The sequence below is a fragment of the Pimephales promelas genome, chromosome 19 (assembly GCF_988280905.1).
Source record: "Pimephales promelas chromosome 19, fPimPro1.hap1.1, whole genome shotgun sequence".
NCBI lineage: Eukaryota > Metazoa > Chordata > Actinopteri > Cypriniformes > Leuciscidae > Pimephales > Pimephales promelas.
This window is the reverse complement of record NC_142787.1, coordinates 22162385-22700762: the sequence shown is the minus strand read 5'-3', so window position 1 is coordinate 22700762 and position 538378 is coordinate 22162385. Positions and strand designations below refer to the sequence as shown.

Below are 538378 nucleotides of genomic sequence, written 5' to 3'. Positions count from 1 at the left end.
CCCTAATCAGACCCTATAGTAATTATATTTTTACTCAGTAATAATTTATTTTTACTCCATACTTAAATGTATAATTACACTGTAACACAGAAACTTTAAAAGAAAGTGTAACCTAGTTTTTTTTTAAACCAGGAAATCTGAAATTACCATTAAAAATCAATTTCTCTATGGAAAAAAAATGAATGGGATTTTTACTTCCAGAACCCAAGTGTCATAGAAATTGGCTGATTGCTGAATACCGAATTAGCCAACCAGAATCAAGTATTCCAGAGAGCCGACTAATAAGTGGCAATAGGAATTGATGTAAGTGTACTGTACGTTGATTTGCTAAAAATCATACAAAACACCGGCAACTGCCATTCTTTACGTGGCCTAAGGAAACACACAGTTTATATACTTCACAAACTAACTCAATGAACATGGAAAACAGCGATAGATGGACCGACGCCGAAGTCTAGGCACTTCTCAACTGATCACCATGTCCTCCATCCACCAGTTGTTGTCGTCGCAGTCTGCCAGTCTACATCACTTCAGTTCTTTTGTTCTTGGTGGCTAATTCCTATAACTGAAGTTCCTACAAAAGCCCCTATTACCGCAGTCAGGACCTGTAGGTCCATTTTGGACAGCAGCATTTTGTCTTAAATGTTGAGGTCTGAACTCGTTCTACATCCTTCCTTTTTCTTTTCCCTAAATTGGTAAGAAAAGCGAGCAATGGAAGTGCGATGAATTTACTGAAATAAAAACAATGTCAATCTCATCACTGCACATATGGCTTTTTGCGAAGGCTGAAATAACAATACGGATTTGTGTACACTAATAGATGAGGTGAGGCAGGCTCTCCCTTCAGGCAGCTTTTATTGGTTTGGCCTCTTTTTTGGCCTCCCTTGGCTTTGTATGGCTCAGAACTGGAGGTGGAGAATTGATGGACTGAGTGAAATAATTTATGGAAAGAGGAATGATATCTGAGAAACCTTCCACTATAAATAACGGTGGAATTCTGGCGTGTGTGGGTGAGTGGGATAGTACAAGGTACAAGCATTAAAAGACCTAATCCAGGAGAGACGTGGGGTGTTTAGCTAACTGACAGTGTTTGGCAGCTTCTAAAGCCGGCTAATCAGACGGCTTCACTCGTTACTACCTTACTACAGCAGAACCGCATTCCCTGCCAAAGTGTACGAGCTCGAAAATGCAGAGTGCACATTCCACGGGTCAGCCCTGAGAACCACATGCCTCGAATTGGATTTAAACAGCAGGACCACATGGTATGCCGCCAGGTCTAAAATCCATCTATTAGTTTGGATATGGTCTGATTCTGTTACATGTCAGTCAGTTATGAGGGCAATAATACCTTTAGTCAAGCTCTCTCCAAAAATGCTTCCAGAGCTCAAGCTGAAATGCTGTCTGGGGTTCGGTCTAATCTGTGATATTTTATTCCTTCCTGACGTTTTCTTATTAATATATTTGGTCATTTTATTTCATGTGTACACATACTGAATGTTGACCACTGTTATTTTATGCTATGGTACAAAACAAAACAAACGAGGGCTATCCAAGGGTAAGCAGATAGCTTACCTTGTTAAACAGATATTGTAGGTTGATTTTGTGCACACTAGACAAAACACCTAAATGGGAATATACCTCATAGCAAACCATGAAGTACATTATATTTCCAGGTAAAATAACTACTAGTGGCAATAAAAGCTTGTACATGTTTATTTCTTTTCTATTAAAAAAAAATAGTATTAGTAAGAAATCAAACACTATGTTGGGGTAACGCATTACAACTACTGTCAGGTGCGGATACAGAGAGATGGACTCGAACTCAGGGTGAAGCTTTTCTTTATTTAGGATTTTTTTTTTTAAATCAGAACATAAACCACCCTGTACGGGAACTCATTCCAGTGCTGGCAAATAGAAAGGGATTGCCCACGCTAGAACCGGCAGAACCGACTGTCAGGAACACACCTAAACTGGGAAAAAACTGCCACAATGAACCAGCACAGGAGGAGCTGTTTACACGACACCGATTTTAACTAAAAACGTAAAACTTTATGCGTTTTGGCCGTTAATTTACACGACAACGGCGTATTGGGGGCCTGAAAATGCAAACTTTTGAAAAAGGGGTTTAAAAGTGCAAGTTTTTGAAAACGGTCTCATGCACATCCACATGAGTATTACGAGCCCATTCTCATCCCAAGGCGTCATATACGACGCTTTTGCCAAAGCGTATACATACAACGCACATGGCACCCTTTAGTGTCAAATGAGACGCAGATATACATGGGGCAGAGGGTGCCTCCTAGTGGTCTAACCCTAACCCTATCCCATACCTAAAACTACCATAACCAAAGCGTCTCATTTGACGCTAAAGGGTACCATATGCGTTGGATGTCTACGCTTTGGCAAAAGTGTCGTATATGACGCCTTGGGATGAGAATGCGTTGGTATTACGTGTTGAATCTATAGCGTTTCATCACCATCTAATGGCCTGGCAGCAGAATACAGCGTTTTTTGACGCTTTCGCGGATCTGTGTAAATAAGGATCGTTTTCACAATGGTTTCATCTGTATGTGGAAAACTCAAAGGAAAAAAGGTACCCGTTTTAAGCATATCGTTATTGTGTAAATGTAAGGGTAGGAAAAAAGGCAGGTAATGAGGGTGGCGGGGGCAGGACTAAAGACTGACATAAGAGCTCACAGAAACAAACAAAAAGCAACAATTTCCTTCAGCCTAGACTTATTAACTTCACTTTGGTGTTAAAGGACCTTAACTTTTACCAAAAATAGAACTTTTTTGTATTAAAAAGCAAACCCAGGTGAGATAAAGTAACACAGCACGTATGCACGGCCACATTTTTCTCATGATCGGGTTAGCATCAAGCATGATCCTGCAGCTCGACCAGTGTTTAGAAGAGAGCTGATAGGATTTATGGGTAGGCTGATTTTGTTTTTATAAACTAACACTATTATATATAGCCGTGTCAAAAGGAGTTGATTCAGACCTCTGATCTCCTGCACTGGTAGACATAACAGCAGATGTTAATGAAAGATGAGCTACATGGACTAAATGTTATGGTTTCCAAAGAGATGGTGTTTATTTTTATATTACTATCATCTGCAGATCTTGTATTGTTGTCATAACATAAAAACAAAAGTACGAGGAAAAACCTGAGAGGCTTGCGAAAACAAAACAAGTTCATTCTCGCAAGAGTCTGAAACAATTCTAGAACAATCCACAGTCTTTTTTATAAACAACAGGCAGCATTTTCTGTCCCTCGGTACAACAAAGACGGCATTAAAAGATGACATTCCTTCGTGATGCAGCTTTTGAATATTACTTATTCAGGTCCGTATGAGGTCAGAGTCCGAAATAAAAAGCAAAAATGGACCAAACAAAACTCAAAGCTTTTCCTTCCATTCATGGTAACCTTACAGTAATACAGGATTCTAACAATGCATGCACTAATTAAATACCCAATACCCATGTGCTGCAATTAAATAGATAAAATCTCATGCTGAACAGTAACATGTCGAAGCAACTGAGCACAGCATAATGACTAAGGAATGGCATGTTAAAACTTCACAAAGATAAGATCCTGTCAAAGAACAACATCAGATGTGCCAAACGAACCGAAATGATTCATGTACAAACTATGTATTATTGTTAACAGCATATGCTAACAGAAGACAAAGACACTATTCCCTTTGCTTCCACACCAACGCTGCTTTCTGTCCTTTCTTTGTACTCCTCTACTATGTTTAGACAAAGCTGGGCTTCATTAGTGTCTAAGTGGACATCATTTAGAGCCATTTTGTGGATAGCATTTATTTCCCCCCCTCCCCCCCTTTTTTTACTGTGGAAAGAGTAGGCAGATCAAAGGCAGACGGGACATACTCTGAACTCATACATACAGAAAGTCAGAATGGGAAATGTTTATTTGCAGTAGTGCCATGCAAATAATGTTTTTGGTAAGACAGAACACCAGAAACGGGATGTTAACTGTCATATTCATGGCACCAGTGTTTAAAATAAAATAAACAGTCACAGTTAAAGCACAAAAAGTAAGTGCCAGCAGTCGCTGAAATGCTGAAAGTCACCTTTAAAAGCATCACCATGGTGGACTGTGAAACCCAAAACTTTTCTGAATTCAGTTAATAACCACTAGAAGGCCAGTCCTCACTTAACTGCAATGTTTAAGGGCCACTCATAAACCCTCACGCACCAGTGCTCAGGAGTCCAATTTAAATACATTCTCTGAGTAGCTCTCAACCAACTGTGAATGTACACACAACCTTCAATTCAGTGAAAATCTCCCATCAATGACTCCTTTAACAGGCCTTAACTGTGCTTGGAGTTTCATTGTTCACAATATATGGTAAAAGGTATCTGCATCTACATGTATCCTGAGGAGACAACACCCTTGAGAGTACCAGACGTTCACATATCACATTTCGTTCATTCTCCTCTTTAGCTTCTGCTGGGCTGTTTATAAGCACAATATAATTCTTAACTTTAAATGGCTCTTTGAGGCAGCAGCTGTGTCGAACAAAGTGCACTTCAGACAGTATTATTATTCTATTTCACGCTTTTCCATTCTGTACCTGGAGTTTTTCAGATCGGCTGTGGCAAAAGGGAAGCGTTACTTGATCCATCTCCATACGGGCCATTATCTCTATGGCCGAGAGTGAAAAAGTGCCTTATTGAAATCCCACAGCCAGATCTGCTCGGTGGCATCACACAAAACATGTTTTAGGCTAATCCCCCCGTAGGAATCCGGGTTACAGACCCCTGCGAGAGCGACATGATAAGGGCGGTGAAAGTATTTTGGAGGCCAGCTTTCTTACAGGATTCTGCGCTCAGCTGAGAAGAAATTATTCAGTTTTATAAATAAATAAATACATTTCTAAACAATGGTGGGAGCGAAACTTAACGGGTAGAAATTCGTTGAGGTTTCCATGAATAAAAAAGTTTTGCCACATCAGAAAAAGACTGCTTTGGCAAACCAAAAAATAATGAGATACAAAGCCATAATTATGAGATAAAAAGTCATTACAAAGTTGAATATATGAAACAATAAGTCATGATTATGAAATAAAAAGTTGATATGATGTAAAAATTAGCCACAGTTATGACCATTTACCTCACAATTCATAGTGCTAAGCATATTATAAATATGATTTAACAAATTATTATCTTTTTTTTAATGTGGTGGAAATGAGCTTCTATAAGGAACTGGTTGCATGTGGGAAAATGTAAGAAAAACTATTAACTAAAGATATATAATATCCTACATATTATATATCTTTAGTTAATAGTTTTTCTTACATTTTCCCACATAATATAATCCAAGATAATCCATAGCTAGTTGTGCATTAAATGATTTTAATGCAAAGACGTGGAGGTAAAGAAGCACCCAATCGATTATCACGCTTAAAACATGAATATTTGTTATTTTTGTCAGTTACAGCTCATTAGACTTAGCATTCGAAGATAAAGTAGTGTGTGTGAGCTTTTAAACTGACTTGGAAATACATTCATTCATTCATTCATTCATTCATCATTCAAAAAAGAGCAAAATTTGATAACGACAGCATTGTGGAGCTCATCTACTAAATATGCATATACACAATAAATGTATTTGAAATTAAACAATTTTACCTGTATATCATCTTAAAGCTTCACTAATGAAAAAACATTCCATTATTACTGAAATGCTCAGAGGTCATTTTCATTATCATCGATCACTGATGAAAGATGTGTATAAAACAAGCATTTGTAAGTTTCTTTGAGCCAGGAGAGCGGTCTGACAGCATTGCCATGACAGCATATTATGATACATCAAACTTCCGTGAGCTGTGCAATAACAATATAAATTATAATATTAGACTGAGCTGGGCCTACTCTCTGAATACACGTTTATATTAGGGGCCAATGCAAAATCCATTTAAGATATTCATGCTATTACACTCTCAGTGACCGCCAATGCTTCCAAAATAATAATCGAATGACGTTATGCTAAAATTAGATGTCTGGCATGAAATCTTGTACATCAGAAGTCTCTCATCCAACTATGAAACTAGTGGGAAATGGGGCCTGAAATGACATCTTCAATAATACTTGCTGAGCCTTATAGTCTGAATCTCTGGAGTTGTTCCAGCACTGCTGTCATTCTGCTTAACATCTAAATCTTATCAAAACAAGCAAACGCATCGGGAATACTTGCAGCAATTTTTGTCAGTTTTTGTACATGCTTGAGGTCAATGGCAATGCTATAATCAAGCAACTGTGGCTCTATCTGGGACCAGTGTATTGTGGTTGGCATGGGAAACTCAACTTCACCAGACCTAAGATTAAATTTAGAGAACAGCACAGTGGCAGCGGAATGAAAAATGGACTGAGTGAAGAGTCATTTTATTGGTCTGGATATTACAGAAGGCAAGGCTAAAGCATAGTCTATAATTACACTTGAGGGAAGATCAAACACAAATCCTGCCGCAAAAAAAAAAAAAAAAGGCAAAATTATGATTCCGATAGAGCAAGTGAGATGGAAACATGGATATCACCACCCCCAGGTCCCCCTCCCTTCATCCCACAGCATATGTCATTAACAAAATGTACTCTTATTTAATAGCCTGCTATTAAACAAGGAAAACCCTAATTATCTTTTATGAAAATCATTATTAGCTCATTACATTAACCTTATTACATAAACATGCACCATAAAACATAGCACCATATGTTTAAAAGTGATAATAGCAAAAGCAAACTGCAGTTTATAGTCATTTTAAGTATATGATGGGTCAAGCAGAAAAGCATTTGTGCTTAACCTTTTTCGCAATGAAAAACTGTAAATCCTATTCCTATAGGCTTCCAAGCGAAAAAAGGAGATAATGTCCAATTAATGTTCATTTACATACTCAATATGCAACATACAAAACAGAATATGAGCCACAAGTGTGTTGCTTCATTAGTAAACCAGCAGAGGGTGCAATAATCAATCGAGATGGGTTTATTTTATTTTCCTCGCCATGATATATACGGTATATATATATATATATTCAACATTTGAAGAGGTCAAAAAGTTCTCCTAAAGACAAGTACGAGTACTGTTCAAAATTAATGTATAAATTTATTAATTCAAGTTAATAGCAACATGAGTATATTTTGGAATGAAAAGTAAATTAAACCATCTCTAATATGGAAATATACACAAATAAATATAGCCTGCTAAACATATGTTAAGAAAAATGTTTCAAGAGAAAAGTGAAAGATGTAAATGCAAATTCAAAGTTATTCAAATGAATTGAAATATAATTTGTTTGTTGTTAGCACTGTTAGCATGTACAATAGCATCATTCTGATGAAAAGCTTTGCCTGCAATTTCCCTACCAGAGTGAATTATTCCTAAAATGTTCCTTCATAAAGAAAGTATGTTTTTAAATTTTAGAAATAAACCTTGAATTCACAGATAAAGTTCTCTTAAATCCTACAGAACTATACTTATAGCTTAGCACGTTAGCAGCCGTTCTAAAAACTCGAGTCAGTAGCCCCTCCATCTTCTTGACAAACCCATAAAACTGGATGGACAGTCCCATAAATCAGCAAATATGTCTAGTAATTTACAGCATTCTTTGCCATTCTTGATCCATTTTCTGTTTGTCTGCAATTTCGACTAATGGAATCCCAGCCCTGCACCTTTAATCTGTTTCACCAGAGACAAGATTAATACAAACAATATTCATTAAAAGCCATTAATGTGTGTCTTCGGTACTAATGGAAGCCAATAACCTGTGCTTTTGTCTCACCCCCTGCATGTGCCAGCAGATGAAGTACATTTCAATATGCCTATTAAACCAATCAAAAAGCAATCAGCCCTATTTTCTTTGTAATTATGATCTGTTTGTGTGGCACGGTAGTCCTAGGGGGCGAGCGGGGATTTGGCCTTCACCGCTCTGGAGTAAATATGAAAATAAACCACCTCTCAGGAAGGACCTAATTAGTCTGTCGCTCTTGGTTTTCCATTCGTTTTGTGGCCCTGACAGTTGCGGTCATGAGTGTCAGATTTAATCTGGTGTTGGGGTCGCATGAGCCCTGGAGCGCTGGCGCGAGATCCATCACTCTGAGGGGAAGCAGCACCCATGAACATTCAATAACCATTTCTCTATTGCTTGCTCCTATCTGCGCTGAGAGATGTTTTTTATATTGCTCATTACAATGTCTTCATTGTTTATTGACATGCCCAAGTGACAAAAATATTTCTAATTTTATGTTTCACAAATGTCTGCATTTATTTGGCTGGAATGTGCTATTGCTGTCCCTGGGCCTGCCTTCAAATGATGTAGAAGCGCAATCACTGATGCTTTGTTTGAGATATGTGTGTGTGTGCATTCATTCTGCATTATGATGAAGGGGGAAATATGAGCATTCATATCACCTATGGCTCCATACGTGAACTCACAGAGAAGTTCAGTGATGAGTAATGTCATGAAGATCATAGCTGAAATCAGAGAAGTATACCTTCAGATTTACCTTGACTTCTCATTTGGTGCTCACTGTCTTCATCATAAGATCTTCCTTGGGCATGTCTTAAACTTGCACTGACTACTCCTTTTCCTCTTTGTGATCTACATTGACTAACATTCTGGCTATATTTGGAAGACTATTTCTGCAGTAAACAGTATGAATACTATGCACAAAATGTTTGAACCAAAAGCACACAAACATTCCTAAACCCTTAACTAGCAACATTCCTGACCTGAAATGTCAAAATATAAAATAATTCCATGATTTAGAGCACTATAAAACATGCAAGGCTGCATTTATTTGCCCATTACAGTTTAAAATAGCTATTTTCTATATTTATAAATTTTAAAATGCAATTTAGTCCGAATATTTGGGTAATTTTGAACCGCAATAGAAAAAGATTCTTAAATGGTGTATTTACAGCATCTACCAGCAGGGGCTAATGAGGCCATGCTAACCAGCATCAACTTTGTCCCCTTGAATTAGAGATAGCATGTGACAACACACTAAAATGTTTAAATAAATTTTCACATAGTATTTTTTTTAAGAAGGCACATATGCTAGCATTGAATTACAAAACAGCCACTGTTATTTCATCTACAGATCTTAAGTGAACTGACCTCAGGGGTGGCCATGCTGAGAACTTCATTGGTCACGCAGCTGATGACCTCAGTATGTGACCTTAGCGGTGACCTGCTTGATTGACACATTTTCAAATTGCCTTTACCAACATAAACATATTAAGTAGATGGATGGATTTGTCCACAATCTTTTAAAAAAAAGGTAGTCTCTTCCGTGTTTTTTTGTTTACACACACCTGTAACGAGCATTTTTGCTCATGTGTTTCAGCACCTGTACAGTCGCTGACAGCATTCTGAGCGAGCGGGTCTCCACACTCATTAGGTTTCATTAGCGAGGTCGGTGAGAAATCCCTGAAAGATGCACACAGATGTCTTAAGAGGAAACACATGCTATGGTGCACTACTTACTAAGTTGTTGAGGAATTTTTTGCCATCATAAACAACAAACTAATTCATGTTTAATTGTCTTCTTGTAAACTGGAAAAGAGAGTGTAAATGAATATATGTGAATTAGTATCGTGTTGACTTTAACCGCACGGCTGCCAGATACCATTACAACACTTTAAACTGCAAATGCATTTATTCCCTTTTGTTTTTACTGTGCCAAATCAACTCATAATGGAGTATATTTTACTCACAGCAGGTGAACATAATTATTTACTGCATGCAGAGTTTATTATAAAATGTTGCCGTTTCCCTTGTATACTTTGGTTCAAACTGTTATATTGCATTTTTAATAATGTGTTAGCGTGTAGAAACTTTTGACTCATGACATGAAATCTGCTTCAAATAACATTTAGACAAACTTTTAGTTATAGAACGGAACCCCTAAGGGAACATGGTGATGGAATTAAATATGAAATGGAGCAAAAATTATATTTCAAAACTTTTGATTTCTCTAAAATATTTAAATCCCCCAAGACACCATTGCATTCACTTGCAAAAGCATTGATATGCATCTTTTCACAGACAGTGAATATATATTTTGTTTAAAAGATATAATTTGTTTAATCATTTCGTGTTGCATAACCTTGGCATTACATTTCAGAAAAACTAATTAATACGCCTGCCTGAGTGTTTTTAAAACAATGGAGGCCAATTTGATATCTTCCTCTATTCTGAATACCTTAATCAAGCACTCTGGATTTTTATCTGTTTTGGAAAGTCATCTAACTGCTATCGCACATTTCATCTTTTGCTATTAGATCAAATGGGAACATATATATATATATATTTTTTTTTTTCCATTCAGCACTAGAGACATCAACCAAACTAAAAGATGACTTCTGCTTACGAGAATGAAGCCAGATGTAAAAAGGGTCCATATTGTACATTATTTCCATCATAAAAGTTTTGCAATATTTCTCGAGCAATGACAACGCTTTGTGAGAGGACGCAAAAGCATTGAAATATCATTTTTCCATATGTGCGGTTTAGCGGTGGTTTATCTCTAATTTAATAACCACAACACTAAACGGCTTGGGGAAAATTGTGTTACGGTGTTCACATTTTTATGTTTTAAATTTGCGGTACATAAAACAATGATAAGTATCAGAAAATGTTTGTAGATAAAATCAGAACTTCTCAATGCAACTGTCAGGATAAACTTTATGCACTCAAAACAGCGGAAATATTTAACTGGTAACTCTGGACCTGTTTTTTGGCAAGTGGTCTTAGATCAGGCATATGCGAGTAGTTGCCTCCTTTATTGGGGTTCAAATGGGTCTTACTTGCCACCCCAGAGTGACAGGAGGTTAAGCAGAGAGTGTGGGAGACTACCGCCTCTCTCTGCCCCCTCAGGGTGAACGTGTCAAACGGTGCCAAGACAGGTCTGCCCTGCTACCCCACAGGTCACTTCCAGGAGTCCCTATTGAAAAGCCATTACTCCCAACCAGTAGGCAATACTAGTCTGTCAGCTTATTTCATCATCATAACCCCTAGGAATTCCTCAGCAGTTGGTTTTTTACACTTTCGTCTCTAATCAATTTACACATGCTGTGAGCACTTAAGCTATCTGAAGTTTCCTTTCTTTGCAGAGTGGTATTTAAAATGCTAAGTCTGCTTGTGGAATACATTCAGCTCGTATATCATTCCTAGGGGGGTCCGCACTTTTCTGGAATACTTTCGATTAATGAACCAGATGGTATTTTCACAACAACACCTGCGATGTTTTGGCACCTTATATCCCAAAATAAATTTGTACCTGGAAAACTTTCCTGGCAGTGACAGTTAAAATGATCTCGAAGCACCCTGCCCTTTGCGAACCTGTTAATATCTCTCTAACATCTCGACTGACTCTAATGGAGGTGATTTTTTATTTTACCACTTATTTTTTTGGTTGCAGTTCAGTGTAATCTTTCAAAGAGACACATCTGTCTGGGATAAGTTCCAAAGGAGCAGAGGGGCAGAAAATGTAAAAGCCAATTTCCATGTGTCGGGTACTTATAAGTTAATGTGCGGCGAGAGCTTTGCAAGGGGAAACCTGCCGTCAGTGTCTCGCTGTTTGGGGTAAATTTATTAGCTGGACAGATGCGACCACATGACACGCTGCGTTAGGAATGCTGGAAGTGTCCGAGTGAACGAGTGTACGGTTTCCCATTTATTTTTATTATTTTGTCTTCTGTAAAATTGCCAATTACTGTTCATTTGTCTCAATTTATTCATCCCCCCCCCCCCCCCCCATCAAGCATCGTTCAGAATAAACTGGTATGTTACGGTCCGGCGTACACATGTCAGGATATTTAAGCCACCTGGAAAGACATTGTACACTGAGAGAATATAAAAGTCCTAATGTATGTGTGTGCTGACTAAAAAGCGGACACAATTCAAATATATATAAATAAAAAAGTATATACTGTATATAAAAATTCTGCCTAGTAGGTTACAACCTGTAAATAGACTACTGCTCAAAAGTTGGGGTATGTAAGATTTTTTTTTAATTTTTTTTTTAAATAGGCTGTTATGCTCACCAATTCTGCATTTATTTGATAAAAAAAATACAGTAAAACGAGTAATATTGAGAAATATTATTACAATTTAAAATATGTTTTCTATTTTAATAAGACTTGTAATTTATTCGTATGATGGCAAAGCCGAATTCTCAGCATCTCAACTCCAGTATTCAGTGACATGTGATCCTTCAAAAATCATTTTAATAGTTGGTGCTCAAGAAACATTTCTAATTATCAATGTTGAAAAATTGAAAAAAGTTTTTCATTTTATACAATATTTTAATATTTCAAGAAAAGTTCAACATAGCATCTATTTGAAACAGAATCATTTTGTAACATTGCAAATCTTTACTGTCATTTTTGATCAAGTTAATGCATCCTTGCTGAATAGAAAATATTTATTTAAAGCCACATTGTTATCTATAGGGCACAGCTTTCAAATACTTGGTCAGCTTTGCTCTAGCAGTACAGCGTATTTTCAGAAACCCTCCATCTTCCCCAGCTCCACCTGTACAGATCTGCAGGTAATTCATGCTATATTGTGCAGCAGAAGCATGTCTTATTTGTTCACAGCATGTATTGGTATCGGCAAGTCATACTTGCTCTGCAGCAGCAATAACCAACAACAGCGTAGCAGATCTATTCCACAAAGACCAAACATATCAGCATGCTCATATCCATTGCCAAACACTCTAATAAATATCTAATAAATAAATAAATCATACTGAGCCCCAAACTTTTGAAAGTATCTTTCAGAGAGAGAGAAAATGATGGGAAAAGACAATTAATGTGTGATATTTCACCAGTACAAGCCACCCCAGATGCCTCAAGGGTCACAGCGATCTGACAATTAACTCAGTTGCCCTCTCGCATGGTGGCTTGGCTCAAGACAGGAGTGCTGTTTGACATCAGGCTAAAGGGTAAAATGAGGAAGGAAGCACTATGACATGAGGAAATGCATTAAACGTTTTCAGTGTTTACTCTAAATTGAAACTTTGTCTAATAAAAACAAGCAGAGTGTGGAGTACAAGACTAAATAGTTTGTTTTGCAGTCTTTTAGACAGATAAATAAATGTCAAAAGAAATTTTTACAGTGTCTGTAAAAAGAACGAACTGCAAAGTGAAAACGAGCGAATCAAAGAATCATCAGTGGGCTTTAGTGATAAACTGCAGGCCACTGCAGTGCTCAGAGCAGTAATGTGCAGTATCTAGTGATTTAATTAGAGCATAATGGATTTGGCTAATCAGTGACACAATGTGTTGTTTTACGGTCCTCCGTTGAGAATACTGCTCATTTCAGAGCAGATAGCGAACAGGAGATTATATCGCTCCTCACTGACAAATTGCAACCCAATTCATTACTGGACCAGGATATGTCGGCGTAAAAGATCAAATAAATGATAAAATCCTATAATTCAAGGATTTTGCTTTTACATAAAATGTCGGGTTTCCCTCCCTGAATCACCAGGATTAGTATATCGCATGAGTCACTCTCCTATAGGACCACATGAGAGGCAGAACTGGCCTATTATGTCTCCGTCAGCCTTGAGCTTTCTCCAGAAATCATTACTGTATGCGGCCCGCTCATAAACCTTGACTTTCCTCGGTTAGACTGCCAGGACAGTGTTTTTAATCACGCAAACATCAACAGCCCTGTTTATCTAAGAGTCCAAATCATTTATCTTAAAGAAAATCACAAAAACACCTTTATAAAAAAGGATGTTCGGAAAGCATGTGGTATTTGCAAACATTATGCATTTTGGCTTTTCTAAAATAGAAAAAGGCATTGACAGACTGTCCTTCTCTATCTGCCAATCTTTCCAAGTTTGCCAATATCCTGTCTGTGCTGGCACCATGTGGGGATTCACATGGGGCGCCTGAGGCACGGAGATGTGATTAATTTAACTGTGTCAAATAGTTTTACTACCAGGTTTCACAGTGTTTACTGGGAGGAAGAAAATGGTCCTTCTACAATTTTTATCCAGTGGAAAGTTCACCTTCTGTGACCGACACGGGTGTCTGTTTTATTTCCTGTTTTTCTAGGCTGCAGAAAAACCAAATCATTTTCTAACATAAACCTTATTCTATAATTTAGACATTACAACATAACCGATTTAACACACATTCACTGTAAAATCTAACAGCTTTAGTTAACTTTACTTAATGTCCAATAATTTGTTGAACTTACTTAAAACAATTTAGTGATCTGTACTGTCTGCATGCTATGCCTTTGTTACTCAGAAAACCCAAGTAAACATTGCTTGGCTGGTTTGAGTACCATTTTGCCAAAGCAAAAAAAAAAAAAAAAAAAAATCACACCATTATTGTGATTAGTGTTCCCCTTGGTTGGGCACTTGGAACTTCATTTATATTGTAATTCTCTTCCAATTAATGCAGTGATGCAACATGAATTCACAGATATTTGATTTCAAAGGAAGTGAAGTAATAAATATAATATATATTATACTTAAATTATTTCCATGTTTTGAATGAATGTATTAATAATAAATAACAACTATATCATTTCATATATAATAATGATATTTTAATATTTTATTGCTAACACTTATGGTATAAACTTTTAATTGGGTTGATATTATCCCTCTACATTTGTGACAAAATCTTTATCCTAATTGTGCTTGAGTCACACAGAGATTTCAACATTCAGCATGCAAACCACAACAATGATTTAATTAATTAGACCATTACAATTTTATTTGTTGTCTCTTGTCAGTATAACCCCAATAACGACAGCAAATAAAATTGTAAAGGTAAAATAAAGCCAAAAATAGTAAAAGAAAGCAATTAATTTATTCATACCACAATGTACTCTGGGAGAACCCTTCCTCAGATCACAGAGAGAATTAAGTTGACAAAACATAAATGTATTAAGTAAGAATAACTTTTAAGTTCTTTTCTTAAGAAATTAAGCATAACTTAATTGTTTTAAGGCAATGAGTTTGCACAACTGAATTAAGTAACATGAACAAATTAGATGTTACAGTGTTGTTCAACATCATTACTCTATTAATTACTAAATATAAGCATGTTTTTTTACATATAGAAATTTGGCTAACTCTTTACAATAAGGTTTCATTTGTTAACATTAGTTAACTATATTAGTTAACATGAACTAACAATGAACAATACTTTAACAGCATTTATTCATCTTAATCTCAACATATTTTAAGACTGAAACATTAATATTAACATTGTTATTAACTAACATTAACAAAGGTTGATAAATGATTTAAGAGCTCATTGTTAACTAATGTTAACAAATGAGACCTTATTGTAAAGTGTTACTGAAATTTGTCATAAATGTCAGATCCTTATTACATTATGATGAAATATATTTCATACAGCTTATAGAGGTTTATTTTAAAAAAAAAACACTCAAGCAGTGTCAGCAAGTATACAGGTTTAGTGAAACGGACAACTGATTCATTCAAAAGATCTGACTCAAAACAATGATTCATAAATGACTACTTCTTAAATGAACACAAGAGCTAGAGCAGATTTTATTCAGAACTAAACAATCTTTCATACAAAGTTCTCATATACTTTTAGGTTTCTTTTGAATCCTTTTCTGAAGCAAAGCAACATGATTCATCACTCATTGTAATCGCATGAAAAAGAGTGACCATCACAGTCTTCAAAATTTGAGTACAGGTTAAGAATGACATGAGGATGAGTAAATGATGGCAGAACTTTCCCTTTAAGAGGAGTCTAGATTCAGACCTAGACTGTCTGCTTAATTAGCAACATATGCAAAGTCTAAAAAAACTCCAGACATACACAGACTTCTTGGATCCGACAGTTAAATCAGATCCAGTTGGAGAGAGAAGCCTGATAAACAACTGAATTAATCTGACTTATGCTGATGAATCGCAAGCAGTCTTTTTTATTGGGTAACATCTGTATTCATTTCCTTCCATAATCATATTTCTGATGTTAGCTTTACTCTTTCGCTTAAAATGAAATTTACCGTTGTACAGCGCAGAAATTTAATTTCACCTGATATATAGAAATGCATTGAATATGAATGAAATTTGCAGTAACCCATGATTTATGTCTCTGATTTACAGTTCGCAAAGCTGCATGTCCTCCCTAACAAGAAACATTACATTGAAGATCAGTATAAAAACTGTTATTAGTTGCTTAGCAACATGTCATCATGACAGTGTGCCATTTCATATTTCTTCAGGCTATAATCCCAGTGGTGTTGCTGGACTTTTGTTCTTCCACCTCTCTGCAGACACAAACTGGAGTATGTGTGTGTGTGTGTGTGTGTGTGTGTCTTTTTGTGACAAGCGGCCTAACAAAGCCTCATCGTGCAACACTACATTTCATAATATACACAGGGGGTGAAATGGAGAAATCTTTCACCGACCCCTTCACATATGTCAACACGATAACAGTGACCATGTGTCTTTCCAGTATATTGACCAGAAAAATCAAAACAGCACGCCTCATTTGCTGTGCTAGGGGATGGACTTTCGAATTCATTTTTAGTTGAAGCATCAAACTGCTCTTGATTAAGCTACTAATGATGCGTCAGTGACAACAAGCTGCCTTGTGGCTCTAATTGATCTCCCAATATTGCTCTGTGGAGATCTCTCCTACCGGCAGTGTGGGACAGACTATTTTAAGAGATGATGCATTATTCCTCTAAAAGTCAGTGGCTGAAATGGTGAAAAAGAGGGGTGAAATGATGGCTCCTCTTACAAGATGGCATAATGAGCCTCGCCGTAAGATCCGCCCATTAAAACGAAACCCCATGTTTGCCATCGTTAAAAAAGCAGCAGCATTTTCGCAGGTCATGACTGATAGGCCGCTCTGATACAGGCTAAGCTAATTGTTGAAATGCTCATTAAATCAGATAAAGTAGCACATAAATCAGACTGAAGGTTTGAACTATGGTCAGCCTTTGCCGTTTGGCTGGAGTAAATCTCCCAGGGACATTTGTTCAGTGCTTTAGATCTCATTACATCTTTTTCTTGACACATTTCCAGCACTTCTGATACTGTACAAAGCCTGGACTTAAACAGCTGCTTTCTGTGGGCCTCGGATAAAAGTCGAGCTTGACATAATGTTGCAAATCTGAGCATGAAATGAGAATTGTTTTATGTGTTGGATTTGGGTTTAACAGCCTTGTTGGTAAACCCTCAGACACAAAAAAATGGCAACAAAACATTGTTACGGGCCATAATTCTTTGCATAACGTGGCATGCACTCTATCGTAAATTTAACCGAACAAGCAATTAAACAATACTGACGTAATGCTGTACATGGGGAGAAAATCTCATAAATATTGATGGGCTGGATCGAATATTTGGTTCCGAGAGTCCTGACATGTACTAGGCGACCAGACATCGTAAATAAAGGTTAGCGATGATGAATGAAGCACATTGTGAGATATAAAGCATCGATTTTATTCGCCCTCCTCTGTTTCGTGACCCGTTGGCAGTCTGAAGGCAACACTCCATCAGATCCCGCTGCTCTCTTGGAATAGCAGGGAAACGCATTTAAAGCCTCATTTGGAGCACATGTTTTGGGTGGGGGAAGCCAAATGTTGACATGCAACACAATTTCAGTATGCCTTGCTAAATCTGCAATGTGATTAATAACTCGCTGGCTTTTGCTAACCACATGCAAACGGATATGTCATCTCTCATTACCGGTTTATTATCGACTAATCGATATTTCACTGCTGTGATGGTTTTACCAGATGTCATCAAGCAAATTGAGATCCAGTGTTTCTTAGATTGAAAATAATCCAACAGGCTTTGTTAGCACAAATAGGGAGGCTTTCCAGATAGTCTTTTTGCCAACCAAATAGGCCCGAACCAGACTTGAGGTCGCAATGCTGTTTTAAAAATATATCCAGATTAGAACTTTTTTTCAGACTACGTCATATTCTTTTAACTGTCATTTTGTTTTAATGCTCGACACCAATAGCATTTTGAGGTTAGAAAACATTTTATTTACAGTATTAAATTCTTATTTATTAAATCCAGGTAACTGGTTGATGAAGCATTGATTCAAATTAAGATACTATTTATACAAAACGAAATTCACTTTAAAGAAAGGCTTTATACAAAACAAAGCTTAATGTGGTCAAAATTAGGTTTCCCGATTGCGCATCTTATTATATTCATGCTTGTGGTTCACTTTTCATAATCAACATAGATTAAATAAAATAAAACATCTATAAACATAAATATTAAACTAAACACATTTATTTAATGGCTACAACACGTAGGCCTACAATAACCTACAGAGAAATGTAATGTCGGAGTGGAACATTAGGGGTGCGTTTTTTGAATAGCCGTAATAATCAAATAATTCCCATTGATCGTTGAATATTATTTTTTGCTTTAAATCCCATATCTCTACAAAATACGAAATGTCTTAACAACAGACCAGCACCATAGCACACGAAAGAAAGTATAGGCCTAAATAAATAAATAAATTAAATAAAAATAGCCTACATTCAAGTAGCCTAAATAATAAATAAAGGAATACAAGAGGCTCAGTAGTTTCTGCCACATTATATTATATTATTATTATACAGTTCAGCAGTTGTTGTTGTCGTTACGTGACTATCTGACTAGTCGACACGTGGGGTGACGACATCATCATTTCACAAAATATCCGGATTGGCCGTAACCACGAAAATGCAAGGGTGTCGTTTTCAGATTTATCCACCCTGGGACCCGGTTTCAGTGTCCCAAAACGCCGGATCCGTCTGGGCGAAACGCCAATACGACAAAAAATTTGTAAGTATACAGCTAAACGTCTCCGTGTGGACATGGCCTTAAAGAGATGCACCCAGTTCACATTGCATTTGCGGGATATGAAGTCACATTGTGACAAGTAAAGTTGCAAATTCAAGATATTAAGTCACACTGTAAGATTTAAAGTCACAATTGCCAAGCATAATGTCACATTGTGATACATAAAAGTCAAAATTGTAAGAAATAAAGTTACACCGTGAGATTTAAAGTCGCAATTACAATTGCATTAGAAGATATACAAACTAAAGTCACAATTACAAGAAAAATATTGTAATTAATGAGGTCACAATCACCTTTTTATTTATTTTAACTCTGAAGCCGATATGGGCTTCCAAACATGTATGGGCCTCAAAATGAGAAATAAAACAGGAAAATACAAATACCAAGTTAAATTAAATTTTAGTCGATTCCCAGAGTCCTGCCATGTACCACCTGGGGCAATCGGCATACCCCAGTTAGAGAAGCACTGCTCTAAATGAAAGACAGCAGGGTAACTCCCTCTTCTCACACCTCTCTCTCCTCTTGGCAGACAGAAGATTCCGGAGACACTGTACAACTTTGACACCAGTCGTTATTTTAGCGAACGCCTAATTTCATGCTGACAAGTACAGAGCCAAGAGAAATATTCATTTCAGCCGTCTCCAGGAGTTTAGATAATCTGGCACTCTGAGACGGCATATGGAAAAACTGAAGTCGAGGAACTGTGTGCGAGCAGTGTGTATAAATCAAGACCTCTGAGGAGGGGATAAAATATCTCTCACGAAATGTTTACATTCACAGTATAGCTCAATCTGTTTTCTGTTCACTTTGTGCTAATAAGGTTTAAGTAAATGACATGGTTTTGAAATTATTTGTGCGAAGACCACTTTGTATTTTCAAGCAAACCAATCGCTCCCCATGCAGATACATAGATCTTTTAACAAATTTGAACAAATGGGGAAGGCAAGAGGTTATTTAAGTTTGCTGTATATTTAAGATGTAGTACTTACCGAACTTATTCCTATGGGACGTGACTGGTCTCGCAGCTCTCTACGTCTGTACGAAGGGAAATTCAGATAGCTGTAAATCAGGATAGAAAAAGAAAAAAACATCATACTCTTTCCCATAATGATATGAAGTTCATGTCTGAAAACCACATCCTTCACATTGCATCTGGCTGCTTGGTCAATGTTAAACCATAAACCACACCAGCGACTCAGCACTCATTGGTCCAGCCATCTGCACAAAATTACACATACATCAGTTTGGCAGAGAAAACTCGCTAACTACTTTAAATCATCCTCAAATTGGCAGCAGTTACAAGCGCTAGGTTTGAGTAGATGCATGGTCAGGTCATTATATGTCAGGCTCAAAATACATGATCAGATTCCTTGCTGTCAACATGTCTTACTATTTGGCAGAGCAATAACAATATGCAGAGCTCTGACAGTGCAACATTTTTAAAAGTCTCTTGTGCCAGTACGATCACCAAGGTAACACTAATAAAGATTTAAGATGTTCATTGTTTACAAGCTTGTACAGACAAAGTGAGCTCAGTTCAAAATTAAACGTGTTTCCGCTCTATAAAATGACAGTTTAGCCTAAATTGTTTTGTCCCTTGCTCCATTTGTAATACTGTGCATGAGTAATTTTGAGTATTATTGTTGCTGTAATACCTGTGGTCAAATCAAAACTATATGCACAAGCTAAACGATGCAGTGCTAATGCAGCTCTTAGGAAACAGATAAGCTTTAATACATAATAAAGCTGACTGTGATATGCAGTTTGATATCCAGACAGGGAACAGTCTCTCTTGGAAACAGGAGATTTCTGTTAGACGATTTTTTATGCATTTTACACACTAAAATAAATCACGTCAAGTAACTTTTATTTACATAGCGCTTTACAGATTGTTTCGAGGTAGCGAAAAGTTGAAAACCACTTAACTTCACAAGCAAATTGTAGAAAAGTGTATATGTCTGAGAAATTCTGATCACAAAGTCTACACATTTCTGCTATTTGTTTGGGGTCTACTGCCAAAGCAAAATTATTTTAATAACATTTCATACCATGTTGGTAAATTAACGTTGAATAATGGACCGTATCGCTGCTTAAACGGGCCTAAATGAGAGCCAAGTCCACTTTCAAGGTCAAGGACGATGTGAATTTAAAAGGAAATGGCATTTTTCACTGAGTTCACTTAAGGGGTCTTTTGTGTGTGTCTATATCACTAAAGAAATTTAGAAGAAGAGCTATTTACCACTTAAAACTAACAAAAGTAACTTGATTCCATCATATACAGTATACTGCAAAATAAATGGCACACCTCTCAGCTCATGCAAAGCCAGTATAAAGGAGATGGTAAGCAGAACCTACACAAACCACAATAGAATAGAGCCAAAAGAGCCTGTACCAGACAAGGATAATGTTACTCTAACACACTTACCACAACTGACTTAATTACACCGCCCTTAGTGTTTGACGCTTTCTAGAGATCAGCATTGTTTGAAAGACACTTCATTCAGCTTTCAAGCTAACACACATGCAAGCATCTGCTCACAGGACCTCCCATGGCAGCACTCTTTACTGAGAGCAGTTTGACATCTCCCTTACCCCTGAACACACACGCTCAGACGCTCTCCTTCCTGTCCCGCATATGACACTGTCCTGTTTATCAGCTTTAATTTCACTCTGTTGTCTCTGCTTACTGCTGTAATTGAGCTGTCCTGTCGCTGAACCGGCCCAGTGGGACCCGTATGTAATCAGCCAGGTGCTCCCACAGGCCTCTCACTGTCTGTGACAACTGTTACAGATCCCTGAGGCGCTCTCCTGCTCACCTGTTCTACGTGTAGCTCTGTCCCACATCTGAAGCCTTCATGCATTTACAGTTAACACAGTGTTTGTTTTAATTGTTAATTAGGACACGTTATTGTTTATTAGAACATGTTCCTTTGTAAGAAAGAATATTTAGCATGGTGGAATGAAAGAAAAACATTGGAGGTATATCACATGACATGGATGAGCATAATGCTTATTAAATACATGTAAATAGCCTACTTCATTATCAGGTAAAAGAAAATATTGTGTTTTAAAGTCTTTTAACTATTTTCCATGTGTGTGTCCCTTCTGTCCAAAATCTAACTTGCCTTTGCTACCCTAATGGGCCGTTTTCACAGACTGATGTCGCTTTTCCACTCCACAGTTATTATAGAAAATTAAGTAATTCATATTTTACTTCACATAAAAAAATATAGCCTAGATATTACACTAGCCGTAGCGCTAATTTACAAAAAACGAAATACTGATGTGAGGGTGTTTAATACAACTGTGTGTGCACTGTGCAGAGCAAGTTGTAGAATAAAACTTCAAAGCATCGTCAAGTTATGTTTAGCACAGGCTTTTTGTTTATAATTGAAAACAAACTAAAATTAGTTAGAAAATGACGACTTCCACTTCTGAAAACTGCGAAAAAGGGTCCATTTAATTTCCGGACAGTTAATTAACTTAGTAATCATGCATCTTTTTGTTTGTGAAAGTACCTACTTGTTTGTACATCATGTACCTTCGCCAGGTTTATTTCGCGTGTTCGTGCATCTCGTAATCTGCAACTGCTGCATTGATTGAACGCTCCGCAAATTCGATGCTTCAATCGCATTGGCTGAATATGAGGGAAGGGGCGGGCTTTATCTGAATTTTAAAGAGATAATTCACCCAAAAATGAAAATTCTGTCAAGCTACTCACCCTCATATTCCAACCCCGTAAGATTTTCGATCATCTTTCGGAACACAAATTGAGATATTTTTGATTAAATCTAAGAGCTGGATCGCTCCTCCATAGGCTTCTAAGGGATTGAAACTTGCCTGCCCAGAAAAGTTATTAAAAACATTGTTAAAATAGTCTAAGTGACTACAGTTTATCAAGCGTCGAGAATGCTTTTTGTGGGTAAAAAAAACTAAATTAACAAGTTTTCTCAACTATTCATTTCCTTCTCCGTGGGCCTCGAGTTTTTGCTAATTTGTGTTGCGAAGATGAACGAAAGTCTTGCAGGGTTGGAACAACATGTGGGTGAGTAATTACTGACATAATTTTCATTTTTGGGTGAACTAACCCTTTAAGACAACACAACAATGCTATAAAAATGCACAATTATTTCAACTCAGGAAACTTGTTTCAGACAGGTTCTCATCGCACCAAATAACGTCATGTGTTTGTTCTAATTTTTAATTATATTTACAGATAAACAATAAAATATCTACTTAAATTCGTAATTCTTTGTTGAAATGCAGTCAAGAGTTGCATAAAATAAAAAAGGACATTTAATAGGCTTAAATAAATTTGCTACATTCAAGACCCTTTTTATTCTACATCTAAAAACCAAACCATTGGATTCGGATGTGCCTCGTTGCCTTCCTATCTCCGCGTGCAACCTGCAAATGTATCATTTTCCAAGATTGCAGCCCTTCTGTTTTCCATGGAGGCTGTTTGTCTGTTGGTCAAGGAGGCTTGACTTCACATTAATACACTTTGGAAGTATACAGTCATTCACAGTGCCTTATTTTCTGCGTGATCCCTGGCCTTGGAAATATCACATTGCCCCAGGCTTTCCCTGTATGAAAGGAGAAATGAATCCTCCCAGCTGTAGTGTGCGGTTATTTTTAGAATGCTGAATGGAGTTGCAGTTCTGTATAAAGCCAGATACTGTTTCATTTTAGAATTAAAGGAAGTTGGCCACAAAAATATTTTTTTTACATATAGACTAAATATCGACACGACAGACTGTACACTGAGCTTAGGATTTCACTTCTTCTTTTTTTTTTCTCTTTTTTTTACAAGTTGATCACTTTTTTCAGAGGACAATGCTTCAAATGACCAAAAGAACATAGGTCGTGAAAATACACGTTTCAGGATATTAACTATACATTATCCAGCCTCATTTCTCTTAGAGAATTTCATTAGTTGAGCAGAGTTCAGAGGTAAATCTATTTTCTTTACAGTTCCTTAGCAACCAGAACTTATTTGCATATAATTGTAAAAGGATGAACAAACACTTTTATTTTTGTTTTTATAGCAATCATTCACTTTAACGGCCAATAAGGTCAATGCATTTTCAGAATGTTTTTTGTTGTTGTTGTTGTTGCTTTATTGCTCACAATAACTAACAAACCTTTGTGAATACAAATAACTACAATAAAATGCTTTAAATACATCTAATAATAAACTATTTTATGTCGCCATAAGGTAAAAAGCATGGAATGAATTTCAGTTGTCTTTTTAAACCACATTACGTCTGCTTCTTTTCTTTTTTTAAAGGTCAGGGGGCAGAAATAGAACAAGGCACCAAGATGTTTAGAGGCAAATCATCAAGAACATTCGACAGGATTCAACACCATGAATTCCCCCGAAGCCTGTTCTTGTTTAAACTGGCCAATGCCCAAGAGCGAGCACTCGCTCATTAATATTCATTGACGCCTGAGTGTAATAATAATGATGGGCAAATGTTACCATTTCTATCCCTCACTCGTTGAACAATCAGTTATCAGAAATCCCTGTATGCCTTGGTATAATTCTTTGTTTAATAAGGATTTGAAAGAAAACTGCAGGTTTCTTAAGGCTCAGCTCAATCCTGAAACACTGGGTTAAAACAAAGTGCTGGAATTTGCTGCCAAAGAATGTTTTCACACTATCAGTTCATTGGAAATATTAGGATATTTTAATTTAATAATCCCTGAAACGGTGGAATACAGTAAATACAACCCATTGGATAGTTTACTAAAATAGTCAATATAAAAAAGAGAGAGGAAGATGATTCTTACAACAATGACAAATTTATTTAATCATTTATTTGAGCTGCTCCAGCAAGTGTATTTACAAACAATGGCATTAAAAGATATAAAAACGTGTCATATCATAATGCAAGTCAGCACTGTACCGTCAAGAGACGTCACAGCAAATGTTTAATATTCAGGCAACACAGCCAAGAAGCTAAGGGAAATGGTGGTTTAGATATCATGGTCTTCACATCTGTATGAAGAAGCAGGTGAATTAGGAAATGATGTTTAACACTGAAGAAATATTTTCTGGGATAAAAACGATGAGAGAATACAAGCACATGACTGCCTTGTGGTGAAACATGCAGGAAGTTCAATGAAATAGACTTTTTCATATGGACAAAAACAGACACTGCAGGAGTTATATGAAAATAATGTACTAAAAATGTCCTTCTAGGTTGGTTCCCATGACAATAAATTGATGACAGCATTTTGTGGTGCAGAAAAGATCATTGCAATCAGAGCATTGCAGACACAGGGGATTTTTAAAAAATGTAGATGGGTTTTGAAGCATATGATTTAATGATAGTACAGTGGTGCTTTTGAAGATGGACCAGCACACATTCCTAGTTGTCTTCATGAATATTGAACGGTTTAACTGTTTAAATGAAATAAAAAAGTATTCTGACTGAAAATGTGTTTAAAAAGTGTGTATGATATTATGTTTCTTTTTTACTGGAATATTCTTAAATGTCTCATTTCATTTATCACATCACTATATATGATATGATGCTAGACAACGTACGGATACATAGCATCCATAGGACCCATGTGCTCCTGTATAACCAGTGTAAAAGAACCATAGAAGCTAGCCTACTCAAAAATAGCCGTATATCGTAGTAAAAACATTGTATTATGCGGCTTACCCAACTGTCGATAGATGTGAATGAAAAAACATGGAAACCATTCGAGCAAGGAGAACAGGGACTAGGGCAAATATTTACCCTGTTTTTTGTGTCAGTAAAGGCCATTACTATTGATCCCAGCAGGAGATCTCATCTTTCTCCCTCTCTGGCCAAGTTCACAAGAGTAACGCTAGCCCCATGGCTAAACTGGACACCGCGCTCCTCCTGTGCTGCTGTCGATTTTTTAATTCCAGAAATAACCCACATGAGGCATCGCAGTATGTGGTCTGCGTGCCAGGCACTTTGGACAACATCAAAGAGCCTATTAAATCACGTTAGGGTGTCAGCTGCCACCGGGGTGGAAGCGACGCACCGCTACTGTTTCAGTAGATCCCAGATGAGCTTTTAGAGCGCACAGCTCCGTCCTGAAAAAGTAAATAAATACAAAACAGCATGGTTGAAATGCACTTTGATAAAAGATAAGTCCATGTGAGGATTCGTTTCGAGGATATAAGAAAAGAATTGAATTACTTTCAAAAAGGAATCCTTGAAAACAGTTTTTACATAATTAATTCAATCGGCAAAGGTATGAGCTCGAAATGTTGATTGGATTAAAATGTTAATGCGGTTCATTTTGGTTCCTCTAGGGTAAAAAGACAGGAAGCATTTACAAAACTAATGCAAGCCATTTCCCCCTCCCGCCCATCCATAACAATGGACCCCTTTAAGGAGTGACGTAACCCCTGACGGACATGATGTGTAGACCTACAACTGTTTTTTTTCCCCCCCGATATCATTTCAAGAGTTGACTCGTTAAAAGTTACTCTGTAATGCGGTTGTTATTTGTATAAATCAAGGTAAGTTGACTGAAGCTAGGCATTTTTTGTGTTCCTTTCTCCTGAATTCTGGCTGATGACTAGCACAACAAGTGTCAAGAGCACTAAGACTGAACAATAAATAAGAAAAGTATGATTCACCAAACAAATTAGTATATTCACTCAAACGATTGATCAGTGAGGCTCCGTACTCCTAACAAAACATCGATTTTGGCAGCTACACAAGAGCATTTTACTTCAAGAACACCATATCTGCGTTTCAGTCCCATGTTCACCTGTACACAATGTACAAAAAGAGTGCTTATCTTTTTCTTTTATCTACGAAAACTCTTCAAAAACGTCACCGTTCACCTGAGCACCTGAGTCAACGTGGACTACTCTGGGTTAGATATTAAAACGAGATCCTTTTATAAGGGATCCTATCAGGCAACAATTTGCCATGATATCTAGTAGAGTCAGCAGTCGAGTCCATAGTGATGACGTTTACCCACAGTGCAAGTGGAGAGATCCCACAGATAGTCCTCTTGATCTGTTATAAGACTTCTCTTTTCTGGACGGCAACACAGAAAGAGGTCTTTGTGAAAAAGTCATTTTCTTCCTCTGCCCCCAATTACAAGGCCCTCTCCGACGTTACATAAGGGCACTGAGAGGACACAGACCTATTTTTGTATACGTGTCATAGTTTAGTGGGTTTTATTTGTGTGTACAAGAGCATTTTTTTTTTCATGGGATAGAGATTTTGTTCATTGAAACCCATCCAGTAACATCGTCAAATCGTTGCGACTTCCTGCGCGAGAAACTACTTTTCAGTTTAGAGAAAGATGTTCCTTAAAAGTGCTCGATCACGAGTCCTCCTGTATACTTCAGGTGTGTCACTGTGCATATATGGGATGCTATAAGCAGGACAGCGAAGCCAAAAGAACCAGCGCTGAGGCCAACAAAGGCCCTACAGTCTGAATGCGGCCGGCACCGTTGACGTCACTTCGGGATGGTTCGGCAGATTCATGACTCGTTCCATCTAAATGGAGAAAAGAAAGTAGGTTTATAATACCTTAGTGTGCAAAAACATTTGACATTACTGATAGTTTTAAATATGGAAATGACATCCAATACGAACCATTATTATTTTCTATGGAGTTAATGCTTCCATCATTGATCTTGTCCACGCGGTCGTGACTTTTCTCACAGTTGTCTGAGGGAGAAACATAAAACAGGGTGTTGTCAGGGTCATGACATCATCTTTAACCATTCCAGCAGTGATAAACGATGCAATTGCAACCACGTTTTGTCAGAAGCAATGCCAGGATGTCTCCTGAGGGGCTTGTAAAACTTACTCGAAGGTCTGACGAAAACTTTCAGCCTCAAGCAGCTCCGTCTCCCGTTTTCACTGACTGTAGATGCTGTGGAAACATTTCAGATAGTCAATATTAGGCTCAATCGATCCACGCTGCACATTGTTTAACACATCAAGTCATCATTTTTTTTTAGCTTTATATACATTACAGGGCTCAACAATAAGGATTTTTTTTTCGACTAGCCTGGTCAGCCAGAATTTTCCTCAAGTCATTTAGCTAATGCTTTTTTCCAAAGCGACTTGCAAATGAGGTACAACAAGTCATTTATCAGAAGAGACACTATATACAGTGCACAATGCTTCACTTGTGAGCACTCATTGGTTTGATTGATTCCTCCAACAACAAAAGACAAAACATTCAATTTAGCCAGTGGAAGTTAGAAAATGATTTCTTTTTTTGACATGCCTTCCAAAAAGGTAAAAGCAAAACAGCTTCACAGGTCCAAGGCCACTAGGATCATTTGTTTCAGGTTTAGTCTATCAGAACATCCTCAGATGTTACCGGTCATCGCAGTTTGCGGCTTTCTACATGCAAAGGCCTCATTTGAATGCTTTCACTGGCCTCAGAGGGATGTACAATCAGCATTCATTTAGGTTCTTACTGATAGACGCAGACGGGGCTACATTTGCTATGCTGTTACCCTTGTCATCTCAACCGTGAGCCATATTTCTCAATTTGTCCTCACCATAAAGGAAAGCTTATTATTGCTTTAAGAAGAACAGGTAGACAGCCTCTTTCTCCGCTGTCCTCTCTTTGTGCAGTACATAATGCAATCTGGCATAGTCAAGGAGTAATGCAAATGAGGACTGGTGGGATGAGGGGGAAAGAAGGCTTGGTATTTTTCCCCACAGATCACTCTGGGTGTAAAGGTGACAAGGTAATGAGCAATGCAACACACTTCAATAAATCCCCTTCTTCAAAGCCCCAATGTAATATGTGTGCGGCCTGCACAAAGGCAATTTCCTTATAGCCAACACAATATGTTCTTTATAATTCAATTGGTGAGGCTCGCTTTCACTGATGTGGACATGTGCTCCACTGTGATTTGAGTTTTTCATGATGAAAAAAATAACACCTATACGCAGATGTCTTGTTTTTCTCGTTGAATGCCTAAAATTTGGATTATTTGACAATTTGCATATGTCAGCATAAATAAGATAAGATTAATGTTCACAGCACATACGGTCCATTAGTGGCAGGGTGATGAATTAGTCTTCTTTCCCTTTAAATTTGTTTACTGGCAGATATTTATTGAACACCCTCCTCTTAAACACACATGCCTAACAACAGGTTATACTGTATATATGTTTTTTTTTATGGATAAAAATTTGTGCTACAACTTTTCGAGCTCTTTTCCTAACCTCTGCTGGTTGTGACCTTTCCACAAGCCTCTTAGATGTTGATTGGTCACTACATACATCAACACCTGCTACTTAAAGCTGTACTGGCAGCTAGTAACATCAACAGCTGCAAATGACAGATCACAGGCCGAAAGAAACACCTGCCACTAAAAGCTCTGTAATCAGCTGTGATGATACAAATGACTTCTGTTCGGCCCATAGACCATATCGCCAGTGACTCTGAACTGTTGAACCTTACATCATCTCCTCCATTCATACTTCATGAATCCACAGTGCTGGCTCATTGAAGAAATGTATAGGACATTGAGTATAAGTCTATGATAAAGAAGTGGAGAGTCGAAAAATGTAGTTTAAAATGCATGAGCTGAGTTCCCAGAAAGTCAAGGTGCAATAGGTGGTCTGGGAAATGCTAACTTTAGCCTGCTAGCATTGAAAGTAAACAATCCCACAAACTCAGCAAATTGCCGTTCAAAGCCCTGCCTCTTCCAAAACACATGAACGCACACAGGCCACAAGTGAGATAACCAGAAATAGTGTTATGGATTGAATCATGTGGTATTAACCATTGAGGAAACTTTATAGTAAGGGGAGAAACAGAAGCACTTGATTACATAGGCAAGTATGTGACTGAGAAATGAGTCAGAAGTTGAGCTGTTGACATAAAGGAAAGAATGCAGTCTATTTCAGGTTAATTCATATGCGATTTCAGGACATAGAGGCAACACAGTCAAATTAATTAATTATCTGCATAAGGCAGTCATTCGGACTGATTTTATGGTCCTTCTGTATGTCTTCCACAGATCAGATGATGTATATATAAAAAAATACATTTAGACCGCTTAATATAGTGATTGCTATCAGGATATGAGGAGAATTTCAACCAGCACAATTTTTTTTATTTAAAACTTTTTATTTGTTTATAATTCTTAACAAAACTTATTAAAACTTATATAATTTTCTATACAATCTTAATGACTCAAGATTTTTTTTATAAATATAGAATGCACATATATATATATATATATATATATATATACAGTATAAATATATCAGTAAAAATATATCAAATGAATTGTAATTTTGACTGTTAAAATATATAAATATATAAAAAATGTAAAGTATTAATTAAGGTGTTTACACTCAAATAAGGTGTAATGAAATGTGTAATTATACTTTTTCCTTTTCTTAAAGTCACTAAACTGAAAATGTTACAGAAAATTAAATTAAAGTTAAGAAACATATTAATAAGAGACGTACTGACCTTGACAGTCATTCAAGTCACTGAATAAGTAAACTGCATTTTAATTTTTTTTTATTTTTTTTTTATAACGCTTGCCATTGAACCATATATCTGTTTAACTCTTTAAACCACCATGAAAGTGTCAAGATGAAGCTATAACAGGATATGTTGCCCGTAGAGAGGAACAAGAGAAAGACATGTTTGAAGAAAAGAATTATAACTCTTTTCCCAATTGGTTGAATGGCTCATCTTTGAGCTTGCAGACATTCCCATAATGCACCATGGCTCTTCTAGCCTTGACCCCCACGATTCCCTGCTGTGTGGGGTCTCCAGCTGCACTTAATCTGCTGTCTCTCTTCTTATCCCCACACCCTCATGACTGCAGGGAAAGGTTGGGTTAAATCAATGTGCTTATATGCTCACTACACGGACATACTGGGGGCTTATAAACCCTTAATCATGTCCCCACAAGCATTTTTCCTTTGATATGGCTGAAATTGCTTTTGTCTCATCCCTCAAGTCTAGTCTAGTTTTGAGAGGGATCCCAGTGTTGATTGGAAACACCACTTTACAAACATACGCACACTCTACATCACAACCTTATGCGGGCTACTATACCACAATAAATAACATCTGAGTGTGAGTGTGCAAACGGAGTATTGCATAATGTAGTCGTGTTAGTATTGCCACAGAGTCCAGAATTAACTTTTTGCCCAGAGACGTTACTAGGATGCCATCCCGGGGTGGGCATTTGCATATGTGGGGTGGGAGACTGTGGACAAAAGATGTGCAGGAGTGTGAAACCACAGAAAAAACATTAAAAACTTTGTATTTTAGCGGCAACATCACACACTAAAGAATCTGTATGTGAAGCAGATTCTTTCTCCTGTTTTTTTTGTTTTTTTTTAAACAAAGAACGAATTTAATGCAGAAAAAATGACATCTCAAATATGTATTCTAACTAAGGGCTGGTTCACACTTGTTTTTAGAATGCCATGTCATGTGTGAGATCCCACAAAAGATGCGAGTGCAATGGTTGAAGACGTCCGTCTAGCTAGTTTACACGGAAAGTAGCGAAGTGGAATGGTGAACGGCCCCTAAAGCTGTGGTAATACTAATTTCGTCTGCAAGTGTCCAGCTTAATAAATTATATACCACTAGACAATACTACACTCTAAAAAATGCTGGGTTGTTTTAACCCAATTTTGGGTCAAATATGGACAAACCCGAAATGTTGGGTTAAAAATGTAATGTAAAAATTTAACCCAACGGCTGGGTTAGTCCATATTTGACCCAAAGTTGGGTTAAAACAACCCAGCATTTTTTAGAGTGTAATAAAATATAGGATAACTGAAAATAAAATAACGTAAAATTGTCTGAATAGAATTAAACAACTTTGTTTCCTGCATCGGCATCATACGTGAGGTTAAACAATTATACAAATCTATTCTTGACATTAAAGCAAGAAATATTTCATGTGTTTTGCCACATGGGGTTATGTTAAAAAAGCTTTAGACATCCTAAACTTCTGATGATCAACTGCGCAAGTTCAAATTGTTTAAAGTCATAACAAGTGCTTTCTTTAGTAAACGGTTTGCACACAGTCAGACTTACAGCTTGTTTCAACAAAATATTAAGTTGTAGTTCCTTATGAAGTTATCAGTTACTGGCAAGTAACTCACTATTTACTCATCAAAGCACATTTTTACATGCAAATTTTACTTGACAAGTATTCATTTTGGACCCTAAGTACTGTATATGTATCTGAATGAATGCTCAATGCCATAAACAATTCTCTTATTTCAAGGCTCTCACCAACATAAACTGTGGCAATAATCAATAGTCTTGGCCGTATTAGGAGGATTTCATGGGTGGCTGGCTGGCTTATATGACAAACTCTCATTTTGACAGTCATCAGAATTCCTCTCGCTGTCAGCATGTGGTGTGAAACTGACCTCTCATTGGCAGACATTAAGACTAGACTACCACACCAACTCTGCTTATTCAAAGACACACTACACTGTCAGGGCCCGAGCTGCTCATCCACGTCTCCTTTCCCACACGGCCGACACCAGATCCCTGTGTAGTTATCCACCCGAGCTGCAGACGACCCGGGGCAATAAACCTCCCAGACACCACTATTCCAGCTATGGGTTGAGAGATCAGATGTGATGTAACCGAGAAGTCTGATAAATGAGGGAAAGATGGATGGATGCTTCGTCTTTGAGATAAGACACACACCTATCTCTTTTCTTGTGCATTCTTGAGGGCTTTGAGAGCGCTTTGTAATACAGGGAATAATTCAAAAGGTAGCGATACACCACTTATAAGTAAACCGCAAAGAACAGAACTCTTATCAAAGCTACAAATCAGATCTTTAAGCACAAAGTGGGAATGTTTCTGGTTTACCTTACCCTACATTATGAAGATGGAGGGACTAGACTACAAATAGCAGTCGTGGTCTTTTGAAGCGGGCTCATATCAGACAGCCTGCACTGCCGTTGGCCCCCGCTCACGCAGGAGAGAGAGGCCAACTAAAAACCTTTCCTTGAAATTGGATTTCTATCCTCTGAGATTAAGATCAGACTTCCACATCGGCCATATTGGAAAAACATGCTGCCTTGAGCCGTTCAGGATTGGGAGTTCAACTGCAGTCATCAGAGCATGTTCACATTTGACCTGCAGGGCCGGGCCCTCTGATCCCCCGTGATCGCTTCCTGAGCGGGACGGGCACGCTGACTGACAGCACAGAGACCGCGCTTGTCACCCCCTGCTCTCCTGGAGCGACCCCCTCACTCAGAATGATTAGCCACCACACCAGCTAACAAAGACATTCTGTCTAACGAAATCACGACAGGCAGACATCAAACTAATGAAGGGAATGATTTAGGAAAATCTATTATGTTATCATCAATGTTATAATGTAATGTTTTTATAGCAACAGACTTTTATCAACAGATTTTTTTTACAGTATATCAAATTTCATACAGATACACAGTGTCTTAAACATTGTAAACAATGTAAAAATATAACAGTAAACATTATGACATTATTTTATAATTATGAACTTTAAAAAATAGAATAGTGTATATATATATATCAATCAGAAACCATTTTAAAGTATAAACAGCAAACAGAAAATATTTAAGTTTTTATTTTTATTTTTTTACTTTGTTCTATAAAAAAGCTATTTGAGTGGCTGGCTAATAAAAAAAAACATATAATAAAATTATATTATCATATATTAAATGTTTTTTTTTTATTAGCCAACCACTCAAATAGATTTTTTATAGAACAAAGTAAACAAAAAAAAACTAAAATATTTTGTGTTTCCTGTTTATACTTTAAAACAGTTTCTGATGTAATTGAGATTACTGTAAGACGCTGTCTACTAGAGATTACATTGAGAAACTTCTTCTTCTCCTGAGAGAGCCCGTAATAGCTGAATCATGACACTCATGAGTCACACAGTGCGCTATGAATTCTTGTTTTCCAAGTCGAATTAACAGTAAAACCCCTCATAGTACCTGACAGCTTCATCACTTCCGTTGAGATGTTTCCCATCCTATTATTCTTATTCACGGGCCTTCAGGGAAAAAAGTCCATTTTACCATGTTGCAACGTCTCAGATAGACACCCACATGCATGCAAAACATTCATATCTCCTGCTGAGATCTAACCCCTAAATGCTATGTACTGTGCATTCCTATCTGTCTTTTTTCGCAGTTTCCATGTCGTTATCTCCCGCTTCTACCACTTCCCCCTCCTCATTCTCCTACTCCTTCCTTTCACATTTCATAAAAAACATGTCCACCGTTTTATGCGCCCATGAGATCTGTCAGATCATCAGGTCGGATTCCGCCAAATCAAACGCTCCACATCTCCAGCGTGCGCCTGCATAAATGAACCCATTGCGGCCCTGAGTGGTCCGAGCAGTCGGACCACTCCTGTGCCTTATTTTGTCTTCCCACTCCCGCCCTGTAGGGATCTGACTCCAGTTGTAAAAACATGGGTTTAGATGCTTGTTTTTAAGAGCCCTCTCACGAGCAAACGAAAGCTGAGACTAGGAGTTTGTAACAAAGACCCTTTAGTGGTAGACCAAGATGTTTTTCCCTGAGGTTCATGTTTTCCTTGTAGTCTGTTTGCCAAAACTCCTGAAAAACAAAGTCGTACTTGGCAATGACTTCCTTTCCTTAATGCTCGCAATCAGATATGTGTCTTAAAAGTATACTATTAAATGTAAGACTTGTGTTGCGTTATCCTCCGTGAAGAGGCTAATACTAGATCCTTTTCAAAGCGATGCAAATAATTTTCCCCTGAAAACCAACCCTACAGATCTATTTAACATGCACAGTGTTGGGTTTTGGATACAAAGACATTGGGAAACAAATCACTGCTGCGCAAAGAAAAAAAAAAAAAAGAAAAGAAAAGATGATACTCACAGATATAGTAATATTCTCTGCCTGGACGAAATTCGAAACCCAACGAGAATGGTGTGAAAAGCTGAAACTTCTCGGAAAACTTCAGGGGCCCGTTGGGCGAGTGAGGCCGGTTGCACTCCCAGCGTTTGAAACCTTTCGCCGTTTGGTCACAAGAACTGTAGCCGTCGTAGTTGACCATGAAGAGGATGTAGTGCTCCGTCTTCTCCTCAGGGACCGAGTCCATGTAGTGGGGACAGTATACGTCCAAATAATCGTTTATGCACACGTCGATGTGGTAGTCTCCTCGGTAGAACCTGTGAAAAGGAGAGAGGCCTCAGTCAGTATATTATATGAAATATTAGCGATGCAGTTATTCTCATTCGTATGTTTTACGAGCCATCGAGCCCCTACTTCACAGAAAGGCCACTTCTGGAGGAAGCCACTTATTTGAGGGCAATTACCGCAAATGTGAAAGCACGTAAATCATCCAATCTGAGTCCGCTAGGGCTCACTGAAGATCGCGAGGAAAATTCATAATCCTGTCGTTGACGTGGATGCTTTAAATACGCCTGAAAGAATGAGTTTTCCATGGGCGAGAGATGACAGCTTGAAATATGGCACTCTGAGGAATGTTTTGGAAGAAAAAAAGGTGCATCTCTCGTGCCAAAACAGCCAACCGTTCCAGATTTACATCTTGTTTATTATAAATCGAGACGACCTCCAGAGGATCTAACCAAATATGAATGTCAACAGAATGTGCACAAATTCATTTTGACAAGGAAGCAATTTAAAAACATAGATTCCCATAGGCTGCATATAAGAGTTTAGCGGAGATGGATATGCTCTGGTCAGATTCATTTAGAGTCACTGCCAAAAAATTCTTGAGAAAGACTTGCGTCACAGCGAACGTGAGCGTGGTCCAGTGACTCGGCTTAAACGTGAAGGTTGCTCAGGATTTGGTGGGAATTTTCGGGGTGTAAGCCGGTGGGACACCCAGCAGAAACCCTGGGGATGGCCAGATGAGCTTCCAGGCTAATGTGAGTATAGTGTTGCTATCCTGATGTGGACAGAAGCACAGCTGGCCACGCTGACACAAAGATTTCCACTCATTACGGACAATAAAAGACTATTGAGAGCAGATGGAGCTCGAGACCTATCAGATTATCATTATGTGGATTTCCAACTCACTGCTGGAATACTGAGTTTCCCTGTAGGTTTGGCGGTGGTTTGTGTGCGTGAATGCATGTTTGGCAGTGTGTGGGGCTGTGTATCGATGAAGTCTGCAAACACTTTAGGGCTATTTTGAACAACTATTGTTTACTACTTTTGGGAGCTACATCATTTAAATGGAAAGCAAAGTTTCAGCTGTGAAAAACATGAGTGATCACACAGTCCAATGTTTTCAGCTACAAATCTGGAATTTAGTGTTAAACATATTTTTTTTGCATCATTGTGCACTGGCAAAAACTAAACTATTTCCTGATTAAATTAATTGGCTTATAAAGTTATTTATTTATTTTTTTTAAGTTTTGAATAACTTATGAAGTTATTTTTTTTTGTTGACAAAAATCAGCCAAAACTGGTGTCCAGAATATATGGAATAACAAGGAACACACTTTTCAAAAAAAGTAACATTAGTTAAAGCATTAGTTTATCATGAACTAGCATTTAAAATTTTGGTACAAATTAATTTTATATAATAAATCTCTAACATTTGAAGTTATACACTATCATTTAAAACTTTAGGGCTGATAAGATTTTATTAAAATGTTTTTCACAGAAACTTTTATGCTTGCCTGCATTTATTCTGATAAAAAACAGTAAATAAAACAGTAAATATTGTGTTAATAAATATAATAAATATTATTACAATTTAAATGAACTCTTTTCACTTTAATATATTTTAGAGTGTAATTTATTCCTGTGATTGTAGAATTGTCGGCCGCTGTTACTCTAGTCTTCAGTGTCACATGATTCTTCAGAAATCACTCTATACTGCTGTTCTATTATCGACATTAAAAACAGTTGTGCTGCTTAATATTTTTGTGGAAACTGATACATTTCTTGCAGGATTCTTTGATCATGAGGAATACAAAGGTTAAAAGATCGAAATGTATTTGAATATAACAGAAATCTTTTGTTACAAATGTTTTTACATCAATTTAATGCATATTTATTTGCTGAATTAAGAGTATTAATTTCTTTCAAAAAATGAAAAAAACTGAACAGCTGTGTCATTTTACATTAAAGCATTTTGAATAAACATGAATTAACAATAAACAATAGTATATTTATAAATGAACACTGACATTTAATGTTGTAACAAGATTGGTTTATTGTAAAGTTATTTGCTTGCTTATTGTAAAAGTATCACTTTTTTCATGCAACATCTCAAAAGTAAGCTCTAAATTAGTGCAAAAACATGCTAACAGCACAAATATCAATTTCCAATGTATGCATGAACTAATATAAAAAGTACGTCCTCAATAAAAAAAGGAAAAAAAGCATCTGCCAAATACATAAATATACTGTGAAATGTAGTCAAAGCGAATGACGTTTCACCCGTCACATGGGAAATATCTTTGCTAGAGGATACTAAAAGACTATTTTTCCCTAGGTCAAAAAGTCTGAAAACCGGACAACAACATATTAGCTCTCTGGACAACAACACCTATAGGCAACATAGTGCTTTTCCATGTCTTGTGTTAGAAAAATCAATGAGTGAGAGGATTGAGTCACATTGTGTCACTTTATAATATTCTTATGCGGACTCTAAATCAAAAGCCACTTCAGAAATTCATTTTCAATGTGTATCAGATGAGCTCCAGTGGGTTATAAAGAGATTTGACCGCATTAAACCCAATAACAAACAGCTCATCAATGTTGGGATTTCTTTCATGCGTTTGAAGAGCGATGGGCCAGCTGGTCAATAAACCACACAATGCTGTGCCAATTCATCATTAGGATTAAAAAAGAAGCTCATTAGCTGTATCTATCAGGGGTACTAACACAAACATGGCACATCGCTGCATCAGAACAAGTCTTACAACAAAAACCTCCTATAATGATAATCCCCCTATTCAGCCGATTCTCTCCATCGCTCTTTCTCTGCGTGTTCAAACAGAGGGTGATGGGTGATGACCGGGGCAGACCCGAGTCTAAAGAAAGGCAGGGCACCGGGAGGCAGTGGGTTCCAGGAGTTCATGATTAAAATTGGTTCATCCCAAGGTCAGACTCCTCAGACTTAACAATGGAATGAAAAATGAAGCAGGCTCTTCACTTAAGAATTTCCAACGGAAGCCAATTACATAAAAAGAATTCTGAGAGGTTGCCATTGATTTTCCAATGAAGGGAAGAAACTGGCAAAAATATCAAGCTAAGACATAGACAAGCCTCAGGACAAAACAACATTATTTCTTTTGACAGGAGATCTACTTAGAGTATTTAGAGGTTCACCAAAATGACAATTCAAATGTTCTGACATTCTAAACCTGTACGGCTTTCTTTCTTTTGAAAAACAAAAGATATTTTGAAATCTTACAATGAAAGTCAGTGGGGTGCTATGTTATTTAGGACCCCATTGGCTTTCACCGTATGGACAAAAACAAAATAACTTGAACTTCTGCTTTTGTGTTCTACAGAAGAAAGATAGGAACGACATGAGGGGCGAGTCATTTTTTTGGGTGAACTATACCTTACACCTTCCTGTAGAAGGCGCTCTTGAGGCAACGACTGACGTGACTCCCAGGGGTGTCGGTCAGCTAAGCCTCGAGCCCTCCAGGCCTTTCACAATGGCACAGATGGAGGATCTCCTCCTCAGGTTACAGCTCTCGGGCCAGCCGCGGAGCAGTTGTCCCATCATTCAGTGGGGAGGCAACGGTACATCTCCCAACGCCTCAGATATCACTCATTCACCCCTTCCAAAAGAATGTCTGCCCAGAAGCATTAACATCACAGACAAACAATGGCCTGCCAGGACTTCAAGCTGTGCTGGCTTGGCAAACGCCTCAAAAGACGGATGAAGGTGAAGGAGGGGAGAAAAAGGCACATAAAAGCCGTCTCTCTGTGAGTTTCCCATGGAAAACACTCCGTGTGAGATTTTCTTGAAGAGACGAGATATATGGCTCTCTACATTAAAAACATATTCGTGTTTGTGGGAGGCATGTCTATATTTCAGATACATTGGCAAAGGACATACAGCAGCGGATTAGAGAAAAAAGGTAGATATGTGAGGACAGATGTGTGGCTAGAAGAAAGCAAGCAAACATGAGTGAGTGAGAACGGGACTATCGGTCTTGGGTGCGATTGTTGCTTGTCTAACATGTATGATATGTGGAAAATATTCCCAGTGCTACAGGTTAATCTTCCTGCTCTTGTGTCATCGTGATTAGTGGAGTGCAGTATGGTATATGTCACTCATCAAGTAACAGGACTATCCTGTGGTTAACCCAACACAAACGACATACCTTCATATCATATATTTACACGCCCTTGATTCAATTTGATTCTGATTCATTTCGATTTCAGGATATTCCTGAAACAGGATATTAATGATCATTAATGAAAAAAATCTCAAGTATTTCAGACTAAATTATGCAGGTTATTTATATTTTTAAACGACTCAATAAAATAATAGGCTCAATCGAATAATTTGTTTTGGGAATCAGGCTACACTGGTTGAAAAAAAGTAAATGTAATTGTTCACCCAAAAAATGAAATCCAGTAATAATTTACTCACTCTCATTTTGCTCGTGAATGTTTTTTTGGAATAGAAAAGAACATTTTTGTGAAGAACGTTCAAACTGTTTATCCATATCATGAATGGGGTCCAAGACAACATTGAACCACACTGATATTTTTTGTATGGACAAAAAACATGTTCTTAAAACGTAGATGTTTTTTTTTTTTTCTGTTCTGAAAAAGTAAAAGGGCATACAGATTTGGAATGACATGAGGGTGAGTAAATGATCACATAATGATCCAATCATTCTATGTTTGGGTGAACTATCAGTATTTCAATCAAGAAAAATCAGTATTTTTACTCACCCTAGAATAGTCTGCATTTGGTTTAGCAAAAGGTCGCAAATGGGACACCCTGTGGCCTCGTGAACTTCACGGACGAGCGCGAGTAAACACTCTTCTTATAAATAACATACTTGTTTAGATTGAAAACCTCATTATCCTGAGTGGATCCTCTTTACTGCTGCAACTGAATATTGAGTAGATGCTTTACAGATCTCAAATAACTAGATTGACATGAGTGCTTGGCACCAAATATACTCTAGTGGCCCTAATGCAACATTGAGACCACATGAGGTCAGAACTAGGATCAGAGGTCATGGTTCGGCCATTATTAATGAAGGCCTCCATATTCAAGAGACCGAATATAATGACAACGCTGACCCTGGGGTCATTCATCTAGTAGACGGGTGTATAACATCAAATTTAAGCAAACAGACAAATGTTAAGAAGAACAAATTATTTGTTTCGAAAAACAAACAAGCAGCATTCTCAGCAGCACAAGCGCCAAAGAGAAAAGGGTAAGAATCAGACTACGAACATCTAAGCAAACATGAACCTGCCTCCTAGAGCAGGCTGGAGATCTGACCTCTCCCAGAGGGGCCATTGCACGCCTCAATCTGCCCGGGTTGTTTTACAGTGCCTTGGGCAAAGCCGCTCTGCACCCAATCAAGACAACGTTGAATCAATTAAAAGTAGAGGAGCAGCAGTTAGCAAGCCACAAAGTCTGGCTTCAATCAGCAATCCATGCTAATTGTCCACAATGCTCTCCCACTGATTTACGGGTGGCTTAAAATAGTCTAGGGCACAACACGTTTTGTTTATGCCCTATTAAAGTCCTGTGTGGGAGTATTACCATGGTGTTTTTCAAGCAAGTTACACTTTAATGTATAATCAGGGTGGCACAGCGCTGTGAGGCCATAAGGCATGAGAGAAAAGAGTGGGCGAGGAAGGCATGGTGACTATCTGGCCTAAAAAGACAACTAATTGCTCATAAAGAAGCCCTGTATAATAAGGCTAAATTGTGACTCACCAAGATTTTGTAACATTTACATCTTTTCTCTCACAGCACTGTTCCACCCTGATACAGTATATTCCCATTTAAAATAATTTTATAGAAAATATCGTACTATTATACTTTACAATATAAATCATTTTTCTAACCTTTAAAGCAGGTTAACCAAGACAGCTATGTAAGCAGCCTGGTGAGGAAAGAAGCACATCAACATCCTATGTGGGGACCACCAGCATCTAAAACACAGCATACACTGACCAACTATGCTGTTTTAATATTAGGATTGGTGGGAGAGAGAGAGAGAGAGAGGGTGGCCTAGAGGTTGGCAGAAGCGTTTTTACCTTCAACAAACGCATCAGCGCCAGAAAAAACAGCACATGTAACGTAATGTAACATCTAAACATAGAGTCCCTTCAGAGTGCCAGGCATGCCGTGCTCAGGCCCCCCACACCTGGTGCTCTCAATCTCCCCCATTCAGCCCAGTTCATCAGAACCCTCAGCGGCCCTGTCAGAGCCTCGTCCATCAGCCGGCCAGCCAACACACCCTGCAGGGCTGAGAGCCAACAAACAGCTACACACACACACACACACACACACACACATATACTGAAAACTGTTAGTATAGCTGGAAAGCATGCAGCTATAACGCTTTAGAAATCTTACAAGACTTCGATAGAGAATGTAAATTTGAAATCCATCTAAAATTTAAAGTAGCATTTACTGCTTTTAAAATCTATTTGTATAGTCCAGGTCATATCTAATGAAAAAGTACCATGGTATTACTATCTGATCTCATCACTGTGTCATAATGTTGCGACAGAAATGGAAGCCTGCAATAAATAAATAAATAAATAAAAAGTTAGCCGAATATGTATTCCCGGGGGGAAAAAAACTGTATGCCTGTACCGTATGTCGCACCAATGGTATTGACTAGATATGGTCTCATAGCTTTGGATGAGAAACACCTCCAGACCTCATTTGAATTCGCCTCATACTGGCCTGGAAGGATTAGCTCACTGATGCACCACATATTGTGTTGTATGGACAGCATAGCCAAATAGCATTCTGGGAAGGAACCTTTCTGGAAAGTTCATTTTCCCTCTTCTGAGGCAGTCTGGGTATGGGCAGCCCATGTAATCACCAGGATTTATAATTGTCATTTGATGACAGGTGATTAAAAAGTAGACTAGAACACCTCTCCATAAATCAGATCGGGGTATTCCTGCCTCAGTTGAAGGGATCAAAGATGAAGGGACATAACCATGATACAGATGTTTCTGATCTCCATGAACAAGCTAATAAATAGTGAGTTGGGTTTATAACGCTCTGCGGCAAGACGTTCTGTGTATGACTGAAGTATGTTTTTAGTGGAGGGAGAGCTTTCCTCTCATTCCGGGTGCTTCTTCTGCTATCTGCATTCAAGAGCTGAGGGCTCCAAGTTCAACAAGCCTTCGTGAGGAAAATATTTATTATGGGCTGTGGTTGTGTGATTGACATCATAACATAACATCCTGGATTATGAAGGAATCAGAATGTTGTGGTACTCTTTGAAGTAATGAATTAGAGGCTGCCATGCAACTGTAACCGATCCATGGCAGAGATATTTTTGTTGAACGAAGACAAGTGATTTGGCGAAGGTGATATCGTCATGCTGAATTCACTGAATGTCCGTAGATTTTGATTGGCCTTCTGAATTTTGGAGTCAAGTTAAACCAAAGTCAAGGTAGATGTGAAATTTAATACAGCACGAATGGAAAAAGAGCAATGATAATATAATATACACTCTAAAAAATGCTGGGTTGTTTTAACCCAATTTTGGGTAAAATATGGACAAACTCAGCCATTGGGTTACATTTTTAAATTACATTTTTAACCCAATGGCTGGGGTTGTCCATATTTTACCCAAAATTGGGTTAAAACAACCCAGCATTTTTTTGAGTGTAGTAAACATATATATATATATATATATAAAAATTAAATGAAAACACTAATAGTGGGTAGAAAAAATAAACAATACAGTAATGTCTTATGTTTTATATAATGTCTCTTTATATTATAGGTCATTTGGAATAGGATGATCATTAATGGGTCCTTGGGTTTAAAAAGTTACACTCTTAGAAGAAATGGTTCTATTTAGAACGAGAAATGGTTCCATCCCCCGCTTCATATATGGAACTCCAAAATGGTTTTATATAGAGCCATTTTTTTTTTTGGTAAAAGGTTCTATTGGCCAAGTATAGAACCCAGAGGAACCCTTTTTTAAGAGTGTATAGAACCTTTTAGGGGTTCCAAATACGTAGCGCTGATAGAACCTTTTAAGGTTCTATATAAAACCTTTTCTTCTAAGAGTGTACAGTAAAAATAATTTAATGTAAATTAAGACAGCTGACTATAGCTCACAGCCTCATTTGCATCCCTGTCAAATTACATATGTCGTCAATCCTGCCTAACGTCCTCTGTCAATATCATAATCTATATTTGTATCTTCATTGGCCTGTCTGGGCCTGCTAAAGTAATTAGCATCCCAGAAAACAGCCAGATTTAATCTGTGGTCTCGTGTATGAGTTCATGGTATGTGGTAGTTACCTTGCTATTGTTAGACCTCCACTGTTGTCGCTTTAACAGATTGATAGAGCAGCCTTGGCCCTCAGACCGCATACGAGCACAGCAAAAGGGGTCCGGGATGGCAGGTGGAAAGGCTAACACTTAGTGCAGTGTATTAATACACAACCTCAGTGAATGACAGGCATTTTCATCCCCACATAGAAAAGGACAGATGACTATTACAGCTCTGTCCTGTAAGCAAGGCCCCCTTAACCTGCTTTAATAGAGACATATTCTACTACAATGAATAAAACATGTTTCGTAATCACCCTATTATTACCAATATGGTTTTCAGCAAGCACGATCATATGCGGGGGAGCTGTTTATAATGTGATTCTCAGAAAAGCACGGGCATCATCTTTTGTGTTGGTTCAATGCCAGCATGAGTTATTTAGTGATGCATGAAGAGATAGCAGCTTGGACTCTGCAAACCGCAGCATCCAGAGCACTGTTGGGAGCATGAAAACGGTGCGAACAGGCATCAGTCAACAGACATTACTGAGTTTTTTTAGTGCGCACTTAACACGCATACAGCGGTTCTCAACAGGCTGGTCGCCAAGCGTCTATCAACACAGGAACTCAACACACAGATCCTTGTGTAGTTGTAAAGACTTAGAGTAATTTCACTGGTGTGATATGTTAGCTTTTAAGCTAGCGCACTAAGGCCTTTTGAGCAACATTTGTTGAATACACATGACCCTCGAGGTGTTCTAATGGAAACATCCCTGTTTGTTCCGCAAAGCTTCAGGTTTCTACTAAATCAAGGGTGAATTTTTCTTTCAACAGGTATAGAAAGAAGTCTGTTGGGCTATTTCTGCAGACCTTGAGTTAACTAGACAAAGGCTCTCCCAGTTTATTTACCCTTCATAGGAATTACTTTCAGCCCCAGAAGGAGAAGAAATCACTCAAAGTCAGCATTTTGAAGGGAGGGAAGTTTACAGATGGGTGGTAATTGGGATTTACCTCTGTGTGTGTGTGCGTGTGTGTTTGACTTGGAGCATGGTACACACAAAAGCATATGGGTTGCATTCTGAGTGAGTGTGAATAGGTACAGGGGCTTATTTGAGAAACAGGTCTTGGCAAGCCGCCCTGTGCAGTATTGATGGACTCAATGAAAGATCTTAAGAAGTGCTGTCACTGGCAGACCAATGATGTGCTTTTTTCCTGCAGCAGGTAAAACAGAGCTAATCAATCTTTTCACTCCTAACTAATTGAAAGCAGGTCGCCATTAACAAGAGATTTGACACTATGCTACACCTTCAGATGGAGGACAGACATTATGATTAATAAAATAAAAAATCGAGGTCAAAGACATGAAGCATGGGAAAATGAGGGGGATTCTCATCTATATTTACCACTTCAACAATGAATTGTTGATGCAAGCCTTTTGCAATACGTTAATATACAGTAGATGACTTATCTATCTATCCTAAGATTTAGCAAGTGAAGAGCGATATTCAAACATTCATCGAGCTTACACACCCACACAGGGACAAACGTATTCGCACACTCGTGAAGTTTCTCCTGCATTGAGCACAAAGTACCAGCATTCCTCTGTGCCTGCTGGCTCTTGTCCCTCTACACTTGTCACGTTGAAATTCACCCGCTCAAATGTTTTAAAGTCTTCTGAAGAGTCTCTTGCAGGCCTGTTAGCACGGGGGAAGTGTCAGGTGACAAAGCCAGGCTTAAGGACTCACTGGGGGCCTCCTGGCCCTCTCCACTTCACTCTGTCGTCCACACAATGGCTAATTGGAGAGATCTACAGGGTTCAAAGATCCAGGGTTTAATCAGTATTTAGCACCATCTGGCTGCACAAACTCCTCCTCCTATTCCACATCCCTGAATTTAAGACTTCCTGCTCAGGTTTTGGACCTTCAGGCCTTTCAAAATAAAGCTTGGCAACAAGACGAAGATACGGTTGTAAAACCTGAATGTTTTATTTACTCCTGAAGTGCATTTGGGGGAAACTTAATCTTAAGTATCAAGTTTTAAATGTCAAACAGATGTAAGGCACATTAAGGGACATGGAAATTTGTACTCTTATTTTTATTTTCAAGCTACAGTAAATTCCCATGCTAAAGGAGTCAGTTCCCTGCCAATGACCATATCCCAGTCCATACTGTAAGTCTCTCCCTTGCTTTCTTTTCATGTCTTTCTGAAGATGCCGTTGCTTTAGAAGCGGGCAGCAGTGCCTAATGAGCATCAGTGTGTTATGCAGTGGCATATCCGTGGGTTGCCAGGTCTTCCCTTTTGAAGTCACTCCTGCTGAGCCATTTAACACCATTTTGACCAAACATGTCAAACGAGAGACAAACACACCTCTTACTGGAGGACAATTGCGGCATGTTTAGCCATTTTCCTCAACAAATCCAAATGTAAACAGAAGCAATGAAAAGAGATTTAGTGAATTCCAGTTCTGTGAAGGGTTTGAAAATGTCAACATATGTTCAAAAATTACAGCAGACTAAAAGAAACACCCTAGCATGCATAGAAAGTGCCTATACTCTTTTTTAGTACACTCTTTCTTCAGAGTCTATACTTTTCACTCAACAGGTATAGATAATGACTCTTTTTCTATGGAGATTTAAAGGCTTAAAGGATTTTATACACTGTAAAGTCAACCAAAAACAACATACCACCGGTAAAATGGCGAGATCAGCACAAGTGACACACCAAACCACATTAAAATAGGAGAGAATGGCATAGACTCCTATCTTTAAAGGAAACCCCTGTGCATGTTGTTAGGCATTGTTTAGAGTAAACATAATCATCTCCATTTCACAGCACTATCATCTTCCTCATCTAAGAGGATTTGAAATACGAGACTGGGAAGTCTGCTCAGGCACCTCTAGACTGCCAATGTTTTTCACTGCCTCACAAATGAGTGTCAGGCAGCTTTCCAAACACAAACAAATTCCCCAGCACATCCCTGCCCTCATTCACGCCTAATAAGCCATGCTCCACACATACGCGCGTAAGTTAACAGGAATCGATGCCATGAAAAAGTCTTAACCGAGCCTGAGTTGTCAGACCCGGCCAGAGGGATGAGGAGCTCAACTAGCGTGAGCCAAGAGTTTATAGAGATAAAAAGCAGGCGTTTTATCAATGGCCTACTCTGCGGCCTCATGGGACCAGACTCCAGACGGAGAGGAGGAAGCCTCTTTTTGCTTGCGGGCGTGGCAGAACAATACAGCACTGTTTCAGGTGTGAATGTTTCCTAAACTAAATAATCCGATGCCACGTCACCGCAGGCAAAAAAAAACAAAACAGAAACGAGAACTTGTGCAAAGTGTGCCAAAGATGCTGGTGCTGAAAGTTTGGGGGGGAGATATGTCAGTGTGATTCAGTGTTCACTCTTGCGACATGTACGCCTTATAATTACCCTTAATTTCAACTCTAGGAGTGACGTCGAACAAATGATCGAAGATAGGAGGTAAGTGAGGGCGCGAGAGGTCAAAAGAATGAATAAGCACAATAGCATTCATTTATCTGCATGAATCATGCACAGGCAGTTTCACTGTGGCACACTGTGAAAATCAGACGCTGCAGAGGCCTTAAAGCTTCAAAGGAACAGTTCACAAAAAAAAAATGCAAATCACTTCCTCAACCTCTATGTTTTTAGGTCCAATGGGTGATTTAACATGTTTATTTGTTTGAACCAAGCACAAACACAAACACAAATGAGTTTTAAAAGCTATGGCGGAAGAAAAGATTTTTAGTGAAAAGTGATGAAAAACGTTGTCATGAAATGGAAATTTATGCTATCTATTTGCTAAATGCATGTTATTGATCTTTGATCATTGTAATTTTTAATCAAAATGTCATAACTTCTGGTGAAATGACATAGTTCTCTCTGTTAATGTTTGCTAGACTTAACCCAACAATGTTGTAACCTGTACAAAAACGTATAAACGAATGCATTGCACTTCCTGTAGACTATGGTGTGTAACGTCATTTTACACTCTGGCAAGTTAACTATCTTTGGTTTTGGGTAAAGCATTTTGCTTTCTTTTATAATTATTTTCTTTTTTCCATTACATGACAGGTGGCAACCAGCATTAAGGTGTAACAGTCATACCGCCATCTACTGTGTTGGAGTGTCAACAGTTACTGGAGCTGGATTATTAACAATATTATCATATATGTAGAATGAATATGATATCAGTAGTTGATATTTCAGTTCTCATCAATAACGATAGCAACACCCCAGTGTGGGTTCAAAACACATGGAATAAGTCATATGGACCATTGTTTTTTGGAACACAGCTCCATTCGGTTTCATTACATAGAAAATAACAACTTGGATATTTTGAATAAAATATCCTCTTGTATTCCATGGAAGAAAAAAAACATTTAGAACAAAATAAAAACCATAATTATTATTTTTTTGAGTGAACTATCAACGCATTCTCATACTTTAGCGTCACATAGAACGCTATATGACAAAACGGCGCTATACTACGCACATGGCACCCGTTATCGTTAATATAACACGCGCTGCGATGGGTAGGTTTAGGTGTGGGGTAGGGTAGGGTAGTTTCATATTACGCTAAAGGATTTATAACGACTTGGGTTCGCGTGTTATATTAACGATAAAGGGTACCATGTGCGTAGTATAGCGCCATTTTGTCATATAGCGTTCTATGTTACGCTAAAGGATGAGAACGGGCTGGAACTATTACTTTCGATATCAACTTTTTAATTTTGGAAACTGCAACAATTGCCGCTAGGGCCCCAAACACCCACTCCTCCATGAGAGGACTTCAAAGTTGTCCAAGAAAGGTAGACACAAACAGATATTGTCAATGACACATGAAATGAAGATAAGCTTATCTGCGTTTTAGCTGGGCTTAACTAGCAGGGCCTCGTTAGCAGACCTGCAAATGAGCTGGAGCCACTGCAACGTTTATCTTTGGAATGCGGGAATTTAATCTGCGGACCAGGAGAGGACCCTCCGCGTTGACAGTTTGTCTCTTCAGATGGACACCTCGGGCTGCTGGGAACGCAGGAGGCACCGATGAGCCCTGATTATGGTTCGGCTCAAAGTCTTGTCTCTCCACACCTCCTACCCTGACCTAAGCAGAAAAGAACTCCTCATGGCCCTTCCATGGGCCCAAGGGAGGCCAGCTGGCCCAACAGTTGCTCTAGTGCTGGTCCTTAGAGATCTTTCTCGAATTCAGCAGTTTAATTTATGTAAAAGTTACATGATAATTAAACAAATATGAAAAATGGGAGAAAAAAGACCCATAAAAGGGCACAGAGGGTAAAATAGCAGAGCAGATGAATCCGCAAGCTGCAGAATAGCAAATAAACTCCAATTTCAATAAGTCACAAACCCAAATAAAACAAGTGTGCTTTCAAAGGGAGAGGACTGGATTTTTATAAGAAATTCCACAGAGCTATAAAAATGTATTGAATGAATCAATTCTGCATGAAACAAACAAGCACAAACAGAAAACAACAAAACCGAGAACCTTTTATAAAGCCACGCCAGACCTTTGGTTTCTTACAGAGGGAGCATCAATCATGAAGGATGGTACATGCACTTCATTCTTCAAACTCCTGGAACAAACCATTGACTATTGACGTAAGGCACAGGAATATCTGTTTGAGGCTTATCCCTTGAGAGGTGAGGACTGATAGATAGAGACTGTATGTCATGTACCCATGATTTTTATTCACACTCCCTCTCTCAGTCTGTCTAAAAATCATGTCCAGAGGGGAGTTCAGTGGATCTATTTGATGAATGAGTCCTGAAAGACCTGTTTTTTTTTTCTCCCACACACTCCCACATTTAACCTCCCACTGTTTCTCTCTCTCTGCCCCTCTCACCAGTACCTCGCTAATGACCACACCGCTTGCCGGCGCACGGTGGCTACCCATCAATAACTCCCACATCACGCAGGTTCAGAGAGGGGAGCCAGATGAGCCTCCGGCAGGCGCACATCTGCTTCCCGCTTTTCTGTGGCCGGTTGGTGTCCCGACGCACGGCATTCTTTCAGAGAGTGCGTGGCATAGCTAATGCATGTTGTTGGGCTCGGGCTTGTTAGCGTGCGGCCATGGGCTGCTTATTTATTACAGGGCTTCCACATGTTTTACTGAACGGAGCTAACATGGCACAGATGTTGTCTAACAGCAAACATGTTTTAGTGTTGCTTTGCTAAACAGGGGAAACTTTAACCTGTGAAGGATAAAATGGGCTAATACATTATGGGCTAATACATTATGAGTGACAGAGCGCAAATAGTGGCGCACAAATCGTATTCTTAATAAAATGTCTAAGCATTTTTTAAATAGGATAAACGTACTTCAGCATAGTTGTTTGGGGTATTAAGACTTGTTTTAAAATAATATATAATAAATTAGGTATATTTGTCAAACCCAATTGGTAAATTGTTGTTTCTAGTTTTAACAATAAACCTCACTAAATTGAGTTAAATTTATACTCAAAACAAGAAAAAATATTTATATATTTAGCATCAACCTGTTAAGATACTGTATATTTACTGTATATAGACAAATGAAGAAAAAAAATATGCAGTAAAAATATTGTTTGCTGTTAATGTAACTATTGCACAATGTTAACATAAAACACCTTGTTGAAAAGTGTAAACTTAAAAAAATGCAGTGTGACATGATGCATATAAAACATACACAAGCATTTATCCTTGTGCTTCTAGGGTGAATATTATTTACATGCAATTATATAACAACAGAGTACATTAGGCATGAAGGAATGTGTTTTCTCTTACCTGAACAGGAAATTCCACAAGTCACCCGAAACGAGGAAAAATAGAGAGACAAAGAGAAAGAAGAAAACAAATGATTAGTTTATCAGGTTATGCCTTTGCATTATATATACACAATGTAACTTCTAGCCCAGGGATTTGGAGCTGTTAAATAGCTCTGTTTTTACACCGAATTATGTTATGTTTATGTGTATATATATATATATATATATATATATATATAACACAACACCAAATACAAATATAACACTGATCCACATATTAACAACACTCATGTACATGCTCGTTACTTCAACGGCCCATTACAGTAAGAGCACCATTGAGAATGGCGTTAAATTGCAGGGAGCTGGGAATTCACGCAGGAACCGACTTCTCGCTCTACCTCAATGCGTGGGTGAAAATCCCTTTCCTGTCTTGCACGAAGGATCACTCTGTGACCCTATGGCACTTCACCCTGAGTGGATAGTTATGACTCTGTGTCCATTATTTAAATGGAGAGCACTTGAGCAGTATTGATCAGGGCCTCTTTAAACTCATCACACTGTCCTGACATAGTACAGTTCTATGTAATAATCCGCCAGGTCAAAGGCTAATAAATCTGAATCATAAATGAGCCAGTCCGCAGACAATGGATAATGAACTTTTAGAGCCTCCCCTGAATTGTCGCTGAACACTTGATGATTAAACGTTAGCATGATGTCACAGCTCCAACTCGATTCCACTCTAGGTCTTCCATTTCAAGACATAAATGCCCTTTTAACTAATTAATTGTTTAAAATAAATAAATATTATTAAATGGTAATGGTAATTAATAGTAAATGATAATATTTATTAATACTTAATATAACTACAAATAATATAATTATAATATGTTTATAATATTAATTATATACGCAAATATGTTGTATATAATATATTATTATAATTAATGTATATGAATGTAATACATTATATTTACCAATTACATACAGTATGCTACTATATCAAATATTATTATGTATTACAATTATTTTAAATATTATTAATTATTAATATTAATAATTTTAAATATTATTAATTATTTATATTAAACATTAAATTCTATAATATATATATATATATATATACAAATTACATTTTTGTGATATGTAATATAGCCTATATATGTAATTATAACAAAAAATATTATAATTATATTAAATGTAAACAATATTGGAACTTTGAGAATTTTATATTTATGATATTTAATTTAAAGCTGCAGTCCGGCGTTTTTCCTCTTTGTCGCCATCTCTGTTCGAAATCTGCAATTGCAGTCATTCGTGTAACTCTCAACAAATTGTTAATTTTAACAATGTCAGCATTGCCTGACTGCATGTATTGTCCTTCCGATATGTATCCTTGTTTTTGCATGGTTCCGTTTGCAGTCTCTTTTTTTTCTGTAGCCACTCCAAAGTCCGAACAAAGTCTTTTGCATTTTACAGCGGGTGAATGTTGTCACTGGTGATTGTCGTTTGAACCTTTCTGGATTCGCCATCAAATTGATAAGGTTAATTATATCAAGTGCTGTGAGAAAAGGCTATAAATCTCCTCCTCAAAAATCCTCACATGCAATATCGCCTACTAGCCGAGACTCCTTTATGTGTACAGAATAGATGTGACGTAATGGCGCAAAGACACGCTCAAATCTCCCGTGGAAATCTACCAGTACCACTGGAATTAAAAACATTATTACAAGCACCGTTTTTAATCAAGCTAAGCGAAGCAGACAGTTTTGAACACTGGCTGGTTATATATTTTCTAAATTAGGCCTATGTATTTTTGATCATTTTTAACCCAAAAAAGCTACGGACTGCAGCTTTAATTATTGTTACTATTATTATAATCACATTTTGCAGGCAAAAATATTCATCCCCTATATTTCCTTTCCACTCTTTACAACTTACATATTCCTCTGATGACTAAATATGTTGTTTTCAGTGATTCATATAGTTCCAGTGCAGTTTTCCATGATGAACCCTTCAAATATGCAGACTAAGGTGGTGGAGGAGAGAATAACATGGTCATGTCTGTATGGCGAGGAGGTGTCACAAGTAATAATGCTGTTGGACAAGTCACTCAAAGGTAATTTTCCCATTGTAAGAGAGATCTACAGCAATAATAAATCCCACACTGCCGAATCTGCACCCAGACACTGACATGCCTGAGCAAGGAAATCAAAACTTTTACACTGGTAAAAAAAACAACAACCTTCCTCTCTTTTTTTGTCCTCACTGTGTACAAGATCCTCCGTCCTTATTTGCCCTTATTTGGGGGGGGGGGGGTGCTTTTTCGCATCCAGACAACAATAGTTAAGCTACACAATGCATTTAAATCGTCTTTATGGGATTATTATGGATGTCTGAGTTGCAAAATGAGTGTGGGAGCTCAGACACACTCTTCAGCGCAAACAAAACACAAAGCCACAGTGCTGATCCTATCAAGGCACGGCTCCCGCAGGCCTTTGCTCGAACTTAAATGACATCACATGACTGAAGAGAGCCAGCGTGCATCCTGGTTCATCCAGTTTCTGCATCAGCCTGAGGAAGGTAATGCAAACAGTGCTAGGCTCTGCTCCTCACCTAAGGCAATGCTGGCAAAGGCCTCAGCCATCTCAATCAGATGCCATTGAGCTATAAATTAGAACTGGAACTATCAGAAGCAGACACATCATGTAAATAAGATAGAGAGACATAAAAGGACAGGAATGCAGATAATGCTGATAACCCAAAGTTCTCACACTGCGGACAATAGCGCAAAAATAAAACTAAAAAGAGTCCTGGAATTTCTTGAAGAAACAGGCGATGTGGTGTACATACTAATTATCTACCCACAAGGCTGGCATGAGAACAACTGTCTGTTCTAAAGGATCAAGGGAAGAATAAGTAGTCTGAACCACAATCATGTACCTGATCCTTTCCTTTTTTTGATGGAGAGCAAAGGCTTAGTCTTTCTTGCCTCGAAAGAATAGCGAGTGGTAAGACGGTGTGTCTGACATTCACACCGCGAGGGCTGGAGGACGGTACTCTCAATTGTCATGTTATGATTAGTGACATTTGAGACCTGATAGATTTCAAAAGAGGAAAGGTCAAAGTGTGAGACAGTCCAGTTTCCTGTGACATCACCTCTCAAGTGATAATGAGACCTGGTTAGTTCGCTATGACACTTCATCATGTTCAATTCGAAACTACTGAGTACTGATCCATATGGGATCCCTCTGATGCATAAGAACAGCGCCTGATTTGCCAGCAGGGCACATGATTGTGATAACCCACATGTTTTACTTAAACAAAAACCCATCCAGGTGTTTTGGATCATATAGTATGCCTGTCAACCTTAGGGGTTCAGTACCCACAGGTGTGCAAGATGGTTTAAAAACAGATTTTTGCAGGGTTAGGCGCAGATGCAGCTGATGCATTGCTAGTTCTTTGACATAGGCTCGGTGTGTCACGGCCTTAACACCCATTGAAACTTTCAATTGCAGAAAGTGGTTCTTTGGATTATTAAAATGTTCTTCACACTAAAATAAAATAGTTTTTTTAAGAACTGTTCACCGGAAAATGTTCTTTGGGGAATCCAAAAGATTTCTACTTTGGCAGTGCTACAAAACCCCCTTTTCACGAGTTCACACGTACATGAAATCTAAAGTAATATTTATGCGCATTTGGCTTGCTGTCCAGGGGAGGGCTCCGAGCTCGTAATTTTGCCCAAACCCAGAGTACTCCCCCCTGTACTGGGGGAGACCCAGCCGAGTGTGAGGTGATGGGGTGGTGGAGGGATGCTGAGACAGGAGGTGAGGTAAAGCTTTATTTATACCAGCTTCCTCTTGAGTTGATTGGTTGATTATCTGAACATGCTCCTTTGTTACATAAAACTTCATTTAACTTTATTTTTAAGGTTGTATATGGACAAAAACTTCTTCAAAAGAGTGTTCCTCAGAAGAAAGTCAGTCATACAGGTTTAGAACAACATAAGGGTGAGTAAATGACAGATTTATGACATACTTTTTGGATGAACTATCCCTTTAATTCTTTAAATATCGAGAAAACACATTACTATGGCATCACTCAGTAAGCCACGAGCCATTTCACTGGCCCTAAAGGAGAGATAGATGGCCCTTATTTCTGTGTGGGAGTGAGATGGGGGTTTGATAGGGCTGAGGTTTGCACCGAACTCCACCTGCGCTGATGATGAGGTGAGGGTTGAGTTACCGTGACCAGCTTACGCAGACTTCCTCTAAACGCTTTCAGATCTGACAGATTTACAGCTGAGGACGGACACACCTCATTCATCTGACCATTCACGCACACAGACACGCTATATCTTTACATATAGAAGAGAGAGAAATGTTTATTTTATTTACAGCTTGTGGAAAAATAGGAACGTCGGAGTGCAAGGCGCAGGAGGTTATCTTCAGGCCAGCGTTAAGGGAAAGCACATGTTTGGCCTCACTTTAGAGGCTAATGTCAGTTGGATTGAATGGCTGGGAAAAATCCAGGCTGATTCCAGCACCATCCAGCCAATGGCAGAGCAGCAAGACATTAATAACCTGCCATGCAATCCTTTTAATGCCCCATCAAATTTTATTAAGCACAGTAGCCATCAAACGCAAAATAGATGCTTTTTTCAGTGGGTTACATGCTGTATAAAATATTATAAAATGTTTTTAAGTCTGTTTTTACTGGTGGAGCCCCAATCCTGAGGTCATTCCGGAGCTTTATTTCCAGAAACAGCCAGGAGAGCACATCACCACGGAGACGTCTGCCCTGATGATCCTCACAGCTTCAAAGAGCCCAGTCCCACACATACAAAACCACAGAGGCGCAGACATATGAAAGGCGTCTGTGTGGATGTGTGCGCGTCTGCTTAGGTCAGTATTGCCGCGTTTCTGTGTGTGTGTGAAATCCTATCAATGTCACAAAGGTCACGCTCGCTCAAGATAACCCGGAGAGATTGGTGTGAGGTGCCAGGGTTTTTTCTTCTCTTTATTTTGTGATTAGGTGTCGCAAGGATTTCTTTGGTGTCACAATGAGGCCTTTCATGTCTTGGGCACCTCGAGGGTTTAATGGGCGATTCACTACATTCAGCATGCAATGTAAAGAAAGAAACCGGCCGGCTCACAATACTGACCAAGACCACAATGGCATGCACACCAACTCATTTTTTAAAGCGAGAGGAATTCTATCCTTTTTGTTGTAAAATGTTTGTGTAATTCCCACAGGAAATCTGGGATCGAATGGCCACGCACAATGAACACAGAGGCGTCCATTTAGCGTGTCACTCAGCTTGTGGTAAAGCTTATTCGGGTGAGTTATGTTTTAGGGGAACTTTTAAAGGTTAAAGTCAGCGGCCAGGATCAGTAAAACGAATGGAACGGCCTAACGAAAAAGAGTCTGTCAAAACAGTGCCTCGCCACAGTTCAACAAATATGTTACCATGTTTACAGTGACCATGACAACAGATCTGCGAACAGACGTGTTCGGTGATCATGCTTATTTTGTGATTCACGCTTGCCCTGAAGTCCCTTTTTCCACAGCAAGTCTAAGAATATTCCCTGTGCGTTTGAAACAAACTGAGCATTTAAGAGGATCCACAGGCTGACTTACAGCATTTCTATATATGAGGTAATGCTCTACTCATTCAACACTCCCTGATTTAAGCACAACTCAAAATGTTTCACAATAGTATAATTTTAGGGCCTGGAGTGGCTGTTGACCCAGGTGTGAGTAAACATTAATAAATAACAACTAGGGCAGTCAATCTATTTCAATAAATTATTTTATTTTTATGTATATAACTTTTACTTATGCATGTAGCCCTTAGTTAAATCAGCATGTTTGCAAATTTAAAACTCAATGCAAATCTGCAATAACGCTAAAACATTCACCATATAAAGATATCCAATGACTTTACCTTTGTTAAATGGTTTTAACAATAAATAATTATAAAAAAATTAAAGCTACTGCTCCAGTCCATCCCAATCAGATCTGAAGGTTTCAATCAACCGCATTAACAATATTTTAAAAATTACACTTTTAAATCGAACTACTTTTACAGCCCTGATATAACAATAAATTTTCCTTGAGAATGGTCGCCCTCTACATCCGTCCTTCAATCATGCTCTTTTCAGTAGCAGAGCGTTTGTCTTCAGTAAAATAGGCAACATTTAAACGTATGCGGCCAAGAGGGCAACATACATAAAAGAGAGTCTGCAAAGAGATCTGAGAGCAGGGCTCTTTAGCAGAGACAGTTTTATAGCCTGATTCACTCAGCAAAATACAGCGCCATAAAAGAAGCTCTCTGTCCATGCAACGTCATGGCACCATGACAGGCCGTGTTAATCACCAACGTTATATGCACATCCAGCAGACAATCTGCAGCCACAACTGAAGCCTGCGCTGCATAGCTCAATCAGCCAGAGCCCAGCAGACCAGAGCCTGTAAACCGCTCTCATTCCCAGAAAAAAATGCTGAGGGAAAGGGGGTAATATCTTCTCTCGTCATCATAGCTGCAATGGTCCAGGTCTGGTTCTGATCAGAGATAAATGTCTTGTTGAGTGGACTGTGCTGTGCCAGACCGGTCTTAAGGCCTGTATGGGATCAGTATGGATCATTTTGTTAATAGAGGCCTGATGTTGGTAAATTACAGTGTCAAAAGTATAACTCTAAATGGTCACACCAGGTGCACTCTAAGTACTTGCATTCTGCCCAGTGTTTTTCTGTACAGGCCATCGCTAAACACCACCAATGGTCTTGCTAGGTAGCCAATTAGCAAAACAGAAACAGGATGCAAAGTTGCCATTTGAATTTAATTCTAGGAAGGAAGTGGAATTAATATCAATTCAAATAACAATAAAAAAATACATAATTTTATAACAAATTTTTTGAAGACAGTTTTGAAGACAGACAGCCAGACAGACAGACAGACAGACAGACCTAAAGATCTATAGATGATAGATAGATAGATAGATAGATAGATAGATAGATAGATAGATAGATAGATAGATAGATAGATAGATAGATAGATAGATAGATAGATAGATAGATAGATAGATAGATAGATAGATAGATAGATCTATAGATGATTTCAATTCAAATTCCACTAGACAGTGCGCACATGTCGAACGCGTGTTTCCACGCTCACGGTCAAAAATGTATATTTTGAAAGGCTCGCACGCTCAACTGTAATGGAGCGGAACGCTGAAAATGTAGTATACCCTGACCTCAAGTCTTTTGCCTTGTTAGTCAAAACTGTAGATCAGTAGATAAACTCAACAAATAGATAGGACAGAATGATTAATGCTGACTGTGAATTTCAAAGAGTCAGCTTTAAAAGACAGTCCGCCAACGATCATGTGTCTACACCGCCAGATAACCTTCGACTCAGCTTTCATGGGGCGTTTGATTCGCTGTGGCCCCCTCAGTGGCTAGGGTGAGAAGGAGCACAACATGAAGAGAGAAAAAGTCCCTGTGATGGTGCTGATAGTCACACTCCCGGTGTGTAGTTTCCTCCATCTGTGAGAAACAGTCTGCGCTGCTTGCTCAGCGGGAAAAGACACACACACGCACACAAACAAACACACACTAGGCGGAGCCGGCATTCTGGCCTGAGATTCCAATCACTTTGACTCACATTATTTATCCACATCAGACAATACAAACGGTGCACTGCAATACTAACACTACTAATGGAAGCCTAAATTACCAGGTGCTGACATCAATCCAAACACAGAGTATGGACAGTTTAACATCATAGAGAATATAAACCTAACAATAGTCATGTGAGAGTTCCGCTCCTGCTAAAATCCCGCTGATGTGCTGAAACCTCCTACTTGTGCCAATGAGAGAGGTGTCAGACACAATTAGACACCTTGCTCCGCACACCGCGTGGACCAACGCGCTACTTGTCTCTTCTCATTCACTAAGATTTTGTTCAACATTTCTTTCATCTGCTTCCACAGACCATCTATTTCAATTGGAAACGAACAAACTCAGACATATCCAAACAGAATTTAGTGAGAAATAGTCTTCCGTTAAGAGCTAAACAAGGTAGGCACAATTGTGGTCTCAGTCACTGAACCAAAACTCTCTAGAGAGATTGAAACGTTTGGGCTAGCTACAACAATTGTTGGTGTGTTAAACAGCCAGTAAAACAACTAATCCAAATTGTCAAGTACACTGATTCACTTGGTCTGTAAGCTTATAGCAGTTTTTTTCAGTGAATTATTATAATTATTTAAAAAAATTGTACACCATATTGGAACTATGCCAGTCATGATTATTGATTAATCGTATGATCGTGTTTATTTCATCTAATCACAATAATTTAAGATAACCGCAATAATTGTGCAGTTTAAATTTAATTTAGATATTGCCATTCAAATAATGGAGATTTAAGCACTTGTGTAAAATGTCATCAACTAGGGAGAATATAATCTGGCAGGGAGGGAGTAGTGAAGAATAAAGATTATAAAAAATACTTTTAGAAAGTACACAAAGAAATTAAGGCTTGTTTTTCATAATTCATTTTGCAATACATTTTAACATATTATACAAAATGTATGACTGTGACAGGCCTAGTCAGCACCAAAATAAAATCTTCATGGCAATGGCAAGCAAAACAGCTAAAAAGTACAATAAACAAGCTCTTCCAGCACTTTCAAAAGAAAGCGCTTAATATTTCAAATATTTGAAAGAAATTCTTTAACTTTTCCTGTGAGACTTTTTAAAAACTTCTCAATAAACCCATTCATTTTGTAATTAATCACAAAAAAAGAACAAAAATGTGAACACAATTAGTTATGACCCCTCAAACAAAATTTCTCCAAAAAATTTTTTTCAACCATCTAAGCAACATTCACCACCTTTATGAGTGATTTTGTCGATTCAAGCCTTTCATAATGGCTGTAAATGATCTTTTTTAAATTGTATATTACAGAATTATCTTTTTATATAAATTCTATTTTTTAATAATGTTTGTTTAGATTTCTCCGAAAATATTTATATATGTAATATATAAATACAATGTGAGTGTGTGTGTGTATATATATATGTATATATATATATATATATATATATATAAAATGTATATTATGTTTTTATATATATATATATATATCTATATATGAAGAGTTCAGATGCAAAAGCCTCTAAGTGCCATTTGAAATTTTCTTCTTTAATGATGATTTTTATCAAGCTTGTATATTTAAGTTCAGTAATTTGACTTAAATGGCAATGAAGATGACCTATTAATTGTCATTTAAGTGAAATTACTGAACTTAAATATACATGCTTGATAAAAATGGTCATTTTAGAAGAAAATTTCAAATGGCATTTAGAGGCTTTTGCATCTGAACTCTTCATATATAAATATATAAAATTTATATTATGTTTATATATATATATATATATATATATATATATAGATATATAACATAATACATAATCATGTTAAACCATTCACAACAATTTACTGATCCTTTTTCATGTAAGTGCACAGTTAGCTGAGAAAATCAATAGCTCAAGACGCCCTTTAATCAAATCTGGTTTTCTTAAGTGCTATTTATACCTAATGTTAGGTTGCTCATCTGACGGGCCCTGGGAGAGCAAAACATATGATTCAAATACCAGCACAGATACTAGAGCTTTCACATATCTTCTCTGAAAACACCGTCCTCACGCCCTATAAAAACGCCCCTGGGCTTAACGAAAGAATGTGCCCGAGCAGTTTCTCTCTCTGTCCGCTAGAATGGGAGTATTTTTTTGGCAAACACACCAATTCAATTAGCACCTGAAAGAAAGTGGGCTCCTCAGTGTAATTATATCATCGCTCTAATTGGAGAATTCTAGGAAGCCGACTGACGAATGTCGCTTTCTTCAACTACGGCCTGCTCTCTGGACTGCAGTTCATTTCCACTGGTTTTGTTTTGAACACAGAAAACCACAGAGGTTGTTGCTGTGATTACACATTTGATTTGGAATTAATATGACTCAGGATTTTGGCTTGAACTTGTTGTGCAACAGGCCCATCAATATTGGTGTGGCCAACATTTCCAGGTACCATTCAGTTAGTTTTTCCCACTCTGACGCGCACTCTTTTCATTAAAAGCCACCATTTTATACATTAATTTGATTACTGTATATTCAAATTTTGATTTTCTTCTAAAAGAACAGAAATGTAATTTTAACTGATTCCTATTGTTTTTTTTACTTAAATGTTAATAATTACCCATTCTACAAAAAAAAAAAAAACATATTTACTACAGTAATTTCAACTACAAACTGTGGTACCTTGGTCTCAGCTAAGGCAATAAGAAAAGAAATAAAAAAAATACACTGTAAAAAAATATCAGTTGTAAATAAAGATTATTGGAGTATGTTTAACAAGAAAATAGTATTTCAGTTTTTACTGTGAAATGTCACATTTAATTTATTGTCTTACTTACTGATTCTTTGTAATTGTTTATGAAATTTACTAGCAATTTCTTCTCTGCACCAAAATCTTTTCTGTCTGTCTGTCTGTCTGTCTGTCTGTATGATAGATAGATAGATAGATAGATAGATAGATAGATAGATAGATAGATAGATAGATAGATAGATAGATAGATAGATAGATAGATAGATAGATAGATAGATAGATAGATAGATAGATAGATAGATAGATAGATAGATAGATAGATAGATATGTTAGTAAATCTGGTACTTTGGTTGAAATATGATATTTGTCTATAGATATATATTTGTTTTGCCCTTGGTGAGTCCTAAATAGTAAACTTATTTATCCTTGACACAGCAAATCCCTGTGCCATCAAGGGTTATTTGAGTGCAACCGCAACCCAACAGAGCTGAATAATGACCTAAATGACTGAACACAAACACACTCGGAATAAAACGAACAAAAACACTATTTTACAATCTGACAGATGTGCAATTGCAAGAGGAGCAAATCTGAACAAATCCAAGTTTTTTTGTTTTTTTTTTGTGAATCATAATTTACCAGATGCTTAAGAACGAAAAAACTTGTAGGTGACTTTGATCTTTGCAGCAGGACTTATTTCTAAAGCGTGAGAGTCTGTGAAATGGCCTGAGTGATTACCCTTGGCTGTCTTTTCAAACACTTATCAAACACTTTTATTTGAGAGATAAAACATCCTAAATGCATCATAAACATCTCAGAGTGGTGATTAGCTCAGGCTGGAACCCCATTGGCTGGAGGTGCTAATGGACTGAAGTCAAGAGAGCGTTGGAAGCCGTAGCCATGTGGTTGTGACCTTTCTGGCTTTGACATCAAACTGCGTGCCATGAGGTCAGTATAAACCTTTTTATTTGGCCGCACAATCGCAATTTTCTTTGTCTCAGTGAGAAAACCAGAAACAATTAAACCCACTGAACTCCCACACCGGCTTCAACAATTCTGCCTTAATTTAACGTAATTCTGCACCACAACAAAAGGGCTGTGAAAAATGAGACGACGAATGTAGCATTCTCATTTTGCCTTTCAATGCGACACGATAACATTATGAACTGCCATTTTGTACAAAATTATCACATTTCAGCATCATTAAATAATGTTCACACCCCAAGTACAAAACCCAGCGTCCAGGATGTCAGATTAAAAGGGTGCAAATGTGGCAGGACGTGCAGTTCCTGATAAGCACGACCATATCGGGGTCTGTCTTCAAAAGCACGTCTTCATCCTGCGCACACCAAATTAAATTAGTGTTTCTGTCTGGGCGAGAGCGGAGTTTCACAATAAAATCGCACGGTGCTACACAATCATCTGAAAAGCATCTGGACAGAGATAGGCTCCGCCGTACCGGCTCCATATGGCGAATTCAATGGCCACCATGAGATATCGCACCCAGGCAGGGAGTGGGGACATAGGCAAAATAATCAAACGTAGAAAAGAGAAAACACAAAGTCATTATAAGACATAAGGGATGAGACAGAGGCAAACGGAGATTCATTCCCCCAGCGGGGAAGCTAAAAGTGTCTGCGTGCTCGTATCCTAACACCCATATAACACGTATTCCTTGCTTTCAAAGTCTGGTATGCATATTGGGATTACTCCTACAAGGGACTTGCCGACAAAAGATATTATCAGTTTGATAGGGTCGCCAGAGGGTATGGAAATGACATCAGAGTTAAGGCGGACAATAAAAAGGGGTGAGAACTCGGTTGAGCCCAGGCTACAGCTCAGCGTAAGCCATTTCATCCCCACCGTATCTGATATCAGCCCATAAGACAGAGTCTATGGACGTGGCAGACAACTGGCGACGGAGGAAGAGAAGGGAGAGGGGAGCAGCTAAGGGGGCCCACGCATCCCGTAACCTTCTCACTTTCACACCGGACCTCTCCCATCAAACTTCAGGTGTCCCGTAGAGCATCAGATTTATACAAAGGCTAATATGAGAACATAACTTATGTAACACTCTCTGCTGGCAGAGGCCAGCGCCGGGCCAACAATTAAATGTTGTAAATTTGACAGAAGTGGCTGTTCTCCCCACTTATGAAATTTCGTGACATGCTTTTAAGGGTGATCGATCGTTAAGTGAACTTGCCATGCAAATTGCCTAAACCAAAAGTGAACTTGAGAAAGAACACGTTCTGCATTTATTCAAGCCATCCCAAGTTCCTCTACTCAGCTAATCTGCCCGAGATCTCAACCCATCAAAACCTTATTGGTTTCCCCAAATCTGCAGAGCCTGTGCTGATGTTTCAATTGGTGGGTTCTAGAAACCACTCCCCCTCGATTGCTTTGCTCAGTGCCCCAGTTTTTTAATTGTAAACAGGGACATTATAACATGCAGTAGCTTGTCAAAAATGATATCAAAAATGATAGTCAAAAGACAAATTAGTGTGTATTGTATGATATAATAGAATGCATGTAAAATAACTCAATTATATTTATGTTAATTTAAAGGGTAAAAAAAGAATTTTAAAATGTGAATAAAAAACCCTTACTTTCTGACACAAGCTACAAGGAAATGTGTGTCTGGTAATGGCACTTGAATGTCCCATGTGCATTGCGTGTCTGGACCTGACCAGCTGAACTTTCACATCCATCCACATCACATGCAACAATAGTCACACAATACTGAGACTTCCTAACCAAATTCTCATCTGGTCAACAAAACACAAAACAACCAAATCTGCCTGACTTTTAATGGTAATATTTTAACTTTTAAAAAATGTTTAAAAAAAAAAATCTAAATACAATACGAATCTGTTAATGAACGGCTGGGTTGATGGTATCATACATTTTATGACACTTGTATTACATTTTAAAATCTATAAACAATATTTGACACATAAAACCCCTCATCACAAACCTACTCAAATCTACAATGTAAAATCTTGCTTCTTTGTAAATTCTAAGTAAAAAAAAAAAAAAATTATGTATATATATATATATATATATATATAATTATATTAACCATGAGTAATTATACTGTAATTAAAATAGTAAATTTCTGCAAATTACTGCATGCAGGTTTGAGAACATTAGAAGGTGATGATTTGAAGGATTGTCTTTGTGTCTTTTCAGGGAAGCAGAAATGCCCAGAGAGGGCTGTAGGTACAGCCATAAAAATGGTTTATTTGTTTCCTGAGCACATTCAGTGCTTATGTTTCCATCGGAAGCCTTTATGGCATCGCAATAATATTTATGTCGAAGACAGATGGTTTCCTTTGAGTTACAATGGTATCGTATTTCTGTACATGCCTAGTGGTTGCACAAAATTTCTCCTGAAAAAACAAAAAGAGTTTGTTTTTTTTGGGGGGGGGGATATAATTTTCTAATAAAGCCTGTGAATCAAGAGTTAATTTAAGGGATAAATTACTTTGGAACATATTTTTTAGTTCATTATATATCAGGAAAATATACATCTTTCAAAGCAAAAATTAATTCTAGACAAATTTTACAGAAACACAGAAAAAAAATGTGGTTTTAGACACTGAAAAAAGAAAAACGTTCCAAAATATGCCTCATGTAAAAATAATCCATGAAAATACACGACATGTAATCACTGTATGTGTAATTATTAAAAGTTTTGTAGCCATAAAAACAGCTATTCAAATTTCTAATAAATAGCACAACAGCTCTAAACGCAAAACAAAAGCTCCCATCCTAATCCTAAAAAGAAAAGATTTATCTGTGCATTTACTCATGTTTTTAATCACATTTAGGATTATTCTCCCTGCTTCATGATTCAAAATGTTGGCAAACCAAAAAAAACAGACAGCTGACAGACTAAAGAAAAGGTTCTTTTTGATCGCTGACCACATCCTTATTCCTAGTAAGTGTTCCAGTACATACTGAAACAGAAATGTAATGTTACTTATTCAGCCTATTAAAATGTGACCCTTCCAGTTTTCATCTGTCCCAGTTTCAGTGTTTTTGCTTTTCGTCAATTCCTATAGTGATCAAATTGGGAGGGCCAATAATGATTAGTTTCAGTAACTAGTGCTTCAAAGTGATTCAAAGAGAACCTGAGGGGAAGATACATTCATTTCCTGCAGACTCCCTGCCTCTGAATGGTCGCACGGCTGCTTTGAAACAGGATGATACTGGTTAGTGGCTCATTGTCTATTAGACAAAGTAGGGCTGTTCACCCATTAGCACCTCTTTGTAGTGACTGCTCAAGGTGTGACACACAACTTGTCACTGGAGCAGCATGAGCATGCCTGCAGTTTCACTGAATCACATGGGAGTTCAAAGGATTCAAAACAATGCCGTACGCCCATATTCAAAATGGTATTTCATTAAAAAATCAAATGACAAGCAGTACATCAAGTATAATCAAAAAAGTCATGCGTTTGGTCAACTGGGCAGACGGCTCCAAGTTTGACCAGCATATATCTTGCGTGTGCTTTCTAGCCAGAAGGTCACTTTTGGAATAGGAAGTGCTTGATTGACTAGCGGCTGACACTTTGTCCTGCTTCTTTGTGATGACCTGTTACTCCAGCTGCCCTCTCATCCCCTGCAATGTTTGCTGCCCCACGCACGCGATCCCACTCCCGGCTGCCAGCAGTGCGCTTGTCCGCCTTGCCGCTTCGCTGCACCCTCTCATCGCATTACTTCTGCTATTCTTACTTTTCCATCAATTATGCACAAGAATAACTGAGGCCTGGCCGCAGCAGATAGATAAAAGAGGAGTGGATGCCTCCATGACTCCACCGTCTGCCAGCATGTTCCCCCTACCAGTGATACTAGCGCCAGAGCACCAGCGTACAAAGGACGGGGTTGTGCTGCCATCGCACGAGTCAGGTTTATTATGTCTGTGCTTCTGTGGAGTAAATGATATGTGTAAATTTAAGGTTGTTTTGTATAACTCGAATGTTTTAGGATTACATTCCTAGTTTGGAATGGGATCGACACAGTGAAACTGCTAGAAATCAATAAACAGTTCATTCTTTTCGATCGACTGACTGCAAGATGTAAATTAAACAGAGTTTGGAAGGAAATCAGTTGCAACACATTAAAAAAGCCAAGGCGTAAAAGTGAAGGAGAAAAAAGGGCACCCAAAAATGGGAACCTACACTCGCAAATCTGCAGCTGTTTCGTTCAAAACACAAAATGGAAGCAAGTTTGAAAATGGCCGCGTATACCCTCCTATGTCTGCAAGACAAATACTTGACTACTCATACGGACAACAAATTAAGTGTAACTAACTCATAGATGATCACAAACGTGATAAAAGTTTAACTTAATGATTAAAACGGACAGAAAATGATATTTAATGACATTATAACAATCTGTGGCAAAGTGATATTAATTCGCATAGTCATCCTCACTGATATAGCAAAATGACCATAATTCCAATGATGGCCACATTGACCTCATTTTCTCAACATTGCGTGTGAAGGTCTGTTGGCCAGACTTGACTCTGAGATCGCAAACAGCGTTTAATGTTTTATGAGTCCCAATGCTCGGAGAGTACTCAAATTTGTGACATGGAAATGCTTTACCACTTACCACATACTGATAATCTACTATAAACGGTTCCGCAATCTCAAACCAAGAATGTGACTGGAACATCTAGATCCCAAAAAGGTTTGTTTTTTGACCTTTTTTTCATTACGTAAAAGAGGGACACATTTCTAAACATGAACTGCACTGTAAAAAATAAAACCGTTATTTTTATGGGAAAAAATGGCAACTGTGATTACCAGAACTTTACCGTTAAAAATACGGTAGGAACGTAAATGGTTTTACAGGCTTAACTCAAAATTTACAGTAATAAACCGTATTTCATTTTCTGAAATCTGTTGATATTCCAACATTTTGAAAAATTGATCTCTGTTTTGTACCATTGTAATACACTGACAATCATCAATCATCACAGTAGTGATGAGAGTTACATGAGCAAAGCTCATCAGAAGTTGTCTTCCATTAGAAGGTTATTGCTTATATTGCACAGTGTTATGCACACAAACATTTAACACCATCATGGTAACACACGTGAAATAAAAAAATGCATTAAACATTAATTGAACAACATTAAATCTAACATAATCCCTAATGTACATAACTGATTAGAAAAAAAAAAAGAAAATTATGAGGAGACAGTTATTTCAACAAAAATACATCAAATGTGAAGTGTGACGCAGGGAATTGTGGGAATGTCAATTTATGGTTTTTCACAGTAAATTATACAAGGAGTTGTTCTTTTTCACTTTCAAAAACATTGAAAGTTTCGCTTTTAAAAACTTTTGCTGTAAAATACCATAAATTTAACGGTATTTTACAGTTAAATTATATCACAGTTATTTACCGTATATAGTACGGAAACTTTCGGTAAAGCAATTAACAGTTTTGCAGTGTAGCATTTTACCGTTAAAATTACGATTATTTTTTACAGTGTGGTGAATGCGCGACATACAAAAACATCAGCCAAAAGATATTTGTAAACAATTAACAGCCCGATTAAAGCAACATAATTTATTATTGGGTTTATCCTGAAAGAAACTATAAAAACAAAAAGAAAATCAACTGCTGCATTATCCTTAGAGGTTTTCCTTCATCATTTATTTTCGTTCAAAAAAGTTTGGTAAATTGAAAACGTCATATTTCATTTACTTTTCTCTACAATATTTAATTTAAAAACTGATGATTTTGTTGGAGCACTACCGTAGCTATGATTTCAATATGTTCACAATAAAGTAGCCAAACAACTTAATGACAAACAGTGAATTTGAAAAGATTTATGTCCTTCACCACAGCACAAAAATATCTTTTTTTTCAAAAATCCAAAAAGCAATTTTTCCATGCTTTGAAAAGGTGAAATATTTTACAGAAGGCAGCTTCAAATAATCCTTGTACTGTATGTTCCTTCTAGATGAGAAAGGAAGATTAAAGGTATTCTTCATCCAAAAGTCCCTAATTTGTGCAGGTGAAAGCAGTTTTAAGGTTACAGACCAAGTTCAAATCTGTAAGACACGTTTTTCAAGCTAGAAAGTGTTCTCTCTCATCCTATCTCCCTGTTTCTTGTTCTTTCTTGTTTTCCTTTCATGCTAACTCCTGCCAAGTCAGTCCATTTTTATTAGCTTAGCCTGTCGAACAAATGCTTCCTTCATTATTTCTCATTGCGATTAAATGTGCCATAATGAAGGGCACAAAGAGCAAACCGCTCTGCGCTTTCGCTGCGAAAGAATGCGCAAAGCAGTCATTACCGCATGCTACATTTTCCTCCAATTCTTATCAAGGGGGCTTAGTAAACTTTAGGGTCCTTTCAGGAGCTTTATCAGGTCATTAAGGTCTGAAGCTGATTAATATGAATGGTTGTGTAGGTCGTGGCTCTCCGAGGGAGACACAGAAGGGTGAAGGGGTTCAGAGGAAGTGTTTTGTATCTTTACACAATGGGCCGATGACCTCCTAAGCCCTTTAGTGCCTCTCTGTTAATACCTTCAGCCAGGCCTTCAAAGACCCAAGCAAATACATTTCACCACTCACAGTTTAAAAGCTCACAGAGTATGAGGAGCTTACCTCTAGCAAACAGAGAGACCCGAAATGCATCAGTTATCATCAAAAAGGATGGGCGATCGCTGTGATGACTCAAGAGTGAATTCGTAAAAAAAAAAAATGAAAGAACGGTTAACTTTAATTTAAAAAGAGGCACTCCCTGAATTCTCTTAGCGACGCAATCATGACAGTTTATTAGCGTAACGCAAGAGCTGAGTGTAGAAGGAAGGGGGCCAGGCACCTCTCGGTGTGTTAGGGGTCATCAAACAGCAGGATGTTCTAGTTACCCTGCAGGAGAACTTTCTCTCTGCTGGAGTGAGTCTTCTGATAGCCCAAATCTTTTGAGAGCACCAGCACACTGCCACACAGCCCTGGAGGGTTAATCGGGATGGGGCGCGATAGTGGGACTCAAACCAAGAGCCCTGCGGTTCCCATATGTAACTCTTTCCATTCTTTAGTCGCTCTATATTTCCTTCTACAAGCCCTGCTGTATGCACTTCCTGCCATGTAAGAGCCTAAATACTTGAAACTCTGGCAAAGATCCACTAAGACAGGAACAATGGCACCCTTTCACGTGAGCTGAGAGAAGACCGAGGTCTTCAGAATCGGACCAGTCAATATTTGGACATGATTTTTTCACCCCCCATTTAAAATCCAAGCGGAACCCAGCAGCGGGAGGCTAGAAGTGCCAGCGAGGGAAAAGGAGGGTAAACACGCAGAACAATGCAAACTGAACCATACACAATACCACCGAACAGCTATCACAATATCAGCTGGCCACAAACCACAAACCATGGGCTTTGTTTTTTAAAGTGGGGATTAAAACTGAGCCGGCACAAAAAGGAAAACATTTGAGGTCATATTGCGCAAGCTAGAGTTAAGAGGTGAAAAAGAGACGGCTTTACAGGAGATCCATGACATTTCCCATCTCTGTAGTGAAGAAATTAGCAGAGAAAGACAACCAGTAGAAAGCGTTTAAGTGTGAAATGTTACAAAAGACCCAAGTCTAAAGAGGCAGAGCATACTACTCACTACACCACCTGACTGAGAAGGCTTCAAAAACTGTAAGAAATGTGCCACATCTGTTATTGAGAGATTTGAGAGGCATTATCAGTGATTAAAACGGGACTCCGTCAGAATGGTGAAATCCCTCTCCCCAGCTGTTAGGGCCATTCGACAGACCTCTTTGATGGACAGCGGTATCGGCTTCCATGGCACCACATACACAAACAGCCAGAAGATTAAGGTAGGAATTCAATACTGATTCCTGACTGATCCTGACTATCAACAACAAATAAACAGGTTTCGTTTTCAACACAAGACCTATTTTAGTATAAAATTCCAGGAAAAAAAAAAACTGACAAATGAATATATTTGTAATGTAGATCGCTTATCTGGATTACAAGAACACTACTTTCTCAGACTTGCAGGATAGGGAAGGAAACAATAAACTCTCTATCTCAAGCCAATCCAGTAATGCCTGCGAACAAACACGTCTCGAACTTAGAAATGACTAATCTGAGAACGAGCTGGGAAACTTCAGAGGAAATCTGCCAACTTGAATTGAATTTGTAATTGCAAACGGCGTGGACCGCATTGGAGGGGAAAGAAAGAGCCCCCGAAACCCAGTGAAGCTTGTAAGACCACCATATGTAGAGCAAGACAGAGGCTTACATATGAATGGGTGTGCTACAAATCTCAGGCCAAAAACTAAAGGAGCCATTCCCCCCTAAATCCTATAAAGAATCTCTATAGACTCCGCCGTACTCGCTCGTGTGAAAATACTAGGAATCATTCAGTGTGTTCGCCGCTGCTTTAAAGTGCAACCCCTACGCTTGGAAAATAACGAGAGATAAGCCTTAATAGACAAGCCTCTCTGATTGCTTAAAGGGGAAAAAAAAATTATAAATAGTTGTGTTTCTTATTATTATAGAATCTCATTGCCATTAAGCTACTAAGAACATCAATTAAAGCTATGGCAATGTATAAACTAATTAATTTTTCATGGCATAACTATCTAAGTTTTTGAGTTGGACTCTCGTACAGCTGTCTCTAATTTTCGTAATTTAGTCATGTTATTGAGTGACATTACGAGAGGAAGATGAGGCTATTTAAAACAACACAATGAAATGATAAAGCATCTTAAAACCTGCTAAACAATAGGTCTTTTAAGGGTACGATAGATTAAATCAATGTTTAAATGAAAAAGTCCAGCATCAGGCCGATGTGCAGGCACATTCTGATCAGGAGGTAGCTTGTTTTGGAGGTTATGAGTGACATTTAAGGCCCAGAGGTCTTGCCAGAGATTGAAGCTACATTATACAGGCCAGCCAGATTTGAATTAGGCCATTGGGTGAGTACATGAATGTGAATGAGAGACACTCATTTGAACTAACTCATTTATTTGCTAGAGGGGCCTCATTTTGCCCGGACAAAACATAGGCAGGGAGCCTCCAACACATACACACATATATTCACTATCACACAAACACACACTGCTGCCAGGCTATAGAAATAGGGCTCGCCCTCAAATTCACCCTGACCAGAGCTCAATACTGTCCGATGATGGTTAACCGCAGCCTTGTGCAGTTATCACTGAACGTGTGACCCCTGCATGCGCTTCTCTCTCATGAGCATGCACCCAACTGGGCATCAGCCACTCCTGAAATGTCTCTCAGGGTTTGACCCATTGTGTAAAGCCAGCATGGGGCTGGGGTGCAGGGCAGAGAGAAAGCCCCATGGCAACTGAAGAGAGACAACCGAGAATGGGGATGAGCTGGAATCACAGCACTTTCAGGCAACTCAAGACTTGCGGCAATGAGAAGGGCACAGCAAGCCTAATGTAATTTCAATATAAATATATTTATTATATGTTAATCTGTTAAGCAAATTATTCCTCACATGAATAATAATATATTAAGAGATGAATTATTCAAATTAAACTAGCCAAACTATTAACAGTCATCAAACCAACTTATTCAATCTTACATTCAGTCAGAATAGTACTCCTGGTGCTATTTTTCATTAACACCCTTCATTGCACATCAAGGTTATATTACCTTCGCTGAAAACCATTACTGGCTAATTTTCAGCCACACATTTTGTAAAATGCCTCAAAAGAAATATGAATTGATAGAATTGTGCCCTTTTAGAATTAAGATAACAAGCAAAATCACATTTAAAAGAGGTAAATTGAACAACTGACCAATGAGGCATGATATTTATTTCTAATGATGTTTCTAGAGGGCAATGTCTAGGACAAGCTAGTGGTATGGCATAATAACTTTTTCCTTTGAAAGAGCTTGCCTGTCAATCTCCCAAAAGCAGAAAGAAAGACCCTCTCATATAAATCCTGTCCAAAGTTATCACTATATATATATATATATATATATATAATTACACACACACACATTTACACACACACACACATATATATCCTGCAGTATATATAAAGCTACACACACCATTTTCACTAGTTAGTAGGCTATAGGCTACCAGAGAACACTTTTGATAACTAGAAAAATCTAAAAATCACTTAAATGGGACATTTTAAAACTATTCGCGACTTGTTTATTTTGGCAATTCCTTTTTTGTCGCGCTTATAACTTTATAGAATTTTGCCAAATTACTGTAAAATAACGCTGTCAGTGCCATGTCGCGCGCGAGATGTGCACGCGTGTATTTTTAACGAAGTTTTACGCTTACAATATGTGTTTGTTGTGACTGCTGTATCATTCATGAAACTTATTCAAGCGTTCCTAGTGGGTCGACGAGCCTGTTCAGTTCGCAGCCGCAGTCGGCTATAGCCTACTTCGTTCGGTATTGCGCACTATGGCGTTTAATGACAGGTGAAACTGCGTTTTATTATATTTACTGTACAATAACTAACTCACCTTGGGTTTGTTCGGTTCCAGTAGACTGCGAAGCGATCCGCCACAATCTTAGACGCCGGATCCAGGCCCGACACAGACATAAACAAGCTGATAAACACAAAATAAAACATCTCCACCTGCGGCATTTCTGAAAGTTTCAATCGCAGCCTCCTTCGATACAGCGTTCCGGTGGTGACGAACTGCGCGACCAGTCAGTTTTCCTTCAATATCCCACGCGCGGAATGTGTTCTTTTTAAATTATGTTTCTTTAATTGCAATGACAGGTTTATACGACCGCAGTGCAAGGAATGTTGGAGCCTTCAAAGAGTCACAGTTATATGTACATTTTTAGACGAAACACTAAGAAGCCGGTTAATTCGGTCGCTGTCTAGTCCAGTCTGATAATGTGTTCATCTCAAGCACATCCTTTCTTGCGATTTATCGAGTAAGTTTTCCACGAGGATAGAAAGTAATTAGACAAATTTCAAGTCCATTGAGTGTTCACTTCCCATCCCAGAGTGCGGGTTGTCACTGTAGTTAGTTGGAGTGAATGAAAACAACAGCGTATGTCCACTGGCACCTCATCCTCCAACAAGTGAATGAAGACCAAAGCTCTGTTTGTATAGTCAAACCTTGACGTTTACCAAGTGAAATTGTATAGATGGTGCCCTGACGCGCTGTCTTCAGATTGGGAAACCAAACTAGGCTACTTCCTAGACGTAATTCACAAAGGTTTTTAGCGCATTCAAGATTCAGTGGTAGGATATAGTCCACAACAGGGATCTTCCAGGCAACTGAGTTGGTCAGGGTGCATGAGCCATGCTGTCACATAACGAGAGAGAGAGAGAGCGACGGTACAGTTGCAGCGCTCTCTCCCTCTTTCTCATTGGTTTGCATTTTGAATGATGGGCGTCACGGTTACAAAAACGACATCCCGCCCCCAAAGGTGGAATGCTGTTTTTTTTTTTTTTTTTTTTTTGCGGCGGTGTATCACTTAAAGAGTTTACCTTTTTTATTTCCCCTCTTTTTTGGCAGATAGCCTCCTCTGACAATAATATTAAAAAAAAAAATGTTTTCCAAAAAAAAAATAATAAATAAATTACTAGACGTTGTTAGGCCAACCAGTTCATGGTTTCAAGTGACTTCCAAAGCCAACTAATTAAAAATAAAAATAAAAAATAAAATAAGTAAATAAATAAAAAACATTTCAACCTGGCTTAGTCTCCCTTAGGCTAGGCTACTTCATAGGCCAGCCGTCATGCGAAGAGATGCAGTCCCAACTCAATGAAACTGATTGAAAATATTGTCTTACTGTGCTGATCATATAATTTAGAAGCCTTCCTATTTTGACAGATTCACTTAAGTAATCTCGGTAATTCCTTGTAGGATATGAGCGATTCATTAGAATAACCTGCTCTATAAACCTGCTTTTTAGCCTATATATAATTGACTCAGCACAAAGACCATAGGCTACTATTAGCTACTTAGGCTACACGTTAATTTTTAACTTCATCCTGTTAAATGAAGACAGCATGCTCGGGTAGGCTAAATCTTTTTCTCTAAATTTTCTTTTGTCGTGGGACTGCTACAGGCCTATAGGATAATCTTTGCAGGAAATGTTGCCGCTAAAATACTTGTGAGTAAATAAATGTATCTCGTGTAGCCTATAAATGTAGCTAGGCCTCATCAAACTTTTAAACATGTTTGTTTTTGTTTGTTATTTGTGGTTTCATATGTAGGCAAATTTATCGAAATAAAGTGAAATGTGGGCTATAGGCTAATTTAGAAATAGCCTACATTTCACCAACGTTCAATAACGCACGCATCTGATCATAAATACGACGAAATGTTATGAAGGCTAGACCTAATGTTCAAAAAGTGTTTTTATTTATGTGGGTGGTTTGTGTGTTTTGCTTTTTGATATATTCAGGCACATTTTCTCAAAACCACAACCGTTCCCACTCGCTCTCATCTCAAGTAAATGCATGGTTCAGTTGAACAGTTGACATTGCCCGCTCCCTCAGTAGACCTTAAAGCCCTAATACGCCCCATAGTGGAGCGACTGAAAACCGCCCAAGAGAACACGTGGGCATGCGTTCAGCGTGTCAAGGCTGCAGGATGGTCTATTGTGTTACTTCACAACAGCACCCAGCTCTCTTTCTCCATTTCATGTCTGCAGATACCTAGAATAAACTGCAGTAGTGCAAAGAATACCACCGCATTATCAATTAAAATGTTTTATTTAGGCCATTTCTCATGTGTGATCTCTCAGTGTTTTTGACTTCACCGACTTTAGGCTTTAGTAGGTCTATTAAAATAGAGCATCAACATCCAGCTAATCACATCAATGCATTGTTCTGCTCATTCTCCTGTTTCTACATACATGGTTGTTTGGTTTCATTCTTTGTGCAATAAAATATGTTTTCATCAAGCTGAAAATGTTTACTCTCTTCCCCAAAGTCTCATTCCAATAGTGTGGAATAAACCAAAACTACATTAGCCTATATAATAGGCTATTGTTAAGTCCAAAGTCCCTTACAAGATTTCATCTTATTTGAGGTGATTTATGATCCTTAAAGCAAATTTCTTTTATCAATTTGATCTTTACAACATGATGAATGAGCACAATAACATTACGTTTCTTTAATGGAGTGTGTGTAAAACTCTGACAAAGCGATGAAATCTGACAATTTCCCTATAAAAATTGCTGGGATGTTTCAACCCATGATTGGGCCAAATATAGAAAAACAGACTAAATGTTGGTTTACATGTTTAAATTAAATAATAATAATTAAAGTCAACGTTTGGGTTAGTCCGTATTTGACCCAAACATGGGTTGAAACTATTTTTCCCCTTCATTTTTTAGTGCAGTTTTTTCTTTGTTAAAATAACCCTTTCCTCTTCTCACCCTTCCCATATTTCAATCATATCAATGTCTCTCTCCTCATCTTACAATCTGCTTAACAAAATCCAGGAAGAATAAATGTTTATATCTTCTACAGTCATGCTGTTTATTTTTCTATGTTTAAGAGCCTGTCTTGAGCAGTTGAAACTGTAACTGACTCCAGCTGATCAATAGTCTTTCATACACAGTAACATATAGCCTATACAGCAGGCCCAAAAAGTTTCTGAGCACTTAAGTCAAAATTAAAACCGTATCAATTTCATTGCATTAAATAATAAAAAAAATTATATCCAGTTAGCATATTGTTGGTTTAACTTAAAAAATAAGTAAACTGGTTGCCGTAAAATTTTAAGTTCATTGAAATGGAAAAATTGAGTTAATACAATGAAGGAGATTAATTTAATCACCAAAAACTCAAAATATTATGTTATCTGAACTACATAAATGATCTGATGACGTTGACATAAATGAAATGATGAAGTTGATTTGACAAAAGAAAAAATGTTGTGATAACAAATCATGGAAATATTTTTTTAACAGTAAAGCAAACAAATGAACCAACTACTAGTACTAACTTAGTCTGTAAATGTTACAGTATTTTAAAAATGACTTTTAACCAACTGATCCCAAAGTGTATGTATGAACTATAGACATTCTCCTAAGAAACTTAACCGGAAAGTCACACACCGTAAAAAAAAAAAATCCAACTTACATTTTGTTTGACAAATTCTGTTTTTAAAGTTTATTCAGCTATTTAAAATGAAAAGGTTTGTACAATTAATGACCTTAAGTTAATAAAACTAAAAAATGTCCTGCAGCTGGTTGCCTAAAACTTTTAAGTTTTTTAATTTTAAAAACTTTTTTAAGTTTAAAAAAGTTTTTAAGTACTTTTTTGATTATTTTTTGAGAAATATATCTATTGTTTTATCATTAGATAGACTTAATGTTTTATAAACGTGAAACCTAACAAACATTTTTGTAAAATGTGCTTAAAGGATGCTTATGCTATAATTAAAATAAATGACTTTTTGATATTTGAAATTATAGATGTATTATAGATTCGTTCTCAAAAATAGTATACACCTTGCAAAATGTTTAATTATTTTAACAAAATAAGAGGGATCACACAAAATTCATGTTATTTAGTATGTCCTGAATAAGATTATTTACATAAAAGATGTTTACATATAGGCCACAAGGGGGAAAAAAAGCTGAATTTATAAAAATGACCCCCTTCAAATGTTTACATACCCTTGAATCTTAATACCGTGTCGTACCTGGATTATCCATGACTGTTGTATTGTTTTGGGATGTTTGATCTTGAGTCTCTCCCTTGTTTGTCCTAAGCAGTTAAACTTCCTATGTACTTCAGAAAATCCTTCAGATCCTGCAAATTCTTCAGTTTCCAGCATCTTTTGCATATTTGAACTCTTTCCAGCAGAGACTGTATTATTTTGAGATGCGTCTTTTCACACTGAGGACAATTGAGGCACTCAACACAACTATTGTAAATTACTGATGCTCCAAACGGAAGCACGATGCATTATGAACGGGTCTGCTATGTCTACTGTTGCTTCTGAAGGAAAGTAAGTGAAAAAAAAGTTTAAACAAAATAAAGGACATCTTCATCCTGTTCAAACATTTTCACCAGAATCAGGTAACGACACACTTTTGAACAGGGTCATTTTCATAAATTCAGCAATTTTTATGTCTTGTGGACTGTGTGTAAACATCTTATATGTAAAATATCTTATTCAGGACAGTACTAAATAAAAAAATAATAATATGTGTTTTGTATGATCCATCTTGTTTTGTCAGATTAATTTACATTTAGCAGATTTTGTAAGATACTGTAAATGTAAACTTGTTTTGAGCACAACTGTATGCAAAGACATTCATGAGTGTGGACTTATATGGGGGCACAAAAGCGTTGCATACAATAACTAAAACGTTTTTTCATATAATAATCAAATAATCTAAATAATCACTAATAATGAAACTTAGTATTTTAGCAGTTTTGTATGAGAAATAAAATTGTCTTTCTAATTAAAGAGAGTGAAAGAACCAACATTGATTGAATTAATGATACTGTACATGTTAGATTAACCATTATACGTTTAGTAGCACTAGTGTGGGATAGAAAATGGTGACCTAAAATAAAAGATGAACTGTATCATCCAATTATTCCAAAACAAGAAGAAAAGAAACACTTTTTTATCTGCACACTCAGTATAATATGAGATGATTAAGACTAATGATGAGAGGTTATTTTCAGATTCATGGAAATAATTCTGCAATGGCTGGGGTGAGACCATGTCTCGAGGTACGTCTGAATGTTGAGCTTGTTTAAAGTCACGATTTATTTGAGTAACGTGCAAATGTGGTGAACCATCTGACCTCTCTTATCTCTACATGACCTGCGGTTCACACACATCACGCTTCTAATACCCTCCAACAGGACGGACGGCGCTCAGCACATGTTTCTCACTGACAGGCATGTCCTTGCTCCAAGGTACCAAATCCTAGTGACCTACAGAACCTTCCCTGTTCAAGCTCAACGTATGAAATGAGCACTGCTGACATCGGAATGCCAACTATTCCAAAACGGGAAGTTCTCACCGTAGTTTTACATTACTGCGGAGACTGACCGCATGTCTCTGATCACAGGCGTGACAGACATAGGAGGAGAAGAGGAAGCTTCTCGCTGCTGCGGGACACTCACCGGATAGAACCGGATCAGAACAAGACCCGGATTCATTCACTCAGCTGCAATCAGCTCACTTATCAGTTTCAGCTGACTACGTTCATGTAATCTTTTTCCCCGAACAAATTTTCAGATGACAGTCTAACAGATAAAGAAGTGCATGTCAGGAGGTATTAGGAATTTCTTTCAGCATATACTACATAAGTCCTCAGGGATTTTCTGATGTAGAGTAGAGTAGACCAGGCAGAAAATTTTTTTTGATGTAACTCTGGGCAACTCTATAAACCCAACAAAGAAGCAATACCTAAAATGAATATACAAAATACATTTTTATATATTTTTGGGTTATGGCCAATAACTGATTACATAAACATAAAAACATAAAAATTCAACTCTAAAATCTATTTTCTACAAGTGAATTTAGACATCGCAACATTCATGAAATGCAAACACACACAAATGCACACCATCATTTTGCCAACACTCTAAAAATGCTGGGTTGTTTTAACCCAACATTGGGTCAAATATGGACAAACCAGTTTGTCCATATTTGACACAAAGTTGGGTTAAAACAACCCAGCAATTTTTAGAATGAAGTAAGATATGTTCCTGGATCAACATATTTTTTTGATCCTGGAACTTTTGTCTGAAAATTTTGTCCTAACCCTATCCCCTTACACTCTAAACAATGCTGGGTTGTTTTAACCCAAATTTGGGTAAAATGTGGACAAACCCAAATGTTGGGTTTAAAATGTAATTTCTAATTTTAACCCAACTTCAACTTTCATACATTTTTAACCCAACATTTGGGTTTTGTCCATATTTGACCCACATTTGGGTTGAAACAACCCAGCATTGTTTAGAGTGTACACCTAACCCTGCCCATAACTTATCCCTAAAATCAGAGGGAAATGATAGGTAAATAACACTGATGTAGAAGATTAACCGTGGTTGTAACCTAAATTTAACATAAACTAAACTGTCCCTTAAATCTTATTGCACTCTAAAAATGCTGGGTTGTTTCAACCCAACTTTGGGTCAAATATGGACAAACCCAGCCATTAGGTTAAATTTTTACATTACATTTTTAACCCAACACTTGGGTTTGTCCATATTTGACCCAAAGTTGGGTTAAAACATCCCATCATTTTTTAGGAATGTTGTTCCATGAGAAACAAAGATCCAGGAACATATAGTTGGTGAATGAGATCATGTTCACCTAGATATGGTGATAGTCTTTCATCTGACCTGTGAGATCTATATATTGAGGTTTAAATAGTATATTCAGTAAAACAGTACAACTGTGTTTGAACCCTACCCTGTGAAAAAGCACTTGACACACTCGCTCTGCACTCTTTGATGGGAACGTGTTTCAGATGAAAAAAGCTACTTGTTGAGGATAGGTCTTCAGGGACAAAGGAAAAGTCCAATCTGAGGACTTGTGGAAGCATTAGCAGATGTAGCGCCGATCTAAGACCTTGTGTGTGAGAGAAAAAGAGAGACAACAAGCTCCTTATCAAATCAAACCATCTGGGATTTCTTTAACGCAGACAGAGATCTGCACATTGCAGTGTCTGTGCTTGGAAAAGTGGGAATACACAGAAATAAAAAAGGAATGTCTGGCATCATTTCCGAGGGATACCTGACCCTCCGGTGGGATCCGCAGAGCGTGAATGAAACGGGTAGATATTTTTCAATAAAGTCAGAGAGCCAGAGGTGGCTTTTTACTCAGACTGAAAAAGGCATAGCCTGCTTAAGCCATTCTTCACATGTCCCGCTGATGATGACTGACATATCGAAAAGGGAAAGGGTCACTTCTGAGACAAATTTTGAAAATATAAAAGGAATAGCGGTCGAGTCCTGCTTGAATTGTTTAGTGAATAAAAGGCGTAAGTGAAAATAAATTGTGAGAAAATGTCTCTCAAGTCCTAATAACTTGGACTGGCTGGAAAAGCGAAGGAGATTCAATGAGATATTAACCCATATTCTGAATGAGGATATTTATTTATTTTTTAAATAAAAAGAATTTTCACAACTTGACAAGCTTCAGAAATGTTGCCTTTCCGCCCTTTAAAAAAACTGTTAATTGAAGTCATCATTTACCAGCATTTGTTACACCTGATTGACAGACTTTTTTCCTTGTCTGCACTGGAATATTCTGACCGGTTTTGTGAACAGGATCACCTGGAAAATTAAGTCAACATGATTCATTGACACATCAGAAAATACCTTTTAGAGTTATTTTAGTATTTATTCGGTATTTATTCATATTTTGAATTGGCTTTTATTTTTTATGGTATGATTTTGTTACGTTTTTTCCTAGTTTTCAATTGAGTTTTAGTTTGAGTAATTTTAGAATTTCAACTTAAATTTAATTCAGTTAGTTAGTCTAATATATTATTTATTTATTCAATTACCAAAAATGACTTCTCTCACTAACTTTCATGAATGTGCCAAGGAAAGCTAGGGCAGATATTAGTAAATGTTTCAATCAGTTCCCCAAACAAAACTATTGTATGGCATCCGAAACTTGGAATATAGAACATGAGTCATATGAACTATTCTAATTTAATAGAGTGCGTACTGTATTTCTCAAAACATTTGAGTTTCATTGTGGGTTTGGAATGAAACGAGTGTGACTATACTAGAACTACTCCTCTAACCCACATACTGAAGGAGGATACTGTATCCGACTTTCATTCACACCCAGACAAGATTCAGAATCAAACTGCCCCTTTCTAACCTTTTTTTGGGTATTTAAATAACTCACCATCCACACTCTGCACCAAGGCAGCCCATAACATTTGAGCGAAGATATTATGGCGTGCAGAACAGTAAGCAGCTGGTGTCTCTGTGTAGTCATGTCACGGGTGAACGCCTGTGACCTTTATATCCAATGCGGTAGAAAAGCACCACAAGGTGACCACTGCTCGTCCAGCGAGCATCAAACACGACAGAGCTGAAAATTACCAGTGGCACAGAACCAGACCCTGTCATGCCATGAAAGCTGCTGTCATTTCTTTCTGACTTCTCTCATCTCATTACTAATCTACGAGCTAAACACTGCTGACACGAAGAAATGATTTATTGGTTGCTTGATGCGTTTAATAGCTTCCTTATTAAGATTTACGACATCTGTCAGGCCTATGATTCATTAGTTTGAACTGCTCTTCTAAGCACAACTTGGTCTAACTCACAGATCTCAGGCTCAGGTTTTTTTTTTTTTTTTTTTAGTTTGTCCAAATTTCGCATTTGTGTTCCACGCTCGGATATCAGAGGGTACATTTCTCTCTCTCTCTCTCTCTTTGTTCCAGTGCAGTTTTGGCCATATTGCTGGAAGTGAGCGAGTGAACGGTGAGGCTCATGTTCCGGAGGGTCTTTATGGAGTCAGGGGTCAGTGCCAGACTCCTGATGCGTGGCATAATAATGAGCTGCCTCTTCACTCACCCTGTCAGGATGCATTAGCGCTGGAACGCCTCACACTCTTTACTGCACTCTCAGCCTCACTCTCTCTGTTCGGTTAACTCCGTTCATTTGGCACCTACGGGGTCCCATTATCCAGCCAGAGTCAGTCAGCTGGCTTGGTCCCATATTGGTTTGTATCAAAGATTAATTGGCTGTTAAATCTGTGAATTATGACTAATCCCTGCTATATGATATAGGGCATTTTCCCCTAATCCCAGAAATGCACCAGTAATCCACAGTGCTGTAAACATGGGGAGGTGGATTTATTGTCCAGGCCTGTACTTGAGGGTGGCCTGGAGAGCCTGGACATTGTCAGGTCGCTACCATTCCGTGCAAGGGTCGTTTAACAGAGTTTCACTCTCTCACGATAAGTACAGAGCAGGGTTATTGTCATGAACTTAAACTAAGAAACAACTATTTAAAAATATGCAACGCAAATACAACAATTAATGCAAATGTAAAAAGTAAAAGAAACAAAGCAACGGTGATTTAAAAACCAAAAACTTAAAATAACCAAATAGTTCAATCACATTAAAAAATAATAAAGTCTAATAGAATTAATTATAATAGTTTTTTTTTAAATAATATATAATTATAATATAACCTATTAATAATATATATTACAATAAAATCTACAAAAATACAAATATCTATAAAAAGTAAACAGAAAAATCTGAATAAATGATTTTAAAAGTACATTTTAAAATAAGATCAAGAAACAAATATCTTAATGAGATCTCCATTAAATGTTTTTAATTGACTACTTTTCTGATGCAGTAAATTTAACAACCGTAACCATAAAGACATAATTTATTATGTCTTATTTATAATATATTTATTATGTCTTATTTATACATAATTATTAGATTTAAATTAATTAAATGTATAAGATTAAATTTATTAAAAATAAATGTTGCTCTTATGAACTTTATATTCATCAAAGAATTCTGAAAATACATCATCACAATCTCCACAAAAATATGAGGCACTGAATATTAAGTTATCAAAATGTTTAATAAGAAATATTTCTAAAGCACTAAATCAACATATTAGAATAATTTCTGAAGGATCATGTGACACTAACGACTGGAGTAACGGATGCCAAAAACATTCAGGAATGAATAACAGAAATAAAGTACATTTTAACATAGGCTATATTAAAACGGAAATATAATAATATAATAATAATAATAAAAATATTTCACAATATTACTAATTTCACTGTAATCAAATAAACGCAGCTTAGTAATGGACTTCTTTCAAAAACATCAAAAAATCGTACAGATGGTAGCATATATAGTATATACAGTATATACAGTATATATATATATATATATATATATATATATATGTATGTATGTATGTATAAATGCATTAATCAAAGGTAGAAAAACAGTGTTTACAGGCAGGAAGGCGATGTTAAGTGAATGCTGACCTAATGCATCAAACACGCTCAGCGCAGCGGGGAAAAAAATTGCCTAAGGTTGCACAGGTGACAGTTTAACTCACCCAAACCAAACAAAGCCTCCCCACTTCCATACCATGTGTGCGCCAAATAGTCTCACTTCTATACATATTGCACATATGATCTAAAGCAAACACACATATACTTCCACAAACACACCTTGAGCTCGCTTTCATACAGTAAACCAGTTTACGAGCACCGGCCATACAGCAGTGCAGTTTAAGCGGTGAAATGGTCATTCTCCATCTGTGCTCCCACGAGACCTCCCCACAGAGCTGGAAAGAAGGTGTTTCTTTAAGTGCAGTGTTTTTCTTCAAGTGGTAACTGCAGAAATGTGCTCTGTGGGATTATAGATCCATTCTAATGAGACCAGGGGGCCGACACTGGATCACATCAAGGGCCCCTCTCACTTCACAATGTGATTCTTTTGTGGGAACAACGGCGGTGCGGAAAAAAATGACTCTGATATGGAAGCTAGGCGTGTTGAAAGTGGTGACTGAAAGGTAGAGGAGGAGAAAGGGTTACTGTGATTAGTGCAGGAGATGAGATTTATGGTCTCCAGAGACCTGTCTGTAATGATATGTGAGAGGAAGAGCGCCTCATTACAATGCTGCACACCGCCAGCCTGGTCATGGGCCACCATCTTTCACAAATCCAATAACAGCCCAGAAGTGAAGGCAACACGTTTTACTGGCTTCATGCGAACATGAGTGGAGGAATAAAAAATGTGAATTGCATTGCCTCAAAAAAAAAAAAAAAAAAAAAAAAGATTATACAGGAGCTGAATTCAAATAAATCTCTGGCAAATGAAAGCTGGGTTAAACTATTAAAGAGAATAAGCATGTATTAAAAAAACAGATGTTATCAAAGATGCAGAAGTGGTTCTTTGAATAACTTTTGTTTCTTAGCCAAATGCAACAATCAACTCTGATATTAGACCTAAAAAGTGAGTGAGAAGGTAATCTAGATATAATCAGGTCTCTAAAACAGTGTGCTTCTGTTTTTCTGAAGGACTGTAAATTAAAATAAATAAAAAATAATTATGCCAATAATTAAATGTAACAAAAGAAACCACGAAAACATAATTTATTGTTTAAAACATCCCATAAAAGTACAATTGATTAAGTTTAAACATTTATCTTTTCCATTATGTAAAAATATGACCCCCCCCCAAAAAAAAAAAAAAAATCTGATTTCCTTTTTTTTTTTTTTTTTACTAATTCTGCTAATCCTTAAGCAAAAGTATGTTATATAAAAACAAAATTGTGATTTATTCATTAGGTGTCATTTGGAAAATAATTTTGCTAAAAAAAAAAACATTTAAACATGAAAAATACATAATTTAATATGAGTATTTTGATTTACCATTTGGAATATCGGTCTGCAAGTAATGAGAGGGATATGGGCAAATATATAGGATCAGAAGCTCTGATGAAATATTCACATTGTGTGAATGAGATTCACATTCAATGGACTCTTTTGGAGATGCACAATGTATGATTGTACTCAATCTACCCCATTTACTCTTTATGAATATGCTTTTCCCCATTGCAAATTTGGTTCAATGAATAAATTATAGCAAATTATGTAGATTGTTTGGCCCACCAAGCTGACAAAAGGCTTACAGTTCCAACTGGCAGTTGTATAAATTTGCCACATATTAACAAAGCAATTACAATTAATGTGCTTGGAATGGTTCTCTCTTACTAAAAAATGCCAGGAAAGGGTGAAGGGAGGTCATGGCTTAGTCAATTGTGTTAGAGTTATTATTAAGAGCAAAGGTTATCTCTTCTCTGTTATCGTTGTTTTGTTAATAGCCCCAATTGCAAGCGGTGCAGACAGCAAACATGCAAAGACAAATAACTATCATCCTGAATAACAATGAACGACTGAGTCTCACGTGGACGACCAAGGCAGGAAAAAGTGTCTGAAGACCCCTGATAATTGATTGTAAAAGACAAGCTACCAGTCAGGTAACTAAAAGCATGCATTTCTGTGCTTCATAAAGACTGAGCCATCTTATGAAGCAATTTCACAGTTCAGATGTCTCACTGCCAGTCAGTATAAAAGGAACCCCTTGCCCTTTATCATGTGGCTGATCATTCAGAAATGACCCAGTACTATTTGCCCGCTTGGCACATCGATGACCCCGGTGGCATTTACCCCCATCCCAGGGAGAGCAGCGGCTGCCATTTAGCACCACCATAATGATCGTGGTATTTACCCAGGGTTGGAGGATTTTATAATGGCTGCAAGCTGTTTATTGGGCAAGACGGATAAGAGACTGGCTGCAGCCCGCCGTGATGTCATGGCCTCCCCCAAGAGGAGAGACAATTATTTGTTAAGGGGACGTTGGCGTTGATCTAAGCGTGTCAAGCCGGGAAAAAAATGCTCCACGGGCACCCTGGCTTTGAGTGATGGACAGTTTCCCCTGCCTCCCTGGAGGTCCCTGATGGATGTGAATTGGTTTAATGAGCATTTACAGACGAATCTGATTCATGGGCACATATTTTATTCACATATCCGGCGCTTTGCTGATTCATTCGTCACAATCCACACCTTGGCGTGCATGCATGTGCTTTAAGAGGGGGGAGGGGGCAGAAAAAAGGAATAATGCACCAAATAATGCATGCAAAATACATTTGAGTTCATAGAATTTTCTCATCTTCTTTTTCAGCGTCAGTGTCAGGGACATTCAGCTGCACTCCTCTAAACTATTTCTGAACCAGACTGGCAGATGAAACATCTCAATGATTACAATAATACGCGTCTTAGTCTGCAACAATGAGATTGGGGCTTGAGTAAAGACACTCTCCGTGATCAATATTGCCCCTCTGTTAAAAATGATGGTATTGATCTCAGCTAGCTCAAGCTGTTTTATACATTGAGCCTGAACAAATCTTCAAGTTGCAAGTATTGAAGACCCATTCTGAATACTAAAAACCTTTTGGACTTATTGCAGCACGCAACAGGGGCTCCTGTTTTTTTTGTCCCTGTAAAAAAGTAGAATTTATTTGACATTTATTTGAAGTGTGGCACACAGCCAAGCTGGTGGATATAACTGTTATATCACAAGCAGACAGGGGTTATAAAGCCATCCGTTGAGTGACATGCTTGTTAAATATCCATTACTCATCTACTCAGGAGAATAACATTTAATTTACCTACAGCTCGGTGGAAATGCAGCGATGGAAATTGAGTCTTTAAGACTTCAACACAGCAATTCAGTCATTTGTTAGATAAAAAGGTGTTTTTCTGACAGCCGAACCATGACGAACATTTGTAAAATTACTTTAAGGAGACAGAAAGAATACATTTAGCAAGCTAAAGGATAAAACATAGGAGTTAATTTGGTTAATTAGATAGTAATAGGGCCTTTCACACGTTTTTAGGATCTTTGAGTCGATCCGCGTGTCTGGGTTTAAATCTGTGAGCGCTCGTTACTATGACAGCCGGCCATTCTCCAGACTGACACTTGAAACAAGGTGCAAAACAAAGAGCAGGCTCTCTCTTTCTCTCGTAATTAGAGTGTGAGAGAGCAGTGAGCAGAAACAACATGTCACAGGTATGCTTCATTTAGCAGGCTGTCCTCTAATTAACAGGCCATTGCAGCACTTCAGCTAGATCTGACCACAAGGCAATTAAACATTCCGTCTGATATTCTCCGGAGTTTAATCCCAAGATCTGCTTGTAGCTTGTTGATTTCACACAGTGACCCAATTAGTTCAGGTATATGTATATGACAGCAACATGCCACCAATAGCTTTTCTGTTTGCCTCACTTTAACGAGGTTTTGATAAATAAAAACTTACTATGCAGTATATGCAAATACTATGCAATTTATTCAAGATGGAAATCATATAAGTTCATTTTAGCACAATTAATTGGAAATAGAGGCAACTGTTGGCTTCTAACATGAAAAACATGCTATTCCGGGAATATTCATTGTTTTCCTTTATCTATAATAAAAAAACATGTTTTCTTGGGAAGAAATGTTAAGAAATCAGTATCATGATAAAAGAAAATTCTTAAAAAGATCAACGCTGATAATCTTAAATAATTATTTTATAGGTTATGGTTAACGATACACCAACAGCGGTGGTGGCTACCATCACTTCTGCTAGAGCATAGTCCACCAGACATGCCTACGCGTTGAAGTGGGAACTCTTCATCTCCTGGTACCCTTCTCACCGAGAAGGCCCCCAAAAATGCCTGATCATGTGACATGCTCTCCTTCCTGCAAGAGGGGCTGGAGCGAAGGCTGTCTCCCTCCACCCTGAAAGTCTATGTTGCCGCTATCTTCGCACATCATGACACAGTGGAAGGTAAGTCTGTGGGAAAGCACGACCTGATTATCAGGCTCCTGAGAGGAGCGAGGAGACTGAATCCTCTTCACCTTCCCTCTTGGGACCTCTCAGTGGTTCTAACTGCCCTGCAGAGTGCTCCCTTTGAGCCTCGGCAATCAGTGGAAGTTCCTGTCAATTAATACAGTGCTCCTGGTTGCATTGGCCTCCATTAAGAGGGTAGGGGACGAAACATGCCTGGAATTCGGGCCTGCCTATTCTCACGTGAACCTGAGACCCGGGCCTGGATATGTGCCCAAGGTTCCCACCACCTTGCCACCCCTGGGGTTGAAGTATTCCACCTGTGGCTGGACACCCCAGTGTTCTCCATATACATTCTTTCGAGTCATATTTGTATTCCCCCACCCTTGGTATTCCTGTCCTAAATAGGAGTCCTTCATCCATGCTAGTCTCACGACAGGGATCTCAGATTAATGCTGGGCACTGGAAGACATCTGTGAAGGTGGCGCGATTAGACTGGTAACCCCATTCGTCGCCATCCGATGTAACTCGGAATGGGAACTAAAGAGAACGTCTTGGTTACGTATGTAACCCTCGTTCCCTGAGTAGGGAACGGAAACATTGCGTCTGCTTCCCACTTCCACTGTACCATGGGGATTGCCTGAGCTCAGTCTTGGCTCCTCAGCGAAGAAACATATCTGCATATTGCCTTCTCCTTTTATTCCCACGAGGTGGGGAGGAGTTGCAACATGCAAATTCCGCAGACCCATGGTATTTCTTTGCCTTTGGCTCGTTTTGTAAAACTCAAAGTTGATAGGCTTTTTAAGCGAAACCCCATTCGTCGTCATCTGATGTAACGCCTCCGTTCCCTCCGTACATATGCACCCGAGACGAGGGTTACATGTAACCGAGACGTTATAATTATATAATTATTACATTTTCGATTAGTATGTGCAAAAAAAAAATGTGTTTAGAAAAATATATTTAGAACAATAAAAAATATATAATACTAAGAATTTAATTTGATTGCAGCCACGACTGCATCTCATCTGTGTGTTTGCATGACTAAGCAGTGGCATTAGCTCACATTTGACCCGAGTCTCATGTTCTGGATGTGATGGCAGGAGCTAGGCTGTTATTTCATAATGTCTGTGTGAAGAAAGTACAGATCTCTCAAATGAAAAAAGGGCTTCTTATCCTTAATGTCCTCTTTCTCTCCTGTCATATGCTTCTGGAGCTTCCAGACTGTACAAATAGCACAATGATTAGATTTGCATGATCTTTAATTTAATGATAAGGTCTGATGACCTGCATCGCTATTACCAGACGTCATTTGGAAGTGAAGTATGCCAGTCAATGACTACATCTGCCCGGGTCACTCTGTTCAGTGAAATGAAACTCATTCCCATGAGACATTTCATCTTGCACAGAAGCGGCGATATAAATAAAGCTGTCATGTTGGAGAGAAATATAGAAGAATATACTTGGTGATAAAACATACAGATCCCCAATCTGTGAACGGTCCGAGTTCATTTGTCTGAGCTGCCTGCTCTTTGCCCTGCTGTCTGGCCTGTGTAGATGCTCTGACTGATAACATTCACACTGAGGAGGGTCGGATTAAACAAACTCACCTCATTCGCTCACCAACCTGAGTTGTGAAGGTACAAGGGTCACAGCTGAATCCACAGATTAGTTCACTGCTCTCCGTTAGGCAAATCTGATCATTCTTAACCCCCGAAAAGGGAGGCAATTCATCATAGGCGCCTATAAATCACACAAGCTTGACCCACTGAACACATTCCACGGCCTCAGGTCCCTAAACCTGTTTATCTTACAACTTAAACAATCCATAATACTCCAGGAGGGCAAATTCAAGGCAGCAAGCTGGGCAGGGAGTCATTTTGTGTGTAGTAAAACAATTATTGTGGCGCAAATTGCAGGAACAAAAAAGGAAGAGATCCATAAATGGGGGCTATAAATGAGTAAGAATTTCCACCCCCTTTCCCCACCGAAGGGCAATAGAGGCGAGCGGTCAATGTGGGTTTTCTCAAAGTGTGGCTAATTTAGATAAGCTAAGCTAACATACTTGAGGCAATGTGTGCTTTACTGCCTCAGACAGTGAAAAATGTAAACAAAGAGCTCAAACTGAGGCCTCTGTTCAAAGCGGAGACCGCCGACTCTGAGCACCTGCGTGACTGCAGAAAAGGCTCTGTTCATGCTAAGCATTTATTGACTGACTTTAATTGGACTATCCATACTGACCACAGAGGGTCTGACAGATAGCAGATTTACTATTCATGATCTTATTTCATTAGTTGGCTTCTCAATGACATTAAACTTCCTGTAGTGTAAAAAAAAAAAAAAGAATAAAAGAGGAGGGAGAGAAAATGACAGTGCTTGGTTCAGATTCACGCTTTAAAAAAAAAGAAAAAAAGTCATCACTTATTTAACCTTATGTCTTTTCAAACCTGTAAGATTTTTGTTTATCTTCAAGCCATAAACAATTTTTTTAATGTAATCTGTAAGATTTTTGTCTCTCAGTTGATAGCCACGCAACTACCACTTTGATGCCTCAAAAAGATTATAAAGAGAATGTAAAACTATTCCATATTGAGCGCTCAAGTCAAATTTCAAAATAGTGAGCATAAACTTGCTGTACTGACATGTGAGAACAAAACTCAATTTGAACAAATTGTTTTTTGCTGAAGCTCAAACACGCTGCATACCACGAGAATGAAACTCAATTGTTCACACATCAAGCGAACATGCTTGAGCTTCTATCTACCATATTCAAAGTGTGTGTTGACGAAAGTTTATGTGAATAAAAGCCTAAATTCAATCTGTTCAACATATAATGCAATCAAGTTTTTATAAAGGAAACCTTTAAGAATGTCATGTAAATCCAGGCCTTTGAGAAGAATGTCCTCAGTGTAATTTACGTTTATGGACTGTTGAATGTGTTTACAAGAGAGTCTGTTCTCGCAGCATTTAAGTTGTTGTTTAGTCACAGGTTCAGATGAATGCTTCCAGCATTTGGAGAGGAATGGAATGGATAGTAGCATGATATGTGAAAATTATGTGTACTACAGTATTCTTGGTAGCTAAAAAATAATATAATTAGCCAAACATTTAATTTATGAATAGGCAAGGGCTTGTGATTGATGGTTTTTTTTTTATTCCGCAGAGCCTTTTGAGGGCGGCAGGGGGAAATTCCACATGAACCTGGTTAGTGGTACCGTTAAAGGTGGGGCAGGGAAGGAAAAGCAAGATCCAGGGATTTTGAAAGAATCCTGCTTCGTTTCAGCCTGTCCTGTTTGTATACAGCTCTGTCCAGGATGTCCTGTGTCACTGTGTACTGAGTTAAGCCTAATGTGCCTGCAATGCATGGGAAAAGGTTACAGACTCCAGACACATGACATCATACATACCATGCTGTTTTGACAGCAGCTAATACAGAACAGAGCGTCCCCTTGTGGAGAACAGAGACTGTGTAGGTCAAGAAATTAGAGTCTAAATGTCTAATATTTTATATTATATTTGAATTATATATACATAACATTATTTCCACTAATATTTGGATTATTGGTAAACCAGTATGTGTTCATTCACAAAGTCGGCATGAAATGAAAGTTTTTCCTCCCTATCATTTAAAATAAATGCTACAATATTTGGTGTTACTATGGAAGCCCATTATCCGTCTCAGAGTAAAAAGATAAAACAGAAAATTGTGAGATATGAAGTTGCAATTAAAAGTTGTGATTATGCAACACAGTCTCATCCCAAGACGTCATACAACTGACGCATTTTAGGGTACCATTAAACGTCGGTTAGATGATGATCATGGGGCGTCATCCAACTGACGCTTTACCTTTAACGTCAGTTAAGTGACGGGGTAGGTTTAGGTCTGGGGTAGGGTTATGATTAGATAACGTCATCTAACCGACGTTTAAGGGTACCCTAAAACAGCGGATGTTGACGTATGGTCAAAAGCGTCAGTTGTCTGACGTCTTGGGATGAGACTGCGCTGGATTATGAGATAAAGGACTTGATTTTGTTGTGTTGCGGCTTGATTTCATTGTATTGCTCTTGTTTACGTTGTGGCCTTGAATATGTAAGTTGCATTGGATCTCTACGGAGGGACAGAAAGCTCTCAGATTTCACAAAAAATATCTTCATTTGTGTTCAGAAGATTAAGGAACGTCTTATGGATGTTGAATGACACAAATGTGAGCAATCAATGACAGAATAACTAGTTTTAATAGAATCTTTGTCCAGCGTGCAACGGGTTGAGGGCAATATTAGCTGTGCATGCATCTGCACATTTCAAATAACAGGAAAGAGTAGACCATCTGGGTATCTCTGGGATACTCATTTCAACTTACTACAATTTGGGACACGCTAATTCTAATTTTGAATAGGACAGATAGTATGCGAATTGGGAAAGCAATAGAGTTGAAATTACAATTAATATAGCAACATTTATATTACGTCTTGTTTTCTGATTTTTTATATACTTTTTTCAGAAAACAAGACTTAATTTTTTCTTCTCAAGTAAATGTATCTTGGTTTGGGAGCACTTTCTACACACTTTCCATGTAAATAAGCAGGTTTCTAAATTTGCTAAACGTGTGCACTGAAGTGATAAAGGCAGGCATAATTATCCTCTCTGAACAAAGCGATAATACAACCGCACATTCCTCATTGTAGGAGCCCTATGGCAAAACCAAATGGGGGTCTTATTAGCAGAAACCCTCTTACTAACAGCTCTTAATTCTCAAAGAGACAGCATGGCCCCTTGAATCAGTGGGCCAAAGGTCTGAACCTCCATCTTTTTAGCAATGTGTAGAGACACTGTCTCTCTATGAGCTTCCAGTGATTTAGCCCCTGCCAAGATTCCCTCCCTCAAAAGACTTCTTTTAATCCTCTGCTCTAGTTCAGTTTATCCAACCCTGACACCCCACTCCTCTCACCCTGACAGGGAATGACGTTGCCGTCTGCATCCGCCGTCCAGGGTACAGACCACCACTTGCTGTTTCAGCTTGAGTGATCACCATTAAACTCATTTCAGAGTAGACAGCAGATGTGCAGGTGGAGCCGTGCACAGGAGGACTTTGTGTTACGAGATGGAAGATGTGGAAGGGAGGTGCCAACAAGAACAGAAGCAAAGCCAAAAAACATCTGTAAGCATATGCTAAAATGGTGACGATTACGGGGTGTATTAGTCATTTTAAGCTAATGTACATATATTAAAAAGTTCCCTGTAGTTAGAATAATATAAAGGTTAGAAACGGAGAGGGAATTAAAAACAGAGAGAGACTATTCAGCAAATAATAAATGCATGATTTTATATAATTGATGTCAATATTCTTCGAGCATTTTGTTTTTGTCTCCACATGCTTGAGAGTAATGCACTAATGTTGTTTAAAATGGATAGGCAAATGTAATTAAAATGTTTAGGTGGAAAACATAACACACGTAAGTGGTTTAGAGCCAATATTCCTTTAGTTTCATTTCATTTCATAATCACAGTTCCTCCTTGTCATATGCTTCTATTTTCTAAATTTGATTTACAAGCTCTCTGCATCACAATTCTGCTAAAGGCTGGTCTCTGACCCTAAGCGGGATGCCTTCATGCCAGTGGGAGCCAATTATATTTTATATTTACCTATGGCAAAAATTACACTTAGTAGAATCTGTATCAAAGTAAAACAGGAATCATAATCACTAAAAATAATGTCTTGCGTTACATTTTTTTTTCAATATCATCTGTATTCATTTGACTGGACCAGGATTTAAAATATTTAAAATAAAGTGTTAGTTCTTCTAAACCCGTAGTACTTTTGTTCAACTTCGGATCATAAATGAAGATCTTTTTGATAAAATCGGAGAGCTTTCTGTACTCTGCTTTGACAGCTAAGCAAGAACTAACCTTTTACGGAAGCTCAAAGTAACACAAGAATGAACCTCATTGGTTCTTGGATATCAGGCAAACATGAATGATTGTTTGATAAATGATGAATGTTTATATGTGAATAAAACCCAAATTCAATCTGTTCATCATAGAAAGCGACAGTGTCTCTTCAGAAAATTTGGACTAAACCACTCACTTCATATGGATTAGTTTTACAATCTCTTTATGAGCTTTTTTGAAGCATCAAAGTAGTAGTTACTTGCTGTCAATGGAGGGACAGAAAGCTCTCAAATTTCATCAAAAAGATTTTTATTTGTGTTGCGAAGATGAACGAAAGTCTAACAGGTTTGGAAAGATATGAGGGTAAGTAATTAATGACATCATTTTCAGTTTAGCGTGAACTAACCCTTTTAATTTTAATTTTGAAAAGCCGTCATGTGTGTTGTCATGGATGGATGGGTGGACCAAAATTCACAGTACACCACTGAATTTTCCATAAATAGCCTATAACCCGAAAATGTACAACACATTACTAGAGGTTACCAAGCATTTGCCTCATCAAAGTCTACTTTAAAGCTTGTCGTAAATTTTCTACCAAGTCGTTTAATGCCGTAAAAGCACCTGTGAGATGCAGCTGTGTAAGCTGAAGCTCGGTGGAGTGGTGACAGAAAAAAAGAATCATTCTGTCAGCCTTTAAAGCAGAGATTACCATTAAAGATCACCAGCAGCGGATCAAAGCATGGGTCAGAGCCTCTGAAACCAGCCCAAGCTCCACAGAATCCACAGCGGCCCACTTAGGTCTGCCAAGCCTCAGTGTGCAATAGCATGATAAAAGAGCACACTGGAACAGTTTGGTGACGAATACACTCACACTGAATTCACACGGAAAGAAGAGGTATGAAAGATTAAAAGGAATTATCCAGATCTGAAGAATATTGCCACTCAGAGGCATTAAAAGTTAATGAATAGAGAGCATATGTGGTAAAACCCTAAACTAACATCTTTGAAAATGAGACAGAAGGGTATTAGTTTACATGCTGCATGCATCTACTTTTTTGAGGGGGCACCAGTGGCAGTAGATAATTTAGTAGCTAGTTTATTGCATTCTATTAGTCTAATGTTTTTTTGTTTTTTTATGGCATGCAAGGATTTATAATCTTGAACCATCTGTTTTTTTTTTTAACAAACACCTCAGAGTAAAAATAAATAAATAAAAATATTGATTTTATTTTTTTAAATTCTGACTATAGAATTTACATGGGCAAAAGCAGAGTGCAATATACAATATATTTTTTTTCCATGAATGTATGAATAAATTAATTAATTTGTACAACATTTATTATTAGTGACCTTTTCATTATTTACTGAAGTCTTTTTTTTTTAATTGTGACTATAACGTCAGTGATAACAATTTATGATACTTGGACAAAAGCAATATTGTATAGAAGCAACAAATGAATATCAAAATCAGCAGGCATTTGAGCGTTTGAATAGGCATGACCCATGTGTAGATATTATTGATGTTAACAGACAGACATGTCCCACTGAGGGCGTTTTTTTCTCAAGGGCAGGAAACAAAGCTAAATATTCACATGATGTAAATGTCAGGGCGAGTCCAGAGGTTAAAGGTCAGCATGGTCCAATGACTGCAGAACCGGTCAGTGGGTTAACATGTCAGCAGCTTCACAGGGGTTGTACATCATCTCAAAACTAGCCCTCATTAGTGTCAAGAGAACTATAAATTCAACACAATCCATTGTCCTACTGAAGTAAAGAATAACTGGAACTGGGAAGAGCCCTTTTAAAACTGAGACAGGGTGCTACTAGGTCTGTTGGTGAAAAAAAACATACATGCCAAAGAGACACCAAAAATGCAAAAAGAAAAGAGGAAGCCCTTAAAAGGGCTCCCCTAATGCACCCAGCACATTAACTACTGGTTGATCCACCATGAAATCGCAGCAGTCCGTCATTTTTCTACAAAAGCAGGACTTCAGCAGAGCTTCCAAACACTTAAGTCCTCCCCCTCATCCTTCACTCTTCACTCTGCTCTTTCTCTATCACTCCCAGTCTAATCCAAACATCTCCCCAATGCCTGGCGGCCAAGAGTCTGAGGAAAGTCATTTTTTCCCTTGCGCTCCTCTTTTGAGATGCTCTTAAAGGCTCATGCGCTGCTCTTTGTACTGCTGACTGAGTACCACCAATGTACTCCTTCCCAAGTTTCCCTCACTCCTACATCCCAGGCCCCAGTCACAGCTCCAGTCACTTCATGTAATTCTCGATTTGCTCGAAGGAAATTCCACCATAATCAATTCAGAGGGTTGAATCTGAAGGACACTGTATACCCACTGCTGGAGTTAAGTGAATCATTTGAGGAGAGCTGTGGTTGGATCTTTTGCTCTTTCTTGAGTATCTCAATTGCGTGTTGTCACAGAAAATGTCAAGTGCTCAGTGGGGGAATAAGATCATTGAAGAATGATTGTTTGCTCTTCATTGGTGATTGAAAACCACAAATGGGGCTCTTTCGTAATCACTGAAATCAAACAGTTCAGTTTTTGTAAAGCCATATCGAAATATGATGGAGAAGCATTAGCCTCATCAGTGCTGTTGTGCTCACTGTGGAGGCCGCATATAATTTAATACAGTGCCTTGAAAAAGTATTTGTACCCCTTATTTATTTATTTGATTTTTTTCAGATTTTGTTATGTTACTGCCTTATTGTTAAACTACTTTAAATTACTTTTTTCACATAAAATTAAACTAAAAAAGTAACAAAGTACTCAAAGTAAAAAAAAAAAACTGATTTGTGACAACATTGCAAATATATTAAAAATAAACAAATAAACAAATAATTAGATTGCATTTCCGTGCCCTTTTCTGGGACACTTGAAATTTAGCTCAGGAACATTCAAATTTCGCTCAGATTACTACACCTCGAGTGGAGTTAACCTTTGGCAAATTCATTTGAATGGGCATCAGAGGGGTTAATAAAGGCCTTCTGAAGCAAAGTGATCCATTTGTGTAAAAAAAATATCCATATTTAAAACTTTATTGACAAAATTAGCTTCTGGCAGACGGCCTACGCAAGTGTACTTGCACCAAAGAGTAACCGTTGAACTTGACGCACATGTAATGGTGAACATGGTTGCCCAGGCCTGTTTGTTTTAACCGCGAGAGGTGTCAAAGCTTATGCTATATATCCTACTCCATACATCGTCAAGAGTTACTCTTTTGGCATAAGTACGGCTTGCGTACGGTTTTAAAGTTTTAAATATGGACATTACGCATCGCTTCGCTTCAGAAGGCCTTTATAAGCCATCAGAGCCGTTTGGGACACTTTTATGATGAATAGATGCACTTGAATGGACTTAAAAAAAATGTTGCCCATTCACTCCCATTATACAGCTTGGAAGAGCCAGGACATTTTTTAATATAACTCTGATTGTATTCGTTTGAAGAAGAATGTCACATACACCTAGGATGGCTTCAGGGTGAGTAAATCATGGGCTAATTTTCAATTTTGGATGAACTATCCCTTTAATTGTGAAACTCTGTTTAGTGGCGGGTTTTAGAGTTTCAGTGATATTTCAGAGGTGCGTGACAGATTATATGTCTGCTTTCTGCTTTTCAGCATCTCTCTTTTTCACTCCTTCTCTCTCTCAGGTGATGTGTGATGGAGAGTCCTCTGGTTGAGTGTTTACTCTCATTTGAAACACTAACAGGGAATGAATGTGTCCCATTTGCACAGTGTCAGGACTGATGCGGTCATGGTGCCTGCACCCACGACACATGATAGAGCACCTGCCGTCCGTATCTATCATGCACGCACAGCGCATGCACTCCCTCAGTGTCACTTAGTTAATGAATATGAGCCATAACTGCAAAAACACCCCTCTCAACCAAGCACTAGTGTGTGGGTTTCTTTGCCCGTGACCTCACACTAACAGGCAGGCCACATAACACATCGAGCAAATAATAAAACCAGGGCCTCACTTGCTGCATATGTGATTCAATTATAAACAAATATACAGAATGCCGCATCACCAAATGATCATTATGAATTCCGATGACCCCATCTATGCCAGTGCACAGACTTGATAATGTGTTTACCTCAGTTATAACGAATGAGAGCTCACCTCGTCCATCATCCCAGGAGGATCATGGGAAGAGGGATATTTGTGTGCTGGGGAGCAGCAGGGGTGTGTGTTTTTCCTGCGCAATGGGTCACATTTATAGTCAGTACACCCAAAAATGACAAAGGTCATTATTTACACACCTTTGTGTCATGATACACCACAATTCATAGGGAGCAGAGGGTCAAAAATCAAAAATGGACAAAAACAGCATCAACAGCAGCAACATAACAACACAATAAAAGGGATAAATAAGATTTATGGGGTTGTGCGGCAAAGCCATGCAATAGCTACGATAGATTTTTGAGAGAAGCAAACCACCTTTGTGAGTGCAAAGCACCTTTTTTGAATTGGGAATGAGAATTAATACAATAAATGAAAATGAATGAATACAAAAAAAAATGAATACTTTTATTCAGCAAAGATGCATTAAATTGATAAAAAGTGCCAGATTTATAATTATAAAAAAGTATATTTCAAATAAATGCAGTTCTTTTGAACTTTCTATTCATCAAGAAAAAACAAATATGGAATGATTTCCACAACATTAAGCAACACAACTTTTTAACATTCAAGGCAATATCAAATGTTTCATGAGCACCAATTCCGCAAATTAGATTGATTTTTGAAGGAGCATCAAGTGACACTGAAGACTGGCCTTCACAGGAATGATAAACTACATCTTAAAATATATTGTACATTTACAATATAATTTGTGATAATAATTCAATATTATTGTTTTACTGTTTTTGATTAAATAAATGCAGCCTTAACGTTACTAAACGATCTAACCTTTGAACAGTACAGTATAGTGTAAATTCATATGGTTTCCAAAGACTTGAAATATAGTGCACAAGTCATGCAAACAATTTTGAATTATACTTGCAGTGCTTTAATTATGTTTTTTCCCTTTTATTTGTCATTATGAAATATAGTTGTATGGCAAACCTCTGTAACACACACACACACACACAGAGAAAAAAAACACTATATGGTTTGAAGGGGCACAAGAGTAAAACAACATTCACTTTTGGGGTGAACTATTCATTTAAGGTTTCATTTAATAGTATAAATGATATCATGCATAAATGATTAATAATAATAATTCACCACAATGAAGATCTCAAAATGACTGTGGTAAGATCTGAAGTTCGCCCTTTAGACCAGATGGTTTAAGGTGAACGTAATGACAGGGTTCGGTCAACCTCATATTATCGCATCTAAAAGCTTCTCCTTTTTGCTCTCTCTCATTCGCTCTGCTTTGTCTCACTTCTCCGGCTCTCTCTGCTCTGTTAATCACTGTGAGCAGGAGACAATCAAACACAGCCCAGGAAACCAGGCAGCCTGTTATTACTGGCAGCTAATGCAACACCAGTGTTTTAATATTTATGCACTTAGCCCCTTGTAGCACATAAATCATAAACTGAGGTGCACAACTTTTATTCTCCATTCCGTGGCTCTAAAAGCCTTAGACTGTTTCAAGAGGTAAGTACTTTAAACGGAGCTGTAGGGTTGATGCCATCTGCGCTGCCAGGAAATTCTGGTCAGCAAATCAGGGGAAAGTGAAGAAATGAGCAGCCTCTGACGAAAGGAAAAATGTTTTGGCTTACTTACAGCATTTCAAAATGACACAAAATATAGAGCTGACAGTCTGAACAACTTATTTCAAATGCCTGCCCACTTGCACACCAGCTGTAATAGATTTTTATCTGGTTTCACGAAACGGACTATTCTCTCAAAACCTTTCCAAGTACAGAATAAATGGCTGGGTATTATTTGTATACAAATATACTGCAACTATTGCAGGTTCTTGAGTGCCATTTTAAATGTAAGGTATTTCAGAGGAGTGAGGTGTGGTGAGAGGGTGAAATTTAGCCCGCTATGTGAGAACAGCTCACATCTTTTTCCCCATCTCCCATAAATGCAAGATCATGCCTAAATGTATAATTCACTTTATTCTTCAGTGGAACTCAAAAGGAAAAAATGTAAAACATTCAGTTACGAAGAATGGAGACTGATGCATTGAAGGCTGAAGCTTCAAAAAAAGGACACAAAAGCACCATTAACGTATTGAAAATATGGTTCAAATGATTTGTGTACTATATTTAAAGTCTTCTGAAGCAATACGGTACACCTGTGTTAGTTAAAGCCCGAAATTATCCACCAATAATCCATATAGCGGCTCGAGTCAGTGACTTAAACTTGATAACAGAATCAGTCTAATTTATGAAAGAATCATTCAGACTGTTTTGAGAACAGATAAAAAGATTCATTTAAACAAAAACTATTCATATTATATAATAATTCTCTCTCTCACACACACACACACACACACACACACACACACATAGCTGTAGAAGACTTAGTATTTCCCAACAGAATTGATCATTTTTGCTATTTTTAAGATGTTTATTTCACATCAGATTACTATTTAGATTAAGTTTTGGTTGACCAATGTTTAAATAATCAAATACTTTATGAATAGTTCGGTTTATATTGAATATCCAGCAAGCAACTTTTGAGGTCCAACAACAACAAATCTGAATTTGGACTGTTTCTGGTTTCAAATTCTGTACTGCATATAAGAGAAGCTATCAATCAAGACTCTGGTATGTATCACTGGTTGGTTTGCTGCAACATTAAAACACGTGTAAATAATGAATGATGCTTTGCATCACCCTGTGCAACATCCCCAGTGTTGATACGTGTTAAAAGAGGCCACATATGTGTGGCAAATGGAAGCTGTAAATCATTTATATCCTGTAATGTTTGGTTTTGTTACATCAGCTTGAGGCTCCTTTATCAAAGCGGCGGGCATAACCTCAGTGTTTGCGGATCAATGCTTCAACGGCGTGTGAGAGGGTGTGAACATATGAAAAAGGACATCCTACAGAGATGTATTACCTTAAATCTCAGGCCACACTATTTCACCCCCGTTATTCAGCTAGAGAAATGGACACATACGCAGAATTCACCAAAAACCCATCTGGAGCAGATGGAGTGTCACGAGAAGCGAAGCAGAAATAAGAAAATTAGACGTCTCTATTATATGATGGCAAGACAATCCTCTTAAAACTGAGAAAAACAGCTACAGAGAAATGAGGTAAACACTTGAAGCCACTGTTCAGTACCTGCACATACAATGAGGACAATATCCTCTCACACACAATCAAACCCGTTACATGGGCTTTTGTGTGGAACAAACTGACATGTTGCGTTGTTGTGCTCAGCATAATCTACACGTTCACTCAGTTTGGCTATTTATTAGTTTAAAAAATATACTTTACATATCCCTTTTCTAATTACATTAGAGCAAATTTGAACAACATTTTAAATTTGCCCTATATCCCAGAATATTACATTACTTCAGTTTATGGTCTCAGAGACACCTGATATAAAACATAAATAAATGCAATACATTTTCAAGGCTATAAGATTAGTGTGTGCAATGAATAGATACTCCTGACAGCTGTTTATTCTAAATTAATTTTATTTTTTTATTTTACACTGTTTTTACTGGGGGTCAAACTGACAGAAACAACATAAATTTAAAACATCAATAATATTTTACAGATGGTTTAGATTATGTCGGATTAATTTAATTTAAACCACAAACAGTATTCTTTGAATCTATGGAAACACGTGGGTAGCAATATTCAATTTGAAATGTAATATGCAAAATGACAATGCAATATGTAAAATGGCATTGCATTCTGTATTTAAATTTACATTTTACATTACCTTTCTAGCAACGATTGGTGCAAAATGAAAATGAAATTACATCATTTACATTTGCCATTTCATACACTATTTTAATATACATATTGAAACGCTTTATAAGTGGCAAAATGAAAAATGTTGCTAGAAATGTAATGTAAAATGTAAATTTAAATACAGAATGCAATGCCATTTTACATATTGCATTGTCATTTTGCAGATTACATTTCAAATTGAATATTGTGTGCTTCCATATGAATCAACCTATAGCCAAGGGAGTTATGGGCAATTCTTCTGTATGGATGACATTTACATGTATTCATTTAGCTGACACTTTTATCCAAAGCGACTTACAATTGCTATATATGTCAGAGGTCACACACCTCTGGAGCAACTAGGGGTTAAGTGTCTTGCTCAAGGACACATTTTTGTCTCGCAGTGGATTTGAACCTGGGCCCCTCACACCAAATGCATGTGTCTTATCCACTGCGCCATCACCACCCTCTGACATTAATTTTAAGTATATTGAAAGATTATGAGTAAGCAACTTTCTGTGAGTGTTGATAAAGTAAAATAATGCAAAATGTAACATATTTGCACATAAGAAATGTTATACTTTTATATAGAAATGATAAAGAATCAGGATAAATTGACTTACAGTATATTATCACATTATACCCCTTTTTAATTTAATAAACAATAACATTCATTTCACACCATATGAGAATTTTAGCCACTGAGACAGTAAGCTAAATGTAAATTTCAGGACAAAATCTACAAGACCACATATATATTTGGAAATAAAAGAGATATTAGAATATAACCCAATGAGTTCCATGACTTATATTTGAGATTTTTTCAGCCAAATATGTCAACCAGGCATAAATGCATTTTAGACTCTGTAGAAGACCAGATGTGCGTCATAGATCTCATATGACCTCACACATCCCGCTACACATGGGCACACATGTACAAGGACGAATGCTCTGACAGGCAGCCAAAGTTTTGGTGGGATGAGTAAAGGACAGTAGGGGGGGAGGAAAGGACAGCAGAGAAGAGGAAAACACCTGAGAAAGCCTGTGTCAATAAAAAGACCAGCAAACGGATCACTCATGGGTGGTCAAGGCAGACACATACAAGTCACTCACAGGCACCATGATGGAAAAAGACAAACCATTCAGATTCACTGGCAGCGCTATTCCAATCCAAACACCATGAAGATAAAGGATATGTAGATCAGTGACAAATAAGAGAGACCAGCATAAAGAATAGGTAAAAAATTGCCACATTTTTAGAAATGTAATCTTTACCTTCAAAGTTTTGAAACATTTTTATATCATTTCTAAGAAAAAAACTGAATGATTCTAAAAATCTCATGTATGAAATGCCCTTTTAAATTTTGAATACATATATAGGTCTATGAATTTCTTACATTCATAGATTTATTCATGCATGTATTTTTTTTTTTTTTAAATGTGTTATCCCATTTTAGTGTTAGCACTAAAGTAGAACCAAATTCTTTCAAAAAGAGAATGGAGGCCATGAAGGCCTGTTTGCTAGTTCTTCAAAGCTCTTCAAAGTTGAGAGCAGGAACTCCATTAGTTCTATGAGCTTGTCAGGGGAACAAATATAATCCAAAGTGAAATCATTGAAACACACTGAGCCTGGTCAATTTTGTTTCTAAAGAATCTCATAGCTACAGACCTTCCATTTACAGAGTACATTGACACAATACACTGTATTGATCTGGTCTCTCTCATATCTCTATTCGCTCCTGTCCACAGAAAACTCCAATGAAATAATGTGTTGGGAAGGGTTGAAGGACAGCCAAGATCTAACTGTGACAGTGTGTCTGTAATGCGTGCCATAGAGAGAAAAATCAGTTAAAAGTGAGGGACAAAAAAAGAAGAGTGCATTCTTGTGGGTAGCCCAACATAATTCATTAAATTTGCTTGATAGTTAGCTGTCGGAAGATTGAAGACAATGCATTAGAGAAGTCACACTAGGTATATCAGCGCTCAATCTTATTGCAGTAAGAGTCACCATCACACTCTGTGTGATCTTCCCTCCATTACGACACTGGCAGAGATGACAAACATTATGAAGACAATGGCTGGCAATCTGAACTCTGCTCATCCGTTCTCTGTGAATGGTGCTGTCACTATCCTTCATAAAACCAAAACTGAGTGGTTGGGCTTCAGGCAATCAGCCACCATCTTTTTGTGCCCTATAATGGGACTCTGAATTGGTTCCCATGCCAACAAAAATACTCTAAAAGCTATTGTGGGGATTGAGTGGCATAGCAGAGAAATGTTAGGCTCTCAATGTTAGGGAAACTATCAACCTATATGAACTCAGGTGGAGGTCTAAAAATAAAAAAGCATGCTAGAAAAGGAAAAATATTGGACTGGGATTTTTTTGTATTTTCTGCACCGTTTACAACGGCCCCATGCTTATTCTCTTCAGTGCTCGCGGTACAACCTTAAAAGTAACATATCTGTTTTGTTCATGACAATGCAATGATTTTCAATTAGTGAAAAGACTCACAGTAATATGTGAAGGAAGACGAGACATTGCTAGAACACAAAATGATAAAAAGAAAATTGAGACAGTATGCTGCCTTTAATAACATCACGTCTGATTCACTACCAGGGGCAAGGGCAGCCTTTTCTATGCATACGAGGACTATTTTAGAGAACATTTTTAGGTCTGAAGGGCAACAATTCATAAAAACTCAAATGAAGACTTAATGTGGAGATACAGTCAAAGACTGAGCACCACAAAGAGACCTGGAATCCATTCTAAGAGCTGTATGTAAACTATGAACTGAATACAGGTGAATAAGTTTGTGTATAAACACAGAAATTAAAGAGATGGTTCACAGAAAATGTTTAAATGTCATCATCTAATGTATGAGGACTGACACAATGAAGGAATCAAGTATCAATTTAATAATTTAAACATAACATTTTTAATAAATAAGGCAGGGTTTATACGGACACATTAATTACCATTTAAAACTTTTTTATAATTAACAAATATTGGAAAAAATATATAGTTAAAAAATCTATAAAACTATAAGTGATATTTAGCAGAATGCCTGTGTTGCTCTTTCCTTATGCGTTCCATGTTGGAAGCTAAATAAATGCATTGTCTTCTGTTGTTTGTTTATAAGGAATTGCATGGACTGGGTCCTCCATACATATCTGTCCTCATTTAATGAAAACATTAAAAACATGTTGATCTAAACAACAAGCGTAATAATCATAAACCACAAGTTTTAGTTTATTGTACGTAGTTTCCGAGGAGAAAACAGTGTCGGTGAAGAGCACGCTTGAGTTGACATGCTTGAGGAGACACATGATGGGAGAAGAAAACCAAAATAAAGGTAAATATTCAATATTTTTTTTTAAATGTCCCCAGTTAAGCAGTAATTTTGTGAAAATATATAAGGAAAAAGAATTGTGCATTTAGGATTCAAAAAAATACTTTCCACCACAGACTGCTATTAAACACAATACATTGTTTGAGATGTAGTGTAAATGTTGTTTGTCTTTTCTTTCTTACTTTTTTATGACAACAATGGCAGTATAGTCCTGTAACACATGTATGCTTTCCATTAGATATTGTTCATGGACAGATTAAATACATAATTGGGAAACACTAAATTCAGAGTAGCTCAACCTGTAAAACTGACAGCTAGTCATTAGTTTCACATTTCAAATAAAAGAACGAGTCTTTTGTTTGCAGGTGAGACCTGGGCTGTGATGAGAATTATGAACAATCTCTTCTGCCTCCAGATTTGGCGGTGCTGTTTGGCAATTGAAGAAATGAACTACCAGAGCGACAGCATCAATAAACCGTCCGGAAAGACAGAACGGGAGAATAGAGAGAGAGTGTCTTTGACTAGTACGGTCCCACAAGGCCCAGCTTCATGACATGTCTATAATATCTTTTACATGAGACGGTGTGGCTGCACTACTCATGCGAGCAATTAATTGTTGAATATTTCCTTTTTGGATGCTGTGTTTTTCTACAGCAATTTCACAGCCCATGCAGGGCTCTTAATGGAGTCTGCCATTTACTATCATTGTGTTTCTCTCTGCAGTCGAGCGATCATTTGCTCACTCGTACCCCCCAAGGCCTCGTATGGAGCTAATCCAATCTCCTCCAACACAGCTGTGAGAGGGAGTGGACCAGCAGATGATGGCGAAGCCACTGAGCATCCACCAGACTAACACCTGCGCTCACCATGCCACAGTGCACACCGGATCCCCGTACAATCACAGCTGAGAGCCGCTCCAGCGACAGAACCTCAGCACATAACTGGTGACATACAGATAATTACAAAAGGAGTGATTCATGGAACAGAGTGACTCTTGTGCAACCCAAGAAACGGGTTAAGCCATTATGGGAGGAACAGAAGATTGTAGGATTGAGTATCAGGTAGTGTGAGATATTGATATCTCTGGCTTCTCTTGAGAGTTTCGTCAATGAGCCTGCAGCAGCAACCAATTGCACAAACATGAAAATTCTTGAAAAATGAGTGCGGCTGGTTAACAGATGCGGGCAATAAAACCGTGTCGTAAGACTCCAGTGGCCCTCTTTAGACTTGATATGTTGACCGTCTGCAGTTTCTGGAAGAGCTCATACTGTAAGTTGTTGCTGACTCTTTGACTCAGCTCCATTGAGACTTAAATAGAGAAGATGGGATCACATTATTTGTCTTGTTTACCTCTGGATGTGTCAGCTTGTTAGGGAGACAGATGACCCATTAAGGGCACATGCTCAAATGAGTTATATAGCACTAATTTAAAAAGAAAATAAACTTAAGAGATATGTCTTCTAGACACATGATCCTCATTTTGTTTTCAGGGCAGATTTTGAACCTTTTCCTTCAGAACAGCATAGAGCCTAGTCAGGGTAGACACTCGGGAAATTGTAACTTCAACTTTTAGTTTTAGTTTTATCTTACTTTTTAGTTATAGTGGTTTAGCATTATTTTATATATTTGAACACAAACAAAATTATTTAACGACTGTAATACTGTTGCATGTTGTTTAACTGTTGCTGTGCCATCAATTTCAGATTTAAACACTTCAAAAATGCAAAAAATAGACTTGACCTCTGTAAAGGTATAGTTCATTTCATTCTTCTGCAAAACGTAAAAGAACGTTGGCCACTTAGTCTATCAATATTCTTTTGAGTTCCACAGAAGACATACAGTTTTGTAATGAAACAGACTATTTGTCTCACTTCATTGTACTTAATGCACAATTACTAATTTTGAATCCACGTTCTAGATCAAACATCTCAGCTGTTTGAAATAATCTCAGTACTGACCTTCTCACTGATATTTCTTCCTGACAGTTATTTTTTCTCTTGGCACATTGTTTTTATGTGCTGCCAGGGTACCCAGGTGTGCCGTCTGAAGAGCCCAGCTGTGAGTGCTCAAGCTTCAGTGTTTTTAATCAGAGAAAAACCTCCCACTGTCACAGTCTGTCACAGCCCACAGGAACTTCAGAAAGGCGTGCAAGAGAAGAGCTCTCCTTGGCATGCACCGCTGCTGCAGACTGGGATATGAACACTGAGCCTCTCACCGAAAAGTTTCTAGGCTCCTCCGGCCCACTTCGGTCTTAGTGACATTCTGTATAAACTATTGTGGGTAGAATTGCATGTTAGGTCTGTATCATTAGAATTTGTTTTCGGCAGAGGGATGTAAACGATCCTGCCGTACACTTCATAGGCCGTGTGCCACAGAGGGCCCCTACATTTGTACCATAGCTCTTAATAATGAAGCCAGTGACCAGAACAATGATGGTTCTGTGTGGTCTCCCACTCAGCCTTTTAAACTCATATGCCCCTACAGTATATATCTCCTCTTTCCCATTCTCTTTCGCTCTATCTCTCCCCTGCCCTCATCCTCCGTGTGCTCAGCATTCATAGAGCTCAGTGGTGCGAAACTGGAAATCCATTTGAAATTCAGCCTCCGCACTCCATGTTGTGTTGGAATGACCCATTATTTCACACTAGGGCAAACTGTGCGAATTCATAAATATAAATAAGCAGCTTCACACCCCTGCCTCTCAAAGCAGCACGCCGCACAAAAAGCAGGCCTGATGAATTCAATCACGGAGAGAAAAATACTAGGGCAATTATACGGAGAGGGCGGGTGATGGGCTCGGGGCGACTGTAACTCACATCAACCGTCAGACCTGTGGGGTGAAAGTTAGAACCGGATATTTTATTCAAATGTATGCGAAATCGCATCAGGTGTGGATTTCTTATCAGTCAATTAGGGGGGCATGATGTCTCCTAGTGTTAAGCTTTATTGTTGTTATGGAGTGGAAGAATTCAATCAGAAAAAGGATGAATTGTCAAATTAATTGTGGTTTAAATCTATGTAATTTTGTATTTGACTTTTGAATTTAATTTTCTCATTCATTCATTTGAAAATTATTTATTTTAGATAGATTTTTAATTGTATATGTTTCAAATTTTATGTTTCACGTTATACAGTATATGTTGCCAGCACCCATATCCCCAAGGCTGCATGGCCTCTGAAGCTGAGCAGGGCTGAGCCTGGTCAGTACCTGGATGGGAGACCACCTGGGAAAACCAGGTTGCTGCTGGAAGAGGTGTTAGTGAAGCCAGGGGGTACTCACCACGTGGTCTATGTGGGTCCTAACGGCCCAGTAGTGACGGGGACACTATAAAAGAGCACTGTCCTTCGTATGAGACGTTAAACAGAGGTCCTGACTCTCTGTGGTCATTAAAAATCCCAGGATGTTCTTTGAAAAAGAGTAGCGGTGTAACCCTGGCATCCTGGTCAAATTTGCCCAGTAGCCTCTGTCCATCATGGTCTCCTAATCATCCCCATATACTGATTGGCTTCATCACTCTGTCTCCTCTCCAACAGTAAGCTGGTGTGTGCGTTGCGTTCTGGCACAATATGGCTCATCCAGGTGGATGCTACACATTAGTGGTGGTGGAATTATCATTATTACTACATATATATTACTACATATACATAAAGTAAGTGTTCTCAATTTCGGACAGAATACTGCAGTTAGGCGGTATGATATGGAAGCTTCTAGCACAAATAAAAAGGTAATAGCAACTTTTTTTGCCTCTTTTTTACTCAAATTTTTTTCACAAATGTATTTCTCACAATTAGAAGTTTAAGTTGCAATTCAGAATTGTAAATGTAAACTTTTTTGTAAGAATAGCATATGTTTATATCTTATAATGTGGAGTTTACAATGTGCAATTGCGAGAAAGAAGTCAGAATTGCGACAAAAAGCGAAAAAATAAACAGAATTATAAGATAAAAACTTGCAATTACATAATTGTTTGTATATATCTCATAATTCTAAGAAAAAACTTAGAATTGTGACTTATAAATTGTAATTGTAAGAAACAAGGTTGCAAGGAAAAAGGTCAGAATTGTGAGATAATTCTTAAAATTTCAAGTTTATCTCACAATTCTAAGTCAGTTTCTCACAATAGTGAGATATACACTCAGAGTTGTGAGTTATAAAGTTTGAAATGTGAAATACAAACTCAAAATTGCGCAAAACAAGTCAGAATTGTGAGACAAAAAGTCCATGGTGGAAACAAGCTTCCATAATGATTTCCTAGCGTTTGCTTTATATTTGTTACGTTGTGGAAGAATACACTCCAAGAAAAATAGAAAAATAATGAAATGTCAAATAACTCAATGTTCTTTATTTATTCAATGGCTATTTTTTGTGCGCTATAAGCTGTCTAATGACATACCTTGTAACTGATGGTGCGGAGACAATTGGAGTAATTTCAGAAGTGATTGTGACATCAAATTTTTCATTCGATCATGCATCATGACAATGTCAAAATTGAAAAAATAGACGCATACGTCTGAGTTCGAATGAGCCCAAAATTCATCACTCCCCCTGATGGAAGCAGTGTGGTCATTTGATTTATCACTCAGGGCATTTGAATAAACTACAATCAGTAATTATAGAGGGGAAAATCCATTAGTGAAATATGCCAATCTAATTATGTGCAGGGATGTCGAATTAGCGGGTTGTCCTGGAAGCAGATTGCTGCTTGTGGAGACGCAGCTTGACTCATCATATTGCACATTAAATCTGAAGTGATGTAACTTATAAAAGGTCAAACTGTTTTGCCTGATAACATTCATATTCTGCACATCAATTATGGTGCTCAGTGGCCAAAACAATTATGTGTCTTTTTCTTTCACCCCTTCTGTAGTTAATGTGTGTGTGGGTGTGTATTCACAGTGGCCGAGCACAGATCACAAAATGTGTTAAAACAGTGTGAAGCACCAACACTGTTAAATACTGTTTAGTTCAGAGTTAAACACACCCACAGTTGAATGCTGTACCGATTCAGCACTTCACAATGACATTTGCATTTTGTTACTAAAGTGCTAATGCAATATTTACCAACTTTTCTGACAAATGTACCCCTAATGCACAACATCCTCAATTAGGCTGAAGTGTCCCTTTATTGACAGAAAATAAGAAACATGTCAACAGAAAAACATCAATCACGTATAATATTATGTCTACAGATTGGAGAGTGGAGACAAGGAGGATTCTAGGAAGAGTAGTGACGACGAAGACAGGATGGTGCAGACAATAATTGACATTCTAAAGACATTATATTATGTAATATATCTATATTATTATCTTCATATTATTATGTAATAGTCTCTTTTTTCATTAGCATATATGTATATCTCTGTGTGTGTCATGGAAAAGAGATGCATTATTTTTTGTTATGCTTTCTTGTGTACAAGCAAAACTCTCAAGAGATTCTGAAAAAGAATAATAGTGGAAAAAAGTGCTTCCAAATATCTTATATTCCATGGTATTTGTTTACAGCAGATTTTAAATTGTCCTTTGTTTGGTTTAGATGGTCCTCACTGCAGAACATGAAATCCAGGGGGAGGACCCACCTGACATATACCTAAACCTATGCAACCCATCTTCGCCCCCTGATCCCTAACCCCACCCCTGATCCTAACCATCTCCACCCCTTAGATCTGGATTCAACTACGCCCCATGGATCTTGTGTACTGCAATGAGGTGCTACTGTTTGTTTGCATAAGCAACAAGGAGAAAAATGCAACAAAATTTATAGAGGTAAAATTTGAGTATGTGTGCCTCAATCTGATTGAAGAAACAAAACAAGACAGAAATGTCTGCATCTTTTACTTTTAGAGGCCAAGTAAATGCCTGAACCAATCGGCACAGCCGTCCAGTAAGACCAAAGCATGCGTTTCGGAAGAGGGCCGGGTCAATGGGAAATTGATTTTCTGTGCTGTATCTACAGAAATGCCAACACTCTTCAAAGAGTCACTCTGTGGAGGAGTGGGTTTGCATTGTCTGTTCATCACAGAAAGCCTCAGGAGAAGCCAGAGGTGATAGATGGCAAAACAGAAAGGAAAGAAAACCATGCACTAGAGCTATAGATACAAGATTAAAAACCCACCATCCTGGGCTCTCACCTTTTTATGTATTATTGAGCCTTCTATTTACATTCATCTATGTTGCTGAATTCCATGTACTGACTTCCACTGTAACTTCCAGTGTTAGGGAATAACTGACTAAACTTAAAGGTATATATGGGCAATTTTTATAAAAAACTTTTTGTTATGCTGGTTGAAACTCTCTTAACATCCTAATAGCAATCAATAATAGAAATAGTCTAAATATTAAAACATGTACATCTCTTCTTTGGAAGTCTCAGGACCACACATTTTTCACCAAATGCAATGATAGGATGTCCTACCTGCCAGTCAAACTATGTATTTCCATACCTCCACACACCCTGCTTGCGCATTATCACACATCATCAGTGTAAGGCTATGCAGAGTTGAAAGCTGTGTGAGGCTGCATACTTCGAAGGACGCAGAGGAAGATCGGAACAAGCGTTGATAAATGGGAAAGTCTATAGCCTACAGAGGACTGTTCTTGAACACTGCCACTGATCGCAGCGGCAAGCACTTTGGTCACTTGATTTCAAAAACAACACATTTCAGATCGCCTCTTATTTAACAAACGAATGAAATGAATGCTCTACTAGAGTTAACTGGAGATGTTTTACTTTTTTCTTACGGTTAATCCTTGACATATCACACCCGCAAATTACGCCTATGCTCATGTCTGACTCCTCGCATGGCCAGTCCGCCGTACTTTTTTCTTATCCAAGAAGCCGTTTCACTAGGGTATACATCATAATTGTGATAATAAATGATAATAATAAGATTATCAATTTCCGCTTCATGCCAACATATACTTAACTACACTGGTAACTCCAAGTATAGTTTAGCTAAACTCAACTCATGGACATCATGAACAGGACATTGAACAAGTCTGCTCTCTAAATAAAGCTTTGTTAGGACCGCCTGTGGCTCTTCATCGATTTATCAGCGAGCTGTATGAAAGCACACAGCACTCTCCAAGGAGCAAGACAGATCAGAAATGACTTGAAGAGTTTAAAGGATGTAAAGAAATGTTTCTGAGTCTGAATACCAATTCCCATAATCAAGAACTGTCTTTTCTTTGTTTTATAATGAGCATTGATTGAAAGTGGCAGGGAAAAAGGAAGGGTAAAAAAAGAAGAAGAAAAATCATTTTTCAATTTTCTCTGTGTGACGGAATGTAATTAGACTGTGTGTGAGAAAGGCAATACTATAATATTCATCAGGAATGATTAATTTGAAATATAAAGCATGATTCATTTGAAGCCGTTCCCCATTAATGGTCCCTCCATGGATGGGATTTATATACAGATTTATGCTGTTTCTGACTGACAAATAGATGTAGAAAGTAAACGTATGCTGAATTTGTTATTGTAATTACATATAAAAGATGCAACAGACATTTGTAGATGACTCAAAATGCCTCAAGCACACCACACAAAACCACAACCAGCCAGTTAAAGCATGCTCTTGTCGACGACAACATGAGCTACACAGACTCAATGTTTCTCGACATATATCTGCATTCTCCTGTCCACCCACTGAATGTGACAGTCTTTGAATCAAGAGCTCCGAGCCAAATTCAAATTGCAGGCACCTTTCATCCCGGGGCCATCCGCTGTGGGTGATATCCTGTGAAGAAATGTTTCCAGCCGCTCATGAATTCATTATGCATTATACACATCCTCCAGGTGCTGCAAAGATACCGGCACTCGTTGACATTCTGAAGCCGATGTGCGCCATCTATCCAGTAGACCTTCCAGCAGCTTGCCAAGGGACTTCATCCAATACTGAAGATGGGCAAGAAGCACTCACTATGGTTCGCTCACCTTGTTATAACCTGACCAGAGGCCATGGGTTCCTCCTGGGAGCAGTTGTGAGCCCTTGTCACATGCACTATGAAAACTATAAATGCAGAAGGCTGGGTGTGTTGGTGAGAGAGGGTTTTCAGAACAGTACAGTGATTATTAGAGAGCATAGTCAGGGTCACACAGCAGACATGTTCAGCGAGAATGAGACAAGGGGTTTATGGAGGACTGCACATGGAGGATTTGTGTTGATATTGTACAGGGACGAGATCGTGACATGTTGCACGCATGTCAAGAAGGTAAAGATTTCACAGCATAAACAATGACAATGCACACACACACACACACACACACACACACACAATAAAGGGTGTATAAACCTTGTAAAGGGGTCATGAACTGCATTTTTTAAAAAAGGTTTGCATATTAAAATAATAATTTTCAACGTCCCTGTTATTACGTGTGGAATTGTTTTGAAAAATTCTGATGTTAAAAAAATGGCAACTGGTGACATTCAGCCATACATAAAGTATACTGGGAGTTACCACAGTTAAAGTTGACAAAGGATAAATTTAGGGCTTTTTGTGTAAAGAAATTATTAATGAATGTACTTTGTCGCACTGTCATTCTTATATTCATTGTTCATTTTTCAGTAAAGTGACTACATATCAAACGATCTGTAACAAACGAAGCAATAGTGACACATTGTAAAACAATATTGTTACCAGGGCTTGAAAAACTTTTTTGCTCAACAGGCATATACAGTATATGAAGCAAACAAATTAACAGTCTTATTGACGCAATCTTGAACTTCGTTAAAAATAAAGTTCATCCACTTTCTTATTGTTAGGATCACAAGGAAGGCAAAGATTTGATTTTCCAAAACTCTCCACTGCAAAACGTCTTGTAATCCTTGATGCATCTCTATAGTTTTGTTGCTCCAGTAATCTGTGATTTCTTCTCTCTCCTATTTACTACTATGACATGCGCAAATTGTTGGGCGGGAATAAAAAGGCAATGATGTAGAAGTAGGCCTATATTTTCTTCTGCTGAGGTAGTCTTTCATCATGCACTAAATGAAGCACACAGAATCATAAACAAGTAGTTTGGGTAGCTTGGTTTAAATAAAAGCTGTTTTCTTTAATAAATAAATGTTGTTTTTTATTGGTATATATATATATATATATTAAGCTTTATATCCACTAAAAGAACTACAAAATATTGCCTTTGGTCATATTTTATCTCGCCAGGACCGACACTGGTGCACGACGGCCCCAAACTCTGCCTTACACCTACGTCAACCACCCTCAACCCCAGACGCACTCATTACTTTTTTATCAGTGGATTATATGGACATATTGCTCCATTATATGATACAATTTCAATCCTTCTAATACATATGAATTTTTCATTTACCTGTGATTTATGAGTACTCTGTACTGAAAACATATTAGAGCATTTAGACTGGCACCGACATTTTGTTTCTATTACACTGTCAAAATGTCTGATGACTCAAATCTCTGATGAGGTTACTATCTGCAGGGTATGCATTCATATAACAGATAATTTCCTTCGAACATTTAACATCCATTATTTGTATTTCTTTCAGGCAGAACATTAATTCCACCTTTTCACCTCACAAAGACTCATTGGTCAACATTATGACAACCGCATGGTTAGCTGTCAGCTATAGGATATAATCATGTATCATGGAAAACTCGGAATAAAGGTAATTTTTATGTCCCAGTTTTTTTTTTTTATTAAAATGAACATATGTTACCTTCCTATCTTTTGGTTATATAAAAATTACAACATGACTTTTGCGTAAACATACACGCCACTTTCGAGTCAAGTGGCGTGTTATCTCTACGCATTTTGAGCTATCCGCGTGTATGTCTACGCCATTAACTTCCGAGTGATTCTACGTGTCTGTACACGCCGTCAAATGTCCGCGCGAAGCGAAGCAAAATGTAGATTTACATCTGGGGAGCGATCTTTGTTTTCCTAGGATGGTAAGGGAACAGTCATATATGCCATTAACCCCAGTGGCGGTTAGGTTTAGGGACGGGGTTGAGGTAAGTCATATCTTTTTTTTCCCCTAGGATGGTAAGGGAACAGTCATAAATGCCATTAACCCCACTGACGGTTAGGTTTAGGGACGGGGTTGAGGTAAGTCATATATATACAGTAATAACGTTAAGTCAACGGCGTTCATAAACACGCTGAAAAGCGATTATGCGTCTTGATAGCATGCCAAAAATGGTCATACACACGCTACTTCATGAGAACAGTCTGAAAAATTACATTATTTGAAAGTCTTGGGAATGTTTGACCAGGCACTCAACACAATTTTCAAATGCCTAGATTTTCGAATGCACAGATTTTATTGCTTTAGCCTTGTCCTAGACCCAGACTTTAAATATGAAAACATGAAAGTCAAGAAATCAAGATTAAATATGAGATTAAATAGGATCAAACAAAGGAAAAATGGTATTACTGCGCATAATTTCCAAATAAGTTGTAATTGTCAAATTATGCAAAAATGATTCAACTCCACAATACATTGTGCACAGTGCGATCCATGATCATGACCATGCACATGATCACTTGTCTGTGTGACAGTTCTGTCCAAGGGGCTAATCCACCAGCAGGAAACTGAAGCTTTCCTTGGGGGCCGCCATTGTAACTGTCGGGGCCGTCACCTGCTGTTAGGAATCCATTGACTCCCATTCATTTTGGCGTCACTTTGACAGTGAATAACTTTACATCTGAGGCGTCCAAAGACTCCATTTGTCCATTATTTATTTCTAAAGAAACACAACAATGTATAAAAGGTTCCATTACTTTGTATCTTACATTATGGCCACGTATAAGCTGTTTTTGTAAAAATAGACGAAAACGATAGACGTAAACGATCGCACAGTAGAGAAATTAGCGGATAGACAGGAGGAGAAGCTTACGGGCAATCGGGAGAACAAAGAGGCATAGAGTCAAGGGAGAAACCCGTATAGAGTCATAAAGTAGATCCTGCTGCTATCTCATGGACAGCTCCTACTCACGCTCTCCGTCTCTGAAAGAATTATTCAGATTACTCTTGGCATAGCTACAAGAAGACTTCCAACTATCAGACAGGTTGCTTACGTCTCATCTACGTCGTCAAGCTCGTTTGAGCCTGCTCAGTATGCTCAGCCAACAGGAAGTGAGTGCTTCTAATTGGATTCACTTTTCTCTGTTGAAATCCACACTCCACTTTATTCCTATGGATGACATCACGCGACTTCAACGCGCCGGAAAAGCATCCCAGGAAGGCGGCGCTGCATTTGGACAATTTGCGATTCCCACCCTTTTCCGGCTCAGCCGGAAAAGGGTGGCTTGCCCACTTCAGGTTGGTGGAGAGATCCTTCCTCAAGTGGAGGAGTTTAAGTATCTTGGGGTTTTGTTCACGAGTGAGGGAAGGATGGAACGGGAGATTGACAGACGGATCGGTGCAGCTTCAGCAGTAATGCGGTCGATGTACCGGTCTGTTGTGGTGAAGAAGGAGCTGAGCCGTAAGGCAAAGCTCTCGATTTACCGGTCAATCTATGTTCCTACTCTCACCTATGGTCATGACCGAAAGGACAAGATCTCGGATACAGGCGGCCGAAATGAGCTTTCTCCGCAGAGTGGCTGGGCGATCCCTTAGAGATAGGGTGAGAAGCTCGGTCACTCGGGAGGAGCTCAGAGTAGAGCCGCTACTCCTCCACATCGAGAGGGGTCAGCTGAGGTGGCTTGGGCATCTGTTCCGGATGCCTCCTGGACGCCTTCCTGGGGAGGTGTTCCAGGCACGTCCCACTGGGCGGAGGCCCCGGGGAAGACCTAGGACACGCTGGAGAGACTATGTCTCCCGGCTGGCCTGGGAACGCCTTGGCATCCCCCCAGAAGAGCTGGAGGAAGTGTCTAGGGAGAGGGAAGTCTGGCATCTCTGCTTAGACTGCTGCCCCCGCGACCCGGCCCCGGATGAGCGGAAGAAGATAAGGTGAGGATGAGGCGATTCCCATCTTTATGCAAATTAATCAGTTGAACGCGACGCATCCAATAGAAGTAGAGCACATGGAGACTGGGGAAGTCTCTCGCGGGTCCCATTTGCAACACGCCCATAGCGGTAAACTTGAGGACCGCCCATCAACGTACAAATGTGGGGAGGCGTCACGACACCACGCGCAAAAGTAGATCCGTACCGTTAAGAAGGTTTATACTTGCCTCTTCTGCACAAGCGCAAAGGTGCATGTGACAAAAATAACTTAATCAAGGTTTGGCTGGTACACGCTTAGTGTATGGCAATATGAACGGAATTTAATTTGTACTTTTGCGCACAGCTCCGCTTTCAAAGAGCTGAGCAGGTAAGTCTGTACAGTTTGCACTTGTCTTAATGCTTAAATTTACAAAACAAGCATACAATAGTCAAATTAAGCTTTTTCAATTCAAATAAAAGGTCACTGTTTAATAAAAGTTATTAAATGATAATGTTTAATGAAATTCTTCTCACCGCTGCTTCCTGATGGTTTAAAGGACAATTACTCAGAGTCGCCTCCTGTCGTTTCAAAGAATAGTGTAATGGCGAGCGCGTCAAGTATAAACTACTCGTCCGTTTGGAGATGTGTGTACGCAGTCAGTGAAAGCTCACGGTGCGGAGCCAGTCGAAAGTATAAACAAAGCTTTAGCTCGAAAAACTAAAAATCAGACATCTTATTCCAGAAATATTTATTTCCACAACAGGCATGCTATTAAAATTTTTAGATGTGGTAAAAAAAAAAAAATCATGGACACCGAGTTGGAAAATTTTTATAAGGGCCAAAAGTTGAAGCAACACCCTCACATTATACAGGTACACTGTCATCAGTTACCGTAATGATTGATAGCCCAGTTTTGCTGCTCTCCTCAATCCAAAATACATTAAGCTTTTACTATGTCACTTCCTCTGGCTATTTGCCTCTAGACTCTCAGCAACAAACAGAAGAAATGGGTATGAATGAGCTCAGTGTCTCTGTGGGTGCCGGCAGAAGGAAGCAGCACAGACAAGGTGGACAGCCAACAGCAGGGTGGAGCTGCTTTAGAGCCCCTCTAGACTCTCTGCTCTCGGGTGCGGTGCTGCAATCATGAGGTGTTTCTGGACAGTGACAACAGTCTGGAGCTCATGCAGGAACATGTCTATAAGCAATCATTTATATGAAGTCAGTTGCCAGGCTGCAATGTCATCTCAGGGCAGAGAGTGCCAGTGCTAGGTTGTGGTTTTTAGCGGCATCGGCTTCCAGAGTTAAATAACCCCTTCTGGATATTAACAATTCCTTTCTTCCTACCTATTAAAGGGGTTATGTTCTCCAGTTTCAAACAGCTTTCTCCAGTTTAGTACATTTTGTATTTTATTCATGCTGCTCCAACCTATGACCTCTGTATTCAACGTATCTCAAAGAACCATTGAAAAACTCAACTTTGCATTCATCCATTCATTCAAACATTTATTTAACCAGGATAAAAACTCCTTGAGATTAAAAATCTCTTTCACTATAGTGTCCTAGCAAGTGGCAGCATTGCACGTTCAAATAGTTACACATATACAGGTAAATACATAGACACACTTTTCACTCATCATATTCAACTAACTTTCAAATTAATTTTAAAGAAGAAAACCATTAAAGAAAGTTATATTCCTAAAAGATTTAGAAACTTCAAATCAAATCCTAGGAAGTTCATTAGCACTTTAGTTCAGTACTCTGGGTGAAAAGTCATTTGTTTAACATGAATAGGGAGCGTTGTGTGAAGTTCCCGTGGAGCATATCTCTCTGTGATGATAAGAAAAAGTTTTGAATCAGTGCTATGAGCAACCCCAGGTCTTAGGATCGACAGCTCGCACTGAATTAAGCCCATTTTTCATCAGAAAGTGGAGCTTTCAACATTAAACCAATTCCCAATTGGCACAGCAAGGTACAATGCAAGGCAGAAGAATGTGAAGAAGAAAAAAAAATGAAGTTCAGTCGGGACAGTGCACCCAAAAAATGAAAACTGAAAATATTAAAAATGAAAATATAATTTAATATTACATTTTATTTTTAAAACGTAAATATTTTTGATTACTAAAATTAGATGATATTTCAGTTTGAGTAAAATCTTAAGGAAGCTGACAAAATATTAAGGAAGCTGACAAAATATTGGATATTTCATGTGTCAAAATGAACAGTTAATCAAAAGTCTCTGAATACAGCTCAAGTCATGGACTTCCTTTTAATATCATTTTATGGTGCTTTTTTTTTATTTTGAACTTTTGGTAGCCACTGGAACTTATTGGTTTCCCCATTCTACTTTAATAGTATGGAGAAAAATGTCCAGTATATACAGGGCTGTGGCTGTATGATGGTGAGAAAATAATGACATGATTTTCATTTTTTGGTGAACTATTCCAGACCAAGCTAGAAACTCAAGCAACCTTCCTTCCATAAGGTTTGTCATACTGGCCAACTGTCTTCATGTCACAAAACCATTCACCAAGCGACAAGACTGAGATACATATTCCTTACCAAACTGTCGGGACAAGATGGAACTCAGCTCCAAAAGTTTGGCACAGGGGGATGCACACAATCCAGGAACCTTCAGACTGATATACAGACCCTATTTCTAGTTTCTGCACTCCCATCACAAGCATCTGATTACTTCCACTCTCTATGAGGTCACAGAAATCCTCTTTCTCCTTGAGGAGAGCAGGAGATTGTAAGTCCTCATTATCTTCTCTGTTTCTTCTTAAAACTCTCTACATGTGGTCTAATCGTATTACCCAGCTCCTTATTACCGGTGGTATTAGACAGAACATCAGTTCTGATGTAGGGCTTAGCACTGTTTCCCAGCATTAGTGCCGAACAACAGGGGGTCTCCTCCTCTACACATTATGGTTTATATGCCTGTCAGTTATTTGCTGTTTTCTATATTACACTTCATGTAACACAGTAGGGATTCAGTCCTTATAGTTCACCCAAAAATGAAAATTATGTAATGACTCACCATCATGTTGTTCCAAGCCCCTAAGACCTCCATTCATCTTCGTAACATGACATTTGACATCCAGAAACATATCCAGAAAGGATATAAAGACATCATCAAAGTAGTCCATGTGACATCAATGGGTGGGTTTAGTTAGAATGTTTTGAAGCATCCAAAATACATTTTGGTCTAAAAATAACAAAAACTACGACTATTCAGCATTGTGTTGTCTTCTGGTTCTGTTGTGGATCTGCGTTCACGTAAGACGCTGCTAACGTGTATCAGGTGTGTCCGTGTATTCGGGTTCAAATAGATATAGCTGGGCAAAAAAAATGCAAGTCTTCCTCTTTGTTGAAATCCTTAGACATGTTTGCGAAGATTGTTTTGTTTACAGCGTGCGTCTCCCTCAGACTGTAATCAATGCTCAGGCGCACTGATAACACGTCAGCAGCGTCTTACGTCTTTATTTCCTTTCTGGAAAAGGACAATATATCATACATCCATTTTTAAAGGAGGTACAAAAAGCTCTCGGACTAAATCTAAAATATTTTAACCTGTGTTCTGATGAAAGGAGGTCTTACGGGCTAGGAACGTCATGAGGGCATAAAAAGTGCAAGATTGACATTCTTCTTTTATATCTTTAATGGGGGTCCACCAATTATTCTTTCAACTCCAATTGAAAAAAAAAATATTATAGTATTATATTGCATTATTAAGATCACTTCAAAACTTAAGCTAAATGTTTCATTGCCTCTCTCCCAAAAATGTTTTAAGTAAAAACCAAAATGTACAAATGTGAGTACAGATGTACAGTATGTGAGTTTGTACATAAATAATAATTATTATAATGCGCTGTATCAAGGTAAAATACACTCTAATAACATGAATTTCTTTCTGTTACCATGTAAAACAGAAAGAACTAACACACAGGTCACTCAGAAATAAATCTTTTTAGAAATGTCTACCCTAAAGAAAAATCATTTATTATATGCAGTAGAAAGCAACAGGGCTAAATAGACGAGAGAAAAAGAAAAAAAACCTGACAGAGAGCTGACAGCAGCAAGCCAAGAGACTAGATGCTTCAGCACAAATCCAAAGGCACAATGGACTGGCAATTTAATGAAATAATGAAGAATTAATAGAAGTCGCTTCAGGTTATCATGCCTGAGCTCTAGCGGCTTTACGATGAGGTGAGTTTCCAGAACGGCTGATGGAGTCTGTACCTGACTACAGGGGGAAAAGCGAGACGATAAGCAAAATTAAACTAATAGAGCTGCTCTGCTGTGAGCAGAAACTGCTGCTGTTTTCTTACCGTTGCATTAATTAGTCTGACCTTTTACTCATTACTGCCAGTGTTACAGCCAAACCAGAATTAAAGAGCCCCACAGCAAGTATGCATAATATAACTTACCACCTACTTGCAAATGGGGGAAGGGCATTTTAACCAAAACAATAAGTTATGGCATATTAAACATAGCCAAAATATGAGACTAAAACATACACTGGGATATTTCCATCGACGTAAAGGTTTTAACGAATTATAAAGCTACAGTATAAGACCCAAAAGACCAGCATCATACAAAGTTTAGCAGTACAATTATATTTATAGGGAGTAGGTCCTGATAATTGAGATGCTCATCAGATATTAACAGATAGGACAAAACACAATCAGTGTGTGCAGACAGCTTATCAATAAGTTGACCAATGAACCAATCATTTCATCCAGTAAGCTTCTCAGTGAAATCATTGGTTGTGGTGGTGATTTAAAAATTATGTCAAATATTACATTATAAGTAATGAATGCTGGACAAGAGGGATCAGCTCAGTCATAAGAGAAGTGTAAGCCTATTTCTTGCTGAACTGAAGCCAAAGTGCTGCTTGCCAACTTTATCGCATTAGTAATAATAGTAGTAGTAATAATAATAGTAAATTCTACACATACATTTTCAGGAACTGAAACAGACAGCATCTGAAACTTAAGCAATATATAATGTAGCCTAAATTGTTTGGAGTTTATTTGTTCAGAAATGTGTTAAAAATATTATTTTTGAGTTAACAGTGCTATTTCTTCCAGGATACTTTGATGAATATAAAAGGTCAAATGAACTGCATTTATTTGAAATAGAATGTTTGGTCACAATTTAGTTTAGGTTCCAATTCTCACTATTAAAGCAGCTGTAGGTAACTTTTTTTTTACATATTTGTTAAAACTGTCATTATGTCCTCACAGTAGAATATGAGACATATCATCTGTGAAAAAAAATCAAGCTCCTTTGGCTCCTCCCAGTGATCCTATTGCCATTTGCAGAAATACACCGCTCCCGGTCAGAAACAACCAATCATAGCCAGGAAGAGTGAGCAGTGTCAATCACACTCGAATACGTGCTGATCACCCCCCTCTCTTGCACAGCGCTGGTTGCCTGTGTGCTGCAGCTGTGCTAATGACGGAGAAACAACCAAAACTGCCAATTTCTCCAGTCAGAATGTGAGTCTGATACTGCTCCATAGGACTTTGATTTGTGTCTAAACCGAACCAGGAAAAATCAATTGGATAAACCTACAACCAATCAGAGTGATGCAGTAAGTTAGCTACATATTTGCATTGCATAGTTGTCAACAAAACTCAACTGCATGCACGCTGTAGTAAAATGAGTGTTGCTTCTTTTACTTGGTCCTCCATGTGACCAGTGCGACCAAAGGAGAAACATACAAATGACCATGGGGTTTTCATTGCATCCCATCTTCTTAGCGACCACTGGATCCAGTTGATAAATTAAACTTTTGCCGAATTCCATAGGAAGAACGGCAAACGTATCTTTTCGATCGACAAATGCCTTGATTGCAGTTCTCTGTTCGTCTTTTAAAATTAATGCGCTGTCGATTTTTTTTACAATAGACGTGATAGCGGAATCTATACATCTCAATTCTCAAACTGCAGTCATCTTTGAGGGAAACCAGTTCAACCCAAGCACTCTTTGATAAAGTGATGATCACGTAACTGCAGATCATCTGTCCATCATCGTATAAAGCCCGCCCTGGCAATTTGATTGGCCCGGCGATTTCTGAACTGATCATAATTACTCCTCAATGGATCGAGTCCAAACCGAACTTCCCGACCAAAAAATGTTGTGGGCGGAGTTTGGGCTGGCATCCAGGCTAATTGATTATTGCAGGGTGAAACCACCCGTTTATCAGGCTGATGTGAACGTTTGGTGCTCTCTAAACACTCTTCAAGTGTAAAATATTATGTTTGTGCTCAATAAGATTTGTATCAAACAAAAACGACAGACGGATTGGCGCATTTCCTGTTTATATTGAAAACCACAAATTAGCAGTCAGAAGAGCAGTTCTGGCAGCATAAAAAAACAGCACAAAAGATCTGTCGAAACATATTATAACTTCAGAGCATGCATGCTTTATGTGTTTTCATATCACACAAACGTGGTGAGGCAGGATGTCTCTGCACTCAAAGTATCAGAGCCCAAGTTCACTAATGTCAACAAACCTCGACCGACAACACAGCGGGGATGCAGGAGTCAGCCAGCGAACAGGCCAAACATCATATTACCATACCATAAGGATAAGCCAGAAAGCAGACGGATGTGTTTTCTGTATCCCAGCCTCTGTCATAACAGCGCCCACATGGAGAGATTCAATCACGTCTCATTCAGTTAATGTGAAAGCAGCCAAAGCTGGGCCTGATTACCTCTTCAAACAAATCACCTGAGCTTCGCACTCACGACGGCTGACTTGTGCATGAATTCACTTACATACTACACCTCGTAAACCTCATAGTATATTAGGAGGTAGTCATAACTGTGGCAATCATCCCTCCAGAGGACGTTAACCGTTCCAACTGGAACGAAATGCCTAACGGTTCTGATATCACAAAATAATTTGAGTGGCATTTCAGAGGGTGTCCATATAGCCGTTCATTACACGGCAGGCAAATTACTTCTAATACAAGTATTCTTTATAAAAATTTTAAATCAGAGAGATACACACTCAGTAACACCTTTCTGATGGGATTTTTTTCTATATAACATTTTAGCTATAACTATTAACAGGATGTCTGTGATTGTATGATTCTAACAGATTTGGGATCTCTATGGATCATGCGCTCTGGATGCATCATGAAACCCTTTGAAATAAACAAGATTTTAATTATGACATTATTAACATAATTAAATGAGGTATTCATTAAAATAAGGATCATACCTGACGTGATCAGACTTTACTAATTTAATTTTCCATTTTAATAGAAGGGGATGCCAACAGTATTTGATACTACCAACATATTCAGAAAGTTAACAAAAAGGTCTAAATCCATAATGCAAGTGCACTAGGAAGCAAAACAAGAAAAACAACTTTATGGTATTCAATAAAGGTCAAAATAAATCATCATTTGATAAAGTATGTCCCCGAATGTTATATATATATGTATTGTATTGAGACTGTATTGAGCAGAGATAACATAATTTGCCCACTACATGTGCATTGTGAAGAAATAATGATGCATAGCAGGAAGACTATAATGGAGATGCCTTAAATATTATTTATTCATGCCTAATTCTTATGAAATATTGCCTATCTGTGTGGGAAATTTATGGACAAGTGATTAAGACATAAATCTGTTGAACATGGACATTTTAAATGCCATTGCATAATAAGACAAGGACTTGACACAACCAGCCTGAGAAATGAGCCTCCTCATTAGCAAAATAAGAGAGCTGACATGATGAAGTGTTATATTAAAATAATGGTTTTATTGTTCCATTTTTACAACTGGACTGGCATTTATCAAAAGGTCATAGACAAAAGTGAAATACTGAGATGTTCAAGGACAGTCAGGACGAGGAGAATTCAATAATTGGGCATTAAATGCTTGAAATGTTTAAGTCTCGCCAACAAACCGCAACTGTATAACCACAATAAATGTCACAAAGTCTCCCTATTTTCTCTCTCTGAAGGCCTCTACGTTGCTCACACGCCAATGCTGGATATGGCAATGGGCTAGTTGGCATGAAAATCCATAATGACCAGAGACAGTCAACAAGCACTTACAGACCCACAGGCATAACTAACAAGTCTGTCTATTGGTATCATCTGTTTGCCGAACTGACCCAAAGTGTGGCTCTGTCAAAAAATAAACCCTAATTACTTTGGCTATCAGTCTTCTTCTGTTTGTCCACATTCTCCTGGGCTTCTCTATTCAATCTAATTGAACAAAAGTACCACATGTAAAGGCCATAAACATGTCCTCCGAGAACATGCCCAGACCTAATGGTGAGCTAAACGGCTCCCTTGTAGCTCATTAAGTGCTTAACAGCCAAAACCAGAATATAATGAGAATAAAAGATGCCTTCCATCTAAATCGAGGGAGATTTTAATGTGGAGATGCAATTCTGCTGTAACTCACGGTCGAGTTCAGCTGTATGGCCAAACAATTGCGGTTATGTGAGATCTAATGGTCCATCCAGAGAAAGTACAGTGTAATTTTGTTACAAAATGAGGCCAGGCAGATAAAGATGATTGTATGTGTTAATTATCAAATTAATAGTTCTATTTGCTAGTCAGACTGGGAAACCAGCTGAAAACTAGCTTGGCTGCTATAGGCTGCGGTCCTTTTTTTCCAGCAAGAACAAAATGTTAGTCTCAATAATAAAGGATAGTTAGCAAACTGGTTCTAAAATTGAATACAATAATTTTTTATTATTAATTTATTTTCTATTAAAAACTTAAAACTAAACAAGTAAATTAAAAAAATAAATGGAAAGTTTTAAAAAAATTGGTATTTGAAATGTTTCCATTTTATCTCTAATTTGATTTATATACTATTTTCTCACCATCATATTTTTAAATATTACAGTAGAAATATATTGGTTAAATAGAATTAAATTAAGCATCATAAATTCTTGTGTGTCTTAAAATTGCATGATCTGATTTACCAAAACTGCAGGAATACTGTATAAATAAAATTAAAATGAGACATTATGATGCTCTTAGTTCCACAAAACGTGTTTTTCCATTCCAATCCACTACTTTTCCATAGTTTTTCTATGTAAACCCGCACTAGATGGACATACATGGCCATTGCGCTTGCGTCATTTTCAACGTCTCACACATGACATGGCATACTAAAAACGCGTCTCCATACCTTGCCCTTGTTTTTTGTTTGTTGCACTGACCTGCGTTTTTTTGACAGCAAAAATGTGTTCTGTGTGGCCAAGCCCTTTTAATCCTTGCAGTCAAAGAGATAAATGCTCAATACAGAATAAATTACACTGTTGTGACTGTTGAAGTTTCTGATTTGACAAGATGTGGTACTTGCCCTGAAAAGTTTAAAAAGATGAGAAATGATCATGATATCAGAGCTAATGGTTTTTACACTCTTTAGAATTCACATAATCATCCAATCACACTATACAGCACATGGTGCCACTGGTGATTCCTTCCGGGGAGAGAAAGAGTGACCATACTGGAGCAAGCCAGTTGGTGATACGCTTTCATTAATGCTGAGCAGTTCAGCAGGGTTTGTCAAGCAGGGGATAAAGAGCGATCAGATGCAATGAAGCATCAGGAGAGCTCCGGTAATTGTATCATTTTTATCGTCAGCATGCTTTATTGCCCCACGTCTCTGAAAGGCAAGAGTCTGCAAATTACTGCATTAGAACCGGTACTCATCTCATGGCCTGAACACTGCTTGCTTATTAAAGAACCGTCAGTACAGCCACTCAGCAGGCAGAGTTGATGAATCACCAGCTAATCACCTCCCTTTACCCTGCTCCTTCATCTCCATACAGACTCCATCTCCTTACCTAAACAATCCAGCTGTGTCTGTTTTTTACCCTTTAGCGTCCTGTTCTCCACATGACACCAAGCAGCATCAGCTAGCAAACAGCTCAACAACATGCGATAAACTGCTGTTTCTCCACAGTGACAGTCAAAGAGTTCTAGAAAGCAATCCATTAGTATTCACATTCATCTCAATGCAAGTTGCTTTGAAAATTTAAATCTATTCACTTAGAGAAGCACCAAGAGGTGTTAGCAAAAAAAACCTCTCTAATCATGTTTTAAATACTCAGATCGGTTTTACTGAATAACAACCCAATATTTAAAGAAAAAGTACATTAAAATTGTGGAGACTGCTATTGCTCTCCTGTGCGCCTACAAGCATTTCAAAGTACAATAAGTTGTGAAAATGTGGCATTTTTCTTCTTCATCTTCTGGTGTTTTAATGCCATTTGGTAAACCAGATTAAAAACTCAATTTCTTAAACATACTATACTTTAGTGGGAAGAGGTTTACAGTTCATTAAATATGGAGTTGTTCTTTACCAAAAAGCATTTCAAAAATGACAGACTGATCTCATGAAGTAGCGTGTGTATGACACGCCAATTCGTATTACCATTTTTGGCGTGCTATCAAGACGCATAATCGCCTTTCAGAGTGTTTATGAACGCCGTTGACTTAACGTTATATAAATATATGACTTACCTCAACCCCGTCCCTAAACCTAACCGTCACTGGGGTTAATGGCATTTATGACTGGAGATTTGACTGCGTGTTCAGACATGCGGAATGACGCGGACGTTAATGGCGTAGACATACACGCATACACGCGGAGAGCACAAAATGCGTGGAGATAACACGCCACCTAACTCGAAAGTGGCGTATATGTTTACGCAAAAGTCATGATGTCATGTTGAAAATGAACAGCCACATTTAATTATTTGCAAACATTCTTGGGTGCTGTTAAAGTAAGCAAATATGTACTACCATTATATTAAATCCACTGAAAAGGTCAAGGACATTCATTAAAGTTCCAATTAAATGGAAATAGCGACATATCTTTTTTTTTCTTATTGTAACGTGCATCCAAGTGAAACTGATTTTTTTATGTTCTGTCCATCAGTTGTTGACTGGATGGAGGCAGATTGATTAATTGGGAACTTGCAATTGGCTGTAATAAAGGGGCAGGTTTAAGTGGACTAAATGATTGGAGCAGTCCTGCATACATCATCAGAGAGAAGTCTGTTGTTTCACTGCAATGTTATTTCACTGTAGGTCAAAAAACACATTTAGAATTTTAAAGTATTTTCCTTTGTGTTCTGCAGAATAAATAAAGCACTAGCTTTACTATAGTTTAAATAAATACTATACTAATAAAATGTTACAAGTACAAGTCAGAATAGAAGGCTGATTTCTTTCAGTGGAGAAAAATGCTTGTTTGAAAGCAACATCTGGTGTAGTTCCAAAATCTACCAGGAGGGGAAAAAAGGGCATGCTAACCAGCTAAACTTTGAGCCCTTGGTGACATACACTTCTGAGTACTGTGTCGAGTTACATTGTATCTTGTGACATATGATACTTCTAATCCCGTCCTAAGGGATCAACCAGACGATGTCCCCACAAGGGGGCGAGTGCGCGAGAAACCCAGTCCGAACAGTGACTCATAACTTTATGAAAATAGGCAGCGGGGAGACCTGGGGAGAGGAAATGAGATTTCCTCAGTCTGTCACCGGATAGACAGGGTCGCTGAGAGGAGAGCAGGGTTATGTTTTATGAGGCTTTCTTTTTCTCCAGCTTTCATCGCTCATGTGTCACTGTTGAAAGAGTTCATAAGAGCTGCGGCTTCTGAGTCTAATGTCCCATAATGCCCTTCGCTTCCAGTAATGCTTGGGTCATCTGTTCAAATCAAACCAAATGCAGAATCAATCTTTGGTTTGTTTAACGTCTTTCTGAGTGTTTTAAACAATGGTACTGAAAGTCCCGTCCTTCTCTCGCTGTTTTGTTTGTGCTGGCACAATTCACTGCAACAATGTGTTATTAATGTTGAGAGATTGAGTAAGTGCACGGGGAAAGCAAAATTCATCCCCCACAAAAACGTTCTGAATTCCCAGCATATAACACAGAGCTTTCATTTTGATTTCCATCCTGTCAGAGGAAAGAGCTATGATGTTTTTTCTACAGTTGACTTTTCCTTTGGATTTCTGTTTTGGATGAATAGCAAACTCTTTTTTTTTCAGGGGGAAATTAGCTCAACATGCAATAGCTGCAGGTGCTGGCTCCCGCTGACAATGACAGGCCATTTCATCTTACGCACTCCCGCACATTCCTTGCAGTGAATGAAAGCATCATTTTCAGTAGCCATCCATTTGTTCCAAGCCCTACATGGTAAGAATGCCACTAAAAGGCTCTTGAAAACACAGGAGCAAATCTGAATCAATCTGTTTGCTTACCCTGGAAACAACAAACATGCGTTCCCGTTTTCAAGCAGTAAGACATTTCATATGATGGATTTGTCCTCAACAAATAACAAGGATAAATGATAACCCGAAACCACGATAAATAACGAGATATTTATCAGAGGGCAAGTAATTACACTGGCTTGACTATGAAGAGAACATCAATATGAAAATAACCCATACTCTTTCAAATCAAATATTTAGGCCTAAAATATCATAAAATATACATATAGACGCTATATTGTCACACATATCTTTTGTAATCATATATTCCACCCACAAACTAAGCAAAACATTTTTTTACTTGCATTAAAATTAAAGGTCAAAAATAACAATGCATCATTATATTTGAATTCAGAAAAGTCGGACTGCTTATAAAGGCATATAAAGTGATCATGAGATTGCAAACTCATAAAAAATATAATTTTTAAAACTTTTTTAGACATTTCATCATATGAAATGTCCACGTGACAAAGTAGTGAGCAGCCAGACATCATTAGTCATGTCTACTTTAATGAATCTACATTTTATAGTTTGTTTGTGTACAATGTCAGACAAAATGAAAAATTTAATTTCACTTGGAATTACTAAAGAATCAAGCAAAACATCTGCTTTGCTAAATACTAAAAATTACAGGCTAAAACATAAAATCATCAGTCATTAAACGAATAGACCCATTATGTGCCCACGAAGCTTCATACACAGACATCAAAGAAACGACTTGTGAAAGTTCATCTCTTCCTCATTGTGTCGAATCTGTCCTGAGATTTTTCTCATTTTATCAAATGAATCATTTGTGCAGATGTGTTTCATGCCAAAATTCATCTGTATAATCTTTCTTCACAAGAACAATAAGTCAACAGACCTGAAGCATCTCTTTCAAATAAATGCATTTGTTATGTACATTGAAACTGTTTCTGATAGTGTCATAGCAGAAGTTACTGTCATTTTGCACATATTCTCCATAAATACATTTGCTCTAAAAAATGGACAACTACACAATCCATCTGGTATTCATAAATTGACTGTTTGAAGAACAACTGAATAATTTTACTAAAAGAAACATGGATATAGTAGTAGTTAATTCTATTAAATTCTTTGTTGCTTATTTCAGGTGAAATATGAAAAGGTCAATGACTAAGTTTCCTTCCTATGTTTTTGACTCCATTATATAAATTAATATATTTTATTTACATTTAATGCAATAACTCTTAACTGACTTTTGTTCTTTCAAAACAGCTCTGATTATCAAATATATAATCAGATAGTCACATGTTTAAAATATCATGCTCTTTCAAGTGTAGCTTTTTTGTTCTTTGTTGCTTATTTCAAGGAATTTAGGTGTAGTTGAACTTTAAACCGTTCTTATTATATTCCGTCTGCCTTGAATAGAATCTATAAGCACAAATACAATTTCAGATGGAAAAAGTATAGCTATTATTCCTATTCATTTTATTAGGCCTTCATGAATTAAGAAAAGTTAGCCCTCAGTAGTGAGTTTTGCTATATAAATACTGGGGGAAAAATTTGTCTGATCATATAATTGTAAAGCAGGCTCATTTATTCAACTGTAACTCAAACACAAAAGACTCAACCAAAAGAAATCAATGAATATAATTTTCCCTGTTAAATTGTTGGAGGTAATGCCAAGCATGGATGTGCAAACAGTCTATGTGCCTTCATTTGACAAAAATAATAATGATGGTGTTAAGCAGCTGCAATTTTGCATAGGCTTGTTTGACTTGAAAACTTCCCAAGGAGTCAGACGCTTTTGTTGAAAGCAGCAGTGTGACTTTCTTCCCTCAGACTAAACGGTAATTACTATTGCAGCCCAAGCCACATCCCAGACAAAACAGAGAGGAGGAAGAAGAGAGGCAGAGAGAGCTGTAATATGAGCAGCTGTCTCTCTACTAATTTCAAGTAAACAGTTATCATTAGCATGAGCCTCACTCTACTTTGGACTCCTATATACTTTGTTTATCTGCAGACTCACTGTGAGTGTAATACACGCTGACAAACACACACTCAAAGACACCTTATACATCGGTATATCAACACATTTCATTTCATCTTTCTAATTCATGGCTAGATCATGTACTAACCAACGATTACTAACTCCAATGATTATTGCTCATGCTTTAGAATTCCTCATTATTCCTGCCACATTTTCAGGTCAAAAGGCTCATGCATGTCAATGGGCAGCACTACTTTTTTCATGAGGCAAAAAACTTTCATTTCTGAAATACTAGGGAAGCACCCAATACAACTCTCCAAAGCTGTTGTGGACCCACTGCAATATGGACATCTGAGTGACCACCCTTGAAGGTCCACGTATCAAATGTTCCCACCTGGACAAATCATTCTCACCACTACCCAGTCACCATGTCAATATGCAACATAAAAAACAGTGATCTTCTGAGATACATACCCTCTCACAAAGCCTTTAGAGATGCAAAAAGCTAGTTGTGCGTCTTAAAGCTACACTATAACTATAAAAAAAATGTCTTGTGAAATAACATTGTTTTGGTTGCACTTCAGCTCCTCTGAGCAGATAAATGTGGTTTGAGGTCCCTGTACATTTGGATACAGAGTATCTTATTAGAGCAAATGGAAAAATATTCTCATTCACAACTGGTGATTGCCTTGAGGTTAGCAATTTCGAATGATCAATGTTAATTTTTTGTAAAAAAAAAAAAAAATCTCTGAATTTTTTTTTTTTTCAATTTCTGTCCTGACAGCTCTAATATTTAACATTATAATATGGTGTTCAAAGAGTATATGGGTAAAGACGTGGGGTAATATCAAAATAGTGATATCAAAATGGTGTCATTGCAAACAAGTATACACTGAGTTTTTTTTTTTTTTTTAAGTATCTACACAGATCTTTGCCATCTAGTCTGTTCCTCGCACATCAAATATCATGATTCCTTTGGAAGACATCTCCTTCCTAAAACATGAAAGCAGAATTTTCATATTTTTTATGTCTGAGAACAAACTCGATTTGATGCAAAATATTGACTTTGTTAAAAGTGTATCTTTTGAAGATAAACACTGATCTTGTCACTGTGAAGGTTGAAAAAAAAATATTTGTGTGTTCATTTGAAAAAAAAGTGGCAGCCATGTATGGGTTAAAATGAGTAAATAATAAACATTTAAAATAAAAATGAGTAATAAACATTTAAAATAAACAATTTCTTTAAAATAAATCTCAAAAGACTAGCCTTCCCATTCACATTCCTATGGTAATTCGCGTCAATATTAGGTTGCTTCATTGTACTTTAACAATGCTACAAGATTAAACTTGTACGGTCTAGACAAGCAACCTAAATGTTTGATAATGGGCTAAGGAAACTTACATAGCCATACACAACATGATCTACCTCACCCCACAGGTCTTGCCTTTTCAATTACTTAATATTAACAGTGCTCTCCTCAGCCAGAAACAGGTTTTGCACATTAAATAAATGAATGCAGGGAAGGCACACCTGAGCTCTGTACCATTTTTTCACAAACCAAATGTACTTCTGAGGATCTCACTTTCTTCTGAGGTGCCCACCTCACCACTCACTAGAGCCACTACAATGAACTTGACATGGTTATGGGAAGTTCTGGCACAGTCTCAGGATATTAATAATAACATAATAATAAAAGGCAGATATTCACATCCCTCAGGCCAAAGCGTTCATACATATGCACGCAAAACAAATAGTCCTTGACCTACAGAGTGCTTGTTGCTAAAATCACATCTCAAATGAAATATTCATAGTCGTCACATGCCTACACATATCTTATTATTTCACAACACTGCTTATGCATAGTTAAAATAAAGATGTACACAGTTGCAAAAAGTGCCACTGGATTTGCAGCTTAGAGAAGAACAATTTCTTGTCAGTAAAAACAACATCGCTTGTGCAGCCTCGACTTACAGAGGAACCAAGGAGGTCGGTCCCTGGTGATAAATGTGCCGTAGGTTATTTCTAACGGTAAACACATTAAGATAAAGTAAGTGTGCAAGAGGACCTTCTGGGTGCCTACCATGGAGAGTGTGAACTAATTAAACAACTCTACGGTGCTGTGTTTGGACAGCACTTCCATAACCTGTCAGGGCGATGTTGTATCACACCACAGGGAGACCAGCAGTTGGCTAAAAGAGAATCACCTGAGGGCATTTATCTGCATTCAATAGGCTAGGTGACATGGGTAGGTCAGACCACACACTGTCTGTGCCCTTAAAAAGACAGAAACCGAATGGAATACAGAAGATCTTCAGCAACCTGGTTGTGTTTTAATAAAAATGAATAAGTAATTTGAACATTGCAAACAGTCCTGAGCTGGCTGTCCAACTCTGGTGCTGGAATATGAATGTTTTGTATTAGACATCTCTGAAGATGTTTCAGACAAGGTTAGTCATTTTCATTACAATGACATTGAAATGATAAACCATAAAGAAAAAACTTTTAAAATATTTCACGTTCAAATGCAACCATGGAAACCGGAGAAGGAACTTTTGTACAAAACTATAAAAACTTTTTTTTTTACAGATTGTTCTTTTCCTAACTATAAATGATTTAAGATGACAGCTAATTCTAGAACATTTTGTTTTCATTGCCTGTGCTTTCTTTTTTGAGAATTTTCACTTGTCGGGAAGCCATTATATTACAAAAGACTTTAATATTTAAGCCACACCACACAAGAAGAAGAGTGTTGTTGTTTTAACTTAACTTACTTTTTAAACACAATATTATTTTTTTTTTGTTTTTTTTTTTTGCTCAAATGGTGAGGAAAGATGTGTTCATGCCATGTCGTAATTACGAGATTCCAACTTGAAAAATTAAGTAAAATGAAAGTACTTCTACTTGTAAAATGAGTTCACGTCCACGTAGAACTCATAATTACAGCTTGTGAATTACTGTGAACACAGTAATAATTTAAAACAAAACGTCTCAGAGAAACACACAGTAACGCCACCTTCACACTGGCAGTTGAAATCCGCTCCATAATACGCAATACGCCCCCCAACAGACTTTTTACTACACAGTGAAAAGCGTCGGAAGTGGGTAGAACTAAAATAGTTGAGAGATTAGAAAGGTTGATTCTGTCAGTTCTGCATGATCTCTCTTATGAGGGTTATAGGGATACAGTGAGGAAAAAAAGTATTTGAACAACCTGCTATTTTGCATGTTCTCCTACTTAGAAATCATGGAGGGGTCTGAAATTGTCATCATAGGTGCATGTCCACTGTGAGAGACATAATCTAAAAAAAAAAAAAAATCCAGAAATCACAATGTATGATTTTCTAACTATTTATTTGTATGATAGAGCTGCAAATAAGTATTTGAACTCCTGAGAAAATCAATGGCAATATTTGGTCCAGTAGCCTTTGTTTGCAATTTAGAGGTCAAACGTTTCATGTAGTTTTTCACCAGGTTTTTCACCACTGCCTGTGATTTCACCATGCAACTCCTGATACTTATCCACATACATAAAAAAGACAGCACTGCATCTAAAACATTTGTAATGCCTATAATTCTATATACCATAATATTCATGCATGTTAATTATCCATAGTGATGATTAATATTACTTGTTGTTTGAATACGTATCCATAACATTTAACATAGTAGAACTAATCAATACCAAGAAGGCCGAATTGTGATGGATACACTTTGTGCTGACACAGAGCTCTATACTCAGTGGGGTAGAGAGCTAAGAGGTCCCATAGCTACTGAATTAATAATGAACATGTGCAATGCTGATTGGCCTCCTCTCTCCCTGCAGGGTAAAAGCAGCCTGTCTCCAAAGCTCTGATTGATTAGCTGCTTATTATTAATACATATGGGTTAAGACTTTGATATGTCCGGCCTGTTTGAAAACACGCACATCAAATGTCTAAAAGAAATAGTACAAATATGTGCATACTGCAGTGTGCATAATTAAATCAAAGCAAACAGAGTCTTGTGCAGTTTGTCTTGTAGTAAACAATTGTTCTGTGAAGTAGAATTTCTTTGTGCGAGATGAATGTAATTGAGTCCCGAAAGTAACATGTGGTTTATCAGACACCATTTTCTTAGTCGACAAGTACATCCTCTTCTGCGTTCAAGGTTTCTAACAGCTCTAGCCTTAAAGCCCTAATCAATATGTTGGGTTTGTCTCTTTGAGCTCTGCACCTTTGTACCATAGAGCACATCCTTGATAAACCACAGGCAAAAAATATGCAGGTTTATATATATATATATATAATATAGTATAATATAATTATATATATATATATATATATATATATATATATTAGGGCTGACTTCTAATAGTCGAGTGTTCGACGATTCGATTCGGAGAGGTCTGATTCGACTATGAAAGTTATAGTCGAATACTACACGGCCAATTCAACCTCGTATAAATCAGGTTATGTGTGTCTCACTCTTAACAGACACACGAACAGACACACTGTCCCCGGCACTGCTCACGCGTCACAGAAAGTTCATCAAGCGCTCCCCGTTCACAGTAACAGAGTCGTCTCATTCAAAACAGCCAGCCGTTGCGGTCAGCGAGCCGCTGCACATTGAATACTCATATGAGTCAGGCTGCGAATGTAAGTTACGTGCCCGCCTCAGCGTGCTCACATTAATAAACGCCTCACCTCCGAAGTCGCGCACTCGCTACATTCCCAGCACATCTGGATGCATAACGCAAACCCAGTCAAACATTTGACTGCAGTATCTTATGCGCCTTATAATCTGGTGCGCCTGTGCGGAAAATACGGTATACATGCGTTTTATATTTAGCCTGAAATAGACAAGCATTCATGCGTGACAAAAAAATCTTTAAATTTTAAGGGGCAAAATATATTTTTTGTAATTCTGTGAATTACACTGCTCAAGTCAGATGAGGAAGGGTTGGCTCTCCACAAAACAATGTTACAGACGTGACAGTTCTCCGACAGACACGAGCGCTCTGAAGCAGCACTTAAAGACTGCTTTAAAACTTTCACAGACCTCAAACAGAAAAACACAAAGCCTTTCTTTAAAGTGAATTTCGTTTTTTTATAATATTTTTCTTGATTTTAATTAATGTTTCATCAACCAATTGTCTGGATTTAATAAATAAGGAGGAAAACCAGACAATTAGGCTACTGATAATCAAGGCACGGAGGCACGGATGTGTGAACTGGAGCTCGTCTCATAAATATAGCTACCGCAACTCAGCGTATAAGTATAGTCTACTCCACAGACCTGAAACATATCTATATTGAAATGTCTACTTGTAAATAGAACGATTCAAAACGAAAGAAAACGTAATGCTCTCTGCTTATGAAATGAACTGTGCATTTCTCTCTGGCGCATGCACTATGCGAAGATCGCGCAGCATCGCCAACTTCATCTTTATTAATAAACAATTAAAATGTATCCTTGCTATATTTGTTCTTTGTGACAGCTTTTTATTTTCAGCACCGCCGCTACTACCCTTAGGCTAAAGCGTTAAGTTACAAGTTACAAGCTCACCACCGCATCAAAAACATGATTGTGTGATAAAAACATGAAAAATACAACATAACATAGCCTGTTTAGAAAAAAAAAAAAACACAGAACGAATAGCCTAATGCGCATACGTCCATCTCTTTTGTTTGAAATGGAAAAATTTTATCTGCTAGACCTATCTAAAAAAAAGGTTCGACTATCAGTCGACTACGGCAAAATCTAACGAATCAGATTCGACTATGAAAATCCTTAGTCGAAAAAAATATATATATATACACACAGTATAAATATATATATATATATATACCTACCATGATCCTGCAATGTAATTATCATTTAAAAAAGCTATTTGAAAAGAAACAGAAACATCATTTTGCATTTGATTCATTTTCAAATCGCTTTTGTATAATAAACATCTATGGAGTACGATATTACAAGTATGACTTAACAAGTAACTATAAGAAACTTCCGTAACACAATACGGGTGCACTAACAAGCATTAATTCATACTTAACTAATGCACAGATAATCATGAGTTAATGTATGACTCATGAAGAACTAAACAATTAATTATTACTGCATCAGCAACTAATAAAGAGTCTATATAATTAATAGATTAAAGGTATTGTAGGTAGGACCCTAAACTTTTGGTGAGTACCTGCCTACCTCGTGATGACAAACCGGTTGAGAGTGAAACTCATTATAATATGCAAAACTGTTATCCACTCACAGCAGTGGGTGTTTACTTCCAAGTCTTCAATGCGAGACACCCATAAAAACCAAGCGTTTTTTGGGCTGGGGTCAAAATGATGGTAGGAAATAGCCTATTACTTATTCCTTTTGATATTTTTATTGTAAAAACCAAGCGAACGTCATAAGTTGACCTCAGACAGCAATATAAAAAAATTAAAAAGCCAGTTCATGAACCCTTTAAATTAATTGCAATTTATGTACTACTTAATCTATTAATCAAATAGACTTTTTATTAGTTGCTGCTGAATAATTAATTAATGGTTTAGTTCTTCAAGAGTCATTCATTAACTCATGATTATCTGTACATTAGTTAAGTAACTATGAATTAATGCATATTAGTATTGTAAATTGTTACTGACACTCCAACACTATTTTTGTAGTGCAAAAGCAAAATATATATATATATATATATATAAAAGTGTACCCTATATACGGTTGGAAACGCTTATTTTCATCCATGTTTTTAAAACTGTAAGAAATCATAAATCATTCTGTAATATTTTCATAACATGGTTGAGAAACTATGTGAAAATGTTTAGTGGAAGTTTGAATTTCCACTGAGAAATTCAGTGCTGAGAAAAAAAATCCCTGCTAATTAATATGTACACTAGTGTACATACACAAATATAAACATCTGTCAACTATATAAAATCAGTGCAAAGGACTGTGAAGGAAACCTAAGAATTTATATTAGTCTCTTACCTTTAATTTCTTAGTACCCAAGTCGTGAATTCTCAACAGAGAATTTATTTCTCCAAACACTATATATGTCATGAAAAAAAAAATTATCCCACGAGGATAACATGAACAAATCCAGCACGGATGAAATACAAGCAGGTCCAAGACTTTTAATGTCAGCTTAGTTCAGATCATCTCACGTTGCTTATAGGACCGACCGCTTCACTGCATCTGTAGCAACACTAAGCAAAAGACTGTGATACAATAATGTGAAGGAAAACAAGATCTCAATTGTTTAAGATTTAGCCTAACATTTGTTCAGGAAAAATAAACAACAAAGGTACAAACGCTTTTTTGGAGTAACACCAAATTCAACACCACACTGAATCAATCACTCTTTGAGTCCGGAGGCCAACGATCAATCACCATTTGTTTCTACGCCCCAATGGATCTATATTAATTCAAAACAGTTGACAGTTAATTATAGTCACACAGTTCATGATCTCCCCAATAGCCACTTAAATACAGAGGGAAAGAGTAAGGAAAAGGGATGATGGGAAAACACAAGATGCCAAGACAAAGAAAACTTTGGACGTGGGTGCAGAAAATATTGTACACACATCCTTCCAGTATCACTGCTTTATCCATCTGGATTCACTCTGTCAGCTACAATGAGCTCATGCATGTGTGCATTTTACCAGCTCAACACTATCCACAGAAAAAACAGCCCTGAGAATGCAGAAAGAACATTTAAGCCTAACATTTACAATCACCTCAGTGTTAACGCAGCCACGGGAATCTGGATCAATCTACAAAAAACAACAGACTCTCTTCAAAGACTAAAACAGCATGTATCATATGACTACACTAAGACAAGTCTCTTGAGAGTGTCAGAGCAATCAAGAGGGACAGTGGAGCTGAAAAATAGTGAATTCAGCAGATGAGAGTTTCTCTCACTACTGTCCATTTCCTCATTGAGGAATCTGATTCCAGAGTTCACTGCTGCCAGGCTTGCAGGACAGAGCTCCCTGGTTCTTTTCAACAAGATTGGCAGAATGTCTAGAAAACTGCCAAAATCTATAGTGATACACGGTGAGTTGGAGGAAACAGACCACTGTAAATTTAATTTCCTTTCACTATATGACTAGCAGTGTGACATTCCATCACCAACCAAAGCCCCGTGAGCTTCGAGGAAACTTGTCGACACACACACACACAAACACCAAGCAGTATTTCCTGACATCAGAACTTTTTCCAAGTAATTTTTCAAGCAGTGGGTGACAGTATGAGATCAGTGATCCAGTTTTTCACCACGGCACAAGGGAAATAGCACAAGGAGTACAATGGACATCTGGCCACAGTATAGCACAAGGGTCAGATTTCTCTTATTCTCTGGGGTGTTATGCCCCCTGGTGGTATAGTAAAGAACTGTACTGAAAAGAGACTGATATCACATGGTTTATTTGGAGTTACCAGTGTCAAAAAAATCTCTACCCATCTCCTATATCCATCAACACTGTGTTCTCGAAATAAACATTAAACTTAAATTGATCTTGACCTTCCTATTCATATCATAAACACACACTAATGTTCAGAAGTTATTACAGTTTATTAACTGAATGTGCTCCTCCCGAACACAAAACATTCCTCAGAAATTTTGGACTCAATTCATATGGATTAGTTATGTGATTTCTTTATGAACTTTTTAAAGCATTAAAGTGGCAGTCGCATGAACTGTTAGAGAGGCAGAAATCGCTCAAATTTTATTAAGAAAAAAATCTGTGTGTTCAGAAGAACAAAAAAAATATACGGGATTTGGAATATCATGAGGGCGAGTAAATTGGGTAACTAATCCTTCCATATTATGATTGACAACATTCTTAACATATTTGGGCAATAAAGAATTCACTCAGCACAGGTGAATGCCTTTAATAGCATGCTTTATTTTTGGACAAACCATCTCCAGCCTCAATATTAAATCCAATGAAGTGGAAAAGTTGAAGAATTATTAACAAGATGACAATTACAGTAAATGCCACTAAACAACTTTCTTTGATCATTTTAAGTACACACTGCTCATTTCAGTGTTACCAACATGGGTTGCAGTATAGTTTGATCTTCACTCTTCCTCTGGAGTACTAAGCCAGTGCAGGGAAATCATCTGGATCATCTGGATTTGGAGCCTTAGGAACACCAAAACATGAATTAGCCCAAAACCACCAATGTCACATTATCTCACAGCATGAACACCAAGCTGGCTTGTAAGTCTTGCATTTCACAGGACTATGTTGTCTTTGCATGAGCAAATTCTGATGCAAGCAATTCAATATTAACTTACAGATTCAAGTTGCGGTGGAGATCTTTGGGATGGCATAGAGGGAGCCCCACGGCCACGACCACCTCTTCCACCTCTCCCACCGCGAGAGGGCCGAGCCAGGCTGCCAAAGTTGATCTCCATTTGACAGGTAATGTCATTGGCTGGGCGACGAAAAACCACATCCTCTTCATCAATGCCATTATGTTTCTAGAAAGAAAGACCTACAATTAAAAGAGCAGAACTGCACCCAACAAACTCTGAGCCAAGAATGAGACTCCATACCTGAAGGAGTTTGGACTTATGGATAACCACGGCCTTGGACGGGACAGGGGTGTCTGCCTTACGAATCTTCAGCTCTACCTTGGGCCTGCTTTGCTCTTGTAGGGCTTTCCACTCATCCAGTGTCATCTCTATAGCAACCTCAATCACTTCCTCAGTCTCAGTTGGTCTGTAGGACGAGCGATCATGCTTCCTTTAACATCCATTATGACTTAATGTAGAAGTTCATAAAGCCAGCACATAATAGTACCAAGCATTATGGGTTACAACTACAAGATTATTTCCTGCAGCTGTATGAAACAGACCTGTTTTCTCCATCAGTTGCAACTACCTCTTGGGTCTCCTCAGTTTCAACAACCTCCTCACTAGGTGACCCCTCTTCAATTTCACTACAGGACAGAAGGATGACAACCATTTTAAATGGAGGGGGAGAAAGTTAAACTAAGAAAAGTATTCCAATCTGACATGATATATAACTATAAAATGTGAAGTCACCTCATTTGGTCTCTCATAGAGCCCCAGTTGCGAGATCCACTGCCACTGCGCTTCTCTTCCGAACGGACACTCCTGATTTTTAAGTAATGTCTCATTTACCAGAAGACATTGCGCACACAGGTTTTAAAAGGGGTCATTTGATGCTTTTTCTTTTTTTCTTTAGTGAAACATATGTTATTGTGTGTGTGAGATCTGTTACAAAGCGGAGACTCCCACAAAGGGATTTATTATAACAGATCACCGCTCTAAAAACCTTGATCCAAGCCCAGATATTAAAGGGATAGTTCACTTTGAAATTAATTTGATATGTTTTAGCTTACCTCAAGGGCATCCAAGATGTAGGCATCTTTGATTCCACAGTATTTTCAATTTTGACATTTTTCAGTCAAACCGTTGTTGTCTTATCAGTCATACACTGGAAGCAAAGGGGGTCCACCAAAAAGCATGCACAGAGAAGTCAAAATTAAAAATTATTTAATGACTCGTAAATGTAAATACACATTTATTGCCTAAGACACGAAACGAGCGTTTTTTGTGAGAAAACGAACAGCATTTATATTGTTTTTACCTCGTGTAATCCAAGTGATCTGAATCAGTTGTTCAATGTCCAACTGAACCGAACTGAATCAGTTCAATGTTACGCCGGAAGGGATCGCTTGCGTGTGACGTCACTCAATATTTGCACGGAGATTTCGGAAGTTTTACCTTTTACTAAACATATTTAGATATACCGAAATCGTCTTCCATTGCGGTTTCCCATATAAATATTCTAAATACGTTTAGAGAAAATGTAAAACTTCCAAAATCTCTGTATAAACAAAGAGTGACGTAGGCACGCAAGCGATCACTGCCAGCACATGCGCAGACCGAAGCACCCGTGCTGTCAGATCATTTTGTCATGGCTATGATTACAAGAGGTAAAACGATATAAATACTGTTCGTTTTCTCACACGAACCGCTCATTTCGTGTCTTAGGCCATCAATGTGTACTTGCATGTACGAGTCATTAAATCATGTTTAATTTTGACTGCTCTGTACATGCTCTTTGAGGTGAACCGACTGAGGACCCCCTTCACCTCCAGTGTATGACTGACAGACAACAACGGTTTGACCAAAAAAAAAAAAAAAAAAGTCAAAATTGAAAATGCTGTGGAAACAGACACGAACATCTTGGATCCCCTTGAGGTAAGCTAAAACAGATCAAAAATTAATTCCAAAACCAGCACATGTCAGGTTACAATCGGCAGACCAGTCCAGTATCCAACAACCAGCTCAAGCGAGCTCACAATTTGGGGACCAGTCTGGCATCGAACAACCAGCCCAAGTCAGCTTAAGATCTGTGGTCCAGTCTGGCATCCAACAACCAGCCCAAGACAGTTTGCATTGCGTGGTCTAGTCTGGCATCCAGCAACCAGCCTAAGTCAATTCAGCTAGACCCATCTGGCATCTAACAACCAGCACACGCCAGGTCACAATCGACTGACCAGTCTAGCATCCGACAATCAGCCCAAGCTAGCTCATAATTTGTGTATCACATAGACAACATATTGTGTATGTACTCAAAAAAATATACAAGTTTCTGTATATATATATAAAATGTGTATGCGTGTGTGTGTATATATATGTATATAAATAAAGTTGTCCTCTGAAGAGGGGGGGTGGAGGTGGGTAAAAAAAAAAAAAAAAAAAGAATTCCAAAGTGAACCATCCCTTTAGTTCCTCAAATGTCAGTCACAATGTGAAACATCAGCATAATGTAGAGAGAAGACAAGGCTTCGGTGAATTGCAGTGTTGTGATGTTGTGGAGACCGCTTTGTTTGGCCTTCCAAAGACAGATGAAATTAGGAATCTGATGTTAATATTTAAGCCTATTAAGTTAATATAAAAGTAAATTACCAATGCAAAACTTTCTGCTCAAGTTGTGCTTGCTTCCCATCGTTCAACTTTATAATCCATATAAAACATTTTTTTTTTTAAACTTGGGCTCAAACTGATACGGTAAAGCCAATGACATTTAAAGCGTTTACAACTGTTTAAAGCTGAAGCTTACAATTATGGTACAGGGTGTTACTTTTCAGACAAGCTTGAGGTGTTTGGCCAATCAGCACTCTGAGCTTTAGGGATGGAGGGGCTTTGTAGAACTGTGCACATTTCAGACAGACAGGGAAAAGAGGAGCTGCAAATGTACAGTATGTGAAATCTTTTTAAACATTAAATCAAGTAATGAAGCATCATATGAACCCTTTTAGCTTTCAGACATTAATTCCCAAATTCTTTAAACCAGCAGGTTCCAAATAATTATGAAAATAAAAAAAAAGGTCAGAGATAAGTTCTTAAATGGTTACAGAAATAGAGGTGGACAATGCAATTAACCATATAATTGGGGGATAGTTCACCCAAAAAGGTAAACAGACATTATTTGCTCACCCGCAAGTTGTTCCAAACCTGTATGAATTCCTTCGTTCTACTGAACAAAAATAGATATTTTGAAAAATGTTAGTAACCAAACGCTTGAAGGAAGTCACTGACTGAATGAGGTGGGGTCCATCACTGTTTGGTTAACCATCTTGTTTAAAATTTTTATTTAGTGTTTAGCAGTACAAAGTAAATTCATACAGGTTTGGACGTTGAGGGTGAGAATGTCAGAATTTTAATTTTGGGGTTAAAGGTGACGTGACTTCTTGTTGATGTTTAAAGTATTTTCAAACTAAACAGAGGCTAGATAGACCCTCCCTCCTCATCTGCACACTGACCCCCAGGGCCTTCTTGTCAGTTATTGGCTGGAACAGTTTGTTTCGCAGCTTGTTTTTGTTGCCATTTGAGGAGCCTGGGTTGTCTGCATAGACCACAGTTTTTTACAGCGTGTTTAAGGGAAAGGTGGCTAGCGGATCGTGATGTTTGCTGTATGTGACAAAACATGTTTTGGCCTAAAAAACGTGTGACATCGCTTAGAGCACGTTTAACTAAGGTCTAGATCCTATATCGAAACCAGATGCCAACCACTAAGTTTTTTTGTTTTAAAAGACATTTAAATGACAGTAAAGAATCACTCCTCACGTCCGGTCACTGCCACTGTGTCGTTCGAACTCCCTCTTTCCTCTCTGATCAAATCCGTCATTGGATCTTGGATATCCTGGACCTCGTGCTCCTCGTCCACGCCCAGGACCTCTTCCTCTGCCAGGCCTGTCCAGCACATCCACAGGCCTACACAGAGAAAAAGTTAGATTGAGTGGCACACAAAATAATTCCGAAATAGTAGCAAACTAAAGCAAAAGTTTTACCTCTCAACAGAGAAACTGAGGGGGGTGTCGGCGTCGTTAAATTTGCGCTCAAAAGTCACGCGTCTCTCGATTCGCTCCTCAACTTCTCCACGAGCAAGGCGGACTTGGCCTAGAAATTTGGACAAAACATGCCATAAACATATGAACACTTGAAATGCCTAAAACTCAAGCAACTAGTGAACACCATTCAGATTCGTCTAATGGTTAATTAAATCTTTAACTTCGTTAATCAAATTGGCATGCTGCGTCGAGTAACATTACCCCGCCCTTCACCTAAGTTACCTTGTCCACCTCCAACTGCTGGAAGAACAATTGTCCTGTCCCTTTGAGACTCCTTTTTTCCAGGTTTAGTCGTGGTTGAAGTTTTCTTTTGCTCCTCTTTCTTCTTCTTCTGCTGCTGCTTTTTCCCTACCCCTGCCGCAAATAAGATGTCGAAAGGGTCGGATTCATCGTCGAGCAGCTGGCCGAAACGATTCGCAACGGCGCATCCATACCCCTCATTAGCCATATCCTCCACTAATGTTAACTCCTTCATATCTTTCGATTATTGTGAAGAAAACAATCGACTAGATATCATCGAAGGATCAAAAAAAAGTTCTGCTTATCGCCTGAAGAGAAAATGTAGACTTTAAACAGAGCCCATTGATGAGGTCTAGTCAGTGAACACCACTAACCGTCAGAAGTGACGTTCATGAAATTGAAATCAGGTTAATAAAAGGAATTAGTCCCCGCCCCGGAAGTCCACTTAGTTTTCAGAACGCCCTCGTCAATATTGACAACCCATTCAAATTATTATTTGTTGTATTTGTGACTAGATATGTGAAATTATAACTTTTAGGACAAAGATAAATATATTGTCAATCCAAAATAAAATTGGTACAATTTCTGTTTGTTCATTTCCTCAGTTTTACATTTCATAACGTAGCAGTCCCATACAACAACAAAAAGTTGTGCAATAAATTAGATCAAGCAAACTTTTAAGATATCTAAGGGAATGATTGCTGATAAACTAACTTCCCAGAATAAATAAAATGTTAAAACGAGATTTAAAAAAATGTACACTGTTAAAATTACTTACATTAACCGGTCCATCTGTGCAACGCAGAGGATTGTGGGATATCTTAGATCTAAAAATCGACCAGGGTAAGGTATTTTAGAGGAATAGATTAGCAAACACTATATTCAGACATGACGTTTATATTTAATGAAACAAAATTATTTCATAATACATTTAACGTTAAGACGACAGAGATGGTTCTTCATGATGTTTTTATTGCCATCACACACAAGCATTGATTCCCAGTCCTGCTTTGAAAATATAATTGTTCACACAATTAAAAAAAAACAGATGCTTACACACTTTTGTTTAATTCGGCTTGCCAATTAAGACCCGACAGATCATAAGCTATGAATATAATAATGATATGCATTACATAAACTATGTCAAACAGCCCTGAACATGAGATGCAATGTTTGGTCTTGCAAAAAAATGAAGAATTTACATGGTATATTTACATTTATGTTGCTTAAGATTTCTATGATCCACAAACTTTTTCCCACAGCTCTCACAACTGAATGACTTTAGACCGGTGTGTACTCGCTGATGGGTCCTCAGATGCACAGCCTGATTGAATGTCTTACCACAAACATCACAACCAAAAGGTCTCTCTCCTGTATGGATTCTCATGTGCATCTGAATACTGCTCGAATACCCAAACCTCTTTCCACAAACCTCACAACTATACGGCTTTTCCTTCGTGTGAACCCTTTGGTGTACAGTTAGAGCGGCTTGTGAGTAGAACTTCTTTTGACAATGTTCGCAACTGAACTTCTTCAGCAGAGGACTCACCAGTCGCTCATGATGCTTCTCTCCTGTGTGTACAAGCATGTGCTGATTAAGAGAACTGGGGAATATGAAGGCTTTATTACAGATTGAACACACACAATCCCTCCTTCCTGCGTGAATGATTCGCTTGTGCCTTTTCATGTAGTCTGAACTGGTAAATCCCTTACCGCAAACGTCACAAAGGAATGGTTTGCTTGAAGTGTGTTTGTGCATGTGCATCTTCAGGGCGTACGCTGTGGTGTACCTTTTCAAACATATCGGACAACCGTACTGCTTCACTCCCGTGTGACCAGCTCTGTGTCTGTTGAGGTTTCCAGACGTGGCGAACTTCTTGTCGCATACGTCGCATGCGTATCGCTTTTCCCTCGTGTGCACGAGCATATGCGCCTGCAAGTGTTTGCGAGCACTGAACCGCTTGTCGCAGAGTTCGCACGGATACTCGTAGGTTTTCTCGATGTGACTCTTCTGGTGATTTTTCAGATATCGTTCACAGCTATAAAACGCCCCACATATCTCGCAGCAGTAGGGCTTCTCACCGGTGTGTAGCGTTTGATGATCGAGCATGTTATTTTTAATTTTGAACTGCTTGTCACATACGGGACAGCTGTAGAGCGTTTCAACTGCTCTGCATCTGTGTCTGCCGAAAGAACGCTTGCCAGGAAAAACCTTCTGGCAGTGTGGGCAAGCAACCGTCTTTTCCGCCGTGTGAAGACGCTTGTGCTTTTCCAGGGAAGCCTGAAATACAAAAGACTTGGAACATATATCACATTTGAATAGCTGAGCTCCTGTGTGCATCGCCGCGTGTCTGATGAGGCAGCTTCTCATAGTAAAGCGTTTATCGCAATGCGAACATTTGTAATGTTTCACGTGAGCCCGAACGTGGTTGATGAACTTCCACCTCAGTTCAAAACACTTCCCGCAAGTTTTGCAACGGAACAAACCATCATTTGATTGCTTTATCATTTCTGTGTTGGGTGTGGCGTTGGGCTGAACGTCTGCATTTTCGATGGTAATATTCAAGCCTTGCACAAGCGATTCGGTTGCATACTGACTGCTTTCCAAGACAGCACAAGATAAGTCTTCGTTGTCCAAGTTGTTTTGTAGAATTTCTGTAAGGAGAAGAACACAGAGGATGACGTTAAGTGAAACAAACTGGAAAAGATAACATTTCTACATTTTCTTTTATATGGAAAATTGCTCGTTCAGTATTGTTTAATTGAAATTGAAAACCTGCAATGAAAAACACTGCAATTGCTTCATTATCACTGTGTCTGTACCTGACGTGACTAAAGAACCCATTATAATCAGTGATTCTGTTTACACTGGACGCAGTGCGATGCCTCAACAAATCCCCGACAGTAACTGACATGCCATTGTATTTATGACGTACTCCAAGTGCTCATGCTACTTCTGAAAAGAGGGACAAATGGATTTTCAACGGTTCTTTAGTCAAATACAGCAGTGTAGACAGATTTTAGCTGTTGCATGTCGTATTCTCGTTGCTTGATAAACTTAAGGTTGAGCCACTGTAGTCACTTGGATTATTGTAAGTTGTAAAAATGTCTTTACTAACTTTCTGGGCCAGCAGATGAAATTACATAGCAGCATATGAAGGAGTGAGAAAGCTCTCAGTTTTCATTAAAAATATCTTAATTTATGTTCAGAAGATGAACGAAAGTCTTACGGGGTTGGAACAACATGAGTACTGACAGAAATTTCATTTTTGGGTGAACTAACCCTTTAAGCACAGCATTTGAAACCATGTCTTACCTTGAGTGGTGACTTCTAGTGTTTCCAGGGATGTATTGACACCATCACAGGTTTCGAGCTGCACAATGAATTCTTCTTCGTGCAGAGTGGCTTCGAACTCAATACTCACTTCCGGAGTCGTGTGAAATCGCTGGTGTTTCATCAAGCATTTCATCATTTTGAAAGTATTCCCACATGTCAAACAATTGAAAGGTCTTTCTTTGTGTAAAGCATTGTGAATGTTCAACAGGGCCAAGTCATTGAAAGATACTCCACAGGACTCGCAAATGAAAGGCTCCCGTCTCCCCTCTGCAGCTGTATTTGTGCTTGTGGAAGGTTGGCTTTCACTCAAACCCACATTGCCTGCCAGAATCTTGGTGGGTGCAGATGGCAGCTGTTGGTACTGATTATTTGCTGCTTGTCTAGAGTTTTCCTGACGTTCTGATTCCAATTCATAATCCTTGTTCTTTTCAAGCCCAAGAAGCACATTATTTTCAGGCTCAGGTGTGGCTGTTTGACCCTCTGTGAGAATACAAAAAGATAATAAAAAAAAAATAATAATATTTTTTTGTTTTTTGTTTTTTGATTACCATCCTGAAAATCTTAAAATCATAATATATACCAACACACAATACATTATTAAAACAAACTGTATTATAATAATAATAATTATTATTATTATTTTAGGAATTAACAAGCAGGAATCTTGTAATATGGTTAGGTAGATAAAAAAAGATTTACAGTACAAGTATTTCTGGTCATCTTTTTTATGAATTGATCAAATTTTTACCAAGAGTGCAACAAATAACCTTCTGCACACCATTCTAGAAGAGATGAATAATCAATAAACTAGAGAACTATATATATTTATCAAACTTACTTGAAAGATATACATCAAATATTTTTGCCAAGGTTTTGGTTCAAGTTGGAGATTAAAGTCACCATAAAACAGAAGTCTATCAAAATAACTTCCCCTCCTTATTGCATAGACATTTTTTTCTCTTTACCGATGACGATCATCAGTATAAAGAAAAGATGTCTATGCAATAAGGAGGAGAAGTTATTTTAAACAAAGATTAAGTAAATAAATATAAAGGCACATGAAATAAAAAAAAATATGATGTACACAGATAAATCATTAATAATAAACACTACAATATTCCATAAAACATCGGTATTGATTTCATTGTGACTTTAAGAATAAAGACATACCATTTTGTTTGTCTAGTTTTGACAGCTGAGACTTTGCTGTAGCTTCCAATACTTGAGCTGAGATGCGATCATGAATCAGTTTCACCATTGTCTCTATTGTGGCTTTACTCAACAGCTCCATGAATGCAGCAAACTCCTTCTGAAATACAAAGAAATGTATTGCATCAGATTTTAGTTGTATTGTAAAGCACTTTGTGTCAACATGGAGTTGCGTTGAAAGTGCTTTATAAATAAAGAAAAGAAAGACAAAGAGATCAGTTGAAATGTAGTTATTTGCATGCACCTATTACAACTTGCTGTATGTCAAAAAGCAGGGTTTGATTAAAATAAATGACTTTTGTTATACTGTCTTACAATAATTACTTTCCATGAACAAAATCCCTAGGGATCCCTAGAGAACTGCAATGTAATGTTGTCTTTTGTTTTCAATGCATTCTGACTAGAACAAGATGCCCAAAGGACAAACATGTTCAGTGGTATCCACCTGTTTGAGTGTAAATATCCTGCTTCAATGTCCTCAAAAGACATGAATTTCCAATCACTTAATATGAGTGAACACCGACAGACACAAAAAGCAATGTTGCATATAATGTAAATCACCAACTCTAGTATTCAGTTGAATGAATGAGACAACATGATGTTTTCTACACCATCTATTAAATTGTCAATTTGTCATCACGTCGCCTTGCACTGGTGACAAAACTTTTTTCTATTAATGCAGTATTGATTGTGTTTTTGTTTTTGTTGTTGCTAGCTGCCTAGGACCAAAAGGGAAAATCATGTAAAAACATCAAAAGATTTCTTTACAACTTGTGTGATGAAGGTGATGACTATCATTTATTTTGACACATAAATTAAAACCTTGCCAAGCACATATGACTGGGCGTAGGTCATGGAAATCATTTTTCAAATATATCTGGCATGTTGGCAAGTAGGTAACGTATTCAGTCAAAACACAGTAGTATGGTTTCTTTACATGTCATATATCAAAAACAATTTAGAACTGACTGTCTAACGTAATCATCTCTGGTTAACTCAATGTGAGGCATTCTTCTGTAATTATCAGTTTTAATTGTATTTTAAAACAAGCAGGAATTTAAGACAGGTTGCAAGTTTAAAAGGTTTATTATGCTTATAAAATAATTACATTCAATATGGACTTAATATATTCGTTAATCTGTGCACTCTTCATATGCCAGTTGCAAATACAACGTAAACAACAAGCCAGGCAACATCGTGTTGTTGTAATAAAAAATGGACCATAGACTGAAAAAAAAAAGTAATGGACCATAGACTGTAAAAAAGAGGAATGGACACTTAAAATGCTTTTCTACACTAGAACTTACAGTTTTGGCTTGATTCGCCTGTTTAAGTCTGTTTTTGTTCACTGCAGTCCCCTTGTTGCGCTTCCACTCTTCAGATAAGACAGCCGTCAAGTCAGAGAGATGTTTGCTCAACTCCGACACGACACTTTCAACTAACACCCCCATAACGGAGGACAGTAACTCGTGAATTACTGCCGTCATGCTCAAGGATGATTTTCTCGGCACTTTACTCCCAAAAATATGCGTACTGCCTCATTACATACAATATGCAGGTTTAAAACGTATCCTTGCTAGCCCGATTAATTTGCTTGCTTGTGGTGTGTGAACAAACGGAAGGAAATACGTCTCTCAAACTAAAATCCAGAATGGAGTTTGTTTTTTTTTAATAGCAGTACTGCCATCTAGAGGGTTGGAGTTATTAGTACGTTTTACCAAAGCCAGTCTACGGACTACAGTCATATTAGACTTTCTCTGGTTTTACTTAAAGTGGGGAAGTCAAATGTTTTATTCCTTCTCTGGAAAGCATAAAGTCTCTACATTTCTAAAGCGAACTGAACGTTGATATTTGCATATGTTTTTTCAACCCTAGAAAACATGTTTTTTTCCTGAATATGTGAGATGCATGTAACAATTCTTAAGAAATTCTTATCATCATGATTGTTGTGACTTAAAAATGAAAACACAAACACGAAGTTTTCAAAAATATCTGATATTTGTGGACAAAAAAGAAGTACAAAGTACAATGAACTTGGATTGTTAAATCATTATAAACTTAAATGAGATTAAACTGACGTAAAAAAAAATAGTTGAGTCTTGTTTAAATTGAAAAAAAAGTTGAAAACTGCTTAACATATTTGTAGCTAAACCAATGTAAAAACATATGTTGTCATAATTAAAAGTATCATAATTTTTTACAGAGAAAAGACAGTTGAGCAAAACAAAGTTGGTGTGCCAGAGACGTAGGTGTGTGTCGCAGACGTTGGTGTCTGTGTCGGAGTCGTTGGTGTCCGTGAAATCCACTTGTCCGACACGACAGTCGCGTGTTGTCGCGACGCCTCCCCACATTTGTACTATAGGCGTTCCTCAAGTTTACCGCTATGGGCGTGGTTTTGAGCCAGCGGCCAGTCTAAAACAGAGGACCTGCGAGAGACGTCCCCCGTCATATGCTCTACTTCTATTGGATAGTCGTGGCGCGTTCAACGGAATTCATTTGCATAAAGATGGGCATCGCCCAGCTTTTTGACGCGCAGCATTTTTCTAAATGAAGCATCGCCTTCCCAGAATGCTTTACAGGCACGTCAAAGTCGCGTGACGTCACCCAGTCTTCTTTCCTATTGGTTGTCGCTCGCAAAAATCGCTTCTCATTTACATAAAGTTGAAAATTCTCAACTTTTGTCGCTTGTCTCTTGCCGCTTGACATGGCCACATTCTGTCGCCAACGGTCACTGTAGCTTGTGTCGCCAGCGCTTCATTAAAATGAATGGGATCTTGTCGCTTTGTCGCTGTATGTCGCTGGTGGTGTGAAGCTGCGTTCACACTACATGCCAACGCTTAAAGGGTGCCATGTGCGTTGGATATTTACGCTTTTGCAAAAGCGTCCGATATGGCGCTTTGGGATGAGAACGGGCTCTACATGCAGGTCGCCAGTGGCTGCGCTGGACGGCGTTCTCACTACTGGTTGCCTAGTAATGTTTGTGAGTGACATTCAGGGATGTTTCTCATTAGACAACAAATGCGTTTTATTGCCGCTACAAAGAAATATTTTGGAAGGAGAAGTCTAAATATAAATGGAATCAGTACTTAAAATGCATAAAGATGAACGAGAAACAGTGAGTGCTCTTTGCCATCGTGGTTATTTAACTGCAGCAAACGTGCAAATACCGGTCTATACACCGGTATAGACCGGTATTGGGTATCTGACCTATCTGTGTTCCCGAAACCATTCAGTCACGGAGTCAGTACGGCGAACACACCACTGTGTGTACACGGAGATATATCATACATCATAGGACAGTTTCTGACTGCTAAATTGATCTTCTCGTTCAACTTGCCTCGGTCAGACTCAGCACTAAAGAGTGACGCGCTCCACTGACTCCTATTGGTTGTCGCTCGCGAAAACCACCCCTCATTTGCATAAAGTAAAACATTTCTCAACTTTGTCGCGTCGCTGGACACGCCCCACCGGTCGCCAACGGTCGCGGCATGTCGCCGGAAGTCGAATACGATTATGATACTCTAAAAGTTTAACTTACCTGTACAAATGGTAGCTATAATGTTTTCAAAATGTTCTAATGACGCTTGTCTTGCGCAAGTGTTGGAACTATGGCAACTGACAAGGCCATTCTTTGTGTTCTTTTTGAAGAATTCTCGGAGCCTGATGAAATCGGTATAAATACGTGTTTAATTCTGTAAAATACACTCGATCTTACAGTCACTGCCCTTGCCGTCAAGAATAAAAGAGAACATCCCAATTGAGTGAAGGGATTTGTGGAAACTGTGGTTCCCAATTATTGTGATCCAACATTTGCCTCAAATTTCAGACTGAAAACGCGTATGAAGATTGTAATAACAAAAATGGAAGCAAAGTTTATGAAATAAATACATACAACTTAATATATTTACTAATTTAATAATACTTTGTGTAAATCTTGCAAATTACATAAACATGGTGGTTCCCCAGGACAAGACTAGTTTTTAGTTTATTGGATGTACACAAAACAATCTTTTTGACAAAAACATCAATTTGCAATTTAACAAAACCAAATAAATTACTGAATTGAAGTGTTAGCCTTCTGTTCCAGTAAATGTTAATCCAACAAACAAAACGTTAAAACAGTTCTATATTTGATTTATAGCATAAAGATCTTTTACAACTTGTTTAAGTTCGAGCTTTATATGGGTGTCCCATAGAGTCATTAGTTCTGTTGTGGGTTCTAGGGGCTAGGCTCAGTTGTAGACTCTGGCTCAGCTGCCGGGTTCTCAGGCTGAGGGCTTTGAGGAGCAGGACTCTTCACAGCCGGAGTGTATGCAATGGGAATCACTCTCTCGTTGCTCACAGCATTAGCCTGTTTGGGTGCTTGTATCTGTAGCTGGCCATTATTTAAAGAACAGGTCACCATTTCAGGACTCACACCATCAGGAAGGTCAAACTCCTGCCTAAATTCTTGGCTTCTGTACGAGTACGATCCTTTCCCATCATCTTGCTTCTTCTCTGTCTTGCCACTCACCCGCAACTTCCTGCCCACTTGTTTAACGGACAGCTCCTCTGGAGAGAAATCCTTTGTATCTAGTGTCAGCGCATAGTGGCTTCCTTCCTTTCCGAGCTGGAATGAGATGGGTCTGAAAGTGGTCATGGGTGTGACATGGTCAATCTCATCAAAAATCCTTTGGTGCAGGCGTTCCATGAACTCCAAGTTGTGCCTCATCTCCTGCATGTGTCTCATCATTTCTTTCTCGATCTGAAAGAATAGAGGTCTTGTCTCCGGCCACAGGCTGCGCACTGGCCAGTGGAAGTCCATGAATGGGCTGAGATGAGGCTGAAATGTGCTTGGGCAAAGCATCTTTGGTTGATTTTCGTTGCTGTTGAGCTGGTCGACTTCGGCTGTGCTTCTGTCCCAATGAACCAGACTCGATGCTTTTATATGCTGCCTGAGAATATTCTAGTAACGCTCTGATAGCACTGCAGTATGTGTCACCCTGTCGAAGAGCTGCTATGACTGAGCACTTGCAGTCATGGTCCAAAACAAGTCGGCTGTATTTTTGTGATCCATCTGTTAAATACCAGAGAAGTGCATCGTTGTTCTATTTACAGTGAGCACTCATGGCACTCCAATGGGTCTGCATAACTTTCTATTAAGGGAAGAGGTTAATGCAAGAGGATGATATAAGGCTTTCCTTTTATATTAATATAACATTCTTTATATTAATAATTCTGGCTAATCAGGGTTCCTGTAATAAATATTTCAATGTTTTCTGTTTGTGTCATACAGTAACTTACTTCATATTCTGTCAGTGGTGTTTAAATTTAACTTACGAGGATTCTAACAAGCTTTCTAATCCTGCCGGATTCTGAAACTGACACCATGCGTTGGCAGCGCCTCTTACGGCGTCACCGCCTGAAATAGTTTCAAAGGGAAGGAACAGTTGAATCTAAACAAACAAACGTATCATCACTTGGAGACTGACAGCAAACATATATATATATATATATATATATGAATATACTTAGGAAAGAATTCATCTTTATAGAATAACCATGACATGTCTTGTCAAGGTTGATTGGTATTTTCTAATACTTATAGGATTTATACATATACAGATTGTACAATTTGTATTTGAACGACAATGGGCAGTTGACATAACTCTTTCTAAATGTTTTTAAAGAACTTTCTAAATCTTACACTACTACTGCTACTACTAAATAAATAAACACCCCATATTAATTGAGATGCATAGCCTATGGACTATTTACTTTAAAAAAAAACTAATTTCTGTAAGTCCTATTTAACTTGCTAAAAAGGATGTTAAAATGGTGAATAATAATACACAATAGCCTGCCTGGTAAACAATAAATAAATAAATAAATCAATAAATAGCCTAAATAAATTCCCAATGTTACTTGAGAGACTATTATATGTACTTCAAAAAACATATTCGTAACTGTTAAAATCATTATCAAATAAATTGAATAATAATAATAATTCATAATAAATAAATACTCTATATTAATCGAGAGCATGCATGTGATACAATATTTATAATTTACAAACTCAATTGTCATACTACATGAATATTTAAGTGAACTGCTAAAAAGGTTATTCACATTCTGGAGAAAAAAAAGTCACAAAGGTTCGTGGACATCACATGTACAGTGTACTGACAGTAGGGAGAATCATAAATCATCCCAGACTCAGAGCGGAGCGCACTGACTTCCTTTCCTGCGGCTGAAGAGATCCATTCAAACATGGTTCCTCCTGTACAGGTCTCTTCGCTTATCAAGGTACCGGTTCTATTCCAACCTTGCATCCCTCCAACCTTGCTTTATGTTCATTAACGTGTTTTATTCTTATTCGTTTTTATTTATCAGCGACCTTCATTCATCAGCGAATTAGCTAGCGCAAATCTGTTAGCTTAGCTTAGCATAGATTGTATAGCAACACTGTAACCGGTAAATGAACTAATCGTGTTAGCCTAGCTAGCTGCCTATCCTCAGCACTGCAAGGTCAGGCATGTTAGCTAGCTGAGTTGAAGATTACCACTGTTGCAAATATACCGGCGAATGAACGTGTCAAATATTTAAATAGAACGAATAATGGGAATTGAGTTCCTGTGATGAGGTGAATATACAAAAATATATACACCCATTCATCCCCTGCAGTCACTGAATTAGTATAAGTTACATAATGTACACTTCTTATAGAAAAACAGTATTTTTTATTTGAAATTATTTTGTTTAGAATAGTTGACTAATAATTATAGCATGTCACACCAGAGGACATTGCAGAATGTTTTTGTACCCATGATTGGTTTTTATGCATTAAAACTGTATTTCCTCACATTGTATGTTCAATTTCCATAGGATTCAGTAAAGAATAGATTTATAAAATATCAGTGGCCTTTAAAGTCCTTGACAAGCTTACCAGTAAACAAACCAGCAGTCTTCTTTCTGATTTCAGACAGCAAGATGGTCAGCCTTGCTAATTGGATTCATTTATGGGAAGCAGAGATATGGTAAGTTTTTATATATGGTATGGGACGATATATAATTATAATGAACATGCACGATATTATATATCGTGGCCACTTCAAAATACCATGAATAATTTCTTATTAATTGTTTCAATTTTTCAAGTGAATTTTAAGAATACTTTTCCATCAACTGGTAAAATGTATAGATATTGAAAATGATTTGATTCTTTATTATTGTTCAATAACACTTTACAATAAGATTCTTTAAGTGTTTGTATTTTGTACTGAAACATAAATCTGCTAATGAAAAACTCATTGAACTACTTGAACTAATAATGAACAATACTTCTAAAGGATTTATTAATCTGTTAATGTTAATTTCAACATTTACTGACACATTATTATTAAAATCAAAGTCGTATTCGTGAAATTATTTATTAACAGATAAATAACATGGACTTGAACAGTAAAAAAAACGTGAACAGTAGTATTTTTATTAACTAACAAATAACTACTGTAACAAATGTAGCTATTGCTCATTGTTAGGTAATGCATTAATGTAATGAGACCTTATTGTAAGAATTATCTGTTTGAAACGTGTTTATACATTTTTTGTTTTGTTATTAAAAGTTTCAGAGTTGCTTTCTTGCTCGTTAAATAGTTTTCAATCAATCTGCTCACCAGATTATCTGAAGCCCATTGCTGCTGAAGAAAGAAGGATTGAGGAGGAAGAGAAGAAACTCAGGGAAGAGCGAGAGCGCATTTACAAACAGCTTTCTGAAGGTCTGTAACCAGCTGTAAATATTTGTGTGTGTATGTCTGTATATTAATTATTCTACAATATAACAAGAATAAAATATGACAAAATATATGTAGTAATACTTTTTTGGATCGTATTTGAACCCTTTACCTTCAGAAAACCTAAATTCTCTCTCTTTTTTTAAATTTCTACAGCAAACTCAGACACCATTCTGAAGTAAGTCTCCATGGCGTATCCATTCCAGCACCAAATGAGATCACAATGAACCTAATTCTATTTTTCAATAAAGACAGAAGTTAACATGTTTTTGTACGGTTTCTTTTATCCTCATTTATCTCAACATTATTTAGGTAATTCTGATTTCTGCATATTTCAGCTAGAATATATTTTCATATATTTATTTGCATGCACTATGTGCATCTAACAAAACAAGATCATCCTCTGAGAATGCGTTGTAGACTCTTTTGTTTTTTCTGCATTGCCGTAGTGACATTTATAGAGGGAGGACAATTGCATAACAGGACAATGGTTTAGCATAAATCCTAGGATTTAGGTCAAGCCAATACAGTGCTGATTTTGCACAAAATGCTTCACAGCTACTTATCTGTGGTGCTACGCTTCATTAACTATTCAAATACGCAAGATATATTTAATTAGATGTCTCAAAACTCTGCTTTCAACATTTATTGTGTTGATCTGAAATCCAGAAATGCTATGAGTTTAAAGGCCTGTTCACACCAAGAAAGGATTAACTATAACGATAGCTATTAGCATCCACACCAGTGGACGATAACGTTCTGCGTGTTATAAGTTCACTCTGAGTTTCTTTAAAATGCTCAAGCTCTTTTTTATCATTCATCAGCTAGGAAAAAAATTCAACAATATCATTTCTCACTGCCGTTATAATAGTCATGGTGTGGAATCTGCTTTCCTTTTTATATTTAGAACGATTTTTAGAATCATTTATCATTATAGTTTTCTCTCTTGGTGTGAACGGGTCTTAAAAGAGACAAAAACATGAAAAGTCATGTAAGAATATTGTCAGAGGATTTATTGAGAAATGGAATATGTACTGTAGGGATGTGTAGCTGTTCAGGTAACCTTTGCAGATGACATCTAGGAAACTGCTGATAGTTCTCAGGATAAGAGGCTTTCTTATCGAGTGAGTCATTGAGCAGATGTGTGAAGAGAATCAAATCCTTTGTAGTACGAAAGGGTTTCAGATTACTATTCTTGCTTTCATACAATATCATTCACAAGTTTGAGATTGTTTTCATGTTTTTGAAAGACATCTCACCAAGTCAGTATTTATTTGATCAAAAAGAGAGTACTGCAATACTATTAGTTTAAAATAGTTGTTTTTTAAATGTATTTCCTGTGCTGAATTCTAAAGCTGAATTTTCAGCATTACCCCAGTCTTCAGTGTCACATGAGCTTTCGGAAATCTTTCTAATTAAGGAAACCATAAAGCATTTTTCATGATTATTTGATCAATAGAAAGTTCAAAAGAAGAGCATTTCTTTGAAATGGTCATCTAAGTACTATGTAAAAAAAAAAAAAGAAACAAGTTCATAAAAATATATGCTTTAATTGTCATGGTATTGAGCAAATAAAGTGAAGCTTAACATTTTTACCAATTTAATTGAAATCACCCATATTTGATGATGAATCAAAATAATCGAATTCTTGTCAAAAAACACGATAAAACTTGTTCTGCAAGTAAATCACATTTGTGTCAAACAAGTCTTATAACCAGGCCCCAACTGTTAGATCGATTAAAACATCAATTTTCTTCTCTACTGCCTGAAACTTTGCTACTTAAACGAAACCTTTATTATATGTGAATCAGAAGCAGCAGCTTTGCATAATAAGCACATACAATTCCTTAAGTGCGCTAAAACACACCTTCATAGTATTTATTTTAAAACTATGTAAAGTCATACCTCATAAAATGTATAAATAACTTATATGTATATTGACACAATTAGATTCACAACTGATGTTTTCAAGATGTTTTATAGACAACCAGTGAAAGAGAAACTTGATTCCTATAAAAGTCAGACATAAGAGGAAAAACATTATGCCTGAATCTGGAAACCTTTGTGAATTTAATCACAGACTTGTCAAGGTACAGTGTGATGACATGTCAGCTGAGAACTCAACAGATGAATGGTATCAAGGCCACTGGAATTAGTTTTCTCTGTGAACACATGTCCCAACAGGGGAGAAACGGAGTAACCGGACATTGCTCAGTAAAACACACCCATGACAGCACTTGACGTAAATAACTCTGAAGAACAATTGCGCATTTCCTGTCAGAAATAAAAATAAATCTATAAAAAACAGCTATAACTTAACTATAACTGACCACCACTGTATTCATATATTGCTTACCAGAAGCTATATTTTATGGCAAACTAAAGTCTGTCACCTACATTTAGCCACCTGAAAGTTAGCTTCCAAACTGTACGATGTGGTCACTTTTAGAGGGAATGAATGACATTAAAACTGCATATCACTCATATAATGGCCTTTACGTTCAGGGAAAGTAGCAGGTGACACTAAATGGAACATTGATACAATTTTAAAATGGAGAAAAAACTGTATAGTACAGTAACTTGCTGTACATAATAATTTGATTCCTCGATTTTAATTACACATGCGCTAACTTGTGGACCAGCTTGATATTAAATAGCAACTGATCACCAGTAAGGAACTGAAAGTAATTTATAGATTATGCTAATATGTTTGATTGGGGGATAAATCAGATCCATATTTGCAATGTTCACCTCCTGTAGTTTCCCGTAGTGCATTTAAAGGGATACTTAAATTTTTTTTTGGAAATAGGTCCATTTTACCACTCCCCCAGAGTTAAACAGTTGGTTTTTACCGTTTTCAAATGTATTCAGACGATTTTTTGATATTTAGAAGAATATCAGTAACCAGACCAGAAACTGTATGGTTACTGATATTCTTCTAAATATCAGAAAATCGGCTGAGGAGTGGTAAAATGAGCCTATTTCCAAAAAAAAATTGGAGTATCCCTTTAAGACTGCATTGTGATTAATTCAAATTGATTACCATCCAATGAAAATGCTTAAACCAAATACTATGACCCAAAGGAAACACAATGGAACAGTAATACTAACTGTAGGCAAGATCCAACGTGTGTTTTGGTTTGCAGGTGGTCTTGTGGCTTGCTGATAGCATATAATGCATTGATAGTGTTTTCTCACTCACTCTTGGTTAGATCCTTGGGGATCCTGGGGTTCTGGTTGCATCCCCCCATTTGACGTAAAAGAGGCCGAGTTGCATCTTGAACTGCCCTGCCCTCGGTATGGTTATCTTTCCTCTAGCAGATGGAGCAGGTCTTGGACCCTGATCCACTGGTGCTGCTGGAATTTGGAGCTGTAGAGAAACAAATTATAGAAATGTGTTAGAATCATCATACATTATATGGCTGACAGGATGTGGACACTTTCTTGTAATTAATAGGATTGGCTATTCTAGTTCAGATCTGGGTTTTGTAACGATCATAATCAGGTTCTTTTGAGATGAATAAATTTCTTGATGTTTCATCATCTTCTTCAGGTCAAATTTTTGCTGTCTGGTTTCTTTAAAGCTCCAATATATAGATGCTTTTCTAGAGAACTAGAAAATGAATAATAACACAAGAAAATTATTCATTTTTGTGGAAGTCAAAGATATTTTTTTTAATGTCATCAGGCTAAAAAAAACTTTATTATAGCACCAAACTGATGACCATTTTCCTTTTAATCTGCATACATTTTTTTAATTAAATGTTTAACAAGCGCATATAGTTCTTTAGCATTGTCGGTGTACACTACTGTTCAAAAGTTTGGTGCCAGTACTGTAGGTTTTGTTTTATTTTTGATTTCATTCTGCAAGGATGCATTAAATTTAAAAAAGTGACTGTAAAGACTGTAATTAATAGTAATTAATTAATAATTTCATCACAATTTAGCATCACAAGAATACATTTCCTTTTTGAATGCATTCAAATAGAAAACAGTTTTACTGTATGTTTGGTCAAATAAATGCAGTCTTAGTGAGCATAAGACTTCTTTTAAAAAACATTAAAAAAAAAATAAAAACCCCAAACTTTTGAGCAATAGTGAACATTGGTATGTCAAATGTCAACCTGAAGGTTTAATTAAATTTAGTACAAATACAGTAAACAAAACTGAATAAAAGCTTAATGTCCCTGTAAAGGCAATTCTACAAAAAAATTCTAAACACATTATAAATGTTTCAAATGTATTGCTAAAACATATTACAAAGACTGTGTACTGTGAAGTACTGAAATGTGGAGTTAAACGGTTAAACAGTTTTTCACCAATTTGGTTGGGTGGCTAATAACACATTTTTCTTTGGTGTGACAAACTCAGAACACATACTTAATTTTGACTTTAAGCAAAAGACTATCTAAAATTCAAACCGTTGTTGGTAGCTGTTCCCTGTTTGGCTTTAGCTGCCTCCTCCAGCTCCTTTAGTTTCGCCTCATATTCCTCCTGCCTCGCTTTCCAATTCATCCGGTTGTTCAGAATGCCATCATACATTGGCTGGATGTCCTTGTGGAAACGCGAGAATTCCTGTGGAATAATGAGAGAATAGAGTTGCTAATTAATCGAACAGACCAAAACTTTTTTGTTTTGTTTTTTCCGCATTAATTTCATGTAACAGAAATCGATCAGTCTCCTTAATTCATAAAGGTACCTTGTAGACAAAAGTACAGACAAAGTCGATAAAACCACACTGAAGCTTTGGCAGCTCTGCAGCTTTGTTTCTGTCCATCATGGGCTAGATTAGGTGAAAAGACAGACACCACATAAGATTTTCTGATTATTCTTTTTCTTTTTTACCAAATGATTCCAAGATGGACGCTTTTCTAGTAGAATTACCGCCAATATTAGATTGGAAAGTTTTGTGTGAAACAAACAGGTACTCACGATGGGCTGTTGCTCAAGAACAGTCCTCTCAAGATCACCCTGCTCCCAGAATTCAGCTGCTACAGAGAGGGCAACCTAGGATGGGACAAATCATGCTTTGTATATTCCAGAGAAGCAAAAGAGAAGTTGTTTTTCAGTTGACATTTCCTACCTTGCTCTGCACCTCCCATGGCTTCGTGATAGCTGAAAGGTCACACGCTGTCATCATCATCGCCCTGGTCGATTAATACAAATATGAAAAAATTAAAAGCACAATGATTCTTTTAAAAATATTTATTTTACCAAAATGCCTAAAAGTAGCTATAAATGGAAACACTTACATTACAATTTCTTTCCTTGTCGTTTCAAGGGACATGAAGTCCACCCATTTTTTCTCATCTTCATACGTCTCAGAGAGATCCACAATTTTCTGGAACATTGTCCTCTTTCTTTTAGGTAGAGAAAAAGTTGATTAGAGTGGAGTACATTTTTTTTTAATTAGTTTTTAATTCTTTAAATGAACAGCTATGATCACTATGAACTGTCAATGTATAAAAAGCTGCATGACGTGAGCATATGTTTTTGAAACAACATAATTATAAGTAAATAATTTAATAGTGGCATTTAAAACATTCCATTGTTACATAATATAACTTACTTGAAGTACAAGGCAAGATCAGTTGCGATAATGGCAATATCAATGAGGTGGAAGACATGCTCTGTTTGTCTTCTGTTGAGGTTTTGGAAGATGTTTAATGACTAAGGAAAAACAAATATGTAAGTATCATTTTAACATGGAAGCTTACATTCTGGACAGTGTGCTCATACCTCATCGCCTAGCAAGAATTTGCCAAAATCCAAGTGATGCCTCTCTAGAATGGAGGATACATGCAGCTTGGCTAGAGGATTTTGGGACCTAACCACAAAAAAAAAAATACAAAAGTAATGATGATTATTATTATTAGAAGCAACAGTAGTACAAGTACTCATAGAAATAGCATTAGTTTACTGACTTCACTTGGTAGAGATTATTTGTGCCTCTGTGGTCGATATCATGCAGGAAGCCGGCAGTGATCATGGCCATCACCTCCAAATCTGAGTAATACCTCTTCAGTTTGCCTGTCTGGCTCCATAAATACACACAAAAAAAAATTCTCATCAAGATTTTATTATTTTGAGTATGTGTATCAAAAATGTGTCATGAACAAGAAAGTCAAAATGCTAAAATATATTTGTCTGAGCAACCTAACTGGGCATGAGTTTGGGTGGGGCTATCCATTTGTCTAACCAATGGAAGATGAAGAAGTGTTTGAAACAATCATTCTTTTTGCTAATTTGTTTTAAATACATTTTGACCCTAAACAAGTGCTTCTATAACTCAAAAAGTACAGTATGACGCTAGCAACAAGGTTTAAAATGAACTGAAAACATCAGATGATAGTGGCTTCCACTTGCATAAATGTAAATGTAAGCTGAGCAGGTCATACCGTGAGTAAAGTGAACATGGTTTGCCCAACATTGAAGCCATGGCGCCAGTTGTGGTAGGTGATTTTCCTGTAGCCTTTGCTGACTGAGTACATGAATCTCACTAAAACCTAATTAAAGCAGATAGCATCCATTTAACATATTGTTTTTATGAAATTTCATGATACACACAAACCAAGTGTTTCTGTCATCATAAACATGAAATTGTACCTCCTGAGGGATCTGAAACTTTCTAACCACCCCAACTTCATAGTACATCTGGATCCCACACATTACAAGCTCCAGTTCAGTGCAGTCAAAGTCTGAAAAACGGAATTCATAGATCTCAAACTTTTTTGGGCCAGGCAGCTCTTTTTTCTGCATGAAAAACAAAACAAAAAAGTCAGACAAAAAACACAATAATAATTTGAAGAATGAGATATCAGCTGAAACAGTGTCACTTGAACATCATTAGCATGTTAAGAGAGTCACAATAGACATATTTAAAATAATCTGTAATGCTATTGCTAATGGTTTCCTATTACTTTCTTTGTCTTATCTGAGAAGGTTGAGATCAGCCAGTACCCTGATTTCAAAAATCTTGAGTTAATATGATAAAAGGAGCAGTAAACAGGTCAAAGTACCAGAATCTCCAAAAGCTCGTCCTCCTCACAGTCAGCTGGCTCCTTGTCAAAATATTGTCTTGTTTTCTAGAATAGTATTACCAAACATAACAAAAATTAACAGAGATAAAATACAATAAATTACAGTACAATACAATAAAACAAAGTCTCTTGGAACGTACAAGGATATTTTGAATCTCATCATCTCGACATTTGACATGGTAAAGCACCATGTCCTGGGCAATGTCCTTCCTGTTCTCCAGCTTATTCATTTTGTCGTAGGTGTCCGTGTTGAGGGCCGACCAGCCCAGAAACTGCGTCAAAGCCTGTCGAGACAATAACGCATTGTTCCATGACTCAACGAGTGAGTGGTGACCCATCTTTCTCATTCTTCCAATCAATTGATCAATTTTACCTCCATGAGTTGTTCATCGTGGTCATCAAATGGTTTGCCATCCTTCCTGTTGTAGAAAGTTGCAACACCAACAATTTCTTCTTTTTTGTTGACAATTGGCAGACACAGCACGTTCTTTATGGTCCATCCACTGCTATCCAGAGCTTCCGTCTACAGAAGCGCAAAGTTTTATTACTTCAATTCAAGGCAACTTCAACCATTAAACATGTTTTAGATAGCAAAACATATCAACCTGAAAGTTGAACATTTCCTCTGATGCTGCATTCATGATGTTGCAAATCTTGAGCACACAAAAAAAGTCAATAAATAAATATGAAATATATATTTACTAAAACAAACAACCATACTTTCTTCCCAAAAGAATAAAGGAGACACTTACCAATCCATTTTCTGCTACATATGTGGGTAATCCACTAGACAAAGCCCAATGATCTGGAGTTGGATTTCTGTGGGGGATTTTTTTTATTTTTTTTTCAATAATGCCATCTCTTAAAGGGTTAGTTCACCCAAAAATGAAAATTATGTCATTAATGACTCACCCTCATGTCGTCCCAAGCCCGTAAGACCTCCGTTCATCTTCGGAACACAGTTGGATTTGGTCTGAGAGTTTTCGGTCTCTCCATTAAAAACGTATGTACGGTATACTGTCGGACATTCTAACTAACGCACTGGTGTCACATGGACTACTTTGATGATGTCTATATTTCCTTTCTGGACAAGGACAGTATACCGTACATACATTTTCAATGGAGGGACAGAAAACTCTTGGACTAAATCTAAAAGGTCTTAAACTGTGTCCTGAAGATGAACAGAGGTCTTACGGGCTTGGGACGACATGAGGGTGAGTCATTAATGACAAAATTTTCATTTTTGGGTGAACTAACCCTTTAAAATGCACACTTTGAATATAGCACATCAGAAAAAAAGGCTACTTTAAGAAACAAGTAAACTTACGGTATGACCTTGATGTCCTCTTTTCCGTGCAAAATATAATCAATAACTTTGTAGAAAATCACTTCCTAAGTGAAACGAAAGATGAAAATTAGATTTTTAGACGCAGAATTCTGTCATCATTTACTCATGTCATTCAAACCAAGTATGATTTGATTGGGAAAAAAGCAGCTCGGACATTCTGCTAGATTGTTCCATACAAAAAAAAATAATAATACGGGTTTGAATTAGCATGGGGGGGGGGGGGGGGAGAGTACATGAAACACTTTTTGTTTGATTTTTGGCTGAACTATCCATTTAATTTGAAATATGAAAAATGCAGCTTACTCTTCCGTCTGGAGTTACAGGGCCCGAATAAGGTGCCTGCTCTCCCATCAACACTGGCCAAATATCAAAGAACTCCTAAAAGAGAATAAAACCACCAGGTCAGACTTAGAGAGAAACAGGACAGACTGAAGCCTCTAAAGAATTTTTAGGCACGAAGCCTTTGTTCTTTTCAGCAATTATAGTGATTGACGTACCTTTTCCTTGGTCATGTCCAGCAGACCCACAGAGTACCTGTCACAGTTGAGGTAGGCTCGCACGGTGTACAAAGCTTTGTGAAACTGTCGTTCAATGTCTGTGAGCTCTTCAAACACCTTGTTAGCTGACCACAACAGCAGCTATGCATGAGATACATAAAAATTGCATTAAGAACCATATCTTTTTCAATTCATTTTTAACAATTTCATCAGCTAGTGTTTGCAGACTGACCTGTCCTTTACGTGTCTCACAGTTATGAAGGTAGCTCAGATGAAATATCTTCAGGTTCAGAGAGGCAACTTTCATATACTTTAAAAAAAGCTATGAAAAAAAAAAGGCATATTTTTGAAAATTTGAAGGAAAATAACTTGCCAAGTGTGCTTAAATGTCTCAGTAAATGCCAAATACAGTGTGTCTTTAGTGTCTCATTTCAACATTTTATATATAGTAGTCAATTTGAAGTGGATCAAAACCTTTCAAAGTTATACATGAATTTTGAACAATACCCGTTCTTGTCTTAGCACAACTTTGATGGACTTTTTTGATCCACTTCAAATATTGACTACAGTATATAAAAATTTAACTCTTAAAGGGGATCTATTATAACAAAGTAGGACTCTCATCTCATGATTGAGTCTGGATCTGAAGTTTGCGCGTGAAGCTTGGTATTATGGTAACCCTTCTTTCAGAATCAACCTTTTTGAAAATCCACCGTTAAAAAGACCCTTGTTAGGGAAGCAGTCTGGTGCAGAAATGATTTGCACAAAGTATAGGAATTTAGCGATTTTCTTTGGGACAGTGTCCTCATTGACTCAGATGGTGGGTGTCTATAGAGACTCTTATGTGCATTGGTACATCCCAAAACACAACAATAGTAATGGCACAGACACTGTACAACTCCAGCAGCAACAGCGAGGATACAAAAATGGCGGACTTTGTGCTTCTCAGGGCTGTGTCTATGCTAATAAGGCAGATTGTCACCCACTTGGGGGCGGGGCTTATCCCTACAATGACGTCATTGTAGGAGGGAATCTGAATCAGCGAGTTTGAATAGACTGCTTATGATTTATGTGAATTATTAAAAAATGATTGAGTGGATTTTTACCATTAATTGCTGGTTGCTCTTACACACTGCGGACACACATCGGCGTTCAAACTTTTGCATAATAGTTCCCCTTTACGTCAGATAGACTTAATGCAAAAGCAAACACGTATTACCAGGCATTATTACCAGTTAAAAATGTTCAAATGAAGTGTTAAAATACTTGTCCTTTTTGAACAGTATATATTGTTTTCTTTTCTCATAGAAAATCTAACTTGTAATGCAAGAAAAAGTTTATTGAAAGTTGTGCTTGTGCTGAACTCTGTAAATGCTAAATGGCATTTATTAGTTACTAATTTGTTTGATATTTTGTTATCTAATGCAGTGACATTCAAACTTTTTTTTTGTTTCGAGGCCACTGTATTAATAATAGGTGGTGGACAGAAAAGGCAGACAGACACTTACATCCTCATCCTCATCTGTGAAATGGGGTCCAGTGGTCTTGTTGACTGCCATGATGACGGCTACTATGTCCTTGCCGTTCATAACGGGTGTGGCCAAGATATTGCGCGTTGTGTATTCAGTAAGTTCGTCAACAAATGTGCTGAAGTGACTATCCTACAGTGAAAGCAAAGTCAGTTATGTCACACACATAGCACACTATCTCCACACAATTGTATTTGTATTTATCACTGTCGTAGGGTCAGACTGCAAACAAACAGTTTTCTCATGATGACAATATCTCATCAGAGACGAAACACATATATTAGAAAATAACATCTTTAAAAGACTTTTTACCGATATAATGATAACTGAATATTAATAGTGGCACTAACATGCACATTTATCTGACAATTAATTATTGCAAATGGATTCATTTCTTATGGATATTAGAAAGCACATGAAAAAGAAATTTAAGTGTTTTCGCCCTTTTTTAACAAATCAAAATAATTGTGTAGATGCCATAACACAAACAACATAGTGTAAAAATGATTAAATGAACATTTTTTCACTCACTACACTGGAAATAAAATCTTCACAAAAATTTTTCTTTTGTCAAATCAACTTAAATAATTATATTTAGTTCAGATAACATATAATTTTGAGTTTCTGATGATTAAATCATTCTCCTTCATTGTATTAACTCACTTTTTCCATTTCAATGAACTTAAAATTAAGGCCACCAGGTTACTTACTTTTTTAAGTTAAACCAACAATATTTTTTTACAGTGAAGATACATAAATGCCACAGGTGAAATAATCCTTCATGCTGGACATAGGTCATGGCATATTGAAATAAATGGGATTATGTCAAGAGGATTTGCCGAGCCTCAAAATATGACCATAGCTGCAGTCTATTAATGTGTAATATTGTAATTAGTCTCTTTCAATCAAGTTTTACAAAGTGTGTCTGATCTGTGTACAGATGTTTCAGAGTGGTTCGTACCTTTGTAACATCCTTCACATTGACAGTCTTCTTGGTTTGAGCCACATGTCCCACTATACCGATGTCCAGAGGGAAGACGATCTCAGAGTCGGGAGCCACCACACAGTCATCGAGCTCAGAATCTTTATTAACGTTGAAGAGACGCGTAGCCAGCTCGGCGATGCCGTTCCGTTGTCGATACATGAAGAGGCTACATCGGTCGGCATGGATAAGTGCGCTGATTCTCTGCAGAATCTTAAAAATCACCTTCTCCATATTGACGTTCTCCTGCATGTCTGTAATGAGATCGTAGAACATCGCTCCCTCTTCTATCAAGCTTATGGCCTTAAAACTGTTCACATCCACTTTCGACTCCGGTATTTGCATGATCGAGGCCACGGTTCCAGGTGTGAGCTTTTTGTCAAAATAGCTCCTGGCAAAATCTGGATTTTCATCCAGGAACTTCTCCACGTCTTCCTTTTTGACACTCATCGTGGGATCTTCTGGCCCAGTCCCAGTACTGGCAGGTAATGGCCAAGTAATGAAAGTTCAAGTGAGTTTTCAGGACAAAACTGAATATTTACAGCATATAATCCTCAAATGGTTGAGAAAAAGAGAAATCGTGAGATGAGACGCCTGCCACAGCAGGGGCAACCCGTGTCCAATCTAACTGTCATCAGCAAGGTGTTTTCCTAATAGTGTTGAAGGTGAATCAGGATCTGCTCTAGTAAAACTGATCAGGTGACCTGCATCAAAGCCTGAGCCCACAGCTGAAACTGACCAACGTCCTCGTCTGAACTCTCCTCTGCTCTCTGTATCCTGGGAAAAAGAAGAGGTGCTCTTAACAACAGTTTAAGAGGAAAGGCGACAATCATATAGAACGAGTGGTGATGCACAATCATATGCTTTGTTCCGGTTTGTGTCTTCTCCAAAAAGCCTGGCCTCTGTGCTACAAGCTCTTTAAGTTCTTATTAAAAACACACTCCTTATTACTAAGCCCTATTTAACCAGGCCACTAGCTGATTATCTCAGCACCCCAGTTGTCTTCTTGCTCAATGTGACTGATACAATGGGAGCAGTGAAAGTGATTTCCTAAAAAATGGAAAAGAACAAATGTACAGTATGTCTGAAGATTCTTCATTACCAGTATTAGGGACAGTGACTTTTAAAAGTAATGCATTAAAATACTGCGTTACTCCCCCAAAAAGTAACTAACTGAGTAAATTAGTTACTTTTTATGGATTGTAATGTGTTACATTACTTTTGTGTTACTTTTTCTCATCTTGCCTTGGCTTGCTTGTTTGCTTTTTGGTAAAATTTTAGCAAAGGTATAGGCCCTTTTACACCACTAGTTAAATAAATAAGCCTCTGGCTGAGGGAAATTAGGCAAATCCACACCTATACAGAATAGGCAAACAAACTGTTTTTCTAAAGTAATTTTTGCTTTTTAGTATAATTTAATTGAATCAAAGAAGATCAGCAGCAAAGACATTGGTTCATAAAGTAAGATACATTTAATTATTGCAGGTTTGCATATATTCTGAGTTGTTATAAATTTTGAGGTATACAGTACTGAATATGGTTTTGTGCAAGATGAGTAAATGCATGCTCACTTTTAGTATTCAACTATAACCATCATGTTTTGACAGCGCGACACAACGCCTCAGCTCGTTGCTCTCGATTTCCCTCAATATGGGGACAAGAGAGCTGTAAATCAATAATGGGAATACAAAGTAACTTGCATTACTTATTTAAAAAAGTAACATATTTTGTTGTAAGTTTAAAATTAATTTGTAACTTTACTAGTTACTTAAAGTAATCTGAATACGTAACTTGACTAAATGACCATTTAAGAGAGAAAAGTTCAATTAAAACCAACAAATCTCAAAAAGAGTCAATATCTGTCGTGCATCATAATTCTATTAACGCCTCATTTTGTATGGTAATAACATATATATATATATATATATATATATATATATATATATATATATATATTTTTTTTTTTACACATACATACATATATACTCATACACACACACACACACACACACACACATATATACATATATATATATATATATACATATATATACATATATACTGTATATATATATAGATTCATTTAATTACTGAAAGATGTGGTTCTGGAATAACGACAGAGTCTTATCATAAAATACCTATAATCTTTTGTTCAGGTAAAGTACATATCTATATAAAGGCCTCGTATCCATCTTAAGCAAAAGGTCAAGACGAGGATAATCAGCATATTAATAGCTCCATACAGCATGTGCATAACACAAGTCACAGCTTTGGGTGCTGAAGGAAGGTGAATACTGGTACATTTCTATTGTGTAGGTGGACCCAGCAGTTTAGAAGCTGTACATGATTATTAGTCAACAGTATCCAGCTGTCAGTTAGTTGCCAGAGTACACATGCATTTGAACTAAATCAACCTGTTAAACAAAATGCTGTCTCTTTGAAGAAACTTGGAGGTTCAGGAGGGACAGGAGTCAACTCTCAGTACCGTCTACAAGTGTGTGAACCTACAATCTCTACATTAACACATCAGACTCATAACTAATAGGATTTCATCAGCCAACATATTGATAAGGGTAACTTATCCCTATTTATAAATTATTTGTGATAATGTTTGTTTGGCTATGAAAATTATATGCAAGACATTTGTATCCTTTGACATGACAAGCAACATATTTTATTAGTAAGTTTCTACCGTCAAGACCAACATAATCAGAAGTAATCAGAACCTGAATCCAGCCCTAAGTGAATTTTGCTATAGTTCTTTTGTTACTCCACCTAGTGTTAAGCATCAGTAATGTTTTTGCTGATAAGAATAATGCCATACAGGAACGGAAACAAAAAAACTAAATAATTGAACATAAAAACAAACAAATTCTCAAGCCCTTGTAAATAAAACATCGCAAGACTCAAGGTTTTAAAGAATCAGAAGACAACATAATGTGTTTTTTTTGTGTGTGTTTTTTTAGTCTGAATGCAACTTTTGTCACTGCCTAACATGCCCACAAAGGTGCAGTAGACCACAGTTTTTCATTTTATCGAACTCATCTGAACTTATTTTTCTTACATGCGAAAGATGTTGCAGTTGTGTATAGTTTGACTGGACTCATTTGATCTCATTTTTTTTCTCAAATGCGGTCCTTGGAAAGACATAGACTGCATGGGAGGGGGTGGGCTGTCTGGGTCACTAAAACTTGAAAAAAAAAAAAAGATAAATATGACAAGTCAGAAAGTGCTAGCTAGCCACACATGTACTGTAGTTGTTAACCTGTAGCTAAAACAAAAAAAAAAACCTTAAAAAAAACAAAAAAACTTCCAGTTCTCTAAACTGGAGAATGAAACAATGAATCTGATTCCAGAAAACTATTCTAATCTAGTGCTTCAGCCAATTTGAACATGTGCACTGTCAGCACTAGTGTACAAACTCACAATAAGGAGTGCCTTTGTTTGAATAGTTTCATTGATTGGCTGGGAGCAAACCATGAGAACATGGGGGATGTGTGGGATTAGGATCAGGGCTTATGGGTTGAGGTTCACTTGGACAACAAACAAAACAAAAGGGCTATAGACACATTTATGTGTGTGCTAAAGCGGAAGGAAACAGTTAGCAGTAATTGAGGATATCCACGGAGAAAGAATATAATGTGAAATGTTTAGTTTAATTAGAGGTATTTGTTAAACAGCAAGTGCAAACGATATTTTACACTTTGTGACCTGTTAAAACTTAAAGGGATACTCAATCCCAACCCAATTTAAAATGTTGCTATTATTTACATCATCTACACGTCATTCCAAACCTTTTTGACTTTCTGTCTTCTGCAGAACACAAAGAATATTTTAAGGAAAGAATATAACCAAATAACATCAGAGCCCACTGACTTCCATTGTATGACAAGTTGATCTCAAAAATATCTTATTTTCCATCCCACAGAAGAAACTAAATCATACAGTTTTCAAAATGAGTAAATGACAGCAGAATTTTTATTTTTGGGTGGAGTATCCTTTCCCCCATAGTTCACCCATATAGTTCTTACACCTGTTTAAAGGTAAATGTGCTCCACTGCACAAGAATAACAACATCCAGTGACAAACAATAAAAAATATCCATAGTCTTCCTTGCTATCTGTTTACATAGTATATATAGCAGACGGCTTGAGAAGCAGTGGCCAAAAAAAGAAATAAAAGTCTTTAAAAAGAAGTGTTCTAATCTCTGGAGCACACCTACAAATAGATACCACTGTCTGGTGTGCCAGGAGAGGTTAGCCAGGTAAGCCATCTCTCATCTTTAGCATAAATAAATGGATTAGGATTCAAATTACGGTAACGCTGCCATTGTTGAGTTACTTAAGACAGAATCTAATTATGCATTATGTAAAGGAACCCGTCAAGCATACTGGCGACTGTATCGATACATATTACAGTATATTGCCCAGATCACGCCACCTGAGAGCGGTCACCGTGATTTTGCCAAGCAAGACATGTTCCAAGATCAACATATTTTGTTGATCCGTAAACAACATTCCTGTCTGAAAATGTAGCCCTTATCCCTACCCCCTAAACCTACCTAACCCTACCCATAAGTTATCCCTAAATTGTTGATCCAGGAACATGTTGCACGTGGTGAAATCACGTTCACCACCTGAGAGCAGTTTCTTGAGGTCACAGTAGCATCTGAGCCAAGAGATCTCAGTGCTGTAGTGTGGCCCATGGCCAACCAATCCTAATACTGCTAATTCAGCAGATGTTGGCCACAGATATGCATGGGAAGTAGTCCAAAAAACTTCTGAGGACAATCTACAATTATTTTCAATATTGACAAATGTTCAGCGATCATATTTTATAAAAAAAATATATTCTTTAAAATCAAATGTGTGGGTAAGTACCTTAAAAACACAGACCTAGGGCCAGATTTACTAAACAGGGAAAATTAGCACAAGTAAATCAAACCGAAGTAAATCATCTTGCATGATATAGGTGCAAATGGACACTGAAAGTCTGAAAGGGAAACTCCTAACTGTAGTTGACTCTAGTTTCTTAACACCAAGATGGTTTGAGATGGAGGAAGCAAGTTAGGAAATCTGGCCCCTCTACTGTTAACAGTAATTTCTGAAATACATTTCCAAACAAAACTGTGATACCGGTTATGAATCTCGGAATAAAAGAGCTACCAATAAAACTGGTGTGTTTTCTGTGATGCTTGTTAAGTGGCCACAATAACAGCAAATCATTCAATGCTATTTTTATTTTTTGTACTATACGTTTACTTTTTAAATAAATCAATCTTTACATCGAACTTGCAAATTGATTACTATTAAAATGTATATAGGCCTACACATCAAATCTTTAAACAATTTTATAATAGAGTTGAATGATGAGGGAGACTAGGAACCTGTACCGCATCTTAATGAATAATTATGGAACAAAATAGGTAATGGATACAATTTTAATTTAATTCAATGCCATCATAGTCATACTAAATTAAAAAAATATTTTATAATCTAGTTTTTGTTTGCATAATTCCTACCTGCTTTTTGTAGCATGCCAATACTACACTATTAAAAATAAACACTCATTACATAATGGATTCTCATAATGAATAAAGCTGCTTCCGTAGTCAAGACCATCTCATCAAATTGGCACAAAGCCACTAGAAGCTTATTGTCATCAAGATAACATTCTAACTCAACAATCACAACCATTCCATCACAACAATTTGTCAAGCCTTGTTTTTTTGGTTATTAGACATTTAGAACATCTTGCATTAGCTAAAGCTTGTTCATTTTTGGAAACACATCTGCAGATTTTTACTGGAGTGGAGTTACAAATAAATGACTAAATTATGTTTTGCCTTCCTGTACATCTTGAATTGTTTCTCTTATAGTTGATATTTAACATTACTAATATCAACACACAGGACTTAGATTTACATCCTTGATCTGCAACTTTCCAGCTTCACTTAATAATCTGTTAAGAGATTATATGGACCATAACTATCTAGTATTTTATATATATTAGGGCTGTCAAACGTTTAATCCCGATTAATGGCATCCAGAATAAAAGTTTGTGTTTACATAATATATGTGGGTGCACTGTGTAGAATTATTTTGTATACTGTATATATAAATACACACACATGCATGTATATATTTAAGAAAAAAATATTATTTATATATAAAATATTTATATATAATATAAATTATATATAAATCTATATACAGTATATACATGAAAATATTTCTTACATATATACATGCATGTGTGTGTATTTATAAATATAAAATAATTATACACAGTGTACCCACATATATTATGTAAACACAAACTTTTATTTTGGATGTGATTAATCGCGATTAATCGCTTGACAACCCTAATATATATATATATATATATATATATATATATATATATATATATATATATATATATATATACATATACATACATACATACAAGAGTCTATCATCAAGAAAACCTTAAATCTGTTTTTCATTTACGGGGAACCTAATAACATTACATAAAGTTTCTTTCAGCTTCACGGACCCCTATTCCCAGGTGTTTTTGATTTATTTATTTAGACAAAGTCTCCCTATATTCCACTTAGTTGCATAAAGCTTTTTTTTGTTTTTATGGCAAGCATGGGAGGGTTCAACCGAGAAGCCAGATTACAGTGAGGATTTCTACAACCGGATTAACCGTAGATTTAAGAACCTTATTTAGTCACAAGAAGTGAAAATAATCAATAAGCCTGTCTGTAGAGTTGGTATAAAAGGGCTCTAGCTCAGTGTAGACAAAACAGCCTTGTGGAGAACCACAGAGAGATCCTACACCACAGAAACCTTCCTTTCATTCACATACAACAAAAAGGTAAGATCTAGAGTTTTTATGTAGCCCCTCTGGGTTAACTAACCTGCAGTTTAAACTGTTATGAAAAAGACTGTTAGAAATAGCTACTTTGCATCAGACTGCTTCACCGGTGCTTTCCTTCTCCACTACTCAGAATGGAATACTATAAGTTTGCCCTGCTGGTGGTTTTCCTGTCCTACATTGAGCGCTGCTGGTCTGTCTCCTGCGTTGTGGACAGTTTTATGGTCAAGGAAGACTTTGACCCCAAGAGAGTATGTAATATGCTATTTGATGATCTCAGTGGAGATTTGCTCTGAAATAATGTTGATGCAAAACAGACAGGATGACCTGACCTGCTTTACTGTACCTTATAGTATGCAGGCAAATGGTACGCCCAGCAGAAGAAAGACCCAGAGGGACTCTTTCTCCAGGACAACATCTCTGCAGAATACACCATTGATGACGATGGCACCATGACTGCCTCTTCAAAGGGCCGCGTAACTCTTTTCGGGTTAGTGGAAAATCTGAAAGCATGATTGTAATGAAGCGTTCAATTCAACGACTGATTCATAAACCAAGTTTAATACATATGGCAGCAATGAAGTCACATGCTAATTCTGGTTTGATTCAGAAATCAAGTTTAAATATATTACAGAAATCATGTCACATGCTAATGCTAACATATGACAGCAATGGCATCACAAAATGCTAATTCTGCAAGCGTATTTTCGTTTGATTTAGAAATCAAGGTTAAAAATGTTAGTGGTGATGTCACGTTAATGCTAATCCTGCTAACTCTTTACAGATTCTGGGTTGTGTGTGCTGACATGGCTGCCCAATACAGTGTACCTGACCCTACCACTCCTGGCAAGATGTTCATGAACTATCAGGGCTTGGCTAGCTATCTGTCTAGTGGAGGTCAGAAGACGTGTATATTATCACATGTTTACCCATTACTGTCACATGAATCAATTGACTAATTTTCTATTGTTTATTCTTATTAAATAAAGGTGACAACTACTGGGTCATTGACACCGACTACGACAACTATGCCATCACATATGCTTGCCGCACTCTGAAGGATGATGGCACATGCGATGACGGCTATGCCCTGATCTTCTCACGCAACCCCCGTGGCCTACCTCCTGCAATCCAGCGCATCGTCCGCCAGAAACAGGAAGAGATCTGCATGGCTGGTCAGTTCCAGCCCGTGCTGCAGTCCGGTAAGTTCACGGACAGAAGTCAGGCTCTCAATTTAGCTGCAAGACAACAAAAGTAGTCGGATAAATTCAAGTTAAATATGCAGATACAGATAAAGTTCGGATAAAGGTCTGATTTCTCTCATCTCTCATTTTACAGGGGCTTGCTAAGCTGTTAGAGGAAACAAAGATGGATTCCTTTAGCATGCTGGCAAAAGAAGAGGCATCCACTGTCATTCCATTTCAGTGCTGTAGAGATGCATATGTGTATCAGGGAGACATCAAATCAATGTACTTCTTATTTCAAGGGAGTCAAATACTGTGTTTTAAGTGTCTGTGACAATAAATATTTTTTAAACAAAACTTATTCAAGTCGTTTTTTATAGAATTTACAGGGGTGGGTGATTGTGTATTGTTTTGGATACCACTGACATCTTTAGTACCATGAGTGGCCATGGTGTGAAGTCGGTCTGGTCAAGGATTTTTTTTACAGATTACTCCAAATTTAAAATATATTAAAATGGAGCAGTTTGAATGCACCATTCAAATTGAAAGAGACATTATATTCCAGCACATGATAACCAATGCCAAGATAAACAGAATCAACATATAAACAAAATAACAAAGGACAAGAAATATTTCTGTTTGGGAAACATAAGAGATTATGGGAAAAATTACAGATACAGGTTTAGAACATTGTGATTAAATCAATAACTAACCATAGTTTCTGTAATGCAAAACCATTCATGAACATTAATAAACACAAATAAACATACTGATCTGTTTTAAAATGGGAAAGTGTCTGCAGAAGTGAGATAATTGGGGTAAAACTGGACAAGTGTGTAGCCAAAAGATCAAGTTATCCACACTGTAAAAAAAAATATTTTAATGATTTATCACAACTTTATCTTGTGTCAAATCACCTTAGACAATGAATGTGGTCCAGAAAACATAATATATTAAGTTTCTATTTATTAAACCAATCATTGTATTAACTCTAAAAATGTAATTTCAATGAACTCAAAAGTTTAAGGCTTTTTTAAGATAAACTAAAAAATATTCACTTTTTTTTTGAAAGTGTTCTAGGCTTTAGTAGTGACTATTACAATTATATTTGCAGCAAAAAATATATTTTGCAAAGATATTTGCATTCCTAAGTAGCCTATTTAAAACATTTTATGTAGATGTGTTTTTCAAAGTGAGGTCTATCAGAAGATCTATCTTTCAATGTTAATTTCAGGTATGTGTTTTGCTGAGCAGTAACACAGTTAATATACAGTCAATGCAACAATTTTAAAAGATTCAAAGAAAAAAGCATAGCCTAAATGAGAAATGTATGAACTTTAAGCATTATTACATGTTGGGTCATCCGAGGTCTTGTCAATTTATCTTCAATAGGCTAATACCCTCTGGAAAGTGTTCTTATTATGACTGTCTGCCGCTAAGTATTCTCATACCAGCTGGTGTCTTGGAGACAGAACAGACTGTCTGTACTGAGCCAAGTCTCTGCTTGAGAAAGTCAGGGTTAATGACATAAGTGGCTTTTAAAGCCTGGTGATAGGTAAACTAGAACAGCAGACTCCCGACTGAAAGTCTGATTCAGTACTCTGAAATGTAATTAAATGAATTCTAATTAAATCTAATTTCAACACAGCTCTCTCTTTTGGTTATAACATGCATCATCATGCAGCAGCTACATTGAAACATATTTAACATTACATATAAAAATAAAAAAATAATACATTTTGATAATGCCAGCCAAAAAGAACAAATTTGATAGCAAACCCTTACATTTTCAGTCATGAAAGTTCACTGAAGTGCACACATGTACACGTGTTAAAAACATTGTGTTAAAAGCAATGAGTAACTTACTAATGTCCCACCATTCATGAACATTAACAAAGTGGCAGAACGTCAGCAAATTTAAATGGCCATATACTGACCTGTTTTTAAAAGATAATTAACTTGGGCTCATGCTTTGCTTTGTTAATGCTGTGGGAAAAAATAATAATAAAAAAATTATATATATATATATATATATATACTACAGGAAAACAACCTTCAAAAGGCGTGTTAATATTAAAATTGCCTAAGACAATTAAGAGAAAGCATTAACAATCCAAAAAAATAACACAAAAATAACACGCTTCACATTTAAAATATGCTCAATGTATATATACTTTGAAGTCCTAAAGTCTGTGGTTAATGATCAGATATATTTTACATATGTATCAATACAAAGTCAAATTCCAGTGCAATTGCATAACAAAGAAAAAATAACTGTCATGTCTCATGTGGCTCTTGTCTTGTGCACTACTCAGATGCTTTCAGCTATGTATAAATTCAGTAATACTAAGAAGTGACTATGGGTGGCACTGTTTCTATGGTGATCAGCCCACAGCCCCTCCTCCTTTCTCTTCCTCTCTCACCATCTGTCTATGATTGGTTGCTGAGGGCTACGCAAGTGAAGTAACATCTCTACCCACAATCCTTTGCCCCGTTCAGTTAAGCTACTGTGCACCGGGAAATTCAGCAGTGAAGGCATGGCAAATCTATTCTCCATTCTACTCATCCGCTCATTTAATAAGGGTGAGTATTATATTCATCCTCAGTCTTTGTATGGTGGTGGGCTTCCTCTTATTCACATACTTTTTATATTAGTGTGATATCACAAGAAAATTTCATAGGAAATGTAGATAAAGCAACATCCCTCTTGCCTTTTGGCACATTCATGTCATGAAACATTTTAAGATTTTTTGACACTTTAGAAATGACACTAAACTAGTAAAACTGGATTTCCACACTCAAAATGCCCAACTACTAATAAGACAAATCACAAATAATAAGGCTTCAATGTGCCAAGAACCATATTTGAATGTTTGTCTTTGTCACTCACTCATAACATATTTCATCATAAAGTATGAGTCATTCAATTTAAAGTGGACCGAGATCTGTCACTATACAGCCTGCAATACTTGATAAAGACTATATGACTGAAATTAATAAGAGTGGATAGGACAACATTATTCTTAATGACAGAATATGTATTTGAACAAATGAATGACAGAAACTTACAGTTTGTAACATAAACTGGTTTCCTAGACAGGTCCTTGTTATTGACACAACAAACTCTCTCTCTCTCTCTCTCTCTCTCTGCTGCTTCCTGTTAGGGGTCAAGACACAATAATTGTCATTAAAAGAAATGTACATATCCACAAATATAAACTATAATTTAACTTAAAAAATATTTGATCGTATTCGATCGTATTTTCATGTTTCAATGATAAAACCCCATGTGATCCATGTGAGGTTCCATGGGACCTATCTTTTAAAAGCAGAACATTTATGATAAAATAATTTTATGAAAAAAGCACCCCCTGCAGAAATGTGTGTGTAAATCATATTTCACACATTTCTCACAGTATAATGCCATGAATCCTGGAAGTAGCATGAACAAAAGCATGCTGAGAGTAACATTTGTAGACACTACATGCCATTGCACATCTCTGCATTCCCTGAAACAAAGAGCCACTTATGAAACTTTGATTCTGTTGTTTTCTTTTCAAATTTAAAATTATATTAATACTGAAATGAGCTAAAATGTGGCTCGCGTTACAGTACTCAGTCCAATCTATAAATCATTTAACTAGTTCAAATGAAACTTTGATTCCATTAATTTCATTATTTTTCATGGAACAATCTAATGTGCGAAATGTTTTTGCTCCGTCTGATAAGAATCAGTAAAAGATTGACTTTGTGTCTTATTGCCTGGATGCTCCGCTATTAATCAATACATAACATTACAACATAGCATATGTTTAACCCAGGAGTGATGCAACACTTCCGCCTTCTGTTCCTTCAGCCTATGAAAACCCCTGACGTTGGAATGAGGGACTGCTTCAAGGTTTCTGCATACTGAAGCAGCATGGACTTGCAGCACTGCTTTTCATTTAGCAGGTGGGAGGTGGGGTAAAGAGGTCAGTGCATAAATTGGCATTCAATTTATAGCTTAATTTCTATTCTTTAAGAGACTACTTATTCAGGTGATTGTTGTATTTAATAGTTACTCATGTAGATTGTAATTCCTCTATTAAAATCAGACACATTGACCACATCAAGGACAACTGCAAAGGAAAATAAAATAGTTGTTAATGCCAGTTCAAATATAAATATATCTGCGAGCGAGCAGCGATGACGGGCCCAAGCCGTTACCTAACTATGGTGTCGCCGGCTTTGGCCATTTCATTATATAATACATATATATATATATATATATATATATATATATATATATATATATATAAATAAATACTGCAGGATATGGGAGTTTCAGACAACTGTGGACATTTATACTCTATTTTTAGGATATTTAAAATATTTCAGTTATACTACAATACTGAACAATAACTTTTATCTTACCTCTTAACAGTTGGACCAAAAAAAGTGTTCAATGAGTATACAGATTACATCTAGCCTACAGTAATTTTATACAACAGACATTTTATAAAATATATCAATTAAAAACCTAAGTCAATGTATTCGGTTTTGAAATTAGCCTAGATGTTGAAATTACATTGACTTTTTGAGATTGGCTGAATGAAAAGTGCCTATTTAAGCAAATCTGTCATTGTACTCTTTTGTTGTTGTGTTTTCCGTGACAATTGAACTCTTAATTCAAGCATTCAACCCCCGATATTGCACTAATGTGACACTAACATTACCTCCATGGTGAGGATGAGCAGAACAAAGCAAAATGTTTAGTTAATTTCTTAATTTTGGGAATTCATTTGAGTGCTCTGCGAGCGCAACCGTTATCAATGTCCGTGCGGACGTCCGTACTTTACTTTCACTTATGGTAGTGATTTAAAAGCCCTCGCTAGTGTCACACATCAATTAACCGGTGGGAAAATATCCTCACAGCCACATTCCTAATACAGTATATTTATATATAAATACAATAGCCATACCTGATAAAAAAGTTGTATGTAGCCTACTATGTTGATGATATTGTGGACACAAGAGAGTAGTATAGCCCTAAGTATGATTTTTTTGTTTTAATGCAGGCCAAACCACACAGCAGTGAAATGGTTAATCTAGCCCCCCGCCCCCAACACACACACAGAGACGGGCAGACACAGAGAGAGAAAATTACCATATTCAAAGCAAAATATCTGACTTTCTGTTGGTCTAAGCTAATGACTGTGAATTAGAAAGTTGTCCGGCTCGAGGAGAACAATATGCATACCATGTTTTGTTTCTGTAGATACAATTAATCCTTTTTGACAAAAGGTGGCGCTACTGAGCCCCCACCACGCCTGTTTCTGAAACTTTGCACGTCTACTAGCAAATAAATGAGATGTGTCTGTTGAGTTTCGTGGAATTTCAAGTATGCTAGTCTCAAAAGCATTACAAAATCCATTTACAGGTCTACATCTGCTGTGTGTTTACATTATAGTAGTGAAGTTTGAAGCAAATTGGGTAAAACGAAGAGGGTGATTTCGAAAACATTTTTAAAGTGACACACTTCCTGCTGCCAGTTGGTGGCGCTATAACTAACGTTGACTCACAATAGACATCCATAACATCGGCCTCTTACTTTGAACACACTGCTGAAGTTTCATCAAGATCAGTCAATGTACGTTGAAAGTTATAAGAACACACTTCATGTGTCCCTTATTCACCACAAATTTGTTTCCTCTCCACGGCCACACACCGTTCGAGATTTCAAAAATCCGTTCACAATTTGGAATTGTTAAGAACCACGTTAAGAACCCCAAAAGTGCCCGAAAGATTGACAAAAAAAATAAAAATAATAATAATAAATAAGAATGCTTAGGAAAAAGGGCCTTCGCCCTTTCAGGGCTAATAAACTTTATGAGACGTCATCATGGAAAATGGTCTTATCTAAGTGGCGATTTTATGACCCTCCAATAAAAAGGCAATTATGACAATAAATGCCATACATGCATAGTTCACTTTGATTCCAGACTTCATTCATTGTCAAGAGGGACAGGCACATCCAAACTTAGATGCTTGCCACATTGACATGAAGAGGATTTAATGGGACAAGGAATCAAAAAGAAATGTTTTTTCTTTGAAGTAATTAGTAATTGGACATTTTTACTCAATTGCTTTGAATAGCCCCAACCCTTTGCTTAAATCAATGTGCCACATATATCTGACCTTGTCATTTGTGGAGTGGGGGTTGTCACTTTTAACAATGATTATTAAGGGCAATGGATTTTACCATCATTGACACCATAAAAGATTTGTAAAACATAATACATACAAAATCGTAATAAAAGTTCTGGCTGAGATGTAGATAAGATGTAAGATCAAGCTTTTGTTTCTTAGTTTCGCTCTAGTCTGTAGATCAAGCAGCTAGAGGCTGTAAAAAGAGAAGCATGTGAGAATCATTTATAATGCTGTCAGTAAAACCTCTGATAATTGTGTTAACTTGTATGACTAATTATTGACTTGAAACAGCCAAAAAAGAAGAAAATGGAGGAAACTGAATTCCATTCAGACTTGTTCTAAGCATAGCGATTAATCAGTTACCCCTATTTAACAGACATCCAGTTTGATCTTTAAGGGAGATCACTTACTGATCAAAGGTCTTTGTTCCTTTTTCAGGAGCTGTGTTAAAAGCCTCATCAGTGCATGGGTCTCTCATCATTGGAAGCCATGGAGGAACTAAACTCTGTGACTGTGGGCCCACTAAAGCGCCGAGTACGACAGAGGAGAAGGATTCATGAGATTATCAAGACCAAGTTGAAGCGAAACCTCTCCTGCTCGGGACCTAAAGTGAAGAGGACTCTAACAGGCTTCTTCCCCGTAGTTAAATGGCTTCCAAAGTACAAGGTAAAGGAATATATATGGGGTGATCTGATGTCTGGGCTCATAGTTGGCATAATACTGATTCCTCAAGCCATTGCATACTGCCTACTGGCCGGCTTGGACCCTATCTATGGCTTGTACACATCATTTTTTGCAAACATCATATACTTCTTCATGGGGACGTCAAGACATGTTTCTGTGGGCATCTTCAGCCTCATGAGTCTGATGATTGGACAAGTTGTGGACCGAGAGGTTTACCTTGCAGGCTTTGATTTGAATGAAGACAATACAAAAAATGCACTTGGGTTAAATGGCACTGGGGAAACCAACAGCACTGTTGTCAACTTGAAGATCATGGCACTGAATATGGAATGTGGAAAAGAATGCTACGCCATTAGCATTGCCACAGCTTTAACATTCCTTGCTGGAGTCTACCAGGTACGTACATATTCTGGCAACGTCTAAGAAATTTGCTAAATGTACTTTATGATTCCAAAAATGTGTTGTAAAGTAGTAAAATGTTTCCATTTAAATACATGTGAGTAGATATATCTTAATAATTATTTAAAAAAAATAAATAAGGAAAATGGCGTCAAAAAGTGGGAGCACTCTGATACTTTAAGAGAGAAAATGTATTTCTTTACAAATATATAATATTAATAATCCTAATAATGACATCTTTCAGATGAATAATATGAATTATATTTACATTTTTACTTCATGCCCCCCAAAAATATCCACATACAGAAGTTTAAAAAGCTCATTATAAAAGAGGCGTATTCAAGTCATTGTACATACAAACTGTACCTTTTTTTAACTTCTAAATGAATACATTAGAAAAAAAAAATCTATTGTCATGTCATTGACCTGAAGGTGTATTGTATTTTCTCCTCAGGTGTTGATGGCTGTCCTGAGGCTTGGGTTTGTCTCTGTTTATCTCTCTGCTCCTATGCTCGATGGCTTTGCTACTGGGGCATCTTGCACTATCCTCACTGTTCAGGCAAAGTACCTGCTAGGCCTTAAGATCCCTCGACACCAAGGCTATGGGACAGTAGTGGTCACCTGGATCAACATCTTCAAGAACATCCACCAAACCAACTTCTGTGACTTAATAACAAGTGCCATTTGCATCATAGTGCTGGTTGCAGGAAAAGAGATCCAGGATCGCTACAAAGACCGTTTGAAGATACCACTGCCCACAGAACTGGTGGTAGTGGCAGTTGCCACGATAGTTTCCCATTTTGCTGATTTAAACGGGCAGTTTAGCTCCAGTATCTCAGGTGCCATTCCAACTGGTTTCATTCCTCCAAAGGTACCAAGCGTTGAACTGATGCCCCGGGTAGCATTTGATGCCATTCCATTAGCTGTCATCAGTTTCGCGTTTACTGTTTCTCTATCCGAGATGTTTGCTAAAAAGAACGGCTACACGGTTAGGCCCAACCAAGAAATGATAGCAATTGGGTTCTGCAATATAATTCCTTCATTTTTCCATTCTTTCACTACAAGTGCCGCCCTTGCGAAAACTATGGTGAAGGACTCAACAGGTTGCCAGACTCAGGTCTCCAGCGTAGTGAGTGCCTTAGTGGTTCTTCTAGTCCTCCTCTTCTTTGCACCATTTTTCTACGCCCTGCAGAAATGTGTCCTCGCCTGCATCATCATCATCAGTCTGCGGGGCGCCCTGCGAAAATTTCGGGACGTCCCTAAACAGTGGCGTGAGAGCAAGATTGAGGCGATTGTCTGGTTGTTGACCATGAGCTCAACTGCTCTAATAAGCGTGGAGCTTGGATTGCTGATCGGAGTGGTCTTCTCTATGATCTGTGTGGTGGTCCAGACTCAGAATCCTAAGGTTTCATTACTGGGACAAATTGAACAAACCAGTGACTACGAGGACATGGAAGAGTATGATAATCTCACGCCTATTCCAAAAGTGAAGATCTTTCGTTTTCAGGCACCTCTTTTCTACGCCAACAAGGACTTCTTTTTAAAGTCTTTATATAAAGCAACTGATCTTGAGCCATTCCTTGAAATAACCCGCAGGAAAAAACTGGAGAAAAAAGCTAGAGAAAAAGCTGTGAAGAAGACTGGTAGCGTAGATCAAACAAATGGAGATGCAAGTGTAAGCTTGATATCAAAAGACTTAGATTTTCATACAATCATCTTGGATTGCTCCTGCATCTCCATAATAGACACAACAGGAGTGAGCACCTTCAAAGCGGTTTTAAAAGACTATAAAGAAGTTGGCGTCAATGTAATTCTAGCTTGCTGCAACACAACCATAATAGATTCTTTAAGTAGAGGCTCTTTTTTTGGGGCTGGTGACAAAGACATGGAAAGACTGTCATTTCATACTATCCAGAGTGCTGTTCGTTTTGCTACTGGTACGACACAACCGGTTAATGACTCATCTGTGTGATGTGTCCACACATGGGCTTCAAGAGCTAAAAAAAAACGGTGCTTCTATTAAACATTTGAAACATGAAATTCAAGTCCTGAAAAATGATCTCATGTTGAAGTTTATGAAAGCATCAATTGATGGCACAAAAATTCCACTCCTGTTTGAATATGAATACTATTCTGAATATTGTGCTACTGTACAAACTCAGGAGTTATGATTTTACACTGTAAGCCAAAATTGCATATGTCTCATAATTATTTTATTTATACTATTATTTTACTTAAAAAATTAGCAACAAGTAGCAAATGACAATTTTGTGATATATTTCTAATGACAAACTAATCCCTCAAAAATAAGTGTAATATTAATACCATTTTACATTTTAAATATATGCTATGTAATATTCTTTGTGGTTGGTGCAAAACTTGCCATTAACTGCCAGAAACAAACTTATGACATCAATAAACACAGAACCATGAGAAGGCAATACAGATTTGTGAATTTAAGTGATTTTAATACTACTGTATTTTATATGTGAACATGTTTTTTGGGGGGAGGGGAAATAAAAGTAAATGATGATTTTCACCTGGAGAAGTGATTATATTTTAAACCTGTGTCAACTATTATTTGAACTCCACCGTTTGGATACACTTGCTGCGTCAAGGTTACTTGTATTTAACTTCATATGTGTATGAATGATGCCTTGAGAGGAGAGACGGAACAGGAATCCCCTGATAAAAACTGTATAAAACCACATATTATTATTTTTTGCATATTTTGTAAGGTGGTCTTTGTAAAAACATGTTAATTTTAGCTACTTTATGCTATTGTGCCTCTTGTTTTCAGTTAACATTGTACTATTGTTTAAAAAAATGTTAGAGATAAAACATTAAAATTTGGACGCCCTGCAGAAGTAGGCCTGGCTTAAAACCCCAATTGCCAATGTTGTGGCCAAGAAACCCACACAAAAGTGGAATTACAATACAGCTTAGGCTACTGTACCTGATTTGAAGACTCTCCACAGATTGCAGATTTTGTGGTTTGTTGGCCAATGGCCACATGGCCGCATGGTTCATCGTTTGTTCGGTTCTTTTACAACAAATGTGTAGTTTCGTATCAATGTGTAACGTTAGTGGACCAAAGGTCCACATATTATCTGAAGGTTATTCCAAAAGAATGTTTGTTAACATCATAAAGGTTGTAACGAAAACGAAACAAACAAAAAAATGAGTGGAGCAAAGGTCCACAGGTTATCTGAAGGCTATTCCAATATTTCATCAAGCTAACATTCAAAAGGTTGTGACAAAAAGTACGGAATGCGTTTGATAAGAAAACCATTCCGCCCCAGGACGCAAAGTGGCGCACTACTAAAGACGCAATATGGGTCTCTTGTCTTGTCACGCTGAATCCACTGAAGAAGACAAAAAGACGTCACGTCAGTTGCGATTCAAAATTTACCGCTCACGGGCTGCGGGGAGAGACGACTGTCGTTTATTTTTATACGTAATATTATATTTAGTTTAACGACGGAGTTGTGCGTTAATACGGTACAACCATGTCTTGTCGAAGAAGGTAAGTGTGTATTCACGGAGACAGTTAAACATCGCGTGATTAAATTATATTATAATCTGACATTTGCTGTGGTTGGCAGTGGCAACATTGAACATAAAACACATGTTTGGTAACCTTAACTTGCATACATTAACTTTACCTACCTAACTACTACATGCATTTTGGTGATCCAGCGAGTTTTATTGAAGCTTTAAAAAAAATGTTGGTGTTAATGTAACAGTGTTGAATGTTTAGTTTAGCCAAGAAAATATGATAATAAATAATAAACATTCTGTCATCATTTGCTCACCTTCATATTGTTCCAAAACTGTAAAATTCTTCTGTTGAACACAAAAGGAGATCATTCACTGTCATTATTTTGCAAAAACATAAAAATGATAGTGCATTGATAATGAGGCTGTCAGTCACAAACCTCAAAACCCTTCAATATTAATTTAATCTAATTCATTTGCTTTTTTTTCATGAGCAGTGAGGCTCTGGCATTCTCTCTTGTGACTGAGATCAATCATGCGATGGCCAGGCTTGTAGACATATGGGACAGCATCGGCATCATGGAAGAACAGAGAGTGGAGCGAATGCAAACTGTGAAAAAGCATATTGATGTAAGCCTTTGCATACATCAAATCCCTCATATATTTAGGCGTTATACTTACTTTTAATTATACATGTTCTTTAGGGGCTTTTACATTCCATGATCATGGAGGAAGAGGCCTTAAGACGTCGCATTAGAACTGACATCATTACTTCCCAGAAACAATTGGACACCCTGTGCTTGGAACTGACAGTTGACCCGTACAAAGTAAGAGCTGTGAAATATTCTTTCTTTTCAGACTTTGTATGCTATCCATGGAAAGGTCCTGTTTTTCTTTTATTATCCTGCAATTTTTTTATATAGTTTGAGGAAGATCTTACAGTTCTGCAGTTGGAGAAGAACCTGCGGTGCCGTGTGGAGTCTCTTCTAAAGGAGAAGAATGAACGTTTGAGTGACCTGAGCGATTTGAAGAAGCAGGACGAGGAGTTGTGCGTGACTCTGTGTGCTACCCCATACTACATTCCTTCGGGAAGTGTGCCCTCTCGAACCCAGCTGCAGGAACTCCGGGAGCATGTGGAGAAACTTGGCAAAGAAAAAGTATGTATCCTTTCTCTTTTTGAAAGTGTTTTGAACACGCATGAGTTTCTGTCCTGGATGCTTTTATTTTAGCTCTGTGTTTGTAGGAGAGCAGGGTGAAGGTATTCTCTGGGCTCAGGGAGGACATCAGGACTGTAATGGACGAGATGGGACACGAACCAGAGAGCAGTCTGGAACGGGAGTCCATATGCCCCGACACTGACATTTTTCTGCTCACGCATGACAATATCAAAGCCTTGAAACTGCTGCTCAGCCAGGTGCAACACTTTAATCATTTTATTTAAAAAAAGTTATCTGATTTGGATGGGTAGAAGATATGGATACCATATCTTGCATTTTCATTGCAATTGAATGAATATTTATTCCACACACAGCTTGAAATGAAGAAGGAATCCTTGATTTCAGCTCGTGACAAACTCAAGGAGCGAGCCACGAGCCTGTGGAATCGTCTGAGTTGTCCTGAGCCGGAAGGCGAGGTGTTCCGAGAGGCTGCGATGAGCACTCTCTCTGATGATATCAGGCGGGTAAGAGCTTTTCCATCTAAACCACAGGATGTCATTTCAGAGCACTAGAACCCTGTCGTAGATCTTAACTCTCCTTGTGGTTTACCAACAAATGCTAATGGGAGTGCATTTCCTCTTCCAGTGGCAGGGCTGTGTGGAACATCTAGAGAAACTGCAAATGACCCGACTAGAGGAGGTGGTTGATAAGGTCCGACAGGAACTTGTGGTTCTATGGGACAAATGCATGTGTGGACCAGAACAGAGAGAGCTGTTCAATGTTCACTTCTGTGATGGTAAGTTACCCAGAAATTAAAAGCAGTTAAGTCATTTAAATATTTAAAGCAATAGTTCAACCAAAAATAAAATTATTTCTGTTATCATTTACTCACCCTCACACATTCCAGATCTGTATGAATTTCTTTCCTCTGCTAACCACAAAAGAAGATATTTTGAAGAATATCGGTAACCAAACAATTTTTTTTTTGTCAATGTCAGTGGGGCCTTGGGTCTGTTTTGTTGCCCATATTCTTCAAAATATCTTCTTTTGTGTTTAGCAGAGGAAAGAAATCCATACAAGTTTAGAACAACATGAGGGTAAGTAAATTATGACTAATTATGATAAATTATGAATTTTCAATTTTGGATGAACTATCCCTTTAAAGATACGCTATTACCCATTTTCCAACAGTACGGTTCACAATTCTGGAGCCAGAGCCTGTTGTGAACCGGCCATGTGTTTCCACAGACTTGAGGAATGAACGCTGACGTAATGCAGCTATGTGTTGTTTTTAACTAGCCTTAAAAAAAACATTGCTCGTCCCGGTGTTTCTGCAGGCAGGGCTGCACTTCTGTTTTGCTGACAACAGTACAGGGAGTGATTCTAGAAAACTGGCAGCTCACATAATCCGGTGGTACTCTCATCTGTCCTTTTTGGAAATAAACTAACACCTTTAAGTTGAAAACACTGTTGATTCTCGTTTAATTACGAGACCTGTCGCGTTATTTTTTACCAACAGACTCTACTCTTTTCTGCATTTTTTTTTTCTTTTCGCAATTTCACACCTAGTCTAAAATATTGACACTAATATTTAAATAGTTTGACTCAATATTTAAATGGTTAATTTTGAAAAAGAAAGTAACAATCAGTTTAGCTTTAATTCCTAGCTTTTCCCAGCAAATTAATTTGAATTAATTCATTACCATTTTATGGAAATAGTTTAAATATTGTAAAGATTACCAACCCTATTTAAGATCATTGACTCCTTGCTAATGGAAAAAGGCTTTAACTTCTTTCTGGTTGAACAGATCACTATACCGAGGAACTGCTGGCCCTCCATGACGAGGAGCTGCTGAGAATGATGGCTTTCTATGAGGCAGCACAACCCATACTGGAGGACCTAGAGAAATGGAAGAGGAACTGGGCTCTCTTTCAAGAGTTTGAGGTTCTCTCTAGTCCCGTGCTTACAGTCAACTCAACCTTATGTGGTTTCACACGTGTCATGTTGTTCTATGCGTTTCACTTACCAGAGAAAGGCTGCGGATCCAAATCGCTTCAGTAACAGAGGAGGGTCTTTGCTCAAAGAGAGTAAGGACAGGGCCAAAGTGCAGAAACTGCTCCCAAAGGTACTTGCAAAAGAAAAAAAAAATTGCAACCAAAATAATTTAATTTTATAAAATTCATGATTTTATTTTTGGGTGACCTATTCCTATTGTAAACAAGTTGTGGCTGTGAACAACAACAAAAAAATTGTCAATTTACCTGTGTATTTCTACATATACAGCTGGAAGAAGAGTTGAGAGTCCGTGTGGAAGAATGGGAAAAGAATAAGGGGTCTTTCTTCCTTGTGCAAGGTCAAAGGATCATGGATTTCATCTCCAGCCAGTGGGAAGAGTATCGCTTGCAGAAAGATAAGGAGAAGAATGAACGGGCGAGTTTCACTTTATGGGTGTTTAAAATATCAGATGGTGTGCAATTTAGTAGTAAATACTTAGTGACATTACACTAACCAGGATGATTCTTGCTTTCCAGATGACAAAGAAAACCGAAGTCCCTCAGTTTAAAACGCCAACAAAGAGAGCCCTCGGAGTAACATATACCACCCCCACCCCTAACAAAATTAAAAAGGTACTCATTTACTCACTGAGAATGTTTTGTGCAAAAACAAGCATTTTATCAAAACACATGTTCCTCTTTCAATTGTTTCAGACATCCAATCAGCTGGCACCTCGCACTGCCACTGTTAACAGTATCAGTAGCAGCAACAGCTGCTCATCTACCACGTTTCTGTGTGTGCCAGGAAGGCCTCAACTCTCTGCCAAGGTGAAAATCCCTGGTCGGGGCAATCAAAACTCAACTCTGTGATCAAAGCTTTTGGCTTGAGATCAGTCCAAAAAAAAATTGTGGTTAGATTTATAGGGTTAGGTCACCCAAAAATCTGACTTTCACTCATCTTTGGAACACAAATTCAGATATTTTTATGAATTCTTGAGAGCTTTCTGTCCCTCCATTGACTATACAACTACTACTGTGATGCTTCAAAAAGTTCATAAAGAGATCGTATAACTAATCCATATGAATTGAGCAGTTTAGTCCAAATTTTCTGAATAGACACAATCACTTTATATGATGAACAGATTGAATTTAGGCTTTTATCCACATAAACAAAGCTTAACCAAACCTGCTTTACCTTAGAGAACAAACCTTTTGCGGAATCTCAAATGTGCTGCGCAACACGAGAATGAATCTCATTGGTTCTCGCACGTCAAGCGAACATGCTTGAGCTTCCTTTTACCACAACTGAAATGTGAGCTGATGACTGTATATATGTAAATAAAAGCCTACATTCGTCATATAAAGCGATCGTCTCTTCAGAAAATTTCATCTAAACTGCTCAATTCATATGGATTAGTTTTTCAATCTCTTTCTGAATTTTTTGAATCATCAAAGTGTTAGATGTGTAGCTGTCAATAGAGGGACAGAAATCGCTCTGATTTCATCCAAAAGATCTTCATTTGTGTTCTGAAAATGAACGAAAGTCTTACAGGTTTGGAATGACATAAGGACAATTGAGTAAATGATAATTTAAGTTTAGTGCTAAAACAAAGATGTTCCCTCCGCTAACACTAGATGTCACTGTTGGATCAACAAAAATCAGTACTCTGTAAAGCTTTGTAAATCAAGTCCCATCTTCTTTAGTATGTTGTTGGCAGCGTCTTTACACTGAAGATCAATGATGATGCTTAATTTTTGTGTGGTTTTGTCTTTGGTCTAACAGAGGAGCAAGACAACAGAGGCCAGCTCTGGCCCACGCGTGCCACTGCTGGAGTGCAACAGTGACAAGAAACTGGTTCCAATAAGCTACTCAGCCTTTACCGTAAGACTAATCACTCGGTTCTAGACCACTTACCCGGATGTATATTAACTCCAAATGGAGCATCAGTGATAGGAAGGATGCTCATTTGTGACCGCTAATTCCCCTGAGGGAGATCATTAACATTTTAAGACCCACACATAATAATGATTCGGTGTCCAGCTCGTAAAAATGTGTTAACAAATGTCGTCTTGTTTTCTATTACAGAGCGAGCTCTCCAAGAAAGCCAACAGTGATGCTTTTCTCAATTCCACCGTTAGAGAAATGCTATAAATGATCTGTCACCATTGTTTTATTATTTATTTTTTTATAAAGTTTAAGTCATGATTACAAACTGTACAGGATTAAACTATTCTCAGGTGTTTGTCTTATTTACATTTTACCAGTGCAGTGACTTCAACTTATTTTGTTTTAAAAGGCACTATTATATGTATATTTTTATATTGCTTTAATTGTCATTTGTTTACCTATTTAGTTGGATTGTGTATATATTAGCTCATAAAAGGTCAGTTATTTCCTTTTTTTTAATAAAATGCTTCTTTGAATAATTTTCGTTCTGATTTCTGCCTTGGAGAGCATAAGAAACTAAACATTTTACTGACCACAAACTTTTCAATGGTAATGTGTATTGTGAGTGGATGTCAACGCAGTGCTTCTGAGATCTTAGCATTATTATATATCATCAGATTGATTGTCACTGGCACAGCATAAACATCTGTTGTGTGCCTTAACTTCACATTTGTAATCATCTTCACATTTGTTTTGCAAATGGATAGTAATTTCAATTTTTGATGATTGAGTTTGAATTTGAGTGGCACTAAATACCCCGACATGTAATTGGCTCATTTGGGCAAAACAATGTAATGGCCTGATCAAGCTAATGCTTTCAAGACCATATGAAGCATTACACAATTAAAATATTCCTCACCATTTAGCCGTCTACGAGGACCCTCCATCAAGCCGTCTGGAGCACAATGGAAAGAACAATGGCAAATCAATCAAACGGATGCTTTTATGTAATGGATGAGAAGTGCTAAACCGATGCAGTACGATTAACAACAGAGTTATGTAGTTAACTTTGTTTTTATATTCATCTTCCAGATACACTGTACATTAAATTCAATTCGATTACACAATGATACAATAAAAGTACAAATGTCACACAGTGACAAGCCACTGCTTCTTTCCACAGAAGTCAAAACTACGTGTACAATATAAATACCTTGATAAATTACAGAGGGAGTGTCATCTCGTTATGATGAGCGTTTGAGGTTCACTGTATGCAAGAATAACCACATGCTTAATGACAGGCCGCTTTTACCTGTCTGCTGAGCAATATATATATTTTTAGAGAGAGAGCCTTTAAAGACAAAGCAGACGTATATGCTTCTAATTTGAAAGATTAGAACTACATAAACGAGCAGTAAGCTGACAACCCCATATAACTTGAAAAATATTCAAGGGGATAAAGATCTCTGTATAGTGCAGTTTTCTTTACCTTTAGTTTTTTGTTTCAAACTTTAAATTCCTGGGCATATTATCTTCTTGCTTTCGTCAGATAAAATGTCTGCATGCTAACATCACACTGTAGAAGTTCTGCCAAACAGGCCTATGAACATTATTTGATTCGTCATATATCACTGAAAGCAAAAACCCATCAAAAAGCTAACTGCAATGAAGTCTCTTGATTTGACACATATTTTCTATGTAAGCGGTTGTATGTTTTCATTTGCAGGTTTTTGAACTCTTGGCTATGATGCACCAACAGACTCCTGTGATTCCAGCTCACTCGACAAAAATCGGTTGGAATTGTTGCTGTATCTTCGGCTTTGAAGAAATGACAATCTGAAGATAAAAAAAAAATACATACATTTGATATTTTGCTTGGTAGGCCAATAAGCTTTCTTGAAAAAAGTGCAGGTAAAGCAGTTTTTTTTTATCTTAACTGAATAGCTTCGGAGTTATTGCAATGGTTATATGACTATTATCGGGTTGAATGATGGGCGTCTCGCCCCCGCACACTTGCAACTGATCCGGCGGGCCGCCGGCCGCAGCATCAGGAAGTGTCGCGTGATATCAGGTCTCGCGATGTAACGAATTGCTTTACGGCAAGGAAGATCTACTAAAATAAACATCAAACAGAAATAACCCAGTGTTCATGCGGTGTTCGAGGCGCATACAATACAGACTGCCGACAGTTCACAATGACAGGGCCACACCTTATTTCCACTCGTTACAGCTTCCATCCTACTGAACAGGTACCGATATACAGGGGGAGGGGATCAGCCCGTGAGTGCAGAGACATCTCTGCGTGAGTGCTATTTACGACAGTACAAGTACTCCACAGCGACTCTAGGGGTCACAGTTTGACAAAAACCGAAATCCTGCATAGTGCTGCTTTAAGAGCCAAAAAGAAATCACTTTCACAATGCTTGAGTTACAGTTGCCATCTACACCCGTTTCACACATACTCAGTTGGCAGTGCGTAACTGCGTATGCGGTGCATATTTTTTCCGTACCCTAGCATTATTACTCCAAGTCTTCAGTGTTACATGATCCCTCAGAAATCATTCTAATGTTGATTTTGCTGCTCAAGAAGCATTTCTTATTATCATCAATGTTGAACATCAATGCAATTTAAAAGCGAAAGAAATACATTTATTTTTCTTTTTTTAAGATTCTTTGATGAATAGAAAGCAAAGCAAAGAAAAATCAGCATTTATTAAGTCTCTGGTAAGACTATAAATGTATTTAGAATCACCTTTGATTCATTAAATGTGTACTTCCTGAATAAAAGTATATTTTATCCATAAGTATTACATGTCGACTTCTGCTACAGCCCACATTTCTATATTCTAAATTGACACCTGGTTTGTAAACCCCCTGAAGTTGCAGACATCAAAATTTGAAACTGCAATTTGCATAGTCAGTAATCAGACCACAGCTAAAAGCTAATTTCTGGCACTGGTTTGCAAATGTTACATATCCTTATATTCACAGGCCTTATGGCCTATGTGACCCCTCCACTTTTAAGTTGTTCCTACATCTCCATTTGAATGACTGTTGCTGCTTAGTGATAAAAAATAAACCATCATCACGGAGAAGCAGAATGTGGGACAGAAACTCTAAAACTAGCACTTGATCTGCATTATCTCACGACTACAGCAGGTTTCAGTGAACCTGAGCTCACTGCAGATCTTCCAAGGATGAAACTTTGCACATCCACACATTATCATGCATTTAAGCAAAGCACTTAAAAAAACAACAACCCTCTTTTAGCATGGACAGCATCATGAGTGTCACTACCCATTTGTCTTGCATGAACGGGGCTCCACAGGGTTCTGTCCTCAGCATGTTCTATCCTCAGCATTCAACCATGATACAGCACAACAACAGCTGTTTGGTGGAGCGAAACAGCTCAAAGAATGTGTTTTGGGTTCAAGTATGCTAGCTAGGGGAGTATAGAGTGATTGACTTGTGAGTTTCACTCGAGCAAATCTTGGCTGAGATAAGACTGAGGAATTCTCAGCCTGACTGTCACACAAGCCACAACCTCACTAAGTTCCTCATCACTTTCTCATCTCTCCAACCAGCTTTGCTTCCTTCTTAAAATGGGACCTTTGAGATTTGACCTCTCAGCTTATTACACAAGTCTATGCAAACTATGGAGGGATAGTTCACACAAAATGAAAAGGAAAATTCTATTTTTAGGTAGCCTACTCATGTTCCAATGCTAGTTTTTTTTTTTTTTTCATGGAATATAATATCAATAATCTCACACAGGTCATTTTCATACAATAGCAAACACATCAGTCCAGTTCCAATAAGGACAAATATGCACCTTACAGTTTGATAAAAGTGGTCCATACGACTGCTACAATATATTTCAAGTCTTCCAATAAGGAGGCAATAAGAAATTAGCTAAGAAAGGTAAATACATGACATTTAAGTCATTATATACAATATTTTCCTTCTAGGCTGTTACCTTGAGGATTGCTGTGACTGGATCACTGAGTTTTACTTGAACCAAATCAATCCAATTTGTGAATGAGTTTTGAAAAACATGATGTTCAGTTAATAATGACAGACTTTTCATTTTTGGGTGAATTATCTGCTCTTTTATAGACTTTGCCAACAAAAGCACTATATTGTCTGAAAAATGTGAGACTGTATATCTAAAAATACTCACCATTTCATGATCACGTGGTTTGGTACAAGGATCTACAATGCAATAAGCCAAACCATTTGAATAGAGTGGAATTCATTTTTTTTCCTCAGTGATACATTTGCTTTGTAAATGAATTTATTAGAAGTTAATGTGTTTGCTTATGATGCCCAAGACAATGAGATTAACCTTGAATGTCAGGGTGAAATTTGATCAAATTATTCTTATTGAATCAACTGTCAAATTTTAAAAACTTTCACTCATAGAATGCCTTATAACGTTATGCAGCAGAATTGTTGTACACAATGTGTATGTGTTAAAATATGAACATTATTAAGGTCTCCAAATGCATAAAGTTCTGGGAAATTCTCAAGACATACCTTGAATTTTGAAGTTATATTGCTGATGAGAAGTTTTACTATAACCCTTAAATGATTTAGCAGTAGCACTCTGCACTAACTATTAAAGGGTTAGTTCACCCAGAAATGAAAATTCTGTCAAATTCCCTCATGTCGTTCCAAACCAGTAAGACAAATAAAGATATTTTTGATGAATTCCGAGAGCTTTCTAACGAGAATACTATTTTTTGCGCAAAAACCCCAAAGTAATTAGTAATTAATGACAGAATTTTTTGGGTGAACTAACCTTTTAAGGTCCCAAAAGAAGCAATGAACCCTTTAGGTCAACAGACATGTCTTGAAACCTTTTTTTCATGCCGTTCTCATGAGCTGTTCTATAATAAGACTGAGATTGATAAGATCAGTAATCCAGTTCATATGAGTTCCCCCTTTTATGAGCTACATTATACTCCTAATGTCCCATAATTCTCCCCATATGCCAAAACAGACTCCTACAACACAGCAGCCAGGCTTTGAAAACTTTGGTAAAAACTTTTGTATATATCTACAAAAAAAGCGGCCTGTCTTTCTCAAGGCTTTCTCCTTTGACTGATCTCTGTCCTCTTCTTGTTTCTATCCTTAGCTATAAGCTATCGAAAAACCTTTTTTTCTTTCAACATTCCCAGATAAGAAGAGAAAAGAAAGATGAGGGTGGAGAAGATAAAAGACAAGTGGAGAAAAATACACTCTAAAAAATGCTGGGTTGTTTTAACCCAATTTTGGGTCAAATATGGACAAACCCAAAATGTTGGGTTAAAAAATGTAATGTAAAAATTTAACCCAACGGCTGGGTTAGTCCATATTTGACCCAAAGTTGGGTTAAAACAACCCAGCATTTTTTAGAGTGTATACTTGTATTTAGGCGGTTCTCTGGAATTTTCAATTCTGATTGGTCATCTGATATTTCTGCTCTTCTAAGACTTATAGCTCTGCCAGCGGCACTGAGTAGAGTATGCATCTTAGCGTTGCTTAGCAAATTTCAAGGGTGAAATCCAGTCATTCCAAAAGAATTCGCATAACTGGGAGTTTTGCGCGAGGGCGAAATATTCCCACGCCAATACAGCTGATGTTCAAGTTGGTCACACGAATTTGGTTTGAAAGTGACTTCTGTGTGAGCACTGCATCATACCTACACTATTAAAGGAGTAGTTCACTTTTAAAAGAACTTTTGCTGATAATTTACTCACCCCCATGTCATCCAAGATGTCCATGTCTTTCTTTCTTCAGTCGAAAGGAAATTAGGGTTTTTGATGAAAACATTCCAGGATTTTTTTCCATATAATGCACTTTACTAGGCACCAAATGGTTCAAGGTCCAAAAGACAGTTTCAGTGCAAATTGCAAACTGTTCAAAGGGCTTTAAACGATTCCAGACGCTGAATAAGGGTCTTATCAAGCGAAACGATGGCTCATTTAAAAAAAAAAAAAAACAAAGTTTAAGTTTTATAATCCCAAATGGGCACCTTGATCTGTTCTGTGATGCACGTTCGTGACTCTCCTGTTCGAACTCGTTCATCAAAATGAACGAATCTTTTGTTCGTTGAATGAACCGAATGACTCAAAAAAAGATTTATTCATTTTGATGAACGAGTTTGAACTTTTTTTTTTTTTTAAATGAGCGATCGTTTCACTTGATAAGACCCTTATTCATCGTCTGGAATCGTTTAAACCCCTTTGCAGTTTGCACTGAAACTGTCTTTTGGACCTTTAACTGTTTGGTTACCATTAAAGTGCATTATATGGAGAAAAATCCTGTAATGTTTTCATGAAAAACATTAATTTCTTTTCGACTGAAGAAAGAATGACATATCTTGACATGACATGGGGGTGAGTAAATTATCAGCAAAAGTTTTTTTTTTTAAAGTGAACTACTCCTTTAACAATGGTAATTTTCTTGCTCATTTGCTAATGGGACTGCACCTAAATTCAAACCTTACCATTCTCAGCATAACTAATATTTCATGTCCTCCGTTCCTTCTGCATCCTAATCACCCCAGCAGGGTTTATTTTTTGATAATGACCGGCTGACTAACACTGTCCACTGTTATTTGTAGATAGGATATCGATTGGGAATCGTTTATAGGCAAAGTAAATCCAATAAGTAACTGCACAAACCAATTGGTGCCAGAGAAGAGGAACATTCGTTAACATCACTCAACCATCTGCTTTTAAAGTAATTAAGTCTGAATGTAGTAATTAGTCTGTAAATCTGCCTGACATAAATCACACACATTTAACATTTTCCGGTTCTTTCTTCTGCGCTTCCTTATCGGTGTAAGTAATACAATAATAATGAAAAAGTGTGACTTGAAACAAGTTTACTTTCACGGCAAACCACATTGCTCCAACTGTGAACTTTGCTAAAGATAAAACAGGCAGAACGGGTGGTCAAAAAAAAAGAGAGAAAGGTCCAGGGAATGTGTGGTGATATATCTAACAAAACAAACCTTCATTTTGATGTCCAAATCAAACATAACCACATCGAAGTAGTATGATCATTTAAAAAACATCCCAAACATCTGTAACAAATCAAATCATAAGAGAATACGGATTTCATGCTAGAATCTATCAGGCCTTGAGTAATCCGTGCACATTCTGCATGGGAAAGAAATAATACAAAACTAAATATTTTCAATAATGTCATTGAAAATTACAAAAGAGGCCATACTGAAATTCTGCCCGGCCAAATCTGTTGCACATTTACGTTTAAATAATCATCCCTGACAACTTGGATCTATATGTTCACATGGACACCATCGGTACAAACCCTCTGGACTGCCATTGACATTAAAACAAGAAAAAAAATAAATGTCAAAACTATTTTTTCACACGGACTACAACCTCTGGGCCCCTGTGCAAACTGCAATTGAACTTAACAGCACTTTCAAATCTAAATAAACAACATATTAATGCTCACTATTAAGAAATGAGACAAAAAAAAAAGTGAAAATGTCTTGGGGAAAAAAAGTGACAGGGCCAGAAATAGACAATGACTCCCTGTCAACATTTTTTAAAACCATGGCGAAAATGATTTAAAATAGATATGCATGCAAGACCCTATCCATTAGTCTGATGACCAGCTCATAGCCTGACCTGACATTAAACCTGAAACACAAGGATTTGGTGCAGCTGAGAGTGAAAGTGGTGCAGTTTTGACCAAACATGGAAACATCTTTAGCAGTGGATTATAGTGGATATCTTTCTCAAATGCTCAACCTGAACCTCATTTAGACTTCACACGAGAAACGGTAAAAACAAAACGTGTTCAGGTTGCTGCCTATCTACCAGTGATTATCAAAGTATTTTTTTTTACAAAATCGGTTAATTTAACAGTTTTTAAAACAACAATTGAATGAATAAGTGGTGTTTTAAAGCTGGATATCTTTAATAAAGGAATAGTTCCCCCAAAAATGTAAATTCTGTCATCATTTACTCACCCTCTTGTTGTTCCAAACCTGTGTGACTTTCTTGCATGGAAAACAAAAAGGAGATGTTTAGCAGGATGTTCAGACTCTTTTCTATAGAATAAAAAGTTAATGGTGATCAAGGGTTTTCAAGCTAAGTTTTTCATCTAATATTTAGGGCTGGCAAATGATTAATCATGATTAATCGCTTTCAAAATAAAAGTTTGTGTTTACATAATGTGGGTGCACTGTGTATAATTATTTTATATATATAAATACACACACAAGAATGTATATTTAAGAAAAAAAATATTTATATATAAAATATTTATATATATAATATAAATTGTATATAAATCTATATACAGTATATACATGAAAATATTTCTTAAATATATACAAGCATGTGTGTGTATTTATATATATATATATAAAATAATTATACACAGTGCACCCACATATATTATGTAAACACAAACTTTTATTTTGGATGGGATTAATCGTGATTAATCGTTTGACAGCCCTACTAATATATTTTTTTTTAACATTTTAATTACCAAAAATCACTTTTAAAAGTTTTTGTTAAAAATAGCAACACTGATATGGAATAAAGAAAATTTGAAACCTTTGTTAAGACATGGGGAAAAGATTATATTTTTGACTGTCTAACAGTTTAGAGATCCTCAATGCTGAAGTCAATCCAAGATTACAGCAATATTCCAGCACATTTTATGATTTGTTATATATAGTCAATTAGTTTAAAACTGCAAGCTAATCAGTAATAATAACAAATAAATGCCCTCTTTTAAACATGGCACAGAGGTTTGCCCACCATTATTTATATAGGTTGCTAAAACTGCCACTTCTGGGATCAATCTGAAATAAAAACTGCTCCGGCAAGCAGGAAAAGCTTGTAAAGTACATTGTAAAATCAATCAGAAACATTAACCCATTGCTCCTGTAAACCCACTCCAAGTGTCTGAGATCTTAATGGCAGAAATTAAGTTATTCAATATTTAAGGCCTTTTCTGCGGTGTCAAACTCATCACATGGCAGGCTTAGCTTAAAAACGGCAGGGGGTGGATGCGTTTTAAAAAATTTGTTGAGACAGGTCTGTCCATCTCTGAATAAAAGCGATGTCGGTGTCCAGGGCCACATCAAATTTAATTTCTCTCTTTTGAGCCATTAACCAGACCAAAATCTAATGGGACATTTTATAGGTATGGCAATAACAACAATGTCCTTAATCTAAGATAGGACCATAAAACATATGACCACCTTCATCTCAGCGTCTATTAAAAGAAATATCAGCAAGAGAACGCTCATTCCTGAATTACACTCCTGCAATAAAAAAATGATCTCATATGTTTTGGTTTTATTTCTTGGCTTTGTGTTTCACAGCTGTTTTGATATGATTTGATCTTGGCTGAATAATCTGCGTTCAGAGTTTGAGGTTTACCTTCAAACTTAGTTAACATGTACATATCTTTCTGAAAAAGTTTTGGAAACAGTCCTGCATTATTATTTCTTGGTAACTCACAAGCTTTTGTGGCACCTGGTTCTGACTGAGCCAAAGGTCCAAAGTTCCCATCACATACGTGAAGTTTTTTCAGTCCGGCTGCTACTGAGCGGATTCAGAAAGCGGATTCAACTCAAAGCCCTCCGCATGAGTAGAGAGAGGACTTAAACCGCATGGCTATAGAGCTAAGCTGCCCAAATGTTCCATGTTTGGGAGAACGTCAAATTCCAGACATACCTCCGAAACGTTTGAGGAAAAAATGTGTAGAATATGGAAAATATGAAAGGCTGTGATTGACAGTTAAGGTTGGCTGGATGGTCTCTATGGAAACAGAAGCAGAGAGATGTGTGTTTTCTGACACCTTTTCTGCATCGCCAATCATCAGTCTGATAATGAACAAAGTGGGAAAAATGCAGCATGAAAATACTTCATGCGGGCATCAAGGCTGTAGCTTTCAGACAAAAACCTCACTTCTCTTCTCGACCATATTTGCTCATGTTGCACAAGGACAAATTCTGTAGCAGCCCCTCACAAAAGAGACCATGGTGTAACTCTAAATCCTTATAGTACACGAAACACTGGAATAAGCAGGGATGTTAAAGCAATGGGCTATATGCACGCATAAGTTCCGCATTTGACATAAGGATGCTCGTCCATTTCCGGTTGTGTAGATTAAAGCGGAGGAAAACCGGAGAAAACGGGATTATGGCAGAGTCTTCAAAATTTACTGTCCTCCCGTCTTTGAAACGAAACGTACATACGTTTAGATGTAATTTTATATATAGTTATGTTTATTTAATATAATTTTAAAAAGAAGCATAAACACAACGAGGGGTGTCTGTTTTATCTGTTTTTGTGACTAACGTTTCTTTAGTATAACCATGGAGTATAAAATTCAATATAAATTCTCGCTATTGCATTGGACTCTATGATCGGCGGAAGTTATCGAGCATCCTTACACCTTCACCGGAAATAACGCCGTGCATAGAGCCCATTAAGCAAGCCCAATGTTTACTATTAATTTGAATATAATAATACATTTCTACATTTCAGAGGGGATCAGTCTGAGAACCAATGATGATTTTTTACAAATGCTGCCTGGAAATAAGGAATGAACTATTTTAGGTGAAAAGCACAACATTTTTCAACATATTTAAATCCAACAAAGTTGAACAAAATGTACTAGCTAAATATACTAGGCCATATTCAAAACAAACCTCCTCGTTAGTGGTGTGTTTTGCTGCCCTTATTAATCTTAAAACATAATATTTAGATGCATCCTTAATCTAGCAAACTTGTTATCATGTGACAAAAACATGTGACTTTCTACATGGCAGATAAAATAAAAATAAAAAGTCAATGTAAAATCATAATCTCCAAAATAGGATTCATGGCCTCCTCACATATCGCGTCTTTTGCATGCTGAAGTTCGTTATTTCAAATGTAGGCACGCGTTATACGCGCTCATAATGGAAGCGACGTGCTAATTTTTTCCAAGCGTGTCCACTCAGGGCCGGCCCGTGGCATAGGCAAATGCTAGAACAAATGCTAAATGCCGAATTTTCATGACACATTTAAATTAGCATCATAGCCTACATCGTGACGCTTCCATAACGCGTTGTTCATCTAGAAATGCAACCGCTGTTTCTCTGGCAGTTTCAAAGGCTCATAATAATGTGTCTTGGCTTGATACACAGTCTAATGGTCTAACTCTAACGAAATCCAAATTTTAAGCATATTTTATTGAAGCAATATTATGAGCCATAGCCTTACACTTCCAGTTTGAGACAATGCACAGATGAATGACTCTGAGCAAAGTTATTTCAGGGCAAGACCCTGATTGTAAAGCCAAACGTGATTGGTTGTAGCGGGAACGTGCTACGATTGGTCAGCTCAATGTGCCCGTTATCTGATTGGCTTGAAGAAACGGTGGGTGGAGTCCACTTATTTGTGGATATGTCTGCACGTCACGCTAAGTGTTTCAAATTCCACAAATGCGTGAGGGGATTTACAAATGCACAATAAGCAATCCACAAATGTGTGCAGTGATTTATAAATGCAGAGAAAGCGACTCACAAATAAATGCCAGGCAGAGTTGTGTTTGTGACATAAAACACATCTGTGTGTGTGTATATATATATATATATATATATATTGCATATATCATTATATTTATTTGTGAGTTGTATATATTTTTGTGAAACTCTTTACATTTATTTGTGGATGTTAATCTATTTATTTGTGAATTTGATAAATTTTAGTGAGTCTCTTTACATTTGTTTGTGAATCTCAATCTATTTATTTGGAATAATGCAACAAATCTACCCCCATAGAAGATGGATACTGGAGACGGGAACAAGGTAGATTCAGATTCAGAAGGTAGATCAGGAGAGTTGAGTAGATCAGGTGAGTGTCTATGTGTAGACGAGACCAGACATCACTGGTGAGGAGATTGACAGCTGATATAGTGATGATGAGTGATAACAAGGGTAACGGTTTGCAGGCACATGTGATTGAGGAGTGTGTGCAGGTGGTAAGCATGAAGGATACTGGGAAGTGCAGTGCTGAGGGTGACTGAGCTGGTGACTGTGACTGCGCTTTCCCCTTCCGGATAGCGCGCCTTCGCTCAAAATGGATTCCATCCATGGTGGTAGGATGGGCGTCCTGGAGCGGTGTCAAGTGATAGGGATACCTCTAGGATGGCACCAGCAACCCAGTTTGGCGCTGACAGCTTAGGAAGCCATGGAGGTGCAGGTGGCTCCAGGGCCCATGGCGGTGCAATTAGTTCTGGAAGCCATGGCGGATCGGCCTTCATGACTTTGCCAAGGAAGTCAGGCTGGGCCACTACGCCCGGGGACAAAAAAAAAAATCTTACGAAGAGCTATAGGTTCATGGGCTGGCGAGGATTCTGGAGCAGGCTTTGGGCTGAGCTTGGGGACTGAAACGAGCTCATGAATTTCTCTCATGGGAACAGACTGATGCCTGAATGCATCTGATGCCACATCTTTCCTGAAGTGGACAAGGGTGACTGTGGCTGAGTGGTGGTTGTCTCTTCATCAACCTCACCAAATGTAAGGGAAAAGAAACACTCACCCACAGCGGCCTTAAGAGTGTCATCATTCCAGGTTACCTGATGAATAAACTCGAGGAACTCCTCTACATAGTCTTTGATTGGGGGGCCATCTTGGAAATGGGAGATCAGCCGATCAGCGGGGTAAATAAGATCGAAGAGAATGTTCATATTGTTCTCAGTATAAAGTGGTCTGGTCTTCTGTCACAGATACAGAAGAAGACAACACAGGTAGGTAGGAGAATGCAGAGGTTTATTTGCAGGAACAGGAAGCGCGAGTAAGAGAGTGACAATGGTTAGTATAACTGCAGTCAGATAGTTTGTAAACTTAGCTGGATGAGTGATGGTACTCTTGAGGTCTTTACAGATGACTGAACGGGTAGCAGATGAGGAGGATGAGAGTCGTTGCAGACTGAAGACAGGTGACAGGTATTGGCGACTGGAATGTGATGGTGAACACAGGTGAGTGGATCAGCTGAGTAGATCAGATGAGTGTCTATAGGTGTGTTCAACATCATCTGCGGCTGGATGTAACCTATTGGCTGGAGTTGCCCTTTGCAGACGGGGAGGAGCTGAAAATGGAGACGTGAAGTCAGACACTTTTTGCTTCCCGTAGTGACGCTGAAGTGAAATAAAATGCAGTATTTGTCAAATACACAGATGTTTCAGAGAAATTTCCATTTAAAACTTTATGTAGGCCAATTGTTTAATACTGCGTCTGTTTGTACAAAGGTTTTTTTTATTTTTTTTTTAAAACGTTTTTTTATCAGTTTTATTTTGATAAACATGACACAGTGGGCCCTATCTTGCACCTGGCGCAAATGACTTTGTACACTAACGCATATATCATTCCTATTTTGCACCCGCGCAAAGCGTGGCAAGAAACATAATATAATGTTTAACCGACGCTGATTTGGGTGGGTTTCTGCCCCCATACAACGTCACTTCTCTGTCTTTCACTGCCCTGACAAGAACGTCGCCAGCAGGGGGATATGTGGGAATTAAGTTAAACTGAAACAAGGAATGTATTGTGTGAAATGTATGATGAAAATTGGCTAGCAATTTCACCAAGAAAATACCAAGAAATAGGTTGCAGCAGTTTGTCTTTTGACTACACTTGCAAAATCCACGATGGGACTGAGCTTGAATAGCTTTAGCGTCAGCAACCTTTTATAATAAAAAATTTCTGTCGATCAAAGGGAGATGCAGTCTTTCGAATCAACAGACCCTCCAATCATCACGCAGAAGCCCGGAGTCCAGGCCAGCCCACTCCTCCATTCAGCCCCAAAGACACTGTGCGTCAGTGGGCAGGACATAATCACACCATTTATCAAATGACCGTCTAGTTTTGAAGCACTAAAAAAATGATCACAGCAGCCCAATTTGAAGTCAAAGGATGCTACGCTTCAACAGGGAAATTGACCATGACATTATGGGAATGTATGTGAAGGAAATCGAGTCAGACCACCTGCTATATGTAGCTGATTCTCAACAAACTCGTCTTCGAGATGAACGTGGTCTAACGCATTTTTAGTCAATAAAATGTTAACACAGTACATATTTGACCATTATTTTTTTGACATCATAGGGGAAGCAGAGCTTCCCTTGCAGTCTGAAAGAAATCCCCACTGGTGTGCAGGTGGTGGTGAGCATAAAGGATCCTGGGAAGTGTAGTGCTGAGGGTGACTGAGCTAGGGACTGTGACATTGGGCAGGCTTTGCACCACACTAAAATAATAATAAAAGAGACTACTCATGCAAACTAAACATCACTATTTGTCAATAGAGCCACTTAAAAGTAATAAAATGGTGAATAAATCCTCAAAACATTATTGTAACAAAGCAAATCATAAGGATCCACCCATTATATTGGTGCATAAAACAAAGTATTTTGCTAGGACGAGACGGCAAACCACTGAGTGTAGACATTCAGAGTACTGGCCTTAAAAAAATCAAAAAGGTCAAAACAACAATGAAGTAATTAATTTGCCTGGTGTGAAAAACACACACAAATAATAGAAACGCACAAATAAAAGATGGGAAAATAAATAGCGGTGTATTTAAAATGCCTGTGTTGTTTTACGCAGATCATAAAATTTCAGAACGATGAATATTCCACGGTCACAACCATGTGCTTTTGTTTTAATCAAGAGCCGCAATGATGTCATCTATACCTATGCAAAACAAGTCTGTGGGTAATTGCCTTTGTAATGGAGAGCCCGTTTAAAATAGTCTGAAACCATGAGGAGAAAAACAATTGGAAACATGGAAAGACTTGTAGCTGAATATTCTACCAGCTCTTGTGGCTAAACGCAGCTTTTCACTTTCAAAGTTACTGAGCGTGTTCTAGCCGATTATGTCATTTTTAAGTGTCTTGTAAAAAGCTGTATGGAATTAGCATGTTTCTAAATGGGTTTTATAAAAATCATTTTCATGATAATGCACACAGCCTAAGATTACAATAACATTTTCATCAACAGATTATCATTCCTAACATTTTTTGCAGGCCAAGGACTTGATAAACATATTGTAAAGAATTGAGAGTTGCATTTTATGATTTACGCAATGATACTTGCATTGCAAAATCATTAAAGTTATCATTGTTGATGAGAAATATTGGCACATAACATTTTAATTGAAATTAATACATTGTGGTGGGGATGGGGGGGGGGGTGATGAAAAATTTTAGCTGAACTTTGGCTCAACTTATGACTTAATATTATATTTTTGTTTATCGCACATAGTCTTTTAGCAAAATGATGAAAACTTCTGAAAAATGTAATTAGTAAAATATAATTATCAATTAGCTATGGACACCCCATCAAAGCCCCATTTTAACATATATATATATATATATATAATATATATATATATATAAATGATTATTAAAAAACAAAAAGTGATCAAAAGTGACCGTAAAGATATTACACTGTTACAAAAACATTCTATTTCAAATAAAGGCTGTTCTCTTTTCCTTTCTCTTCATCAAAGTATCCTGAAATAAATTGCCACAGTTTCCATAAAAATACCAAGCAGCACAACTATTGTCAACATTGATAATAATATTAAAAGTTTTTGAGCAGCAAATCAGCATATTAGAATGATTTATAAAGGATCATGTGACACTAAAGACTGGGGTAATGATGCTGAAAATTCAGCATTGCCAAAAATATATTATACAGTATATAATATATTGAAATAGAAAATTGTTCATTTAAAGTGTAATAATACTTCACAATATTATTGTTTTACTGTATTAGGTGAGTTTAAAAAATAACATTTTACAGAACCCAAAATTTAAATGTTGTATAGGCCTACTGTATGTGTAAATATACACACACCTTTACTTTTCATGGCCTTTAGCAAACAACTAAGGGTATGTTTACATGACAACAATGTACTAAAAATGGAAATGTTTTTCCTTTGCGTTTTCCGTCGTCAAAACGATCCCGTTCACACAGATCTGCGAAAACTATTAGAAACGCTGTATTCTGCTGTCAGGACAGTAGTTGGCAATGTGACTTTGTAATGAAACACCACACTCCTATAATAGACTGAACCACTGATCTATATAGAATGACATTGATCAGTGGACTGAACATGTAATAGGCATGTCACTGATAGGCATTTCACTGATTGTCACATGTCACAATAGGCATTTCACTGATTCATGCACTTTGAAATAAACGTTTTCAAAATTTTGCGTTTTTAGGCCTCTAAAACGAAAATGAACGGCAAAAATGCATCAAAAGTTTTCGTTTTTTAGTTAAAACGGTGTCGTGTAAACGATTAAACTAAATTTAAAAAGAATATGGCCTTAATGATGCATGGGTGCCCAGAAATCTCACTTAACCAACATTCTTACATTCATCTCTTTTCTCCCCAGAACTCAATTGTGAAAGCTCATAGTGTTCAAGAGGGACTAACTGTACCTGAGAGAAATGGAGGTTCCTTTGACAGACTCTGAGTGTTGTCTGCTGGGACTAAAGCCCCCCTGCCGGGCATAGCGCTTATCCCCACAGCACAGGATCCTAATGAAGGCTCTCCGAAAAGCCCGGTTCAGAAAAGCATACAGGAACGGATTCAAGCCCGAGTTGATGTAACCCAACCAGAGCCAAGCGGTCCACATCTGCCAGGGCACGCTGTAATTTATGAAGGGATCCACCACGTTGGTAATGAAGAAGGGCGCCCAGCACAGGCAGAAGCAGCCCATAATGACAGCGAGCGTCTTGGCCGCCTTGGTTTCATTCTTAATGCGACTGGAGCCTGATTGTTCGTGGTTATGATAAGTCGACGAAGGGGCCGAGCCGGCCCGATGCAGAGATCCGATTCGCCGGGCATGACCGATAGCGGTGATGTAGATTCGCTGATAGGCGAGACCCATCAGCATCAGAGGCACATAGAAGGCCACGGCTGAACACACCAGGGCATAGGGTCGGTTCACCATGAACACACAAGTTGAATTGCGGGAAGAGTTTAATTTTCTTTGTTCGATCTGGGAAATTGAAATGAAAAAACAATTAAGTATGCATCGATATTGAAACATTATTTTCAAGTTATTATGGTCAATGACATACAATCACAATTACATAATAACTTGTCTCTAAACTCTAAAGATTAAAATCAATAATTTCAAATGAATTTAAGCATCACGACATTATAATTGGAAAATGGATATTCACATAGATACGGTGATTTGCTAAAGATTACATAAAGGTTTTTTAAAGACTATAACCTTATATGGGAGTGTTAGATACTGTAAAATGTCATTTACATCATGCATATAGTAGAAATACGCAGGCACAATTGAATATCCAGTAGCAACCAGTGCATACAATATACAATGAATGATTAAATATCTAATATCGGCTCACAACCGATACTGATTCATTTTGTAGTCTTGACCTTTTCAACTACATCCAACAAATAAAATTATATAAAAAAATGATATACAGTCAATGTACACATACACAACCAAAAGCTCAGTAAGATTGTTAAATGTTTTTGAAAGAAGTCTCTTATGCTCCCCAAGGTTGCATTTTTTTTTAATCAAAAATAAAACGGTAATATTGTGAAATTTTACAATTAAAAATAACTGTTTTATATTTTAATTTGTTCCTGTGATGGCAAAGCTGAATTTTCAGAAACTATTGCTCCAGTCTTCAGTGTCACATGATCCTTCATAAGCAGTGTATTACTAAGGATTTAATTACTGTAATTTATTACTTTCCCATTTTCTGTAATTTAGTTACTTCTGATGTTATTGCATTACATACTGTATAGAACAGTTCTTAATAAAACAGTAGTGGATTAAACATAAAAATGTAATCTAATTTTTAAATGTGTGTTTTTGATCTAACCTTCTCCCTTTAAATACTTTGGTCAGTTCAATAATAAATTATGCAATTTTATAAACTGACTGAAGTTGATCTGGAGTAATTAGTGATACAATGCAATGCATTTTAGAGAGATTGATTACAGTAGTCTAATTACACTATATAATATGTAATTAATTACTTTATTAGAGTAACTTACCTAAAACTGTTCAAAAGCATTTATTTGAAATATGTTTTTAATCAATGTAAAAGTCTTCACTTTCACATAAACTAATTGATTTTTTTTTTCAACAACAAAAACATTACTGAATACTGAGTTGTTTAATTAATTGTGGTTATTTCTATTTTTAATTATTAGTTTAATTACCAAAAATATAATAGGAAATTGTCCTTTTTACAAAAACGCAACATTCCTTAAAATGGACACGCCTAATAGTGACATCATTTGGACTCCTTTCTACAGAATAGCTAAAGTAAATTAACAATCAAAAAAAATGGAATGAGATAATTACACACTTTGTGCAAAATATTTATTTTGGAAAGTACCATTTCTTTAAAAAACTACAACAAAAGTTTTATTCTCAAACCTAGAGTGATCTAGTGGAGAGTATTTACTTAAAGTTTATAATGCATCAGCAGCTTAACAAAAAGAACGAACCAAACTACTCCTCACTTACAAAGCTCTCGATTCCAATAGTATTCCAGCTTTGCATGATGGGAAGGAAAGAGATGAAAAAGGAGATGACCCAGCACCCAACCAGCATCAGTGAGACTCTTATAGGTGTCATCTTGTTATTGTAGACCAGAGGCTGACAGCAAATCGCATAATACCTGCCCAAGACAAAAAATGCAAATATCTGAAGAATGATTCAATGGAAGCTGTCAGTACGCTCTCTTTCGTACACACTGCGTCCCTACATACTGTACTTTGATATACCCTGATGATACCGCTGATCTTTCCTTGAACTAGAAAATATGCACTTACTAGAGACCGCAGAGGCAAAGACATCATGAGTCATAGGAATCATACACGGATGGAGAAAGAACTTGGTGACACAGTGAGAGCAACAAAATTTGTTGCTCGGGGGAAAGAGAGAGATAGATAGAGAGAGGCTTTGAGAGACTAAGAATGAGTCATGCTACTGCCATATGAACAAGGTGCGCTGCATAAATCACAGCTGCTCTCTTTCGTATTAAGAGTGCTGCTACAGTTTTCCCAATGAGTGAACATGAGAAAATTAGCATACGGTATGTAACTGCAAATTACACATAATTAGCTGACACGCTGACAAGCCCCTTGGAGTTAGTGTGAGGACATAAATTATGTGTTTCTTTTTTGAGCATACGATTTTGAATGTACAGTTTACGCAAAGACACATAATAATTAGAAACTGGACAGTAATATACAGTATATGTATACTGTATCAAAATACAAATGTTTTTAAAGAGAAAAAAATGTGATCAAGTCTAGCAATGAAAATTGCCATCCCAAAACTGTCTAAATATAGGCTTCTCTTTTCAATATTGCCATGGCAACACAAGCAGTTATTTGTGTAGGACATTAGCATTTATTTTGTTACTATATTAGCTTCATGAGCAGCACTTACCTGTCTAGTGCAATGCAGCACAGATGCAGAATAGATACAGTGGTCAGCTGCACGTCCAGTGAGGTACGGACCAAGCAGAACGTGTCTCCGTAACTCCACTGACCCGTGGTCAACTCTATGGCTGCCAGGGGCATCACAACAAGGGCAACTAGAAGGTCTACAAAGGCCAGGGATACAACGAAGAAGTTGGTCTTCTTCTTCCTATGTTTAGAACAGTAGATACACACACACACACACACACACACAAAATATTTATAGACATACAATGTCTGTACAGTTTGCAATTTAATGACATTTTATCATACTTATGGAGCTTTTTATGGAAGTTATTTATATTATATTCAAAGTTTCTAATTTCTAATGTTTCTTGAATACAACAGCTGATAGAGGGATGGGAAATTTGACCAATGTAATCAAGTCTCTCAATATTTTTTTTCTTCTTATGTAAAGTCATACAAATGCTTTCATCATGGATTTTTTCTTTTGCTATTGGAGACAAGGGGTACACAAACATTTATTGGTTTGTATTTATTCATCACTATAGAAGTGACACAACTATTACCCAACTATGATGACTTGCACTTCTGAGAACCCTATACATATGAAAAAACAAAAATTTAATTGCAGAAAATATTTTCCTTGCATTTATGTCTCACTTTCCAGAAAGTATCTAAGCATCTTTAAAGCTACACTGTGTAACTCTTTTAGTTTATTCTTAGCTAAAAACACTTAGTTCTTTCAAAAATATATGTGCTCATTAATGTATATTTACTTCGTTCAAGTGATAAAGTATTCTCGTGAGTGTGTAATATGCCATTGAAAATACATACGGGTTAGGGGTTCTAATGTCGGTCGCCATGTTGACCCTCCATCTTGAAAGTACATTAGCCAAAGAGGGACATACCCGTTAATTCAAGCTTCGCCTTTCGCGTTTACGTTTGAGTTAACACTCATGGACGAGGTCGAACTGGAAGCCATGGACTTGGACTACACTACACTACATGGACTTGGACTACTTGGACTTGGACTACTAATCTTGGACTACATTGGCCACCGTAGGAGTTAAAACGAAATCGGAATTGAGAGGAACAGAAACTAATATTCACTGGATGGTCATATACCTTTTCACCGCTAGATGGGGGTAAAAATCACACAGTGTAGCTTTAAAATGAGATTGACTTGAGAAGCAAACTGCCTACGATTTTAAGGTTTGTTTTCAGAGAACAAATTGAGGACAGAGAACAAACTTGTTTTCTGGTTGTAGGAAAACTAACTGCACAGTGGGGTTTCAAGATTCAAGATGTATCGTTTGTCTGAAAACAAATCCTTATGTGCCGTTTTGCTTCTCAAGTAAATTCACCTTGTTTTAAGGTTTTTAAAGACATTTTTATTAGAAAGAAAAACAAAAATACTGATAAAAAATTATTTTGCAGTTTGGTGCTACAGTTTGCACTTTCAACACTGATTGGTAAATGTACCCAGCAAACAAATTTAGGTTCTAGAAACGTTCTGGGAAAGTAAGTTTTTGGTTCCCAGAACGTTCCTAGAACTTTCCCTTAAAGGGTTAGTTCACCCAAAAATGCTGTTACTCTCCCTCATGTTGTTCCAACCCCGTAAGACCTTCGTTCAACTTCGGAACACGAATTAAGATATTTTTAAGACATTCGGGAACATTAGGGGAACGTTCTGTGTTTGCTGGGATATTAACCACATAAATCCATTATATTTTAACTGATAGCCCCGTCCCAAACTCACACAATTGGTTGAGCCATTACTGCTATGTGAGGCTGGTCTCAAACAAACAGACATTTCTCAAACAAACATAATTTTTTTTTGAAAACAGAACCACATTTTGGGGGAATCAGCTTACTTTTAGATATCTTGCATTTTAAAGCTTTATTTTTACCATCAAAAATGTACATTGACATGGTAAATTTAAATGTAGATATGAAGCACCATTACCTTAACTGTCTGTCTTTACAGAGAGCCACAATCACAAGCAAATTGCCAAGCACAGTCAATATGATGATGGTTACCAGGACAATAGACAGCATTATCCTTAAAGTGTGTTTAGACATGACTGGATCCACTGCACTGTAGGCAAATAAGTGACGGTAATTATACATGAATATAAGATAAATTTGTATTAATCTTCGTAGTAAAAATATCTGAGGTGGTTCTTACTCGTCCGCTGAGTCTGATGCTGTGGCCATCACTGGTCATCTGTATGGAAGTGGTCAGATGGAGTTTGGTTCACACAAGAAACAGCAGTCCCACTCCTATGGGACAAACACAACTGATTTGGGTTCTCAAATCACAGATTCAATCATATTCTTTCAGCATGAGCTTCAAAGTGAGAGCATTGAGAATAAACAATCAGCACCTTTGTATATGAAACAGACTTCTGGGATATATAACATGAGAATATGAGCCATGATGAGTCTATGATCCCCTTTAAATATAACTTTCCCTGACTAAATAGTTTTTGCTGACTTCCCTGACTTAACAGTATTACTGATGGGACTGTGGATAAAACAAAAAAGGTTAGGGAAAAACTGGAAAATGTAAGCCTTTTTAGATTCTCAATCTCAAAACACACACCAAATATTGAAGATAGGACAACTTCAACACAAAGCACATGCACTCCATCATTGCAGGGTTGATGCCAACAGTGGCCAAATTGCACCCTGTGCCTATGTCGCTTGAGCCATAACTCAAGCAGAAGTGGAGAGAGCTCTCACAGAGTAAACACTGGAAGTGTGAGATGTATTTGCCCAGCTGGCAGGCTCAAGTGGGTATTAGAGAGAAAGCGTGGACGCTTCTTTCCTGTTCTGTTGCTTTCATTTGAGTTTCAAATGAGCCGCATGATAATAATAATACCCCTGTTTCAGACACACTATACAAAATAGGCTATGAACAGATACATAGAAAGGACAACTGGTTTACACAGGATGCTTTTTTTGTTAAAGGAGAGGGTAAAAGGGTCATTCTATAAAACAGGAGACATTTGTGTCCCTGATATGTATGTGTAAAAAATAGTCAATTTAACAATTAAACATATGAAGGCGATTTTATGTGTCAATATAGAAATAGGTGGAATCCCTAAAAGGACGTGGTGATGGAAAAGTATATGAGATGCGCTCCTCTTGCAAGTTTGCGTTCATTCACAAAACTAATTTTCTCTGGGAACTCAATAGTTTTGTGAGAGAACTCAAAAGCATTCCAATATAATTTTTCCTCACCACGTCCCCTCGTGGGCTCTGTAGAAATTAACCAGTTAACAGAATAAATAAAATCTAGCATTTTTTTTTATTCTCTAATCTCTATATTCTCATCTGTTAGTAGGGCACAATATTAAAATGTCAACCCTTATACCATTATTTTGTATAGTGAACAATTGAAAAGTATACATCTTTCTAAGAAGCAACTTGAGAACAAGGCTTATCAAATTAAATTGTAACTAATGTTACCTTTCAGAAGCTACATAGTTATTAAGTAAAAAATGCATTCATTTAGCTTCAGATACCACAATGTCATTTAAATACTCTTAAACACATTATGTAATTGTTAGAATGTTTCAAATCTTATGAAACTTTACTTAAAAATCACACTGGGAATGGCATCCATTACTTTTTTTTTTCCGAATGACCCAAAAAGAAAGCTGAGCTGAAGTATGAAAGCATTAACTTTCATTAATCTTGTCTCATAAGATCTAAGAGCCCACTATTCCCTTCAGCTCCAGGGATTTCAAACTTGGTTAACTGTCTGAAGCATATAGATCTGTCTAGATAAATAATGTAGGACTTTGAAATTTCCTGTTTTTATAACAGGATTAAATAAGCTGGTTGGTACAATTTTAAATTTACTTAAAACTGAATACTTAAAGGCTTAGTTCACCTGAAAATCATTTCCAAAACCGAAAGACTTTTGTTCAACTTCGGAACACAAATGATTTCTGTCCCTCTTTGACACTTCAAAAGTTCATAAAGTGATTGTAAAACGAATCCAAATTAATTGGTTTAGTCTTTCTGAACTAGCGCTCGATCACTTTATGATGAAAAGATTGAATTTAGGCTTTTATTCACATAAACATCCATCACCTCACACATCAGTTGTGGTAAATGGAAGCTCAAGCATGTTTGCTTGACGTGCCGTTTTAAGCTTCCTCACGAACCAATGAGGTTCATTCTTGTGTTACGCAGCACCTTTGAGCTTCTTTAAGAACCAATGAAGTTCATTCTCGTGTTACGCAGCACGTTTGAGCTTCTTTAAGAACCAATGAGGTTAATTCTCGTGTTACGCAGCACGTTTGAGCTTTAAGAACCAATGAGGTTCATTCTCGTGTGTTATATATACGTTTGAGCTTTATTAAGAACCAATGAGGTTCATTCTCATGTTACGCAGCACGTTTGAGCTTCTTTAAGAACCAATGAAGTTCATTCTCGTGTTACGCAGCACGTTTGAGCTTCTTTAAGAACCAATGAGGTTCATTCTCGTATTACATAGCACGTTTGAGCTTTAAGAACCAATGAGGTTCATTCTCGTGTGTTATATATACGTTTGAGCTTTATTAAGAACCAATAAGGTTCATTCTCGTGTGTTACGCAGTTCGTTTGAGTGTTACACAGTACGTTTGAGGTTTATTTGTGTCTCTTCAGAAAATTTGGACTAAACCGCTCAGTTTATATGGATTGGTTTTGCGATCTCTTTATGAACTTTTTGAAGAGTCAAAGTTGTAGTTGCGTGGACTTTCAATGAAGGGAATGAAAGGTCTCTTATTTCATCAAAAAGATATTAATTTGTGTTCCGAAGAATAAAAAAAAAATCGTATGGGTTTGCAGTGAGTAATTAATTACAGAATTTTCCTTTTTGGGTGAAGTAACCCTTTAGAGCTGACATGTTATTCTTGAAACTGCACCCTAAAGTGATGCATCACAACCTGGATGCTTAATTATTAAACAATTTACAAAAAAACCTGAAAAACATTAACTAACATATCGATGAAGTAGGTAGCTCAAAGTTTTAATTAAAAATAACACCTATTGTATAACTCTTGGTAAGTTATTGTCATTGTAACCTCTTGCCAATACTCGGTTGTTACGATTTGATTGGCTTCTCTTCTTATACAAATCAAAACAATGTGACATAATTGACATAATGAAAAGAATATGCACTGACAATCCCTCCGATAAACAATTTTGACACCTTCCCACACAACCTCTTTTTTTCATTTCACGCCACCAGGAAAATGGAGTGGCATTTGCATTAAAGGGATAAAATACAATCTGTGGTGAAAAAACTAAAAAAACTAAACCATAAGCCTCATAAACAAGAGTGACATTTTTACACAATCATAAAACCCATATGGGAGTGACACAAATAGTGGTGTGAAACACACATTGATCATGTTGTTAGCTCACTGTGATTTTGCCAAGACATATCTTTTTGATCATGGTACATCATTGTCTGACAATGTTGTCTTAACCCTATTCCTTACCCTTAAGCTTAGCCCTAACCCTACCCATAACTTATTCACATATCATTTCACTCTGATTTTAGGGATAATAACACTGATGTATAACCACCTAACCCTGGTTGTAAGCTTAAACTTGACATAAATTGTAAACTTGTCCCCCAAATCTGATTGGTTGATTTGAATGTTGTTTCAGGATCAACAAAGACGTTGGGGAACTACCTTTTGATATAATAAAACAATAACACTCTTCACATCTTTTTAAAAACAATCTTTTTAACTGACTAAAAATGGATTCCCAAAGTCTTTGCTCATCTTGAAATAAATAAATGAATAGATAAAGCTAAATGTGGTTTTAATCTTGATCAGGATCAGTTCCTCTGTACAAATAAAATTAATAAACTATGATGACAATTACATCTTTGGCTGTTTAAAGTGTGCAAATCATATGATTTCTTGAACAAATTCATAATTATTTCAACCACAGCTGTAAATTTCAAAGTTGGAGGCAAATTTCTTCAAAATCAATAAACAAATAACAAAACAGGTGTACATCTTTACAATTTAGGAAAAAACAAACCACATCTTATCAAAACATTAAACAAACAACAATAATAATATAGGGTGACCAACAGTCCTGTTTTCCCAGAACATGTCCTGTTGTCACTGTCCTAGCTGTTTTTTATAAAGTGATGAAAATGTCCTGGTTTTAAAAAAACTGCTCAGAAAGATCAGCTCTACAGCAAAATAGATGGGCAAACAATGAGGATGAGGAAGAAAAACAAGATAAGAGGAAGAAAACTAAAGATATAAATATATTTTGTTATTTCGTTTGTGAGAGCTATTTTTGTTCAATTTGGAGGTATTTCTTTTAGTTATTTATTATTTAAATATATATTTTTCTAATACATTATTTCATTCATTATTTTTGAAACCTGTCATAATAAAACATGTTGAGTAAGCCTGAATTTCTGAATTTGTAATATAATTTTCTACCCATACAGAGAAGGCATAGTCTACTTTAAAATGTATTGAAATGAATAAGGCATCTTTGAGTAAACTTCGAGTATCATTTGAGTAGGCTATCTGTTTGCCGGGCCGAGAGTCCTGGTTTTCGGTAATCAAAATATGGTCACCCTAATAATAGCTATCATTATTACATTAAAATATTTAAAAATAGACATAATACTTTATAGTGCTTAAAATAACCTGCTGCACATGTTGACACTTGAAGCCATTTAAGTACGAGGCAGCATCATTCAAACAACTTTACTCACCTAGGGGCTCCGAGTTTCATGTCTCTATCCACGAGTGTTTTTATAACCTGTCATAATTCCATCATAGTTTGTCGGAGCCTGAAGTGCTCTTCACTGTTCAATGTCACAATCAAACAGCGGCTGCAACCAGCAGATCATCTATTGATGTAAGTGAATGGTGCTTTCTGAGTCTCTGCCTGTCCAACAGAACACACAAGCGTCTGTAACACACCACAACAGAGCAACAGCGCCACCCAGCGTCTCCCACTTTACAGCGCTTATTCAAAACAAAGGCCCATTGGGCTTTCACGTTTGCGTTTTTCTTCTTGAAAAACGTGCAGATATTAAGTATGCAATATTCACTATGTACTTTGCCACATACAGTTGTAGTGTCACGAACAAGCGTCAGTTGTTGTTATATTAGCTAAGCAAAATAGGATGCTGTAGCGACACTACGTTGTCAAAAATGGAAGTGAAATATAACTGATTACGAACTAAAAGGTTACGGAATAATAGTCTGCTGTGTGGAGACCACTCAATGATTCTTTCAAACACAGTCTGAAGATTGAAAGACTTCTTTCAAACCACGAGATGGCGAAAGAGCACCAAACATAAGCTAGGCCTACTACATTTTGTGAGTGGGAGATAGAGCTATCTAGCTCTAGGCTACGTCCGTATTTGTAGGCTACATGTAGCCTATGTTTGTGTCGCTAGATGTTGGCCAAGTTAATAAAATCCTGAGATATAATTTTAGAAAATTATTTACATACCAATCTACTCTATCTATCTCATATCAGAGTCAATACACATAGGTTAAAGGTACGATTCTGCATTATGCAGGATGCTCAGTCAAGCTGATAAACACCACATTTTTATTTATAAAAAATGCAAACGCCCTGCAAAACGTGTGTTGACCTTGTTAATCTTGCCCACAATAAGTAATTTACTGAACAGAGGAAAGTACACATAGCCTACATGGCTGGAAATATATAAATGGCTTGGCTGAAAATAAATGGGTGAATGTGAGGCAATCTGTAAAGCGCTTTGGTGGCCATTGGGTCTGTGAAAGCACTATATAAATGCAGTCCATTTGCCATTCCATTTACCAAAAAGCTAACGCGTCAAATTAAATTCATTGGGATTTTTCCAATAAGAAATGAATCAGCAAACAAAGAATGACCTTGAACACTTAACATGTTTGCAGAAGAGTAAAAATCTTCTATTGGTGGACACATCATGACTTCAGCTTCAGTCTACTAAATTAAATTAGGCCTACATGACAATATGGTTATTGATGTCACTGCCATTGATTGATCTGCTTCTTTTACTTTACCATTACAGGAAAGCCACTTCCTTTACAGCTAATGCTGTATATTTGAATGTAGCTTAATAACAAGTGACAGAAGAGAGACTGAGTAAGGAAGCTGCACAATATAATTTGATCTCTTTCTGGAACTGGGTGGTTTGCTGTTGTAGACAACCATATGCAGACAATGCTGAAATTTTAGACAGCTCCGGCGTTTCTGGTGACTTTGCACTCTTCGGTATTGAACAGATTTCAATACCGCAAATGTTTGATTTTTTTCTTCTGAGAAAATCAGAGTGCTGAATTATTTAAGTGTAGTAACAGATATTTGTAGAACAGAAAATTAAAAAAAAAAATGTCAAAAAGTTCCCACATTGTCTGCCTTAAGACTTGTATGCCTAGATTTTAAATCAAACTTATTTCTTCATGAAAAAAAAAAAAATGAGATGAGCTTGGCAGATGCAGGATGGAGCTTTTCTTAAATGGTTTACTGAGCAGCGTGTGCTTTTTCTCAGACGTGCCTCAAAGAGTCTGCCTGAAAATAATGATTTACTATAAAGCAGTTGTTGTGAAATAAAGAGTTTGACATGATTGAGGGTAAAGGGAATAAATATACTCATACGCCATCATTTATTTATTTATTTATTTTGTCTTGCCAACATTTTATTTAATCACTGTGGTTACAGAGAAGCATCACTGTAGATTGGTAAAAGGGATCATGGTTTATGCGTACTGGCTTTCATTGCTTGCCTTGTCCCTCAACTGAATAATGCCTAGGTCAGAGCTTACTCTAACTCTTCGGTTATGAGAAATTGATTATCGGCAGTCCGTTTTATTGTGATGACCTGGGGTCAGGGGATGAGGTCATGGCACCACATCCGCCTCTGAGCCATAAATCAAAACACACATCCAGAGTGCAGAGGTAAAGCCAGACACACAAGCCCCTGCGTGCAACCTTAAGGTGCTTTATAATTCCCTGTTTGTTTGGAAATGAGTGAATAATCCGGGCGAATGGAGTGGAGTGTGTGCCCAGGCATTTTCAGCATCCTGTGTCCACACTGGCAGAGTGTATTATTAACCGCGGTAAGGTCAGCAAGTCAGGCCGTTCTCTGAAAACGAGCACAGCAAGTTTCCACTGAACCTGCTATGGAATTTATCACTGAGAACTGATCAATCTAGTTGGCACTAGAGCAGAGGTGGACAAAGTACACAACTTCCTTACTGAGTAAAAGTACAGATACTCATACTAGTCATATATTGCTCTGTTACAACAAGTAAAAGTTAGAAGTACTCGAGTACATAAGTATCAAAAGTAAAAGTCAATGCATTGTTTAATTATTGTTGCATGTATGTAATACTTACTTACAGTACCTTACACTTATCTTCTTATCTTAGAAAAAAGTGTTCATTTGGGTTCTATATGAAGCATAGGGTTCTTTACTCAACTCCAAAGAAACTTTTATGCTAAAAAGGGTTCTATAATGACAAGAAAGAACAATTTTGGCACAAAGGTTCTTTACAGGCTGTTATTCATTCATATATTACATTATTCTGCAACATTTTGTAGTTATAATTAAATTATTGTTTATTAAACTGTTGTAGTAGCTTAATATCACATTTTCATCATGCTGATTTTTGGAGGAGAAAATCTGAAATGGCACTCTTTGTGTGATACTGATTAACAACATAAAATTATAGAAATATATACATTTTCTAACCCCCATATCTTGAATTTTGTGATCATTCACACGTATTCATAAATACATTTTAGGTATACATTTAAAACTTGATGTTTCTCAATATTATGAAATATCTAATCCGGAAAGGACAAAAATATTGAATAAACCCAAAAGGATCCATATAGAACCCTTTTCCTGGTTACAAAGACCCTAAAGGGTTCTTACTTTTGATCTTATCTTACTTTTTTTTATTTTTGGGTTCTTAACTTCAAACTTCAATAGAGTTTGTGTTCTACAGAAGAAAGAAAATGTTCACTAGGTTTTGGAACAGAACAAATGCCTGCGCTCCCCAACTTCAGGCTGCTTTTGATTATTTATATTTGTCAGATTGTTAGGCCATAAGCCAAGTCTGTCTCATACGCTGTCCTAATAGGGTTATACATAAAACATCAACACCTGCTCTATTCTCAGGGAGGATTGAGTTGTTTCCTAATTTAAAACAACTCACTCTCTATAAATTCAAACAGAAACCACAGTTCAAGACCATCATTGAGTCATTAGTATTCACACCTGTGTGTTTGAGATAAAGCATGTAAAACTGATGCATAGAAGAGCTTAGTGGCTTACAGGTGGCAGGATTTTTTTTATTTATTATTATTATTTTTTACAGTTTGCTCAGCATGTGACAAGACGTCTACAGTCGGTAAACAGGATGCAGCAGCAACTTAACTCTTTCCCCGCCAAACACGGAATTTTCCGTGTTTAATGAAAAAACGCATCTGCGCCAAACACGGAATTTTCCGGGTATCCGTGTTTTAGGTGGTATACGGTAAGGAAGACCTGCGCGCATGTCCTGAATGATTGCGCAACTCTTTGTTTAGAGAAACAGATTGCAATCGTCTCAAACAGTGGAGTAGTGAGAATGTATCAGACAGACAATGCAGAGGTATATGGCTGAAGTACTGGAGGTTAATGGACTCGGAGTCCGATCACTCTTTATTTGATAATTCTGAATCTGATCGGGACGAAGTAGTCAGTGAGAGAGATGCACATGTTCATGCTAGCCATGGACGTGCCGCAGATAGATCGTATAATATTATGACACTATAATATGTATGTGTGTGTGCAGGCATTTATGTGTGGCTGTCTAAATATGAAGGTGTAATTGTCAAATTATTTCTCTCTTTGTGCACATTTACCACATTGTAATATGTATTTGTGTGTGTGTGTGTGTGTGTGTGTGTCTAGGCCTGTTTATTGTAATTCCAATTATTCATTATTCACAGGTAGAACACAGAGAGGCAGAGGCAGAAGTTTTATTGCAAAAGTTACATTTCCCTTACATCCTGGGAAATTTGATATATTTTACATTTATTTTATGTTTTTAATTTATTTTGGAAAGTTTTATATATGAAGGAAACAACATCTGAATGTATTCTGCTTTTAAATGCACTTGTTTGATAAAAACACCTTTTTCTCAGTTTTTTGTCCAAAATGTTGTGTTTTTGACAAAACCTACCTCTGTTCAAGAGGCAATAAAAAAAGAACAGATGAAGATAAAATAAAAACGTTTTTTTTGCCTAAAAGCAGAGGCTCAGATCTTTATTTTTATATATATCATCTTCATATATTCATGGAAGAAAATATTCAGCGGGGGCATTCAAATTTAGCGAAAATCGTCAAAAACCCTGGCGGTGGCTGGCAACTTTTTTTTAAAACGCTGGCGGGGAAAGAGTTAATGACACATTAGTGCCATCCAGACAGGGTTAATGCTCTGACAAACACTGAGTCAAGGGTGTAATTGTCCCGTTGGGTGCTCTGTTTAGATGCAATTGCACCGTCTTTACATTACAGAGGTTTATGCTGAAGTCTGAAACTGTTAGGACTGTTTTGTGATTAATTATTAATGCAAATTAAAGTTCATTAATAAATCATTTGCATTAATAGTCATGGGTGTTTTATAAACTGGGAACTGTAATGAAACTACTTAACAATTCATGCTAATTGGATTTAATGGCCTAATAATTGGATCTGGCCTTGTTAAAAAGAATTACAAATCTTTTACACTTCTTAAAAATGCCTGTAGCCCAGTTGTCATTTTGAATGTCCTTCCCTATGGTCCTTCCTGGTGAAAGTTGAAATTTTAAGATCCTAATTCAAAGGTATATGACTCTCCATCTAAAAATCGATGAACTTTCATGCTGTGTATAGTGCTCTCCAGCTTTACCAGACATTTAAGAGGCTTCAGCTATTATTGAAACCCAGGTGGCACATCCTGTGGTATACATTTTTGTAGAGGAAACAATGTCTGGGACAAATTCAAATGAGTTATTTTAAGAACAAATGCAAATAATTTAATGCAATTGATCACATTGATGTTCATTGGTCATTCATGCACTGTAAAAATATGTATATATTGTTGTTTTAACTTAAAAAAGTAAAATGCTGGGTTGTTTTAGCCCAATTTTTGGGTCAAATGCGGACAAATCCAAATGTTGGGTTAAAAAAGTAATTGAAAAAATTGACCCAATGGCTTGGTTTGTCCTTATTTCACCCAAAATTGAGGTGAAACAACCCAGCATTTTTTAGAGTGTATTGTTGCTTCATTGAAATTTCATCAAGTTCGTTGAAATAAAAAAAATTGAGTCAATACAATTGGTTCAATCTAGAGACTCAAATTATTATGTTATCTGAACCACATAAATTATCTAAGTTGATTAGAGAAAAACAAAACAAAAAATGTGATAACAAATCATGCAAATATTTTTTTAAACTGTGATTTCTGTATTTCTCATTGGATGACAACACACATATCTAAATGCTATTTAACCTCTACATCTTATATTAGAAATATGTGATATTATAGTTGTTTCTAATATCATTTTTGAGTAAAATTAAACAATCTTTTAATTAAATTCATTATTTTTTTTTAAAGTGCCATTATTGCCTGTAGATTGTTAATGCATCACCTCTTTTCTATTTATATAACACACAGAAATATTTTATATAAATACAATGCACAGATATACATTGCCCTCAAAGTTCAGTTTCTTACCCAGATGGTCTCCTCCCACAGTCCCGCCTCCAGTCCCCCCGTGTTCTTCAGTCACGCACACTTATTTCCTATCAGTTATTTCACCTTCCCTCTTTGACCCCGCTGACCCCTCACTCTGCAGCCTGTCTGCTCTCACAGTCAATTTAAAACACTACTGTGCTTCATAATATGCCAGCCTTTCTCTTGCCTCCCCTCTCAGACCTCACAGCGAGACGTGCTATGGCATGAACACGACTTACCTCTTAGTTCGCTACTTTTGTAACTTTCCAATTGAGGTCTCAAGGTTCCAACTAGAAGAAAAGAAATATTTTTGCTTTTATAAAAGTCAGATTACCAGTGTAGTGTGATGATGTGTGCTTGTGCTCTATTTAAGTGCTTCCATTGTGTAATTACTCAGGAAATGTAATTCATTGCAGATCACACAGGATAATTATAGTGTGAGTCTCAAGACAGTGTTACCACAAGGTTCCATTCAGTGCTATTCACGTGCTTCATTATGTGCATCAGCGCATCCATTATTTTATTCATATTCTGATGACAGTTTTTACAGTACCTAGTGAAAAAGGTTAACACAGTTCTTGAATTCACTGAATGGCCAATTTGTGTGCCATTCTAAGAGAAAGCCTTGTAATTGATGCGCTAGTCACGGAACTGCTAAGATAATACTTGTTTCCAAGTCAGGTAAACACATTATCCGATCAAAAGACTGGCAGTACATGTGCCATGGCTTTTTGTCTTGGGTTACCATGTAAAATGCCATGGTACATATGTTAAATTTGGTAAGATACCCTACACTGTAAAAAAACTGTAAAATACTGGCAGCTGTGGTTGTAAGCATCGTACCATAAAAATACGGTGTGTTACTGTTTTTGAAATTAACAGCTAAATACCGTATTGTCAGCTACACTATGCAACTTTAATTTACATTAACAGCTATATTCTCTAACACAAAAACAGTAACACACCGTTTTTTTTTATAGTGTAGCATTGTCATATAACCTACTTTTTGAAAGGTCATTTTTAGAAACTATCCAACTATTGATGTTAAATGGGGTGACAGTTTATTTTGTGTCACCGTCCTAGGTTGAGTTACTCTACTCGAGCAACTGTATTTAAATAGGGAAAACGTGGAGGTGTTTGTGTTTGAACACGTCTTAGTTAAGGGAATAACATTTAATATGAAAAAAACAAAACAAAATGGTGGAGTATCCCTTTGAGAAAAGGGGGGACTTTATTTGGACTACTTCCTGTGTGTTGAGGTCATTGCAGGTTGATCTGAGGGGTGCATGATGACTTTCTTGTTCATTTTTAATGGGTTTGCTATATTTCATGTGTTGCACTTTATTGGAGTCTGTGGTTCCAGATTTTGCATAATTTTATCTAAATTCTGATAAATATAGTTCTATCAGGTCCTTTAAAAATCAAGAACACACATGGCAATACAAATGATTTGGAAATTGTATAGAATAAAGTTGATAATTAAAATTCGGCAGTCTGGCTCTGTTCAGGGAGTCCTCTGACCTTTCATGAGCACCATGAAATAGCAGAGAGTCAGAGGACAGCAGCAGCATTAGGGAATGCTCACATGAATTAGGACTAGGAGAGCTAAACTTCTCCCCCAAACAGATCATAAAGCAACCTCCTGACGTGATAAAAAATAAATGAAGGCTGAATTAAGCAGCCAGTAAGCGCATCCAGGGGCAATTTAACTAAGTAGAAGAAAGACAAGTAAGATTTAGCAGATGAGACTTTCTTTAATTGACTCACTGAATAGTGACCGTTTACTGTCTTTTTAGAGCTGTGCCACATCAGAAATAATTCAGTTTGCACCATGAATTGTTATTTACTAACGTTAACTATCTATCACTGCAGTCTGCTTGATTTGTGCTAAAGTGCTAAATCACTGCACATGAAACGCTAGCAGTTGCCAATGACAACAGTAACACATTGCCATGATCGCATGAGCCTAGCAAGAGCATGAAAATGACACGATAAGCCCAAGCACACGGTTAGCATTAGCAATAGCACAGTGCCCATATCCTAATAACATTAAACATATCCTAATGAGCATTAAAAAGAAACTTAGCTTAGTGAAAACTTTCAGAGATGAATGAAGTGTGAATACATCGAGTCGAGCAGCAGCAGTTAGGAGCGAACTGAATCTGCTTAAATAGGGCGCCCTGATAGTCATTAGCAACAGGGGAGATGAACAGCAGATGCACTTCAGCTGAGCAGATCGCTGATGAGACCGTGTAGTCGGCCGATAGCGTTAGCATGTTGACTAGGCCTGCCAGAACTGATGCTGACACTCAATTTTTGTTAATATTCCCCAAATCTCCTAGCCCGACTTCATTGTCAGAAAGTGAGTCTGATAATGCTCCGTATGGCATTGATTATGAGGCATGTCTTAACCAAACCAGGAAAAAGATACCCTGCACTCAATTGGATAGACCTATCAGAGCAATGCAGTATAAGTTGCATAGCATAGTTGTCAACAGAACTCAACTGCACGCACGTAAAATGAGTGTTGCTCCCTTTTATTTGGGTGAGTGCGAACCAAAGGAGAAACCACAACAACCGCAGGGTTTTCATTGCATCCCATCTTCTCAGAGACCATCGGACTCAGCTGATATATTAAACTTTTGCCATATCCCATTGGAAGGTCGGCAAACACATCTTTCCGATCGACAAATGCCTTGCAGTTCTCTGTTCGTCTTTTAAAATTAATGCGCTGTCGATTTATTTTACAACAATAAATCTATATCTCAATTCTCCAGCAGCAGTCATCTTTGAAGGAAACCAATTCAACCCAAGCACTCTTTGATAAAGTGATGATCACATAACTGCAGATCATCTGTCCATCATCGTATAAAGCCCGCTCTGGCAATTTGATTGGCCCGACCATTTCTGAACCGATCTTACTCCTTAATGGATTGAGTAGCCTACAGACCGAACTTCCTGACCAAAAAATGTTGTGGGCAGAGTTCGGGCTGGCATCCAGGCTACAAATCTCCCCTAATCTTTAAACTATTATGATAGCATGTCATTTTTATTTATAGTTTTTAATTTTCATTAATTTGCCTGTGGTAAGTTAGCATAAGTTAGTTATTTGACTAAAATTAATCAAAAATCCAAATGTTCTTATAAGCTTCCAGTTTACTGAATATCTATATTAAACAAATTCTAAAATAGATACACTCTAAAAATGCTGGGTTGTTTTAAACTCAAATTTGGGAAAAATATGGACAACCCCAGATGTTGAGTTAAAAATGTAATTTAAACATTTAACCCAATGGCTGAGTTTGTCCATATTTTAGAGTGTAGCAATACATTTTTATATAAAGTCACAATGAGATCACAGCAATAGCAAACAATCATTCAATCAATTCTGTTGGAAAAAATTAAGTTTTTTTTTTCATGTTTGAGAAGCCGCTTTCTTTGGATATATACGTCACAATAGACTCTAAAAATTGCTGGGTTGTTTAAACCCAACTTTGGGTCAAATATGGACAAACCCAGCCATTGGGTTACAGTTTTTAATTATATTTTTAACCCATTGTTTGGGGTTGTCCATATTTGACCCAAAGTTGGGTTAAACCAACCCAGAATTTTTAGAGTGTAGAAATGAAAAGACTATTGCAACTTCAGTTTTTAAAAAGCCTTTCATTTGCCACTCCAATTGAAGAATGACCCATATGTCATATATGTATAATTCAGGATATGAAAAACTACCAAAAAAACAACAACTCTGAGTCAGCCTTGTCCCCTTTGGTACAAATCAGCAGCTGTGTCGCTGTGTATCGGCTTTGTGACAGGAAGGTGTCCCATAGCAGACGCTGCCAGGGGCTCGTTTGAGGACACAAGGGTAACATGGGCTCCCTGAGGCACGAGGAGGTGACGGATGACACGTCATCGTTCTTCTGGACTTTCTGCCTGTCTATTCACACTCTAGTGCTGACCTCATCCACATCTGACGTGTTGTCTCGAGTCTCTAAATCTAATCATGGTTGAGATGACCTCATAGTTAGTGACAGTGTGTAGTTGGGCTAAGGGCTGGTGTCTACTTGGAGATGAAAATAACTGTGATGCTGAGCAGAACAGCCAGTGGTTGACCCTCAATCTATCCATCCAGCCAGAGAGAGAGAGAGAATGGGCCTGTAATGTTATAATGATCCATATATTAGTAGTAGCCTACATGGCTGCATTTGCTGCACTTTATCTTAGGAGCCAAACAATCTATTTACAGTGACTGATTTCATGTTTTTAAAGGTCATTTGCTGACCCGTACCTGAATGACCCAAATCATGTGGACTATTTTTATGATGTTTTTTGTCCTTTTTGGAGCTTGACATTTTCTGTTCCCTGTCCACTTTCCTTGCATGGAAGAGACACTCAAGTTTGACAACTGTAAGTGAGTGGTGAGTAAATAACACAATTAAAAACATTTAAGGAGAGGACCGTTTGTCAAAAGGGCTGTGGTTCCTGCAGTTACATGCATGTTGTGTCTGTGAAAGCACATTGATGCAGTCAGGTGCTGCAGGGCATGCTGGGACAGTGTGTGGAGGTCATGATGAGCGGGAAGGCAGTCCCGTTTCAGCAACATGAGCTGTGACAGATTCATCTGGCTGTTGGCAATGACAAATCAGAGACCACAGTTCAGTTAGGAAGAAGAGAGAACAGCCCATGGGTGAACAAACTCTTATCTGTTTGCTGATAAAGAGAAAGAAGAGAGAGATATTGGTTATAAATTTGGAATTTTATGTAATTGGCTGTTTAAATACATTTGATATAAATTATTTAAATACATATATTGAAATTACTTTACTGGTCAAAATTTTGGAAATAGGATTTTTGTATTATTTTTTAAAGCTGCAGTCTGTAATTTTGGGTTTAAAAAAGATCCAAAATAAATTTTTGAGCAAGTACATAACCAGCCAGTGTTCAAAGCGGTAAACTTGTAATAATGTTTTTAATTCCAGTGGTACTGGTGGATTTCCGCGGGAGAATCGAGCATGTCTTTGCGTCATTACGTCACATCTGTACACATAAAGAAGAGTCTCGGCTAGTTGGCTATATTGAGTCATCACGTCATATCTGAACACATAAAGAAGAGTCTCGGCTAGTATAAGCTATATTGCGTGTGAGGATGTTGGAGGTGGAGATTTATAGCCTTTTTTCACAGCACTTAATATAATTAAACTTATCTATTTGATGGCGAATCCAGAAAGCTTCAAATGACAATTGAAGGCGTTGCAAAAGAATTCGGAGTGGCTACAGAAAAAAAAGAGACTGCACCGGACCCATGCGAAAACAAGGATACATATCGGAAGGGCTTTTGAAAGATAAAAATTTGATTTTATTCCAGTTTTAAATATGCATCTGATTACAGATATGTGTGTTTGTATTTCAAACAGAACCAGTTCTAAGGAACATTAATTTGTTGGTATGACAATTAGAAATTAGACCTAATACACATTAAATGTAATCACACAATGCTGATGTTGTTAAATTCCAATTCAGTTTAATTTTAGAAACAGAACTGGAATTTTAAAGGCATGCCAACTTGGCGCATAACCCTACAGACTACAGAGCAGATCTTCAGAGAAATGGCCACTTAAGGCAGGAAATGTGTTGCTTTTAAACTTCCGGAAACATCTGAACAGAGCAGTTAAGCCTCGGTCCCTCAGGTACTGCCTCTGCGATAAAAGCCGTAAGTGGTTTGAAGCTTTTTGAGATGAGTTGCATTTCGAGTGGCTGAGTACTCATGAGGCACAGGATTTTACCAACCACAGAGGATAATGCCTTTCATAAACAGACTTATTCATCTCTCTCTCTCTCTCTCTCTCTCTTACCCTGGTCATCTGGTATTAGTCATGGATAGTTGCCGAACATTGGTGTCACAAGGTACTTGACTGATACGTGGTGTGGATCATGTCATGGAATCATGCATTAGTGGTACTGTTGTTCTCTGCAACAAGTGTAACAACCAGTATTCGTTGGATTTACCAAATGAGCCTGTTTTCATTACCATAAATCTTATAAGTGGTTGGTCTAGAAAACTCAATATGACCTTGATTTGAAAGGTCTGAGCAAGAGTACATGGTTGCCATAGTGACAGCGAGCGTGGAACAAGGAAAACAGGAAGTAATGTTCATGCAACATCCTCCTTAAAGTGAACAGCACTGTGCCAACTGTATATTCTGATAATAAAATCCAGATATTGGATGATTCACTGCGTCATTTACGTGCCTATAGCTAACACTGTTGGATTATGAGCTCTGGCGGAGAGAGGCGGTACGGGTCATGTGACACAAGAACATGGGCTTTAAATCATACAGAGGATGGTGACTCACCCTACTGGACATCACTTTTTTTTTTACCTGTGTGTGTCAGAGGCAAAAATTGCATTTGGACTGCAGCGATTTGATTAAATAAGTGGCATCGCTAATGCCATGTTCATTATTTTAAACTGCAGGAATAAATCGTCAAATATCATGTATTGTTGGGAACAGCGTCATTAGCAGAATGAATGAATGAAATATTGCTTTCAACAATATTTACTCTTCACATGTGGAAGGTTTACTTTTACGTAGTCTGCATTTTGATATAGACTTCCACACACACACACACTGTTTACACTAATTTAACACTCACTGAAAAGCTTTCTTCTGTTCTGGTCTGCCTGAAAGTCTGTCGTGTTGAACATCCTGTGCCACTCGACAAGCAATTACCAAAAGCAGGCCTGGTTTAAGGACTCTAGATTTAAATCTCCCTTCAAACCCTGATGTTCTAATTGCTTTGAAATGCAGCTTTGGGATTTTAGTTTCAGAGAAGTGGCTTTACTGATTCAGGTGGATCTTTTATTAGAAACTGTCTGAGTCATACGCTCATGAATTACTTTCCTCAGCCCTTGATTGACAGATCCTCCTCTCGCATAAATGACAGCAGCTTTTACAGATCTGCTCAGATCTATCCCGAGTTGCAAGGCTGCGTTAACAGTTAATGCACTTCAGAACACGCCGCTTTCATTTATAGCACAAATGATGTCGTCATTTTATGTAGAATGTGCAGAAGTTAGCTGAAGGCCTAGGAGTAATATTGCTTTACCATACAAAAAAGATGTGTTCATCAATAGTCTGAAATTGTGTAGGACTAGGACTGTCTGTTGATTGATATATACAGTATATATACTCACCTAAACACCTGTTCAATTTCTCATTAATGCAACTATCTAATCAACCAATCACATGGCAGTTGCTTTAATGCATTTAGGGGTGTGGTCCTGGCCAAGACAATCTCCTGAAGTCCAAACTGAATGTCAGAATGGTAAAGAAAGGTGATTTAAGCAATTTCGTGTTGGTGTGAGTATTTCACAATCTGCTCAGTTACTAGGATTTTCACGCACAACCATTTCTAGGGTTTACAAAGAAGGGTGTGAAAAGAGAAAATCATCCAGTATGCCGCAGTCCTGTGGGCGAAAATGCCTTGTTGATGGCAGGAGAATGGGCCGACTGATTCAAGCTGATAGAAGAGCAACTTTGACTGAAATAACCACTCGTTACAACCGAAGTATATGCAGCAAAGCATTTGTGAAGCCACAACACGCACAACCTTGAGGCGGATGGGCTACAACAGCAGAAGACCCCACCGGGTACCACTCATCTCCACTACAAATAGGAAAAAGAGGCTACAATTTCCAAGAGCTCACCAAAATTGGACAGTTGAAGAGTGGAAAAATGTTGCCTGGTCTTATGAGTCTCGATTTCTGTTCAGACATTCAGATGGTAGAGTCAGAATTTGGCATAAACAGAATGGGAACATGGATCCATCATGCCTTGTTACCACTGTGAAGGCTGGTGGTGGTGGTGGTAATGGTGTAATCGTGTGAGGGATGTTTTCTTGGCAGACTTTAGGCCCCTTAGTGCCAATTGGGCATCATTTAAATGCCACAGCCTGAGCATGACAATGAACATGACAATGAGTTCACTGTATTAAAATGGCCCCAACATTCACCAGATCTCAACCCAATAGAGCATCTTTGGGATGTGGTGAAACAGGAGCTTAGTGCCCTGGATGTGCATTCCACAAATCTCCATCAACTGAAAGATGCTCTCCTATCAAAATCGGCCAACATTTGGATGCTTTCAGCACCTTGTTGAATCAATGCCACGTAGAATTAAGGCAATTCTGAAGGCAAAAGGGGGTCAAATATAGCATTACTATGGTGTTTCTTATAATTCCTTAAACATAAGGTATAGCTTAAACATATGGCTTAACCATCCATAAAAAATATCACATGTGGAAAGACCTTTGTGAATGGTGGTCTTGCTGTGTGTGATAAATTTTAATAGCTGGTTATGCCATTTTTTCCTGTTTTTTAAGCATCTCACGCCATGAGCACGGTCTTTTAGGATGCTGTATCAGGTTATAAGTAATTCAGATAAAAAAAAAAAGCACATTTCAAGAAATGTTTTGTTCATACTCATTTGTAAGAGTGGTAGCATGCAGTATACTAGCTTGAATTTTTTCAATCCCTTTTATTGAATTTACCTACAGGTCAGGAGGCATAATTCAAATTATTGCAGTCAATATATATATATATATATATATATATATATATATATATATATATACATATAGGCTATGTAAATTAGTGAAAATTTTAAGAGCTCTTGAACTGATCAAAATCAGATGCTGGGTTGGTTGGTCATGCAAGTGTTTGGATGATGTGCCCTTCATTCATGCTGTTTTCAGTGGGGAGTCCTCCTTTCTCATCTTTGACAGCACATTGGATCTGGGAATGAGTCTCCTACACTCCTTGAGCTCCTCAGAGACAGACAGCAGGCGGTTGTTGCCATGGTAGCTGGTCACCTGATTGTGTCTTTGCCAATAGGGATTTCCCAATTATAATATACGGTGTTGCTGGAATTCTTATCAGTGTGTGTGTGTGTCTGTGTTCGGATGCATGAGTGTTTGCATGTGTTTGATTAGAAGATGTGCATTTCCCCCTAATATAGTGCATTGTTTCCCATGGAATCATTAACGTTCTGTTATATCTGTACTTGAGTGTGATTGTTTATTGGGAAGGGGTAGATTTAGCTTCCTCCCGTGATGCCCTGAGGATGGGGGTATGAGTCAGGAGTGAGTCAGAGAATCCCCCTCCCTACACACACACACACACACACACACTGAGATAGAGGGAGAAATGGAAGATACTCAATTTATCACAGTGGGCTAAATGCATAGATAGGTTACCTTGATGACACACTTTTGTTATATTTATAGAAATGTGTGTGTGTGTGTGTGTGTGTGTGTGAGAGAGAGAGAGATAGAGAGAGAGAGAGTGTGTATATATATATATATATATATATATATATATATATATATATATATATACTGTATATATACAGTGGTTAAAGTGGGATTTGGCAGGTGTAGGTGCAGTAGGGAAAAATGACTAACCGTGGGACAACAAATTGAGTATTGTGGTATAGCAATACTTTTTGGGCCAAGAGTGTCACTGTATCACTTATTTGCTTGATATTTTTGGACTCATTTACACTGATATGATGACGATACAATGTTAAAATTGCTTAAAACTGGGACAAAAAATTTGCCCTGGCACCGAGTAGCCACGCCAACCCACATTATCATCCCCAGCCCCACCCACAGACATGGGCATTAAAGCGTGAGGTATTTAGGCGGGTTGGAGGGCATGCTCCCCCGAGAAAATTTTGATTTCTCTGACCTACATATGTGAAATTTAAGACTTAAAGGCCAAAAAAAAAAAGGATTACAAATTGCTTTAAAACAATATCAGTGGTCATTAGATTATTTTGTCAATACCTGCTCTCTCCTCATCTACATCTTTCCTTTCTCTCAGTCTCCTGCTCTATTTCTTCCTCTCCTAAAGCTGAACTTGGACTGATAGTCTTTTCATTTCCGTCTGTGTCAGTGAAGAAAGTAAGCATAGGCTTAACTGATTTTTATATTACTGATTAACTGATTTTTCATATTTATATGTTTTATGAATAATTAACTTAAATGAGCCAAATGCAAGATTGTGGCCAAAACTGGTACTGCAATCACATTCAAATTACTGTAGAGTGGTGTATCCTCAAATTAAACAAGTTAATTTACTCAAGGCAACCAGGTCAGTATTCCCACCTTCTACAAGCTTTGGAATCAAATTATAGGCTACGTTTAACGCAGTTGGTGGAATTGGCAGACGTTCCCTTATGCGATGTGCAAACGCGTCAAAGCATTCTCAGGTATAAATATGCAGCATTAATGCACGTAGGTGATTTTTAACGAATATTTAATGTCGATATACAATGGTAATGTTAAAACTAATACTGCTATTGATCTCTTTGTAAGACCCTATAGAACAGTGGCTAGGGAAAACAAATGTCAGGTGAAATCTATCAACCTAAAAATCTTTACTGCCCTCAACCACCACCTCAACCACATTTCACACATTTGTAATCGTATATATATATATATATATATATATATATATATGGAGAGAGAGAGAGAGAGAGAGAGAGATCCTCTTTCATTTATACAGTATAACACTAAAGGTTTTATACTTTTAAAATGGATGTGCTTGTACCATATTTTAAATATGACAACAAACATTCATATAGGAGGCCTCATATCTGTTCATACTTGGTAAAATGGTTAAATTTGTCATTGAATCATTATCATTGCTTGTATAACAGAATATATTTGCGTGTGCCACTGTGAGAGCAGGTTTATATTTAAACACCAGCTCCTAAAGTTCCTAACTTAATTAGGAAATCATTTACACTCCTTACAATTTTTCACTAAAATCAGCCTACGTTCTCTAAAACCTCTACTCTTAAACTTTTGTTCTTTTAACTAAATTAACCCTCCTACACATTTTGTTGCAGTGCAGTGCCAGTACTGTGACCCACATTTCTGGCCATCAATGGTTGTTCGTATTCTGCATCAGCATTTCCCTAATGGCAGTTTGCGTCTGTTTTGACCTTAATACACACACACACACACATATGTAAGGGATAACGTATATCCAGCCAGTGGTTCTCTCAAAATAACCCTAGACAGGATGATAAGGATCCCTACGCGAAGTATATTGCTTATTACTTGCCGCATAAGTACATGAAATTTTGATCTGAGTTGAAATATTTTATTAATTGTATTAAAAGCAAAGCTATATATATAATTACATACAGAGCACCGCCTATTTGCTGTATGAAACCAGAAGGGTCGACGACATGCAAAACGTGATATTATCGCTGTCACTGGTCATAACTATCCTCTAAATTCAGTACTCGGACAGCCCGCAGTTCACCTGCCAATGTCAATCTCCGGGTTATAACCATAATGAACCATCTGCCCTGCGAGGTCAAGTTGCTTTGGAAGGAGTAGTGTCTCACAGCTTCTTTGTTCCTGCTGGTTTGTCTTGTCTCTGTGGGCATCCGATGGAACAAACACTAGTTCAGTGTGCCTGCGACTTTCATCCTCTCCCCCCGAGCTTCACAAATGACTCTCTGGACGTGTAATAGGATGCTGTGCATGGATGGCCACCTCAGCCATGTGAACGAGGACGGGGGAATCTCACATCAAGAGCTCTGAGTTAACTACAATGACAACCACGCTCTTTGACTTTTTATTCCCCTCTTCCTTATTTATTTTACATCAGGTGCAAAAAGAAGATGTGACTAGTGCCGGTGGAAAGAAAAGCTGTGATATTTGGTGACGTGGAAGTGTCTGCTGACTCTGAATAAAGTGTGAAAATACACGTCTGAATAAAGCAGATGACAGTATAAGCTTAATTAGATCCTGTCAGCCTGTGACTATACATGTGCACATGTTGAGACATACTGTATAGTACAGAGTATGAGACAAGCTGCATCAGTGAACCTTATGAACCTCTACAGATGTATGTAAAGGTCACAACAGACTCATGATGAGCGAACACACCCATGCTAAATTTGACTAAAAAGAGGAATTAAAAAATCATCTATTGATCTTTTGAAAGAAATTGAGGAAATAAACGTTCTTCCTTAACTTCTGTCCTGACTTATTTTAAGGAAGAACATTTATTTATTTACATTATTCATTCACAAAGAAAATTTATGTCCTTGAAGGTTAGATTTTTCCTCCTTTTTTTTTAATTAAGGCATTAAGTTCAATTTCCAAAAGATGATTTTTGTATTCCATGATTTAGCATGGGTGTGTTCATTTATGCTTAGCACTGTATATGCAAACAAAGGACCAGTCCAAAATTAAATTCCATCGTATATGTTAGTATTACTGAATAGACCTGAGGTAACATGAACTTGAATAGTTGTATTTCTATAGCTAACATTAGCAAACATTTATAAATACTGTAACAAGTGTATTTCTCATTGTTAGTTAATACACTTTAACTAGAGCTGTGCAAAAGTTAATTGCGATTAATCGCATCCAAAATAAAAGTCTGTGTTTACATAATATATTTGTGTGTGCCGTATATAATTATTTTGTATATATAAATACCTATGCATGCATGAATATATATAAAAATTATTTACGCTTAAATTCTGTATATATTTATAAATACATAATCTATATTATATAAATATTTTTTATATGAATAACACATTTTCTTAAATATATACATGCATGTGTGTGTATTTATATATACAACATAATTATATACAGCACACACAAATATATTATGTAAACACAGACTTTTATTTTGGATGCGATTAATCGCAATTAATTTTTGCACAGCCCTAACTTTAACTAATGGGACCTTATTGTAAAGTGTTTTGTGTGGTACTCGTCTAGTTTTTATTGTTAAGTTTCAATGAAATAATTTGATGATGTAATTGTTAGGTTGCAATTTGATGTTATATATATATATATATATATATATATATATATAAATTTAGGGATTCAAAATATATTGGTGCGGTTATCGGTTACTGGATACTGGCCAGTATCCAATTCTTTACTTTTTATTTTAATTGATCAGTCTTGATATTGGATATTTATTTATTAGATATCTCATCAGATGATATTGAAATTGCTCATTTTCCCTATTTATACATTTAGTTCAAGGTTTTCTCTCATCTAACACTTACTTAAAGTGAATGTTCAAAAAACCCTTGTAATGTAATGACACTGTTACATGTAATTTTCAGCAAACATCAAAATGAATCCATAGTATTGTAAATCCCATGTTCTTTGTTATATATTGTGTTTAAACAAAATAGTAAGCATAGGTATAGGCCAGAATTTTAATATCAATACACTTTCCATGGAGGAATAATAAATGTTCTGCCAGTCCCTGATTACAATTCAGCATGAAATAAGCATTGTAACTGGAGCTGATGATTGATAAGCAGTCATCTGCCTCAAGCTTCAGTGACTGCACTGCTGATGCGCTAGCTTGTGGATTTGGAGAGCTGGCGTTACCTCAACCCATCCTCTGCTCAAACTGAGTCATCCTCAGCTCTTCATCTGTTATAAAACACACACACACACCCAGTCCTGCTCTGGGACAGACGGATTAAATCCACGAAAAACTATTGATGCGAGCTGCACAGACCCAGGTGGGCTCCCTCACCCGCTCTCACGTAGCCTCGCTATTTGTTTCCAATCATCAGATGCATTTAATGGACTCTATTTCCCCTGCTATTAGATATATATCTCTCTTTAGTCCATTAGGTTGCCGGAAAAAGCAGATTGGCCATACAGTGCCTGTAAAAATAAGCATCTAGATGTTCAACGTAGATGGTCTACAATGGGCTTCATATACAACCTTATCAGTGTGCTGAGTGAGTCAGTGAATGGGTTCCTTCATTGTTATCGTAATATTTTTTCTGTCTCTTTTGGAAAATGATTCGTCTGATACCGCAGCTGGTTCTGAACCTTGACCAGCGTTGCATAACCTGAGTTTGCGTCATCAGGTAGTGGCTCACATATGCCTGCTGCTGTTAACCAGCATGTCAGGGGATGTGGGCGTTCATATTAGAGGTCTTGATCTCTTCTTTTTCCCCATCTTTTCACCTATTTTTTGTTTTTCATTTCTTCAGAATTTGTCATTGCACTCAGTCAGTGTCACAGAAATGAAAATGCCACCTGGATTCCAAAACCAAATCATTTCTCTTAAGGCAAGACATAGGGTAAAATGAAATGTTATTGATATAAAACAATCTAAAAAGCTTTGGAATATAGAAACTGGAAAGTTTGGCGTCTGGAAAGATGTATTGCTTCGGTGCATGAGAAAAAATATCTAAAAAATACATATGAAGAGTTCAGATGCAAAAGCCTCTAAATGCCATTTGAAATGTTCTTCTTTAATGATGGTTTTTATCAAACTTGTATATTTAAGTTCAGTAATTTCACTTAAATAACAATTAATAGGTAATTATCATTGCCATTTAAGTGAAATCACTGAACTTAAATATACAAGTTTGATAAAAATGATCATTTTAGAAGAAAATTTCAAATGGCATTTAGAGGCTTTTGCATCTGAACTCTTCAAATATGTATTGTAATGGAAACCTACAGACACAGATACATAAAATATAATAAAAATAACGCTCAAATGTGTTTTGGGCGTTTTATGTCTATTAGAAAGAAATATACATTATGGAAACAATATAGCCCAAAATCTCAAAAATATTTTCCCCTGTCTTGTCGTCAAAACCAAACGTGTGACAAAAAACGCATTCAATTCAAGACTTCACTTCACGTGTGGTTTAAAAAGTCCCAAGCTTGTGATGGGTGATGGAAAACTCACGTTTTGTGTATCTAAACCGGACACGTCTGCGACCATTAAAAGAACTTTGTCCTCAATTCAAGATTCGCTGTTGCGGATCAGCGGGGGCCTGATTTTTGGATCGAATCTCACAATAGAGGAAGCAAGACACCTGCTCCCCCCCTCTCCCCAAAGACACACAAAGCCCTTCTGGAAGTTTCTGTGCGTGGGCCGTGTTCCACTTCCCCTTTCTGTGCTGTGCCAGAGGCAGTGGGCAAGTTATTCCCCCTCATCCTTGTCTGTCAGCTGCTAGAATGAGTCACTGGGCAACGGGCAGCAGGCTGGGTCGCCTCTTCCCACTAACACTCCCCTCTGCCAGTGCACACAGATGGGCCCGCTGATGGAGACAGGCATTTTGTGTGTATGTGTGTGTGTCCCTGTCTGCATATCTGTTGTTGATCTATTCTCACACACCTTAAGCAAGTCAAGTTTGTGAGTTTGTCAACATTTTCTGGTCCAGGGACCCCAAACTCTGACTTTTTACATCAAGTTTACATCAAGTGCTTGATTTTCATGATAATACTGTTTAATGTCTTCCACAAAAAAATCCATACATTTTTAATGGAATATTGCAGCATTTAGTAAAAATGAATTATCCATGCACATACTTTTTATTTAAATTAATGTGTTGCCATAGTATTCAATCAAAATAACTTCCCCTCCCTCTTGCGGAAACATCTCTTATCTGATGATGTGATCTCTTATCTCCTGTCACTCACATGAGATCACAGCAATAGCAAACCACAACCATCCAACGGTCCAATCAATTCCCACCCTACATTTTCATTTTCACTTGGATATACGTCACAATAGGGAAGAAAAATACTATACCAACTTCTGTTTCATAGCGATTTAATTCATGATTTAGAACATATCTATTCATCAAATAGAATAAAGGAAAAAAGTGTGGGGCATTCAGTTTGAGCCAGAATATTTTGAATACAGTATAACAGAATATAACAAAAAGGCAATATACACAGTTCAAAAGTTGGGATCAGTTAGTCCTCCCACCACCCACCCCCCAAATATATGAATACTTTTATTCAGAGAGGATGCATTAAATTGGTCAAAAGTGACAGTAGCTGGTAGTGTATAGCCGGTTTTATGGTATAATGCTTGTTTATATGAAACACCAGTGGCAAGAGCTTTCAGTGTTTGTTTGTCAAACACTTCTCTGAGCAGGCAATGCAACTAACTTTATTAAAACATGAGACAGAAACATACCAAATAAAAACAAATTCTAAACAGGTTCATAACAAAGAGAGAGTAAATCTGCTGCAAGAGCTTTACTTTGACAAATTGTGCCCCTTTAAATAATTGCACTCAGTTAACTACAGTTAAAGTCTTTGTATGTTGCATAATGAGCACACTGGTTGTTTCTTTTGGGAGCATAAAAAGTACTTTTCAATCCAAACTGATGTCTATTTTGCATTTCTATCTGCTGGGATAATGGTATAATGCCACAGTAAAAGGCCCAGTGAAAAAAGTGTTGTTGTTTTTTTAAATCTCTTTAAATCATCTTGACAGAAAATTTAAAATCCAGATGGATATTTTTTTATTTGTAGCCAAACCAGTGAAAACCACTTATATTACTGAGAGGCACATTTTTGACAGAGCCATGTGGGTGGCAAAATCTCAGACTGAATAATAATGTACAATGATGCTCAAAAGGTTGGGGTCACCCTTTTTTTTCTTTTTTTAGCAAGGGCACATTAAATTGAACAAAAGTAACAGCGAAGACTTCTTAATTGGTATAAAACAATTCTACTTTAAATAAATGTTCTTTTGAACATAAAAAATGGCTTTCAATCATAGCTTCCACAAAAAAAATTATCAACATTGTTTTCAATATTGATTATAAAAAGGAATGTTTCTTGAGCAGTAAATCCTCATAAAATCCAACTTTGCCATCACAGGAACAAATTACATTTTAAAATTAAAAGGGGTCCTATTATGCCCTTTTACAAAGTCTTTTTGGAATTACAAATTCATTTTACAAAGATTTTGCTTTTGGGTGTACTATTATATGTTTTCATGCTTGATTGTTAAAAAAAGCATTATTTGTCACATATTTTACATTATTACAGCATTTCTCAGTCAGACAGCAACATTACACAATATCTAAAGTTGAAAAAGCAGAAAAGCATAATAGGACCCCTTTAAATAAAACAATTTACAATATGATTATTTTTACTGTATTTCTGGTAAAAAATAAAAATAAAATGTGTTTTCTTTCTACATTAAAGCTGTAGATCAAATTTACCACTTTAGTTAATTTTAAACGAAGGAATCAGTCCACGGACTGTCTGCAGTACCGTCATGGACCACCAGGGGATACTGATGAATACTAGTATAGGTAAGTCATGTATATGATTTTTCTAATCTTAACAAAAAAATAGGTCATTAAATAGATAGGAGCCTGCATTACCCATAGAAGATGGCTCTCTATAGGGCATTACCAATATGGCCGCCAAGTGAACTTGCATTAGAGTACACCATGATCCAGAAGATGAAACAAAGCACATCTGACAAAGGGTCAACTGCAGTTCTTCAAAGCCCCCCTCAAAAGTAAAACAGTTTTATCTCGAAGCAAGCCAATATATCTCTTCTCTCACTCTCTCTCTCTGTGACTTCCTTCCTACATCCTGAGGGAGGACAAGAAAGAGCTAAAATATATTAATAATTGATGTACGCCCACATTCACAAGAAGGAACACCCGTCCCTTCTGGTCCCCATGCCTTACTTTCACTGACCACCATTCATCCTGTATATCCACTATATCTATATTCATGCATGGCACATCCCTTCACCTCTAGTACATCTAGTTCTGAGGGAGTTTTTCATTTCCTCTCTGCTTACAGCCTTGTAAAGCACAATATCAAAAGCCAGTATTCACCCGCCCTACCACACTCTCACTGAATAGCAACAATCTACAAAGCCTCAAGGTCTGCTCTGCATTGAGTGACATGGTCACCTTTTTCTGTAAACAGATGCTTTGAATGAAGCCAGATGCTCACTGATCATCGTAGCTTTTCTAAATTTGTTCTCAGGAAGGCCAAGAAGGTAAAAAAAAATTAAAAAATCCTAAAGAAATATTGAAGTATTGAAATTAATTTGTTTAAAATTATGTACACCCACACTTAACCATCAGGTGCTCTTCGGTCATTTCTGACTGAAACATTTTCTGTTTTGAAATTTTAAAAATCACAGCTTCATCGGAATGTTGCGAAACTTGGTGACTTTTATGGCATTGGGTATGTGAACACAAAAAAAATTGAGGTCATGATCCGAGCAAGCTAAGTGGTCGTAAAAAAAATAGTCACAATTGTGCTCTTCGGTCAAAAATGACCGACCATAGGAAATGACAGCCCATTCTCACCCCCAAGGCGTCACTTAACTGACGCCTTGGGAAGCATTTGGACATGCTTCAATATCTGACGCTTTAGGCGCCCTTTAGCGTCAGTTAGATGACGCCCTAGGATCGCGTGTACCCTACCCCACCCCACACCTAAACCTAACCGCGTCCCTTAACTGACGCTTTCCTTTAGCGTCAGTTAGATGACGCCGTAGGATCGCGTCATGTAAGTGACACACACACACACACACACTTTTATACACAAAAACACCAAAAAATTGTGATTAAAGAAATCTGTTTTGAATATTTAAAAATCTATATTTAATATTTAAGAATGCTATAAAATAAAATGCTTCCAAGATTGACTTGTCGACCGCAATCGACCGGTTGGTGATTCCTGTAACATACTGTTTTACGGTCAAGGACAAGAGTACTAATCAGCTGTCTCACGAACATAACCAACACATTTATCGCCACATAGCAAAGCCATAACACAGCGAGGGAGAAGAACTAAGTTACATGAAACAATCCAACCACATATTTTACACCAGTGACAAGGGAAAAGTCACAACTCACTGTGTCTATGGCTAGCTTATAGCTTTCTGTGGCTTCTCTTTCAAGGTAGTGACGAAACGCGCTCTGTAGCGCTGTTTGCTCGCGTTCGGCTACGGTAGAAACATAACGTCACAATATGTCGACCTTCATAGAAGTAGGGTTATGTAGATATAAATGTCTCATTCTACTGCAATAAAAACATTATGGTTTATTAAGTAAGTTCTTTATACACCACTGAAAACATAGTAATGGATGCCATACTGCATTTCTGTTAATCTAAATTTTTACATATTGCACCTTTAACAAATGTTTGAAATTTACATTAGTCTAGTTTATTAGTCAGTGGTTCTTTAGATTGCTGATTTTTGTTCATGGTATTCAGCTACAACAGAATGTTTAGCAAAAAAATCTATATATTATATATTTTTTTACCATACTGGAATCGAAACTGGGAATTGACAATCAAAATCGGAATTGCAAAAATTCAAGCGATACCTAAACCATGTGGTTTTTTTTTTTTTTTTTTAAAAGAAGCAATACTTTATTTTAAATACTATGTTCTTATTTATCTTGCAGGGAGCCGGGGGAGCATCTTATTACTCAAAAGAATTACTTTGGTGACTTTGTATCAAGCTCCAGCCTTGACTGCTGCTGACATAACATGAGCGGATGTGGAGTGGGTAGCAAGTGATAGGTGAGAAATCATCCAGGTGTGCGCACGTTGACACGGCAAACAGAGCGGGGGTGTGGATTTCGTTTCCGCCACGCACCGCAGTGACGTCCCTCTAGGATTGACTTGCTTCGAGACACGGCGCCTGCAGTCACCTCATCTGTCCAACAGCCCTCTTGTTTGTCATTAGCCATAAGATCCGCGGGAGCTGCCCATTGACAGTCGTATTGATGTTCTGTGTTTGCCGTTCACTGTTTGTGCTGGTCACAGCATGTTCGGTAATTACACTCTGAGTGCTACACCAACGCACTGGCGTCTGGTAACCACAGCTGCCCAATCCACCATCACCACATCTCGACAATCCTGATAAGCACACAGAGAGCCTCACTTTATTCCGCCAATATCACAGTGAAAGACACGTCTGCCTGAAAAAGATAACGATCGCTGCTGTCGGAAATTATTCACTCGCTCATTCATTTTCCTCTTTGATGAGTTTTGATAAGAATTTTAAAGGTGGCTTACGCAACCTCTGCAGCTATTGAATGTCCAACAAAAAGCCTGAATTAGAATATGATTTTCCAACGCACTCTGGTCTAATTTCCCCAAACGGATGTTATTTTCTCAGTTTTAATTAAAAATGCTTCCTTTTCATAAACTGTTGACCTGGGCTGACTAAAGAACCTTATGTCTTTAAAGCAGTGATGCAATCAAATGAAGACAGAGTGACCTGCTTTCGGCTGCCAGAGATGAGAAGCGTGGGCTTTAGAGCTGCGCTTTTACAGCCATGATACACATTCAGGGACAAGTCTGCCCCATTTCAAATTTAGCAAAAGCAAGTAGCACATCACCTCTTTATTATCAGTGTCAAAAACAAGGATGAATTCTGATTCATATATGTGTGTGTTTGGTTCATGCTATGTAACAAGGACAAAATGCCCAAAATATCCAAAAAATGTTGGTCCCCATGAGGAATAAATCATACTAAGTGATGTTTTATTCTTTTGAATTTTAATGTCCCCATTAAACCCAATGTGTGACCTTAGCAATCTACTTGTCAAAGAAAGAAAAAAAGTGAATGTAGCAAGCTAAGTGCTTTTACCTTATTGTATCTGTTACCAAATAATTCCCCCTGAATGAGTCAGGGGATTTTTATTTAATATTTTAGTACGCATTATTTTGGATCACCTACACAAACAAAACCAGGTGGCTGATCTCAGCTAAGCCATAAACCACAAGGGAACACTGAATCCTCCACCCCCTCAAGACTACAATCTGCAGAGTTGCCCATCTGACCCAGCAAAACACAGAGAAACCTGTCTAGCCAAAGCATTTATTGTGTCTTGTGATATTTAGTGAGCTTTTTCTTTAAAGGAACATCTTTGCCCCTGACCTTTAGATATATTTCAACTGAGAAAAAAACTATTTAAATACATCTCTGGCAAACGGCATGATGCTTGTGAAGGCAGGGTTTTAAACTGATCTAATTTCTTGAGTTGGTGTTTATGTAATGGGCTGGGCATGTCTTTAATCATGAGAGTGACGCATCACTGCGATAATCAAAGATGAAGTACAACGACGCGGGCAGATTGCAAACCGAGAGAGGTGCATGGCAAAATCGGTTCTGTTACTCAAAGTCTTCAGCCCACAAACCCAGTGACGACACCGGAAACCTGCCGCAAACACGGGTCATTAATGTACTATTTCAGTGCCCTGCGAGGGGATTACCACACAGATGTTGATATTGGGTTTTCAGACTAGACTGACATAGCAAGTGCACCGAGGAGTGTCTCAGCAGCTAATGTGTTTTTGCTGGGAGTGAATGGTAGGAGAAAAGAGTGGCAGCTGCATGGAGAGGTTTGGGTAGTGGATTTAATACAGAAATATTATAGAGTCTGTGAATGGGAGAAACCGTAAATATGACAGTTGTAGTCCAGCACTGCAGTTAAAAGAGCCGATCAAATTTTTCAGTTGTTAATTATTTTCTGTAAATTCCCCCCAAAATTGTACTGCTTATGTTGAGTTATAGCTGAATATATGATAATACTGACTGTTTCTGAAATATCTCTTTTCCCCATTTAAGTATGCTAGTAACATGATTGTAGATGAAGAGGAACATGAAATAGGTGAAAGAGGGAGAAAAATGATGGGTGGGTCTAATTAAAACATGTCCAGGTTAAATTTCACCCCAAAATCAGAAAAAAACAAAATTATATTTTACATAAATTTTGTTGTAATGAAAATCTAGACTTTTTTGTGCAACTTCTATAATTCACAACGCTCAATGGTGATTCTCATTCCTGTAATAAATATACATTGTGTGATTAGTTATTTCAGTCAGTTGATTTTCATTATTATACTATTATTTTTTTACAATGCACAATTCTACAATTCAAATCTTTCATTTTCTTTAAGCGAAATACATTTTCTTATTTATACAAATGAAATAGACATGTACTTAAAGGATTAGTTCACTCCAGAATTAAAATGTCCTGCTAATTTACTCAGCCCTGTGTCATTCAAGATATTCATGTGTTTTTTTAACAGTTTAACCTTTAACATCATTCCGCAACACTGTGGGATTGATGCATGTGTGGGTACCTGCTGAACCCAAATGTAATTTAAAACAGTAGCTTCCTGCGCCCTGACAGGAAGTGTTCATATTCATCAGCCAATTGATTTAGTGCCCTCCAGACTCACAGACAACCATTTCCAGCATCCTGATCAAACAGACCCCTTATGCCCTGAATAAACTTTAACACAAAGAAATGTTAAAAATACAGTCACCATATATGACAGCTACACAGTTCGCCGTTTTAATGCGGTTAAAGTTCTACACGGTTCACATGAAGGCTTGTGCTTTTCCATTCATTTTCATTTAGAACATAGAGAGTAATTTAAGAACATAAGCTTTGATGAGGACTCTTTCCACAGCCTTGTCATCCTTTTATGATTTTTGAAAATAACAAGCAACCTGCTGACATAAACGTCAAGGAGTGTCTGGTTTTGTCCGGTGATGCCCAGAGCTCTCTCTCTCTCTCATAGCAACCATAACTGCCTAGCAACGGTTAGTTGAGGGTGGGTGAGTGCTGTAGTATCTGGCTGGTGTTTGTGTACGGGGTTGTTGTCATGCAGCTCTCATCTCTCCCCAGCAGAGAGACTCATGCTGGACCCTGAAAAGGAGCATCTTTATAGTGACAGTCAGGCTCAGGACTGCATGTGGAGCTCATCAAAACAGTCAAGATGTTAAGTGCATGGTGTTCCTCTTAACATGTTCCGTATGTTAATGTTTATTAAGTAGGCTACAGCAATTATAAATGTTTGAATCTTGAGTTACATCTTGAGTACTTCCAACAAACGAAAGATCTGACATTAAGCCTCATGTAGCTCCAAACCCATACACTGTTCTTTATTTCTGTGAAACACAAACAGAAAACGTTCAGGCATTAACTGATGACCATGCTTAAAGAAAGGAAGTGGAACACCTGGTTTCCGGCCGCTGCAGTCATAACAACAACAGTTACTTCTCTGAAGACACTCGACATGATAAAATACTATTTTGATGGTCCCCCCAACATACACTCATACTGACCATACTTTGCAACTACATTTCAACTTAAAGGGTTAGTTCACCCAAAAATGAAAATTCCTTCAGTATTTACTCACCCTCATGTTGTTCCAAACCTCTATGTGTTTATTTGTTCTGCTGAACACAAAGGAAGATATTTGGAAGAATGTTTTAATCAAACAGATCTCATTCCCCATTGACTAGTATGTATTTTTTCCTACTATGGTAGTCAATGGGGAATGAGATCTGTTTGAATAAAACATTCTTCCAAATATGTTCCTTTGTGTTCAGCAGAACAAATAAACAAATAGAGGTTTGAAACAACATGATGGTGAGTAAATACTGACTGAATTTTCATTTTTAGGTGAACTAACCCTTTAATTCTACAAACCTGAAGCCTACCACCTTTCATTTTAGACTCAATATATTGATTTGATCATTTTTAGTACTTGCACTATAGCTGCCTTCCCCATAACACCTTATTAATGTTGTGTGCGTGTATTGTCCATGCCATAAGTCAAAACTTTTTGGAAAATAAAAATACATTCTGATTCTATAGAGCATATAGCGTCCCAGAAACAAACAACCAAACAGGAAATCGTGCTTAATTCGAGCTTTTCTTTATTCATGACTGAAGGGAACAATAACGCTAGTTCATTTCTAATATCATGTGTCTATGCTGCCATTACACAACTCTTTGGCAACCACCTTGAGAAAATCTTATGCAAGACGTTTTTGTTTGCAAGGATGTGACCCAGTGAATGTGAAATCTGTGAAATGCATGCTATTTGCCTGAACCTTGATAATTTTGGACATCGTGAAAGGAGGTTATTGTTCAACACACATGACTGATACACATTTTCAGTTCATTTCTTTTGCTCGCACACACACACATCTTTCAGACATCCATTTCAGACATAAGAACAAAAGTGTAAAAAGAGTCATACAGTGCTTTATCGTGTATTATGTCATTTACATCTAATTTCCAAGCATAGATTAATACATTATGATCTTTTTTTTAGTCTATTTCTCTTGCCAGGAAAATGTTTGACAGCACTTTGTTGAGGTGGATAATATATTCTCTCAGAATTTTAGAGCCGACAGCTCAGTTCACCTCCTCTCTCAGGTTCAATTGTGATATAAAAGCAGGAATAGCAACATTCCTCTACTAAAAGGTCACTGTATTCATCAAGATCTAGCATAGAAGCTTTATTAGCTTCCCGCCTCCTGCAATGACCTTCCAGTTGGGCTCCTCAACCAGACACAGGAAGTACGGCCTTTTTCTTTGGTGTGTTCAAGTCTCTCCTCCCCCCAGACAGGAGGTGGATGAGGAACCAGATGTCCCTGCAACAGGATGACCCTCCTTTAAATCGTTATCTCTAATTAGAGTGTTGCAGGTATCGTAGCACACATCACAGGCCTGCAATTCATATGCTAATTACGTAGAAAACCCAACAGGAAATTCTCTAGTCTCCATCAGGAACTTGTTATATGGATGTTTTGGTGATTGATCAACCTTGGACATCAAAGGTTATTTTCTCAAGGAGAAAAATGGTATTTGCTTTTCTAAGACAGTCCAAAATATGTTAGACTGTATATTGGATTGAAAAGCCTTGAAATAATGTAGGCTATATTATAAGTTGTACTTTTGCTTTGGAAAATGTCAGATGTTCTCCAACTCATCTGAGCTACATGTGATTGATCTGATTGGATAAAGAGAAGGGATCATCACATTTATTTACCTATACCAGTAAGTGTTGGTAAATGAACTCCCCCGGCCCGCTGGGAGGAAACTCCCGTTGCTTTAGCCGATCACATTAGGCTGAGCAGGAACAAGACAGAGAGAGAGAGCAGAGCCCATGGGCTTAGGTCAATTCCATTATTAGGGGCCAAGCACCGAAGGTGCGGAGGCACCTATTGTATCTGTGCCGGTTCTTATTATTAGGGGCCAAGCACCGAAGGTGCGGAGGCACCTATTGTATCTGTGCCGGTTCTTATTATTAGGGGCCAAGCACCGAAGGTGCGGAGGCACCTATTGTATCTGTGCCGGTTCTTATTATTATTATTATTATTCTTCTTCCGACTGGGCGTCTATGGCAGCCCATAGACCGGTTTGCGGGAAAGTTGTTTTGGTTTGACATTCTGATAGAGGACAGTCCCAACTTTAAATACACCAATTTTTGTGTCTCTAACTCATTCCCTCTAGCGCCACCAACTGTCCAAAGTTTCACTTTTATTATGCTAATAACTTTTGAACCGTAAGGCCTATCAACAAAATTCTTTTTTCCTCTTGTTCCTGAGCTCATGGCGATTCGATCGCACCCTATGACGTCATTTTCCGTCATAAAAAAATGGCCGCCATATTGAATTTTCTAAAAAACCTACTTTTGCGAACTCGTCCTAGACGGTTTGTCCGATTTTCACCAAAATCGCACCGGATCATCTCCAGGCAGTGCTGACAAAAAGTTATGGAATTCATGATGATTCGAATAACCGTTTTCGATAAGCGCGCAAACTAATTTTACGTAGCGCTTGCGAAAACAGACGTGAGGCTGTATCTCCGCAACGCTTACTCGTTTTCAGACCAAACTTTGTACGTGTCATCACAAGCACGACCTGAGGCTACGTGCTGCGTTTCGGCGCAGCGCCACCTAGTGGTCCGGAGATATAAAAAATGGCTATTTTTGCTCGTAACTTCTGAACGGTTTGTCCAAAAATCATAAACTTCATCTCGTTAGATTCAGGGCGTCATGCCGAGTCGACCGATATCCAATTTTCCCAGATCGGCCATTTTGGCTGTCGGCCATTTTGAATTATGTGCTAAAATGCTGTATTTTTTGAACGCATGAACGAATTGTTACGAAACTCGGTATGGGTCATCAGTACGATGCCCTGAAGAAGCCTGAGAAGTTTCGAAACAGCGCCACCTAGTGGTGAATTGTTTTTTTCAAACGCTTATAACTTTGGGTGTGGTACACTTATTTTCACGTGAGTCATCTTTTTGAGTTCCTGAATCGTTACCGAGTCCAACGATACTAAACATGCTGGGTTTCGTGTTACGGTTGGTGTAGCGTAGCGATTTAGCGCGAAAAAAACACTTGGCGATATCTTCAAAACCGCTGTTCCGATCGAGACGAAACCACCGCCAGAAACACGGAATCATAGCTTGTTAACTATACGCTAATGCCCAAATGCGAAAATATTGATAGTAAGGGGTAGTAAAATTCAAACAAAGTCATGTGTCAGTCATTTTTTACGTGTTTTTTCATATAAATGTTTATAACTCGGAAGTGAATTGAGATATTTGCACCAAAATTGACACACATATGTATGGGGTCACTCTGAGGACACATAAAAAAAATTGTGGGACTGAGCCTCTTGGTGGCGCTATAATAGAACAAAACGTGAAATTCCCATTGACTTCAATAGAGTTTTGTGAAATAAAATGCTATACTAAACAAATGCATTGGTGTAATATTACAAAACTCAGTGTGTGCCATAAGCAGCATGCCCTGAAGGTACTCAAAAGATTTTGAGACAGCGCCACCTGTTGGTCAAAAGTTATAATTAATTTCTGAGAACGCTAATAACTTTTGAATAAATTTGCCTATTGCAATGAAACTGATCTTAATAGATTCCTTCGGTTAATGCCGAAAACATAGATATCAGGTTTTCCATAATCAGACAAACGTCCTGTTCACCATCTTTATTTCTTTGAAAAACCTTCTTTTTCGAACTCCTCCTAGACGGTTTGTCCGATTTTCACGAAAATTGAATCGTATCATCTCCAGACCGTGCCGACTAAAAGTTATGAATTGCACGATGATAGACAAAACCATTTTTGTATACCACAGCATCAAAGTTTAGGCATGCTGCCAAAATTACTATTTAGGCTTTATCTCTGCAATGCCTTCACATTTAGACACCAAACTTTGCATGTGTCATTGTCACCTCACTCTGACCACATCACATCTATTTCGTAACTGCGCCACCTATTGTTCGAAAGTGATAACCCATTAAATGATCTTATAAGTTAATGTTTATGTGATTTTCTTAGCCATTTGCCCAAAGTTCTCTCAAAATGCCCTTAATTGCTCCTTGCTGCAGTTGGTCTGCCACTCCTTGCCATTTTGGCATATGTTGCCGCTTCTTGCGCTTGGCCCCGGTAATGGCTGCTTGCAGCTATATTTATTATTATTATTCTTCTTCCGACTGGGCGTCTATGGCAGCCCATAGACCGGTTTGCGGGAAAGTTGTTTTGGTTTGACATTCTGATAGAGCACAGTCCCAACTTTAAATACACCAATTTTGGTGTCTCTAACTCATTCCCTCTAGCGCCACCAACTGTCCAAAGTTTCACTTTTATTATGCTAATAACTTTTGAACCGTAAGGCCTATCAACAAAATTCTTTTTTCCTCTTGTTCCTGAGCTCATGCCGATTCGATCGCACCCTATGACGTCATTTTCCGTCATAAAAAAACGGCCGCCATTTTGAATTTTCCAAAAAACCTACTTTTGCGAACTCGTCCTAGACGGTTTGTCCGATTTTCACCAAAATCGCACCGGATCATCTCCAGGCAGTGCTGACAAAAAGTTATGGAATTCAAGATGATTCGAATAACCGTTTTCGATAAACGCGTAAACAAATTTTACGTAGCGCTTGCAAAAACAGAGGTGAGGCTGTATCTCCGCAACGCTTACTCGTTTTCAGACCAAACTTGGTACCTGTCATCACAAGCATGACCTGAGGCTACGTGCTGCGTTTCGGCGCAGCGCCACCTAGTGGTCCGGAGATATGAAAAATGGCTATTTTTGCTCGTAACTTCTGAACGGTTTCTCCAAAAATCAAAAAATTGGTCTCGTTAGATTCAGGGCGTCATGCCGAGTCGACCGATATCCAATTTTCCCAGATCGGCCATTTTGGCTGTCGGCCATTTTGAATTATGTGCTAAAATGCTGTATTTTTTGAACGCATGAACGAATTGTTACGAAACTCGGTATGAGTCATCAGTACGATGCCCTAAAGGAGCCTGAGAAGTTTCGAAACAGCGCCACCTAGTGGTGAATTTTTTTTTTCAAACGCTTATAGCTTTGGGTGTGGTACACTTATTTTCACAGGAGTCATCTTTTTGAGATCCTGAATTGTTGCCGAGTCCAATGATACTAAACATGCTGGGTTTCATCTTACGGTTGGTGTAGCGTAGCGATTTAGCGTGAAAAAAACACTTGGCGATATCTTCAAAACCGCTGTTCCGATCGAGACGAAACCACCGTCAGAAACACGGAATCATAGCTTGTTAACTATATGCTAATGCCCAAATGCGAAAATATTGATAGTAAGGGGTAGTAAAATTCAAACAAAGTCATGTGTCAGTCATTTTTTACGTGTTTTTTCATATAAATGTTTATAACTCGGAAGTAAATTGAGATATTTGCACCAAAATTGACACACATATGTATGGGGTCACTCTGAGGACACATAAAAAAAATTGTGGGACTGAGCCTCTTGGTTGCGCTATAATAGAACAAAACGTGAAATTCCCATTGACTTCAATACAGTTTTGTGAAATACAATGCTATACTAAACAAATGCTTTGGTCTAACATTACGAAACTCAGTGTGTGCGATAAGCAGCATGCCCTGAAGGTACTCAAAAGATTTTGAGACAGCGCCACCTGTTGGTCAAAAGTTATAATTAATTTCTGAGAACGCTAATAACTTTTGAATAAATTTGCCTATTGCAATGAAACTGATCTTAATAGATTCCTTGGGTTATGCCGAAAACATAGATATCAGGTTTTGCATAATCAGCCAAACTTCCTGTCCGCCATCTTTATTTTTTTAAAAACCTTCTTTTTCGAACTCCTCCTAGACCGTTTGTCCGATTTTCACGAAAATTGAATCGTATCATCTCCAGACGGTGCCGAATAAAAGTTATGGATTGCGTGACGATAGACAAAACCGTTTTCGTATACCACAGCATCAAATTTGAGGCATGCTGCCAAAATGACTATTTAGGCTTTATCTCTGCAATGCCTTCACATTTTGACACCAAACTTTGCATGTGTCATTGTCACCTCACTCTGACCACACATCTATTTCGTAACTGCGCCACCTATTGTTCGAAAGTGATAATCCATTAAATCATCTTATAAGTTAATGTTTATGTGATTTTTTTAGCCATTTGCCAAAAGTTCTCTCAAAATGCCCGTAATTGCTCCTTGCTGCAGTTGGTCTGCCACTCCTAGCCATTTTGGCATATGTTGCCACTTCTTGCGCTTGGCCCCGGTAATGGCTGCTTGCAGCTATATTTATTATTATTATTATTATTATTATTCTTCTTCCGACTGGGCGTCTATGGCAGCCCATAGACCGGTTTGCGGGAAAGTTGTTTTGGTTTGACATTCTGATAGAGGACAGTCCCAACTTTAAATACACCAATTTTGGTGTCTCTAACTCATTCCCTCTAGCGCCACCAACTGTCCAAAGTTTCACTTTTATTATGCTAATAACTTTTGAACCGTAAGGCCTATCAACAAAATTCTTTTTTCCTCTTGTTCCTGAGTTCATGCCGATTCGATCGCACCCTATGACGTCATTTTCCGTCATAAAAAAACGGCCGCCATTTTGAATTTTCCAAAAAACCTACTTTTGCGAACTCGTCCTAGACGGTTTGTCCGATTTTCACCAAAATCGCACCGGATCATCTCCAGGCAGTGCTGACAAAAAGTTATGGAATTCAAGATGATTCGAATAACCGTTTTCGATAAGCACGCAAACTAATTTTACGTAGCGCTTGCAAAAACAGACGTGAGGTTGTATCTCCGCAACGCTTCATCCTATTCAGACCAAACTTGGTACATGTCATCACAAGCATGACCTGAGGCTAAATGCAGCGTTTCGGCGCAGCGCCACCTAGTGGTCCGTAGATATGAAAAATGGCTATTTTTGCTCGTAACTTCTGAACGGTTTGTCCAAAAATCATAAACTTCATCTCGTTAGATTTAGGGCATCATGCCGAGTCGACTGATATCCAATTTTCCCAGATCGGCCATTTTGGCTGTCGGCCATTTTGAATTATGTGCTAAAATACTGTATTTTTTGAACGCATGAACGAATTGTTACGAAACTCGGTATGGGTCATCAGTACGATGCCCTGAAGAAGCCTGAGAAGTTTTGAAACAGCGCCACCTAGTGGTGAATTTTTTTTTTCAAACGCTTATAACTTTGGGTGTGGTACACTTATTTTCACGGGAGTCATTTTTTGAGTTCCTGAATCGTTGCCGAGTCCAACGATACTAAACATGCTGGGTTTCGTGTTACGGTTGGTGTAGCGTAGCGATTTAGCGCGAAAAAAACACTTGGCGATATCTTCAAAACCGCTGTTCCGATCGAGACGAAACCACCGCCAGAAACACGGAATCATAGCTTGTTAACTATACGCTAATGCCCAAATGCGAAAATATTGATAGTAAGGGGTAGTAAAATTCAAACAAAGTCATGTGTCAGTCATTTTTTACGTGTTTTTTCATATAAATGTTTATAACTCGGAAGTGAATTGAGATATTTGCACCAAAATTGACACACATATGTATGGGGTCACTCTGAGGACACATAAAAAAAATTGTGGGACTGAGCCTCTTGGTGGCGCTATAATAGAACAAAACGTGAAATTCCCATTGACTTCAATACAGTTTTGTGAAATACAATGCTATACTAAATAAATGCTTTGGTATAACATTACGAAACTCAGTGTGTGCCATAAGCAGCGTGCCCTGAAGGTACTCAAAAGATTTTGAGACAGCGCCACCTGTTGGTCAAAAGTTATAATTAATTTCTGAGAACGCTAATAACTTTTGAATAAATTTGCCTATTGCAATGAAACTGATCTTAATAGATTCCTTGGGTTATGCCGAAAACATAGATATCAGGTTTGCCATAATCAGCCAAACTTCCTGTCCGCCATCTTTATTTCTTTGAAAAACCTTCTTTTTCGAACTCCTCCTAGACCGTTTGTCCGATTTTCACGAAAATTGAATCGTATCATCTCCAGACCGTGCCGACTAAAAGTTATGAATTGCACGATGATAGACAAAACCGTTTTCGTATACCACAGCATCAAAGTTTAGGCATGCTGCCAAAATTACTATTTAGGCTTTATCTCTGCAATGCCTTCACATTTTGACACCAAACTTTGCATGTGTCATTGTCACCTCACTCTGACCACATCACATCTATTTCGTAACTGCGCCACCTATTGTTAGAAAGTGATAACCCATTAAATCGTCTTATAAGTTAATGTTTATGTGATTTTCTTAGCCATTTGCCCAAAGTTCTCTCAAAATGCCCTTAATTGCTCCTTGCTGCAGTTGGTCTGCCACTCCTTGCCATTTTGGCATATGTTGCCGCTTTTTGCGCTTGGCCCCGGTAATGGCTGCTTGCAGCTATATTCAACGATTGAATTGGCTTCCTGTACCGCACTAGGACTAAAATACCAGCTAACGTGCAGCTCCAGGCTGGTTTGCTGGTTTCTAGCGTAAGCGCTAGCTGCTTAGCATGAGAATGGCATTGTGTGTGTGTTAAGCCATTAATTAAATAAGCCAGCGAACAAAGTGCTATTGCCATGTTTTGGATTCACATTTAAAATCGCATATTACGACAAATTCATCCAGAGGGAGATTGACAGATACTTTTAAAACATTAAATATTATTCAGTTGTACTTACTGAGTAAGTCCAATGTAACTGTCACCTTTAAATAAAGTGTAAAGTGTGGTATGTGTTACTGTTTTGTTAACCTGCAATAAAAAAAAATAAATAAATAAATAAAGTGTAACCATAAATTCTGTTTATGGTTAAATAAATGCTGTTCTAAAAAAAATTATTGTATTTTATTGTAAATTATTGTATTGTAAAACAAATTACTGTATTTTTTGTTTTTAATCACAGTTTCCACAAAAATATGGTTTCAAGATTTATAATAAAATATTGAATAATTTCTGAATGATCATGTGACACTGAAGACTGGAGTAATGATGCTGAATATGCACTGTAAAAGAAAATTGTGGCAACAGATTACAAGCAATATTATTATTAATTCAATTTAACAAATTAGAATTGAATAATAATTAATCAAATTAATTCTTTTAAGTTAAAGTTAACCATTTAAAGTGAGTAAAACGTACATTTAAGTCACCATTATGGTGATCAGTGTTTCTATTAGGTTTGTTTTAAAATTACGGTTTTCTCCTTCAGTGATTCTGCTATCTTCACTGTTGGCAATATAAAATAGTTCTTAATTAATCTTTGATTTTTTTGGTTTAAACTTTATTCATTTTAAATGGTTAATTTTTTAAGGAATAATTTGATTAATTATTACTCAATTCTAATTAGTCAATTTAATTAATAATATTGCTTGTAATCTGTTGCCATCAATTTTATTGATTAGATAAAGCATATTAATTTTTACAGTGTGCAGCTTTGCAATCACAGGAATAAATTACATTTGTATTTGAAATTGTAACAATATTTCACAATATTAATATTAGTGATTAAATACGTGCAGACTTGGTTAGCATAAGAGACTTCTTTCAAAAACAATAAAAAAAATCTTCCCAGCCACAACATTTGTAACTGAAATGTGCGACCAGCATGACTATAGCATAAAGGTAATGGTTATTTAACTTTAAATAATATACTAACATCATTATAAAACACATTTTATTCAGCTCTGATGGGACTGCATTCAAGTGAGCATATAGTCGATTTTACCCCCACAATTCTCACGTAGGCATGGACATCATATGTAGGTCATGACAATAGCTTAAGACACCACAGAACATAATGTATTTCTTTTCCAAGTATTTCTGTCAAACTACTTGCACTTTCACCATATTACCCTCCAGGTTTGGCCAATACCATCGCTAAAAGAATCAGTATTAAATCAATTACGAAGCTGAAACAACCCATTTTTCTCTGACTGGACTGAGCCGGAAGGGTGATTTAGTTTTATTTTCTCCAGTTCCTGTGTCACATTCCATTGCACACAGCCAAAGGCAAGTCATATAATGGAGCAATAGGATTTAGCTAAACTGAAGGCCATGAAAACCCCACACCACAGGCCTAACATTCATTCATGTGAAGTTTAGTTCCTGCGTAAGGCCTTTCGAAGAACAGGGTGCCAAAGGGGACAGTACATGTGCAAACACATGCAGATGTTCGACTAAATTTGACATTGGTTGATTCCAATGTTAAGTCCTTCTCTTCCTTGTATTTCCAAAACGAAGGTATTCGAGAGATTATTCTTGCTCATGGATGAGTTGTTTAAAGACTAATAAGCACTACTTAAAAATGATAGCACATTTCTTTCTCTGTCTTGCGCTTTTTCTGAACCGTGTGAACTCAAGCCCTGTGCCGTTTGTCTCCCCGGGCAGCTCTGTCAGGGACCAAAACCGATTAGTCAAAGAGTACCACAACTGTCTATTTAATAGTGTCATTTTTCATCCCAAGAGTTTCTGCTCTCCTGCCTCCTCTATCAGGAGAAGCCATTAATTGAAACTCCATTGCAATAAAGTCTTATCCTAACGTTTTCTCTATGACTGATGCATTGTCTTAATCAATGTCTCTGTATAAAATTTGGAACGTGTTCAGACAAGGACTCGGTTTAGCTTGTTAGCATGTCCCAATTAGCCCCTGCTGATGTTGTAAACAATGTCATTTTGAATATTATTTATGTATATTATAGTATTTATTCAAGATGCCGTATGCAAGACTATGGCCAAAACTGGTACTGCAATCACTTTCAAATTACTGTTGAGTGGTGTATCACCCCTTGACTCGAGGTTGCCAGATATGCTGTTTTTTTCCTGTTAATTATTTATTTTGGACTTTGTCACAAAGTATTTCGGATTCATATCAAGTTTTTTTTTTTGTTTCGCAACATTAGACATTTTTTTATCCGATTTCGACACGTTTGTATTTGCAGCTGAGATAACTAGAGAAGAGCTGGCAACCCGAATGCCACAACAGATTGGTATATAGGTGGAGTGTGGCGCATCAGAAAAAAACACAACATGACAACATCAACATCAGTTGAGGGCTGCAACCTCACTTTTTAAATGACAATATCCTGGCCGGACTGTCAGTGATATAAGTTTTATTTGAAATGAACATGATTTCTTAATATTTAGTGATATATCAGGGAAAATGATTTATGATTAATTGAAATAAATTTCTTGGATACAGCTCCTTTAATATTTTCTATTAGCTTTTATTAGTATATTTCAGTTTTAGATTGTTTGGTTTATTTTCTTGTGTGCTTTTGTCAGTTTTATTTGGGTTTTTTTTTCTATTTAACTTTATACTATTTATAATACTATTAGTATTTAGAATTCAGTTTCGTACTTCAATTTAAAATAAAAACATAACTGAAATAAGTTAAAGTACTTTTATATTTACAATAATATTTTTCCCCACTTTATTTAACCTATTTTTTGATAGTTTTAGTTGACAATAACAATGCTGGTCATAACTGCACCAACAGATAAAAAAAAGCATCTTTCTACATATATATAATATATATATATATATTGTGACAAACTGTTCTTGAGGTGCCATCAGCCAATTTGTGATGTGATTTTTGTATCCAAGAAATGTGTTTCCATGTGATTAGTCACATGTCATTTATGGCTCAGGTGACGGCACAAATGGCATATGTGGTCAAGCAACTCCCATTGACATTAGGTGGAATTTTGAAAAGATAATAATACCATGCAGTTAAATCCAAAAAAACCTGTAAATCCCTAAATATGCATGATATTGAGGACTTCTTTTCACAAGGGGACTCAATGACATTTTTAAACTGCCCTTTCAAATACATTTGCATATATTACAGAATTTTTGCAAATGCTTTATAGGAAGTACAAAAATACCCATTCATAGTCTAATGCTCATGCATTGTTACTCTTGGTAGCATTAGAAACGTGTGCTGGACGGCTACAGTATCCTCATATTGTTCCTTAATCCAATCTAGCACATGTGCTGATCGCTCTCCCTGAACCGACCCAATAGGATTTTCTTGACAACTCAATTACTCTGCACTGCCCTTTACCCAGACTGACGCCAATCGGCTGTAAAAACAACTCACCAGAGCATACTTTGTTAAGGTGAAACAACTTGAATGCAACCCAGTTCAAAGGACCTTGAGTTTAGTTCTAACAAGATCCATTGTCACATATTTGCCAGTTGCTAAAAAGATGAGCAATGACAGCGGAAACTGTCTGCCAAAACTTCCAGCAACTTCCAACACATTTCACTGACTCACATAGCTGGGAAACATGATTTTAGAACAGACCGCTAAAGACTCAACAAAAGCACTCTTGTTATTGTGGCCTTGCACCAATCTTGGACACTAAAGAGCAGAGATTTGAGTCTTAAAATGTTTTAAATCCGGTCTCACAGTTGAACAGCTCCATATAAGACACAACAAATTGTGATTCAGCAAATAAACTGAAAGCAGAAATTTCCTTTTAACTATGCATTTACATAATGCAGCTGTTTTAATATTAGAATAATCCAAGATGTAAAGCAGGTGCCTTGTCAAAATGTTTCAGTAACACTTACTAAACATGTATTGACTAACATGAACAAACAATGAGCAATACATAATGTACAATGTTACTTGTGTTTCTCATATTCCATATGAAAACAAGTCGGATCTGACTTGCACATGTCTACAAGGCAACAATATCCTCTTCATTTTCTTTGTGCTATAACAGAACATTCATCATGCTTCTTCTCATTATCATCATTATTCTTATTGTCAATTTGCAAACAACATACAGCTCTAAAGCCATTTGTTATGATTTATTTCTGAATTGGCAGTGCCACTGTGTTCTGTATATTATTCAGATTTGCATTCCAACAATTACAGTAAGAACATTATATTGCAATCTTTAATAATCCATCAGACGGAGCAGGCTTCCGTTGCTCCAAAACTAACCAATAAATAAAAAGAGCAGACTATTGTGCTTTTCTGACTAATTAGGTTTACTATAGGGTTACAAATTAAGGTTTTAAATGATTAATCAGGATCACTGTCAGTAATTTATCCAGATTATATATATATTATTAAAAAAAAGCTGTTTTCAACATTGATAATATTAATTAAAACTGTTTTTTTACAAATACCCATATTAAAATGATTTCTGAAGGATCAGAAGTTGTAATAATATATTATATTAATATTGTAATATGCAGCCTTGTTGAGCAAGGTGAGGCTTGTTTCAAAAACAAACAAAAAAAAACCTTACATAAATCCTCAAAAATATATACTTTATAAGTTCTAAAATCTATAAAACGTGTTCATGTATTACGGTTATAATATTTATATGTTTTATTTGTTTTATTTTAATATTTTATTTGTGCCGTTATGTATTATTTCAATTATAATATGAATAAGTCCTATCTTAATGATGTTAAATTCAAAATCTTTTCAGGTATACAAGGCCTCTGAATGCATTTTTGCCTTGATAAACGTTGGTCTCGGGTGTCTTACGTGTTTTAGAGGTTTCGGCATACCAATTAGTCAGTTTGTTTTGTTAAAGCTCTGCATTCCTCATGCCATCCAGACTCTTAAAAGTATCAGTACAGTAAATGATGGCTTGTTTATTGCCAGTGAAGGTGTTACTTTTCTCTTTCCTGTCCTGCCCACTGATCAGCTTACACCAACATGGCAAGATGTGTTTGCTTTAGCTTTTTATCGTCTGTTAGGGTAAATCAAAGACAAGACCCGTTACCCCCCCAGCCCAATCCACATCGAGCTCTCTCTCCACCCCTCCTCACATCAGAGTCCTCAATTACCTCCAGCAGAACTGAGTCATCCCGCCTGATGCAGGAACTCTCATCAACACAAACTACAAGCCTGGGACTGAGGGCACAGTTATAGCTCAAGCTGCATCATTTGTGCACTCAATAAACCATTGAGAACATAACGCAGGGCATAATAATCATGCGTGTTTCCCAGTGTCATTTTAACATTGGCCTGTGATTCCAAGGCACACATTTGCTGCCTCTTACTTGTGCTCTTTTCTTTAATAGTCAAATTGGCAAGTATATGAGGTGAAATTGCTGCAGGTTATTAAAAAAAGTGATTTAATTTTCTTCCTTTTTTTATTACAAAAGGAGTGTTTTATTAGATTAATATTAAGACTTAGTGCAGCTGGACATTATGATATTATATGGTTAAAATATTTGTTTTTCTTATTGTTACAAGAATGTCTTTAAAGCTTTTCCATCCATCTACCACCATATATACAAATATGACATTGTTTAAGATGTCTTTGTTACGACATCTTGACATAAACCAATACATCATAACCTGTCAGTGACTTTGTCTCGAATGGCTTCATGATAGCCAATGTCAAAACCAACCACCTGACAAGACACTGACAGGTTATGATGTACTGGTTTATATCAAGATGTCATAACAAAGACATCTCAAACAATGGATATTTGCATTAAAAATGTCATAACTGATCGAATGACACTTTATGACAGCTGTCACAAACATGCATAAAACTTGCAAAACTTGCACTCAGCTTGTCTTTTACTTCAACTTGACACTTCCGGTCAGTGAGGCACACGAATGAGATTTAAGAAATTCTCAGGAAATAGTTGGTGGAGGTTACAGTATTATTGTTGTATGCTCCGATTTCCATGATGAGACAGAGCACAAAAACACCCTCAACAAGACGAAAACAACATCTTAGCAAGAACACATCGCCTATGTGACAGATTCTCGAGAGGAAGCTCACCAGTCAAGAAAAAAAACATCTGCTTTCCACCGACCTCACTCACACTGTTACACTTTCTCTTGCTATTATTTGCTCTCTATTCCTCTTTCTAGCACTCCCCAACAGACTGATATCATCCAGGACAAGGTTACACTGTGTGACTGGACAGAAATAGAAAGACTGGCCTGAAAAGCATCTCAAAAGCATGCCAGTCTAGTAACATTTGACTAATAAATTGCAACATCCTGCTCTGTTTTTCCTGCCTATTATTGTTTCTTTCCACAAGCCATCACAGTAAAGGCATTTTGATTGCTCAACAGTGCATCTGGTCCGTGTATATCTCAGTTTAGACACTTTAAAGTCACGTTACCAAAGAGAGAGGGAGAGAGAGATGGGGGGGGGGGGGGGGTTAAAAGAGTGTGAACTTGACTGAACTAAAAGAGTGTGAACTTGAGTGAACTAAAAGAGTGTGAACTTGAGTGAACTAAAAGAGTGTGAGTTGTTTTTTCAAAGATAAATTTGTAAATTTTTGAAATGCACTTTCTGTAAAGCTGCTTTGAAACAATATGTATTGTGAAAAGCGCTAAACAAATAAATTTGAATTGAATTATTTCACCCAAAAATGAAATAAATTCATGTCATGTCGTTCCAAACCCTTAAGACCTTCGTTCATATTCAGAACACAAATGAAAATATTTTTGATGAAATCTGAGAGCTTTCTAACCCCACGTTATCACGCTTAAAAGGACCAGAAAGATAGTAAAGACATCGTTAAAATAATCCATGTGACTACAGTGGTTCAAATTTAATGTTATATAGCGACGAGAATACGTCGTTTTGAGCAGCGCTTCCGGTTTCTTCGTCAGAACGACCGCTCAGTATTTGCCTTTTCTTCATTTGTGTTCCGAAGATGAACGGTCTTACGGGTTTGGAAAGACATGAGGGTGAGTAACTAATGACATTTTAGGGTGAACTAACCCTTTAATATTCAATTCGAGATAAATTCCTAATATCTAATGCCATTTTGTTTTATAAAATTTAATAAGAAAAATGACCTTAAGCTTGATTTAAATGTAAACCATGAAGCAACACTAAAATGATTTTTTGCAGTGAGAGAGCACCGAGGTGAGGAGCTGTCTGATCTCTAAAGTCTGCTTCCTCTTCTCACACAGAGAGGGAAGGCTTCCTGTGTCTGGCATTTGTCACCACTCCTGAGCCAAGGGGAGCTTCAACAGGAAATGAAGAGACACCTTTTTTTGCCACCTAATATCATCCGTCATAACTGCTCCATTCTAATACTCGCCCAAAACGCCTACGTATCAAAAGTGTGTGTGTTTGTTTATCTTCTTGATGGTTTTCTATTACCCGGTCCAGCTGTGACCTACATCATGAGACCTATGAGGAGTAAACTGGAAGCATGCTCAAAAGCAGCAGGGGTCATCAGATCCGCTCATCCCGCTGACATTCATAAGAAAGTACCTTAGTTTCGTGCGGTAATGTCTCCATGACCTGCATATTCAAGCAATGTTTTGGAGAAAGCAGCTGATTTTAAAAATCTCCTTAAAGTCTTATGTAAGTCACAATCCCACTGCTGCTCAATAATGCAGCGGGTCTGGCTATAAAACACATGTACTGGGGTGGCAGAGAGATTTAAAGTATGAATGATTGGCTCACAGTAAACCTGCCAACTGCTGATGCAGAATAGAGGGTTTCTTGTGAAGAGAGCGTATGTCCCAAAACAGCAGCTGTGTTGCAAGCTCATTTTCACAGTTTATAGTTAGTCATTTTTTTAATGGTTATGTTACAAAAGTTATACACTAGCCTTCAAAAGTTCAAAAGGTTCAGTAAGTTTTTTGTTTTTTTCATTCAGCAATGACGCATTAAATCAAATGTTACAAATATTTCAAATAAATGCTTTTGAACTTTCTATTCGGCAACGAATCCTGCATTTTTGTTTATCACGGATAACACAAAAGTATCTATGCTCTTTTAAAAAAATCCTAGTTTTGGAACTTCCTAATCTCCCACAATAGGTTTACATGCATCCAAGGTCAAAAAACACTTCAATTTTCTCATAATATACATTGGACATCACCTCATTTCTCAAAAAGTATGAAAACGGTTTGTTCGTAGATTCAGTCTCTCCAAACCCCGCCTTTCCAAAAGCTACTCTGCTCTGATTGGTCTAATGGCTCAGACTGTTGTGATTGGTCTACAGCGTATTTTAGAAACAAAGCATTGGGACAATTCAAGCAGCATAACTGTTTTCAAGATTGATAGTAATAAGAAATGTTTTGAACACCAAATCAGCATATTAGAATGATTTCTGAAGGGTCATGTGACACCGAAGACTGGAGTAATGGTGCTGAACATTCAGCTTTACCATCACAGAAACAAATGACATATTAAATATTGAAATACAAAATTATAAATTGTAACAATGTTTCATAATATTGTTGTTTTTATTTTAATCAAATAAATTCAGCCTGGGTGGGCATAAGAGACTTCTATCAAAACATTTTAAAAATCTTATCGACCCCACATTTTTGAAATGGTTGCACAAGTATGTTATATTGTAATGCATTCTGCTTCATGTACAATGTGTAAGTTGTGTGATTAATATACAGTAGAGGATATACTGTCTATCATTCTGTACATTGGTTCATTACATTTATATGCAGGTCAAAAGTAGCAAGCATGGCAGTTACATGCTGACAATATAAGTTACACATTCGGCTGAATGCTTAAAATAGAAAACGTGAGCTCTACCCTCGCAAACCACTTATCGAAGCAGCTTGAAGTGATGCTCTGTTGCTAAGTAGCAGGTAAAGCTCGCCCTCTTATGCACCCAAGCAAAACGAGATAGGAGCCGCTTAGCACATAGAAAGCTATCAGGACTACTAGAGGAACTGATCTGCAAGAGGAAAACATGAGGTCAAGATATGCAAAATGTCTCAAACGAATCCTCTGCAACAGGAAGTCTACTTTGACAGCACATGGTGATTTTAGTTTAGCATAAAAAGGACTGATTTGAAAGGAATAAAGTGGTAATATGAATCTATCTCACTTTCCACAAGTCTTGAAACTCCTAAAATGAAGGGGGTTTTCTTTTATTTTAAGTGGTCTGTGAACGGAGGTGTTTAACCTTATACATGAGATGTTTTATTTTTTTGAGTTATTTTTTATAAATGGTTTGGAATTGTTGCAACCTTGTTATCAAAGTTTCAGACAAGTAAACATGTGGTTTAAACCATGATTTGTGATTAGTTTTTTTCCTCAATACCCATTAAATAGAAATATGAATTCATTAAACACAATGTATAAAACAATTTAGTTGTTTTTATCAAATGTTGTGGGCCTCACACTATTTATTTTTACAATAACTTTGGTAACAGGGCTCAATTGTTAGACATTTAAAATGCTGTGCACAATTTGTTAACTTATACATAACTTATATATATATATGTAAGACGTTTTTTTATCATCCTGTAATGCTGTAGAAAGGGTAAATAAACTGATTATTAATAAAAAAAATTAAAAGATAAATATTTCTAAGGATAATGCCCTATGTAGAAATGTGTGCCATCCAACATTTTCATTATTAGAATACAGTAATAATGTTAGACCGAGGCTGGATATAATAATCTCCCCCTGCAGCCGTGTTCATGAATGGGGTGACATAGTTGTTTAGTTTATGCTGGGCAAGCATGTTTTAATCGGTTTACAAAACAGATTAAAGCTAATGAGGGCTTGTGTAACCAGACACAGGCAAACTTTTAACACGTCCACAAAACAGGTTCTGTTGGGATGGATTTTTCAATAAGAACGATTACTCCCACAGTAATAATTACAATAATGACTCCAAACAGGAGATATTTGATTTTTTAAAACAGAAGCTGCATAATCTAAGACTGTTTTCTAATCTGGTACATCATCCCCCCCCCCATCCGATCATGTGACCCGTGTCTGGCCGGGGAAGGGAGGGGAGTGAAGATGATGTCATCCACAAAGATATGATCACAGGAGATGTGAGACCTACTTCCGTCCTCTGCATCACTCAGCGCTGACATGTGACACGAACAGAGTGCAAAATGCATGAATAATGATGACACTGATGTCTGAAAAGCAACTAACGACTGTTTGCCCTGAATACTTCACCACACTCTTGCATTCTCCAATCATAACACAAGTTGCAGTATGTGACACTCGTGTAGGGGGTACAAGGAAAAGATCTGACTGGAGCTTTCCAGCACTGAGATATATATTTTAGGAGCACGTAGCATGTGTAGCTGGGGCCAAAGAGGATTATGCTGAAATACAATATTGGATTGCCTACCGAGATATGTAAATAATTTAAGATACATCCAGGAAGCCTTGTTTTGTTCCCTTAGCTTATGTACAATAAAAGTAAATGGATACGACAGTTTTATTGTACACAGTGAAATTGATCAGTTGGGTTAAATGAGGAAACCCGTTAAAATTAAATAAATAAATAAATAAACCATGCGTACTTGAAAAAAAAAAGTTGTGTGAACTTGACAATTCCACACAATTCCAACTTATTTTTTTCAATTACACATGAAGTTTATACTTAAAATGTTATGGCAACAGGTTTTCTCACTTTTTTAAGTTGCCAACTGATTTTTTTTACAATATTTGACGCTTTTTACAGATTAAAAGCATTCTACAAGATAAATCCTTTTCTGTTCAACGCTAAAAGAAATTCATACAGGTTTGGGGCGACATGAGGGGGAGGAAATGAACATTGGAAAAATCTCCAAAAACATTCCTATCCACAAGTTTCCTACGCCTATGAGGCCTTGCGTCAAAAGTGGGCGCGACTTCCGGTTTGAAGTAAACAAAGCGCTACTTGACATGCTTGACACTCGTTCATTCAACAGTTGACGGTCATTCAAGTTATAGCGATCCAAACTAGCTAACGATGTGGGAACACAACCTCAACGAAATTCAAAAGGGTGAAATAACAGTACCTTTACCCTCCGCAGTAGTTGATTGGGAGTATTATAATAACATTATTAATGATCAATACTCATCAAGGCATGGTGGCAGACAGTTGTGCGAGCTGACAAACAATTCAAATAAAAAATACACACTTAGTCATTGTGCTTTGGAGTTTATTCAAAATTATAAATGAATGTGCTGCTTGAATACATTAACTGGCACATTTGGTATTCTGTCAACACAGGCTTTGATCCTGAGTTTAGGTGTCACATTAGTAGCGAACAGCCAATCACATGCTGATAGAGTTTATAGAATATTAAGATTTTAAACAAATGTACACAGAAAGATTCGTCGTCTTTTGGGAGGTGATGGAAACTACAGTCGTTGGCAGGATCAGAGACGGGCTCTGGCAGGATCACTGTGATTTCGTTTTCAGCTTATGTTCAAAACAATCACGTTTAAGCCACTGAATTAGTTTAGTCCGGTTATGCATACAACCGCGAACAGCACATGTTGTCCCTGAGCTCCGTAACGACATCTCTCATAAAGATTGGCGTCTTTAAATAGTAACATAATTCTCCGAAAAACAGCTAGCCTCTTCGCTAACTAACACACAAAATACCATTGGAATGCTACTTCCGCCGCCTCACCGGAAGTTTCACCCATTTTATTTTTTACATGAGCGCCCCTCGGAAACTTGTGGATACATACGATTTACTGCAGTTTCTATCTGAAATAAAGTAAAACACCAACAAAGTTTATTCATTTTCACACAAATTACAATTACAGGTGCAGATTATCGATTTATGACGGCAAAATTATGCTTTTACTATAGTGCATGATTTGTGAACTAGCCTAATACAATTTGCATCACATGACCAGCCCAATTTTCAGTCATACTAAATTTGTTTGGTAGCTCACCTGTACAGCATTGCACAAAGCGCTCGGGTACGAGTCCTATGAAACATGCATCATAATAAAGGAGCACAAATACTTGCAGAAGCAAGTTAAAGCGTTGGTTGCTTCAGCCAAATCATTTTTACCGAACGTTTTCTTTTTTATCACTATCGGTTAGGTTTGCTGTAGGTGCTACGTTGTTATCAAACGCGACATAGAAATTTTATTTCTGAACTACTGCCATACGTACAAGAATCAAATTCATAAAATGGTGGTTGAAATGTCAGATTTTTAATTTTTGGGAGAACTATCCCTTTAAACACATGTTCGTGAGTTGTTTTCTTATGCTGGTATAGTCAGGTCAATACTTCACCCGTGCCCTAACCCCCATCCTGCCTGGTGACACACTACTGCTTTGCTTATGCTTATGCAAAACAGTGTGTTTTGAATGTGGATGGGGCGGATGTTGCTTCCGGAGATGCAGACGTGTGTGTGTGTGTGTGTGCGTGTCAGATGACAGGATTAATGAGAGGGCGGTGAGCCATGCTGCTGTTGGTCAGAGCTGAGTTAGTCTGAGGAAACCACAATGTGGAGGCCTGTCCGCTGGTTTTAACATGCTATGGAAATCAAACAAATGTCTGTGGTTATATTAGACAATGCAACAAAGAAAGAAGAAGCTACTAAGTTTCAGCTTTGTCTCTTGGGATATTTTTAAGTTGAGGCATGTACTTTTAGGTACTCAACTTAGAGACTCGCATTCTGACCAGCATGACACAGCAACACTGGCTCAACCAATGGTGTCAGTTTAGGGCGAGGCTATCTGTGTGACTGGCCAATGGCATTCAATAGGCTGATGCTAATAGAGCAGAATTTGGACACTATGACCCAATTGAGACACAAATATGGCTTTTCGAGAGGTTAGTAATATTTCTTATATAGATTTCACTGCTTGCATAATGAACCAATTGTTCAGTCCAACTGATATTAAAGGGACAGTTCACCCAAAAATACAAATTCTGTCATAATAATCAGTGGAACCTCCACCAACCATTGACCTCCACTGTATTTTCTCCAATGGACGTCAAGTTACCGTCGTCATCTTCTAATGTGTTCAAGAACAAAGAAACTCACACAGGTCTAGAACAACTTGAGGGTGAGTAAATGATGACAACATTTTTGGGTGAACCATACCTTTAACAAAAATGTTTCTTAGACCTCCTAATATGCTAGATATCATATAGGGAACAAGATGATCTGTTTCCTCTGAGCACAGTGACTAATTGGCCAAACATCAGTATCACTACCCCATGTCCATAACTCACATTACTTGTGGCTTTGCATTTCCGCCCAGTCATGAGGCCGGCCGTTGAAACTCATCAAAACACGAGTTTGCTCAGCTGCCTTTGTTTCTGACTTTTTTTTTGTTTTTTGAACAGCCACAGTTGATCACATCTTGAGCCGGAGGCATCAAATTACATTAAAATAGCATTTTTACGGCACACCTTTAAATGGACAGTTCAAATTCCTCTGAATCATTTATTTACCCCCATGCTACACTTGAAAACAAAAGATCTTTTAATAAATAAAAAACTGACAAAATAAACAGACAAAGCACTGTGATATTTTTAGATAAACTTTTTTTGTGTGTTCCACAGAAAAGTCATACAGGTTTGGAACGATGTAACTGTGAGTAAACGATGATACAATTTTCGGTTTTGAGTGAACTACCCCTTTATGCAATTACATATTTTACTGTGGTTTTACACTTGACTCGTGTGTCATAACTTTCTGTTTCCTCTAAATTGGATGAATCATGTTCTAGGATAGCAATGGGGTGCTGATGACACATTTGCTGAACAATGCAGGAGAACGTTCAGGCCTGGACCTTCATGTTGTTGACACTCAAGTATTGCACAAAAGATGATTAAAGAGCTAATCATTTTGAAAACAAGAATGAACGAGAGGAATGAAGGAATGAAGTTAGTAGGCTTGCTGGGAATGAATACTTTCTAATGAATAACCCAGTTGGCAACAATGACAACAATATAAAAACAATAACAAACTAGCATGCTCTTTTGCTCTGTAATGCTCCTTCTTTCCTTATAGAGCATATAACCATCATATATCACTATTGAACTAGTCATGGCTGAAATTTCAGCAATGGATGATAAAGATAAAAAAAAAAATATCTGTATCTCCATAATATCTCCATTTAATCTTAAAAGAAATAGTTCTATGTTGAAACCTAGGGTCATTGACTCAGTTTTAAATAAAACAAGATTCTAAGATTGCATTATACTTTCATGTTTCATTAAATCTAAATTCATAAAATTATGATGGGAACCCCTAAAATGTATTAGGCAACTGACAGAACCCTTTAAGGTTAATATATAATATTACTAATATAAAACCGTTTCCTCTAAGAGTGTATAATCACATAGTTGGAGAGCAAATTGAACTTAACCTATTAACTTTTAATGGGAAAATAATCCTCTTCCTGAATTAATTGTTGTTTCAGTATTTTGGCCTGAAATCATGTGTCACAGTCAAATCCATTTAGACCAATCAAATCCTTGAACTGAACTATGCATACAAACCCACGCAGAGGCAAGCACAAGTGACAGTCTCTGAACTGACAGGACATTCTCATGGGAGCATCTTCCCGTGTTCACACAGGAAATGGCTAAATGGGTTGAATACGCAGGAGTATGTATGTTTAATGAATGATTCGAAGAGAGAGAGAGAGAGAGAGCACATGACTCTTGGGTGGGACCAGTATAATGAGGTCGACCGTGTTGTATCCAATGACTCATGTTCCATACCCCAGGACTAAACCACTTCCTGTTTGCCACATGAGTACAAATAGTAGGCTACATAAAAGCAAAGCTATAATGCTCCGATTATAACATCCTTCTCTCCATACTATATGAACATGCATGAAATCAGCCTCACTCCCAACCCACTATCAATCCTCACACATAAACACACATCACAGATGTGGTGGTGAGTTTGACGTCAAGCGCTCGGCTCAAAGTGGCTGCTCCTCCCCTCGCCTGCGCAGAGCCAACACATCATCCTTTTGCAGTTTCTTCATGTGCCATCGCATCGTTGCTATGACAGCTATGATTTACCCATGGTCCCCGTGAGAACGCAGAGCACTACACACGTGCACTGAGCTGCCATGGCGACAGGCCACATGGCATCTCAAGGAATCGTCACCAACTCATTTCCACTCTGAGACATTCAAACCTCTATACATTGCCTAAAGAGCAAGGGGTTTTCAAGCGTTTTGATATCACAGACCCCCAAATATGATGGACCCCATAGGTCCATAACTCAAGCATGCAATCACGTCATTCTATAGGGCACATCTGTTTGGTTTCTGCTGTATCAGCAACCATTGAGATCGCTGCTTAACCTTTAAATACTTGGTCAACATTTGCAATAGCTTCAGAAACCCTCCACCTTCCCCAGCTCCACCTGTGTAGATCTGCAAACAGTGGTGTAGTCTATGTGATACGCAGGTATACGCAATATACCCACTAGGAAATGTCAAAGATCTCCATATACCCACTTAAAAAAGCGTGAGGATTCGTAACAACATCGTTTGGTGAAAGAACTTTCATTCATAAATTCAACAGATGTAACTTAGCCTGTAAAGCGTAACGTCACGCAATTTGGCCATTTTTGAATGAATAAATCAAATGTAATGATACAATGAATCAAATCTCGATATGTAGCCTACTATGTGTCTATGAATATTAAAGCTCAAAAAAGACTGCTGTTGAAACATGTTCTGCATGTTTCTGTGAATGAGCGCTCAATGTGTGCTCTACTACACTGCGGTGTGACACTCGTCGTGTTTTCAGCGTCTATGGTATATCACAGTATACTCACTACAAAAAACTAGACTACACCACTGTCTGCAACGGGTAATACATGTATGCTATGTTGTGCAGCAGCAGCATTTCTTACTTGCTCACAGCAGCGTCATGTATGTCTTGCCAGCAAGTCCCATACTTGCTCTGCAGCAGGAATATGCAGGAAGATCTATTCTGCAAAGACCAAACATACAGTATCAACATTGTTATACATTACCATGCCAAACATTCAGAGAGTTGAGTAAAGACCATTTTGTATGTGGAAATTACTCTCTGAATAATATTACCTTGCTTATAAGGTGGTCTATATACTATCCAAACAAAACAACTGCCTTAAGAAGATATATTTGAACTGATTACAACTGATGAAATGGACAGAGCAAGAAAATATAAGATTTCACAATTTTTATAAATAAGTGGGACATTGATAAGCAGTCTAGACTAAAATCACTTAGCAGTAAAATTATTTAACACTTCACAATTTGATTTAGAAAGTGTTAATGAATTGTTTTCAGTCACAAATTAATGCAAAGCCATGCACGTTCACAGCTTTGCTGGAGCAGAGGGGGGAGGGAGGATGTGTCATGTGATAACGTTAACACATCTATTGGATAGAGAACCTTCCGATCTATGCTCAACTGAAGCAATGATGGCAAAGCACTATGCAAATACAGGCGTCTCATGATCAAGCTTGTGTTAAATCATGCAAATATTTTATATTCGAGATCCGGAGGAACTGAAAAACACAGCATGCTTTAAAATGCAAAAGCATTCCTACAAATCCACACCGTGATGGAAAAAAAGTAAGCCTATATGTTATATGTTTAAGTTGTATTAATTGCTTGTTGGGAATGTAACTTTGGATTCATTAAGAAAACTTCAGAAATAATGTGTTTTAAACACAAAACCAATACAAAACAAGCACCATCAGGGCATCATTTTCTTTCAAATAAAATAATATAAAGTGTTCAGTTTTTTGTTTGTTTAACAAATGCATATTTCATTTTACAGATGATATCTGAAATAAGTAAACCCCACCAGAGGAAGCTCAGCATTTGAGGGCTTATCTTTACTGATAACCATGTTAACTAATTAACTAGGGGCTTTCTTAATCCCATGAGTCAATAAAGAACTCACCCACATGCCTCCATCAAATCAGACAGGTTCCTTAAACCCCCTGTAGGGAAATGATAATTAATCAGCAATAATTAACCCTTTACACATAGACCAGAAAATATATTAAGTTGCCCGAACATTATCGTGAATAATATAGGACAGAGATCAGATTACAGTTACTAATAGTAGGCCTACATTGAGCTCTGACCTATACAATAATTTAAATATTACAGTTTTTAAAGCATAACTTTACTTACCAACGATTGAAACCACACGATGTGTGTAAAGATAAATAGTCTATTCGACAAACAACCGTAGCCTATTCATATAAAGTAGCCTGTTACACAAATGGTTGTGGATAAAAAGGCATATGTGGATATGTTTTACACGACATAAAATAAAACCTAAAACATTTTAATAGCCTAAAGTTCAACAACTAACAGCCTACCGCACCGTTTTCGATATGTAAACAAATGAAACGGTTCGCGAAGAGAATTATGGGAAGACTCCTTTTTCAATAAGCACTTTCAACTTTTTAAAAAAGCCTGAAAAAAAGTATTTAAAAATGTAATAGCCTAGAATTTCCCCTTAAATTATAACAATTCATGTGTGCTTCTTCTAAACGCTTACAGAAGACAATACAGTTTTTACAGTTAACTAATTAACAGATTTTATATTATATTTCTTGTTCCAATAAAATTGTGTTGGCCTACAGTGAATTCCTATTTACAGGCGCTTTATTTGGTCGTCGTTCTGTCATGATGGGTGTATCAGCCATATGTTAATGGATCCTCTTTTCACGTATTATTTAATAGACATTCTTCAAAATTTAATTTTCAGCAAATCCTTCGATGGCTGACTTCTGGTTTAGAAGGTGACGGCGGTCACCATCGATCGTCGCCGACTCTCATGAATGAAGAGCGCCTGTGAATGGAGCTCGTAGCAGACGTCATCTCCATTGTGACGTTGCGATCCTTTTATGGAGCGATCGTCTGAAGCCCATTCATAAAACGGAAAGAGAACTGCCTCTGGTAGTAAAGCTCTCAGGAGGGTAACACAACATTACACTGCGCACTGGCAACGCTGGATTTGACGTATTATTTTCATTAAACCACAATTTGACCGTGACCAGTCCCCATCGGAGGAGGAAAATGGTCACAATGGACGAACTTAGTGAAATGGATTGCAGCGTTTTGAAGAGGTTGATGAAGGAAGACAGTGCGAAATGTCTTCTTTTGGACTGCAGATCGTTCCTAGCGTTCAGCGCAGGTCACCTTCGCGGTTCCGTAAATATTCGCTGTAACACGATAGTTCGGAGGCGAGCGAAAGGCTCCGTTAGTTTGGACCAGATTCTGTCCGGTGACGACGAAGCGAGAGCCCGTCTAAAATCGGGGCTGTACTCCGCCGTGATCTTGTACGATGAGCGGAGCTCCGATGCAAACAGTATGAGAGAAGACAGCACAATCACCCTCGTACATAACGCTTTGTGTCGAGATACGTATAGGACAGAAGTCTATCTGCTAAAAGGTAAATTAAAATATGTATTGTATTTTTTGATGCAACATGCATTATTTGAAATAAAGCGGCATGCTCTGAAATATCTGTTGTTTAGGCTATAGATGTTTTGACTGTGGTTAAATCTAAGCATCATGTCAATGATGTAATGCATTCCCTGTTGGAAAATCCAGCTTAAGATAGTAGCTGTTTTACTAAGCTGGTCCAGGCTGGTCATTTGCTGGTTGACCGGCTAACATGTTACAACTTGACCACCTTGAGCTGTTTGACCGTTTAGAAACCACATTCTCACACCATATGGACACCTGTTCATAGTCACAATCCAACTTTTAAATATGCCTCACGTTTTTTTTATTTAATAAAAATATATTCCCTTTTTAGTATGGTAAATTGCGAGGCTTGATAATAATTTAAGGCTGTCTATTTTTATTAAAAATGTTATATGGCTTGCCTGAAAAGAGTGGGCCTAAATTAAAATGTCAAATATGAGTTGTTGTTGTTCTGTTGTTGTTGAGATTAGGCTATCATGGTAAATAAATGTTACAAGTAATCAGTTATTTACTGCATTTTTTTCTATTCTTGAAATGTGAAAATTGTGTTAAGGTGGTATCTTAAATGTAGGCTAAGTCCTCCCACTGTCTGACCTCAAAACAATAAAATAAAATAAAAAATCCCATTCAAATAAATACCAATTTAAGGGCAAATAAAATTCGGTTAGGTGATTCAAGCTGGCCAGGCTAGTCCTGAAACCCCTTTAAACGGCCAGCTAGATATTTAAGATGGATGCATTAACGAGTTGTTGTTTTTTTTTTCTTCTTCTTCACTTTATAGGAGGCTACGACAGATTTTCCACACAGTATCCCGATTACTGTTTGAAAACCAAAACCCTGCCCGTATCCAGCACTCAGTCCAGTGTGGAGACCAGCTGCACCTTCTGCGCAACTCCCCAGCATGACCAGGTAACTACATTAGCAGCGCTGGATACTTTGAGGTCAGCTAATGGGCATCATTGTGTAACATTAAACGTCCTGTTGACGGCTGTCATCCGCTGCTCTTTCCGGCTGATATAGCAGTACTTTTGAGCGCGTTCGTCCGGCCTTCCTCTGAAACGGGGGTGTACTGTGTCAGACACTCCAGTACGCTTCAGTGTTGATTCCCACATCGATCACTTCCTGTCTCTACAGCTTGTTAAGCAGGCCATCAATGACATAACAGCGGGCCGAATCAATACGAATTTCCCGAATAAATAAACTGGACATTTTTAGAGTGACCTTTTTATTGCAAATAGAGCTGTAAACGACCTGAAGTTGGATCTGTAAATCTGGTTCATCATTTAGCCTATTGAGAAGGGCCTGTCATTTTATGAATAATAAAGACAAATTAATAAACCCATTTTGATTTTAATTAATAAATGCATTTGTTATTATTAAAATGTAAGTTATATTTTGTTAATAAAAGTTGTGTCCCTTTTTTATTACAGGGTGGGCCTGTGGAAATCCTCCCCTTTTTATTTCTTGGCAGTGCTCTCCATGCGTCTAAAAAGGACATGTTAGATCGAATGGGAATTTCTGCTCTATTGAATGTATCTTCAAACTGCCCAAACCATTTTGAAGGGGATTACCAGTACAAGTGTATCCCGGTGGAAGACAACCATAAGGAGGACATTAGCTCTTGGTTCATTGAAGCCATTGAATTTATAGGTATGATTTATTTTTGTAATAAAAAATAATATTTATGTTGTATGTTTGCATGTATGTATGTATGTAAATTGGGTTAGGTGTAAGCGTTCGTACATTAGTCTTGGTCGTTATAGGTCCTTTTAACTGCAAATGACATGCATTTAATCAGCAATTCAAACGTTGATCTGCATTGCAGAGCTTTTGCAACAATAACACCCTCCTTTTGAGGCTAGCACCCATTGCAATAGCTCAGCTTGGTCATTTATGCATGTAGCATAAAGAAGCTTGAAGAATGTGTTTTGATATATAGATAAACACAATGATGAAAATGAAAGGCCCAAAGGTGCAAAATACGGGAGGAATTCTGCGGTATGGGTGGGTCTTCCTTATAAAAGGGTTTCCGCGACTGAGGGAGGTTGGGGGGGGGGGGGGGGATCCTGTATATCCAATTTCAGCTCAGCATCCTCTGCACTAAAGCTAGGCCCACAAGAAGGCTTGCCGCATTTGATCGCACCGTCCTAGGTGTGTGTGCTTGTATGTATGCGTCAGAGTGCAGAGCTTAGGGACCAGAGTCTGACTCATCCTCCATTCAGGGGTGCCTCGATACTGGAGTTACCTCAGATCTGGGTGTGTATGGCTGTGCAAAGGCATTTATGCAGACAGTCAAGAGCACACGAAGAAAAACATCTGACTAATGTTTCGATATCGAGGTTATTTTCTCTTTGTTCCATGCACATGTCATTTTTTTGTTAATTTGCAGCTTATTGCACTCTAAAAAATATTGTTGGTTTAACTTAAAAAAATGAAGTAACCTGGTTGCCTTAATTTTTTAAGTTCATTGAAATAGAAAAATTGAGTTAATACAATGGAGATTGATTTAATCACCAGAAACTCAAAATATGATGTTATCTGAACTACATAAATGATTTAAGTTGATTTGACAAAAGAAAAAATGTTGTGATTACGGAGCGGAGGTGTCTGTGTTTATGAGTGTGAATTCTTGAGTGTTTGTTGTCCAACTGTGACTATCAGCTTTGGGTGAACGTGTAATAACCAGTTATACATGTATTTCTAGAATTGGGTGTTTTGAGTGGTAATAATACACACGGATCACTGTGTATATTTTGAAAATATTGTATTTTATGATTTCATTGGTTCATTTTAGATTGAATTGTTCATTTATTTTATTTGTATCTTTTCATAAATTACTGATTGTTTATATTTTATTGATTGGTCGTTTTACATGTCAATCAGAAACCGTCTTATTTGATTGGATAGGCTTTTTGATTCTAGTGATGCACAGGAGATATGTTGGTTGAAGAACACTTTACATTCTCACTGAAGGTTAATACAGTGTAATAATAATAATTTGGTTGACCTTTATAGTCAGTCTAGCTTTCACTGTTTAATCTCCAGCCATGTTTCAATCACAAATTTCAAATTGTGAGATTGCAGCCTGAACTGAATGTCATGAGACATAAAATGTTGGGTTTGCAAAACCAAAAGTAACCCATGATCAGCATAGTTTGATTCACAAAACCTTAAGTTGTTTGCGTTGGTTTATTTAATGACTAGCTAGTACAAAGTCAGGCTCTTTTTCGAACCAGTCTTGAATGTTTTTTAATGATGTTTCAAAAAGTTGCGGGCTTCAGCTTCACTGCTTATGCGGTAAGATGACTCATCTGAGCTTTATCTATGCTTAACAAAACTCTCTGCTCTTTCCTCAGACTCTGTCAAAGATTCCAACGGCCGTGTTCTGGTCCACTGTCAGGCCGGCATCTCGCGGTCGGCCACTATCTGCCTGGCGTACCTGATGAAGAAGAAGCGGGTGCGCCTGGAAGAGGCCTTCGAGTTCGTGAAACAGCGGCGCAGTATCATCTCCCCCAACTTTAGCTTCATGGGTCAGCTCCTGCAGTTTGAGTCACAGGTCCTGGCCACTTCCTGTTCTGTAGAGGCCGCCAGCCCTTCCGCCACTCTAGGCCCCAAGTCTTCCTCCACACCCACGTCACCCTTCATCTTCAGCTTCCCCGTGTCAGTGGTGACGCACAGCCAGCCCAGCAGCCTCACCTACCTACAGAGTCCCATCACGACATCACCAAGCTGCTGATACACCGCTGGAACTGCATTATGAAACTCGCCCTCCGGTCTTTACTGCGCATTAATATCAGAAGAATAAGTCATAATATCCTGTGGGGACGGTTCACTTCCAAAGACTTTTCATTTGCAGGAAGTCCATCGACCCTGACAGGTTGTTCACGTCGCATCTGGACTTCTCGTTTTTCACTTCCCCTTTCGGCGGCCTTCCTGAATTCCTTTAATAGAGACCGCCGTGGCATGACCTTTGGCTGGAAGTGTCTTTCATCAAGTTCGTTTAGCATTTGTCAGTGCCTTGTAAGGAGAAGGTACACAAACACTTTTACTCACCTTTCTTTATGACTGATCGCGAGACATTCAAAGCATTTCAACCTGCAATACAGATCCAGTTCCTGTCCCAGATCAGAGCAATAACCTGATTCTCCTTCCTCCCAGTCGCCACCAAAGCACTGTATGTCGTGTTTTCCTTTGTTATATTGTTTGATCACAATTTTAAACGTCTGATTTTCTTTGCCAATTTGTACCGAGGAGATCTTATGAATTATTTCTGCTGTATGCCTTACCAACAATGACTGTGGCGTTCTTCCGCATGGAATGTTCTCATCAATAGACTATTTAAGGTATGGTGTCGTATGATGCTGGGTTGTACACTGAATCTTTTTACACTGGAAGTTGTGAATGGGATTATTGGGAAGCCACTTTCCTATGAGTCAATTTGCTTTTTAATATTCCCCTTTGAGAAGCTCTGTGAGGGGAAACTCAAAGAGTCCATATAGCAGATGGTATGTATATGTGTGTGTTGGGACCTACTTCTTTTTTTATGAGAGTGTGGGCACCTTTTATAGCACTTTTAAGTGATACAAAATTTATTTGAGGTTTGTTTAGCACCTCGCCGGAATTGACGTATTGACATATTACATGGTCTGTTTATCTGTCAATCACTGATGAGATGAATGCAATAATTTTTACCGTGCTTGTGAAATGTTATTGTCTGACGCTCATGGCAATAATCATTCAGAGGGTTAGGATTTTTTTTTAACCATCTTCTGTTGTATCATATGTACATTTTATTTATGTCACGATTGTCATTGTTAAATATAAACTGTGTTCTCTAATGAAAGTGTGGCGTGATTTAATTGTATATAGAAGAACAAAATCTGCAGATCTACAGGATCATATTTTGCTCTATAGCAGTTGGCCTGTAAGTAATATTGCAATAATTTTGTAAAATGAATAGAACATGAGCCATCTCATTATTTCTTACATGGACTAAGAAAAGATATAAAAGAATAGAGCGCGCTATTATGCAGGAGAAGTGATTTAGCTTTTATCTGATAAATGAGGGTAGAATTTTGAATAGGTTCAATAGAAGTAATTTTTGGAGTGCCACAGCGCCCTCTAACGTGTGTTCTGTTAGCTGCATTCACGTCATTGTCAATTCTGACTCAATCCTTCCCACTAGTTCGCTCGCTAGAAAACAAAACACTGGCGTGTTCCTTGATTACAATTTCCCACTTAACCATCAAATAAACTGTAAAACGTTCAAAGTAAAAAATAATTTTGTATTTGCAATTTTGCTTCAGTGTGTCTCTGATAATATTTCATTGTGATTAGGTAGACGCTGAAATGTAGGCTATAGCAACAAACCACACAAACATGGACACACAAATATTTTTGAACACATTTAAAGAATCACAATTATCAACATTTTTTAGTAAGCAAGATTTAAAATTATGTTAAGCGTAGCCTAATCGAGCCTACTCTGGGAAACGGTCGAACAGGGACGCCAGCGTTTGACCTTCACGATCTTACCAGTCATTTATAACTGAATTGGTGTTTTTAAACCAGACCGATCCACTAATGAATTATTCTGACAATTTTATGAAGACGTTCAAATGATTAATTGCAAAAACCGACATGACTGAATAATTCACTCAAAAATTGAACAAATGTGCCACAATATGTACTCTAGCCTACACAAAAGCGATTTGGATTGAATATGAGCATATAACTATAACGTGTTAAGTGTAACTTAATAATTTCCATTTTAAAATTACCTGATATTTCCAGATATTCCATTACTTTACATGAATGCTGCTGCACTGCTAGGCCTCTAAATCGTCATGTAGGCCTAATGTTCAGTGGGGTGTGGCTGCCAACTCTCAGGAGACGCATTCAACACTTTAATAATAAAAAAATTTCAGCTTTCAGATTCGATTCTGTCAATTTTATCACAAAATTCAAACAATAAATACCGTTTAGGCGCTTGTAAATGTGACGTGACAGATCTTTCTAGTCTCAGTTCAAGCTCCACAGAAACCTCTCTTACTTTACTAGCCTAGCCTACTACTTAAATAAACACGAACAAACAATATCAGTTAACAATATGTTAAAAAAGAAATAGGCCTACAACTTATAGCTATGTCCCCACCACCTAACCACTTTTTAAAACATTTCAAGACACGGATGTACCTATTACAACTAAACTAAAAAATCCAGTTAACTACCATAAAATTAATTTAGTTCGTTATTAAATAAGAGACTTGAAAATGTGTGGTTTTGAAATCAAGCAGTTGTCGCCGGCCGCTGCAGAGGACCGGATTCACTTTTGTGCTACTTACTCTACCCATGTAGGCTTCTCTAGACAAAAGCGATTTTGTGTAGAATACAGATTAGAACCACTGATCTACAGTATATGTCATTATAGAGATCAGTGATTAGAATCCATAACCTCTGACACGCTTGGCAAAAGTTCTACCACCGGACCTTTTCGGTACCAAGCAAAATATTCGGAGCTTTGCACCTATTTTTGTGTTAAGCTATAATAAAAACAGTAGCCATTATCCATGTAAACAATTCTGTTTGGTAAACACATTTCTTGATGCACGTTTTTTTGTACATCCCGCCAATCCAATTGTACTGTAAAATAAAACGTATTTAATAATAAAAATACGACCTAATATTATTTACTACACTATAATTGAATAAGGAAACCGAATAAGGGTTCAGCAAGTGTGAAAAAAGGAGAGCAGGCAGTATTTATGACATGTACTTTATTAAGACATTTTACATGATCGAGTGTTTGATTAATCCGCAGATGGCTTACGGTACAAGTCATTTCTGATAAAATTTCACAGGAAGATGGAAATAAAGTAAAAATACAGCTCAGAGAATTGAGAAATAGTTCAGGAGTTAATCTCCGACATATTGGCTTGAGGGGAGCAGTGGCCATGTCTGTGCTCGTACTACTAAGAGGAGAAGAAAGGTCTGCTCTCTCTCTCTCTCTCTCTATCTGGATTGAACACAGAGAGTCCTAGAGTAAGGCAGATGTCCTCTGGTATACATGTCCAGAACAACAAACTACACCTGAGCAAAGCAACCAAACCATGAGACTTCCAGAGGTAGAACCACGTCCTTCATTTCATTCTGTTAACAATGAATGCTGATATCAGTAGTGTGTAACAGTTAAAATGTTACGGACACCCTCGTAAAAGAGGGCGTTTCTCTGATCTCAGAGAAACAGGACTGGAATGGACAAGATTTAGGAATTCCCGTGGTTGTGATCCAAAACAAGCCAAAAGCAAAAGGAACGACTTCCAAAGCGGAGTCACGCGCTCGTCTGAAAATATTGAAGAAAAGATCTGAAAGCAAAAATTCCCACTTCCTTTACAGTACTACAGTAATAAAACCCACTCTGAATCAGTAAACAACATTAAAAGCTATACAAAGGCATTGTCCATTACACAACCTGTACATTACTGGAATTTTATTTAACCTGTCTTTTTTTTTTTTTTTTGGAATAACTTAAGTCCTGCTTAAAAGTGCATGTTTTTTTTTTTAAAGATTCATTTTCGGATTAAGCTATGACAATGGAATGGGACATTCTGACCAGTGTTCCTGTGCAAAGATATGTAAAAAATGTGTACCAAAAAACAAACAAAACAAAAAAATATTTCGCTATTTTGTGGTCAAAGGCTTTTTGAATAGTTCTGGTCTCTGCATCAACATTCTTTTTGCTTTAAAACCCACCCAAGGCTTTTCTTTAAAACCACAATGCATAAAGTTAAACAAAAAACACAACAATGAGATTTTCTGGGTCTTTAGTGAACTTCAATAATGGAAATGTCAGATCCCCTTGAGACATGGTCTGTTATTGTGAATCATATTGATGAAAATAAAATTGGTAATTAATCACAGTACTTGTAAAACCGTTTCGAAGAAAGTAAGCTAATGCTTGAACAGTGTTAGATTGCGTAAAATGACAGGGAAGAGGTCACTTGTTGTCTTTCATGGAGCAGTTCTTTCACTGAGCCCTGAAGCAACACTGTGGCCTATGTCCTGACCTTTGACCTGAAGAGGATGTCCAGGACACGGCCAGCCAAGGCAACTCTTTCTTGTAAACACTCACGAGGACAGAAATGGAGCATAACTGCAAATTAAAGAGGCAGTGCAGAGGCTTACGGGTGAGTGAACGTGAGGAGGCGTCTGTGGATGTGTGTGAAGTGTCTGGGTAACAGTCTTAGTGTTTTGCAGGGCCGCTGATCTGGGACCCGCGTAGACTAGGACTTCTGCTCCGCCGCTACTGGGGAAGGAGGTGTGCTGTCTGGCTTGATGATCTGGTATGTGATGAGGTACTCTGGGTAGGCCTGCAAAAACACAAAAATTTGGAAACAAACCAAATATATCTACTACCTTAAATATTTGTTTGAAATATTTTCAGTTAAATATCTGAGCCCTCTCACCTGTTCTCCTCGGTAGATGACGTATTCGGCGTAGGCTAGCCCGTTGACGCTGGGTCGGCCGATGACGGAATGGTGTCCTGGGGGAGCGTGGGCCATCTTCATGGCACTGAATTGCAAGAAGGATTTACCCAAAGTCACCCGGCAAAACAGCATCTGCCTGCAAACAGCACAATTATATTTGCAATAAATAAAACTATAACATTATGGTTTAATGAAATAATAATCATTTTAGAAATGATAAATATTACGGTATAATTCATCATATGATAATTAAATAATTAAAAATAAAAACAGCATTTGAAAACAAATTTAAAAAAATATATCAATAATTATATCATTTGTTATATATACAGAGTTATATTTATACATTACAATATAATTGACAAAATACTATAATAATTTATACATACATCAAAAATTATTATTTTAAAATGTATTATTTATTATTAAAACATAAAATGTATTATTTTACAATTTATATTAAAATAATATATACATCAAAGCTTTATATATGCACACCAACTTTGGAAACCTTTGAAACCTTTGAGCTTTCTGCACACTGAATAAGACATGTATCAAAGCTTATGTGTAAACAAATCCATGGACAGTTTTAGATTAATTAATTTTAGTAATTAGAATTTTAATCATTATTCATGATTGTAATTATATGCAGTGTCTGATTTTCTTTACACTTTTGTACTAAACCTGTTGAGAAGTACTGGATTATAGGTTAGACAGCACCATCAGCTGGTCATTTAGGGTAAGTACTATCCTGTTTTATTATTGATAAGCAACAATTCATATTGAGAGCTAATCCAGGATCTTTTGCAACAAGCATCCATATATTCTGTAAAACAGGTTGCATCGCTTCCGGTTCAGGTCTTTTGTCAGACTGATCTCACGAAATGGCGTATGTATGACACGCCAATTCGTATTTCCATTTTTGGCGTGCTATCAACACGCATAATCGCTTTTCAACGCGTTTATGAACGCCGTTGACTTAACGTTACATTACTGTATATATAAATATATGACCTGACCTAAACTTACCTGTCACTGGGGTTAATACCATTTATGAGTCTTCCCCTACCATCCTAGGAAAAGATATATCGCTCCCCAGATGTTGCTTCGTTTCGCTCCGACATTTAGCGACGTGTACATACATGCGGAATCACTCGGACATTTAACTACACGCATACATACACGCGGATAGCTCAAAATGCGTATAGATAACACGCCACTTGACTTGAAAGTGGCGTGTATGTTTACGCAAAAATCATGATGTCATGTTGCTTTTGTAAGTGCCTTGTTAAATATAGAGCAGTTTTATTCAAGATACCTTCAAGCGAGCCATCAAAAATGAACATAACCGACGTCCATCACATATACAGATTAATTTCTAAGAGAATAAAATAAAATGGCAATGATAAAAAGAACTAGCTAGGTTAGTTGATCACCTTAAAAGCCCATGGATATCGTCATCAGACTCAAAAAAGGGGAAGAATCACATGTGTGTGTACCTGTGACAGATGTAACAGGAGCGGTCTTTATGTGTAGGGCAGCCCGTCCCCCCTCCGATGCCATACACATACTGGTTGCTTTTCGAGGAGTTCTCTGCGAAGTAGATCCCTGCCCCAAACATCCCCCCTATGTAGGCGTGCCTCTCATCAAACCCCTTATGGATGATAGCGTTGATGAATGGGGACCCTTGTAGTTGAAGAAAAATGAACTTGATTATTCTAATGTAAAAACTGGAACACTGAGATAACACTGTTTGAAAGAAGCGTTTGAGTCTCTTATGGGGAAAAAAGGTTCTTTTGTAGCTTGAACTTTCCCAAATAGCACTTATGACAGGTCATTCATCTCGTGACCGTGAGCAGGAGCAGTACCGTGAAAGAGCATGCGCTCGTTGTGGTGGTTGTGGTTCTCGTCTGCGATCTCCTTCTGCCTGTGTGAGTATCGCTCCCTCAGCTTCTTGTTCACCACCTTCTGAATCTGCACAAACAAAGTTGACATTGTTGCTTAGATGTTCATCAAACATTTGAACCATAAACTAACTAATCAAACGCGTCTAGAACAAATAGAAAAGAAAGCAGAAATATGCACTCACCTTCAGAATGTTGTACCTGCTGAAAACACCCCCCGCATTGCCACCATCCCTGTGCTCTCTGATCGTACTTTGCAGCTGTTAACGAAAACATAATTATTTTTGTACATGCTGTGTTAAATAAAAACAACTACACAAGACCATGCAGCCCTTCAATAGGGTAAAATAAATGTTATATATGAGAGCTAACTAACTTAGCTTAAGTAATGAAGTTATGTGTGAGAAGATCAGAAATCTCCCACCTTTCCTGGAGAACTGTTTATATTTGTAATATTTATCAGATCGTAGTCGATCTGATATTTATGTAACTTAAAGGAGAACTCCGGCGAACAATGAAACTTTGGTCTAATAAAACATCGGTACACAGTCAACCGTTCTCTGAGATTTGTTTTCATGATAATCGAATGTAAAGAGTTTCATCTCTAAAAACTGTTTAGCGTATAATGCTAGTAATGGGGGCATTGAGTAAGTAAAAAGAAATCGCTAGTTTATACCACTAACAAGGCTCAAAATAGCCCCACACTAACGCAGTAACATAATGAGGCTCCATACATACAAAACGAAGCATTGAGAACTTTGTAAGTGTACAGACCGTTTAATAAGAAGATACTTTATGAAGACAGTTCACTTCGTGTATACAGACAGGAGCCATCGATAAGTCAAACCACGAACGTCGTGCTGAGTGATCTGAACTGTATGAAGTTCAGCGAACTTCTGACGGCGTTCGGGGATCGACTTATCGAGACTATTTTTTTAAGATGGCTCCTGTCTGTATATGCGAAGTGAACTGTCTTCATAAAGTATCTTCTTATTAAACGGTCTGTACACTTACAAAGTTCTCAATGCTTCGTTTTGTATGTATGGAGCCTCATTATGTTACTGCGTTAGTGTGGGGCTATTTTGAGCCTTGTTATTGGTATAAACTAGCGATTTCTTTTTACTTAGTCAATGCCCCCATTACTAGCATTATACGCTAAACAGTTTTTAGAGATAAACATTCGATTTTACATTCGAAAACATTCGAAATTTAGAGAATTTACATTCGATTATCATGAAAACAAAACTCAGAGAACGATTGACTAGGTACCGATGTTTTATTAGACCAAAGGTTCATTGTACGCCGGAGTTCTCCTTTAAGACTAAATAATAGCTCACATATTAAAAAATAAAAATAACAAGACCACAAATGAGTTATACTATAAACACATTGTAATTTAATACACTATAACTATAAAATTAATAAAATAAAATACACTAAAATAAAAAATAAAACTAGTGAAAAAAAAAAAATCACACAAAAGAAGAATAAAATAAGATTACAATAGGTTATGACTTAAAAATATACTCATCGCACACTAAAATAATAAAAAATACAAGCAAGTTATATAAGACTATATTTTTAAGTAATTTTGATAAAATAAGAACATAAATAGGTTTTATAACACAAGGTGTAACTTAATACATACTAACAAACCATATTCAAGTCAAGTCAAATATATTTATATAGCGCTTCTCACAATACAGATTGTATCAAAGCTGCTTCACAGTATCAATCAAGACAACTTAACAGTGTTTGTTTATTCATGAAAAAAAAGACAATCAAGTAGTCTCTACCAAGACAATTTGGTAGAGCTGATCAATGGTTTAATGGGTAATTTAATTGGAATATCCCCAACTTAGCAAGCCTAGCCAAAGACAACAGTGGCAAGGAACCGAAAAACTCCATCAAGTGACCCGATGGTGTCCTAAAACTCCATCAGATGACCCAATGGAGAAAAAAAAAAAACCTTGGGAGAACCCAGGCTCCAACGGGGGCCAGTTCTCCTCTGGAATCATATTCATCATAAAAAAAAATAAAATAAAAAAAACCCCTGTATGATCAAGGAACATCTTTAGTTTAGTTAATTTAGTTGTTGAAGTTTGTTAATGCATGTCTAAATGCATATCACCACAAAATAAATTAAAAAATAAAATAAATAAAATCAGCATAATCAGCATCTAGTACAAGAACTATCCATTTTTTATCTGGAATTTCACATTTTTTGGAAGGAAAAGGCTCCTAGATCTGCTGTGCACGCTCACCTCCTCCTCCACTGACTGAAACTCTTTATCATCAGGTGCCAGGTCGATCAGAACCGTGCCTTGACTCGCACAGTGGAATGTCAGGTATGGGTTGGCACCTGTTAGGAAGCGCACCAACACATAAAACTAAGTTACCTCAGTGCGTCGTGGTTTGCTTAGTCATGAACAGCTGGTGTTTAAGAGAGAATCTGGAGCTAAACGCTTCTGAACTGACCTTGTTGACCGCCCAGCAGCCTCTCAATGCCTTTGATGAGTTTGTGTCTGTGCCCGTATGCGTTGATCCCGATCTCCTTGAGCTCCTCGTGCCCCATGTCAGCCAGCACATCGAGCGAAATCTAATACAACAAGTGAACACCAATCAGAACAAGGGAAACTAAAGTAGACTGCAGGCACAACCAATCACATGAAGTTGCAATTAAGAATGGCATGAAGCGTCTCACTTCAAGTCCAATTTCGACTGCGTCAAAAACAGCCAACAGTGCAATTTTTCATTTTCTCAGCGTTGGTATGTGAATCTTCCTCCTACTGAGATGATAAACTCTTAGAGCGGCAGGGGTTTGGATGGATATTATCGCATGTGACTCATAACACACAGAAGGATTATTGCTGAATATGCCTCCTACACGGAACAAGCAGACGAAAGCAAACACGCAGACAGCGATTAGCATGCTAGACAGAGGCAGGGAGCCATTGAGCCAGCGTGTGTCTTACAGAGAGCATTACGGTTTAATCATACTGGACTAGGCATATGAAATTATTTCGGCCAATCTGATATATATTTTGAGCAAAAAAATCATACTTATAAACTTTTGAACAGCATTGTATGAATGGATGCGAATGAACCGTCATCACCTTTGACTCAGCCTCAGCCTATGTAATCTCAAAGTCTTACACTCTCAATTCCAATGGCCAACTTATTGGCAATGCATCACATCTATGATAGCTCTGTCAAAGGTCATTAGCCCAGGAGCTGCCAACTACTCTCTCTCAGGCAGCACTGTGCACTTCAATCGATAGGACTCGCAGGACTGGCCATTATAGCAGTGAAGGTGTGATGGCCACAGCTGGAAAGATTCCATTTCTCCTCTATCTCTCTCTTTAATTCTTTTGGCAAAGTTTTCATTTGTGCCAAAGCTGAAAAAGAACTGCAGATTTACAACAGTCTAGTATATATATATATATATATATATATATATATATTAGGGGTGGAACGGTACATGTATTCGTATTGAACCGAAACGGTACGGGCGTCAAGGTTCGGTTCATGCATTTACACGGAGAATACACGATAAAAAAAATAATCGAATTACTCAAATGTAGTAATACACAGATGGTACAGCCTGATACTTGCACAATAAAAAAAATGCCTTCTGGATTTTTGTTTTGCTTTTCCCTCCATTGCATCGAACTCATACCGAACTGTGATGTCTGAACCAAGGTATGAACCGAACCGTGACTTCTGTGTACCGTTACACTCCTGATATAGATATACACAACCATAGATATGTATATAAAGGCTAGATGTGTTACGGCGGAGTTTCCATCGTCATCACCGGCGGCCATCTTGTCACAGACAAGCTGATGTAAGATGAATGGTCAGCACGAACACAAATACTCTTATCTCGTTGAAATCTTGACGGATTTACAAAAGGTTTGGTTTCTTACAAACGTTATTAACGTGGCTATAATTATCTGGATGATTATTTATTTATACACTTTTTATTCATAAGTATGCAGGGTCATAACTACATCTCTGACGTTTACAACAAAACAAACCGTTTGAAAATCGGTAGAAAATTGAGCAAGTTATGGTCATTTAAATAGTACATGTACCATTAACACAATGTTACGAGTGAGCGAGCTGCCTGTGACAAGATGGCCGCCAGGTGCAGACATCGACCTCCATTGGCCAGCAGCGTGGACGACATATCTAGCCTTTATGTACATATCTATGTACACAACAGCTGATAAACGACAAAAACATTGATAGCCAATCAAAATGTTTCCTGATTATTATTTTTTAAAGAACTTTATCGTGCTTGGGTGTTAACACGAAATATACATTTACAGTTACAGTTATCCTTGTTGGTGTTAGTAGACATGTTATGAAACGAGTTATGATAATTTCAATAGTTATGAAAATGACGTGATATAGGTCTTGTTTTCATCCATGTTAAGGTCTACTCTGATAAAGGTCTATGGTTTTTAACCTGGTTTTGTTTCGCTCCCTGATTGGATGAGTTTATTAGGTGGCGTTTACATTAGACAAATTCTTGCGTTAAGCAAGAACAGCAAAGATCATGGTGGGATGCTCAAAAAATGTCCACTTGAATATGTGTGGCATTAACAGTGGTGCTTTTAAACAGACACAGCTGTCCAAATTGGTTTTACCACGCAAACAAATGATTGAAAAGGAAAATATCAAAAAGTAAAACATTACAACATCAGAATGAACTAGACAACCTCACTAATTAATTTATCAACTGGTCAACCAGCATGACGCATCTCTATTCAAAGGGAAGTGGAAATGCAGCAGACAAACAGAAGACATCTAAAAAGGACAAATATTTGCATGCTGCCCTTCTGACAGCTCTATTAAAGTAAGGGGAAGGCTCTAAACTGTGAGGCTTAAATCAGCGTGTCCTCAATCTCATTTGCACTCATCTCTGTCGCAGCGTCTCTGCAAAACTGTTGCCTCTTCATGCTCCATCTCCCATAAGCACAGCGAGGCAGAAGAAGACGGAGAGCGAGCAGACGAGTGAGTCACTGTGAGACAGATGAATGCGTCTTACTAAAGCCACAATCAGAACTGATTTCAGCCCCTCACATCAAGCGCGCTTCCCAGCTGGTGGCCGCCAAGACCATTTCTGTTCATCTATGTGCAAATGAGTGGCGGGTCTGGCACAGCGTGCCAATCGCGTCCCACGGCTCACCCTCACTGTGTCGAAGGCGAGAAGAAAAGCCAGAGGAACAACAGTCCTGAGCTCAGTGTGAGGGGGCGGCACAACTGTATTAATCAAAAGAAGAGGCGTAGAGGTCAGACCCATCACCCAGCATCTCTCTCACAACTATAAAGATCAGGAGACGCTAGTAATCTCACAGCTTCCCGCTGAAGAGGAGATGACTGGAAATTATAAAGCCAAGGTGCTGAGAGAGAGTATATTGAAAGGAGATAATTACGAGGCAACAGACGTCATCGCATTTACTTTGACGAGCAGGTCCTAGGGTCTTCTACATGGGACATCTGGCAATTTAATGTGTGGAGTGGAACTGATGAGATTGAGATGACTGAAATTGATTTGATCCTAGGAAGTGACCTTACCTGTTCCCGCTCAAAAATATCCCGTAAATGCTCCAAACACAAACTCTTCAGGAACTGATTGATGTTCATATCCAGAATTGTAACTAGAGAAAAACAAAAACATCATATCTCATAGAACTATAATCAAACATGTAGGGCTTAATTATCTATCTATCTATCTATCTATCTATCTATCTATCTATCTATCTATCTATCTATCTATCTATCTATCTATCTATCTATCTATCTATCTATCTATCTATCTATCTATCTATCTATCTATCTATCTATCTATCCATCCATCCATCCATCCATCCATCCATCCATCCATCCATCCATCCATCCATCCATTCATCCATCCATCCATCCATCCATCCATTAATTTCATGATAGGTATGCAATAAATCCCTATTAAAAAATTAATTTGGTTGCACTTATATTAAGCAGTACTTTCTTAAGTAAGTACATACATCTGACTGTAAGTACATATAAGTGCCCTTTTTGCAAAATAAAATTGATCTTGACACCCCTAATTGTTACAGCTACTGGCAGGTTTGTGAAAAATACACATTGCACAGAAAATTGAAACCGGTATACCTGATGAACTGGTATATTGCACAGCACTGGTATGTAGTATTATATACTACTCCACCATGTATTATTATTATTATTAACAAACATTTCACAACCCATTTTAATATGTTTAACTGCTAACAGGTAAAAAGTTCTGCCGAGATAATCATACTTAATATAATGTAACACTAAGAGACTCAGAAGAGAGGTTTTTAATCCCATTACAGTTCTTGTTCTTATCAAATATTATAACTTTTATTTGCATTTCAACTTATATATAGAATCATTTCTCAAAAACAGTTTATTTAAAACTCAATTTTTTATATCCAACAACAAATGTTTTATTTAATTTGATCAAAAATGGATTAGTTGCAGACCTACGTAAAATAAAACAAAAAGTTACATCACATGATCTACTTACTTTCTCCCTCCTTCCTCTCTGATCCAGTAGCCCCATCAGCGGGGCCTGAGGCTCCAGGTACAGCCAGCTCTGCCAGGGGCCCGGCCAGATTGTCTATGCTGCTGGCGGCGGACAGGCAGGAAGGTGTGGAAGCTGGAGAGATGACAGAAGCACTGACCACCGTAGCCTGAGGCTTGAAACAACTAGGCAGCGCTTCAGGGGGCATGGCATCAACCAGCAGCGCCCGGATATCATCAGCCTGGAGATCAGCAGGAAAAAAAAGTCAACATTAATTACCATTAGAAATTGTGTCTGATCAGTTTTAAATACAACTAAAGTCAACTAATATTCACGTTAAAGTAGCATGCCACATGGGCGAGGGGATAAATTAGACAGTAGTTGTAACAGAGCATTAGTTTGGCTTCTTGGTCTAGAATTGGACAATAAAAGATGAGAACAGCTGTGTCATTAGCAGCTGGCATGAGCACAGCCACAAGAGCCCAATTAGTAAAGGTTACGGTAGATTTACCATTTGCTTCGCACAAGCCTGAACACAGGGGATATGGGTTTAAATACCTCTGCTTATATGTTTAGAAGATAAATGTCTCAGGTTAGTCTGTGCCACCTGAACCATATAAGATCTCACAACCAGAACAAATAGTCCTACAGAGCATGAAACTTTTATAGAAGTTGGGTTTTAACTGGTCTAAGTCTAGAAATGCAAATCTTTAGCTCTGTTAAATGAATGGCAATATATAAATATGTGCTTTGATGTCCATGTGAAAGGCATTACCGTCGCTAAGTCCAGTGGCGTCTGTCCCTCCTGGTTCTTCATGGTGGGGTCGGCCCCATGAGCCAGCAAGAGAGCGCAGAGCTGCGTACGGCCCTTCTGTGCAGCCTCGTGGAGGGGCGTGAAGGCCCATTTATCAGTGGCATTTACACAGGTGTTGAATTTGATCAGCAAGGCTGCGATATCCACATGCTGGAAGGGAATGCAGAGGCTTTTTAACAAAATATATGTACAATATACAATCTATAAAGCCTCTTTGTTTATTTAAAAAAAAAATGAAGCATAGAAGATATTCTATAGAAGATCTGCTTTGGTGTAAAAGTTTGCCTGGTTTTATACTTCATATACTGGATTGTCACCAAATTTATTTCTAAAGTGGTCCATACCACTCTTCTAAAGCTTTGTGTAAACAACAAACCAAAATGTAAACTGTCATTGATTTAAAATATAGACATCCTCCCTAGCTCTACTTGGCAAGTGAATGAGAAAAGTTGCAACAGTATGTTCCATTTGTGAATCAAATTACTCTTTTGAGAGAATCAATTGTTTCAAAACAATCATATGATTTACTCAAAATAATCAAAGAATCATTTTTAGATATATATTAATCAGATGATAAAATCAGCTTAAGGGATCGAAACTTGACGGCCCAGAAAGTCATTGAAGAAAATGTTTAAATATTCAATGTGACTACAGTGGTTCGACTATAAGTTTATCAAGCGACGAGAATACTTTTTGTTCAGATGGAATATTTAAACATTTTCTTCAATGACTTTCTGGGCCATCAAGTTTCAATCCCTTAGGGTGCCTATGTGGTAGTGATATAGCCCTCAAATTTAATCAAAAATATCTTCATTTGTGTTCCGAAGATGAACGAAGGTCTTACGGGGTTGGTACAGCATGGGGGTGAGTAATTAATGACTTAATTTTCATTTTTGGGTGAACTAACCCTTTAACCCTATCGAACAGACATATCATCGTCTGAGACAGCAGAGAATAGCCAGAGTAAGCCAAGAGTGTGTTACAAAGCCACCGTTTCTGTACCACAGTCCATTATAAACCACATCATGAATAAAGTTTACAAAGCCATAGTCAGGTGAGGATCAAGCGTCTTAATTTATAATATAATTATAGTAATAAGCTGATCGTCTCATAAACGTAACCACCACATATCAAACCCATAATACAGCGAGGGAGACGAACCACATGAAAATATGCAACTATATATTGTTTTTTAACAGGGTAGTAAAAGTTTAGCTGGCTAAATATGAGCTGTTACTGTGGCTGAGCTGGTTAAAGCGTAAAGCCTTGTTTAAACTTGACGTGTCCGTATGATCCCAAAGCTGCGCGCGGCAAAAATGACATGATTGTAACAGCGCGCGCGACTCCGCATCCCCTCGACAACATTTACTGCAAAAAATTGTTTTTTTTTTTACACAATAGGCTTTTTTTCTCTGATTTTGAAAACTCTTCGCGATCGACTTTAAATGCTTCCAAGATCGAGTTGTCGACCTTTTAATTGGCATATGAGAAACATTCTCACTACCAATGGAAAGCACAGAACAAAACAAGCTTGGGTTTTGGCCAACTCAAGAGTTGTGGTGTGCATTGTGTGTGGCTGAGCTTGTCCTGAGCCGCCCTCCCATCAGCAGCAGTGGACTGTATTAAAAACTGCGATCAGCTGCCTGTGTTTGCCGATCGCTGACAGCCTCTACACAAACAGGCTGCATATGAACAGAGGGAGGGACACTCAAGGTCAGCCAGCATCGGCCGGCCGCCAGCTCCCCTCTAGCCAATCAGAAAAACTTGGGCCACCTGCTACTCCGGCTACAGCCAATCAGAATCTCCGTGCACACAGAGGTCCCGTTTCTTGGACAGCAGCGTATACGAGTGTCGTCGAGGGCCGGAGTAAGGCTAGTTCTGATCCAGCATGTTTATGTAACCGCAATCTGCTCCCATCCATCTACATGGTTTAATCACATCCCTGTATACCTCCACAGGGCAGACGCTGATAAATACCTCCAACTACCATCACCTTAAATGAGTTTCTCTGAAATCGCTTGATTAGATTTCCAGAAATCCTGTATTAGAAGAGTTCTGTGCACTGCGGATTAAGGCTAGCAAATGGCATCATCTCGGCATCTGGGTTGTTCCCCAAGTGGAAATGCGACTAAAACCACCTGAAAGAATCAGGATCCGCAGTGATTCATTAAAAGTGCATAAGCCAAGGTTCTTTTGGCAGAGCAAACACAGATGTCCAAACACTTTTTGCATACAGCCACACACTGATTTTCTCAGTCACAGGAAATGAAAACAAAGTGCTGTATAAGAGCACAGAGGGGTTCAGGTGAGGCTTTGCCCTTGTTCTGAGAGGGGAAAAGCCCTTGTGTTTAGTTTTCAGGAGCACATACATGGATTATTCAGCATCTACATCTGTTTGTGTGTATCTGAGGTACCCACAGCACAGTTTCCTGCCAGACCTGGCATGACCGGAGGCACGACATGCGTCGGCTTAACAGATGGCTGTGTGTAGTCCCAGTCTCACTGAAAATACTCCTCTTTTTAATCAGCAATTGCACTCACCCCATACGAGGCTGCGTTGTGGAGGGGGATAAGGCCACCTTTGTCCTGCGCGTTGACATCCGCCCCATGCTCAAGTAAATACTCCGCTACCTCCAGATTGTTATAGCCAGCTGTGTAGAAAAAGACGCAAAGAAATGTAAATCCATCTGCCCATGAACCATCTGTTATCATCAAACTCAAGTCACCAATCCATATCACATGCATATTTCAAAGTGTTTTTAAACTTTGAGACTTGAAAAAAATGTTTTCCACTGTGTTTTTATATTGAGTACGTCCTTTAATAATGGCCATAAATTATAAAGTGGTTAAGAGGAGTGTGCCATTGAGAATTATTACAAACCCAAACACCGTGAAATCAAATTTACATGAGGATGAAGATCACATTAAGATCTAAATGAGAATTAATCTACATGGACCCAAACCCTAAATTGTAGCTAAAAACTGCTTAAATCATCTGTTTTCAGTTAGATTTACTGACTTGAAAGTCACTGCGTGTGGAACATGCTTTAAGCCCACCAGGCATGTTTTTTCAAACAAATAGTTAATCTGCTTTTTACTCTGTGGGTAAAAAGGTTTTTAATGCATTATCAACACATTTGTGTATCACATCAGTGGTAAAAATTGTTCAGAAACTTAACTTCACAAGGCTGTTTATATCACATATCACAATGTAATTGTTTTTAAAACCTTCACACACCAGTGTTGTTATTGATGATGAAAACTAACCTTATAAAAAACTTATATTTATACTTCTATAATTATAAGCATATATGTATATTATAAAACATCTTCATTCATTGAAATAAAACTAAAATAATTTTTTTTTGAAATTTTGCCTTAGCAACTAACTGAAATATTTTAAGTACTAAAGCTAAATAGAAATATAAAATAAATAAAAATGACAAACGTACAAAATTACTAAAACTTGAATAAAAAAAATTACGAAAACTAAAATGGAAATATAAAAATATAAGCTAATTCAAAATATTAATGAATATTATAATAGTATACAAGTACTAAATATAAAATTTTATATTAAAAAAAAAATGACAAAAGTTCAAAACAAAATGACTAAAACTAAAAATTAAAATGTAAAATAGGTAATTCATAGTTGTTCCCCTCCTCAGACTTTTAGCCAATTTATTAATGGTTCCCAAATTCAAATGTTTGTCTTGGGTGATGATATCTCATTGCCACGGCCTCTACATTGGTCTATAGGAATTCCACCATCCCACCATCACCAACTCAGAAAAATTTCATCTATTCCCATATTCAAAACTCAATTAAACTCAACTAATTAAACTCTCTTTAGGCAGTGTTATTGGAATCTTTATTAACGGACTCTTTCTGATAGCAATTATATTTATTAGTCAGTGTAAAGTGGAAGCAAAGCGGAGATTAGTGGGCCCTATCTTGCACCCGGCGCAAATGACTTTGTACAATGATGCATATATCATTCCTATTTTCCACCCGCGCAAATCAACCTTTGGCATTGGACAAGTTGATGCGGACCAAAAAGAACCAGACGCTACTATTTTCAGCTTTAACTGTCTTCCTTTTCCCTCTCACTCTTGTTCCAGACTTACACAACTGGCTACAGGACAGTTCTAATAATGCACAAACCCATCTTTGAGACAAACTCACACATACACACTCCACCACGTGTGCTGTGTTCATCAAACGCTTCTTGAAGATTCTCCCAAAGCTACAGGCATTTTTAGCAGTTTCTCACTTCCTCCCCTTGAATATGTCGTCTATTTGGCTGTACCGCTCTCTCTTCCTCTTATCTTCAATAACGCAGATTTATTCTCATTAACACCATGATAAACATCAGGATTACAGTGAGTAAAAAAACTAGTGTGGATACGGTGTCTGTCAACATGTTGTAATGAAGTCGTGAAAAAGTCAGCAGTCATTTTCCATATATAAGAGAAAGTGTAAACCGGATCAGTAAAATGAGCTAGTGAGCAATATATGTTTCATACTTTTAAGGAAAAATAAAATGCCATATTTTTTATATATTACAGTAATACTACCAGTACAAAACAGAAACTAAATTTAAGTTATCCATAAAATTGTCATTCCTTCACAAAAAAAAGACTAATTACAAATAAAATCACATTAAAACAAATACATTTTATTGATGGGTGGACATCGCTAAATATTTAGCCTCTGGCTTTCATCTCAGGGCCCTAAAACAACCGTAAAATGACCAATCGTTAAAAAACTGCAAGACAAAGCAACGGGATTTTCATGCACGAGATCCATCTAGCCAGAAAGAATAGATCCATCTTACGATTCTCCCCACAGGCAAACGGCAGTCTAGTGGCATGTTCTCTAGGTAAGGGTCACAACCATCACATAAGTCACAGCCCATTGCACCCGTGGAAATAGGGAATGTGTGCTAGCTAGAGTAAAATGATGTGTCTGTATCTCTGCCTGATGCTTAGGGCCGTAACCCACCTGCTGCTGGCCTGGCTTAGCAAGATAAGTGGACTGACCAGAGCGCTCACTGCATCTGTTCAGTGACATTTGCTGATCTGTGCTGTTCTGCACACAGTGCGAGTCCTGCTATGAGTCACAGGCATGGCTGCAGATTTCTGCAAATGATGATCCTGAGCAGTGCTCTCCTACCCTAAACTCAGATCTGTTGTGAGTCAAGCTTTTCAGTCTGTACAAGTGTAGCAGGACTGTTTTCTCACACATGATCATTTCCACTATTATTTTTATTATTAATATTTTTTAAGTTATGAACTGAATTATAACTGTATAATTGATTATACATAAGTAAATTGCCACAATTGTGTGTGTGTGTGTGTATATATATATATATATATTATATATATATATATATGTGTGTGTGTGTGTGTGTGTGTGTGTATATATATATATATATATATGTGTGTGTGTGTGTGTGTGTGTATATATATATATATATATATATATGTGTGTGTGTGTGTGTATATATATATATATATATATATGTGTGTGTGTGTGTGTGTGTGTGTGTGTGTGTGTGTGTGTGTGTGTGTGTATATATATATATATATATATGTGTGTGTGTATATATATATATATATATATATATATATATATGTATACATACAAACAAACACACACACACACACACACACATATATAAACACACACATATGCTGGTAAAAAAAATTTTCCAGGGACATTTTACCAATTCCAAACCACACAAATCTTAATAAATACTTTTCATATGTTTTCAAGTGATAAATATATATATATATATTTTTTTTTTACAGCCAAAAAAAAAGAGATTCAACTCAGACTGAAAAGTCAAAAATTATTAAATGCCCATGGAAAGGAGGCAACACTAGAAATTGCCCATTGGACAGTAAAAATGCTCACTGGGTGAGCAGGGTCAGACAAATACAGGCTTATTTTATCTGTAAAACAAAATATGCTAAATAGTTATGCACACCTGAATATAAGGTGTTTTCATTTCCAGCCTTCATAAACAATTATAAATCCATTATACATGATTAAATACAAAATCAACAGTAGTTATGATTAATGTAGTTTGGAAATGGTAAAATGTGCCTGAAATTTTTTTTTTATATATGATCAGAAAGTCGACGTGCCTAATAATTCTGCACGCACTGTATATATAAGGAAGGCTCACATAAAGAGATTATTCTGAATAACACTTTATCAGGGACACAAGCCATACAGAGAATATTGTTGTGCATGTTAATGTCAGTGACGGTACGAACAGTGTGGAAGTCTTAGACAGATTTAATATTTGGCAAGGAAGCTTTTGAATCCCCGGCTGGAAGCCAGGCTTACACATTGCTCAGAAAGGGATGAGAGACAAGATTTAATTCAACATGTCCCCATTTTCTTTCCTTCTGGGTTTCCCTGCCTCGCCCCTGGGGTGGGATGATATATCTCACACACTGCTTCAAAGCTTTTGTAGAGACGCAATTCTCCGGATGGTGGTACCACCAGAAAGAGAGAAGTGTTCTCGTTTCTGTGTTGAAAGCGACGGCTGTGAAGGAATCAGAATGATTTTTTATTACCTGCCAGGTGCAGCGGAGTCGAGTTGCGTCCCTGTGTGTCTCTGCAGTTGATGTTCTCCAAGCTGCACAGTTTCTGGACCCGGGCCAGGCAGCCTTTCTTGGCGGCATCCAAAAGCGCTGCATCTCCTCTAAGCAAGTCCTGGATATCCGTGTCTCCTTCCTTCACCATGTCCAATGGAGTGTTTCCATCCCGATTCTTCTTAGTGGGGTCTGCTCCATGCTGAAGGAGATAAGGACATCGAGTACAAATTCACACAGAAGCCCAAAAGGCTGACTTAGCACAGTTAAAAACTTCATTCATCCAATCGACATCTTTTTTTTTCAGAGGACGTGAGATTTTTACTAACCATACAAAATACACCTCTACATTCATTTTACAAGTTCCCTCAGTGAATGTGAAATGTGAATTTCTTTCCTGCAGCTTCAACCTTCCAACAGTGACACGTTCATAATGTGCATATTCCTTACAGCTCTGAAGCTGAACCTCTCTGCGACGGTAACCCGAGACGTGATGAAAGCAGACGGCATTAAAACCGACGTCTGGTCAACACCAATAATTCTGAAGCCCCTGCAGCGGTTCACACCACATTTAAAAACTTTACAGAGTGATAAAAACCATTAACAACTCCGGGCTGTCAGACGTCTAGCGAAAGAGATATCACTTGAATCAACAAGCATGCCAAGTGAAGAGGTCATTGCTTGAGCCAGCAGGAATATTGATGACAGTACCTTCAGAAGCAGTTTGCAGATCTCGTATTTGCCCTTGGCCGCGGCCTCGTGCAGCGGGCTGAACTTCCACAGGTCTGCCACGTTGACCGACGCACCGTGTCTGACCAGCAGCTCTGCCACTTCGTAATGGCCATACGAGCAGGCGTTATGTAGCGGCACCAAACCTCTGCCGGCAGACAGGGAAGTTGAGAGATAACAGGGACAAGAAGATTATAGCTTATCTCCTAGTGCTGCTAACTCATGCACTGACTGTTAATGAAGTTGAAGTTCAGGACGTCTCACCCTTTGTCTTTGGCGTGGACATCAGCGCCGTGGTGCAGGAGGTACTCGACCACGGCCACGCGGTTGTAGCCAGCGGCAAAGTGGAGCGGCGTGGAGTGACGACCCTCCAGGTCTCGACAGTTCACATTCTGAGGGGAGCAAAGTTGCTATACAAGACGAAAGAAACAGCATTAAACTGAATGCGAATACAGAACTTTACTTTAATGCTTAAACGCATTCATTTCATTTGATCTGCTTTTATAGGGTAACAGGCCAAAATTATGGCAAGCGTGCGTCAGTAGCGATTCTGATTAATTTGCCTGACAAAAGTCTAATTGGTGCTCTGATCTAATTACTTTACACATAATGAGGCTTTCAGATAATGAGGATCTGATTACATCAAAGGCATTCATCCATACAGACGTTTTTATCATCTCTTTCTAAGTCACTATCTTCAGGATTACATTACCAATCAAAAGTTTGAGGTTAGAAAGCTTTTGATCAAAAGACTCCTGCTTAAATTATCGAAATTAGTTTTGAAGATGAATATAAATTGTACTGACATCAACAATTCTTTATCATTTTAATAACATTTATTTTCATGTATAACAATTTGGCAATATTAGTAATATATTAATACCATCATTCAAAAGTTTGGGATTGGTAAAAATATATATTTTCAAAGTCTGTTATTTATTTGAACAAACTGTAAAAACAGTGATACAATGAAATATTATGATATATATATAATGTATCCTTGCTGAATAAACATTCAACGTTTCTGTAGACAAACTGTAGACTGAAGTGTATGTAACAAGATGCTGTGTTTGTGCGTATGCTGGCTCAGCGTTTTCTCTCTACCACACACACACACACACACACACACACACACACACACACACACACACGGTCGAAAGGTGAGTTCTTCTTACATCTACCCTGTTCAAGGTCAAGAGTACAGAACAAAATAGATTTAAGAGCTGCAAGCTATGTCCTTGAAATGTTTAATTGTCTGGGATAAAGGAACTAAACCCATTCAGAGTTTTATTCCAGACAAAAGTCTATAAAAAAATTCAATATCCATAACTGCCGATGTATTTTCATCCCAATCTAACCTGGAGCTGTTTTGTAGGACTATATTAATGAAAACCAATTTTAAGTATCTCAAACAAAATGTCAAAGTTTGTCACTAAAAAAAGGAAAGATTACAGCTCCGATTTCTCTTTCTAGAGTGTTCTATCCCATAAAGTTTCATGTTATATCTTGGTTCCATCAAATCACAACCAGATTTTAAGGATCCCCCACCTCCAAACCACTAGCCTGGGAAAACCCAGACAACTTCCGGCAAATTTAGATTTCTGGCAAAGAGCTCATTCAAGCCCATTTCCAATCTGTCGAAATCGCGGCACCAATCTGAAAGGTTGGGACGGGCTTTACACGATGACGACAGCGCTGGGATTTTGAAGCAGATTTTGTAGCCTACATTACATTACAATGGATGTCGGCGTCAAACATCACTCGTTCGAATCAGCTATCGCGTCTGTTTTAAGTGATTTGAATGTTTCTTTTTTGTTAAAAACCGAGCAAAAAACAACACTCGGAGATGTTTCTCCGCCGGCCGCCGCTCTGCATACGTCATCTCCTTCATCGCTCTGACTGGTTTTAGGTCTACCTGCGATGTCCGTTGGTGACGCACCTCTGATTTATCTATGACGCTTTATGATGGTTACAACTGAGAATGGTCTAGTTTTAACCAGGCTACCAAACCAACTTTAACCCTTAATTCTTAGACAATAGGGCTATTTCTATTTGAAACCATATTGAGGGATATCTCACCTTCACAGTGTCCAAGTCTCCTGCTTTTGCAGCTTCTAAGAGTCTATAATCCACATCTGAGTTCCTCACTGGAATGTTTTCTAACAGACACAAACATAAATTAACATGAATTTCCATAACTGTTAATGCATAAGGATACAGAACATCAAAGCCCAAATAAACAATCCCAAACCCCAGATTCAGACTGTACCATTGAGGATCTGCTGTACAGCTTCATTGCCCATCTGTGCAGCTGTAAATCCCTGCAGAGAGACGATGGTGGGGTCAGCTCCATAAGTCAACAGCATCCTACAAGTCTGCAAGTGTCCAGCCAGAGCCGCCCGGTGCAACGCCGTCTGACCCAGAGTGTCAACAGCATTCATCTATAAACAAACACCAAAAAGGATGGAAAGAAAGTGAGCAGCCTGGAATATCCCTGATCAGTGAAGTGCACATCTGAATGCAGCCCACATAGCAAGAATGAGCTGTAGGCAAACTTGGCCTCTTTTGAAATGAACACAAATATGAATTAATCAGACAAGTCCCTGGGAAACTTCTACACTCCTTCAAAGCCTCTCAACACTGAACAGTGAAGAAATAAAGACCTACTGCACAATTGTGTGAGGTTTAGCATATGACACAAATACAGTTCATTATTCTGTTTTAGTAAACTCTCAACAAAATCATGCTTTACTGGAAGTGCAAATCGTACAAATCCTCTATATCAAACACACACTGGCTTTGTTCACACTGCAAATTATCTGCTTGTAAAATAAAAATGTTTGACCAATAGTAATTCATAAGACTAATTTTGAGATAAAACAGAAAGTGAAATATCATTATATATTTATAATAATGAAATATCAGCTTGAATGCTTAAATCAGTGTTGAAATGTAAAAAAAAAAAAAAATCCCTTAATATATCATACAATCTCATTTACATCTGCTAAAGGACAAGATCGAAATTTGGACACATGCTGATGGCCCGAGAATTTTCGGTTTCTGTGGTTGCACAGAATTTGTTCTTTAAAGTTTCTGGTTTCTGTTAATATTTTTTTGCCAAAATTGGCTCTTTCCATTAAAAAACAAAACATTTTTATTGCAATTTTGGATTAAAATGTTCCACAGCAAAATGTTGGTGCATTACTACTATACATACTGTACGATTGCATAGTTGCAAATTATATATACATTAAAAAAGGTAAAACTTTACAGTAAGGTTCCATTAGTTAAGGTTAGTTAATTCATCAACTAACAATGAATTTGCTCAATCAATTTGATTCAGTACTTATTATTCATTTTTGTTAGCAAGCTTTGTTATATATTGTCTGTTTATGTTAGTCCAGGTTCATTAACTAACGTTAACAGATACGTTAAATTTTAATCACGCAAAAGTAAATTATGAGATTCACATTAACTAAGATTGATAAATGCTTTATAAATAATGAACAATTCTAAAGCATTTATCAATCTCAGTTAATGTGAATCTCATAATTTACATTTGCGTGATTGAAATCAAATATATCTGTTAACATTAGTAAATACCATAGTTAATGATATATCCTTTAGAGAAATATTGTTAATTGTTAGTTCACGTTAACTCATGTAGTTACCTTATTGTGAAGTGTAACCAAAATATTCAATCCAATATGAATGAAAAACACAAAAACTTGAAATGCATGCAGACCACATACACTACCGTTAAAACATTTGGGGTCCGTAAGATCTCACATTAATACTATTATTTGCCATTCATATTAAAAAAGTGTGATTATTTCAAATAAATGCTGTTCTTTCCACTAAAATATTAACATTACTAGTTTCGATAATGTAATGATAAGGAATGTTTCTTGAGCAGCAATCAACATATTAGAATGATTTCTACAGTAGTGATGCTGAAAATTCAGCTTTACACAGGAATAAAACGCATTATAAAATATGTTAAAAAAAGAAAGAAAAATATTCTTGATCAAGTAAAAGCAGCCTTGGTGATAAGACATTCCCAAACTCTGGAATAGAAGTCTACAAAGGAGGTGTGTGAAATTCGGGCTGTCCAGATACTAAACAGATTACAGTATATGCCAAAACATGCCAGTTTGAACAAAGCCATAATATCCTTATAGATCTTCAGCTAATAAGCAGCTTCCATCGTCAGCTGATTCCTTCAGTAACTGGGTACTTTAGACAGCTTTATTCTTCATGCTTCCTGCTCTTCTTATAAACGCAACGCTTCTGCACCATCTGTTTACTGGTTCACACATGGTCCGTAAACACACACTTGCTTCAATAGCCTCTTGTCTTTGAACCTCCACCCTGACTAATTATCCAGTCCATTAATGTCACTTAAGCCTGGCCGCTGAAGTTTGGCAGCGAGCTGGGTCGCAACACCAGTTAACGATCGGATGCCTTTCCGAGGGCTCGTATTCCAAAAGATGGACGCTGGTGATTGAATGATGAAATTCGGGTTGTGGCGGGTCAGCCTCCGTTTATTTATCATGCAAGAGAGCTGGGATGCGAGGCTTTGAAAATCAAGCTGCTCCAGACAGCATAAAAGAGCACACAGCATCAATGGAGAGGACCTCCCGATAATACAACCTTGCGTGAAAGTAGGACAGGCAAGTTTGATGAGCGGGGAGCCCCTTTAGACACACTCTCGAATTGAACAAAGACGGCAGACTGCGGTGAGATTATTTACAGGAGTATCGGCTCCCCTGGTCTCTCCGCCGAAGAATAGCTGATCAGCCCTGATGCTCTCAGCCAAGGCAGTAGCTGAATGCCTGATCAGTTAGTCGATGCTTATCTGATTTGGCTCTCTGAAAGAGCTCCATTGATTTGGAAGTCTTTTACCCCTCTCTGCTCTGGAGAGGTAATGACATGAATGATGTAGCTCGTAAATGTCCTCCAGTTTCCCTGACACAGTCCAGCAATGAGACAAGCAGGCTGTTTACCTATATGTTTGGCACTTTTTTGTGCAAGATTTAATTTTTAAAAAGAATTGCAATGGCAGAACTGGCTCACCACAGTGTTTAAAACACACTTACTATGAGATTTAAAGCTACAATGTGTAACTCTTTTAGTTTATTCTTAGCTAAAAACACTTAGTTCTTTCAAAAATATATGTGCTCATTAATGTATATTTACTTCGTTCAAGTGATAAAGTATTCTCGTGAGTGTATAATATGCCATTGAAAATACATACGGGTTAGGGGTTCTAATGTCGGTCGCCATGTTGACCCTCCATCTTGAAAGTACATTAGCCAAAGAGGGATGTACCCGTTAATTCAAGCTTCGCCTTTCGCATTTACGTTTGAGTTAACACTCATAGACGAGGTCGAACTGGAAGCTACGTTAATCTTGGACTACATTGGCCACCGTAGGAGTTAAAACGAAATCGGAATTGAGAAGAACAGGAACTAATATATACCTTTTCACCGCTAGATGGGGGTAAAAATCACACAGTGTTTGTGCATGTTTTTGCGTCCAACAAAATAGCGATTCTGATTCTACTAACATTTTAAAATAATAATTTTAAAATGTAACTTATTCCTGAGATGGCAAAGCTGATTACTTCAGTGCCACATGACCCTTCAGAAATTATTCTAATATGCTGGTTTGGTGCTTAAGAAACATTTCTTATTATTAGTTGAAAAAAGTTGTGCTGCTTACTATTTTCGTGGAAACCTTGACGCCCTTTTTATGGATTCTTTAATGAACAGAAAGTAAAAAAAAAGTATTTACTTGAGGCATAAATGTCTATACTGTCACTTTTGATTCATTTACTGCATTCTTGCTGCTTTTTCATCATTCTGAACTCAATCTTTGTAATGGTAATGTATATTTGGAATACATTTACTTTTCTCAGCAGCCTGTTCAGCATTCATTTCAGACTTCAAGAGAACAACTTGAAAACACAAACACCGCTCGAAAAAAAAGAAATTGTTTCAGGCAACAAAATTCTAGAAAGCTTATAACTTCATGTTTTCAAATTCATTTAATCAAGCAACAGCATTGTCTTTATTATGTGTTTTAAACCCATAGTTTCGATTTAGTTTATCAGCGAGGAATGTAAATGTGCCAGGTCTACGGGAAAAATGTAAAAGGCGCTCCACGCACAGAAGCGGCATATTATTAATCATGGGAGACCATTTTCCAATTTGCTCTGATGCGTAAATTGCATAATTTATGGATTTTAACGCAGTTTTATCTGCATTGGTGGAAGAGTACAACTGAAAAACAAACTGAAAATAACTTATAAGTGAGTTAAATATTAAGTTAAATATAAGTGATTCCAATATTAAAGATAAACTAGTTCTGAATCAGAGATAGTTCTTGATTTCCAAAACTAGTGATCAGATTCCTAACCCTAAGTAGATCAACCCACTAAAGTCTCTTTGTAAACAAAGTGATGAATGTTTGGCAGTTAATTAGGAAGATGTTAGCATATAAACACTTCCATACTGATGATGAGCACTTCCATCTCAAAGCCAATTATCTCATCCACTGATAACCAGACAAATTAATATGACAAAAAAAAGAAGTGCAGTGCTAGCAAAGCTCATTCTTCATTCTTCTCCTCATGCAGCAATTACATGATGACTCAACTGCACACAAAAGTGGAAGTGACAAAAACGCTGCTCCACTGAACTGATTTTTCTCGGGCTGAGAATAGACACAAAAAAAGGGGCAGTGGTTCTGTAGAGGCTATATTCGAAATTTTTATACTGTTTTTTTCCACATAAGGTCCTCTTACAATGTCAGTAAAGGGTTCTTGTACCAAAAACAGTCCATGTAGTTATACTAATTTATCCCCACACTCCCCTGACTGTGAGCTGTGAGAGGTGGATGGAGAGGTGTCAGGTGTGTAAATGTGTATTTCGTAGCTCTGTAAGCACTCAAGAGCACGTTTAGGGATGTGGCGCTGCTGATCCAGGACCAGCTGTTTACCTTCGCCCCGTGTTTCTGCAGGACCTCCATGATGTCGTTGTGCGCCCGTTCTGCTGCCACATGGAGAGGCGTCATGAAGCTGCACAGCAGAGGAGGAGAAGATAATGGAGACAAAAGGGGCTTTCACAACAGAGGAACATTTTCATAGTTCCTAGAACTATTGGCGGATGTACCCGCATTTTGGCGTGTTCGCACCGCAGGAACTAGAAGGAGCTCCTACTTCAAGAGTAGGGTCTAAACCAGTGCTTAAAGGCTTAGTTCAACCAAAAATGAAAATTCTGTCAGTATTTACTCACCCTCATGTTGTTCCAAACCTCTATGTGTTTATTTGTTCTGCTATACACTAAGGAAGATATTTGGAAGAGTGTTTTAATCAAACAGATCTCATTCCCCATTGACTACCATAGTGGGAAAAAATACATACTAGTCAATGGGGAATGAGATCTGTTTGATTAAAACACTCTTCCAAATATCTTCCTTTGTGTTCAGCAGAACAAATAAACACATAGAGGTTTGGAACAACATGAGGGTGAGTAAATACTGACAGAATTTTCATTTTTGGCTGAACTAACCCTTTAAGGAACTACCAGTGAAGCAAGTGTACGCGGATTGGCCAGCTGGCGACATTAGGGATCAACCACAGAGAAAACGCAAATACTTTTTCATATACGTTTTGTAACATACGTATAGACATAACGTATTAGACAGGACTGTGACAGATAATAAAATAATGGAGACTAGGCGCTGTGTGCTAAGGCTCTAGCGGATCCGCCCTGCTGGCTAGATCCTAAAACTAAGTTCCTAAAACTAAGTTCCTACCCGGTGCGAAAGCCCCTAAACAGAGAAGATCATGAGAAAGACAGACATTAGCATCAGTCTTAAACACATGACAGGCACATTCACTCACTCTTTGTTCTTCTCATTGACATTGGCTCCTTTCCGTAGCAGCAGTTCAGTGACCTGTTTTCGTTTGGGGTGAGGCGAAGCTACCGTACAGTGCTGAAACACACAGAATAGAGGCCTTGTAAGTGTCACAGAAATCATTTTGGTAACATTCATGGGGCTATATGTCTTTTTTAATCTTGGATACCATTTTGGTAACCATTCACTTTTATTATATTAAGCAGAGCCGTGAATATCCTGCCTGAATAGGTACTCTATCGGTTTAAGGAACAAAAAAGCAAATCATTTAAAATTGGAAAGACATGAAGGTGAGTAAATAATGACAGGAGTTTCATTTTTGGGTGAACTATCCCTTTAATATCTGTTTTCAACCTGATTTTTCAGCAGGAGAGATTCAAAAGTGAGTGAGGAAGGGCTCACCAGTGCCGTCTCGTGCGTCTGTGGGTGCTTGAAGTTGATGATCTCTAAAGCTAGGCTCTTCTTCACCTTGGTCATGTCTGCTTCCCGTGCCGCCTGAAGAAGAGAGTGGCCCTTAAACTCGTCTGCACCGGAGGAAAAGAGAAAATGTAGAGAGGTGATGCAAGACGCTCTGACAGAAGCCGGTGGTAGACATAATTCATCAAGACAGAGCGTGAAAAAAAAAAGTAATTGAAGCTTTACAGCTACAAAGCAATCTGGCTTTACGGCAGCAAAAATAAGAGTTAGGGTTTCTAAAATGTATGACTGAATCTTGACCTGATCGAATTAATTTTGTGCATTCAATTTGTTATGCTTCTGCTCATAAGAACTGTAACGACGGAACATTATTCCACCTACAAAAGTGTTGTTTTACTGATTATGAGTACAGCTGGGATTCGGCCACAGGTCATCAAAGTTGAGCTGATATTTAGCGAAACATTGCAACAGCAACATTTAAATTACCTTTGTTATTATTTGCAACAGTTAAACTTAAATGAATATCAATTTTCATAGTTTGTAAACATCACCATTTTCACCTCTTTTTTGCAGGTTTGATTATAACATTATTATGTACACTATATTGTTGTTGGGGGGGTCTGAGAGAATTCTTTGTGATTTTAACTAACTATTCTGGTGCACTCTAACAAAAAATAAAGGGAAAAGACAATATTTGCTTCAGTTAAAAAAAAAAACAATTATTTGGACTTTCATTCCAAATTCAGTAGCACCTCATTGCAGTACATGAGATCCAGGGGGCAGAGTTGGATCCAGATATAAGGGGTGGAGATGGGTAGGATTAGGGGTGGGGTTAGGGATCAGGGGGCAGAGATTGGTAGGATTAGGGGTGGGGTTAGGATCAGGGGGCGGAGATGGGTAGGATTAGGGGTGGGGTTAGGATCAGGGGTGGAGATGGGTAGGATTAGGGGTGGGGTTAGGGATCAGGGGGTGGAGATTGCAGGATTAGGGGTGGGGATAAGGATATGGGGGTGGAGATGGTTAGGATTAGGGGTGGGGTTACGGATCAGGGGGTGGAGATGGGTAGGATTAGGGGTGGGGTTAGGATAAGGGGTGGAGATGGGTAGGATTAGGGGTGGGGTTAGGGATCAGGGGGTGGAGATGGGTAGGATTAGGGGTGGGGTTAGGGATCAGGGGGTGGAGATTGGTAGGATAAGGGGTGGGGTTAGGGATCAGAGATGGAGATTGGTAGGATTAGGGGTGGGGTTAGGGATCAGGGGGCGGAGAGAACTTCCTCAAAAAAGAAAAAATAAACTAAAAAATAAACCAAACTCAAGTTGGTATATCATTATAATATTAAAGTCCTCCTTTAGTCAGCAATTTCTTTCCTTAAAACTTATCTTTAATCTCCAAAAAAACCTATTTAAACAATATTCCAGTAAAAATATTTCACTCATTCCTTTAAATAGCCTGAAGTGTAACTTAATTTAGTATACGCGGGATACATAAATATGCAAATAAGCTCCGCCTCAACTCACTCAAACAGGCTCATTTACAAGTTGATGTATCAGAATGGTAATGCATTTTCATTTTCTAGCTGACTAATGAGTTTTTGAAGATTGAATGGCTTTTCTAGGGTAAATGAGACATTATATGGCATTGTTTGCAAGCCGTTTTATTGATGCCTTTCTACGGTTGAAACACTGATTGAACAATTACATGTGAGATGATATAGATTTTGGCAAGTTGTACTACAGTATATATTTTAACATCCTAAAATACCCATAGCACAGGCTCAAACTCAACATAAATTCCACATAAAGGAAAATCTTCACACAGCAAATTGTGTAAAGTTTCAGTCAGAAGTACATCACTCCAACCCACACTGGGAGAAGACAGATGGAGAATTCACAGGCAAAATAAATAACAACGTCGCCTGCCAACCTCATCAACACACTGGAAGTCAGCCTTTACTACGCTTGAATAATGCAGAACGAGACTATTGTAGGTTTAAAGGCGTCTTTCTCAAAGCCTTGATGTGTCTGTCTCAATTCCAGCGAGAATGTGGCAGGAACAATCAAAGCCATGTTGCGTCTAGCTCGCTTAAACTTTTAAGGAAACAAGTGGGATGAGTTCTGTGGGATCTGATGCCACTTATGCAGAGCAATGGTAAAATATCCCGGTCTGTTCTCTTCACTTCACGCTTTAGCACTAAGGAACACTGCTGTTTTATAAAAGCTGTAAGTAGAACTGGATTCTGGATACATTGAGAATCACAATTTTTGTTTCACATACGTGTCGCGATCCTGAAAAGACAATTAAACAAAACAAATATAATTTACAAGAAGTTCTGACAAAATGTTAACTGCATCCATCTATTTAAAAATGTTTAATTTGAAAGAATTTAAAAAACGGTTTGAATGAATGATTCAACGACTCACTCATGAATACTCATAAAGTGTTTTTGAATGAATCTCTTTAATTAATGATTCACTAACAAATACATATTGTTAACAGTTAATTGTCGCCACATAGCATAAAACTCTAACCCTGGCGTAAAGATGTAATCCATATAATTGTTATTTAATGCAATTAAAAGTTAATTTCAAAAGGTGATTTACTATATTTTGATTGCTACTTTTATAGAACATTTAAGCCGTTATACTGCCTCAGAAGTCAGTCTTGTGCGGTACCTTTGTGCGCAAATGCGACCTATGAAGACTTGAAAACAATTTTAAATAGTCACACTTATCTTGTCATGGTAAATGTAGCCTTGAGAAACCAATATTCTCTTAAAAACATAAAAGAAATTGTACTGATCCCAACAGTGAGTGGGGTCAGTTTAATTAAAATAAAAGGTAAACTCACATGTGAGCCTCTCTTTGAGTTCAGGGGTCGGGGCCATGTCCACCGCACTCTTCCCATGGCAGTTGACTAGCGTGGGGTCGGCTCCGTGACTCAGCAACAGGGAACAAACCTCCACGCGATTCTTGGAGGCAGCCTCGTGCAAAGGGGTGAACTGCCAGAGGTCCATGGCATTGACGCACGCCCCATGCTACAGAAAAACATTCATGGAGAGATCACATTAAAAGGATGGTACCATTTCAGAGGCACCAGATTCATTTTCAAATACACTGAGAAGATTATGCCGTTCCACTTGACTAGTTAGAGCAGTTTTAGCATAGATTATGAATTTATATCTATTAGGAAACATTCTATGCCCCAGAAGCCAAGTTAATAGCACTGAGGGAAAAGAATATCGAACACATTTTTAGAAAATGGCAGGTTTCCAGGAGGGAGACATCAACTTGCACTCAAAGGCAGGGGGTAGACAGTACAAAACTGTGGCATAAATCTTCTAAAAAGAAAAAAAGTCTTTTTACCATCAAATGCTAAATAAAAAAAATTAGACAATAAGTTCACAATGATCTTTGCCATAGAAGTGAATGGCTTCTGGGAACTCATTAAAACATGAAAATCAATGGCATCAGGTGTGACACGCTTTGATTGGCCATATTTGAAAAGTTGAAAATATGAATGAGATGTGAAATCAGTGGAGATGATTATCAGTGAATAATGACTTAAACTTCTGTCTTTTCATAGAAAAATACATTGGATGGCTTCAATATAATACACAAGGACTACTTTGAAGGTGCTTTTGTAATTTTTGCAGTTTGACCGTCCCTGGTCACAATACACTCTCATTGTAAGGAAAACATTCTGCTAAAAAATTTCTCCTCGGGTGTTTCATGAGATGAGGGTCAGTAAAACATTTTTGGGCAAATACACCCCTTTAAAAGACTTCTTGAGCTGGAGAGAGTTTTTTTCTTGAACTGCAAGTGAGAGGAGTGAAACAAAAGCTCCGGAGGAACTAAGAAACATTGCGATAACGCCAGGTATTCATAATAATGCATCTGTGTAAAATAAATCTGATCATTGTAAGGTACATTTAATCTAATACAATGAGATCTGGGGAGCTAGTGATATTGTGATAAGCTCTCAAGAGACTGAGAATACTCTGCTCTGCTGTGTATCAAACTAAAAATATTGTTCTAGAGGCAGATTGGCTGCTCCACAGGGCTCTGTTGACACAGCAAGCATGGGAGAACACACCATGAGCATAGTGTTCCATAAAACTGCTTTGTAAATAAAGGCAACTGGACTTAAAGGCCATACTCTGTGAATATTCTGGGAGAGAAACTGAACAAACTGAACTTGAACAACAAATGCAGAATGCATATCCAAAAATCAAGGAGATTGAAGAAGATGTCACTTTCGTATTGAGCTAGACGATAAAGTAAACAAAGCCAGGGTTATAGTGTGCCGAAGTGATGACGTCACTTTGTAGGACAACTCGGAAGCTAGCGGCGCATGGGTTCCCTCGATCGAAAAGCTATTTGTTTTCCCCATAGACTTTTGGAAAATCACAAAAAATAAGATCTGTGATCCTTGCACGTTTTGTTCACCAAGATACTGTTTACACGTTAATCCAAAATGTATACATTTTGAAGCATATATAAAGTTTTTAAAAAAACACAAAAAAAGTTTAATAAGTGTAAATAAGTGCAAGTTGAAGCACTAAAATTACTAACTAGAACAAAAACTGAAAACTAAAATAATAAAAGTTTTAAAAGTTTAAAATCGATTCTCTATTTTCGTTTTCGAAACTTGTGTTGGTTTTTCTGATCGATTGTGCAATCGATTTTCGAACAAAGTTACAGCCCTAGTGTGTGTGTGTGTGTGTGTGTCTGCACAAATCGCAGCTCGTTTAAGATATATGTGGTGCAGGACTTTGGAACAAGGACAATATACTGATGCTGGGACTAGTCATTGTGACAAGACAGAATCCAATTGACTGACAGTTGCAGTTGCAACTAGTTAGGACAAACCCTCAGATTAACATGTTGCTTCATTGCATTGTGCGTCAGTACATGCTGCTCAAATGGAACAGTGTTGTTTGTCTTCCATACAGGTCACACTCAATATAAGCATACACACTCAATCAGGTTTTTGTCCTTACCTTCAGCAGTAGCTCTGTAACCTCATAGTGTCCATATGAACAGGCGTTGTGCAGAGGAACAAGACCACTGAGGATTGCAAGAACAGAAAAACACACACACACACGCACACACATAAAAATCATTTATGCACAAAATGGGCTTTTACTTTAAGAAATATATGGAAAAAGAAAGGCAAATGAACCAAAGCTTTTAGCAGAGTCAAAATAGCTAATGGAAACAATCTTTATTTAAAAGTGAAGGGGGGGTGACATAAGCAGACCTACCCTTTGTCTTTAGCGTGAACATCTGCGCCATGTTGTAGGAGAAGTTGAACGATTCGAACTCTGTTGTATCCGGCTGCCAGATGCAAAGGAGTGGACTAAAAAAGAGAAAAGAGAAAATGAATATACCATAAGATATACCGTTCAAAAGTTTAGGGTCAGTACGATTTTCTTAAGAAATAAATACTTTTATACAACCAGGGCACATTAAACTGATGAAAAGTAACAGTAAGAGACTCCTTCTTTATGTGTACAGATGTGACGTAATGACGCATAGATATGCTCGAATCTCCTGCGGAAATCCACCAGTACCACTGGAATTAAAAACATTATTACAAGCTTACCGCTTTGAATCGAGCTAAGGCAAGCAGATAGTTTAGAACAGTATTTTCTCAAATATGTATTTTGGATCATTTTTGGATCAAAAAAACCCTTTCTATTCTTTATGCTTCTTTAAAATATATTATAGCCTTTTCTCTGAAAGGGATTGGTTTGTTTGACATGTTAGGAAATAAGTCCATACTTGGGTTCCTCTCCTACAAAAAGAGCTGAGCTCATGACTGAATTTTGCTGTAAGGACATCACACTTTATTGCAGCTCTGTGGCTTGTAACCGCGCCTGCCAATCCAACCCTGTACTGTCCTACTGAGAATGATATGGATTATGATGGGTATCAAAAAAAAAATACAGGCTAACATAATAATTAAGGTATTCAATACCATATATTCAGTGTACCGCAGCACACAGCAGGATATAACAACAGTTCCCACAGCACAGTGTAATCGTAGCAAAAACTTACATCACCTGTATACTGATGATTGTTTTCAAATCTGTATTTGTTAAAATGGTTTTAAATTAAGTTAAAATAAAAGGCAACCTGATGCCAAAAAATTAAACATTAGTTAAAAAAATGAGATGCTAATCAAAAATTTGACTTTCAGGCATCAAGTAATCCATGCATTTGGCATTCAAGAACAAAACAAAAAGAAAATTGACAAGACAATCGAAAACAATCAAACAAAATGAGGATCAGGTGGCACAAACAAAATCAAATCCGCATTTAAGTCTCCAATGAAATGCGTCAAGGCACACAGTCATAAACCATCACAGCAATGTATTGATGTGAGCGAAGCACAATGCGCAAATTTCCATGTGTTCCCGGACCGCCTCAGTCTTGCGGTAAAAGCATGGATCATTCACCGTACAACTGAAAATGCACGAAACAATGAAAAATCAATCTAGATGAAATTGAAAAACTTTGAATAGTGCCCTTCAATTGCAAAATAATAACAACAATACACAGTCACAAACTCTCAAAGGCATGCACACCAGGGTGTTGGAGGTTGTAAAAGACAAGGAAAAAAACTAGTGAAAGTGTGATTGGTGGAGTGGAAAGCTATAGCGGTAGAGGAGGTATATTAAAGCTCATTTATCGAGCCGATTGTACACTAAGCCTCGTCTTTAAGATAGATGTTTCACACCAGTGTTTTCCCTCTAACACCTTCACCCCAATCCATTGCATTCACAAAGCTGCAGTGTGTCAAAGCACCAAAATGGCCACAATGTGACAATCAAAGAGATGAATAGAATAAAAAAATAAAAAATAAAAAAAACCAACAGAGAATAAAATGAGTGCAATCGGGCTCTGTACTTTTATAAAAAATAAATAAACTTACCAGCATTTTTTGAGATGTCGACTGATAGACAATGTCGCCAGAATGACAAATAAAATCAAAAGAGAACAAAAACAAACAAAAACAAATAATGACAATGATAGCATTAAGCAATTCTGGCAATTCCTTGTCTTTTGCACTGTAATTCTACTTGAGACATTGGTACAAGCTAAATGTAACAAAGCGCAGCACCATAATGGCAGCACCGCATTGTGACAGACTGAAATGACATGATTTCAACACAAAGAGAATACGCAAAGAGTCCATCATTCTTTTTACTTTTCGGGGGAATTTGGGCTGACTTGACAGATAAGCTGTTACTGATTCAACCAAAACTCAACCAAAAATCATTCCAGGAGGCTGTGACCACGAGAACGCACTTGTGCTGCTAGTTTATTTGATTAGTCCTTTTGCTGAACACTGGTCTGCTGAGGAGTTTAGATCTTTCACTGAATTTGTATTACTGGTCCAAAAATAAAACCAAAACAGAAGAAAAGTCATTGCTCAGTTTTTATTAGCATCAAATAGAAGTATTACTATTGGTGTTTCTTTTCCGAGCAGATAACCATTAAAGGTCCCCTGACATGGGGTTATTTTATTGTTTCCTGGGTTGCCCTTATAATATGCATTTTGGGAGCACAAAACCAATGTGTTTAATTTGCAACGAGACGGTTGCCATTGTCAAGAGTGGTAACTTGAAACGTCATTATGACTCAAAGCACGGACACGTTAACCACAATTACCCACTTAAATCTAAGGTGAGAGGCAGAAAAAAATCAAACAACTGCAATCATCATACCATGCAACATGCAGTGTAACAGTTAGATCAGCCACCCAACAAGAATGTGCAACTGAAGCCTCATTAAAAGTGGCGTGGTCTTAGGAAATCACAAGAAACCATTCCCTGACTCGGAGATTGAAATGCATGACTTAAATAGCAATTGCCTTGTTTGAAGGAACTCAAAAATTAAACCAAACCAAAAACCAGAGGTGAATGCAGAATTAATGTCCGGTGGCTTAGTAAAGGCAAGGTACTGGAGAGCTTTTGAACATTACAGAAAGAATTGGAAACAGAAGAGTCCAAAAGCAAAACAATTTGTGGAATTTATTCAGAATGAAGAAAAAAATGGATATTGTTGCATTTCTATCTGACGTTACCTACCATCTCAATGATCTGAACATGAAGCTCCAGTGCAAAAATAACACAGTGTGTAACCTTACATCAGCTGTCTGTGCCTTTCAGAAGAAACTGGAGCTGTTCAAGTGTGACTTACAGCAAGACCTGCTTCACTTCCCAAAGCTTTTAACTCAAACGGCATCACAATCATGATGAATTCCAGGACAAGCTGATAAAAAAATTTCCAAACTCGCTTTGGAGATTTCCCTCTGGGAAAACAAGTCTTACTATGCATGGAAAATCCATTCCTTGTCAAAAACATCACAGAATTTTCAACTGAAACCCTGAAAATCTGCTCATGGGCTAGTGCTGATTCTCTTCAATCAGAGCTAATTGAGCTTCAGGAAAATCTTGCACGGCAGGAGTCTCTCTGTGACCCTACCACCTTCTGGATCTGGACTAAGATGGTCCCTACAGCAAGTGTCCCTTCCTTGCAGAAGGTGGCCCTTCAAATTCTCACCATGTTTCCTTCAACATATTGTAGTGAGTCTGCCTTTTCAACCATGAATATGGTGAAAAACAAATACAGGAGCACCCTCAGTAACATCAGTGCCTCCGCCTGGCCCTCACACCTTTCATAGCCAAGTTTAAAGAACTGGTGGCACAAAAAAGGTGTCACTTTTCACACTAATAAGGACAGACCACATCACCTTTTGTACATAGTTTTAACGTTTTGTGGGATTTAACAACTTTTTTGTTGGAGTTTGTTTTTGGATTTTAACTATCACTGTTCCGGACCCTGGACGCAAGAACAATTTGGAGAGTGGACCTTTTAGGTTTCTAATTGAGTACCCCTGGGCTAAGGGAACTCATATTAATATTAAAAAAACTCAGAAAGAAAAAATTTCATGTCAGGGGACCTTTAAGAATTGTATGATAAATGTGAACGCACATCCATTTTCGTTGTCATTTTACATTACATTATTTTCAACAGTAACAGCAAAAATAAAGGCCGACCCTTGAGGTACACCATGTTATTTTACCAAGAGGGAAATATTCATTTGAGGATATCCTGAGCAACCTGAATCAAACCATTCAAGAGGCTGGATCACCATGGCAAAACACTCATACAGTAGCCATGGCTACACTCAATCACTTTAGCCCCTCCTGCCAATCTGTCCAGAAAGCAAACTGGGCTAACAGGAAAGACACATCCTGCAGAAAACACACACGCTCCCTTGTGCTCTCTGCAAAACAAAGTAAAAGACAAAATCTAATGGCAGCTTACCATAGGCTATTATATCTGCTTCTTGCAGATCCTCCATCAATTTCTTTAAGCGCCCGACACACCGGCAAAACTGCCGTCTCACTCGAGAGCTGTTCCTATTGAATCACTTAAGATGAATGTGTTGCCTAAAGATGTACAGCTGGAAATATACTACCCTCACACACTCCAAATCGCAACATCCTGGCACTGTTTAAAAGGAGTAGAATGCCAAAATGCCCTTTTACTTTGTTTTAGGGATAAAGAATTGGCAAACAATGAAACTATTCGCGATTCTACGTATCATCTATCGATTCGAATCAAAATTTTCAAAAATCGATTTTCAAAAGTGTTACATTTCTTTAACTTCACAGAGTACATATTGAGAGTGAGACGTTAGTGGTATTAATGCCCTGCTCGTGCTGATCACAGATGCCGCATCTCAGATGCATGCAAATCATTCACAGCTTTTTGAGCTTGAATGCTTGCCTGTTGGTCCTGCGCTAACAAACAGTTAGGAAAAAATTGGATGTGTAACAGTATATTATATCTGTGCATTTGTTCCTAAAAAGACAGCAGCCTTAATTAATATTATTTGTTTTTAAATCACTCATTGCCTTTGACTGAATCACTTTAATATGCATCAATTTACATTTAATTCATAGAAAGAAGACAACACAGTGTTTTATTTCTGAACCCGCAAAACGTAGTTTTTTTAATTTGTATATATTTTTTTTCTATTGTGTATTTTTTAATTAGGCATTTGTGAAAAAGCGAGAAACAGTGTGAACTTGTGAGAAAATACAAAATGAAAATCTCTGGAAAGGATTAAAGAGATTGTGAAATGCTTCTATGTTTCTCACGGATGATGAAATATGTGCTGCTGGTCCTGTCTTAATCAAAATCAGAAAGCCTGAGCACAAATCTAAACAATGACCAAAGCAGGCATCTGAAATACAATTTCTTCTGAATGCTATGTCTCCACTTATATAAATAAACTGTATTTTAAAAAAAATTGGGTTGAGAGAAATTAAATAAACACTTAAAGAAGCTATTAATTTTATTTGGCAATGATGCATTAAAACTTTTACACTGTTATAAAATATTTATATTTCAAACAAATGCTGTTCTTTTTCATTAAAAAAAAAGATTAACAAATGATTTGCCATTTTCAATTTTCAATAATTATAAATATTTCTTGAGCATTCTTTAGGAATGATTTTTTTTTTATGATTCAGCTTTGACATGATGTCAATTTAATTGAGAGTCAATTTTGCTTGCGTTTTATTAAGTGATGTGATCACATTGTCAACATTTTTTATTGCAAGATTATTTCACAACATAACTGAATTTAATCAAATAAATTCAGCTTTGGTATGTATAAGATACTTAAATTATACTGGTAAATCAGTGTATACAGCATGCAGCAAAACACAGTCTACACTAAATCAGTCATCCCTTAACATTAAGAGCATTAATTTTACCTAATTTTAGTGTCTAGAAAACAACAACCCCCTTGTTTTTCCTCAGAGTAGAAATATCCCATTGTCCAAGTCCTCCTCTTGTCTTGCCATGGAGGACTGGTGACCTGTATCCATGCCAACGGTGAGTGCTTCTCCATAGCTGTTGCCATGACTGCCGTACATGCTATAACTAGCATGAAATCAACACGGATGGAGCCTTTAAAAACAATGTGTTGCTAGGCTAAGTAACCCTTTAGTGCAACTTTGTTAGTGCTGATTTACTTATGAGAGTGTAGAGAAAAGGTAAAGGGTCTCTTTCATCCCTGTGCAAGTCTAAAGTAAACACCAGGTCCAGAGATAGTGTCTTACTAGCTGGAAGCAAGCAAACAGCAGGAAAGGGCTACCGAGCACACTAATGCCAGCTACACGCTGACAGGATCAATAAGGCATTACCCCTTCTCCCTGGTCTTCAAAAAGGGAAACATATAACCTATTCGGGCTTCTTACTGCATATGGGGTCTTTAATAAAGAAGCTCATGGCCCAAAGGGGGGCGACGCCTGGTTCCTTCCTCCTAATCAAAACACCAGCAACCCCCTCCCTGATAAAGCACTGAAGGGTTTAATGACCAGTGCATTCAATAGGATGCTATTTCAAATCATGTGCCGTCAAGGGCTCACGTTTTCCCAGGGGTCTATTGCTGGAAAGGGGAGACAATTAGTCATGTGTGATAATTAACTGCAATAAAGTGTGTGTGTGAGAGAGAACGAGAGAGTAAAGCGATGAAGGCAGACGGGAAACACTATAAGCGCTACACATATGCAGCCGCTCTGTTTCTTCCATCCACCTACGTTTCTATGGGGGCGCATCATTGTGTAATGAGGGCCAGGAACAGACGCTCGAATAGACAAGATATTTCTTAATCGTCAGAAATATGGAAATGACACAAAAAAGTTGCAAATGAATAAATATATTCTCACTGGCAACCACTGCACAGACCCGCATGTCACTTGTTTTTATCTCAGCCTGTGCAGCGAGGCTGCCTCAACTTAATACTTTATCAAAGACGGCAAAGCACAGCAAGCTTCACCTGAAGTGTAAAGTAAAGACAACACCATTGAGATTGTATTGCATACACTCTATAATACAATTGTTGTTATTTTGCATGCATATATACATTACTGTTCAAAGTTTCGGGTCTATTCATCAAAGAATCCAAGAAAAAAAATGCAGCTTCTAAGAAAACGTAAACATTGATAATTATAAGAAATGTGTCTTGAGCAACAATTTAGCAAATTACAATCATTTCTGAAGAATCACCTGACAATTGTAGCCAGGGTTTCCCCATACTGCCTTTGAGCAGCGTGATTTTATTCATGCTGCTAGGCAGTCTGGACACCATGGACCAAATTTTCACCTCAGCGAGGGGACCAATCACAGAACGGGGAGGGAGCAGCAAGACGATGATGGCGTCTGTGCAACACACCGAAGCAGTTTATTTATACCTATATGAATCAAACATGGCAGCAAACTCAAAGTTACCTTTCGATGCAGCCTTAGATATTGTCCTAAGTAGTTTAGAACACAAATAAATCTCTGACCCGTCGTCTTCTTCCTCATCTAATTTCTGTCGCTCTACATACGTCATCTGGTATAATTGAAACAACTGGCTAGGAGCTACGCTCAGGGGCATTTGATTGACATTCGTAGAACCCAATAAACGGCTCTGGGCATTCGTAAACTACGCCTCAAATACGAGAAAATTAACGTGGTTGCCAGACCACCTCTCAATAGCTGCGTTTAAATTATCCTTTAATTTGTGCAAATTGAAATTGCAAAATGAAAATACGCTCATTGGAAACACGTCAATTTGGCAAAAACTCCCGTTTATCGCAAAAAAGTTTTTACGCTCGCATGAGGAGGTTTTTCAGGCAAAACTGCAATGGAAACGGATTTTGCGCATTTACAGTCACCTGACTTAGAAGACGGAGTGTGTTTTAGGTTCGTGTCCGCAAATAATAATAATAATTATCATCATTAGCCTATTATAACATTTATTAGGCTACATAGGCTATGTAGAAGACGCTTTTAACACGAAAACGTTGTGCTTTTGTAAAATAAAATAAAACAATCAGGTGCGCTTTATGATCTTTGTGAACTGGAGCGCGAGAACTGAAACAATAGCCTTTATAGACTAAAGCTTAAAATGAACAAATTCGAATCGTCAGCTAATACCTTCTGATTATGTAATCCGTATGAAAGGTGCAGTTCTCTTGAAAGGTGCATCCGGGACCGGACAAATATCATAAATATCCAGGTTCTAATTTGGCCTTAGAAAACCAGTAAAATCTATATTTTTTCCCATATTAATTTGTGAATATTTTAAATGTTTTAAAGGGGGCAAAAAGTCATAAACAAATATCTGAAAATTCGTTGAGATGTATAGCGCAGTATTGGTGTCAATCTAAAATGTTGGTGTTCAACTTTGCGTTTTAAAAATACAACAACCGTTCATTTTTCATTTTGCAACGACTGTTTGGGACATAATACGAGATAGAGCTCTTTATTAAATTCATTTAAAAAAAAAGAAACAATAATTACAGGGATAGCCTCTCTAAACCTCAAAGAAATGCCATCAAGACATCGAAGCAGAAATAAGGGAGAAACACAGGAACTCCCGTGTTTTAGTCGCATAACATCGGTTAATGGAAACGCCGTCATTTCGCAATAGTTTTTTATCGACATTTGGAAAATATTGCAAAAGTTTTGCTCAAATCTGTAATGGAAACGCGCCCAATGTCAGACAAGGTCTGACGTTACACTAAAAATGCTGGGTTGTTTTAACCCAATTTTGGGTCAAATGTGGACAAACACAAATGTTGGATTAAAAAATACAATTTATAAATTTAACCCAACAGCTGCGTTTGTCCATATTTGACCCAAAAATGGGTTAAAACAACCCAGCATTTTTTAGAGTGTAGCCAGGCTATGACACTTGAGTAATGGCTGCTGAAATATCAGCTTTGCAATAACAAGAATTTAAATTGAGTTCAAAATGTTAAAATAGAAAACAGCTGTTTTTAAATTGTAATAATTGTCACAATATCACTGTTATGGTTAATTATCCAATAAATGCAGCCTTTGTGAGGATAAGAGACATTTGTTTCTTGAGATTTGTACAGTAGAGTACTTACACTGATTATACTTAACCTGATGACATGTAAGGTCATGTAAACGGTTTTCTTCTACTGGATGTAAATACCTTTACTGGCATCGACAAGATCGCATTCTATTGCAAAAATGCATTAAAAATGTGATAAAAATTCAAATGTATAATATTAGGGTTTCAATGATGAGCTAGGTCTTTTGATATCTATCAGTTTTCCACTGATATATCCACTTGTGTATTGCACATATCCACTTGTAGAATTCAATAGAATAGAGCTGTGAATCTCAACATTGTGCTGTGAATCTCCTACCTCTGTGATATTGCAAGTAAACCAAAGCCAACAAGAGAGCCGTCTTGAGGAACACTGGATCCAGAGCGTTGAGACTTAGTGCAAAGCAAATCTGTCTGTGCTAATTCCTTCCCAAGCCTTTTACCACATCATTCTCCTCCAGTACACATAATCTTTAAAATAAAGCCTGCAATATGTTAAGGCAAATATTATCAAACAATATAAACAGCGCTGTTCCACAATCCTTTCTAGAGTAATGATAAGACATTCAATGGAACAATGGCTTCCAACGTGCTGATATAGATGAGAATGTCTTCATCATACATTCTTAAAGCTAATTATAGTGATGTTTAGCTAAAAGACATCAAAAGCTAAAAGATAATTTCATTATGAAATATGGTTGGCTTGTTAATGAATAAAAAAATCTGTCACTATTTACTCATGTCTTTCCAAACCTTTAATAATGATGTTCTTCTGTGGAACATGAAGATATGTTTTGGTCCACACAATGCATAGGGGCGAAAAACACACTAAACCCCAATTTTTTTTTTGGATTTAATTAGAATTATCAGTTAAGTTTGGAAAGACATGTAAGTGAGTATTGCATGAAAGTTTAAATTTTCAGTTCAACTATCCTTTAAATGCCAGTTAGCAATTCCTCAAAATGAAAATGTTCTAGAATTAAATGGGTCATTTGGGGAAAGTAGATCAGAAAAATGCAAAATAACAGCAGCACAAGTAAGGAAGGAAACAAGCTTACTGTTCAAGTTTAGTAATGTGGTTAAAAGTTCAGACAGGTTAAGTGAAACTGACTACAGTGTATATTTAACATAAAACTGAGCCCAGCTCAAACCTAATCTGAGAAAAAGCAGCAGCGAGAAAGAATAAAACGCAGAAAGAAAATGAAAAAGTCATTTGTTCACCATGGAACAACTGTGACATGATTGATGGGATATGCGGTAGGCGTACGGTAAGTGATTGTTTTTCCCTGAGCCCCTGTAGAAGGCATCTTGATAATGTGCTCCAGTGTGCTGTGTTAATAACGTCCTGCACTTCAGAGAGCTCCATCATTTTCAAACCTGGACCATGGCAAAGCACACACCCTAGAGTACGCTTTCTATTCCCTACCACACACATACACACGCATAGCTTTTCAGTCCATGTTCAGAGTCATCCTCTAAAGCTAGCATGGCATCGATAAAGTATTTTCCACTTCAAGAAAAAGAGTGAGGGCAAGTCATTCATCTCCGGTTTGATTTTACACTGATTTCTCAGAGGTCAAAGGAGAACACAAGCAAATTAAAGAACGCGAGCAGGTAATGGAGCCAATCAAGACCATTTTTCCAAACTGACATCACATAGAAGATTTGGTGTGGAACCAAACTCAACTGACCATATAGCTCAGACTGGGAGTCTGGAGTTTTAACCTCTTTGGTTTGTGGTTATGGTGAACGAAAATCGAAACAAGAACTTCTAACTGCAGGCTTAAATGTATCAAGTGTAAAAAAAAAAAAAAAGTAACAAACTCTACTAAATATTAGTAATATCTACATATATGTAGCTTTCTCACTTGATAGTTTTGCTAAAAGGGTAGTTTATCAAAAAATGTAAATCTTTTAAGTCGTCGTCTTTTGACCTTACAATGAAAGTCAAGATGGTCCAATATGGTTATGACCCCATTGACTTTGATTGTATGGACAAAAACATTATTTCAAAATATCTTCTTTTGTGTTCCAATTGATGACAGGATTTTCATTTTGGTGAACTATCTCGTTCAAATGACCCAAACGTGGTCTGTGCTGTGTGTTGTATTATACTATATATTTGAGTTCCCCAAGAAGCTGTATTTTGCTGTAGAACAGTCAGCAATTCACTTCTTGTTTGGGTTCATTCATGTAAACCAGAAACTGAAGTGATTCACACTCCTGACAACCCTCTTTTCAAACTACTAAGCTGGAGTCTAAGAAGAACTACAAAATACTGCATTGATGACAAAAACATACTGTTGAACAATAACTAAGTGTGAAAGCAAATGAGAATGCGAGACAATCAAATGATTGATTGATACTCGACTATATCAAGTGTGAAAATGGCAACCTAGTGAGTGGAAAATTCAACATAACTGCTACCTCCTAAAATCTAGCTTTAATCAATTTAAACAAATTAGATCACTTCAAAATAAGCCACAGGGTCTTGAATTTTTACATTTTTATTTAATCAGTCATTCTGCTAAATGTGTGAATGTTCGCTCACATTTTGATGAAAAGCCTGTCCACTCATAGTGCCCTTGTCATGAATAAGTGCCACCGCAAAGAGGGCTTTTTCAGCAAAGATGGAGCTCAGCTTTTAGTGTGCCCTTAAATGTATCATGATGAGCAGTGTCTCTGTCTTCACTGACAACCTCTTCACCAGACAGGAGACTAATGACTCCGCTTTTTCCATCGTTCAGACAGCTACAACTACACACACACACACGTCGACACTCCCTCTCTGTCTCCCCGGGGCAAACCACTGTTGCCTTAAGTGACTTAACCCCCTTCACAGCCCAGTAAATGAGCCCTGTAAAGAAGCCGCAAGACACCAACCAACTATGCCCCCTACAGTCACCCTGGATGGTCGATAGCATCGTTCATTTCTGGAGGTGATAACGAGATTAAACATGTCCCTGAAGGGGAATGAGATTCCAAGCCTGACCCACCACCAGCCGCCTATGGAGGAAACCCACACTCTCCATGTTACTGGTGTGACTTCTAATGGTTGCAAATCACATCTTTGGTTGCGGAAAGCAGCTGCTTCATGGGGATCGGACCTCTTCATCAGTGGTCCTGGTCAAAGAGTGATGACTGATCTTGACATGGAGCAGGGAACTGTTCTGGGTCCTGCCACGCTGTGAGAGCGAGATGCCTGCAGCTTTGAGAGGTTCAGGACTAAGGACGAGAGTCTCAAAGTGTGATGGACAAATCAGTAGAGCTCACACTGTCTCCTGGTTTCAATAGGCCAAGCATGTAATCGCACATCTAGTTAACTATCACCTACTAACTCTTGCACCAGCTGTCCACAGTCTAAATGATGTAAAAGATCATTTTTCTTCTGCATACAGGGCTTAAAGTACAATGGATCTTTAGGACACCAATGTTTCAATTGACTAAATTACTAAAACTGGTGATCACCATTTCCATTCTCAAGTCTTTAAATCGTAGGACAGACACTTTTCTTCCCTCACATCATCATGACCCTGCAGGGCATTGAATCCTCACAGGTTGTGGTAAATTGCAATATAAGAGTGCCAACCACATGCCGGCTTCTCACATGCAGGCAAGAGAGAGGCAGGCAGAAGCCCAACCTGAATACAAAGCAGTTCAAGGGGGTACATTTAACACGCAAACGCTTCACTGAGCAGGAGCTCCTCCAGGGTCACAGCTGCCATGAAATGCTGAGACAACACGGCCAGCCAGAAAATATGACAGAAGAGAATAAAATGCTGTGTTATAAGATGTAGATGTCTAAAGGGAGTATTACAAATACCAAAAGAAAACGCCAACATAAAAAGAAATATTTTAAAATGTGTATCAATCTTACATTTTACAGAAAGGGAGATATTAGGACAAGTATTTGTTGTAGTGCAGTGCACTTCTCCAGAGTGCCACACAGAAAAACAAAGGTATATTTCACCTAAATATACTCCACATTTACTCCCCTTTGTCATTTAAACCTACAGTACATAATATCTCACTGTGGTACAGAAAAGGATCAAGGAAGACACAAAATATAGTGCACTAAATATTAAAAGTACAATCCTACCCATCTCCGCCCCCTGACCCTTAACCCCACCCCCAATCCTACCCATCTCCACCCGTTATATCTGGATCCAACACCACATCTTTGGGATGTACATCCAACAAATCTCCATCAACTGAAAGATTCTATCCATCCAATCAATATGGGCCAACATTTCTAAAGAGTGCTTTCAGCACCTTGTTGAATCAATGCCACATAGAATTAAGGCAGTTCTGAAGGCAAAAGTGGGTCAAACACAGTATTAAGTATGGTGTTCCTAATAATCCTTTAGGTGAGTGCACTACCAATGTATAATATTACATTCAGAGATTAATAAAATATGTCTATCACAAGCAAGCAAGCCACTGATCAATTACATTATGATTAATTACTTTAAAATGAACTATTTAATCTATTGAAAGCTCTAATTTAAATAAACAATAAACAACAAATGAGCAAAATGAGACAAAAGAGGATTGAGGATTTAAATCTTACTACACGCTTGACCATTTTCAGAGACCTATTTAATCTACAATAAATTGAAGAACAGAACTGTCAAGACCTTCACCTCCTACGCAACAAGACATAGTGGAAAAACTGAAAATAGAATACTCTGAACAAATCTGCACATAGTAAGTAGAGACGAGTGGTAAAAAAAACGGAGAAATAAAGAATACAGCTTTTAAAAATAGGCTTTTTATATGGTTTATTTTACACAAACCAACAAAGATTAAACAAAGAAAAGATATAACATTATACATACATATATGTATATGTATATATATATATATATATATATATATATATTTCTAAGGGAATATGTTTTACAAGAAAATACAATTTCAGTATTTCTACTTCAAAATTGTACGTTTAATTAAACGTGTTACTTGCTGTTTATTTGAATTGAAAAAAAGCTTCTAAGTTCATGCTGTAACTTGAATTTTACTGTAAATTTTTCAGCAATTACATAGGGCTATTTTTTCAGTGTATGTACTAAATAAGGTGCTGCAATAAGGTTTTTGAATGATTTATTGTAATTTGTGTGTTATGTTGTTATACGTGTATGTGTATACTGCGGTCTACACAAAGAATTGCCTTTGAAGACAAAGTTAAAGTTGAGCAGTCAGATCGCAACTAAATCTCACTGATATGAGGCTGGCTTTCATATTTGCAAAAATAATTGATTTTGCAGTGAATTTGATTCAGTGTAGCACAGCGAACACTCAGTACTGCATTTATTTAGCAGTGCAAAAGAAATCACAGCACATGAGACAGCCCTTTAAATAAAAATAAAAAAGCAGGAAGCCCTAATTTTCACAGCATGGGACCATTCAATGCATCACTGTTAGTACAACTTTGAAGCTTCTAAAATTGGTCAACATCAAAAAACTAACAACAGCAATCCATGAGAAAGATGAATGTGAGGTAATTTGCAAATGCTGAGAAAGATGTCAGTCTTTTAAGGCTGAAATGAGATTGAACCAATGGAGAGGCCCATCACCTCTCATTAGGATAGATGTTGGAAATGGTAGAAGCCTCTAGGTTCATGTTGTTATACTTAATAGATGTGGTAGAATAATTAAGCAGAGCCCATTACAATTAGGTGTAAGACTTGCCTGTTAAGTTATACTTAGGCCGTGTCCAACCAAAGAGTTTTTTCCCCTAGGCTAGCGTTTTTTTTCTTCCAATTGTTTTCACTGGGAGTGTTTAAAACGGCAGCGAGGCGTTTAGCATCTATTTCACACTGAACGCTCAGCATTTTTATCGATCCAGAGAGTAGATGAACGTTCAACTTTGGGTCAGCTCTCATCATGGTCTCTTTTGACCCAGCGGTCCAATGGAGGAGGGGCAGGAAAAATACCACACCAACCAACCACCAACAATAACACAAACGTTAACTACAAGCATAATAATGGAACAAAAAAAATTAAAACAAGAGCCAGAGCAAATACTTGACACTGTATCAACATTTTTTCAATAGAATCTATACAGAAACAAACTCTCTGTGAAATCAGATACTTGTAACACATACGCAGATATTCTCTATCATAGCAGGCAAAGCAAATTAAAAAAATAATTCACTGCCAAAGCCCTCTTATGCACCCACAGCAAGGCGCTTTCAGCATTTTCAGCTGGCTGAAAACACTTTGGTGGACACACAGCCTTAGGGATGATGTCACACGTTTGGTATTAATATGAATTTAAAAACAAGTGAATGGCCAAATGCTAGGCAGAATTCAAATTAAGAGATGTATAAATAAACATTAAAAAATAAATAAAAGAATTGCTAAAGTTAATTGCTAAAAATATGATTTGCATTTATTGAAATGCAAAAAAAACAGAGCTGTATACTTGAAGCACTTTTACTTGAGGAATATTTTAATTCACTTTATATTTAACTGTAATAACTTCATAAAGCAGTGCATATTTTTATAATAGTCACTAATAAACGCTGTCGTCTCAAAATTGGTATCTGAAGATAATCAGATGTATTTCTATCGACTAATGAAATGCTGTCCTAGCAACCTTATTCCAGACAATACAAGACGTACAGTATGTGCTTTCTACATGGGAACATGGGAAGAGAAAAACACAACAACAAAATCAATATTATTTTATGAATGATATGTCCTATATAACCTAAAATCCCAAGAGAGGTGAAGTGTGTGGGAAAACAGCAAGCTATAAATTGAGGGCCAAAGGCCATCTGTTACATGATCCAGGGCTGAGAGCGTGATGGCAACTGAGGCAAATATATAATTACCAAATGAAAAGTGGTTCACTTGTAATGGAGAGCGGGTGAAAGTGAGTCACGCCATTGTCATCAATACAAAGTTGCTCATATTTGGCAACAGAGTAGAGGGGAAGATATAATGATGAATGGAGATATATTGGCTAATTAATGCTCAGTGGGATGTCTGTCTACTGTATTTTCATGCTCCAGTCAGAATATCAAAGCATTTTGCATGACAGAGACAACCGTGGTGAAGCACCATGTAGTGTAAGAATGGACAATACGTATGCTGCAGTGGACCTTCCTCACCAGCACATGGCAATTTTGCTTACAGACAACACAAGGGCCATGATTCTATCCTCAAAAAATATAATCCAGCCTGCTCGATTGGTTGGGCAGCTTGAACTTGAGCTTGAACTGTGACAAAAACTCAAAATGTAGCCCTGAGGATGGCGTTATCAACACAAACATCCCACACTTTTGGAAACGAGAGGTAGACAAAGCCATTCACTAAATCTTTGGTTCAGTGTGAAAATGTATACGTTACTGGTAGGAAGAAAAGGCAATCAATATAAGCATAAGCCCTATAGAATTTTTTTGTTGACGACACAATCAAGCCACATATATGCGGGAGGAAAAAAATATGTAGGGAAATACTGCAGTTTTATGTTGTTAAATACATGCATAAATGTATATATATATATATATATATTTATTTATATACACACACTAAAAGAGGCTCTTCGGAAAAAAAAAAAAAAAAAAATCCCAATAACGGTAGTATTGGGGGTGCTAAACTATGAGGTTGTGGTGGACAGCTTTAAATTAACCTGAACCACTAAACCCTTAGCTGAAACATATGAAGTATTTACCGATCGAAAACAGTGATACAAACCAAACCGTGTGAAATCTAAAATCGATACACCCACAGTTATTACAGAATATGGATTATAACCACAAAACACTGTTTGGTGCAGAGATGTGTGGACAGAAGACCAAGGAAGTGCTGTTCTGTCTGAACACAGAATACATAATTCAACCATATGGGGGTTTGGCGGAGGTCCAGCCGAAATATCCTCAGAGTTACAGGATGGGGGTGTTTTGTGGAGGAAGGCTGTGCTGGCAGTCGCTGTAAGTCAAATCACTTTTCATGGTTGAGGCTGGAGTATCAGGTGGAAGAAATTGGCTATGAAATTAAAGGGACAGAGCTCTAAATAACACACTTCCGAGAATATCTCAAGGACTCTCTTCACTGTACAGCAGAGAAGATAAAGAATAAAATGCGGTAACTAGACAATAGGGAAAACTCTTGTCAGTGGATCTACACAAGAAGGTATCCTCAGATTAAATCAAACTAGTATTTAGGCTTTGACAACCTGCTTTGCTCTATTCTTCCAGTGGTGTCTTTCTATTTCTAATAAAGTAGCTAGTGCACCAAAGGGTTGCATTCAAAAGGCAGAAGAGTGGTCTCTTTGTGATTCAGGCAGAAGCTGCTATTTACATTACCTTAGACTAATCTTCATACACCCATAAAGCTGCATGGGAGAGCAAAACAGCCAACTAAAGCAGATGGACCCAGAAAGTGCATTTTTTTCATTAAGACCAAAAGAGATAAAGATTATCCCGGGCAAAATGCAAACGGCAGCACTTTGCGTTTGAATAAGCATTATCATGGTGATTGTAAAATTCTTCCAGATCATGAACCAAAATCAATTAAAAACGAAATGCAATGCCAATCTATTCTGAGTGGGTTGAATCCTTTGAGATTCATTCAAGAGGGCACAGATCAGATGCATCTAAATACTATAATCCCTTTAATAATGACAGCATCTCACATAGAAACACACTCTCAAATAACTAAGAGGACGAGCATCAGCCTTTGTTAGAGGTCTGCTAACACAGAGAGGCAAGATATGGGCCCTTGGGTCGATAAAAGCCAATCTCAGGCACATGCTCAGTGAGCCTTTACTCCACTCACCTGTTTTAAGATGAATAGAAGCCTTGTTAAACAAGCTCAGGGATGAATTTCAATCTAAGGAGCTTTCAAAAAATCGAGGATGTTTAGTGCAATGTGAAATGGCCGACGTTTTTGATCAAAAGGAGAATTTATGTTGCGACATAAATTTTGAAAAATAAACGTCATTAAGCAGCACTGGGATATCCGTTTTAAAATGTGCATGGCTATATTGCATTAAAATGTTCACGAGTCGGGAAATATCTGGAACTCAATTGCATTCTTTACAGGGGAACTGGAAAAAAAGAAATCTCTCATATAAGATGTTCATACACTAAAAAAAATGTATGTGATGATGAAACGCAATATATACGTGTTAGTAAAGACAACATACACTGTCATGTATGTAACCATAGTTGGTCTATTTAGAATTATGCTTGAGACACTATATTGTACTATTTTTAAGCATACTATTTTAGTAATAAATAACTAAATACATTTTTCATTGAAAAGTTCAAATCATATGTTGACGCTTAAAAGGATTATTATCTGACATACAAAAGGAAATCCATGAAGCAATTTCTTTAAAATGATTTAACAAAATGTCTTAGCCTCTAATCACAACTATGATTGGTTACTCCTGTCCAGCCGTAACAAAAAAACTGGAAAATCATCACAGCATCCTTCAGAATTACTTTTATAAGCTGCATCAGTATTTCTAAAATTATTACTGTCACATTCAAAATAGACAGCAAAGAGTTGAATGAGGAGAATTATTATGTAATAAATCTTTGTTAAACAGTTTTCAGAAATGATGTCACAGACAGTGCATCTGAGCTGAGAGTGCATATCTGCAGCCAGACTCTTCTCAAAATGTTTACCAAAGCAGGGAAAAAAAATATTTTGTGTTGCACGCTTGGGAAATCAGTCAATATTCAATAAATATGCATGAGGACTACATGCAGAAGCGGCTGAGTGTAATTCCTCTAAATCAAGCCCTTGATCTCACTGAGAGATTAGGACACACTTCTGTCACCATTTCACTGCTCCGATCTTGTCCTCAGTGACAAATATTGATGGAGAAGAAGACGTTGTACACAGTCTAACATGGGCTGCTGATGAATTGCATACAAGTATTATTTAAATGGATATATAAGACCAAAAAATAGATATTTAAAAAATAGATATCTATTTTAAGGTATCTGTATTATTCAGAGTAATACATTTAAGTAACACTGAGTAAAAATAATTAACTACATGTTTTTACTATAGGGTAAGGATAAGGGTTTGGTTTAGATTTAATTGCTTGTAATTATGCATAATTTATAGTTATTACAATGGAAACTACATGTAAAATGTGTAACAAGGACACTGTAAAATAAACTAAATTAAGCTCATGTTACACACAAAGAGTGCATTGCAGGCTCTTGCAAGTAAATGCAGTATATCTTTGTAAAAACCTTAGGGTTTGGTTTAATTTTGGAACCAATGCAACACTCATGCACAACAACAGCAGCAGCAAAAACTAGTCTAATTAAATGGCAGTTCCACATAAATTACTTGAGTTATCTACTTGATTAATTATGAACCAATTACATAAGAGTGATGTTTACCGACTTCTTCGCTTCAGCTTTAAACCCAACGCTCAGCATTCATTTTTCCTTTTAATTTGATGATAAAACTTATTTTCAACTGCAAAATTAACCCAATGAATCCAAAAATGCAATTTTCTCAATGAAGCTTAGTCACAGAAAACACCATATTTAATGAAATATGCATATGAAGTAATTGTCTCACCAGTTGACTTAAAAACAATTGCATTTCGGTTGGAACTACAATTTCCACAAGGAAAAAAAAAACAGCTTGTTTTCATTTATGCAAATGAAATATGACATCTAACCTTGACTCGGTTTTGGAAGTTTGTCAGAAGGAGAATATTAACAGTTCTATGGAGTATTCACAAACAGTGGTCAAATGTTAATGATGCAGTGAAAGTTCTTACCTTACGGCCATCGCTGGCGTGGCAGTTGACGTTTAATGGCGTTAGCAGGGCCATGAGCTTCTCTTCATTTCCGCTCCTGAAGCAAAGCAGCAGTTTTTAAAGAACATTGGGGAACAGTAAAAAAGAATAAGCCAACAATGTATTTCACAGTGAAGATAAGGAGTGAAGGAGTAAAGGACAAAAGGAGAGATTGGGGAATAAAAGTCATAGTCAAGAAAGGAGGACATAAGACAAACAGCATCTATAATTATGGCAATTTACTGCATGGAACATAAAGAAGAAAACGACAGGGTAACTTCAATGTAAATGTATCATATGCATAGGAGTGGCTATTGCGGATATCCTATACAAAGTTCCTGCTGTAACTGGAGTGAGCCGTAACTTGACAGGCCTTCCACAGCTATGACCAATCTGTGGCTTGAGATAGGCCTGATCCCACTCTAATCAAAAGATGAACAATGGCAAGGAGATATATTAGCTGCCGAACAATTTGGTTGTGCTCCTATGCTGAAACATGTTGACGTCGAGCGTTCCATCTTTGGAAACTGTCGGGGTCTTGAAGGCAACTACTCTATGGCAATAGCAGACCTAAGTCCGAGACTTTCCTACAGGACAAGCTTTGCCAGAACCTTGCGTAAACAGCAGAGTTTGTTTCTCCCCAGTTGCTCTTGGATCCTCCTGTCAGTAATTGCAGATAACTGGCTTCAACATAAGATACTCCATTTAAAATGCACAACCCACCACCAACATGGAAAAATAGGGCTGGCTGGGAGATTACAACTGGGAAGAGAGGCCAAGGAATGGGAGGGTGTCATCAATCTTGATGCGTTTGCAGAGGGATCCTGGTCTTCGGGAGATTACTACTAAGAAGAGCACAGAGCACAGGCCATAAGTCAAACCCGACTTTCTTCCAAATAGTTATCTATCTGCATCGTCCATTTTCCATTCTGATAGTCTCTAAAAACGATTCTCAATTTATAGCGTTACTCGTGCCATCCTTAAAGGGGGGTGGGCTAATTCCACAACAATGAAGCCCCCTGTGATCATGTGTTCCTAGCAATCTTTCTTCCTAATGTTGGAGAGAATTACAAGGCCCTTGTAGTTCCTTTCTCTCTTGATCATTAAAACAACAAGAGCCCTGATTTGTATCCATGCTGTGGGCTATGCCTGAAGGCAGGGGTATAAAAAGGGGGGGGGGGGGGTAAGGCCAATGGAGATGTAGACCAGAGTATGAAAATGAACATCTTTTCTCTGTAACGAAAAGGTGATGACTGCTGGGATTGCCTACATGTCATGTGTTTCAAAAGGCAGTCTTGTTTCTCCATTGCTAGGTGTCCTACGGTGACAATCAGGTGTTTGTTAAGATGGAGTTTCCCCAGACAACAGGTAGGATGTGAAGTTGTCTCTTTCGCATCCTCCTCCTCTGGTTTCACCTGCAGCACTCGGAAACCAATTAAAACCGAATTCACCACATGGAATAAAGCATTCTGCCCATGGCATACAGCTAAATGGAAACTCTCGGGCAGTCCTCTGTGTAGCAAGTGGGCTCCTCCAGGCCATCACATGTACGTATTAAATACATCCATTGAGTGAGATATTCACAGTCCTGATAGCACCTTCTCCGACACATGCCTTAATTCATATCCATGTGCACAGACAAAAGAAAAACAGTGTCTATGGAAACAGCAAGGGAGGGAGGGAGGAAGAGGACGGAATCATGCGAGAGAGGGAAATGACATGAGGAAAGGTTGAGAAGGCATATACTCACCTCGCAGCTTCCAAGAGTTCGTCCTTCTTGTATTCACCTAAGTGATTACAAAATATCATGGTGTCAGAGGCAAATAGGATGAAGGACGTACAGCAGCAGCAAGAAGCCAGAGTAACTAAGGAGCAGCGGACCGCCGGCAGCCCCACACAGACAACTCAAACACACACGCGCACAGGCATCAGTGCACCAATGCTGCCTTGCTTTTCTCTCGTTCTCTGCCTGTCTCTCTCTTCTGGTGGCGGCGTCGCCGAACGCCAACCCCTCTTGCCTGATGAAACCGTGACGTTGAGCAGATTGTGGACGCGGCATCGGCAGTGTCTAGGATACGGTGGACGAACTGACGCATACCCCTGCTCACTCCACAAATTAAATGGCTCTCTTTCTCAGGCAGACAGACAGCACACACATATACAAACACACACACACCCTCCCCTTGTATACAGTGAGCCCGCTACTTCCCCTCCACTGTCAATTTTATGTTTGTATAGGAGGAGCCATTGACGTGATAACACAAGATAAGAGAAGGGGGGAAATATGTAATAAACAAATGTCACCCGCCCCGCTCTCTCCACCCTACCTACAATACCCAGCCTCTCAACCAATCGGAGAGAACCAACTAATTCAGCTGTGATTCCTCCCCACCCCCACATGTGCTTGCTCTTTCCACAGAGGCTTGTGGAGACAAGAGAAGTGAGGAATAAGGGGGGGGAGGATACAAAAAGACAGGGCGATAGAGGGAGGGAGAGGAAAAAGCAGCAGAAAGGCATGTGAAAATGTTGTGGAGAGATGAATATCATGACATATGGGCTGAACAACAAAATGACTAAAACAAAACGCTAGGTCTTGTTTGGCGATGTGGCAGTCGCACACAAAAGGGAAGGATGGCAATAAAACCGAAAAAGGCATCCCTAGAAGCTTCATGCGCTCGGCAGGCCATTGGTTGCGTTCTCTCACAGAGAGGGCGGCCAACCTCCAACTGACGTCCCCCCTACGGAGAGATCCTAATGGCGCGCAGCGCACAAAACACAAAAACAAATACTCAAAGTCGAAAATTATGATTTTGCAAATGGTATGCCAGAAATATTCTTAATGTCCATTAAACTGTATTTTGCATAGTTTTTATAAACATTTTTGTTGGTATTTTGACCATGGATCCTGCTCACACATAACCTCTAAACTAAAAAAATATATATAGTGTCACTCTGTAAAACTGTGACGAAGACAGATACATTAGGATTTTGTTCCTCATACATTTGTTTTTGTGGTTAAATGACGAATTATGTTAATTCATGATATTTAATACAACACTTTTACAATATTTTTTGATATGTTAAATGTTCTTTCCACAATTATATATTTCAAGTTGTACACATTTGTATTAATGGGTAATAGGCCCTATGGACGATCGCCCGTGCACGATATGCACATCCGGTGCTGCGTCAAAAGCCAGTTTTGCATTATAGGTGGAGATAGTGGCAAATTACACTTGCTGTTTACAAAAACTTCCTGTGGTTAACGTGAATGATGTTAACAACACTGTGAGGCAGTTAGCGGTCACACATAAGAGTAAAAAAGAGAAGGGCTTATATATTTCAAGCTACATCGACAACTTTGAGGGTGAGTATTCTCTCATATCATGCGAAATCCGACTAGCGAATCAGTTTCTAAAATCGTTGTCACTGTTTCTGAGAAAATTAATTTTATTAAAGTTTTGCTGCTATACACTTTGCCTGCAGAACGTGCTATGCAGAAGTAAAGAAGCTGGCTGAGATCCTATCGGATATACGTCAGCACAGCAGGGTTCATGCATAGAACCTATTAATGGGTTAATTGCTAGTTCACAATAACTAATGTATAGCATAGTTGTCAAAAACAGAACTTACTTATTTTAGAAGTAAAATAACGAGTGTTGCTTCTTTCACTTGGTCCTTCATGAGTGCGACCAAAGGAGAAACCACAACGACCACATGCTTTTCATTACGTCCCATCTTCTTAACTTAAGGCGGGCGTACACGGTACGAATTCTGATGGTCGGAAGATCGTATGTCCAGGCACACGTTACGAGTGAGTTTATCCAAAAATCGTACGGAGGCAGTGATATACGGCACGATTTTACGACCTGCTAAATTCCGAAGAAATCGCACGAAGTTCCGCCCTAAAAACTCGAATAACTGCATATAAAATATTGATTCAAGCCGTGATTATTTTTCTATATGCTCGTTTTCAGCACCGGGAAAAGGACGTCCGGTCACCCTTGTGTGTGTGTGTGTGTGTGAATGAGTTAAAAAACGTAGTTACGGTTGGCTACACATTCATAAATAAAATTTCAAGCTCTCTTTAATTAGCCGTTTAATCCACCTCATGTGTGAGAGTTTGCAATTCATTTTGCTGCGAGAAGCTATCGCCGTGAACGGGGATTGAGTGAGCTTGAGCGCGTTGAGAGTGAGGGCGCGGGTGCCAGATCCCGTGTTGTCAGATCCACATTATGGAAAGGTGACAGTATCTGGACTCGTTTTTTGGATTAATGTCACACTTTAGGAAGTTATTAAAGTGGTTCCTAATATATTTATCTTATTTTCAAAACACAAGCTTTGAACTTATTTTGGATATTTATATAATTTCTTTGTTTTTGTTAGTTTTTGCTTGTTTTTCGTAGCAATATCTGGCAACATTGTTCTGTCGGCATTAATAAAAAAAGCTTAGGCTGCAGACAAACTGTAATTGCTTTTAGGAACATGCAAACGTAATGATCATCGTAATGTGAGAATCTGTAAGAAATGTATAGCACTATCAAAAACAATATCATAGCCTACAGTTGTTTCAGAATGAAATATGCCAAATACTGGCCAGTAGGAACACAGCAGATGCTGTTTAGTTAACCTTTCACAAAGTCATCATGAAAACATTAATTAAAGCAGTGTTTCTAGTAGTCCACACCATTTTCGTCTTTCTTCTCTGGATTTCCTAAGCTGCTGATTGGTCAAATTCAGATAGATTGACAAATCGGCTCATTCAACCGCATACACCTCACGAATGCAAGCCGACAGCTCCCGAACTTTTTCGACATGCTTAAAAATTATCGGAAGGTCGAGAGGTGCTCGGCTCAGCTCGTATCTTCCTCGCACACGATACGAGCCGCGACATGCGAGCATAACCGATTTACACGCGATTTCCCCCGAGTGAAAAAAATCATCGGCGAGCTCGTAAAACAGCAAAAAATCGCACCGTGTACGCCCGCCTTTAGCGACCGTCAGAACCAGCTGATAAGTTACACTTTTGCCGAATATCTTTCCGATCGACAAATGCCTTGATTGCAGTTTTCTGTTTGTCTATTAAAATTAATGCGCTGTCGATTAATTTTAAAAACAGACGCGACAGCAAAATCTATACATCTCAATTCTCCAGCTGCAGTCATCTCTGAGGGAAACCAGTTAGCGCTCTTTGATAACGTGATGATTACGTCCCTGCAGATCATCGGTCCATCATCGTATAAAGCCCGCCCTGGCAATCTGATTGGCCCGATAATTTTTTGCCTGATCATAATTACTCCTCAATGGATCGAGTCTAGACCGAACTTCCCGACCAAAAGATGTTGTGGGCGGAGTTTGGGCTGGCATCCAGGCTATGTATTTACTGTTTGGCAAGTGTTAATTCTAGACCCCGGGTGGAGGAGAAGGTGGCTAGTTGCCCCAGAAAAAAACAGTTCTAAATGCCATTTTGGTGTCTGACTGTTGGCTGGCGCAAATCAATCCCAAACCCGGAGATAGACTAAACGACCCGAGTTATAGAGTGTGTTTATTGGATATCAAAAATTCCACTGTGTTACAATCTAAAGCATGGCATGAGAGATGGAGACAACAATGTTTGACGATGGCAAAATGATCCAGGAGTGAAATCTTGTCACGTCCTGGTCTGGTCTTGAGTTTTTCTTGCTTAGTCATTATTAAACCACTGAATGTCCCTGGGACAAATCAATTTCAGAGCACTAAACGACATTATTGACAGAAAGGAGAGCTTTAAGAAAAGGAGAAAGAAAAGAAAACACCACAGATGGTGAGGCAAAAAAAAATTTCACGACACTGCCAAGTTTAGCAATCTTTCATAACAGCATCAGAGACACTATTAGTCTAGTCGAACTGTTGCAGTCAGATGCTGTCTCTGCATGAAAAGTATGTGTGACGCCTGTCTTTACCCAGAAAGCTAAACGAAAAAAAATATCTAGATTGATTTATACATTATTGTGAAGTACATGCAAGTAGTGCAAAACTCACCAGCACGACATTGGGTGTTGGACTGACTTTTTCAGTATATCAGTTGCTTGTATTTCAGTATATATTTTGTGTGGGTGCGTGTGTGAGAACAGCAACTGAAAGTAAACATGTGCAGCCTGAGGACAAATGACCTGCCTTTGATTTTCGGGCCGACACACTGATAAAGTGCACTTGGCAAACTGATAGAGTGCACTTCAGTCTCTTGCTGTGAAGAGAGTTGTTTGTGTGGCGCACAACTGTGAGTGAGGAAAGGTTAGGGGGAATTGGCACGCGTGGTCAGGGCGACTGGACCCCTGCCTAGCTGGCTAAAAGAAAGAGGTTTGAACAGGACGGGTTGTTGTTGGTGTTGCATCGAAAAGGTGTTCTCCACGTAATCCAAGGGCTGTTTAACAGACACACTTCTGCTAAAATATGATGGGAAACAAAGGACAAATCCTGTTTGCTGCACCACACAATTTCCTTTCTGGAGCCAAAATTAACATTGGGAGATTAGCTTAATTTCCGCTTCCTACACCGTGTTTGTCAGCAGCACACGTGTTTTATAACATTGAAGAGTCTTAAAACCTCATTTCAATCTTAAATGATTTTCTGAATGTTCGTGTCATGTTTTTAGCTGTTATAGTAGGCTATTCAAAAAGATACACCTCTGTTCATGGAGTCATTAAGACCCGTTTAGCGTCCGCATGAAACTTAGCAAAAAGATTCAGTCTAGATATGCCATATCCAGTTATCGAAACAGCAACCACATTTAGAACAAATTTGCAACAATAAATATAAGCTATATTAATTATTTCTGCCGCATTAATCCATGAAATTAATTCCGCCCACTTCATTATTCAAAGGCAACACTGAACGAGCCACTGAACTAACACATTTGTATAAACATATTGTCAGACAAAGATGCGGCTGAAATTTCCCCTCAACATTTTTTTTCCCCGCTCAAAATTTGCATTGCATTGATTTTTTTTCTCAATTCATCACATTCTAACAAGCTTTTGAGCTGTAAAAAAGTGGTGAAATTAACATATTTTTACAAAGTAGCTGATATTCAGCAGCAAGAGTCTTATGGGAAAAGTCTGTGGCACTCTGCAACCCATTGAAGGGCTTCATGCTTAATTTCAACTGAAGGGAAAGAGAGGGAGACTGGAAAAAGATATCTTACAAAGAAAGCACAATTAACTAAATAAATCTAATTTATAACAATCAATCTAAATATAGCCATAATATTATCCTTTATTCCTTTCCATGAGTATCTACACTATATGATGTGATAAGCATCCACAGCTTTGCACTAACCAGCAAAGTTCCAATTATCTGGCAAAAATGTGCAGCTCAGTCCCAATGGTTATTTGAGGAAACAATGTTCACCTTCTGTTAATATAGCTCATGGCCCACAACTCTAAGCAAGACCCGAGTGCACTACCACATACCTGAAAGCAAAAGACTGATGATGCCTCTGACAAGACCTGCAACTCAAATTATTGCTTTGTGGGCTGCAATTTATATAAACACGGCGAAAACTACCTTTCGGTTTTGGATCAGTGACTCCAAATGGAAAGTTCTTGGGACTAGGCATTAAAAGATCAGAGCCCTGAGACACGGTCACAGTTTACTGATGGCAAAGTGGATCCCTTCTGCCAAATGGAGAGCTGGGAATTGGAACCTAAGCCACGGAAAACAATCCAGCTGAGCCCTTGCCTCTCCTCTGGCTACACCGGAGAATTTAGTTGTCAATCAAAAGCTTGGCATACCCTGAATGAGCCATTAAAGAGAAAAATGTTTTAGGGTTTGAGCCATAAGGTATCACTCTCATTCAGTCAGGACATCAATTTCACGTCCTCAATACCAGAAAAAAAGCATTAAATATAACCATAATTCCAAAATACTGCTTCTATGGTAGCCTATGGCTTAATACAGTAAATAAGTAGCACAGAAGCTAATAAGCTAAATCACAGAAAGTGTGTTTCTCAGACATCAAGAACCCTAAAGGATTTTACTAGGACAAGCAAAGCTTGGAAAGAATCTTAAAAAGTGTTTCCCCATATTGGGGTATAAATTGTTACCTGTAACATATGTTGATGTTGTTCAATGCATAACAACTGAGGTGTCCTGAAGTCCAATTAGGGCAAGTCAGTTTACTTGGCGGCCATCATGGAAACACCCTCATCTATGTCAAATAAATGCTGTTCTTTTTGAACCGTCAATTCATCAAGAATCCCAATAAATAGTTTTTACGGTTTCCAAAAAATGGTTTAGCAGCACAACTGTTCTCAAGTTGGATGATAATAAGAATGATTTCTCAAGGATCATGCGAATGCGATTCAGATGACTGATGAAAATTCAGCTCCGCCATCACAGGAATAAATTACATTTCAAAATATATTCAAATAGAAAACAGTTATTTTAAATTGCAATATTTTTTTATCTAATAAATGAAGACTAGATGAGGCATTCAAAAATATGAAAAAAATCTTACATAAAATTATATGATTCACATACTCTAAATAAATACACTACAAATGTTCAACACTAGAATATATGCATTGAGCAGCATACATCGATAAGGGTGTTGGTAGATTTTGGAACGGGCACAAGAGAGAACTAACACTGTTAATAAGACCATTTTCCTCCATCACAGCTGGATACCCACAGCAGGAACCATTCATTTCACAGCAAGACGACAATTAGAGATAGCTGTCTATCCTGGCAAAAAAAAAAAAAAAAAACATTTTGGTCACATATGTTCCTGAAATTTAACCTCTGCGACCTAAAAATAAAAATTTGGGAGCATTTAAGCAAATAATGGTTGTGATGCAACCTGTTTTCATTTCTCTACAAAACATTCGCAATTAACTGCGCGTGTGTGTGTACCTAAGTGCACTGATGCGTGGTGGCCGGACCATCATTCGATCCAATGTTACATAACCAATCAAACTTCATCCTTACGTTCTTAACTTTAAAGCAGATTTTAGATTGGTTAATATTAGCCGTCAATCACTTCCACTCCCTTTCCCTGCGCTCCATTGTCCAGTGACAGGGAGCTGACTACCGCACGAAATTTAAAAGGCTGAATGAGAGAGAAGATGAAATGAAGTTGAACAGTGACAGATATCTTTTGTAAGCCCTCACCTAAAGTCAAAAATAATCCTGGAGTTGTGCTGTGGTTAATGTGGATCCACCAGCTGAAAAGAAATCGTAAAACTTTCGGAGAGAGCGGCTAAAAGACTTTGAGTGGTTCCGCTATGATGATGGTTCAAATGCATTGCATTCACTGTAAAGCCTATGGGACAGAGTTTGCAGGTAACACAGCGTTCGCAACTGAATCAATACATTTTAAGCACAAGAGCTTGGTTAAACTTGGACAGAGTGCCAAGCACAAAAAAATGCAGGGACAAGTGTGTGAAAAACAAATCAGGTTCTCGAGTTTAATTATTAAGGCTTTTAAGCTTGTCCGTCCCCCCCGGCAACTCACTCCAGTGCACCACCTTGAGCGTCCATGTTGACAGAACATGACAACGACTATTTGACAACCCAATCGTTCGCGTTCCCAGGTTTTCGGCACAAGTGTAACGAGGTTCAAGATGTTGTGGGAAGGAGGAGGCGGGAACCGACGAACGTTCAACAAGTTTAATAAATAAATAAACAAATACAAAAATGAAAATATAAGCCAGCAGACCCTCAAGGTCAACTGTTGGCCACACAAAACAGAAACAAAACAAAACATAAAATCAGGCCTATTCCTCTCTCGATCTCCACTGTCGTCGCTCCTTTCCGTGGAGATACGAGACCGGTGCGTTGTGCAGGTGTCGCTCATCTCTCATCAATAATCACACCGCTCTCTCACGGCCCTTGGCCTCATCCTGCTCACCACAGTGTTGTTTTAATATATATATATATATATATATATATATATATATAATTTGTAGTTGTGGTGCTCCTTAACTTTTGGTGGGTGCTCCTAAATTTTTGCTGGTGCTCCTAACTTTTTGAATACCAAGTAAAAAAAAAAAAAGTAATTTTTGAGTCCAATAGATAGAACTTTATGGTTTTGCCATTGCATCACTGCCAAAGACTCAAGCCAGGCCAATCATAAGAATGTAAACCTCTCCAGAGATCATCAAACAACAGGAGTAAATCAGGACGTGCCGTGACCCCCACTCTTCTCCAGTTGTTTTATCCTGCATCTGGAGAGTTGGATAACTAAGCTCATTATTTCGGTTTCTCTTCTCCCCGTGTCTTCTGTATTTCTGCCTAGAGTTTTATTACAGGCCCACTCAGCCATGTATAAAACCAGGCAATTACAGCTCAGTGATAATAGCAACCAGGGCAAAAGATAGCCTAGGAAGATGAATCGCTTTCTTCTCCTTCATGGAAGAGGAAAACATCAGCTAGACCAATTGCCAATGTGTCTGATCTCCCAATGATTTTCATTGTCAGGCTTTCTGTGACATTATCAGTGTGGGCTGATTTGTCATTTCAGGAAAGACGCTGCAAAATAGTTGCACCCATCACTGAGTGTTTATGCCACAAATGAAAGGAAAAGGTGACAGCCAACGGTGCAGAACGGAATTTGCATGTTCTCATGGTAACCCTCCTGAGAGACGCTCTGAAGGATAAAGACAAATGAAAACTTGGGAGGGAGGATCTCAGGGTTGAGCGAATTCATCAGGGAGCCGATCGAAAGGCAGCACACTACGGTAATCAATGAGCTGTCAGGGATGCAGGGCAGGGTTGTCACAGAGTGGAGAACAAAGTGATGGTGCTCTTGCTGGGCCATGAGCATCTAACAGTGAAAATGGGTGGCCCTTAAAATATATCCAATTGGAAAGTCAATTAGCCAGTTTATCTTCTGGCTCTTTCAAATGCACTCTCACATAAGTAAAAACTAATCGAACTATGGCCAAAACATACACAGTGATCATAATTATGGTCCATAAGAATAGACACAATTGTGATGAACAGATTTAAATTAGGCCTTTATCAAATATGGTAACATGAAAGCTTAAATGTGCTTGCTTGTCATTCAACATTCCATTTATGATTTTGATGAGCTCTATTGTCTCAACACACTTGGATTAAAACGCTTAATTCATATGTAGTAGCCTACTTTTACCAAATGTCTTTACAAAAGTGGACTTTATTGGCTGGATGGTTCATATGTGTTCCGAAGATGGGTTTGTAGCAACATGAGGGTGAGTAAATGATGACAGATTTTTTTATTTTGAGTGAACTTTATTATTAAGCCTCTTATTAGATAGTAAAAGTTCAAATTTACAAGAAACTGTCAGACAGAAAGAAAAGACATTGAATCAGACACAATTCATGTCGGACTTGAACCTTTTTTTACGAAATAGACAAACAAATAGTTTTGTGATTGAGCATCCCAGACCCTGAATAAGACCCTGAATCATCTGCATATTGGATTATATGCATTTCTGGGGTCTGAAAACCTGTTAAACCACATGCTACTGGGTTAAATATCAAATAAAGTGCATCAGGCTTCTTTTTTTTTTTACTATAGATCATAGGATGTGGGAGGTTCCTGGTGCCATACACAGTCACAGATGTATCCGCTCCACTTCTGGTGTAATATACTTTCGCTGTGGGCATGCAAAAGGGATTATGTTCCTGCCGCAATAAGAGGTTTATCCTCCTCATACTCGATATAAGAAAGGACTTAGTGAGAAACCCACCAAATGAGGAATAAAGCAATAGGGGAGGGTGGAAGGAAGGAGCAGAAAATCTTTTTTTAATAAAATGGGTCATTAAAAAAAAACATCACACCAACACTTTGACGTCGTCATTGCATTTCAATTGATTTCCATGAACAAATGCACAAACGACTTCAAAGATAATTTGTCGGAGACGCTCTGAAAGGCAAAGTGAGCTATGACCTTTTCAGCTTAAAACCCCTTTGCTGCCAATTCCATTCAGAGCCGACTCTCTCAGACGTTCTCTTCGTTTGCGTGGCCCCCGCTTCTTCTGACAGGTTTTAGGTTGTTTACTGCTGACTGCTTTGTGTGCGGTGTACGAAGGCGATCTGGCCCTGACACCGCAGGCATCCTGAGCCGTGGGCACAGAGGGCCTATTTAACATTTCTGGCTTTAAGGAGCCTCCCTGCATAACCCTAGCTCAACTATGCGCACCACGCTGCTTGCTAATCTGTTCATTGCTCCTAAGAACTGTCAGGGAAGCCAACAGCACCTGCCCGGAAACAGGCAGCTTTCCCAGAAAAACCAATACGTGTCCGGCACCCTTAAATACGCTGTGGCTCCTGCCGCAGACTCTGTGTATGTGAGTGTCTGAGGCAACAGGCAAGCATTGGCTGAAGAGACTGAACCAGCACCTCCCTCTGGGAGCTAATCATAATAACAATGTGAACACTTACTGGTCTATGCCTTCCTTAAGAGATGCCATTTGTATGCAGGACTAGAAGCATTTCATTTAAGGCTTTGCATTCAAGGCCTAAACACACACAAGCAAGGTGGTGAATTACGGTTTAAACATCTGTGCGTTGTCATTATATCTGTAGCCGCTATCCTGACACCTTCCTAATAGATTTCACTGAAAAAAGGACTAACGAAAGCAAACTGATAGGAACCAGGAGGATACAATTTGTGAGCATGTTGTCTAAGCTTTTTGTTTTGTCAGCCTGATATTTGCCCAAAAGCTCACGCTGAGACTCACCCACAGGGGGGCAGTGTGAGTCCCACGACACACGTCTCTGCCACACTTGTACTCTTTAAATCTCTAATTTTACATAGACACAAGTGGGCAAAAACACACAGCATTCCCACTGGTTCTTTCTGTAAACACTGCAAGAACCTGATCTCAGATCACTGGGTAATTAGCTGCTATGCTGCTAGAACTTGGAAAGACTTTCAAATAAAAAACAAATCAAAGTCTATGTAAAATCACAGTCTGACATTAAACTTTTTTTTTCCTTATGCAAGCTAAGAAATACTGCAGTATATCGGTTGAGGTAATGTGAACTGACAGCCTGGGCTCTTTACGTTAATGATATCCTCGTGGATCTATATCTGACCTTGGCTAATCTGGACATCAAATGAGGTCTGCGCTACACAAGCATGTACTGTCAGGATCAATAAGACTTTGCACGTATATAAGCCTAAAGTGGGCTAATCTAGCAGGAATCTGCAAGAAGAGGAAGATAAAAGACTGTAGTACAAGAAATCCAGGTATAGAACCAAATCTGATACGTGGAAAAATATGAGTGGAAATCATTAAGCACCTCAAGACATGTCCATTTTTCCAGCAACAGCACAGAGGTGGTCATGCATAAAATCTGTACTGAAATACTATATGTCGGCACTCCGAACATTTGTTATATAAAGGTCTTGGAAACATTGTAATATACCTTAAAGGGATACTTCACCTCTGGAAAGATGAATGTGTATATAAAATGGGTCATTTATGTAAAAGAAATGTGATATCACTTTTGAATTTGGAGATTTCTAGACTGAGAAAAGCCAGAAAATGTATTTTTGGTTAATGTGGATGAAAGACAACAACTTCCAGAATGCACTTGCTTTGCTGCACTAGGAGGCCACGCCTACCGGTAACAGAGCGCAGTGGTTAAACAAGTCTAGGCTACTAGTTAGTCTCTGTGATGAGTCTGGCTGCAAATGTGTTACGAGAACACCCAAAATGTCCGGGATTCCGACATTCCGGGAGTCCGGAAAAAAATGTGATCAAAGTTTTTCATGCATATTCAAGCAAAAGATATTTTGTCTATATTTAGGATAAATAGAGGATCAGTCAGCCATTATATTTAAAAAAATAAATAATGTATTTCCATCATAGAATACAGAATACTAATAAATATTAAATACAATGAATATTTATAAATTTGATGTGATGGCAATGATCATAAGATCATATATACAAATAGTTTTGTATACATGATCGAATCTTATATGATAGAATTTTGCATATTTGGGTCAGTTCAATGTATTAACTTTTCTCCAACTCCTTGCAGAGAAGATGTCATTGCAGGGCTCTTTTACACTTCAGCTAGAAATATAAAGATAGACAATGAACAAATCTTTGCCTGCTTGATGATCTTAATAGGAACAGCAAAAATTGCAACTCAGAGACTCATTACACACCAGTCTGGCCCAGTAAGACAGACAGAGGGGCTGATTACACTGATTTAACAGCCCAGGGTCCAGTGAAGAGGATTGATCAGCTCTATACACCCACAAGCAAGCTCTGACCATTAAGCTAAGTAATTAATTGAAGTTAATGTTGCTTCAGATATTCCTCTTTGTAAAATGGCTCTGTGAACTCCCATTATCGAAGCTCATCTGGGTGCTTTATCAGCAAAAATTAATGAGTTCTCCTCTTTTTTTTCCCTAAAGAGAGCCACAGGAAATGTGTTTTTTAATCAAAGAAAATCTAACAGCTGTAAAACACTAGAGAAACAAAAATTGTATAAATGGAGCTGGGAGAGTATATTTAGACATGATCAGAGTATAAAGAAAATTGAGAAAGAAGTGATTGAGCAGCGAGAACATCATGCTAAACACATACTGACATGCATTATCTCGTTAAGTGCATTCCAATTATACGTTTTATTCGTAGATGCGGTTCCTGGCAGTCAAACCTTAACCTTAATCAAACCTTAGTGTTCCCAGCACCTTGCTCTACCTGTTAAGCTAGAAAACACAACTCTATACAATTCTGCTTTTAGCTTAGATCATCCCTAGAGGTCGAATAAAATTCAGATCACTGAAATGTTCAGGTCTTCGCACAAAGCATCTAATGAAAGTGAGGTGGCTGTAAGCTGCATACAAAACAAGGTCTTTGCATTGCCTTAAGAGCACTGAAGGGGAAAAAAAGGTACACAAGAAAAATAATAAATTACATTTGGATTTCAGTCCATGTGAGGAGCTTAGCGGCTGGGCTTCTGGGTGCTCTGTATACTGCAGACAGGAGCGGATAATTCGGGAGAGCATTAATTATTCAGAGATAAACAGAGACTCCCTTGATCTGAAGCTCCACAGGTGGGCTGAAAAAAGATCTCACGCTGGTCCTTGAGCTCATGGGTAAAAATGGCCTCAGATCAATGAAATATGTCTCAGTCTGAAATACACACCAAATTCCCAAGTTACAAACATTTCAGATGAAGGAACTGGAGTCTACTCACCAGAGCCTAGGGTTCCAGAACCATTTCAAACCATTCAGAACGGTTCATGTCCGTTAACGTAAATAAATGAAGGGGAATTCTTCTGCCAATAAAGACCAACATACTAAAATACTCATCAGTAACATGCAACAGAAGGAAACAAGGAGCAAATAAAATAAATAAATAAATAAACATTACAGTTTACAAGTAGGCCTAGAGCAGGGGTGACCAATCCTGCAGAAATCAGATCCAACCCCAACTAAACATCCGAATCAGCTAATCAAGGTCTTACTAGGCATACTGGAAACTTCCAGACAGGTGTGTTGAAGCAAGCTGGAGCTAAACTCTGCAGGACCAAGTTTGGACACACAAGTGGTCACGATTTACAGTTTTTAATATGCTGTAACCAAACAGAACCTGAAAGGTCTTTGCATCAGACGCTCATGGGGGATAAAAAGGATTATCTGACCCACCCAGCAGGGCACAGGCTATGGATCAATTGCTAGGACTGAGAAGAGACAAAGTAAATCTTAAAAATAAAACTGTAGCCAGTTTTATTTTCCTGCTTAAATCCTGGCAGGTAGAGGCAAGATATTATACTAAATAGATTAAGCAAACAACCCTTTTTTACGTTTGTGCTAAGAGCACTTCAAGATGTTTGCATTACAGATTTTTCTTGTGTTGTAATGCATCAGAGGGCTCTTAAAACAGCTTGAGGCATTTTCAATTCAAATTGGGAAAAATATGTTCATAACAACATGATGGCAGAGGCAAAAGAAGAAACTCAAAGTCTAGAAAAAGGGGCAATATATAAACGAAAAACAATCAAACAATCAAACCTTGGATTTTAAATGTGGAGCTGAAGAGAGCTGGATGGAGTTTAAAGAACTTTGGTGAGAAAATAAAGATGGAGATTAGTTCTGTTCTCTCTTGAAAAACAAAGAAATAACTGATGTCCGTATTTTCAACGGGAAAAAGGTAAAGTTGGGTGATATGACCAAAACAATATACATAAATCAAAATATAGCTATTTTGCAGGAATTGCATTATATACTACACAATCAAGTGGTAATTCCTATTTATGCAGCTGTATCTCTATTTGATTATTTTTGGAACTTGGATGCATACCAAAAGGTATGATTATTTATAATAATAAAAAAAAAATGAACAAGTCTGGCATCAGCTTCATATTATATAACACAAGTTAAAACCAGAAAACATACATTTGAAAAATGTTTAAATGAGCTGTCGTTAAAAAAGAAAAACGAAAACTGTCTGAGGCATATCTGCGATTGCAATGCTCCATCGTCATACCACTCAGCCCTACCTGGTGAACCTCACCTGAGAGCAGTGGACCAAATATGATGTCCTGACAAGCTGTAAAAATGGCTGAGGCTGTTTACCTGATGCCAAGCAGCAGTTCAAGTCCAGCCATCTGTCCTCTCCAAGTGGAGACCAGGCTGGATGTCAAGACATCATGCAAAGAGCCAGAAGGTTCTCAAAGACAAAATAAAGCAGTGGTGCAGAACTAGGCTTATTTCTGCTTTATTGTGTTCTGTATTCTTACTCGGATCCTGAGTAATGAGCAGTCAAGCTGTCTGCTGTGAGATAGGTGGACGGATAATTATGTGACAGTGCATCTATCCCTCTGTTGTATAGGGAGGGGAATTGACATGAAATACTTCTGAGAAGCTGACAAATCCTGCAGTGTGACATGATATACAACAGCATTTGGTAATTAAATCCTTACATTTTTCTCAGTATAGTATCATTTAAATTAACAGGTTATGGTAAAAGGTTTTTAAAAAAGCAAAGGAAAAAAAATTAAAGACGAGCCTCAGAATTCCTCAGAAGGTCCAAGAAATTTCCTTTATCTGGTGTAGGCCTAGTACTTTTTTTACCCATATCTGCACTACCGTTCAACACTTTCGCTCTAGAATGCTTGTTTTTCAGCGGGAATGCAGTTCAAAACAACACCGATTTGACCAATTGCATTTAGGCTAATATTTCAACCAGCACAGTTATTGTGATGTAGGCTGCACACAAATGAATGTTAATTAAAGACCAAGGCTAGCAAATGTCTCCTATAAGCTGCATGTTGAAATTAGACTAGCACTTAAAGCAACAGCAAGGGACTTTTCCTCTGTGGTCACCCTACAGGTTGGAAGCGGAACTGTCCATTACCGCTGTCATAAATATTTTAGCCTACCGCAGCCTACTGTTGCACACACATGCTCGCTGTTTAGTGAGGGGGGTCGACTAGCTTTCGTGAGGTCTCTCGCTCTCTCCCTGTCTGCCGTGCACACGCTATGTGTATGTATGTTATGCACGCATTATGTTCTGTCTCGCATGCGCGCTCTAGATTCCAGGAGATTTTAACTAGACTCCCGGAACTTCTGGGAGACTTAGGATGTCTGCAAAGGCAACAGACAATCTGCAAAGGACACAAATAATGTGAGTGTGCAAACCGATGCGAAAACGCCAGGCGTAAAAGCATCATTTAAAAGAAAACGGTTCGTTGTTTTATTAGTCTGACACGTCGCGTCAAAAACTATCCAACCAATGAAATTGGCGCTTTTGCTCACGTATTACAGTAAAACAGTTACAGTTACATTAAAACCCAACTTGGGGGCGCTCAAACACAAAGCGGTCTTGCCGAGCACACATACGTAACAGAGAAGAAGATCTACGCCAAGTAGCATCGCCGTGTACACTGCCAGGAAGAAATAAGAACATAAAGAACTATATGACAAACGCGATAGCGACTACAAACATCTTGATAAAAGAGAACTGTTATGGTGTGGTATGGGCTGTATACACGGCGGTATTTCCGGTGAAGGTCTAAGGATGCTAAATAACTTCCGCCAATCGTAGAGTCCAATGCAATACCGAGAATTTATATTGAATTTTATACTCCATGGTTATACTAAAAAAACATTAGTCACGAAAACAGACATCCCACGTTGTGTTTATGCTTCTTTTTAAAATTATATTAAATAAACATAACTATATATTAAATTTTATCTAAACGTATGAAAGTTTCGTTTCAAAGATTATTTTTGACTGTAAATTTTGAAGACTGCTATAATTACGTTTTCCTTGGTTTTCCTCCGCTTTAATCTCCCCAACCGAAACTGACGAGCATCGTTGCGTCAAATGCGGAACTTATGCGTGCATATAGCCCAAAGCGGAGCAAATGGGCACCATCTAATTTCAGGGAATGAATTTGCATGCTCACTCGGCTCATCGTCAGCGAAAATCGCGTTGAAAAACGCTGGCGAAAAACGTGCGCTGATATTCGTCCCGGTGTGTACGGCCCTTTACAGTCTGTAATATTTACATATGGCATATAATAATATTTAGAACCTCTACGAAAAGCTTGCACACTGACTTTGCCACTCATTGAAAATAAACAAGAGATACATGTGATCGGATGAATCGGATTCGGTTCACATGATCTGTGCACAGATCCCATGTGAAAACTGCCTTTGTGTCGAAGTGGTACCACCGCCCCAAATCATGAGCAGCCTAGGGATGGGACGATAACCGGTTTCACTATAAACCGTGATAAAATGTACTGACGGTTAGTATTATCGTTTAAAATTTAATTATCATTAAAACCGTGTTTGATTATCGCGATTTTAATAACTCACTGAATCCTGTCGGCCAGTCTGCCTGACGCAGGCGCGGAGCACGCAATATTTTTTTTAAATTACTATTCGAGAAGGAATGGCGGAAGGCAGTGACCGTGCTCAGGAGGTTTTTCAGCCTTTTTAAGAGGACCAAATCTGAGGTGTGGTCATATTTTGGGTTTTACAAAAGTCCTGAGGGAAACTTGATCGAGGATGGTCACCTTGTCTGCCGAACAAAAAGTCACTGCAATAGAAACACTTCAAATCTGCCGAGTCGTCTTGTGTGATCGTCACCCGAACGCAAGGCAAGTTAACTTTGACATCAATACCAAAACTGGGAAACAATTGGGCACGAAATGTTGTTTTGAGTTGAAACATTTTATGTCACTCACTTGAAATAGACGTCAAGCTTCCGCGAAGAAAAGTTCGTAGCAAGTGGATTTGAGCCAAAGACGAACGAACAACTTCAAACAAGACTATTATTAAGAGTGATATTTTAAGGGATAGTAAAGTATAGATACATCACGTATTAAACCGATTTTATTTTTACCACATAATTACGGGGACATATTGAATTGATAATGAGATTAGCTAATGTTTTAAATCTTACCTGTTTATGAATTCATTTTGTAAAACAATCGTCCAGACAAGATATATCACACCAATATTATCAAACTCTGTAAACAATAAATCAACTCTGATTTCATTTTTGCAATACAATCAAAAACCGGAGACGCAAGACGGCAAGTTGTATTTGAATGAAACGAGAGCGCGCGTCCGTTGTGAATGTTATGGATGTGCGCCGTGTAATAATGCGTTGCTATTGACGACGGGCATTATAAAGAAGCAAATGCCATAGAATAGAATCTTGCTTAAAAACTGCATAGAGAGGCTTGTTTTATTTGTTGTTTGTTGATTTTCAATTATAAAACTTGTTGAAATGTTTTCAGTGAGCATTTTGAGCACTTTCATAAATTTTTAACAAAACCGTGATAATATTGATAATCATGATTATTTTGGACACTATAATCGTGATATGAAATTTTCATACCGTCCCATCCCTAGAGCAGCCCACAGGGAATTCTCCCAATTCTCCTAATGGCCACTCTGGGCCTGGATGCATCAATACCCAAACTGATCTGAGACTATCGGCACTTCATTAAACTTCCTATAATGTGATTTAACCTCACTTTCTTAGTGTTGAAGGTCAGAGGCATTAGTTTCATCCCTCGAGTATTTAAGCGGACTACATTTACACAACGGATTCTGTGTAATCCTACAGACATATTGACAGATGGAAAACTTGGGATTTTTTTTAAAGATATCTAAAACCGGTGGAGCATTATGATACAATAAAAAGGAGGCAACAGTTGTATCTGTCATAGCTTACGCATGCTGATTTATTTAAATGTATGCACACCCACATATTCACCTGGAGTAAAACACATGAACAAAATCTCTGCGGTCATTCAAATTAGACTGAAAAATATGCACTATTGGTTGGTTTAAACTCATCTGGGAAAGATATTGGCAAGAATATCAAATCAATTATTTTTCTATTGGATTAAGAAAGTAAACAAGAAAAAAATACTTTACTCAGCTAGCAAATTTCCTACTCCTTCGTTAGTCGAAAAATACAAAAAAATTACGCACAAGGGAGTAGGTCTGGGTTTTCTGCTTATGTTTACTCTGGGTTTTAAGAGATTGTCTAGGCTATGGTTGTGCTGCTATGACACGAAAAACATTAACTTAAGATTTCAAAGGGAAAATATTTATCATCTTTTTCGATTTGGTATGATGAAAGTCAAAATGGATGTTCAAAGCACTGGTTGAGTTGGAAAGTGACTTCATTGGGGTTAAAAAAAAACTGACACCAATAGTTGGTAGTTGAAGTTTGCATCAACAAACTTTTTTCTTTCCATACTTCTATTCCCCCGAGTTCCAGAGAAAACATCATCCAAGACCATCAGTGACTTTGTATTCTCCTTGACATTTTCCAGTTTAGACTCTATAGTTCTCAGAGTAATATGACCAACATAAATCCATTTATAGACAGAAAGGAACAGACACATAAAAAAGAACCCAAAAAAGTGGGCAATACAAGAGCTAAGAGGTTCTAGTCCCTGAGAAAGACGTTCTGAAATCATGTGAGAAATAATGGTTAAAAGGGCTCTTTTTGAAGCCATGCAGCACTCCACTACCTTACCAATTCAGGTCTATATCTCATAAGAACATTTACTCTGCTTTCTTGTACTGTTTTTGTACTGGAGGGCATTCACACATCAAACATCTTCCCATTACACACATAAATGTCAGAGTCATCATTCAGACACCTCACCAAGGATTCGCTCTTTTAAAGGACAAGGTTTTTTTATTTGTCTGTGAAATTGAACTTGTATTGACTCAAAATAATTTTGTGTTATCATGGGAAGTGGGCCCTAATGAATAGTACTTCTTGAAAGTATATCAAGCAAAACTAAACGAACAGCGCTCTGATTAACATGGCGAGAGGATGATATGCCAGCGGCTATTTGATTGTTCCATTCTGAAAGTGTTCTGAAGTAATCTCTGCTAAACAAACAAGTCAAACAAATTGGATTCATCAAGGCTGTAGCAAGCAATAGAGAAATTTACTTACATCCGATTACAATAGAGCACCAGGGGTGAGGTGAACTCTGACATGAGAATGGCCAAACAAAACTGCGATCTCATGCGTCATCACTTTAGATTAAACCTACACACGAAATGTATACTTAACATAACAAGCCTTAACAATGTCTACAATTTTTCAATCAAGTCTCAAATTTCCCTTTTCTGTGTCTCATATTAGAGGTAGAGTCATATTAACCATATAGCTCACATCTAAACTCCCTTTAATCACTATCTGGAAGTCGCTCAAATAAAAATGGTGCAGAACAAAGGCAATTTTTAATAAAACCCTCACCCAAACTATGTGGCAAATACATTATAAAATTAGACGTCCACATTCAAAATTGGGTTAATAACTTCCCTATCTAAACCATCTGTGTTCTAGCAAGAATTAAATGCCTCATTATTCATATAATACTATTAACCTTTAAATAAATGAAAAGAGAAAATTGCAAAAACACAAAATGAATCAGTCTGGAACGCACCATTCAGTAATTGATCACTTCACAAAAAGCTACAATGCAAGTGTGTCTAATGCAACTTAAAGGGACATTTTGTCTTTGTACGTATTTCATACGATGGCAGAGGCATTACCACATGATCAAAGTCAAAGACAAGCAACTCCAAAACTTCCTTTAAAAGATTTTCTCGCAATAAGCAACAAAAACACTTGGCTTAATCGTGCTGACTCTATTTTTAAATTACACTCAGCAGACTGTTTATTGGAAATAAACCAATATTTCATGCAGCTGAACTGACCCAGACAAGTTAATATGCGCAATCATTAGGCTGTAACAACAAAACAGACTTGATGACCCGGAGAGGTTTGTTCTGAAGCTGTTTGGAGAAAATGCAGCTACGCTTACAGATGGTTGAATGGCATTAGACCTCTCGCATAAGCATAACGCCTTTTGGCAACTGTGATGCGAAATGGCTAATTCGCAATGTAATTGGTGCAGGCAACATTCAAATTATCAGAACAAAAGTAAGAGGAGAGAAACTCGCCTTGGGCAAATGAACAACATGAATAACTCGGGTTCACGTTGCTCAGTTTCTAAGCGAATAGCCTACTTCAGTTAGTAATTAGGGGTTAGGTTCCAGGAAAATGAAAAACTGTGTGTTGTGTTTTGTAGTATGGTATGATATAGCTAGCCAACCCTGATTACCAATGAAATGAATGCTGTTCTTCAATATTTCTAGACAGATGATGGGAGGCTCGGCAGTCAGGGTCAGGTAGCTAGGCAGGAAAAGTGGATCTATAATAATTATCTGTAATACTCTAGAGACTGAAGCTCTGCCTCCTGCTCTATTTATACTCGCAAAACCAAACACATCAACTCTGTCACTCACACCAGGAGCTGCCATTTATACGTATCTATCACCTTATTTCTGATTTTCTAAGAGAAGTGGATAGAAAAACGGATGTTCATGGCAAATCTCATTTACATACAATTTCTAATGGCTGCTGCAGTTGCTCTGCATATCGAGTAGTTCTATAAGATACGCATCTCTCCTATTGATACCACTTGAATAAATGTGCTTAATTGTTTATGAGACCTGAGAAATGACCTTCTAATTCATTTGATTTTGCATCTGATGTACATTTCATTACGGACTACATTTCTGTTTACATGATATGAGAAATTAGCAACATCTCTAGCAGCCAGCTGTTGTATCAATGAAGTCTAATGGCTTTTAATAAAGCTTGTATTGAATTCAGAATGAGAATCGTTTTATAACGCATCACTGTTGCTGTGTTTCTGTGAGAGATGAAGAGAAATGATATTTCTTGGCAGCAAAACGTATTGTCAGTTTGGAGAATTACCCCGCTGACGAAAGGTTTTCTACATCCCTTGTGCAACTAACCAAACAGGAAATGATGCAATTAAGTGTAAACACAATTGAAATGTGTCTAAGAAGACCATGTAATAAATCAGTAAAGCCTGATAATACACAGATTTCTGTCCCCAAACAACACAAAGAACAGGGCCAAGTGAAGTGAACAGTATATTATAAAATGTAGTTTAATTTAGATTTGACCAAGTCATGGTGTCAAGTCATATTCAGCGGACAACCAACATTTACATGAAAAAAACATGGTGTAATGCAATAAATTACCACTTTACTATACAGATAATATTTCACAAAATTATATATTATGTATTTGACTGAAATAAGGGTGAACAATAATTTCAACCGAACAGCAATAGCAGCACATTAAATGCAATGTTTAAATCAAAAACTAAGTTTTTAAAAAAAAATTTACTGAAACACAAGGATGATGAATCATTTTAATTTTATACGCAATAAAACGATCCCTGATTTATTTATCTTAAGTAGTTGGTCAATATGGGTTTTTCAATGGCTGATGTTGAGTTTTACACAATATTTACTCGATGCAATAAAATCATGAAAAAAGAAAGTAAAATTAAGAACAAACTGGAGAGATTCTGATAGTCGGTTAATCTTAAAATTGCCAAATTATTGACCTGGTTAATACATCTATAACCATAAAATCTATAAACAAATAACAAATCGTTGAATCAGAGTTTTAAATCAATTCATGACACAGAAATGAACAACAAATGACATCTCCATATTCACGCCCTGAAGAATGAAGTGATGACACTAGAACGGTGCAAACTATTACAGAGTGGTGAATTACTTCGGTAAAGCTGGCAAAATAGGCTTTAAATAAAACATTATATTATTTTATTCTGTTTTTTTCTGTTCACAGAAGCGCTGCAGGTGTGTGAACATTGTTAAATGTAAAACTATTTAAAATTTTATTTACGCATTTAAAACTAAACCGCCGACATTTTTGATGACAGATACTTATTCTTTCTAATTTTATTTAATTCTAATTTGAACCCCTGATACTGGAGAGAACACTGTGATGGACAATCTGAAAATCCTCTGTGTTTGTAGCCAACACTTCAAACTGGATGGCAACAAACACAGTGATTTAGGCCAAACGGAGGGGAATACTAAAAGAAACAGAAAGCTGTTCCAATAGCACTCTATGTTTACCATAATGCTGTTTAAAGTGTAGACATAGTACGATACAATTTTCAGTGATAAACCTACACTTACAATACCTGTTTTGTCAACAACTCTGTCGATCCGATGGTCTGTGGACAAGGAAAAAAATATGGAGGCATAATCTGCAGTTTTCATATTAACTAGGGCAATTAACATGGAAATCTAATAGGTGCTTCACCTATTTGGATTATTAACTGAAAGGCTGCGATTATTTTTTATGCGCAGCTCGTCAGTGACGTACGGCTCTGTGATGCGTAGTAAATGCTGCTCCAACTGAAAGCACTGCATTTGAAAAAGCAACATCTTTCCAAACATGCGAAGTATTTATGAACCTCTTGTCCAACAAAAGACAACATTTAATAAATCAAAGCATATCAATCTTCTGTTTATTCAGCTAGGATGATGCCCATTGGCATGTCTGATCAGCTGCACATAAAATAGTCGCAAGTTGCAACCTTTGTCAAATCGCCTGTGGTTTCATTTCGATTAATCATGCAGCCCCTAATATTAAGCCTGGTTTCCATTATAGATTTGCCCAAAACTTTTGTGATATTTTATAAAGGTCAATACATTTTTGGTGAAAAGACGCCCTTTCCTCTAACCGATGTTATGCGACTAAAACATAATTTTTTCCTCTCGCGATAAATCATTCCAAAAATCATGGCAACGGGTGTTGGTAGGTTTATGTATATCACAACCACCAGCAATTATTTTTAATCGAAGGAGATGTAGGCTTGTCAATCAAACATTAAGGGCAAGAAAAGCCCCTTATACTTGAGAGTGGCCACATATGAGGTGTTTCTCCCTTCTATCTGCTCCATGGTCTTGAAAAATTGTGGCATTTCTTTGTTGTTTAGTCATAATTCTTTTTTTATTTTGTCTCGTCTTCTGTCCAAACATACCGCGCCATCTTTAAAGAATGATCGACTTTTACGAATGCCAGGTGACCTGTAAATGCAAAAAAACTTTCCATTGCAGTTTAGGGATATATTCCTTTTTCGAAAATCACCTCATGCGAGTTTTTGCTAAAATGACGTGTTTCCATTGGGTGTGTTTTCAATTCGCAATTTCAATTTGTGCAATTTAAAAGGTAATGGAGATGCAACTATAAAAGCACTGAAGTTGTCAAAAGTCCACCCAATTAAGTGATCTGGTGACAAACAAATGGAAATATCTTGGTCCACGAATCAAGTAAAATGAGAAAACAATGTTAATTTACATATACTACAAATATTATAACAATACAAAGCAGGTTGAAAATCAGCCAACTTACACTTTGTGAATTAAAATCCTCACGATGTAGCTCAACTTGAAAATCATTACAAATATACCATACTGTTCAATAGTCACGCATCCCAAGAGAGAGCACGCAGGCAGAGACGTGCTCAAGGACAACAGTAGTCCCACTTTACACAAACACACTTAACGTGATGAAGATAAAGATGCATAACCATGCTGCTCCATTTCAAAGGTGTGTGGACATAGTATCAGATAGGAACAAACTCCAGACATTCCAAAATGAAAACACTGATAAAAGAAAGAAAAAGAGAGACTGTGAATGGAAAACATGAGGTTGCTGCACTCACCGGTGAGAACAGCTTTAGCGGACGGGTCAGCCAGGTCCAGGGCAGACTTGCCGTCGGTGTTGCGGATGTTGGGATCGGCGCCGTGCTGGAGCAGAACTGTGCAGGGGAAACACAAGCAGTATCGTAACTCAGGCAGACAGAGGCTGCTGCTGGGACCGCTCGCACCGCTGACTGGTAGCGCTTGCCTCGGCATGGTGCAGACATAAACACACATCGCGCACCAGCGCACCAGGAGCAGCAGCGAAAACAGCCCACACGGAAAAACACACACTGCAGTGAGACGGGGGGAAAAAGCCCATGTTACACTGAGAGAGTCCGACTCCAGGCATGTGAGAGTGGAATATCAAAGCATGTCTTTCGATCCTCTCCACGGCCCCCGGAGAGAAAGAAAGAGACGACGAGAGCCGTTCGCCGGCGCTCTGTTATTGATACCCAAGTAACGCAGAGCACCTAGAGCGAGTAGCATCTATCAGCTGTCTCCAATCCTCTTCTCTCTCTCTCTGTACAACAACATACGCTTGTACACAGGCTAACGTACACGTCCCCTCCCTCTGCCCTCCCTGTCCAATTCACTACCCTCCTCAGTAACACTTCCACACATCTCGCGCTCCCTACAATTCCTCACACAGATCTCTGGCATCAGAGAGGGATTACACAGAATGCTTTGTGAAAATGGACAGTTCCATTTCTTCAAAACAAAGGGAATGTCCAGGAGATTGATACTAATCATTTAGTCAAATTAACTGGGAAGACTTGCATAATCTGATTTGGGTTCACTTGGATTATTGATTTATTTGTGCAGGGACATTTCACTGTACTTTGACGCATTTCCGTTTTGGTGACTTCTATTGTTTGAAGAAAACACTACATTGAATAATATTTCTCAAAATATTAAATATATAAACAAAAGTATTATATATTGTAGTAGGTCTGGCGGATATGGCCAAAGAATACAGAGATATAGTTATTTTCTACTTTCTATTTGGCTAAATAAAAAATCTGTATTTACAAAAATGATTTCACATCCTGCCCAATGTTGTGCGACAATGTTCATATTGAAGGCTAGGAAAACAAATAGTGACCATGTAGGGCTGTCCCGTATATTATGTGTATTCAAACATTCTAACAACATTACAATCCAAAAACAGTTCACTAAACTAAAAAATGAATATAAATCAAAACAAAAAGTACAGGCTAAACGTTAATTGGTAAGAGGAACCCACATCCACTCATCCGAGCTTAGTAATTATTTCAGCCTACATTTGATTACCCCATTACAATAATCACTTTACAGTTACTGCTAGTGCTATCATACAAATACACTTACTTTAGGTTTAATATTCTAAATATGGCACATTTAACGTCCAACAATAAAGATTTTACAAAATGTAACTTTATTTTAGTGCTCCTATTCTCTTGCGCTCTGTCTGTTTGGTGGCGATGCTCGTTCACTGAAGTCTGTGAAGTTAACAGAGACTCACTCGCTTAAGGCTCTACTCCTGACGGCAAGATTTGCTAACATTTACAGATGGAGAATATACCTGAAAAATGTGGCAAACACCATTAAACAGTGCAAGTATCTGTCTACACATGTAAGCTATCTGTCAGAGCATCTGACAAGGCAAGCAGATTTAAACTATGCAGGTTTACTATTCTTACTAGCAAGTTATTTTGAAACCCTTAATAGAAAGCATATCTCATGTTTAGGACAAAATGGGATTAAACGCTTTGCATGCACCAACTCACTCTGTGTCCTTCACTATTTTTCAGATGCATTCTAACCACTGTATATGGATATAAAAATGGCTTCTTCCTACATTGTTTATAAAAAAATATATTGATCTATTGTACAAACCCAATGTACTCAGCCCTAATACATAGAAAAGTAAATAAATTAGTTGACCTCACTATTAATGCCTTGGTTGTTGGCCAATTTGTCAGAAAATCTTCTCTGAAAGAAAAAAAAAAGATTCAAAATAACTGGAAGCTAATTATAGCACAGCCACTAAATAAATTGAGAAAAATAAATAAATAAATATCCACACTAATCAATCTGATGGCCAACAGAGTAGACCATTTCTCAAAGCAGATTCAACACTGAAGCACTTCTGCTAAAAATTGTGATGTAGGTTATCATTTTATTTCATTCATTTATTTTTTTAAACTTGGACAAAAATACACTCAATCTCACTATTTGTCTTATCTAGTTAGGTGACTATTCTACTCACATTCTCCACCAGAGAGAATACAGAACATTTATTTCTATTATAATCTTACAAAAGATTCATATTTCAAATAAATGCTGATATTTTGAACTTCCTATTCATCAAAGAATACTGAAAAAATGTATCACGTCCGACAAAAATATGTAAAACCGTTCAGCATATTTGAATGATGTGACAAGACTGGAGTAATAATGCTGAAAATTCAGTTATTTAAAATTGTACACTCTCAGAAAAAAAGGTCCAAAAGCTGTCACTGGGGCTGTACCTTTTCAAAAGGTACACTTTTGTACCCAAAGGCTGCATATTGGTACCTTAGTGGTACATATTAGTACCTAAAATGTACATTTTAGTACCTAAAATGTACATGGTAACACCTAAAATTTACATATTAACACCTAAAATGGACATATTAGCTCCTGAAATGTACATATTAGCACCTAAAGTGTACATATTAATACCTAAAATGTACATATTAGCACCTAAAATGTACTTATTAGCACCTAAAATGTACTTATTATTAGCACCTAAAATGTACATATTAACACTTATAAAATAGACAAAAGTTTACCTTTTGAAAAGGTACAGCCCCAGTGATGGCCTTTGTACCTTTTTTCTGAGAGTGTAATTATATTTCACAATATTACGGTTTTTACTGTATTTTTGGTCAAAATAAATCCGACCAGCCTCAAACATTTGAACAATAGCGTTGTTGATGGCGGTCCATCATGTTGGGACCGACTAAAGCATATGTTTTACAAGAAAGCTGTTCTCAAAACACTACAGTGTCCAATCTTTAAAGCCTGAGAAAGAAACAAGTGAAGGAATTCTGGCAAAGAAGATTGAACTAAAAAAAGAAGAGCAATCTTGTGTTTTGCACGAACATGATTGTATTGCTATGGCGGTGACTCATAGGTCATCCATTTCTCATCAGAAAAACACTTTTTGAAAAGCATTAAACCAGTGTGTGAAATACACCACTGCATGAAGGGATGACTCTGGGTTTGATGCAGAAAAGTAAGGGATGAGGAAAAAGCTTTATCTAAGTGGGAAAATACAGCTACCGTCAGCCCTCTCGGTCAAATTAGTATGCACTAAAGGCCCCACAGAGACCACATTTGCATACACTGGTGTCATGAAAGCACTTGAGTGGTGGGCTGCTGTGAGGCGGGTGGGGACAAAGGGCTGGAAGTGTCGACATGACGCGATGGGGTGATTAAAATTCGCTGGCGTGCTTATGACAGCTTGCCTATCCATCAGGAGAAAGGCATCGAGGGCACAATTCGGTAACCTCCGCTCTGCAGGCGGTCCCCCTTCCTATGAGACACATCTACATTGTTAGCATGCTTATACTTTCTGGAGGGTCAATAACAATGCTTTATTGTCCGGATAGACTGTTTGTATATTCTGTTTGTTCAAAACTACACTGCAATGATTTCATTTTTGTATTAAAATTCAGTTGGATATTTTTCAGGTGATGGATGTCAGCATGATACAAATGTTGGTACAAACAATTATAATAAAGAAAAGAGCTTTGCTGCAAAGGAAACATGACTAAGTAGCTTAGAAAAATTTGATCAAACTAAATTGTTGTGGGGTGCAACTAACATTCAGAAATATAAAAGAAAATAATGGAGAGAGATAGAGGACCCCTGCGTGACTTGGTGTCAAGATAAATAAGACTTTAATAAGATTAATAAGACTGTCTCTTAAAATATAAGATAATTTGACTTCATGACTTAATGTCATTTGGTGGGAAACCCAAAAACATATTCATGAATTATTAATAGGGCAGGTCAAAATGTCCACCTTTGCGAGTATCCAAGAAAACATAGTCAGTTATGGCTTAAGTGAAGAACGCATGTGTATCATTCAACGCGTTCTCATCCTAGGGTGTCATTATAGTGACACTTTTGAAATTTCTTCTAAATCCGCACATGGCACCCTTTAGCGTTAATATGACACGCACAGAGCTTTGTTCTGGGGTAGGTTTAGGGTTAGACCACTAGGAGGCGCCTTCTGGCCCAATTATCTGCCTCTCATATTGAGGCTAAAGGGTGCCTTGGTTGTAGATGAAATGTCAAAAGCGTCAGTATATGACGTCTTGGGATGAGACTGGGCTGGTATCATTATATTGGATCTGTGCATTAGTCTTAAAGTGACAGCAGCCTAAAGCCCCTTTCACACAGAGATTCCGGAAAATACAAGGATGATGTGACCTGGTATTTGTCCCGGGATTATTTGATTTCGGTGCATTCACACTGCCAGTGATTTGCCGGGATCTGCCAGTGCATTCACACACAACACGTAAAGATCCCCTAAGTACACATCACGTCAGGATGAGATGCGTTACGTACGTCGTACGTGTCGAAAACATGTACACGCGCATACCGTTCCACAAATCTGGTGAACGATCTCAGCTTCAGCGCGGATAGTGAGGAGCTCCTGGTCTCTGCTTCGTTCCAGTTTGCAGATGTTTGTTCGTCCTTTCTTTGTTGATGACAAACACAAACTTTCTTCTAAGAGCACCAGAGTCGTACTATGTCACATTTACGGAATTGGTTGGTCCCGGATTTTGTTCACACAGCTCGCGTTCCGGGACTGATTCCAGCAATGTTACTAGGTCCCCAACCCGGCATCGATGCCGGTATAAATCCCGGGTTGTGTTTGCGTTCACACAGAAGGCGTTCTGGCAATTTCCACGCGCTGTGTGAAAGGGGCATAATTCTCTCCTTGGACGATCCATAGGGGCAGTAGGTTTTTGCAATCAGTACACCGGAGAGGAAAGGGTTAAATTAAATGCTGAAGGACCGGCCATGTAAACATGAACAAAATTAATGCCAATACTTATCTTTCATCTCCAATGGTTCAGATCAGATCAGACGAATCCAAGAAACACCAGCATACATTTCAACGTAAGGGTCTAATCTTCAAAAAGCATCCCACTTTTTTCGTTCCAAAACAACAACAAAAACCGGGAAAAAATTAAATATCCTTTTTTTGCATGCGTGTTTTGAGTTAGAGTAATCCATCATGTTCATTTTAAAATTAAATATCGATTGTAATCCATATTCCAACGTTCAAAATCCATGTCTCCCCCGTAGTTTAGACTCTTCTGGATAAAATGAGCCATTCCACTTCTCTCTCCTTCAATCACAGGCTTTGTGATCAACAAAAATATCAAGGGAGCACATTACAGCCAGAACACCCTGTCAATCTCGCACCTCTGTTTTTGGCTGGATAAAAGCCTGGATAAAGCCAGCCAATAGCCGCGTTTCCACTGCCGGGCTAGGGCTGGGCCAGAGCTAACAGCGAGCCGGGCCGAGCTAGTGGCCTCGGGCCTCAAGCACCGGGCTTGCGTTTCCACTGCCGGGCCAGTAGCCCCACAGCGCTGCCCCAGACCCCACCCCTAACACGCCTTTCAGGATCAAACGTCATAAAACCCAACCCATTTCAGCGGGTATTATGAATTAATTTATTTTTTAAATTAGGAAGATAGCATGTATATTAACTCAACTGCCGTAGTGGCTGCAATAGTGTCCCGAGACCAGTACAGGCGATTCTCCATTTCAAGCAGCGATTTTTTGCGCGATATAACAAGTAGGGCTGCGGGCACGTTTTCAAGTTATTCATTAATCGTTAACCGAGGCCCATCGGTTAATACTCGGTGCATAGTGTGCGCGCCGCAACCTCGAGATACAGAGTAAATTTTTAACACCTTTAATAACTGATTGGACCCCATTTGAAACGAAATTAATTTATAGAAATAAAACGCAGCAAGTACGGAGCAGTTAAAGCCCCATTTCCATCACCCTTCAAACTGAAATTGCCAATTGAAAATAAGCAAAACGTCCATTTCACAAAAACTCCGTGTCTGCAAATAATAATAATAAATATAGCTGCGAGCAGCGATGAAGGGCCCAAGCCGGTGGCACCGCAACCCTGGTTCCTTAGTTACCTAAAAGCACCAGGGTGGCCATGCCACTGGCTTTGGCCCTTCATCGCGGATCACAGCTACATATATATATATATATATATATATATATATATATATATATATATACTGTATATATACATATATATATGAAGCCGGTGGCACCGCCACCCTGGTGCCTTTAGGTTTATTGTGCACGACATGCAAAATGTAACCCTGCTTTGACTGATGCAAGCTCTACAGCACAGTTTATAGTAAGAAAGAAAAGTAAGCTGTTACTCTGAGATGGTTTGGGAAACAAACATTCATCATGTCGCATTGGTTTTAGTTACTTGTCCTCGAACAGAGCCCTAATCTGTTTATATTTCAGTTACACATTCTACATTGATTAAAAAAGAAAAATCAAATGTGTTTTTAATTCATACAGAAATAAAATATTTATAATTCAGCTGAGAATAAAGTTAGCTCAAATTTTAAGAAAAACAAATATATGATCTGAAATATAGCACATTCATTTTTAAATTCATTCAGGTTCAATTACCAAAAATACAATCTTAATTTAATTTAAAGCAAATAATAAATCTAAAATATATGGGTTATATGCATATTTTGTAAAAAAAGAAAAAAAAAAGAAAGAAAGATATATATCCAAAAACACAAGGCCTTAAACTTTAACAAGGGTGCAACTCTTATCACTACAACAAACATAGTCACACACACAAGTCAAGTCACTTACATTTTATATGCAATATTGACTTTTTAGATGCAATATTGACTTTTTTCTGTTTCAGCAGAGAAAATAGTTAAACAAAGATCACAGCGACCCATCGCGCATCTCAAAGCAATGTGTTTTCTCATTACTGAATGATTCAGCATTTTGAATCCATGACTCGTTCATTAAGACGGTCATCTGGCGACACCTTATGGTGATTTAGGGTTATGTTTAAAAGTATCGTTCTTTACAGCGATTTTTAATTGACTCCTGTTAAACCAATCTCGTAACATTATTGTGTAACCGATTTAATTTGATCCGCCTTACCTAGGGTAACAGCCCTATAGTGTCTTATTATTCTAAATTATTGAATTTATTGATCAAATTTACTAATGAAAAATGAAGCATACATTTATTAAGACTAGGCTGCCCTGCAGATATTAGGCTACAATATGCAGATTTAAATATACCATTTATCAAATAATCTGTTTATTTTTAGGTTACACATTACATTGTTTAAAAAATAAAAATCAAATGTGACCCGCTCTGGCGAAATGAGTCGGAAGTTGCAACCTTCCATTTTAAGATATGGGCCGATTATGTGGAAAAACCATGAAATAGCCTAACAAAAAAAAAAAAAAAAAAATTCAAAGAACAGACATTCAAAAATAATCTCACAGGGTTTCGTAGTCTAGATAATTGAGTAAAGGTATTTAAATAACGATTAAAGTTGTCAAAGCTTTAAATTCGCTGAAATAAACATTGCTCTTCTCAACTCCCCTCGTCACCTCTGAGCATTTCCCGGGTAGGCCTATCCCCTGAAACGTTGAACTCACTGGAGGCTTCTAACCTAAACTGCGTGATTATATTTATCTGCAAGAAGAATATAGCCTATGTAAGGCTGTAACGATCGCGACACTCAGATCCACGAACCTGTGTCGCGGTGTGAGAAGACAGAATCACGACACCGACACGTCCCTTCAACTCCCGAAGTTATCCTTCACGTCCAGACCCAATGCTAGCTACAACATCTTTAAATTACTATTAGTATTATTTGAAGTTAACATTATAAAATACGTAGACTTACACCACAAAACTTAAATTATTACTAATTTTTTTTTTAAATTGGGCAATTTCAGCATTATGGAGGAGATCCAATTCCCAGATAATTAAATATTTTAATAAATTGGCCTATGTGAACCACACTGCACAAACCAAAAGTAATACTCACCGGATGAAGAAGGGTTGACTCTCTCCAGAACATAAAATCTTTATTTTATTTTCCGTGTTCGCATTTATGAGGAAAAACAATCCGAACGTGACCGTTCTCTGGAAGCAGCACTAAAACTTTCACATAGCTTAAACATGCAAGCACAAAGCCTTTCTTTAAAGTAAATTTCGTTTTAAAATAATTATCTTAATTTAAATCAATGTTTCATCAACCAATTACTAGGATTTAATAATAAGAAATAAATTGCAGACAATAGGCTAGGCCTAATCACGACGCGGAGACGCGCGGCACGTGAACTGAAGCTTGTCTCATGAACCGAAAGTCAGCGTATAAGGTATCCTCACAGACATATATTGAAATGTCTACTTTTAAACACAACCATTCAAAATGAAAGAAAACAGACTGCTCTCTGCTTATGTGGGCTAATCCGTATGAAAACTGAATTTCTCTCTGACTCCTCTTCAATCTTTCTGATTTTAGAACATTTTTGTAAAAGTGACTTTTTAATTATTTATTTAAAAAAAATTAAAAATAAGTTGAGTTTCAGCCTCGTTAAATTGCATTTATATATGTTAATCTATTTGGTCAAATTAAGCTATATAAAATAAATAGTTTATCCCTTAAAATGCTATGGATTTTGAAAGATAAAAAAAAAAAAAAAAAACGGGCAAAAAAACTTTAAAAGCGATTTTCTTAGGTTTTCAATTGGAAAAAAAAGGGCAGACGACCAGAATCAAATCTGTATATCTTTACAACCATTCAAGGTATGACCAAGGTATCATTTGAAAGCTTACAGTGTCCTCTTTCCATTAATATCAAAATCTCAATTTTTAAATTTGGGTCACTGTGACTAATTTTGCTGGATCAGGTCGGTCACAAATGTGTTTTTTATTGTAGTATTATTTTATACAGAAATACATTATAATTATATATAATATACAAAATATAACCGTGGGTGCGATTAAACAGTGTTACAATAAAACTCAACATTGTGTTTTTTAAAAATAAATTCAAATAATACAAATCCCGAAATTGCGCTAATTTTAAAATTAAACTAAAACTCATGGCTGCACAAGCATTCATAACTGTGCGCGCCAACAGCGAGGAACCAGCAGAACAGAGTGAACGTTCATTCTGTTTAGTTCAATCCTACTTAATAGGAATTTATTTAAAATGCTTGCTCTACTCCACAACATTAATGTCTTGTGCGGATATCTGTATTTTGACTTTCGGTTTTAAGTAAGCGATTTAAAAGTTCCCGAGTCCCAGCGGAGTCACACGTTGATTAACCGGTGGGAATATACACAATAGGCCTAACTGATATTGAACACAAGAGGGCAGTATAGCACTACGTATGACTCAGATTATTTTTTCTTCTTCTGAATTTTACAACCTGGCTGTTTTTGAACGTAAACATAATTCTTAAATGAAAAAAGGGAAAAACTGCTTTAATTATAATATTTGTATAATTTAATTTAGAAACAAATGATGTATAATTACATTTTTAGAAGATATGAGGCTTTTAGTGTTTACTTTTTTGACATTACTTTAATCTTTTGCCAAAGTTGCACATGCCTACTGGCTAATAAATGTGATGTATCTGTCGAGCTATCTGTATCTATCTGTTTCAAGCAATTTCAAGCATGCTAAGAGTCCCAAAAGTATCAAAAAAGAATGTTAAAGTTTGATTTGTTGCCACAGCAACAGTATCAAAGATATCAAGAATCCATTCACAGGTCTACATCTGCTGTATTTTTACATTATACAGATGAAGTTTGAAGCAAATCGGTTAAAAATAAGAGGGTGATATCAAAGCATTTTGAAAGTGACACACTTCCTGCTGCCAGTTGGTGGCGCTATAACTTTGATTCACAATAGTCACATCCATGTAATCAGCCTCTTACAGTGAACACACTGCTGAAGTTTCATCAAGATCAGTTAATGTATGCTGAAGTTATAACACACTTCCTGTTTCACGTTTCTCGCCATAATTTTGTTTCCTCGCCACGGCCAAACCGTTCGAGATATCAAAAATCCCCTCGCAAACTTTCATCCTCAATGCCTTGACTTCATGCTGACCGAGTTTCGTGCCGTGTGTTTGAATTCTCTAGGAGGAGTATTGCACATTCCACTGCGAGCGTTTTACAAACAAACCTCAATAGCCGACTTCCTGTTTAGCTGGGGTAAAAAGTAAGAGCGTGAGGTATAGATGAAACGATGAGATCAACATGTGTACCGAGTTTCATATTATTACATGCAAGCGTGTTTGATTTATGGACCAAGTGTTCGGACCCCGTTCCAGGGGGCGCTGTCTAGCCCCCCTGCCACACCCAGGTACCATCTTCAGCCCGGCTCTGATGGCTGTGGGATCTGACCTGTGTGCAAAGTTTCAAGAGTTTTCAAACCCGTTAAGGGCCCCAAAAGCCGCTAAGAGTCTCAAAATCATAAAAAAAAAGAATTTTAAAGTTTGATGCGTTGCCACGGCAACAGTATCAAAGATATCAAGAATCCATTCACAGGTCTTCATCTGCTATGTATTTACATTATACAGATTAAGTTTGAAGCACATCGGGTAAAAATAAAAGGGTGAGTTCAAAGCATTTTGAAAGTGACACACTTCCTGCTACCAGTTGGTGGCGCTATAACTTTGACTCACAATAGTCACATCCATGTGATCGTCCTCTTACAGCGAACACACTGCTGAAGTTTCATCAAGATCAGTTAATGTATGCTGAAGTTATAACACACTTCCTGTTTCACGTTTCTCGCCATAATTTCGTTTCCTCGCCACGGCCAAACCGTTCGAGATATCAAAAATCCCCTCGCAAACTTTCATCGTCAATGCCTTGACTTCATGCTGACCGAGTTTCGTGCCGTGTGTTTGAATTCTCTAGGAGTAGTACTTCAAATTCCATTGCGAGTGTTTTATGAACAACCCTAAATAACCGACTTCCTGTTGGGCTGAGGTAAAAAGTAATAGTATGAGGTATATATGAACGATGAGATCAACATGTGTACCGAGTTTCATATTATTACATACAAGCGTGTTTGAGTTATGGACCAAGTTTTCGGACCCCGTTCCAGGGGGCGCTGTCTAGTCCCCCTGCCACGCCCGGGTACCATCTTCAGCCCGGCCCTGATGGCCGCGGGTTCTGACCCGTGTGCTAAGTTTCAAGAGTTTTTGAGCATGTTTAGGGCCCCAAAAGTGCCCGAATAGTCGTATAAATAATAATAATAATAATAATAATATAGCTGCGAGCAGCGATGGCGGGCCCAAGCCGGTGGCACCGCAACCCCGGTTCCTTTAGTTACCTAAAGGCACCCGGGTGGCGGTGCCGAAGGCTTTGGCCCTTTTATGATTAAATGTTAAAACGGCTTGCCATAATCATCTCATTATAGTCATTTTGACTAGTCACAATTATGTTACAGATATCTTAAATGATAATACAAACAATCCAAAATGTAATTACGAATAGACAGAAAGATGTTGTTGATATCTACAATGTTAATTCCGGATAGGCAAACTTAGCTTTTAAATGTTGAACGGGCTTGCCATACAGGGACGTAGGCTCAGAGAGAGGCTCACCATATTCAAACAAAAAAATCTCTCTTCCTCTTGGTCCGAGCTAATGACTATGTATTAGAAAGTTGTCCGGCTTGAGGAGTACAATGTATATACCGATTTTTGTAACTGTAGATAAAACTAACAACCCCACTTTTGTCAAAAGGTGGCGCTATTTAGTCCTTGCACCATGCCCGTTTCTGAAACTTTGCACATGTCTACTGGCTAATAAATGTGATGTATCTGTTGAGTTTCAAGCAATTTCAATTTCAATTTCAATTTGACTGTTGAAAAGAAGTGCGCCGATTAGATAATCAGGATCGGTATCGGCTCTGACACTGCCATCTTTGACGAGGCTGATTCAAATTCTATATTGTGCATGTACTATTCTATGTAAGGCACAAAGGCACAAAAACTTTCTAAAGTACCATACAATTTTTGTGTACTGTATTATAAGTGTTCTGAAGCTATTATGTGATATAGATATTAATATTTAAGTCATTAAATTCAAGAACACGTAAACTTTTCCCTCTCTGCGCCTGTCAGTCATTCTCCATTCAGCATTCAAACAGCACGTCGCATTCGGTTACAGTCAATGATGAAACGATCTTCAAGATGATTCAATGTTAATCCTATTATACTGGGTCTTTAAGATAAAGGTCTAAAGGTCTATATTTTCGAATGAAGAAACTTTTTCTTGCTGGACTTTATTGCTGTAACTTAATCGTGTTACTTTCTACTGGGTGTCGGACGCTGTCGGTTAGATCACAACACTAGAGTCAGAGCACTATAATTGTTCTTCACGCACACAGTAACTGAAATTTAAAACCTTTAAAAGAAAAGGCTCAATAAACTATTGCATAGATAGATAATGTATAATACACTGTTCATAAATATGTTTTTCCTTTGTGCTTTGAACTTTTCAATGCGGACTCAACACGCTGTAACTTCATGTGGCTTCAAGCACATCATTCTCCGCTCGGGATGCACATAAGTGCTTTGTGCTGCACCGTATTAGAGCCGTAATATCATAATGCAGTGACATAATGACAGATTATTAATTGCCTTTCAATTATATGTTGCTGCGTCATTAAACATCTGTCCTATGCATTTCAAACATTTATAGCAGCCATGGCTATATCTTTTTATGATTTTTGTTATCTTGTTTTTCATGAATGTATTTTTTAAAAATAAGAGCAATGTGTATTATCTATTATTAATATAGTTTATAATAGCATTTTTGTCATAGATTATGACAAAGTAATCATATGATCCACCAGCGAGGAACCAGCAGAACAGAGTGAACATTCTTTCTGTTTAGTTCAATCCTACTTAATAGGAATTTATTTAAAATGCTCGCTCTACTCCACACCATTAATGTCTTGTGCGGACATCCGTATTTTGACTTTCGGTTTTAAGTAAGCGATTTAAAAGCTCCCAAGTCCCAGCGGAGTCACACGTTGATTAACCGGTGGGAATATACACAATAGGCCTACCTGATATTGAACACAAGAGGGCAGTATAGCACTACGTATGACTCAGATTATTATTTTTTTCTGAATTTTACAACAATTCTGGCTGTTTTTGAACGTAAACATAATTCTTAAATGAAAAAAGGGAAAAACTGCTTTAATTATAATATTTGTATAATTTAATTTAGAAACAAATGATGTATAATTACATTTTTAGAAGATATGAGGCTTTTAGTGTTTACTTTTTTGACATTACTTTAATCTTTTGCCAAAGTTGCACATGCCTACTGACTAATAAATGTAATGTATCACTCGAGCTATATGTATCTATCTGTTTCAAGCAATTTCAAGCATGCTAAGAGTCCCAAAAGTATCAAAAAAGAATGTTAAAGTTTGATTTGTTGCCACAGCAACAGTATCAAAGATATCAAGAATCCATTCACAGGTCTACATCTGCTGTATTTTTACATTATAAAGATGAAGTTTGAAGCAAATCGGTTAAAAATAAGAGGGTGATATCAAAGCATTTTGAAAGTGACACACTTCCTGCTGCCAGTTGGTGGCGCTATAACTTTGACTCACAATAGTCACATCCATGTAATCAGCCTCTTACAGTGAACACACTGCTGAAGTTTCATCAAGATCAGTTAATGTATGCTGAAGTTATAACACACTTCCTGTTTCACGTTTCTCGCCATAATTTTGTTTCCTCGCCACGGCCAAACCGTTCGAGATATCAAAAATCCCCTCGCAAACTTTCATCCTCAATGCCTTGACTTCATGCTGACCGAGTTTCGTGCCGTGTGTTTGAATTCTCTAGGAGGAGTATTGCACATTCCACTGCGAGCGTTTTACAAACAAACCTCAATAGCCGACTTCCTGTTTGGCTGGGGTAAAAAGTAAGAGCGTGAGGTATAGATGAAACGATGAGATCAACATGTGTACCGAGTTACATATTATTACATGCAAGCGTGTTTGATTTATGGACCAAGTGTTCGGACCCCGTTCCAGGGGGCGCTGTCTAGCCCCCCTGCCACACCCAGGTACCATCTTCAGCCCGGCTCTGATGGCTGTGGGATCTGACCTGTGTGCAAAGTTTCAAGAGTTTTCAAACCCGTTAAGGGCCCCAAAAGCCGCTAAGAGTCTCAAAATCATAAAAAAAAAGAATTTTAAAGTTTGATGCGTTGCCACGGCAACAATATCAAAGATATCAAGAATCCATTCACAGGTCTTCATCTGCTATGTATTTACATTATACAGATTAAGTTTGAAGCACATCGGGTAAAAATAAAAGGGTGAGTTCAAAGCATTTTGAAAGTGACACACTTCCTGCTACCAGTTGGTGGCGCTATAACTTTGACTCACAATAGTCACATCCATGTGATCGTCCTCTTACAGCGAACACACTGCTGAAGTTTCATCAAGATCAGTTAATGTATGCTGAAGTTATAACACACTTCCTGTTTCACGTTTCTCGCCATAATTTCGTTTCCTCGCCATGGCCAAACCGTTCGAGATATCAAAAATCCCCTCGCAAACTTTCATCGCCAATGCCTTGACTTCATGCTGACCGAGTTTCGTGCCGTGTCTTTGAATTCTCTAGGAGTAGTACTTCAAATTCCATTGCGAGTGTTTTATGAACAACCCTAAATAACCGACTTCCTGTTGGGCTGGGGTAAAAAGTAATAGTATGAGGTATATATGAACGATGAGATCAACATGTGTACCGAGTTTCATATTATTACATACAAGCGTGTTTGAGTTATGGACCAAGTTTTCGGACCCCGTTCCAGGGGGCGCTGTCTAGTCCCCCTGCCACGCCCGGGTACCATCTTCAGCCCGGCCCTGATGGCCGCGGGTTCTGACCCATGTGCTAAGTTTCAAGAGTTTTTGAGCATGTTAAGGGCCCCAAAAGTGCCCGAATAGTCGTATAAATAATAATAATAATAATAATAATAATAATAATCCTAAGGAAAACAATAGGGCCTTCGCCCTTTCAGGGCTTGGGCCCTAAATAATAATAATAATCCTAAGGAAAACAATAGGGCCTTCGCCCTTTCAGGGCTTGGGCCCTAATAATAATAATAACCATCATCATCATTATTGTAACATTTTATTAGGCTGCATATGTAGAAGACGCCTTTATCCAAAAAAGGAACAGAGCACAAATAAACACAATATTTTTGACAAATATCAGCGCATATCCAGTGTGTGTGGAGCACGCACTGATGGCTGCGAGACGCCCATGTGAACAGTTTCATTGCATTTCTTTCAGTGGAAACAACTTAAAATACTCTTTAATTTCTGGTCATACAGAAAATAATAATACATTATTCGCAAATAAATTTATTTATAACAAGAAAACGTTGTGCTTTAACAATTAATCATTAATCATGATCTCCGTGAACTGAAGCGTGAGACCTGAAACAGCCACCGCATTCGAATTTGTTCGTTTTAAATTGGACATTTAAAGCTTTAGTCTACATGGGTTATATCCTTTGTAGATTAAAGCTTTAAATGTCCAATTTAAAACGAACAAATTCGAATCGAAAGCCAATATCTTCTATGTTTATGTAGCTTAATTTCTCTCTAAATGTGCATCCGGAGATGGAGATATGTTTTTAGCCGAAAATCATTTAGATCATTTTCTGTAGGCTGTGGTTACGGCTCTTCTCATTCAGCACTGCGGGGAAAATATCATTTCCAGGTTCTAATTTGGCCTCAGAAAACCAGTAAAATATATATTTTTTTCATATTAATTTGTCAAATATTTTAAATGTTTAAGGGGCAAAAAAATCAAACAAATATCTGAAAATTTGTCGATATGTAGCTATATATAGCCTATATATTGTTGCGCAGCATTTGGCATAGGCCTACAGTTCAAATTAAAATGTTATGCAATTTTAAACGGTTAATCGGTTAAACATGGACACCCCTATGTGCATCTTGCTTCAGACCATAACGTTCCATAACACCGATAAACTCCGCCTTTTACCTTGAACACGCCTCTAGCCCGAGCTGGCCCCCTCTGGCCCAAGGTATTCGACGGGCCAGAAATCCTGGCCGTTGGCCCTGAGGAAGCCCCGATCAAGCCCCGGAAGTGACAGTGGAAACGCGACTGGCCCTGGCACGCACTAGCACGGCCCGGCCCTGGCCCGGCAGTGGAAACGCGGCTAATGTCTAGTCAGCAAAGTGTTGATAGATGGGAGTATTAACCAACTAAAACACAATTACAGTGATAGACAGATTGCTTAGTTTATGCAAACAGATTCGTCAAATACAAGTGCGCAAAGCTTTCGTTCATGCATGCACTTTCGCCATTTTACACACAGAACGCACAGATTAGGCATTGTTTCGCTACACTGAGCTCTTAACACAGATTTTATTAAATCTGAAAATCTCCATCATGGATGGTCGACTACAGAAGAGATTTGGTGGTGTTGAGAGTAGGGCTGGGCAACGATTAATCGCGATTAATCACATCACACCATTCACCATGCCTAGAGATTGGCATGGTTTTACTTCAGTTAGCCTAATAGCTGGTTTGATTTGCATTGAAAGATGATCTTATGGAAAGTACCCCATGCCAATCTCTAGGTGTGGTGGAAGGTTTGTGATGATGTGGGTCTATTTTAATTCCAAAGGCCAAGGGAACTTTATCAGGATGCATATTATCCTGGATCCATGAAATAACTGGCTTTTAAAAATAAAAATCTGCCAGACTCTATATGGGAATTTAACATAGGGGTGTCCTGACTTATGCACCCTGTATTTTAAGGAAAAACATTTATTTATTTATGATACATTATTCATTCACAAAGAAAATTTGTGTCCTTAAAGGCTGGAGTTTTCCTCGTTTTTTTTAATTAAGGCATTAAGATCAATATCCAAAAGATGATTTTTTATTCCTCTTTTTAGGCAACTTTAGCATGGGTGTCCAAACTTATTCACATCACTGTACATGCAAACATTTCTTAAATATAAGCATGCATATGTGTGTATTTATATATACAAAATAATTATACACACTACACACACATATATTATGTAAACACAAACTTTTATTTTTCGAATGCGATTAATCGCGATTAATCGTTGCCCAGCCCTAGTTGAGAGTTTTTTGGAGGAGGTGATGAGGAACAGAGACGAAGAGCAGCAGAAAGTAATTTACACCTTACATTTATTCAACATGTATGACATTTTTTTTTTTACTTTACATAAGTACATTTTAAAAATGTGGTCCGTTTACTTTGAACTACACACTTTTTCTTTTCTTTTTTCTTTTCTTTTCTTTACTTTTTTCTTATCACGGACAATCTTACGTCACTGACCCTGAAATAAACAAAAGACCCTGACCCTGAAATAAGCAAAAAAAAAAAAAAAACACTGCATGCTCCTCAGAATACAAAGGAAAGGGCCACAGAACCAACAGCATTAAAACAGGCGCTGAGACCTACAATTGGTCATAAGGACCTTCTGAATAAACAGTGGCTGCCACGTGCGCAGTAATTGGTGGTTGGAGTGTGATCATCAGAGTAGAGTAATTATGGCCGAACACTGAGAGGGCTGATTAACTGAGAGCTTGAGAGAGAACATGGGTGCTTGGGTTAATGCATAAGCATGTACAAATCCCCACTGTTCTAAGAGGATTCAGAGGCTCCGATACACACGCATATCAGACACAGCCATCTCTGCAAGCTGCGTTCATTAAATTTCTCGACATACTTAGACAACGGTGAAAATGCCCATTAGTGCCAAGTGAAATCATTAGCAATTTGATAAACCCAGATGGGAATGAAAGAAACGACTTGATGTGCTCGCATTCGCAAACACGCTGAGATTGAAGGTGTGCGCTAGGGACGTTCGTTCATGATTAATCGATTTATTGATTTTTAATTTCATCCCTCGCGTACACAATAATGGTTAACTGCATTGGAAAATAGGAGTGGAGACAGCTACGGCTCAAGGCTACGAGAGTGTGGAGTTTAAACTTGTTCACAATAAGTAGAAAAGTCAGGAGTGAGGCGGAGAAGTAAAGAAAAAAATGAAACATGCTGTCACCAATACTGTCATCCATCTTTGAGGCAAGGAATGACGACACGACCTCTAATTTCAAACTGCCTCCCTGCAGCTTTGGGGTGATGGGCACAAAAACTAATGAGTGGAGACCAGCAGCAATCCTAATTAGCAGAGGGGATGCTAATTATTTATTCATTATGAGCAAAGGGCAGAGGTGACAACACTTGTTGAGTTCAGAAAGGATGAATCTGAAAAAAAAATCTTTTATTCATGAACTAATCTACAGGGACCAAACTAGCCTAGTGCTGTTTATAATTTTTATTAATATTATTTGTGAGGCAAGCTGATTTTTTGAGGGTTTTTTTTTTTCTCATTTTGAGAGATTTTATCATTTAGGGTCATATACATCCATGCAAAGTTTCAACACGCTTATGTGCACTCATAATTTCTGTTATGTTTGTGACGTTATAATAATAATAATTCGTTACATGTAGCGCTTTTCTCAACACTCAAAGTACTTTACACAGAAGGGGGAATCTCCTCAACCACCACCAATCTGCAGCATCCACCATATTGAGCCAGAACACTCACCACACACCAGCTTACTGGTGGAGAGAAGACAGCGTGATGAAGCCAATTGGTATGTGTATATATGGCAAATTTGGCTAGGATGCCGGGGTAACACCCCTACTCTTTGGAACATCATCCTGGGATTTTTTGTGACCACAGAGAGTCAGGACCTCGGTTTATTGTCTCTTCCAAAGGACGGTGCTCTTTGACAGTATAGTGTCCCCATCACTATACTGGGGCGTATGACATTCATGCATGGGTCAATTTGACCTGCATATTTTCTAAGGCACCTGTACCAACCCAAAATAATATATTGGTTATATTTTGTTATTTTGGTTTTTAACTACCCAAGTAAAGGTAAAGTGGAGCTTTTCACCACTTATTTCTATACTGGAAAATATTTTGTCCGCCAAAAATGGAAAAATGAGCTATCATTTCTTTTAAATTAGCTATCTGAAATACTATCTAACCTATGTTATTTTTCTTGAAATTTTGTGACTTCTTCATTTAGGGTCATTGACATGCATACAAAGTTTCAAGTTTCAAATATGTGTTGTGAAATTTGCATACAGAAATTGTATATGATCTTGTAGTTTGTGGGCCAATTTGACCCATATAGGCAGCTGTTCAAAAGCAACTGTACAGAACCAAAATAAAAATAAACATTTCTGTTTTATGTCAAAGCTCTTTACAAATTATTGTAGAAGTTACAAAAAAGTTAAGTAAATGTAAAGTTTTAAAAAAAATTGAAGTTTAAGTTTATGAAAATGTAAAATCTAAAATATAATTTACAAAACACGTCAAACTCTAAAACTTAAAGAAAATCAAAGCTAAATATCTGAACAAGTTCTGTGCCTAAATTAAAGTTGATAATATCTAAAAAAAAAAATTTTTTGGGTGCAGTAATAAGCTTTTTGCACTAGATGACATCCAGACTCCACCGGTGAGCATATAAGGACTCTCCGATTTCCATGGTTTGAGTGATCTGAACCATATGCCTATAAATTAAATAAAGTGTTAGCAAAGTGCTACTGGTGTTCATTCAGCGTATTCACTAATTATTCACTAATAATAAGAATAATTGACTGTCATATTACATAACATGAGAGAACACTACTTTATTAAATCGTTGTGAATTCATTGGGGTTAGTTGCTGTTTTGAGCGAGTTGTTCTATGAAGCATTCTTAAGGCTAACGATTAATCGATTAATTGATCATTTATCTAAACGATGATCGATCATGGGAATTTGTGAAAATCGACATCCCTAGTTTATAGAATATTATCAAAGCCAAAACTAGCCATTTAATGCGGTCTGGAATTAAACATGTTTTCTCGTTAGGCATGTTCAAACATCCTAGTAATGCTAAATGTTTATTTTGGTAGTTGAGTTACTCTATCTAAAACCAACCAAGCCTGAGGATTAAGAACAATTTGGGCGTCAACCAGAGACGACTGCAATAACAATCAAAACATTGAACAGAGGTTGCATTTGCTAGTACACTACACAATAAAACAATAGAAAATAACCAAAACAAACCAGCTGCGTTACCTGCAACAGCATATCACTAATTTGAATTTTTTTTACTTTTTATGGTCAATCCTGCAGAATGTTGTGATCAATATTGAATCTGAAATATCTCAAGGCTAAGCTTTATTTCCAGCTGAGTCCTGATTCTAACCTGATCTACACAAACATGACTCAGCTGGTCTAAAACTCTCCAAAATATTTTTTGCAGATGAACAAGTACAAAGATAAAAGGCAGAGAACATCCACTTCAATCTTTTCAGATTGAGAGATGTGAAATTACATATGTGTCCTCAGGCCTCTGAATTCTCCCCGAGATTGCGCAGATAATTCTTATCACAAAGTTTTTAAATTGGAACTTGTCCCATTTAATTGGATTATGCTAAAAACGTAGCAAGTGGGCACTCTGGATAAAATTGCTACGTCGAGCAGTAGACTACCTTGGAACAAAATCAGAGAAAAAAAAACTACAATTCAAATTAAAATACCCATTTCATTTTTAAAACAAACATAGACACAAATCCACAGCCTAATCACTGGGAAGCACATTGAACAGATTATTCCATGATCTGCCCATTGTGATGCAGGGAAGAGAAAATGAAAAATGTTGAATGACATTCCATCGCCACAATATTGGCCCTCTTCACCCCTCAGATGCAATGTTAAATTTCTCATGAATACCAAGCAGTAACGATCTGATTAATGAGTGAACGCTGTGTAATAGTGTCAGTCACCGCAGCTAATCAAGAAGAATGCTACATGATTAACCCTTATTGAGAACTGTTCCTCAGGCAAAACACAGGAAAAATTAAAGTCATACATCTTCAGAATTCACTAAAGCGAGATTATTCCATTCGTCTCCTCAGTCTACCGAGCTAACTTCCCCCAACTGAAACCAAACCAGCACACTCTACTTGCAAAACACGTTTGAGGTTGCACAAACCAACCTTTTGGACAAAAAATAAATGTTACAAATGGGAGTTTTCCCAGCATTGGGATAGAAGAACCATTTTTGGTTCCGAAAAGATGAGAAACTCCCGCACACTGACTTTGCAGATTGTCGACCGATCTTTTTTGGTCGTTTTTCCTATGCACCTATTATCTGCAGGTGTGTGATGTTTTTTATTGATTGGTTATCCAAACTACGTTCACACTGCAAGCTGAAACGGCCCAATTCCACTACGCAAGCTGTATCTTATCTTTTCATGACATCCCTGAACGACACAGATCCAATCTTTTTAAATGCGAACCAGGCCACTTGGGTATGTGGTCCAATTCCAATTAAATTGATATGCGATAAACTTCATAATTCTGCGTTTAAGTAGGCGGGAATGAGAAGATTGTAATTGTGCTGGCTCTGTTGGGATCATAACTTTAATATTGCTAAACAAGCTCCACTGTTGACATCCATGTTTAGCTACTTCCGCAAAAAAACAAGTGACGTCGTTGACCGTCGAGTACTCTTTTGCGCATGCAGGTCCGTTTGGGGTCATTTCATATTCAAATTCGCGTTCACACAGAAGATCACAAAAGGTCGCATTTAATTGGAAATGTGATCGGCCTTGCAAAAAAAACGTGTTTTTTTTTTTTTTCAAAAAATCGGAATTGAGCATTAAGCGCATTGTGTTCAGTGTGAACGCATTTTTATTTCTTAGTGCGAAGAACATTTTAAAAATCGAAAAAACCTTTAGTAAAATACAAAGGTTTCTTGGATGTTAAAGGTTCTTCGTGGAACCATAGATGCCAAATACTTTTATTTTTAACAGTGTACCATCACCTTAGTCGAACAGACACAAGAAGAGGTACTTACCAATGCATACGTCAATTTTGCCCTTAATGGCAGCTTCATGGAGCGGAGTGTAATTCCAGTTGTCTCTGGAGTTGGAATCGGCTCCCTGACAGAGCAGCAAGCTGACCACTTCAGCGTGACCGAAGGAACAGGCGTTGTGCAGCGGGATCAAACCTCCGTCGTCTCGCGCGTGTACGTTTGCCCCCGCCTGCAGGAGATGCTCCACAACATCTTTCCTTCCAAAACCTGAGACAAAAATATCGGTTAATCAAGCTCTTATCTCTTCCAAGAAAAGCCAGTTTCAGAAACAAAACAACAACTTTATTTTGGTTTGGCATGTTAAAACTTACTACAGGATAGAAATAAACCGGTTTCTTGCAATAGACCATTATGATCATTTTAAGTAAACACATGCAACATAAGCACTTTAAAGCGGCAGATTCCATTAATAATATGCATGTGCTCACAAAATATTCATTTGTGCACATATAGAGAACACACATTTTTGAAATAACACTATTTAAGTACTGGTGTAACTGAATCACCCCATGTAATAGCTTAACAATAGCAGTTTTCTTGTCAGTGTGGACATATTTCCTAATGCAACAGGAAGTTGTGGCGGGACACATCAAATGGCTCTTCTGTTTGTATTTAAATAGACTCTAAACAGGCACACAAGAAGTAAAATCCACAAAACCCCTATTGTGATTTCATGGGGTCTTAAACTGAATCACATGGGAATCACATCCATTCAGTTTGGATATCCAGCCATTTGTGATTACTGTATAAAGAAGGATTATTAAAAAACATTCTGCAGAGTTTCAAGCTGAGCATAAAATAAATATATACATATATTAGGGTTGTGCCGATAGACGATAGTATCGTGTATCGACGATAGTCTGACATATCGCCGATGGCAGATGCCTTTGACGATATCAATACGATAATTGGCTCGTTTTACCATAATGTATTAAATTATTATTATTAGGCCTATTATTATTATTATAAAGCTAGTATTGTTATTAAATGAATATTAGGAACTACAATTAATTTGCCTTGCCTAAATTTACAACGACATCACCTCATAACAATTGCAACAACACACGCAATGAGGACTCCTCTAAGAGAATGTTTTTAAAACAGACTAAAAAACATCCCACATCAAAATATAATTGCAAGGTGATCCATTCACAAATTATCAAGTGTGCTCGTTTTAACAGACGCAAAATTCAATTTCCTACAGATCCAAGATGAAAACGGCATCGTTGTTCGTCAGTATTTGTTTCCGTAACACATTAACAAAACGTTTAATGACACTAACACTAAAAACAATACAATTACTAAATAGTATTAATAATAATATCACTAAAATAGTATTATAGTTACCGTTATCATCGTCGTCTCTGAGGGAACGCGGCGTTAATGCAGATGCCGAAAGCAGTCCGTTTTTACTTTCACTTTCAGAGATTGAGCGCGTTTACATGCGATGACGTTCTTAACCTGATTATGTTGAATAAACTTGACAATGCATGTGGTCATGTAAACGTTTCCTTAATTATCTGAGTCAAGTCATAAGTATAAGTATAAACCGATCGACTCAGCTAGACGTTTGGCCCTTGCTCTTGTTTCTCCCGGCATTTAAAACACATTAACCCGCGTACTTCGTGCTTACTGAAGTGCGCATGTGAAGTGCGCAGAGAGCGCACTGGTGGGGGGACACATATCGCAAACTCCGACTCTTTCTGACCCAAGAAATTATTAAAAACGTGTTTTCATCTTGTGCAGAAATAGGCCCTAGTCAAAATGCTGCATGTAACGGCATGAGAATAGGCTAATGTGTCCGTAAATTTCCCGTTGACAAACAAAAGGATTAGGATCTCTTTTTTTTACCTCACTATACCAGGAAATAACCTGATCCTATTAATAAACACTCCACCTTTGCTAGCAAAATAGAAAAAAGATTCTCGTATATAAAACGAAGTAGGCTAATAAAACAAGCAAATTAATGAGTAGGCTAAATAATCAAGTTAATAATCAAATAAGTTAGCCCCGCCCCCTCACGATAATATCGTGTATCGCCGATCTCACAGGCTGACGATAGGACGATATGAAAATGGAGCATATCGCCCAACACTAACATATATATATATAAAATGTTCATACGTTTTATAAACATTGTTTTAAAATTCACTTAAATGTCCAGATTTATATTTCCAACACTGAATAATGGTATAATAACGTAGCAATTAGATTCATATAGGGCTTACATATATTTCCCATTAAAAAAATACAACAATAATAACGTTTCTTCGGCAACAATATATTTACGTTAAAAAAGGGAATTGGCAGCTCTGGAATTTTTAAAGTAAGTTAATATGCGAGGGTCCGATTTCACTGTCGTGTTGTGTGTGAATCAAAGTAAACACTTATTTTGGACATCGGAGTACATATTGTAACTTTATTATTTATATTACTATGTTTATTACTTTTAAAGCTTATTTGCCGGTGTATTACGCTGTCTCCAGTTTGTATGTTGAACTTTATTCACTTTCTGGCAGCTCATCACACGAAAACAAACAGGAGCGGACAGAGATAGCCTAGCTCCCAGAATGGTTAACTTTCTACTAGATATTATCGTTACATAATTGCCCTGTTGACCAAACTTCCCCTTATCCCCCTTGTCCCTGTTTCCTTAAGTTACTGTTTATTTAGCTACCAGCTAAACCTTCCACCTGGCAGCTTTCTAGGTCGGGATTGATCGCAAACATTATGTATTTGTATTTACCTGCAGCGAAGTGAAGTGGGGTGGACTTGCGCCCAGCCATGTCCTTAGCGTTTACATTGACCGAATCAACCAGTTTCTTCACCCGGGACACGTCCCCATTCCTGCAGGCCTCAAACAGCTCCCTGAAAGCCCCACTCGTCCCACAACCACTGCCTCCAGGACTGGTACTACCGGAGTCGGGAGTGGAGCCCGCACTACTGCCCCCGCCGGTGGTAGCAGACGAGCTAGTGCTGCTCGAGCTGGAGCTGCTGCTGCTAGTGCTGAGGAGCGGAGCGGGAATATCAGCAGTGATCTCTGGTTCCCTGATGCTCTCCGGCTCCCCACCAACTGCAAGGCAGCCGGTGTCGGTGGGTGATTGCAAAGGCGTGAGGGGACTGGAGTTGGGTCTTGGTGGGGAGGATAAGTTTTGTTGTTGCTGCTGGGTAGTGCGACGAGACGTCGCCATTTTTGCACACAGATCCCCCTCTGGCAGCGAAAACAGTTGGGGAGAACTTCCGGGAAGTGCGAGAATAAAACTTCCGCTTTCAAATGATGAAAAAAGTATGACTTAATATTTTGAGCTCTGTGAATTATTACCACAAAAACCACAAACCACAAAAAAAAAATTAACAAATAAAGATTCAGACAGAAATATATTCTGCAGAATAAAATGAAAAGATATGATAAAGCTCTGCAAAGTGGAATGAAAATAGACTGTTAGGCTATGTAAGGAAATAAAAACAAACAATATAAAGAGTTCCCCCCAAAACGAAAATGTTCTCACCCTCATGTCATTCCAAACCTACGTTCCAAACCCAATTAAGACTTTCGTTAATCTTCGGAACACAATTGAAGATCGTTTGTTGATCTGAGAGCTTTCTGTCCCTCCATTGACAGCTACACAAAAAGTTAATAAATAGATCATAAAACTAATTCACGTGAACAGAGCGGGTTTGTCCAAATTGAGATTTGATCGCTTTATATGACCAGATTTAATTTAGGCTTTTGTTCACAAATAAACATTGATCAGCGAACATAAACAGAAGCTCCGAACCTACTTGAAGAATAAACCTCTTGCTGAAGCTCAAACCTGCACAACACGAGAACGAACCTCACTGTTTAATATATTTTTTAGCTTCATTGCAAGTGTATGACATTTGGTATCTATACATTCTGTTTAGCCTCACACACTAACTTTATTTGTATTTCATGTTTTAATAACCTATTTTCTTTCTCATTTTTAGGAAAAGCACTTACCATTTTTTTCTATAGAAAAAAATGGTAAGTGCTTTTCCTAAAAATGAGAAAGAAAATAGGTTATTAAAACATTATGAAATACAAATAAAGTTAGTGTGTGAAGCTAAACAGAATGTGTTTAGGCTGAATTAGGTAAGACGTGTGCTTTCAGTTTCCACAAATCCCTTCACTTGATTGGGATTGTGTTCTGGGCGGCAAGTGCAGTTACTGTAATATCGGGCAGGCTATATTTTGTAATATTAAACACATATTTATACCGACTTCATCAGAAAATTCTTCACAAAGAACACAGCTGTGTTCTCTAGAGAATGGACTTATCGGGCTCCATAGTTGCAACTCTTGCGTCATCGAACGGGGTGTTCAACGCATCACCGTTTCTGTTTAAAAGCCGTTGTGCAACGTTTTCTCCGGGCTGAACGCAGCCCAGATGTGTGAGTTGATGAATGTTTATATGTGAATAAAAGCCTAAATTCTATCTGTTCATCATAAGCGATCATGTCTCTTCCGAAAATGTGGACTAAACTGCTCAATTCATATGGATTAGTTTTATGATCTCTTTACTAACTTTTTGAAACGTCAAAGTGTAGGCTACCATAGGGTGACCAACTGTCCTGTTTTCCCAGGACATGTCCTGTTTTCATATAACAATATAACAATTTTCTATCCATACAGAGGAGGCATATCCTACTTTAAATGTATTGAAATTAATAAGGTATCTTTGAGTAAACTTCGAGTAGGCCTATCATTTGAGTTGGCCCATGTGTTTGCTGGGCCGAGTGTCCTGGTTTTAGGTAATCAAAATATGGTCACCCCCCTAGTGTACCAGTCAATGGAGGGACAGAAATCGCTCTGATTTCATTAAAAATATATTAATTTGTGTTCTGAAGATGAACGAAAGTGGGTTTGGTGCGATTCATTTGGAATATTAATGAAGCTGGTTTCCCAGTGCCCAACCAGTTAAAAAGTGCCTAATATATACCACTCCAAAGCCAGTTGTCTAATGAGACCGAGCAATTGTCTTAACATTGTCTTAAAAAAGTGGATGTTGAAGGACAAGCACATGACCTACTTTGTCTTTTAACAGGTCAACATACTTTTGTTTACATTATCAAGTCCAAAACCAAGGCTCAAAGTCGGTTTTGGATGTATAAGCATCTGTTTAAAAATCCTTGTTATTCATTTCTTTGACCCTTATTGGGCAACTCAACCATCACTGATCCAATATTGACAAAACAAAACAGCATATTCCCCATTCTGTAACTGTCTGTTTTAACTGGCTAGTGAAAGTGGTTACCTCACTGTTGCACCCTGGGATGATGAGAGTTAATTTTCTCAGCTGTTTGGAAATATTTAGTTGCCCAACACTAGCCCGGGATGAACATTTGCAGTTTCTGTGCATAAGTAGGCCTTTCTAAGGTTCTGCTTGTTTAATGTGTGTTACATAATGACAATGTTTACATGAAAATTCATGGCGCTCTTATCACAGACAGTTCAACATTACTGTTTACAAAGCTATTTGATTTTCTCCTCATGTTCAAGAGAGTCTAAAATATTGTCAAAATAGCACAGACTGGTCCAAAAGACCAAATTGAAGATATAAGATTGTAAATCTAATTTAAAACTTCAAATAAACAGAAAGTTTAGGGTTTTGAAAAATAATAAAGAAACATACAACACACATTCACACTATAGAACATACACTCAAAAAAATTATATGTTGGCTTTAATTAAATTTTTTTTGTCAACAGGTTCCACATAACTGCATTACGTTAAACAAACATAATTTGTTCATGTAACTTCAACATAATGGAATTAAGTAATTTTAAATTACCCAATTTAAGTAGTCTCAACGTGAATTTTTAAAGGCTTCCTGACATGATTCAAAGGCATTTTATTATAATCATTCATCCATTTATATTTCATTTGTTTCAGTAACGTTTAATTAAATTGCTAAACTTTAGCTAGCTATTTGCTAGCAGTAGCACATATTAGCATCTTGAATGCTAAGATTCACATGCTCCTACATTCAAAGCAATAGAAAATTATGACATCGGTCAACAGTCAAACCCACTGTAATTTAAATGGTTTAAAAATTTTCCAATGTAATTTAACATTAAACACTATTACACACTTTCAAGTCTTTGCCTTTTCTAAATTTCTCAACAACAACCCCCCCCCCCCCCAATCATGTAATCCAACACAAATAGATTAAGTAAACTTAAGTTGTTCGTAGATTTAAGCAGATTGAACAATTAAATTAAGTTCAGGCAAAATGGCAATTGTCTCGCACTATACTCCCACCCTATGGATGTACACATTTTTTTACTTAACATAAATGGTTTGTGTTTAGACAACACATTAGGATTTTGTACTGTTAAGTTGAGACACAATTACATAGACCTTAATAGAAAAAAAAAACATTTAAAGTCAAAAAACGCAATTATAAGTAAACTATATATAAATATATTAAGTAAAGTGCACAACCTTATAGTTCATTTTTTGAGTGTACTTTTTAAATAGTTGTGGAGTAATTCAAAATGTGATATTCAGACAACGGATTCTTTTTTTTTCTTTTTTTTCTTTTTTTTAAATGCATTAAATTGATTTAAAATATTTAAAATATAAATGCCTTCTGTGCACTGGAAGTTCAACAGCTGTTCCATTTCTGTCCACCTGGTGGGTTTTGTCACCCTGTTCTGTCGGTCACAGGGGTTCATAAATGACCTCCTGTGGCCACTTTACAAATTCAGAGGTGCCGTTTTTCATAGGACATGCACGGGACACTTAAATGACAGCTGATTTATGACAAGCTGTCATTTAAGTGTTCAGTACACATGTTTAAAAATAAACTTCCAGCTGTTCAAATCATTGTCAAGATGTTAAAACAATTTCTGTTTTTGTCTGAAGAATTATTAAGGTGCATACTCACAAATTAATACCATGCAGAAATATTTTTTGTTTTGTTCAAATACTGAATATATTCCACGAAAAAAAAAACAGCATGACTCCCATTTAAACTCTTTTTGTCACCTTTAGATGTCCTATTGATTCAGAATGAACAAGCCTGAACAGCTGTTCTCCTGTTAACATTCTCCGTCTTTTTTAGCTCACAATTTCACAACCTATCTGGCTAAACCCATGTTTGCCTTTTCAGCTGAGTGTGCAGAAAATGTTACAAATGTTGGGTTTTCTTTGATCTGGAAGCTGGATTTATATGGATTTTCCACACTATCTGTTCCTCAGTGTCCTCATACCACAGTGTCCCAATGTCTCTGTTCTGAAACTACGGACAATTCTGACAGGATGCACACACTCTAAAAATGCTAGGTTGTTTTAACCCAACTTTGGGTCAAATATGGACAAACCCAAACGTTGGGTTAACAATGTAATTAAAAAATGTAACCCAATGGCTGGGTTTGTCCATATTTGACCCAAAGTTGGGTTAAAACAACCCAGCAATTTCTTTGAGAGACAGATAATATGGTCTTAATTAAAGGAGTAGTTCACATAATATATGTGGGCTAAGGGCTTTAAAAGCTAAAGCCCTTCAAAGGGATGATGAATAAAGGTCTTATTTAGCGAAACGATCGGTCATTTCTAAAATAAATAAAAAAGTTTAAGTTTTATAAGCACAAATGCTCACCTTGCTCTGTTCTGTGATGCGTGTTCATAACTATCCTGTTCGAACTCATTCATCAAAAAGAACAATTTTTTTTCGAGTCATTTGATTGATTCAGCGAACGAAATGAACGAAATGACTCAAAAAAAGATTTGTTCTCGTTTTGATGAAGGAGTTCGTACAGGAGAGTCACGAACGCGCATCACAGAACAGAGCAAGGCAAGCATTTGAGCTTATAAAACTTAAACTTTTTTATTTATTTTTGAAATGAACAAACACTTTGCTATAAGGGTTAGTTTACTCAAAAATAAAAATTATGTCATAAATGACTCACCCTTCCTTCATCTTCAGACCACAGTTTAAGATGGACTACTTTGATGATGTCTTCATTTCCTTTCTGGAGGTCTTACGGGCTTGGAACGACATGAGGGTGAGTCATTAATAATATAATTTCCTTTTTAGGCAACTGGTGACACACAACTGACCAACATGCATTCCTTGTGTATTTTTCTTTCCAAGCTTTGGATGTTCCTTTGCCTTCATCCACAAGCGATTGGCATGTTGTACACTCATTTTAGATTGATTTAGATTTGAAGTGAAGGCCAGAAACAATAGACAAAACCTTGTGTATGGAAAATCGGTTTTGAGCAACTGTCCCTGCTAAGACAACAGCTTCCCTTTGTTTTACAATTCTCACCAGCCTCAATGGCAATTTATTTTAAACACTGTTCTTAAGTAATCTCCAGAATACAATGAACAGGGGGAAAAAAGACCTACACTGGTCATAGAAGGCGAAGGTATGCTGAAGTTAGTAGGTTAATGTTCGTGGCGTAGGAAAAGTGGTGCACATTTTTGTCCTCCAGACATGGCCTACTGACCCCCAGTCCTTTCAGTCACGTGACTTGACATTGATCAGCATGGGGTGCGTGCATGCCCCTGTAGCCTGTTGTGATTGGTCCAAACCGGTAGTTCACGTGAACACGGCCTGATCATCGGCAGAAATGTAAGTAATTTTGGAACCGGTATAGTCTTTTCAGAAGCTCACTCATTCATACCGCACACATCAGCACGAGCAAATACTCTCGTGAACAAGACGCAGACACTGGGCTTGAGGAAGAAGTTCGACCCAATTCAAATGTCGTAACACAGGTATATGCATTAACTCATGGTGTTTTCTTGTGTACTTTTAAAGCGTACGTGAAGAATTACAAATGCATGCATTTGATTCGTGTTGCAGCATTTATTAATCTAGAGAGATATGAAACTTACTGAACACGGTCGTGCTCGCTAGTCGCTACAAACCAGGAAGAACATTGCACGCAAAACTACAGAGGACGCAAAAGGCTTAGTAATACTTAAACTATATATACATGAGAAAGGAAAACGGGTTTGCATTTCTAAAAACGAATCAACTATTAAGACAGGCGGTGTAGCAGCAGTAAGATTACGTTGGACCCGGACGAAAGTTGCAATTGGAAATGAGCTCCAACAGGTGTGAATCCCAGTTTGTTTCAAAATTGACTTGTTATTTCAATGCACCAGGTTTGTCTTAAACTAAAGATTAATTTATCTCACGCTTTGCCAAGACAGCCCGGAGCAATGTTTCATTGTTCATGATGGTATAATTTAGCCATGGATACAAGCTACTTGCCTAGGTGAGAACCGACCGATTTGTTGCACTTTTTATTCAATTTGTCGCAAACTTTGAAATTTTATTACCATATTTGCCTGTTACAAATACGGTTTTTGTTACTTATTACCTCGTGTAAATTACTGTTAACTTTGAGTGCCACTGTTGCAATCCTCCCTCTCCTGGATTGTAGCAAAAATTTTTTTTATGGATTTACGAATTATTATTTCGTAAATCTAGACATCACAGACTTTTTTAGATTGTAAATTATTGTGGTATGCCTAATCATACTTGTTGGAAGAACAAGTAGCTTAAAATAACAATAATTTATTTAATTTAATTTATTTATTCTAATATATTTCAATTGCAAATATATTAGGGGAGACAATTTAAGTCACAAACAAACATAAAAATCCACAAAACAGATCAACATACAGTGTGTTTGGATTAGTTATTCTCAGTTGTGGCAAATAATGTAATTAGATGAAAACTTTGTTTGGATGTTACATGTCAGTTCTTTAAAATCTTTTAAACATCTACTGACACCACCTACTTTTTCTAAACAATGACCCTATAGATAATATATCCTCAGAAAATTAGGCATTTTGTTGTAAACATCAAGATTAGTCTTTTAATCATTTTGAATTAAATGTATTATAAATTATGAACACTAGAGGGTGTTTAATATCTCTTGCAGTCCAAGTCCATTGCCCCTCTCTGGCCTCTAAGATAAACTTGTTTGATCTTTTTACTGCAATCTCTTGCATAATGCTTATTTCATTCAGAGTCTATATTAAGCTGGGCATTTTGTTTTAATTTTGTTATACTGAGTTTATATCAAGGACGTCATGCTGTGCTGCATTAAAGTAAAATTATGAAATTTAAACGAGTTTTTGTGCTTTTTTTGTGTTTTCAGTGCACGTGGCCACCCTCCCAACAAATCCACCATGCCAATTGAGCTGGCTATGCCGATTTATCTCCCAAATGAAGAGTACTTGAACCCGAGGGCATCCAAATACAGCAGGCCCTTGCAGCCACAGTGTCGAAGTAACAAACTAAGTTTTAGCTCTTCTAGGGAGCAATCAGAGTTGAATGGCATCAGCTCACCCTTGGCAAAGCCTAACGGAACAAGGGCCAAAAAACAAGTATCTTTTGCTGATCACAAGGGCCTCGCCCTGACGGTGGTGAAGATCTTTTCTGAATTTGATGACCCCATTGACATCCCAACCAATCTCGAGCAGTTCTTTAGCTCTTCTCTGACTTTATCAGAAACGAAGGACAAGTTAACTCTCGATTTTGAGCAGCCGTCTGCAGATTACTTGAAGTTTCGTCAACGTATAGAGAATGATCATGTTTGCCTCGAACACTGCATGCTTAAGGAAAAATCTTTAGTGGGAACGGTTAAAGTTAAAAATCTTTCCTTCGAGAAGTCTGTTCAGCTTCGCATTACCTTTGACACTTGGAAGAGCCACACAGACATAAAATGCCAGTACATAAATGACACTTACACTGGCTCAAACCGCGACACCTTTTCGTTCGAAGCCAGTTTGCCTGATCAGATACCGCCGCATGAACATGTTGAGTTTGCCATTTGCTATGAGTTCAATGGCGTCACGCTCTGGGATAACAACCAAGGACAGAATTACAGAATCATTCAGTCTGCACTGAAGAAGAGTTTAAATAATGACGTGAATGATTGGGATGGCCATTTTGACCGTTTTGGCAGCCCCAGGTGCTCTCGGGGAATCTTTCCCAATTGGCCAAGCTACGCTGGATATGAAGACATTGGTCCGTATTACTAAGAATCCACTTTTGGGGCAGTTTATCCTGTACACCTATCCATCAGACATTGTGATAAATGCCTCTTAAAGTGCTACTTTGAAAAACACAGAAAAGACTTTGGCCTCTCGTTCAAGTACTTGTCAGATTGTGAAGCTCGGAGGACACTTGAAATATTTATGATTAAAAATAATACAGTATGTGATCCAAACATGCAAGAATTTTTAAAACCTATATTGTTCATGGTGCAATGCGAATGTAATAACGAGGGTAAGTTTCTGTTTATTTTCCAATTCTTTGTCAGTTGCAATGATGCTAGTTTCTGTGCAGGGTTGTGTGAATGTTCTTGTGATTTATTTTGGTTTTGTGCGGATTTGCATGGACCTTTATAAAATAATACAGTGTAAATGAATTGAAGTGTAAGTGAATCTGCAGGCCAGGGTATTTGCTAAACTGTAAATCATGACCGTAAAGTTCTGTTCACAAGTATTTTTTTTTTGAGAGAGTATTCTCTTTTTCTTGAGCTAAGAGCAAAAACAGAATGACTCAAAAAGAACCGAGAAATGTGAAATCCGAGATGGACTAGATGCATGTATGCAAATTTGTCGTTTTTTGTTCTTTCCTGAACAGCTAATTTTTTTTTATGTAAAACTAAACATTTTGTATTTCTGTATTTTAATTGACTGACTTATTCTCACTGTAATTGACTGCACAACATGATTATGATATTAGTGATGGAAGTTCATGTGTACGGTCTTTTTTTCCTCTCTGATGTATGCACTTTATTATGTTGCATTGTTAATTTCTTGTCACACATTTTTTAATTGCATTGTTTGAATGTGAATATAAAGTTTGTCAGAACCACTTCAAAGATGTTGTAAAGTTCTCTTGATGGTATTAGGTATGTTCATTTGTGTATTTTAATGCATTGTTTTAAATGTTCATAAAACTTCTAATAAAATATTGGCATATGAAAGAAAACGTCTTGACTTCAGTTGACATCAGTTGTGATGTTTATCTTGAACTGTCATGCCAACACCTGTTGGTAAATGCATGTACGCACTTGATTTTACATGTTTGAATGCCTGAAGTAATGCAGTGTTTTGATTATTTTATATGACGTGAAATGTACTAGCATTTTCATTAAATTTAGTTAAGTCTTTGTATTAACTTCTGATAGGATAATGTTACACAAATTATATAAAAATATAACAAATATTTTATTGATTAACTAGTATGCGTTCATAAACAAAATAACCATAAATAAACCGTCTTTATTGAGATAAAAAGTTTGAGAGGGGCTTTTATTTTACAATAGTTCGACTTTTCGATGACGACTTCCTGTGCGCCCTGTGGTCATGTCAGTTGCCTGGCTCTCGCTTCACATTTTAGACACTAGGTAAGCAGAGGTAAGTTTAATACTTTGCCTACAGTCGCTAATTAAAATGTTTATGAAGTAAACAAGATATTGAGACAATCATTTAGGGTTGTAAAAAAAAATTAAGCAGCGGATTAGGCTAAAAGAGACGGCGAGCGTGAACGCGCGAAACCAGATGTGTGTTCCAGTGTTTCTGAAATGAACTAGCTGCTGCGTTAACGTTTGACTCAAATAATGGAGTCGCCGAAAGAAACCAGTCAACCTACAAATAAGACAACGTCTGGAGGCGATCAGGAGGAGCAATGCTGCCCTGATGTGAGTATTTTAACACTGACAGTCTCGGTTTAGAAAAATTAAAGACAGCAACGTTAATATGTTTCTCCCACCTAGACTAGAGTATTACTGTGAAACACTTCAAAAAGAGGCTACTTATTTTAGGTGTTCTTTTTTGAAACTCATGTTCTGTTGAAATATGCAATTCATTGCTGTGTTGCATTCATTTGTCTTACATTTAGGCTTCCTGTAAAAAAAATGAGGAGCAGGATCCCCCATCCCCAAAACAGGGAGATTTCAGTGATCCAGTATATAAAGAGATCGCAATGGCAAACGGCGCCATCAACCGAATGAACAGAGATCAGATGCGTGCAAAATGTGCTGAGCTGAAGCTTGACTCACGGTATTGAGAACTTTTATATATTTTTTCTTGTTATTTAACTTGCTATTTACTTCAAATTCACTGGTACTATTCATTTTCTTTATGGTCTTTTCAGTGGTGTTAAGGATGTCCTGAGGAAGCGCCTTAAAAGTTACTACAAAAAGCAAAAACTGATGCATTCAACTGCTGGAGATGGAAACGGTCATGGATACTTTGACTACATCTGTGTGGTGGATTTTGAAGCGACGTGTGAAGAGAATAACCCACCTGACTACCAACATGAAATCATCGAGTTCCCCATTGTTTTGATCGACACGCGCAAATTGGAGATTGTGAGTTGGTGAGGGAACAGTCTGGCATCCGTGTGCTTCATTCTTGCCAGGCAAACATATGATATACCATACAACGAGTTTAGTGAAATGTTGTGGAATTGATTTACTAGTTAATGTTTCTAATCCCATTACTGTCATTGCAGGTAGACTCATTTCAGGAGTATGTGAAGCCAGTGGTGAACCCCAAGCTCTCCGAGTTTTGTGTGAAACTTACCGGAATATCACAGGCAAGATTGACATGTTACTTGAGCACCAAATCAGCATATTAGAATGATTTTTGAAGGATCACGTGACACTAAAGACTGTGTAATGATGCTGAAAAGGATTAAATTATATTTTATAAATATAAATGATATTTTAAAGCCATATGCCATGCCATCTATATGGTTCTGTCTTTAGTCTATTACAATGTTAAACAATTGCTCAAATTTATATTTGATTTTTTTTTTTCCAGAAAATGGTGGATGACGCGAACACATTCAATCAAGTTCTACAGCGAGCAGTTTCTTGGCTCCAGGAAAAAGAACTTGGGACAAAGTACAAATATACATTTTTGACAGATGGGTAAGGATGAAACTGAATGTTATTAAGTAATGCTTAAAATGTATATGTACAGCGCAGGGCTGTTCTAGGATTTCACCCTCAGTGAGCATGTCTAGCAAAAGACCATTTCCTAAGTGGTGCCTCTTTGTAAAACCACTATATTACCATTTTAGTCAGTCAAAGGTAGCCTACTAGCACTTAAATTGGTACCAGGTCAATACAAAAATGTTATGTGATATAATGATGCCAGTCTTTCTGCGGTCCAGTTCAAATCTGAACTACTACTCGTCTCTAGGCTACTGTTTGACTAACAGTAAATTGCCATCATATCATTATTATAATTAGGTATAACTGTTAACTAGCTAAAACATTAAGATTTGTCTACTGGCCTGGGGCCTGCACCATGATGGTAGTTGAACAAACTCAGGGTTGCATGATTAGTTTAGAGATGACAAAACCAAACCAGTCCAACCAGTCTTTGTTGGTACCATGATGCTGATCATCAACTTTCTCTGTCAACTGTCACTCTTTTGATCCTGAGTTAAGGAGTTAGGTGTGACATTAGTAGCGAACAGCCAATCACATGCTGAGAAAGAGTGAAACTCATTGAATTTAATTTCTAGAGAGAGAGAGAGAAGCTGCACAATTCACTTATTAACTAAAAGTATTAAAATATTAAGAATTTAAACAAATTTACACAGCAAGAAGAATATAGCTGTCTATGAAAGAGGAAAACTAAAAGAAAAAGTCTCGCTACTTTATATCACTGCAAGTTAGTTTAAACAGTTGATAAAGGTATAGGGAGAACTGAACATTTAAGCTTACATGTAGTTATTTTATAGCTTCATTTATTGATTCTAAAGCGTATTTATATTATCTTTATATACTTATTCATTTAAAATGTAATAATAATCGATGAACTGAAATTTTATATGTGAGAATGTTTAAGGGTATAATAATTACATAAATAATTTCTAAACCATACAAATTTATTACTCTAAATAAGCATTACTAAAAGCCAGATGACTTTGTCTTTAAAAATCATTTGCTATGTAGTGAGCTTTAATTTGGAGTGGAAACAGGTGGAGTGACTTTTGCTCAATGTGATAATATCTATCACATTGAGTTCTCTTTCGTGGCGTCTTGCGCTTTAATGGCTTAAAATCACTTGAATTTTGAAACTGACAAGACTTAACACGTGAAATAGATCAACTTTCTTGAGTAAGCAGCAGTGGCACGATCGTTCAGATAGGTGACTTTCGGGAGGCTGAGAAGACAGACAGGTGGTCTGAAGCCCCCGTAAAAAGAACTGCCCCTGTTGAAGAGCAAAATATATCGTACAGCTCACTGTCTTTCTTGTGTAGGTCATGGGACATGGGAAAATTTCTCCGTACCCAATGCAAACTGAGTCAAATCCGATTCCCGCAGTTTGCCAGAAAATGGATCAATATCAGAAAGTCTTATGGAAACTTTTATAAGGTTTGTTTTCATGTTCCTCATGATTCCTTACACAGCCATAGAAGGATATCTAAATTGTAAATAAGTTGACCTTGGAGTATTACATTTGAAGGTTTGTCATGCATCTCATCCTGTCTCTCTCAGGTTGCTCGAACTCAAACAAAACTAATCTGCATGCTGGAGAATCTTGGGATGCAGTATGACGGACGGCCTCACTCTGGTCTAGATGACTCCCGCAACATTGCCAGAATTGCCATCCACATGCTGAAGGATGGCTGTCAGCTGCGGGTGAATGAGTGCATGCATTCAGGAGAACCACGGAGCGTGCCCATCTCTGCCCCTATTGAAGGAGCCCCAGCACCTCAAATGCCCAAGAAAAGAGACTAAAAAGACTCACAAAAATAACATTGCTTAATGTGGACAAGATATGAAAACCTGTCATTACGTAATTGGGGCAAACTAATCTAGGTTTACTTAAATTGTTCCAGTAATGTGTGATTTCTTTGCTGCAAAAACTTACATCATAGCAGATCAGTGGGGTGAGGCTGTGCTTCACCTTTTCAGTTAATTGGGTTTATGTACTGTATTTTGAAAGTTGCTTGAGCAACTGAAACAGAAGCGCCTGACAAAAGGCTTGAAAAAGTCTGATGGGTGATCAATAATTCTGCATTGCTTTATTAATCTTTGTTGCACATCCATTGAAAAACTGAAAAGCTCAATTTGTATTCTATTGCCAATAAACTTTTTTATGATGACACTGTACATTATTATTATTATTGTGAGAGATAATTTATACAATATTATGTTTTAATTAGTGCATGAATTTGTAATTTATATATAATTTAAAAACGTTAATATTTCTGATGGTTTGATTAGATACACACTCTACTTTATCAAAATGAATACACCTGCGCACCATGTCCAGTAGATGGCGTCAAATAACATTTTTCTGTAATCGTAAACAACACAGCCCGAGCCCAACCATCATTAATGTCAATAAGATCCACTCGGACTTATTTGCATGATTATGGCTTTTGTTTCTCCTTGTCTATTATAGTGTATTGATTTTCTTCCCAGTGTGTTTGTTCACAAATTAAAAGTTCCATTAATATCTTAGGCAAACAGGATCCTGATACATTTTTTAATATGATATGTTTTAGAAGCAAGTTATTATTTACACGGTCTTATGAACATAACTGATAGTTAAACGACCGAAACGAAATGACCTTTACTGCTTCTCCTTGTTTTCAAAACCGCTGTTAAAACGCGACGCGTCCTTCGTCACCACCAGACCAATCAAAGCCTTTGTTTACCCGAGCGTCGCGTCGCAGGCGCCGTAGAGAAGGTGGGGCTCTGACGCAGTGCTGCTCCTGTGAGCATTCACTGCTGGCTGCATGCGCAGAGAATAGGCGGAGACACAGGGAAAGACCACAGCAACCACCACTGCCCTTCTTTCATTCTAACTCACTAGATATATCTTAGGTTTTTTCTCATGTGGTATCAAAGGACGCGCTGGCGGAAGCGCCAGCCACATGATCTAGGCTGAATTTTTGTGACATTTAATGCGCGCGTGTTGTTTTTACCATGCGATCGAGGATGCGTGAAAGAACGCAACCCAGCCCTGTTTTTTTGAATGCGATTGAACGGAATCACACATTTTTGGATGAAGATGAAATCGGCACGGTCTAAATGTTGGTTTCATCTGGATTGTTGTGCGGATAACCCGAATCGATGAAGCAAGTGAAAGCGGCACCATGCTGCCTAGGTGATTGATCGCAGTGCCCAATGAAAACAAGGAGGAGCACAGCTTCGATACGATGGCTGAGGAGAATAACCTGAAGACTGCTAGATTATGGAGGGATGCTGCTTTGCGCTCCAGGAAGCTGAGGAGCAACCTGCGACAGCTGACTCTCAGCACCAAAAACAGCCAGAAAATCACATTACCTGAGGACATAAAGGAGATTGAGGTCCTCAATCTGGGCAACAACTCACTTCAAGAGCTTCCAGATGGACTAGGTTCAACCCTCACCGGGCTCCGCATCCTTGTCCTTCGCAGGAACAACTTTGCCACCGTTCCCTCTGCAGTATTTCAACTTAGTCAGCTGGTTGAGTTAGATATCAGTCATAACTGCTTGAACCACTTTTCGGAAGATATTGATCTTCTCAGGGGGCTTAAAAAGTTATGCATCAGTCATAACAAAATCCAATACTTGCCATCTCAGATTGGGACATTGCAAAGTCTGGAGGAGCTTGACATCAGCTTTAATGAGCTGCATGATTTCCCCAGGTCCTTTTCACAGCTCAGGAAGCTCCGAACACTTGATGTGGATCATAACAAGCTGGAGCATTTCCCCTCTGAAATCCTTGCCCTCTGTGATCTGGAGGAGCTTGACTGCTCTGGGAACAAACTAGAGGGTCTTCCGGGTAACATCATGATGCTCCAATCCATTAAAATTTTGTGGCTCAGCAGCACCCACCTGTCATTCTTGCCTGAAACATTTTGTGAGCTGCAGAACTTGGAGAGCCTGATGCTCGATAATAATTTTCTCACAAATCTGCCACAATCGTTTGGGAAACTGCAGAAGCTGAAAATGCTCAATCTCTCCTCAAATTTATTTGAAGGTTTTCCTCAGGTTATTATCAAACTCACCAGTTTGGAGGAGTTGTATTTAAGCCGGAATAAACTGCCGTTCCTCCCTGAGGAGGTAGGACAGCTGTGCAATCTTGCTAATTTGTGGTTGGACAATAATAGCATAACATTTCTCCCAGACTCTATTGTAGACCTTGGGAAATTGGAGGAGCTGGTTTTACAGGGTAACCAAATCGCCATACTCCCAGACAATTTTGGAAAACTTGCCAAAGTCAACATTTGGAAGGTGAAAGATAATCCTCTCATTCAGCCTCCATATGAAGTGTGCATGAAGGGGATCCCCTACATAGCTGCCTATCAGAAGGAGCTTGCACACTCCCAATCTGCTGTAAAACCCAGACTTAAACTGGTTTTGATGGGCCAGAGAAATGCAGGGAAAACCACACTCAGGCAGTGCATCGTCAACAAACCGTCAGACGCCAAGATGGCGATTGGATGTAGGGGTATTGATGTGACGAACTGGGTAGCGGATGCAGAACGCAGTCTAACGTTCATTGTATACGATTTATCTGGGAAGCAGAACTATGATCTTATCAAACCCTTTTTCCTCTCTCCCGGAGCTCTGTACGTTTTGGTGGTGAATCTAAAATTATATACATCAAAGAGCTTCTACTCCCATGTAGGCAGTTTCCTCCACTTGCTCAGTGCCAAGGTGCCACATGCAGTTGTTTGCATTGTAGGGACCCACAGCGACTTGTGTGAGGAAGTCGACATTGAAGAAAAGTGCCTGGATATTCACAGACAGATTTCGCTCCAGGAAAAAACAGACACTGAATGCCTACATGTGTTTGCCCTGCAGGTTGACGAAGCCCTTGAGCTAGGTTACGAAGTTCGGACTTCTAGCCCCCATGTTCTCTTTTACGGGGTCACAGATAAAAACTTGAGGCGTAAAAAGTCCCAGTTGCAATATATGCTCAACAATCGACTACAAATCCTTTCTCCGGTGATATGTGTCAGCTGCGTGGAGGTCCAGAGAAACATTCAGCATTTGAAAGAGAAGCTCATGTCTGTAGCCGATCACAGGGAGATTTTCCCCAATCTTCACAGAGTCCTGCCAAAGTCATGGCAGATGCTTGAGGAACTGCATTTTAAGCCACAGGATTTATGGCTTTCCTGGTGGGATTCAGCCCGGTTGGGCCTTCAGGCCGGGCTGACTGAGGACCGTTTGCAAAGCGCGCTCTCTTACCTACACGAGAGCGGTAAACTTTTGTACTTTGAAGACAGCATGACGTTAAAGGAATACGTCTTCCACAATCTACCCCGGTTCATCGCCATCTTGAATGTGTTTTTCCAGAGGGACCTCGCTTTAATGCTTGAGAAACTACAGGCTGAAGGAGATGATGGAGATAACACCAGTTCTGCGCAGATGCATGGTCATGTGGAGGGTTTTCTGTTGCACGGCCTGCTGCCGTCAAACGTCATTCGCTTGCTTCTTAAACCTCTGGTACAGACACAGCAGGACTTGCACCTGATCATGGAACTGCTGGAAAAAATGGGCGTCTGCTACTGTGTCAACAAACCTCGCAGCAAGCCGCTTAATGGGGCCACCGTCTGGTATAAGTTTCCCAGTCAAGTCAGCAGCGAGGAGCCCCATCTTGAGGCCTCGGCCAGTGGGGGCTCATCGGTCCCTGGTCAGTTCTTCTCAGTCGAGCAGCTGCAGATTGAATACAGATTTCCTTTCCTCACCCCTCTTGGACTTTTTGCACGGTATAGTGTGCAAATCAACAGCCACGTGGTGCAGCGGTCCGATGGAAAGGATCACATCTTTGCCTATCGGGGGAAAGTGCCTGTGACGGTGAGTTACCGGTCCTCTCGCAGCAGATTGCAGCCTGAGATCCTCTCCATCTCTAGCCATGCATCCTTGCCAAATATCTGGACAGCTTGGCAAGCCATCATCCCCCTAGTGGAAGAGTTAAACGTTCTTCTGCAGGAATGGCCTGGCCTTCACTACTCTGTGCATATCCTGTGTTCCAAGTGCCTGAAGAGAGGGTCCCCCCATCCACATTCCTTTCCAGGTTAGTGTTTTGCTATGTTCTTCACAAATGTGTTTGATATCATGTGTTTGTGAACATAGTTTGTTCTTGCCAACATATATTTTCATTGATTAATATGCTCTTGAAGGGATAGTTCACCCAACAATGAAAGTTCATCCATCATTTACCCTGTCATTACAAACCTGTATGACTTTCTTTCTTCTGCAGAACACATATATTTTAAAGAATGTTTTTGCCCATATACAATTGAAATCAATAGGATCCAAAACTATTTGCGACCCCATTCATTTTTATTGTATGGTAAAAACATTTTTCATATTATCTTCTTTTTTTGTGCCACAGAATAAATAAATGCATACAGGTTTGAAAACACGTAAGGGGTGAGTACATTTAGTGTTGTTTTTGTTTAGCAATTTCAATCATTTATGTTTACAGTTAATGACATAGATCGTTTTAGTTAACCACTAATTTGCAGTCATACATCTCCCAGTTATATATAGCAGAGCAAATAATGAGTGAAATGAATTCTTCAGTGATGAATAAGCATCTTTGCATTTCTGTCACTATGGAGGCGTATGTCTGGGTTTATTGCCAAGTAAACACTGACACAATAAAGGGTGAATCAGCAGGCTGGAAATGAAGTCATTTAAGGATGGATCTAGGCTAAACAAAGAATGAGAATGGCTGTCCATGACAGGGGGGAGTCTCGGTGGGTTTGAAGCCACACCTAGAAACACAAATTAGCTTGGGCTGTCTCACTCTCGCACATCCACAGAATTGGAGAGGGTAGCCATGGTAACATCAAATGCCTTTCTTCATGGGATGCAGACTAGTAGGCGTAGCAGACACTGGCATATATAGTAATACTAGGTTCCAGTATATATTTTTAAAAAAAAAATCATAAATAAGAATATATTTTAATTGAATTATGTTAGTATAATACAAATTTTGTTTTCTTGGGAGTCTTGTATTCTGTAGTTTTGCTCTCTCATAGTTCGGTTAGGTTCACCAAGGCCCTGTTGTCTTTTGACAGACTTCATTTATAAAGAAGTCCTACACCCCCTTAGTTTTCTAAAAGAGTAAAATCCGTGGGTGAATTCTTTTACTGGCAAACTATGTAGTTATTCTTAGCTTTAAGGATCTCATCGGGTGATAGTTTATGTATGTTGTAATTTGTTGTGTTTATATCCAGTGTTGGAACAGGCACAATTTGTGTTATTTTAAAAGTGTTATTTTAAAGATAAAGTGGTTGGTTTATGTAAGAGACATACCTTACTGAACACACCATGCCCATTTTTGCCTAATAACAGTCAAAGACAGAGTTTACTCAAGCTTAATGAGGCCCAGCTTCATATGTTATTGCATGCTAATTGTTTCACCGCATCCTGGAAAGAAAATATGTTTCACCATGACAAAGTATAATAGCCCAAGAGTATTTTGGTATTTAGTCACTTGAAATGTCTGAATGTCATCTCAAAATCTAAACAAATAGCCAATTGGATTGAAACAAGGCTGTTCTCCGAAATAATTCCACATTTCTCAACCATTTTTGAAATGTTTAGTCTACCTTCGCTTTTACATATTTAATTATGTCTTTGTTTGATACATATATGTGAATAAATGCCACTTGATTTTTGTTATAAAAAATGTCTAAATATGTTTAATTTGGACCCACTGTTTTTAAAATTATCAATGCACACAGAGGGTAGTTTTGTGTGTTTTTTTTAACAATGCCTGTCATTTGTGCATTACACTGTGTATTCCCAAAGGACCATTCTTGGCCTTCTTGTCCCTAAAGCCTTTGTTCTGCACAGTGATAATGTTTTACATCCTATAAAATAAACCAGATGCTATGGTTCGTTCATTTTACAGTTGCATTTTAATGTTCAAATGAATTGTAGCATGTTTAAATAGCTGGGCAGGATGTCCTCTTTGGCTTGGCAGCTCTGTTTCCTGAAGTCTCACAGTTTTTTCCCTGCTGTCACATGATGAGACAGGATCAGGTGGGGCAATTCCTGACTCACATTAGTTCTTAACAACAGCTCACAAGATGTAAAGCCCCATGCCTTGGCAAAGAGTAGAGACCTGTTTGGCCTGCTTAATGAGTGCATTAGCTTTTAAGTATCCATTATTATTCAAGGCTGGATTTGTTGAGTTCGTTAATGATAATATATATCGACTGCAAGCTGTGTATTTGTGGTGGGGTGCAGACCTGTTTCATTGTTTTACCATAAACAGGTTTCCTGAACCGAAGTAAAAACAGAACAAGTTCAACAACAAGGTTTTTTGATCCTACCAAATTTAGGCATGATGTTTTTTGGCCCACTTGCATGTTGATTTAGCGTTGAAGCTCTCTGAAACACTAAACACAGTGTGATGATCACAGAAAGTTCTCCTTTACTTAGAAGAGCACTGGGACCCCAGAAACGCTTGCTTTTAGATTAATATGGATGTCTAACTGCAGAACAATGTTTTCAGATAATAAAGTCCTATTGAGTCTTTCATGCATTTTAACACAATTTAGTGTAACCTTTATACAGCTTTTATTTCAGTAAGCATTTGGAAACTTTAACATCTTTACATTCAATGCAAATCTGCATTTTGTTCAATTCAGTTCAAATTCAGGACCTTAACTGGAATTTAAAAAGGATTTGTACCTCTAGGGTGTGAGAGCTTGTCTGTGTGTAAACATGTTATGTGAAACTGTTTTTGGCAGTTTTGTCTTGAAAGAAAAGCTGGAGGACGTGTTTTGCAGGTGTGAACTTATTGATTTGAACGCACTCCTGTTCTCTTTCCTCCGATCTTGACTCTAGTCTAGATTTAGTGATGCAGACGTTTGCACATTTGGATACAAGTATTAATATAATAATACTGTGTAACCAATTACCAATTGCCTATTAATTACAAGCGGTTCTTGAAAAAGTCGAATTTGTCCTTCACATCCTTTAAAGCGCAAAGAATGGCAGTAAATTACTTTTGACAGTTGGCTTGCATGGCCTGTTACATCCATTTGGCATCTTCAGACAGGGTTTGAAAATAAGGAAAATGCTGGCATAACCTGTTTCCTAATGGACCCGGATGGTCAAAATTGAGATGGCAGTTGGTACAGTAACTTGTCTGACCCATTTAGAAACTCAGTCAACTGATATTTAGTCTTTTGGCTCTTGGACTGGGTGTTAGGAATAAGAGCCCTCTCGTTACCCTGAGCTAAATTCAGTCACATCAGAGCTGGCCGAAACACCTGCACTGTCAGCGCACTGTACTTTTTGCCTGTATCGATTGCCATTAACGTACGTATTTGAGCATATGTTGTTGGTGGTGTGTGTCACTGGTGCCAGAAAGTGTCGTACTGGCGGCGGTCAGGGCAGCAAGTCTTTTTTGCAGCTTTCTTTAGCATGCACTGTCCATCATTTTGTTAACTGACCTGACCTCAGCTTTTTGGGAACCTTATTTTGAGATATTTTGGACGCCACCGTTCATGGCTTTTGACAGACTAATGATGGCGTTTCTGCACAGGGCAGTTGAAATGACAGGGTTTTCAATATTGTTTGAACTATAGGTGGAATATTTCTCTATCCCAGATTTGATGAATAAGAAGGTCACGGATATTTAAATTCTGGGTAATACAATGATAACCGATAAATGCTTTTGCATTCTTAATACTATTTTGTCTAAATTATTACAAAAACAGTAAAATCTGCTGTTTCTATCACAACATTTAAATTATAATGAAGAGTCTTAAAAAATGTGGAAATGGAAATGGAAAAATACTACTAAAGCATTTAATAATCTCATGTTAATTTCAACATTTACTAATACATTATTAAAATCTAAAGTTGTATGTCTTAATATTATTTAATGGACCTGAGCTAACTTGAGCTAACAATTATCAAACTTTTTAGATATAACTTTTACATAAGCATTTTTTGTAAATAAGAACTAAATTGAGATAATTATGTTTTGCTAAGGTTTGCTAAAGATTGTTTAACTATATCATTAAATTATTTGTTTAAATCTAACCTTTTAGATATGAATTTACTGTAAAGTGTTACCTACTAACGTTTTAGATACGTTTATAACTTTAGATAATATTTTATTGTAGTTAGGATCAACATTACATTTAATAAATCTATTTTTAAGATTTTCTAAATTATATATTTTTAGTGTTTTAATGATTAACCTTTAATGTTTTAGATAGAACTTTAATCTTTAAAATAGAGTTATTTGATAAATATTTTTGAGGGCCTTTGTTCATTTCCTGGCCTTGGTAAGGAAACCTCAAGATGTGTAGTATACCAATATGGTTGATTTTTTTTCTTCTTCTTTACATTAGCTCTCTGCTTTCAGACATTTATGACATACCCTGGCAGTTGGGGTATACTAGGGTCAGTTTGATTCCTCCTGTTATCCCCTTAATGGATTTAACAGGATTACCCCGCGAGTGAAAGGGAACCTTAAAGACCGGCAATTAAGTCAAGGCAGAGTTGGTTAACTGTAACAACTTATTGTCATACAGTCTTCGGAGTCCTCATCGACTCGAGTTTATATGGCATCATACTGTATACCCTCAGGATGAGAGAGCTGTTCTTGGATGAATTAGAGATTGGATTTACCTCATTGCGGTATAAACATGTATGGACCTGTACCAAGATAAAACATTATGGCTTTAGAACAAGAAGGAATAATGTATGTCATAAAAAACTCAAGATAAGACATAATTTATGAGATGTGACGATCCAGAAGTTGCCAATTGCATGTGTGTGGTGTGATCAGTCAGGGTCAACAGGAGTTTTGTATATTTATATTATACGTTTTTCCGATATGTAAAAACCTGCTTCCCTTTATTATTGCACTGGAAATTCTGCTTGTGAAAACATTCCACTGTCAGCATTCTGGGAAATTATGCTAATTTTGAGATTCGTAATGCTCAGCTATGGTGCTTTCTTTGTGTTTCCTTGATTTGTATCTGGTCTCATTAGATCATGACGACTTTGGCTGTATCACAAAGACAGTTTTATCTCTAATGATCACTGGAAGTTTAGAGCGTGCACTCTCAGAAAAAAAGGTACAAAAGCTGTCACTGGGGCTGCACCTTTTCAAAAGGTAAACTTTTGTCCATTTTAGGTGTTAATATGTACATTTTAGGTGCTATTAAGGAAATTTTAGGTGTTAATATGTACATTTTACATGCTAATGACCATTTCAAGAGCTTATATGTCCATTTTATGTGGTAATATGTACATTTTAGGTGGTAATATGTACATTTTAGATGCTAAGATATACATTTTAAGTGTTAAAATGTACATTTCAGGAGCTAATGTCCATTTTAGGTCCTAATATGTACAATGTAAGTGTTAATATGTGCATTTTAGGTGCTAATATGTACATTTTAAGTGCTAATATGTCCATTTCATGAGCTATTATGTCCATTTTAGGTGGTGATATGCACATTTTAGGTACTAATATGTACCACTAAGGTACCAATATGCAGCCTTTGGGTACAAAAGTGTACCTTTTGAAAAGGTACAGCCCCAGTGACAGCTTTTGTACCTTTTTTCTGAGTGTTTGTTGGACTGTCTGTGTAAAAGTACTTTCAAATCATTATTATACAACTTTTTATTGTTCTATTTATTCTTTGTATTTAGGACACAGCTCACAGGCAGGAAAGATGGCTATCATATCTAAAAGTGGAACAGCTAACCTTGTGCTGGTTCTGCATTAATTGGCTCAAATGTTTGAGCCAATTAATGGCTCAAACATCTCTAATGGCTCAAACAACTCTTCTAGAGCCATTATTGCTCTAGAAGAATTTGGAAACTCTTACCCCCATCTGTATGATTTCATTTCTGTCTTGCATGTTTCAGCCTGAAACCTTGTATTGCCGAGCACCGGGAATAATCTGATGCTGTCAGTCCTGTTATGTCACTACGTTCCCTCGAGGTCTACATCGTAAGCCTGCAGAATTATCCATGTGACCTGTGCAGGGCTGGATAGAAATGTTTGTAATGCTTGTGCAGTCTTTTTCAATGTTGTCATCACATGAGTCACATCAGCAGATTTATCCACGTCAGTGTCATATGTAGTAGCATTTACAACGATTGATTTAGACAAAATTATATACTAATAGTAACCAAACCCTAACAACTAACCTAACAGTCTACTTACAGTCTACTAATCCTCTGAGACTTAGTTAACATGTAGTTGCAATGATACTCATAGTTAGAATGTCTAAAGTGGATCATTAAAATAAAATGTATGCTTTTAAAATTAGCCATTAATCAGCCATAACTTAAAAACTAATTAAATATTAACCATATATTATAGGTGGATCCCTAATTACCATATTTTGTGAACATGTGCTATAGTAATATCATGGTTAATTTAAACATAGCTTGCCAATACCATGATTGTCTTTGAAATACCATGAAAGTACTATATGGTATATGATTGATATAGGACGTTTATGGATGTGCCTTATACTACCACACTGTATCATTGTCACCTTATATTTTTCTATAAGAGCAAGATGATGGTTTATTAAGCCTCTTTGGTTAAAAATGAACGATGAATGATCGTATTTCTCATGTTTAGTGATAAAACAGACGTGCACCCCGACGAAGGCATAAAGCCGCAACGCGGTGAATCTGTCACCAATTTTATTCACTTAAAGCCATGATTAAATAAAGGCTTTTGAAACTTTATTTTCTACATTATACAAGTGCCTTGGATTACCCTTATGGTTGTTGATGTGTAAATGTGCTATCAGCGTTCTCACCGTGTCAGCTGGATTAGATAGAAGCTCTCCCCATGTCCCGTTTCCATCTCTGTTTCTGTGTTGTATCAGCTCTTTGCTAGTCAGATGTTTACATGTTTCTTTTAGCCTTAGCTTATTTTAGCCCAGATCAGATCTCTGCCTGTAGGCCTTATCAGATTCTGCTCTGCATCTGAAATAGCATTGCAAACTGCATACTTCACCATAGGATATATCTTTTAAGTGTGTTCTAGTAAAAAAAAGAGCATTTATTGTGACTCATGTCTTATTAATTTGTGCAATTGTGCGTAGCTGGAGAACATTGATTAGTTTTTCCATGTGGTATCAATGTAGCACGCTTCATTTGGTGATTGTATAACTGCTGTACTGTTGTGAGAGGACAGATCTGTCCATGCGGATGAAGTGCTCCAGCCTTGACCTTTGGCAGCAAAAGCAGCGGGAACTTCCTCCAAAGGGAGAGATGCTGCTATTCCTGGAAACCAGTGTTTGAGGCTGCTCTGTGGCCAAGAAAAGTCTTGTGCGACTTGAGAATTTCAGGTTAGGACAAACATTCTCATGTACTAGACAGGGTACACGATTGAATGTTTACGTCTACTTTGGTGAAATAATTGATCTTCTGTTTATTAATATGTTTAATCATTTTGCATCACTGGATACTGGGTTAAATTTATGAACACATGATTTGCTTCACACTTTCACTTCTGCATGCTTGATTACTCATGCACTGTGAAGTAAACCTATACAAACAGAAGATTTGCCTTAAAAAAAATAACAAATAAATAACATACCTTTATTTGGCTCAGACCCTGTCTTTGAGAATGGTGTTGCTTTTTTCCATTCTGAGTCATTTTAATGGAGTCGTGTGGGGAAGTGGGGATGTTTTCAAATTTATTTGTCAGTAAAGAAATGTAATACATATGAAAGTAATATGCATTATTTAAATGCTGTCACTTTGAAATCTCATTTTTTTTTTAATCAAATATTCCTGAATAAAATGTATCATGGTTTCCACAAAAATGTTTTTAACATTGATAATATCAAGAAATGTTTCTTGTGCAGCAAATCAGCATATTAGAATGGTTTCTGAAGGATCATGTGACACTAAAAAGCACTGAAAATTCAGCTTTGCCATCACAGGAATAAATTACATTTTAAAATATAAAAAAATGGCAAACTCTTGAACGATAGTGTAAAAAAAATTCAGATATAAATAAATATAAAAGTAACTGAATATATATATATATATATATATATATATATATTTAATATTTAATCTTTTGAAAAAGTTTTTTTTACATTCTAAATGAATGTTGAAGATAAAAAGATCAAATGAATGACAAATGAAAAAATGAATGTTTTTGGCTTTGAATTGTTCAGTTCGTTCACAAAGAAGTGTCCTCCTCCCTGCTACTGTTGAATTTAGAGATATTTGGTTCTCTCTCTGTGAGCTTCCCGCATCTCTAAAATCAATACAAATTCAATTGAGGATAATTGGCATAACGTGTCAGCCTAAGCTAGTGGATAATGATGGCGGCTTGCTGGATAGCCACGATACATGTCGGCAGTGATCTCATTTCAGACCAGATGTGAACATCTGTCACAAGCCGCTATATGACAGATCAAGCCTACAACAGCCTTTTTGCTGTTTATGTACTTCATACATAGATCAATGCTAGGTTTAAAGGGACCCCCCCCCCAAATTTTACTAATTTGATGATAATGTTCTTCAGCTGTCTTGATGTTAGGTAGTTCTCATATGGTTACTACGGTTACTGCTTTGAAAATTCACGTTATGGACAACTGTGTGCTGTATAAAACCATATATTCCACTTTATTTTTGAGTTGTCTGTGAAGTAAACAGTACGTGTTTTTTTGTTGTTGTTAATAAATAAAAAAAAATCTGGTTATTTTATTATATGGTATAGTCTATTTGGGATCTCTAATGGCCAGTGCTCTTTTACCATATATATATTATATTTGTAATCATGTAATTTCAGTATTTTTTCCTTCCACTTAAATGTATTTCATGGCACATAAAACAAACTGTTCATTTGAATTAAGTCACTCATGGTCTCGTCTTGTGAGACTACAAGCTGTCAAGACTACAACTTTGTGTACCAGGAACCTTGATGGATTGTGGGAAATACTGTAGAGTGGGAACAAATCTGGTTCCGTTTATTCGTTTTCGTCTGCTCGATTAAGATCTGCATAAATTAAGCCCTGATGTTTGATTACAATGTTGTTTGACATTGTGTTAGCGTTTGATGGACATCTCTGTGTGGGGTTCACAAATAGCAAACGGACAAGAAAGAGAGGAATAAGAAACATCTGGAATGAAATGGAAAAAATACAGCAGATTTGTGTTTGAAGAAGAGAATAGATAAATTCAAGAGGACTCAAGAAAAGTTTACAAATTCTTTAGTACTCACCCGGTCAGATCTGTGAATAATCAGTTGTGTTATTATCAGATTTTTGTAATGTTACTGAGAAAGAGCCATATGGATTTGTCATGGTCAGTTCCACTGTTGATTTCACTTCATTGTCTGCAATTAAGCCTGATGGTCTCCCATGTCAGTAATAGTTGGTGTGCTTCAGTCAGTAATTTGGCTCCTTGGTTCCAGCAGATGTTATTTCCTAATTTTGAGGATGAAACTAATACAGACTGTTTTAAAGGGATGATTAATATTAAGGTCATTATTTGCCCACTCTCATGTTGTTCATACCTGTATGATTTTCTTTTTTTCATGAAACACAGAATGACAGAGTCAGTGAGTTGAATCATTCAACAGTGTCAGTATCAGGCACAGAGTGTGATTGATCAAGGTACGATCAGACACGCATATGCAAAAAAAGAATAAGCACACAGTCATATGGATACTGACGTCAGTGTTGTTTGCATGTTTATTTAAAAGCTGATGTGCCACAAAAGCACCTTTGTGCACAGACGATAAGGAGGATGAAGATGAAGATAAAGAGAAAGATAAAGATTCTGTTTTTTTGCTTGTGTAGAGCTGGACCATGATACCTCTCTGTCCTTCCGCTTTCATATAACCCGAATGACCAAAGAACTAAGTGACTTTTGTCAGCCCAGATTTGTGATTAGAGTGATGTAAAAGTCTCACAAATTCTGATATGACTGTTCAGACTGAGGTTATGTATCAGATTTAGCACCACAGATGGAATAGAATCCCAAAAAATATATCAGATTCCATGTGGTTTGTGGTCGTGAAAAAAACCCAAACTGATCTGACTCACAAATAGGCAAAAATCAAAATCCGATTTGTGCCACTTCTGTTTGCAGTCTGAACGTAGCCTTTGTGTTTGAAATGACATGAAGGTTGTTGAACTATCCCTTTAACTTGTGTTTGTTGTTGAGTGCAAGTCAGAAATGTATAGCCAAAGTGATTACCCTAGTTAAAGGAGTAGTTCACTTTTAAAAAACTTTAACCGCTGGCTTTAAACGATTCCAGATGATGAATAAGAATCTTATCAAGCAAAACGATCGCTCATTTAAAAAACAAACAAAAAAAACAACTAACAAAGTTTAAGTTTTATAAGCTCAAATGCTCGCCTTGCTCTGTTCTGTGTGACTCTCCTGTTCGAACTCGTTCATCAAAATGAACGAATCTTTTTCTGAGTCTATTCGTTCATTTCGTTCGTTGAATGAACCAAATGACTCAAAAAAAAGATTTGTTCAGACTCAAAAAACATGCATCACAGAACAGAGCAAGGCGACCATTTGAGCTTATAAAACTTAAACTTTGCATTTTTTTAAATGAGCGATCGTTTCGCTTGATCAGACCCTTATTCATCGTCTGGAATCGTTTAAAGCCCTTGTAGTAGTTTGCAGTTTGCACTGAAACTGTCTTTTGGACCTTGAACCGTTTGGTTACCAGTAAAGTCCATTATATGGAGAAAAATGCTGGAATGTTTTCATCAAAAACCTTAATTTCTTTTCGACTGAAGAATGACATGGACATCTTGGATGACATGGGGGTGAGTAAATTATCAGCAACATTTTTTTAAAAGTGAACTACTCCTTTAATGATTGTGTCTAACTGGTTATGTCTACTGCTTCATCTGTTGACTTTAATAAATCTCTTGACGTTCTTCTAAGAGATATGAAGAATAGAGATTCATGGTCATGAGCAGACCTTTGATTTCAGGGCTCTTCAGTGACGGATTTCAAGCATTGAGCATGTGTTTAAAACGGATTCACTTCTAACCTCAGCCGTTTGACTTTTTTAGCAGAGCATGGAAATCTCATCAGGACACACAGCACTGACTGAGACGTCTGAATCCAGACGACTGTTAAGCTCTGGCCGCGTGCCGATGAATGCATGACGCGTTTACATCAATGTGTATTGTTGTATTCTATTACTATAGTATAGTATAGATCAAATGACTAAGAGCATTATAACCAAGAAAATATCAATATATCCAAAACCTATCAAATAAACACTGCTATCTTCAGCGGACACAATTCATCCCAGAGTATTCAGCAAAAACTATTGCAGGACTTAATTTTTTATCCATCAGGATGTGCCCATCAAAAGTTGGCTGTAATAAAATTGTTTGATAAATTGTTTTTTTACATTTTTTTTTTTAATTGGGCAATTTATTCATTTTTCCCTGCCCTCAAGGCCTTGATTACATCAGCAGGAAAGTAATTTCAGATAAAGTTTTGATGAAACATGCACAGAGACACATGTACAGAGATGCAAAAGAGTCGAGTAAACTGGACGAGTCAAAGCAAACGTTCATTCACTCTTCCATTTGTCCTCTTGATGACAGAATCAAGTGCTAAAGTGTGTCAGAAAATGGTCTTGCACCTGTAAACTGTAGTGTAGACAACGTTTCGTGATTATACACTCTAAAAAAACGGCGGGTTAAAAAATAACCCAACCTTAACCTCACCGCTGGGTCACTATAGGACAGAACACGTGCTGGGTTGGTTTGACCCAAGTGCTGGGTTTTTCCATTTAACCCATATTATTGGGTCATTCATTTGACCCAACCAGTGGGCGAAATTGACCATCTTGCTAGGTTAAGTCTTACTCATGTGCTGGGTTATTTCCTGTCTTGACCCAACCAGTGGGCGACATTGACCATCTTGCTGGGTTAAGTCTTACTCATGTGCTGGGTTATTTCTTGTCTTGACCCAACCAGTGGGCGAAATTGACCATCTTGCTGGGTTAAGTCTTACTCGTGTGCTGGGTTATTTCCTGTCTTGACCCAACCAGTAGGTGAAATTGACCATCTTGCTGCGTTAAGTCTTACTCATGTGCTGGGTTATTTCCTGTCTCATTACCATATTAAACTTAGTAACAAATATTTGTTACGGTATATTACGAATGTAAAATAATTATTGTCTCTGTAACACAATAAACCAGAGAGGCCACTGTATGTGATTTCAATCATTTATTTATATATTTTTTTTACATTTGTAATACATCTCTTTAATATTTTTTGTATACAATTGTACAATGTATACTCATTCTACATTGTATCCAGAAAATCCAGAAAGAGAAAGTTCCACAAAGTTCCACAAAGAAATGAACCAGTTGCTGGGTCAAAATAACCCAACCAGCTGTTTATTTGTGAATTACCCCCTTACAACTCATTTGACCCAGCATGAGCAACCCAATAATGTGTTTACAGTGCCCCAAACAACCCAGCATTTTGACCCAGCACAATCAACCCAACAATTTGTTTACAGAAACAACCCAGCATTTTTTTTTTTGAGTGTAATGGGTTCTATTTGGGTTCATCCAGTGTAGGCAAATGTCAAACGACTTGACGCCAGAGAGCAATTCGTTGATGTCTTGCTCCGGAGACAGTCACATGCAAATGTTTTGCACAGGTCACCCAATGTCAAAATGAGCGGTTTTTGGAGCTTGGATAAATAAATGCTTTGTCCATAACGAAGATTGCATTTTAAGTTATGAAACTGCAGGCTGTTTTAAAGGTTCGAAGACCTCTTATATGTCAAACGATAAAGGCAAATTTGATTTCTCATGTAGTGATCCCTTTAAGTATCTATTTCTGTGTCCACATAAGCTGTGTGTATATACATGTGTACATGCGTGTGCATGGGGATGACCCTAATTTACCCGCTGACGTGCTTTGTGCTTTATCACTCAGAGCGATAATCCTCTGCCCGAGTCGCCGGCGTTGTGTGGCTGCTTACGTCTCATCCTGCCGTTCACGCTGCAGTCTTGTCTGATCACGGTTTACTAACAGTGAGAAATGACTGATGCATACCACCATATGTGGTGCAGAAAGACAGTCGCAGCACATTGTCAGCTTTCCCTTGTTTTAAAACCCACTGAGCATCAAATATAGGTTCAAAAATTCACCAATAATCACAGTGTGGTTTTGTTCTGTTTTGTTGCGAATGATTCAATAAATCAAGACGAGCCCCTGCATGACAAGCGCTATGTCAGCTACACGCTGTTAATTCCGGAGGCAGTTTATTTTGGCAGTACCTTTATGAATCCACATCCTCTGGACACTCGGGGAAAAGATGAAGCATTCCAGGATGTCTTTGACCCAGATTTTAAACTTCACAAAGGGCCGCAGAGCGAGTCACAGCATGAATGCGTTAAAGATAAAACGGCTTTTGGAAATATCTGGAATGCGACTGGAGGGCTAGACAAGCCTTTGTCTTTTGTATGTGTGTGTTGTGTTTTGAATGTTGTCTTATTCAAGATAACAGGCTTATTGGATGCTTTGGTCTTAAAGGGGTGGTTTATTGCTTTTTTTCTTTGCATTATTGTGTTTATGGGGTGCAATATAACACGTATTCATGGTTTTTCTTTTTTAAAAAGTCTTATTTTTCATAAATTTCACCTTTATTTTAAGCTGCTTTTTCCTTTGTCATTTGAACGACCGGTTTACATCCTGACTCTATGAAACCACTCCCCTAGAAACAGGCAGTAGGCTCAGATTGGTTAGTTTGGGCCGGTGTGTTGTGATTGGCTACTGTGTAGTGCACGTTGTCCAGATACTTCACGCCCATTACCTTTATGGGCGAAAGTTGCATATGTGTTCCTGTCAAATGTACATAATGGTGTCTGTCGATACTGCAGTATCAGTATGAGCCAGAATCAGACCCAGAAAGCGGCGATGAAGAGAGGCAAGCAGAACCTCACCACACAAAACGTTTCTGAATAGTAATTTGCCTATATTTTAATTTTTTTTTGTCTTATTTTTAACTTTATATGTTTGTTTTATACAGTAGCATCGAACTGACTGGATACTGCATTGGTTTACGTTCTTGATCAAATCGAAAAATAACGTCATAAAGTATATATACATGAAAAATACATTTACAAAATTAGTACATATACAAATTCAGGTCCAAAATGTTTGTACGCATTTGTCATAGACACGAAATTGCATATCTAAGTGGCTATAAGTGGCCAGCGCTGGCATTTGATAAAACTAAAACATTACATCTGAAATTCATGTGTGAAAATGACTCTTCATGCTCCCTCTCAACAATTCTTTCCCATTTTCAACCTAAAATTTGGACCAAATAATATAGAGTTTTAAAATTGGCCATTTATAGGTTAGCTGCCATAACATGATAAAAGAATTACCAGCTTATCTGTATCGGACAGAATTTTCAAAAAAATTATTACATTCATTCTAAGTGTGCATAAATACTTTTTAAAATCATAATTTCAGACTCAAATATTTACATATTTTCTGTTGAAAAATCCCCTTTATTTTATGTCATGTTGTTTTAGTTATTGAGAGTTAGTTATAGTTTATGGCTGATTGTTGATGGAAAATGTAGTGCTCAGAAAACAGAAGATGAAAAATGTGTCATTGGAATGTAAGATCTTAAGTATGACTGTGGGAGTGAAGTGGAAGCTAGACATGCCATGAGTGAGTGTAGCAACAGTCAGCTTTGTTATGGAAATGTGTCTCATTGTTTCATTCTCTTTGCTGCTTCCTGCCCCAGCGAGTACAGGATGTTTAAACTGCAGTGTACCCGTAAGGAAATGTGTTTATAGATTCAGGGTTTGGAGATTTATTGTGTAGGTAACTAATTCTCTCTGGGTTCAAGTTTTTGTCCTCCCTGCCTCCAGGCGTGGGGCAGGTTTACCACTCATTAATGACTGTGAATTGTGTGGAAAAGAATTAGGTCTCAATTTCATTATTGAAAAACTGTGGCCTTTCTCATGGTGTTGGGTGGCTGTTTCACCTGTTATTAGGGGCCGTAACAATATATCGCAATGCAAAAATGCAACAAAATGTATTGTGGATAGTGTCAATCTATATTGTGTACAGTTTACCAAAAATAAAAATGACTGTGTGAGGGGGAAATAAATTAAGTTTTCATAGTTTTAGTGTCAGTTGTACATGCTACTATGTAACGCAATAATTCTGTATTTTCAGCTTCAGGATCATTTGCATTGGGTTACCAGCGCCAAGTCCAAGCCTGTATTCATTTACACCCACAATGGAAGATCAAATTAAGAAACAGGAGAGTTTAGTTACACATTTATTTCTGCATTGAGTTGGGCAGGTGTGCTTTTGTCTGGGTTTAGTACCTGGACATCCCTTTCTGATGGATTTCCTCTTGCATTGACAGTTGTAGTGATAAACATTGTTTTAACATTAAGTTTCATGTTTGTCATTCTCTCTCAAGCAGTGAAAGTAGACTCAATCCATTTACTGTCATTCTGCACCCTGGCTCTCATTAATAAGTAATAATTGTGGACTGAAGCGAGTCAACTGACCTGAACTTCACGTCACAACATTGTCACCCCGGATGTTTGGACTTTAACATTCCTTCAAGCCCGCAAAGCCGATCCTCAGACTTCAAATAGCTAACTAGATACATGACCTGTAAACTGTGTTTAGAAAGCTTCAAAACTCGGAGGGGAGTCTAATGGCTCATGGGGGTTGGGGTTCTTTATTTTCCCCCAGGCTTCCTTAGATAAACCCCTACTGTGCAATTATGTGGCCAACAGCTTCCAGACTCTCCACCCCCAAGACCACTGATATACCCAACTTGTTCTCATTACTTATTAACTTCATTAAGAAGAGGAAATTCAGCTGATCATTTAGAGATCTTTTAAAACATTTCATGTTTGCACAAGATGTAATTTTTTTTAAAGAGATTATATTCTCAAGCATAAAATTTTCTCTCATATTTGTATTGCATTTTAGTTAGTCTAGTAAAACTGACATGCAACCCATTTTACTTTTGCACAGTTTTATGTATTAATTTCCTAGCGTAATATGAGAAAAATCGAGGGTGTTTGTTTATTGGTTATTGATCGGATCGTGAATCGATTGGATGATTTAGCTGGTTTATAAGGAGAAGATTCGTGCTACGAAAAGTGCAAGAAATGTTTTAATTTTGCATTGGGAAAATTCTTGATTAAGAAAAATATTGATTTCTTGATTCAATTTCTTTGTTGACTTTAAGGAAGAATAAAGAGGCATCATTTTTTCTGTCTCTGTGAGCGTATAGCTACAATAAGACTGTAAAAGTCATTGTTCTTCGCAGTTCGCACAGGCCTTGATGGCTTATCATGGTTCATTGCTCTTGTGTTTAAAACTTTTATCCATAAACCTGGAAGCCATTCTTGCTTACTGGGGATTGTTGTACGGTGGTATTGACGTGAAGCTTTTGCTGGGGAGTGCAGTATACCTTTTAAGGACCTGATAATGCACCTCAGAGAGCAAGAACAAAAAGTATGTGATGCAGAAATGGAGAGTCTGGCAGAGGAACAAACAGACCCGAGTGCAAAAACACACCTGGTAATGTTATTTCAAGAAAGAAGGCAGTTTCTAAAGTTTGGATGCCAGAAATGACTGCGGTCCAACACATATTAGCAGCACTATGACCCAGACTAGAGGAGGAGCAAGTAATAATAATAACTGGTGCATGAATCAGCAAGCACACTCACCTTTATTCCATATGATTCCCTTAGGGACTGCTGACTAATTTTCCAATCACTGTCATCAGTGAACACATCACGTATAACCAGCAATGAGACCTTTGGCAATCACTGTGTGCTTAACTGCACGTTGGACTTGCTTTGGCCTTCATCTTTCTGCTGAGTGACCAAGTTCAGTCTATCGGAATTCCTCCTTTATTCAGAACGAAGGAGAGCAGAAAATCAATAGGCCTTATGGCGTAAGTGGTGTACCAGTCCAGGCCACTGTGCCGAGGATGTGTAATGCAATGCCGTGATGTGCAGTTATTTTATGTGTTAAACATAACTGGGAGTTTTCGCAGGAAAATTTTCACATTTGTCTAATCTTTTTGCCTAATTGCATATTACTCATCAGGAAACTGCATCGTTAAACTGCTTCATGGCATAAATTGCTTCCCTGTTGGTGTGGGAGACGTTTCACTGCAAGACATTTTTCAAGCCGAGTCTATTGTTAAAACCAAATCAAACCTGATGTTAGGATAGATCAAGGCAATATTAGTGACTGGTTGATACTAGCTGTGCTAAGCTCACAATAAAGGAATCTACTTAGAAGCTCTTAAAGGGATAGTTCACCCTAAAATGAAAATTAAAGGCACAATATGTAGGTTTTTTCACTACAAAAGGGCGCAGTTTCCAACAATAACAAAGGCTTAGGTTTATGACGCAGTGATGAGCTGAATTATGGGACTTGCTGTCAAGCTGATGGATCTGATAATGTTTATGGATGACTGCAAACATTCATGTTTTTTAACATTACAGTGGTATGAAGCAGGTCGCTATTGCTAAAGAGACAGATATCACACGCAAGTCCTGCGTATATACGGACATTTAATTCTACCGGAATACCCTCAACTAAACTTGAACTAACGAATTAAACTTGTGAGCGCTGCGCAGCGCTGCTTCACTTGGTCTAATGTTACACTATCACACTAAACGGCATTTAAATGTGTGTTGAAAGTTATGTTGTTTTACTATGTGTTAGTTTGTTTGGAATACGAAACTAGCAGTAAGCTAGATCAACATTAGAATAACATACTGAACATTTCATTATGTTGAGCTAACATTATATACCATTGATTTGTTATATGTACATTAGCTCACCTGTCTAATAAAACGGTCAAGTCGTGACTCGTGAAGCTCAGTCCAAGTTAGTCACGGACGTGGAGCTCTCGGCATCTCAAAAACGCCACGCTGATTTTGATCCTCATTTTAGTTCCCCTTGTTTTTCCCAAAGTCTGCTTGCCATGGTCTATGTTTGAAAGAAACCAGAAGTGAGTGCGTGCTGCTAAACATTACGCACTATGCAGTTGTCCTCGTCTGTCGCCATGGTTACGTCATGGCTATGGCAGTATGAATGGAAACCAAGGATAGCGCGGATATTGCGTCATTGACGGGCGGCATTTTTTTCTGGGACGGCCACTTATATAAAATTGGAATTTCTCTGAGTCTGAAATAAAAAAATCTTTTGGGATATTGCAAGCACACAACTGTAGGAAATATATCACACTGTGCAAGTGATTTTTGGATATTTTATTATAAAATTCTTACGTATTGTACCTTTAAGTAATCTTTTACTCACACTCGTGTTGTTAATGCCATAAAAGGAGAATTGTGAGGCGGAGTGAAGCTTTTGTTTCTTTTTCTTAAAAAGCTTTATATTGGTTGCTATTCAATGCCATAATATGAATGAATGAGAGTAATTTTAATTCTCCTTTTATGGTCCATAAAAGAAAGAAGGCCTTACAGCATTAGAACAATACCAGGGTGAGTAAATTATGACTTTAAATTTAGTTTCCTTTCAAGTAAAGCTTACAAATCAATAAATGTAATTGCATTAAATCTAAAATATAAAGCAGCACTTAGATTTTGAGATGAATTGGAGTGAAACATACTTCCACTAAAAATCAATAGGGTTCAGTTGGTTAAAACAAAAAATCACAAACATCTCTTTTCTGTGTGGACTTCTTCATTAGCAAATGACATTGATCCAAGATCCAATCAGTTCCCGTTGGACAAAGTCTTTTTGGGGCCACTTTATGGACAACGTATTCAATTTCCTTTGAAAATTTTGGTCACAATTACAACATCAATCCCATTTCCAGTGTATAATAATCATTTTAATATGAGAGATTAACATGTTGCCATTTAATACGATTTTTTTTTCATCTTAATTGGTGTCCAACTTGTTTTAAAAATTGAAAAGAGATGCTCTGAGAACTGATGAAATAAGGAACATGTTGGCTTTTTTTTTTTTTTAAATTCAAAGTCACATGGAAGCACTGTACAGATGACCGTGGTCTATAATCTCTTGGATTGACACATGATGTAATGCTTTGTGTTCCTGCGGTTGGTCTGATCCCCCTGAAGTACTTAAAGTGTGCCTATTAGCGTATTGACTTGCTTTGACTAGTACACCGGAATCCTCCACTACAGTCTCTATTTATAGACATGGACGACTTTACTATCAATTCAGGGTGCTTATGTGCTTTTGTGCAGTAGACAATAAAAGGTGTTGAACCTCAAAACCATCAGGGTTTACTTTCGGAAGATAAACTGACATAATCCACCTCATAAAGGCATACAGATGCGCTTCTTAAGTATTGTGGGAACTGGTACTAGTTCTTCAGAAGGTCAATTATGAATAAAATTATGAATTAAAAAATTATGATTAAAAAAAGTTTTAAATTATGAATAAAAAAGCTTTAATATCTGTAGCCCTATCTCTAAGCCATTGTGTTTTTGCAGGGTTCTTACTCATGCCCAGATAAAAAAGCTTGTTAAACAGCGCATCCTTGTGGTAGATTTGGAAGGTCCATTCGAACAGCCATTTGAGCCCTGCTTATATTTCGATATTTCTTTTGAAATTTGATTTATTGACAATATAAATAATATATGTGATAAAAAGGGCTTCAGTTGGCCTCAAATGCGACAAACAATAAAAAAGTAAATTTGAATCGAGTAGCCATTGACTTTTTTTCATTTTTTTTTTTCAGAACCAAGTTCACAAGTGAATGCCTCACTGAACCACGGTTAATTTTTTATTACGTTCGATTTTGGACAATGAACAGTTAGTGTGGAGTAAATGTTACGTCTATCAGACCTATTATAGTAGCCTATTATTTATTGTGCGATTTTGTAATCTGGGATCTAGAAAAGTCATTTTATTTATGTTGTGGAGTCCTGTGAAATTGTAGATTGTGAATTAAACAAAACCTATTTTGTATTTTTCTTGACATTATAGGTGAGCTGTTAAGTCAGCCCCGGCCTGAGGGACTTACTGAGATCATCTGCCCCAAGAACGGCTCGGAGCGGGTCAACGTGGCACTAGTTTACCCTCCAACCCCGACTGTGGTCAGCCCCAGTCATAAATGACGCTGACTTCACCTGCACTTACCTGCCTGTGAATGGCTTCCACAGACCGCTGCACCTCTTTCCCCAACATCTTACATGCACACGTGTACACACACAGAAGTATATGTGTTTGTGTGTGCTAAAGCGTACAACCACTTTCCTGTTGCCTCTACCTTTTCATTCCTCATCCGAGGGAGATGATGGACCACTGGATACCCGACAAGTACAAAGAAGGTTTATAATGGAAGCTTGTCATGGGGAGATCATCATATCAGGACATAATTACAGGTATAATATTTTCAAGCTTTATATAAAATGATGGATCATGTTTTAGATCTTTTTTTTTTCTTTCTCATTGTAGTCGTGTTCTCTTCTTTTTCAGGTGTTCAGCTCTGACTGCCAACACACGATGAACTGAAAGTATTAGAAACTTTTGCACTGACATCCTGTTTTTGTCTATGTACACCTAAAGCATTTTCAATCACCCTGAGCCTTCTTTGACGCTTTGAGCTTTTCAGTTCAATCCGAGATGAGCCGTTCCTCTGCAAGTTCTTGGACATTCCCAGTTGTTGCATCTCTTGGACTGAACCCACATCTTGTGCTGCTGCAGGTGGTTCAGCTGACAGAATATGGAAGAGAATGGACTTGGTTCTCCTCAGACACTAGACAGACATTAATTAGTGAGGTTAGATTGACGCTTTAAGTGATATTGTACTTTAAATGCATGCATTTGAAATACTAAAAGGATTATAAAATAACATATGCACTAGCGCAAGCCTCTTGAGAGCTTTAGTCGTATTGAACATGAGAGACAGAATTGTTGTGAAATAATTCTTCAGGATCTATTTATTGGTTTTCTGCTCAATACACATTGCTTATTTTGTGTGGAGAAGATGAGACCGTTCAAAGGTTTTTAGTGATGCGTGCAGCCAAAGATGTAAAAATGTTTCCCTGAACCACTGACACAAAAGAATCCATCCAATCAATCAATCCATCCATCCATCCACACTCCATAGCATGAGGATATTATTTTCAAGCATATAAAAAGCAAGTATCAGCCATCTGGAAGATTTTCATGATTGTCTCTTTGTTTCTTGCATGTTCAAACTTTCCTAAAGATCCAGTTTTGGATACATATGATTAGAAATACTGTACAGTCACAGAGGTACAGAAATGGTACAAGTACAATAATTCAGCCAATGATGTATTTTCACGCTTGAAGAATATTGTGAAAGCATATCTGCTTACCTGTAAGGTTATTTGATATATATTTAATTCACAGATTGTAAAAGCAGTGTCAAACTGTACATATTTATCTAATAAGTGCACATTACCTAGAACAAATAAGCAAGACGTTTTTATAAGAATTGATTCTTCTTTAGAAACTACTGTGTATTGTTTCATTTTTTTAGGAGAGAATCTGCAATACGTGTAATGTTTTGTGAACAGTTGATAAAATTTTGTACATAATATTTTATTTTTGTAAGCTAATAAGCTGTCACCAGTATCTCACGTTATTTACTGTGCATTGTGCATGGCTACTGTGCTCAATGTAAAAGCCACAAACTGTTTTCTAAATTATAAAAAATGTATTCTTTCTCATTGTAGGACCACAAAAAACACCAAATATAAAGGCTGGTTCCACATACAGGATTTCCTGTGTTTTCTTGTTATTATTGCATGAAAACATACAGTTACCGAGGAAACAACACTGTCCAATAATGATACTAACGTTTTCAAATAATGTGAAAAATATTTCTCTTTATTTGTGTTCCGTGGAAAATCTCATTCGACGAATCTGTTGCATCTGCTGGAAAGTCAGGTAAAATTACTTCCGTGAACGCGCATATCCCCAGTTAACACGATTTACATTTTACAGCTACAAGAGGGTGAAGATGATACTTAAAACAACGTATTCTTGGTACATACACCAATATTGGTTATATTCTGGCCGAGGGATGATCTACCAGTGTGAAATTACATAATATCAGCTAAAACAAAACAAAACAAAACAATATGCCGTCCAACAAAGAGTTGAGAGAGTTGTTGTTGTTGTTTTTACCATATCGCATCAAAATTAAACGGACAACACGGACCTCCCTGACTGAATTAAGTCTATCTATACCTTTTGTTTGACAGACATTCACCTGATTGTCTGATGAGACCTGGACAAAGTATGTAAAACAGTAAACCAAACAGTGCGAAGGTATGATATAGGCCAGGAATTGTCTTGGGTCTTTGAGGCCACTGTCCTGAAGAGCGTTTTTCTGTTCTACATCAACCACTTGAACAAATGTATTGAATAAATGAATGCAATTAACATGTTGAATTTAAAAGTCAAGCAAATGTTTAGGCCTTCATTTATTAGCATGCTATGAAAACAGTTCAGTCTTTTGCTGTAATATTTACAAAAAAGCACAAGTAAATGAGAAAATTAAGACCAGTTACAAAATACTGCATTTCACCCAGCAACATGATTACAGTGATGAATTATTAATGTGTCTTAGAACTCATGACAGGAAAAAGAAAGTGAAAATCTCTGGAGAACTCTATTTTTGGTGGCCAATCTGGACAAGAAGCCATTTATTTTTTTACTGAGTCAAGGTAACTCTAATTTTATAATGGAACTAGACTGTTTATTCCAACAGAAAAAAGTGAACTCCAAATGATTTTGTCCATATAGCCAAATAAATACACTTAACAACCAAGAAGACAAATAGGGCCAGAAATTATGAGCTGCAGAAGATGAGATGATGATGGTGTGAGATCTTCAGTCGTTGTCATAGATGCAGTCTGTAATGATTGATAAGTCTCTTTAATTGATATTGTCTAAATCACATTTGCTATGGAATAACTGCATTTTAATATTTGCATGTAATGTTCAGGTGCATGTATTTAATACATACCATCTCCAATATCATCATAGACCTCTTCACTGTGTAAACAAAATATAAAATTTTAGTTCATACATCAATAAAACATTTGCAAAAAAAAAAAAAAAAAAAAAACTTTGACAAAATGTAACTTACTCTTGTTGGATGTTGCTCACTGAGACATATCCAACTGAAAGTCAATTTTACAATTTCATCATTATACTGCCATTGCTTGTCTTATAGATTAATCTCATCTGGAGTCACAATTAATGTCACTTACATTTGCCCTCCTTGTTCCTACAGATGAATTTGTCAGGGTCAGATTGGCTGATGACGTCCACCGTCTCCCCAGCCTGTACAGCCAGCTCTTTCCCACTGCCCTTTTTACTGGTGGCAATTGTTGCTTGATGAAGTACCTGAATCTCACCATCGTACTGGTAAATACCAAATTGTTTGCTTAATTAATTCAATGAAGAAAGCACTCTTATGTGAACTTAGCATTGTGTCATACAGTATGCCCAAAGTTATCTCATACGCACCTTAAACTTCTTTCTGAATTCCTTTTCTTCTTTCTCAAACTTCTTTTGTTTTTTTGGGTCCTCATGAACTTTGGTCACCTTAGATTTCCTTTGAAGAAGGCTGCAAAATATCATTATCATCAAGACATAAATTGAAATATGCTAATATATAGCATGTGGCATCATGTTGTTTTACAACATTAATAGCAAAGCACTTAAAGGAGTAATTCCATAAAGTTTCATTCCATACTGTAATGGACTTTACTGGTAACCAAACGGTTCAAGGTCCAGAAGACAGTTTCAGTGCAAACTGTTCAAAGGGCTTTAAATGATTCTAGACGATGTATAAGGGTCTTATCAAGGGAAACAATCGCTCATTTAAAAAAAACAACAACAAAGTTTAAGTTTTATAAGCTCAAATGGTCACCTTGCTCTGTTCTGATGACTCTCCTGTTCGAACTCATTAATCAAAATGAACGAACCTTTTCCCGAGTCAATTCGTCCATTTCGTTCGTTGAATGAACCAAATGACACGAAAAAAGATTCGTTAAATGAGCGATGGTTTCACTTGATAAGACCCTTATTCATTGTCTGAAGGCATTTTCAACAGTTTGCAGTTTGTACTGAAACTGGCTTTTGGACCTTAAAACCGTTTGGTGCCCAGTAAAGTGCATTATATGGAGAAAAATCCTGGAATGTTTTCATCAAAAACCTTAATTTCTTTTCGACTGAAGAAAGAATGATATGGATATCTTGGATGACATGTGGTGAGTAAATTATCAGCAAAAGTTTTTTTTAAAAAAGTGAACGACTCCTTTAAGGTAACATCTGTTTACCTGCTAGGTGATGGAGCGGAAGGGAATGAATCAACATCATCGTATATGTCTTGGGAAATGTCTGTAATGTAAAGACATTTGAAGATGAAACATAGAGTTGCTTTGAAAGTTACAGTTACTTTAAGTGTTATATAGGACTAAAATAATTTTTACCTTTATTTCCTTCAGGTGTAAATTGTGGAGGTGGAGGAATGCTGAAAAAGAAGTATATAACTATGATAATTTTATGGGCAGAAGCCAATTAACAGACTTAATTTGGAGTTAATATTGTTTTCTGTAGATAAAAGCAAAATCGAGGGAGGTTGAAGTCTTGGGGAAAGAAGATTAGTGAATCATTCATATCCAGAAATGTTATGGTTAGAAAATATTAGAAAAGCATTAAAAACAGGAGGCTCAGAAGACATTAACTTGAAGGCACTATTTGATGTTTATGCTCAGATTGGATTGATTGTGAAAGGAAAAATTAATCAATTTACAATTGCAATATGCAATTGTGATTGGTAAGGATTGAAAATGTAGAAAAGTAACATTGACTGATTCCAGCTTACTAATGTAAAAATTACTCATTATTGTGAACTTGGCTTTTTCTCCGTTCAACCGAACTTTTGAGCATGTCCAAGAAGTTGCGTGATTTAAAGAGTGGCCTGGGATCTCCACTGCTATGGTTTCAGTGGAATGCAGTGTGGGAATACAGGCACACACGTAAACAAAGTATGGAAATCTTATATTATTATAATACATTATTATAATATTACTTTACATTGCAAATATATATGTATATTTTGCTCTTACCTGATTGGATTAGGATTGGGATCAGGTATATCATCATATACATCATCATCTGGTGGTGGAGGTAAAACAACTATACACAGCAGAGGGCAGACTTGTTTAAGTCATCTGTTATTACAGTTACAGTTTTAAACCTAGACCTTACAGTCAATTAGTCGGAAAAAATATTGATTATATTAAAACTTACCCCGCTGCCCATTCATTTTCCTGAAATATGAAAGAGATATCAATTCTCACATTAATGAGAACAGCAGTATTTGCTGTGCAGGTTTTAACTAAAGGAGTCGTTCACTTTAAAAAAAAAAAAACTTTTGCTGATAATTTACTCACCCCCATGTCATCCAAGATATCCATGTCATTCTTTCTTCAGTCGAAAAGAAATTAAGGTTTTTGATGAAAACATTTCAGGATTTTTCTCCATATAATGGACTTCAATGGGAACCAAACGGTTCAAGGTCCAAAAGACAGTTTCAGTGCAAACTGCAAACTACTCAAAGGGCTTTAAACGATTCCAGACGATGAATAAGGGTCTGATCAAGTGAAACGCTCATGTAAAAAAAAACTGCAAAGTTTAAGTTTTATAAGCTCAAATGGTCGCCTTGCTCTGTACTGTGATGCGCGTTTGTGACTCTCCTATTCAGACTCGTTCATCAAAATGAATTAATCTTTTCCAGAGTCAACTCGTTCATTTGGTTCGTTGAATGAACCAAATGACATGAAAAAATATTCGTTCATTTTGATAAACGAGATTGAACAGGTGAGTGAGTCACGAACGCGCATCACAGAACAGAGCAAGGCGACCATTTGAGCTTATAAAACTTAAACTTTGTTAAATTTTTTTTTTAAATGAGCGATCGTTTCGGTTGTTAAGACCCTTATTCATCGTCTGAAATCGTTTAAAGCCCTTTGAACAGTTTGCAGTTTGGTTCCCATTGAAGTCCATTATATGGAGAAAAATCCTGGAATGTTTTCATCGAAAAACTTAATTTCTTTTCGACTGAAGAAAGAATGACATGGATATCTTGGATGACATGGGGGTGAGTATATTATCAGCAAATGTTTTTTATTTAAAAAAAAGTGAACTACTCTTTTAAACTTTGTTGACTGTTTCTGGACTAGATACTATAGTGTTTAATGTCCAGTTGCAGATTTTTCGCATCTTCCTAATATTAATTATTAGGGAAAATCTGTGGAATTCTACAGAATGAATTTTTGTTTTTAAGTGTTACAGATTCTTACCCTTGATCGTCCATCGATTCCACGTCATCGTACACCTCCTCATTTTCCAAGTTATGAGGAAAAGACATGCCTTGATTCCTCAAGATGCAGAAGTCGATCTCAACCATTTCCGTTTTAACATATCCGACTGAAATATAGAGAAATAAGTACATATGTGTCTTTTCTCAGTGATGTTTTGACAAAGTACTCATGTGAGGTGATCAACGACCAGTTCCTGTTGTCAAACTCTTTATAGTGTGAACTCTTACATGATCCATCTTGACCTCGGCCCAGCCATTTACCCTCTGGGTTGTCAGTGATTCGAATAATATCAATTGACTCGCCCTTCTTTATAGAGAGTTCATTTTTCCCACCCTTGCAGTCGGCTTTAGCTTTTACTTGATGAATAGCCTGCAGGGGTCCTGTTATCTGTGGAAATAACAAATCAGAAAAAAAAAAACTTTATAATCCTCATGATCCAGTAAAGTAAATCTCAATAACTGGTTGGTATTCAATTCTACATATATGCTTTGCAAAAAAAAAATAAAAAAATCCAATCTTACTTTAAACTTCTTAATTGCTTCTTTCTCCTTTTTCTCACGGTCTTTCTGATTTTTAATGTCTTTGTCTTGCTTCTTTTGAGGCTGACTCGTCTCTGCAGCCGACCTGTGATATAGCAGACCATACACCATGTATTAGCCAAAAACACAAGTAAACAATTTCATTCTGTTCCAGGTAACCGCTCTGTATCACAGACAGTGGCTGCAATAGAGCTTAAAACATCTTACCGACTGTCATCGAGATCCTCATATATCTCACCGTCACTTTCACCTCCCTAAAAAAGGTAAGACATGAGATACTGCACAAACAAACATTTAGTGTACCTTCCAGGTATCTGTATGCCTTCGCTAAGATTCTTACCTCGTTTGTCTGGCCTGTAGTGATAAAATGTGAAAAGATATTGTAAAGATATTGTATTGTACCATTTATTATTGTAATTATTTATAAGTCGTTTTTAAGATATATATAAACACTTTTATTCAGCAAGGATGCATGTGACAGTAAAGTCATTTTTAATGTTACAAAAGATTTATATTTCAAATGCAGTTCAAAACTGTTAAGAACTTTCTGTTTATCACATAATCCTGAAAAAAAAGATTGGTTGGATATCTTGGTTTTCACAAAAGTATTAAGCATGACTGTTTTTAGCATTGATAATAATAAGAAATGTGTATAGGGATAAATAACATTTGTAAATGTATTAAAAGTAGGGCTGTGCAAAAATTAATTGCGATTAATCGCATCCAAAATAAAAGTCTGTGTACATAATATATTTGTGTGTGCTGTATATAATAATTTTGTATATATAAATACACACACATGCATTTATAAATTTAAGAAAATGTGTTATTCATATATAAAATATTTATATTTATATAATATAGATTTTGTATTTATATATATATATATATATATATACAGAATTTAAGCGCAAATAATTCTTAAATATATACATGCATGCATATGTATTTATATATACAAAATAATTACTGTGGTATGAATAAGTTTTGGCACCCATGCTAAAGTTGCCTAAAAAGAGGAATAAAAAATCATCTTTTGGATATTGATCTTAATGCCTTAATTAGAAAAATGAGGAAAACTCCAACCTTTAAGGACACACATTTTCTTTGTGAATGAATAATGTATCATAAATAAATAAATGTTTTTCCTTAAAATACAGGGTGCATAAGTCAGGGCACCCCTATGTTAAATTCCCATAGAGTCAGGCAGATTTTTATTTTTAAAAGCCAGTTATTTCATGGATCCAGGATAATATGCATCCTGGTAAAGTTCCCTTGGCCTTTGGAATTAAAATATCCCCACATCATCACACACCTTCCACCACACCTAGAGATTGGCATGGGGTACTTTAAGATCATCTTTCAATGCAAATCAAACCAGCTATTAGGCTAACTGAAGTAAAACCATGCCAATCTCTAGACTTTTATTTTGGATGCAATTAATCGCAATTAATTTTTGCACAGCTCTAATTAAAAGATTTAAAAGATAAAGAAAACATGACAGTTTTTACTGTATTTTTGAACAAAAGCCTATGTGAGCACACAAGGCTACTTTCAAAAATGAAAAGTAGCCTCTATTGAAAATATGTCTGTATTCATTAGGGCTGTCAAACGATTAATCGCGACTAATCGCATCCAAAATAAAAGTTTCTGTGTATAATTATTTTATATATATATAAATACACACACATGCTTGTATATATTTAAGAAATATTTTCATCTATACACTGTATATAGATTAATATATAATTTATATGATATGTAAATATAAATATTTTATATATAAATACTTTTTTTTAACTATTTCACAAACTATTTTGGATGTGATTAATTGCGATTGATTGTTTGAAAGCCCTAGTATTCATAAATATACACTAGCTATTGGCTCTAAATGTACTCCTATTCAACAACGTAAAGGTAGCTCTTACCCCTAGATGACTCTCTTAAGCTTTCCACGTCATCATAATTCTCATCTTGAATTCTGCGGACAAAAATAAGGGTGTGAATTATCATCACATTCACATTAAAGAAATTGTCATTACCTGAATAATTCAGTCACAGTACTAAGAGTAGCATTTCTTGGTACTCACAAAGGTCCTGAAGGTCGTGGGGGCAGGCTGGGAGGTAAGGGTTGAGAGGGCAGTGGTGGAGGTGCGTGACTACTGGGGTGAGAGGTGGGTGGAGGAGGGGGAGGTACAGGGCCTGGAAGAAATAGTTAACCTTATAACCAGCTTTTATCTTAAATGAGCAGTTTACCCAAATTGTCAATTTTGTCATGATTTACTCACACTCGTGTCTTTTCTTACCTGTATAACTTTCTTAGTTTTGCAGAGCACAAAAGGCGAACTGATTAACGTGAAAACAGTTCAAACACTATACAGATATCTAGTTTAAATCTACATATCTAGTTTATGTGATCTACAAAAGAACCCCCCCCCCCCCACACACACACACACACACAGAGCAAAGTTTTAACCATAATAAAATAATCTGATCTTTTCATATGGCGCTCAAGAGCAAAACCTAATCATACACAGGATCTCACCATTCTCACAAGTTAAAAATGAAAGCTATCTCAAAAACTATGTTCCCATTTTAAAACCATGTTCCCTTTTTTTTTTTTTTACTGACTTCAGCTCTCAAATGAAAAGAGAAACTCAAACAAGGAAGTTAGCTCAGCGCATGCAGGAAATCTTGAATTTCCAATATGTTGTTATTGCTCTCTAACACAAGATACACCTGTACGTTCATTGCATGATAGCACCTCAGACGCCGATTCACATTCTGTGCTGTAATAGTGTATTAAAGAGCAAAGACAAGCATGATCCAATGTGTCAAAGTGCATAAATTAGCAGCATCTAACTTTTCGATATAGTCATGTGATGTTCCTCATTCGGATATGAATTACTGACTAAGATATGCATCTACATAGTCTCGCATTTTTATCACTTTAGGGTGCGTGTTTTATTGTGCATGCTTGTTAACTGTCTCGGGGGAAAGCAGAGCAGTGACAAGTAAAACCACGGAAACCACTTTGACCCAAAGTATACTCTACGGTGCTTATGAGCAGTGGCTGCTTTGCATACTAAGTTTTTGTGGCTTTGATATGACTGGTGAAGTGCATTTTGCCTATTGTTTTGTTACATCAGATTCTTCTGTACAAAAAGCGTGTGCAGTTTGTTCAAGGTGGGCAGTACTCACTGTCTGTTGCAGCCTCTGAGCCCTTTTTGTACTTCTCAAGGTTGACATTGGGAGGTCTGTTGGGTTTGGCAGGAGCGCTGCCCAGGGCATAGCTATTGGTTAAAGGTTTCTTCTTGGGGGCTGAAGGGTCATTGTTCACTGTTTGTGTAGGAGGCCCGGATGGTTTCCTTGGAAAGTTGGGTTTTTGAGGCGCTGCAGGCTTTGCGACTGACTCATTAGCACTTGGTGCTTTAGCACCCTCTTTAACAACTTCCTCTAGTTTGTTGAAGCTATTTTTAATACAGAAACTTGTTGGTTTCTGATTAGATACTGAGGAAGGTCTTGCAGGCTCCATAGTGCTACTTTCCTCTGGCTGCTGGCGCAACAACGCCATGGTGCTTTTCGGTTTGGGTGCTAATGGCATTTTTGGGTGGGTGGGATTAGAGCTAGAGTTATCCTCAGCTTTTGGGATATCTTTGACCCAGGGTGGTTTTACCGTAGTAGCCAGTGGCTTTGGACTTATCACCTTTGAATCGTTCACCATGATGCTTGAAGGAAGCTTCTGTAGTGGTACTTTTGGGAATGGGGTCTTTGAAGTCTCAGAATCCTGGCACAAGTCTGGTGGTTTAGGTTTAACGGGAACTTTAAAGTTGACCCTGTTGTTCTCTTGTGTGTTTTCAAACCTAGTCCCGAAAGCTTTTGGCTTCGGAGGATCATGCATGTCTGGAGCGCTTCTAGCTGTGTTGACTGTGCTCTTTACAAAGTTTGGTTTGGGGGCAGTTGAGGTAGTAGTAGGTCCACCGGAGAGGCTAGTTTCGAGAATAGGCTTCTTAGCAGGCACCGCTGGGCCTGAAGACAATGTGGGCTGGACAGGCATTTTTGGACGAACACCTGGAGTCCCCTCCGTAGATGCACCTCCTGTTTGGAAACGAGCCCTGATGGCTTTCACATCTGACTTGTTGTCCTGCAAGCATAGATTGACAATCAAAATTTAAGGAACAGAGACAAACCTAGGTACAGTGTACACATCCGTATTTGTGCTCTTGTCAGTTTGTTTAAGCTTTTATCTGTGAGTGTTATTGTATGCATCATAGTCTACATTACATTAAAATTTTTGCAAATCCAAAGTATCCAAAGTGACTTGCATTACATTAAGCATTTTTTTTCAGTTCACACATTTCCTGGGAATCATACCTATGCTTTCCTTGCTCTGTAAAAAGTATTGTAAAAGCAAAGTAAGTATTTAAAAGCAAAACACAACAAAAAAGCAGTGCCACCATAAGCATTGAGCATTAGGCCTCTTTACTAGGCCAAAATTATACTTCATCTTGTAGTTTTCTTGGTTTGACCACTAGTGTCACTTGGTTTGACCATCAGCGTGCAACTTAATTGCAATTGCATGGTTCAGTTAGGTGCCGCTGTTTGGTAAAACTTAGGGATGCAAACATATTGGGCCGATACCAATAATCAATAATTCTTAATGTTTGAAAGCCGATAACCGATATATCGGCCAAAAAAATCGAAATCCAAATTTTTATGTAATTTATGAGAGCCTGATTTCAAAAACTAAAGGACATTTAATTTCCCAAGGACACAATTATAATGTCTTCGTTATTATTTGATGTAGCCTATATGTCAGAGTCAGACTTGTGCTTCACATGTTTCTGTAACTATATTTTCCTTTTTTGAAGGAATTCAATCATATTTCAAGCAATCCAAAAAGCATCAAGGTGAACAATGCACATCTGAAGTGTCTCAGTTGAAGGAAACAATCCATTATTTATCAGTTATATTATTATTAAAAATGATCATGTATCGGCCAATACCGATATAGTGATCGATATATCGGGCATCGCATGTAAAACTCTTTCAGGGTTTTCCTTCCCATAGGCCTCTAAAACTAAGCAACTATGAAAAAGGAATAAGTTTAGAGTTAATTTGGCAGACAGACACAGGCTTTAATATTTCTTAAAAACCTCTGAAAATAAAGAAACATGTATCATAACTCTTTTATCCTTTTATCTTGCTCATTTTGTTCAGTGACATGCATGCCTAAGGTTGCCATCTTTTGTTAAAGTAAATTAAGTTAATTCAGGAAATTTGATTAATACTATTAAGAAATACTACAAACTTGACATCAAAGCAGCATACAACACTAAAACTCATACTTTTAATGTCTATCCAACTTAAATGTGTATTCAATGTACATTTTTTAAATTAGGGTTAGGGTTATGTAGTCTGTCTTGTATATATATTGTAGTCTACTACAATTCTATTGTAGTCTTCTGTTGTATTGAACTGCCCGTAAAAGATTTATCAAATTTATGTTCAATACCATAAATGAATCACCTGAACACTCTGTCTAATAAATTGAGTATAGAACACATAAACAGCAGAGATGTTTTACATTAAAATAAATATCTATAAAATATTTTTACCTCTGATTTGGCGTCTCCATTACAATTTAGCACAGTTGATTTTTCCATCAGAGCTGTTTGTAGTCAACTGCACTACACCAGAGAGTTTCTGAGATCACACAGGAACTGTCATACCAAGCATTTGTCATACCAAACTGGCAGGAAGTCACTACGACCACTACTACAGCACTTATATACAGAAGAATGAATAGAAAAGGCTAACAGTATATGTCACAGATCACAGTGAAATGCATTTCTTTCACATATAAAATTTTGTAAAATAAAACTAAAATAACAATGAAATAGCTTTAGCTTTTAAAGCTGGCTTGTCAGTTGCTCGTCATTCAAATCTTGCGGAATTGGATGCAAATATCTTTCTGGAAAAAAAAACCTGTCAGTTATTTGCCCATGTTGTATCCCCAGTGTAAATTCGAGCTGATTTACCCAGATATCTCAAAGCTGTGGACTACACCTCTTTGTTTTCACAGAAAAATTAAGTTCTACCCTTTTGTGATAACGTGTCTATACATCAGAGACTCTGGGCGACGTGTGTGACGCACCCTTGGTTACAAGCATTTGAATCAGGACAGACCTCTCACCAGGAAGAGCTGATAAGCTTTGGACAAGTTTTTAATGAGACAGGCCTGACCCAGAGTTACACACTGAGCTGTTTGCTTCACTGAGCGAAAAAGAGAAACTGTTAGACACAGGAACTGACATTGACCAACCAATTACAATATCACTACGCTCTTGACAAACAACAGCAGTGTAGACATTTTTTTAAAAACCACATACAGAACTTTAAATGGACATTTTAGGCCATGTCTTGTGTAAAGATATCCTGATTAATTTATGGTAAACAAGAGATGATGTTTCTGGTATTACAGGATACCTATATCCTGTATATTTTTCAGGATTAAAACCTCTGCGGCACCCCGGCACATGATTCTAAAGTAATTAATGCTATAACTAAATAACAGAAAATGTAATAGAGAACATCCTAATAAATATTACTGATCACAAAAATTAGACCCGAAACTATTTAAAGCTGCAGTCCATAGCTTTTCCTCTTTGTCGCCATCTCTGTTCGAAATATACAATTGCAGTTATTCGCTGAATTATCAACTTTACGTGCAGTGCCTCAGCATGGCAGCGCAGAAGAATCCAATGTTTTGAGGAGAATGTGCGTCTGTCAGTCGCCGCGCTGGTGTGGATCGAGATTCTTCTTTAATCTTTATGTGTACAGATGTGACGTAATGACTCAATATCGCCTACTAGCCGAGACTCTTCTTTATGTGTACAGATGTGACGTAATGACTCAATATCGCCTACTAGCCGAGACTCTTCTTTATGTGTACAGATGTGACGTAATGACTCAATATCGCCTACTAGCTGAGACTCTTCTTTATGTGTACAGATGTGACGTAATGACTCAATATCGCCTCTTAGCCGAGACTCTTCTTTATGTGTACAGATGTGACGTAATGACTCAATATCGCCTACTAGCCGAGACTCTTCTTTATGTGTACAGATGTGACGTAATGACTCAATATCGCCTACTAGCCGAGACTCTTCTTTATGTGTACAGATGTGACGTAATGACTCAATATCGCCTACTAGCCGAGACTCTTCTTTATGTGTACAGATGTGACGTAATGACTCAATATCGCCTACTAGCCGAGACTCTTCTTTATGTGTACAGATGTGACGTAATGACTCAATATCGCCTACTAGCCGAGACTCTTCTTTATGTGTGCAGATGTGACGTAATGACTCAATATCGCCTACTAGCCGAGACTCTTCTTTATGTGTACAGATGTGGCGTAATGACTCAATATCGCCTACTAGCCGAGACTCTTCTTTATGTGTACAGATGTGACATAATGACTCAATATCGCCTACTAGGGGAGACTCTTCTTTATGTGTACAGATGTGACGTAATGACTCAATATCGCCTACTAGCCGAGACTCTTCTTTATGTGTACAGATGTGACGTAATGACTCAATATCGCCTACTAGCCGAGACTCTTCTTTATGTGTACAGATGTGACGTAATGACTCAATATAGTCTACTAGCCGAGACTCTTCTTTATGTGTACAGATGTGACATAATGACTCAATATAGCCTACTAGCCGAGACTCTTCTTTACGTGTACAGATGTGACATAATGACTCAATATAGTCTACTAGCCGAGACTCTTCTTTATGTGTACAGATGTGACGGTGACGTAATGACTCAATATCGCCTACTAGCCGAGACTCTTCTTTACGTGTACAGATGTGACATAATGACTCAATATAGTCTACTAGCCGAGACTCTTCTTTATGTGTACAGATGTGACGTAATGACTCAATATCGCCTACTAGCCGAGACTCTTCTTTATGTGTGCAGATGTGACGTAATGACTCAATATCGCCTACTAGCCGAGACTCTTCTTTATGTGTACAGATGTGGCGTAATGACTCAATATCGCCTACTAGCCGAGACTCTTCTTTATGTGTACAGATGTGACATAATGACTCAATATCGCCTACTAGGGGAGACTCTTCTTTATGTGTACAGATGTGACGTAATGACTCAATATCGCCTACTAGCCGAGACTCTTCTTTATGTGTACAGATGTGACGTAATGACTCAATATAGTCTACTAGCCGAGACTCTTCTTTATGTGTACAGATGTGACATAATGACTCAATATAGCCTACTAGCCGAGACTCTTCTTTACGTGTACAGATGTGACATAATGACTCAATATAGTCTACTAGCCGAGACTCTTCTTTATGTGTACAGATGTGACGGTGACGTAATGACTCAATATCGCCTACTAGCCGAGACTCTTCTTTACGTGTACAGATGTGACATAATGACTCAATATAGTCTACTAGCCGAGACTCTTCTTTACGTGTACAGATGTGACATAATGACTCAATATAGTCTACTAGCCGAGACTCTTCTTTACGTGTACAGATGTGACGGTGACGTAATGACTCAATATCGCCTACTAGCCGAGACTCTTCTTTATGTGTACAGATGTGACATAATGACTCAATATAGTCTACTAGCCGAGACTCTTCTTTACGTGTACAGATGTGACGTAATGACTCAATATCACCTACTAGCCGAGACTCTTCTTTATGTGTACAGATGTGACGGTGACGTAATGACTCAATATCGCCTACTAGCCGAGACTCTTCTTTATGTGTACAGATGTGACATAATGACTCAATATAGTCTACTAGCCGAGACTCTTCTTTACGTGTACAGATGTGACATAATGACTCAATATAGTCTACTAGCCGAGACTCTTCTTTATGTGTACAGATGTGACGGTGACGTAATGACTCAATATAGCCTACTAGCCGAGACTCTTCTTTACGTGTACAGATGTGACATAATGACTCAATATAGTCTACTAGCCGAGACTCTTCTTTATGTGTACAGATGTGACGGTGACGTAATGACTCAATATAGTCTACTAGCCGAGACTCTTCTTTACGTGTACAGATGTGACATAATGACTCAATATAGTCTACTAGCCGAGACTCTTCTTTATGTGTACAGATGTGACGGTGACGTAATGACTCAATATAGCCTACTAGTCGAGACTCTTCTTTATGTTTACAGATGTGACGTAATGACTCAATATAGCCTACTAGCCGAGACTCTTCTTTATGTGTACAGATGTGACGTAATGACTCAATATCGCCTACTAGCCGAGACTCTTCTTTATGTGTACAGATGTGACGAAATGACGCAAAGACATGCTCGGTGGATCCCACGGAAATCCACCAGTATCACTGGAATTAAAAACATTATTACAAGCTTACCATTTTGAATCGAGCTTTGGCAAGCAGATCGTTTTGAACACTGGATGCTTGTGTACTTTTTCAGAAATGTATTTTGGATAATTTTTAACCCCAAAAAGTTATGGACTGGAGCTTTAAAGAAAATTAATCACGTGTGATATGCCATGCAGAAATTCTGGAAATGTCCTTTTACTGTTTTCACTGTAAATTGTACAGTAATTTTTTTAAACAAAAATAGTTTGCTAAAACCTTACATTTGACCATAATTAACAGTAAAATTACATATAATATGATGTTCAAAAAGCTTATTGCCCTTGCTAAATGGTAAGGTAAATAGGTTAATCAGTTATTAGTTTTTTTGCATTTTACATTTTCAACATTTTCACTAATTTTATCTTTAAAAACACATAGCACACATAAATTTATTAGGTTTTAAAGATTAAAACAATAGATTACCTGTTCAAAATGTACAGATGTTGGGACTTTTCTCCGTTGACATGAGAGAGTGGAAAGTTCATGTTTTAGTGAACTCTGACCAGAAAATTCATATGGTAGGTTGACAACATAGATAATAATTATTCAACTTTGAAAGCTCCAGGATTTGTAGTTTTGTGAGAAAGGGGATTTGTTCGTATATTTTAACATTGTAAATGATTAAATATTATTTTTCCTTTTTTTAGTGTTTTTATTTTTTGTTTATAATGTTTTTTATTTTATAATTTTACTATTCGTTTTATCATGTTGCCTGTTCATTACAGGGTGGTGTAATTGTTTAGAATTTTTATTTTTATTGTTATGGTGTTTCTGATTAATTTGCTGGTTGAGCTTGTTAGAAACACCAACATACTATCCTCTGGGGACCAGAAAGTGTTAAAATATTTCATTTCTTGTTCATTACTGACCCAGTGTAATTATGCATGCTTAAATTATGATGTGACTGCTAACTTTCTAGTTGTAAACATTAGTAGAACAAGTAGATAGTTGATGTGATGAACTACACCTGTATCTACTCTCCAAGGACCAAAAAACCTTGAGACATTGTTTATTTGCAGATACCGCATGGATTGATAATTTCGTTTGTTATCTACTGCAGTGAGATCACACAAAAAGGGCATGTCTGTAATATCAGACAGCATGGCCTCAGGTTTAGTGCAACTGACATCAAACGGCTCTCATAAAAAAATCAGCTGCATGTGCTCAAATGACGTAAAGACCCAGAGTCAGATGTAAATGCAATTTACAGTATATGTGTCAAAATGTAAAAGTGTACAGTGTTTGTATAGGGTTTTAAAAGCACACCTGTATTCCTCTGGTTAATCTTGAATCTTGATATATTTCGAAGCATGATTTTGGAGAAAGTTTATTTTGTAATAAGTAACTAAACTTTTTTTCTCTTTATTCAAATAGCTTAATTATTGGGATAGTTCACCCCAAAAAATTGAAAAAAATTCGTTTACTCACCCTCAAGGTGTTCCAAACGTGTATGAATTTCTTTATGTGCAGCATAAAAGAAGATATTTTGAAGAATGGTGGTAACCAAACAGTTGTGGTACAACATTGAATTCCGTTGTATTTTTTCCCCCATACTAAGGAAGTCAATGGTGCCCCACAACCAACATTCTTCACAATATCTTATTTAACACTCCACATAAAGAATTTCATACACGTTGGAAACAACTTGAGGGTGAGTAGCTTAAATTATTACAGAATTCAAAATTCTCATTTTTGGGTGAAAAAAAAAAACCAAAAACCTAAAACTGTAAAATAAGCAGAAAGATATCTTCTAATGCATTCAGGTTATGCTTTAAAAAATGTGTCCTAATAGCTACAAAGAATACGGAATACATTTTTATTTATTATGGCTGTTACTATAACAACATGCAGCTGTACCTTTAAAGGCACCCGACATGCAAAGCAGCCTCACAAAAAGTCCATAGTTCTGTTATTTGTATGGATGATTTGTGTAACGTGTGTTTTGAATATGAGCCCTTGCGTGTATTAACACATGCTTAACAAAGAACCAATGGATGTCTGTGTGTGTATTTCTCAAACGGTTATGGTGAAGCTTAATGACCATGGGTAGGGAATTTGGGAGATCCCACTATGTGACTGTGATGCAATCTGAAACAGGTGTCCTACCGTAGTTTCACATTGATAATGTGGTATTAAGCTGAATCAAAATGGGTTGCTGTGACCACAAAGGGCAGAACCATATATAAATTTAAACCAGTTTGTGACAGTTTGTCTAGGTTTAAAAGAGCAGTTAATTGCCAGTATGGTACATCTGTTGAAAACCAGATGGCTGAAGAATTCATGAGAAACTCAAATGCGTTTAGACGAAGAGGAACTAAGTTTTGTTGGTGAAGCAAAAACGGGCCAAACATTACACAATCTTTTTTTTTTACACAAAAACACATGATAAAATCCCCTAACCATTCCCCAGATTAACTTTTTTTAAACGAGAAAAATGTGAAGTTGCTGTGAAATTTTGTTACAAAAGCAACATTTCATTTCATAGCAGTTTCGTGCATCTTATCTTTTATTGATGTCCAGCAAACAAAAGCCTATGATAATGGAAATGGCATGCACATTCTTAACCAATAGAAATATTTTACGTAAAAAGTCAAATAAGTTAATAAGTAGACAAACAGTATCAGATAAACGTAGTGTGCTATTTATCCACAGAAAAACTCTTACACCATCACAAATTCACCATCTGATTTCATACGATCAGTTTCTCTGTACTAATTTATCTGTCATAAAGTTACATTCCGGACATTACAATATGACAAGGGATGAAACCAGAAAGAACACTCACCATGGTTCGAGCCAAAAAAAGATCCTCTCTCAGATCTTCTCATGGACTTCTCAGTAGCTCTCGACCAGACTAATGAACGTGTTTCTGTTTGCTTCAGTTTATTTGTGACTGTAAATGCCTGCCCACTCCTGGCTACTTCCCCTATCTGCTGGCAGCCCGCTGCACTGTCATCACAGGAAGCTCTATCGCTCTCCTCATCAAATCTATTTGCCTATCCCATACTGCACAATTGCTCTTTCTATACTTGAATATGCTTCCCTGCTGTGCATGATGGAATTCATAAGAACACAGAAGCATGTCGCTATTTTTGTGTGCTTATTTTCTTTGACTTTGTTGAGAGTATTTTTTGTACATGTTAGTGTATTACGACAGCATCACATGAACATTTACATTTTGAAATATATTAAAATATGAAAATATTTTAGATGATTTTCTTGATGATTAACCGATTGTTAATCAAATGCAGTCTTGGTGAGCATAAGAAAACTCTCACCAACCTCACACTTTTGAATAGTAACTCACAAAGACATTAAAAACACCTTTCTTCAGCTTAGATAAAATAGACTTTAATATCAAGAGCTATACTAGTAGCATGTGAAACTAGATGCCAGGAAGTGAAATTTTACAGGACATACTTTATGATGAATGTATGAATTTCATACAAGATCTGTTTATTATAACTTTTGCATCACGTGATATGGGGATGACGATTGTACAAATGGCTTTTAGTCCTCAGATCTGTGTTACAAATAGCTGTCCTCTGTATCTTCTCTGTAACCATGGTAAGTCCCAGTATTCTCATCTGGACAGTGAATTCCAAGTGTTTGCTGCAGTTTCTGTTCCTGTTGACGCAATTCCATCGAGTCCACAAGGTCGTAGATGCTTCCCAAAGACCACATTGGAGACGGGAACCAAGCCTTTACGTCTCCGTCCTTACCCACCACCAGCATGCTGAAGTAGTCCCTGTTTATCTTTAACTGATTTCTGAGACTTTCCACCACATCCCGTGAGAGCGTCTCTTTCTCAGGTTGACTTTTTCCTGTAGGGCAGGATCAATATTCCATCGTCATTTTCATAATATATTCATAAACATAAACTTCATGTATTACTTGCATGAAATGAGGAATAGTTTGATGATCTCACCATTCAATGGAAAAAACTCCACTGTTCCTGAAGCTGTCGATCCAGTACCCACAATCTTCAACAAGGCAAAATGACGGATACCTGTCCATGCGGATTAAGTTTTAATGGTTGCCAGATATATAGTAAATTAATCATTTTAAAAGAAATATTCACCCTAGAGAGAGCCCAGAAAACATTATGCATACCCATTGGACACTCCTGTCCATTGAGTGCCTGAAGCTGCTGATGGAATGAGTAGTCATCTACTGTAGGTGCCGAGATGATTAGAAGTCTTCGTTTGGACATAAACCTAAAAATTCACATGTGTTAATCAGAATAATTAGAAAGATTAGCAGTCAGAAAAACTCATTGTGTTTACCTCAGAAGTGAGTTCTCCTGATTGTTTGTTTCGTCTTTAGAGCAGCGTGATGGAGCTTTTCGCTCGTCTTCCTTCTCAGATTGACGTGAAGGAAAGCTGTCAATGTAATCCAGTAAATCTGAAGGAGCTGTTGGCTTGCTGTATATCCTGTTAAGCTAAAAACCACAAGTATGCCTTTGATTCAGCAGTCATTCAAAGTCACTGCGAATCAGGAGAAAATGAAGCGTTCTTACGTTCGGCCTCAGGTCATAGTCGGTCAACACCATTGAGAAGTTTTTGGGGTCCAGCCCGTATTCTCTGCGGATCTCGCTGATTAACTCTGGGTTTCTGAACTTTTCTGGCAAGGATGCTTGTGGTGCCTCGGAGTCTGTTTCAAAAAGAACATTGAGCATTTTATATTTCTAAATAACATGTAAAGAAATATAAATGGATCTGCTCGATTCACAAACAAATAAATGACTCTTATGAGCTCGATTTTTTTTTTTTTTAGTGAATGAAAAAATCCTGTGTGGTTCGATTCAACCAACAAATTACTCTTTTGAGACGGTTCTTTCAATTGAATCAAACACAGCCTACAGTGCGACAAGTGCTGTTAAATTCATGAGCAAATTACTCTTTTAAATCGATTGTTTGCGAATGAAAAACACCTGTGTAGCCCCACATGATTCCTGAAACAAATGACTTGGTTCTTTTAGTGAATCAAAAACATACAGTACGACAAGTTCGATTATTCTTCTGTACAAATCTGTATAATCTGTATCTTCATGACCAATTTTACATGTGGTTTACTAATGTCAGTGTTTACACGTTTGAATTACCTTGGTAGTGTTGGATGTGTAGCGTAAGAGTGTGATCTGAACCCATTATGGACAGCACTGAGACCTTTCTTTGGGAAAACTCACAGCTACGTAGCTCATTATCATCTCTCTGTTTGATATACTGACTTGAGACATCACTTGGGGATGAAATCACCTGTACCACAAAAACAAAACCTCATTATCATCAGATACAGAGAGCTGCAAATATGTATGAATTTCCAATCAAGAACTTACAAGAAGTCTTCTTCTCCCTTTGAGGTTTTGCATGAATTCTTTGAGAGCTGCCTTGTCCTTATCATCTGCTTCCCGTTGCGATTTCCTCCCTCCTTTTCCCTTTTTCTTGCCATCCTTTCCTTTGCCTTTCTTTTTAGAGGTTGAATGGTCAACGGTTTGCTCTCCATTGAAATCCTCATTGAGAGTGCCAAAATTAGATTTTGCAGCATGCGTTTCATCTGCTTCAGAAGGTTTTTTCACGTCCGTTACTGGCTCTTTGTTTCTGTCACTATCAGGAGTTTTCTTTAGGTTGTTTTGCTTCAGCCTCTCATTTCCTTTAGATCCAGATTCTGAACCTGCCTTAGTTGATGGTTTGCCGTTGCCTGAGCTGCCCGTGGTTTTACGGATGACGAATCGCGAGCGTCCTCTCAAAATGTCTTGGACTTTGTTTCTCAATGTCTCCTTTTTGTCTAGACGTATCTTATGTGTAAGGATGGAGGTGGTGTTCATTTGCCTCTGTTGGCTGAAGGTCCTACGCTTGCTGGAACCTGTTTTTTTCATCACTAACCTCTTCTTTGTGATCTTGCATTTAACTGGTAAGCCCTTTCTGGCGATCTTCTCCAACTTTCGCACAGGCAGCTGATCAATGACCTCAAGGATGGCCTCAACACGAACCGGGTAAGGAAACCTCTCACTAACCCTCATGTTCTTCTTCAGAATCAACATGGAGAATGTATGGTACTCCACCTCAAGGTAATGGAGAAGTTTGCTCACCATTTCAGAGTCCATGACCTCAACAGTGGCTTCTCCGTGCAAGGTTGTGCGTTGGATTTTGCCTTCCATCATGGCATTCTGAATAATAGTGACAACGAGCGTGTCTCTTTCTGCCAAGCGACAGTTTAGTCCCTCAGACTCCTGAATCTGTTTCTCCATCATACGCAGATAGTTGTCACCATGCGACGGCGCGGTGATCACCCACAGGCGGTGTTTTCCAGAAAAATCAGCCAAGAAGTCCGACTCTGGCGGACTTTCGCGAGCCCCATCTGAACCAACGTCCTCCTTGGGAGTTGCAGAGTCACTTTGATTCTTCCCTTGGTGTTTTTTCTTGCCTGCTTTTGCAGAAAGCACCGGGCTGTTGATCCAGTGTGCCAACAAGAGCAGAAGGATCCACAGATGAGACATATCGAGACTTCCACTAACCAACAGAGTGAGGAGGCAGAGAGAAAACCAGCTTCTGGTTCACATTAGAGCTCGACCTTGTTACAGGAAACTCCTGGAATTTCTAAACTTCAAAGCAACGTAGAGCTGTGAGGCATGCGGAGGCAGAACTTTTTGTCTGCATGGAGGATGAGCTTTTGTAGGAGAAGAATGAAAGGGCAGGATGAAACCCAACCCCTTTACAACTTTAATGTTTAGTTGTCAATTTGCTTTCGACATTTTTTTAGGGGGAATAATTATTATTGCAGATTGTATCTTGACAATTTTAATATGTTTTCTGAAAGCCAATATTAAACAAAAATAACAGACATTTTTCATTTATTCATAAAGGCAAACCAGTCTTTATTGTCTCTGGACACTCACAATCCATGCATCTGTAAAGCAATCATCAAAACTATGATGATTAGTAACAGAACTCCAATAATCTCACTGTGTTTCTCACAAACTCAAACGTCTGTTTGTATCAGACTAAAATGTCAAATGATATTTTTAGATTGCCTTTTTTTTTACACAGGAAAGTACATCAATTTTTTGGTCTCAAAAACTTTCCATGACACGCTTTGAAATTTGTTTTTTATGAAAACACAGGGATAAGAGAAATGCATGGCCATGCAAGTGTAAAACTTATATTTTTAGATGGAAAGCAAAGTTATGTTATTAAATGTGATCCACACTCGAATAAAACATGTTTGCCTTAAACTTTGTTTTCATATAAATGCATATTTTAATATAAGAGATCTATAAATAAGGTGGGGAAGCCTTTTCATGCGTTTTAATTTGTTATATAGTGCATAGCTAAAACTTTTTTTCCTGGTGTGTGAAGAATAGTGAGAAGTGGCTGTAGCAATCTGGGAGGAGAGTTAATGGTTAACAGTCATTGTACACAGACATTCCACAAATGGATTTAGTTGAACAGAAACATATGAGAGAAAAGGGAAAAAAAAGCAGCAGCACATCCAATGCACGGAACAGAAGGAAAGGAAATGCAAATTTTTTAAATTATATTCATAATTTTGTTTTTAAATTGAAATGTTTAACAAATGTCAGTGTTACTTGTTAAATTTTTTCAATATTCTGCTATTAGCCAAGTGTTTACCTTGAGTTCCACTCACTAATCAATTACTCTGGCCTGGTTTCACAGACAGGGCTTAGATTAACCCAGGATTAGGCCTTAGTTAAAATAGGGCATTTAGATTTTATAAACCTGTCTTAGAAAAAGTGCATCTTGAGACAAAACAACAGCACTGACATATTTTAAGATATATCAGTGCAAGTGAATTACTTTCAGTTAAAACAGCTCAAACAGTGTGGGACTAGTTTAAGCCTTGTCTGTGAAAGCCGGGGTGTACTTTTTTTTTTCAATGGGCCAAGAAACAAAGAAATTGCCATAGGCTAAACAGTTCATCAGGACATTTTTATTTTTTTTAAATTACATTTTAGGGGCTTTACAGGGTTCTCAAGTTTGAGCAAAAGCTTTGAGTGAGATCACACGCGGTTAGGGGAGGAGCCATAATGAAGCCCCGCCCATCCCCGCCCCCAATGTTACCCATTGTTAATAATTAACCAGAACAAATTAAAATTATAACAATTAGTAAATCTGATAAATGACAGAGCAATTCATCACATCAAATACTCTTTAATGCAGTATTACAAATATAGCTAACCAAAAATATAACAAATTGCTCCAAACAGTTTCAAACAAATCTTTAAAAATTGCATTTTGATTTTTGAATGCGTCTTCTATCTAGACGAATGATTTATTGTGGTGGGACATTGAGAACAAATGGACAGATTAGAGTGCACCACCTCTTCCACTGTCTCCTCCTCTAATCTGGCAACCTTTTTAGGGGGCTTACCCTTTGGTGCCCAAAATCTTTCTGCTTTTTCCTGACATCTTTGAAAAATACAAATGCAACATTATGACAATGATTAAATATTACCCAGAGCAATCTGCTGTAATACATCCTTAATGTAACTAGAAAGACTATTAATATTACAGTATAATATAATTTAAAATAAAATCAGTAAATCTTTATTCCTTTCCATACCCACTAACATTTCTCTTAGTTTCAGATAACGTATAGCCAAACTGAGCCTGGTTGCAAAGTAGTTGTAGAGTTTTTGACTGCATCAATAATAATGTACGATGGGCTACATATTAAATGTTCTAGCCCAAAAATGTTAGACGAGCTTCTTCCAACTTACCTTCTTCTCCATCACGACACATGTGTTCGCGCGATGTTGTTGGTTACCTAGGATACCGACCGAGGATGTTCCGTCCATTTCCGTGTGTTCGCGCTACTGAATGACATGTCATGTATAGATCAGTGGTGCACGCAGCGCGCATATATGTTGCCTAGTAACGAACGCAATCTGGCGGAGATACGCGCTGGCGGCAGGAAACTTCATTTTGTTTGCCTGCGCCTCGTATACAACGTTAGAAAGCTTTCAGCCAGGACAACTTGGTTGGCATTGCCTTTTCAGCGTGAGAAATACACAGTGTGGCGTGTGAGCGTGTGAACCGGTCGAAATGAGTGTGTCTCACGGCCAATGCGTGAGACTTGAGAACCCTGGGCTTTATATGGTCTGGATGTGCTTTGAACAGAAGAGTCGTAATTGCACTCTGCACATTCCAGCAAAAATCAAGAACCTAGTTTTTTGGGGCAACTTTCTCAAGATTCTCAGATTCTTTGTAAAGTAAGTTGCATTCAGACAGTGTTGTTGATGTCTTGTCCTTGTCTACTACCCCCTGCTGGACATGTGGATCTCTATATGCGTAGGCTATCCATAAAAGACTTTGGTCAACAATGTGTTACTATTAACAATACAACTATTAATAGAAATGCGTAGCAGCTACAACTTAAAAAATAAAATAAAAACTTTACAAATCTCAAATGTTTATCTAAATTTTGAATCTCCCATGATAAAAAATCAACACGTCACGATTTGATGTGACAAATCGAATCGAAAGACACTTTTTGTTTTTACGAAATCTTTTTTAAAGCCAAAAATATACATTTAACTAGTCTGTGTTCAATCTTGTTAACAAACGCCCACAGCACATGACTGATTAGCATGTTGATGGACGGTCGAATGAGTGAATGAAGCCACAGCACACACAAGCGGTGCAGGAGATAGAGGTGAGCGAGAGCGCGAGTACTTCCGGGTTGCTGGCGGCTACAAGCTTTCCGTCCCGCAATTCAGAGGTCGCTCATTGATGCTCTTTCTCCTCTCGGTGAGAATTTCAATTGTTCATTATTGATCCTCGCCACGTTGTCAATTGATCATAAGAAATGCATTAGGGCGTGCATTAATTTGATCTCCTTATGCAAATGACAGCATATAGTTATTGCTTTCTGCTTAGCTATCAAGCTAGTGTGTGTTACAAAAAGGAAAGAAGGGGAAATGAGCGCTTGTGCCCGCCTTCTGTCGATCCAAAAGCCACAAACTCTTGCTTTTGTATTACTGGTGCATAACGGGTTTTGGTGAATAGGGCTGTTGTGTTTGAGTCGTGATGTAAATGAAAATATAAAATTACTTAAAAAAAAACTATAGACGGACACTCTGCGTGTCTTGTGTCACATTGAGCTGTTTGAATGAACGACTTCTGCACTGTCCAATAACAAAGTCTAGACACGAGGACGATCAAGTTTTTGTTTTGTTTTTTTGGCGCTACTCGTTTTCTCTTATGTTTCTCGTATATGTTGAGTATTGTAATTTTTAAACCGTTGTAGTTTATAAGTAAAAGGTAATGTGTACGGGTCACTAAGTGTTGTTGCCCCACATCTAAAGACTTATGTCACTTCTCTAGTCTGGTGATGACGTGGGGCTGGAAATTGGATTGTAGTTTTCACGATAATCCAATATAGTCTGTCTGCACACGTTTTTAGTGTGATTTCCCACAGCTTCATACACGCATAACCACTGCACTGATTTAATGTGTGGGATGTATTAAAGAAGGAAAAAAAATACTTTGACGTCGGTCTGTGTATAATGTACCACGAATCATTGATTTATTTTGTTGTGAGACCTATTAGATCTGTATCATAAAGTCTTTGTCTTATTTAAAATTTACATAGGATGAAAAGTGCTTCTTTTAAATGCATATCTGATAACCCTTTAAAGTTGTGATGACCTGTTTGACCTGAGAGGTCACTATTTATCATTTAAAAACGTAGCCTACATGTCATCACTATGATGTTTAGAAAATTAATTATAGAGTTATAATATTCAAAATTACAACATTCATCAAAATTGTATTAAAAATTGTCCAAAAAATTACAACCAAAAAAAACCCCAAAAAATATTGAACTTGCACATTTCTTTTTAAAAGTTTACCATTATTGTTTTTATTTTTTATTTTATTTTATATGTTTAGTATACTGCGGATCAGAATATATGCAAACGGTGTTTATGGTGTCATAGACCTACAATATAATAACTGTGAGCTGCTACTGTATGACCTGCACTGGCCTTGACGACAAACCCTTATCACCTGGAGAGACAGCCCTTACCTAAACAAACACACTTCACTACACATTTCAGTGTGTGCGTCTTCGTCCACTTGACTGTTTTACCCTCTGGATTAAACTGGAGCTATAGTGGCAAAAACAAACTGTAAAATATATATAGGCTTTATATGTATATGTTGCCGGTGAAAAATTCAGGCTGAATTTATTTGATCAAAAATACATTAAAACAATAATATTGCAAAAAAAAAAAAAATTTTTTTTGGACAGTTTAAAAGAATAGCATTGATTTTAAATATTTTTTTTGTACCATTTACATGTTTACAGTCACTTTTGACCAGATTAATGCATCCTTGCTTGAATAAGAGCGTTAATTTCTTTTCTTTTCTTTTTTTAAAGGCTGACTCCAAACTTTTGAACAGTATTTAGTATATTTTTTATTTCTTTTTGAGCCCTTTAATTCCTTTAAAGAAAATGTGTCCTGCTGTGTTTGTAAGATATTTTCTTTTTAAATATTTGAGGTCATAGTGCTCAGTTCACTTGTTAACCATGAGTGTGTGTGTGTCACCTTGGAGGTGGGTAAACAGCTGAGCCACAGTTAGGGGGGCAGAGTGGAGCATTGTGGGATAGGTCATCTGGCTGACTTTTTTTCCCTCTCTCTCCCTCACATGTAGGAGGAGGGTTGTTCCAACTGCGCAGCTCCTCCTTGTGTCTCCGATGGCGAGTCTTCTGCGTGTGGTAGCCACCAGCTGTTCCAGCCCTCTGTTCTCCGGGCTGGCCTGTGCTAAGCTTCAGAATGTGCGGTCGGTGAAGACACCATGTGTGCGGTTCTTTAGGACCCATCAAGCCCTCTCTCGCCTCGCTAGTCCAGGTATAGTTACTGGAATATTACAACTGTTAAAAAGCGTGTTCTGTTTCAGACGTTCAATTTTAGTAACCAGGTGACTGAGGTCAATGTTGGTTGAGGTAGTTTTCCCTCAGTATAAATTATTGAATAACTTTAAATATTGTTCACTTATGCTTATATATAAACATAATTTGTTTTACCTCAGCAGATTTTGTTTTAAAGTATGACGAAAGCAATTGAGACATTCCCAAACGTCTTACCCTAATATTTCTGTAGCAGTCCATGTATGTAATATTCAGTGTCCCTCAAGGTCACTATGTCCCTGCCCTGCTTGTTCTGCCACTAGTTGTGTTAAAGGTCCCAGGAAATGAATGAGTGTAATGTAGGTGACCTGTGTAGCGTGCTGGCTGCCAGGATACAGCGTGTGTTTGAGACCTGCCATTAATGGCAGACTATCTTTTTTTAAAAGGGGAAATGACAGCTGGGGCGGGTTATTTCTGGCACTCTTATCAGCTGAGGAATCAGAACTGTGGCACTGCTTGTGCAGGAGAATGCCTGCTGGGAAAATAAACACGTGTCTATGGTGACTGCCCGAAGTCAGTGTAGTTATAAGAAGTTTGTGGCCCTCAGATATTCACTTTGTTTCCATTTACATCTGGAAATGCTAAAAAAAGATCTAAAAACTACTCACAAATTCTTTTCTTTTATTTATAGGACTGTCTCTATGATTGTTTTAAGTACTTTTGAAAGTCTCTTATTCTAAACAATACTACATTTTATTTGATTAAAAATACAGTAATATTGTGAAATTACAAATTATTTTAAAATGTAATTTATTCATGTGATGGCTGATTTTTCAGCAGCCATTACTCCAGTCTTCAGTGTCACATGATCCTTCAGAAACCATTCTGATTTGCTGCTTAAACATTGCTTACTATCAATGTTCAAAAAACTGAATTTATTTAAAAATAGAAATATTTTTTCTATCTTTACTCTCACTTACTGACCAGTTTAATGCATCTTAAGTTTTTTTTTTTCTTGCGGTCACCAAACTGGATGGTAGTGTAGTTTTATGATCTGTGTTAAGTATATATAATGATCCATATTGGTCAGATTTGGCACTGGCATTATGCTCATGTCACAAAACAGTCACCTATTCTCAACAACAACAACAAAAAGTGAATTGCCCTTGAATATGTATAAAAGCAGAGCTGCTTTAAAGGTGCGGGTGCACTTTATTTTCTGCATTTCACTCTCTTACACACGCGCAAGACTTTCAAAGTGTCCTCCTTTGGATGTGTGTGCTCACTGCTCACTATCTAGTTGGCTTGTTTTCAAACACTCAAGTCACTAGCACATGCACTGTTGTGCGTGCACCATCTTCGCAGACACAACATGGGGTGTATGTGGACCCTCCTGATGATGAAAATTACTTGGGGCTTAAGTTATCCAAGGAGGTTTTGTTTACACCAATAATAAATCTCACTTGGTTTGTTATTTATCTATTGCAGTGACATTCATTGATTATACATATGGCTGAGGTGTCCAAATACCGTTTGAGTTGTCTTTGCTGTCTGTGGCCCAATTTAACCACCTCTAGACAGCTCAGGTCTGTGATTCACATGAGATTATGTTGTTGTTATCTATAGATCATGCCTGTGATGGAATTTTCCACAAGCGACCTTCTGCTAGTAGTAGCAGGACAGGACTTGGATGACTTCTTGACGCATATTCAGCCTGTGTAGACCACATGTTGTTTGCACAACGTTTACGGACCAAAACTCATAAAATGAAGCTGTGCATAAAAAATCAACTTGATTTACTTTATTATGCTTGCCAAAACACAGCTATGCTCTGTTTTACAGCTTGAAATTCTCAGTTTTATTTGTGAAAATATGACTGCAGACATGGAGCTGTTGCAAAGTCACAAGGTTTCGCCTTACTGTAAAAATGCATGTAGCTGTAAAACCACAAGTCACAGAGACTGCATGGACCTCTAGTCCAACACAAAGGTCTCGAAGGTTTTTCTTTTTACCACTCTTGATAAACTCCTATACCAGTTGTAAGTCTGCTTCTGTACATGGTGCTTATCTTTATTGTACAGCTTTACTCTTTGACCTGTCTATGACTTAAAAACAGAGAGCCTGATGGGTTAGAAATTATCTTGAGAGATTATATTGGCTATGGGGGTAAGGTGGGATCAGTTGTTCACACTTTACTTTGTTTCTATGATGTTGGGTTCTCTAAAACTGTAAATTAAGGTTTTACTCATAAATTTCATGTAGCTGAAAAAAGAGAATATTTTAAAATTCACAGGACCACAGTATTGGTAGATTTGAGACAATATTGGTAGATTTAAAGTTGTATTTTTAAAATAAGAAAACACATTTTCAAATGTTATATTTTAGTAGTTTAGTTTGGTGTATAATATATTTTTGTTAATATGTTAATACAATGTAAATATTTTTATAGTATTTTAAGTTATATAAAATGTTTTTTATAATTATTTTATTATTAAATGTATTCTAAATAAAAAAAATAGATTTTCATGTAAAACAATTTAAATTTAATTTAATTTAAATAGAAGAGGATTAAGGCCTGGCTATAATAATAAAAAAAAACATCTCGAGATTAAAGTAATTATAATGCGAGATTAAACTTGTTAAATCTCGGGAAAAAGTCGAAATACAATCATGAGAACAAACTCATTACATTTAGAGAATAAAGTCATTGTATTTCGAAAAAAAACCCAAAAAATTTAACAATTTTTTTTTCTCGAAACACAACGACTTTGTTCTCGATATTTAATGAGTTTATTCTCAAGATTGTATTTCAACTTTTTTCTCGAAATTTAACAAGTTTAATGCATTATAATGACTTTAATCTCCAGATGGTTTTATTTTTTTATTATTGCCTGGCCCTAATCCTCTTCCGTAAGAATACAACTAATAATAGTAAAAGCAATTTTATTTTATATAACTTTATATATTATAAACATTTACTTTGTATTATAATGTTATTGTTTTTTCTAGTACAAAGTAATATAATGATAATTATTACTGTACTTTTAATAATAAAAAAATGAGTATTTTTGCATAATTACATTAGAAATACAATGTAAAGCTCCTCCCTCCTGTTGGACATTTGCATTTGATATGCACATCTCATGTTCCTCTCCAGGCTCTGCTTGATTCTGTCATTCTGTTATTTCCCGCAGGCATTCCATACAAACAGCTGACTGTCGGCATTCCCAAGGAAATCTTTCAGAATGAGCGTCGAGTGGCCATCTCTCCAGCCGGAGTGGAAGCTCTCATCAAGCAGGGCTTTAATGTGGTGGTGGAGTCCGGTGCTGGGGAATCTGCCAAGTTCTCCGATGACATGTATATGAAGGCAGGAGCCACCATCAAGGATGTCAAAGATGTCTTTTCATCTGATGTTTTGCTTAAGGTACCGTCAGATTTATTAATCTTACCTTCACTTAACCAAGTCTTCATTAACATTCAATCTTTGTTTATTATTTCGCTTGTCTCCGCACCTCGAGCTTCCTCTGACTGCATTCGCACATCTCCAAAGGGAGGATGCATTTATACTTGACGCGCTTGCTGTTGTGCTATTCTTTGAAACGACAGGAGGCGATGGAGTAATTGTTCTCTAAACCATCTGGAAGCAGAGTAGTAAAATAACTCGGGAGTAGTGGCAGGACCGTCACCTGTTAGAAGGGGCTGTCAAAAGTCGTGCTGCAAACTCCAAAGCAACTGAACTGTGTTGTCTTGTTTTGTGTGCCTATTTTTTGTGCTTTTCATATGTTTTTATTCACGCAAAAGTCAGCTTAACAACAATTTCAATAAAACAAAACTACTCTTGTTGTATTAAAATCTACCAAAATGCTCATTGAACAATCTCTGATCGTATTATTGTCCTATTTGAACTATTTATCTCTGTTGGGGACACTAACGTTTCTTTAAATATAAACTCTTATTGGGTTTGATGGGTCAATTTTGAGGGCACACGTGATGTTTGTTTTTAGTGCACTTCATTTACATTAGAACAAAATATGGATATGAGAATATTTGTATAGAAGTAAATTAAACAACATTCTCTTAAATATTTTATAATTTCATTAAACGTTTTCATTACATGGACTGTTTGAGTAAAAGTGGACCTATCTTTATTAGAAAGGCTTATTTCTGCTATTGATGGCTCATTTAGTAAATGTAAGCAATTAATTTGGACAACAGTAAACTGGGTGCTGGTTCAGAGTGCAGACTATCTGGCCTCAAAGTTGTGCATATTCGGAAGACCATGCGCTCGCAAACCTACAAAAAAAATAAAGGCACAAAAAATGAGGTCTTGTGTACTCAATGCACACCACTAGACTGGTGTCATTTTTGCCATGTGCACTTTCGCGCTCATGCAGACGTGGTGAGTATAAACAAGGCTTCATTCTCTCCACCTTTTCGTCACAGGTGCGTGCCCCGATTTTAAACCCTGCTCTAGGAGTTCATGAGGCCAGCCTCATGAGTGAAGGATCCACCCTCGTCAGTTTCATCTATCCCGCTCAGAACCCTGAGCTGATGGACTTGTTGTCCAAGCGCAAAACCACCGTCCTGGCCATGGACCAGGTGCCCCGAGTTACTATTGCTCAGGGTTATGATGCCCTCAGCTCCATGGCCAACATTGCTGGGTAAGGCCATCTAAAACGAAAAATGCAGAAAACTAGACAGCATTTTGTACTTGCATGATTGTTTTAATTTCAGTAATTGATATTTTTCGTTTTATGCCGTTTTTGTATTTATTGTGTTGTATAATCATACTGTTGGCGCCAATAGCCTCAGGGGCTGTGTGCGCGAAAAATAGTGCAACTGCACCTCCGGTGACCTGTTGTCGATTCCTGGCCCGAGGTCCTTTTGACAGTTTTGTTTTCCTCTCTCCACCCTTTGTTTTCCTGTTTACTAAATGTGCATACAAATGGCAAAAATATTACAAAAAAAGACAAGCACTGAGCCTTAAATCTCCACTTCAGTAGCATTTACAAACATCATACTATGTAGTTTTATTCCTATATATTTTCTATTATATTTAATCTTATTCCTAAAAATAAAATCCTAATATATCAAAAAACAAGGCTTTATACAATGTCAAGATTTCTGCTCTGAAAATGTATGCAAATCAGTGCATTTAATTAGTATTAGCATTTCTATAGAGTTATATAACATGGCAGGAAACTCGGGTAATGCAAAATTTGTCTAAATTAACGGATGATGTATGGCGAGGTTTACCCTGTTCACCTGCAGTGTCTTGCCTTTTTTAAAATGTCTTGATTTCTGCTTCATCAGTGGCCATGACTTTTGTGTTTTTTTGTTTTTTTTCCGCAGTTATAAAGCAGTGGTCTTGGCAGCCAACAACTTTGGGCGTTTCTTCACTGGTCAGATCACAGCCGCGGGGAAGGTTCCACCTGCTAAGGTATGTGCTGGCATAACCGCACACACGTCCTGAGTGTACGGTAGCCAAGAGAGCTCAACATGCTGCAACTGATGAAAATGCATATAAAAAAAAAAAACGCAAATAGAAAAAACACACTAATACACAACACCACCCAAATACAGAAACATGCTGCAAAAGTTCACAACACAAATACAGGAACACGCTGAAAATAACACAGACCACATCGGAAGTGTTTCCAAAGGAACCAAATATTTGACGAACCCGGCTGGGACGTGCTGGTACTTGCAGTTTAAAATTATATTTTATGTATTTATTTATTTTTGCAAAACATACTGAGATTAAATTTTTAATACATACACCTTGTATACAATATACAACATGTAAAACTAAAATAAATAAAAAAGATGAAGAACATGAAGGCAAGATTTATCTTTCTTCAGTTGCGCTGTACAAATTGTTTCAAGTTAAGTTAAAATTTTCCTTAGGAATAGTTTCATAAGAAATGGTAGGTAATGTAGGGTACAAATTTTTTAAGGTTTTTTTTTTTTTCTGTTAGTATTTGTTTGCTTTAGTTGCAGCGCGTTGAGCTCCCTCAGCCACTGTATCAGTGCTTATTTTGAGTTTGCTTGATTCATTGCTGTACATTTCTCACATTAGTTCTTGGATGAAGATATGTGCACTGGTCATACTTTCCCAAATTAGATTTTTCTGTTAATTTCAGAATTTGAATTTTACTATAAGGCTGTTCTGATTGGCAGGTGTTGATCATTGGTGGTGGAGTGGCTGGCTTGGCTGCTGCTGGCTCTGCCCGTGCTATGGGTGCCATTGTCAGGGGATTTGACACCAGGTAAAAAGTCCTAAAATTAAATTTTGATAATGTATAATTTTATTTGGCAAGTATCCATGAAATTAACAGTTTCAAAAGATTTCTAGTTCAAATTCTGTTTTTTTTTTTTTTACTATACATTTATCAAAGAATCCTGAAAAAATAAAAAAATTAAAAACTTTCCAAAATATCAGCAAAATCAACATAGTAGAATGATTTCTGAAGGAGCGTGTGACACTGAAGACTGTAGAGTAATGATGCTGAAAATGTAGCTTTACCATCAGATAAATTAATTGTTTTAAAAATGGAAATCTTTAAGTTAATTGTATTTGACAATATTACAGTATTTTTGATCAAATGTTTTATTTTTGTCTTGCATGAAATCAAGTATGCAGTCAATCAAACACTAGGTGGTGCTATAATAATAGTTTTACTGACATCTCCACTACACATTAAAGGGTTAGTTCACCCAAAAAGGAAAATTAAATCATTAATTACTCACCCCCATGCTGTACCAACCCCGTAAGACCTTCGTTTGTCTTCGGAACACAAATAAAGATATTTTTGATTAAATTTGAGAGCTGTATAACTACCACATTGGCTCCTAAGGGACTGCCTCTTGATGGCCCAGAAAGTCAATGAAGAAAATGTTTAAATATCCCAAGTGACTACCGTGGCTCAACTATATGTTTATCAAGCGACGAGAATACTTTTTGTGCGAAAAAACAAACAAAAATAACGAGTTTATTCGACTATTCCTTTTCTTCCTTGTAGGCCAGAACGAGACTTCCTTAGATTTCCACGACGCATGCGCGAGAATTGCGATCTCCTTACACTACTTCAGTTCAGTTCTCGCGCATGCGTCGTGGAAATCTAAGGAAGTCTCGTTTCTGGCCTACAAGGAAGAAAAGGAATAGTCAAATAAACTCGTTATTTTTGTTTGTTTTTTTGCACAAAAAGTATTCTCGTCGCTTGATAAACATATAGTTGAGCCACGGTAGAAGAATTTATATCCTTTCTGTAAACTAGGGATGTCCTAATCCAGTTTTTTGAGTCCCAAACCCGGATACCCGGACATGCCTAATAAAAAACTTTAGCTGGCATGTTATGATTAATGGTCACCCTCATGTTGTTCCAAACCCGTAAGACTTTCGTTCATCTTTGGAACACTAATTAAGATCTTTTTGATAAAGCACATTTGAGCTCCCGCAAGTACCAATGAGGTTTGTTCTCGCGCGTCAGAGCTTCTGTTTGTTCATTGATCAATGTTGAAATATGAATAAAAGCCTAAATTCAATCTGTTCACAACATAAACTGACCGTGTCTCTTCAGAAAATTTGGACTATTCATAAGGATTAGTTTTACAATCTCTTTATGAACTTTTTGATGTCTCAAAGTGCTAGTTGCGTAACTGTCAATGGAGGCATATGAAGCTCTCAGATTTAATCAAAAAGATCTTTTATTTGTGTTCCGAAGGAGTACGAAAATCTTAAGGGTTTGAAAGTGAATAATTAATGACACAATTTTAATTCAGACATTTTTGGGTGAACTAACCCTTAAAAGATTACTTGGGGCACATGAATTAAAAAAAAGATGTGCATGAATAAGTCATTTAAGACTGCAGTATTCCATTAAAAATATTTCTATATCATGGTGACTTGGAACTTGGAATCAGTCAAGTTCAGTTTCAGCAAGTGTCCTCTTGGTGGCAGTGTTGTTTTAGTCATGGAGTCTTGTCCTTGTCTTTCAGAGCGGCTGCACTGGAGCAATTTAAGTCCCTGGGTGCCGAACCTTTAGAGGTGGTGGATGTGAAGGAGTCAGGAGAAGGCCAGGGCGGTTACGCTAAAGAGATGTCCAAGGAGTTCATCGAGGCAGAGATGAAGCTGTTTGCCAAGCAGTGTTTGGATGTTGACATCATCATCACTACCGCGCTTATCCCCGGTATGCACACCTGCAACATTTACTCCCTTTCCATCTCCCCTTTTTCCATCACATGCCCTCTATGGCATGCACTCTTGCACATAATGAGTGATCTTGTTTGCTCATGTTCTTATTTCTCCATCATTTGACTTTAAAAGTAATAGTTCATCCAGAAATTGATTTTCTCTTTATTTACTCAACCTTATGTCACTACAAACACTGTTGCTGTTATTCTTTTCTGTGAAATCCATAAATCTTCATACAGATTTTTCCATGCATAATAGATTATTTGTGTCATAGTGCTCACAGGCTGTCTACTTTGGCTCCGAAGGCCCAAAAAGCACCATAAAATAGTCTATATGATTATATTTGATTTGTTAGAAGTCTTCTGAAGCTGTATGAAAGGTTTTAATTACATTTTAAGCCATTATTTACACATTTCCTTCATTGTACTGTGGCTCATAAATTAAACAATCTTGGCCAAATCATCGACCCAATCTTGATGTAATGGGTCGATGTCCAACCTGCATCATAGTAAAAGGAGTAAAAGGATATCATTGCATAATGACTTCCTTTTAGTCTATTATGTTTAAGAAATTTGGAATACAGGGTGCACATCTTTTGGACTGCTATTACTACCACTACTTTTATGGTGTGTATTTAAAGTGCTTTCTTGTCCATTTTAGAGCTTTCCGTCCCTGGTCACGATGACTTTATGGGGGAAACGTGTCTTAAATTTCTTCTTTTTTTTTACGGTTCATGGAAAAAATAATGACATACTTATTTGAACGACATGAGGTTGAGTAAATAATGTCAATTTTAAGTTTCTGTATGAACTGTTCTTTTAACTTTTTAACTCCTTATCGTTAAGGTAATACTCATATGACTATCATTGGCATTTGAAAAGAGAAACGGGTTAACCAGCAAAGCTAATTATGTACAGTACAGAACAATTCTGAACAACTTCAGATGTGCTTTGTGTTCATTTGAAGCAAGTGTTGTCCTAATCTCCATGACTGAAAGCTAATAAAAAACAGGCCATGCCCATAACAGAAAATGTTTACAAAGTGTCATAAGAGTTGCTTTGGGTCGCTCTTGCTTTAGGTTGGCAGAGAGTGGTCTTTCCACTCGGTGTTTCTTTTTCAGTACCGCTGGCACTCGAAGTCAGTTCCTGTGACTTCTGCATGCTCATGCACACTCCTGGTGTCACTCCAATGTTATTTTATTTCCATCCCTGAAGCTATGGAGCCACCGGTTGGACTTTTAGAACTTAATTCCTAAACAAACTGCATACCTGGCTGTTTTTAGCACGCTCCGATTGGTTAAACGCATGCAATCTGTTCCACTTTTATCTGAATAGCGTTTTTCTTTTAAAACCAACAAGCCGCATAGCAGCTTATCAGTATATTAGGTTGCACGGATAAAAGGCACATCAGAGGAGTCTTATTAAATGCATATCAGTCATGGTTTTGGTTTACTAGTCTCACTGTGCTGAAACTATTATGCAGGTCGGAAGGCCCCTGTGCTGATTACTAAGGAAATGGTGGAGACCATGAAAGATGGTTCAGTGGTGGTGGATCTGGCCGCAGAGGCTGGGGGAAACATCGAGACCACGGTACCTGGAGAACTGTCTGTTCACAAAGTGAGTACACTACAACTGCAGCTTACATGAGCTTCAATGGTTTGGTCGGGAAGGTTCAGGTAAACTACCATTTGGAGTCAGTAAAGCCGCCTTTCCACTGCACACGACAAACGGCAGCCGTTGGACTGGAAGTCGATCATTTCCTATCATATGCGTATGCGGAAATTTCGGATCCGATTTGAGCTTTGGATCCATTGAAATATCTGAACTTCTGCAGCTGGACCGTATGCGACTGGCCGACCTAATGTGATGTATTCTAATCAAAACTATGAGCGCGAGGCTAGAATTACCAATATTTTAAAGGCAACCTATTAGGGCAGTTAAAAAGTACCTGATATTGTTTTGGGAGTCCCCAACAACAGTTTTACATGCAAACACTTTTGTCTTATATGCATTAATTTATTTTTACCTCCCAAATGATTCGTTCAACGACTCATTTTTCCAAACCCCTCCTTTGCGTGACGCTGATCTGTGGTGATTGGTCAGATGACCCAATCAGTTATTGTTTACAATAGCCCAATGCATAAACATATTGATAAAGCACTGCAGTACTACAAGATATTGATCTATTCTTTGCTCTTATAACTGCAGTAACAACAACATACATTTCACATATTTAAAAAAAAATGACATTGGAGACCTAGAAGCTGCGTTGAGCGCATCTTGCACAACACGCACAAATATTTATTGAGAATCCTACAAAACACATAAAAGCAACAATAATTAATAATACTTACAGGTTGGGATTCGTTCGGAGTAAGCTGATTCAAATAAAATTGGTACTCAACCTTCATTAAGTATTAAACGGCTCGCGAATCCACACTTGAAAGCATTTATGTTTGTAAAGCAATCGTCATTAAAATGACGCGAACACAGCACGAGGTGTATACTTGTGTAGTATACTTGTAAATATAAACTCTAGCCACTGATTCTTCAGAACACAGCGTCTTGTTGTCGTCATATTTTCAAGTGTACCCTTCTGTCTGCGAACGCAATGAGTGGGCACGGCCAATTCACAAGTACGAAAAGGAAAATGACTCATTGGGAAAAACGATTCATTAAATTGACTCAGAGTCTACTCATACTTTTGAGACAATGGCTGTGTCTCAATTCGCCCACTTATACTACGCCCTAAAAGTATGTACTCTTTTTGTGAAGAAAAAGTACATACTTTTGAGTGTGTAGCAAAGGGGTAGGCAAGCTTTGGGACACTACTTCGTCATCTTTAACGGTCAGCTCTGTGGCGTGTCAATCATCACGTCACAGTTAAAATCCTCCATTCGATCTAATATAATTTCTTACCATTTCGGAGAGTTGTAGCACGTTCATCTGCCAGTCGTGGGTCTTTCATGTGGAGACTCTGCTCATGTGTTTGCAATTTGAATGTAATGATGCATTTAAAAGTTAATGGCTATAAACGTATCTTTACAATAGTTCACAATGCTGCTGCAGATGCAATATAATAATGTAGACAACATTGAATAAATAAATAACCGTCAGGTTAGATACTTATCACTTAAAATGGTTCTACACCACCGCCGGACTTGTGCGTCCTCCATGTCTGTAGTTTTTTTTAACACTTTTCACTCGTGTTTGTAGTTCTAACCGAATCCTCGTCCAACGTGCCATGGGTTATGGGTAATATCACCCGTTAGAGTCTTTCTTTTACTGTCTATGGTTAGAGTGTGCATCGATCTGCATTTTGAATTCTGTCCGGATATAGTAGATCATCCGGGTCTCTTTGGAAAACTCATTTCAACATGCTACGCTTTGGAACGTACTAATTCTATTTTCGAATACTATTTAGGACGGATAGTATGCGAATTGGGACTGATTAAACTGATTTTTCTTAAACCATTTAAAAGTTGGAGGTCGACAAGATTAACTTCTTTCATGAAATATGCTTGTGTACTTTCCTATAGGGTGTGATCCACGTTGGCTATACTGATATTCCCAGTCGACTCCCGACTCAGGCCAGCACGTTGTACTCTAACAACATCATCAAACTCCTCCGTGCCATCAGCCCAGACAAGGAAGTTTTTTACTTTGATGTCAAAAACGACTTCGATTATGGCACAATGGACCACGTCATCCGAGGTTCAATAGTTATGAAGGTAAACCTTTTTTCTTCTACAAAGTTTTTAGCTACAGGAGGAAAGATAAACCCTTTATTTGTGGTTGAACGTTTCTTTCAAATAAAAGCAACATTTTTGGGTGGACTATTCCTTTATCATTAGTTAACATATTACAATGAAAAAATACTTTCAAAGCATTTAAAATTTTAGATGTTAATTTAAACAGTTACTAATACTTTATTAAAATCAAAAGTTGTATCTGTGAATATTATTTAATGTACATGAGCAAATGTGAACTAACAATGGACAGTTGTATTAACCTTAATATTTCACAATGAGCAAGACATTTAAAAAAATAAATAATAATAATTAATTAAATGAATCTTTGTTCATGTAAGTTAATGCATTTACTTACTAATGGAACCCTATTGTAAATTGTTAAAACAATAATAATATCATTAATTTTGTATTTTGGTAAGGTAATGTAATGGGTTATTTTGTTATCCCATAATATTGGTGAAAAAAGCGTTTATTAAATAAGCAGTTGATTCTCTGCATTCACTCTCCGTGACTGATTTAACAAACACAACATTTGGTCAGAACAAGACGCTGTTTTATTTAATCTAATCTGACCACTGAACTCAAATGATTTCAAGGATGTGAGCAGAGACTCAATATCACTCTGGGGCTCATTTAACTTTCAAGGAGTTGAGTGATAGTGTTATTTTAATACTGGCTTTCACTCTGTCTGTCTGCAGGATGGAGAAGTGCTTTTCCCTGCACCACAACCTAACAACATCCCAGTGGCAGCGCCTACAAAACCAAAGGGTGTCCAGGAGCTGGAGAAGGAGAAGGCATCTGCCATTACACCCTTCAGAGCCACCCTCAACACAGCTGGGCTTTACACCGGAGGTATATCACAGTCCGGCTTCCCTCTTTACCCTCCCTTTTCCCACCGGATCTCTGCGGGTCCCCCGGGGTTAATATGAAAGCGGCTCCCTATGCATTTTAAGAGGAAGAGACCTCTGCATTGGTGGTCTCTGACACTGAACTATGTTAATAAGGCTGTCATGTACATTTCAAACGCCCCCACTTTATAGCCTTTGAGATTAATCCAATTTTTATTTTCTTTTTTTATCTACTTAAGCAATCTGCATTGCTCAGAAATTCCAAAAGTAGCTGCTCGCCTGTTTGCCCGCTTTTGTACCAAGATGTGATTAGACTCCAAAGCCCTGCTAAACCAAGCAGCGCACAAATGAATTCTATTGGTTGCAGACCCCCGAGGAACACTCGTGTGAGGAGAGGCAATGTTGGCTTCACATCAAAGCGCTTCCTTCCTCACTCAGACAAGCCACAAAAACTTGCACGTAAATAAACACCGACTGATAAACAAACATGCAAATGAGATCTTCCTGCCCTTTCATGGTTTGCTGTATCTGTATTAGTCTAGGTACAGGGAATCCTGTCTTGCTCGGAAGGCCAAGATCACTTCCTTTTGAAATAGTGATTGGTCATCTAATTGCGGCACAAGCTGTTTTATTTTCCACATCACCTTAGCACCTTCTAGGATGCCTCTGAATGCCAGGAAATTAGGATGATAAAATGGTGTTTTTTTTTTTTTTCTCAGACATATACAGCCATCCTGCTGTTTATGTCTGTTGTAGGCAAAAGGTTTCTTACCCGCATGGCCAATGGCTGGTCTGAGTTGGCTATACCTTAATGACAGTCAATATTTGTGTAAAAATAATATAACTAATAGTATTATATAGAAATGTTATTTTTTCTTATAACTACACAAAAGCTTATACCACTGTTATTTTATATATAACTACACAAAAGCTTATACCACTGTTATTTTATTAATGTATTTATCTATTTCTTTATGAAATTATGAATGCTTAAAGCAAATTACAAACTCATTACTAAAGTTGAAAATAAATTGTGTGTTAAGTTTCAATATTAAGTCCAACAGCAAGTCTTTAAAATATTAGTCACGTGTACATGACCCACAGCAATATTGCTGTTTTGAGGATTATGGGATATAAGCAGGACACATTGCTGGCAACATTCAAAATGACAAACTTACATCCTTACTGAAAAATGTTTTACGTCTTTTTTTTTTCTTAGGTCTGGCATCGACGATCGGTCTTGGGCTGGTAGCTCCCAATGCTGCTTTCACTCAGATAGTTACAACCTTTGGCCTGGCAGGAATTGTGGGATACCACACTGTATGGGGCGTCAGTCCTGCTCTTCACTCCCCACTTATGTCTGTCACAAATGCCATTTCTGGTAAGTTAGAAAATAATGTATACATCTTTTAATATATAATTAGCTTGTTAATTGCTAATTGAAATGTTTTCCCCATTGACATGCTTCTTTGTGTATTTGAAAAAAAAAAACAATTAACACCTGAAATGATCTATAAATAAATAAATATATATTTATATGAATTTTTTTTTTTTTTTTTAATTTGTAAGACGAGTTTTGTTTAAAAAAAGATTTATTTAAGAGGCGTTAACCACCCATTAATATTGAGTGTTTCACACCTGAGAATGGACCTATTAGGGGCTCTCAGGTCAAAAGACAGAGACTTGGTCAGTCACACACCTCTGTGCCATTCCTAAAACATAGTAGGCAACATACCTGTCATCTCCAAGGTGTTTGATTTTTCACCTTACCATGTTCATGTACAGAGACTCATATTGAATGTTTAAGTCAGCAGGACTCATCAGTGGCATCTGGTCCCTTTAAAAAAAACACCTGGGAACATGCTGATATCAAGAGAAACTATAACATCATATGTTACTCGAAAGCACAGAGGATAGAGCTAAACGAAAAACGCGTTAAAGTCTAAAAGGAGAATTTTAAAAAGAAATGTTGGAGGATTTTAACATAAGTGAAGAGGAGCTTGAGTTTGTTGCCCAGCCCTATTTGTTCGAAGCTTACGCAATGCCTCTATCCGATGTTGTACATCATGTGGCCTGTGAAAATGAAAACTTTGGAAAACCACTAGCCTCAATGGCTGGTGAGACAAAAAGTCAATGTCAAGCCCTGTAAATGTATAGCTGTTTGTGAAAAGTTAAAACTTGAAATTTCTCTCATGCACAGGTCATCAAAGTGTACCATTTTCCTCATCCAAGTTTGCCCTTTAGCTACAGAGGGCTCTCAAGTGGGTGTGAATTACCTACTTGCTTTAATGGGCAGAACGTCACCTAATTTATTTTTTTCTCTACCCTTGAGTTAGTGTCTGTCATGGACCGGCATAGCCCACCCTAATTCGGCTCTTTGTGAGTCTAGACTTAATCATCAGCCAGGCAGATCAAGGATACTTCTGTGCTTCGTTAAGCTTTTATTCATTTCTCTCAGCAGCAGGCTGAGAAACCAGGAAACGTTTCATTGTTTTTAACAAGTCCTTGGTGGTCTGCATGAAAGACTCATTTGTATCAAGAAAGCTATAAACTTCACATCGAGATTGTGGGGAATCATCTGAAGCAATTAGTTTCCCTCGACCTGCTCCACACTTCCTGTGAATTAGCTTATTAGTCTTGTAGAAACAGTCTCTTGCTTTTCTTTGTCTTATTTACATATTAGGTGGGACATATTTGACACTTATTGGACAGTCTTTCACAAGTCTGGAAACGTGAGCGAGTTGGAATTTGCTTATTTCAGTGCCAAAGTAATGAAGGTTTGACAAAAGTGACCGAGACGTTAAGCCACTAATGTGGAATTTCTCATTCTCATTGAAAGTGTGGGAGAACTTTTCCAGAAGCATAAAGTTACTCTTTTGCTCCCGGTGGAGTAAAGTTCCTCTCTCGTTCTTTAATCTACCTGAAACTGGTGAATCAGAATGACTCCACGTCTCTTGATATGACTGTTTGAACATCGCCTGATCCAAGGAATCTTTATGGACAAATGTCTACTAGATATTGGTTTTGGGTCCATTTGGCTGATGTGACTTAATGGATGTGTCATTTGCCTAATACAACCCTTCTTTCCAAATACCTCATCGCTTTATCCTCCGTGATCACAGAAAGTCGGAAATATTATCCAGCCATCAGAACAAGAGCAAGAGTTTTTTTTACAGATATCCAGACCTCTGAATGTCTGGGTGCGTGTGTGGCGGTTCGTGCCTGTGTAGGTTTACAAATTGTCTGTTGGGTTTCCTGCAATGTTGTGGTAGCGTGCTCTTGTCCTGCAAGCTGGTCTGTGATCAATTGTTACTTTAGAATTACTAAGTGAGAGGAAATGCTTACCAACAGTTACACACTTCATTGACTTAAGATAGCGCTAACCAACAGGGCCACCTCAGGTTTAGTCAGTCGATTTAATGCTGTGGAAGCATTTGAAAACGATTAAAGAGGTGATGGTTATCTGATTTCCCTCTGGGATGCCAGTGTTGTCCTCGTTAATTCCCGGTCAAAGTGAGTTTCAAACGGCTTGTTTTGAGTGCTGTGCTAGTGTCAAGTGTATGATGTAAGACTTCAGTGGACGGGGCGAATGGCTGGGACAGTTGTCTTGTTTTTCTCACTTGAAATGGTCACAATTTAGACGCAAATCTGGAAACCAAGGCAAATTCCATTTAAATCTGGCAAATTGTCCATAATTAGTCGGCATATATGCCTTCAAAGATCTCTCAATTGCCTCATAGCCATTTAATATTTGTGATGTATTCTGATATTTTATTTATTTGAAACTGGACATGATAGTCACAAATTTTGTCATGCTTATTTGAGTTAAGTGAACTGATGGGGATGTTCTTTTAATTGTATTGCAATGTATGTATCGTGACCAACTCAACGAGTGTTGCCAACAGGAACGGTGTAGAGTGCCCTCTGGTGGACAAACTATACAACTCCAACACTCATGAGATGGTTCAAGCGTGTTTCGCAGTGTTGTCGTACTCGGACTCGGTCTCGGTCTCGAGACCATATTTTAATGGTCTTGGTCTTGTCATGGACTCGTGTCCATTTGGACTCGGAATTGACTCGTACTCGAACATTTTTTTTTTAGGACTCGGAATTATTCCAGAGTCCACTCGAGTTCAATTAAAAATATTTTTCATGATTATTAATGTATGTTAATAAAATATTTCTTTAAATTGATTGACACGCCCAGTGATTGGTGATTTTTCTAGTACGCAACTGCGCATGACAAATTGTAATAAAATTACTTTTAACACCACCTACTATGTGGCCTTTTTACCCTAAACTGATCATATTTTTTAAACTCTAAGTAAATTCAGTAAAAAAAAAAAAAAAAAAAAGGATTCTCTAAGTAAATAAAAGTAAATTAGGTAATCAACCCTCACTGGTCTCGGTCTCGACTCGGACTCGACCGTCTCTGGTCTCGGACTCGACTCTCTATGGACTCGGTCTTGACTCGACTCTCTGGTCTCGGTGTCGAGTAGGGTGGTCTCGACTACAACACTGGTGTTTCGTCCGTTTTTATTTTATTTTTGAAATATTCATTTATCGGCCATTATACCTGCCGATACCGATAGTTTGGAAAATGCCTAATATCGGCCGATAATATCGGTCTGCCGTTTTTTTTAAAGAACTACATTTTTATTAAAAAACAATTAACTAATTTAAATACTTTTACATTAAGAAAATGTGTTATTTTTTTAATATTTGTTTAATTTTTTTTTTGTTGAAAAATATTCAGTATATTCCAGTTTAAATCATCTTTTTAATTGTTTGTTTGTAAAAAAATAACATGGATGCTGTGTGTTTTTAGGTTTGACTGCTGTTGGTGGCCTCTCCCTCATGGGTGGTGGATATCTCCCTGGCAGCACGGCTGAAACCCTGGCCGTACTGGCTGCTTTCATCTCCTCTGTCAACATCGCTGGTGAGTGCACTGAACACACGATACCATACCTACCAACACATCGCTTAAATGTCAGAGGCTGAAAGTCGAGTAAGATTACAGATACTAGCAGGTGAGGCCTCTGCACTGGCGGACTGCTGTCCTCTGGCTGCCCTGCATCTTGTGTTCGTGAGAAGAGTGGCGTATTCCATTCCTTCCAGGTGGAATAGTTTAGTCCTTCAAACCTCACACCTGAAACAGGAAATGTCAGCGCGGCAGTTTTGCTTCAAAGAGCCTCGGCCATGTCATAAATCAGGCTCTGCTCAAAAGCAACCAATAGTCTCATAAAGAAGGAAAAGGAAAAAATATCTTAAAGTGGGCAGGTGGCCAAAATGCCATCCTGAATCCAGTGACCCCTTCATCCTGAGACTTGGTATGGTGGGCCAAGACGCCAGTCCAGGTCAGAGGGTGTGTTAGTGATTTAATGGCATACTACTAGGCTTTTACAGACATTTTTCATCAGGCTACAATAACAACTTTTTGATATGTGTTCCAGCGCATTAAGTGTCTGAATTTATATATTTATCTTCTCAGAAGGCAGGTGTTTAATTTCAGTTGAAAAATGTTTTTTTTTTTTTGTTATTTCCATTCCTCATACATGATGTTTCATCCCGCAGTCCCATTAACCATAAACTTTTGGAAGTTCGAAATGTGGACACTCTGGTCGCTTTTTCCTATCCCTTAGTTTTTTTCGACCATTTTTATTGTTACAAGTGCATGCAGGGAAAAAATAACAATTGCCCTTTCCAATTTAATTTCAATAAAAGACAAGGAATTTATGGTGAACCTGCTCTATTAATGACAGGAATGAAAACATTTCGTTCTTTGGCCCCGGCTGTAATGTCTGGATATCCTTCACATTTAATTGTGGGAAAAAGGAACGTTCTTTCTAATGCTGTATATACATTGTGTTCAACCGTCTGAGTGCATTTACTTTTTAAATATTTTACCGGGATCCTCAGAGAAACGAGTCACTAAGGTTTGAGTGAAACTGGATATCTGTCTGAGTTTAAAATGAAAAGCTTTGGTTTGGTAATCATCCTAGTAAGTTTCTTTGCTAGGGCGGCGTAAGCCAGGAAAATGAATATAAATGCAATCACGTGGCAGTTTAAAAATACTTCACTAATGAGCAGCAGATGAGTGACTACCGTCAGTCTTCGTGGCATCCTTCTGCAACTCAATTTATTTATTTTTTTGTGTGAAATTTTAAATTATTATTTTATATAATTTAATGTATTATATCAGGATGAAGTCAACAGATTGTGTACAGTGTTATATACTTTCTTACTATCTGTTTGTTATCAGGTGGTTTCTTGGTTACTCAGAGGATGCTGGACATGTTCAAGCGGCCAACTGATCCCCCAGAGTACAACTACTTGTATCTTCTTCCTGCTGGTTGTTTTGTTGGAGGTTATGGGATGGCTCTTCAAAGTGGCTACAATGTTGAACAGGTAAGACTGTATTGCTTGCACTTTTCTACATGGCAGATGATAGGATGAAAACTTCTGTGTTGAAGGCATTGTTGAAACTATTATACATAAATTGTTAGTTGAAAAAGTAAAGTAAAATGATTAGATGGAAAAACCTCAACTTAAACATTCTAGTTAGTTGGCAACATATTTTCGTCTAAGTACTAAAAAGTAAAACTGAAGTAAAATGAAAATCTAAAAAAGATGACAAAAGCACATAAGAAAACTGCTTAAACTTAAATGAAAATTTGATACTATAAAAATAAAAGCTAATTGAGTATATTTATAAATACTATAATAGAGTAGGGTACACATTCTAGTGACCAGCTTATCAAAGTTGCATAAAATGTTCAAACTATTAAAAATAATTTTAATTGAAATAAAGCTAAATTTAAAGGGGTCATATAATGGTACATGCGTTTTTACACGTTGACTGTGTTGGCAGTGCCTGTACACAACCATCATATAATAAAAATTTAGTAATACATTATTGTTGTATGACAAACTTTTTATTCAAACCCTGAAGAATCATATTAACTTGTATAAAAATGGCATTATATGACCCCTTTAAATAAATGAAATTATTTTAAATTAAATGAAAACTTAAATTCAATTTAAAAGATTTAGAATTAAAGCTTTGAATTAAAGCTAAATAGAAATATCCTGAACAACATGCTTAATTTCCACTCAGAACACAATAGCAACTTCCTGTCCACCACATAAAACAACTTAATATAGTGAATATCTAGTTGTGATATAGTAATGCAAAAGAGAAATGGATTCTGGAGGATATGTATCCTCACTTCCTATGAACCTTCTTGTGTGCAGATGATGTATTTGGGCTCCGGCTTGTGCTGCGTGGGGGCTCTGGCGGGTCTGTCTAAACAATCCACAGCCCGTCTCGGTAACGCCCTGGGCATGATCGGAGTGGCCGGTGGCATTGCTGCTACTTTCGGAGTGTTGAAACCTTCCCCTGAGCTCATGGCTCAAATGAGTGCGGCCATGGCGGTGGGTGGCACTGCTGGTAAGTACGTGTGTGTGCTTGTGCCCCGTGTGCATTTCTTTAGTCGGCAGCCTTTGAACATGTAAGTAAATTGGAAGTGGCCTTGTGATTTTTTTTTTTTTTTTTTTTTTTCGCGACCCCAGGTAATGGTCATCAGGTCATGTGAGTCACACAGTGCGGTATCATTCTTTGTAGTCAGTCATGTCTAATCTAAAATGCTAATTATTCCTGGAAACCTGCTGGAACATAGTTTAAACCGTCCCGACCAACTCCAACTCAAACCAGGAGTCTGCTTGATTCCAGATGCTTCCTTCCTGAGGTCTCAGCCCGCCCAAAACATGCCCTCTACACACCCTTCCCCCAACCTGCACTCCAGATTCACATCAACACACACACACACCACTTCATCAGATGTGACCCGCTTACCTTACCAGCAGGCCTGAATTCCTCTTTCTTGTTTGTTCCACCTTTACAGGTTTGGCCATCGCTAAGAAGATCCAGATCTCGGACCTGCCGCAGCTCGTGGCTGCTTTCCACAGTCTAGTTGGTCTGGCAGCCATGCTCACCTGCGTGGCCGAGTACATGGTGGAGTACCCCCACTTCGCAACTGACCCTGCAGCCAACTTCACCAAGATTGTGGCCTACCTGGGGACCTACATTGGTGGAGTCACCTTCAGTGGATCTCTGGTGGCTTACGGCAAACTTCAAGGTCCTGCTTGTTTGATTAGATAATAACACTAAAAGAAATAGTTCACCCATAAGTGACCAATTTTGTCATAAAAACCTGATTGACTTTCTTCTGTGGAATGCAAAAGAAAAAAATTGATTAACATTGTTTATCCATACATTGAGAATCAGTGGGGTCCAAAACAAACACACAAACGACATAAGGGGGGAGTAAATGATGACCTTTTTCTTTTTTCATTTGTGGATGACCTGCGTCTGTTCTGTTTTTCTTTTCTGTCCGTTTCTGTTCTGTCCCCCATATGTGTGTAGCATCATTTACTACAAACCAAAACAATGAAAACACCGGATAATGAGCTGCTTGCATATACAGTACCACGCTTCACTCTTAAACATGCTGCTTAATTAAATCAGAGCCTTTGTGATTTGATTATCGCCATAAACTAAATAGAAATTTTGTTTTATTTTTATTAATCGTGCCGTCATGGGTCTAAGTCCTTATTGTCTGGTGCGGCTTTGTTTGTTAACTCACCATCCCACCGGTGCCACACATGCCTCATGTTTAAAGCTTGGCCAGGCGGAACCTCTCAAACTTTGGCACTAATTAGTCCCTCCGCCCCCCCAGTCATTTTCCACTTGTCCCTCAAAGCTGGGACACATTATATTCAGGAGCTTTCTCATTCCTCCTCCACTCTGAAGCCTACAGGCTTGCACTGATAAAATCGATTAGAAGTCTCATTTTTATCCTTGTGAGTTTTTCTTTCAGTGGAAAGGGGATGTAGAGTGCTGTGCATAATCACCCAATCCAATTGTATTGCTAACTTGTTTCGTGTGTGACTGATTCGGTAAGTGTAATTTATTCGGCTGAATCGGCTCCTACTGAGTTTTTCCCTGCATTCACGTACTTTATCTTGCACTGATGATATGTCTCGCAGATATTATTACAGTTTACAGAGCGCTAGCAGATGCTTAAAGTGCACTTAACAACATGACATGCAGTTGTGTACCTTTGTTTAAAGCTTCAAACTCAAACAAGCTTCTCGTTTCCAAGAACTTCTCCTCCTAATTTCCTTTCACTCATCACATTCCCAAAAAGCACGTCGAGTCCATCGTCGAACCCACTTTTTGCTAAGTCTCAAATCGTTTTGCTCTTCTCACTTCACTTCCTCCTCGTGCAGGTCTTCTGAACTCGGCTCCCCTTATGCTTCCTGGTCGTCATGCACTGAACGCCACCCTCATGGCTGCCAGTGTGGGCGGCATGGTCCCCTTCTTGCTTGATCCCAGCTACACCACTGGCCTGACCTGCCTGGGCTCTGTGTCTGCACTCTCTGCAGTCATGGTAAGGGATTCACAGCTTTCTAAAATCTTTTTGCCAGGTTGTCTTTTATAAAAATTTATATATTTTCTTATGTTGCTTGGCAGTTCAGATGTGGTTGTTTGATTTGTGTGTGTGTGTGTGTGTGTGTGTGTGCGCACAAACAAAAAAACAAACATCCAAATCTGACACCCATGGTTTTCATTTAATTTTTTTATTCTTTTATTTAATGGTAGCCAGTAAAATGTAACTTTATACATTAATAAAAGTGTGCAATTAAAAAAAAATGTACTCTAAATTCTCTAAGAAACTGAACGTATGCTCTGTCCATTGATAAGTAGGGATGGGGGAAAAATCGATTCTTAGATCCATTGCGATGCAGACGTGGACAATTCTGAATCGATTCACAAATGTCAAATCAATTTTCAAAAAAAAAAATGTATATCTTTTTTTTAGAGGTCGACCGATATGTTTGTTTTTTTTTACGCCGATGCCCATACCGATACCGATCTTTTGAAATCCGGGTCGGCCGATGGCTGATTAATACTGCCGATTTATTTTGGCTGATATTTGCTTGGTTTTTAACCTCTATTTGAAAGATAAAATGTAAAAGAAAGGATAATTACTGAACATAGACAAACTTTCTCAACAAAAACATTTTATCCTCTCAAAAAATGACTAATGTTTTGTTTGTTGACGGACAAAGACAAATGGACTTAACCTAATTATCACAAAAAAGGAGAAAAGAAATCTTTAAATTATTAAATTTTTTATATATAAGATTTATTATATCATTTAATTTAACTTCTAACAATAACGTATTTCACCAGTAAATTCCTGTTGAACGACAAAAACAACCACCAGATGGGAAAATGATATTTTACAAAAACTTTATATGCACCACAACGCACCATCCGTCTGTTGTTCTTCAGACAACGGCATCCCACTATTGGACCTTTTAGTCTACAGTGAAATACAGTCACACTTTACACTGTTTGGCCAACATTTTTACCATGTTTAATCCAGCTACTAACTAACGGTCAGTGTTGTGCCTAAACGTGTTCATATTTAGGTCTGCTGCTCACTAGGCTGGAAAATGACTCTAGCGGCAGCGTGCGTCAAACACGTGTTCCACGACAACACTAGGCTGCCCACAGATGCGCCTGCCTAATAATCGGCTTGATATTCTTGGATATTGGCCGATGCCGATTATGTTAAAAAATGCCAAAAATTGGCCTGCCGATTAATCGGTCTACCTCTACTTTTTTTTTTTTAGATATACATTTATAATATAATATTGATGGAACGCCTCTCACGAATCATTTCCAGCAGTAGTAGTCTCCGAAGCACCACTAACTCCGCCTCCGTTTCCCTCGTAAGCTGATATAAGTATTTAAACATTCTCTATGATTAAAAAAATGATAAAAAATATTTTTAATAACATGGGTTTGGCGGTGATAGAGTTCTAATGACGGTGTTCAACTATAACCGTCACACCCCTGGTTCCACGCAAGGGGGTAATCCACTAGCCGGAAACTGAAATCTCCCCACTGTTAGCTGTTACTACTGTTAGAAATTAATACCCAAATATAACCCTATCAATCGACCAATATATTGGCCTTCTGCGGGCTTAAGTAGGGACAGCCATTTATAAAATTGCTCATTTGGTTAGTCATGATATGAGGATTTAGAGATTAAGATATAGTGAGTACATTATATACAACTTATTTTCAGCGCTTCAGAATGGCGGGCCATACGTAAACCTCTCAGCTCATGAAACCCATCTTCCTTTGGCTATAAATTTAACCACAACATTGGCGTCATGAGGCTTTCATCGTTTTTCAATAATTTGGTCATTGTTGACAGTGACATTTTTATACAGTTCATTTTACCTCTGTAAAGAGAATCAATCACCTGCAGTTTGGTGTCTGGCTCTTTTTACAGTGATATTCTTCAAGTCTCCATCTTTTTGCTTGTTTGAATGTATTTTTTTACATCATGTGTGAGAGCTGGCTTTGTTCAAGCCTGTTCCCTGAGGAAAGTACATTGTTTGATTAATACAGGTCGATATCACGGACGACAGAAATTAATACTGTGTTTTGACACACACCTCATTCCTTAATTGAAGCCCATTGCAACCAAATCTGTGTGAAATATTGCTCTGGTGTGATCTATCGCATTTCCTATTTGCATCATCACCCAGTGTGTAAATGAACAGACTTGTTTTATAGAAACGAACCGCGTGTACAATGCTCCTACCTCGGGCTTGTGTTTTTCTTTTGGTTGACTTCCTTTTTGTTTAAATGATGGAGTCGAGTTACTGTTGTGCTTTGTTCACTTGTCATCACCGTAACCTTTGATCTCCCCCCTTTTTCCTCTCCCTGACCCCTCTTTTCTTTTTCTTTGTAGGGCCTGACCCTGACAGCCGCCATCGGAGGGGCCGACATGCCCGTGGTGATCACTGTGCTAAACAGCTATTCTGGCTGGGCTCTGTGTGCTGAAGGATTCCTGCTCAACAACAACTTGCTGACCATTGTCGGTGCCCTAATTGGCTCTTCTGGAGCCATCCTGTCCTACATAATGTGTGTGGTAAGTTCAGTTCACCCCATCTTTGAATAGTTCGTGGCTTAATGTGATTGTCTGAATGAACATTGTGGTGTTATTAATGTAAATGTATTAAATGTGCACTAGTTTGGGGTAAGTAAGAATTATCATCTTTTTTTTAATTCTCACGGCTGCATTTATTTGATCAATTTTAAAAGTTTTTAATTCCTGTGACAGCTGAATTTTCAGCATGATTTCTTCAGTGGCACATGATCCTTCAGATTTTGTGCTCAAGTTACATTTATTATCGTTACTGTTTATGTTGAAAACAGTTTAATGCTTAAATTTGGGAACGTGGAAACTGATATGCTTCAAAAGAATCTTGAAAAAGTGTTTATTTAATAAAAATGACTTTAGTAACAATATAGGCATTTGCTGTCACTTTTGATCATTTTAATGCATCCTTGCTTAAAGGGACAGTTCACCCACAAATAAAAGTTTTGTCATTTACTCACCCTCAAGTTGTTCTAAACCTGTGTGAGTTTCACACAAAAGAAGATATTTTAAAGGATGTTTTTAACCAGACAGTTGATGGTATTCATTGACTTACATTGCTACCATCAACATTGAAGCAAAAGTTGTCCTTATTGAAATTGTTTACGTGATTTATTCTTTATTTTTTTCTAATTGTAATATTCTTCGACCTGATAAGTAAATCAATGAATCACATTGAATTATCAATGTTAAAAGGTCATGTTAAATCACAAAACATGTGTCCCGAGTCTTAAAACCTTGATCGCAAAGACTGGATGTTCCTGTTATAATGACTCTCATGGTTTGTACCTCTGTGATTTGGGAATTCAACACCAATGGTTTTCGTTTATCATGAACGGATGGTATTATTTTGCACGTACCCGCTTTTACTCTTCTCTGGCACGTACCCACTTTTACTCTTCTCTCACATGCAAATTCCTCTCGAGTCACTTTGGTGGTCTGCCACGCTTCCTAATCTCCTGTTGTTAATAATGTCTAAATGTCATATATGGACACACATTTTCTTGACCCAATCTGTTTGTTTTTTTTGGCTGAGAAGTGGAATCTAATTTCCAATCTTTGGGTGTCTTTTCCTTGCTAGGCCATGAACCGCTCCCTGGCAAACGTTATTCTGGGTGGTTACGGCACCTCATCCACTGGCACGGGCAAGCCCATGGAGATCGTAGGTACCCACACGGAGGTCAACGTGGATCAGACGGTGGAGATTATCAAGGAGGCTCAAAGTATCATCATTGTTCCAGGTAATGAAGGCCTTTTGTAGCCTTGCACATCTGAAACTCCTTGGTTTAAAGTAGATCTGGAGTGTCCTGTCAATGACTTCAAACGATCCTTTATGTTATGTCTGTTAAAGAAACCTTGGTTCACCTCCATTACATCACTGGTAATTTTCTGACCCCTCCTGTGCGGGATAAACCCCCTAGAGATCTCCTTGAGGCATGCTGAGACTTGTTTTGTGGTGGTCTTGAATTCTCACATGTTTTTTGGGGGGGCCAGTTTTTATCTGTCTATTTGGGTTCGACTCTTTGGTGTGTGTTGTGGAACGGCGCGGTTGGCCTCCTGTGGCATTGTTCGTGGGAGCTGAGCTGTGGTGGGTGATGTCAGGTTTATCTCTTATGGCACGTTTCTTTTGCCCAGCTACAGCTGACTGATCAAGCAAGATGTGTCAGATGAACTTTAACTGTGTTTTCCTTTGATACAAGTTCAGTTGGCAAATAATTTAGTTGGACTTGTATATCTGAAGTGAGTATTTTTCTAAGGCTGGTTCCTTAGCAGGGGCCTCCATAATGGCCTCCAGCAACGGCAGCGACTCTCACGCTGCTTTGTTCTTCGCAACAGACTGTTTTATAGTTGCGTTTTATGGTCTTGACAGCAGGTCGAGAGCATCAAGACCTTGGAGGCGACAGGACAGTGGAAAAGAGGAGCGATTAGATGTGGGAATATGAACCGAAAGAAAAGGAGAAATGATAATAAACAGTGCAGTCCAGAGTAAACAAGATTGCAGGGCCAAGCACAACAGAGACGGCCCCTTTTATTTAAAACAAATGGCTGTCCAACAGGCTCTGAGGCATCCAAATTTTCCCCTCTTGACCATTGCCTGTTAAGCCACTGCCAAGATGTCTGAGAAAGCCCTGTGCTCATGGACAACACAGGCCCGGCCACCGTGAAGACCATTAAAAGTGGTTCTGGCCGGCTAGATAATGTTAACTTAATTTTTACAATCCTGGAATTAGAAACAATATTAAGATCCCAATTAGGGCCTCACGAGATATCGTTTTTGCATCGATTTTGCGATGTGCACATCCACAACAGTCAAGTATAGGGATCGTGATCCGTACGGACCAGGCACCACGGTTCGAAATGCATTCTCAGATTAATCGTATAGTTTAACCATCGTTGAGCAAAAGTTTATCACTTGCATGCGTTTTAGGTTAAACTACTTGAGAGGAAGAAGAAGCACACAAAAAACACATCATGAACAGCAAGAGAACACCAAAATCCATATTCTTCCATGTCTATTTGTACTTCAATCGGCTCATGCACGCAAAATTATGTTATGTATTATTAATGCCTGTCTCTGTGAGTATCCTCGTAATTTAAACAGTTGCTCATGGCTTACGTGAATGTAAATGGTATTGGATCCATGGGCTTGGTCTTAGTGACAGCAGCAGCCTAATATATCCCTGCTACCGTCTGTCGTTTAATGTTAATCAAACAACAAAATGCAAAGACAAAATTACTTTTGTAGTTTTAACAAAGATAAATTATATTTAATTTATACATCGAAGACAATGCAGTGTTATTTCACATTTGATTATTTAATTGCTGTTCTGGTAGACTGTTTACTTCATCTTTGTTTTATTGTATTTATTTATGTTTGTAATTTGTTGATTTATTTTCTATGCAGAGTCACTCAACCAATCAAACTCACCCCAATCATTAATTCTTTCCAAATAGAGCTGTTCAAGTCAACATATTGCAATATATATTGCATAAAAACTATATATCGCAATGTCAGTTTTTCCAGTTTTGTGCAGCCCTTCCCAATTATTTAAATATGGTAGCTACGCTCTTACACTGGCCCTGGTCGATCAGACCATCCTTATTATTGAGCCCCGGATTGCTAAATAACATATAATTGAACCCACTCAAGTTTTCTCCCCTCATTGACCGCTAAATCCATCCATCAGCCGTCATTACGTTGTCTTTTTTTTGGTAAATTTTGAGTAGGGTTTCCTTCCATGCTCAGTCCTTACACTAAGCGATGTCCTTGTTTCCATTTCCACATTTTTGTATAATTTAAGTAGTCCTAGTCACTTTTGGTGATTGACAGCTGTGAAAACATTTAAGACTTTTCTGTTTAAGCTTGAAGTTTGCCAACCATGGCTGTTTTACCAGGGTGAAATGTCTTTCATTTACAAAAAAAAAAGGCTGCAAAAAATCATTAGGAGTAAGGAGGGTTTGTCAACACGCACCGTGACATGCTTGTTTAAATGGGAGGATTTAAAGGTTGTTGTAAAAAGCCTATCAGAAGGCTTAAATCTGACGTGTGGAATTTGTATTCGTTTTCCTTACCGTAGCGCTAAATTGTTTATTGATGAAAGATTGATAAGTCTTTTTAAATGGTTGCATAATGCGCATTACTCTTTCTGATCCCAGTTCAACTACTTTAGTGCACTTTGAAAGCAGCACAGAATGTGTAAAAATAAACACTTGTGAAATATTATGAATTCTGATACTGTAGATTCATCAGATTTTCTCTTGTGTTGGTTTATAATCCTGCAGGTCATTCAAGTTTTAATTACTTTATATTTCAATTGTAAATGAGTGGGAGCAGGTCGCTTGCTTGCTTTACTTTCAAAACAGATTTGTCTTTTTGTTTATAAATTGGGATTATTCATTAGGCCAAAATCAATTCACATGAAATATTGTGAAAGATGAGGTATGATTACTAAAAGTATAAAAAAGGATCATGCAGAGTTCATTAGTTTTCCAGTGGGGGTTTCCTAGGCTTCAAGTTCAAATAATAGTAGCAGCTGTTTTTTTTTTTGGATGCATGTTTAGGTGTGTTGTTCCTTATTTAATTGGTGTGTCTTTTACTTCAGGTTATGGTCTGTGTGCAGCAAAAGCGCAGTATCCTATTGCTGATCTTGTCAAGTCACTGGCTGAGCAGGGCAAGAAAGTCAGGTAAGAAACATTCAAGCATCTTCAGTCGTTTTTAAAGTCTTTACTGTTTAACTGTGATTTGACACCATGATTAAGCCACTTGTGCACCATGAGATCTGTGATGCCAGGAGAAAGCTATCCGTTAACATTTCCCATTGATCTCAGTGGCAGTTGCTGGACACCCCTTATTAGTAAATAATGTCATGTGAATTATTGAACCAGGTTGACACTTGGAATCCCTCCTTTCTTTGTCCAATTCCTCACTCTCCAAGGCTTTTTTTTTCATAGAGGAACTCTAAAGTGTTATTTTAAAACTTGTTTTACTTCTAATCCATAATACACGTTATCCTTAAAAGATTTTAAAGCCATTATTATATATTATAAACAACAATATAGTTATTTCTGTCTGATCTTTTTCTACCCTGTCTCTTTAAATTCAAATTTAAACCAAAAATACTGTGTGTGTTTTCTGTGAGCTTTAGTCTCTCATAGGGGGTCTGAGTCTTGTCAGTACAGCTGGATGAGTGTTTAAATGGCTCACTACTAGTTGCAGGTCAGTCTGGTAAACCTCTGAACGGCAGCCTTCTCTCTGCATGTCAGACTCCTCAATTTCAAAGAGTGCTTTTGAATATCGTCATTCAGTTGCTCTATTGTCTGGGGCTTTTGTTGCTTCTCCAGTGTATGTGTAATGCCCTGTGATCTGAGAGCGCAGTATACCCCAGGCCTCCCAGTGCTGTGAAAGAGCCGGTGAAGAGCAGAGCGATAGGTGCGGGCTACGTAATACTTTCCACAGACCCAATGATGCCTCTCAGGTTGCAGGGCATGGAAATACTGAGCCTGACCCTAGAGATGTTTCACCAACATTTTCTTTTTCCTAAGATGGGACTGTAAAGAAGTGACAGGACATGATTGGGGGGAAAGGGAACTGGGATTGGGGGAGGGGCCGAGCCAGATTTAAACCTTGGTCAGACACTTATGCGCCGCCAAAGTTGGTCTGTTATACTTGGAGAGAGATCCATTAGCTTTACTTTTGTTTTCAATGGTTGTACATAGTGATGCACCGATGTGAAAATTGTGGCCGATACCGATATTTACCGATGTCGAAATATCTGTATATAAAGCGCATGGCGAGGATTAGGGTTGCACGATATTGGTAAAAAATTACATTGTGATATTTTATTTTTCTGCTCTATATATATATATATATATATATATATCGGTTGATGTATATCTTGCACCACTGGTAATACATCAAGTCATAATTTTAAGAGCCTGGTAAGACACACATACTATAATTAAAGTTAGCTATTTATTTTTAATATTATAGTATGAAGTTTAAGTATTGTATAGACGTTTGCAAATTTTTGTTTTTTTATGTTAAAGGAAATTCTCTTAACCCAGTTTGTCCATTCACTATTGTTAGTATGCCATTCCATCAAAGTTTTTAGTTTGGTCTGCTCAGATCCGTCAATCACTTTCCAGCTCAACTTATAGCATGAGTTTGGGACATGGCAACTGTAGGGAAAGACATTCAGCTTCAGATATAGAAGTGCAGGCCAAAATTCACTTAATTTATACCTACAAACACACCTGCTTCGGATTGGAATATCCCTTGAGATGATGAAATACAAATCCAAATGAGCATCTGTAGGATGTGCTGGACCAAAAAGTTTGAACCACAGCTTCTCCACCCCACAACCTACAAAACTTGCTGCAAATGTCTTGTTAGATACCTCAGGACACCTTCATGGAGTCAATGCCTTGGCGGCCTCTTTTTTGGCAGCATTTGGAAGGAAGGTGATCATGTTTGGCTCATATGTACATGTTTTGGTTCTTTTGTTGTTGTAGGCTTTAAGAACTAAAATAATTTGGTGATATTTTTATCAAACCAGTCAGAATCAAGCAATCAACAGCCTGTAGTATAAAATATAGAAACACATACAGTATTGAACTGTAGTTCTCATATGGACAACAAAAGTGCAAGATCTGGCTTGTGACATTTCACAAAACCGTTCTTTTTTCTGCCCCCATGTTCCATAAAAGCAGCAAAACTGGCCAAATTAGAGATGTTACCAATACTTTAGAAATGGCCATCTGATTTGAATGTACTCTTTGTATGGCTACAGCTAACCACTGTGGCCCTCTCTCTTTTTGTCTCTCACTAGATGGTGTCAATGCTTTTGTTGCCCTGTTCCCACTAGATAGTGGTTGTCAGCACTAGCCTAGTTTCACCACACTCTTGGCAGTGAGAGGAGCCAATTATGGCATCATCTGTGACTTAGTTTCCCTCAGCATTTTTTTTTTTTTAACGAAGGGACTCATTTTAACCAGAATGTCATGGTGTGCTACCAACCCATCTTGTACACTTAAAAGGTGAAGTACTGGTCACAAAGTGGTCAGCAGTGCAGTTTTGCTCAAGTGCAATCCCGTTGATTGAGGCTGTTGTGTCCTGCATCAGATCATTGTTCCCTGCAATTTTATCATGAGCTTCAGTATCGTTTCCCATAATGCAGTTCATGGGATACTTAGATCTGACAAGGTGGCATCTGAATGAAACAAATTGACAAATTCAACTTGACTGTTTGTCACAAATGCTAGATTCTTGTTTTCTCTCTCTCTAGAGCTGCGGGCATTGTGTGATTGTGGAGGAGAGATGCAGACCGGAAGCTTGTGTAATTTTCGTTCATTTGTTTGATCTGAGAGCCCAACAGCTGCTGCCAATTAGAGCATTTGCAGTTGATTAGAAGGGGAGATGGGTGGCCAAATAGTGGACAGATTAGGTAGCGCACCCGCCACTCTCCCCCTCGCTTTCTTCAGGATAATTGGCTATGGGTGTCGCCCTGTTGAGAGGACTTTGAGCAGAACTGACACTGTGTAAACGGTCTCCTTATCATTCCCATTATGTTTCTTTCTCTTCATATCATTACATTTGTTTTTGGTGCAGTGTAGAGTTGGAAAGATTTGGTTGAAAGTAGGGGAAGGATAGCACAGCGGTCTAAATTTCCTTTGGGCTGCAAGGTATTGCAGATATTTTCAGAGCATGTGTTGGTTCAGCGTGGTGAAGCACAGCGTGATAGTGATGGGAATAGCAGGACAATCGGGCTGGTTTGGATGGAATAGCTGAGCTTGGATCCATTGTCCGTCCAGACTGTTTTGTGCACACACTGCAGCTGCAGCTTATGTAAGCCAGCGTTAGAGCCGACGGACAAACCCCATGTCTCGAAAGTTTTGAGGCCGGTCCACTTAAGTATATTTCTGTTTGGTTTATTATTGAACCTTTTTTCCTCATTTCCTGTTTGATAAATAAGTTTACTTGAAGGAAACTGATGATTTGATGGAAAGCAACTGCAAGAATGATGTGGTCTTTGTTTTGCAAGTGGTCACGGCACATCTTGTTGGAAAAATAGCCACCTTCATCTGAACAAGACCACTTTTTCAGTTACGGCTTTGGATATTTTCTGCATTGAGGTAGCGCTGGCTTAATTTTGTAGAGAAAATGATTGACAATAGTGTAAAATAAAACTAATATGAGATCAAATAGTGTGTAAATATGTCGTGCAAATTAGCCTGAATGCTCTGGAAATTGACTAATTACAAAGTAAACAACTCGGACATGTTAATTTAAACAAGGTCAGAAGTGAAGTGAGCTAGTTTTAGTGACTGGTGAGGTAAATTGGTTAAAGGTGCACATTCATGCTTGTGATCATCATTACACTTGTGATGATTCTACAATTTAGTTATTTAATGGGATCCATGTGGTTGTTTTATATCAAATAAATTTATTTTAGAAACAATTTTCTCCTTTTAATGTTTTAAATGGTCAATTACTCTTTATTATTTTTGTTTTTGAATGTTAATGATGTCTATGTGTTTTTTTTAATTATATGTAAATTAATTTTGTTTTTCTCAGTTTTCTCTATATGGTTTAAATGTTTTTGTTTTATTTTAATATGCTTGCCTTTTTAAATGATGTTCCGACAACCAGTCTGTATCTGGTGTGACCACCATTTGCCTCACGTGGTGCAACACATCTCCTTCGCATAGAGTTGATCAGGTTGTTGATTGTGGCCTGTGGTATGTCGGTCCACTCCTTCAATGGCTGAGCAAAGTTGCTGGATATTGGCAGGATCTGGAACACGCTGTCCAGAGAATCCCAAACATGTTCAATGGGTGACTTGTGTGGGGGGTATGCTGGCCATGCAAGAACTGGGATGTTTTCAGCTTTGAGGAATTGTGTACAGATCCTTGCAACATGGCCGTGCATTTTCAAGCTGCAACATGAGGTGATGATCATGGATGAATGGCACAACAATGGGCCTCAGGATCTCATCACGGTATCTCTGTGCATTCAAAATGCCATCAATAAAATGTACCTGTGTTCGTTGTCCGTAACATACGCCTGCCCATACCATAACCCCACCGCCACCATGGGCCACTCGATCCACAAAGCTGACATCATCAGCAAACTGCTCACCCACACACCATATATGCTGTCTGCCATCTGCCCTAACGAACTGCAGTCATGTCGAGACCCCGATGAGGATGACGAGCATGCAGATGAGCTTCCCTGAGAGTTTGTGCAGAAATTCTGTGACTATTCCAAACGATTGTTGCAGCTGCTGTCTGGGTGGCTGTTCTCAGACGATCTTTGAGGTGAAAATTCTGGATGCGAAGGTCCTTGGCTGGTGTGGTTACACGGGGTCTGCAGTTGTGAGGCTGGGTGAATGTACTGCCAAATTCTCTGAAACGCCTTTGCGGCTTATTGTAGAGAAAAGAACAGTCAATTCACGGGCAACAGCTCTGGTGGACATTCCTGCAGTCAGCATGCCATTTGCACACTCCCTCAAAACAATTTTAAGCGTGGCATGGTTGTTGGTGCCAGACAGGCCAATCTGAGTATTTCACAATCTGCTCAGTTACTGGGATTTTTCACGCACAACCATTTCTAGGGTTTACAGAGAATGGTGTGAAATGGGAAAAACATCCAGTATGCGGCAGTCCTGTGGGCGAAAATGCCTTGTTGATGCTAGAGGTCAGAGGAGAATGGGCCGACTGATTCAGGTGGATAGAAGAGCAACTTTGACTGAAATAACCACTCGTTACAACCGAGGTATGCAGCAAAGCATTCGTGAAGCCACAACACGCACAACCTTGAGGCGGATGGGCTACAACAGCAGAAGACCCCAACGGGTACCACTCATCTCCACTACAAATAGGAAAAAGAGGCTACGATTTGCAAGAGCTCACCAATTTTGGACAGTTAAAGACTGGGAAAATGTTGCCTGGTCTGACGAGTCTCGATTTCTATTGAGACATTCAGATGGTAGAGTAAGAATTTGGCGCAAACAGAATGAGAACATTGATCCATCATGCCTTGCTACCACTGTGCAGGCTGATGGTGATGGTGTAATGGTGTGGGGGATGTTCTCGTGGCACACTTTAGGTCCCTTAGTGCCAAATTGGGCATTGTTTAAATGCTACGGCCTACCTGAACATTGTTTCTGACCATGTCCATCCCTTTATGGCCACCTCTGATGGCTACTTCCAGCAGCATAATGCACCATGTCACAAAGCTCGAATCATTTCAAATTGATTTCTTGAACATGACAATGAGTTCACTGTACTAAAATGGCCCCCACGGTCACCAGATCTCAACCCAATAGAGCATCTTTGGGATGTGGTGGGATGGGAGCTTTGTGCCCTTGATGTGCATCCCACAAATCTCCATTTACTGCAAGATGCTATCCTATCAATATGGGCCAACATTTCTAAAGAACGCTTTCAGCACCTTGTTGAATCAATGCCACGTAGAATTAAGGCAGTTCTGAAGGTGAAAGGGGGTCAAACACAGTATTAGTATGGTGTTCCTAATAATCCTTTAGGTGAGTGTGTACTGTATGTGTATATGTGTGTCTGTGTATGTATGGCTATATACGTGTATATGTATGTGTATGTAAAATGCACTCTGGCATTTATAGCGGTGTGTGCGTGTCCAAGCAGAGTTTGTGTTTTCAATTGAGCATAAAGTTCCATAGGAAAGAACTGAAAATGCTCAATCTGCTCCGCGCCAATAGATGCGCACTGTAAGTGATTTAAACAAAAATCTCCAAAAACTTTACATTGTTTGGGTCTGGAGGTTGATCATTTCTTTTACTACTTTATCCAAACAGCTTTGGACACCACAGGTATGGTTAAGACGCCTATTCTTTCGTTTGGAAACATTGTAAAGGTATATAAAAAAGGATTTTGAGGTGACTTGGCTTTGTTAAAGTTAAACATGAAAATTGTAGAATTGGTTTCTTTTTGTTTTAAAAGCATATGTGACTGCTGTGTAAACATCAAATAAAAATGGAACAAATTTACATAAGTTAAAAAAGCAGGAACATCACTTCCTGTCTCTTCTAAGCCTGTTGGCTGTGATCTGTTTTTACAGTGAAGTTGTAAAGCTACCCCCGTACCCTGAGGGTCCACTCATCTTCAAGCCATTTCCCCTGAGCTCATGCACTTTACTACCTTTCATTAAAAAGATACCCTCAGCCACTGCTTATTTCCTTCTCTGTTAACCTCTTGCAAACAGCCTGACCCCAAAGTACATCTACCTAACTGTGTTCAAAGACTCCTGCTCATGGTGTATGAAAAGTCATCCTGACCTGCACTGCCAGAAAGTGCTTAATTTGGATGCCATGTGTGTATTAGGGGATCCAAAAGGTCACGTGATCTATATCGTGAGTTTGTTTTGTGTTCAGGTTTGGAATCCACCCTGTGGCTGGTCGTATGCCAGGCCAACTGAACGTACTGCTAGCTGAAGCTGGTGTGCCATATGATATTGTGCTGGAGATGGATGAAATCAATGAAGACTTCCCTGGTATGATATCCATTTTTGCTGGTTTTTGCCTTTTTTTGGGAGGGATGTAAAATTCATCTTTCTTTTCATTATCTGTTTTTCAGAAACTGATCTGGTTTTGGTAATTGGAGCCAATGACACGGTTAACTCAGCAGCCCAGGAGGACCCCAACTCAATTATTGCTGGCATGCCTGTTTTGGAGGTTTGGAAGTCCAAGCAGGTGAGCATATTTTTAGTTAAAATCTGGCAACCTTTAAATAAAATTATAGTCTTGCAAAAAAAAAATTTTGAGGCACCGACGCCTCACGTTCTAGCATTGTTAACTTGACATCGCAGCATGTTCATTATCCAAATAAAATAGTCAACCAAACATGCTACAGGGGTAGCCCCTCGTTTAGGAATGAGCTCTGTTTGTTCTGGCTGGTCCTGCTCGGAGCCACCCGTTTTGTCTTAAGTTCAAGTTTTGCCTTAAACAATGTTTTTTTTTGCGACACCACGACTTAACCAATAGAGCATAATATGAAACGATAGACTTTATTTCGTCTATCCGATATATATTGTCATATCGCACAGCCATATTTCACAATATTACTGTTTTTACTGCATTTGCTCAAATAAATGGAGCCTTGGTGATCATAAGAGACTTTAAAAAATAATTTAAGTGTACATGATATACTTCATATACTTCACATCCCTAATTTTTCCACCCAGAGCGATATGAAAATCTCCATCCCATCCCCACAGCTGGTTCCCTCTGTAACCATGCTACAGTCCAGGTGTATCTTCAGCTAGACAGCCTCACGCTGCTTTCATTAGCGCTGACTCGCTCTTTCTGGAATGATGACATTTCAGAGCATCCGACCGATACTTTCCCTAAAATGCTGGGCTGGTATGCCTCACCACATGACAGGCCCATTAGGCCCATTGTAGCCAGATCTTCTCTGGGGAAATCACTTGAAGTACTGGGGCTTGACGTTCGAAAATGTGTAAATACGTAGATCTTCTCCCACGAGTATTTGCGTGTAGCCTGTTAACATGTTCCATAATTCCATATGGAATTTACAAACACTAGAGCTTTGAACTAAAGCCTTCCTTATTTGTAGCAACTTGGATATGTAGCCTCAACAAGAGCACTCAACCAACTTGGAACCTAGTGATGCTTTTGATGACACGATAGCACAGCAGAATATGAAGTTTCCCTGTCGATTGTCTACGTTGGTTTTGTTATACTCAATCTCGTGCAACATCCACCCCTTCTGATTGCTCCCAGCCTTGTTAGAGACCTTCATGTGTAACCTCATTCCCAAATGAAACCAGCTGCCCTATGAATAATTTAACAAAAGGATGTTGTCCTGTCCTGGGGGATGCTGAGGCTGGGTAAAGTGGTCACATGACTCTTTTGAGGAGCGGTTGGGTTTGTTTGAACGCCATCCCGATCACCTGCCTGGCATCGAACATCTGCAGGGCTTTTGAGGGACAGATGATGATATTACAAGGATCCGCCTGCTGATTTTGAAGTCTCAAGATGAGGGTCAATTCGTTCCAAATATCTGTGTGTATTGAATAACACTAAAGCTAGACCAGCGGCAAGGGCTCTCCTCTCTGGTTTTACTTATTCAATTACCAAGTGTTCCTCCTTCCAAAACAGATGCTCCCAATCAAAGCACTGCTCTCGACAATTTTCCCAGAACCGGCTCAGCCTAAAAACTGGTGTTTGAGACACTAATGACTCTTAATTTTGCAAATGGCAGATACTTAAATAGCCATTACATGTTGGAAGCTTGAGCTCTTTTTGCGCCCTCTTGTAGAAATCATAAAGCCATTCTCCCTGCCACTTCATGTGCAGGTGCATCCAATATTTTTACAGATTTAATGTTGAAACGGATTGTATTAGCTTGCTCAACTCAAAGGAAATGCCATTGGTAATCTTAAATGCGACAATTTCTAGCTTCTTCCATAAAGTACCTTTTTTTTTTTGTTCCCTAATAAGACAAAATGGATCAAACTCTGTTTTCATCCCTCCAGATCATCGTGATGAAAAGATCTCTGGGAGTTGGCTATGCCGCTGTGGACAACCCTATCTTCTACAAACCAAACACATCCATGCTTTTGGGAGATGCCAAGAAGACTTGTGATGCTCTGTCTGCCAAGGTCCGTGAGGGCTAGAGAGAAAAGAGAAGATCTGACCTGGTTTTGCACCAGATGAGTTACAGAGATGAGATTGAACAAACCCAATAAACCGTTAGATATAAATTAGCACTACCAGAATCAAGCACCTAATTACCCATATTCATTATTAAACTGTAGATATGTAGTTTATTCTGTATTTTACAGAACTTCGGTTTATTTTTCTTTTCATTAAATGTTTTTTTTTTTTGGGTCCCCCAGTTAAATAGGTCAAAGGGGAAAAAAGCATTGCAAAATCACGTTAATTAGTATTAATGAATAAATCCAACCAGTTCTCATCTGGCTTTGTATGTATTATAGTTCAATTTTTATATAGCTTAGCAATCAGTTTTTAGAAACAGGGTGGTAGTGTTAGCATACGTGTTACATACATGCACATACACTCATTTGTTTGAAAGCCATGGACTATTCCAAACTATATGCTTTTTTCCCTTTTCATGCTTAATTGTTTATATCTTGTGAACTTACCATGTGCATTAAGTGACCAGCTGGTGGTATATTGTGGTGTTCCAAGCAAGCAATCAACCTTTTCAGATGCGCACGTTTTTTGAAGGATCGTAACTGAGTTTAAGTGAAGTTCTAGCTAATATCTCTTGATTTACGCACAGAATCCCAAACACCTACGGCTCATTCAAAAGATGATTTGTATTCCCCAACCACTCTTAAATCAAGTGAATGTCACTGTAGTGGTGATGTTAGTATGAGGAGTTACTGTATATCTGCCCTGTTGTCCTCTCAAATTTGTTCCCAGCAATAATCCTCTGCAGTATTTGACAGGGATTTGAATAGATGTTCTGTAATTTAACCACTGGGATTTAATGGAATGGATCCTATGAGATACAGGAACTAGATCATTACAACGGCCCTACCTCTCCACAGTTTCAACTCGACCAAAACAATCCCCGTTCTCACACCCCTCCGCTTATGTTCACCTCTAACTGAGCAGCATTGGGCACATAGTTTGTTCCTTAATGTAGATTTCGTGGATGTAGGAAGGTACATTTTTTTTGGAAATAAGCAGCAGCTTAGATGCTGAATATCATCTGGTTCAGGTATGTTTGAATATGTGAAAAGGGAATCAATTGCTGCAAAGAAAAGGAAGTATTTATCGAACATCATTTGGCTTAATATGAGAGTTTAGCATTCCCTCCCACTTCAGGATTGGTTTGTGTACACAGGTTCTTGCGTAGAAAGGATGCTTTGATAATTCTGCTTTGACGCAATACATGGGAGGGAGGAGGGTCTTCAGACGTTTCATTGTGCCATGGTGAGGAAATGTCATACTGTGAAATGTTTTTTTCTCTCTTCACTGTATCAGAACATCCCTCTTAATAAACATCCTGATAAGAGAACCGATGGCACGAACGATCATTCATTTCTCAATATCGCATGCCTTCTACGTTGCGGGCACCACAATGCCTAGATTAGGCTGTTGAAGAAGCCACTTGCATCTTCTATCTGCGCACAAGTGACAGTGATTACCCATTGTCAGTGTTTTTCCTCTCGTTTATGTCTAGAATTAAGGGTTGAGATGGTTCCTCTGATATCAATTCCATGTGGGTTCCTTCACCTTTGCAACAAGTGGCACTCAGACATGATGGTATCTCCATGCTCCTTCTCCCAATCTCTCTTAAGAGGTGAGGGATTTTTGGGAAAGTGCTTTAAAGAGCTATAAAAAGCTTCAAAGCAAGCTTTTATTTATTTACTTCGAGCCAAGGTATGGGACGTTTGTGACGGGGCAAAACACATTCCAGCTATTACTAGTTAATTCATTTTTAGTTTGGTTCTCCATGTCTGGTCCATCTATCAGTTTCAGCAGTTTATGTGCTTTATCTCTCTTGATTCCAGCCCTTCCAATGTCCTGGAGGCGCTTGTAGATGTTTGTGGCCACGCTAATAGGTTTTGCAGAAGAGTTCTCTGCAGCTTTCTGAAAGCAGTTTAAATGGGTCTTCATGACTGTTTCATTACCCTAAAAGTTATATCCAGTGCTGAAAGTGCTGAACAACACCAGATAAAATATGATTGGAGCTAGCTAGGCACACTGTGTTCCTTAACCGCAAATGTGAAAATTACTATGTGGTTTGTCTCAATGATGTCAAAGGATGTGGCTTTCTTCCCCCTGCTGGACTCTTACTCAATCTACATTCCTGGAGATCATCACTGATGCTCCTTTCCATGAACCCACATCTCGATTTCAGATAGAATCGAATCCAGTTCCGCCAGATTACTGTGCACACTAGGCTTAATGTGCTCTATTTAGTATGTGCTGGATTCACATGCCCCCCCAAAAAAGACAAATTGTCGCATAATTAAAAACAAAATATCTATTTAGTCTAAATATGAGCAGTAACTAATGACCTAGTGGCACTTGTCTTGGCAATTTTTCATGCCTCCACACAATCTATTAATTTGTATGGTGGCATCTAATCTTAATCCCCAAAGGAAGCTGTGACTGCAGATAAAAGGGATGTCTAACAGTTGATCATCTCTCTATATGTCCTGTATCGTGCCCACCTGTTCCACCTGTTCTGCTCTTTTAACAGTTTAAGTACACAGAGCACCAGATGCAGCGAATACAAATCCCTTTCATCATTCGGCCGGCTAAACATTACTCTGATTTAAAACGCAGGGGATAACTGCGCACAAACAGTATCTCCAAAGACCTCTTGTAAGCTGCTGCGCAGATGCTCTTAAAAGCATTCGTCCAAACCATATCACTCTTAAAATAAAGATAAATGTTGACAAGGTACAAGCCTCGTCGTACCGTATCCTGGCTATTAGGCCTGACATTTCAGTTCAAGTGTCCTTTTAAGATGCTTTTATTGTCTAAATTCCCTGAATGTGAAGCGTTGGCTAAAATTGAGCGGTTAATGTCAAAGATGTGGAGTGTGTGTGTGTGTGTGTAGTTTTTTTTATGTATTCTTTTGAGGTTTTGCAGAGGAGTTCTGGCCTGCTGTACAGAGGGAGCTTTTAGTAAACAGCGCACATGGATTTGGCAGTGCTGTTATCAGCAATAGGGTGTATGTGAGTTTGTATATTAGAAGTGGAGAGGATATTACATGTTACTATGCATGAGTGCATGTTGTCTGAGAGCAGATCGTCATTTTAATTGTAGACTGTTTTATTGATGTAAATGCTTTGTACTTATCCCATACTGTATGTATAAGCTAAAGATAACAAATGCAAAGGTGCTATAAGGACAGTCTCTTTGGATCATCTAAAATAATTCTGGACCGCATGACCATCAGGTTTTATACAAACTTGTGGAGTTCATGGACAGGGCAAGCTTGCAGCTTTGAGAAGGGGGCAAATCAAATGTAGATTTTTATTATTTTTGTATTTTTTTTATGAAACCTGGTAATATTGTAAAAATACATTCAATTATAAAATCACCATTTTAAAATGTAATTTATGGCAAAGCTGAATTTTCAGGATCAATTTTCCACTCTTCAGTGTCACATGATCCTTGCTAAATTATTCTAATATGCTGATTTGGCGGTCAAGAAACATTCTTATCAACATTTTTTTGTGGAAATAAAAGTCCCAAATTGTCTTTGCTTGTAACTTTCGATCAATTCATGCTTCCTTGCTGAGGAAAAAAACTTTAGAACAGTAGTGCATTATATATAGCAGTGTTTATGTAGCTACATATAGCCAGATGTTCACAGCTGAAGCGTTTTGTTGTTTGGAAAGTTTGGATCAGGACTATAATGTCAAGGCTGTAAATCTCCTGGACTTAAAAGTGTTTGTGCAGTATTAGCCAGGGACAAAATATTTACACCAATATGGTTAGTAGTTCTAAACTTGGAACCACATTTTGATCTTAGTGCAGAGAGCATCCCTGACTGACCTTCACACAAACCTCAGACACATCTATGCCAGATTAACATAAAAGAGTGCATTTTTTTGTTTGTTTTCTTCTGAAGAATAGCTTGATAATGTCACTAACATTTTGTGAGAACAGGCAAGTAGTTATTTTGAGTCTTCACCAGTAGGCAGTGCTGTTTCTGAGCTGTAACTTTTTCTCCTCGGATGACTTTTTCATTGACAATGTATTTTACCTCTTTACATGCTTTTTCTCTGTTGGTAACAAGATCGGATTGCTGCATTATAATAATTTTTTAGCTATTTTGTTGTTGTTGAAACTACGCCTTTTATAACAAGTTTTTTTTTTTTTACTTTAGTTTTTCTTGCCCTGAAACTGTAGTGATGCATCTTGAATAGCAGGAGGCATGGTTATAGATGTTTCTGGATGGCAAAATTAGAACTGCAAATAAAGATACTTATGAAGATTGTAAATCCTAAAGAAATTCTTAAGCACCTCCTTACGTTAAATAAGTTTCATTTCCAGAGAGATAATAGACTTCTTACAGTGTCTTGAATCAAATATCACTTGCTTAAACTGTGTACATGAGAAGCTTTTTAGATCCATATTTGACTTAAATCTAATTGGACTCAGGCGGAGGACTTTGAATATTCTACCTTATACGGCAGATACACTGTCAATGATGGAAGTCTGTGTTGACAGAATGAACCCACACATCCATGTCTTTCGACAATATATTTAAACCCCTCTGTTTTCTGTTAAAGTCAAGTAACTTATGTACATCATGAGGGAAACAAATAGGGTAATTCATGAAGACAACTTAACATCCCAGCATTTGAAGGCTTTGTTGAAGTGTGGCTGAGATGAGGAAACATGAACTGCTTAGTTTTTCTCAGTAAATTGTTTGTTTCCATACATTCAGACCTGTATTGTTGGACCTGTACAGTAGTGAGGAGTTGATTGATGCTGACCAGGGTGTTTTACACGGGCCGTAGATAACCACACAGCTGTTTGAACCAGCTCCAGACTATGTAAAACAAATCTTACGATTTGTTTTACAAATATATATATATATATATGTGTGTGTGTGTGTGTGTGTGTGTGTGTGTGTATATATATATATATATATATATATATATATATATATATATATATATATAAAATCTAAAATCTTTTGTTATCGCCTTTTTTATTACATCACATATTTTAGTACTTATCATAAATTAGGTATCGTGTGAAAGCTTACGAACTCATAATTCATTCTTTGAACCTTTTGAAATTAGACGTTGTGTTACTATAGCCACAACTATAGCGACAGTACTCTAAATTCTTTTATCAGGCTGATGATTCTTTTGGGCATCATCATGTTTTATATTTTATTATCAAAACCTTTTCTAATATTGACAAAATACATCGTCATTTTGTGACAGAAGTGATATTTGGACAGAAATTGAATAAGTTGTTACGGCAGAAAACCGTGCCATTAAAATGCAATGGAATGTACTGTATGTCACCCGGTGCCTATTTTCGGTATTACGCCTAAACAAAATCTAATGGGAACTTAAATTTTTGTGATAACTTTAAATTTGGAGCACAGCTTGGTTAGATATGTGGCTTTGGTTTTTATAGTAAAAGATATTTTGTGAAATATATATTTTATATAAAAGAAAAAACATTAAGTACAGTATATTTGATTTACTGTAAAACTTAAACCTCATACTGCAATTTTTTGAAGCGCTTTCACTAATAATATAATCTGCTGAATGTCTGCTTTAAAACAAGACCAAACTTGGGTCTATATTCCAAAGCATTCTCGAATTACAACCATTTAAGTTTGAATAGTGCATTTTAATGACCATTCTCAAAAATGGGGGTGACCGTTAACAGGATAAGGATTAATGGATCTTTTTGGGAATTGGCATGCTTGATTTGTTGCCTCAGATTAAATGAAGAGAAATAAAAATAGTGAATTGTAGGAATATCATGGCTTTAGTATTGCGATAGCATCTAGCTCCAGATGTGGTCAAGATAAACTGAGAGTTTCTTCACAGCTTGTAGAGAATGGCTTTATGTAGAATCAAGTGTAACAGTTTCTTAAACATACTGTTAAAATTCCATCATGCCTCTGTCCTGTTTAGATTGGGTTTAGATGTCGATATATGTAATTTTATTACCTTTTATATGATTTTTTTTTCTCTAGATAATTCCAGAGAAACTCAATAGGTAACATCCCTCATTTTTGTTGTTATATAAATTTTGACATTCTTGAATGTTTGCTAGTTGCACATTGTGAGAGATGGATTATGATAATTACATTATGACATTCTTTGACAATGTGCTCATTGTGAAAATCCGTCGAAATGCTGGTCTTGTGGTTTAAAGAGTTGTGAAGTGTTTAGCTCTTTATAGTCAATGCCATCACTCATCACTGTCCCTCAGCAACATCTCCACTGTCCTTATCTCATTCCGTGACATGGCAGCCACTTTGGATTGTCAGGAGAGGTGCCTCTTATCTGCCGAGTTCAGAAGATTTCCGTGAGAATCCCTTAAGAAATGCTTGAAAAGAAGCCTTGGAATGGAGTCGAAATCCCCGAGGATTTATCTGCCAGAGGTATCCTGTATCTGGGAGGCCTGGGGAGCACCCTTTGTGTCTGTTTTTCAGGTATGTCTGTGTGAGACGGTGGATTTAAAGAATAAAGTGGAACAGATGACTCGATTCCCATTCTGTCTTGTTGGTGAGAGCTTGGTGAGAACACAAACAACAAATACATACTCTATTGTTTTAACTTCTGTAACATCTGGGAAATCAAACTTAAACTTTTAGCTGTCTTTTGGAACAGCTGGTTTCTAGCTGGTCCAAGTTGGTTGTCAAGGGCTCCAGGCTGGTTATTGGTTAGTCCAAGGTAGCCATTAACTCGTCCAGTTGGTCAAAGATGGTTATTAGATGGTCCGAATGTGTAAAAGTGGTGCAACCAAGTTGTTTGCTGGTCTGAATTGAACAAATTAATAACCATTTTTAAACGGCTAGTGATCAAACTGAACCAGTTAATAATTAGTACCAGATAATGACCAGCCCTAACCAGCTAAGGACCAGACTGAACATGTTAATGGCTGAACATGGAACCGGTTTGGTCTAGCTAATGACCGGTTTGGTCTAGCTAATGACCAAACAGAAAAAGTTAACCATTATGATACAGTTAATGACCTGACTGAACAAGCTAGATCACCTGTTTGATCAGCGCAGTCTCACCCCAAAAAGTCATATAACTGACGTTTTGGGTCGTCTTTTGACCATACGTCAATATTCGCCTTTTTAGGGCCCCCTTAAACGTCGGTAGATGAAGTTATGGGATCCTAACTCTACCCCAGACCTAAACCTAACCCTAAACCTAACCCGTCACCTAACTGACGCTAAAGGTAAAGCGTCAGTTGTATGACGGCCCGGGATCGCCATCTACCGACGTTTAAGGGTACCCTAAAAAGGCGAATATTGACGTATGGTCAAAAGACGTCCCAAAACGTCAGTTATATGACTTTTTGGGATGAGAATGTGTTGGTTTGATCTAGCTAACAACCAAACTGGACATGTTCATTACCAAATTGGACCTGTTAATGACCAGTTTGGCACAAACTTAGGAAACACTTTATTTTGATGGTCTATATTAGACATTCTACTAACCATAAATAACTTTGCCCCAAAGTAACTGGAACCCAAACCTAACAGTCTACTCTCTCATTAACTATTGCAGTCATCTCTTGCCATTGGCGAGAGACTGACCATGAATTTACTTTGAAATTATTTTACCGGGGTAGGTTGCCTGGGCTTTCCCAATTACAATACTGAATTTTAAAAATAAACATATATTTGATTGTGGGTGAGCACCCAGAGGAAACCCACTCTGAAATAGGGAGAAAATGCAGACTCCACACAGAAAGAACTCTTGGCCCAGCCTTGACTCGAACTAGAGACCTAGCTGTGAGGTGACAGTGCTACCCACCTTAACAATCAACTAATTTTCTTATGAGTGTGCTGTTCTAATACTCGAAGTAACTCTGCAACTACATGTCAACTAATTATAGTTGGTAGAATGTCTAAACTTACTATTGGTCAAGTTTGACCAGCTTATGAATAAATAACTATTGTGGAAAAGCTAATGAGAAGCTTGAGCCAGTTAATGACCAAAATCTGACCAGGTAGTAATCATGTTGAACCGGCAGCAACCAGCTTAACCTTGATTTTTCCAACAGGCAGGTGGATGGGGGTCACTTAGCCTGGCTATCATGCAGACTGGAGCAAAGGTGATGGGAGAACAAATGGCCGAGTGAGCAGACTCTCTTTGGAATCAGGTATCAAGAGGATAACCACCACCGCTGGCCGACACAAAAGAACGACTGACACCAGAAAAGAGGGATGGGGTTTCAGAGCCTGGGCATGAAAAGGAAAACATCATTCTCCGTCTGTTTTGTCCATAGACAGTGAAAGAACTCAGCCTCTTATGCGGGTCATGGTGCAATACCACTAGAGGAATTTGCACTGATGGTATTCTCTGAAACGGCCACTATAGTGAGTGATTGGATCCATTTACGTCGCCTTTAATTGAAAGGGACGTTTTTTTTTTTTCGGGGAGTCAAGGATGAATCAGTAAGGGTGGCTGCCAAAAAACAACCAAAACAACACTTCTCAACGCTTCTATCACAGCTGAGCCGCCTTTGTATTCGCGGGTGGCTGAAGCAGCCCAGAGGCAAGCTTGAAATCACGGCGGGCTTGTGTTGCCCTCATCGCGCATGCCTTTTGTGTGCGGGGAGGTTATCTGTCTGCCTCTTTCAGAGGTGGGGGACACACAATAGGCTTTCGTGCCACGAGAAGAGGAGTGTAGGATTCTGGGTCCCTCCCTGAGCATGCAAGGCTTGGTTCATGAACACAGCACAAAGGAATGAGATCTCCACCTCATCCAAGACTGGATTAACATACATATACACAACACATATGCACGCCAATGGGAGTCATAATAGGGCTAATTTGTTTGTTTACAATGCTCTGTTGCAAATGGCTGATTGTAACCACAACACAAAAGCTAGTCAGACAGTTTCTGCTGACAGTCATGCCATGCCAGCATACAAGGGCTAAAATATGATTCGAAAATAGAATTATGAAATTTGGAGTGCTAATCTAAGAGGAGAATATTGTGTACATGGATGTAATGCATCCATCTTCATTTAGAGAAACTGAACCAGAGAGCCAACTTCTCAACCTTCTGTTGGTAGGAACCATTGAAATGACTAAAATGATCAGTTTGCCAATCAAAACCTTCGCTGATGACTCACTGAACATTTGTCAGAGAGAGATTTACATGTTGGCCCGAGGCTTCTACGGTTTGCTTCGGATGGTCCAAGCAAAAGCTCCCTTGAATTTTTAAGATTGAATTGCATTTAGAACATTTGTCTTGGCTGCCCACCTTTGAAAATAAATAGAAAAACACAACTCCAAAACCCCTGGCCTGTGCTTTATCACTCATGAGCCTGGGCTGTCCATCAGACAGTGTGTTTTACATTCACTCGAAAAGCATGTCAGACGTTTGCGTGTCATGGCTAGACGTCTCTATAAGTTATCGACCGCTTTCGAGGCTGGAGGGGGAACCTCTCAATTTGCCCGGTGACCGCTGGAACAACAGTACAAATCTAATTTGGATATCTGAGAGAACGCTATACCCTTCCCATACTGCAACTCCAAACGCCAAGAACATGGAGCCAGACCCTCAAAACAATTAATTACGGGTCATAACCCGAGAGGGTCGGCATTCCTGACGGCTGGAGACAGTGTTAGATATTCTTCAGCTGTGCTGTGGGAGGAGACTGCAAGAGCAAGGATCCATTCCAACATCACAAATCGCTAAAAACATCATGCATTTTATACAAAAAGCGATCTGTCCATACCTAAATCAGACCGACTGACGGATTATGCAGTTTGGAATTCGTATTTATAGGCACTGAGTCAAATCAAACATCAGTGGCCAAAAACACTGAAGATTTATGTTTGCCACTTGTCCCAACAATTTATTTCAACGTCAGTTCTCTCAAAGTGCAGATGTTTTCGTTTCTAATCCGCCCATTTCTTTTCTTTTTTTTTTTCTTTTTTTAACAGTATAGCAGATACTAAACAAACTCTAATTTCGCATAGGAAATACAGCGGTTAAAGGGTTTGTGACCTAATGTTGTCAGTCTTAAGTAGCTAAACACCGAATGACTGATTAATGTGATCTGTTTAACGAATAAGCAACCTCGAATGGGGCTATTTCTTAACCTGATTCACTCGCTAATTGTGTCAGTGTCTTGGAAGCCTGTACTGATCTAAAATTTCTGTTTGATTAATCGCTGAATCAAATGTGTGTAACATGAGCAGAAATACCAGCACCAATCACAATCAATCACACAAACATCGTTTGAATCAATCAAACACAAATGTTGCATAATTAGTTTCACGTTTCCAATCAAAGTTAATCGTTCGAGCTGTTTTTCTCTCATGCAACAGAGGTACGCCGCAACAGCTGAGGCGTCATTGCAGTATGAATTATGGAGGTTCTCCGAACCAAACCACTTTTTATAAAATGTTTAATGTATTGTATCATTAGAATATTTTGGGGTTTTTTTTTGCAGGCGGCCCCTCTGTACTGATATAGATGATTGATATGAATATCACTCACAAGCGTAATCTCTGTCATGCAACACAAAAGACATATCAAACGAAAGGCAAACTGTGCTGCAAGTTAGTATTTCAACATGTGGTGCTCTTAAGGTCTCCTTTCATAGGTGAAGCTAATGACCAGGACTACCTTTGAAATTGATCCTATTTCTCATCAAGTGGTGCAACATTAAGGACTTTATCTGGGCAAATGGGTAATTTATCAATTTATGTGAATGAGGAAAATAATACAATGATAAAGGGTAAAAAGTGAGGATGAAAATGGATATGCTGCATCAGTCATGTGCTGCGTGTTTTAGTCTCTGATTTTTATTATACAACTGCATTATTAAAAGGATTATGACCTTAGGTAAAAGACAGATTACGTCGATTCATTCCAAATCACCACTATACTCATTTTCTCGTTCTTCTTTCAGTTGAACTATCTTGCTTATTTTTTGTTCATTGTGTTGACCATATATGGGCAGCTCTTACCTTGAACTGACCCCAGCCCTGATCCTGTTTTGAAATGCAATCCAAGTCTATGAGGTGATGATTAGCAGTGCAGGTAACATAAATGGATCTAAAGGCTAAGACTGAATAACGACTAAAACTGGACTCCAGGTTGCTGTAATCAGATTGGTATGAAATGTCCATGTATCGGTGCCTCAAACAATATTCATATGCTTTTACTTTTGCACTTACTTTTAAATAAGTTTCTTTGTGTTAGTATAGGGATGCTATATACAGTGTTATTCTTGCTGTTATATTATTTAAAGAATGTTAATATATGCCTTGTGTGTTCTTTTAAAATAGGTTAAATCCAGTGACCCCCGTTGTAGAAAAAAAGGATGACATCTAGTTGAGAAGACTAGTAATAATATTCACGTTGATTTCGCCCCAATACCCTGGTATCAATATCGAAATTATTTCTAGAACACAGTTCCAGTAATCGGATTGAATGTGAGATTGAATAAGTGCACTCAATAACGTCCACAATTCGGACACCCAAATGGCTGTTCCCTCAAATAGTGCCTTATTTAAAGTTTTTTGGCTTTTAGTATGAATATGCTAGCCTTACTCTATAAGCTAGTGTGCTACAAAACAATGACAAAATTCGCATTTAGAAGACCAATCCCAAAAATGAAAATGAAAATTGGGTTGATGCCGTCTAACGTCATATTGAAGTTAATCTCCAACTTTGGACAGATGATGAAATGAAAATCGGTTAAAGTCAGAAACCAACATCAGTTGTGTTCTGATCGCAACCCGACTTTCATTTTCAACCAAAACATTGGGCTGACATTGGGTTCTAACGTCAACCCGATTTGCAAAATGCAATCTCTGCAACCAAAATCTTCCCCTGACTGACTTTACGTTCTACTCAAAGACCTTGACAGAAATGTACTGGAGTAAAAAGCACGATTTTGTCATTCAAATGTAGTGAAGTTAAAGTAAAAAGTTTCCAGAAAAAAAATAATACGTAAAGTACAGATATTCAAAAAGTGCATTTAAGTACAGTACTCAAGCAAATGTACTTTGTTACTGTCCACCTCTGTAAATTAATAGAACTTGGTGCCATTTATATTTACATACTGTGCTACAAATTTTCTTTAATGCATTTCGTTATGGAACCTAAGTCATAATTATATGCATGTTGTTGAGTCTGAGTCATAAAACTTTCTGCTTTTTATGAGGTCTTCTATCTTTCTTTTTTCAGGAAATGCACTTAAAGGTCACAACAAGAAAAAGTGAAACCTGCCATTTCCAAAAATGGTTAAGCAATACTTAATCCTGACACAGCAAAGCCAAATTCCAAAACAAACACAATTTGAGTTCAAACTCCAACAAGCAGCCCACAGATAGACGAAAGAACCATCAAATAAACTTAACATTCCGATAATTGTTTATCCAAGTCAGAAGTCTCGAGGGTGAGTCATAGGATGATGGCGAATGTACTGCTTCAGTAGAATACTACTGTGTGTACACGTCTGGCTTCTTTGGGCCAAAGCTTGTGGCTGTCTGCTACTGCTCAAGGTCTTCGCAGATAAAAGATACATTTGACATGCATTAGAGGTACATTGGGACACCACACCAGTGTAATGGGGATTACCAGCTTAGAGTCATTGGTGATACAGCCTGCTGGACTATTATATGACAGGTTAGTTCTGGTCACTAGTAACACAATTCTTAATGTTTAGACAGTTTTGGATCATTCGATTAGATCTATCATAGGTCATCATCATTTGGGTCGGGACACCCCATCTTTTTGTTGGTGGTTGTGGTTTCTGAACATAAGCAATGAGCAATTACAAGTTCATACTGGAAATATTGGTAGTCGACCAGTGCAAGGTTTCTGAAATAAGATTAATATACATGAAATCAATAACTTAGTCACTCAAAATCTGCTTTGCGTCACACAACATAAAAGAACATTGAATTTATTGAGTATTTTCATATAGCTATGTGCTTTGTTTACAAACACTTGCTAACTACATCATAAATCTAAATTGGCACACCTGGTGTTGCAACCCGGTATCACAACAAGACGTGAAATAATCACGTTGGTCCACCTTGGAAAACGTGTAGATGTCATGGTTTAACCCCCTCAAATGTGAAACTTACATGTTTGTGTTACATTTTAACTAAAGTTCCTGGCGTGAAAAAAACAATTTTACTGCACTCAGCAGCCCCCCCGGGGTCCGTAGCACCAAGCGCAGTCCCAAAATTCCACCATCCGCGAACCCACTATTTTTATAATGGCATGAATGCTATGTGGGATCTCAAAATCTCTTCCAGAGCTGAGATATTGAGATCCCACGTAGCATTTATGCCATTATAAATATCTCAATATCTCAGCTCTGGAAGGGTCTAGAGCCTCCATTTTTGCACTCAGGTCTAAGTCTCATGGCCCTCTATCAGAATCCAGAGTTTCAAGAAGATTGGAGAAACATATTTTTTCGCACCAAAAAAACAACAACAACAGGGGTACCACTGTCATTTTTTTTTTCGGGTCGAAATTTTGAGTTGCTCTGATCATCTTGCAACTCTGGATTCTGATGGAGGGCCATGAGACTTAGACCTGAGTGCAAAAATGGAGGCTCTAGACCCTCCCAGCGCTGAGATATTGAGATATTTATAATGGCATAAATGCCACATGGGATCTCAATATTTCAGCTCTGGAAGGGTCTAGAGCCTCCATTTTTGCACTCAGGTCTAAGTCTCATGGACCTCTATCAGAATCCAGAGTTTCAAGAAGATCAGAGCAACTCAAAATTTCGACCCGGAAAAAAAAACGACAGTGGTACCCCTGTGGGTTTTTTTTTTGGTGCGAAAAAAAAAGTTTCTCCAATCGTCTTGAAACTTTGGATTCTGATAGAGGGCCATGCGACTTAGACATGAGTGCAAAAATGGAGGCTCTAGACCCTCCCAGAGCTGAGATATTGAGATATTTATAATGGCATAAATGCTACGTGGGATCTCAATATCTCAGCTCTGGGAGGGTCTAGAGCCTCCATTTTTGCACTCAGGTCTAAGTCTCATGGCCCTCTATCAGAACCCAGAGTTTCAAGAAGATTGGAGAAACTTGTTTTTTCGCACCAAAAAAAAAAACGACAGGGGTACCACTGTCGGTTTTTTTTTTCGGGTCGAAATTTTGAGTTGCTCTGATCATCTTGAAACTTTGGATTCTGATAGAGGGCCATGAGACTTAGACCTGAGAGCAAAAATGAAGCCTCTAGACCCTCCCAGAACTGAGATATTGAGATATTTATAATGGCATAAATGCTACGAGAGATGTCAATATTTCAGCTCTGGAAGGGTCTAGAGCCTCAATTTTTGTACTCAGGTCTAAGTCTCATGGGCCTCTATCAGAATCCAGAGTTTCAAGAAGATCAGAGCAACTCAAAATGTCGACCCGAAAAAAAAACGACAGTGTCGTTTTTTTTTTTTTTGGTGTGAAAAAATAAGTTTCTCCAATCTTCTTGAAACTCTGGATTCAGATAGAGGGCCATAAGACTTAGAGCTGAGTGCAAAAATTGAGGATCTAGACCCTTCCAGAGCTGACATATTGACATCCCACGTAGCATTTATGCCATTATAAATATTTCAACATCTCAGCCCTGGGAGGGTTTAGAGCCTCCATTTTTGCACTCAGGTCTAAGTCTCATGGCCTTCTATCAGAATCCAGAGTTTCAAGAAGATTGAAGAAACTTATTTTTTCGCAACAAAAAAAAAAAAAACGACAGGGGTACCACTGTCGTTTTTTTTTTTTCGGGTCGAAATTTTGAGTTGCTCTGATCTTCTTGAAACTCTGGATTCTGATAGAGGACCATGAGACTTAGACTTGAGTGCAAAAATGGAGGCTCTAAACCCTCCCAGAGCTCTCAAGTCTAAGTCTCATGGCCCTCTATCAGAATCCAGAGTTTCAAGAAGATCAGAGCAACTCAAAATTTCGACCCGAAAAAAAAACCGACAGTGGTACCCCTGTCGTTTTTTTTTTTGTTGCGAAAAAATATGTTTCTCCAATCTTCTTGAAACTCCGGATTCTGATAGAAGGCCATGAGACTTAGACCTGAGTGCAAAAATGGAGGCTCTAAACCCTCCCAGGGCTGAGATATTGAAATATTTATAATGGCATAAATGCTACGTGGGATGTCAATATGTCAGCTCTGGAAGGGTCTAGAGCCTACATTTTTGCACTCAGGTCTAAGTCCCATGGCCCTCAATCAGAATCTTGAGTTTCAAGAAGATTGGAGAAACTTATTTTTTCGCACCAAAAAAAAAAACGACAGGGGTACCACTGTCGTTTTTTTTTTTTCGGGTCGAAATTTTGAGTTGCTCTGATCTTCTTGAAACTCTGGATTCTGATAGAGGGCCATGAGACTTAGACCTGAGTGCAAAAATGGAGGCTCTAGACCCTTCCAGAGCTGAGATACTGAGATCCCACGTAGCATTTATGCCATTATAAATATCTCAATATGTCAGCTCTGGAAGGGTATAGAGCCTCCATTTTTGCACTCAGGTCTAAGTCCCATGGCCCTCTATCAGAATCCAGAGTTTCAAGAAGATTGGAGAAACTTATTTTTTCGCACCAAAAAAAAAAAAAACGACAGGGGTACCACTGTCGTTTTTTTTTTCGGGTCGAAATTTTGAGTTGCTCTGATCTTCTTGAAACTCTGGATTCTGATAGAGGGCCATGAGACTTAGACCAGAGTGCAAAAATGGAGGCTCTAGACCCTTCCAGAGCTGAGATATTGACATTAATGCATACATTAATTAAATAATTATATTTTATATACTGACAACAATAAGAAACATGAATAAATGAGTAAAAGAACACATAAAAAGTAATCATCACAAACAAATGCATATACAAATCAACAACACATAAAAAAAAGCTTTATTCAAACTACAAGCATGTATTTACAGGTGCTGAACACCACATCCTACTGCAAGCGCTTCACAATCTGAGGCAATAAGGGCAGATGAAGAAATGGAGGTTCTCGTAAGGGCAGGTGGAGAGATGGAGGGTCTCATCCATGGCACCACTTCCAGGATTCAGCTCTGGGCTCCTCATCCTCAGTGCTCACACCAGTCTGCAGACATTTCAGATCCTACAAAAATGCACAAACATTAAACAAAAGCAGTCATTTTAACAGCACAATGTCATTTGATTTATGTATTAAAAATAACCTTACTTTATATTTGAGTAAAATCCCTAAAACCTTTTTTCCCCCCAACAAATACTGCTATCATCTTTCCTTGCAGGTCCTGCTCCACCACAAAAGCTCTGCAGCAAATGCACAGAAATCAGGAATCAGAAAAGTGTTGTAATTCTCCATTTGAAAATTACAATCATTCAAATAAACTACAACTTAAGATTAAATAGATTTTGTTATCCATTTCTGTAGTATACTCACTCAAAGCCTTTGATGACAGCATTCAGCATCATGAGCCTCTCTCCACCGGATAAACACACATGTGTTCTTCTGTCCCTGTAACATACAGACAAGATTCACATTACGAGCTCAACACTGCATGTATAGGCTGAGATTGAAGTGTTAACTCACTTTTAATCCAACTTAAATGTTACTCAATATATCAACACTAATAAGGGACAAATTAAATATCATGTTTAGTTACTTTATAGATTTGTTTATTTGCCTTCTTTATAGCACATTTGTCTAATGTAAACAGTGTTGACAACAGTGAATTATCCTACATAAGAGCACAACACACATAATGTTACACTCAGATGAATTATTCATGTTGTGATGTGCTCATCTTCAATAGTTATACAATATTTTCCTTCCTGATGTAAAAGACATTTTAAATAAAGGTGTACTGTTATGTAAATCCACTTTAGAAACGTAACGTTACGTGTACTTACGGGAGCTCCCCTGTTAACTAGCTATACATAATAAAACGTGTTTACAGCAAAATCACAACTATACTGTCTAACTCCTTTACACTTTCAACAGTTAAAACATTTACTCTATCAGAATCCAGAGTTTTGAGAAGATTGGGGATACTTCATTTTTCACCCCCCCCAAAAAAACATAAGGGGTAACACTGTCGTTTTTTTTTTCGATCGAAATTTTGAGTTTCGATATCTCAGCACTGGAAGGGTCTAGAGCCTCCATTGTTGCACTCAGGTCCATGTCTCATGGCCCTCTATCAGAATCCAGAGTTTTGAGAAGATTGGGGATACTTAATTTTTCGCCCAAAAAAAAAAACGTAAGGGGTAACACTGTCGTTTTTTTTTTTCGGGTCGAAATTTTGGGTTTCGATATCTCAGCACTGGAAGGGTCTAGAGCCTCCATTTTTGCACTCGGGTCTAAGTCTCATGGCCCTCTATCAGAATCCAGAGTTTTGAGAAAATTGGGGATAATTAATTTTTCTCCCAAAAAAAAAACGTAAGGGGTAACACTGTCGTTTTTTTTTTCGGGTCGAAATTTTGAGTTTCGATATCTCAGCACTGGAAGGGTCTAGAGCCTCCATTGTTGCACTCAGGTCTATGTCTCATGGCCCTCTATCAGAATCCAGAGTTTTGAGAAGATTGGGGATACTTAATTTTCCGCCCCCAAAAAAAAACGTAAGGGGTAACACTGTCGTTTTTTTTTCGGGTCGAAATTTTGAGTTTCGATATCTCAGCTCTGGAAGGGTCTAGAGCCTAATTTTTTGCACTCAGGTCTAAGACTCACGGCCCTCTATCAGAATCCAGAGTTTTGAGAAGATTGGGGATACTTAATTTTTCGCCCAAAAACGCAAAAAAACGTAAGGGGTAACACTGTCGTTTTTTTTTCGGGTCGAAATTTTGATTTTCGATATCTTAGCTCTGGAAGGGTCTAGAGCCTCCATTTTTGCGCTCAGGCCAAAGTCTCGCAGCCCTCTATCATAATCCAGAGTTTTGAGAAGACTGGAGAAACTTGATTTTTCGCCCGAAAACGCAAAAAAACGTAAGGGGTAACACTGTCGTTTTTTTTTCGGGTCGAAATTTTGAGTTTCGATATCTCAGCTCTGGAAGGGTCTAGAGCCTCCATTTTTGCGCTCAGGCCAAAGTCTCGCGGCCCTCTATCATAATCCAGAGTTTTGAGAAGATTGGAGAAACTTGATTTTTCGCCCGAAAACGCAAAAAAACGTAAGGTGTAACACTGTCGTTTTTTTTTCGGGTCGAAATTTTGAGTTTCGATATCTCAGCTCTGGAAGGGTCTAGAACCTCCATTTTTGCGCTCAGGCCAAAGTCTCGCGGCCCTCTATCATAATCCAGAGTTTTGAGAAGATTGGAGAAACTTGATTTTTCGCCCGAAAACGCAAAAAAACGTAAGGGGTAACACTGTCGTTTTTTTTTCGGGTCGAAATTTTGAGTTTCGATATCTCAGCTCTGGAAGGGTCTAGAGCCTCCATTTTTGCGCTCAGGCCAAAGTCTCGCGGCCCTCTATCATAATCCAGAGTTTTGAGAAGATTGGAGAAACTTGATTTTTCGCCCGAAAACGCAAAAAAACGTAAGGGGTAACACTGTCGTTTTTTTTTCGGGTCGAAATTTTGAGTTTCGATATCTCAGCTCTGGAAGGGTCTAGAGCCTCCATTTTTGCGCTCAGGCCAAAGTCTCGCGGCCCTCTATCATAATCCAGAGTTTTGAGAAGATTGGAGAAACTTGATTTTTCGCCCGAAAACGCAAAAAAACGTAAGGGGTAACACTGTCGTTTTTTTTTCGGGTCGAAATTTTGAGTTTCGATATCTCAGCTCTGGAAGGGTCTAGAGCCTCCATTTTTGCGCTCAGGCCAAAGTCTCGCGGCCCTCTATCATAATCCAGAGTGTTGAGAAGATTGGAGAAACTTGATTTTTCGCCCGAAAACGCAAAAAAAACGTAAGGGGTAACACTGTCGTTTTTTTTTCGGGTCGAAATTTTGAGTTTCGATATCTCAGCTCTGGAAGGGTCTAGAGCCTCCATTTTTGCGCTCAGGCCAAAGTCTCGTGGCCCTCTATCATAATCCAGAGTTTTGAGAAGATTGGAGAAACTTGCTTTTTCGCCCGAAAACGCAAACAAACGTAAGGGGTAACACTGTCGTTTTTTTTTCGGGTCGAAATTTTGAGTTTCGATATCTCAGCTCTGGAAGGGTCTAGAGCCTCCATTTTTGCGCTCAGGCCAAAGTCTTGTGGCCCTCTATCATAATCCAGAGTTTTGAGAAGATTGGAGAAACTTGATTTTTCGCCCGAAAACGCAAAAAAACGTAAGGGGTAACACTGTCGTTTTTTTTTCGGGTCGAAATTTTGAGTTTCGATATCTCAGCTCTGGAAGGGTCTAGAGCCTCCATTTTTGCGCTCAGGCCAAAGTCTCGCGGCCCTCTATCATAATCCAGAGTTTTGAGAAGATTGGAGAAACTTGATTTTTCGCCCGAAAACGCAAAAAAACGTAAGGGGTAACACTGTCGTTTTTTTTTCGGGTCGAAATTTTGAGTTTCGATATCTCAGCTCTGGAAGGGTCTAGAGCCTCCATTTTTGCGCTCAGGCCAAAGTCTCGTGGCCCTCTATCATAATCCAGAGTTTTGAGAAGATTGGAGAAACTTGATTTTTCGCCCGAAAACGCAAAAAAACGTAAGGGGTAACACTGTCGTTTTTTTTTCGGGTCGAAATTTTGAGTTTCGATATCTCAGCTCTGGAAGGGTCTAGAGCCTCCATTTTTGCGCTCAGGCCAAAGTCTCGCGGCCCTCTATCATAATCCAGAGTTTTGAGAAGATTGGAGAAACTTGATTTTTCGCCCGAAAACGCAAAAAAACGTAAGGGGTAACACTGTCGTTTTTTTTTCGGGTCGAAATTTTGAGTTTCGATATCTCAGCTCTGGAAGGGTCTAGAGCCTCCATTTTTGCGCTCAGGCCAAAGTCTCGCGGCCCTCTATCATAATCCAGAGTTTTGAGAAGATTGGAGAAACTTGATTTTTCGCCCGAAAACGCAAAAAAACGTAAGGGGTAACACTGTCGTTTTTTTTTTCGGGTCGAAATTTTGAGTTTCGATATCTCAGCTCTGGAAGGGTCTAGAGCCTCCATTTTTGCGCTCAGGTCAAAGTCTCGCAGCCCTCTATCATAATCCAGAGTTTTGAGAAGATTGGAGAAACTTGATTTTTCGCCCGAAAACGCAAAAAAACGTAAGGGGTAACACTGTCGTTTTTTTTTCGGGTCGAAATTTTGAGTTTCTATATCTCAGCTCTGGAAGGGTCTAGAGCCTCCATTTTTGCGCTCAGGCCAAAGTCTCGCGGCCCTCTATCATAATCCAGAGTTTTGAGAAGATTGGAGAAACTTGATTTTTCGCCCGAAAACGCAAAAAAACGTAAGGGGTAACACTGTCGTTTTTTTTTCGGGTCGAAATTTTGAGTTTCGATATCTCAGCTCTGGAAGGGTCTAGAGCCTCCATTTTTGCGCTCAGGCCAAAGTCTCGCGGCCCTCTATCATAATCCAGAGTTTTGAGAAGATTGGAGAAACTTGATTTTTCGCCCGAAAACGCAAAAAAACGTAAGGGGTAACACTGTCGTTTTTTTTTCGGGTCGAAATTTTGAGTTTCGATATTTCAGCTCTGGAAGGGTCTAGAGCCTCCATTTTTGCGCTCAGGCCAAAGTCTCGCGGCCCTCTATCATAATCCAGAGTTTTGAGAAGATTGGAGAAACTTGATTTTTCGCCCGAAAACGCAAAAAAACGTAAGGGGTAACACTGTCGTTTTTTTTTCGGGTCGAAATTTTGAGTTTCGATATCTCAGCTCTGGAAGGGTCTAGAGCCTCCATTTTTGCGCTCAGGCCAAAGTCTCGCGGCCCTCTATCATAATCCAGAGTTTTGAGAAGATTGGAGAAACTTGATTTTTCGCCCGAAAACGCAAAAAAACGTAAGGGGTAACACTGTCGTTTTTTTTTCGGGTCGAAATTTTGAGTTTCGATATTTCAGCTCTGGAAGGGTCTAGAGCCTCCATTTTTGCGCTCAGGCCAAAGTCTCGCGGCCCTCTATCATAATCCAGAGTTTTGAGAAGATTGGAGAAACTTGATTTTTCGCCCGAAAACGCAAAAAAACTTAAGGGGTAACACTGTCGTTTTTTTTTCGGGTCGAAATTTTGAGTTTCGATATCTCAGCTCTGGAAGGGTCTAGAGCCTCCATTTTTGCGCTCAGGCCAAAGTCTCGCGGCCCTCTATCATAATCCAGAGTTTTGAGAAGATTGGAGAAACTTGATTTTTCGCCCGAAAACGCAAAAAAACGTAAGGGGTAACACTGTCGTTTTTTTTTCGGGTCGAAATTTTGAGTTTCGATATCTCAGCTCTGGAAGGGTCTAGAACCTCCATTTTTGCGCTCAGGCCAAAGTCTCGCGGCCCTCTATCATAATCCAGAGTTTTGAGAAGATTGGAGAAACTTGATTTTTCGCCCGAAAACGCAAAAAAACGTAAGGGGTAACACTGTCGTTTTTTTTTCGGGTCGAAATTTTGAGTTTCGATATCTCAGCTCTGGAAGGGTCTAGAGCCTCCATTTTTGCGCTCAGGCCAAAGTCTCGCGGCCCTCTATCATAATCCAGAGTTTTGAGAAGATTGGAGAAACTTGATTTTTCGCCCGAAAACGCAAAAAAACGTAAGGGGTAACACTGTCGTTTTTTTTTCGGGTCGAAATTTTGAGTTTCGATATCTCAGCTCTGGAAGGGTCTAGAGCCTCCATTTTTGCGCTCAGGGCAAAGTCTCGCGGCCCTCTATCATAATCCAGAGTTTTGAGAGGATTGGAGAAACTTGATTTTTCGCCCGAAAACGCAAAAAAACGTAAGGGGTAACACTGTCGTTTTTTTTTCGGGTCGAAATTTTGAGTTTCGATATCTCAGCTCTGGAAGGGTCTAGAGCCTCCATTTTTGCGCTCAGGTCAAAGTCTCGCGGCCCTCTATCATAATCCAGAGTTTTGAGAAGATTGGAGAAACTTGATTTTTCGCCCGAAAACGCAAAAAAACGTAAGGGGTAACACTGTCGTTTTTTTTCCGGGTCGAAATTTTGAGTTTCGATATCTCAGCTCTGGAAGGGTTTAGAGCCTCCATTTTTGCGCTCAGGGCAAAGTCTCGCGGCCCTCTATCATAATCCAGAGTTTTGAGAAGATTGGAGAAACTTGATTTTTCGCCCGAAAACGCAAAAAAACGTAAGGGGTAACACTGTCGTTTTTTTTTCGGGTCGAAATTTTGAGTTTCGATATTTCAGCTCTGGAAGGGTCTAGAGCCTCCATTTTTGCGCTCAGGGCAAAGTCTCGCGGCCCTCTATCATAATCCAGAGTTTTGAGAAGATTGGAGAAACTTGATTTTTCGCCCGAAAACGCAAAAAAACGTAAGGGGTAACACTGTCGTTTTTTTTTCGGGTCGAAATTTTGAGTTTCGATATCTCAGCTCTGGAAGGGTCTAGAGCCTCCATTTTTGCGCTCAGGCCAAAGTCTCGCGGCTCTCTATCATAATCCAGAGTTTTGAGAAGATTGGAGAAAGTTGATTTTTCGCCCGAAAACGCAAAAAAACGTAAGGGGTAACACTGTCGTTTTTTTTTTCGGGTCGAAATTTTGAGTTTCGATATCTCAGCTCTGGAAGAGTCTAGAGCCTCGATTTTTGCGCTCAGGCCAAAGTCTCGCGGCCCTCTATCATAATCCAGAGTTTTGAGAAGATTGGAGAAACTTGATTTTTCGCCCGAAAACGCAAAAAAACGTAAGGGGTAACACTGTCTTTTTTTTTTTTCGGGTCGAAATTTTGAGTTTCGATATCTCAGCTCTGGAAGGGTCTAGAGCCTTCATTTTTGCGCTCAGGGCAAAGTCTCGCGGCCCTCTATCATAATCCAGAGTTTTGAGAAGATTGGAGAAACTTGATTTTTCGCCCGAAAACGCAAAAAAACGTAAGGGGTAACACTGTCGTTTTTTTTCGGGTCGAAATTTTGAGTTTCAATATCTCAGCTCTGGAAGGGTCTAGAGCCTCCATTTTTGCGCTCAGGGCAAAGTCTCGCGGCCCTCTATCATAATCCAGAGTTTTGAGAAGATTGGAGAAACTTGATTTTTCGCCCGAAAACGCAAAAAAACGTAAGGGGTAACACTGTCGTTTTTTTTTCGGGTCGAAATTTTGAGTTTCGATATCTCAGCTCTGGAAGGGTCTAGAGCCTCCATTTTTGCGCTCAGGTCAAAGTCTCGCAGCCCTCTATCATAATCCAGAGTTTTGAGAAGATTGGAGAAACTTGATTTTTCGCCCGAAAACGCAAAAAGTAAGGGGTAACACTGTCGTTTTTTTTTTCCGGTCGAAATTTTTAGTTTCGATATCTCAGCTCTGGAAGGGTCTAGAGCCTCCATTTTTGCGCTCAGGCCAAAGTCTCGCGGCCCTCTATCATAATCCAGAGTTTTGAGAAGATTGGAGAAACTTGATTTTTCGCCCGAAAACGCAAAAAAACGTAAGGGGTAACACTGTCGTTTTTTTTTCGGGTCGAAATTTTGAGTTTCGATATCTCAGCTCTGGAAGGGTCTAGAGCCTCCATTTTTGCGCTCAGGCCAAAGTCTCGCGGCCCTCTATCATAATCCAGAGTTTTGAGAAGATTGGAGAAACTTGATTTTTCGCCCGAAAACGCAAAAAAAACGTAAGGGGTAACACTGTCGTTTTTTTTTCGGGTCGAAATTTTGAGTTTCGATATCTCAGCTCTGGAAGGGTCTAGAGCCTCCATTTTTGCGCTCAGGGCAAAGTCTCGCGGCCCTCTATCATAATCCAGAGTTTTGAGAGGATTGGAGAAACTTGATTTTTCGCCCGAAAACGCAAAAAAACGTAAGGGGTAACACTGTCGGTTTTTTTTCGGGTCGAAATTTTGAGTTTCGATATCTCAGCTCTGGAAGGGTCTAGAGCCTCCATTTTTGCGCTCAGGGCAAAGTCTCGCGGCCCTCTATCATAATCCAGAGTTTTGAGAAGATTGGAGAAACTTGATTTTTCGCCCGAAAACGCAAAAAAACGTAAGGGGTAACACTGTCGTTTTTTTTTCGGGTCGAAATTTTGAGTTTCGATATCTCAGCTCTGGAAGGGTCTAGAGCCTCCATTTTTGCGCTCAGGTCAAAGTCTCGCGGCCCTCTATCATAATCCAGAGTTTTGAGAAGATTGGAGAAACTTGATTTTTCGCCCGAAAACGCAAAAAAACGTAAGGGGTAACACTGTCGTTTTTTTTTCGGGTCGAAATTTTGAGTTTCGATATCTCAGCTCTGGAAGGGTCTAGAGCCTCCATTTTTGCGCTCAGGCCAAAGTCTCGCGGCCCTCTATCATAATCCAGAGTTTTGAGAAGATTGGAGAAACTTGATTTTTCGCCCGAAAACGCAAAAAAACGTAAGGGGTAACACTGTCGTTTTTTTTTCGGGTCGAAATTTTGAGTTTCGATATCTCAGCTCTGGAAGGGTCTAGAGCCTCCATTTTTGCGCTCAGGTCAAAGTCTCGCGGCCCTCTATCATAATCCAGAGTTTTGAGGAGATTGGAGAAACTTGATTTTTCGCCCGAAAACGCAAAAAAACGTAAGGGGTAACACTGTCGTTTTTTTTTCGGGTCGAAATTTTGAGTTTCGATATCTCAGCTCTGGAAGGGTCTAGAGCCTCCATTTTTGCGCTCAGGCCAAAGTCTCGCGGTCCTCTATCATAATCCAGAGTTTTGAGAAGATTGGAGAAACTTGATTTTTCGCCCGAAAACGCAAAAAAACGTAAGGAGTAACACTGTCGTTTTTTTTTCGGGTCGAAATTTTGAGTTTCGATATCTCAGCTCTGGAAGGGTCTAGAGCCTCCATTTTTGCGCTCAGGCCAAAGTCTCGCGGCTCTCTATCATAATCCAGAGTTTTGAGAAGATTGGAGAAAGTTGATTTTTCGCCCGAAAACGCAAAAAAACGTAAGGGGTAACACTGTCGTTTTTTTTTTCGGGTCGAAATTTTGAGTTTCGATATCTCAGCTCTGGAAGAGTCTAGAGCCTCGATTTTTGCGCTCAGGCCAAAGTCTCGCGGCCCTCTATCATAATCCAGAGTTTTGAGAAGATTGGAGAAACTTGATTTTTCGCCCGAAAACGCAAAAAAACGTAAGGGGTAACACTGTCTTTTTTTTTTTTCGGGTCGAAATTTTGAGTTTCGATATCTCAGCTCTGGAAGGGTCTAGAGCCTCCATTTTTGCGCTCAGGCCAAAGTCTCGCGGCTCTCTATCATAATCCAGAGTTTTGAGAAGATTGGAGAAAGTTGATTTTTCGCCCGAAAACGCAAAAAAACGTAAGGGGTAACACTGTCGTTTTTTTTTTCGGGTCGAAATTTTGAGTTTCGATATCTCAGCTCTGGAAGAGTCTAGAGCCTCGATTTTTGCGCTCAGGCCAAAGTCTCGCGGCCCTCTATCATAATCCAGAGTTTTGAGAAGATTGGAGAAACTTGATTTTTCGCCCGAAAACGCAAAAAAACGTAAGGGGTAACACTGTCTTTTTTTTTTTTTCGGGTCGAAATTTTGAGTTTCGATATCTCAGCTCTGGAAGGGTCTAGAGCCTCCATTTTTGCGCTCAGGGCAAAGTCTCGCGGCCCTCTATCATAATCCAGAGTTTTGAGAAGATTGGAGAAACTTGATTTTTCGCCCGAAAACGCAAAAAAACGTAAGGGGTAACACTGTCGTTTTTTTTCGGGTCGAAATTTTGAGTTTCAATATCTCAGCTCTGGAAGGGTCTAGAGCCTCCATTTTTGCGCTCAGGGCAAAGTCTCGCGGCCCTCTATCATAATCCAGAGTTTTGAGAAGATTGGAGAAACTTGATTTTTCGCCCGAAAACGCAAAAAAACGTAAGGGGTAACACTGTCATTTTTTTTTCCGGTCGAAATTTTGAGTTTCGATATCTCAGCTCTGGAAGGGTCTAGAGCCTCCATTTTTGCGCTCAGGCCAAAGTCTCGCGGCCCTCTATCATAATCCAGAGTTTTGAGAAGATTGGAGAAACTTGATTTTTCGCCCGAAAACGCAAAAAAACGTAAGGGGTAACACTGTCGTTTTTTTTTCGGGTCGAAATTTTGAGTTTCGATATCTCAGCTCTGGAAGGGTCTAGAGCCTCCATTTTTGCGCTCAGGTCAAAGTCTCGCGGCCCTCTATCATAATCCAGAGTTTTGAGAAGATTGGAGAAACTTGATTTTTCGCCCGAAAACGCAAAAAAACGTAAGGGGTAACACTGTCGTTTTTTTTCCGGGTCGAAATTTTGAGTTTCGATATCTCAGCTCTGGAAGGGTCTAGAGCCTCCATTTTTTCGCTCAGGGCAAAGTCTCGCGGCCCTCTATCATAATCCAGAGTTTTGAGAAGATTGGAGAAACTTGATTTTTCGCCCGAAAACGCAAAAAAACGTAAGGGGTAACACTGTCGTTTTTTTTTCGGGTCGAAATTTTGAGTTTCGATATTTCAGCTCTGGAAGGGTCTAGAGCCTCCATTTTTGCGCTCAGGGCAAAGTCTCGCGGCCCTCTATCATAATCCAGAGTTTTGAGAAGATTGGAGAAACTTGATTTTTCGCCCGAAAACGCAAAAAAACGTAAGGGGTAACACTGTCGTTTTTTTTTCGGGTCGAAATTTTGAGTTTCGATATCTCAGCTCTGGAAGGGTCTAGAGCCTCCATTTTTGCGCTCAGGCCAAAGTCTCGCGGCTCTCTATCATAATCCAGAGTTTTGAGAAGATTGGAGAAAGTTGATTTTTCGCCCGAAAACGCAAAAAAACGTAAGGGGTAACACTGTCGTTTTTTTTTTCGGGTCGAAATTTTGAGTTTCGATATCTCAGCTCTGGAAGAGTCTAGAGCCTCGATTTTTGCGCTCAGGCCAAAGTCTCGCGGCCCTCTATCATAATCCAGAGTTTTGAGAAGATTGGAGAAACTTGATTTTTCGCCCGAAAACGCAAAAAAACGTAAGGGGTAACACTGTCTTTTTTTTTTTTCGGGTCGAAATTTTGAGTTTCGATATCTCAGCTCTGGAAGGGTCTAGAGCCTCCATTGTTGCGCTCAGGGCAAAGTCTCGCGGCCCTCTATCATAATCCAGAGTTTTGAGAAGATTGGAGAAACTTGATTTTTCGCCCGAAAACGCAAAAAAACGTAAGGGGTAACACTGTCGTTTTTTTTTCGGGTCGAAATTTTGAGTTTCGATATCTCAGCTCTGGAAGGGTCTAGAGCCTCCATTTTTGCGCTCAGGGCAAAGTCTCACGGCCCTCTATCATAATCCAGAGTTTTGAGAAGATTGGAGAAACTTGATTTTTTGCCCGAAAACGCAAAAATGTAAGGGGTAACACTGTCGTTTTTTTTTTCCGGTCGAAATTTTTAGTTTCGATATCTCAGCTCTGGAAGGGTCTAGAGCCTCCATTTTTGCGCTCAGGTCAAAGTCTCGCAGCCCTCTATCATAATCCAGAGTTTTGAGAAGATTGGAGAAACTTGATTTTTCGCCCGAAAACGCAAAAAAACGTAAGGGGTAACACTGTCGTTTTTTTTTCGGGTCGAAATTTTGAGTTTCGATATCTCAGCTCTGGAAGGGTCTAGAGCCTCCATTTTTGCGCTCAGGCCAAAGTCTCGCGGCCCTCTATCATAATCCAGAGTTTTGAGAAGATTGGAGAAACTTGATTTTTCGCCCGAAAACGCAAAAAAACGTAAGGGGTAACACTGTCGTTTTTTTTTCGGGTCGAAATTTTGAGTTTCGATATCTCAGCTCTGGAAGGGTCTAGAGCCTCCATTTTTGCGCTCAGGCCAAAGTCTCGCGGCCCTCTATCATAATCCAGAGTTTTGAGAAGATTGGAGAAACTTGATTTTTCGCCCGAAAACGCAAAAAAACGTAAGGGGTAACACTGTCGTTTTTTTTTCGGGTCGAAATTTTGAGTTTCGATATCTCAGCTCTGGAAGGGTCTAGAGCCTCCATTTTTGCGCTCAGGGCAAAGTCTCGCGGCCCTCTATCATAATCCAGAGTTTTGAGAGGATTGGAGAAACTTGATTTTTCGCCCGAAAACGCAAAAAAACGTAAGGGGTAACACTGTCATTTTTTTTTCGGGTCGAAATTTTGAGTTTCGATATCTCAGCTCTGGAAGGGTCTAGAGCCTCCATTTTTGCGCTCAGGGCAAAGTCTCGCGGCCCTCTATCATAATCCAGAGTTTTGAGAAGATTGGAGAAACTTGATTTTTCGCCCGAAAACGCAAAAAAACGTAAGGGGTAACACTGTCGTTTTTTTTTTCGGGTCGAAATTTTGAGTTTCGATATCTCAGCTCTGGAAGGGTCTAGAGCCTCCATTTTTGCGCTCAGGTCAAAGTTTCGCGGCCCTCTATCATAATCCAGAGTTTTGAGAAGATTGGAGAAACTTGATTTTTCGCCCGAAAACGCAAAAAAACGTAAGGGGTAACACTGTCGTTTTTTTTTCGGGTCGAAATTTTGAGTTTCGATATCTCAGCTCTGGAAGGGTCTAGAGCCTCCATTTTTGCGCTCAGGCCAAAGTCTCGCGGCCCTCTATCATATTCCAGAGTTTTGAGAAGATTGGAGAAACTTGATTTTTCGCCCGAAAACGCAAAAAAACGTAAGGGGTAACACTGTCGTTTTTTTTTCGGGTCGAAATTTTGAGTTTCGATATCTCAGCTCTGGAAGGGTCTAGAGCCTCCATTTTTGCGCTCAGGTCAAAGTCTCGCGGCCCTCTATCATAATCCAGAGTTTTGAGAAGATTGGAGAAACTTGATTTTTCGCCCGAAAACGCAAAAAAACGTAAGGGGTAACACTGTCGTGTTTTTTTTCGGGTCGAAATTTTGAGTTTCGATATTTCAGCTCTGGAAGGGTCTAGAGCCTCCACTTTTGCGCTCAGGGCAAAGTCTCGCGGCCCTCTATCATAATCCAGAGTTTTGAGAAGATTGGAGAAACTTGATTTTTCGCCCGAAAACGCAAAAAAAACGTAAGGGGTAACACTGTCGTTTTTTTTTCGGGTCGAAATTTTGAGTTTCGATATCTCAGCTCTGGAAGGGTCTAGAGCCTCCATTTTTGCGCTCAGGGCAAAGTCTCGCGGCTCTCTATCATAATCCAGAGTTTTGAGAAGATTGGAGAAAGTTGATTTTTCGCCCGAAAACGCAAAAAAACGTAAGGGGTAACACTGTCGTTTTTTTTCGGGTCGAAATTTTGAGTTTCAATATCTCAGCTCTGGAAGGGTCTAGAGCCTCCATTTTTGCGCTCAGGGCAAAGTCTCGCGGCCCTCTATCATAATCCAGAGTTTTGAGAAGATTGGAGAAACTTGATTTTTCGCCCGAAAACGCAAAAAAACGTAAGGGGTAACACTGTCGTTTTTTTTTTACGGTCGAAATTTTTAGTTTCGATATCTCAGCTCTGGAAGGGTCTAGAGCCTCCAATTTTGCGCTCAGGGCAAAGTCTCGCGGCCCTCTATCATAATCCAGAGTTTTGAGAAGATTGGAGAAACTTGATTTTTCGCCCGAAAACGCAAAAAAACGTAAGGGGTAACACTGTCGTTTTTTTTTCGGGTCGAAATTTTGAGTTTCGATATCTCAGCTCTGGAAGGGTCTAGAGCCTCCATTTTTGCGCTCAGGCCAAAGTCTCGCGGCCCTCTATCATAATCCAGAGTTTTGAGAAGATTGGAGAAACTTGATTTTTCGCCCGAAAACGCAAAAAAACGTAAGGGGTAACACTGTCGTTTTTTTTTCAGGTCGAAATTTTGAGTTTCGATATCTCAGCTCTGGAAGGGTCTAGAGCCTCCATTTTTGCGCTCAGGCCAAAGTCTCGCGGCCCTCTATCATAATCCAGAGTTTTGAGAAGATTGGAGAAACTTGATTTTTCGCCCGAAAACGCAAAAAAACGTAAGGGGTAACACTGTCGTTTTTTTTTCGGGTCGAAATTTTGAGTTTCGATATCTCAGCTCTGGAAGGGTCTAGAGCCTCCAATTTTGCGCTCAGGCCAAAGTCTCGCGGCCCTCTATCATAATCCAGAGTTTTGAGAAGATTGGAGAAACTTGATATTTCGCCCGAAAACGCAAAAAAACGTAAGGGGTAACACTGTCGTTTTTTTTTCGGGTCGAAATTTTGAGTTTCGATATCTCAGCTCTGGAAGGGTCTAGAGCCTCCATTTTTGCGCTCAGGTCAAAGTCTCGCAGCCCTCTATCATAATCCAGAGTTTTGAGAAGATTGGAGAAACTTGATTTTTCGCCCGAAAACGCAAAAAAACGTAAGGGGTAACACTGTCGTTTTTTTTTCGGGTCGAAATTTTGAGTTTCGATATCTCAGCTCTGGAAGGGTCTAGAGCCTCCATTTTTGCGCTCAGGCCAAAGTCTCGCGGCCCTCTATCATAATCCAGAGTTTTGAGAAGATTGGAGAAACTTGATTTTTCGCCCGAAAACGCAAAAAAACGTAAGGGGTAACACTGTCGTTTTTTTTTCGGGTCGAAATTTTGAGTTTCGATATCTCAGCTCTGGAAGGGTCTAGAGCCTCCATTTTTGCGCTCAGGCCAAAGTCTCGCAGCCCTCTATCATAATCCAGAGTTTTGAGAAGATTGGAGAAACTTGATTTTTCGCCCGAAAACGCAAAAAAACGTAAGGGGTAACACTGTCGTTTTTTTTTCGGGTCGAAATTTTGAGTTTCGATATCTCAGCTCTGGAAGGGTCTAGAGCCTCCATTTTTGCGCTCAGGGCAAAGTCTCGCGGCCCTCTATCATAATCCAGAGTTTTGAGAAGATTGGAGAAACTTGATTTTTCGCCCGAAAACGCAAAAAAACGTAAGGGGTAACACTGTCGTTTTTTTTTCGGGTCGAAATTTTGAGTTTCGATATCTCAGCTCTGGAAGGGTCTAGAGCCTCCATTTTTGCGCTCAGGTCAAAGTCTCGCGGCCCTCTATCATAATCCAGAGTTTTGAGAAGATTGGAGAAACTTGATTTTTCGCCCGAAAACGCAAAAAAACGTAAGGGGTAACACTGTCGTTTTTTTTTCGGGTCGAAATTTTGAGTTTCGATATCTCAGCTCTGGAAGGGTCTAGAGCCTCCATTTTTGCGCTCAGGCCAAAGTCTCGCGGCCCTCTATCATAATCCAGAGTTTTGAGAAGATTGGAGAAACTTGATTTTTCGCCCGAAAACGCAAAAAAACGTAAGGGGTAACACTGTCGTTTTTTTTTCGGGTCGAAATTTTGAGTTTCGATATCTCAGCTCTGGAAGGGTCTAGAGCCTCCATTTTTGCGCTCAGGTCAAAGTCTCGCGGCCCTCTATCATAATCCAGAGTTTTGAGAAGATTGGAGAAACTTGATTTTTCGCCCGAAAACGCAAAAAAACGTAAGGGGTAACACTGTCGTTTTTTTTTCGGGTCGAAATTTTGAGTTTCGATATCTCAGCTCTGGAAGGGTCTAGAGCCTCCATTTTTGCGCTCAGGCCAAAGTCTCGCGGTCCTCTATCATAATGCAGAGTTTTGAGAAGATTGGAGAAACTTGATTTTTCGCCCGAAAACGCAAAAAACGTAAGGAGTAACACTGTCGTTTTTTTTTCGGGTCGAAATTTTGAGTTTCGATATCTCAGCTCTGGAAGGGTCTAGAGCCTCCATTTTTGCGCTCAGGCCAAAGTCTCGCGGCTCTCTATCATAATCCAGAGTTTTGAGAAGATTGGAGAAAGTTGATTTTTCGCCCGAAAACGCAAAAAAACGTAAGGGGTAACACTGTCGTTTTTTTTTTCGGGTCGAAATTTTGAGTTTCGATATCTCAGCTCTGGAAGAGTCTAGAGCCTCGATTTTTGCGCTCAGGCCAAAGTCTCGCGGCCCTCTATCATAATCCAGAGTTTTGAGAAGATTGGAGAAACTTGATTTTTCGCCCGAAAACGCAAAAAAACGTAAGGGGTAACACTGTCTTTTTTTTTTTTCGGGTCGAAATTTTGAGTTTCGATATCTCAGCTCTGGAAGGGTCTAGAGCCTCCATTGTTGCGCTCAGGGCAAAGTCTCGCGGCCCTCTATCATAATCCAGAGTTTTGAGAAGATTGGAGAAACTTGATTTTTCGCCCGAAAACGCAAAAAAACGTAAGGGGTAACACTGTCGTTTTTTTTTCGGGTCGAAATTTTGAGTTTCGATATCTCAGCTCTGGAAGGGTCTAGAGCCTCCATTTTTGCGCTCAGGGCAAAGTCTCACGGCCCTCTATCATAATCCAGAGTTTTGAGAAGATTGGAGAAACTTGATTTTTTGCCCGAAAACGCAAAAATGTAAGGGGTAACACTGTCGTTTTTTTTTTCCGGTCGAAATTTTTAGTTTCGATATCTCAGCTCTGGAAGGGTCTAGAGCCTCCATTTTTGCGCTCAGGTCAAAGTCTCGCAGCCCTCTATCATAATCCAGAGTTTTGAGAAGATTGGAGAAACTTGATTTTTCGCCCGAAAACGCAAAAAAACGTAAGGGGTAACACTGTCGTTTTTTTTTCGGGTCGAAATTTTGAGTTTCGATATCTCAGCTCTGGAAGGGTCTAGAGCCTCCATTTTTGCGCTCAGGCCAAAGTCTCGCGGCCCTCTATCATAATCCAGAGTTTTGAGAAGATTGGAGAAACTTGATTTTTCGCCCGAAAACGCAAAAAAACGTAAGGGGTAACACTGTCGTTTTTTTTTCGGGTCGAAATTTTGAGTTTCGATATCTCAGCTCTGGAAGGGTCTAGAGCCTCCATTTTTGCGCTCAGGCCAAAGTCTCGCGGCCCTCTATCATAATCCAGAGTTTTGAGAAGATTGGAGAAACTTGATTTTTCGCCCGAAAACGCAAAAAAACGTAAGGGGTAACACTGTCGTTTTTTTTTCGGGTCGAAATTTTGAGTTTCGATATCTCAGCTCTGGAAGGGTCTAGAGCCTCCATTTTTGCGCTCAGGGCAAAGTCTCGCGGCCCTCTATCATAATCCAGAGTTTTGAGAGGATTGGAGAAACTTGATTTTTCGCCCGAAAACGCAAAAAAACGTAAGGGGTAACACTGTCATTTTTTTTTCGGGTCGAAATTTTGAGTTTCGATATCTCAGCTCTGGAAGGGTCTAGAGCCTCCATTTTTGCGCTCAGGGCAAAGTCTCGCGGCCCTCTATCATAATCCAGAGTTTTGAGAAGATTGGAGAAACTTGATTTTTCGCCCGAAAACGCAAAAAAACGTAAGGGGTAACACTGTCGTTTTTTTTTTCGGGTCGAAATTTTGAGTTTCGATATCTCAGCTCTGGAAGGGTCTAGAGCCTCCATTTTTGCGCTCAGGTCAAAGTTTCGCGGCCCTCTATCATAATCCAGAGTTTTGAGAAGATTGGAGAAACTTGATTTTTCGCCCGAAAACGCAAAAAAACGTAAGGGGTAACACTGTCGTTTTTTTTTCGGGTCGAAATTTTGAGTTTCGATATCTCAGCTCTGGAAGGGTCTAGAGCCTCCATTTTTGCGCTCAGGCCAAAGTCTCGCGGCCCTCTATCATATTCCAGAGTTTTGAGAAGATTGGAGAAACTTGATTTTTCGCCCGAAAACGCAAAAAAACGTAAGGGGTAACACTGTCGTTTTTTTTTCGGGTCGAAATTTTGAGTTTCGATATCTCAGCTCTGGAAGGGTCTAGAGCCTCCATTTTTGCGCTCAGGTCAAAGTCTCGCGGCCCTCTATCATAATCCAGAGTTTTGAGAAGATTGGAGAAACTTGATTTTTCGCCCGAAAACGCAAAAAAACGTAAGGGGTAACACTGTCGTGTTTTTTTTCGGGTCGAAATTTTGAGTTTCGATATTTCAGCTCTGGAAGGGTCTAGAGCCTCCACTTTTGCGCTCAGGGCAAAGTCTCGCGGCCCTCTATCATAATCCAGAGTTTTGAGAAGATTGGAGAAACTTGATTTTTCGCCCGAAAACGCAAAAAAAACGTAAGGGGTAACACTGTCGTTTTTTTTTCGGGTCGAAATTTTGAGTTTCGATATCTCAGCTCTGGAAGGGTCTAGAGCCTCCATTTTTGCGCTCAGGGCAAAGTCTCGCGGCTCTCTATCATAATCCAGAGTTTTGAGAAGATTGGAGAAAGTTGATTTTTCGCCCGAAAACGCAAAAAAACGTAAGGGGTAACACTGTCGTTTTTTTTCGGGTCGAAATTTTGAGTTTCAATATCTCAGCTCTGGAAGGGTCTAGAGCCTCCATTTTTGCGCTCAGGGCAAAGTCTCGCGGCCCTCTATCATAATCCAGAGTTTTGAGAAGATTGGAGAAACTTGATTTTTCGCCCGAAAACGCAAAAAAACGTAAGGGGTAACACTGTCGTTTTTTTTTTACGGTCGAAATTTTTAGTTTCGATATCTCAGCTCTGGAAGGGTCTAGAGCCTCCAATTTTGCGCTCAGGGCAAAGTCTCGCGGCCCTCTATCATAATCCAGAGTTTTGAGAAGATTGGAGAAACTTGATTTTTCGCCCGAAAACGCAAAAAAACGTAAGGGGTAACACTGTCGTTTTTTTTTCGGGTCGAAATTTTGAGTTTCGATATCTCAGCTCTGGAAGGGTCTAGAGCCTCCATTTTTGCGCTCAGGCCAAAGTCTCGCGGCCCTCTATCATAATCCAGAGTTTTGAGAAGATTGGAGAAACTTGATTTTTCGCCCGAAAACGCAAAAAAACGTAAGGGGTAACACTGTCGTTTTTTTTTCAGGTCGAAATTTTGAGTTTCGATATCTCAGCTCTGGAAGGGTCTAGAGCCTCCATTTTTGCGCTCAGGCCAAAGTCTCGCGGCCCTCTATCATAATCCAGAGTTTTGAGAAGATTGGAGAAACTTGATTTTTCGCCCGAAAACGCAAAAAAACGTAAGGGGTAACACTGTCGTTTTTTTTTCGGGTCGAAATTTTGAGTTTCGATATCTCAGCTCTGGAAGGGTCTAGAGCCTCCAATTTTGCGCTCAGGCCAAAGTCTCGCGGCCCTCTATCATAATCCAGAGTTTTGAGAAGATTGGAGAAACTTGATATTTCGCCCGAAAACGCAAAAAAACGTAAGGGGTAACACTGTCGTTTTTTTTTCGGGTCGAAATTTTGAGTTTCGATATCTCAGCTCTGGAAGGGTCTAGAGCCTCCATTTTTGCGCTCAGGTCAAAGTCTCGCAGCCCTCTATCATAATCCAGAGTTTTGAGAAGATTGGAGAAACTTGATTTTTCGCCCGAAAACGCAAAAAAACGTAAGGGGTAACACTGTCGTTTTTTTTTCGGGTCGAAATTTTGAGTTTCGATATCTCAGCTCTGGAAGGGTCTAGAGCCTCCATTTTTGCGCTCAGGCCAAAGTCTCGCGGCCCTCTATCATAATCCAGAGTTTTGAGAAGATTGGAGAAACTTGATTTTTCGCCCGAAAACGCAAAAAAACGTAAGGGGTAACACTGTCGTTTTTTTTTCGGGTCGAAATTTTGAGTTTCGATATCTCAGCTCTGGAAGGGTCTAGAGCCTCCATTTTTGCGCTCAGGCCAAAGTCTCGCAGCCCTCTATCATAATCCAGAGTTTTGAGAAGATTGGAGAAACTTGATTTTTCGCCCGAAAACGCAAAAAAACGTAAGGGGTAACACTGTCGTTTTTTTTTCGGGTCGAAATTTTGAGTTTCGATATCTCAGCTCTGGAAGGGTCTAGAGCCTCCATTTTTGCGCTCAGGGCAAAGTCTCGCGGCCCTCTATCATAATCCAGAGTTTTGAGAGGATTGGAGAAACTTGATTTTTCGCCCGAAAACGCAAAAAAACGTAAGGGGTAACACTGTCGGTTTTTTTTCGGGTCGAAATTTTGAGTTTCGATATCTCAGCTCTGGAAGGGTCTAGAGCCTCCATTTTTGCGCTCAGGGCAAAGTCTCGCGGCCCTCTATCATAATCCAGAGTTTTGAGAAGATTGGAGAAACTTGATTTTTCGCCCGAAAACGCAAAAAAACGTAAGGGGTAACACTGTCGTTTTTTTTTCGGGTCGAAATTTTGAGTTTCGATATCTCAGCTCTGGAAGGGTCTAGAGCCTCCATTTTTGCGCTCAGGTCAAAGTCTCGCGGCCCTCTATCATAATCCAGAGTTTTGAGAAGATTGGAGAAACTTGATTTTTCGCCCGAAAACGCAAAAAAACGTAAGGGGTAACACTGTCGTTTTTTTTTCGGGTCGAAATTTTGAGTTTCGATATCTCAGCTCTGGAAGGGTCTAGAGCCTCCATTTTTGCGCTCAGGCCAAAGTCTCGCGGCCCTCTATCATAATCCAGAGTTTTGAGAAGATTGGAGAAACTTGATTTTTCGCCCGAAAACGCAAAAAAACGTAAGGGGTAACACTGTCGTTTTTTTTTCGGGTCGAAATTTTGAGTTTCGATATCTCAGCTCTGGAAGGGTCTAGAGCCTCCATTTTTGCGCTCAGGTCAAAGTCTCGCGGCCCTCTATCATAATCCAGAGTTTTGAGAAGATTGGAGAAACTTGATTTTTCGCCCGAAAACGCAAAAAAACGTAAGGGGTAACACTGTCGTTTTTTTTTCGGGTCGAAATTTTGAGTTTCGATATCTCAGCTCTGGAAGGGTCTAGAGCCTCCATTTTTGCGCTCAGGCCAAAGTCTCGCGGTCCTCTATCATAATGCAGAGTTTTGAGAAGATTGGAGAAACTTGATTTTTCGCCCGAAAACGCAAAAAACGTAAGGAGTAACACTGTCGTTTTTTTTTCGGGTCGAAATTTTGAGTTTCGATATCTCAGCTCTGGAAGGGTCTAGAGCCTCCATTTTTGCGCTCAGGCCAAAGTCTCGCGGCTCTCTATCATAATCCAGAGTTTTGAGAAGATTGGAGAAAGTTGATTTTTCGCCCGAAAACGCAAAAAAACGTAAGGGGTAACACTGTCGTTTTTTTTTTCGGGTCGAAATTTTGAGTTTCGATATCTCAGCTCTGGAAGAGTCTAGAGCCTCGATTTTTGCGCTCAGGCCAAAGTCTCGCGGCCCTCTATCATAATCCAGAGTTTTGAGAAGATTGGAGAAACTTGATTTTTCGCCCGAAAACGCAAAAAAACGTAAGGGGTAACACTGTCTTTTTTTTTTTTCGGGTCGAAATTTTGAGTTTCGATATCTCAGCTCTGGAAGGGTCTAGAGCCTCCATTTTTGCGCTCAGGCCAAAGTCTCGCGGCCCTCTATCATAATCCAGAGTTTTGAGAAGATTGGAGAAACTTGATTTTTCGCCCGAAAACGCAAAAAAACGTAAGGGGTAACACTGTCGTTTTTTTTTCGGGTCGAAATTTTGAGTTTCGATATCTCAGCTCTGGAAGGGTCTAGAGCCTCCATTTTTGCGCTCAGGGCAAAGTCTCGCGGCCCTCTATCATAATCCAGAGTTTTGAGAAGATTGGAGAAACTTGATTTTTCGCCCGAAAACGCAAAAAAACGTAAGGGGTAACACTGTCGTTTTTTTTTTTCGGGTCGAAATTTTGAGTTTCGATATCTCAGCTCTGGAAGGGTCTAGAGCCTCCATTTTTGCGCTCAGGCCAAAGTCTCGCGGCCCTCTATCATAATCCAGAGTTTTGAGAAGATTGGAGAAACTTGATTTTTCGCCCGAAAACGCAAAAAAACGTAAGGGGTAACACTGTCGTTTTTTTTCGGGTCGAAATTTTGAGTTTCGATATCTCAGCTCTGGAAGGGTCTAGAGCCTCCATTTTTGCGCTCAGGTCAAAGTCTCGCGGCCCTCTATCATAATCCAGAGTTTTGAGAAGATTGGAGAAACTTGATTTTTCGCCCGAAAACGCAAAAAAACGTAAGGGGTAACACTGTCGTTTTTTTTTCGGGTCGAAATTTTGAGTTTCGATATCTCAGCTCTGGAAGGGTCTAGAGCCTCCATTTTTGCGCTCAGGCCAAAGTCTCGCGGCCCTCTATCATAATCCAGAGTTTTGAGAAGATTGGAGAAACTTGATTTTTCGCCGAAAACGCAAAAAAACGTAAGGGGTAACACTGTAGTTTTTTTTTCGGGTCGAAATTTTGAGTTTCGATATCTCAGCTCTGGAAGGGTCTAGAGCCTCCATTTTTGCGCTCAGGTCAAAGTCTCGCGGCCCTCTATCATAATCCAGAGTTTTGAGAAGATTGGAGAAACTTGATTTTTCGCCCGAAAACGCAAAAAAACGTAAGGGCTAACACTGTCGTTTTTTTTTCGGGTCGAAATTTTGAGTTTCGATATCTCAGCTCTGGAAGGGTCTAGAGCCTCCATTTTTGCGCTCAGGCCAAAGTCTCGCGGCCCTCTATCATAATCCAGAGTTTTGAGAAGATTGGAGAAACTTGATTTTTCGCCCGAAAACGCAAAAAAACGTAAGGGGTAACACTGTCGGTTTTTTTTCGGGTCGAAATTTTGAGTTTCGATATTTCAGCTCTGGAAGGGTCTAGAGCCTCCATTTTTGCGCTCAGGGCAAAGTCTCGCGGCCCTCTATCATAATCCAGAGTTTTGAGAAGATTGGAGAAACTTGATATTTCGCCCGAAAACGCAAAAAAACGTAAGGGGTAACACTGTCGTTTTTTTTTCGGGTCGAAATTTTGAGTTTCGATATCTCAGCTCTGGAAGGGTCTAGAGCCTCCATTTTTGCGCTCAGGCCAAAGTCTCGCGGCCCTCTATCATAATCCAGAGTTTTGAGAAGATTGGAGAAACTTGATTTTTCGCCCGAAAACGCAAAAAAACGTAAGGGGTAACACTGTCGTTTTTTTTCCAGTCGAAATTTTGAGTTTCGATATCTCAGCTCTGGAAGGGTCTAGAGCCTCCATTTTTGCGCTCAGGCCAAAGTCTCGCGGCCCTCTATCATAATCCAGAGTTTTGAGAAGATTGGAGAAACTTGATTTTTCGCCCGAAAACGCAAAAAAACGTAAGGGGTAACACTGTCGTTTTTTTTTCGGGTCGAAATTTTGAGTTTCGATATCTCAGCTCTGGAAGGGTCTAGAGCCTCCATTTTTGCGCTCAGGCCAAAGTCTCGCGGCCCTCTATCATAATCCAGAGTTTTGAGAAGATTGGAGAAACTTGATTTTTCGCCCGAAAACGCAAAAAAACGTAAGGGGTAACACTGTCATTTTTTTTTCCGGTCGAAATTTTGAGTTTCGATATCTCAGCTCTGGAAGGGTCTAGAGCCTCCATTTTTGCGCTCAGGCCAAAGTCTCGCAGCCCTCTATCATAATCCAGAGTTTTGAGAAGATTGGAGAAACTTGATTTTTCGCCCGAAAACGCAAAAAAACGTAAGGGGTAACACTGTCGTTTTTTTTTCGGGTCGAAATTTTGAGTTTCGATATCTCAGCTCTGGAAGGGTCTAGAGCCTCCATTTTTGCGCTCAGGCCAAAGTCTCGCGGCCCTCTATCATAATCCAGAGTTTTGAGAAGATTGGAGAAACTTGATTTTTCGCCCGAAAACGCAAAAAAACGTAAGGGGTAACACTGTCGTTTTTTTTTCCGGTCGAAATTTTGAGTTTCGATATCTCAGCTCTGGAAGGGTCTAGAGCCTCCATTTTTGCGCTCAGGGCAAAGTCTCGCGGCCCTCTATCATAATCCAGAGTTTTGAGAGGATTGGAGAAACTTGATTTTTCGCCCGAAAACGCAAAAAAACGTAAGGGGTAACACTGTCGTTTTTTTTTCGGGTCGAAATTTTGAGTTTCGATATCTCAGCTCTGGAAGGGTCTAGAGCCTCCATTTTTGCGCTCAGGGCAAAGTCTCGCGGCCCTCTATCATAATCCAGAGTTTTGAGAAGATTGGAGAAACTTGATTTTTCGCCCGAAAACGCAAAAAAACGTAAGGGGTAACACTGTCGTTTTTTTTTTCGGGTCGAAATTTTGAGTTTCGATATCTCAGCTCTGGAAGGGTCTAGAGCCTCCATTTTTGCGCTCAGGCCAAAGTCTCGCGGCCCTCTATCATAATCCAGAGTTTTGAGAAGATTGGAGAAACTTGATTTTTCGCCCGAAAACGCAAAAAAACGTAAGGGGTAACACTGTCGTTTTTTTTCGGGTCGAAATTTTGAGTTTCGATATCTCAGCTCTGGAAGGGTCTAGAGCCTCCATTTTTGCGCTCAGGTCAAAGTCTCGCGGCCCTCTATCATAATCCAGAGTTTTGAGAAGATTGGAGAAACTTGATTTTTCGCCCGAAAACGCAAAAAAACGTAAGGGGTAACACTGTCGTTTTTTTTTCGGGTCGAAATTTTGAGTTTCGATATTTCAGCTCTGGAAGGGTCTAGAGCCTCCATTTTTGCGCTCAGGGCAAAGTCTCGCGGCCCTCTATCATAATCCAGAGTTTTGAGAAGATTGGAGAAACTTGATTTTTCGCCCGAAAACGCAAAAAAACGTAAGTGGTAACACTGTCGTTTTTTTTTCGGGTCGAAATTTTGAGTTTCGATATCTCAGCTCTGGAAGGGTCTAGAGCCTCCATTTTTGCGCTCAGGCCAAAGTCTCGCGGCCCTCTATCATAATCCAGAGTTTTGAGAAGATTGGAGAAACTTGATTTTTCGCCCGAAAACGCAAAAAAACGTAAGGGGTAACACTGTCGTTTTTTTTCCAGTCGAAATTTTGAGTTTCGATATCTCAGCTCTGGAAGGGTCTAGAGCCTCCATTTTTGCGCTCAGGCCAAAGTCTCGCGGCCCTCTATCATAATCCAGAGTTTTGAGAAGATTGGAGAAACTTGATTTTTCGCCCGAAAACGCAAAAAAACGTAAGGGGTAACACTGTCGTTTTTTTTTCGGGTCGAAATTTTGAGTTTCGATATCTCAGCTCTGGAAGGGTCTAGAGCCTCCATTTTTGCGCTCAGGCCAAAGTCTCGCGGCCCTCTATCATAATCCAGAGTTTTGAGAAGATTGGAGAAACTTGATTTTTCGCCCGAAAACGCAAAAAAACGTAAGGGGTAACACTGTCGTTTTTTTTTCGGGTCGAAATTTTGAGTTTCGATATCTCAGCTCTGGAAGGGTCTAGAGCCTCCATTTTTGCGCTCAGGCCAAAGTCTCGCGGCCCTCTATCATAATCCAGAGTTTTGAGAAGATTGGAGAAACTTGATTTTTCGCCCGAAAACGCAAAAAAACGTAAGGGGTAACACTGTCGTTTTTTTTTCGGGTCGAAATTTTGAGTTTCGATATCTCAGCTCTGGAAGGGTCTAGAGCCTCCATTTTTGCGCTCAGGCCAAAGTCTCGCGGCCCTCTATCATATTCCAGAGTTTTGAGAAGATTGGAGAAACTTGATTTTTCGCCCGAAAACGCAAAAAAACGTAAGGGGTAACACTGTCGTTTTTTTTTCGGGTCGAAATTTTAAGTTTCGATATCTCAGCTCTGGAAGGGTCTAGAGCCTCCATTTTTGCGCTCAGGCCAAAGTCTCGCGGCCCTCTATCATAATCCAGAGTTTTGAGAAGATTGGAGAAACTTGATTTTTCGCCCGAAAACGCAAAAAAACGTAAGGGGTAACACTGTCGTTTTTTTTTCGGGTCGAAATTTTGAGTTTCGATATCTCAGCTCTGGAAGGGTCTAGAGCCTCCATTTTTGCGCTCAGGCCAAAGTCTCGCGGCCCTCTATCATAATCCAGAGTTTTGAGAAGATTGGAGAAACTTGATTTTTCGCCCGAAAACGCAAAAAAACGTAAGGGGTAACACTGTCGTTTTTTTTCCGGTCGAAATTTTGAGTTTCGATATCTCAGCTCTGGAAGGGTCTAGAGCCTCCATTTTTGCGCTCAGGCCAAAGTCTCGCAGCCCTCTATCATAATCCAGAGTTTTGAGAAGATTGGAGAAACTTGATTTTTCGCCCGAAAACGCAAAAAAACGTAAGGGGTAACACTGTCGTTTTTTTTTCGGGTCGAAATTTTGAGTTTCGATATCTCAGCTCTGGAAGGGTCTAGAGCCTCCATTTTTGCGCTCAGGCCAAAGTCTCGCGGCCCTCTATCATAATCCAGAGTTTTGAGAAGATTGGAGAAACTTGATTTTTCGCCCGAAAACGCAAAAAAACGTAAGGGGTAACACTGTTGTTTTTTTTCCGGTCGAAATTTTGAGTTTCGATATCTCAGCTCTGGAAGGGTCTAGAGCCTCCATTTTTGCGCTCAGGGCAAAGTCTCGCGGCCCTCTATCATAATCCAGAGTTTTGAGAAGATTGGAGAAACTTGATTTTTCGCCCGAAAACGCAAAAAAACGTAAGGGGTAACACTGTCGTTTTTTTTTCGGGTCGAAATTTTGAGTTTCGATATCTCAGCTCTGGAAGGGTCTAGAGCCTCCATTTTTGCGCTCAGGCCAAAGTCTCGCGGCCCTCTATCATAATCCAGAGTTTTGAGAAGATTGGAGAAACTTGATTTTTCGCCCGAAAACGCAAAAAAACGTAAGGGGTAACACTGTCGTTTTTTTTTTCGGGTCGAAATTTTGAGTTTCGATATCTCAGCTCTGGAAGGGTCTAGAGCCTCCATTTTTGCGCTCAGGCCAAAGTCTCGCGGGCCTCTATCATAATCCAGAGTTTTGAGAAGATTGGAGAAACTTGATTTTTCGCCCGAAAACGCAAAAAAACGTAAGGGGTAACACTGTCGTTTTTTTTCGGGTCGAAATTTTGAGTTTCGATATCTCAGCTCTGGAAGGGTCTAGAGCCTCCATTTTTGCGCTCAGGCCAAAGTCTCGCGGCCCTCTATCATAATCCAGAGTTTTGAGAAGATTGGAGAAACTTGATTTTTCGCCCGAAAACGCAAAAAAACGTAAGGGGTAACACTGTCGTTTTTTTTTCGGGTCGAAATTTTGAGTTTCGATATCTCAGCTCTGGAAGGGTCTAGAGCCTCCATTTTTGCGTTCAGGGCAAAGTCTCGCGGCCCTCTATCATAATCCAGAGTTTTGAGAAGATTGGAGAAACTTGATTTTTCGCCCGAAAACGCAAAAAAACGTAAGGGGTAACACTGTCGTTTTTTTTTTCGGGTCGAAATTTTGAGTTTCGATATCTCAGCTCTGGAAGGGTCTAGAGCCTCCATTTTTGCGCTCAGGCCAAAGTCTCGCGGCCCTCTATCATAATCCAGAGTTTTGAGAAGATTGGAGAAACTTGATTTTTCGCCCGAAAACGCAAAAAAACGTAAGGGGTAACACTGTCGTTTTTTTTTCGGGTCGAAATTTTGAGTTTCGATATCTCAGCTCTGGAAGGGTCTAGAGCCTCCATTTTTGCGCTCAGGGCAAAGTCTCGCGGCCCTCTATCATAATCCAGAGTTTTGAGAAGATTGGAGAAACTTGATTTTTCGCCCGAAAACGCAAAAAAACGTAAGGGGTAACACTGTCGTTTTTTTTTCCGGTCGAAATTTTGAGTTTCGATATCTCAGCTCTGGAAGGGTCTAGAGCCTCCATTTTTGCGCTCAGGGCAAAGTCTCGCGGCCCTCTATCATAATCCAGAGTTTTGAGAGGATTTGAGAAACTTGATTTTTCGCCCGAAAACGCAAAAAAACGTAAGGGGTAACACTGTCCTTTTTTTTTCGGGTCGAAATTTTGAGTTTCGATATCTCAGCTCTGGAAGGGTCTAGAGCCTCCATTTTTGCGCTCAGGGCAAAGTCTCGCGGCCCTCTATCATAATCCAGAGTTTTGAGAAGATTGGAGAAACTTGATTTTTCGCCCGAAAACGCAAAAAAACGTAAGGGGTAACACTGTCGTTTTTTTTTTCGGGTCGAAATTTTGAGTTTCGATATCTCAGCTCTGGAAGGGTCTAGAGCCTCCATTTTTGCGCTCAGGCCAAAGTCTCGCGGCCCTCTATCATAATCCAGAGTTTTGAGAAGATTGGAGAAACTTGATTTTTCGCCCGAAAACGCAAAAAAACGTAAGGGGTAACACTGTCGTTTTTTTTCGGGTCGAAATTTTGAGTTTCGATATCTCAGCTCTGGAAGGGTCTAGAGCCTCCATTTTTGCGCTCAGGTCAAAGTCTCGCGGCCCTCTATCATAATCCAGAGTTTTGAGAAGATTGGAGAAACTTGATTTTTCGCCCGAAAACGCAAAAAAACGTAAGGGGTAACACTGTCGTTTTTTTTTCGGGTCGAAATTTTGAGTTTCGATATCTCAGCTCTGGAAGGGTCTAGAGCCTCCATTTTTGCGCTCAGGCCAAAGTCTCGCGGCCCTCTATCATAATCCAGAGTTTTGAGAAGATTGGAGAAACTTGATTTTTCGCCGAAAACGCAAAAAAACGTAAGGGGTAACACTGTAGTTTTTTTTTCGGGTCGAAATTTTGAGTTTCGATATCTCAGCTCTGGAAGGGTCTAGAGCCTCCATTTTTGCGCTCAGGTCAAAGTCTCGCGGCCCTCTATCATAATCCAGAGTTTTGAGAAGATTGGAGAAACTTGATTTTTCGCCCGAAAACGCAAAAAAACGTAAGGGCTAACACTGTCGTTTTTTTTTCGGGTCGAAATTTTGAGTTTCGATATCTCAGCTCTGGAAGGGTCTAGAGCCTCCATTTTTGCGCTCAGGCCAAAGTCTCGCGGCCCTCTATCATAATCCAGAGTTTTGAGAAGATTGGAGAAACTTGATTTTTCGCCCGAAAACGCAAAAAAACGTAAGGGGTAACACTGTCGTTTTTTTTTCGGGTCGAAATTTTGAGTTTCGATATCTCAGCTCTGGAAGGGTCTAGAGCCTCCATTTTTGCGCTCAGGCCAAAGTCTCGCGGCCCTCTATCATAATCCAGAGTTTTGAGAAGATTGGAGAAACTTGATTTTTCGCCCGAAAACGCAAAAAAACGTAAGGGGTAACACTGTCGTTTTTTTTCGGGTCGAAATTTTGAGTTTCGATATCTCAGCTCTGGAAGGGTCTAGAGCCTCCATTTTTGCGCTCAGGTCAAAGTCTCGCGGCCCTCTATCATAATCCAGAGTTTTGAGAAGATTGGAGAAACTTGATTTTTCGCCCGAAAACGCAAAAAAACGTAAGGGGTAACACTGTCGTTTTTTTTTCGGGTCGAAATTTTGAGTTTCGATATCTCAGCTCTGGAAGGGTCTAGAGCCTCCATTTTTGCGCTCAGGCCAAAGTCTCGCGGCCCTCTATCATAATCCAGAGTTTTGAGAAGATTGGAGAAACTTGATTTTTCGCCCGAAAACGCAAAAAAACGTAAGGGGCAACACTGTCGTTTTTTTTTCGGGTCGAAATTTTGAGTTTCGATATCTCAGCTCTGGAAGGGTCTAGAGCCTCCATTTTTGCGCTCAGGTCAAAGTCTCGCAGCCCTCTATCATAATCCAGAGTTTTGAGAAGATTGGAGAAACTTGATTTTTCGCCCGAAAACGCAAAAAAACGTAAGGGGTAACACTGTCGTTTTTTTTTCGGGTCGAAATTTTGAGTTTCGATATCTCAGCTCTGGAAGGGTCTAGAGCCTCCATTTTTGCGCTCAGGCCAAAGTCTCGCGGCCCTCTATCATAATCCAGAGTTTTGAGAAGATTGGAGAAACTTGATTTTTCGCCGAAAACGCAAAAAAACGTAAGGGGTAACACTGTAGTTTTTTTTTCGGGTCGAAATTTTGAGTTTCGATATCTCAGCTCTGGAAGGGTCTAGAGCCTCCATTTTTGCGCTCAGGTCAAAGTCTCGCGGCCCTCTATCATAATCCAGAGTTTTGAGAAGATTGGAGAAACTTGATTTTTCGCCCGAAAACGCAAAAAAACGTAAGGGCTAACACTGTCGTTTTTTTTTCGGGTCGAAATTTTGAGTTTCGATATCTCAGCTCTGGAAGGGTCTAGAGCCTCCATTTTTGCGCTCAGGCCAAAGTCTCGCGGCCCTCTATCATAATCCAGAGTTTTGAGAAGATTGGAGAAACTTGATTTTTCGCCCGAAAACGCAAAAAAACGTAAGGGGTAACACTGTCGTTTTTTTTTCGGGTCGAAATTTTGAGTTTCGATATTTCAGCTCTGGAAGGGTCTAGAGCCTCCATTTTTGCGCTCAGGGCAAAGTCTCGCGGCCCTCTATCATAATCCAGAGTTTTGAGAAGATTGGAGAAACTTGATTTTTCGCCCGAAAACGCAAAAAAACGTAAGGGGTAACACTGTCGTTTTTTTTTCGGGTCGAAATTTTGAGTTTCGATATCTCAGCTCTGGAAGGGTCTAGAGCCTACATTTTTGCGCTCAGGCCAAAGTCTCGCGGCCCTCTATCATAATCCAGAGTTTTGAGAAGATTGGAGAAACTTGATTTTTCGCCCGAAAACGCAAAAAAACGTAAGGGGTAACACTGTCGTTTTTTTTCCAGTCGAAATTTTGAGTTTCGATATCTCAGCTCTGGAAGGGTCTAGAGCCTCCATTTTTGCGCTCAGGCCAAAGTCTCGCGGCCCTCTATCATAATCCAGAGTTTTGAGAAGATTGGAGAAACTTGATTTTTCGCCCGAAAACGCAAAAAAACGTAAGGGGTAACACTGTCGTTTTTTTTTCGGGTCGAAATTTTGAGTTTCGATATCTCAGCTCTGGAAGGGTCTAGAGCCTCCATTTTTGCGCTCAGGCCAAAGTCTCGCGGCCCTCTATCATAATCCAGAGTTTTGAGAAGATTGGAGAAACTTGATTTTTCGCCCGAAAACGCAAAAAAACGTAAGGGGTAACACTGTCGTTTTTTTTTCGGGTCGAAATTTTGAGTTTCGATATCTCAGCTCTGGAAGGGTCTAGAGCCTCCATTTTTGCGCTCAGGCCAAAGTCTCGCGGCCCTCTATCATAATCCAGAGTTTTGAGAAGATTGGAGAAACTTGATTTTTCGCCCGAAAACGCAAAAAAACGTAAGGGGTAACACTGTCGTTTTTTTTTCGGGTCGAAATTTTGAGTTTCGATATCTCAGCTCTGGAAGGGTCTAGAGCCTCCATTTTTGCGCTCAGGCCAAAGTCTCGCGGCCCTCTATCATAATCCAGAGTTTTGAGAAGATTGGAGAAACTTGATTTTTCCCCCGAAAACGCAAAAAAACGTAAGGGGTAACACTGTCGTTTTTTTTTCGGGTCGAAATTTTAAGTTTCGATATCTCAGCTCTGGAAGGGTCTAGAGCCTCCATTTTTGCGCTCAGGCCAAAGTCTCGCGGCCCTCTATCATAATCCAGAGTTTTGAGAAGATTGGAGAAACTTGATTTTTCGCCCGAAAACGCAAAAAAACGTAAGGGGTAACACTGTCGTTTTTTTTTCGGGTCGAAATTTTGAGTTTCGATATCTCAGCTCTGGAAGGGTCTAGAGCCTCCATTTTTGCGCTCAGGCCAAAGTCTCGCGGCCCTCTATCATAATCCAGAGTTTTGAGAAGATTGGAGAAACTTGATTTTTCGCCCGAAAACGCAAAAAAACGTAAGGGGTAACACTGTCGTTTTTTTTTCCGGTCGAAATTTTGAGTTTCGATATCTCAGCTCTGGAAGGGTCTAGAGCCTCCATTTTTGCGCTCAGGCCAAAGTCTCGCAGCCCTCTATCATAATCCAGAGTTTTGAGAAGATTGGAGAAACTTGATTTTTCGCCCGAAAACGCAAAAAAACGTAAGGGGTAACACTGTCGTTTTTTTTTCGGGTCGAAATTTTGAGTTTCGATATCTCAGCTCTGGAAGGGTCTAGAGCCTCCATTTTTGCGCTCAGGCCAAAGTCTCGCGGCCCTCTATCATAATCCAGAGTTTTGAGAAGATTGGAGAAACTTGATTTTTCGCCCGAAAACGCAAAAAAACGTAAGGGGTAACACTGTCGTTTTTTTTTCGGGTCGAAATTTTGAGTTTCGATATCTCAGCTCTGGAAGGGTCTAGAGCCTCCATTTTTGCGCTCAGGGCAAAGTCTCGCGGCCCTCTATCATAATCCAGAGTTTTGAGAAGATTGGAGAAACTTGATTTTTCGCCCGAAAACGCAAAAAAACGTAAGGGGTAACACTGTCGTTTTTTTTTTCGGGTCGAAATTTTGAGTTTCGATATCTCAGCTCTGGAAGGGTCTAGAGCCTCCATTTTTGCGCTCAGGCCAAAGTCTCGCGGCCCTCTATCATAATCCAGAGTTTTGAGAAGATTGGAGAAACTTGATTTTTCGCCCGAAAACGCAAAAAAACGTAAGGGGTAACACTGTCGTTTTTTTTCGGGTCGAAATTTTGAGTTTCGATATCTCAGCTCTGGAAGGGTCTAGAGCCTCCATTTTTGCGCTCAGGTCAAAGTCTCGCGGCCCTCTATCATAATCCAGAGTTTTGAGAAGATTGGAGAAACTTGATTTTTCGCCCGAAAACGCAAAAAAACGTAAGGGGTAACACTGTCGTTTTTTTTTCGGGTCGAAATTTTGAGTTTCGATATTTCAGCTCTGGAAGGGTCTAGAGCCTCCATTTTTGCGCTCAGGGCAAAGTCTCGCGGCCCTCTATCATAATCCAGAGTTTTGAGAAGATTGGAGAAACTTGATTTTTCGCCCGAAAACGCAAAAAAACGTAAGGGGTAACACTGTCGTTTTTTTTTCGGGTCGAAATTTTGAGTTTCGATATCTCAGCTCTGGAAGGGTCTAGAGCCTCCATTTTTGCGCTCAGGCCAAAGTCTCGCGGCCCTCTATCATAATCCAGAGTTTTGAGAAGATTGGAGAAACTTGATTTTTCGCCCGAAAACGCAAAAAAACGTAAGGGGTAACACTGTCGTTTTTTTTCCAGTCGAAATTTTGAGTTTCGATATCTCAGCTCTGGAAGGGTCTAGAGCCTCCATTTTTGCGCTCAGGCCAAAGTCTCGCGGCCCTCTATCATAATCCAGAGTTTTGAGAAGATTGGAGAAACTTGATTTTTCGCCCGAAAACGCAAAAAAACGTAAGGGGTAACACTGTCGTTTTTTTTTCCGGTCGAAATTTTGAGTTTCGATATCTCAGCTCTGGAAGGGTCTAGAGCCTCCATTTTTGCGCTCAGGCCAAAGTCTCGCGGCCCTCTATCATAATCCAGAGTTTTGAGAAGATTGGAGAAACTTGATTTTTCGCCCGAAAACGCAAAAAAACGTAAGGGGTAACACTGTCGTTTTTTTTTCGGGTCGAAATTTTGAGTTTCGATATCTCAGCTCTGGAAGGGTCTAGAGCCTCCATTTTTGCGCTCAGGCCAAAGTCTCGCGGCCCTCTATCATAATCCAGAGTTTTGAGAAGATTGGAGAAACTTGATTTTTCGCCCGAAAACGCAAAAAAACGTAAGGGGTAACACTGTCGTTTTTTTTTCGGGTCGAAATTTTGAGTTTCGATATCTCAGCTCTGGAAGGGTCTAGAGCCTCCATTTTTGCGCTCAGGCCAAAGTCTCGCGGCCCTCTATCATATTCCAGAGTTTTGAGAAGATTGGAGAAACTTGATTTTTCGCCCGAAAACGCAAAAAAACGTAAGGGGTAACACTGTCGTTTTTTTTTCGGGTCGAAATTTTAAGTTTCGATATCTCAGCTCTGGAAGGGTCTAGAGCCTCCATTTTTGCGCTCAGGCCAAAGTCTCGCGGCCCTCTATCATAATCCAGAGTTTTGAGAAGATTGGAGAAACTTGATTTTTCGCCCGAAAACGCAAAAAAACGTAAGGGGTAACACTGTCGTTTTTTTTCGGGTCGAAATTTTGAGTTTCGATATCTCAGCTCTGGAAGGGTCTAGAGCCTCCATTTTTGCGCTCAGGCCAAAGTCTCGCGGCCCTCTATCATAATCCAGAGTTTTGAGAAGATTGGAGAAACTTGATTTTTCGCCCGAAAACGCAAAAAAACGTAAGGGGTAACACTGTCGTTTTTTTTCCGGTCGAAATTTTGAGTTTCGATATCTCAGCTCTGGAAGGGTCTAGAGCCTCCATTTTTGCGCTCAGGCCAAAGTCTCGCAGCCCTCTATCATAATCCAGAGTTTTGAGAAGATTGGAGAAACTTGATTTTTCGCCCGAAAACGCAAAAAAACGTAAGGGGTAACACTGTCGTTTTTTTTTCGGGTCGAAATTTTGAGTTTCGATATCTCAGCTCTGGAAGGGTCTAGAGCCTCCATTTTTGCGCTCAGGCCAAAGTCTCGCGGCCCTCTATCATAATCCAGAGTTTTGAGAAGATTGGAGAAACTTGATTTTTCGCCCGAAAACGCAAAAAAACGTAAGGGGTAACACTGTTGTTTTTTTTCCGGTCGAAATTTTGAGTTTCGATATCTCAGCTCTGGAAGGGTCTAGAGCCTCCATTTTTGCGCTCAGGTCAAAGTCTCGCGGCCCTCTATCATAATCCAGAGTTTTGAGAAGATTGGAGAAACTTGATTTTTCGCCCGAAAACACAAAAAAACGTAAGGGGTAACACTGTCGTTTTTTTTTCGGGTCGAAATTTTGAGTTTCGATATCTCAGCTCTGGAAGGGTCTAGAGCCTCCATTTTTGCGCTCAGGCCAAAGTCTCGCGGCCCTCTATCATAATCCAGAGTTTTGAGAAGATTGGAGAAACTTGATTTTTCGCCCGAAAACGCAAAAAAACGTAAGGGGTAACACTGTCGTTTTTTTTTTCGGGTCGAAATTTTGAGTTTCGATATCTCAGCTCTGGAAGGGTCTAGAGCCTCCATTTTTGCGCTCAGGCCAAAGTCTCGCGGGCCTCTATCATAATCCAGAGTTTTGAGAAGATTGGAGAAACTTGATTTTTCGCCCGAAAACGCAAAAAAACGTAAGGGGTAACACTGTCGTTTTTTTTCGGGTCGAAATTTTGAGTTTCGATATCTCAGCTCTGGAAGGGTCTAGAGCCTCCATTTTTGCGCTCAGGCCAAAGTCTCGCGGCCCTCTATCATAATCCAGAGTTTTGAGAAGATTGGAGAAACTTGATTTTTCGCCCGAAAACGCAAAAAAACGTAAGGGGTAACACTGTCGTTTTTTTTTTCGGGTCGAAATTTTGAGTTTCGATATCTCAGCTCTGGAAGGGTCTAGAGCCTCCATTTTTGCGCTCAGGCCAAAGTCTCGCGGCCCTCTATCATAATCCAGAGTTTTGAGAAGATTGGAGAAACTTTATTTTTCGCCCGAAAACGCAAAAAAACGTAAGGGGTAACACTGTCGTTTTTTTTTCGGGTCGAAATTTTGAGTTTCGATATCTCAGCTCTGGAAGGGTCTAGAGCCTCCATTTTTGCGCTCAGGGCAAAGTCTCGCGGCCCTCTATCATAATCCAGAGTTTTGAGAAGATTGGAGAAACTTGATTTTTCGCCCGAAAACGCAAAAAAACGTAAGGGGTAACACTGTCGTTTTTTTTTCCGGTCGAAATTTTGAGTTTCGATATCTCAGCTCTGGAAGGGTCTAGAGCCTCCATTTTTGCGCTCAGGGCAAAGTCTCGCGGCCCTCTATCATAATCCAGAGTTTTGAGAGGATTGGAGAAACTTGATTTTTCGCCCGAAAACGCAAAAAAACGTAAGGGGTAACACTGTCCTTTTTTTTTCGGGTCGAAATTTTGAGTTTCGATATCTCAGCTCTGGAAGGGTCTAGAGCCTCCATTTTTGCGCTCAGGGCAAAGTCTCGCGGCCCTCTATCATAATCCAGAGTTTTGAGAAGATTGGAGAAACTTGATTTTTCGCCCGAAAACGCAAAAAAACGTAAGGGGTAACACTGTCGTTTTTTTTTTCGGGTCGAAATTTTGAGTTTCGATATCTCAGCTCTGGAAGGGTCTAGAGCCTCCATTTTTGCGCTCAGGCCAAAGTCTCGCGGCCCTCTATCATAATCCAGAGTTTTGAGAAGATTGGAGAAACTTGATTTTTCGCCCGAAAACGCAAAAAAACGTAAGGGGTAACACTGTCGTTTTTTTTCGGGTCGAAATTTTGAGTTTCGATATCTCAGCTCTGGAAGGGTCTAGAGCCTCCATTTTTGCGCTCAGGTCAAAGTCTCGCGGCCCTCTATCATAATCCAGAGTTTTGAGAAGATTGGAGAAACTTGATTTTTCGCCCGAAAACGCAAAAAAACGTAAGGGGTAACACTGTCGTTTTTTTTTCGGGTCGAAATTTTGAGTTTCGATATCTCAGCTCTGGAAGGGTCTAGAGCCTCCATTTTTGCGCTCAGGCCAAAGTCTCGCGGCCCTCTATCATAATCCAGAGTTTTGAGAAGATTGGAGAAACTTGATTTTTCGCCGAAAACGCAAAAAAACGTAAGGGGTAACACTGTAGTTTTTTTTTCGGGTCGAAATTTTGAGTTTCGATATCTCAGCTCTGGAAGGGTCTAGAGCCTCCATTTTTGCGCTCAGGTCAAAGTCTCGCGGCCCTCTATCATAATCCAGAGTTTTGAGAAGATTGGAGAAACTTGATTTTTCGCCCGAAAACGCAAAAAAACGTAAAGGGCTAACACTGTCGTTTTTTTTTCGGGTCGAAATTTTGAGTTTCGATATCTCAGCTCTGGAAGGGTCTAGAGCCTCCATTTTTGCGCTCAGGCCAAAGTCTCGCGGCCCTCTATCATAATCCAGAGTTTTGAGAAGATTGG

The 538378-nt window shown here is 38.1% G+C and overlaps 17 protein-coding genes and 4 long non-coding RNA genes across 38 annotated transcripts; 10 read left to right on the top strand and 11 right to left on the bottom strand.

The window, feature by feature from the left end:
- Positions 1–9340: 9340 nt before the first annotated feature.
- LOC148970806 (uncharacterized) lies at positions 9341–22476 on the bottom strand. The gene is made up of 3 exons (XR_016147737.1): positions 22378–22476; positions 19845–19914; positions 9341–9455 (listed from the first exon to the last, which is right to left on the bottom strand). It is a non-coding gene; the product is annotated as an uncharacterized LOC148970806 (long non-coding RNA).
- A 4544-nt stretch (positions 22477–27020) lies between these two features.
- Positions 27021–72454, bottom strand: efna5a (ephrin A5a). The gene is made up of 5 exons (XM_039688356.2): positions 71978–72454; positions 34743–35035; positions 27679–27744; positions 27462–27536; positions 27021–27362 (listed from the first exon to the last, which is right to left on the bottom strand). The coding sequence occupies exons 1-5, from the start codon at positions 72100–72102 to the stop codon at positions 27238–27240; spliced, it is 684 nt and encodes a 227-aa protein (XP_039544290.1). The 5' UTR covers positions 72103–72454; the 3' UTR covers positions 27021–27237.
- A 66486-nt stretch (positions 72455–138940) lies between these two features.
- LOC120490774 (intracellular hyaluronan-binding protein 4) lies at positions 138941–144092 on the bottom strand. 2 transcript variants are annotated; one of them, XM_039688201.2, is made up of 8 exons: positions 143672–144092; positions 143390–143498; positions 143166–143312; positions 140109–140180; positions 139919–140002; positions 139617–139782; positions 139356–139541; positions 138941–139200 (listed from the first exon to the last, which is right to left on the bottom strand). In XM_039688201.2, the coding sequence occupies exons 1-8, from the start codon at positions 143922–143924 to the stop codon at positions 139156–139158; spliced, it is 1062 nt and encodes a 353-aa protein (XP_039544135.2). In that variant the 5' UTR covers positions 143925–144092; the 3' UTR covers positions 138941–139155. The 2 variants fall into 2 exon arrangements, with proteins under 2 accessions (XP_039544135.2, XP_039544136.2); XM_039688202.2 differs by lacking the exon at positions 140109–140180.
- A 549-nt stretch (positions 144093–144641) lies between these two features.
- LOC120490773 (uncharacterized) lies at positions 144642–149874 on the bottom strand. Of its 2 annotated transcripts, none has more exons than XM_039688198.2 (4): positions 149543–149874; positions 148197–148335; positions 147006–147506; positions 144642–146344 (listed from the first exon to the last, which is right to left on the bottom strand). In XM_039688198.2, exons 1-4 carry the CDS (start codon positions 149720–149722, stop codon positions 144888–144890), a joined length of 2277 nt encoding a protein of 758 aa, XP_039544132.2. In that variant the 5' UTR covers positions 149723–149874; the 3' UTR covers positions 144642–144887. The 2 variants fall into 2 exon arrangements, with proteins under 2 accessions (XP_039544132.2, XP_039544134.2); XM_039688200.2 differs by having other exon boundaries at positions 148197–148332.
- A 2329-nt stretch (positions 149875–152203) lies between these two features.
- hspb9l (heat shock protein, alpha-crystallin-related, b9-like) lies at positions 152204–153312 on the bottom strand. Its single transcript, XM_039688203.2, has one exon. The coding sequence runs from the start codon at positions 153079–153081 to the stop codon at positions 152455–152457; it is 627 nt and encodes a 208-aa protein (XP_039544137.1). The 5' UTR covers positions 153082–153312; the 3' UTR covers positions 152204–152454.
- A 1074-nt stretch (positions 153313–154386) lies between these two features.
- On the top strand, positions 154387–156271 carry LOC120490821 (uncharacterized). The gene is made up of 4 exons (XR_005625131.2): positions 154387–154520; positions 155197–155251; positions 155894–155992; positions 156164–156271. It is a non-coding gene; the product is annotated as an uncharacterized LOC120490821 (long non-coding RNA).
- A 1266-nt stretch (positions 156272–157537) lies between these two features.
- Positions 157538–174749, bottom strand: pde6b (phosphodiesterase 6B, cGMP-specific, rod, beta). Its single transcript, XM_039687895.2, has 23 exons — positions 174611–174749; positions 167383–168180; positions 166401–166553; positions 165125–165214; positions 164893–165033; positions 164699–164773; positions 164375–164439; positions 163800–163866; positions 163653–163700; positions 163421–163570; positions 163188–163331; positions 163027–163092; positions 162614–162760; positions 162406–162513; positions 161932–162041; positions 161747–161834; positions 161577–161677; positions 161260–161367; positions 161091–161154; positions 160940–161014; positions 160707–160790; positions 160429–160582; positions 157538–159377 (listed from the first exon to the last, which is right to left on the bottom strand). The coding sequence occupies exons 2-23, from the start codon at positions 167851–167853 to the stop codon at positions 159322–159324; spliced, it is 2565 nt and encodes an 854-aa protein (XP_039543829.2). The 5' UTR covers positions 167854–168180; positions 174611–174749; the 3' UTR covers positions 157538–159321.
- rbp4l (retinol binding protein 4, like) lies at positions 174158–175809 on the top strand. Of its 2 annotated transcripts, XM_039688211.2 has the most exons (6): positions 174158–174264; positions 174398–174515; positions 174618–174754; positions 175049–175161; positions 175254–175466; positions 175603–175809. In XM_039688211.2, exons 2-6 carry the CDS (start codon positions 174399–174401, stop codon positions 175611–175613), a joined length of 591 nt encoding a protein of 196 aa, XP_039544145.1. In that variant the 5' UTR covers positions 174158–174264; position 174398; the 3' UTR covers positions 175614–175809. The 2 variants fall into 2 exon arrangements, with proteins under 2 accessions (XP_039544145.1, XP_088979703.1); XM_089123577.1 differs by lacking the exon at positions 175603–175809 and having other exon boundaries at positions 175254–175537.
- Positions 175810–177940: 2131 nt separating this feature from the next.
- slc26a1 (solute carrier family 26 member 1) lies at positions 177941–185259 on the top strand. 2 transcript variants are annotated; one of them, XM_039688210.2, is made up of 4 exons: positions 177941–178031; positions 179305–179419; positions 182076–182717; positions 183175–185259. In XM_039688210.2, the coding sequence occupies exons 3-4, from the start codon at positions 182103–182105 to the stop codon at positions 184690–184692; spliced, it is 2133 nt and encodes a 710-aa protein (XP_039544144.2). In that variant the 5' UTR covers positions 177941–178031; positions 179305–179419; positions 182076–182102; the 3' UTR covers positions 184693–185259. The 2 variants fall into 2 exon arrangements, with proteins under 2 accessions (XP_039544144.2, XP_088979701.1); XM_089123575.1 differs by lacking the exon at positions 177941–178031 and having other exon boundaries at positions 179286–179419.
- An 848-nt stretch (positions 185260–186107) lies between these two features.
- prc2 (protein regulator of cytokinesis 2) lies at positions 186108–191795 on the top strand. Its single transcript, XM_039688328.2, has 14 exons — positions 186108–186246; positions 186716–186848; positions 186923–187045; positions 187142–187375; positions 187462–187632; positions 187750–187899; positions 188021–188171; positions 189184–189320; positions 189406–189501; positions 189660–189806; positions 189908–190003; positions 190085–190198; positions 191154–191252; positions 191457–191795. The coding sequence occupies exons 1-14, from the start codon at positions 186230–186232 to the stop codon at positions 191520–191522; spliced, it is 1734 nt and encodes a 577-aa protein (XP_039544262.2). The 5' UTR covers positions 186108–186229; the 3' UTR covers positions 191523–191795.
- Positions 191796–192165: 370 nt separating this feature from the next.
- LOC120490842 (5-hydroxytryptamine receptor 4) lies at positions 192166–272741 on the bottom strand. Of its 4 annotated transcripts, XM_089123576.1 has the most exons (8): positions 272126–272741; positions 271083–271162; positions 212931–213025; positions 212709–212840; positions 210747–210947; positions 209817–209970; positions 207736–208298; positions 192166–193094 (listed from the first exon to the last, which is right to left on the bottom strand). In XM_089123576.1, the coding sequence occupies exons 3-8, from the start codon at positions 212957–212959 to the stop codon at positions 193001–193003; spliced, it is 1173 nt and encodes a 390-aa protein (XP_088979702.1). In that variant the 5' UTR covers positions 212960–213025; positions 271083–271162; positions 272126–272741; the 3' UTR covers positions 192166–193000. The 4 variants fall into 4 exon arrangements, with proteins under 4 accessions (XP_088979702.1, XP_039544264.1, XP_039544263.1 ...); XM_039688330.2 differs by lacking the exons at positions 271083–271162; positions 272126–272741 and adding an exon at positions 223755–225685; XM_039688329.2 differs by lacking the exons at positions 271083–271162; positions 272126–272741 and adding an exon at positions 217497–217665.
- LOC148970805 (uncharacterized) lies at positions 267675–271069 on the top strand. Its single transcript, XR_016147620.1, has 3 exons — positions 267675–268024; positions 268194–268260; positions 268763–271069. It is a non-coding gene; the product is annotated as an uncharacterized LOC148970805 (long non-coding RNA).
- A 387-nt stretch (positions 272742–273128) lies between the features above and the next one.
- On the top strand, positions 273129–278512 carry dusp4 (dual specificity phosphatase 4). The gene is made up of 4 exons (XM_039688335.2): positions 273129–273631; positions 274451–274578; positions 275100–275319; positions 277026–278512. The coding sequence occupies exons 1-4, from the start codon at positions 273256–273258 to the stop codon at positions 277403–277405; spliced, it is 1104 nt and encodes a 367-aa protein (XP_039544269.1). The 5' UTR covers positions 273129–273255; the 3' UTR covers positions 277406–278512.
- A 1916-nt stretch (positions 278513–280428) lies between these two features.
- Positions 280429–383225, bottom strand: tnksa (tankyrase, TRF1-interacting ankyrin-related ADP-ribose polymerase a). 4 transcript variants are annotated; one of them, XM_089124018.1, is made up of 28 exons: positions 382725–383225; positions 379961–380185; positions 357903–357998; positions 333575–333611; positions 331807–331882; positions 314043–314063; positions 312370–312464; positions 312106–312172; positions 309954–310140; positions 307092–307213; positions 306676–306767; positions 305769–305847; positions 301036–301207; positions 300846–300925; positions 299031–299176; positions 298749–298914; positions 298020–298239; positions 293971–294080; positions 291391–291579; positions 290619–290856; positions 289646–289728; positions 286538–286658; positions 286324–286421; positions 284245–284319; positions 284024–284129; positions 283655–283841; positions 282135–282291; positions 280429–282038 (listed from the first exon to the last, which is right to left on the bottom strand). In XM_089124018.1, exons 1-28 carry the CDS (start codon positions 383167–383169, stop codon positions 281952–281954), a joined length of 3777 nt encoding a protein of 1258 aa, XP_088980144.1. In that variant the 5' UTR covers positions 383170–383225; the 3' UTR covers positions 280429–281951. The 4 variants fall into 4 exon arrangements, with proteins under 4 accessions (XP_088980144.1, XP_039544020.2, XP_039544021.2 ...); XM_039688086.2 differs by lacking the exon at positions 314043–314063; XM_039688087.2 differs by lacking the exon at positions 357903–357998 and having other exon boundaries at positions 382725–383208.
- A 5290-nt stretch (positions 383226–388515) lies between these two features.
- ppp1r3b (protein phosphatase 1, regulatory subunit 3B) lies at positions 388516–391967 on the top strand. 4 transcript variants are annotated; one of them, XM_039688090.2, is made up of 2 exons: positions 388516–388582; positions 390126–391967. In XM_039688090.2, exon 2 carries the CDS (start codon positions 390157–390159, stop codon positions 391009–391011), a length of 855 nt encoding a protein of 284 aa, XP_039544024.2. In that variant the 5' UTR covers positions 388516–388582; positions 390126–390156; the 3' UTR covers positions 391012–391967. The 4 variants fall into 4 exon arrangements, with proteins under 4 accessions (XP_039544024.2, XP_039544023.2, XP_039544022.2 ...); XM_039688089.2 differs by lacking the exon at positions 388516–388582 and adding an exon at positions 388591–388728; XM_039688088.2 differs by lacking the exon at positions 388516–388582 and adding an exon at positions 388762–389071.
- A 370-nt stretch (positions 391968–392337) lies between these two features.
- eri1 (exoribonuclease 1) lies at positions 392338–396116 on the top strand. The gene is made up of 7 exons (XM_039688082.2): positions 392338–392681; positions 392882–393042; positions 393137–393353; positions 393497–393580; positions 393808–393917; positions 395261–395375; positions 395499–396116. The coding sequence occupies exons 1-7, from the start codon at positions 392601–392603 to the stop codon at positions 395739–395741; spliced, it is 1011 nt and encodes a 336-aa protein (XP_039544016.2). The 5' UTR covers positions 392338–392600; the 3' UTR covers positions 395742–396116.
- A 612-nt stretch (positions 396117–396728) lies between these two features.
- On the top strand, positions 396729–421736 carry mfhas1 (multifunctional ROCO family signaling regulator 1). Its single transcript, XM_039688075.2, has 3 exons — positions 396729–400019; positions 419974–420371; positions 420466–421736. Exons 1-2 carry the CDS (start codon positions 397172–397174, stop codon positions 420102–420104), a joined length of 2979 nt encoding a protein of 992 aa, XP_039544009.1. The 5' UTR covers positions 396729–397171; the 3' UTR covers positions 420105–420371; positions 420466–421736.
- Positions 421737–422427: 691 nt separating this feature from the next.
- fyb1b (FYN binding protein 1 b) lies at positions 422428–439275 on the bottom strand. 5 transcript variants are annotated; one of them, XM_039688079.2, is made up of 19 exons: positions 439121–439275; positions 430100–431042; positions 428989–429100; positions 428827–428879; positions 427239–427252; positions 427106–427152; positions 426881–426983; positions 426587–426746; positions 426339–426465; positions 425287–425306; positions 425103–425172; positions 424874–424969; positions 424464–424504; positions 424311–424371; positions 423496–423595; positions 423237–423390; positions 423113–423146; positions 422990–423018; positions 422428–422876 (listed from the first exon to the last, which is right to left on the bottom strand). In XM_039688079.2, the coding sequence occupies exons 1-19, from the start codon at positions 439121–439123 to the stop codon at positions 422854–422856; spliced, it is 2190 nt and encodes a 729-aa protein (XP_039544013.2). In that variant the 5' UTR covers positions 439124–439275; the 3' UTR covers positions 422428–422853. The 5 variants fall into 5 exon arrangements, 4 of the variants coding, with proteins under 4 accessions (XP_039544013.2, XP_039544011.2, XP_039544012.2 ...); XM_039688077.2 differs by lacking the exon at positions 439121–439275 and adding an exon at positions 432517–432616; XM_039688078.2 differs by lacking the exon at positions 439121–439275 and adding an exon at positions 432517–432616 and having other exon boundaries at positions 424874–424966.
- Positions 439276–439670: 395 nt separating this feature from the next.
- On the bottom strand, positions 439671–443231 carry ccdc80l2 (coiled-coil domain containing 80 like 2). The gene is made up of 7 exons (XM_039688081.2): positions 441674–443231; positions 441440–441593; positions 440855–440988; positions 440622–440776; positions 440449–440552; positions 440264–440344; positions 439671–440159 (listed from the first exon to the last, which is right to left on the bottom strand). The coding sequence occupies exons 1-7, from the start codon at positions 442832–442834 to the stop codon at positions 439864–439866; spliced, it is 2085 nt and encodes a 694-aa protein (XP_039544015.2). The 5' UTR covers positions 442835–443231; the 3' UTR covers positions 439671–439863.
- Positions 443232–445966: 2735 nt separating this feature from the next.
- On the top strand, positions 445967–486748 carry nnt (nicotinamide nucleotide transhydrogenase). The gene is made up of 22 exons (XM_039688019.2): positions 445967–446105; positions 448014–448210; positions 451404–451633; positions 452653–452870; positions 453562–453649; positions 454390–454478; positions 456208–456398; positions 457886–458019; positions 459942–460133; positions 460853–461006; positions 462222–462383; positions 465831–465941; positions 467265–467410; positions 468257–468452; positions 468907–469140; positions 470294–470454; positions 472840–473019; positions 474110–474269; positions 477132–477213; positions 483939–484057; positions 484141–484256; positions 486062–486748. Exons 2-22 carry the CDS (start codon positions 448057–448059, stop codon positions 486200–486202), a joined length of 3258 nt encoding a protein of 1085 aa, XP_039543953.2. The 5' UTR covers positions 445967–446105; positions 448014–448056; the 3' UTR covers positions 486203–486748.
- Positions 486749–502023: 15275 nt separating this feature from the next.
- On the bottom strand, positions 502024–502760 carry LOC120490869 (uncharacterized). The gene is made up of 3 exons (XR_005625138.2): positions 502650–502760; positions 502428–502519; positions 502024–502343 (listed from the first exon to the last, which is right to left on the bottom strand). It is a non-coding gene; the product is annotated as an uncharacterized LOC120490869 (long non-coding RNA).
- Positions 502761–538378: the final 35618 nt, after the last annotated feature.

What these genes read in the sequence shown, in the direction of transcription:
- efna5a (XM_039688356.2), bottom strand. Translation starts at nt 72,102, where the DNA reads ATGCCGCAGGTGGAGATGTTTTATTTTGTGTTTATCAGCTTGTTTATG. An exon ending in TGGAACCGAACAAACCCAAG is followed by an intron (nt 35,036 to 71,977) that starts GTGAGTTAGTTA and finishes TCCTTTTCACAG; the next exon opens with GTTCTACCGAGGAGACTACC. An exon ending in AGTTTTCGTCAGACCTTCGA is followed by an intron (nt 27,537 to 27,678) that starts GTAAGTTTTACA and finishes TTTCTCCCTCAG; the next exon opens with ACAACTGTGAGAAAAGTCAC.
- LOC120490774 (XM_039688201.2), bottom strand. Translation starts at nt 143,924, where the DNA reads ATGAAGGAGTTAACATTAGTGGAGGATATGGCTAATGAGGGGTATGGA. An exon ending in AGCAGTTGGAGGTGGACAAG is followed by an intron (nt 143,499 to 143,671) that starts GTAACTTAGGTG and finishes CCAAATTTCTAG; the next exon opens with GCCAAGTCCGCCTTGCTCGT. An exon ending in CACAGTGGCAGTGACCGGAC is followed by an intron (nt 140,181 to 143,165) that starts GTGAGGAGTGAT and finishes CTTAAAAATCAG; the next exon opens with GAGTGTCCGTTCGGAAGAGA.
- LOC120490773 (XM_039688198.2), bottom strand. Translation starts at nt 149,722, where the DNA reads ATGACGGCAGTAATTCACGAGTTACTGTCCTCCGTTATGGGGGTGTTA. An exon ending in AGGCGAATCAAGCCAAAACT is followed by an intron (nt 148,336 to 149,542) that starts GTAAGTTCTAGT and finishes TTTGTATTTCAG; the next exon opens with AAGGAGTTTGCTGCATTCAT. An exon ending in AAAACTAGACAAACAAAATG is followed by an intron (nt 147,507 to 148,196) that starts GTATGTCTTTAT and finishes GTATTCTCACAG; the next exon opens with AGGGTCAAACAGCCACACCT.
- hspb9l (XM_039688203.2), bottom strand. Translation starts at nt 153,081, where the DNA reads ATGCTTTGCCCAAGCACATTTCAGCCTCATCTCAGCCCATTCATGGAC.
- pde6b (XM_039687895.2), bottom strand. Translation starts at nt 167,853, where the DNA reads ATGAGTGTCAAAAAGGAAGACGTGGAGAAGTTCCTGGATGAAAATCCA. An exon ending in TGGACATGACCAAGGAAAAG is followed by an intron (nt 164,774 to 164,892) that starts GTACGTCAATCA and finishes ATTCTCTTTTAG; the next exon opens with GAGTTCTTTGATATTTGGCC. An exon ending in CATGGGAGGTGCAGAGCAAG is followed by an intron (nt 161,015 to 161,090) that starts GTAGGAAATGTC and finishes GTCCCATCCTAG; the next exon opens with GTTGCCCTCTCTGTAGCAGC.
- rbp4l (XM_089123577.1), top strand. Translation starts at nt 174,399, where the DNA reads ATGGAATACTATAAGTTTGCCCTGCTGGTGGTTTTCCTGTCCTACATT. An exon ending in AAGACTTTGACCCCAAGAGA is followed by an intron (nt 174,516 to 174,617) that starts GTATGTAATATG and finishes TGTACCTTATAG; the next exon opens with TATGCAGGCAAATGGTACGC. An exon ending in GGCCGCGTAACTCTTTTCGG is followed by an intron (nt 174,755 to 175,048) that starts GTTAGTGGAAAA and finishes AACTCTTTACAG; the next exon opens with ATTCTGGGTTGTGTGTGCTG.
- slc26a1 (XM_039688210.2), top strand. Translation starts at nt 182,103, where the DNA reads ATGGGTCTCTCATCATTGGAAGCCATGGAGGAACTAAACTCTGTGACT. An exon ending in TCCTTGCTGGAGTCTACCAG is followed by an intron (nt 182,718 to 183,174) that starts GTACGTACATAT and finishes TTTTCTCCTCAG; the next exon opens with GTGTTGATGGCTGTCCTGAG.
- prc2 (XM_039688328.2), top strand. An exon ending in TGACAGTTGACCCGTACAAA is followed by an intron (nt 187,046 to 187,141) that starts GTAAGAGCTGTG and finishes TTTTTTATATAG; the next exon opens with TTTGAGGAAGATCTTACAGT. An exon ending in GGCCTCAACTCTCTGCCAAG is followed by an intron (nt 190,199 to 191,153) that starts GTGAAAATCCCT and finishes TTGGTCTAACAG; the next exon opens with AGGAGCAAGACAACAGAGGC.
- LOC120490842 (XM_089123576.1), bottom strand. Translation starts at nt 212,959, where the DNA reads ATGGCCACAGCATCAGACTCAGCGGACGA. An exon ending in TGCTGCATTGCACTAGACAG is followed by an intron (nt 209,971 to 210,746) that starts GTAAGTGCTGCT and finishes TGTCTTGGGCAG; the next exon opens with GTATTATGCGATTTGCTGTC. An exon ending in GGAACCTCCATTTCTCTCAG is followed by an intron (nt 193,095 to 207,735) that starts GTACAGTTAGTC and finishes TTTTATCTTCAG; the next exon opens with ATTGTCATTTCTTCAAAGCC.
- dusp4 (XM_039688335.2), top strand. Translation starts at nt 273,256, where the DNA reads ATGGTCACAATGGACGAACTTAGTGAAATGGATTGCAGCGTTTTGAAG. An exon ending in AGAAGTCTATCTGCTAAAAG is followed by an intron (nt 273,632 to 274,450) that starts GTAAATTAAAAT and finishes TTCACTTTATAG; the next exon opens with GAGGCTACGACAGATTTTCC. An exon ending in TGAAGCCATTGAATTTATAG is followed by an intron (nt 275,320 to 277,025) that starts GTATGATTTATT and finishes CTCTTTCCTCAG; the next exon opens with ACTCTGTCAAAGATTCCAAC.
- tnksa (XM_089124018.1), bottom strand. Translation starts at nt 383,169, where the DNA reads ATGGCGACGTCTCGTCGCACTACCCAGCAGCAACAACAAAACTTATCC. An exon ending in GAGACTTGGACACTGTGAAG is followed by an intron (nt 299,177 to 300,845) that starts GTGAGATATCCC and finishes CGTCTTGTATAG; the next exon opens with CAACTTTGCTCCCCTCAGAA. An exon ending in ACAACGCAGCCTCGTATGGG is followed by an intron (nt 291,580 to 293,970) that starts GTGAGTGCAATT and finishes ATTCCCTTCCAG; the next exon opens with CATGTGGATATCGCAGCCTT.
- ppp1r3b (XM_089123754.1), top strand. Translation starts at nt 389,212, where the DNA reads ATGGATACAAGCTACTTGCCTAG. An exon ending in GATACAAGCTACTTGCCTAG is followed by an intron (nt 389,235 to 390,125) that starts GTGAGAACCGAC and finishes TTGTGTTTTCAG; the next exon opens with TGCACGTGGCCACCCTCCCA.
- eri1 (XM_039688082.2), top strand. Translation starts at nt 392,601, where the DNA reads ATGGAGTCGCCGAAAGAAACCAGTCAACCTACAAATAAGACAACGTCT. An exon ending in ACACGCGCAAATTGGAGATT is followed by an intron (nt 393,354 to 393,496) that starts GTGAGTTGGTGA and finishes CTGTCATTGCAG; the next exon opens with GTAGACTCATTTCAGGAGTA. An exon ending in CTTATGGAAACTTTTATAAG is followed by an intron (nt 395,376 to 395,498) that starts GTTTGTTTTCAT and finishes TGTCTCTCTCAG; the next exon opens with GTTGCTCGAACTCAAACAAA.
- mfhas1 (XM_039688075.2), top strand. Translation starts at nt 397,172, where the DNA reads ATGGCTGAGGAGAATAACCTGAAGACTGCTAGATTATGGAGGGATGCT. An exon ending in CCATCCACATTCCTTTCCAG is followed by an intron (nt 400,020 to 419,973) that starts GTTAGTGTTTTG and finishes TTGACATTATAG; the next exon opens with GTGAGCTGTTAAGTCAGCCC.
- fyb1b (XM_039688077.2), bottom strand. Translation starts at nt 432,564, where the DNA reads ATGGAAAAATCAACTGTGCTAAATTGTAATGGAGACGCCAAATCAGAG. An exon ending in CCACGACCTTCAGGACCTTT is followed by an intron (nt 428,880 to 428,988) that starts GTGAGTACCAAG and finishes TTTTGTCCGCAG; the next exon opens with AATTCAAGATGAGAATTATG. An exon ending in GAAAATGAATGGGCAGCGGG is followed by an intron (nt 425,173 to 425,286) that starts GTAAGTTTTAAT and finishes TGCTGTGTATAG; the next exon opens with TTGTTTTACCTCCACCACCA.
- ccdc80l2 (XM_039688081.2), bottom strand. Translation starts at nt 442,834, where the DNA reads ATGTCTCATCTGTGGATCCTTCTGCTCTTGTTGGCACACTGGATCAAC. An exon ending in TGGACAGGAGTGTCCAATGG is followed by an intron (nt 440,345 to 440,448) that starts GTATGCATAATG and finishes CCGCATGGACAG; the next exon opens with GTATCCGTCATTTTGCCTTG. An exon ending in GGAGTTTTTTCCATTGAATG is followed by an intron (nt 440,160 to 440,263) that starts GTGAGATCATCA and finishes CCTGCCCTACAG; the next exon opens with GAAAAAGTCAACCTGAGAAA.
- nnt (XM_039688019.2), top strand. Translation starts at nt 448,057, where the DNA reads ATGGCGAGTCTTCTGCGTGTGGTAGCCACCAGCTGTTCCAGCCCTCTG. An exon ending in GGAAGGTTCCACCTGCTAAG is followed by an intron (nt 453,650 to 454,389) that starts GTATGTGCTGGC and finishes TCTGATTGGCAG; the next exon opens with GTGTTGATCATTGGTGGTGG. An exon ending in GTCAGGGGATTTGACACCAG is followed by an intron (nt 454,479 to 456,207) that starts GTAAAAAGTCCT and finishes CTTGTCTTTCAG; the next exon opens with AGCGGCTGCACTGGAGCAAT.